Source organism: Camelus dromedarius, chromosome 15 (genome assembly GCF_036321535.1).
Source record: "Camelus dromedarius isolate mCamDro1 chromosome 15, mCamDro1.pat, whole genome shotgun sequence".
NCBI classification, from domain to species: Eukaryota; Metazoa; Chordata; class Mammalia; order Artiodactyla; family Camelidae; genus Camelus; species Camelus dromedarius.
In genome coordinates, this window is record NC_087450.1 from 33,016,741 (window position 1) to 33,593,456 (window position 576,716).

Sequence of the window (576,716 nt, forward strand, 5' to 3'; positions counted from 1 at the left end):
TTTATTTTTCGCAGCTGCCTTTCACACACCTGAGACTATTGCTGTGCACTTCTCCATCCTAGGAAAGTCCATTTAGAATGTTTACCTACTATTTCCAACGGCCACCTTTAAAAGTTCTAACTATCCTCTAAGATACAGCGCAAATAATCTTCTCCAGGTAACCATGCTTGTCACCCCACCTAGCAGTAATCTCTTCTCTTGTTTCTGCTCCCTGAGCATTTAGCTTTTTACTCCGCTTGGCACTTAGCTTTCTGCCTCGTGTACCATTCCTTATCTCTCCATTAGACTGTGAGCTCTTTGAAACCAGAGATTTGTTTTCTTTCTTTTTGTATCCTTCTCAGCATCTAGCTCAGAGCATTGCATAAGTAAGTGAGTGATAATTTTAATGTAATTGGATTTTACATCCCAAGATGGGGTCTGGAGAGGCCAATCTCAGGGTTAAAAAAGAGAGAGAGAATTCTGAATGTTATGGGTAATCCTTCCCCAGGTCACAAAGCTAGGTCAGACACATTACACCCTTCGGTTCACAAGTGGCCAATAGAAACTGCAATAAGGCTTTTTTCACTACAATCTTTTTTTTCCCTTCAGTTTATCTCACCTTATATAGAAAAAGCACAAAGGAGATAAAGATTTAGGGAAGGCAATAAACGAGTACGACTAAAAAGCCAGCAAGTGAGTATCAGGCTTCCATATTTCTTCCAGATGAGCACTAATTTTGGACTGGATCCCAGCCTACCCCCACACATCAAATTCCTTTTGCCTTTTGTGGGAGCTGATGATGCATATCATATGAAAAATCATCTCCAAACAGCTTTGGCAAACACTCAGGCTGGACTGGGCTTATTTTACAGAGCACGCAGGAGTTAAATAAACAAAGTTTAAGTAACTTGCAAAATTTAACACAGAGAGTCAGTAGAGACCAAAGAGCTAAGTTCAGGAGAAAGAAAGAATGCCAAAATAGAATCACTTCCGTTTGTGAGTCAGAATACATTTAGTCATTCTAAATAGGCTAAGAGAGCTGAGTGAATAAAGTCACTCATGAAAAGAAGCTTTCTAAACACGGCTGCCACTCTCGTAAGGCTCAGCCAACATTTACTTACTGTCACCTTCTTCTAAAAACATGACAAACTAAATTTGTTTGGCCGTGAAGAATACAGTGGAATGGCATCCGGTTCCTGGTTGTGCTAAGAAAAATACGTAGAACAATGGAATATTATTTAGCAATAAAAAGAAAAGCAGTACTGATAAATGCTGCAACATGGATAAACCTTGAAAACATTATGCCAAGTGAAAGGAGCCAGTCACAAAAGATCACGTTTTGTATGATCCCATTTACATGAAATGTGCAGAATAGGCAAATTTATAGAGACAGAAAGTAACTTAGTGGTTATAAGGGGCTGGGGAGGATGGGAGTGATGGCTAAAGAGAGAGGGGTTCTTTGGGGGTAACGAAAACATTCTAATTTGTGGTGATGATTGTGCAACTCTGTGAATATACTAGAGGCCATTGATGGGTACAGTTTAAATGGGTGAATTGTATGTTATGTGAATTATATCTCAATAGAGCTGTTCGTTAAAAAATACATGCTGAATTTTGTTTTTATGTTAAGTAGCAGCAGTTGGAAAATATCTCTGACCAGCCCTGGTGAATGTTCATGATACTATGTACCTTTGTTTCATTGTATTTGCCTTAGTTGTAACATTATGTATATTTGTAATTATATGATTTTCTGTTTCCCCCTGCTAGACTGTAAGTGCTGAATGAGTAGAAACTGGTTTTCCTCTGGAATATATATGAGCATCTAGCACAGTGCCTGGCAGGTAGCAGGTACACATTAAGTATTTATTAAATGAATGAAGATGGCAAGGGATATATTTTCTTAAGTACTTGTAATGTTCCAGGTCACCAGGAGCAAACAGACTCAGTTTCTGTCTTCATGGAATTGTGGTCTAGGAGGAGTGGTGCATATTCATTAGATGTTCACACAAATAAATACATAATTACAAATTGCATTAGAAGTTCTGAAGGAATAGCAGCACAAGGTGCTATGCAACTGAATAAGAAGAGGATCTGGGAATCAGGAAGTCCTTCTTTGAGAAAATGACAGTTGAACTGAGGTCTGAAGCCAGGCAAGAGCAAAGAAGTAATGGGAGGAGCATCCTAAGGCATGGGAACCACAGGTGCCAGGCCCTGCGGTGAGGAGGAGCTGAAAGAAGGCCAGTGAGGCAGGGGCACAATGAGACCCAGGGAGCAAGGGGAAGAGTAGAGCAGGAGGAGGCTGCAGAGGGAGGGCCAGACCATGTGGGGCCTTGAAGAACGGGGTTTCTCAGACTTCAATGGGGATCTTATTAAAATGCAAATTCAGACTTGATAAGCCTGGGATGTGGACCAAGATTCTGCATTTCTAGTAAGCTCCAGGGCTATGCTTTGAGTAGCAAGACTACAGCAACATTATTCTAAGTGCACTGAGAATCCCCTCAAGTTTTTTAAACAGAGGTGTGATAAGATCAGATGTGGCAAGTTGCAGAGTGGATTAGAAAAGAGCAAGAGTGGATTCAATGTATGTCAGTTATCCTGGTGAGAAGTGGTGGCAACTGGGGAGTGGAGGTGATTCAAAGAAGCAATGGATGAACATAGCTGTGCTTTAGGAAGCTCTGTCTAGTGTGCTGGAGGAAACAGCTGGAGAGAAGAGCAATGAGGAGGCTAAGGGAGTAGTTCAATGGAGATCTGAACCAGGGGGCTCATGGCAAGAATGAAATGGAGCCTCTGGTGGGAATTAAAAGGTTCTGGGTGGAATAGATAAAAATAGTAAACAAGTATGTGGTGCTTACAATGCATAGGACACTTCCAAGTGCTTTAGTGTATATGATCTCATGACAACCTTGTGATATAGGTACAATTATTCCCATCTGACAGATAAGGCAGTGGAGGAGCACAATTTAAATCACTGTCCTAAGGTTGCACAGACATTAAGCTTGGGACTGGGAATTCTGGCTTCACAGTCATCTCTATAACAGCATCTCAACTTCTTTCAAAAAACTGAATCTACCAGGTCTGACAATTGATTAGAACAGGGGGACATGAGGGTCTTGGAGGCTTTGAGTGACTGGGAAATGATGGTCCCACTAACCAAAGTAGAGAAGCAAAGAGCAGAAGGAATTAGTTAAGGAGAAAAAGAATGAGATCTGTCTTGGATCAGCTGAGGGCAACTTGAGGTGCCACTGAAATATCTGGGAAGAGAGAGCCAGAAGAAAATAAGTCAGGCTGAGTGGAGGACAAAGGCCTGGGTTTGGGCATACATTTCAAGATAATCTGCATGGAGAGGAGATTTTTGTAAATTGCAGAATGATTGCTGACCACATAGCTGCTTGGCATACTGCGAGCAAGAGCAGAGAGTTTGAAGGAGGCAGGGTTAAGGGAGCTGGGTAAATACTAGGGAAAAGAGTCTGGCTCTTTAATCCAACTGCACATAAAATCACAAAAGAAACAAGGGGAGAGGAGACACTGACCCCACTAGAATGAGCATATGGCTTCTGGAGCAGAGATATTGGAAACCCTAGTTCAAAAAGTAGAAGTCCCAGCACCTGAGGAAATACATCAAAGTCAGTGAGAAAAAGATTGGGGGGAAAAAAGAGCTTGTAGAGCAAGCTCTTACTAGCTGACTAGGGTACAGCCTGGGGTATAGGCCCAGGCACCCCACGCTGTTTACCTGCAGCTCAAGAGACCAGCAAACTCTGGACACCAAAGTGTCCCTAGAACCAGGGAGACAGACAAACAACCTGGCCCTCGTAGAGGGGGTGGACAGGAAGATGGCCTGTTTAGTGTGTCCCCAGTGCCTACAGCGTAATGGCTTGTTCAGTCCTTTGGGTCTGAATGAAGGCAGGGCACTCTTTAACCCCGCCTCACCAGGGGAGCTGGGCCCCCTCTAACACAGACTGCTGTGGGCAGCAGCTCACAGGTGGGGCCAGGTCAAGGCCAAGGTCAAGACCGATGGTGGTGAGAGTTTAATGGGCACTGATAAGGCCACGGGGAAAGCAATTGTGTACAGAGGAAAATGAAAAGTGCTGGGGCAGAGCTTTGTGGATAACTTATTTTAAGGTAGGTGAAAGGACGAGCAGATTGAAGGGTAGTCAGCTATAACTTGGTCAGGACTCATGAAGTAAAGGAAAAAAAAAAAAAAGACACCACATGAGAGACACATAGGAAAACAGTGACCCAAAGAGTATCAAAAAGTGTTAAAATGTGAACAGAGGATTTACTGTGTTTTGGGTCAGTACCTACCAGGCAGAGACCGCCATTCTGGTACAGATGCTCATTACAGCTAATAACTAAAACTTTCTCCCCTCTTTTTACATTGCATAAAGAGAAAGCTTAAACCATAAGTAAAGGAACAAAAAACACTGCAAAACTGATCACAACATCCCCTGACACTGACAACTGGAGAAAAGACACATTATAAGGACATTATTATGTGCTGTGTGATAACTGTAAAATGAAAAGGAATCTTCAAAAGACTTTGGAGAAGGCAGAGGTCACCAGAATGGTAACAAGCAGAGAATACTCAGTGAAAAGGTGCAGCATGAGCTGGGGAAAGATTGTTGGAACTGGTTGCTGTATTGCTGGGGTGGAGGTGAGGCAAACTGCCAGAGCCAAGCCCAAGACAAGAAGCACTAACCCGTAGGTGAATGAATGAATGAATGAATGAGGGTGGTGTCCATGAGGGAGACTGAGTCATCCTGCCCAGCTGGAAGGAAAGAGGTTTGGCGTCAGTTGACAGTCTGATTCTAATAGCTGACACTGAGGTGTTCAGGAGCATGACTTAATACAACACAATCCGAAGAGCCTGTATCAATCAGATTTCTTCTTCTACCATTGCCTATGGAATATATACGGATGTTTCAGAAAACCTGACAGGGTGAATGAAGAGGTATTTGATTGCCATGGAACAAAAGTACAAGCTTGCATGGAGCATTTATTTGAAGGATTGCAGATATACAGCCAGAAAATCCTAAGAGTAGAGGTGAGGAGTGGGCAGATGGAAAAAGGGAAATGGAAAAATGAGAGAGGGCTGTATGTAGAAACAGAAGAGTGTCAATGTCTTGTTGAACTCAAGAAGTGGGTTTGCACTGAGCCCAGTTGAAATAATGTGAGAAGACTTGGCAACAGTGTTTTGAACTAACAATTGAATCAAAGTAATTACTTGCATCCTTGCTTTCAATAAGTCTTTCCTTTACTTAATCGAATTCATATGGTGGCCCTGGACTTTGAACTTTAGTGCTGTGTTATCCAGTTATATATGCAAATCAATAAAATAACTTTTCTAAAACAGTTCCCTATAGCCAGTTGTTTTATATTGTTTCCTGATTATAAAAGCAATATAAATTCATTTTCACTGGAAAATATAAAGACAGAACAAAGAAGAAAACTAAGATTACTCACAATTCATCATCAGTCTTTTTTCCTGTAAGACACATTTTCCCTTAATGAGATTTCCTTATAAGAGTATGCTGAATACTTTTTATCTTGCTTTAACACTGAAGATTTTATTGTGAGCATTTTCTTTGTCATTAAGTATTATTGGAAAACACTTTTAAGGATTGGTTAATATTCCACTATAGGACTTTACCCTAATTTACTTAACCATTCTCTTATTATTGCACAATTAGGTTATTTCTAATTTTTTACTATTATAAAAACAGCATAACTGTTTCAATATGTTCCTAATGTAATAATGTCTTAGAAGACTTTAATAACAGCTTTGTTGAGATACAATTCACATACTACACAATTCACCTATTTAAAGTGTACCATTCAATGATTTCTAGTATAGTCACAGATTTGTGTAACCATCACCATGATCAATTCTAGAACATTTTCATCAACCCCAAAAGAAACTCAATACAGTTTAGCCATCACCTTCCAACCCCTCCCCGCCACCAGGCCTCAGGAACACCTTATCCATTGTTTACTCCTATAGATTTGCCTATTCTGGGTATTTCAAATAAATGGAACCATACAGTCTTTTGGGGCTAGCTTTTTTCACCTAGCATAATGTTTTTAAGATTTATCTATGTTGTAGAATGTATCAGCAATTCATTCCTTTTATAGCTAAATATTATTCCATTGTGTTGGATATATCACATTTTGTTTATCCATTCACCTAATAATGGGCACTTGGGCTATTTCCACTTTTTGGTTGTTATGAAGAATGCTGCTATGAACATTTATGTACAAGTCTTAGTATGGACTTACGTATTCAATTCTGTTGGAAGAATTGCAGCAACTCTTGGTATTGGAGTTGCTGGGTCATACGGTTAACTTTATGTTTAACCTTTTAAGGAACTGCCAGACTGTTTTGCAAAGCAGCTGCATGATTTAACATCCCCACCAGCTGTGAATGAGGGTCCCACTCTCTATATCCTATAATTAGTTCTTTTTACACCCACTTACCGACACGTCATGGTTCCCCACAGTGTGTGTTTGTCTTAGCTGCAATAAGTAATAAACCCAACTTGTTTAACTACAAGCATGTCTTTGGCTGGAGGGAGTTGACAGAAGTAGATGTTCCACAGAGACTCAGCAGAAGCCCTCACTGTGGGCAGGACCCTCAACTCTCAGTAATCCTGTGCACATCTGAGATCCCTGTGTCTCTACCTGCACATGCTAAAAAGGAGCTCCAATATTTCACTGAAGCCCTTTAGTGTTGGGTTTATTTTGTTTTCATAGGAATAAGTGCCCTTGGGATTTTTTTCTAAAACCTCACCAGTTTTGTATTGTTTTTTGGCAAAATTACTTTTTAGCCAACACCCACTTCTGCTTGACAAGCATCTTGAGTGTTGTTTGTAAAAGGAAAATTCTACAGGGGGAGGACCTAAACTTTCTTCCTTCTCCTTGCAGGGAGAAATTAGCTTTTTAAAGGAACAATTTCATATTTGTAGAGGGAGGAAATTTAGTTTGTCTCTGAGCAAGCCTTCAAGGACCAAGGAGTTCATAAGTCTCCACAGACCAGCTTGAAAATTAAAATGAGCTTTTCCATGGATCACCTTTACAGACCTTATAAGGACTTCTCCCTCAGTCTTGTCTTTGTTTCCCTGAGAACTGCTGTGTTTAATTTCATCTGCAGCAAATCAGGAGACTGCTGAGCCCTGGATTAGCTACAGTTGGCCTTTGGCCAAGCTCCGCAGACACAAAGTTAGCCAAGCACCATCCTCATGGACCATTCCATTCTCAGGGGGTTTTCTCAATATAAAACAGCACCTCTTCCAGGCTAAACACCTGCTGCCTTCATGTTTTCTTCTTTATATGCTAACTTGTACACTTGACTTCCTAACTGGCACGATTTCACCAGGGACAGTTTGGAATGCAGTGGCTCATCTGTGGAACTTTTGACATGAGTGAGGTTATTCATTTGAGAAGTGCCTCAGAAGAAAAAAAAGGAAAGTTTCTTAAGAAGATTGTCTTGTTTGCCTAAAAGAGAGAAAAGTTTGTTTAACCTAAGAAATATCCTCTCCCTTTTTTTGTACTTTAGAGATTAGTGAGATCTGACGTTCTAATTTATGGCTTGATAAAAATTTTCAATGATTCAAGTTATGTCAAAACCATGTGCACATCACTCCCTTTTGTGTGTCTATACATCAAATTTATTTTTCTACATCTAAACTTTCTTCCCCTCCTTGCATAGGGAACATAATTAGCTTTTTACAAAAATAATTTCATATTTGTCTGAAGACAGCTCCCTCACATTTTTTTCTGTTTCTCTTCCTCTCTTTTTCCTTCTCTTGGGAGACTTTAATGACAAATTAATTTTAAAGAAGCCTTAGTTGTTATGTGATCACCCTAGGGGTCTAGTCCAGGTAACCAGTCAAAAATATCTCAAAGAAAGAAAAAAATTATTAAACCGTGTTTCTTTCTGTTGACACTAAAAAGTATATTTACACATTAGCCTGCATAACAGCTATGAAATAGGAAGAAAAGCCTTTAACTTTAAGATAAAAGAAGAATTTTTGCTGCGATTGAGAGTCTTTAAAATTAGTTCACCAAGGGGAGGGTATAGCTCAGTGGAAGACTACATGCTTAGTATGCATGAGGTCCTGGGTTCAATTCTCAATACCTCCATTAAAAATAAATGAATAGTTCAAATTTTGTAGATACTGACAGGTATATATAGAATAGATATACAAGATTATACTGTATAGCACAGGGAAATATATACTAGATCTTGTGGTAGCTCATGGTGAAAAAGTATGTGACAATGAATATATGTATGTTCATGTATAACTGAAAAATTGTGTTCTACACTGGAAATTGACACAACATTGTAGACTGACTATAACTCAATAAAATAAAATGTGTAAACAAACAAACAAATAAACAAACCTAATTGCCTTCCCCCTCCCCAAATAAAATAAATAAATTAAATTAAATGTAAAAACATTAAGAAAAAATTTGTTCAGCCTATAAAAATAAAGTCAGCACAATAGTTTGGTTCATTTAGGACCAGGGTTAAATTTCTTGTGATTCAAACATCTTAAATTTCCTACATTGGTTTTATAAATTAAATAAATTATCACTGTTTCTATAACTTGCTTTAAGTAAAAATTATACATATGAAATTGTATTCAACTAAATGGAATGATAATGAATGTCTGTTCAAAGAATTTAATTTAATGAAGTTCTTACAATGCTACAAATCATAAGGGTTTAATGTGTTAGCTAAATTATATTTGCCAGAGCTTTAACTTTAAAACCTTAGACAAATGACTAAGTTAACTAATAAATAATCTTTGGAGGTCGAGACAGCTTCTAAAAAAGAAACAGAAAAATTGGCCAGTAAACAATTTTAAGTTACCTTCTTGCTTCAACTGACAGTACATTAACATTTGCAAATACATTGAAATGGTATTACACACATACACACACAACTTATTTATTTTTATCTCCTCAAATTTGATACAATTATATGGAATAAGTGCTAAAGGAGAAAAACACGTTTGGTTTTCAATTTTCTAGTTTTCTTTTGTGTCTGAAGAAAAAAAGTTGGTTACTTTGGTTAAATATAACAATATAATTGTTTAATTACAGTAAATACAATAAAGTTTTTAAAAAACAAATATATATGCAATGATAATGCATAGATTTTGTTTTCATTAAGAAAGTTATAGTTTGTTCAGATGGCAAATTTACTATCCTATATACATTTTATCTACTCTATTACTAAGTTAATTATATTTTAAAACTATAGGGGAAGGTATAGCTCAAGTGGTAGACTGTGTGCTTAACATGCACAAGGCCCTGGGTTCAATCCCCAGTACCTCCTCTAAAAAAGTAAACAAATAAATAAATGTAATTACCTCCCCTGAAATAAAAAAACCTAAAAACAAAAAGAATAAAGTAAAAATAAAACTATAATTAAAGGCTTCAAATTAATATCTATTTATATATATGTATCTGTTTATGTATGTGGGATTGAATACATATTAAGGTATATCATATATCAATAAGTCTTTTACTTCAAATAGTTACATGAATAATATACAAAAGGAGTAAAATTAGAATTTGGATCTTTTTTTCTATAAAATTAAAAAGTTATTTTATGAACAGACCAGTGGAAGTCACCAAATTATTTTGCTAACTCCTGGTGTTTCTTGACATAGTTTTAAATCATTTTTCAAGAGTTCTTACTTTTGAAAAAAAGTTAAATTCCTAGCAACAATTTTTGCTTATTGCTGTGATTTTACAATTTTACTGAAAATTGTTTTGTCTTTAGCTATTTATGAATCTGTCTCCTTAATCACTCTCGATGTTGCCTTTCCTAAATTCAGTCCTCTAATTCAGAATAATAAAACTGCTAAGATGCCTTTTATGCCAGAGCTATCTTTCAGTTCCCTGACTTGTAGGTAGCACAAAGATTGGCTCCATTACTCAATAAAAGAAAAGGAAACAGGAATATTTAGGTTTGTGTAAAATTCTCCAAATTTTAACTAATTCAAAACCTGTATGAGTTTTGTTTAACAAATTTAGGATTAAAAAAAAACCCTGACAATAAAAAAAGTTTATCTTCTTAGGAAAATTACACTTAGGTAAAATGTCTTCCTTAAATAAAAATACTTTCTATGATTGGATACAAATTTAAGAAAAAACAACTATATGCTCACGTATAAGCACAAAGATTAGTACAACAACTACCTATTAAAATGTTCTTTCCAGGGGGGTGGATATAGCTCAGTAGTAGAGTGTATGCTTAGCATGCATGAGGTCCTGGGTTTAATCCCAGTTCCTCCATCAAAAAAAAAAAAAAATATATATATATATATATAAACATATAATGTGTATATATCTATATATCTCTCTATATATCTCTCTATATCTATATCTATATATATTTAAAGTGTTCTCCAGGATTCTAGATTCTCAATTCCTGTTTCCCTTTTGGTTCATACAAAGTCTGAATAAACACTAGTGGTATTAACACAAATCCATGGTAATCTTTCAAAGCCTATAGCTCATTTCAGCATTTCACTAAGTAGCCAAAACGTAGCCACCTGGTCCAAAAGTGTGACAGCAACAGTAACATGTAAAAACATCAACTGATTTTGTTTTAAGATTTTCCATTAACCTTAATGGTTCCTGTGCTATATAGTCTCTTCTATTGATAGTAAATGCTCATCATTTTACAGCTAGTCACTTCATCTTTTAAAATATTGTTGTATTTCCCTCCCATTTCACTGTGACACTAACACAACCACTCTCCTTCCTTTACCTGAAAAGAGAGCACCCTGTGATGACTTAACCCTTAACAGGGAACTCTCCATGTCCCATAGAGACTCCTTTGAGTATTCCTGATTTAATTTTGTAATGGCTCATACTTAAAAACTAAAAATTGCCAAGCAGGCTATCACAGACTTGAATTTACCCTTGAAATTTAAGCTTCTCGCAGAAATTAAATCAGTTCAGATGACCATATAATTGCTCTTGCCCAGTGCCAGCTAACAAAAGATAAAATATTTGTACTGATAGTAGGTATTGTTTGGGTTAGTCTGTGATTTCAAAAGGCTTCAGAAACAAAGGAGTTTCCTGACCATTACAGGAGCCCTTGTAAAATGGACTGTGAAATAAAGAATCTTGAGATGTTTTGCTGGTACCTAAAAAGATAGCCATAATAACAGTGAACATTTAACAAAAATCCTTCATGATATTACCCCAAATAGCTGAGAGAAATTAGCCATGTTGTAGAACCAACATTACTGGGCCAAGAGTGTTTCATGGAAAGAGACGGGTCTATTGAAAGACTGAACAGTGAGAGAGGCTGTTGTCAGGCTAAAGACTTAATGTCCCCAAAGGTGCTGATTTGTTTCATGTGTTCAAGTCTTGCACCACATTGTTCCCTGTGCTGGGAAAAGCTAGAATGCCACCCTGTTTACAACTTAATCACCTTTACATCCTGAAAAACCTTTTGCTGTGTGGCTTCTCCTGCCCTACAAAAGCCTAAGTAATCACTCGCTACTTTGTCCCATCACTATAATCGCTGATTTCTCTGTTCTAGCCTTTGCCAATGTTTTTCTTCAACACTAGATGAAATTCCTTAGAGAACAGAAAGTATGTCTCATATACTTTCTATGCTTAGGCACTAGGAACCCAAAGGGGCTAGCATTGGAATAGGTGCTCACTAAATGTTTGTTAAATGTATGAATGAGTAATTGTACTGATTCTACACGTAATTTACTGATGCTAGTTCTTGGAGAAGACAATGACTGGAAAAGCCCAGGATTCTCCTACATCAAGAAAAGAATGACAGCAGAGTAAAAACCAATATAATTATAGATATGTGTAAATAGATATAGATAGAAAAAACAAAATAAAATCTATCCATCTATCCATCCATCCATCCATCTGTATTCTAGCTCTTGCCTGATTAGTAAAGGAGGTGAAAAACCACAAATGTGTCTTATTCAATAAACCTGTTAATATTTGTCTCCAGTTAGTTCTGTGAAAGCAGAAGCTGAAATGAAATGGGCTTTGGATGAATGATGTTTATTAGGGACCAACTTCCTGTTGGAAGGGGAGGAGGTAGAATTGGAGTGCAAATGAGATGTAGTCTCCCCAGAGCCTCAGGAAATGCCATGGGGAGTCCTAGAGCACATACCACCCCCAGTCAGAGTTGTCCCACAATGACCACAAACATACTATCAGTAGTTGGAAGGGAAGGTGTGTGCTTAGATGTGGCAACAGTTCAGGGAAACCCTGATGGGAGTGACAGCTGGAGGCTGTTGGGTCACCGAATTCCAAGCAGCCTGGGCAGCAAGTCCTTCCTTGAAGCAGGACCTCTGGATCCACCGCAGTCTTACTCCATAAACTTCCAGTCATGATTACAAATGAGGTAGGTTATATTCGAATTTCCCTAACAAGAATGTGTGTATTTAAAAAGGTGTGGAAAACATCAAAGATGTATGATGGAAATCAGTATATTGGAAATATACTACGAATGCATTTTCCTCAGAGATACTGTTGGAACTTGAAACACTGCCTTGTAGCTTCCTTTTTTTTTTTTTTTTTAAGTTTGATGGGTAATATTTTAAAGTCAGAATATTGGTTTATTTCATCCCAAAAGACAACATTTTTCATGGCAGGTTGCAGATCACTCTCTCCTTTGAGGTGTTGTGAATTTCATTATTCCATCCCTTTTCCACGACATCAGGAGCCAACTATCCAAACATATTTCTGTTAAACTGATTAATATGGTAACTCCGTACTTAGTGTTAATCTTTTATATTATAAACGATTCTTTAAACCTTTTCTTAAAGCAATGAAGCTAATAGATTTCTTGAAACATTTTCAATATAATAGATATTACTGAAGAATTTAAACATTATAAAAATTACCTTCTAGTGGGGGGAAAACACCTTTCCTCTGAATCTAATACTTTTTTCTCTTGTGCTCTTTTTTTTCCCCTGTGTCATCCTAGACCATTCTATTCTACTGTTGCTCTTTCTTTCTTACTGGTTCTAACCAACGTTTCACGTTTTTCTTGCCTAGCTGTTGTCTTTCACAGCTTATATGGAGTTCGCTATCAATAAGATCTAGACGTCACCAATGACACATTAAGGGTTAATTCTGAATAAAAAAAAATCAGACTCTTACAGACATTTGGAAAACTGTTTAAGAGACTCTTACAGCTCAAGACTCTTGAGACCCAGCTGTGCTCCCCCACGCACTTGAATCTCCAGCTGTCTCTTGAGTTTGTAGTCTTTTTCTCTTTGTTTTTACTAACATCAGAACAGAATGGCATTCAGGTAAGTCCAGCTCAGTTCTCTGGATGCTACTGGAGCACTTGTTTGTCACAGACTGTAGAAGGGACTAGAGGAATAAAGATAATTCCAGCCCTCCAGAATTCTGCTACCTGATGGGGTAGACATTCACATAAACAGATCATTTCAATACAAAGTGAAATGCTAATGGAGGGGTATACTCAATGGTCACTGGGAGGACAAAGAAAAGGCACCTAACTCAATCTAGAGGCTTAAAGAAAATTTCTAGGGATGATGACAGCTGATTTGAGTGTTAAAGGATGTTTAAGAGGCGTCCAGTCCAATATTACTAGAGCATCTTGTTGGGGTGGGGCACTAGAGGGGGCCCACAGGAGGGATAAATGCCATGCCAAGTACCATATATTGTATCCTTTAAGATGTGGGGACCTGCTGGTTTTAAGTAGAGAAGTGCCTTGTATTTTGGAAATATCATTCTCACTGCTGAGCCATGAGGATGGCTCTGAAGCAGTGGTTCTCAATGTGCCCTCGACAGCAGCTTCAGCATTGCCTAAGGATTTAAAGATGCGCATTCTCAAGCCCCACCTTAGACTGACTGAATCAGAAACTTTGGGATTGAGGCTCACCATCCGTTTCAACAAGCCCTCCAGGTGATTTTGACACAGGCCAAAGTTTGAATCACTGCTCTAAATCAGCAGGAATATTTGAACAAGTCTGGAGCAGGGCTCAGATTAAGAAGGAACTCACATCAGGCACAGAATTTAAGAGGCTGGTAAAATTCTCAGTAACCAAGATAAATAATATGTTAATGTAATATTTTTTAAAAATCAAAATTGATGCCAAAAATTCGCGATGTTGTTTGTTTTAGGACCCTGTGTTATTGTGCAATGGGAACAGCTGTTTCCCATCAGCTTGGGGTTCCCAGGGCCCACATAGCTGTTACATCTCCCATCAGGCAGATTGGGTAATGTGGGGTTCAGGGCTAGCTTCAAGCGTGCAGTGGAACAGTGCCCTACATGCAGAAGGACCCCATGCTTAGCTGGTTTACTGCTCTGTGGTCACTGTCTTGAAATTCTTCATAATTTTAAAGAAGGGGCTCTGTATTTTCATTTTGTATGGGGCCCTGCAAAGTTTCTCCGGAATGGTTTCTAGATGTCTTTTTTCCTTCAAATTTTACATTAGCGTACAGTAAATTCCGTCTTCTTGTTGTTGCAGAACTTTCATTAACTTTTCTGATTTGGGTCCAAAAATGAGAGGACATTTTGATAACTGTACCCAGAGTACAGATTTTTCCTTTTTGCCTCAGGCTCCAGCATGGCCCAACACAGTACTGGTCCAGAGACGTTTTTTTAATTGTCACAACTAAGGGGTGCTACTGACATCTAGTGGGTGGTGACAAGGGATGCTGCTCAACATCCTATAATGCACAGGACAGCTTCACAACAAAAAATCATTGGTCCAAAATGTCAACGGTGATTAGTCAGCTAGGAGGGAGTGGAGTTCGAGGGAAAGAAAGACTCAAGAGTTTTTGCTTGCTTAGGGCACAAGCTGTGGTATAGAGGATTTGGGAGGAGAAGTTAGTTAGGCAGAAATGAGGCAAAAAGAGACTGGAGTTTGAGGTAGGGCACCCGAGTAGAGATATTTGTTTAAAGTCAGAATCTGAATCTCTGAAGGGAGTTTAGGATGGTCAGCAGGTACCTCTACTGTGGTCCTCTGACCTACCCAAACCTTCAGGACAATCCATCCCTCCTGCTTCAGAGACACTACTGCTCAACCAGCGAACAAGGAAGGCAATTTTTGGCCTTTTAAGTCCCATGTGATTTTTCTGAAACTCATTGGCAGAGGAATAGCTTTGTGCATTTAAAATATTTAGGCCCTAAAGAGCTCAAGGTATAAAGTTCATTGTCATGCTATAGTTTACAGGCTGGAATAACTGGCAAGTCCAAGTACTTTACTCTGAGGTGAAATAAAGATTCCATAGGAATGCTCCAAATGGACAGGAACAGAACCAGCATCACAAGCAGCATATACCTGCTTGGAGAGGCAGCCCTCCTTTCCAACAGCTGAGACCACTTACAGGCCTCGGGACAGAGATAAAGCCCCATCAACTATTCTTGGGAAGAGCTGAAGGGATCCACAGTCCATCACAGATGAATGCCAAAGTAATCTCCTGCTGCTTCAGTGACGTTTGCTGGTCAAGTTTCTCTAGAACTGTTCCTGGGTGACTTTTCTTTTCTTCTTCAATTTTTACATTTGTAGAAAGTGAATTCACTTCACTCTAAATATTTTCAACCTTCTTTATTGTCATCAATAAATGGCAAGGATTTTTCTTTGTTGTTTAAGTTTATGGGATACATTTTCTGACTATAAGATAATCTTCTATTTCCTGTTTTTTTAAACATTTATTCTTTAATTCTGCACCCACGGGTACCTTTGAAGGCAGCAATGTCCAACATCGTATCCCTAGACCATGGCACAGTGCCCAGAACATGGTAGGGGTCTACAGTGTGGATGCTGTGATGTGCTGCCCAGATCTCCACTTCAGGACCAATTCATTTATTCCTCCCTGCCCCAGATGCGCTAATCTCAGATGCTACAGCTCACTGCCTGATCAGTAACTAGTTGAAGGACAGAAGGACAGAGGCTCTGTCCCTTGCCAAGCCAACTCCAGAGCTCTCAGTAGGACTGGCTAAGGCAGAGGCTCTGTAGCGAAATCATCCCAGTTCAATCCTTTCTGACCAGTTCTGTGGTTCTCAAGAATACTCCGCAGCAACCCTCCTTTATGCAAATCTCTGCCTAGAATCTGTTTCCTGGGGAACCGACTTAAGACAAGGTTAATAAATATTTGTTGAATAAATGGATGAAGGGGCTCTTCCATTGTAAACTATGAGGTTCCTCACCGTGAGCAGAAATAACTGTGGAAAACCTCTGACCTTAATTTGTAGACTTAACATTTTATTTTGTCATCTCAGGCCCTAAAAGTCAGAGCTCACACTCAGATCATTCACTTAGCCTCTGGGTCATGCGTGACTTTTCTATGATGATAGTATCAATACTCAGATGCTTTAGTTGTATTGCCATTTGGCCACCAGATGGCAGAGGTGACACTTGGAAAACCATTCTTTCTGGCTCTGGGTCACCTACTCCAGGATTTAACATTAAACCCAAATTACCCATTTAGTACCATTAATTCCCAAGACCTTGTTATTAGGGCATTGTTTCATGTTGTAGGAAAGTGGCACTGACACAACTGGCCTCATTTGCATATAAAAGGAAAGTGTGTAATATAATGGTTAGAGCCCTAGACTAAAAATCAGAACCATCGCACACTAGCAATCTGTTCCATTTTAATGTTTCTCCATCAGTAAAATGAGAATCCCAGCCCTGCCTGCTTCCCAGGTCTGTGTTTGAGGAATGAATGAGAATGACTGGGGCTAAGGGAAGGGGTCTGGTTGAAGGGATTACATCTATTTCTCCCTAGTCCAGGAGAGCTCTGGGCCTAGGGGCCAGCATGGAGTCCTGCAGGTGGAGAGACTTTGCCTGGCTTCCAGAGTGATGGGCTAGTATAAGCCTAATTCCTGGGCTGGCAGTTATTCCTCCTCTTGTGGGGCCCTCTGAGGTATGTTCCCCTTCTTAGAACAGCACAAAGGTTTCCTGAATGCTGTGGTACAGCCAGCATAGTTTATTTTTTCTGAGAATCCTCAACCTTGCCCTTCTGGCTTGTGCGTGCTACCAGACCAGGAAGAGGTGCCAGGTTTGGACAAATTTTTCAAAACTGCTATGGAATGGTCCCCTCACTGCCTGAATTCACCCATTCCCAAACCAAAGTCTGGGCACAGGCAGAGGCTAGCGCCAGCCAAACCAGAAGAGTCTTGTCCAAGCTGAGATGTGCCTGGCTCGATCTCCCCCAGACCACAGCTGATGGCCAGGCCCTGCTGCAGGGGAACCACCTGCAACCGTAATGCATATGTGTCAAGGAGATGACACAGGACTCCGTAGAGTGCGCTACTTAGGCCCTGAAGAAACACGACTTAGAGGATGGCACTACAGCCCATGATCGGAAGGAGTTTGCTAAGAAGTACACCCACGCCTGACGCTGTGGCAAGCGGAGGAAGTAAGTGAAACATCACACAATTTGGATACATGAGTTTCGAGATGTTGTTTTAACCAATCTGTGGGGCAGTTGAGAAAATATTTTTATGTTTCTGTTCTAGCAGAGAGCACAGCACAGTGCATGAAAGAACAGGGCTATCAGGGAATACTGAGACGGTCCCACAAGTTGGAGCGTGGTGTATGGGGAAGGAAAAGAGAACTCACATGGAAGACAGCCACTATGTGCTCTTAAGTAGGGAAGGGATAGGATCAGAATTCTTTGGAAAGAAAAACTTTGAAGAACATCTAAAATGTTCCTTACTCATAATAAACCTGTTTGTTTTTAGAGGAAATCTGCTTAATTATTAAAATAAATATTTACATTGAGAATACTTAATTGAATAGCTTTTTTCACATTTTCTAAAGGGTCACAGAAGTTTCATTTATGTTTTAAGCAGTTAAGTTGGTAAAGATCCTGTCTCTCTACTCCATAGGAAATGAATTACATTCAATTACACCTCTCAACAGCCAACTGGAAGATTATTCCATTGCTTCTGAAGCACTGGTTGGGTTGGCGTCTGTGATGGTAGCCAAATAAATGAGATTTCTATGTAACACATGCTGGTACTGGGTGCACTCATTTGTCAAGCCTTAGTGTTCTGATACTCCACAACATAGTGGATCAGCTAAATCACTCTTAATCTCCTCCAGGACCCACTAGGTCATTTTGATTGACTTCTGCCCTGCCACTCAGCCAGTCTGGTATGAAGGCTACCAAAGTCCCAGGAAGCTAGGTTGGAAGCCAGTCTCAGGCCCCAAGGATCCCTATGCATCTAGTAAACCTAGTTTTATGTTTAAATTTTGTGGCTGTCTTCTATGAAAATGTGTATCACTAAAAAGCAAACAAGTTTGTAAGAACACATGAGCATTAGTGTTTCCCTAAGAGGTACTTGGAAATTATAATCAATCAACTCTTAAATAAATCATTCCTTAGGTGTAAACCATTAGTCATTTTAAGTATCAAGAGAAATCTGCAGTCGTGTTGTAGATCTGTGGTAGCTAGTCTCCAAAATGGACCCCCAATTATACTAGCCTCCTGGTATTTATGGGTTGGTGTAGTCCCTTCTCACAATGAATAGGGCTGACCTTTGTAATCAACAGGATATTGTTGAGATGTGTGTGACTTGTGTGGCTAGGCCATAAAAACCACCGAAGCTTCTACCTTGCTCTCTCTGGGGAAGGCCAGCCACGATGCTGTGAGAATGCTCAAGCAGCTTGGGGGAGAGGCCCCACTTAGGGAGGAACTGAGGCTTCCGTCAACAATGAGCACCATTGAGTTAAGTCATCTTGGAGATGGATCTTTCAGCCCCAGCTAAGCCCCTGGATGACTGCAACCTTATGATAGACCCCTGGCCAGAAGCACTGAGACAAGCAACTGTTGAATTTCTGACTCATAGAAACTGAGCTAATAAATGTTTTTAGTGTTTTAGGCATTAGGTTTTGGGATCATTTATTATGCATCAATAGATAAATAATAGAAGTACTATGCTTTCATTCATTGACTTGGGGACAAACATATTAAATAACATTTTATATTAACAAAGAACAAAATATAATCTTATATTAATAAACAATAAAATATTCACATTCACAGCTTTAGTTTTGGACTGCATTTTACACATGAAACTATTAAACAGGACTTTTTACGAGGGATTCCTTAGTTATGTAAATTAGCATGCATTGCTGGCAGATTACCATAAATTGTGCTTTTTTAGGATGTTAAGGGTGATTATGCGACTGACAGACTCTATTACACTTCTCAGTTATTGAAAAACAATACCATAGGAGATACTTTCTGATTGGTCTTGAAGTTTATGAACAAGTATTAAATGAACAGGCATTGAAGTCTTTTTTGGTGGTTTTCAAAAGGTCAAATTTTAATTATCCAAATGTCCTTCCAAATGTAAAAAATTTAAAAAACCATTATGCGTGAAAGTGTGCCATTAGATAACCATAAAAATACCCTTCCCTGAGGGGAAAATGCTGCTTTACCAGGTACATATTTACAAAGTTAAACTACACTAAATAAAACATGGATATACTGATCACTTTTCATGATTTTATGTAGTCTACTTTTACAGTAAGATGTCAGTTAAATGTTTCCTCTTACACTTTCATATATTAAGGATTACTGATTCGTTAAAAAATTCCCTTGGGATACATTTTTAGAAATAAAATATATCAGTATTCCAAAAAAGGTTCATGGCCCAAATTCATGCTGTGTTCTGAAAAACCCCTAGCAGAGAATTTAATTTAAAGTGGTCTCAAGTTGGTAGTGCCAGGTGACTACAAAAACAAAAGGCTCTTTTCCAAACATGTTACTGTTTCAATCTTTAAAATCTTAACTTTAATCTTGCCTCTATTTCCCCCAGGAGTTAACCACTCCATTTATTTGCCCCTTATATACTAGAAGTACCGGAGTGATCTCTGCTTAATCTTGTCATTGTCAATTCCTTTCCTCCCTGTCTCTTTTAAACCCATTCAAATGCACTCCAAGCAAACTTCTGCCCGTCACTCTATGAATGGCAACTTAATCCTTCCAGTTGCTCAGGCCAGACATCTTGGAATCATCTTTGACTCCTCTTTTCCTCATACCCCACATTCTATCCTTTAGAAAAATCCCATTGGCTTACTTCCAAATCATATCCTGAATCTGTCCACTCTTCACATGTTCCACTGCTACCATCTTGGTCTGTGCCACCAGCATCTTGCTTGCTTAGTTTACAGCAACAACCTCCTCACTCACTGGTCTTCCCACTTCCACTAAAGTCTAGTCTCAACAATGTAGCTTCAGTGATTCTTTTGAATTATAAATTAATCCTATCACTCTTCAGCTCAAAATGACTTTCCATTTCACTTAGAGTCAAAGTCCTTGTAAGGCTTTACATTACTGAAACTCCTTTGCCTCATTCCCTATTACCTATCCCTTTGCTCACTTGGCTCCAACCACACTGGCCTCGTTGTTGTTCTTCTACACCAAGCTCCTGCCCTAACACCTTTGCACTGGCTGTTCCCTCCACATGGAATGCTTTTCCTCAGGGTATCTACATCTCTTACAAATCTTTACTCAAGGAAGCTTACCCTGACCACCTTATTTAAAATGGTAACAGATCTCCCCTCCACTCCATTCTCATCTTCTAGTTCCCCTAGTTTTTCTGCAGCAATTACCACCTTTTCATATAGATGTTTGTTGTGTTTCCCTCCTAGCTCACGCCCTAACTGAGTGCAGTGAAGAGTCTCAATGTCTGCCCCTTACTTTCAAATGGCTCAGCCAAAATTTAAAAATGATTGAAATCCACTGATTGTTTTCAGTAGGCCTGAAATAACATATATTAAAAAAAGGAAAACCCTTAAAAATGATGTTAAAAAACCAAAATTCAACCAAGTAAATTTGAAGATCTAACTGACTTTTTTCAATGATTCATAAACCAAGCAGCATCCCATCTAGTAAATAGAAAGGCACCCCTTCAGTGGTACAAAACAGAAAGCTTTTCTAGAAATGAGGGCAGGACAAGGAGGTTATGAACAAGAGAAAAGAAAGGATTGTTACAGGTAAGGTTACCTCTCCAGTGCTGACCAAGAAATTCCACTCCTGAGAGAGGTTGAAACTACAATTAAGTCTTGGTTTGCTGACCTTGGGGGTTAGTGGCTCCACCCTGGGCCTATTGTTTCTTTTCTTCTTCTTTTCTATCTCTTTTTAAAAATAACAATGGTTAAGACGGTAAAATTTGTTATTTGTATTTTACCACAGTTAAAAAAATAAGAACACATAGCTCCTGTAGAGTAACAAATATTTCAAGAAATTTTCTTTCAGTTATACATGTGTGAGCAGTTACGTGTAGTTGGTTTAAGGTACAATGTATTTCTTACTATCAGTCCAGGTCAAAAATATTGGGAAAAAAGTTGCTACAGAGAAAGTTCTGCATACACTCATCAGCTGAGATGTACAAGTAAGTTCAAAGCTGCACTGTTAGAGCAAAAGCTGGAAAAAATCCAAATCTCTAGAGGAGTAGAATGGATAAATATGGTATGCTAAACAATAGAATACTATACAACAGTAAATGAAAAACTACATGAATTTTTTCTGAGGATGCCAAAAGCAATGCTGAAAGAAGCAAAGACATCGAGAAAACAAACGATTCCATAAATAAAGCTCAAAATCAAACAAAATAAGGTATGTTTGGTGACACATACACATACGATAAAACTACAAAGAAAAACAAGGGAAGGTGAGATAAAATTCAGAAAAGTGAAGATTAAAAACTTAAATTCATTCTTTACTAAAGGAAGGTTTGGTGAACTGGAATGTTTCTCAGTATTTCCCAAATTAATTGCATTTGAACATAGCCTACTGCCTATTTCTTGATCTTACCCCCTTCTCCTAGCTCTTAGTGTAGAAGTTGGCACCTACTTATTTTATGTATTTTTAAAAGACTGAACCTAAAAAACAAAAACAAACCGAACTATCTGATAAATGGATTATCTCCGTAATATACACGTCCCAGAGGATAACTTCCAAGGCTAGCACCTGGCAATGCTTCAACAATAGCGCGTATTTACTGCTGAATGAATACATGCACTCTGGCGTAAGTTAGTTCACTTCAGTACTTCTTAACTTGATCAAAATTCTTACTGTGGCTTCGGTTGAATGCCCGTCCCCTTCCCTACCCCATCTCACAGGCTCTAAAGTCGTTAGGCTCCTGGTTCCAGGCCCGGAGTCAGTTTTCTCCTCGTCTTTGCGCTGAGGAAGCTGAGTGGAGAAGGGTGCAACGTCTGGGTTGAGGTAAAAATGCTTCCCAGGCACTCAGGGCTGTGAAGCCCACAATCTAAGCTGCCCTATGGGGATGGAGGCGGGCGGCGTTCGCCCCAGCGCTGGAGTTAAAGCACCGCGGACTCTTTCAAAGTAGGGTCTGACCAAATTCACTAACACCGGTTCCCCGGTGACATCACGACCTCCCTGGACTCCTGATTGGAGGAGCTTATTAGCTCAATTCTCGCGATGATTCCTCCTCAAGGTCCTCTTCACCCTGACCCGGTAGTGGACTACAGACCACGCTGAGAGCCACGGAGACACCGTAGACCTAGACCAGCTTCCGGGGCTCAGCGTGACGGCTGCGACTCTTCTCAGACGCTCACGGGCACGAGGTTTGGCTCCCAGGCTTCCTGTTTGCCGGAACCGCGGTGGCGCCCGACTCTCCACCGCTCGGCTCCTCCACTTTGCTAGGGTCGCCAGGCGACATACCTAATCCCGTCCTTTAGTTACGCGAGAATTTGGCGGTCGCGAACCTGTTGTTCGGTCGCGTAGGTCTCCATGGAGATAGCATCTTAACCACTTTTTTTTCAGCTGTCATTCCCCAGACTCCACGTGGTTGAATGTTTGTGGGAGTCAGCCAGAAAGGTGTAGTTGGGAGTGAAGCAGCAGTCAGAAGGTCAGGAGTATAATTTGCTGAGCATCTCTGGGCATGTAAGCAGTGCCTTAGGGTGGGCACGGGATTTCCCGTTATTGGGAGGCCAGGTTCTTCAGGACAAACGTTTAGGCATCCATTGAGCACGCACAAGCACCCAAACCTCTTTCTGTGCAGTGCTGAGGGTTCCAAGATCAAAGCCTGCTGCAAACTTGCTCACCATTCACCAGAGAATACTATCCCCAGTTGTCTGTCCCTATCCCTTCTAAACTTTGTATGTTGGTGATCACTAGGAAATGAGTCCCAATAATATCCCCCTTGATCTAGTCATGTCACTTTTCAAATTCTTACCTTGTCAATGCCTTTTTAGCTGTGTCCATCTTTATTGCCATTTTCTGTTAAGTGACTTTTCACATTTCATTGCTGTATTGATTTCTTTGCAAAGGGACCTTAGGTTCTTCAGTGTCGGAACTGGCTTGTCCCTTGGCTATAGAATGTACTTAAGATGACAAGTTGTCCACTTTTCTGCCATTAAAGGCATACATTCCTTTTTGAACATCTCTGACAAGTGGTTGTTAATTAGCTGATTTGTTTATTCATCAGACACTAAGCCACCTAATATATGCCAGGTACTGTTTTGAGAATTGAGAATTAAAACAGTACACAAAACAGATGAAAGTTTCTGCCTTCATGGATTTTATCACTAGGGAAGACAGACAATATACAAATAAACAAGTTATTGTAATTTCAGGTAGTAGTAAGTGCTATGAAGAAAATGAAGTAATAGAAATGGTCTGTTTGTGAGTAGGAGTCGTGGCATTTTAGACAGAGTTGTCATGGAAGGCTTCTTGGAGGAGGTAATATTTGAGAAGAGAGCTGAATGATGAGGAGTCAGCCTTGCAAAGATTTGGTGGAATAAGCATGACAGGCAGAGGTATCAGCAAGTGTGAGGTCCCTTAGATGGAAGTAAGAGCACCAGGGAGTGCGAAGCCCCTGAGATAGTGAAAAGAAGATTAATTTGACATGAACTGCAGAGGAAGGTAGGGCCAGATTATTTAGGGCCTTGAAGACCAAAGTCTCAGGTTTGTATTTTATTCTAAGTGTAAATAGAAGCCCTTGGAATGTTTTAAGCAAGAGAATGATTAGATTTGAAGAAAACTGCTTTGATGACTGTGAAAGGAAGCAAGTTTGGAGACTAGTTGGGAGGTTACTGCAGGAGTCCTGGTGAAAAGGTTTCATTCAGTTTCTGTTTGTATATTCCCAGTGCTGGAAAATTCTCTGAAAGGCAGCCCATTCTATAATTGGACCAATGAGTTTTTCCCTTTTATTGAGCTGAAATCAACCTCCCTGAAGCTTGCACTGACTTTTCCTAATTCTATAGACATCTACAAATTCTGTAGCATCTGAGACAGAATGTATCTTTTCCTCTTCTCTCCAAAGCAGTTCTCTGACAACAGCAGCTCTTTTGCTCCTTAAGATGTGGCCACCAGCACAGCACCTAGTGTTCTGCATGTCCCCTGCCCTGTGAAGTTGACCAAAGAGTTAGGCATTCCCTTGATCTAGCTGACTTCTAATGTGGTTTCTAGCAGTCCTGTTGTGCTGTTGGCTCACATAATATTCAAACTTTTCAAATCACGTTTTGCCTCCCCTCGTCTCCCCATCCTATATTTCTAGGTTATATTTTTCTAATCTAAATGTAGCACTTTACATTTATTTCTATTTCATCTTGGTAAGTTTATTCCAGTTTATTGAGCTGTTTTTTTAATCCTGATTCCATCATCCACCATGTCCTTCCAGCTTTGTGTCTTTTATAAATTCACTGTGTTATGTCCTCTCATGTCTACATTACAAACTCTACTAAAAATGCTAACTACCAAGAAAAGAGCCCTGTGTGACATTTCCTTAGTGACTTGTCTATAGATGGCACAGTACTATTAGTGTGTATTCTTTGAGTACACGTGTTCAGTTCATTATGAACCTTGTTAGCTAAAACAAACTCTGTTAACTAAAAAGAACTCACAAGGATAATATGTGAAAGTTTATCACATACTTTGCAGGAATCAAGATACAATGTGTTATGATGCCTCCTGATCTGTCAGTCTAAGAAGTCACTGAGGTTAGGTAGGCCCAGTTAATTTTTGAAAAACTATGCTGGTTTCTTTGTTGTTACTAAAATGAATCTTTGCTGTATTTTAAAACATAAATACCCCCCCAAAAGAAAACCTAAAAATTAAGTAAAATAAATACAATATAAAGACTGAGTAATAGTAGGTAAAAGTAACTTTAGACAGTAATAAACTCTTCTTGAGCTTAAAAAAAAGTTTTTCGAACCAGAAATCCTTAGACCAGTAGTTCTCAACCTGTGGCAGCTTTGCTCCCCAGGAGACATTTGGCAATATCTGGAGACATTTTTTGGTTGTCACAACTCGGAGGAGGATTCTGTTGGCATCTAGTGAATAGGGGCCAAGGATGGGTTAAATATCCTACAATGCCCAGAACAACACCCTACAGCAAAGAATTATTTGGCCGAAAATGTCAGTAGTACTGAGGTCAGTAGTGCATTAGACAATATTTTAAAACTCTTCTTTCTTGTAGTGACTACTGTTAAATCTATTTAAAATGGGTGTAAAGAAGAAGAAACAAACGCAAGTTACTTTGTTGACCATTTGTCATCCGGACCTTGAAACTTTGAGATGTAAGTGATTTCTGACTTCATTTGTTGATTTCTTTTCTAGGTTGCAAACAAGAGTATTTTTATCTCTAGGACTCTGTATCACATAATTTCAAACTCTTGCTATTTAATTATTCCATGTTCTTTACATTGAGCTTTGGATGTAAAATGATTTTCTTAAATGTCTATCTACTCCTATCTTTAGACTAAGTTCTGCCAAGTTTGTTTTGTTTATAAATATTTAAATTTTATAGAATATATAACAAAGGCAAATTCATGTCCATATATTATTAAGTCACTGAAGAGATCTTTGTGTGTGTGTTATGTAGCTTTGGCTGATGTGGAAGGGAAAAATCTGGCTTCTTTGCTATTACGTTGTGTGCAACTCACTGATGGAGTGTCACAGATCCATTATGTTAAACAGGTAAGGCTGATTTGATATTTGTGGATGCATCTTGAAGATTATCATGCTATTATGGACTTTTAAAGTTAACTGACAATTTTTGGCTCCCAATTATTTAATATCAATGTATCTGTAAAGAAAACGGTTTTGTTTTTTTGGTTCATTGTGTGATATCTTTTTATTCAAAGTAGTGATAGAAGCTATATTCAGGCTCCTGCCACCATTGGAACTGTAAATAGATAGGTTAATGAGGTAATTGTGCATACCTTTTTTGTGGTGATAAATTAAAAAAAATTATTCCTGTTAATCAAAACTTTTTAGCAGGAACATCAGAAAGTTAACTTAAAATGTAAAGACTTATCTCAAGGGGCAGCATTAAAAAAAGAAAGTAAAGACTATCCTTACTAGCATTTCAGTATTAGGATTTACTATTTGAACCTGCATAATATTTTTTTGGAAATCAATTAAATGTATTGTAGTGCTACAGAATTCCTGTACCTTAAGCCATTAACATGTCTGTAGTTCTTAATGAAGGTGGGTCTGGAGGGTAAAGTGGGAGTTGAGGGCATGGCTTTAAAAAATTAATAAATACTGAAATAGGTATTTATCAGTACCCTTAATAATGTAGTGTGAAAAATATGTCACATTATAATTGAGACTTAAAAGAGTATTTGAATCGATGTTACTTTGCTATATTTGATATCAGAAAAAAATTACTATGACTTTGAATTTTTTGGATTATAGATTGTGCCCTTACTGGAGAAGGCAAATAAAAATGGCATGTGTGATCCCACTGTTCGAAGCTGTTTGGATATTTTAGCAGGCATTTATCTTTCTTTGAATCTAAAGAATCCTTTGAAGAAAGTTTTGGCAAGGTAAGGAAAAAAAGAAAGAGAAGTTAGGCAATTAAATGTTTAGTTTGAGCAAAAGTAACCAATAGTTAAGATTTCTTCTGTGGTTTGGTAAAACTGAACTGAAATATATCACTTAACAATTTCATTCACATGGTTTCACTTTGTTTTGTTTACTTACTTATTTATTTATCACAACTCTGTAAAAATATAAAAAGCCTTCTCAGGTCACGGGCCTTTAAAAATCAGGCTGTGGGCTGTAGTTTGCTGACACCTGGTTTAGTCTAGCTGCATTTAATGCAATTATTGGTTAAATTTAAATCTGTCATCCTGCTGTTTTTCCTCTATTTGTCCCCTCTGTTCTTGGTTTAAACACATTTTTAATTACACAGGTAGTACAGGAATATATGCTTGATGTAAAAACTTCAAGCAATGTAGAAGTAGACAATATAGAAGTACACTATTTCTGGCCTATCTTATTTTTCTTAGCAAAGGTTATCACTTAACATTTTGATGTCTCTTTCTAGACCTTTTCTTTGGGTCTAGTGTGTGTGTTATATTTTAGTTTTTTTTTTTTTTATATTAATGGAATTATACTCTACATATTTCTCCATAGCTTGTTTTTTCACTAAATAATGTCTTAGAGATATTTCATGTCAGTGTAGTCCTTATTCTTTGTTTTTTTTTTTTAAATTATGGTTTAAAAGAACACATAACATAAAATTTACCATCTTAATCATTTTTGAGTGCTCAGGTTTGGTAGTGTTAAGTATATTCACATTGTTGTGCTGTGGGTCTCTAGAACTTTTTCATCTTACAAAACTGAAACTTTGTACCCTTAAATAACAATTCTTTATTTCCTCCTCCCCTTGGCCCTTGGCAGCCACCATTCTACTTTCTGTTTCTATGATTTTGATTGCTTTATATACCTTGTATAAGTAGAGTATTTGTACTTATCTTTTAGTGACTGACTTAATGTCCTCAGGGTTCATCCATGTTGTAGCATGTGATAGGATTTCCTTCCTTTTCAAGGCTGAGTAATACTCCATTGTATGTATATACCATATTGTGTTCATCCATTCATCTGTTGATAAAACATTTGGGTTGCTTCCACTTCTTGGCTATTGTGAGTAAGTGCTGCTATGAACGTGGTGTGCAAATCTCTCTTTGAGATCCTGCTTTCAGCTCCTTTGGATATATACCCAGAGGTGGGATTGCTGGATCATATGGTAGTTCTGTTTTTAATTTTCTGAGGAATTTCCCTGCATTTTTCCATATGGCTGCACCATTTTACATTTCCTCCCAAAGTCTTCATTCTAACAGCCGTAGATATTCCATAATACGATGTACCACAATTTATATGTGCCATATTACACAATATTTAATTGCTTCTTCTTTGATAGTTTGTTTTTAAGTTTTCATTATTCCAACAGTGTTGCAATGATAACCAATGATAGCAATGATAATTATGTATATAATTGAATATGTGTATTCCTCTGAAATGAATTCCTAGAAGTAGAATTTCTTGACCAAATTTATGCCTATCAAAATGTTTGATAGATACTGCTAAATTGTATTCGCCTCTAAATGATTCCAGTTTATACTTCCAACAGTGAATAAGAGTGCCTTTTTCTTCATATCTTTCCAACACTGAATAAAGTTAATCTTTAAATCTTTTAAAATCTGATAGGTAAAAAATGGTATTATGCTATAATTTGCATTTTCCAGATTACTAGTGAGATTGAACATTTTTTAATGTGTGGATTTTGACTATTTTACTTTTTTCGTGATTACTTATTTTTGTATGTTTTCTGTCAGAATTTCTTTTTTTTTCTTTTTTAGCAAGTGTATTTATTGTGTCATAAAGCAAATGATGAAATCCTGGCCAGTTCCAGGGTTTTGGTGAAGTGGTCAACAATGTCATCAAAGATCCTGATGTTTTCCATCTTTTTTTCCCATTGTGTTGGCCCTGTCTTCCCTTAGAGTTACAAGGGGCTGTGGCAATTACAGACACCTTACATATAGACTGTATTGCATCCAAAAGACAAAAAAAGAAAAAAAAAAAAAAGAAAGAAAAAGAAAATTTCCTCTTTTGCATTTCTTTTTATTGGAAAGAAAAACATTTTGTGGAAGGTCCCAAGGGACTTTTCATTGAAGGCTCTGTCAATTTTCATTGTCAAGATTGGGCCATATGCACTCTCTCTGGTTGTGACAAATGGCTGGGAAGGAGAGGTCTCACTCTTTTAGCCTCTTTAGTGGGAGGTGGGCTTTGCCAACAAAGAAGGGGAATACCTGCAAGATGGCAGCCAACCACAGAATGTCTTTTTGATTTATAAGAGCCCCATATAGATTGTGTGCCGAATATAGTGCTTTATTTTGTTATTTGTTTTTAAACTTTCTTCATGGTGTTTGCTTTATAAAATTAAAAAAAAATTTGTAATCCAACCTAATATTTTCCTTTGTATAGATTTCTGAGTTTCAGCTTATATATATTTTCTCTAATATAAGATTATATAAAATTACTTCTCTTTTCTTAGAATACTTTTTTTTTTTTTTGTTTAACTTTTAAATATATCTGGAATTAAGTTTGTAGTGTGAGGTAGAGATCCAACTTAGTTTTCTTTTCTGTATGGGGAGCCACTTACCCCCAAACTACTGAATAGTCCATTTTTTCCCCACATGGTTGAAATGCCATCTTATTATGTTCTTTGTTCTTGTATAAACACAAGTTTAATTTTAGACTTGAGTCTATTTGTGTATACCCCAGCATTCACACTTTTATTCAGTGTAGTTTGATAATGTGGTTTAATTATGTACTAGAACAAATCATCCCTCTAGTGACTCTTCTTTTTCAAAATATTCCTATTTTTGAATTTTTTTTCCTCCCAGAAAAGCTTTAGAACTATTGAGTCAGATTTTAAAAAAAATGCCTACTGGTTTTGATTTAGATTAACTGAGGTAAAATTGGCATTACGTTTAATTTATCCTTTCAGTAAATTTTTGTTATCATCTACCATGTGTCAAGTATTCTTCTAAGCATTGGGGATACAGTGAATAAAACACTCTAGAAAGGAGGTTCCTTCTAAGGGGAAGATAGAAAATAGACAAATAAGCAAAATATATAGGAATTAGAGGGCATGAGTGTTATGGAGAAAAATAAAGCAGAGAAGTGGCAAAGGGAGCATCAAGGGTAGGGTGAGGTTGTAGTTTAAAATATAGTAGTTATCTCAGGTATCTTAATGTCATTGATAGAGGGAACGTTTGAGGTAGACCTAAAAGGGGTGAAGAAATGATTATTGGGTATATTTGAGGGAAGAGGGTTCCAGATGGAGGAAATAATAAGAACAAAGACTTTGACATGTTGTTGGACCTGAAGAGGGCTGTGTAGCTAGAGCTGCATGAACAAGGATCAAGATGAGACCAGAGAAATAATGGTGGGACCAGATGTGTAGGGGCTTGTAAGTCATTGAAAGCCCTTTGGCTACTTCTTAGACTGAAAGGGACATTGTTGGATGATTTTAGGCAGAGGAATAACCTGGTGTTTTAGTACTATCACTCTGGCTGCTCTGTTGAGGATAGTCTGGGGGATGGGAGGGAGGCAAGATGGAAGCAAGAGATCAGCTGAGAGATGACAGACCAGGGAGTTCCAATGACAGTGGTATGAAGTTATAATTTTCTGACAGTATTTTGAAGGTGTAGTTCAATATTTTTTCCTTTGTATTATTTCCCTCCCTCCCTTTCACCACCCATTCCTCCCTCCATATCCTTTTATGTGCTATAAGGCTGTCAGATTTTTAATATTTGATTCTTTTTCTAGCTCACTGAATGGCCTACCTGAATTTTTTCTAAGTGAAGCTATACAAAGTTTTACTTCTCGTCTTCAGGAAGAATTGAATACTACTGATTTATACTCTTATAGGAAAGTTATTGACAATCTATCTTCCTGTATGGAAAACTTTGACTTAGGTAAGCCAGCTCTTTTCTAGTATTTTTTCTGACTCACACCTGTCATTACATCATTGTGTTAAATGATGTTTGGTCTTGATGCTCCTTACCCGACAGTGTTTTTTCCCCCCACAGGTAGAACAAGTGTTAATAATCTTCTTGAAAATGGTAAGTGCTAGTATTTTACTTTATTCTGAGAGGTGTCTGCTTGTATAAATCACTTTGGAACTGGTTCTTTTAAGTTTCTTGGCAATGAGTAGAGTACTACAGATGACTAAGGTACATACATCATACTCCTTTCTTTTACATTTCTACTTCTATACTATGATATTTTAGGTAGCAGTGATTTAAAATATTTTCTTGGGCTGAAGTTAAAGTTCACAGTTTAAAATTTTTCATTATATTCTTTTTGTTTCAGTGCTTCATTTTCTGCGGAAGAGTTTAATTGAAATCTCAGAAGAAAATAGGCAAGTGTTGTGTTTCCATGCTTGTGTATGTGTGTGTGCACATTTGCAATTGTGCATTGTCTTTATACAAACGAAATTTTTAAAAGGTTCCAGAATGTGCTCCTTTCCATCCCTCTCCATTAACATTAGACCTAATTATTTAAATATATTTTTTAGAGGTTTGATATTTAATTTTAAAAAATCAAATAAATTATGAGAATAAATGAGAAAGGGAAGAGCTCTTTCCTCCACATGAGTGTTCCTTTTTCATAGCATCCTGTTCTTATTTCACAGATGAAGTATCCTCTCTTATCTCTTTGAGGATATTAATGACAGTGTTTTTTGTTTGTTTTAAGTTTTCCTATCTTTACATGATCTCTATTTCTTCCAGGCTTTTTTTCTGTTTGCTGCCTTTGTCCACTCTATTTGTTGCTAGAAACTTTCCTCAGACGTTGTGATCCTTGGCTGAGCACTCATTTAAGAATGGGGCACCAAGAGTTTATTTGAATCTCTATGCATATGGGAGGGGTTGATTATAAGTTTTATTGTAGGCTAGTCTAGCTGGGCTTTTTCTTATGGGAACCCTTGAGGTCTTTTTCCAGTGGTAGCGGATTCGCCATGGAAGAATCTTTCAAACCATTGGCTTAATCTGGTTGCTGAGTGAAGGAAGAAGGCTGAAGTCTTGGCATTTGTCATTCATTGTACATCTATTTACCTCATTCTCCTGTTTGCAGTATGATACTGTTGCCATGTCTGTGCTGTCTTTCTGTCCTGACACCTGCTGTTTTAGCGTCTCTAGAGGTAAACCAGTTGTTTGCTGGCTTAGAGGTATGATCCAGAGTTCTTATTCTTCTTCAGCAGACTTGTAGCCAGTCTTCCTGATTTCATCCCTACATTTACCACCACATCAAGGAGTACCTGGTGCCAAAAATTTCTTAGCCTTTCGGGGCTGCAAATCAGATTGCTCTGGGCTTGTTCTCTGGCTTAGTACTCACCTTTCCTGATTTTGCTAAGTTAGTTTATCACTCATCTATCTGCTTATAAAATGTTATTGTTGTCTTATTGTCTGTTTATCATTTGTGTCTTTTTATGTTTTAAATCCCTTGGCTATTGGTTTAGGGAGGTTCTGGGGGAGAACAGAAGTATATCTGTGTGCCGTCTTTAACCCAAGATCTCTTTCTGCCTTACCTGGAGCTCCTTCTCTGTCTCCTCTTACGCTCTTCTTCCTCTGCTCCTCTCTTAAGTGTGAGTTCTGTCCTTTTCATTCTGTTTGTTCTCAGTGCTTAATATCATCTACTTCTTTGTGTCAGCTACCATCTATGTACTTAGGATTCCCAGATTTATCACTCCTAATTAGATCTCTTCCCTGGTGGTAGACTCATATAGTGGTTGCCTCCTGGGCATCCTGGATGTTTTACAAGTGCCTGAAATTCACTGTGTCCAAAAGAACATTCACTGTCTTTTTATCTCTTCCCACAACTCTGGTAACTTCTATTCCACTTTCTGTCTCTTTGAATTTGCATTTTCTAGATACCTCAGATAAGTGGAATTCAATATTTGTCCTTTTGTGCCTGGCTTATGTTACTTACAGTGTTATAAAGGTTAACCTGTGTTGTAGGATGTATCAGAATTTCAGTCCTGTTTTAATGGCAGAATGATATTCCATTGTAGTATAAGCCACACTTTGTTTATCCATTCATCTGTTGATGGACATGTAGGCTGTTTCTACCTTTTGGCGAATGTGAATAATACTGCTATGAACACTGGTGTACAAGTATCTGTTTGAGTCTCTACTTTTAGTTCTTCGGGGCATATACTTAGGAGCAGAATTACTGTATCATGTAGTAATTCTATGTTTAACTTTTTGAGGAACCCCAAACTGTTTTCCCTGACTGTTGTTTTAATATCATTACTCTTGTGTTCTGCTATGTTGATAATTGAGAGGAACAAGGATAGAAGCTGGAAGACCAGTTAGGAGGCTACTGAAGTAATAGTAACATAAAGGAGGGATGAGAGTGGCTCAGGCTGGGAGTAGCAGTGGAGGTGTTTTGATTCTAGATAGATTTTGGGGGTAGAACCAATAGGATTTTCCTATAGATGGGATGGTGGGGAGAGGAATCAAGGATGGTTACAAAGTTTTTGTAGGCTAGGGATCCTAGCAGGTGGAGCTGGTTTGGAGTTGTGGATAAGGTCACATTGTTTGAGATGTCTTTTCGACATCCAAGTGAAGATATTGAATAGGAAGTTGCATATACAAATCTGGAATTAGAAAGAGAGGTTGGGCTAGAGATGAAAATTGAAGGATTGTCAGTGTAGAGATTATAATTTAAAGTTTATGAGCTAGATGAGCTTAGCATCGAGGGACTGAATTAGATGGACAGAAGAAGGGGACTAAGGGCTGAGTTGTGGCGAGCTCTGATAGAAGGAGGTCCGGGCGAAGAGGATGAACTAGCCAAGGTGCCTGAGAAGGAGCGGCAACGGTGGAGCAGGAGAAAACCTAGGAGAACCTGGCATCTTGGGAGCCAGGTGAAGAAAGTATCCAGGATAGGGAGTGTTCAGATTTATAAATTGTGTCATTTTTTTTCTTGATTTGTTATGTTTACTTTAAAAAGAAGTGAGGCTGAGAAAAAGGGAAATTTTGAGGTAAGTTAAGAGTGTTGAAAGTTTGCAATAAATGTCTACATAACTGGAATGTTTATGGGAATGGACCTAAGAGGCATAAATATTGATTATAATCTAAAGCTAATTTTGGCCTTTTGATTGAGGAGTGTGTTTTATTTTGGAGAGAAATAGAAATGGTGACATTTTTGTTTGAGTTTTCTTTTGTAATAATATGTTTTCTTCATTGTAGAAAATTGGCTGGAAATCACATTGTTCAAACGCAATTGATGAATGACTTGTTGGTAGGCATTAGAGTTTCAGTGATGTTGGTACAGAAAATACCAGGTTTCCAGAGGAGTCGATTGAAGAGTTCTCCCACATGGCAAAGTATGTGTGAATTGCTGAGTATTTTTACCAAGTTTTTAACTGATGGTAAGTGTAAAAACATACAAATGATGATTATAATTGTCAATCAGTTTTTGATACTAATGGTATGAAATATTTGATAATTAAAAGTGAGATGTAAAACTTCCCCTCCCCTAGCCCTTTAAAGTGGAGAAAGTTCCTGGATTATAAGGTTTTCATGCTTTATCTTTCAAATAACACCAATTCATCGAGGGATAATGTTGAAGGATTTTTCTAAACATACCTGTGCATGTGTGCATGTATATGTTGTATACAAAGAAGAAAACCTAACAATCTTAGTGTTGAAAAGCCACAGACTTTAAAAAACAAAAGAAAATTCTTGAAAAACCCACATTTGGCAGGAAGATCTGGAAAGTTTAGTGTAATCCGTGCATATCTCGTTAGCAGCAAGTATTACGTTCAGATAATGACAGTCATTGTGGGGCTGGTCATTATTTCTCCTTATGTCTCATGTCACTTCTGTCCATATGAACTGTACCACTGGGAAATCAAGTAGTTACTGAGAAGAGTGCCTTTATAAAAGTATTTCAACTAAGAAGTTAAAACGAAGTGATAGAATCAGGGATCACCATTTGGTAAGCCCCAGTGATTTGAGGTGGGCATTAAACATCAATGACCGCTGACATTACAGAGACAGCCAGACAACGTGTACCACTTACAGTCTTGCTTTTACCACCAAGAGTCTTCCATAGGGATTGAACCTGAGACTGATCCATCTGTAGGTCACCTGCCAATTTGCAGGAATCACAGAGGACAGAAGAACATGTTGAACTGCACTAGGAGTAAACAAACATCCGGATTGTGGGGAACTACAGGTTAAAAGGCCAGAGTTCTTCAACAAAAATTATAATAAAAAGAAAGAGACAGGGAGGGCACCTGTAGATTAAAGACATATCAATTTAAAAAAAATGGACAAGACTAAATTATAGTGTCTAGGATGCACATTTGATTAATAAAGCTGTTTTTTGAAAATAAGGAAGTCATTACTATGAAAGTCAGGATAATGCTTACTTGGGGTTAGAGAGAGGGGCCTGTGATTGGGATGAGGCTCATGGGTGAGCCTTCTGGGCTGGATGGCTAAGTTTTGTTTCTTGCCTTGCATCAGTGGGTACAAGGGTGTTCACCTTCTAATAATTATTAAGCTGTACATTTGTTTTGGGTGGTTTTCTGTATCTGTGTTTTATATTATAATAAGATTAACAACAAAGTGATACTTAACATGTAAATATCTACGTAAAAAGTTATATTACTTTTTCACCTTTCACCTCCTATTCTATATGGTAATCTGTATATGAATATTAACTTAATTAAAAAAAAACATTAATGGGGTCTGTCCAGAGCCCTTGTTTGTAAAAAACAGTAACTGATTTAGTTTTCCTAGGCTAATGGGAAAAAAAATAGTATCTCATTTTTGATATGTTTTTAACCCTGGAAACTAGTGGAAGTTCTAACTATATCATCTCATTAATACTTCTTTTCTTAATCTTTTTTTTTTTAATCCTGGAATCTCAGATAGATGTGAAAAGGAAAGGTTTTCAGGGGAAAGGAGGTGAGAAGGGACAGACTGGGAGTTTGAAATTTGTAGATACTGACAGGTATATATAGAATAGATAAACAAGATTATACTGTATAGCACAGGGAAATATATACAAGATCTTGTGGTAGCTCACGGTGAAAAAGAATGTGACAATGAATATATATATGTTCATGTATAACTGAAAAATTGTGCTCTACACTGGAAATTGACACAACATTGTAAACTGATTATAACCAAATAAAATAAAAAAAGGAAAAGTTTTTATTCAGGCATAATGTAGACATCTTTTTAAAGGATATTTGCTTTTTATAAAAGGAATTTGTTAATGTAAAAAAAAAAACTTTAACTGGTGAAATACAGAGAAGACATGTTAATGTGAGGCAGTCACTTTTCTGAGAAGTTGATAGCACTTAATCAATGCTATTCTTCCCTAAGATTTTAAACTTCATGTATCAAAGTGTTTAGCTGTAAGTAACAGAAAACTGAAGTTCAGGGATGTAAGCAAATGTGCCTCCCCACATAACAAATTCAGAGGCAGGTGATCCAGGACTACTGTAGGCAGTCTGGGCTAAACATCTCTGCCTTTCTGCTTTACCATCTTCAGCTGTCGGCTTTCACCCCCATTTTTGTTGTTTCATGGCTGTTATATGACTGCTGTAACTCCAGACATCATGTCTACATTCAGAGCAGGAAGGAAGACCAGTTGCATCTTTACCTTTAATCAGGAAGAACAAAAATAGCCAAGGGATTACTGCTTACATTCCCATTGGCCTGAATCCTCATATGGTACTTTTAGTTGCAAGGAAGATTGAGGAAGCAGGTATCCTGCCTGTGGCTGGGCATATGGATGTCCCAGTCAAAGTCATAGTTCTGTTAACAGGGATAAAGGGCAGAAATGGATATTTAGTAGGAAATTTTTAGTAGGTGTTCATAATTCTTACCCCAAGTTGAATAATTCACCTATTATTTTCTACACTTTCTCACAAACCAGAGGCTAAGAGAAAACCAGAAGAATATAATAAGCTAAGGTGGTTTGGTTACATTGGGTACCATGCCAACAGTAGCAAAGTTTGTGATTAGCACTGATGTAAGCTCTTTATACATGCCCTGAAATCACTTGAAGAAAAAGTAATGCATGTGGGGGTTGGAATGCAGAGGCATCAGTGGAGGGGAGGGGACATGTAGTTTTGCTGATAGATATGCTGAGAGAGAGTGGATGTTAGTGGAGAAAAGAAGAAATCACATCTGTTGAGAATGTGCTAGCCATAAAAGCCTTTATGTTCATTATTCATTTCAGCCTTACAACTGTGTCAGTTAGGTGTTACATTTTTCCCATTTTACAGAAAAGCTGAGTCCCTGGGAAGTTAAATAACTTACCCAAGGCCTGTTCACCCAGGAAGTGGTCAGGCTAGAAATTGCACTCAGGACTGTCTGACCCCACAGCATCTGCTCTGTCTGCTGCACCACAGTATCCATCATCCTTTAATACATACTTTCTACTTTTTTGCCAAATAGATGACCTCTTACAGACAATTCAGAGTACATCTGGATTAGCTGTTATTCTTTTTATTAAAACTATGTTTCATCCACCTGAAAAGATTCCTGATTTGGTAAGTACATCTCTTTTTAAGAATTATACTTCATTGATAATTAGACACATGTTTTAAAAATGTTGTTAAAGAAGTGAATTTAAGAAAAAATTTTATTGGCACAGTCAGAACCTTTCTGATGGCCTTTTTCTCTTACTATAAGAGACAGCTTCAAAAATATAGATAAAGCAGAGAGAAGACAATAATACTTACCTATAAATCCATCTCACAAAGGTAATCATTATCAATATTTTTTGTTGTGTATCTTTGTTTATTTCTAGTGTTGTTCAGTTCCATCTCTCAGTATCATAAAAGATATTTGTAGTATTAAAAATTGTACAGAGATTAACGTGTAGATATATACAGTAATAACTTTTGATAAGTATGTTGTCTTTATTAAAAATAACTCAAATATTGTACTTTAGACAGGAATCATGCTGGAATCAATTGTTCAGTAAATTTGACTCTATGGGAAGTGTAAATTAATAATTTGAGCCACAATTCTTTTGTTTAGTACTAGCAGTTTTTTTTTCTTACTGTATTATCTAGGGAGTTATTTTAGTTCTCTACTAAGAGCAAAATGACTTTATGCCAAATAGATATGTACAAGATCACACAAAGTAATTATCATTGGATAAAATTAAATTTTTTTATTTCTCAAATCACCTCTAACAAAACATTAGTTAATAAGCTCATCCACCTGCAGGTGGCGATGTGTTGTGCTCTACCAGAACATTCAAACCAGCAAAACGGTTCATGTGCTTAGATTTAATTTTTTTTGTTTTGATGTAGTAATAATTTTAACACTTGTGGCTTTTTCAGCTTTAGATTCAGTTATTTTTCCAAGGATGTTTCAGGGAAAAGAGAATTTTGGATTTGTATTTTGAAGTATCTCTAGAAATTTTCAGAGGCCTTATCTGTAATCAGCTTCATTGTATTTTTCCAGATTAGTAGTTTGCTTCTCGGTTCAGTGGACTGTGCCAGCGTCCCCGCGTGGCTTTTGAACTGCTGTGGGGACCTTTGCTGTCCTGATGTCTCCCAGTCAGCTCTCTTATTCCTGTGTCAGGGGACGCTCACCATGTTGGACTGGCAGGATGGGAGGATGGGCCCCAGTCGGGAGGCTCTGCTCTTGGATACTGTGCATGTTTTGTTCACCTTGAGTTCACAGTGAGTTTTGATGCTGCTGTCTCATATTTTGTTTTGCTTGTCAGACATTTAAAAGATGGCAGCGAAGCCAGCTTACTTAGAAATTCAATGGAAAGTGGTCAGGATAATCCTAAATTAAAGGGGAGATATGTGTAGGGAATGAAGTAAATGTGAAAGTAGAACAAGAGAAGGTGGGATAATGGGAGAGAGAAATTATTGGTGCAGGTTAACCTATAGTGACCATTTTCAAAATTAATTTAACATTCAGTCTCTAATGCAAGCATTTTCAAAAAGCCTATGAAAATTTCTATACATATAATACTTTAGTGCTTATGAATAACTTCAGGTAGGTAATTTGATGTGATCCTCACCTGTCTGATAGATAGGATAGGAAATCTAATCTGTTGAATGGGTAGAGTGAAGCTTAGGAAAGTAAATGCTTACCTAACAGTATATTTCGGACAAGCACCCAAGCCAGAGCTGTAACAAGGTCTTCTAACTCCATTGGATTGTATTTTGTGGGTTTTTTGGTGTAAATTGTGCATATTTCAAAGTAATTTAAAACTACTTTTTAAAAACAGCTTTATTGAGATATAATTCATATACCATATAATTCATCCATTTATGATGTACAATTCCTTTTTTTGTATGTATATATTTTTATTGATGTGTAGTCAGTTTACAGTGTGTCAATTTCTGGTGTACAACACAATTCTTCAGTCATATATGAACATACATGTATTTGCTTTTATATTCTTTTTCAAAAAACTTCTTTATTGTTTATTTTATAACAGCTTTATTGAGACATACTTTATATTTCCATACAATTCACCTATTTAAAGTATGTAATTGAATTTTTTTTAGTATGTTTGTACGGTTGGGCAACTGTCACCATAGTTAACTTTAGAATATTTTCATTACCCCCTAAAAAACCCCATTCTCTCTAATATTCTCCTGCCCTAGCCCCTCAGTATATTTTAAAACACCTGGGAAACCATCATCACAATTAAAATAATGAACATTTCCATCACCCCCCCAAAGTTTCCTTGTATTCTTTTTTGGGTTAATTTTTATGAAATGGAAAGATTCATATACAAATTTGAGATCTGTTTTGGCTTTGTTTGTTGTATTTTCTTGTGTTGTTATAAATTTAATAATGATTCGATTTCTGATCATTCTTTATATTTTATATGTTTAAAGTCTACATGATTATAAAATGAAATTACTTTTACTGGTCAGTTTATAATAACATGGCTCATTTTTCTTCAGGATCAAGGAGTCAACTCTGGAAATGTTTCTGTCTAGAATTTTGGTGTGTTGGACTAATTCTGCCATACATGTCCTTGAATCAAGTTCCCCAAGCCTAAAGGACAGTCTGAATGGGAATTCAAGCATAGTTAGGAGACTTTTGGAATATGTCTATACCCACTGGGAACATCCATTGGATGCTTTGAGACACCAGACCAAAATCATATTCAGAAATATTCTCCAAATGCACCAGCTCACTATAGAAGAGCCAGAAAAGTCAGATTTGGCCGCTGATCATTTCATTTTGGAACTGACTGAGAGTCTTCTGCGATTGGAGTGGCATAGTAAAGGAAAGTACACATGCCTTGGTTGTTTAGTAGAGTACATAGGAATTGAACATATTTTGGCATTAGCTAAAACTGTTCCATCGCAAATCTTAGAGGTGATGGGGGATCAGTCATTGGTGCCTTATGCAAGTGACCTCTTGGAAACTATGTTTAAAAACCATAAGAGTTGTTTGAAATCCCAGGCTGTCGACAACACTTGGATTGATAAGTGGCATGAGACTTGGGTTTCTCCTCTACTTTTTATACTGTGTGAAGGAAATCTGGATCAAAAATCTTATGTGATTGATTATTACTTGCCAAAATTATTGAATTGCAACCCTGACAGCTTAAGCTACATGGTAAAGATTCTTCAGACTTCTGCTGATGCTAAAACTGGTAAGAAGATGAATTTTTATTGTTGTAATTTCTAGTTAGGATGCTTAAATATAGGTACCTAGGCAGATGTTGACCATACTTAAATTTAAATATTACCACTTCCATAAATAGTGAGGGAGGATATTAATTATAGAGATTTTGGATTGAAACAAATGTTTCTGTACCTAGCCAAACAGAGATTTTTGGCTGAAGGCGTTTCTATAAGCTAAAGATTAATTCCAATTATCATTATGAGGTTCCCTTTATTACTAGGTTTTAATTCATTTTACCAAGTTTTTATTTGTTATTTAATTGTCAAACTGGAGCGAAAGTTTGTGTGTTTTAAATAATTTGCTTATTCAAGTGATTGAAACAGTAATTAAAAATTGTTTTAGGCAAGGTTAAAGACAGGCAAATTGGCAGTAGCAAGTATTTGTCTCTGGGAAAGAGATAAAAAAATTTAGAAGCATCACCTCAAGAAACAGCTGTCTCTGGTCATTTAGAATAGGTGTAAACATTCCATTGAAACTCGGTAACCCTGAATGAATCACTGCATTAAAGCATAATTTAGTAATTAACATATAAAATAATGATCCAGACTCATCATGTAAATCTTAAAATTACTACATTCTGCTTAACAAAGCAGGAATATGATACTTTACATCACATTTTAAGAATATTTCCAACTAAAATTTAAGTTAAAAACTTTCAATCCTTCAGAGAATAACCATGAGATAGCTGGAAAATTTGATTCTTGTATACAAAAATGAGCCATTGTTTATCGTTTTTAACAACAGTCGTTCTTGCTTTTTTGAGAAGCCATCTGAAGTTGAGGGTTCATGAATCTGTTCTGAAGTAAGGCAGTCTTTCTTTTTAAATCAAGGTGTCTGTGAGTCAGAGCTCCGTGTCCCCTTAGTAAGGGCTGGTATCTGGCCTCTGAAGGCATCAAGTTCTTTGTGATCCTCCTTTTATCTTCTTTACTAAGAAGAAACAGTGATTTCAAAATATACAGAGAGGTTCTGTGTTTATTTTTAGAGAAATAATGGTCTTTAGTCACTAAAGTGTTTTGTTTTTCCTATTTTCAGCTGTAAGTCATTTTAGTTATTTTTATTGTTTTAAATATTTCTCCACCTGATTTTTTTCCTGATTGACTTCCTGATTTATTTTCTCACTGTCAATAAAAATATCAGCCAAAGATTATGATTTTTTTTAAGTTAACAATAAGTGGATTGTACTTACTGAAATTACTGACATATGAACTATTAAATCCTTAGAAATAATGATTTTATAATAGGAGTACTATTTCATGTTAGAATTTAGCCTAAAATACATGATTTTTATTTCTTGAAATAAAATGTTAACTGCAAACATGAAAATGTGGTAGTTGTTAAATAGCACAGTGGTGGCCTTCGTTATTGTGCTTTTGAGACAGGAGTGATCTTTTTCATCCTTAGGGTCTTATGATAGCAGAGGGGCTCTGGGAGCTCTGATGGCATGTCTGCGAACAGCTAGAGCTCATGGGCATCTTCAGTCTGCAACTGATGCCTGGAGGGACCTTGTGTCCAGTGAAAGAATAAAGCAAGGCTTAATTCATCAGCACTGCCAAGTAAGTAAACAAAATAATGGGGAATGCATACATGCAGTAGATCCCTGATTCATTTATTCATTTAGCAGTGTGATATGGAGGCCCCTATGTTATGCCCAGCACTGTTTTAGGGGCTCCATAAGAATGCATAGAAAGTGAAAAGTGTAGACATGACACTCAGGCTACTTAAAATTTAGATGAGGGAGTAAGAAAACCTCCATAAAACAACTGGAAACTCTGAAAAGACAATAAAAATACGAGTGTACCTTTATGTGTAAGAACTTGGGAGGCTCAGAAGAAGAGATTGATCTGAGTGTAGGTGGTGGTTGATTAGGAAAGTGATAAATATGATCAAAGGGGAGGAAGCTCTGGCACCTGCTTAGCACGGAAGGATGCAAATAAACAAGGGCTGAAGGGAGATTGAGGACCTTGTTTGGTAGGAGTGGAGTATTTTGTCCATTTTGTGGACATTTCCAATGCTTGACTAAAGACTACAGATTTTATCCAGTTGTTAAGTGGAGACCAGAGACACTCTGCTTCAGCCAGGAAGTGGCGTGAATGGAAACAGATGAGTTGCCAGATGGGAGCAAAAAGAAACCAGGAGGCCAGTTAGATGTGCATGATGGTAATTGAAGGGTGAGATGATGGGGTCCTGGTGCAAAGTGGTCACTGAGGAAAAAGAAAAGAGTGAAGTTGAGCATACTGTGGAATAAGAATCTTAGGATTTTTGACTTCTGTAAATACCCAATTTATACATTTATGTAGAATAATTTTGTTGGAAATAACCAAAGGACCTTTGGGATTAGGGAAGCTTTCTGAGGTACATATGGGTAAACTGAGGTTTACTGGGTTTTTTCCCCCTTTGGTAGCCTGTGTAAGTAATTAAACATGTCAAGTGGTTTAAGTTTTGCTTATTTCATTGAAAAGGCACCATTCTATTGCTTGCTGTATTTTAGGTACGGATCGATACATTGGGCTTGCTTTGTGAAAGTAATCGAAGCACAGAAATTGTTTCCACAGAAGAAATGCAGTGGATTCAGTTCTTTATCACATACAACCTTAACAGTCAGTCTCCAGGAGTGCGGCAGCAGATTTGTTCTCTTCTTAAAAAGGTAAAATTTCTCATCATAAAGTGTAGGAAAGCGGTGAACTTAGCTCTGGGAATCATTTTTTAAAACGAGGCCAGGTTTTGGCAGAGTGTGGGGAGTAATGGTCATGGGATTGGACGCCCACGGCTCTTTGTGGCCCTTCTGTGAACTGTTTGTACTATGATTCCATAAAGTGTACATTTGGGATTAAAATCTAAAGTGAAAATTCCTTTCATTTTGGTGTAATAAATCACCTTAAGCTCTTTTTTTTTTTTTTTTGAAAGAAAAAAACCCTAGCGCCGGAGTTTTCAGGGTGTAAGGTAATTTAAGAAAACTTTGATAAGAGGAGGAAGAATGCCCTTATATTTTTATAAATGCCCCAAGAAACAGTCATTTTTGAATAATTCAACCTAATTAATCCCACCACATGTTTCTGGGGTGAAGAGTTGGTAGAGTATAGAAGTGAGTGTATCACCTTTAGGTTCATGCTGACCCAGGGGAAATGGGAGAATGGTGGTTTAATGACTGTGTCTTCTGGTTTGCAGTAATATTTTGGTTTTTTGATTTCAAAAATGTAAATGTTAATTTTCTGTCAAAAAGACGCATTACTGTGTAAATATTAAGAGTTTAAAAACCAGTGTTCCCCTTGCCTGAAGTTTTAGTCTAAAGAATTTAGAAAGTTCTTCCTTTGCCTTTCAAGCTGATGTTTAAAGTTAATGTGGCTCACATATGCTTCATTTTTCTTTTTCTCAAAGTTGTTTTGTAGGATACAGGAAAGTTCGCAGGTACTTTATAAACTGGAGCAAAGTAAATCCAAACATGAACCAGAGAATGAGTTAACCAGACAGCACCCTTCTGTTTCTTTAGAGCAATATAAGGTAGGTGGTATATTTCTAGACACACAGATTTTTAACCTAAGAGAATTATGAATAAACATTAAAGGGGAATAAATGGAAGTCTCTTGGTGAGTAGTGTTTCTGTGCTTTTTCCCTTCAAGCTGGGTTTTACATACTCCTTCTGGTGCTTTGACACTTCTGTTGTGGTAACTTGAGTTGTGGAACCAGGGCTGAACTTGAAGTTTCATACAGAATAACATTAATGGGCTATCCTCAATATTTTACAGTTTATCTGGGCCAGATGAATGTAGTACTTTAACAAAAAGGTAATTGCCTGAATGCTTCTGGTGAAGGAAATCAATATTCATACAGCTTTAACACAAGTCAGGGCAGAAGGATCATGTTTTTGCCAAAAAAAAAAGTTTTTCTGATTTGGAGTACAGCTAGAATTGTATTCCTTGGTTTTTCTTTTTTTACTTAAAAAATTTGGTGTAATTGACATATTATATTAGTTTCAGGTGTACAGCACAGTGATTTGATATTTGTATGTATTGGGACCTGATTACCATACATTCTAGTCAATATCTGTCACTAAAGTTACAAAAAGTTTTTTCTTCACAGCTTTTCAATATACAATACAATGTTATTAACTATAGTCACTATACTGTGCATTATATCCCATGACCTCTTTATTTTATAAATGGAAACTTCTACTTCTTGACTCTATTCACCCGTTTTGCCAACCACCAGCTTCCCCAACCCCTCAGTAACCACCAGTCTGTTCTCTGTATTAATGAGCTTGTTTTTGTTTTTTTAATTTTTTTTTTTCATTCTGCATAGAAGTGAGATCATACGGTATTTGTCCTACTCTGTCTGACTTATTTATTTACCTGTTTATCCATCCATGGACACTTAGATTGTTTCTGTATCTTGGCTATTGTAAGTAATACTGCAGTGAATATGGGGGTTCACATAGCTTTTAAAATTAATGTTTTCATTTTCTTCCATACTTCTTGTTGACTCTACAGAGATAGGATTCATTAAAGTTATGAACTCATGGTCAAAGGTGCCAATCTGAATTGTCAAGCAAAGTGAACAAGTAGTATTTTTTAAAAAATCTTTTCTCTCTTAATTAGAAAAACCAAGTCCACTCTTTAGAGTGATACTTTGACGAAAACCTGTTGTGAGGTAGCTCAATTATACTTACTGTAAATTTTTTTTTTTTTAGAATTTCATGTCATCCATTTGCAGCAGTCTTTTTGAAGCATTATTTCCTGGCTCTTCCTACCCAACTAGATTTTCAGCTTTAACCATTTTAGGCTCAGTAGCTGATGTTTTTCCTGTACCAGAAGGTAAGTTTTCAGTAATGTTTGGGGAAAGTATTTGTTTTCTTGCCAAACATACTTTTTCAACATTTTGTTTTCCTTGAGTTTCAGGTTTGTTGTCTTTTGTTTAGATTCTTATGGGAGGTGTTAGTCTCACTATATAATTCTTACGTAGACATAATTCAGTTTGTCAGTAAGGGACATAAGGGAGAGGAACTTCTTAGTGATCATTATTTGCCAACCCAAAACTACAGTTTCATGGATTATGCTTACTATGAGAAGAGCTGTTGCCCTCACCCCCTAATTCGTGTGTTGCTGTTTTAGGATGCCCAGTCTGTTCTTTATGTTTAAAAAATTAAAACACTAATAGTTTCCCTTATGTATAACATTCCTTAGTGACTCTTTGTGGTTAAAATGTGGTTTCCCTTGTGTGCTATCTGTTTCATAAGTCTCAACCTGGTTTCGGAAAGACAATATAAGGATGTCATTTCCAGGCATTCTGGTTTGATCACACCAAGAGATTAGAGATTAGAGTGATATGGCTGTAAGCCGGGGTACTCTGTGGGGTACTCAAGAGGATGAATATTTAACTTCCCTCTTTTGAATTGTATTATTTTCCTTTTTGACAAGAAATGATTTTTCTGCTTGTATATGAGTGTATATATGTTTTAGTGTGGATTTTTTTGTTTGTGCTCAGTCTTCCTTGACTGTGGACAGACAGAAAAATGTCCTGCTCTTTTAGAGGGAATGGCCAGAAGGCAAGGGAGCTTTACACTATAGTTGGGTTTTTTTTTCAAATTTAAATTTTTAGACAAAGTATAATTTTTTGGCGGGGAGACAGTTATTTGCGGTTAATACAGGTTTGCTTCACTTGAAGAAAACCATTTTTTTCAAGTTTTTGTTTTGAAAAAGTTGAAACTAACAATGAATTTTCAAGAATAGTTCAGACATATACCCTTTACCTAGATTTGTAAGTTGTTATTATTTTGCCATATTTGCTTTGCCTCACTATCTCATTAATTTTCTAACCATAATACAATGATCAAATTCAGGAATTCATGTTGCTACAATGCTGTTATCTAATATATAGTCCACATTCAAATTATTCCAGTTTAACTAACAAATGGCTTTTTAATAGCAAAAAAAACTTTTCCCCACAATCCAGGAACCAGTCCAAGATCACACATTGCATTTTGTTGTTGTGCCTCTTGAATCTTTTTCTATCTGGAAAGTTTCATATTTCATGACATTAACATTTTGAAAGAACGTATCTCAGTTTGGGTTTGTCTTATTATTTTCTCATGATTTGGTTCAGGTTATGCATTTTTGGCAGGAGTACTATTGCACAGGTGATGTAGTGTACTTTCTCAGGGCATGCTATCAGGAGATACATGATATTGGTCTGTCCTGTTATTCATGATGATAAATTTGATCACCTGATTAAGGTAAATGTAATAGGCTGAAAAATGACCTCTGAAAGATACCCACACCAAATCTTAGAACCTGTGAATATGAACCTTACTTAGAAAAGAGATCTTTGAAGATATGGCTAAGTTAAAGGTCTTAAAATAGGATTATCTTGGATTATATGGATAGGCCTAAATGCAAGTGTTGTTATGAGAGAGAGACAGAGGGAAATGTGACAAATAGAAAAGGAGAAGTCATTGTGAAGCTGGAGGTAGAGATTAGAGTGATATGGCTGTAAGCCAGGGAATGCCAGCCACCAGAAGCTGAAAGAGATGAGGAATGAATTCTCTCTTAGAGCCTCGAGAGTGAGCATCGCCTTACAGACACCTTGATTTCAGACTTCTGGCTTCCACAACTGTGAGAAAATAGATTTCTGTAGTTTTACGCCACCAAATTCAAGGCAATTTGTTACAGCATCCACACACAGAAAATGAATTCACCCAGGTGGTAATGCAAATAGAGTAAAGCCGTACTGTACCCATTAACTGTAAAGGAGGCTGAAGAAGCATGACTGTGGAATACAGGATGGGTAATGAAAATTCATTCTTCATCTTTATCTCAAGGATATTAATGTGGGTTTTTATATTATTTTATAGAAGGACTGTGATTTGGGATTAGTATAATGGTTTTTGCCTTTCTTCAAGTATGTCCTAGTTCAAGAAGAATAACCCACATGCATCTTTCTCACTTGGAATAAGATGTCACAGTATTCATGATGAAAAATGGGCTTCCACAATTAGACTAAAATGGTTTGTTCATCAAATATTTATTTAGTGTCAAGGATATGCAGTGTGCAAGACAGAATGCTTCCCGTTTTTAGCTTAGATTTTAGTGAAGGGAGACAGACAGTAAATTAACAAGGAATGTGTAGAATTTCAGATGGGGATATACTAGTAGAATGCAAAAATATTTCAGGAAGAATAGGGCAGGGGAATTCAGGGTACCTGGGAGGTTGGGAGTTCTAGCTGTTTCATACAGCAGTGTCAGAGAAGGCTTCCAATTTGAACAGAGCTCTTAAACAACCAATGGATCAAAGAAGAAATCACAAGGGAGATTAGAAAATACTCTGAGAGGAATGAAAACAAAAATACAATTTACCAAAACTTATGGGATGAAGTAAAAGCAGTGCTCATAGGGAGATTTATGACTGAATGCCTACATTAAAAAAGAATAAAGTTCTGAAATCAGTAACCTAACTTTATGCCTCGTGGAATTAGAAAAAGAACAAACTTAACCCAAAGCTGCAGAAGGGAGGAAATAATAAAGATTAAAACAGAGATAAAAGAAATAGAATAGAGAAACAATACAGAATCAATCAAACCAAAAGTTATTTTTTTTAAAAGATCAATGAAATTGAGAAAGTTTTTGCTATACTGACCAAGAATGAAAAAGAAAGAAGGCACAAATAACTAAAATCAGAAATAAAAGTAGATGTTTCTGCTGACCTTAAAGAAATAAAAAGGATTATAGGATAATACTGTGAACAATTATAATATATTTTCAATAAATTAACCTGGATGAGATGGACAAATTCTTAGAAACATACAGATTGCTGGCTCAAGGAGAAATGGAAAATTTGAACAGACTTATAACAAATAAAGAGATGGAATCAGTAATCAAAAGCCTCTCAAGCAAAGAAAAGTACAGGGATGGGGGTGGCTTTCCTTGTGCATTCTACCAAACATTTAAAGAATTAACGCAATCCTTCTCAAAATTCAAAAAAATTGAAGAGGAATGAACTCTTCCTAACTCATTCTACAAAGCCAGCATCACTCTGATACCAAAGCTAGACAGAAGTACCACAAGAGAAGAAAACTACAGCCAGTATCTTTTATGAATATAGATGCAGAAATTCTCAGCAAAATGCTAGCAAATCAAATCCAGCAGCATATTAAAAATATTATAAACTTTAACTAAGTAAGTGGAATTTATCCCAGGAATACAGGGGTGTTTCAACATAAGAAAAAATAGTGACTGTAATGCACCACATTAGAATGAAGGGGGGTAAAATGTTAAATCTCAATCCATGCAGAAAAAGCATTTACAAAATTCAATACCCTTTTATGATACATGAATATTTAGCAAACTAGGAATAGAAGGGAGCTTCCTCAATATGATAAAAAAGGACATTCATGAAAAGCCCACAGCCAACACCATATTCAGTGGTGAAAGACTGAAATCCCTCCCTTATGATGGGGTACAAGACACAGATAATCATTTTCACTGCTGCTATTCACCATTGTACCAGAAATTTTAGCCAGCGCCATTAGGTAAGAAAAAGAAATAAGACGCATCCAAATTGGAAAAGAAGAAGCAGATTTGAGGAGAGGGGTGAATGAAGTGACAAAAACTTCATTTGCTTGTCCTGGGAATTTCTCTGGGTGGCGCTAACTTGTAAGTTAAGATTAAATAAGAAACTCACATGCTGATTAATATCGAATACCATTTCTCAAATTAAGCCTAGGAATGTTTTCAGGTATTACCAGGAGTTGGTTGATTTGTTGAATGTTAAATGTTCTTTACATTTTGCTGTGAAACTGATTGTTCCCTTTGGTTTACTCTTAATCTTAAAGAGTTAAATGGATTCAGTGACTGCCATCATTCTTTAGTGATAGTTTTTCTGTTCATGTCTTGGTTGGCTGAAATTCATCTTTCTCTGAGAAGAGTTTTTGGGGAAACGTAATTCTTAATTTCTTACACATTCAAAAATATTGCTGTTATACTTCATACTGGAATAGGATTTTGATAGACATTTTCTCATCACCCCTTTTTTCCCTGCGGATTTTGTAAGCATTGCTCCACTATCACCTAGCACTACATGTTGCTATGGTGAAGAGTGAAGCCAGACTAATTTTTTTCCACTTTGTAGATGAATTGAACTTTTTGTCTGAATGGCCAAAAGATTCCTTCTATATCATTGACACCCATTGAATGCTATTAGAATGTGTATTGTATTGATTGTTCTGTGTCAGTTCACCTAAGACATAGTAGGACTTTGAACTGTAGGTCAAGAAGGCTTATGAAGATTTTTAAAAAAGATATAATTCTAAATTTACTTGTTTATATTTGTTTGTTTAAAAAATAACTTAGGTATCTTCTCTATAATATATAATCTTTTGAAAGAGGATGAAGTAGTTTTAACAGATTTTTTAAAAATGTTTATTTCCTATTTGGAGAACTTTAATACTTATTTTATCATTTTAGTAAATAAATTAATGGGAACATTTTTATGCTATTGTGGGTAAATCATGAAGTGTGAATTCTTATATGAATTTTCTATAAATCTGGCAATTTCAAAATGTTGATTTCCATTTCCTTCTCTTCACTTTACTTTTTTTTTTCCATTCATTTAAAATTTTTTTTGTTATTTTGTTTTTAGGTCATGTCCAAACAGTGTATCAGCTAAGTCATGATATTGATGTTGGTCGTTTCCAAACACTAATGGAATGTTTAACTGGCACTTTTGAAGAAGTGAAAATTTTAGCATTTGATCTTCTAATGAAGTTACCAAAAACAGTTGTACAATTTCAGGTATCTGGACTTCTCTCATGCAAGTGTAAATGTGGCGTATGCACGAACACTTTCTGTCTCAGTAGCAGAGCAATCTGTGGATTGTCCAGGCTTCTGTACTTCTGCCTTCTTACATCTTCTGACTGTTTTGGTTATCATTAATACCTTTCCTGTTGCAGGTGGTGATATAGAGAAGGTGGGATAAGTAATTGGGAAGAAGGCAGTATTGTAAGAGTTTTGCTTTTTGTTTTGTTTTGATAAAAAGGGAGGTGTAGGAGGCAGTAGGTTTTATTGTTTACAAGATTATTGGTAGATTTCAGTCAACTGTGGTCTCCCCAGTTTCCTTGGTCATGTTAATACTCGATCAAAACACTTCACTTACTGTAACTTGATTTTTTTGAGATGATCTCCCTGTTTAGTAGAGTGGGAAGCTGAGTGTAAAGGAGGTAGAGAACATGTTTCTGACGTACCAACAAGCAATAGCTAAACTGAGACTGAAACTCAGAGTACTTGAGGTTAACAACAGTTCTCTCCCTGGGTGTTCTACCCTATCCCCAGCCTCTGTGCTCTTCCTGACACCTTGCACTTTCCCCCTTGGGGTAAATATCAAAGATGGGCTCAGGAGTGAAGGCACAGCATGGGGATGGGTCTGCAGGGGACCCCGTTGCCTAAGCCCTCGGCTCTACCCTTGAGGCTTATTGTGGAGCAGTGAGGTCACCAGCAGCTCTGGGGTCACTGGCTCTAGAGTTTAGCTGTGGCTCTCTGTTGGAGCTGTATGGAGGCCATGTGAACCTGCAGGGGTGGCAACTGAGCCCTGGTCTGGGCTCCAGCTATTAGGCTCTGTGTAGGGCATGGCAGCTTGTAGATGCAGTGGGATTCTGTGGGAGCACATGTCAGAGAGCCCAAGCTGTCTGTTTCCACTGCTTCTAGACAGCATTGCAAGATCTCAGAGCATCTCTTGACTTGGGTCTAAACTGAGAGTTGCTCTCTAGTGTCTACCTATCCCAGTGGTCTTTCAGGTGCCCTAGTGAGCAGATGCTTACTTTTGTACCATATAAGAGTTTTTAGATTTTTTTTTTTTTGAAGAGGTACTGGGGATTGAACTTGGGACCTTGTGCATGCTGAGCATGCACTCTACCACTTGAGCTATATCCTCCCCTATAAGAGTTTTTAAAGAAGATGCTTTCTCTTTCTCTATCTCCCCTTCCAGCAACCCTTACCTCTTACCATTCATCACACTGTAGCCTCATATCATAACTATGCCTCATTTCTAGCAAGTATTTTGAGAGTGTCTGGAGTGCGGAAAGGTATATTATGGCCCTATATGAAAGAAAGACCTGGTCCTTACATGAGCTGTGACGGGCCCTTAGCAGGCCTCTGTATCTCTAATTTGATAAACATGTGCTTGGTTTATGGACACAAACTGTAGAATTCAGGAAACTTAGTAGCACGTATGGCTTGCTATAGGATTTTGGTGGTTATGTATGTAATCTGGCTTGTGTATTAGTAAAGTGGTCCTAGGAATAGACATTCAGGATTTTAAAATATTAATTATATATTTTCAGAGTCTTTCTTTGGGTATACCCTATGTAATATAAGAATTAATTTTTTAATATAGTTAACTTGAAAACATTTTTTGGCTGGCAGCCTAATCTCTTTAAGAACCTGTATATTCATATTTTTGGTGGCGTATCTTTCCAATATATGACTTTACTCCTCACCTAGTCTGTTGCCCTTCTTTGTGGAGCGACATATCCAGGGTTTTTATGTTCTAGTTGACCTGAGATGAAGAAACAAAGATGCTGGTTTAGATTCCAGAGGCTATTTTGTTTCTTACAAATTGGTTGGTTAAGCAATTTAGAGACTTAACTGTCAATTACCAAAAATGGATTCTATGCTTAGTTGGTTCATTTGTTTGTTTGTTTATTTAAAATCTCATAAAAGTTTATTATAAAAATACAATTGACAAGGAAATTTGATTGTTTCTAATATTTACTTATTGAGCTTTTGGCCACTGCCTTTCAGTTTTTTAGGTCACAGAAAATTAAATGTATCAAATGGTAAAGAAATTGAGTAGAAATAAAGTGATTTTTTAATCTATTATTTGATATTGGAAGACATTATTAAATGTTAATGTACCTATGATCAAATTCAATTTAAGTTTATAATGATTTTTACCTTATATTAGGCAGTTAGGGAATAATCCTAGTAGAATCAACATTATTGAGCCACAAAACTGTGAGTTCCAGTGTGGGGAACGTGCCGCTTGTCAAGCATAGAGTTGGGACTAGGATCCATGTGTCCTGTCCTCAGTCTGGTGCCTTTCAATGCATATTACAGTGAACTGTCCTCTGTTCTATCTTTTGTTCAGGCTATGTGAGTGGATGTTTAAATGCAACATGGGTGTGGGAGCTCTGATGCAGAATTTCTGAGGTTGATCTTATCACTTTATTTTTCACACATACGCATGGAGCTTTGCCAGAAACAGCCTGGCGAATTTGTGTTTTTATATGTATTTGTATTTTTCTCCATTGAACTAGCTGTATGGGCAGGGGGTGGGGAGAAGGGCAGGAACACAGTGCCCAGTAAAACAAACTTCGATATACAAAAGCAGTCTGGTCTATACAAAAATAACGAAGATGACCTGGCTTTGGTCATAGCAGAATTTGTACAGGAAAAAGTATACTTTTGCTGAGGAAAGAGGTAATGTAAAAAAAAAAAAAGTTATCAGTATTGAATTTCCTAACTGAAATTGCTTTCAAGACCCTCATCCCTAGGACTGATCAATAAAAATCATCAATAATTACAATGAAAACTCCAACAGTTAATGTTCATACTGAGTTACAGTTTTGTGGCAAGCTCTGTTTTTAAATATGTTTTATTTCAAATTAATGTTTCAATGACAGTAACTGAGTCTGTGCTTTATTCTAGGATTCAGAGAAACTGCAAGGCTTATTCCAGGCTGCACTGGAGCTCAGCACCAGCACCAAACCATATGACTGTGTAACAGCTTCCTACCTGCTGAACTTCTTAATCTGGCAGAATGCTCTGCCGTCATCTCTGTCTCCCCACTTAAAAACTCACTGGGTTGCGTGTGGAGATGGAGATAAGTCTGCTGCTGTGGTGGAAAATAACACATTAATGGGTTTGTTTTGAGCTTTTGCTTTTGCTCTTATTTATCAAAACCAATATCTTGCTCTCTCACTATTCATATGGTTAGAATATTTAATGGTTAAACATTTACTTTGTGGTTTTTCATTTAAGAGTTTACCAGCATAAAAGTATGCCATGAATTGCTCCTTTGCCACTAAATAGTTTACTCAGCTGTATTATTTCTAAACAGGATTCACATTAAATAAGTAGATATGCAAATGTACATTAATAGAGCTTTTATTTAAATAAGACTTCTTTCTCTACCAAAAATGTACTTTTTTTTTTTCCCTGCAGAAATTTTACTATGACTATAGCCAGATCTAGGGTCTGAGTTGGTTTAGATCTAATGATTTTAAACAGATATTTGTTGGGGATTCATGTACTTAATTTTATGCTAGTAAATCTTCATTTTGGAATTGTGCTAGAAATGAGGACGGGTAGGGATTTTTGATTAAACAAAGGAGAGGTCATATATAGAAAGAGAGTTAGGCTCTCCAGGATGGTGGGAAAAGCCATAAAAAAGAGAACTAAAATGGGAGAAAACTAGGAGGCCATGGATAGTTCTAGTGAAAATGTGGTCATAGAGCTCGCGATGGAGAGATGACGTTGCCATGGGAAATGACACGTGCCCACCTTAGGTAATAGTTTCTTAGATATGACACTCAAAGCACAAGCAACAAAGAAAAAATAGATAAAATGGACTTATCAAAATTTGAAACTTTTGTGTGTCAAGGACACCATCAAGAAAGTGAAAAGACAACATGCGAAATGGGAAAAAGATTTGCAAATCCTTTATCTGTTAAGGGACTGGGATCTAAAGTATATAAAAAACCTTTACAACTCACTAGTAAAGGGTCAAATTAATAAAAAATAACCAAATTAAAACATGGACAAAGAATCTGAATAGACATTTCTCCAAAAAAGATAAATATGAACAATAGCAGATGAAAAGATGCTCAACATCATTAGCTGTTAGGGAAATGCAAGTCAAAATCACAATGAGGAAGCACTTCATCCTCAATAGGATGGCTATAATGAAAAAAACAGATGATAACAAGTGTTGATGAGCATGTGGAGAATGTGGATCCCTCCTATACACTGTTGATGGGAATGTAAAATGGTCCGGCCCCTTTGGAAAACAATCTGGTGGTTTCTTGGAAGGTTACACATAGAATTACCGTATGACTGTGCAGTTCCACTCTTGGCCATTTTCTTAGTCAGCTCAGGCTGCTATAACACGATACCATAGAGTGGGTGGCTTAAACAATAGGCTTTTATTTTTCAATTCTGGAAGCTGGGAAGATCAAGATTAAGGTGCTGACGGATTTGGTTCCTGATGAGAACTCTCCTCCTAGTTTGTAGACAACAGCCTTCTGGCTCTGTGCTCACACAGAGGAGAGAGCAAGTTCTGGTCTCTGTTAAGGACAGTAATCCCATCATGGGGGTCCCACCTCATGCCCTCAGCTTAACTTGATTACTTCCTAAAGATTCTACCTCTAAATACCATTGCATTGGAGGTTGGGGTTTCAACATGAATTTAGGGGGAGGGAAGGGGGACACAAACATTCTGTGCATAATGGGCATATACTTAAGAAAAATGAAAGCTATGTCCAAACAAAACTTGTGCATGAATATTCATAACAGCATAATTCATAATAACCAAGAAGTGGAAACACCTCACATGTCCCTCAGCTGATAAATGGATAAATAAAATGTGGTATATTCATACAATGGACTGTTACCCAGCCATTAAAAGAAATGAAACATTAATACATGCTACAGTATGGATGAACGTTGAAAACATTAGACTAAGGTAAAGAAGACACAGATTGTATGATTCCGTTTATATGGTTTGTTCGGAATAGAAAATAAGTACATGGTTGCCTAGGGCTGGGGAGGTTGAGAGGTGCATGGAGGGGAGTGCCTGGGAATGGGTGAGAGTTTTTTGAGGGGTGAAGATGAAAATGTTCTAAAATTCACTGTGGTGATAATTGCACATAGCTGTGAATATCCTAAAAATCATTGACTTCTATACTTTAAGTATATAAATTGTATGGTATATGAATTATATTTCAATAAAGCCATTATCTTTTTAAAAAACTTTCCAAATAGTACATGGGCCTGGGGTCTGATAACCCTGATGGAGGATGTCTAGAAGGAATGGTCCAGAGTGAATGCTGTCAATGGATCCAGGAAGTTAGGGGAAGACACAGTTCTCCCTTAACTGGAGATGGATAACAGGCTAGATAACCTTGAAACTTCCCTTTTTCCATTCAAAACCTCTAGTGTGAAGTACAATTGAGTTGGTGTTTTCATGGGAACTGTTCTGTTCCCAAATTTATATGTGTTTCTAAACTGGCAATATTTTGACGTTTTGTTTGCTTTTTCTAGTTATCAAATGCTTGTTGGAAAATCTTGAAGAAGAAATCTCTCAGGCTGAAAATTCTTTGCTTCAGGCAGCAGCATCATTTCCAATGTACGGGCGAGTCCACTGTATAACAGGAGCTTTGCAGAAGCTATCTCTAAAGTAAGTATCCACAGCGCCTCCTCAGTACGCACTTCTGAGCTTTAAACTTAGTGGAATGTGTTCTAGGAAAGCAACATATTGCCTTAAAGATAATTAATAATTAGATTTTAAAAAGTACATGTATACATATATTTTAAAGGCTTCAGTATTTCATAGATTGCACAGTTTTGAAACCCAAATTCTTTTGACTCCTTTTATCTATTAATTTCCATTTTAAAAATATAATTTTTTTGTTTTTAGTATAAATTACCCTAACATCCTTGTTGTAGCAGCCTGCAGCTGGTCAGTGAGTGGAGACCCGTGGTGGAGAAGCTCATTATGATGTCCTACAGACTTTCCGCCGTGGTGTCACCAGTGATTCAGAGTTCCTCCCCGGAAGGCCTCATCCCAATGGACACTGATGCAGGTCAGTAAGCGAAGAAAGACAGAACTATTATATTTTTTTCCCTACTCATTTCTTTGGCGAGCAACAGAGGCTAAACAGGGGAAAAAGACATTATTATGATGATTAATGAGATTCTGCCTTTTTAGCAATGTTTTTAACTATTGAAAAATAACCAAAATAAATAAATAACCAAGTGAAGAGCAACGTACTTCCTCCTCTGGGGTAAATTGGGTTTTATAATGTGGTAATTTCAGAGCACAACCTGCCAGATAATTGCTGAGACAAGGGGAGAGGACAATATGAGTTAGAGAGGTAACAGTTGATGCAGTTCAGTCAGAGCAGGCAACTTGTTAGAATAGAGGAATAGAGGAAGACCATTTGGCATGCAAAGACCATTTAATTTAAAAAAATGGAGGAGATACTCAAAATGCCCAAAACTGAACTCATGAACTTTCATCTGTCTTTTCCTTCCCAACCCCTGTGTCTTTGGAAATGGCCCTACCAGACATCTATTTATGCAAGTCAGGAGTCTAGGGCTACTTGACATCCCCTTTGCTCCTTACGTCTAGCTTGTCTCCACATTCTCTCAGTAGTACCCCTCAAATAGCTCTCAAATCTCTCTTCCTTTTATCTGCATTTTCTTACCTTACTCCAGACTCTTATCCTCTCTTGTTTGGACTACTCTAGTTTCTGCACATCTACTCTTATCTCCTTCCATTTCCTTTTTACTACATCCAGAGTAATCTTTTTTAATCATATAATTCATCATGTTACACACAATCTTGACTTAACCCTTGTGCTCTGCCCACCCTCCCTGCTCCCTTTTATTTAAAATACTTTAGTGATCTTAGACCAGGTTCTGTAATAGCTTCACCCCTGCAACCTTGCCAGTCTTGTCTCTTAGCACTCTCCCCGTCCAACAGATTTCTATTTCATGGAGTTGTTGCAGTTTAACAGGGATCTTGTCTATGTTTTCCACCTCTGTGCCTGGCAGAAGTTGGTACACAGTAAATAGTTGTTATAATGAATAAATCAATGAATGAACAATTTCTGAAAGTATAGGAACTAAATTCAGTGCCTAGGATGCCCTAGGTGGCATATGTATGTGGCAGCCCCCCCTTATCTGAGAGGAATTTGTTCCAAGACCACCAGTGGATGCCTGTGAGTGTGGATAGTACCAAACCCTGTACAAACTGTTTTTTCCTATACATACATACCTGTGATAAAGTTTAATTTATAAATTAGGTACAGTAAGAGATGAACAACCATGATCAATAATAAAATAGAACAATTATTACAAGATACTGTAATAAAAGTTCTGTGAATGTGGTCTCTCTCTGTTCTCTCAAAATATCTTGCTATATTGTGCTCACCCTACTTTTTGTGATGATGTGAAACGATGAAATGCCTGCATGAGAGGGTGAAGTTGAGGTGAGTGACATAGGCATTGTGACGCAGTGTTAGGCTGCTGTTGACCTCCTGGAGATAACGTCAGAAGGATTATCTGCATCAGGTGATCCTGAATCTTCAAGCTGATAGTTGGATGTTAGCTGCAGACTATGATGTTGGCGAGCCCGGGTGGGATGGAGAGGGGTAATGGGAGATTTCATCACGCTATTCAGAACAGCACACAGTTTAAAACTTATGGATTGTTTATTTCTAGAATTTTCCTTTTAGTAGTTCAGACCGTGGTTGGCTGAGGGTAACTAAAACTGTAGATAAGGGAGGGATTACTGTACCTGTACTGCAACTGGACTGGAAGGGAATGACTGTTAAAGGTGTATATATTAGCTTGAGTGTTCCTCTGAACACGTCGAAAATCATAAAGTAAATTTGCATTTGGTGTTGAAATAAAGTTGGTGAATGCATTTTGGAGCAGAAATGAGAGGATTATCTTAAAAAACAAACTGAATATATCATAAACACACAGTGCATCATACAGTATAATACTTTGTGCTGATAATTAAAGTAACCTAGAGTTGTGTAGTTGCATAGAAAATGTTACATTTTGTTCTTTACTAAAAATGAGTTAGAAGGTTGGTGATGATTCATGATACCGAGACACAGTTACTTATTTATTTTGGCTAATAATTTAAATGCAAAAATTTGTTGGTTTAGTTTTCCTACTTAAACAGTGCATGGGAATAAAGAACATCCAGTCATATAGCTAATATCTGGATCAGGCAAGTATCAGTATATTCTGATGGGAAATCTTGAGTGTTTGTCAGCAATTGTGGGTAGGGCCATCAGAGTATGCTAAAATTCTGTTCCTTATTAAAAATTTAAAATATCTGTTGGTCTCAGAAATTGCTTATGTCCCACTGACTTTTCCTTAATTTTGCCTTTTGTTTTTCCTCTGTCTCCATTTTTCTTGTATCTTTCCCATGTTATCTGCCATGCATTCTGAATTCTTTGAAAAAAGTCTCCCCTGAAAGCCACAGAAGTGAATGGGTGACTTAACCCTTGTGCTTTGCCCACCCTCCCTGCTCCCTTTTATTTAAAATACTTTAGTGATCTTAAAATTTTATTCTGATCATCCCTTTTTTTCTTAGTCTTTCTGTGATTTCCATTTGGGCTGGTGTTACTTTTTCACAGCTGTCAAAATCTGTTTTTGGCAAAATTTCACGGAAGCCACAAGTGAGCATAAGATGTTACTTGAATTATTATGATAGCAGTTTGGGTCTTTGTAATTCCCATAGTACCTAAAATGCAAGTGTATATAATAGGTATACTGTAAATACTCATTCTTTGACTTTTTAATTGGTTTCAGGTGATTACCTAGTGTTATTTTTTTTCTTTAAAACGCTGAGCCTGGCTAGCTCTTTATTACCTAGTCATCCATAAATCCCTTCAGCCCATGGTACTGCACTTCTGCCATGAGCCAGTTTGTGTTCTGGGCACTGGCAGCTCAGCAGTGGAGAAAGCATTGCTCATGGAGTGTACATTTCCTAATCCAGTGAGTGCTTAAGGAGTAAAAATGAAGCTGAATATAGCACTAGGACTATAAATCATACTTAGAAAGCAGTATATTATATAATATACTGCATTTCAAAGAAGGAGTCTTCATGATACTCCTGGGCTTGTAAAAGGTTGTTTCTGTTGGTGGTGGGGTTTCTTACCCCTTAACACAAAATGCATTGAAGTTTATTGCTCTTCTTCATCCAGTTGTGCACTTTATTTGAGATTCTTTGACAATGTTAAGAAAAGTAGCGTAAATGAGATGGCAGCCTTTGTCCTGTGTATAGTTTCTGTTGTGTTTTTTTCTCCTATCTTCACCCTGTTTAAGATATATGTTATATTTTAAAAGTACACTCAAGTGTCATGGGAAGATTTTACGTAAATAATTTTCATAGCATCCACTTTGTGAGTTCCTTCTAATAGCACTAATTATCAGGTATTGAAAGTTACAAACTCTTTGAGGGAAAATACCCCCAAGGGAAATCTGCGTGTGATATGGGACTGGGGCTTTAGGTACTCTCATCTCTCTCCCTCAGAATCAGCAAGCCGCTTACAGACGATTCTGAATGAGATTCAGCCACGAGATACTAATGATTATTTCAATCAAGCCAAAATATTGAAAGAATGTGATAGCTTTGATTTGGAGGACTTGAATGCCAGTATGCCAAGTATTGATGCTTCCACAGAAATCAAAGGTAGCATATATAAAGTTTATATTGTTATCAGTATTTAAATGACAAGTACAGTGTAAAAAATGCCCTTTTTTTCTGTAGTGAATCAGGGGCTGCATATTTGTGCAGGACATTTCTAGGAAATAAAGTCTTTTTTGAGCTTATAAATAATTTATTTTAGGGAATGAGTTTATGACTTTTACCAGAAGATGGTATGGCCCAGTGCAGTATATAAGATGCTACAACAAAAAGCCTTTGAGGGGAGAGTGTATAGCTCAGTGGTAGAATGTGTGCCTAGCATGTGCAAGATCCTGGGTTCAATCCCCAGTACCTCCATCAAAAATAAATAAATAAACCTAATTATCTCCCTCCTCAAAAAAAAAAAAAAAAAAAAAAACAACCCAAAAAACACACATTAAAAAAAAGAAAAGCCTTTGAGTGCTGAAACTTGTCTTGCCAGCCAGGTGATGCAGGAGCAGTGATGCACAGTGAACTTGGGTCTGGGCAGCAGTCTGCTTCTCCCAGCAGTATGGTTCTGTGCTGTGTGGGCCCTCTTAGCCAGGCAGGCAGCTTTTTAAAGGAAGCAAACTTTATGATTCAGTGAAATGTGAGCTGCTCTGTTGTACCAAGCCTCCAGAATTTGAATTCTTCCTGCTTATTTGCTCACTAGTTATTTTATAATTTTCTATAATGCTGTGAAAAATCATCAGAAGCAGTGATAGCTTATTGATTTATAACAAATTCAACAGTCTCCACTAGATGGGGATATTGTCTTGTAAAAATTTCTCTGTGATTTTTTTTTTTAATTACACAAAATAATGTAAATGTATGCTTGTTACAATAGTTTCAAACAATACAGAGATAAATATGAATTAAAAACAAATTAATTTTGTTTTATTTTCTTATTTCCTCCCCAATCCCATGGCTTCCCTTTTTAGTGTACATTGTTTTGGACTTATTTTATGTATTTAAGTGTATGCACATTTATCCTTTGAGTGTAGTGGGCTCTTAAAAGACTAAGATTGTTTTATTAACTTGCCTTTTAAATTTAAGAGTTTGTTTTGGATTTTTTTTTTTTAATGTCAGTGCTAAAATATTCCTAAAGCTAGAAAAACAGAGTAAGAATTATTATAGCTTATTGACCATGGAATTTAAATATATTTTGAAAGAGAAGTTGTATTTTCCTTTGATTCTGAAGGTCCTATTCTACTCCTTTACTCATAAAGAGCCACCCTCACCAAAGCAAATAATGAAATATATTTATTATAATCATATTGTATGGATAACGGAAAGGCAGAGAGAGTTTGTTTCATTAGTTTACTAAGGTTAGACTTTAGTTTTAGAATAATATTGTATTTTATTTTGAAATTTACTTTACAAAGTATATTAAAAAAATACTTAGCGTGATTCCTACTCATAGCACATGCTCAACAAATGTTACTGATTTTCTCCTGAATAAATATAGCACATGACAGATTGGTTTGTTCAAGCAGATTATTCTTGGGGAAATTATGAATAAGCTTGTTCTAAGAAACCTGGGTTATGAGTAATCAAGTGCCTAGTGTTGCAATAGATTTTTTTTTTTTTAAGGTAAAGAAGGAAAAACATGTGATGTAACTGCTCAGATGGTGCTGGTATGTTGTTGGAGAAGCATGAAGGAAGTCGCTTTGCTCTTAGGCTCACTGTGCCAGCTTCTGCCCATGCAGCCTGTGCCAGGACCTTCTGATGGATTATTGACAGTGGAGCAGGTAGGGTAGATGTTTACTCTGCCTGGTATAATTTCTGGTCAAAGCAAAAATCACAAACTTTTATTTATAACCCAACTTAAAAATTTTTTTTAGAAAAACATTTTTCTTGAATGAAATCTTATACAGATGTCAGCTAAAGAAAGTTCATTAAATTGTAGAAATTAGACCTTGCAATACATTTCAAAAGTGTGGTATTTTTAGAACTATTTTAATTTTTCTAAGTTACATAAATAATGTTAGAATTTTACCTTACTTTTAACTGCAGTGTTGTTGTTTCAACTTTTATTTCTCCATTTAACATGCACAAATTTAAAATGCAAAAATAAATGAAACTGTCTACTTAGTAAAACTCCACAAGCCTCTTAAAATTTGCAAAAAAAAAGTAGTATATTGGTTGATAATGGATCTCATGTTTCCATCTACATTGATGATAAAGTCGTAGTTACTTTGGTTTTTTTTGGCTGACTTTTATTTTAAGACCACAAAGCTAGTTCACCATCTGGGACTGTTCAAGTGACTTGAGTGCAGTGTTTACAAGAAATTAGCTTACCACAAGCATTTCATTTGGAAATATTTTAGATTTATTAGATTTCTGTTTTTAATTGATCCCGCCTTCCTTTCCATATGGTTTCAACAAATCTATTTTCCCACCATTTTCCAGGAAAGATATATGACATGTACTTTCATTTTTAACCTTTTTCAAATAAAGGTAATTTCTCCCATAGGGTGTTACAGCATTTAAGAACAAAACAAATATTGTAGTTTGGTAATGCTGATTATTTCTGTAACAACCACGTGACTAGTTCCATGGAAATAATGCGAATATTTTTATTCTCACACTCTCTGTGGCTGATGTGCTTGCATCTGGTTAACAGCTGGGTTTGTGATGTTGCAAGCCTCTGAGATGGAGAACAGCAAAGGGGAACAGGCCGCTGCTGGCATCATTATGTTCCTTATTCTCTTCCAAATCAAATAGGCGGTAGTGTCCTAGAGTTCCTTGCAGTCATTGCTGGTGACTGGCTAGAGTGCCAATGCCAACATCTTTGCTGAGGAATCCAGCTATGATTAATGATGACTTCACTGATGTTCACCTTCTTACTAAGAAGTAAACATGTGCTGGAGCCCCTTGACTTCTCAACTTTTCAAGGACAAATTAAAACATCTAGTTTCGGGGGTTTGTTGGCTAATTTAAAAAAAAAAAAAAAACCAAGGGAAACATGTTTTGCTTTTACTGTAACTGAGAAAGACCTGAAAGCTTCCTGTGAAAATCATTCTGCCCTGACACCTTTTATACAATACTCAGATCTTACGAAGTTATGTGGGATGTCCATGTGAAAACTGGGAATGTTTTTTAAAACTGGAAATTAATATAAAATAAAAGAGATGTTTGTAAAAACAACAACAATAACAAAGAGAGGCTCCTATAAACCAAAAAACTCATCTAATGACTGTTTTCTTAAATAAGAAATAGAGTCCTTTCTGTAAGATACCTGTTTGCATTCTAATGCGGTCCAGTCATTTCTCCATGTCGCCATGCACATGGTGAGAAGAAATTAGTGACTGAATGAGTGACCAAGAGTGTATGTGATAGCACTGTTCTGACATTGAAACCCTGCGCTCTGTGGAAAACTTTAGTCTTGATCATGCTGAATTTTACTGGAAAAAAAAAAAAAAGCCTCAGTTTAGGAGCATTTAGTCAATGAAAATCTAAATTCATCAAGAAATTAGTATTATTCGTATTACTAGAGGATTCCTACTTTTAAACATAAAATTTTGCTCCATGAAATTTCTTTAAAAATACCCCCATATACTTAGTACTTTTAAGAATTAAAAAGAGAAGGATAGAGAAGAATGTAATTTACACTGGAGTGGCTGGGCCATGCCTAAGGTCTGCCTTCCTTCCAAGGGCATAGTGGCCCTGGCATTGCTAGATCTTCTGTGCCCTTAGTGGCAAAGCTACCAATTTGAGAGTCAACACTGTAGGTGAATGTGACAACAGAAGACCAGCAGAGACAGAGGCAGTGAACTGACTTGCAGGCAGTGCTCCCTGTTGTGGAGGAGAATTTGGACCTTGGATTTCTTACTCCCAGGAGTCATAACTGTGATCTGTTTTTCCCTTGATGAAGGAAGCTGTTCTATACAGTTTGAAATTTGAGGTCTTGAATGTAGACAGCAGGGAGGATTTCTTTTGGAACTCAGTTCCTTTAAGCCCATCCCGAGTTTATAACAGGCCAGCAGGTAGTGAGACTACGATTTAGGGGGTTTTGCTGCTGTCCAAGGAGCAGAGCTGGTGCTTGTTTATGATTCTGAGTATTCAGTGCTATGTTCACAAGCTCTTAGAGCTGGAAGGACCACAGAGGTGATATTATCCAGCTCCTCCGCACAAGGGGAAACTGCAGCCCTTGGATGTTACCTGGTTTGCCCAAGATCACAAAGCTGGTTTGTGGCCGCTCTCGGACAGGAACCCAATTCTTCTGCCTCCCAGCCTGTGTTCTGACACAACACAGTGCTGCCTTTGTTCTGAACTGCTCATTTAATTTTTCTTGAACTTCTTAAAATTTAATTTTCCCTGCTTCCCATAGCCAACCAGCTTTTTGCAAGCAATAGTACAGTAAGGCAACTTGCTACTGAACTTTTTAGCAAATGATCCATTTTCCCTAGATGACTCCTTGTGAAGCAGTGTGTCCTCCACGACTTCACCAAGAGGAAAATGTGTTCATTCAGAGGCACGTCTGACTTTTCCTCCTGCACTGTAATCACATAATGAAAGGCTCTTTCATGGTGTCCCTGTACAAGAGGCAGAGATAAAACCAGCTTTGAGGGATGTAAGTCGAGAACCTTAAAGGGAGAGCAGTGCGTGCAACCTTATCTCACAGCTTCCTGACTGCCGTGTGTCTGGGTTTCAAGCTGGATGTTTTGCTGATGTAGAGCTTTTGCTTGATACATTGTTGGTCCTCCTTCCATGGGATATCGGATACCCAGTACCTACTGATTTTTCTGAACAACTTCCTTTACCTGGACTATCAGTTCATATGTTTATATATTTTCCCTAATATTCCTAAAAAGAAGCTTTTGGATAGATTTTTTTTCAGATCTGCTTTCCCCTTCCTAGTAATTATTGCCACAGAAATCACGTGAATAAAAATAATTACCAACAATTAGAAATCAGCAATTTTTTTTAAACTCCTACTTTAGATTCTGTTCTAATTTTCATGATGTATGTGGCTAACTGGGTTTACACATTCCCTCAGTACCTTTTGTTACTGTTTTAGATTTTTGTTAATGGACTGTAAATGGGATGTAAGATTATTAGCATGCATAAGTCTTAAAAGAGATTGTCTTTTGTATTTACCAAAGTTTATTTTTTAGAAATTGTGAATAAGTATTCATTGAATTGTGCTGAATGCAGGTTAGCATTTTAAGCTGTAAAATGAACTTGAGCATATAATCACATCATTTTGTCAGCTGTTTGTTGACTGCTTTACTACAAGGGTGTTCTGGGAACATTAAGAAATACAACATGTGGTTCTCTGACCTCAAAGGGTTTAGAAATATAATAGAGGATACAAGACAGAAATTCATTTTAAAAAGTCAGACTAAAGGGCAGTTGTTAAAATGGCACATGGTTAAGAATTTGCCAGAAAGCAAAGAATAAACATTCTGGTAGGAAGATGTCTGAATACCAGAAAACCATCGCCTTTGTTATCATTATGTAGGAGGACAGTGTTTGGGCTTTGAAGAAATCCCAAGTGTTAGTAAGAAATCACTGTAGTAGAGAATGTCCAGTTTAAAACATTAATTATCTTACTGTAGTGTAAACTTTTATAAACTATTCCATTTAACCAAAATGGAATTAGAATCTCCTGTTGACATTCCCAAGGTTATAAAAAGTGGTTGTGTCTTAAAGTAAAATTTAAGGTTTAGGGATTAAGTCTTACTACTAGGTGACACAAAATAAAAACGAGTCGACAGTTAGCAATAATGATTGCTACTCTCTGCCACGTACTCTGCTAGATGCTTAGATGGATCATCCCATTTATTTCTGAGAATAATCTGTGAAGTACGTTCTAGTTTTATCCCCATTTCACAGATGAAGGAACTCTGTTGCTTTATCAGCCTGTATTCGTAAGGAGCCTGAGTAGAGTTCCTGAACACAGCCCTCTTGGCTTCGAATTCCCGGATTTTAACCACTATGCATGCTCTTTGTAGAAATGTCTGACCTGTATTCCTCAGTCTTTTTGGCCTTTCTAATTTATGGTGAAGGGAATTGGCTTTGATTTTTCTACTGTATTTCTCTTTAGTATATAGATAAAGGATAAATAAAAAATGTATTTACATTGGCCCTTTGTGGATTTTATGCTCTAGATGAGCACTTAGCTCCTCTGTTTAGTCTGCTGGTGAATTATAGATGCCTGGAGACATGGCATGTAGCTGTCCTTCCCTGTGGAAATTTACACCCTGTAAATCCATAAAACATGCTCATTTGCCTATAGACTTAGGTTTTATGAAAAGTTAGAGCAAGGCTATGCTAAACTTAAAGAGACAGTGACCAGAATTTAATTTTAAAAATAGAAATCAGTGCTTTTTTTGGTTCTTTTTTTACCTTAATTCCCTTTCAAAAATTCTGAGGTATATATTACTTATTAAGAAAATATTTTGTGAAGACACCATCCATATTAAAAGAAAAGTTTTTGTGAACTATGAATAGGAATTTAGTGGTATCTAATAGATTGAAAGGCAATTAAGTTGAGTTTTCAGAGGACTTTTTATTTTTTAAGTTAAATTTAAACATTCTTCTTGTTCTACTCTTGTCATAAGTTTCTACAGCATTAAGTATGTTCCTTGTAGTCTGATCATCCAAGAGGAGGGTGTCAGCATGGCCTCTTCCTGGTCCATCTGCTCATGGACTGCATTGCCCCTGCTGTCTCTTCCCCCCCGTTGTGATAGGGTACCTCCCTACCTTGCAGCCCTGTCTTCTGCTGCCTTCTGGTATGATACCTCGAGGCCATTCAGCCAGGTCTACTATCACTCTCGTGTATAGTCTTTTTTCATTCACATAAAAAGACCCAGTAACGTGTCTGACAGGTATCAGGTACTTAATAAGTGTTTGTTTGCTCATTCTAGTATCCTAGCTTCTTCTTATGTTAATTATCCGTTTCCATATTGGTTCACCCAAGTATATCCTTTTTAAGGTCTGGCCATGAAGCTTTTTCTAATAATTTATTTCAAGGCAAAAAGATGTTTCATTTCTTAATGCTGTTAAGCTTCTAATGGGGACCATAGAGCTTACTGGTTTTCTCTGAACTGAAAGCCTTCTAAGGACAGGCACCTTGTTTTGTTCTTCTGGGTCTACCCAGCGCTAAGCTTCTAAGCACTTGGCAGGGTGCTCAAGAAGTACTTACTGTCTGATTAACAGAAATTTTATACCCTCTTCAAAGGAAAAAGTTCATAATAAGCCTGGGTATTAACATGGGTGAGTTTGTTGGGAAATTAAGTGAAAAAGGAAACGAGGAAAAACTCTCTCTCACTTGTGCCCTTAGAACCTCATTCTGTTTTATGAGGCCAAGATTACCTAGGGTTGAAGTCTACCCTTGAGACAAGAGACCACCCACTGGTCATGCTTCTAAGGTCTTTGATTTTATTATATGTTTTTGACTTAAGCCCCTTTGAAGAGTGTTAAGATAAAGGAAGCAACGCAAATCTGATCTTTGCTTAAGAACTAAATTGTGAACTGCTGTAAGTCCACAGAAAAGCACTTTACCAGTAACATTTACGTTTTCCTGAAGTATGTTTTAGTATCTGTAATGTTTAAAAAAAAATAAGGATGTTAGACCCCATCTCTGTGACTTCCTGTTTTTATTCTTTCTAGCTTAAAATACCTTTTTTAGAAATCTTCTTTTATTTCTCTAGTAATAGAAATGATGGTCATAAAAAATTAGTTAAGTGGTGTTCCTTCTTTCTGTTTTGTAGGGTTATTGAGCTTCAGGTCTGTCATGGGTGTTAAAGTCAGATTTAGGGTGTGATAATTCTGTTCAAAATATACTCTGAAATTACATATTGAAGGTAGAATAATAAGGCTTACCCTGACTGACTTTTGACAACTAGTAGTATGTGGCCTATAAAAAGTATGAAAATTTAGGGGTGTCATCAGATCTTCACCTGAAAACTTTCGCTGAAGAACACGACATGTCACTCTTTGGGGATATTGAAGTGTTAGAATTTTAAAACTTCTGTTATTTACTCCATTTTTGATTTTTTTCTTGATCTCATATCTGATTCTTATTTCTTTAAATGTTATCACTCATCTTGGTATAATTGTATATACTTTGAGTTTAGAGTATGTCTTTACCTTTTCTGTATTTGGAAACCTAGACAGAGCTTACACAGAACTGAACTGGTTTATAAGTTACAGGCTTCTTCTGAGCTTTTAGATTTAATAACTCCTTTTAACACACAGTCTGTGAGGCAAGTGCTATTATTATTCCCAGTTTATAGACGAAGAAACTGAGACAGTTCCCTGTGGTCACATATTTAACTGCTCTTTCTACTGTTTATCATCTCTAATGTGTGCTGAATATTAGTCACTGTGCTGAAGTGGAAACTTTCTAGATAAGCATATCTGAGCTATCTTGGGTTAGCTTGCTTTTTCATCATTCTGTGATCCCTGGGGAGACCTGGATCAAGAGATCAAGAGAGAGCCAGTTGTAGCTTTGGTCCTGAGTTTTATACAAAATCTGAATTTTCTAAAGCTTATCAGCCACCAGATTTTAATGGTATAAAAATACATTCATCCCAACCAATTTAACAGGTAATGCTGTACAAAACCTCATCAACAGCTAATTGTTAGTCATGTCTTCTTTAAGATACACTGTCATATTTTTTATTTGTTTAAACTCGCATGGAGAAAGGCAGCATATAAGAGAGCGTTTGGGTAGCGTTCTGGAAAGTTCCATGGTTCTGACTCAGAGTGGAAGCCTGTCCATTTTCAGGAGGCCCTTTGCACTAAATCTTGCATGGCCAATAACATTTGTGTATCGCTAAAAGGTAATTATCAGAAGTATTGTTTAATGGGTTGGAGCTTCAGTTTGGGAAAGTGAAAAAATTCTGTAGATGGATGATGGTCACACAACAGAGTGAATATATTGAATGCCACTCAACTGTATACCTAAAAATGGTTAAAATGATAAATTTTATGTTATGTGTATTTCAACTACAACAGAAAAAAAATTTTTGAAGAGAAAAAAAAGGTAATGATTTCACCTAGGCCTAGGTGTGTGAGGGTTGTCACCGTGTGTGATTTGCTGTTGGTGCTGGATGGTACAAGGTAACAGAGTGATCACAGTGAGGTTCGTGAGGCTGGTGTAGGGAGGGCAGTTCAAGGGTGGCAGTTAACCATGGCCAACTCTGGAGCCAGATTGCCTGGGTTTATGTACTGGCTCTACCACTTACTTGCTGTGTGATCTTGAATAAGTTACTTGGCCTTTCTGGGTCTCATTCCCCCTCCCCCCCATTTAAAAAAGATAATAATAACACTTATTTCATGCAACTATTGGGATTAATTGTGATATTATAAAAATGCTTAAAATACTGCCTGTCACATAGTAGGTGCTAAATGGATGGGCATCTAGACCTGAGTTCTAAATGATGTTACTGACATAAATATATCTGTCAATGTCAGCATAAATCGAATATTTATTTTTGATTTTGTTTTGAAGGTAAAAGAAATAGGAGCTTACTTTAAACAACACCTTCTACAGTCCAGGCACAGAGGAGCATTTGAACTGGCTTATACTGGCTTTGTGAAACTTACTGAAATACTTAACAGGTAAAAGAAAGCAAATATCCTTTTGTGTACATTTTAAAAAGACTAAATGTACAAACCATGTGCTCCAAGTAGAATTCAGTTGTGTCTTTTGATGTTTAAAAGAATATGACTTAGTTGGCTTCAGAACTCTTGGAAAAAATTGTTTTCTTAGGTTTCATTGTATGATTTACTGCAGATGATGGAGCAAAATGTCCAAACTGGGTCTCTCTCTCATTGAAAGGTGATTTGACACAAACTCAAAAGATTTTGCTAAAAATAGCTTTCAGTTACCATTTATTTTCACTGAATGAAATGACTGTTTTGTCTGTTTGAAAATTATTTGACACGTGGACTAAAATAAGCCCTCTAGTTTTTTGGATTTGTGTATATTACAGACAGAGAAACACTTAAGGATTTTGTGTTTTTCTTTGTAATTTTATCTCATAAAAAAAATTGAAAGAACAGTAAATAGACCAGAAAGTATAAAAGACTTTTCCCCCTTACTTGGAAAAATACTTAGGTAGAGTTCATATATTTACACAAATGTATTTTTTTTGACATTATAGGTGCCGATAATTTCATTCATTCACATAATAGATTTCCTCCAAAGAGCTTGTGAGGAAACCTTAAATTACTTAATGACTAAGTGTTCATGGCAAGTGTTCTCTAAATAAAAGGTAGTATTTTCCAGGAAAACATTTCCATTGCCTGGAAACTTTTTGAAATGAAGCAGAGTTCTGCCAGCTTTGTAGCCTCAGCAAACATTTTATTTTGGGCTGTTAAGACATCTACTCCTTGAATATTTTTAAAACATTTTTTTCACACTCCTGGTAAAAACATTTATAAAACATTTTGGCAGTTATGGCCTGCACAGAATATCTTTAAATGGTACATAAAAAAATGTCCCTGACATTAAACTGCTGATCTTGAAAATATTTTGCTATCTTTTCAACTCTTTCTTTCCAGTGTAGACATGACTTAAGAATATTTTTTTTCTCACAACACAACACACTTCACTCCCTTCAAATCAATTAGCAGATATGTATATTGAACACTAGCTGTGTGCTTAGTACTTAGTGCTTGGTTTGGAGGATACAATACTTCTTTATGAGACAGGGTTCCTGTTCTCAAAGAGCTTATGGTTTAGTTGGGGAAATAAGCAGGGATGAAGTTCAAAATATTTAACAAATGGTATGTCATGGGCACTCATCGGTCACAACAGACACTGGCTATAAGCACCCAACATCTTGGCCTGTATGGATGTGTGTTAGCTGAATATAACTGTCAAAATTTGGGTAAAATTTACAAATTCTGTAGGAATAGCAGAGAGAGAAAGCCACAAGGGTAGGCTGGTAGGGCTTAACGGAGGAGGTGGAATTTGGACTAGAGCGTGAGTAAGGTTTCAGTTGGTAGGAGGAGAAAGGAGGAGACTTTGTGAACAAATATTCAGAGGCTAGAGTCAGCATGGCATATTGTTAGGTGAGGAAATAAGCCAGTCTGAGTGGAGTGATGGTGGTGATGGCGGTAGAGTTAGTAGGCAATGCCAAGTAACTGTATAGATGGAGGGCAAATTATGGATACCTGGAAAGTAGATTTGTTGTAGTAGGGACAGAGAGAGCCATTGAAGATTTCTGATCTGAAATAGATCACAGGAGGCATGTGGAAGAGAGAAATAGCGATTATGACACAGTCTTAGTTCTGCTTATATCCATTCTATTTACTGGCAATGAGATTGTACAAAAGTTAATCTCCTTAGCCTCTGATTTCTTCATCTATAAAATAAGATAAAGACTATTTGCCCTAATTGCCAAGTCTCTCTGGCTTTTGTTATGTGGATCAAGTAAAATAGATATTTACAAAGACCCTTTTGCATTATAAAACTTAATGGAAATATAAAACTTAATAGAAATGTAAAACATTATGAGATTGACATTGGTTATGGTGTTGGTGCATTAAAGTAGCTTTTCAGTTGGAAGTATTAGGTTAGATAGATTGTAATGACAGACTGAAGTGAGGGGAGCCTAGCATCAGTTACAACAATCAGAGCTGAGGTGCTGAGAACTTCCTCTGTGACCGTGGCTCTGGGAATGGAGGGAGGGAAGTGGCGTCTCAGTTAACATTCAGCCCCACAGAGTAAAAACTCTATGTGTGATATTTTGAATGCTTAGAAAGGAAGCTGTGGATTATTTCATGATTTTATGTGTCGAGAATTAAGACAGTGCATAGCTGGGTGATTCTTCTCCTTGGTGTATTTACTGAATTCAGCTAGTGGTGTTCAGCTGGTAGATGAACTGATTAGGGGGTTCATGACAACTTTACTCAAATTTGTGACACCTTCATGGGATGGCTAGAAGACAGGGCCTAGTTGGGACTACACGTGGCCTCTCAGCATAGCAGTCTTAGGGTAGTTGAAATTCTTACATGGCAGCTGGCATCCTCCAGAGAGAGTATTCCAAGAGAACAGGCAGAAGCTGTGTGGTCTTTTCTGACCTAGCCTTGGAAGTCTCATAGCATTGCTTCAGTTACATTCTTTTGGTTCTAAGTGAGCCTTAAGGCCAATTGGATTCAAGATGAGAGGGATTAGACTTTACCATGGTGAAGTGGCAAGATCATGTTGTAGAAATAAGTGTGGGCTGGGAGATACTGCACTGGCCATCTTTGAAGAATGTAATCTACCACATGAACCAAACTGATAGTGTCACCAGGGAGTCCATGACTGTCCCTGCAGATTAATTTCTGGTGACCAGAAAAATGGGATTGATGATAACAAAGGCATGGAGACTGAAAGAGGTAATTAGTTGGATCAAGATGAATACATTTGTTTTGTATGTGTTGAGTGTGGATGATGGTGGCATATCCTGGCAGAAATATATAAGTCAGAACTTGGAGATAGGGGATTAGTTTGGGTGATATTACAGAAACATAGATGTAGATTTATGAACTGTCTTCATAAACATCATAGTTAGTAGGATTGCAGTCTTTAGGGAAGAGCTTAAAAGGAAAAAAGAAGAGAGGACCGTGGTCAGAGGCTTTTGAACAACTGTACTATGTGGTTGAAAGTACAGTTGAAGGCATTCCAAATAGATTAAGTGGGGAGACTAGGCAAGGCTCAGTGCCTGGTATCTCAGCCACTCTTAATATGCTTTAAAGATCTCCTTATGGCTGTCACTGTTGGCTTTTAACCAGCCTGTTATGAGTTCCCAACTGTTGCTTCCAAACCAAGTGGTTCTTGATCCCTTTGGAGACATTTCAGATCTGCTGAACAGAATGTTTCACAGAGAACATCTTTACAGTGTGTGTGGCTTCCTTTTGTTTGGTTTTTATTTTTAAAAGAAAATGTGTTTCTTTTGGATCATTCTGAAAGCCTTTTATAAGCACTTAAGTTATGAAAAAGTTATTTAGGCAGATAGCATTTTTAAAGTTTGCAGAAAGAAATCTGGGCTTTCATGGAAATCCACTAAAATGGAGGCCAACTGCTGGCCACCTCTTGAACTACAGCTGTGTTAAGGAAGGAAGCACTTAAAGAGATTAATGGATAAATAACCGAAGAGTTAAACATGAGCCACATTTGTTTGAATTGGTTTTTAATAGGATTATTCAAAATGTCTTCACATGTAAACTGACTTCAGTATTAAACAATCATCTAAGAATAAATAAGAATGGCAGACACTGTTCTTTTTTTTCTGAGAATTTTTTGTAAGCCACACTTGAGTATGTGCACGCGTGCACGCACAGGCACAAGCTGTGTTAATTTTCTAGAATCTGATTTTCTTGTATGGTGCTTTCTGTTTAGAGTTTGATGAAATATTCATGCACTCTTTAAAAAACACAATTATCTGCCTGTTCATAATTACCTGCTTAAGCATTTGATTAGAGTGGTTAAATGCATTAAAGTTACAATTCTAAATTCAAGTTTCTGATGAAATTCACATTTGCTTATTTTCTCTCTATGATCTTAGTATTTTAAGTTGTTCTTTCAATGAAAATGAACATAATCCTAAACTAGAGTGCTAAACTGGGGAATCTACCATTCATTAATTCACCCATAAATTAAAAGCTTAACTCTAAGGGGATTAAATTGTTGTCTACAATTCTAAATCTAGAAGGTAGGTTCATGAGCACTTGCTATTGTCTTGCTCTTCAGTTTATGGAATTGCTCTGCTTACTGAAATATAGCTTAACCTACAGATATTTGTTACACTAATTACAATCATTTTCACATTATTGGCCTGAAAAAAATGAACTAATGACATTTAGCTGTTTTTTGTCATAAAATGCTAGTGCTGACTCATGGATGTCAACAATTACGGTGGACAGAAGTAATTTAAATATGTACTTCAACTTTCATCAGTTAATTATAGCTACTACAATTCAAATTCAACAGAAAACGTCTTATGAACAATTGAAATATAATGGTGAAAAAATAATTTCCCTCTACTTTACTGGAAAATGAAAGACCAGATCTCTTAAGAATATGCAACTGAGCAAGAAATAAATCTAGAATGTAATGTATGAGATTTGGGGAAAAAGTCATTCAACTGTAAATAAAAAGTACATAATCTTGTCTGCGCCTTTAATTCCATCTGCTTTGGTAAATGTGTCTAAATATGACACTTTTTATTTCTGAATGTCCTATGAATTTTATTTGAAGTATTAATAGTTAAAGAATAACTAGTGGTCATCCACTCTGGGAAGCCATATTAATACTTATAAAGAGAAAAAAAATCCTTTAACTTTCCCGTTTCTATAGTGGATTATTTAAAGTCTAAATCTTTGTGTCTTTGGTTTGTGACCCCTGAATTTTTATTTTTAAGCCTACTCCATAGTTGAGTCAGATGTTACCTTCTTTCTGGAACTTTGAATACTCATTTTTAAAGTTCTCATAGTAATACTGAGTCATTTAGACTCAATAACAGAGGAATCTTGTTCTTAGTGAGTAAATTCTATCTCAGCTTTGTTGGCAAAGTTCCCAGAGTTTTTAATATTAATTTTTTTCTCCTTGATCTCAGAGAATGGTTATGTTAAATATTAAGAGAACCAACAATTTGGTACATCTTTCTAACCACTTCTTTTAATCCACTGTATCCTACCCTTCTCCCTATGGCCTTCTGATTGGTAATTCAGTTTAGTCTTGGTCATTCTTATTGCATATGCCTGCAGCCGAGGCTTCAGAACAGCCTCCTGATGTTTTAGCTGGCAGTAGACCTCAACAGTGTTTGACAGTGGTGAGGGAGGTTAAGACGGCTTCTGTTGATATGTAGCTTTCTCACTGGATCTCATTTGGGCAAATCATTTTTAAAGCTTAAAATTTCTCCATGCTTCAGGGCTGTGTTCCCTTTTTTAAATGTGTGTGCACATGCACAGAACCTTCCTGCACATCTGTCACTGTTTAGTTTAATTGAAATAATAAACATGAACCTTGAAATAATAAACACAATACTTGACCAAAGAATGAATGGAGTGGAAAATTTAGCTAATGAAATAATAAAGATTTGGAAAAATCTTTAAGGAAAAATAACCATACTGAAAGAGTTTGAGGAAAGGAAGGTAACATTTTCCAAGTAACATAAGTAATATAATCAGAACTCAACAAAAAATAGCTCTGTGTTACCACAGTTAGGTAGATGCACGAAGCCATCGGAAAGCCATTCTGTAGTCAGGGAACCTGATTTAGTGGTACAAAATAGTCTAATGACCAATTAGTTGGGTATACAGCATATGTAATTTGATTTCGGTCTGGGTTTTTATGCTTATCTTAGAATACTTACCCACTACCAGTGAGATAGCTTTGTGGAGAGAAATTGGACTAATCTGTTTATAGAACAATAATTTGCTTCAGTGATCTCCTCAAGACAACACAAAGACCTAAAACACCAGCTATGGCTTGGCCTGTTCATTTCTGTTACTTTGGGTGACGACTCAGGCAGTAGCACTTAGCATAGAAAAAAGACAGACAAGACCAACCCCCCGCCCCTTTTCCTGTTAGGGTTTTTTTTGTTTTTGTTTTCTTTTCCTTTTAAACTTCTACTACTTCTTGACTATGATGAACAGGAAAATCAGAGTGGTCTGATTCCTCCCACACCCCGATCCTTAACCACCACATCCCTCAGAGTGTAGACGAAAGAATATTGAGATATGAATTAGAGCCGAGTTCCACCTACCAGCTTTGTTGACGTTAGGAAAGCCATGTAACCCCTCTGGGCTGCTGTGTCCTCTTTGATAAAATAAGAGGATTCAGCTTTCTAAGGCTTTTTCAGTTCTGCGCATTCTACTCATTATGCAATGCTGCTTTCTAGTTTCTGACTGGGAAAGTCTGGGGATTTGGAGTATGAAAGACTGAAGGAAGTTCGATACATTTTTAGTAAACGTGCTTTAGAACTGCTAGACTGATTTCTTAGGAGTATTTTGCGATGATAACATTTAGTGAGAGTTGCTTATGAAGAGTTTGAAGCCCTTGTAAGAAAGTTGCAGTTTTTATGATGTAGTCAGACTAAAGATGCAGTGTATTTTGTATTAATTTTTTTGTATAAAACAAAAGAGCCTTCAGACAGAGAGGATGTCTTCTGTTTTAGTAGAGAGGCTCTTGCTGACAAAAGCGGGCTTGGAATCCCCATGGTTGTGGCCGGTGTCTGCCTGGAGCTGGCACAGCGAACCACGGACCCTGTTACTCAGGAACCTCCCCTTTTCCTTGCTGTCCCTGCATTGTGTGATGAGGAATCAAAACAAACAGCTAAGAGTTTGTCACATTGTTCTTGGGAGCCTTGCGTGGTTCCGTTTTTACCTCTCAATCCCTTCATTATCATAAACACCAGCAGCTCTGGAGTTTTGAAATCGCTTCCTTATAAAGTAATCTTTTTTTGCTGGGGAGTAGACAGAGGGTTCATTGAATAGTCAGAACTCTAGTTTAGGCTAATATTGTGTTTTTATAGGCACAGTGACTTCACTGTTGAGGAGCCTTAAAATTTCAGCCCTCCTTTTCTACACCTAGTTTTTCAATTATCTGCCTGACTGAAGGCACAGCTAATGGGCAGCAGCTGGCTCCAGCACTCGTTGATCCTTATTTATTCATTCAACAAATGATTTCTTGAACATCTACTGTGCCAGATGCCATGTTAGAAACACTGTTCAACCATTGAGAATACGATGTGGTAAGCCAGAGTTGCTGTGAACCTAGAGACAATTATTAGGATCTAAACTGAAAACATTTAACTCTGTAGAACTAAAAAAGGCATGTGAAGACCTGAACAAGGGACTGGGCTTGTGTGGGGCCATGATCAGGTATTTGGGGGACAGTCTCATCAGGAACTTCGGGTACTTGTATAATTTAGGGTCACTGCTTTTTCTGTTTGGAATATTAACCCAGATAATATCTTATTGAATTTCAAAGCATTTTTATAATGATTTTATTTTCATTCTTAGGCATTGAGAATCAAATGATTTGTCCATAGCTACACAACTAGTTGGTGACAGACCCAGCAATAGAATCCAGATAGTTTTTTTGAACTTCACTCTGCTTCAGAGATTAGCAGTTCAACAGAAGTACGTTGATCACTTGCTGTATGTAAGAAATTGTAATAGGTAGGCACTGTAGGAGGATGAAATATTAGTAAAACATGGTTCTTGTTCCTAGAGGAACTTCTAGCTTAGCATTTTAATCTTTGATACTAGAGAAATAAATTAGATAATTTATAAGGCAGAAATGGAAGACCAAGAAAAAAGTCTACTTTCTGAGCTGTCTGCCCCAAGTTATGGGAAGAATAATTAATGCATTAACAAGCATGGTAAGAAGAAGAGCCTGATGGGAGGCAGGATAATACTTTAGACTTGTTGAATTTGAGTTGATGTTGGGAGGTTGCCTAGTGGGACAGCAGACAGTCGGAAATACAGGCCAAGAGATTGGGAGAGGGGAGGGGTCAGAGTTAGAGATAGGATGCCCTGGGACTCCTCCAATTTTTTAGCATGGAAATCCAGCATTCTGGGAAACCCTCTGTCCTAGGCAGACAGGGACATTGGTCACTCTTACTAGAGATACGTATTTGAGAAATACATATTTGAGAAAAATTTGAGAGGAAATAGTTGTAGGCACAGGTCTGGTCTCCTAAGGAGCCTTAAGAGAGAAGGGAAATGCTTATAACCTGGTATTAAATACTGTATTTCTGGAATTCAGAAACATTGGTCATTTGAAACATGGTTTCTAACCCATGTTCATAACTGTGTAAACCTTAGTTAAATACATACTTTACACAAACCTGAACCCTCTATTGGGTTTTGAATGCTGTCCTTGGTTTTGTTTTTCAGTCTTGGAAAACAGTTATCTCTTGAGATAGTACTTAGGCTAACAAAGCTGACTTTGGCTACTAGGGGGTTTCAGTAGAGAGTATCTTCATATCAATGCTATGACCTTGGTATGTGGAGACTCTGGATATGTTTATACCTGTCTGAGGAAGTTAAGGAATTGGAACACCTGCCTCTAATGGTGGCTCTTATCATTGGAAAGCACTTTTGTTTATACTTTCTTTTCTAGTTACTATACCCTCTTTCTTTGTCAGCCTTGTGTTTTAGAATGGTACACTTCATGGAGTCGGTAAGTCATAAGTTGTTCATATATTCCACAGATATTTATTGAGTTCCCTATTGGATGCCAGGCCCTGTTCTGGGTGTGGGGAATAAAGAGGTGAATAGGACAGAGTGTGTCCTTGATAGGGAGTTTATATTTTAGAGGACATCTAGAAAATAATAACAAACTATCAGACAGCAGTATATATTCTGATGTAATAAAGTTTGGTGGTAAGGAAAAAAATCTCTCTTTCCTCCTACACTAAAGTGAGCTTGGATGACAAGAAGCAACAGCTTTCTGAGGGAAGAGCTTTCCAAGCAATGGGAGCAACTAATGTAAAAGCCTTTGGTGTATTTAAAGAACAGAATGGTGAAGATGAAGCTGAGCGATGTGGTCCAAATATGTAGGGCTTGGTGAGCTAGGATAAAAAGTTTGGATGTGGTGCTCCCTGGAAATCGATGGGGGGTTGTTTGTTTTCTGAAAGGCTCCATTCAAATGGGTATAAAAAAAAAAAGGTATCTTGGGAATTGTACAAACATGAGTAAGTGTGGACCCTAGTAAGTAGCTTTAAGATGATCAACAAATAAAGTACATATGTGTGTATTATAGCATTGCATGGAAGAGAGGCGAAGGACTGGTTGGGACAAATGAGAAGCTACATCAGTATAAAATAAATGGAAAAAAAGTTTCGGTTCCCAGAAACTGTGCTATATCTCTCATAGCTGCCTTTATCCTCCTCCTGACTCATTTTCTACTTGTTCTTGGAACCTTAGGTCAATTTGTTCAGTATCATCAGTAGATGATTTTAGACTAGTGCATGGAATATTTAAACTTATGAAAAGCAAACACCTTTCTTTTACATTGTGAATTTTTTGTTCTTTTAAACCTAAAATACATATTCTCTGAGTAGAAGGATATAGCCCCTCTTCCTACTCTAGTTTAAAATCAATAATCTGACCTGTTTTTTTATGTTATAGGCAGCCAAAAACTTTGCTTTGCAAAACTTTGGACTTGGGTGAGCGAGGAAAGTGGAATTCCTTGTAACAACGTTAATATGATAGAGGTTTGGAGGTGATTCTGAAATTGTCAGCTTATCTTTCTTCTACTTTTTCTGAAAACTTCATTTTTTTTTTAAATGAAGAAAAGTACATTTTTTCCAGTTTCCTGTTTTCAACTGTACTCTGAGGGAATAATACTCTTAGGTCTTTGTGATGTATATCAGACCATTACTAATCAGGGACAAATCCTGGTTTTGTTCCAAAAACAAACTGATTTTTCTTTTCATTATTAGAATTATCTAAATGATTAGCAAGTGAAAAGGAAAGTGATATAAGGAACCATAGTGAGGTAAAAGTTTATTAACAATCAGTAAATAAATAGGTTTGTTTTTATTGACATTTACTCTTCTGTACCCAATAACTTATTTATTTGAATAAATTTTTATTTGAAGTTGCTCTTAAAGCTGACAAAATTAAAGTGTGTTTATGGGAAAGGATTTACTTCCTTGTGCTAAAAATCCTTAGTGGTAACAGCTTTGTAAGTTGTTATTTGGGAAATGAAGATACTGGTAGAGGCTTAACCTTTAGTTCAGTTACACATAATTAATTTCCTGGCAGTTGAGTCTTGATAATTTTCTGGGAATTTTGCTTCATATGTTGGCTTTAAATGTATTTCACATTTAAAATGTGAAATTAGTTGCTTTGTGTTTGAAGGTGAAATAATTTCATTAGGCCAGCAGTGAGTCATTCGGTTAATGTAAGGAAACAGTTTATTAACAGTAATAAATGTCCCCACTTGTCTAAGGGAGTTGGAGCACCTCCAGAATGAATAAGACACAGTTGACCTCAAGTCAGTCACAAGTAGGCTATCCACTGAGTGGATTTTCTGTAGGATATTTTAATTCTCTAGCTAGCTTTCCATCCATATCACCAGTTTGTTTCAAAACTGCTTTAGCCCCTACTCTGATGGTAGATATTCAGGGACTGAAATCAACCTAAAAGGTAATCTGACTGAAACATGGTTAGGAAGGCAGTCCTTAAAACAGTGTACTCTGGTAATGCATTCTAGATGCAGAAACATGCTTTCTGAATTATGTCTAATTTGGAATTTTTATTCGACTGCTCCTTTCCTAGGGCACAGCATTAGTGCCAAGTAACTTAATCTTTTTTTTTTTTTTCTAAATGAATGAATGAAATCCACTGAAGCAAATAATAAGAGAGTGGATAATATCTCTATCATGAGCCAGATCAAGCCAAATGTGTATCTGAGCATTTAGGGCAGGCACTTTGAAATAATGCCTTTAATTTATTAAACAAGGGCTGTGGTGTCAATCTACATTTTTGATTCTCCCTCTGTCACTTGTTAGCTGTAAATCTTGAGCAAATTATTTAACTTCTCTCTCTCTCTGTCTCTCTGCTAGATTAAAATTAGTATGAAAGATTTGAACGTGTTGATAAGTATAGTGAACACTGTCATCAACAGTTGTATAGCTGGAGGAAAAGCATTCCAGACGTAGAGAAGGTCAGGTACAAAAGTCTTGGGAGGCATGGACTTACGGTATTTAATGAATAGCTCGTAAACCATTGTGAGTGGAGTGAGTAAGTGAAGTAGTTGTAGATAAGATTAGAGAGGTAATGAGGACTAGATATTGTAAGACATAGTAAGGACTTCGGCTTTTATTCTGAGTAAAATGGGGGGTCATTGGCGAGTTTGTGAACAGAGGAGTGTCATGATCTAGTCCTTCAAAATGATTACTTTGACTGCTATGTTGAGAACAGATTGCAATAGTAAAAGCAAAAGACTAATTAGGAAGTTACTGTATTATTGTAATTTAAGAAAGGGACGGTGATGGTTTGGAGAGTGGTAGAGATAGTAAAACGTGATCTGAATCAATGCAATTTGAAGATAGAAAGACAGAAGATGCTAACAGATTGAATTTGGTATTTGAGAGGAAGGATGACTCTAAAATGTTTGGCCTAAGTTATGTTATTCATATACTAGAATGGGGAAGACTGTGGTACAGTAGCTTTATGGAGGAAGATCAGGAGTTTAGTTTGGGACATATTAAATGTGAGGCATATAGTAGGCACCACATTGGGACTGCTCTGGGTTTACTTTGTTGAAGTATGTCCTTTAGGATTTCTTTTTGTGTGGATCTCTGGGAGCCAGACTCCTCTTATGTCTCTGTCTTTATCTTATGTCTACTTTCGAATGTAGTTTAGCTGCATATAGAATTCTGGTTGACAGTTATTTTTCCTCAGTGCTTTAAAGATATTGCATCTCTTATTATTGCCAAAGAGAAACTTGTCTTTGGTATAATAGGTGTTCCTTTGTAGATATACTTTTTTCCCCCCATCTTGTGATAAGATTTTCTTTTAATCAAAATTTCACCATGATATGTCTAGGTATGAATTTATTTACATGGAGTAGGTACTTGGAAGATACTTTGAATCTGAGGCTTTGTGACTTTCTTCAGTTCTGGAAAATGTTTAGCTATCTCTTTTGAGTATTTTTCTCCTAGTAATCATTCGATTCCTGCTTTCTGTAACTCCTATTAGATGAAATTAGAGTCTCTCAAACTATCGTATGTATGTATGTGTATATACACATACATATACACATACATATTACACATATAAATATATAACGTGTATATTTTGTGTTTTTATCCTTCTGTGTATGATTTTGGGTACTTTTTTCAGAAAACTGTCTTCTAAGTCAGTAATTCCCTAGAATTCATCTTATCTGTTATTTTTTTAAATTTTGAAGTGTATTTTCATTACCAGTATTTCCAATATCTTTATTTTCATAGATGCCTATTCTTACTTCAGTACTGCCTGGTTTTCATAATTTCTTGTTCTTTTTTAAATAGAAATTATTCCTTCATTTAGCTCTTGAGTATTCTAAACAGTTATTTTAAGGTTTTTATCAGACTGCTCCAGAAAATTAAGCTTCATATGGAGTGAATTTCTGTTCTAATTATTGATTTTTTAAATTGTCTTTCTTAATATAAACCTTCTTTCTGTGTTTTGAATTCACAAATGCCATTGGCACATCCTAAAATAATTCCTTGGTGTCCTATAGTATCTAGTACATATATAAATTTCCTCTGTTATTTGAAAATATCTTTTTTACAGTTTTTTTTTTTTCAAGTTAGAATCTAAACAAGGCTCAGACTTTGCATTTGGTTGTTATGCCTTTGAATCTCTTTGAACATTGGTGTTCAGACTATTGATGGTTGGTTCTGGTGGCTGAGGGAGCTGAGTGGGAAGCAGCAGGAGGGAGGTAACGGATTACCTTTCTGCAGACTGTCTTCTTTAGTTTAAAAAAGAGAGAGTACTTTCCTTTGGACTTGATCTTTTTATTTTCATACTAATTTTAGTTGAATCCAGTTACGATCTTCCTAAAATGATTTACCACTAAACACCCTATTTCTTAGGATAATGTTACGTAATTTAGTAGGACATAAGTTGAAAAATTTTTTGAAAGTCAAATATTTTTAAGCACTCTAGAGTAGCAGTTAATATAATAGAGCAGAATCTCACTAACAGTAATGTCCAAATAATTTCAAAATGTTTACGACTCTTTCTAAATAACTTGCTTTATTAATTCTCCACAGGCTCTGGATGAAAATTTTAGTTGTGATGAACCTTTGAGAGAGATAAAATGATTACTAAAATATACTTTAAAATGTGTTTTTTAAATATGTATAATCTCTATAAATGTGGAATATAAATTACAGTAAACTTTAAGGTTATATTCTCCTTGTTGGAAATCTGGAGTTTCACAATACATAACGTCAATGAGAGCTTGATTAACTTCCAGAACATTTTGAATGTGGTGCAGGCCTAGATATTAAAGCTTATTTACAGACGAGACACATGCTCTGTGTGCTTTTGTAAGAAATGGAATCTGTAATAGCTTCAAATCCTAAGACCCATAATAAAGAAGAAAGGAGGTGAAAAGTAGGAAGTGTAGGAATCCAATGTCCAAATGTAGGAATATTTATTCTTCTCCAACAGTGTTAATGTATAGCAATAGTGTCTACCTTTACTTTTTGGCTCCTGATAATTCCAAGTGTTTGCCTTATGTATGCCTTTTAGATGCCCTAATGTGAGTCTGCAGAAGCTACCAGAACAGTGGTTATGGAATGTTTTACAGGAAATTAAATGCAGTGATCCTTCATCTAAACTCTGTGCTACAAGACGCAGTGCTGGAATTCCTTTCTACATACAGGTATTTATGTACAGGATCATAGCTGGATTTTTTGTTTGTTTGTTTTGTTTGTTTTTGGTCTTTTGATAGTAGTGAATTCTAACCCCCGGACATGTGAGCATATTGCATAAGGGACATTTCTTTTCTATAGTGTATTTCACAAGTACTGTAGCATTTGTGGCTTTGTTTTAATGTGTGGACAGTGCATTCCTGTAACAAATCTGTTCTTGGAAGAAACCCTCTAAGAGGTCAGTCTTGTCATATGAACAGAGGATGGTAGAGATTTCTGCCTGTGTGTGGTACATTCATTGCTCACTTCCAGGAAGTGCATATACTGCCTTTTTTTTTTTTTAATTAGAAAAAATATTCTTCCTCTCCTTTCAAAGACCCTTTAGGCAACCAGTGTTAACAATTTCTTTTGAATCCTTCCAGAAAATATCCATGCATAAAATAATCCTAATCCTAATAGCAGTGAACTTTTGTAAGTGGTTATTTCACATGCATTATCTCATTTAATCCTTCCTCAAGCCCTATTATCATCCACATATTGTGGATGAAGAAACTGAGACTTAGAAACGTTAGGTAAGTGACTTACTAAAGGCCACAGAGATAGTAAGAACAGAACTAAAACTTGAGCCCAGCACCCTACCTCCTGAACCCTTCTATGAGAGAGTGTGTGTGGAGTGTGTGTATATATGTGAATGCATTTTCTTTTTTAATGCAGATGAAAGCATGTTTCACATACCGTTTTGCTCCTTGCTTTTTTTCACTTAGCACTATACCTTAAAGATTGCTCCATATCAGCACACCCAAATATTGCTATTTGATAGGAAAATATTTTATTTCCAGTGTCAAAATTAAAAGACCATCACCTTAATGAATCCAAAGAATGCAGACCCAAGTCCTAACGATACCAAATCAGATCCAACCTGAAAGATCTTTGTTTAATACTCAGTAGGATAAAGTCTAGGAATTCGGTGGTATAACAAAAGCAATGAAAATAAGTGAAATGAAGTTTGCTTTTTAATACCCCAGCATTTCCCCCTTCTTTTTCTTATTCCTTCCTCAAATTTCCAAAGTCATGATTTTTTTATGACAATGAACACCAGTTGTAGAGGTTGATTCGATACAGAGATCACCCAGGTGGTTCTGCTGAGTGGATTCTGGGAATCTTCAGAAATCAGCTGCTCTCTGATCTGACCCATTCTGGATCAGTGTGGTTCATTCTCCTGTCTGTAATTCATTCTGACCCCGTGTGTTTTTGCCTCCCACATCTGTCTGAGGACAGATGTTAATGCAGCAGCAAGGTCTGGTTGCATGTTTGTGCCATGTGCTTCCACCCCTGGTTCCCAAGTAGTGCTAAATATCAGTAATAGTGACAAAACGTCAGGATTGCTCTTTCTTAACCTAGCGTTGGGCAGAATGTCATAACTACACACAGCTTTTGGGGGATAAAAGCTGTGGTTGCCAGAAGACACATCAGTATTCAAATATAGCCTTTTATTTATTTTAGTTGAAAATTCTAAATTATTAGAAAAATCTCATCAGAGAGCCCCCATTTTTCTTTAGCATAGCTTAGTATAACATAACAATAAAGTTATATTCTTACTCTGGTGGAAAACTCTGCTTGGTGTTAGTTATAGAGAAAAACTGCCTACTGCTTAGTTTATGAGCTTACCTTTTTGTGTAGAGAGATATACAGTTTTTTGAATGGTCATTAAAAAAATAGTATATATGTTTTCTGAGCATAAATATGTTGTGAGAAATTTCTTTTTTGAACTGAACTGCTTTGCCTTTGTATCTTTATTTCCTCTTTTATGGACTATAAATGCTTAAGAAGAAGCTGAATAGCTTGAAACTTTCACTCTTGGCAGCCAGTAGCTACATGCATATGAAATATTCCATCTGCTCCCAGTCCTACACAACCACTAATCTATTTTCTGTCTCTGTTGATGTGTCCATTCTGGACATTTCATGTAAATGGAATCATATAATATGTGGTCTTTGCATCTTTTCTTTCACTTAACATAATGTTTCAAGGCTTATCCGTGTTGTAACATGTACCAGTACTTCACTCCTTTTTATTGCCTCAAGTGGTTTGATACCCTATTTTTATGTTTCTTGAATATTGGCAAAACATTAGGCACAAAATAAATAAGCAGGTCTTGAAAATTCAAATACAGGACCCTCTTTGAAGTTTATAGCATCTCCTTTTGTCCCATGGAGTTTCCAGTGTTACAGTTTGATAGTCCTCCAGATAGAATCTTGTTAAGAGTTAAATAACTGATTTATCTCTGGGGAGTTTTCAAATCCTTACAGGAAATTTAATCTAGAGGGTTTTTTTGTTTTTCAGGTAAAGAGAAGTTTCTTGTTGGATAAATTTGTTACTAAAACTGACTTGCTTATTGTATCTGAGACCTGCCACCTAATTATGGTCCTGGAAGCGTTGTCAGCAAGAGCCATTTTCAACCTCTTAGAATAATATAATTAACAAGCAAACTAGAGGTGACCTTAGAGATTCCATGATATCACCACCTAATTTTACAGATGAAAAATCTGAAGGGTGGAGAGGTTAAGCTGCTTGTCCAAGGCCACATGGCTTAATTAACTTGCTTAACACCACATGATTTTATAGAGGGGATTTTGCATTTTGGAAACAGTTCTGGGAAGTAGCGAACAGGTGTATATAAAATAATGGTCCTGATAATTTTTGCCTTGTTTTTCCATAGGCATTGTTGGCATCTGAACCTAAGAAAGGTAAAATGGATTTATTGAAAATAACAATGAAAGAGTTAATCTCTTTGGCGGGGCCTACAGATGACTCACAGAGCACAGTCCCCAAGGTAATAATGGAAATCTACAACCCTGCTAGGAAGTCAGTGGTTTTAAATCTTTGCTGTACTTTAAAAAAATATATAATCTGCTCAAGATACAGAACTCTTGAAGACAAGACAAACATTGAAGGTTTTTTGGATGAGTTTTGCTTTGGTTTTGGTTTTGGGGCCACAAAATAAACCATTGCTTTAGTTGATATATATTGACCAAAGTGATCTGTTTTTAAACTCTAGTGAAAACAGTCAATTTAGGCAAGATATTTTATAATATTACTATTGTATCTAAAAATGAATGTGCTGTCACTTTAAAATTTCATGTGTGCTGCTTTGAGTTGTATATTTTATAATTCAGCAGTTCAATCTGTCCCTAAAATGGAGTGTCTGACTTTTGATATATTCACATTTTGATTTCAGCTAATACTTTGTCCCTTTTAGTCACTGCTAACATTGGTTTAAGTATATATTTGTGTGTGGGTATGAAGTTGGGTTAAGTATTCCACACAGCTCTACTCCATTCTATGGTAGTAAACACCTGTCAGATACTTCTTGTCTGGGCTTTCTCAGTAAATGCTTCATGGTAGGATGTTTCTACCCAACTGTGGGAGGCCCATGTTAGGTCAGAGGACAGATTGAGAGCTGAAGTTTACAATCAAGTACAATAAGTTTATATGGTTTTATTTCAGAGCCTGTGGGAGGTTTTAAAGGGAAGCCCATGGGCCAGAATGTGGACAAGTGGAAAAGGATAGGATTTGTTAACACATGTCAAATGGTAGCCTGTGACGCTATGATGTGAAATTTCTTTAAAAATTTTAAATAAAAAGTTAGATTTGCAGATACTAACTACTATATATAAAATAGATAACCAACAGGTTTATACTGTATAGCACAGGGAATTATATTCAGTATCTTGTAGTAACCTATAATGAAAAAGAATATGAAGTCGAATATATGTATGTACATGTATGACTGAGCTATTATGTTGTACACCAGAAATTGACACAACATTGGTAAACTCCAATTAAAAAAAAGTAAGTAAAAAAAAAAAGTTACTGATCACCTTTCAGATTTTACGATATTCCCCCCTCCAAAATGTGAAAAATGTAATTGGTTCCATTTTCTTAGACTATCACCTTAAAAAAATAGTATTTTTAATAAGAACACTTAAAAATAATGGAGTTTGGTTTTAAAGAGGGCTTTAAATTATTGCCTTAATTAGCTTCAAGATCATTAATTGCCACTAGTGATCATTTTTATTAAATTGGTAAAAATTTAAAATTTCATCTCTGACCAGCCTTCTAGGTGTTAGATGATATTTGCCTTCCTTCTCCCCCTCATGCTTTATTTATTTTTTTAATGTATCTATGAAACATTTCAGCACATAAAAATGTCTGGTGAATAATCAACATCCATGAAACCGATTCCAAGTTTAAGTAAAACATTACAGATAAAATTGTGTACACTGTAGAGTCCTCCACATCCTATTTCCCTTTCTTCCTCCTCAGCTATAATCACTAAACCAAATCATTTCATGCATTTTTTTCATTCTTTTAAGAGATTTTTTTACATGAATGGTGATATCTGCACATCGTTTTATAGTTTGGGGTTTTTTCAATCAACATTTTAAAAAATTAGTAAGCTCCAAGTTCATTTTAATTTATGAGCAGTATTTCATTGTATACAAATTTTTACCTTTCTACTTGGTGTGAAATGGTATTTCCCATTTTTATTTTGCATTCTCTGATAACTGGCTAGCTTTAACATCTTTCCATGTATTTATTAGTCTTTTGGATAACTTCTGTGAATTGCCTGTTTAAAGACTTTGTCTACCTTTAATTTGGTTATTTGTCTTTGTTTTGCAGGAGTTGAGTTTTTTTGTTGTTGTTTTAAAATTATTTTTATGATATTTTTTCCTTTTTGGTTGTTTGAATTACACATATCTTCTCCAGTCTGCCGCTTCTTTTCACTTTGCTTATTATTCTATTATTGCCTGGAAGTTTTAAATTTTAACCAAATGGAATACATCAGCCTTTTCTTTTATGGTTTGTGCATTTGGATCAGGGTCAGAAAGATATTTTACATTTTCGTTTTAAAGTTCCACTTGTCACATTTCCGTCTTTATACCATCCCTAATCTGTTTTTGTTTGTAAAAGAAAATAATTTATTATTTTCCCTTGGATTAGCAATATACAATCATTTTTTATGTAATACATTCTTTCTCCTTCATTTATGACATCACTTCTCTCATGTACTGTTTCTGTCGATATGTGTGTCTGTTTCTGTGCTCTATTCTATCAGTCTGTTAGTCTATCCTTGGGCCAAAATCACTGTTTTAATTACTATATTTTTTCAGTAAGTTTTGGTATCTGGTAGGGTGAATCTCCTTTTTCTGTTTTTCTTCAGAATTACCTTGGCAATATTTGTCCCATTGCTTGTCCATATAAATTTTAGAATCAGCTGGCTAAGCTCAACTGCAAAGCCTTTTTTGAATTTTGGTTGAAATTTAAATTTATTGATTCATTTGGGAAGAATTTTTTTTGGTATTGAATCTTCCAGTCCATGTCCGTGGCTTATTTCTCCATTTATTCAGATCTTCCTTAATGTTTTTCATTATATTTAAGAATAATTTTCTATGAAAGTCATATAGATCTTTTATGAAATGTTCAGCAACCTATCTAAATTGCTGTATTACAATTAATGACTTGTCTGTAAATTCTTTGGATTTTCTTTATAGATAATCCTATCCTTAGTAATAATGCTAAGTTTGCTTTACTTTTCAAATTCTTTAAAAATTTTTTTCTTATTCTGCTGACTGGCACCTGTAGTACAGTTTTGTATAGAAAGAGAGATAGAGAGCATCCTTTTGTTGTTTCTGATATTTGCTGTAGGTTTTAATCGATCTCTTATCTCATCAAATAAATCAAGTTGTATTGAATGCTTTCAAGCATTTTTGAGATAAATGTTTTCTTCTAGAATTTGCAAATATCATGAATTATATTGACTTTTTAGTATAATACCATCTTTCCCTACAGAGAATGAACTCCCAACTTTGAAATAATTTTTTTTACTCATTGCTAGATTCACTTAAAACTTAAAAAAACCTTTTTTTCTCATATTTTCCCTGGATTAACATGTGGTTTTCCTTTTTCATGCTGTACCTGTCCCTATTTTTATGTGAAATTTGTATTGAATTATACATACAAATAATATGTGTGCCTCTATAAAGTTTCACAAAGTAAACATACTTCTATAACCAGCAGGAAACAGAACATTTTAACACCTAAAATCCCCCTTCATACTGCCTTCTAATCAGTACTTTTTACCAGTGTAACCACTAGCTTAATTTTAATTCCTTAGTTTTACCTGTTTTTTTTAAATTTCATGTAAATGTAATCATACTTTTTATATTCTTTTGATATGGTTTCTTTTGACCAACATTATGTTTATGATAGCCATCCATATTGTGAGTTATTCATTTTCATTGCTTTGTAATAGTATACAGTTTATTTACCATTCTTCTGTTGATGAACATTTGGGTAGTTTAAAATCTGAGGTTATTGAGGATAGTACTTTTAAGAACACTCTTGTACATGCCTGATGGTGAGCACATATATACATTTCTTTTGAGTAGATACTTGGGAGTGGTTATTGGGTGTGTGTATGTTGAGCTTTGATAGATACTATTGTTTCTCAAAGTAGTTGTCTCTACCTTATTTTGATAGCCAGGCTGTACTAGACTGATAAAATAAATTTGGGAGTCTTCTCTAAACAGTTTAATACAGATTTGGATTATTTATTCTTTGAATATTTGGTAGAATTCATCTGTAAGCTCACGTTGGTCTTTTGTGTGTGTGTGTGTGTGTGTGTGTGTGTGTGTGTGTGTGTGTGATTATTTTGTTGGGTTTGGCTTTTTTTGTTTTCTTTTTGGTCTGTTTTTTAACTGTTGATTTTCTTTATATGATGTAGTGTCTGTCTTGCTTTTCCATTTCTCCCTGAATTTGTTTTGGTTAGTTCTGTTTTCTAGGAAATTATTCATTTTGTCTTAATTTTTCTAATTAATTGGAATAGTAATATTTTTGCTTTATTCTCTGATGCACCTGTAGTCATGTCCACTTTGGTATTCATACTATTGCTTATTTTCTTCATCCTCTTCTTGGTTAATCTTGTCAGAGGTTTGTTTCTATTTCAAAGAATCACCTTTTGGTTTTGTTAATACTCTTAGTTATGTCGTTGCTATTTTCAAATTTTCTGCTCTTTTTAATTTTCTTTCTTTATTCTGAGTTCTTTTTTTTTCTTTTTGTCATCTTAATTGGACATTTTTTCCAATTCACTTTTTTTAGTAGAAACATTTAAGGTGTACTTTTCTTTTACATTCTACTTAAAGTGCATGGCACAAGTGTTCAATTGTAGCATCTTTGTTCAGCTCTAAATATTAAATGTTTTTCTTTGACCAGTGTTTTAAAATGTATCAGTTTTAAAGGTATATAAAGAAATTGATTTCTAACTTAATTCTACTATGATCAGAGCATAATCTGTAAGATATTAGTTATTTGGTATTTGTTGAGGCTTTATTTGTGGCTAGGTGTGAGGTCATTTTTAAAAAAATAAATGTTTCATGTGTGCTTGAAAAGAATGTACTGTCTCTATTTTTTAGGTACAGGATTCTACATATGTCCATTGGATCAAGCTTTTTTTATTGCATTGTTCAAATCTTGCTAACTTTAAAAAATTTGATTTATCAGTTATCAGTTATTAGATTTTATTAAAATCTGCTATTTCATTTTTGAATTATCCATTTATTCTTGTAATTTATTAATTTTTGTTTGTTTGTTTTGAGGCTATGTTACTAGATATGTACAGATTTAGAAGTCTTCAATAGTTTTGAGCCTACAACTAATTTTGAACTTTTTATTCTAGGTTCACGCTTTAAATATCCTTAGAGCCTTATTCAGAGATACACGTCTGGGAGAAATTATTATCCCTTATATTGCTGATGGAGCTAAAGCTGCAATTCTGGGCTTTACATCCCCAGTCTGGGCAGTAAGTGCTTTTGCCATTCATTTTCATTGACTTAATTATACCTCTGAGTAGATGTTAATAAACTAACCTTTCAGTGGATGATAAAAAATATCTATTCCATTTTATCAAGGAGTTTCTCTAAGGAATAGATCAGGCTACATTTTTACCCTTGGCATTTTATGGTTACATTCTGTTTCCTTTTTTGGTTTATTAGCCATGACTCCTTGTTTTCTTATTTTAGTGATTGTTTCAGAGTTTCTGATATACATCTTTAACATCACAGTCTACCCTCAAGTGATATTTTACCACTTCACTTAAAGTCTAAGAACCTAATAATATATACTTCCATTTCTCTCCTCCCAATCTTTGTGCTTTTATTATACATTTTACTTTTATGTATGTAATAAACCCACACTATATTGTCAATATTTTTGTTTAAGCTGTCAATTATTACTTTTAAGAAGTTGACCGTATTAACCATTTTTAGGTATACCATTCAGTGGCAGTGTAACTCACAATGTTGTGCAGTCATCACCACTCTCCGTTTCCAGAACTTTTTCATCTTCCCAGGCAGAAACTTTGTACCTGTTTAACAGTAACTTCTCATTATTTCCTCCCTTCAGCTTTTGGTAACCTCTATTCTACTTTCTGTCTCTGTGAATTTGCCTATTCTAGGCACCACATATAGGTGGACTCATAACAGTATTTGTCTTTTTGTGTTTGGATTATTTCACTTAGCATAGCGTTTTCAAGATTCATCCATGTTGTAGCATATATCATAATTTCTTTTTTAAGGCTGAATGAAATTCTACTGTATGGATATATGACATTTTGTTTGTTTGTTTATCTGTTGATGGATGTTCAGTTTGTTTTGATGGATGTTCAGTCTGTTTCTTTTTGGCTATTGTGAATAATGCTGCAGTGAACATTGGTGTGCAAGTGTCTGTTTGAGTTCCTGCTTACAGTTCCTTTGCGTATATCATTTAACTTTTTGAGGACCTGCCGAACTGTTTTCCACAGTGGCAGCACCGATTTTTACTCCCATCAGCAATGCACAAGAGTTCCATTTTCTTCACATCCTCACCAACACTAGTTAGTTTCCATTTTTTTGATAAAAGCTATCCTAATAGGTCTGAAGTGGTATCTCACTGTGGTTTTGATTTGAATTTCCCTCACGATTAGTGACGTTAAGCTGGATGCAGAATGACTTTAAGTATTTGAATGTGTTTTTCTTTTGGATGTTGTGTATTCTGAGTTCCAGTGTGTTAAGCGAGTGCTGGAAATATACTCTATCAAAAGGTGAAAAAAACAGACACTCACAGAACATTAAAATGGGGGAAATTAAATACTGAGTCTCATTTTTTGAAATATGATCACTGTCCAAACTTTTCGATTCAAAACCCTAAGATAGTAGGCAATACCCAGTATAGTTGCTGGATTTAAGAAAATAAACTTTTACATGTTTTTAAAAAATAATTCCTGGGAGAAACACCATGATTTTATTGTTTTCCTACATCATTGTGCCTTGTTGAATGAAAGAGACTAATCTGCGGTTTGTAGGTACTTGACTGTAGCTAAAAAAATCCCCAAAACCAAAAAAAAGACTGGCAAGGGAGGGAAGAAAAGAAGGAAGAAAAGAAGCTAGACCTCAAAATGTTACCTACAAAATAGAGAATTTACTAGCAAGGCAGGCTTTCCAATTAGTGAGTGGTATAAACCATTTCATAACTGCCTGGTGAGCCTCTAATTGAGAGTCAGTATATTGCAATGTAGCCCAAGGCACAGACTCCCAAAGTAAAGAGGAATCCTCAAAGTTGCCAGTGCTTGCCTGGAAAATTGTACATCTTCCTGTAAGAAAGATAAATGTCTGAAATTCTGTCTAGGAGCATTGCCTAACTTCTCCTGAGGACGCAGTGTTTACCTTTTGCGTTTACAGGAAATGGAGCAATAGCAGTATACCGTCAGGAGAGGTGGGAATGTGGCTTGACCGTCAGGAAAAGTAGAGATCGTAAAACTGATTGCCAGAAGTATCAGTATTGTTTTCTTCAAGCCATTAATTCCAGATGAACAGAGAAACATTCTCTGTGAAAGAGCTTTCAGAGAATGAAACCTGGCAACTTTTCCAACTTTTTAGCAAACTGAAACAGAAGTGAATGGGTCATTTTTTAAAACAGTAACACATGTGCGCTGTAGAAATTTTGAAAATAAAAGCATAAAAAGAAAAGCAAAAGTTCCCTGTTAAAGCTACCATGCAGAAAGAATAATTTGGGGTATTCTTTCTTTCTCTTTTTTTTCTACGTGGGTTTCATATGTGTGAAGTACACGTATACACACATATCTACAAAAGACAAATATATTTAAGTGTTTGTGTATATATAGTTTTATTTGGGGGGAGTTCTTCCCTTTTAACACAGGTTATAAGGAAGTCTTTTTGTTTCTATCCAGTTTGTTTGCTTTACTAGAAAGAAGAAACATCATAGCTGTCGTGATCCATACAGTGATTTTAAGATACTGATTATTACATTTCCTTCATTATAAAAAACTAATGTAAGATATGCCCGAATTATAAACCAGCATACTCAATGAATGTGAAGAAGTCTTTGTTTTACAAAACAATTTACCACAGCATTCTCTACTGAAGTCATTTAAAGAGTGATTTTTCCTGAACACCTGTGAAATATGGTTTGATTTATAGAAATATGATTTGTACACATCTTCTCAGGACTATGTCTTGTGCCTAAAGGTACATCTGTATTTTTGACCTAATTGTTTTGTTTGATAAGTTAGGAAAAAACACAAGTAAAACAAACGTAATTTTAATTTTGCAGTAAAGGAACATGTCCCAGGAAAATTCATGTATATATTTAGTTTTTACAGGTTTCTCAATTTGTATTGAGACTATACAGATCTCTTGATCTTTGCTACCTGTTAGGCATTTTTTTAAATCCAGGGGAAATGCATTGTTGTAAATATACTAGGCATTAGGCGTAATACCTCTTGTGTGGCAGACGATATTAGTTACTAGAAATACAAAGACAAATAAGACATAATCATAATAGTGGCTGTCTTACTGAAAATTTTTCATGTGCTTAGTATCCTTTACATTGACTATTTCAGTTAGTGCTCAGAAGAACCCTGCTAGGTAGATTCTGTGATTATAAACCCCGTTTTACAGATAGAGAAGACAAGGCTCAGAGAGGTGAAATAGCTTTGACTAAGGACACATCACCATTCTTTGTCTGACTCCAGATTCTGTGCTAATATTGCAGAAAGTTTTGGATATTATAGGCATACAGTAGAAGTGCATTTTACTTACGTTTCTAGGGTTTTGACCCTGTTCCTTCGAAGACAGAGGTGGAGGTATAGCCTAGGTGCAGAGGTTTTATTGAGTGGTACAAACCTGAAACAGCATGAATGAAGGAAAAATGTGAGGCAGGAAGGAGGAAAGACATTACCAAGTGGGCCTTAACCTTGCAGGAGAACAGAGCTAGTTGTTTGGTCATGTGGTGTATCTTCTAGCCAGGCCATGTGAAACTACCAACCCTGGAAACGGTCCCATCTTCTGTCTCTTATTGGTCAAAGTTCACCCTTTGGGACGTTATCACAACCCTTGGGCAGCCGCTGGACAAACCCAATCCCAGGCTCTGCGATGTAGCATCTCATCTGAGTCTGGAAATGGCTGGATGAGCCACAGCCTCCATGGGTGTGGCTGGGACAGACCTGGGGTTTGAAACTTGGTTCCCACCACTCTTGAAAAGCCCTGCACAGGAGGGTTTCACAGTAGGTGAATAATGGGATCTGACTGACGTAGTTAAAAATGGAGACTCAATTGTAAGGTGGTGGGAGAGAAAGAGAAGACCAGCCAGGAAGCTGTTGTAGTAGTTCTGCCAAGAGATGATGGTGACTCAGAATAGAGAAATATTAGTAAAGATGATGACACATGATAATTGTTGACATATATTTTGGAAATGAAGCCAGTTTAGTTAAAAATTTCGGTAACAGAGTAATTTATAGGCACATATATATGAAAACTGAGAATTTTCTGGGCAGGTTTTGAAACTGAGACATGTCTGGGCATTCCCTTTTCTGTGTTCAGTAACCTGATCTTCTTTCCCTGCATCCTCATTGCCGGGCAGGTAACTCAACTTCCCAGCTTGCCCAGAAGCTCCACTGAGTGTGCCACTTTAGGGCACTTCTCAGACCCACACTGGGCTTTTATTTCTATCTGGTACATCTTACTTTGCTTCCCTCAGGCCAACTCTGGTTCACAGTACCCATTGGGTTTCAGAGGAGGAAAAAGAGCCTTTCAGATCTTCCCAGTAGTGCTGCCGTGTGCACTCTGTGCCTCTGTTGGTACCACTGTCTGCAGGTCCTCTGGTAGTTGTGAGGTTACCACATGGGTGTCAGGCTGAAAGCTGTGCAACGCTGAAACCCAGCCATGCTCTACTTATTAGACTGTTGGCCTTGGCATGGAGCTTTATTCACTCACAGGTAGAGTGCTTTTTTTCTAATTCACGCATAGGTGGTGTGCGGGCTAGAAGCTCCATCTCTTCTCATAGAATTGTCTTGCTACTGTAGAAGAAAGTCACCATGAACTCCAGAACATGGCCTAATAATAAGCCTAGAAATTCCAGTATGATTTTCCTGGATTGCAAATGAGGGACTAGTGATCTAAAGTGTCTTTTTCAAGGTCCATGGCTAAGAAGTGATGGAAAGCAAATTAGATTTCAAATCTCATTTCATTTTTTTAGAACATATTTCATACTACTATAAACTGGCACTGTGTACACTAGATAAAATGTTTTATGATATTATATGCAGATCCCATTCTCAAGGATGTGACTATTAAGAGTGAAGATGTATGGTATATAAATGACTGTACCACATAGTGATTGCACAGGGAAGGGTCTCCATTCATATTTTTAAATATTTGTCAAGGGAGCATTTATGTTACGTAGGAAAAGACATACATATATAAGAGAAATATATAATATACATATGTACACATATGCATACATAAATGTATACTCACCACACACATACACACACTGAATAATCAAAGAATGAAATTAAGGAAACAATTACATTTAAAATAGCATCAAAAAGAATAAATATTTAGGAATAAATGTAACAAAAGAAGTGCAAGGTTTGTGCAATGAAACTCATAAACCATTGTTAACAGAAATTAAAGAAGGCCTAAATAAATGGGAAGATATTCCATGTTCGTGGACTGGAAGATTTAATATTGTTAAGATGGCAATACTCCCCAAATTGAGCTACAGATTTCACTACAATCTCTGTTAAAATCCCACTTGACTCTCTTGCAGAAATTGACAAGGTCATTCTAAAATTCAGGGAGAAATGCAAGAGACTCAGAATAGCCAAAACAATCTTGAAAAAGAATAGAATTGGAAGACTCTCATGTCCAAATTTTAAAACTTATGACAAAGCAACAGTAATCAAGATAGTGTGGTAATGCCATAAGGATAGACTTTTATAGATCCGTGGAATAGAATTAAGAGTTCAGAAATAAAACCTAACTTTTAGTAAAAAAAAAAAAAGGGGACAACGCAGTTCAGTGGCGGAAAAGAATAGTCTATTTAACAAATGGTACTGGGACAACTGAATATCCACATGCAAAAGAATGAATTTGCTTCCTGTATTGCACCATATTCAGAAGTTAACTCAAAATGGATCACAATCCTAAAAGTAAGAGCCAAAATGATAAAACCTTTAGAAGAAAACTAGGTGTAAATCTTTGTGACCTTGTATTAGGTAATGGTTTCTTAGATATGACACCTAAAGCACAAGCAACAAAAGAAAAAAGATAGATTAGACCTGACCAAAATTTGAAATATCTGTTTCAAAGGATACCATCAAGAAAATGAAAAGACAGCTGGCAGAATGGGAGAAAATATTTGCAAATCATATATCTGATAATCATGTATTTGATTAGTATCCAGAATATATAAAGGACTCTTACAACTCAATGATAAAAAGACAACTCAATTAAAAAATGGACAAAGAATTTAATACATTTCTCCAAAAAAAAAAAAGATATACACATGGCCAATAGACATATGAAAAGTTGCTAAACATTGTTAATCATCAGGGAAATACAGTCAAAACTACAATGAGATACCATATCATAGCCAGTAGTATAGCTATAATAAAAAAGATGGACAGTAACAATTACTGGGGAAGATTAAGAGAATTGGTAAATATTGAACCCTCATACACTGCTGGTAAGAATGTAAATGGTACCTCCACTTTGGCAGTCTCTCAGGAGGTTAACAGTGTTACCATATGACCCAGCAGTACCGCTTCTTGGTATACCCAATAAAAATGAAAACACACAAAAACTTTGTACGTGAATGTTCATCGCATCATTATCAATAACAGTGAAAAAGTGGAAACAACCCAGTGTTCATCAAATGATGAGTAGATTTTTTTAATATGGTATATCCATACAATGGAATATTATTCCACCATAAAAAGGAATGACATACTGATACACGCTACAACATGGGTGAATCTTGAGAATGAAAGCCAAATGAAAGAATCCAGACATAAAACGCTGCATGTCACATGATCTTATGAATGTGAAGTGTCCAAAATAGGCTAATCCCTAGAGACAGAAAGTAGATTAGCCCTTGCCTAGTGTGGGAGGATGGGGAATGGCTGTTAATATATATGGGGTTTCATTTTGGAGTGATGAAAATATTCTGGAATTAGGCAGTGGTGATAGTTTCCTACTTTGTGAATATAGTAAAAAAAAACCCCACTGAATCTAGCCTACAACTGTGTTTTATTTGGCCTCCACAATAGTGTTTCTTTTTCCCCTTTAATTTGTTGCCAACATTTCAAAATAGATTTCACATAAAAATTGGGGTTTCTGGCTTCTCTTGAAAAAGCAGAAGATCTGGCAGCACTGGGCTTATGTTCCCTCAGGGCAACAGCTTCAGCTGAAGCTTAACAGTGACTGCATTAGCCTCAGTCCTCTGCTGCCTCCGCACTCACTGGCCCTTGTGGGCATTTGAGTTTGTGATCCTTAGTGCAGTAGTTTCGGGAGGCTGTTTTCTAAATCTTACATTGTTACTTTTAATTAGCTTTCTTCTTTTATTGCTGTTTAACCCACCATGTGATGCCTGTCTAATTAGAATATAAGCTCTGTGTTAGCAGTAAGTGTCTTCTGTTTCCAGATGTTCTCCATGGTGCTGGTATAGGGCCTTACACACTATAGGGCAATCAGTACGTATTTATACATATCACTGTGATTTGGCAAGATAATTGAGGAAGCCCAATATTCCTTGACATCAAGACATTTTTATGCTATAGGAAAGCATCTTGAAACACTGGTTTGGAAATAGATCTATTCTATTATTACCATTTTGAAGAAATTATTCATGTTTATTAATGATAGTTCTTTCTTATTTTTATGAACCAATTATCTCAGATAATCTTAGGCTTAAAATTACTTTATTAGGTTACTGGCATTGTGGGGTTAATCAACATTTTGATTATGACATTAAACATTTTCTTGGCCATATTAATAATGTGGATCCTTTGAGTTAGGTCTTATTAATATTTTCTCATAGGTAAATGATTAGAGAAAATAAATGAAAAGAGCTGAGCTCTTTACTGGAATACTTATCATCAGAAATGATGTGGATAAATGAATTTATTTATTTATTTTGTTTTAGTTATTTGATGATACAAGTACAAAGATAATGAAAACTGTTGGAGGTAATATTAGAAGTATCAGAAAAAGCTGTGTTGTGTGCATGTGGTTGGATTGTAGAGCTCAGTTTAAGAGGACGTCATTGAGATAATTACTATAAAATTATTGAAAATTATCTTATTTTATGAACACAAACTATCTTCTTTAGCCCCACACGAAGCAATCGGGGAATGATTTTGAATGTCTAATTCGAATATGGTAAATGTTGGTTTCATGTCATGAATATTTCTTAACCTTTATTATGTTTGTATTTTAACATTAGGTGAGAAATTCATCCACACTTCTTTTTAGTACCTTGATCACAAGAATATTTGGAGTTAAAAGGGGAAAGGATGAACTTTCAAAAAAAAATAGGTAAGCTTTATCTAATGCTAACTTTACTTTTTACAAAATATTGTCCTAGCCAAGAGTAATTTTTGGAATTTTGCTTACTTTTATAAATTCATCTAGAGCATAAAACTATAAAAATACTCTAGTAAATTAACCTACGCTGCCAAATTCTAAGCCCTTGGGCAAAAATGTCTACTGTAATAAGTGGACCTTTTAAAGCAACAAAAATATAGCAAGGACTGAAATGTACAGCTTGTTTCTCAGTGCAACAGCTAAAGAGTTTTTTTGTTTTTTTTTTTTTTTTTTGATTTGCATCTTCAGGTATTCCTGAAATGTCCTAAATTGCTTTTTCTTGATGTGTCATCAAGTACTAGCTTGTGCAATATCTTTACTTTTATAGTAACTGGAAGTTTAAATGTTTATGGTATACTCATCAGAACATGTCCCAGATTACCTTTGCATTAAACTCTAATGAGAGCGGTTACAGAAGTTGGCCACACAGAATAAACAGTGCTTTTTACTTTTAGTTCTTTGGTGCTATGTTTACTCTCTAAGATGTTTGTCTCTGAAGGTTTTTTTTTAATGTCTTGAAAGAAAACTTACTGAAACATTTTGATTATGAATAATTTTTAGATACAATGCACAAGTTCTGTTTGTTGTTTTTTAAAGAAGAGAAGCTTTGAATAGTCATTTCTTTAGCATTTAGGAGGGTTTAATGGCTTGTAGTTGAGTGGCTTGCAGTTGCTAACACTAGATGTCACTGTCGCTGCATGCTTAATTACTTTCTTACCGTCCTTTAGGATCCAGTTTGGTCCAGTAGTGTTTCTCTTGATGATCTAGAGGTAAATCAGACCCTATTCCCCTCCTACGCTAAAGAGTTGATTATCACACTTTTAATTTAGGTTTTAAGCTGTTGTTCATTAAAAATATATTTTCTTGTGTTGGAACTAAGTCATGAAATAATTTTATGATATACTGTTGGTAATTCTAATGAAACCAACTGGTGGTTCTGAATTGTCATTTAAATTGCTACTTATCACCCTATAAAATTCAATATCTAAAAGGAAAGAAATTGGCTATATGTATGAATCCCTTGAGTATGTTAGAGTTTTTTTTTAGCTGAATTGTATTTTTAATAATGATAACATTAGTCCTTTGAAAGGATGATTATAATTTTTACTATTTACCTGGTTCCTTAAAAAATTCTGTCACTAGTTTGAAATCACTAACATTTGTTTCTTTTCAGTTTTATTTATTTTGTTAATAATTCTATAAAGTGCTATGGTTTCAAACAGTTTGGTCATATTATAAGACTATGATAAATAGTGTATAAATAAAATATGATATGAGGTTATCAGACAAGTGAAATTAATGTTTAAAACATGTGAAATGAAGAAATGGTTTTTTTCTCTTGTACTTTTTAAAAAAAATTCTTGGATGTGCATACAAATTTTACTATGTACAGGAGAAAATTATCAGATTCATTTCATGTAGGTTGCATCTGAAAGAGGGTGGAAGAATAGCACAGTGAAACCACACTGTTGAATACTCTGCCACAGCATGCTTTTGGGAACCTCCATAATAATTCATTCCTCTTAAACAGGGAAGGTTACAAAATATGTAACTTTCCTAGAAAGAGAGAAATGGAATATTCAGATAATTGTTTTGAGTAAAGCTGAAAAGTGAAATGAAAGTATTAGGAAGTTAATTTTTTTTTAATGTGGTGAGCATTTTTGGTGAGTTTTTATTTCAATAATCTGAAGGTTGGTATATATCATTACATATACAAAGCTTCTGTTCACTGTTTGATCCTTAAAGAGAATACTTCTTGGCAGCACCCACTAGATTTGCTCTGTAAAACCTTTAGCATCTTAAACTTGCTATTATTTGTAATGGTTCTTCTAGTTGTAGTTTGTTTAATTATGTCACTTTTGGTTGAAATGTTTATGTACCTCTTCCCTACAATATTAACTTCCTCAGGGCAGAACCTTTTCCTGCTATTCTGTGTATCTATGATGGGCACTATAAGCATGCTAGTAATAATGATGTCTTGTTGGTTGGTTACTCAGCCATTGAATAACTAAACTCAGCTGATGAGACCTCCTAGGCCAGTGAAGTCTACTCTCACAGCCACAGATTGTTCTGCACACAGTCTTGCAAGTGTGTGCTCTTGATCAGAAGGTAACTAGATGTAAAAAGAACATCTGCTTTTCCCATCTAATTGGGGGAAAATGTCTATCTTGGAGTAAACAGACTTGATTTCTAGGCATTTTGCTGCCACTGGAGATGACCTAAATAGACCCCCTTATCCGCTTTGCACTTCAGTTTCTCCATCTATACAGCAAGAGTAATAAGATGTGTGTTCTGTCCTGATGGCGATATGGGGAGGATAAAACAAACTATTAACAGGTCTTTTAAAATATTGGAAGTCCTGTGCAATTAGAGATATAGTTTGCTCTTTCTCAGTTACCACTTCTATCGTTGAACCCATCCCATTGCCTTATAGTTACGCTGTGCTTTGGAGTACAGGGTTAGTATCTTATCCCTGTTTTTGTATACTTGGTACCTAGCATAGTGTCTGGCATATAATGGGCACACAGAAATACTTGCTTAATGAATCAGTAAATTTTGTTACTAGAGAAGAGATAAGGAATCTGCTTTCTACTCTTGCCTTTGTTCCCGCATAGCCACGGTAACCAACTGAGACAAATTAGTTAACTTCTCTGGGCCTTGGTTTTCTCCTCTAAGATAAGAGATTTGGACTATCCTCGAGGTATTTTATTTCTGGAAAATACTAAGCCAAGGCATTACATTATTGTTACTGGACTTCTGAGTTTGGTAAACTGCTATGTTCGTAGTGCCTAAACAGCACCTGCCTCATTTAGGGACAAGGGGTTCCCTTTTCTAAAGAAAGGAGCAGGGGGTCTGCATCCCCATTTGTAAGTATGTAGAGTACTCTTGTATTGATCGAACTCTAGAGCTCGTTAGCCTTGTTCTAGATGTGTCTTTTGGATTATGAAGAAAGAGAAAACATAAGTTTCACGAGTTTGTTTTAAATAATGTTACTACATTTTAATTTTCTACAGGTCCTTTCCTTTCTGTTTCTTACCCTCTAACTGCCTTGGCCTGACAATGAATAATCGATCCCATGCAGAATCAGAAGTGGCATAGCTCTGTGATCCAGGAAGTGTGCTGAGCTTTCCCAAGTAGCCTCCATCTGCAGTGTGAGTGGGCTCACCTTGGTAGTTCCTCATTCCTTACAGGGCAGGAGCTCATCCAGTGTGGTCTTGAACTCTAGGTCTTTCCCTGTAGCTCCTTTGTGTTTTAACCTTCAACTGCTTTAGTCCCAGGTAAATGACAAATACCAACATATATAGTAATCTGAAAAGCTTTATTGTAGACTTTGCCAAAACTTCATATAGGTGCTCAGTGTACAGAGTGTTCTATAGCTCTTGATTTCTCTTCATTTAAAATCTATCAGTCAGCAGTAAGAATTTGTAAGCATTTATCATGAACTCAGTACGGACGTGGTAGAGGAGTACGTGAGAAATATAAAACTTGGACCTTGCTCAAGGTGCTTACCTTTCAGCCAGGGAAACAAAAACGGTTATTTGTGAAACAGATACAAATAGAAGACAACATATAATAATCAGATGCACAATGTGATATGAGTAATCGATGCATTGGAAATTCATTAATGGGAGAGTTGAATGGAGCACTTGGGAACTGTGTTTCTTGTAAAGCTTTGGGAATGAGTGGATTTGGGGTACCTGAAAACAGGTAGATAGAAAAAGAGGTTCTGAAGAATAATAATCTTGTTTTTTGTGTCAAGGACAATCTCTGTTTTGTTAGAGAGAGCTCATATTCAAATTACTAGCTTCGGATGGTTTAGTACCATTTAAGAAGAAAATGTTTGTAAAAGCATCACTGGGTCCAAGTAGCATTACTTCAAATGATTATGTTAGGAGATGTTAAATTATATTTGTTTTATTTTCCTGGATATAAATGACAAAGAATTGTTGTAGGAAACTACTACCTTAGTGGTGTAGGTCTGGAAGGATCCTCCCAAGGACATCTAGTCTAGTCCAGCCCCTGCTTATAGACAGATTTTGAAGAAATTTCCAGACAGACTGGCTTCTCTCCTGTGCTTCGTGTTTTCTAGGAAAAGAGATTCCACAAGTTTTTGTGGTTACCCACTCCATTGTTTAGGAAAGAATTGGATTCTCAAAACTAAAATTGAGAGCTGTAGGGCAACTAGGTTTTTATATTTTAGAGAATATAATTATTAGAATTCAAAATAACTTATTTTCTTTGAACTACACAGTAGTTTGTAGTAAGCGCCTATTTGGCCAAACTGAAGATCAGAATTTTCTTTTGGCTGTGGCCAGGATAATCTTAATATCCTTGGACCTGAAGGATTCTTGTTTTCTCCATTTAACAAGCATTTATATTGTGTTTTCACTCTGGGCCAGTCCCTCTCCTGGGCTCTGGGATCCAAAGATGAATCAGACAGTCTTGGCCCTAGGGAAACTGACAGTCTAATGAGGAATATGACAAGTTATCTGCTGTGCTGGAATCTGTTCCACTCGTGTAAAAGGAAGGGAGAAATTGTGAAGGCGGATAGAATATCCTTAGTGCCTGTGCGTGCTTGGCACGTGCCAGACCCTTTATAGGTGTCCAATTTAGCCTTTTTCACAGCCCTGCAAAATGGATAGAGTCATCCTAATTCAGAGAGGAGTAAACTAAGATTGGTAAGATTTAGTTATTTTCCTGAGATCATCCAGTCAGAAGTGGCATAATCAGAATCCAAATCCAACTGTACCTGCAGAGCACACAGGTGGATTTACCCACCAGCACACACAGCCCCTATGAGTAGTGAGTCACTTTTCAGAGTTTGGCTCTAGATTTTACATTGTGAGACCGTGGGAAATAAAGCACTTCACCCAAAGTCTCATGGCGGAGCGGGACTCTCACGTCTCCCTCGTGGCTGATTTTAAGAGTCTTTCATTCCCCAATAGTATATCAGTGTGGCCAGAAAGACATTTACCTCTGTAAAACTCATATTTCATGACAGCTTGGTGCTATGGGGAAAGGATTTGGGGGTTTTGTGATAATCTTTGTCTGTGGTATGATGTCTCCCAGGCTTAACCTAATGTTTTTCTAAATCTCTGCTTATATTTTTCATTCATATATTTTAATAAACATTATAATAATAACCATTATTAGTTTTTATATTTGAGAGGACCTAAGAAGCCATCCAGTCTCATTCTCATTTTGCAGATGTAAAAATTGAGGTGCTTGAGGTCACACAGCTGGTGCTGGAAATACAGTTAATGGTTACTTTAGCTCACAGTAAGCTGAACTGAATCATTTTTAAAATGTAGCTGATTATAAATGGAGTTTCTATTAGCAAAAATAATACTAGTTTGGATTCAAATAAGTTGAAATTAAGGTAATAGCCCCAGTGTTTCTGATATGGTCTGGAGGTGTCATTCATGCACTTTCCGCAGTTGTTCATAGAACATTCAATCTGCTGCTTTAGGCAGAGTAGATCACTGTGTATTTTTGGCGACTGAGAAGTAAAGTACAAGTCTTGTGTGTAACCCTTGTTGAGAAATTCTTAAAATCAAAATTAAGTCTATTCTGACAATTTGGCCTACTGGAGAGTTTCATGTTTTACGTTTTTGTTCATTCTTAGTTTCAGGGATCACAGATAGGAAAACCATAAATACAAATTTTAACCAAAATGAAGCTCTTAAAGAGAAATATGTTCATGATCTTGAAGTGGGAATTAGTCATCGTGTTCTTAAATATTGACTCTTTCATGGACCAGGTAATCTTTGTTCCTAAGTACTGCTTCAGGCCATTGCCTTCTTTAATAACGAAGGCATTGTTGCTTTAGTTTGAGCATGTTCTATGGAATTTTGGCAATGCATGCATCCTCTTTCTGTATCTTAGTAAAGGCATGAGTAAATATTTTTTCTTAGCTTTGGTATTTTTGTAGCTTACATTTTATATGAACCAGACTAAAATACTCTAATACCAGGATTACATAATTTAGGACGTCAGGATTGCTTCCAGGACTGTGAGATAAAGTCTTCATTTATCAGGGGTTTTTACAAGCAATACTTGTTGCTCATTCAGTACCTGTAGAGAAATACCATAGAGCTATTTTCCAAATGAGAAAATGGAGTCAAAGAGGTTAAAACAAGAAGAAACAGTTTCTTTAGAACTTGGATAATATTTCTTCTTTATTCAGAACTTGGTCCTTACCACTATTGATTTTAGTAATGTATAGTTTAGAAATTCCAGGAATTTCCAGTTATTCTTGTTACACACAAAACTTTTAATAAAATATAATCAATAAAATTTTTTCATTGAATACTTATTATGTATCTTACCACTCTAATATGTGTAAAGGGAGTTTATGACATGGCCTTAGATTTCAAGTAGTTTATCATTTACTGAGAGAGAAGACTAACATGTGAACTAGTTTAGGAAAGATAAGTGTCAAACTCGCCAGTACTGTCGGGTAGGGGTTCAGAGGGGGATGAGGTCAGGTTCCATATGGGAGTCGGCTTAATCTGGATTTGAAAGGCTGAGCAGGATTTGAATAGGTAGAGAGGAAGATGTTGCATATGAGGTTATAAAGGCATGAACAAAGATGCAGAGGTTGGAACACACATTGTATATGTCTGAGAAAGATAGAAGCTAAACCAGAACAGGACTGAAAGCACATGATGGAAATATTCATTCACTCAGATACTCATTTATTCATTTATTCCTAGAGCAAGGATTCATTGACCACCTATTCCGCATAATCACTGAACTAGGTTCTGGGGTTATATCAATGAGTAAAACAGACATGCCAAGGACAGTAGTTTGAATTTGACACTACATTAGGAGTCATTTAGAAGTTTTTGCATTGGAGTATTCCATGATAAAGGCATTATTTTAGGAATCAGTTGAGAAGTGATTGCATTTTATGTCCCCGGCTAGTGGTATTGGAGAATGTGATGCAAGACCCTGGAAGAAATTTACTTAGGAATAACTTGTACTCTCTGTAGATTGTTAAGGCATGGTTCCAGCTTGGTGTGAGTTTTTTCAGCATCTATTCTTTTTGTTGCTTCTAAATTGAGTAGTGTCTATATTAGAGGGGAATATGCCTTATGTCATAAGGATTACTAGTTTCCCCAAGATGTTAAGAAGATACTTAGTGAGAAATAGATTATAGAGTCAAGTAAGTTTTGGAAATACTGGATTCAATAAAAGCTTCTTTATGACAAGACTTCTCAGAATATTTAATATGCTATAATGTGTTTTGTGAATCTTCAAGAGTGGGCTGTAACATGCAGTATTTCCCCAAGTTGTTTGACCATGGAAAACTCTCCCTCTTTTAAAGAATGTCTATTATCATCTTGTGTTCCCTCAGACATAGTTTAGAGGATGCTGTCATGGGGATACTGATTAAGGCAGGTGAAAGGCATGTTTCCAGCCATCAGGAGCAGCATCACATGTGAGACAGGGAGATATTCATTTCAGATATATCTTTGCAGCAACAGAAAGACTTAGTTTTAGTTGCAGTTAAATGTGCTATAAATTATCCCAAGTTGTCAGATAAAAATTTAAAATAGTATCCTAGCGTATAGTAGGTTGTCAATAAATATGGATCAATGAAAATTTCATAAATTTAGACCTTTTAAAATCTTGTATTTACAGTATCTCTTTGGGAGAATGAACTTTATGTTTTACATTAGATTCTTCCACCATTTTGTCAGAAGAAGATAATATCCATTTTTCCAAAGCCTTGTTCATTGGTAAAGGGGGCAGTAGGGCTTCCACCGTGGTTGATGAACTGATCAGCAAGGTCAGTACCAAGCCCATCTGGCTATGATATGTGTGCGTGCGCGTGCGCATGTGTGTTTGTGTGTGTAGGGAGGGCAGACAGAGGGGAATGGAACAGTAACCAGCTTTGAAATATAATAGGTAAGACTTTAGGATCTACCAATATGGCTGAGTTTATACCTTTGGACTGTATGTCTTGCTAGTGAATTAAGCAGCATACCCTGTTTTTGTCCCTTATCTCCCAAATAAGAGCTTCACTTATTAATATTTAAGTAAAGGTTTAAACTAATTCAGATTTGTAGCAGTTAGAATGCTTTTGGCTGTAAGTAACAGAAAACCCAAATCAAAATTAAACGATAAGGAAAAGTTATCATCTCACATGTAGCCAAGAGGTTTTAAGGGAGACTGGTTTGTTTCAGGTTGATGACATCATCAAAGACCCACGTTCTTTCAGTTTTTCTATCGTGCCATTCTTGACATGAAGGCACTGGCCCCAGGCAAGCTTCCTTCATGGTTTCAAGATGGCTGCAGTTCCACCATTCGCCCTAGGAGCACCAAGTACAATGCCCAGTGGCCTCGTGCATCCCTGTTCCTTTTTAAGAATGACAACACAACTTCCTGTATGTGTTTCCATGCTCTCAACTTCACACTGTAAAGACTTCCGTTCACATCTTTTTGGCAGAGTTAACATCTTAGCTTATCCCTGATGAAGGAATGGATCCTCCATAATTAGCTTAGACTAATTGGGATTCTCCAGTTGGGTCTAGGGTTGGTGCCAGCCCTCCTTGAAGCATATGACTACTCAGAGAAGGATAAATACCCAACCAAAGTCAAATACTGTAAAAAAGGAAGGATGGGATGAGGGAATGGATTTTTCTTAGTGACGAATGACATCTGCTGCTGCATTCTTCTAGGCTATCTCAAAAACTTTGAAAATCTTTTCATTTCATTAGGAAGGTAAGTAATACGTGTAGTATGTAGTATTTTAGCCTAATAGGAAAGTGTGTTTTTTCCCTTCATTTATGCAATTCCTTCATATAATTCTTAAAAGATACATAGTTGTAAAAGTGTCTGGATATGTGGTTCTACATAATTTACTCCTGTAGGCCAGCTTGTGTTACAAAAATTTCACTCAGGAACAAAGTTTTATCTTCACACATGAAAAAAGTTTTGTAGAGCTTTACAATTCTGAATAAAAATTCTGAATAAAATACAATAACTTTCTAAGTCAGAAAATGCTACTTTGCAATATGAAATATCTTCCTGATTCATAGCTAATCTCTAAGAAGCTAACAGAATGTTAATATTGTGTTTTATTATAAACTCTAATTCACTTTGGAATTTGACCCATATATTACAACATTGATTTTGTTATTGTAGGGCCAAATGTTGTGATGTCAAATGATCTTCCTAAATTTATTAGAATTGGTACTTAGTTATTTTTATTTATGAACCCAAAATCCCTACTCTATTTAAATTGAGCCTGGTATTTTGATGTGACTTTTTTGGCCTCTAAATTCAAATTAGGTCAGTTGTCTTGAACAATCTCTCCTTTTCCATCTGCCAGGTTTCTTTCTTTTCTGTCCTCCAAACTGTTGCTGTTTTATTCTGTACAAACTGCCTCTATAGAAGTGGAACATGAGGCTGTCTGGGTCAGGGCAAACCAGCCCGCCTCGACAGAAGATGGGGTCAGGCTAGCTATATTTGACATGAATCAGTAAGTCTGATCCAGTTGCTAAATCTCAGAGCTGTAGATTTTTCTAGTCTAAAAGGATAATTCTAGAGACATCCATTGCTCTTAATATATCTTTGTCTTTCTTCTGTTTATCTCTGTGATCACTTAAGTTATGAACAACTGATTTAGATGCATATAAGTGGTCAGTTACACACTTTCTCCCTTTAATTCACTTGATCCCCTCTTTTACACCCTGCAGTCAAAGCCCTCCTAGGCCATTGGTTTTTATAATTGGTGGTCTGTATAGATGATCCAACATTTTTTTTTTCCCATCATCGTTTATTCAGCAAACATGCTTACTAGGTTCAAGGCTCTGAGCACTGAGGGGAGTACGGACATTTATAAAGGATGGTCTATGTATTTGAAGGAGGAGAGTGAAGACTTGAACTCAACTCTGTTGCAAGGTGGAAAGCTCCTAAGTACTCCATTAGCTCCTTTCCCTTAAGGGAAGAGCTTGCGTGCCCCCAACTCCTCCCATTTCCTCACTTCCACGCCACTGCTTAATTGCACCTTTGTCCGAACCCACACTCTTCAAACACTCATCCTTTTTAAACCCCTTCCTCCTTCCCATTACAGTTCTTTACCATTTAGGCAGGAAAAAAATTTCATGTGACCCTTTCTTTATCTTGCCTTTGTTCTGTCTGTGTGACAAGCAGTGATTCAGATCATGATGAATGAACATGATAGCAGTATTAGTGATATGCCTCCCCTATCTGTATTTGGAAATGAACTTCTATGTACTAAAAAAACAGTGTCACTGGCCTCTAAAGCCCAGTTTTTCCCAGAAACACACCACAGTCATGTCTGTCTCTTTATGCTTTTAACTAAGCCAACTTAATTTTCCTTAAGCTTCAACATTTTAGGGAAATAAAAGGGAATTTCTCTTTCAGTGATGTTCTCTTGCTTTGATTAGTTACTAATACTGCAATAACATAGGTTTTAATTTTTTGTCATTGTAAAAGTATAATGTTTCAGTGGGGAAGTAAATATATTTCTGTGGGCTACCTGCAGTGCCACTATAATATTTTGTCTTTGAAAGATGTATTTCAATTGCCAGATGATCATTTATAAGCTATGGCATTTCTATAGATGAACGTACCATTCTTAAATACTTTCTTAGTCTTGTCCTCCCTGCTTTCAGCCCTGATTACCTTCAAAATGGTGCTGCCATGGTGAACCACCAAGATGGTTGGTTCACCCATGAAAATCAAATTCTGGTGGATTCGTAGCATTTTCTGTGGGGGTTTCTTTCTCTAGAAATCTCTTCTTGCCCCTTCCCCCCCATTACATTGAAATGTGATGATTTTTCATGATTTTGGGTGTAATATCACTTTTTCTAGCATTTTTAAGTAATATTCCTTATCATGGACAAATCATGGTTTACTTAATAATTCTCTTACTATTAAATATTTAGTTTTCAAAATATTTTTAATAATGCTGTGGTGAGTATCTTTATCTATAAAGTGTTCTAATATGTAGGATTATTTCTTGTAGGTAGATTCTCCTAGGTGTAATTTCTTGGTGACAGAGTATATAACTTGTCTTCAGATCCTATTTATGTATTGTCAGATTTCTTGATAAATTGATCTTCTTGAAAAACAGTTTCCCCCAGTCACCTTCCTACTAAGGAATTTTCATTAGATCTGTGTTGCCTATGGTCTAAGGTCTAGACCTCTTTAATTGGCCTTTGGCCTTTTTGTTAAGCCCTTTTTTCTTTTTGTTTTAACCAACTGCCTACCATTGAGCATTTACAATCCATCTTATTTTTCCACACTATAAAAAGTAGCACAGCAAATACCCGCATACTTTTTAGCTTTGTCCATGTTTTTTGGAATATTTCTTTGGGATAAATGATGAGAAATGAAAATATAGGGTTAAAGAATATAAAAATTTCATGAAACTGATAACCAGACTTCTTTTAAACAAGAAGATATCAATTTACAAATTTGCCAGCATGTATAATCTTCCTAGTAGTTAGATGTTATTATTTTTTAATGCAAGTTTAAGAGAATGTGAGGGAGGAAATTACCATGTTGTTTCAATTTATATTGCTTTTATTACTAGTGAGGTTGAACATTTGCCCACATTATTTGTTGGTTAATTGTATTTTCTTCAGCTTAGCTTTCAAGGCCCTATATAATTTGAACCTGCCCTTTTCACCTTATCTCCTATTAGTCAAACCCACAAATATTTATTAAACTTCTGCCAACTACCAACAAATACATACACCCTAATCAAACTAATCCCCCTACCATTCCTTTGTATGTTACAATTTTCCTTCTGTTGCTTTTGTTCATCCCTTTTCTGTTTCTAAAATGCTTGTCCCTTCTCTTCTACTTACAGTATGCTGATTTTTCCCACCTTTGAGGTTTAGCCTGAATCTTTTTTTTCCTCTAGGTTCCCCCCTGACCTAACTGTGGCTTCTCTGGGAGCAGGGCCTCTGTCCAATCCCCCTTTTTGTCCCAGTGCCTTGTAAAGGGTCTGCCTTACATAGAAGGCAAAGAACTAGTGATATATTGATGTTGCTAAGATAATGCATGTTGAGTTAGGCAGACCTGGATTTAACTTTTGGCTCTGACTTTGGGCAGGTTTTGTCCCTTGAGCCTCAGTTTCTTTATGTCAGCATCACCATAAACGAGGGATGATGAGAGGACTTGCCTCCAGAATCATTGTGAGGAGTAAGTGTGGTAATACTTTAAAGGGCCTCGTGCAGGGATGTGTGATACATAGGAGGCTCTCTTTCAGTGAGAATTGGTTTTAAACTAATTGAACAAATAAAGTGGTCATCCCCACATTCATTGTAGTGTCCCTTTCCTTAGGACTGGTGTACCCCAGTGATGCATGGTGTCTCTTTCTCCTGTTGGTATTGCTTCTTGTGAATTAGTTAGGTCCTGTTAAATCAGTTCCGAGTTCCAAAGGGGAGGGCTTGTGTTTTAAGTTTGTTGCATGTCCTAAAGCTCTGCGTAAGTACTGATTGGTTAAGTATAGCTGAGTAGCTTTGGTAGCAATGAAAATGAGACCAAAGCTATGATGAAGACCTCACTTTCCATTTTTTTTACTGAAACCTTTAGTGGACTTTGTTCGAAAGGCCTTTAAGAAATATTTGGTTTTGTTGCTTGTTCAGCCAAATGGAGTTAGTTATTCAGTAGAAATGGTAAAAATATTCAAATAACACCACTGGATCTCACTTTTCCATATAGTGTTTCAAAGTGCTGCATTCATTAATATTTGTGAGAAACCTATGGTTAATACCACAAGAAGTCATAAACTAAACCAGATTTCCCCCCGTTTTAACTTTCACATGACTTGGATTAACAACAGTGTTACTCTCTAATTTACACCTGGAATTTTAAAAACCTTCTCAAAAAGCTGAAACAATGATTTATATTTAATCACCATGTGACTGGGTTATTTTCACTTATTGAAAATATAAACAACAAAAAAATATCCTGGATAAAGAGCTCCATGTATTTTAACTAACGACAGATGCTATGATCAGAATTTCTACTTAAGTCAGGCATTTTTGACATACACCTCAAGCCTCGCAATTAAGCTTTATGCCTTTCCAAACATAACAGTTAACCAATAAACCAAAATATCAGCCTGGTCTGGCTTAGCTCAGCGGTCTTTTGATTTCTTCCAGTCTGTTTGATGTGGAGGCTTATTGAGATTTATCTACTGAGCTGTTCATAGTTTGTAGGGTTGAGAGCACTGGCTATATTATATAAGATTCCATTAGTGACAGGAGAGTGTAGACAGTCTCTACAGTGTAGATAATTTAATCAGTTGTGCTGGTCATGGTTTTGTTAAAATGTTTAAGACTTTTGTCAAGGTTTTTTTAAAATTAATACTCAGTGATTTTTCTTATTTCCCAGTTTATACTGTGAGCCTCAAAACCAATGTATCTTGATTGGTTCAATTTAGTAGGAAGTTTTTTAACTTTCAGTAGAAATTTCTATGTAGATTGAAAACCTTTCCACTTATTTGGACTGATTTATCCACAAGGGAAAAAATAGAAATATACAGACATCAATTATAAGTACTTGGTATATCGGGAGTCAGATATCATTCCGTTATATTGTTCGTGATGGTAATAGCAGTGGTATACCCAACTTTATAACATAAAAGCTGCAGAGGACTTTCATGTACTTACTTCATGTAACCCTGGTGGGAATACTCAGTAAGGTAGGTATCATTGTCCTCACTCTAAATAACATGCTTGGAATTTATATTACTAATTCGCTGTATGGCTCATCCAGTATGAGGCAGAGCTGGTGTTCACATTCAGTTATGACTCCTACTCTGGTTGTTTTCCCATTACACTAAAGCTTTTTGTTTTGTACTGTACAATACTTCCAAACGTTACAAAGTCCTGCCAAACAGCTTCCCAGTGGTTTAATCACATCCTGTTTCCTAAGAAGTAGAGTAAAATTACCCATGTTTACTCCTCTGGAGATAAGAAAATAAGATCATGTTGGAGGAATAATGAAACGTATTCATTCTTTCTGCCTCAGTTGCCTCATGTATTGAATGGGGGAAATATTAGCACTCACCTCATAGAGTTTAGGGGTGGATTAAGTGAATTAATACATGCAAGGAGATTAAAAGAGTGCCTGGCATAGGGTAAATTAGAATACATTTCGCTATTATTACCATTTACTTATTCAACAAGGTTTATTAACCCGCTGCTGTGTGCCAGGTAACGTGCGAGGCTTTGAAAGATAAATAAGTCAAAGTTTTTGCCTTTAAGAGTCTCACAGTCAAGCAGAGGAGACTTACACCAGACTACACACCACTGGCAAAAGTGTTCTGTATAGAGGCATGCAAGGAGAGACTTGGAAGTGCAGAGTAAGGATGAGTACCTACTGTCAGGAGAGGCTTCCTGTAAGAGGTCCTGAGCTTGAAGGATAAGTAGAAGTTAGCCAAGTAAAGAAAATCAGCAGAAGAAAAGGGGGCCCTGGAGGACGGGTGACGGTGGTGAAAGGTTGGTGTTTCTTTAGTTCAGGATTTCTTGAAAACTTTAATATGCTGATACATATTGTGACTCTGCAGTCACTGTTTAGTTTAAAATACTGAATTATGGAATCCTTTTTATGAAGTATTTTATAAAGAACTATGTTTTAAAGAACCAACTTTGGGAAACTCTGGATAAACTGGGTGGTGAGAAGTGAGTTCAGGTTAGAAAGGGAATAAGCAAAGATAATGGGAGGGGTATTGACTAGAGATACCAAGAGAGTCAGTTTAACAATATTTGATGAAAAATGAGGAGACCAAGGAAGAAGAAAGATTGTGGGATGATGGCAGATTTTTGGCTCAGGTAGTGTCTGGGGCTGATGGTGCCATTTATAGGGGTGAGGATTTAGGAGGAAAAACAGATGATGGTGGATCGGGGGAGATACTGAGTTGAGTTATTGTATCTGTTTTGAATGCCCGAGGGACATCCAATGGAACATATTCATTAAGCAGCTTGATATACCGGATCTGGAGCATAGGAGCAAGTTCGGGGCTGGGTGAAGGAGTGATCTGTATATATGTGGTATTTCATGCCAGGAAAGTGAATGAGAGAACCGAGAGAGGTGCGGATAGACTCCTGGGGACATCACTGTTTAAGTGACATGTAGAGAAAGAGGATCTCTTGCCAGAGATTGAGTATTTTGACAGTCTGATAGCTTTTGAGACATGCTTGTCTGTTCCCCTGTGCCCCACCCCCCTTTCAAGATTCATGAGTATTTTGGTTTGGTTTGGTTTTTTCTTTTTTTTTTTCTGGAAAGTGCCTGACTCCACCCATGCAGGAAATGCAGGAAATCTACTTTGTGGGCTACTCCTTCTCCTAAGAATCTGGGTAGTTGAAGAAAGAGGCACTTTACCCACACCCTGAGCTCTCTGAGGAGAGCTGTGTGATATCCCGCCCAGTGGGGGAAGGTGGAGCCATCTTGCGTTGTTAAGTTTTTGAGTGGTAGGTCCTTCAGTGTAACTGGAGAAATAATGAAAGAGAAGTATTCCACTGGATTAGACAAGTTCAATGGATTTTAATTTTCCTGACAAACTATTATTAAGAAATTGTTTTGGAGATTTTCTCTCTGAGTAGGATTAGCTAGCCTACATTTTTCACTTGAATAAGTAGTTCTTTAATTAGAAACCAAGATTTAGGGAATAGTTTCCCAATGCTTTATATAGTGTAGAGAATGTATGTGAAAATGCCAGATGAAGGTTTTCCTCATGATAGTGAGAAGCAGGGAAAACAAGAGGAAATTACAATATGTTAAGGGAAAGGATTCTGTTCATGCAGTGTGCCTGCTTTTATCTTCAATTCTGGAAGTCTCTGCTGGCAGGTTTTGTTTTGTTTTGTTTTTTCTCTTCTTTTTTTTTAATTCTCTATTCTTGTCGTGCCAAAAGTCGCATATTTCTGGCAAAATGTTCATTACTGGCTAGGGGTGCACAAGAAATCCTTTGCCAGAGAATTAAGCAAGCAGAAGTCTGTCAAAACAAACATTCTGGTTTGAAAATATAGTCCTGCGGGGGAAGGGGGAGGGGTGGATAGTGGAGGAGGCCAGGGCATGTTCTAGGGCTGAGTATTTATTTCATAAGAATTCTGTGTCCTGAAAGCTTGTTGCTTGTAGGAATGCTAGAGAAAGCATGATTGTGGTGCACTAAATGTACTGATGAGCAAGGGTGGATTTTCTGGGGATTTTTGGTTTGCTCCTGTGTTTGGTATTTAGCTTATATAATGACAGCCTTTGCTAAGAGTGAAACATTTTGATAACAAATGGCCTTTTAAATTTAACAAAACCTATGTTTACATGGAAAAACTCTCAGGCCTGAGGATATTAAACATGTATAAACAAACATGCACATAAACACACGGTCCACTTCATAAGCATTTATTTGGCTGGGAAATGCCAACTTTATATAATTTCAATCTTAAAAGTTTTGGCCAGTTTATTCAAAAAAGCAAAATTTGGAGGTTTTTTTCCCCTCCCAGCTTTTCCGTGTGCTTCTTCCTTGTTTTTAAAAAATCGTTTTGTAGAAGAATGATTCTGTATTGGGCAGATGCAAGGGTTTTCAATTTCTTTGCTATGTAGTTGCTTGAAGCTACTATTACAGAGTTGCTCTTCCAGTTGGAGAAACATAGGCAGACATTTATGTTACTTTTCACTGGAATGGGAATGGGTACTAACCGTATTAAGCCTCAAGGTTGAAAATGGTTGATCACAAAAGTGGATTTGAGGATTTCCTGACCACATATCTGAGTACAACTGTTGTGTTGGGTGTTTTTTGAAAGAATATAAAAAATAACGTATACTAGACTGTAGTATTGAAGTAAATGATCATACATAATAGAATGTATTCATAATAAGCCTTCAAAAGAATATTAATGAAAGACAGCCCAGTTTATTCTTATCTCCTTTTGGCAAATTTTAGATTTGCTACTAGAGTTTATTCAGGGAACACATGCCTTCTTCCAGAGCAGTGGGAGGAAACCTTGCTCTTTGATTCTCCAATTTGGTATACTTTAGTTATAGGAAGATACATTAATTAATAATATACTTTAAAAAAAATTTTAGTAACTCAAAAGAACAAAATTTTTTCAAGAGGTTGAAAAGATCATGGTGCACCATTGGAATTTGCCTTTAGTAAATGTAACATTTGTTTTCTAAAGAATTATAACAACATACTTAAATTCCAGAACAGTAAGCAAAATAGCTTAAGTTCACTGACTTGAAAAAACATTCTTTTATACTGCACGGTTCTAAAATAAATACTTAAAAGAAACAGAGAGCAAGCCATTCTATCTTGGATTTCATTTTCCTTCAGATAGAACAGCTAGAACAAACATTCTTGCTAGTTAACATTGCCTGTGTTTTTATGAAGTTAATAACTGACCTGTCAATCACGCCCTATATAAATACGGTAGTTGAATGCTTTCTGCTTTAGAAGCACTTTTATTTACAAGAGCTGCCAGCCAAGATTTCCAAAGGACTCCACGGGCCGTTTGCTTTGATCTGTTTTGAGGGCTGGTCTCTTTATACCTGTTGGTTTGCTATTTATGATACCTTTGTGTAATCAGGTATGGGGAGAGCAGATGTGCAGAATAAACACGTCTTAAGGAAACCAAGGCTCAAGAGAAATCATGTAATTATGCACCAACAGCTTTAAAAAGAGAGAGAGAGAATATTTTCTTAAATCAACTTAGTTGCTGTTATGACAAGAGAACAGATGTTGTGGTATTCACCCCAGAGAAGGAAAAGTTTCTCTCTTAAATCTCAGTTTCTAATGAATGGAGGTGATGTGTTTATCCCCACCCTTCAAACTGTTGCTCTCCTTTAAATTCGTAAATTGCTGAGATGTTGCAGCACTTCTCAGTTGACTTTTACCTTTGACCTTTTTTCATTTGCTCCTTCCCTAGGAAATGTTTACCACATGTCTCTAGCAGGGTTACCTTTGCATTTTGAACTGGAAATGCCTTTTAATGTTTAAGGCAGGTTTCAGAAAGGGATGGCTTTTTGTGGTTGTGTGTTTTATGATTTTGATTTGGGTTCCCCCCTCTCCACCCCCAGTACTGAGGGGAACTAAGAGCCAAATGAAGCTTTGTATCCCCCGCAATACCAAACACAGGGCTCGTCCATGAAAGAATGGCTAAAGTGAAAAGAAACCCAGGTCCTTTGGTCTTGTTTCCAAATTTGTGTGTTGATCATTTGGTTTCTTTCATCTTTCAACTAAATGTTGCCCTACCTAATCACTCCTGTATGTCATATTTACATGTTGCTTTTCTCTAGGAATCTGAATATTTGAATATATTGGAGAGGTTGTTAACTTATATTTGACTTTCAAATTGAAAAACTGCCCCTACGTTTTTTAAATTAGAAAATTTCCTATCACTCTATAATCCTTTGGAGGAACTGATTTAAACATTCTTCAGACACTTGTTGTTACCCTTACTACTCTGGGAAATTCTCTTTATGCTTTTCATTCATATTGATCTTACTGACATTTTTTTAGCCAGCAACTTTCCCTGTTGTGACACTGGCATGAATCTTAGATTTTCTGTGAAAGAGTGCCTGAACATGTTCTAAGGTTTAGAAAGCAGGTCTTTTATTAACCAGAGTTTTCCCTTTGCTTTAGTTGTTGCTCAGAAGGCTTTAAAAATCCAGTGTCTTTAACTGGTATGATTGCTACTTATTTGGTTCCGTGTTTATAGTTTTTATTTATTTTAATTTTTTCTTCCAGTTTTATTGAGATATAATTAACATACAGCACGATATATGTTCAACACGTAGAGCATAATGACTTGATATATATGTTACCACTATGAATCTGTTATCTCATATAGACACAGAATTAAAGAAATAGAAAAAAATTTTTTCCTTGTGATGAGAACTTAGAATTTACTCTCTTAACAACTTTCACATATAACATAGAACAGTATTAATTATATTTATCATGTTGTACATTATACCCCTAATATTTATTTATCTTATAACTGGAATTTTGTACCTTTTGACCACCTTCATCTAATTCTAAACCCCTCCCCCATCTCTTTTTCTGTGAGTTTGTTTTTGAAGTATAATTGACCTACAGCACTATGTTTCTGTTACACAACATAGCGATTTGATATTTCTGTGCATTTCAAACTGACTAACATAAGTCGTTTTGCTCTGTCACCATACAGTCTTTAAATGCTAGCATCTATATGATAATCAAGGTACAAAATGCAGCCCCTAACACTGCATTTTCAGTATATTCAGCAGCCTTCCCCAGATAATCACTTGCCAGAGTAAAATCATTTTGTAAACTTGAAGGTAGATTAAAGCTTGGCTTTAAACTCTGTGCTCCCTCTGCACAGCTTATGGGGTCAAAGGTGGGCACGTCCTGGGGTTGCCTGGAGCCAGCAAGAGCGAGCGAGTGCAGTCATGTCACCTTTTGTTGAAGCACAAGCCTCCAAAAGGTATGAAACTGCCCACATTACATTTGAGCATCCTCAGGCCTCTGATTGCAGAACCTCTGTTAGTTGAGTGGCACAGGGCAGCCCGAGATCAGGCCAGAGAAGCTAGCAAGAGTAAATGGGTCGGCCATGCCCCAGACACCAGGGAGGAGACTGCCTCTGGAAATGACACGCTTAGGGACAGTTTGGAAAGTCCTTGGTACTGCTTAGTTGGCAGATTAGCAGAAGGAAAGTCCCCTCCAGTATTTTCATTTTGCATTCGTCCAAGGCCCCAACCTATAATTAAATTTTCTGAACAAAGAACCTATTAACGCACACCATCCAGATTGATGACTAACAGCTCTTCCTTCCAGGTCCATAAAGAAATCTGTAACGCTTAATGCAAAATAAAGACCCTAGTCAGGTTTGGGGGGAGGGTGAAGTAAAGGAATGGGTGTAGTTAGAACTTGGTTTCTCTTTCAGAAGTCATTTTTCAGTGCTGTTTAAAATGGACCTTTCAGTGGTTGCTGCATTTACTCAAGTATGTGTGATTTACTGAGTGATCTAAAACTTAGTCACGGTGATAAGATTTTATTTAAATATCTGTGGAAATATGCTGGTTTTTAAACTTTTGGAACACTGTTTAGGAATATTCTCTTTTTAATTCTTGTGTGGGCAGCGTGGACTTAGGTAAAAATGTTCAGGAGAGACTTAACTCATCATGTTACTCGTGGGCCGGAACTTCAAGTAGCTTTCCAGTATTGGAGAATCTGGGTGAAATTCATTAGCTTGGCCTTCCAGGGCTTGCACAGTCCAGCCTGCTCTCTACCAGAGGAGCTTTTTGCTCCAGCCTTTTCCTTCATCCCTAGGCAGGCCTTTCACATCTCTGCCTCCGTGGTGTTCCCATGCCAACCCCTTCTCCTCCATATGCTTCCTCCTCCTTCAGCCTCCCCAGGGCCCTGGGAAATGGGAATTCTAGCAGTTCTTCAAGGCCAGCCATCACCTAGATGAGTTGAGGACCTCTCTTCCTCTGAGTTTCCAAGCCTGTCAACCTCCTGGTTGCCTTCCCTCCTGTGAAGCCAGCCTTCCCTGAGCTTCCCTCTGTGAACTCTGCCCTCTGCTTCAGCCTCCAGGGCAAACTTATACCACTTTGTTGGCTCTTCCTGTGCCAGTCCTTCAATCATGCTTATTTTAACTTCTGTCTTATTTTTAAAACTTAATTTTAAGTCCTAGAGGCTTAAGAATTCTATCTTATATCTGCTAATGTCTTCCAGAGCAGCTAGCACAGTGCTTAGTACATGTTTGTTCACTGGCTGATTGGTTGGTGCCTGTCTAGGCCCAGGGCTTGATAATTGGCAGTCTGTAAAGCCAGCAAGCTATTTTCAGAACTCCTGGGTACCTTTGTACCAGGTTTATTTTTTGGCTTGTCAGCTTGGTAGTGGAGATGTCGGGCCCAATTCTGTCCAGAAAATGTGTTTTCCAAATTTTTGCATGAACAGAATGGTGTTACAGTCACACTCTGGAGCAGTTTCACCTGGGGACTGCCAACTCTTCTTATGCTGACAGCTGACCCACGTGGAGTGTTCCTCAGATCTCATTTCAGCTTTCTGGAGTACTCTTATTTTTAATTAAGAGAAAGCTTATTTCTAAGACCGTTCGTGAACCAAAGGCAAGTGAAAAATTCATTAAATATTTGCTTTTTTAGCTTTAATTCACTTCAGGGGCTGATAACTCAGGTGGGATATGCCTTGACAGTGATCTGAGAAGGTCCTTGTTCATGGCAGTTATGGACTTTTCCAGGGTGCACCTTTTAGATATAGCAGGAAGCCAGCATCCTGGTGTCTCAGCCATATAAGGAACTGGCTTTCTTTTAATTTTGTGTGTTGAGCTTGAGGAAGATGCATTCTATGCCAAGTTGAGACTTTTGAGTCTTCAGTGCTTTAACTCATTTGATCTGAAAATTACTGGTAAAATTACTACTTTTGCCAAGTGTAAGACAAGTCTTAGAATAGTGAATGCTGTGATATAACTGACACAGCATGCTTTAAGGCTTCTGAAAGTTTGGGCCAGACTCTAAGAAGTTCGTAGGCCAGCATGAACCCAACACACACAGTAGTCAATTCACATTTGTATAGTGCTCTTTGACACTCCTGTGTTTATTCATTCAACAAATATTTTTTGAGCACCAGCTAAGAGCCAGGCATTGTTCCAGCTTTGTAGGATACAATGATGAACAATCACCAAATATTTTACTTCTCAGTTATTTTGAATTTTAATTTCTAGTCTGTTTCCTCTTACTAGAGTGTCAGCTCTTTGGGAGTGGATATTTTCTCATTCACCTCTGTACCTTCAGCACTGAGACCAGTGCCTGACACACAGCAAAAGCCCAGTAAATATTTATCAGTGTAGGAATGAAGTGCTACAATGAGGGAAGTAAGGATTGCTGTAACGGCACATGGGGGATGCGTGTAATCTGGGCTTGGAGGAACCAAGGGAGACACCTTAGAGCAAGAAAGAAAATAGTGGAGCAAAATGATATGCACTGTTCACCTGGGAAAGAGGAGGTGAGAGAAGGGGTGAGTGCTCCTGTGCAGAAGTCTGGGGGTGACGGTGAGTCATTACAACACATGATTAATTGCTGTGCAGAGGGTGAGGGAGGCGCGGCATGAGGGGGAGGACACAGGAGCAAGTATTTTAAGTGCAAGTATAATGAGGTTAGATTTGTTTTAGTTTGATCATTTTGGCTGCTGTGTAGAAGTGGATTGGAAGTGAAGTTGAAGACTGGGAGAGCACTTTGAATAGTTTTGTTTGTTAGGATAATACAGACTAATAGTACCCAAACATTTTGGCTTCATGAACCAGCCAAAAAAAAAAATTAATTTAATTAAATTTTGAGGCTCAACCTAACAGAGCTGCTAACCTTTTCATTTTGTTAAGGCCATTAAAAAACATACCACCTGTTTCATTTGTGTATACATCTATCAAGATTCATCAGATTGTACACCTGAAATATGTCTGATTTACAGGAAGCATACCACAATAAAAGTGTTTAAAAATTAAAAAAAAAACCCCATACCACCTGTCAGAATCATCTCATAAAATAAAGGACATTTTAACATACATACCCGCAAATACACACACACCACACTCACAGGAGACTCTCAAAGAAACGTTAGGTTTTTAAATGGAATGCATGTGGCTTGATGCAAAATGTACTCCATTGCCCTGGTTTTTCTCATTTTCCTTACAAATGGGCACTTGTGTGGTCTCATATTTGCAAAGGTGATTTAGCCTAGGGAAGAAATGTTGGTGATCTGAATCACCAGAAAATTGATGATTTCAAAGTACTTTCAGATCTCTTATCTCATTTGATCCTAATGGTAATCAGGTAAGGTAGTTAGGTTAGGTGTAATTATTTTCATTTAATAGATGAGGAAACTGAGATTCGGAAGATAGATGACTTACCTGAGTCACATATCTGAGTAATAGCAGAATTGAAACCAGCATTAAAATGGTGCAGAACTTCAGATACGTGGCTCCCCTACCACACCCCTTTTTGGTTTTTCTCAATTTTCAGGGAAGAAAGGAAAAGAAATCATGGGGTCCCTATGAATCATGTCTTTTAGGGCAAAACTTATGATATTGTCCATCCTTAGAATAAAACAATATTTTAGTGATGACTCTGATTCATCCTTGTTTTGCAACATCATCCATTACCAGTCCGTGAACTTGAGTAACCCTATTTAAATTAGGCCAGTGGATCCTAAGAGGCTTCTTTGGCTGTATTTTCATTTTTATCCCTTGTTACCCTTTGTCCTTTCTATAAATAAACCTTAACCACCCTATTTGTGGGTTTTTGTTGGGGGAGTGAGGCTTTGTGTGTATGGAAGGATATTTATCTCCTACCACCTGGTTTGTTAAGTTTTTTTTTTCCCACCTTTTCTTCCTTAGTGTACTTGCAGATTAGAGTTATTTAGTGCTATATAAATTTTAAAAAGAATGGAGTAGACTCTGAAATGGACTACTTCTTGTTGAAGGGAAAAGAAAGGAAGTTAAAGTAAATTAAAAGAACAAAATTGGACTTAAAGGAGGAAAAAAATGAAGCAATAACAATTTGAATTGGACAAAAGGGAAAATGTGTTAGAAAATATTTGTGGAAAGTTCTGTGTAAATGGCTTTATAAACAACATTTTTGGTGTGTAGTCATAAAATCCTCTGACCTATGAAACACCACTTTAATGGAATTAATTGAAAATAAGATGGCATGCCAAAATTTACATATGAAAACTATCAGTGACTGTTCCTTCAATTAGTCAGTTTTGTTTAGTCTTTATAGCAATCATTTTTGTAGGCTCCTTGTTTTCCGGCAAATTTGGAGACTTTTTGGAAAACTGTTAGAGTGACTTTAAATTATTCCCGTACAGACTCCAATGGCTAGCCAGTCTATTGCAATCACAAATAATGATGAAAAATATGGTTTTCCTTTTCCAAGGATGAAATAAACTTTTACTGAAGCATCTGCACCTGTTTGTGTGTATGTTCTGCTATGGAAGTCTGTTTTTTACTGCTAGAGTGGGCACATCAACAACAAATACTGTTTTCTTAGAATGTGTGAGTGGAAGAATGTGAGAGCAACACTATATGCCATCATTTTAATTGTCTCACCCACATCCTCTGTGTGTGTGTGTGTGTGTGTGTGTGTGTGTGTGTGTGGCCACCCTAACTGTTTTTTTCCACCAACGTGGATCCATCCATCCCACTTTATAGCTTTCTTCCTGGCCTTTGACTCTTATATTTATAGTTTGGATTGTGATTACTTCACGATGTAGGTGTGAACATATTCAGAATACTATGTAAAATTTCTTATGCCAAACCCATATTTTAGTCATTTTTAATGCCTGCACTTCATGTATTTTGAAAAGCTCTCATGTATAGTAAGAGTGAAATTGACTAAAGTGTTCTGATGCTCTTGAATCTTAGAATCTCAGAGTGTGTTGACCTTAATGGTAATTTGTACCAATCTCCTCTCTGTTCCTTTTATCTCCTCTTTCAGAGTTGGGAGGGGAACAAAGAGGGCTGGGGAGCAGGAGCCAAGGCCAAAGAACAATGCTTGTGTAATTTGACAAGGGGTACAGTGTTAGATTGGTCTGTGTATCATCTCATTTTTCACAATAACTCCACAAAGTAGGCGCAGTTATTCCTATGTTAGAGAAAACAAAGGGGAAAGGTACTCCACAAGGTTGAACCAATCACCCAAAGGTATGCTGCCAAGAGATAATCCTTCTCTGGTCTGGCTGATTCCAAACCTGTGCTCTTTCTGTACATCGTGTTTCCTCATTTCTGCTCCACCACAGAACAAATAACCTATGGAACATGGTTTCAGATTTTAATCCGTGATGTAGTAGAAGCTTTATTGAAAATAAAGTGCTCTGCGTATTATGTAAAAATATTTTACCATGGAAAATAGGCTTAATGTAGGCAGATAAATAATATTTGAAACTGCCTTAGTTTATGTGTCATATTATTACCTTTGTCTGAACTCATGGCATTATTTTACTTTCAATGTGATTATATAATTAAGATGGGTATTTGACTTAACATTTGTGAGTTTTACACATTTTAAGACTTTTCTTGGAGGTATTTATATACTTCAAATATTTACTGGGAAGTATCTTTGCAGGGTTAGGTGAAACATTTTACCAAGCTCCCACTTTCAATGAGTCTCTGTTGGGAAAGGTTAAATAGCACTGTAGAGTAGTCCTCTGGCATTCAAGCAGTTCCTCTGCTCAAATAACGGTGACTATAATTGATGGTCTTAGTAATAAGGTCATGAAGTCAAAAAGAGTTACCACAGTGTGGTCAACATTTTGACCATAAGGAACAGTATGTAAAAGTTGGTTAGCTGAAAGGATTTCCTGCCTTCTTAGTAACTATTGTGTCTCTGTTTCTTTAGAGTCATAGCCAAATTGGAAAGAAGGGAAAAATCTTTTATGTAGAACATTTTGCATTTAGAATTAATGTTCTTCGGAGTCTCATGGTGAAAAGCTTCTACGGATCCGTATAAACCAGAAACTATCCTTTGAATAAAATGCCTTTCTGCTATATTGCTTATTCCGGGTGGTCTTCATTGTGCTGCCTTCTTGTTGGCATGTTTTCTAAACCTTGTTTGACACATTATGGAACTTTATGTTTTTAAGTGAAAGAATTATTCTTTGCTTCGGAATGTGTGTATTTGGGTGACAGAGAAGTACTACAGTCATTCCAAGAAAAAGCTGTCACCTAAAATTTATAATCAGTATTAGAAGAAGAAAAGAGTTTTTCTCTTTTTTAAGAAAAAAGGAATAGAATAGAAGCAGATATAAGATAGGGACTAGCAGAAAATTTAAAACGAGAAAAGGTAAATTAACATTCTCAGAGAAATAGGATAAAATTGATTGCATGAAGTAAGAACAGGATGATATTTTTAAGAGAGCAGTCAGAATAAGAAAGAGCTCTAGGAGGTTAAGAAAATGTAATAGCCCAAATAAAAATTTCAATATATAGGATGGAAGACAGAGAAAAAGAACCCTTTCAGAGGTAAAACTAAAGAGATCAAGAGAAATAGAACATGGGAGAGAAAAAAAATAGGAAAATTAGAAGATTATTTCAGGCGGTTCTATATCCAGCTTACAGAGGTTCAGAAGGGAAAGCAGAGCAAAGCGAGGACAGGAAATTGTCAAAAAAATAGCAAGGAAAATTTCCTAGAACTAAAGGACACAAGTTCTAGCACAATAAATGAAGAACCATCCACATCAAAACACATCATCTTGACATTTCTAAAATCTTGTAGAGTTAAAAAAAAAAAAAAGTTCACATATGGAAAATTGAGGATCAAAATGGCAACAGACTTAGGAGATAGAAGAGAGACACCTTCAAAATTCTGAGGAAGTATGGTTTCCTTTTATTTCGTATTCAGCTAGATTATTGATCAAGTGCAAAGATAAAATAATAAAGACATACTTTTATTCAAATCTTTTTTTTTTAATTAAGGACAAGGAAAACTCGATTCTTCTCTTTCTACTTATGGAACATAAATGAGTAACGCACCTAAATGTTTTTTCAAAAGCAAGTTGCTGAACAATATTTAACATACATCTGTGTTTGCCACTCCTCCGAAACAACATTGTGTGTTGTATGTATAATTTTAATGTTTTTATTTGTGGGTAGAAAAGGTCTAGAATGGGGCAGTGTGAAATTTCTTTTACTACTTACTCGTTTGTATATTGTTTGGGGTTTTTCTAATTAGTGTCTTTCACTTGTAATTAATAGAAGATAACTAAAAAGCAGGGAAGAAAAGAGACATGATTTGTTCCTTTATTTTTTAAAATGTAGGCAGCACATACTATGTCTGTCTCCTCTGCTAGGTGCTGTAGGAGATACAGTTGAAGTAGCAAACAGCCTCAGCCTTTGAAGGATTTTGGTTCTGGTTGTTGAGTGGAAGCATGCATGGAAGGGAATGGCTCCCAGCCATGTTGAATGTCTGCCTCTGTGTGATCTCAATGTACAGGCTGCTCTCAAGGCCAAGCAGATGGCTTTCCAGGGTCTGGAAGAGGTGGCAGCCTATTTACTTCAGGATACTTTTAAAAAACAAACAAACAAACAAACAAAAAACAGCATTCGTGAGAACACCAAACACAGAACCATGATCCTGGAATGTCTAATTTAATAAATTTCATTTGCATTTCTACAGAAACCAACATGCTTCCAGTTGCCAAACCCAGGAGCCAGAGGTTATGGTTTTAAATAATAATAACAATAATGAGTTATACTTATTCCAGATTAGTTTCTGGCTCTCCAAAAAATAAATGGCTAAAATGTCCAAAATGTTATTTTCACAACTCTGCCAAATGCTGGCGTTTCCTCTTTGTCTGGTGATCCAGCCAATCTGTTGGAAATTACCTTTTTTTTTAGTACTTCTAGGCAGTTGTTCAGAGAGAAGACTAAATCCTGCAGTCTAAGATGAATATCCACTAAATGGAGACTCTTTTCCATACTTCTGCAGCAGAAGAAATCCCACTTTGATTTCTGTTATTTCATTTCTTCTAGCTGTGAATTTGGGAAAATGCACCCTGGACATCACATCATACCTGGTTAAGGACAACGTTGTGTATTAATTGGGAGTGTAACATTTGCCTGGTGACTCCTTGGTTTTTTGTTTTTGTTTTTTTTCCTTTGTAAATAAGCCTTGGCCTGAGTATAAACTTACCAAAAAATGGGTTCCTGGGGGAGAAAGAAGCCTTGAGCCTAAATAAGAACAAGTATGCACACTTTTTCTTTTCTGGTTTGGTTTGCATGAGAGTTAGAGGGTTTTTTGCTTTGTATTTTTGTCTGTAGTTTTGTTTAGGGGGGCAGGGTGGGTGGTTAGGGGTATTGTAGCGTGTTAGTAAGATTCTCTTAATTTGAATACAGGAGAGACTTGAGACTTATTAGACCAAATGGAATATCTGTGGTCCAGTGATCTCTGAAAATGCTTTGTAAGAGCAGATGGATAGATTTTTAAAGATTAGTTTAGCTGGCAGTTTGCCAGCTCGTCTACTCCCTTCAAAGTCAGTGGGTGGGCCTGGCTCAATGTATGGAGGTGGAAAGTCAGGTTGGGAACCTTAATCTAAGTCGACCAGGCTGATTGACAGCAGTGGAGAGATCACTATCTGAGCCAATCATGGGGACATGAACTCCTGTGAAAGCTGGCCTGTCTGGGCCACAGTGTCCTCTGCTCGTTAAGCATATGCCTGGCACAGGATGGTTGGATTGCCTGGCACAGGATGGTTGGATTACCTGTGTAATAGAAGCCCTGAAAAGTCCAGTGGCTAAACTGGGAAACAAAACTGAGTTCTAGTTCTGCACTTTCCCCTAACTTGTATTTTGATCTAGGGGAGTTACTTAATTCCTCTGGGCATTGGTCTCCTCATCTGTAAAATTAAATGATTAGAATAGTAGACCTTCTCTGAGAGTCTTGGTTCTAATATGTTCCTTGAAGTCTGGGACTTTGTTGGCACCTTCCCCTTGCTTCAGTAATATGACTTGGCAAATTAATATTAGCTTTAATGAAAATGTCTGTAAGGTTTAGAGTAGGATCTTGAAAAAATTAATTGAACAAAAGCATTTCAGGGTTAGAAACCAAAAGCTTATATTTTATAATATTGGGCCTTTTGCTAAATTAGTCTATTAATTGTTGATGAATGACAGAGAAATTTCTGTGTGATTTCTTGCTAGCATTTTGGGTGAGGATGAGGCAGGTTCAGCACTGTCTGAACTGTTTGCATGTTTAGTGCATTTGCTTGACTGGGGTTTTAATGTCGAGACTACGTTCTTCAGACTTACCAGATAAGAGCTTTTAAATCTTGTATGAATTTTTAGAGTCAAGCTGAGGGGGACTGGACCCCTGTGGTTGAAAAGGGGACAGCTCATTCTTTACTGGGGCAAGATTTGTGGAGGGAGTTCTAGGAAAACAGTAAGAAGGCAGGACATATTTCCTGAGTGTTGTGTGTGCTAGCACCATCCTAGGTGCTGAGGTTAGAGAAGAAATAAGACAATATTTAGTCTCAGGGAGCTAATTTCCTAGAGAGAGGAGACAAGACTTGGAGCATGTTTTAATAAAACAACAGTAGCCATTAATATTGTGAAAAAGATGAAATCATTTTGTAGGGAATAGAGGTCAGTGACAGATAGAGTGTATTTCTTTAACTAGAGATGTTTGAAGAGATGGAAATAAAAGGAAATAAGAAGGTGGGGAGTGTGGACAGCAATCTAAGTTTCACTTTGTCTTCCAAGCCTTCACTCTCTGCACTGTGCCTCTTGAGCCCACAGAAGTGTATCGGAGCCTGTGTTTGCTATGGGTGAGAGGGAGGCCGAACTGACAGTCTCTTACCCCAACCCTGCTTCAACCAGATAGTTCTGGCTTTGTTTTGTTTTCGTGTTTTAAATTTTGAGATTATATTGGAGCATAAATCACCTGTTGCTTTAAAGATTTGGAAAACAGCTGCCTTGGAATGAACCACTTATGTTCATTCTTGCCCATAGTGCCTTAACTCTTAAATGTTCACAGTTGTGCTAGGCAGATAATGGGCACACACCCCCCCCCCCAAAGACGTCAGGTCCTAATCCCTGGAACCTGTAAATGTTACCTTGTAAGCAAGGGGGAGTCTTTGTAGCTGTGATTAAATTAAGGCTCTTTCGATGGGGTTATTATCTTGGATTATTTGGTTGAGCCCTAATGCAATCACTGATAAGAGAGAAGTAGGGGGAGATTTGAGAGACAGAAGAGGAAAAAGCAGTGTGACCAGAGAGACAGAGATTGGAGTGATGGAGCTACAAGCGAAGAATGCCAGCAGCCACCCAAAGCTAGAAGAGATGAGGATTGCTTTCTCCCCTAGAGCCTCTGGAGATGCCCCACTGACTCTAATTTTGGACCACTGATTCTGATTTCAGATTTCTGGCCTCCAGAACTGTAAGAGAATAAATATAGTAGTTAAGTTAAATTGTGGATTCCTTGTTATTAGTGCCCCTTTAATTTAGTATATTACCTTTTCCACAGAGTATAACTCAGTACCTTCAATGTTATAACTGTGTTTCAGTTACCTAGTGCTGCATGACAAACACTGCCAAATTTAGTGGCTTAAAATAATGATAGTTTTTTGGTTTCTCACAATTCTGTAGGTTGGCTGGGTTCAGCTGGGTAATTCTTTATCATGCGATGTCACCTGAGATCACTCCAGATGACAGTGGAATTTGTCTGAGACCTCAGCTGGGGGCATAAGTGACTGGTGGGGTAGTGGGGTCTATTTCTAGCAGAGAAATAAAGTCCTCAAGACAGTGAATACAGAAGCTGCTGTGCCTCTTCAAGCCTAAGGCACAACTGGCACAGAGTCACTTCCACTACCATACATTGATCAAAGAAAGTTGTAAGACTGGACTAGAGTCAAGGGGAGAGGAAATGGACCCCACCTCTTGAGGGGAAGGAGCCAAGCACGTATAACTAGGTAGTAGAAATTATTGTTGGCCATCTTTGGATACTTTCTACCACAAACTGTTTAGAAAATGATTATTGAATTAATTGTTGGAGATAGGCTGATTCTAAGATTTTATAGATGATGGGATTCAATAAGAAACATCTTCTAAGAATGATGTTAAAAAATTCTAATGTAAGCTGCCAGAATGGGACCTTGCACACATGAGGAATTCAAGAGATGTGTGGTTACCAACCAACTGGCTGTGTAATGAGTGGAAGTGTGTTTCCCAGCCCACTCCTAGGCCAGTGATTTCACAAGGGGAAGGGCAGGGCACTTCCAGAACCAAGACCTTTCACTTCCCTCCCTGGTATAGTATAATGATGGCTAATTTTGTGATTTGGAAGATTCTCTATCTGGAAAGCAGTTCCAAAAGGGAAGGACTAGAAAAACATTCACCAAGTCCAAGAATTTCATGGCTATCTACAGAGGTTAGGAAGGAAAAGGAGACTAGCAGGAGGCCTGGTCAGAGTCAGTACACTTAGAATAGAGGCCCTGAAAAAGATGCCTTTTCTTTAACTTCCTTTGCCTGAAATTTAATAACAGGACTTCCTAGTGGACCCATGACAATGATTCCAAGTGCTTGTTGAGTGTGAGATTCTGACCCTGGGATCCCTGACATCCCTTTTGTCCAATCACTTACTCTTTTTAAATTACTACTACTCTAGGGAGAAATTCTGGTATCAGCTCTACTCAGAGGTAGAGGGAAGATTCTAGGGATGGAGTCAGAGATGGTCCTCCTGGTGGGATTCCAAGCCCAGATTTCTATTTTATTAGTTGTTTCTATTTTACGAGTTTGCATTTGATCATCCTTTGAAGTATTGTGTGTGTGTGCACGCGCGCTTTGTCTTCTTTGTAGGTTTGTTTCATCCTTAAGATGAGCTTACTGTTTTTATCAGCAATCAACATGGCAAGGAGACGTAGGCCCTTAACTGATTTCTCTCCTCTGTGGTGGTTTTATAGGCCAGAATCTGGGGAGTAGCTAAATTTTAATAGTTTATTGGGTTCCCATTTGAAAACCTCCAGGCTTTTGCCTTCATCATTTATTTTCCTCTAATGATCAGTTTTATGGTGTTTTCTCCATGGCCTGTGAATAAGTTCTGGTTTTTTCAAGCCAGGCACAAGCTCTGCTTGTTTACTATGCACTTTCTTACTCCTGCACGTTTTTGCTTGCCTTTGCTAGCTCAGTCTTTTCATACCTTTGTACATTGCTCTGTTGATCTCTGTTTCTGAGATGATGGAGAATGATAAGGAAGTATGTGTGTAGGAATTGAAGAGGGGGGTGGAGATACCTTATTTTTACTTTTAACACATTTCCCCAAATGCTTCTTTTCTTTGCATGATAGTTTTCATCTGACACTTTTGTTAAACTCAGAAGCATGTGCTTCAGGCATTCCAGCTTTTCTCAGGATGCAGATCTCTAAGAGACATAGAAGCTTGATTTAAGAGAAGGATTCTCTGAGTGGTTAGAGGGGCAGGGTGGATTCCTAGACCACTACAATGACCAAAGCTCAGATGCTCTCAAAAACTAGACTCTCAGCATTACTAAGATTAGATGTGGAATGTGCAGACAAAAGGGCAGTGCTGAGTGTGGCTAGAGTGGGACTGCTTTCCACACGTGGCTCAGCCAAGACGAGCATGGGCTGTTCTGGGCTGGTGTCTGGATTAGTTCCCCAGACCAATGTTCAAACATAGGAGGTGCACAGAGAAAGTGCCCAGAGGCTACCATGTGAAGGCGGGGTCAGATTGATATGGAACAGTGTTCTTAATATATCGTTAAGTGTAAAAAGTAGATTATAGAACAATATATAAGGAGGAGAAAGGTGTGGATAGACATCAACACAGACTAGCAGCTATCTTTGATACTGTTTGTGATTTTTAGATTTTTCTTTACAGCGTTCTTTATTATCTATTTTTTTTCAATAAATAAGAAATGCTAAAATAATTTTTAAATAGCTCTTAAAATAAAACAAAATGGTGCCAGGCATTTTTCTTGCGAGCCTACTTTGCTCTTGGCCCTGGCTGGGCTGTGGGGGTGTCTAGCACTGAGCACACATGTCAGGCAGTGGAGTGCCTTGGTGGAGATCACAGCCACTCTGTGCTTCGGGCACCTTACTCTTTTTTTTTTTTTTTTTTTTTTGATGAAAAATCTTTTTTTAAAGTGGAGGTACTAGGGATTGAACCCAGGACCTTGTGCATGCTAAGCATGTGCTCTGCTACTGAGCTCTACCCTTCCCCACCCTAGCATCTTATTCTTGGTACAACACAACCTAGTTTCTTCAAGCAACTTCTGTTCCTCCAGGGACCTCTCATTAGTTATGCCTGCATAATTCTTACCTGATGGAATAGGGAATAACTCACCTTTGGTGTAGTCTAACAGTCCCAAGGTTCAAGCTGTTTATTCTCACCCTCTCTCCTGGCTTCTTTGCTTTCTCCTATGTCTGTCTGTTAGATCCCATTCACAGTTTTTGCTGATCTCCTTTGTCTTCCTAGGAGCTTGAAGTTTCAGAGGTTCAGTTTTTCCTTTTTATCACTTCTCTTGTTTCCTGTAAAGTTGTTGGGCTAGTTTTTGGCCACACAGATAAACAGGTTTGAAATGCCTGTCACTGGAGAATTTTCCCCCAGGGCTTGCCATAGCTGGGGAGGTAACATATCAGCCTGTTGGCTTTATTGGTTGAACTGGAATCGAACTGTTTGCAAACCAGGGAGACAAGTTTTATATATTTGTGTTTAAGAACATTTCACGCCCTGACAGGATACTCAGCTTATTAATTCAAATGATGATTCTGAAGGTCCTTAGATATAGCTAATGATGCACTTTAAGAAATTATTCACTTGTTACCATCTTAGTCATAATTCCTTTTTCTCCTTGACTTTGTCAAGGACTCTGTCCTTTTGTTTTGCTTCTTTCACTCAGAGGTATTTATTCAGCACCAGCTATGAACTGAGCATCATACTTAGCACCAGAGATAATATGGAGAAGTAAGAGAGATATAGTCTCTGTCCATGCAGAATGTGTAATCTGTGGGGAGAAGTAAGGAAGTAAATAGAAGTTCCATGTATGTCATGCTGTCAGTGCTCTGATGGGGAGATTGTGGGTTATAGTACGATACCAACGTCAGACACCTAACCCACACTTGAGACATCAGAGAAGGTGACCTGGAAGAAGTTGGCCTAAGTCCCAAATTGAACAATTGTTTGGGGTTAGTCTGGATTGGGTGAGGGGAGAAGTGTTCCTAGCAGAAAGTGTTATTTGCCAACCTCTGGAGACTAGAAAGGCATGTTGATAGAACCAAAAGAAGTTCTGCATGGCTAGGTTTGAAGGTGGAGAGGTGATAGATAGCTGGCCAAGGGAGTCAGATTAGGCAGAACTTTGTAAATCATGCTGAAGAATTTATCCAAAAATCAGTAGGGAGCTATTAATCTCACAATGTTACGTGATTTGATTTGTATTTGGAAGAGAGAATTCTTATCAAAACAGTTACAGAGGGGGAAGATGTGAGGCAAAGAGATCAGGCGAGAGGCTGACACAGTATCTAGGCAAGAAATAATAGCAGTCAAACTTGGGATTAAGTTGTGGGGATGGTGAGAAAAAGATCAACAGATACTCTGGAGGTAGAAGCAGCAAGATTTGCCTGTTGATTGTGTGCATTGGGAGTTTCTGACTTGGGAAGCTGAGTGAGTAGTTAGGTGTCAGTTGTGTGGGTACCAATCACTGAAAGAAGAAAAAAGACATAAGGCATAGGTTTGAAGTCAACTATATTAGAGTTTTTTTCTTCTCTGGCTAATATTATTTATTCATTCATTACCTAAATATTTACCAGTCAACCAACATTTACAAAGTACTGTGCTGCGTATCAAGAGATATGCAGGGAAGTATGTAGATGCCTATAGATATTAATGCTCTACTTGAGAGGAAAAAGTACACATTTAGTGAATGTCCATGGGGTCACCACATTTCTGCTCTCTCTAGTCTAGTCTGCTCTTGTCACATCTCTCTCCTGTTCAGAAACTTTCAAAGCCTGTAAGACACAGGTGAATCTGTTTAACCTGGCATTCAAATTTCTAAGAAATTGTAAATATCCTGTTTTCTGCTTTCTCTTATCATGAAGTCCTCTTATCATCCAGCCAACTTGTCTGTGCACTTGGTTCCTGTACCTCCTCCATGATGTCTTCTCTCCTTTTTCTTACCAGTTTTTCAAGACTCACCTTGGTTTCCATGTTTCCCACAAAACTTTCCCTACCTCTCCAGCTCCCAGTGATGTCTTTTGCAACTCTGTACTCTTACTGTAAGCATCATTTATTTGACCCTTACACTGATTTGCCTTATACTTTTAATTACAGTCAATGAACATGGCTTGTCTTCCTGATCAGATTTTAAGCTCCAAGAGCAGTGGCTGTCTCCTATTGTTAGTATCTCCCAGAGGACCTAACACAGTGCTCAACATGAAGTATATAATTTTTTTTAAATTTGCTATTCTCTTGAGAAAAATATGATCAGAATTTTAAGTAGCAAGTGAGAGGTGAAACTTACATGTCCTAATCAATTGAAAAAAAAACTTATACAAAACTTACATGTTCTAGGATTCATGGAAGGAGATTCAAACTTGAACTGACATGGTTCCATGACCTTGGTCTTTCAAAATAAGTCTAGATTACAGACCTATACCAGCAGCCCCTATAAAGTGCCTCCACTTGGAAGCACTATTGTACATGGTGGTCCTCCACTCAGTATAAACATAAAATGTAGTCATTGGTTAGTTGAAGGCTGGAATTAATATATATTAGCAGCCAAAGTTCTGCATTCAAGATGCTGTAGACCTTCTGGGTAACTGAGTAAAGTTTCAATAATAAGCCTCTTAGATAATTCTGATACCCTTCTATGCCTTACCTCTTGAGGCTCTGTTTTGTAATATGCAAGAGTTGTTAAAATTGGATATCTTTCAGGCAGCACTCCATAAACATCTAGCCAGGTCTTTAGTAGCCCTTGGCTGATGCAGGGTTGAAATAATGCTATCAGGCAAGTACATGGAGCTCAACTCTTCTGTGTTTGGAGTCCTGGCCTTTAGGTGAGCTGAACCAGAAATGGGGTCACCATTTTCTTAACAGTATTGTGGAGCCTAAGAATGCTAGAATAGAAAGGCACCTCCTGTGTCTTAGCGTACCTGAGCAAGGTCAAAATTTTCCTTAAAGAATAATTTTGGTTTTTCTTAAACACTGTCAGATGCACAGTTGATACTTCAAAGTCCTACGCCATCAAGCATGGACACAGTCATCTTAACAGAATATTTTTTAAAGATGTAGTCAAAACCTCCCAAGCTGCTAAGAACAAAACAATTAGTTAAATCATTCACCACGTATTTAACTTTGAATAATGTACCGTCTTCAAATATCCTCCAAGATAGACTGGTTGGTAAATGTTTGCTAAGGTAACTGAATGAGGTAATTTGCTGTTTGAAGTAATTAGCTATAATTCAATTAAAGCAATGACTTTAATTTTAGAATAGTAGCTCCTCAGCCCATTTCTCTGGCAGTATTGTGGTCAGCAGAGCCAATTATTTATCAAGACAGTTTCTAGATGATGGTGATAACAAGCCTATGGTCTGCTTAAGTGAGAATGCTTGTCTTTGTTACTCCACTAAGAAGTATCAGGCCATTAAGGAATGCCTTACTCCCCTGGAAGTCAATGACTAATTCCTCCAGAAGACATAACCATCAGGCTTTGTTGTGTAGATGGAGGCATTCTGTGTGGGCAAGTGTACTTAGGGATCCCAGTACTGAGCTCATGCACTTTTACCTTTAAGTGACGCCACTAAAGATGGAAACTGATATTCTTGACCAGTTTTGCTTGGAGGTGGTAAAGAATGTAACATAGCCTGTAGTGGAATGGTTTTGTCTTCCCCCTCAGTAAAACATTGACCCTGCAAAACCCAGGTTTGCAATTTATTAACAAAGAAATTCATACATGTCATCCTTTATTAGAGCAAGAGACTGGTAACAACCAAAAGCCCTTACCATTACGAATTAAATCAGCTACACTCAACTAAACAATGGATTATTCTGCAGCCATTAAATGGAAAGAAATAGGTCATTGTACCTGATATTGAGTGATTTCACAGATACAGTTTTAGATGAAAAAGAAAAGCAAGGTGCACAGCAATATATATAATGCATATTTGTTAAGAGGAAAAAACCAAACTATAAAATATGTATTTGAATACACTGAATTTTTTAAAAGCGAAAGCTAAGATATTTTCGCATAATTTTCTGTGAGGAGAGGCACTGGGCAGTCTACTGTGTTTCTTTTAATGTTTATTAATTTTTTCCATAAAAATATTTAATAAGTAAAGGATATGAGTGTATTTTACATAAAGCATCCAATACATGTTCAATAAATCTGTAATTTGGGGTGGAGTAAGAACTTTTTTGTAAAATTTGATTTTAAGTTTTTATTTTGATTTTTGGTGGGGGAATAATTAGGTTTTTATTTATTTATTTATAATGGAGGTTTTGGGGATTGAACCGAGGACCTTGTGCATGCTAAGCACGTACTCTACCACTGAGCTATACGCTCCCCTCCAAACATTACTTTTGAAGCCTTTTATGTGTTCCTCTCTAATCCCATTTTCTTTCTGTTCCCCTTGAAGAGAATTGATTACTTTCATCAATTTTGTTTTTATTTTTTTCATTTGCTTTTTCATTTTTTAAATCACATAAATTTGTTCCCCTAAGCAATGTATTATTTAGTGGTGCTTTGCTGTAAACTTTACGTAGAAGGATTATATTGCATATACTTTCTGTAACTTGTCTTTTTCACTTAACATTGAGTTCCTGAGATTCATCTGTGTTGTTGCGTGTGTCTGTAGTCTGTTCAGATTTACTGCTATACATTACTCCATAGTGTGAGTGTCCTACAGTTTGTTCACCCTCTTGTTGATGGAATATGGCTGCTATACATATGCTTGTACAAGCTTCCTGATGCCCGTGTCCAAGATTTTATTAGGCCATTTACCAAGGAAGAGTGTTTCTGAGTCACTGGGTAAAAACATCTATGGCTTTCAAGAAAACGCCAAATTATTTCTCAAAATTGTTGCAGTAATTTTCATTTCCATCAAGTGTCTGAGAATTCCAATATGTAGTATTGTTGGACTTTTTAATCTTTGCCAGTTTGAGGATATAAAGTGATCTCTCAGTGTTGCTGAACATCTTAAGTTTATTGGCCACAAGCATTTATCTTCTGAGAATTGTATTTTGATAGGTTTTGTCCATTTTTATATTGAGTTGTCTTATACTTACTGATTCACTGGAGTTCTTCATATTTTCAGAATACTAATTATATAATCTCAGTTATATGAGTATAGTACAAATTTTCTCCCCATTTGTGGCTTGTCAAATAAAAATTTTACTTTTAATTTAAAATATTTTTATTGTGGGAATTTTAAATGTGTAAAAGTGAAGAGACTAGTTTAACTAACCTCTGTTTTTCCATCACTCAGCTTCAACAGTTATCAATGTTTTGCCAATCTTATTTTATCTATTTCTTGCCCTCCCCAAAAGGAAATACCACTATACTATTATCATATCTAACAAAGTGAATAATTCCTTAATATTCAAACTTTTCTAATTGTCTTAGAAATGTCTTTTTATAATTAGTTTTTATTTTTTTTTATTTTTTTTTATAGTTGGTTTGTTAGGATCAAGGTCCAAACAAGGTCCACACCTTGCATTTAGTTTTTTGGTTTTTTTTTAGTCTCATAAGTCTTTTAAGTCTCTTAGTCTCTTAAATCTCTTCTATTCTATAACATTTCATACTCCTTCTTGACCAAAAATATGTTATGTGTATATTATTTTGTATTTTTCTTTGTGCTTTATTTTTGGTATATTGAGTTTTTTTTTTTTTAATTAACTGATATAGTTGAATATATCTATTTTTCCTACTAGGTGATGCTTTTGGGTCTTGTTCAATAAATTCTGTTCTCTATAGTCATTCAAAGAATTTTGCAGTTTTATTTTTTACTTCTAAGTCTTGAATTCAGTGGAATTTAATTTTGTGTATTGTGGGAGGCTGGCATCCTGTTTTAATTTTATCTCTGTGGATAATTAGTTATCATAACACCTGTGATCTTCATAGTACTATAATCTGCAATACCAGCTCTTTCATAAACCAGGTTTTCAGTTATATTTGTGTGCACTGCTGTGCTCTGTTTCATTGGCCTTCTTGTCACCACAGTGTCCTAATTATTAAAGTTTTGTACTATTTCTGTATACCTAATTGGGTGAGTCCTCCAGACTTGTTCTTCAAGGTTATCTTTGCTACTCTTGGCACTTGATACTCCTGTATACATTTTAGAATTTGGTTGTCCAGATATATACCCAGACACAATTACTATTTTTATTGGAATTATATTGAATTTGTGGAGAATTTTGTCTTTATATTGAATCCTCTCATCCATGAACATGGTACATCATTTAGATTTTAAGGCATTTATCTTTTCTTATGACATCTCTGTATTAAAAATATGATATGCCAATGTAGAAAAAAGAACCTTGATCTCCACCTCATACTATACATAAAAATTAATTTGATATGGGTCATAGACATCAACTTAAAAGGTAAAGCTATAAAAATTCTGGAAGAAAACAAAATATTTTTGTGATGTTGGGATAGGCAACATCTTCTGTAGCAAGTATGAATCATAAAAGAAAGAAATTGATCAAATTATTGGACTTCATTAAAAATTAAAAATTTCTGCTCATCAAAGGACATTACTAAGAAAATAAATTGAGAAGCCACAGGCTAGGAGAAAGTACATGCAATGCCTATATATGACAAAGGAGCCCAACAAGCAACTTAATTTAAAAATCTTGAATAGATACTTTACAAAAGGCCATACCAATGACCAAAGCACATGAAAAGTGTTTAACATCATTAGTCTCAAGGACATGCAGGTAAAAATTGCCAAGAGATAGCACTGCATACCTACTAGCATGCCTAAAGTGGAAAAGAAGACAACAGCAAATGTCAGAAAGGGTATGGAGCCACTAAAATGCTTACTTATTATTATTTCTGGGAGTGTAAAATACTATAATTATTTTGGAAAAGTCAGTTTCCTAAAATGTTAAACATGCTTCAGTTTTATTCTCAGATATTTATCTAAGAGAAATTAAAACATATGTTCACAAAAAATCCTTGTACAAGAATGTTCATAGCAGCTTTATTCATGATAGCCAACAAATGGAAACAGTTCATGTCTGTCAAGAGGAGAATAGATAAACAAACTTGCATATTCATACAGTGGAACACAAAACAGCAAAGAGAAACTGTTGATACATTGAATAACATGGATGAATCTCATAAACTTTATGCTGAGTGAAAAAATCCAGACACAAAAAATTATTTAATGTATTATTACATTTATATGAAATTCTAGAATGGACAAAACCAAATTGTGGTGATAGAAATCAAATCATGGTTGCTTTGGGGATTTGGAGTTGACTGGGAAAGGGGCCCGAGGGAACTTTCTGGGAGGATGGAAATTTTCTAAGGCTTCACAGGGGTGGATTACATGAGTGAATGCATTTGTGAACATTGATCGAATGCTACACTTAGATTTGAGCATTTCACTATGTGTAAAATATACCTCAATTTTAAAAACACGCTATTTTGGGTCTTCATTAATAGGAGCATACATCTAGAGTTGATAGGAGGGGACAAGTTAGGGAGTATTTATGTCACCCCTTCAGAGTAGTTCTTTAATAGTTTTGGAGACAGACTAACCAAATGTTATATTTAGCTTGAGCTTTTTTTGTCGGTTGCACAGTTGGAGGAACTATTTTCAGGATCTTGTTAGAGTTCTGGGGCTAGTATTTATAAAGATGGAAAAAGTAATCCTCATAGATTGGTGCTCCAGAACCCCACACACCAAGTCTTCTTCTGATAACCACACTTCAGGCCAGTAGGTCTCAACTGGGGACCTTTTTTCCTCTCAGGGTACATTTGATGATGTCCAGAGACATCTTTGATTATCAGCTGGTAGGGGGAGGGAGTGCTGTGCTGCTAGCATCTAGGCAGGGAGAAGCTCTGGAGGCTGCTAAACAGTCAGTGGTGCAGAGGACAGCCCCCTGCAACAAAGAATTATCTCCTCCAGAGTGTCCCTGGTACCGACTTTGAGAAACCTTGTTCTACACTTGACCTTATTACTAAAGTTGAATCAGTCTCAGTCAAGCAGGTGGTGATTATATCCATAGTCCAAATCAATTGTGGCATTTTCACAGATTGCATCTTTCTTCCCTGTTAGAATTTAATATTAAATATTTTTAAATATATATAATCTTAAATTTTAGATAAAATTCTATGCATTAAGAGCATTTCCAAAATCCAAATTAAATGTATTATTTCTACTGATTGTTAAATTCTTCAGATGTAGGTTTTGTTCTTTATTTCATTAAATATTCAAACAAATGGCTTTAGTTACCTTTCTTTAAAAAATATAGGCTTTATTATTAAATCAGAGGAAATAAATGATAGTAATTTATCTTTTATTCTCCCTCCACAGAATGACAGGGAGTGAATTTTTCTCTCGTTTCCCGGAACTCTATCCCTTTCTTCTGAAACAGTTGGAAATGGTAGCCAATACTGTGGACAGGTAAGAAGGCAATAGGCCAGGGCAAAGTGAAATCAAGGATGTGAATTACTTTGAGATTTTTCCCTCCAGACATCAGTTTTTAATCAACTCCTTCCCTATAACATAGATGGATTTTTTAAGTGCTTCTTTATTATATCATGTTGCCTAAGTCTGTAGTATATTTGTACCTGAAAAGTTGTATAAAATTCATTTTTTGTATTATATTTTACATTTTAAAAATCCTGGATTTAAAGTTTTCAGTGTTTTACAGGAATTAGCTTTATAGAAGCACATGGTAATTCCTTCTAAGAATCCTTATATTTAAAAATCTGTGTGTTTACATACTGAATTGTTTTAATGCACACCTCTCATTTTTTGGTTACTGGCCTATTGCAGTTGACTAATCTGGTCATGTATCATCAGAAATGGTACTGTTCTAATTGAGCAAAGATGGCCAGTGACCCTGGACACACAGAATAAAGCAATTAAGAGGGCTTCTAGTCTGATCAGTGCAAAGTTCACCATTGTCCTTTCAATCACATTCTGTGGCTGGTAGTGGCATTTTTAGTATGGACATCTTAGAACATGGGCCATTTTATTCTTTTAGCAATTTTTGCACTTGGTATGAATTTATACCAATTGCCTATAATAGGGAAATAAAAATCACATCAGTGAATTTTACTTCTGTTTATGGTAGATTTCATCATATTAGTAATTTGTGCAGACAGGCTTTTCTGGCGCTCACAAGTGACTGTTCATGCTTTCTTAAGTACATTTGGATGTTGAAAGTTTCACATTTCGTTCTTGGAACAGGCACCTCTCTACTGTCTGAACAGCTCAAATCAAAATAGCAGCCTTAAATTATCAAAGAATTAGCTTTGAGAAGACAATCACGTGCAGAAGCCTGATCCACAGCATTACCAGTAGTCCTTCCTTATTTGCACATTAAGAAAATATGAAGTGGATGGAGGAGAAAAATGAAAAAAGGAAAATTATCCCTGTCATAGGGTCTCACTTTATATACATAAATTATTTAATGAGAAAAGTGTTTGAAGATAGTACCTCACCTTTTAAGTTTTAAATCCTTTCTGTACAATAATTTTTTTCCAGTGATACCGGAGAACTGAACTGCCATCCCAGCATGTTTCTCTTACTCTTGGTGTTGGGGAGACTCTACCCTTCCCCGATGGATGGCACCTGCTCTGCTCTCAGCATGTCCCCTTTCATCCCCTTCATCATGAGGTAGTGTGTGCCTCAGGGAAATGATGGGGGTGGGCAGAGGGCCTCATGGGGATATATAATCCTGTTCTTATTTCAGAAATTATATATTTCTTTTTAACTTTGGGAGGGGTCTTGTGAATGCAGGGCTCTGGGGTTATTGCCATTGCCCCCAGCTGGTCTCCAGTGTTTCAGATTGTGAGTGTAGGCATTGATATCTACCGTGTGAGTACTGTTTCCTGGAAGCCCTGCCTGCCAGTGGACATGTGGTGTTGATAGGAGATACCCCCTTTTAATGAACATAACCTGGGTGTGTGCATTATCCCTGTGTTGAGCCCGGTCAACATGGGGCAGGCTTGGTCCTGGCATACATTCCCTGTCCAGGGGTTCAAGTGGCTCTTCACTCCGGAGGAGTTTGCAAGTGGTTTCAAGAGGTGGCATCTAGATGGCAATGCTGTGTAGCACGAGTTCACTTCCCACTCATCTTCTCTTTCAAGCTTGGAGTACCTGAAAAAAAGCCATGCACAAAGATTATGCATGGAATCAAATGGTAACAGACTTTTCTGCTTCTACAGCCTGTTACCACTTCCCTTGTTACTTTTTTTTTTTTTTTTTTTGAGGCATTCACCAGCTTCTGATCCCTTTTTTCATTTTGGATCAAAGGCCTCAATAAATAAACCCTAAAAAATATTGAAGTTTTCTTATGAAATAGCTTAGAAGCCCTGTCATATTAGCCTTTACCTTTTTGCTTACCTCTTGACAAAACAACACCTTCATTTTTATGTATATCTATTACAAGTTGAAATAGACTTACAGCCAAAGGATAAAATATACCCAACTCAAATGAGTGTACTTGTTATTTATGTGGTGTCCTTGGTTCCACTTCCTGATTTCACAGCGCTGACTGATGCATTTTAATGTGAGAAACCATTAAACACGAGATTCCGGTGTGTGATTGCTGTAGCCATTTGTTTGCGCCCAGCCCTGGCTGTGGCTGTGTTATCTACGATCACAGAGATGACTCACTCAGATTGGTTTCTGTTTCCTGATACACAGGGTTACCAGCCTCTCGTATCCAGCATTTGGTGATTCATTTTAGGAATTTGGGTCATAAATTTTACTTTCAGGAGCACTTAAAAATTGTACTTTCACATATAACTGGAAAGAACTCAAAAGTATTTCAGAAAGTTGATGGGGTGGGGGGATGGCACACGTACATTATAAACAAAGTCACAGTGTACATTATAAACAAAGACATGCTTTAGAACTTCATCATCCTGTGTTGAGAACATTGAGTTTGTGGAAGCTAATTACTAATCAGTCTTAGGTGTTGCCTCCTAGGAACCAAAAATTACTACATTGAAAGTATCCTTCCTGTGTTTATTAGTTTACATATAGTCAGAATGCTCATATTACTAATTATATTCAGAGCCCTTATTACATATACAAAGATTCTATTAACATAGAGTTAAATATTGCCTTAAATATTTAAATATTTAAATATGTATGCCTTTAATACATACTAAATATGTATTTAGTGCATCATATTTTTTTAACTCAGAAAACACAAAGAAATAAGTGTACAGCTCTCCTGTCCTTCCAGTGAAGATGCTTTGGTCAGTAGTGGCTTTCTACCTGAATAAAGATTCATTGAACTTAAATAAAAATATATTTTAAAAAAATAAAATGAAATAAAATTTTAAAAAAAGATTCATTGAGTGCCACCACCAGCAGAAGTGCCACAACGGATTCCTTAGAGTATCATTTAGGCTCTGATTTATTGAATGTCCATATGTATTATAGACAGTGTTTCTCAAACTTTAAGATATAAACATATCACTTGGGTATCTCATAAATTCTGACTCAGTGGGTCTGGTGGGCCCTGAGAGTCTGCATTTCACACAAAATTCCAGGTAATGCTAATACTGTTGATCTGCTGATCACACTTTCAGTAGCAAGATTACATTTGGGACATTAAACATTATCAGAGCCACACACTCACAAAGAGATGATTTTAATAAACTATGCAGTAGTAGAATGATACTTGGTGTTTGGTTAGGCTGTTCAGGAGGTTTATAAGAAGGAGCTTTTGCCCAGGAATGCAGCGAACAAGCAAGAAAGTATTCTGAGCAGAGTAGTCAGTCAGAAGCAGACCAACCTCTGTTGAGCCTCGACTGTTCGCCAGGCCCTGAACTGGGCATTTTGCTTACAGTGACTCAGAGGACGTGTAATCACCCCCGTTTACCTGTGAGGGAAACTGAGGTTTAGAAAGTGAGTCAGTTATAGAGCTGGGATATGAACCCAAAACTGTAGGACTTGTCAAGAGTGTTGGGTGTACTCTTTACCTTACACCAATGTAACCAAGTCCCTTTTGTGTAGTCAGGAGTTTTAGCTATGCTGGGTAGGCCCATGGGCCCTGAAATTTGTGCAGCTAGGAGCGATGAGGAGCCTATCCCCAGCCCGTGGATATGAATGCAGGCTATTTTGAGGACAGAGAAGGCATGCCCCCTAACTGGTGGGGTCTGCTCCTTGCCTTGCTTTTGCAATGGTGTAGGTGTCTTGTTTGGATGCAGCCTTTCTCTCAGGCTCACATCTGTGGGGTCACTGGTTGGGATAGTGGGGTTGGTCGGTGGTCAGGTATGGAAGAAGGCTGGCTTTTCTTTCTTCAAAAGAAAGTGGAAGGGCGGAAGGGTATAGCTCAAGTGGTAGAGTGCATGCTCAGCACCCAGGAGGTCCTGAGTTCAATTCCCAGTACCTCCTCCAAGCAGAAATTAATGAAGAAAACCTAATTACCTCCCCCTCAGAAAACAAAGAAAGTGGAAGGATTCTAGAATTAGAGTTAGAAAAATCAGTTTTGGGTTTCAACAGTCTACTTCAGGGTCAATGTTGTGCTGCCCTAAAATATTCACAGTCATACTAGGGAGATGAACTACAAACAGATTTTTTTTAAATAGTGAATTTGGTAAAACTATACACATTTGATTTAAATTACTTCTGAGTAAATTATTCATGAAGAAAATGAAAGATTGATCGTAAAACCTGCCCTTCCAGGCAGTATTTGTGGTTCCAGTCCTGGTAGAGATTGGGCTGTTTTGACTTGGGATAATAGCTGAAAAGATGGGTGTAGGCACAAGTGGAGGGGCAGTATTTTATGTCTGTGGCATTACTAATGTTAATTTGTGTACTTGGAAGAGCTCTAATCAGGCTCTTAGATACTCTGAGTTTAGCAAAAGAGAAATTTTTCAGCTAGTGAGAAAAGCGCAAAGGTTACTCTGACTGTGCTTCAGTGAATTATGTTCAATAATAATAAGATGAAAAGCCCTCACAATAGCTTTTTATTTCCCTTTGGTTTACATATACCTGCCTGCCATTTCCTTCCTCTGTGAGGTGTTTGTAAGTATTATTTGTATTTTTGTTCCTTATTCCACATTTGGGAATATAAGCTTATAACTCTGTTGCCTTTCTTTGTTGGCTTAATCTAAGAAGTTTCTGATTTGGATTTTCTAAAGTTATTGTGTGTGTGCAGCTATGATTTGTTGCATCATCTTGAAACGGAAATGATCATGTTAATACTGGTATTTTGTCTACAAGGTTTTGTTTTTGTTTTTTGTTTTTTAAATCCAGTGTATTTTATGTTTCTGATGCTGTGCTGGATGCAGGTACACAGCCCCTTACCATGCAAAGATGTTGCCTTCAATTTAAGGCCGTTCACCCTTCTGTTCTAATAGCACAGAGCAGAGTGGCTCATGCTTTTAAAAGGGACCCTGACAAGCTCCCTGAATACAGTTCATTAGTGCCTACTTGTCTGGGAATTTCTAGACCCAAAATATCTCTGGACACGCACCTTTGAATTCCCTTTCACAAGCAGGGTTCAAGTTTGAACTGAAGAGCTGTAGGAAACCATATGCCCCAAACTCAGGGGACAGAGCATGGGGTCCTGAACAGAGCAAAGGCCCTGGACTCAAGAGACTTGGTTCTTTCTGAGCTGTGCCACTTATTCACGAGCTGTGACACTTGAACAAGGCTCTTTACCCTCCCTGGACCCATGTGGCACTTGTGTGTGTGTGTGGGTATCACTTGAGACAGAAGGTGCCTTCTATTGCAGATAACTGAAGTCTCAGCCTTGGATCAACGCCTGCAGAAGAAATCCCTCTGCTGCTTTTTATTCACTCTTGGATGCCTTTAAAAGCATCTCTGCACCCTCCCCCCTTTTTTGACTTATTTTCATTGCAAATGATTTTCATTATGTTTTCCCCCAAATCATTTTAATCATTGTTCATTTTAGATAAATTTTCAGTGAAATCTACTTTTCTTTTCTCTGAAAAATTCTGAACTACAAATACCAAATACAATCTTAATTGGACACGTGGCGGTGGAAATCACCCACTGGGATCTATGCAGTGGAAACTTTTTTAGTTGCAGATACTTATAAATCTAGTCAAAAATCAAAAAAGTTGGAAAATACATATTTTATGTATTTCAAAAATATTTTATAGAACCTTTTGATTCCATGGAACCAGTAGGAGGGGTAGGGAGTACAGAAACTAAGAGTCAGGCCTTTTAAGCCTGTGATATTGGGAAATGATATTGACTCTTGTTTTCTGTCCTTGAAAGTTGCGTAATTCAAGGATTATCACTTCACTGTTTACCCAGGTTATGAAGTTGAAAGACCTCATTTGCCATAGTGTAGAGTTGGGGGTTTGCAGTAGGCAATAGTTAGCCTCTACCTTCATTTGTGATTGTTAACACCAGGAACTGTCCTCCAAGGCTGCACCTTTCTACCTGCTCTGTCTTCCCAGAATCCTTGTAGGTAAGTAGGAGGCAAGATTTGCATCAGAGAGAGAGAAATGAGACAGAGGACAGTTGAGACACTGCTGGGAAGGAAGACATGCCCTCCTCCCTCTCTCTGCAGCCCAGCTCCTAATCATCTCTCCCTCAGAATGGCTGTAGCATCTCATCCTGCTATTCATCATTACTGTGTCATATTGTAATTTATATGCTCAATGCTTCTTCTCTCCAAATAAATCTTAATCTCTTTCCATGAAGAAGCAGCCCTAGATTTTGGGGGTTTATTTTTTACTTTTGGTCCTTTTCTCTGCCTTGCCCAGGTTTGGGCACAGAGTCTGAATGATGAACCTAAAAATGAAACTAACTGTGAAATGAGACATTTTGTGTCTCAGCAGATCTGTGCACCTATGACATACTTAAGGGACTCCTGGTCCTACAATATTGGAGCCACATTTCATATCCCACTGGTTACTGGTTATGTAGAAAGGAGGCTCAGCTGGGTTTTGTGTTTCACCTGGCCTTTGAGGAATCTTGTGTTCTAATATGAGCTCTGACATTTGCTTTAATTTTAACTTCACCTCTCTGACCCTCGATTCCCTTTTCTATCAAATTAAGGAATTGGACATCACCTAGGTCCTCTCTGGCCTCACGAGCCTGTGACCTGAGAGTTTCCTGGACTCTGAACTCTCTCCCGTTACTGCTGTCCAGTCAGAGGCTCTGGAGGCCCCCTTCACAGCTGCCCTGATGCAGGTTTTAGAGCCAAATGAGAGGAGCCTGGATTGATAAGAGGAGGAGGAGGTGGGGAGGTCATAGAATTATAAACAAGCCAAAGCATGTGGGGGAAAGCCTCCCAGATTAATGTGGCATGAAAAGGAGGGCCCCTAAGTGCTTCAGGCTGCCAATCTGTATAATGGGGATAATCCTGCCTACAAAATAGCCGATAAAACTCCTTAGTTTGCTTGTTAAGAAAAATTCTAGTGAGCGGAAGGGATTGATAGTGTAATGTTGATAGAGAAAGGGCAGACTTTTTTGAACTCCTGCTTCAGCTTTGTCTTTGCCTGTAAACTGGAAGGCAGGCCCCCAAGCCAGATGTAGGTGAGGTGATAGAAAAAGACCCCTGTCTCCTGTGGATGAAGGCAAATCCCTGGACCCAGATAACTTACAGCCTAGGGTGCAAGTTAGCCTAGAACCAAGTCAGTAATTTTAGGGAAATGTGGAATGGGAATGCTATCCTAGAAGCTTGCAGAAAGATTTCAAAAGAGAGGGAAAAAAGGCATATTTCATCAGTGACTAAACAGTTGTGTTGCTATTGATGGTTTTAGGCTGGGTTGTTCAACATATTGCTTGCAAGTGCTTCATGCTGTATTTGCTGAGAGCTAGTAAGGATTCCCTAGGAATTAGTCATGCCTGAGTCAGCTCATTGTTTTGATGAGATTACTAGTCTGATAGATGAGGATAATGCTGCTTTATTCAACATTTGAATTACTTACTTAAAATGAAGACAGACTAGAGTGCCTGCTTATTAGGTTTGTGTAAAATAAATATAAATGGTAATGGACTCAAATTTAAAATAGTCTTTAAGCATGGGAGTGACAAACACAAATTCAGGATGCTGGCCATTACTTCTGTGTAGTGGGGAAGGAGGGGGATGAAACTGAGGAAGCATATACTAGCATATAATAAAACTTCAGTTTTATTTGTGATGTCTTCTTAAACTGAGTTTTGGGCAAATGGTTGTCATATTATTCGCTATACTCTTTTATTTGATTTGTCTGATATAGTCCATAATTGAAAAAGATTATTTCAGTATTATGTTTTTCTTTGTTTTGGGGGGCTTTTGAGGGTGTGGGAGGTAATATTTATTTATTTTTTGATAGAGGAACTGGGAATTAAACCCCAGACCTCATGCATGCTAGTAAGTATGTGCTCTACCACTAAGCTATACCCTCCCTTCCCCCAAAAAAATGATTTCAAAATAGCCTTGGAAGACTGGATTGATGGGCTGAGGCTAGCAAGGTAACATTTAATAGAGATATGTGTCATGTTCTGACTTTTTAAAGAAAAGTCAAAATCATGTACGTACACAATGAGAGCTATTGGCTTCATAGCAGTTTTTCTGAAAGAATCTTGGGGAATGGGATTTCCTGATGAGCTCTGAGGAAGCAGTATGACATAGTTGCTGCTTCCAAATTGTGAAGGCTACAGTCCCCCTCAGCTCTGCTGGTCAGACGAAACCCACATCATTCTGCTGTTATGTTATTCTGCTGTGGGCTTCCCGTTTTAGGAGGGTCACTGATAAACTAATATTTATCCAGAGGAGAAGACCAAGATGAGGAGGAAGCTAAACATCTGGAAATAGTTAGACTGGAAAAGATTCAGTTAGAGGCAACACGATAATGGTCTTTGTATATCTGAGAAGCTGCCATATGGCAGAAGGCACATAATTTCTCTCTTGTGCTCCCAATGGGAAAGTGGGAAATAGATTTCAGATTTTAATATAAAGAAGAATGTTGTGGAAGTTAGCATTCTCCTTCAAAAGAATGAGCAGATGTCCGTAATCCTGAGCTGCTGGTCATTGCATTGAAAGCTGTCAAGGAAAACTGATCACATGTTGTGTGTATTTTTAAAAGGATTTCTGCAGTGCATCTGAGGTTGGTCTAGATGACCATCAAGGCATCTTTCTGAGATGTCTTATTTCAGAATAGTTGAACAACCGAGCTGTAGATTGTAAATGTGCAGTGAAATGGTAAACCTGCCTCTAAACCTGCAACACACATTTATACATTTGTATTCATGGGTTCCTCCATCTCCCAGTTGGGGTTCCATTCTTGGCATGGCCCACAGGTCATGGTGGTCTGCTCCTACATGGTGCCCTCCAGCAGTTAATCCATTTAAATTTAGCTTCTAAGTAACTTATATAACTTTGTTCTGGATAGTTCTGAAACCATTTTTCTGGCCTATGGGATGTTATGTCTGCAAAGCATTCCTTATTAATTCAGTTATCTTTTTTTGTGGTTGCTGTATTTTTTTCTCCATTTCAGTTGTTGGCCTAAGCCACAATTGTTTTCTAACAAGTACGAGGAACATCTGAGTCTTTCAGAAAAATCAGAGATGCTTTTCTGAAGAGAGATTAAAATAGATAACTCTTTGTTGTCCAAACTTCCAGAGGGATCTTCTTCAGAGATGCCTGTAGAGAGAGGAAAGGAGTTTCCAATCTTGGCCCATTATGAGTAGAAACACCTGAGTACAGGGCTTTGCTGATGCTTTTAATGTAGCACTTCCTCCTGCCTGGCCAGCCTGGAGATTAGAACTCACCCCTCCTGTGGTTACTGGTAAATTCCATGAGCCTTAGAGAATGAGATTAAAGGTTAGGAGTCTCCCTATACCATCCTGATCGGCTAACAAAGGTTGGGGGAAAAGAAGGGACCTGCCATCTCATGACCATTTAGACATCCTGACCTCTGGTTTTACTGGTGTGACCCTGACACCAGGCCAGGCTTTGAGCAAGATTGTCAAAGTACAGATGTTCACTTCTGCTCGGGGCTCTTTTTCCTCCTTGCCTACAAGTCAAATCTGTGCCCACTCCTTCCTTTCATACAGATGTCTCAATGACCCTAGTCATTACCTTCCTTGGAGCTCCTTGTTGTATTATAGAGATCTACATTTTGAAATGAAGTGATGAATCTAGGCGGTGGAATTTCAGGCCTTACATAAGGGAGGACCTAAAAGCAGAGATTAGAAGGTTGTTTCCTAATGCTGGTGAAATCACAGTTTGGGCAGCTACCTACTTGGTCTTTACCATGGCCCTGCCTAGCTAGTGCTTTATTTGGAGGGCTGTGCTCATGGACTTCTGAATTTCTGAATTCCACCCAAGGGTAGTCGAGGTTCAGAGTGTGGAATGAAATCATGTTTTCTGCATTGTGTGGCTTTTCTGCAAAGAGTTCTGGCATGAAAATATACTCTGTCAGCTATCACCGATTTTCATCTCTCAGTTCCTAGAGAGGGGCCTGGCCAACTTCATCTCTGGTGCCAGATCTCTTTAAGACCATTTTCTAAACATGTGTTTGAGCAAAAGGAATGAGGAGTTCACCTCTTATGGAATGCATTGACAAAGCAAGCTAGAAAAACAAAACTTGTAGGGACCAGCTTTTCTTCAGTGTTATCTGTTACTTCAACAGGCCAATTCAGGTCATGTTAGAACAAGCGATTTGATCTGCAAACAGCCTCATTCTTAGGTGAAATTTCTGACAATGATGATAATCCATTGCCTGTTGCTGCTATTCACTCTCAAACTTAGAATCCAATCAGTTAACAGATTAACCAAGTAGTTGTTAAACATCCATTGTAGACCTAGCTAGCAGGAGGTCTTGGGTAAGATGCAAAGTGAAGAGAAAAAGGTCTCCATCCTTGAAGAACTTATGAGCTAGGTAGTGAGATAAAACCCATGCTTGTGAACCTGACACAATGTCTATAAACCACTTAACTATATGGCAGATACACTAAGGACCAAGGGCCTATAAACAAGGGGAGGAGTACAGGTGGGTTGGAGAAGTCCAGGAGGCTTTCCCTAGTAGCAAAGCAAGAAAAGAATACAGGTGTTCAGTCTGCCGTTTCGAGGACTTTTCAAAATCTACCGTGTTGATCAGCAGCTCTTGTTGAGAGGAGAGAGAAGTCATGCTGTCCACTCTGTAGACAGTGGGACCTAACAAGGGGAAGATTGTGACAGTTTTATGATTCGTAGATTGGAAGTTGTCGTAAAGAGCTTTGCTTCCACTTGAGTCAAGGGTGACCCAGGAAATTCACAAAATAAATGGTTTGCTGCTTAACAGGAGAAAACATCCATGGTGAATCTTTGGTGGCTTTAATAAAGAACAGCATTTACTCCAAGTGTTGCATTTCCAAGCCTTATGGAAAAAAAATGAATACTAATGGGAAAATTAATACAAATATAGCAATATTTAAATTTTAAAATATTTTAATAGTATTTTTCCCTAAGGAGCTTTTATTTTCTTAGTCTTAATTATCTTCTTAGAAATTGTAGCTGAGGTGCTCAAGCATTTTGAATGCTGAATGGAAGGATTTGAGACTAACAAGCCCCAAAAGCAACTAATATAAAGTCATCTTCTCCTACACGTTAAGGAACATTTTAATATCAAAAATGTATTTTTTTTTCTCTTTAGGCAGAAAATATGAATTAGGGAGTAGAGTATTTAGGCTAAAGAGGAATCATAGTAGGCTTAAAATGAGGGCAAGGAAAATGAATGACAACATGTTTTGGTCACCTTTCCCTGCTTGGCACAGTTTTTTTCCTCTCTCCTCTGGGCCTTGATCCTTACCCATCTGTTTATAATCTTCTAGTTGAAACAAGCTGCATTAGTCATATCAGCTGCAAAAGATACATTCATCCTCACATCCTTTGACCTTTTCCCTTTGTATCTTATTTTCCTCGCTCACCCCGAACATTTGAGACTCCTGACTGCTCATTTTGCCTCCCCTCCACACAGTATTCTCTTCTTCACCATGTATTCTGATCTTTCATTTTATTTTGTGAATGCTCTTCATTACCAGTTCATCCATCATTAAATGTATTTGCTGAGGGCCTATTCTGTGTCCTTGCCCAAACCCAGTGCCTGTATGCTCATCACCTCTGATTTACAGGAGAAAAGAGTGACCATCAGGCATGGAGTCTCTCTGTGGAGACACCCACTCTACCCACAGTTCTCTCCCTTGTTGTATAGCCAGACTCTTGGAGAAGGTTGTCTGGGTTTGCAGCCTCCACTTCCACGCCGTCTTACTCATTCCTTGAACCACTGCAGCCTGGATGCTTCCTCCACCACTTCACTGAAGCTGCTTCACTGACAAAGGTGAAATAGGAGTGACTGACCTCTGAGTGACAAAAGCCACTGGATGCTGTTCAGTCTTTATCTTCCTGGATTTTTCTCTGGAATTTGACACCGTTGCACAGTGCCTTCTTTAAGGCGCTCTTCCTTTGTGGCCTTCTTTGGCCATTGCTTCTTCCTTCTCTCTCAGGGCCCCTTCCTCATGCCTCCTCCTGAATGTTGGTGAACCTCTTTGGCCTGCATCTCCACTCTTTTTTTCACTTTGTGTGCACTCGTCCGGCTGGCAACGCACAGACATTAATGAGTCAGTCCTTGATCTAGAACTTGTACAGAATCATAGATTCACTCTCTATTGGACCACTCCTCCCGCATGTCCCATAGCAATCTAAAAGTCAGCAGCTTCCAAACAAGCCCCCAGGTGTTTCCTCTGCACACTGAGGTCTGAACAGCCATCTCTTAGGGTGTGCCTAGCATCACATTCCCCCCGGCCAGCTGTAGTCAGAGGACTTCTTGAAAGGAAACTGGACTGAGGGTCTTACGGAGGATCCTTCCAGTATTATTGACTGTGTTCATATGTACTCAGTAACAAAGGAACATTGGTTTTAAAAGTCATTGGGTTTTGATATCCCTCCAATAAATTTGAAATGATTTTCTTTTTTTCTTTATGTTGATGATCGTCAATTTGAGGTAGCAAGTGGCAGGTGTTGGTAACTTTATTTGGAGATGGAAAAGTCAAGACCCAGGAGTAGGCAGAATATGTCCACAGTCAAAAAGCGATTCATTAAGGAGTCAGAGATTGATTCATTTATTCATTTACTCAACACAAGTACTGTCAGCATCGAGGATGTGTCCGGCAGGATAGAAATACAGTGAAGCATCAGACAGAGAAGAGTTTTGGCATCATGGGCTATCCTTTGTGCTGTGCTGCTTCTTAGCCCCTGTCTTTGCTCTGTTTTTTTCCATCTAATTAGTGATGAGTGATAATAATTAGCAAATGTTGAGTGGGGCCAGGCACTATTTTAGGACTTAACGCATACTGACTCATTTAATCATCAAGACAACACTGTGAGGTCCCTAATATTATTATTCTCATCCTGCATCCTACAAAGAGGGAAAGTTGAGTAGTAGGAAGTTTAGAAAATATGCCCGAGGTCATACCGCTACAAAGTGGTAAGGTCAGGATTTGAACCAGGCAGTCTGGTTCCAGATCCAGTGCTCTTTGCCACTCCCTTGGCTGTGTTAGTGCTTAGCACTACAGTATGCCCTTCTGCTCATGTTTATGGTGCTCTGTCTGTTGGATATGACAAGCTAATTCTCAACATGCAAAACTTGACCTGCAGTTTAAATAACAAACATATGGATTTACTTTGCTTTCTTGAGATATCTCTCCCCCCTGCCTCCCTTGGGCATTACTAGTCTCATCTCCTAATCTGAAATCAGTAGAAAAGGAACAAAAACTTGTAGTTAAGCCCAAGTGGTTGTGACAGATTGCTAAATAAAACTGGCTTAACTGAATTTCTGAGATTCTTGAGAAATACTGAGAATTTCTTACAAAAGAAATTTTCCTTATAATAGGAAATCATGGGGTATTGCACAGTTATAAATGGCTTAGCAAAGAGAAAACGTGTCTTGAGGCTAAGAAGCATAAAATCTTAATGAGATTATTTGTGGGCTGCTACTTAGGCATAATTTTTAAACTATTAGAAAATATATTTTCCATCTGTCATTACCATCTTGAGTTTTTACTGTTGAAACTTAACATAATTTTTAAAATTGTCAGGGTTGTTGAAAGAAAAAGAAAAAAAGATAATAAGCCTTTATATAAGATTTTGAAGTTTACAAAGCCCTTTCATACAAATACTTGATGGTCTTCTTTTTACTCTCTTAGAAAGAAAACAGAATCACAAGGTTATCAGTACATGTTGCAGTTTTTAAAAATTGCCTTCGTTTTCTTATGTGGTAATCCTAGACTTTCACAGAATGCCGTAAAAAGGCAAGTCTAAATCAGTGAAGTGTTTCAATTACTGAATATTATTAAATGAAACTTTCATTACTCCAAATTATATGTAGTATATTTAGGGAACTGCTTTAATGGGTGGATAACAGTAATATCTGGTTAATGTATTAATTGATAAAACACAGGCCTTTGAGGTAGGTTGAAATCCTCCTTTGTTCCTCAGTTTTGTATTTTTCATGTGCGAAGTCCCACCTCTCTCCTTCACCAACCGAAGGTTACTACCCAGACCTGCTAGAGGGCACACTAAGAGCGAGATGTGTGAGATGTGCCCCCTGGGTGGTTTTGTTCTGTTTTGTTCTGTTTTGTTTTGCATCAGGGAAAATTCCTGGTCTGGCGTATTTGTGTCCTGGCCACCAGTCCCCAAGAGATGGCCACATTTCTCCCAATTTTAAATGAAACTCTCAGTCCCAAAGGTAAACTTTAGCTCGACCTCATTCTGAATAATCACAAAATCAAGATCAGACGGGCCCACATGAATGAGATTTTCTGTTTGGTTTCTACAATGTCCAGAGCATTAACGAAATATATATCTATATGAAGGGTGCTGCTATGTAAATAAGCCTGCTCCTTTTTGATTATTGCAGTCAAACAGGAAAAGGCCATTTGTTTTGGTAGAAACTGTGGAAGGATATCTAGGTAGCCAAGGAAAAGCTGGATTGTTACTAAAGGATGTGTCACACCAACAAGAAAATAATTTACAAGGCAGTGGGTAGAAACTATTTTCAAACACTGAGCAAGTCCCTTAAGCTGTCCTTTTGGGTGATGGGTAAGTATGTTGGTTTGTTTTTTGCTTGACTGTTTATTCTTTTTTTTTTTTTTTTAATCCAGAAGAATCTCTTTTTCCTGTAAAGCCAGAGTTTAAGGCTCAGCTTCTTTTCAGCTTGGATAAAGTGAAAAGTAAAAGTCTTTCAATACTAATTATAACCTGCATAAGTCTAGTGAAGAGAAACTTAGGAAACATAATTCTTGTTTTCTAGCTGAGCTTCAATGCCATATAATTAATATAATTCAATCACTTCTTACCCATTTTTTTTTCCTCTGCCTGATTTAAGACATCAGAATTTAATTCATAGCTAGAATGAAAACCGGACTTAGGAAAAACTTGAAAAGACTAGAGAGGGATTTGCATTGTGCTGCATGGTTGAACACGTCCCTGAAGTAGCAGCTTTAGAATGCCACGTCCTGATAGAATTCCCCGTGGAAAACTGGCCAGCAGAGCGGTTTCCCAGCGCCTTCCCCCTTGTCTGCACCACTCTGAACTGTCATGAGGGCCCTGGATGGGAACCTAGCGGGCTTCACAGGATTGCTCCACAGCCTGATGGAAGGGCACTAGTCTTACTGGGCAATCTGTGCTCTGGTTTATAAGCCCCAGGCTGTGGGTTTTGAAATTGGCCAGCCACCCTGGCTTAACGTTGGATAAATATTCCTGGGTTCTAAGTAGGATGGGGAGTTCAAAGCCTTGTTTTTCCTTCCACAGCCAGTCTGTGGCATGTTATGAGATCTGAGTGGAGTGGCCATGTTTGGAGCGGATCAGGGAACATGTCCTATTCCTAATGAACATGTACACCCATGGTCACTCAGAGGGCAGATTCTAACCCACTGGACCTACTCACCCAGACCAGATTCACCCCTGGGGTAGTTGAAACCTATGTGAAATGACTTGAGAAGTATTAAGCAATGCCTTTTATTCTCCATGCCCCGCCCCCTTCAGTTTTCTCGGATACCTCCTCCATTTTGAGCTGAATCTTGAAGTTTCACAGGTAGACTTTCATTCCTTAAGTATATGGATTTGATCCCTTCTAAAATGGAAATCCCAATGTGAAGTATATATTGCTTTAAAGTATTATCAGTCATTGAAACCACAGTATGAATTATAATATTAAAGTTTCTTTGATTTTGACAGGAAGAGACATTGGTTGGGTGTAGTGTCAGAGATAGGATAAGCCCGGTTGGCAGGGATAGCGGATAGAGCTTGGAACCAAGACAGATTGCAAGTTGCCAGCTTCACACGTGTGGCCAGGGTGACGACCACAGTGACTTCTTCCCTACCAGAATTTGCTCCCGTGTGTTCAGTGAAACGGGGCATCCTGTTTTCCATTTACTTCTCCCTGCTGGCAGGGAAAGACTTTGGAGGTCTTTTTTACAGCTTTGACTCTTTCTCACCCCTTCTAGATGTGGTTCCATTTCCGTTCCAAGATGAAAGCTTGTCTTTGTCCCCTCCCAGAATAGTTCCAGGCAGCAGAACACAGTGAATCCTTCCAGATAAAAGACCTGCTGATAAAATGCCAGATCGTTATCAGAGAAGCGAAGTGAGGGGAGTCAAGTCCCTACCGTTAATTACCTAGTTACAGCTTTGTTTATATCCTGTTCATTTGGGGGCATGTTTTCCTTGGACAGTTTCTTGTCTGTGTCCTGAACTGCAGGCTGATGTTTGTAAAAATCCCAAAGGTCAGGGAATAGTGGGTTCCTTCTTTTCTGAAAGGTTTAATGGCAAGAAAGAGAATATCAGAGTTTCTGTCTTCCATCTGGGAAGAAATGCTTGGTGTTGGCGGTTCTTTCCTCACCTCAAGTGTATAAACCCTAGTGTGTTGAATGAACTCTGACTTTGAATACTTAGCCAAGAGGTTACCTGGAAATAGAATGGTGTTTATCTTTGCAAAGCCCTGAGTATCAACCAGTGAATGACTGGTATCTAGACATTGAGGCGAGTCTAAAACTCTCTAAAACTGCTGGGTGAATGTGCTTAATGCTGCTGAACTGTACACGTACAAATGTGTAGGCTTTCTGTTATGTATATTTTACTGATATAAACGAGTAAATGAATGAGCGAATGATCCTTGCTTCCTGGCAGCTCCAGCACTTCGGTCACAGTTGGAAATACTGTAGTGTTGGGCTGCATGTTCTGCTTTATATTGAACAGGATTGCTTTTGCATGTGAGGTATTGTACACCCTTTAAGAGTTGTGACACTGAAAACACAGAGAACCTTAATGAACACAAGACAAAGAGACTGTTTTGCCCCCATCATATGGACATATTGGGAAGTCTGGGCTTGGGGAATGAAATCATCATTGAAAATAATTAATTCTAAGCTACTATAGAGATTCTCCTTCCATAAATATAACAAAGGGGAGAGGAAGAGGGTCTCTTGATGGCTGGAATAGTAGCATCTGTTGCTCTGATTCTCAACTAGAGGCGCTGAAGTGCTCCATCACTACAAGTAGTATTAAGTTAACCTTATCTGCATATCTGCAGCCATTAAGTGGCCAAGCACATATTTCTTCACCAAATTAAACTCGAGTCTGACCTTACATTTTCCTGCTAGGTTCTGTTGTCAGCCCAGCCGATTTTTGCTGTAAGTCTGACTCTTGACCAGTGATTTAACCAGCTTTTTCAGCCTCACTGGTGATAGGGGTTCTTTTTGAGGACAAGTGCTCTTTTTTTTGGCTAAACCAAGAAACTTCTCGAACCTGACAAACATGTTACCTGGTAATATAACTACAATATGATTTCAGCATAGAAAAAGAAAGCATGAAAGTAGCTCTATTCCAAATTGGTAAACTGTTTTCCTTGTTAACCCTGAAAGCGCTAAACTCAGAACTCTGACTAAAAGGTGCTTTTTTTTTTCCCTATAAGAGAGACTGGGAACAAGGGTTGAGGAGGGCAGGGTGGGGTTATTCCTACCATTATTTGAAGGTATTTGTGAAATATTCACCATGGTTTCAGCAATACTTTTCTCATATTTAATTTGAGTATTTTCCTTAGAAAAGGCAAAAACCTATAGGAATTTAGGAAGAAGTTAAAGTAAATTTAAAATATAAAAGTTCACTTTGAGTGAAACCAGTAAAAACAAGCCCTGACCTCATATGTAAGAAAAATCTGAATTAAAAAAATATGTATTCTTTTAGGAAATAAAGATTTTTCCAAAATAACGGGTAGATAAAGCAGTCTGGTGTGAAAAGTGCATGTTAAAAATCTCCACGTTAAAAAATAAGATTTCTTTGCTTTTTTCTTGACTAATGGTTTTGTCAGAATAATCATTTGAGTAATGAATGAAATGCTTTGAAGTACGTGAGGGAGTGGAGAACTTTTCTGTGCCTTGTAGAAACTGGTGATACAAATTATAAACTAAATGATTTCAAATTCCACCAATTTACCAAGTATCCAAATACTAGCAATTGTAGCCACAGCCATAGAAATCTACCAATGAAATCATGAAACTTGAACGGAAGTGATCCAGATTGTTTCATTTTCTTTTGAAATGCTGTATTTATTAGATCTTAGCACCCAGAAGTTAAACAGTATTGAATTTTACACATAGCACTTTATTTTTAATCTTGGGTTGGAGGTTATGTCCTTGGCATGATTGAAGAATGACTCATACAATTTGCACTGACTTTTTTTTTTTTTTTTTTTTTTGATGGGCAAGGAGGGAAGCTGGGGATTAATATGATAATGAATTGATGCTAAATTTGTTAGTTGAATTCAAATGAAAATAAGGACTGTCACTTAATGATTTTGTTTCTTTTTCTATTCATGTATATATCCTCTGTGAAGATTTTCTTGAGTCTTACTGATGCTTAAAATGCAATATAAAATATCTCTTGGCCACTAAAAGTAGCAGTGGGAATTAGCAGTGATTTTTCTCCTAGTAAATGTATCAAATTGTGTCACAGCCAAAACCTTCAGTCACATGGACATACCAGAATTCTTTATTGACGTGATCCCCATCTTAAAATACAATTACCATGAAATTAATGTATTAAGCCTCAGTAACAACCCGAGGAATGACTTAAAGGTAATGTGATTCTCCTTATAATTAGTAACCTAATTAAATGCTAGAAGGCTTCGACCATATAGTTATGTACCTTGCTTCTGAACAAAGATAATACCACCACTGAAATTGTATACTTGTAACACTAGTATTTTTTTAATTAGTGGTAGGATTTGAGGGTGTGTGTGTGTGTAATCTATTTTGTTTCATCTTCAAACTTTGTACAGAAGTCTCCATTGTGCATTCATTGGGACTATGTTAAATAATAGTTCACTAATTTGGTTTCTGTTTGTTCAGAATTCAGCATGATTCAAACAGAGATGAGTTGAAAATTACTTTTCACTATGGAATAAGCAAATTATCAAAATAAGCAAATGTAAAAGATACCAGGAGGTCCAATCTACTCAAGATGGAGGAAAAATCTGTTTTGCCTTAATAATAACCACATGGAAAATTCTATCGCTAAATGCAGAATTTATTAAAGCTGGCCCAACAGATTCGGCATTGCTTGGTTGAATGCTGTGAGTTGTCAAGTGTACATAAGAGTTATAAAGTTGAATTTCTCTTAACATTTCAATCCTGGGATGGTAAAAATGTCTTCTAGTTGGGGCACACCGGTTTTTGCAGTCACCACGGCTCTGGAGTCCGACAGACCTGACTGTGACTCCCTGCGTGTCCACTCACTGCTTTGTGAGCTTGGTCAAGTTGCCTAACGTCTCTGAGCCTGTCCTAGAAGAGCATGTGGAAGTTTTGGAACAGTTTCCTGGGGAGGGAAAAATAAAGTTTTTGGTTTTTGATTTTTATGCAATTAACTGTTAGGATTTAAGTGTTTATTGATTTGATTCTTTAAGAAAGCACAAGGAGAAGTTAGTTCTGGTTGTAAAAGTTCAAAGGAAATAGCTAGGCTTGTTTAGTATGAGAAAGAGAAGGTTTGGGATGTTTTGGAGATGACACTGGAGTCTGAGAAGGAAAAACAAAATGAGACGTATAACTTAGTAACATTTCTGATGAATGTGGGATGTTATTTTTAAAAAACAGCATTATTGAGGTATAATTGTTACATATAAGTTTAAACACCCATAAAACCATCACCAGTGTCAAGGTAGCAAACATGTCTGTCACCCACAAAAGTTTCCTTGTGCCCCTTTGTAACCTCCTCCAACAACCTGCTCCCATCACCTGGCAACAGCTGTTCTATGTTCTATCCCTAGAGATTAATTTGCACTTTATGAAATTTATATAAATGGAATCATACATTATGTCTTTTATTTTGTCTGACTTTTTCACTGAGCATAATAATTTTAAGATTCATCTATGTCATTACATGTATTACTAGTTTCTTCCTTTATATCACAGAATGGTATTCCCTTGTATAGATAGCTATACCACAGTTTGCTTATGTACTCGCCTGTGGATGGACATTTGTGCTGTTTAGTTTTGACTATTCCAAACCAGGTTGCTAGAAATATTTGTGTACAAGTATCTGTATGGACATGTGTTTTCATTTCTCTAGGGTAAACATCTAGGCGTGCAGTGAGTGGGTTGTAGAGAAGGTGTATGTACATTTAACTGTTTAAGAAACTGCCAAATTATTTTCCAAAGTGATTGTACCATTTTACATTTCCACCGGCAGAGGATGAGAATTCCACTGGTTCCATATGCTAGCCAACACTTGGTGTGCTCGTTCTTTTTAATTTTCTAGTGAGTGAGTAGTGATACCTCACTGTGATTTTAATTTGAACTTCCCTAATGATTAAGGACATTGAGCATCGTTAGATGTGTTTCTTTGCCATCCATGTATCTTCTTTGCTGATGTCTTGGCTCAAAGTTTGATTCAATTTTTTGTTGAATTGTTTTCTTATTATTTGGAATATATTCTGGACACAAATCAAAAGGTGATTCTTTCAGGCATAGATTCATTTATTCCCCTGGCATGTAGAACCAGGAAAACAAAACTAAGTTGCAGCAAGAAAAGAGTATAATTATATTTAAGGAAGTACTTTTTGACTGTGACATGAATGTGGGCACTAGAGCAACCAAAGGAGAATGTAAAACTTTCCCTGAAGGTATTTAAAAATAGGGTTGGCAGTGGTCTATTTGGATGCAGTAGGGATGCTGATGTATGACTTAATTTACCTAATTGTAGTCTTCATTTGAGATAAGAAACTTCCCTGGGGCAGATCTATTGCTAACGTCTCAATATTCCTTGCTCTTTTGTGCTATTTTTTTTTTTCAGGCCCCAAATTTCGTGCAATTTCTTGGAATTTTTTGAAACTTTTCTTGTACTCTACGGTCTTTAAAAATTCTGTCTTTCTGATTTTAGCTTGAAGTGTTGCTATGAAACCTGAGGAGGGTCACTCAGGGGTATGAATTAGCTTTAGCAAAAAACAAATGGCAGTGTCTGGAGAGGAATCAGATTAAAAGCAATGCTCAAATTTCCCTCATCCAGCAGTAGCACAAATCACTGTTTTAGCTGCTAGTATGGGGAAGATTCATTTAACTCTCTGTAGAAGCAAAATAATTAACTAGATTCTAGAGAAGAGGTTCTACATGATTAAAAGAGTTGGGGCTGTTTTAGCCCACGGAAGGGAAGAAGAGTAGGGGTGATTTAATGACAGGATTCCAATATAGTTAATGAAGGGTTTTCCTGTGTGTAGAAAACACTGGCCATTTGTTCTCCAGCTCCAAAGAGTCTCAAACCAGAGAAAACTGGCCCCAACTATAGAAAGATTGAGTGTGGTTTGTGTTAGACATAAAACTTCTATTATCAGCCTCAATATTGTTATGAGATTAAGCAATGGAACAAGTCAAGAGAGGTCATAAAGATATTTTAAAATAAAAAAGATAGCTATTTGCCTGGCATGTTTAAATGTCCATTGAGTTATAGTATTTTATTATTGAAGGAGACCTTACAGATGGCTTACTCTCATCGCCTTTTACAAATGAGCATGTGAAAGGACATTATGAAACTTGCCTGTGGCCACGTTTAGATACTAATATTTTAATTTGAGGATGTTTTAAAAGTTGCTTCCCTTAAGGGATGATGTAAGAATTTCTGCTTAACAGTAGGTTTCGCTCCACCAAAACAGTCACTTAAAGCTAATGGCTACGTGTATTATTTTCCCCCAATAAGCCCATGAAGATCCTGCCAATGTACTGACCTGTGTCTGTTGTCATTAAAAATGTTTAAGATTTTTATTCTTGGACATTTTGAACTTGTCTCTAAATAAATACTGTACTTTGAAAGACTGTAGATGATTTGACCCAAGGTGGTCAGTATTGAGAGAGGACAGCAGAGGACACTGCCACAGCCTTTGGGGAGCCTGCCCCAGTCTGGTATGGCGCTCTTCACAAACTTTGGGCTGATGGCTGTGCTCCAAAGACTAGTTTCATGGATGACTATATCTTAGTGACTAATTTGCCTTCTTTAAAGATAGTACATTATCAAGCTTTAGGTTTTATTTTATTAAACACTAGTTAGAGCAGTAGGAAACACATTTAGGCCACCAATTCATTGTGTATGGGATCTGCAAATATGAGTTCCAACCATTGGAATTAATGGGATAAATTGCTTATAAAGGATTGCACATCCTTTACTACAACAGAAAGAAGTTGGCACAATGCAGTTTATTTGATTGTGGGTACATTTTATTTGGGTAACTCATCATTCTGTACATGTTCCCACTAGACCATCTAAAACAAAAGCTGACATATGTTTATATAGTATTATATACTTATTTCAAAGGGTTTATGTGAGTACTAAAAGTGAGATTAAATATTTGAAAGCACCTAGCATGTTGCCTGGCATCTTGCAGACACTCAGTAAACATTCCTACCTTCCTTTCCCTTTTCTTTCCTTAGGTTTTAGCAGGGGTATTGGAATCTTTCAGAAATATAACAAATCCTTGTGAAAAGGGAGGTTAATAAAATTGTTCACATTTGAAAGTGTTTATTTAAAAATTATCATCGGGGTTGTTAAGCACTCACTTGACTCACAAGATGCTTAGATTTTACAAGATTTTAATATCTTTTCGGGAAGATTCACCTGAAAAGTCAAGTTCTGTTAGTCCAAGAAAAATTTACTCAGCACCTGTGTTTTGGCCACCCAGTATTGGGGTAGGTTTAGGGTGCTTTGAATGCCAGAATGAGGAATTTGTATTTACTGTCGTGATACCTATTGAGAGAGCTATCATAGGTTCTGGAACATATGACAGCTAAAAAGCAAACAAACAAAAAAACCTTTTAAAAATGAGACCAAAAACATTCCTTTTCAAATCATCCCCCTAAAAAAAATATATATATATATATATATTTATATATATATAAATATATATATATATATTATATATATATAAAAATATATATATATATTTGAAAGAAAAGAGTAAATTTTCTCTATACCTTTATGTAGTTTCTTAAATTGACAACCTGGTCTTGGGTTTATGAACAGAAAACCACTCACTGTAAATGTGGAACCCCATGCCCTAAAGGTGAATGCGGTGAGTTTCAACATTTTGAAATCACTTAGAGAACTTGGCCTTTGATCAGTGACCACAAGGGGACCCAGCCTGTTCAGGACTATTTTCTCCAACCCATTCACTAACTGCAAGAAAAGGAGAAGACAGGCTGAGGCCAAGGTGTTACGTTCAGCTCCTTTAAAGACTGGCTGCCTGAATGAGTTCATCCCAGGATCTTTTGCAGACCAGTGGCAGACACAGTGTGAGGGCTTCTGCCCTCTTAGAGCAGTGTGCAGCTCCTTCCCTAGGTCTGCACAACCCGTAGCCCTCAGCTCCTGCCCTGCACACAGCTTATCCCAGCTTGAGAGCCCCGAGGGTAGATCCAGACCACTTTTCCAGCTGTCCATGAAGAGACCAGTGGACTAGTAAGTGGCTTGCTGGTCTAGGGTCAGAGATAAATCCACAGATGGACTGGGAGGGAAGACCACGCCAAAATTTCAAACTAAGTCTACTGGTTGTTTTCATTGTGTAAAACGTTTTATACCATTTATGATGGATTTTTTTTCACTTTATAATACTCCGTTTTATTTGGAGGAAAGACTGAAAGCAGTGATTCCCTTTGAGTCTCCAAGGCCTCCAATGTCTTTGTATATGTTGCTGCAAAGACTTTACCATGTTTTTCCAAGTCAGGAAAGAATCGTTGTTAGGGTATAACCGCATTTCAGTGCTCCAGAGGAAAAAACCTTCTTTCCAGCTGTCTAGGCAATTTGAGTGGAATCTGAAAAATTCAGTTTCAAATTGTATTTGTTGTTGTCTAGGCAAAAAATAATGAAAGCATGAAGTGAAATTTCAGATGAAATATAATTTTCATACTCTATGCTTTTTCAGAACTCTTGTGTTCTGATATCAACAGGTAACCAGGGATTAGCATTCAGAAAGCATCCTTTCATTTATTTAAAACATGTTTGTAATTCTGAATAATTAAAGAGCATTATTCAAAGATCTCTTTAAAGTAAGCAGCACACTGGATAGCTTACTGCGTCCCTGTTGGAAAATTCCCTTGCTTTGTTTCCTGACAGTGAAAGGAATGGTATGAATGCAACTAGCTGTTGCCACTGCATCCATGACCCTGTGTCCTTGCCACATAAGTGGCTGAGTGCTATGCCCAGTTCTTGCAGGGACAAGTGGAGGGATGTCAAAGTGATGGAGGCTAATTCTCAACTCCTGGCAGCTGCCGGTTTCACCACTTAGGGATTAACAGCCTGTGGCTAGTCGCTGGGAGAAGCCTTGGTAACTTAGAGGCAGAGTGGAGGTGACCTTTAAATGGATGTGCCTTCTGCAGCTTACTCTTTGGTTGGTGTGTCCCAGGGGGTTACACACTGCAGTTTTCAAGGTTCTATTGTGGCTTGTTAATTATTGACAGCATTTCTTCATAAAAATATTTTTAAAAGCTTTTAACATGTTGATGAGAGTTAATTTGCAAAGAGCAGTTACAGCTTTGAGCTGCCCAGTAGATGTTTAAGCTAAACATTCTACCTGCAGATACATATATGAATATACTTGTCCATGACAGCTGGAAATGGGCGATTTTTAACTTAACTACTGCCTACTGCCCTTATTTCCCCCTCACTAGCCAAACCAAGGATTTTTTTTGAAAAATCAAACTTCAAAAGTCCTGAACCCATTACCCTTCCAAGAAATATATTTGAATAAAGAAATCCATGAGCTGTGCAGAGGGCAAGATCACAGTAAATGCAGCTTCTAAGTGCTGGTGGTTTGACTTGCAGGAAAAGGAACAAGTAGTTCAGGTGGTGGTGGGTCCTTTGATGAACTGAAAATTGCTATAGGAAAGACAAGTGGAGAATCTGGCAACCTTGATGGCACCTGGGCTCACCTGAGAATGTGTGAGAAAGGCTTCAGGAACGCCACATTTAGAATAAAAACATATTTCACAGTGGCAGGATGCGCTGAACTGTTTTTTTGTTTTTTTTTTTTTTCAGATTCACTGGTACAGACTTATTTTTTTCAGCGGTTTCTCTCTTTTACGCACACGCACGTATCCACGCATGAACATGTTTCCGAAGGCAAAAGTGAAACTAGGAGCCACACACGATGAAAAGGAAAAAGATGTCTTTGGTGAAACAGCATTAGAATTGACAAAGTAGAATTTGGAACCTGAAAAATAGAGGCAGTGGGCCTTGCATAAGTCATTTGGCCCCAGAGAAACTCAGTCTTCCTTCTCTCCTCTCCAGCTCCTTTGTGGGGGTGGAGGGTCAGGCCTTTGTGAGCCCTGAAGTCTGTTGGGTACAGCAGGCCTCTGTATCCTTGAGATGGAGAACACTAAGAGAATTTGTACTCATGGATAAAGCTTTTAAGTTTGAAAGTTACTCCATCTACTAGATTCAATAATAGCTACCATTTATTGACCATTAACTTATTGGCATTATGTTTGAGATGCATTACCTCATTTAAGCTTCACAACAGCCTATGAAGCAGTTACTTTTCCCTGTTTTATAGATGATAAAAATTTAGGAGGTTCACTGACCTGTCCAAGGTCACCCACTAGTAAGTGACAGGACTTGGACTTAAACTGAGGTTTGCTGGATTCCGGAACATGTTCTCAACTCTCATCTTACGTGCTATATTATTCAGAACTATAAAGACCCTGTTTCTTCTCTCAGGGTCATTTTGGTCTAGCCAACCTTTTGCCTGAGGGCTGCTGTGGGGAGTGCAAATGGGATGTGCCCCCTGCCCTGACAGCCGTAAGCATGCTGTTGCAGTGACAGGGCATAGGACAGAAAGGGATTGACTGCCCAGAGGAGGTATGGTGAGGGTTTGTAAAAGAAGTGATACCTGGGCAGAGTTCGGAGAATGAAGAATTGTTCCCCAAGTGTACAAGGGCGAAAGGACATTCATTCCAGCAAGTGTGAACTGCAGTGTGCAAAGGCACAAGGATGAAACAATGATCAGCTTGACAGACCATATACAGAAAGTTTTTTTTAATGTATATAGTATAATCTCAGCCTATTCCTCCCTCCCCTTTAGAGATATCCTGCAAGATAGGGTTGTCTCAGCTTTTAAGATTGTCAGTAGATGGCCATTCCGCAAGAGCAGATGGCCATGCTCTATGAGAAACAGACCATATTGGCAAGCTTGAGAAATTCAGGAAGGGACTTGGGTGTAGGTCAGACATATCTTCTTCAAACTCAGCCCAGCTTCCAAGTTGCTAACCCCTTGGTCAAGTAGAGGCATCTAGAGAAAGTGGATGATTATTTTCATCATCAGCAGAAGTTTGGGGGCTTGACTTCTGGAAAGTGAGGATCAGGACAGGATCTGGGTCTGGGAACGCAGAGGAACTGGGGAAACATTAATTAGGTCAGTGAGGGAGAGCGGAAGAGGATATTGGCTAGCTTCTGAAGCCATTCTGCAACTTTTCTCAAGACTCCCACTCTGGTTCTCATGTAGTGAGGGGGCTCACTCAAAGCTACCAGGCTTTACAGAGTCCTCTTAGTTCGAAAGTACCTCCCCAACACTACCTAATAATGTTCTCTCAGCCATTCTGCCTTGTGAGGATTAAATGATGTAATACATGCAAAGCTTTTAACACTAAGTCTGGCCCTCATCAATGCTTAGTAAATGTTACTATCAGCATCATCTTTATTGCCCTGCTTCACATTCTACCAATTAGGAACTAGTTGTATCCATAAATCGTTCATACCTCAATGTGATTAGGGCAACTTACTTTGGAAACATTGGGCTCTTTCAAGGCCCTGAAGATTTTGAGGCAACCTTAGACTGAATTTTGCAGATGGACAAATCCAGATAGAATGCAGGGACTGGCACTTGCCAGTTTTATGACCTAAGATATGTTGAGAAGCATCACTTTCCTCATCTTAAAATAGGGATGATGATGGTGACTTTATAATGAAGATTTAGTGAAGTAAATAAAACAGTGTGTCTGAAGTACATAGCCAGTCTTGTGCACAGTAGTCACTTAATAAACCTCAGTTCCCTTTTGATTGTATGGGCTGGGGGGCAGTTTGAGTTCCTTGAGGGAAAGACACAGACCTGGAGAGGACACCTCTTTCTTGCCAAAAGCAAATGTTCCTTCTGCCTGATCCCACTTAGTCACAGCTGGACCATGAACTGCTAGACCACCCACCCTCCTGTCTGGTGACCCACCTCTGTCCTGCAACAGCCTACACTTATTTCTTATGTTCCCCAAAAGCTTTGGCTGATTGGCCTGTATTTTTCCACTAGACTAGATTCCCTGTGGCCTGGGCACTGACTTTTCTCTGATTCTCTGTTACCCAACCCAGTGCATGTTTGTGCATGTCTCCCTGCCTAACCTGCAGGTATGGATGATGTCCAGCCACTTACCTGTGAAATCTTTCAGGAAAACTGGAACAGATTCTGAGGGTAAATAGCAGAGGGAAACACTTGGAAAAAAGCTTAGCCATCACTCTGTGAAACTAGATGATCTCAAGTGTGGTATTTGCCTGCTCTGAATACTATATTCTAAATTTTCCAGGGTCCACCAGAGATCCTGAAGTCCAGAGGTGTATACCACCCTCACTCAAAGGTCCTTTATCTCCTCCAGAAAGTAGTTCCAACTCTCCATCCTGTTCTGTCTTCTGTGCCGCTGTACACCCCCATGTCTGTCTCCGTGGGTACTGCTGATTTGTGAGCATGTTCGTTATCTACTGATCTCCCCTCTAAGCTCGTAGTTCCCCATGAGCAGTGTCCTGTTCCCCATTCCCACGTTTCTAAAGCAGAGCACGTACCTGACAGTTACAACTGTGTGCAAAGAAGCAACTGGAGATTCTTGACCTAGGTCTGGGAAACACTGCCCCAAGGGTTCTGAATGTGTGTCATGAACCTCCGGAAATTGTATAGGAAATTGTACGTGTATGTTCATAAATCTGCTTCTCTTTTGAGAGAATCCACAGTTTACATTAGATTCTGAAATGTTTTCATGATCCTACAAATGTTAAAAAAAAAAAAAAGCCAACACTCTAATTTAGAGTTTTTCCATATACTTGTAAATTAAAGCTTGTGTTTATTAGCTGGAAGATACTTTAATGTTCCCTCGATATCCAGGTGTGAGCCTCGGCTTGGAAGAGCCCACAGACTCCATCTTGGAGCCAAGGATGGCAGTTCTGGCCTGGACACTGCTGCTTACACATCATTGAGGGTCCAGTTAGCTTTTCTGAGCTTCAGTTTACTTTTTATCTGTGAATTTAGGTTTATAATGCCCTCCTGTGCTACAGGACTGCTGTAAAGAGACCATAGGTGTGCAGACATGTTATAAAACTGCCAAGGGCTGTACAATTGTGGGATGCAGGTCTTACCATTACGGATGTGTCATTATCTCTGTTACACGGGGACAAGGACACAGTAGGCAGTTGAGAAATACATGATTATAATGAACATGGAACGGGTTTATTGGAGTGAGAGGGGTCGAGGTTTAAAGACACCAGCATCTGCATGTCCTGCAATGTTTAGGCCTAGAACACAGCTAGGGATACTGAGGAAAGGATTTTAATCTATGGTAAAAGAAGAAATGACCTTTGAGATTCCAAACCCATTTGCTTTATTTTCCAAAGAATTGAGACTAAGAGAATAGACATTGCCCACTTCTTTCAGCAGAGGTCCAGAGTCCTCAACACTTTATTAAAAAAATTTTTTTTTTATTTTGGGGGGAAGATAATTAGGTTTGTTTGTTTGTTTGTGCATTTATTTATTTAATGGCAGTACTGCGGATTGAACCCAGGACCTCGTGCATGCTAAGCATGTACTCTACCACTGAGCTATGCCCTCCCCCTGTCCTCATCACTTTATAATGGAGGCAAAAAAATCTCCTTGCCATCATATCATCACTTTGTTGTCTTATCTTTTTTAAGTGGTACAGCATTCACACCACAGTCTTAATTCTCTCATTGAGGCTACGGAGAGCCCTGCCATTCCTAGAATATGCCGATCCTGTCTTAACAAGGGCATAATGCAGTATGAAAACTTTGTATTTCCCAGGTACCTTACTCCTTGGAGTGTTCTCTTAGCCACCACATCGAAACACTGGGTACAGTTTGTTGCCATCACCGTCAGCTCGACAGACCCAGAAAGGTGACTACGACTTGTCCAAGTCACCAACCTCAGGGTCTGAAGTAGGACAAAAGTCTAGGGGCTCTAATTGTCCTTATAGATTTTGTGTCCCTGAAAAGCCTCTGCTTGACATTGGCACCTTTAGTGAACCAAACTAGATGACTGTATATATTCCCCTAGGGCTGTAAAGACTGTGCTTATCCCTCACACTCCAGGCCACATATACCTGGAGAAGGTAAATCTCATCAGACCCCGTCTCTGCCCCCAAAGACTGACAGAAGTAGCCTGGAAGTTTTGTTTTGTTTTGTTTTTTGCTTGATATTTGTGTGTGTGTGTGTGTGCGTGTGTGTGTGTGTTGACTGGACTCTATCCTTCCATTTAAACAATCTGCAATAAGAGAGGAGTTTGAAATTACATTTAGTCATTGCTTTCTAATGAATGGTACCTAATTAAATATTACTTTAAAAATAGGCTTCTCTTTTTCTGTAATTGCATTACTCTTTAGAGGGGAGGTTTTGTTTTATTCTTTAACCTGATTGTGTGCATTTGGAAAGTACCCTAGGACAGGGTATCTGAGAGCAGAAAATTCTGGCACTCTTCCTACTTTCCATTCTTTCTCCTGTGTGGATGCCAGAGATCTTTGGGAAATCATCATCTGCAAAAGGTCAGGAGCAAAAGGAGGGGCATTCTTTAGTGTACAGTTACTGCTAATTAGAAGCTAAACATCTTTTACCATGTCAGAATTATTTGTATCTGAAAAGAAACATCTATACACAAGAGCCTTTTCGGTAACATAAAACACACTCTTAACACAGTGTGTGTGTCGGACGGGTCGGGGGACAGACAGCCTAGGAAGCTCCCGACAAATGACTGTGCTGAGTGAGGTCATTTGCTAATTAAATCTCAAAGCTTTTTCCCAGTATTTTCTTTTCTCCGTCAAATGAAGCTTTCTCAGTCACTCCCCCAACCCACCATGGGCCAAAGCAAACCTCTTACTGCATTTGCCAATTACAGATCAAACATTTAATCATTTTAAAGGAAAAATAAATGAGAAAATGGGTGAATTGGCAAAATCCAGTCAAAAACCATTGGGAGTTCTCTAGCTGCCTAGTGTAGCCTCAGCCTTCAGTGCCTTCTCATGACATGTTGTAAGGGGAGCATTGCTCCGTCCTCAGAATGTGTGCTGATGGGCCCATCTCACGGACCTACTGTCCTAGGGGAAAAAAAAATGACACAACATTTTGACCCACCGTGTATCTCTTTCTCCCCTCTCCCTACTTCCTCCTGCCTCCCCATGATGAAATTCTGCTTGGATCATTACATTTGTACAGGAATTATATCTGTACTTTTATTGTCATATTAAGATAAATGTCAGTGATACCCCTAGGGTGTTGGGAGCATTTCTGTTATAGGGCTTTGTCTCTCCACTTGCTAAGCCTAAATGGCCACATGGGCCTAATGGCCCAGATCTTACCGGTAATTTTTCTTGGAATGCTTATTAGTTTGGGGGAAAAAACAAACAAACAAACAAGAGGCCAAAAAACCCAAGGGGCCATCTCTTTCCCCTGCAGAGTCTGCTGTCTTCTGATCTTCCCTATTCTTGGCATCTAAGGTATTTATAAAAGTTGAGTTGTTTTTTTTTTAATGGGATGAAAGATCATGAAATCTTGAGAGTTCTAGTCAAGAATTTATTTAAGCTAGGACTTATCATATTGGGTTTTCCTTTCAAATAAGACTCTGTCTGTGAAAGCTCTCAAGCGCACGATTTCAACAAAATGGTTGTGGACGCTCAGGTTCTGAGTGTTTACAAAAAAAGTCAAGAGGCCCTTAGATGACCTGCCTTTCCAATGACCTTTGTAGAATCTCAAAAGACCACCTGTCCATGACTTTCACTTACTTAAGAACTGGCTCTTTGGGTATGAGTCAGCCCAAGAAGCAAGGATATGGTGACTTGAGGGTCCATCTCTTCTCTTACGACAGTAAGTTCCGAGCATATACTCTGCCATTACGACACCCCCCAGCTGCAGTTCCAGTGTTATTCATGAGCCTCTACTTCAGCCAGACACAGTGACCTCGAGCATGTCTACTTTTGCTTTACACGACCGTCCCTGGTTGAAACAGCTGCCTGCTTTCTTTCAGCATACTTGAATCACGCTTGCTTTCCTGAGCTTCATCCTTCTCAGTACTACAACTCACAATGCACAGCCTCGTCCTCCTGCAGCCAAAATGTCAAGATCTTGCTTACCATTTTTCCAGTACTGTCTCATGCTTCCAGTTATCTTTTCAAATGTACTTCTCATCTTGCAAACCAGAGTATGAGCTCCTCAAAGACGAAAGTGTCTATCATTTTTCCTGGATTTATCGTGGTGCATTTGTTCACTATGAGTGCCCACTAATTCGTTTGATTGCTGAGGAGCAAGAGTCTATTGTCTTATTTCCAGACCCTGTCTGCGTTTATCCCTATGATAGAATCATAGATGTTGATGATGTTGATAAGAAAAGCAAAGTCATCTGTAGAACTAAGGGAAAAAACAAAACAAAACATCGTTTGGAATAGGAGCAACCCCTCCCCTCCACACCCCCCCACCCCCCCACCCCCACTCACCCCCGCCCTTGCATGTCCCAGCCAGAGCTAGATGGAACATCAGCATGTGCAAAGGGACAGATACGGAAATGAGTATCGAATGGTCTTGTGTTTTTCTTCTTTCCAGATGTGGTTGCTCACCTGTCTACCGCTCCCGGGAGATGGCAGCTCGTGCCCTGGTCCCGTTTGTTATGACAGATGAAATCCCTGATACCATCCGAACTCTGCTGGCCAAACTCCCCAACTGCACTGACCAGTGTTTCCGGCAAAACCATATTCATGGGACACTTCTCCAGGTAAGTTAAGTCCCTTTTTGTGACTTCTGTCAAACACTACCGGATGAACTTTGGTGCTGTTAGCAGGTGAAGATTTGATACACAAGCTTTTAGCTTTATCTGTGGAACTTTTTTTGTTGCTGAAAGAACAAGTCTTTCCTCAGTGTGCTTTTTTCATCATCAGCGTGAATGCAGTGTCACACTCTGATTCAGTCAGATCACCTTTTGCATTAAAACCTAGATTTTCTACAGCATGCTTTCCCCCTTGGACTACCTCTCTGAATCAGATAGTTTTGTCTTTTCCATCAAGTATGCCTGCAGAAAATTCTGGGCCACTCCTTGTTTCAGGGTGAAGTTGTGAGCATTCCTTGAAAGAGAGGTTAGTCCAAGAGGCATAGGGAGGGCTGTACACATCAGGGAGAGTCTGCCCTGCAGCTTAGCACATAGTACATGAAATAGCAAACCCTACTTTCCTATTTTCTCTGTGCAACGAAAAAGACTTTTATTTTGAATAAATATACAAAATATTTATTGCTTTTAACTAAACAGTTCTAAAAAAGACTCAATTACAACAAAGGATTGAGAAATAGACTTCTTATTGAAAATGTCTTTTTTTAAACCCTAGCTGTCAACCTGGGGACAGGTGGTACTGGTGAGAAGCTCTGCTGTTCACATGGCTGCTATGGTCACTCACAGCGGGGTGGGGCTGGGGTGGGATTTACATAGCAGGTCATGTTTCTGATTTCTGAGTAGATCTAAAAGATGGCCTTGAGATTCAAATGTATATTGTAAGTTTGAGGTCCACACTGCCGCCATGGGAGGCAGTATGTAGAGTGCTTAAGGGCATGTGACTCTGGATGCAGACTAGCCTGGGTGTCATTCTTACATCCATCACTCACTGTCTGTACATCTGTGTCTCCATTTTTGAACCAAAGATAATAGTGTATAAATGAATTCATGCATATAAAATGCTTAGAGTAGTACTTGGGACATAATAAGATACATAGATAGTCATTATTATCATAGTTTTAATGAGTCTGTACTATAATGAGAACGGATATTTTTAGTCACTAATGCCATCTAGGTAAGAGATGGCCGTGAGATCCAAATATATGTTATATATGTTATAAGCTATCTAGGTGTAAGATAGACCTGTTTCCTTGCCTGCCTTTCTGGTTGTTTTATTTATTCAACAAATATTTGTTGAATGGCTCCTACATACTACTGTGTCATAGTCAAAATAGTGATAAGTCGGTTCTTGCATTGGAGTCGAGGAAAAAAAAAGACCAGAAAATGGGCAATCACAAAGTTATGTGCTAAGGGAAGACATCGCAGGGCCACCTGACTGGTCTTGGGGAAGTTGGGGAAAGCTTCCCAGAGAAAGTGACATCTAAGCAGAGAGCAGAAGTTGGCCAAGGGAAGGGAGAGAAAGAGCTGCCCATGCAGAGGAAACAGCATATAGAAAGGCTCAGGCTGGGTGGGAAATCAGTCCATCTGGGAAATGCAGGGTTGAGTGGGACTTAAGTTCTAGGTTGGCAGGTCTTAAACTGGTCTTAGGACCTCTCTACCCTCTTAAAAATTTTTGAGGATCCCAAGGAGCTTTTGTCTCTCAATATTTAACCAGAAACTAAAACAGAAAATAAAACACAAGAACTCACAAGCACACATTTCATTAGTCATTACAGAGATGACATCATCACCCACCTCCATTGTACACTTGTGAGAGAACGAGAAGGTAAAAAGAAAGTAATGTCTTAGTGTCATTTTGAAAATAGTTTAATCTTATAGAGCTTCTGAAAAGATTGTGCAACCCCCAGGGGTCCCAGACCAGGTCCTCTGGTCTGTGTTCTATATGTTATGGATCATTGGTGGTTTCTTTAGTCCAGACTCTTAAGCACTTATCTCCCTTGGTCCTCACTACTTCCTTGTGGTGAAGAGAGGGGCAGAGACTACTATCTGGGTTGTAGAGATGGGATCCTGAGACCCACAGTATTCTGTCAGACTCTGCTGTGTCTTTGAAGGGAAGGGGCTGACAATTATAAGTAATGCAGAACAGGCTTTTCAACCATTTATAGAGGATGCAGCTGAGTTGGAAGGAATGCTCTGACTGTCAAGGGAGATCAGCCTTCAGGTTTGCTTTATTGAAGACCCGCTCTTGGCTGAGCTTGGAATTGTTTCTTTGGCTTTTTCACCAGTTGTACAAATGGCCCTCCCAGCCTGGTTTCCTATGCACACCACTCACAGGTCTAGCTTGTGTTTCACTAGTCTGCCCAGCAACAGAATACGGTCTTTTGCTCTGTCTCTGGGCTGCCTTTGATATTCTCAAAGTTTCTTCTTCAGCTACATAATATGTGAAACACCGTGGGAAGGTAAAAACCATATACCTCTGGGGTGGTTGTGGCTCTTGCTCTTGTTCCTGAGTGTTAGGGAGATGAAGGGCTTATTAGGGGAAAAAAACAACTATATGGGTGTTGGGTGTTGGGTATTGTGTTCGTGTTTGTCAGACAGATTCCTGTCTTTACCAAGATTGGCTTGTACCCTAGTTGAAAAAAGGAAGTCAAAGGCATGTGAAAATCTTTCTGTCATGTCTGTCCGGGTATCTCATCTGTGTTTTAACAGTTCTGCTTCACCCTGTTGTTCTTTGTGGGGAAGGCATACGGGGTTAAGATGGGGAGGCCTCTTCCGCTCTTTCCCTTCTACAGCTAATAGATTGCTTCTCCACATAAAGGTACCTTTGAAATCAGTAAAAGACCTGCACCTGGAAAAGAGATGGTAGGAACTGAAAGGAATGGGAATCTCCATGGAACTTTCAGAGCCAGCTAAATAAATAGAAAGTTGTTATTTTTTTCAAAAGCAGGAAATCATTTTGTAATCAGAAAACAAATTCTTTCACAGAACATTTTCTTGAATTATACATTTTTACTTCCTTGAAAAATGTTGACATGAATATATCAAACCCCAGAGTGTTTCTATAGTATACCTTGAAAACGAGAAATATGCTGATCTCAGAATTTTCAGGGACTGTGGAAGAAAGACTCAAATTATAGGACATGCAAAAAAGGAAAGAACATGTGGGATTTGTTTTGTAATCATTTGAAAACCCAGAGGCTCATAATTGCCATGTTGAAATAGATGGAAGTAATGCACCTCCGAAAATGTGAGATTATCCCGCAGGTTCACAAGAGCCAGTGGTAAATGACATTAAGTCTCAGTGAAGGCTAGAAAAGCGCCATGGACATTACCTCATTTGGGAACAACACTGGCAGGGCTACCCTGTCTTTTAAGTAGAATAAATGTCTGTTTTTATTGTCAGAATCCTTCATGTTGGGGACTTAACATTATTACTAGGTTACTTATCACTCCCAAGAAATCATGCTAGAGTTTGAAAAGTTCTCTTGTACTGAGGAAGAATTTGGCCAACAATCATGAGGAAGGGTTTTTTCTGATTCCTGGGTCCCAAACTCACCTTTTGGTAAGTTTCTTAATGCTTAAATGTACAATTTGAAGCAAAAGGTTGAATTTTGAGTTTTTTCGTTTCATGTCTCTGCTTTTGCTTTAATTAAACTCTTTTATATGGATAAGGTGAAGTGTGCACTTGAGGAAATTTCGCTTCTATTAAAGCAGAAAACATTTCTGCATTTACCTGTACATTCTAGGCAAAGGTATTCTTTTTCCCCTTCAGTTAATCTGAATAATCACCACAGTTCTACACACCCCTTTGCTGATATTAAATTTTCTCAGTTTTTACCAGCAGGATCTGTTGAACACTTAAATTCTTTTATTCTGTCTCCCACATCTCCCGCCCTGCCCTGATTTGGAGCCTTGATTTCTGCATTTTGAGAACTCTAGGTCAAAAAGATTCCACTTTTCTGGCTGTGGGGCTGAGCAGTAGTGCTGCCTCCTTGGGTTAACATGAAATATTAGCCAGGGATGGGCTTCAGATGGCCTAGGCCCGTCCACTTGGGAAGTTTGTTGTAAAAGAAGTAAAATGAACATTTTGAGCACCTCCTGTATTGCACATGAATTGCACATGTGACTTCATTAATCCTCCCGACCACCCTACATGGTGGGCGTTATTCACACACACACACAGGTCTCTGTTTCTGTGTGTTTCTGTTTCTGATGAGGAAGTTGAGGTGAGCCTGGAGAGTGACTTACATAAAGTTACCGAGGTAGGGCAGTCAGGGGTAGAGAGAAGACATTAAACTCTAAAGCCTGCGCTCCTTGTCTCTTTAGAACTCACTGCCTCTCTGATAATTGATGTGAATAATGACTTTTTATGCCTAGGGAAACCAATAGCACAAGGAAATATGTATAAGATCTTGTAGTAGCTCACGGTGAAAAAGAATATGAAAATGAATATATGTCTATTCATGTATGACTGTAAAATTGTGCTATACACCAGAAATTGACGTATAACTGAATATAACTCAATAAAAAAAATTTTTTTTAAATAAATAAAAATGCTTTTATTAAAAAAAAAGAGAGAATCCCTGTTTGCTCTGTTTTTAAACTCTTGTCACTCTGGTCTCCTTAAATCTAATTTGATACGATACTACAACATTGTCAACAAAGACGTCCATCAGGATTATAAAGAGGGGCAGAGGAAGCCAGTGAAACCCTGAGAAGCTAGAGCTGTTAAAAGACCTTTAAGGGTACTTATTGTACCTTCCCTCCCTCTGCTCATCTTTCTCTTCATTTCTCATTGGTCTCCCGTTTAGTACCCCTAACCTGGAAATATGGAATCCTCCCTTGGGGCCTAGATTATAGCCAAGTTCATGGTTGCCACGCCTTCTGTCAACCTTAAGGGTGTGACAAAACCTCTCAGACATGGGCAACCATAGGAATTGTAGATCTTAGGCCTGGGAGCTGATGGGACCATAACAAAGTGGTCAAGATTGAATTCAATTCAGCAGACACTGTGGAACACCTACCCTGTTCCAGACGCAGTGAAAACACCAGTTTGCCCTTTAAGGCTCTTACCTCCCAGTGTGGGGAGCTGTGGGTTAGAAACCAAGTGAGCCAATTAAGCCCTCAGGGGACCAGGGAGCATATGAATAGCAGAAATGAAGACAAGGGAAAAGATAAAACAGCCAAATGGGCATCCGTCATAAAAGGAGACTGAAGCTGCGACTTTTTTAGTCCGTAACACCCTGATATGCTCTGTGTTAGGGCTGGCGGTAGGGTCTTTATAGGGGTGAGTACAGGGATGCTGGGCTCAGAGGGATAGCATGAGGACGAAAATAGAGGCAGATCTTGGTACTGCCTTTGTGGAAAAGGAAGGCAGAAAATCAGGAAAGAAGTAAAGATAGGCCAGTTTGGGGAGAGGGTAGAGCTCAGTGGTAGAGTGCATGCTTAGCATGCTTGAGGTCCTGAGTTCAATTCCCAGTACCTCCATTATAAATAAACAAACAAATGAACAAAGACACCCCCCCCCCAAAAAAAACCCCAAACAATGAAGCAAACAGAAAAATATAGGCCAGTTTGGGCAGCTAGTTGTCTGAAGGAGTCACTATTCAAGAAACAGGGATAAGACCAACCACCCTTCACTCTCTGCTGTAGAGGGAAGCAGTGGAAACAGCTAGAAAATGAGTGATGGAGGTAGCCTTAAGTATACATTCTAATGGAGTTTTGTAGATAAGGAAGCGAACATTTTTAGAAAGAAAAAAATTTTAATTAGTATTGTTGCATTGCAACTTACGATTTAAATATAATTTAAAAGAGAGATCAGTCCTATCTTCTTAAAATGTGACGATATAAGACTGCACCTTATGCTTAAAGAATTTTAATGTCTTTTTCATATTTCTTAAAAGCACAAAATTGTGAAACACAGTAGAAATTCTCTCCGGCAGTCCAGAAGTGGAACATTGCTTGACAAATTCCACTTGGCAACTCTAGCTTGGCCTATCTCCGTTGTTTACTTTCTACACAGAAAAAATATAATTTCAGAATGGAAAATGAAAAACAAAAGCATGAAATTATGCTGATGTTGTAAGTTATAAATAGATTGCTGGTCAGTGTGCTTTTTTCCTGGAGTGAGTCATAAAGAAAACGCTCACTCTTGTCAGGAGTGGCCAGATTTACTCATTCTTTCTGAGGAGTTGTGTTCGTGTGAAAGGAGAAAAGTGTAAGTTGTTAGGAAGGTCCCCAAGTCCAGGAAGGGCTAAGATGGAGCTGCTCCGATGGCATGGTTGTAGATGCGTCAAGCATGTATTGATTCCTTCTGCTCCCAGGGAGTGTGAGTGGGACCTCGGCTCCAGGCACTCACCTGCAGCATCTCTGCATCCCAAAGTGCCAGAGAAAGTCTTTTCTGTGTGTGCCTTGACTTGAACAGGATTGGAAAGCACTGGGCTCTTAAAGAAAAAAAAAATTAAAGAAAAAACTAAATCTTGTTAAATCTTACCTTTTGGCAATGTATTCCCATCTGGATATAAGCCCAGAAAAGTTATTTTTAATTAAAATGCTACTTTTGAAGATGAATTAATCTCTTCCTTATAAACATCAAAAGGCTTTTATTTGGTGTGTGTTACCTAGGGAGCTTTCTCTGGGTGTGGGAGACAGCTTTTAGCTGCCAGTTTCAGAGCACTGACTGGAGTGCACCGTCATCGTCACTCGCCAGTGCCCTATTGCTGAACTCGTATCAGCCAGGGGTATGTGGAGTTCAGAGCTTTGTCAGCCGATGTATCCCCAGCCTTTTGTTACTATTTAGAATTAGAGTAGGGAAAGTAATGGTAGAAAAGAATATATGTATGTAAGAATGTATGTAGATGTACATGTACGTGTACCTACAGACCTATGTACACATGCATACATATAAATACATACCAGTTATGGAATGTGTGTATCTATATTTGGGGAGGATTGTATTGAGTACCTGTGGAGGCTCTTCTGGATGATGGATATTATTCCCATCATACTGATGAGAAAGCCAAGGGCTAGAGGGGTTATGAGGTTTGACCAAAGTTACACAGGATGAATGGTCAAAGTAGAGCTGGGGGTCAAAGCTTTCCAGTTTGTACAGTTTACCGCTATTCAATATGACTCCTCTGGCAGAGTAGAAAGAACATTCTCAGGCAAGAGTGACTCTTCTCTGGGACTTTCAAGGTCTGGGGTCCAATGGAAGTTGACATGGTCTCTTTATGTGTTCATTCAACACCCATCGGTGGAGCACTGCTCTAGGTGTTGGAATACATCAGAGAACAAAAGAGACAGCCCCTGGCTCTCAAAGATCACTGCTCTCAGAGTGTGCATTCTAGAGGCAGGGAGACAGACAATAATAAATGGCATTATATTAAGGCTTACTCCAATTTATTCGAATAAGTATAATAAATAAATAAAGTATATCATTTATTAGAAGGTAACCATTGCTGTGGACAGAAAGAACAGTAGAGTGGGATAAGGGGAATCAGGAATTGGTAGGAGGAGGGCAGGTGGCAGTACTGAATGAGGTGTCAGAACAGTCACTGTTGAAAAGATGACACTTGAGCAAATCCCACCAAAAGACAAAGGAAAAGTTTATTTTTTTTTAAATAAAGTATAAACATCTTTTCTCCAGAAATGGAGTTGGTTACCGTGTCTGTATGTTCAAGACTTCCTGTAACCATGGAGAAGCGCCTGCCAACATAGTAGGCAGTGGTGGATACACAGGACCAGGAAGGATGCCATTGCTTTAGAAGCCTGGATGCTCTGTGAAGTCCACAAGCTCTACGTGCAGATTACTGGGGACTACGCAAAGTCCTTTCCCTAGAGGATCACAGCCAGTCAAGTCAGTCTTTGTGGTTCCTGTGAGCTTAGGCAGAGAGGAAAGTGTCTGTCACATCACCTCCTCTCTCTCCAGGATGATCTTTACCTTAACTGTCTGTCTGTGACTGGGCCTTAGCGACATGGAATAAAATGTAGAGAGTGTTTATTTATTCCTTTATTTAGCCAGTGGCTATTGAGTGGTTATTAAGTGCATAATACTAGGCCAGGTGCCACAGAAAATACAAAGAAAAGTTAATACATAACACATTCTCTGCCCTCCAGAGGCTTGTGAGCTGCCATGGAAAACAAGCCATCCACACCACAAACAAGTGCACGGAGACTCTCAGCTGTGGTGTGTGCCAGGCAGGTAGCTGAGATCACGTGTCTGAGAGGAGTGCTCAGAGAGGCTTGTGGGAGAAACCTTTAAACCAGTTTTCTGTCATGGAGACAAGGGACTTGGGGGGAGCCGTGGCGTGGAGGAGGGCGTGCAGAAGGTATTCGCAGGGGAAAGGAGCAGACTAGCGCGGAGTGCATCGGGGAGGATGGGATGTGTGGCCTTCAGAGTGTGGTGTGCAAGGCAGAAAGGTGTGCGGAAGAGCATGTTGGCATGTTATTTCTTTTCTCTCATCCTTTTCACTGCTATTTTATATCAGACGTATAATGTACAGAGTGTATTAATAGAGTTGTATATCATTTCTGAATAAATAAGTCTCCCGGAGCTGGGAGCACGTGCTCAGAGGGCATTCCAGGCGGTGAGTCAGAGCGTGGGCTCTGGAGCCAGATGGAGTTCCCTCTCCATCCTAGCTCCGCTGCTTGCTGTCTGTGCTATTTTGGGTGAATTGATTTCTGTGCCTCTGCTGCTGCTTCTGTAAATGGGCAGATAAAACTACTGCACAGGTTGGCTGTGGGGATTAAGTGAATGAACTAATATGTGGGTCGTGCTCAGCAGGGTCTCTGGCATATAGTAAGTGTTCAGTGAATGTTAGTTGCTATTAGCACTACTTGGTGCTCCACCATCACCACTACCCCCATTAGGGGTTTATGATCCAAAAATGTGAGGACCACTGATGCAGATGGTGAGTGAAAGATTTTGAGCTAAAGAAAGCAGCAGCTTAGAAAAATTAATGTCATCTGTTGAAATAATATTGTAAAAAATTTAAGACTCCCTACTGATCCATGAATGTGTGCATAAGAGAGAAAAAAGCTGACGTTCAGCCATTGTGATACTGTTTGTCGGCATGCCTTACAGAGGATCCTCTGCTCAGTTAGCATCTTCCACCTTCCTGTACATTCACGCTGAAGATGATACGAGCTGAGATTAGTTCTGATTATTAAGGGCTGAGTTCCTGCCTATCAGGTTATTATTCCTTGCACCTGTTTTGTTTTGAATTACACCCCCTCCCTCAGACCCCATGAGAAGCCTGATGAATCTGGAAAGGAACACCATCACACTGTCCTGGACAAAGGAGTCTTTTACCATTCGAAGGGGGTAATTTGAAGTTCACAAAGTGAAAGGAAGATACAGGATCCTCCCGCGTAGATTACCAATTTTCCGAGTTCATCTTGGAAGACACTTTCCATCCCCTCCCCACCTTATTGTTTGAGACTTTTTATGACAGAAGATAATTCTGAATGTACTTTAAAAACACAGCAAAACAGAACACACGGTGGGCACGTTAACAGGCTTCTGATGTTTCCCAGAATTCCTATAAAATATCTGATGGTTTGTGGTCCCATTATGTGACGCGATGTGTTTGGTGGGCCTCCGTCCCATGAAAATAGCATTATTTGTTGTTTGGTTTTGGCTATGCCAGTCTAATAGGCAAAAGCAACACCTTATTAGGGAACTATTTTGAGATTTCAGAGCACATGTGCTTGTTGCATAGCCCTTGGATTTACTTAGAGCACCCAACAGATTCCAGTTCCTAAGAACTCGGTTGGCTGTTTAAAAGCACCGTGGTTGAGAATAGCCAGACAATTTGACAGCCCCTTAGAGGCCTGAAGTAAAATCAGCCCCTGGGCCTAAAGGAAAGTTTAAATAAGCAATAAAACTTTCCATTTTAAACTATATTATTGTTCATGACATTCATATATTTCTCGGTACAGTTGACTCTTGAACAGTGTTGTGGGGGTTAGGGGTGCCAACAAGTGTGCCATTGAAAATCCACATAAACTTTTGTCTCTCCCACCACTAAACTACTTAATAGCCTACTGCTGCCTTCCTGATAACACAACAGTTGAGTAACAGATATTTTATGTAAGTATTATATTCTGTATTCTTATCATTAAGCTAGAGCAGAGCAAATATTAAGAAATCACAAGGAAAATACTTCTATAGTACTATACACTACATTTATCGATACCGTTAAGTTTGCATAGTCTGTTTACAAGATGAGTCTTCTGTCAGTATCTGTATCAGTATTGTCTTATACAAAACACTGTAGTTGTTATACATATTACTAACACTAGACACCAAAAATGAAAAGGTAACGTGAAAAGAAATTCATGTTTATTTACAGGTATAATTATTTATGCATTGATAACAGAAGCAGCAATCGGATCGCTTTATGGCAGCCTAGTGTGAATGATAAGATTGCTTCCCGGTAGCCCAGACTATACGCTGTAAATGAATTGTTCTAAAAGTTTTGTGGCGTGGAGTATTACAGTCATATTCCTAATACAACATCAGGAACGTTATTGCATTTTTAAAAAAACGACTTACCTGTGTTAATAGGCTGATACTTAGCTTCTCCAATTACCAGGGAGAAGGGTATACTGTGTGATAATGTAATACTTTGAAAGTAAAGTTATAAAACGGTAAGAAAACTAACACATTATTAATTTTATATTGAATATCACTTACCTTATGCCTACAAAAGAATAGGCTCTTCACTTCAATACCAGTCTTGCACGCAATGTTCTACATGTATACTTTTATATGTTTATTGAAAAAAATCCACATATAAGTGGGCCTACACAGTTCAAACCCATGTTGTTGAAGGGTCAGCTCTACTGGGTATCTCCATCCCCTCCCCACGGTCCTTCTGCAGCAGGGTTTCTTAGCTTCAGCACTATCAGCTTTTGGGGCCTAATTCTTTGTTGTGGGAACTGTACTGTGCATTGTAATATATTTAGTAGCATCTCCCCAAAAGATGCCTGTAGTGACCGCCCTTCCTTTTGTGACAACAAAAATATCTCCAAGCAGTAGCTCATGTTCCTTAGGGGGCAAAATCGTCTGAGGCTGAGAACCTTTGTCCCATGAAAATAAGCAAATTAAATCTTAATTGAATTTCTCTTGTTGCTGTCAATAACAAGCATTTTCAGTGTCTTCTCTTCACACCAAGAGAGTATGAAGGGTTGATAATTAAGGTAAAAACTTGTACTTGTGAATATTTTGATAACTTTTTTCTTCTAATCTTTGCATACTTAATTTATCAGTTGCCCTATTAAATTAGTTACAGATTTTGACGTTAAAAAGAGTCAGTAAGAATACAGAACCAAGCTCACAGTAGTCCTTAGTACAAACATATGGGCAGTGGTAGTTTCTTCTCTCTTTTCATTAAGAAACACATTCCAGTGGACCACAGTTTAATTCCTAGTGATGTTGAAACACATTCATTAACATCCATTTCTCCAAGTGTCTCGTGATTTTTGCAAAATTACCTTTGGATAGTGAATTCCACCAAAGTCTTCTGCAGAGTTTTCCCTATCTGAATTGGTAAGAAGGGAAAGTTAGAGCATCTGCCTTTATTTTTTTCTGCTTTATTGAGATATGATTGACATGTAACATTGTGTAAGTTTAAGTTGTACAGTGTGACAGTTTGATATAATTATATATTGCAAAATGATTACTACATTAAAGTTAGTTAACATATCCATAACCTTACATAGTTATAATTGTGTGTGTGTGTGTGTGTGATGAGAACTTTTTAGATCTACTCTCTTAGCAACTTTCAAATAAAATACCATATTGTTAACCATACTCACCATGCTCTAAGGTACATCTCCAGACCTTGTTATAGTTAGAAGTTTGATTCCCACCCTTGCCACCACAACCACCAGTCTGTTCTGTTTTCAGAAGTTCAATTTTTTTTTGATTCCGTATATAAATGAGATCATACAGCATTGTCTTTCTCTAACTTCTCTCATGTAAAATGATGCCCTCAAGGTCCATCCATGTCCTTGCAAATGACAAGATTTCCTTCCTTTTTTATGGCTAAATAGCATTACAGTGTGTGAGTGTGTTCACACATACCACATTTTCTTTATCTGTTCACCCATTGATAGACACTTAGGTTGTTCCCATGTCGTGGCTATTGTAAATAAAGTTGTGATGAACATGGGGGTGCAGCTTTTTACCATATCTTCTGCAAGAATGTAGCCCATTCTCAGCAATCAAACTGTTGACATTCCAAAAAATGTTGATATCACTTTGAAGGGGCACACGGTTATTGTAAAGGGCTACAGAGGCACCATGTGGAGGGATGTCAATCCAATCAATGTAGAACACAGTCTCCTTGGAAAGGAAAAGAAGAGGCTCTGGGTTGACAAATGGTGGGGAAATAGAAAAGAACTGTCAACTAACTGTTTGCACTATCGGTAGTCATGTATAGAACATGATCAAGGGTGTTACACTGAGCTTCTATTACGAGATGAGATCTGTGTATGCTCATTTCCCCATCAATGCCGTTATTCAAGAGAATGGTTCTCTTGTTGAAATCCAAAACTTCTTGGGTGAAAAATACATCTGCAGGGTTCAGATGAGGCCAGACATTGCATGTTCAGTATCATAAGCCCAGAAAGATGAGTTAATTCTTGAAGGAAATGACATTGAACTGGTATCAAATTCAGCTGCTTTGATTCAGCAAGCCACGCCAGTTAAAAACAAGGATATCAGAAAATCTGGGGATAGTATCTATGTTTCCGAAAAAGGAACAGTTCAGCAGGCTGATGAGTAAGATCTAAGTTGTCCAGCTACAGGAACAGCAAGATGCCAGATGACTTTTCAGATTCATTTACGATATTTTAAAGATGCAACAAGAGCTCTCGTGATTTTGGAGAAAAAAAACACGGGGGCGCAACTATCTCCTTGAGAGAGTGATTTCATTTCTTTCAGATACATACCCAAAAGTGGAATCTCTGTAGTTCTACTTTTAATTTTTTGAGGAACCTCCGTGCTGTTTTCCATGGTGGCTGTACCAATTTACATGCATCAGCAGTGCACAAGAGTTCCTGTTTCTCTAAATCCTCGCCAGCATTTGTCATCTCTTGTCTTTTTGATAATAACCACTCCATCAGGTGTGAGGTGATATCTCATGGTGTTAATTTGCATTTCCCTGTTGGCCATTTGAATATCTTCTTTGGGGATAAGATGACTATTCGGGTCCTTTGCCCATTTTAAAATTGAATTGTTTGTGGTTGGTTTGTTTGTTTTTTGCTATTGAATTGTAGTTTCTTATATATTTTGGAATTAACCCCTTATCAAAAAGGTAGTTGGCAAATATTTTCTCCCATTCCTTAGATGACCTTTTCATTTAGTTGATCATCTCTTCTGCTGTGTGGAACTTTTGAATTTGATGCCATTTCACTTGTTTATTTTTGCTTCTATTGATTGTGCTTTTGGTGTCATATCCATAAAATCATTGTTATGACCAATGTCAAGGAGCTTTTTCCCTATGTTTTCTTCTAGAAGTTTTATAGTTGCCGGCCTTATGTTTAAGTCTTTAATCCATTTTGAGCTAATTTTTGTGAGTGGTATGAGTTAGGGGTCCAGTTTCATTCTTTTACATGTGAATATCCAGTTTCCCACCACCATTTACTGAATAAACTACCTTTTCTCCATTGAGTATTCTTGGCTCCCTTGTCAAATAGTTGACTGTATATACATGGGTTTATTTCTGGGCTCTGGATTCTGTTCCATTGGTTGATGTGTCTGTTTTTATGTCAGTACCATACGGTTTTGATTACTTTGGCTCTGTAATGGTTTGAAATCAGGAAGTGTGATACCTCTAGATTTGTTTGTTTTTTTTTTTTCATTTTCCCCCCTTAGTATTGCTTTGGCTATTTAGGATCTTTTATGGTTCATGTGAATTTTAGGACTTTTTTTTTCTATTTCTGCAAAAGAAGAAATACCATTGGAATCTTGATAGAGATTACATTGAATCTATGGATGGCTTTGGGTGGTATGGACATTTTAACAATGTTAATTCTTCCAATCCATGAGCATGGAGTATCTTTCCATTTATTTGTTAATTCTTTAGTGTTTTGTTTTGTTTTGTTTTTTTCCCACCAGTGCCTTAGAGTTTTCAGTGTATAGATCTTTCATCTCCCTGGTTGAATTTCTTCCTGTGTATTTTGTTTTTGATGCTGTTGTAAATGGGATTGTTTCTTTATTTCTTTTTCAGATATTTCATTGTTAGTGGGTAGAAGTGCAACTGATTTTTATATCTTGATTTTGTACCTTTTTGGGTTTTTTTTAGTCAGAGTCTAGGATTTTCTATATATAAGATCATGTCATCTGCAAACAGAGATAATTTTACTTCTTTTTTTCTAATTCAGATGCCTTTAATTTCTCTTTTGTGGCCAGTTGCTCTGGCTAGGACTGCTAGTATAAGATCTAGATCATTAGGTTTCATCTTTGTTCTTGCGCATTCTATGTTGTATAGGAGTGATGAGAATACGTACCCTTGTCTTGTTCTTGATCGTAGAGGAAAAGCTTTCAACCTTTCACTATTGAGTATGATGTTAGCTGTGGACTTGTCACATATGGCCCTTATTACATTAAGGTACATTCCTTCTATACGCAATTTGTTGAGAGTTTTTATTGTGAATAGATGTTTAATTTTGTCAAAATGTTTTCTGTAAAGATTAAGATGATCATATGATTTTAATCTTCCATTCTATTAATGTGATCTATCACACTTATTGTATTGCATATATTGAGCTGTCCTTGCATCTCAGAGATGAATTCCACTTGACTATGGTGCATGATGTTTTTATTATGCTGTTGAATTTGGTTTGCTAGTGTTTTGAATTTTTTTTGTATTGATCTGTATTGATCAGGGATATTGGCCTGTAGTTTTTTGGTTTTGGGCTTTTTTTTTCTTTTTCTTATAGTAATCTTACTTGGCTTCAGTGTCAGGGTAATACTGGCCTTGTAAAATGAGTTTGGGTGTGTTCCCTCTTCAGTATTTTGGGAAGAGTTTGAGAAGGATTGATGTTAAGTCTTCTTTAAATGTTTGATAGAATTTACCAATGAATCCATCTTTCCTGGGATTTTCTTTGTTGGGAGATTTTTTATTACTTATCCAATCTCCTTATTCATTTTTGTTCTGTTCACATTTTCTGTTTCTTTCTAATTCAGTCTTGGTATGTTTCTATGCATGTTTCTAGGAATTTATCCTTTTCTTCTAGGTTGTCCACTTTGGTGGCATACAGATGTTCATATAAATGACTTTCTGTCTTCTTTGCCTTGTTTATCCCTGTGTTCCATTAGACCCTCAGAAAATGATGCATTTATTCAACAAAATCAGGTACGCATCTAGCTCCTAGAGCAATAGTGACCATTTTGACTCCATGGCTACCCTGCGACCCCTCCTCCCACCCCATGACTTATACTTTAACCTTTACTCTTAGATCATTAGGTTTCATCTTTACCGTTGCGCATCATCTGTCTTGCTTCTCCCAATTAACAGTTCTGTCTTAATGTAATAGTTAAGAGAGAAGGCTCTGGAGTAAGACCATCTGGGTCCAAATGTTGACTCCACTGCCCACTTAGATTTCTTAGCCTTCATCCCCTCCTCTGTAAAATGGAGAAACAAATAGTTTTCTGGGGATAGCTGTGAAAATTAAATGAGATAAAACACAGTAATTCTAATGATCGGATCTGTCTCCAGAAGAGGGCAGAGGGGAATGTCCTTTGGGGCAGGAAGGGGCTCTTTTGAAGCTGTTCTAAAGCTTCATTGGTTGTGACCTCCTCTGTTTGCAGATGAGTTTCATGATCACTGTTGAGTGCGGCATGCTGTCGGGGATTCCTGGCATATCTAAATCCCCAGGCTCCAGTTGTTCTTTTTTTTTTTTTTTTTTTGCCAAATGGAAATAGGCTATTGCCTTCCTGCTTCATCCTTCATCCTCTATTTTTTTTTTTTCTCACTAATGAAGGGAATGTGTGTTATATACTTGAATTAATGGCACTCTGGAGCAGTTGTTAGGTATGTACAGGTGTCAGATGTTTTAATGTTGGCCCCATATTCATACTGAATAGGTAGGGCTCTCTTTTCAGTAGAAACTTGGTCATTCTCTTACTTGGGATGCCTTTTTAAGCTTAGTAAAGTAAAATTTCTGGTGAGGGGAACATTTTTCATTAACTTCCTGGGATTCGTATTTCCAAAAGGGACTAACATTTCTTTGAGTTATTTTTCATATCAAATGGATTTAACATGCTTTTTTTTTTAAAAAAATTATGACTTTAAAGAATTTACAAGTGCCAGAAAATTCCATCACCTTTGTTAAACTTCAAAGAGATCAGTATAATTAACATCTCAAATGTGCTGTTTGACATTTTTTCCCCCTTATTCACTATTTAAGCCTTTAAAAAGTATCTTTACTTCATGTAGATGGTAAGACAGGTTTTACTTGTAAGTTTAAGTCAGTTTATAGCAAATAGACATTATGCCCTTCCTTTCTTCACGGATTGCAGGATATATGGTAATTTTTATATCTAACATGTTGTTTCTAAAAATGCAGTTTCAGTTTCCTGTTTTATAATTGCTTTTTCCAAGTATGTGAGACATTTACTAGTCCAATTAATAAACTGTTGTTTTTATACCAAAAAGCAGTATTTATTGCTCAGTCTGCTAGAGAGAAAATTTAGTCATCAGGTTTGATTTTCAAATGTTTATTTAGAGAACAGAGTTACAGGGCAGTAGTTTATATTAAAATGTATGATTTAACATACATTTTGTCTGCGTGTGTGTGTGCATTTAGAATTAGGGTGCTAAAATTTTATTTTATTTATTTATTTATTGGGGTGCTAAAATTTTAAAAATGAGTCTATATTCTCGTAGTGAGTTACAGATGCAATATAATCCATGCCCACCAAATCAAAACGGGGTGGTAGATTTCTGCAGAAGATCAATACCAGTGCCCTTCAGCCTGTAATCTCTATGCAGTGGTGGGGCTTTTGCTCATGCAGCCCACTCTTCCCCAAGACCTTTGGGGCCTTTTTAAAGAAGGAGAACCATATTGTTTTGGAAATGTGGCTCCAACGTCATTACTTCATCTGTTCTGGGTAAATATATATTTTACTTTGTTATTCTTCCTTTGTCCCAGCTTTTCCTTCTTTGCTGTTTCTCTCATTTTTACTCCTGAAGGAGCACACAGACTGAAATAGAGACATACAACTCCCAGATAGCTCTCCATTCCAGAAATTAAACCTTAGACATCACCGCATCCATCACGATGAGTTTAGTCATTTTTAAATTCACATAGAGAAGGTAGAGGTAGCCTCTGTGTGTGTGTGTGTGTGTGCGTGAGAGAGAGAGAGAGAGAGAGTGATGGTGGTGACCTAAAAACATCTACAGTTTAGTTTAAAACAAAACAAAAACAACACCAAAAAGTCTGCCTCAGAGTTTGTATCCAAGTGAATGGATTTGAGGATTGAGAACATTTCATTTTTGATTCCCTGATTGGCCTTTCAGAGGTGGAGTGGGTTGCTGTAGGGCAGGGTGAGCACTCATTTCTGGAAGAGGTGGGAGAGGTCAGGCAGAGTCTGGAGAGCTCTGTCACTCGGAGTGTAGGGCCAGGCCAACAGCAGCATCGCATGGGGCTGGTCAGAAGTACGCAACCCTGGGCCACCCCACACCTGCTGAATCAGAATGCATTTTCACAACATCCCCAGTTGAACTCATATGCTCGTTAAACTTAAGATGGACTAGTCCAACTAAGCCTTTTCCAGGATATTGTAGTGAGCCTGTAACCCACAGTATAAAATACATTTCCATATTGATGTAAGTAAATAAATGGTTGAATGGTTGAACAAATAAATAAATGGGGAGGAGGGGTCGGGAGAGACGCAGAAGAATGCCAAATAGTTTATGTAGTTACCTCCCTGCGAACCCCTGTGCCTTCTTCAGAAGATGAAGCTTAATTTCCCTTCCCTCATCCCTTGAGTGTGGGCTGCATGCAGTGACTTGCTTCCACAGAACATGGGAAGAGGCAGGAGAGGAGAATAACTCTACGGTGGAGAAATCTGGCAACACCACCTCTAAGCTGCGTGATCCAGGCTCAACAGTGATAAGTCATGTTGATAGCGTGTGATGGCATGCATGCTTGTTATGTTAGGATGAGAATGGCGTGTCACCTATGTGGTCTTCCTCCCCAAGACTCGTAATCCTAGCCTAATTAAAAAAAAGAAAGAAAGAAAAGAAAAAAGAAAAAGATCAGACAAGTCCAAATTGAGGGACTTTTTTTACAAAAATATTTGACCAGAATGCCTCAAAACCATTAAGGTCATCAAACAACAAGGAAGAAGTGTGAGAAACTGTTATAGACCAGAAGAGCCCCAGGAAACATGTCAACTGAATGTAATGTGGTACCCTGGGTGGGATCCTGAAACAGAAAAAGGACATTAGGTAAAAACTACTGAAATCTGAATTAAGTGGGTAGAGTTTAGTTGGTGTAATGTACCAATTAATTTCTTAGTTGTGACAGATGAATCACAGTGATGAAAGATGGTAACAGCGGGGGGAACTGGGTGAAGGATATACAGAAACTTTGTGTACCATTTCTGCAACTTTTTGGTACATCTAAAACTTATTCTAGGACATCCTACTTTCTAGTCCTCTCATTTTGAAGAACAGATGTTCTTTCTCTTAGTTAGTGATGGGTACAGAAAGGTAAGTATGCTATGTGTACCCAGCATCACCAGGGCCTCTGAAAGGCTCTTCTGAATGTCAGTAATTTACTGACATCTGACTTTATCTGAGTGTGGTATTTGGGCCGAGGTCTGGAAAGTAGCAACAGAGTCCTCGCTACTGACCCCAAGCAGGTATCCGTTGTTTTGCTTCAAAGTTGGGTAGAATCAGCCTTCATCCATTTAAGAGTGATCATCCGTAACTGAGACTGAATGTTTAGGATATGGCTCTTTATCATTGTCTGGGGGCATCTGAGTTAAGTCCCTAACACCAAATTCATTTTGGGAGAAGGACATTCATTCTGTATGTTTTCAGCTTTAGAATCAAAGGGAACTTTGAAAATGAATTGAGCCGATTGGAGGCCATTTTTGAAGAGGAGGTGATTTTCATTAAAAATAAATGTTGGCTCAGGTGTCTCAGCTGCTGGGAGAAAACAAATCATCATCGGAAGGGTCTTTGAAAAAGAAGAAGGGTCCTTCTTCAGGAGAGTAGCAACAGTGTCTTTGTACCTGAGAAGTCTAAACAGAAGAAGGCCTGCACGTTCTGAACAGTATCTTTATATCCACCCCACAAGGTTGAAGAGAAGACTGCTGGTGATGTGTAGAATCCTTGGCGAGGACAGACGTAGAGGAGGGCTGTGCTGTTTTCTACAAATACAACACCAACCATGCTGTAAATACTGGCTTTGGGAGTTTCTCTTTAGTCTGAAATGACTTGCAGTTGGGTGGCGTTTCTTGTGTTGGGTTGTGAACACTGACACCAGGGTCACAAAATTCTCCTGCAAAATGCTTTTGCTTGCTTATGCTTTGTCTTACTCCCGTTCTTGGAGACCGTGCTGGTACAGGCCCTGTGCCGACTTTCCTTTGCTGTCTTACCGCCGTCAGCAGTTCTATAACAGGATTAAAGGGATACCTCAATTTCCAAAAATAGAAGTTCAAGAGGTTTACTGCCCAGCGGAGGGAAGTCAAAATAACCAGTGTTATATTCTTCTGGCACACAGATTTCCAGTTCCCACACTAGGACCTTGCACATAGAAAATGAAAACAGTTACAAAATTTTCCTCAGTGTCAAGTTCTGTTGAAGCTCACTCTAGCCTCACTTTAACTCTATTGGAAAGAACTTGGTATAAAGTAGATTCCCCTTGGATATCATCCAGTGACTGAAATGCCAGGCTTCCATGAGAGAATGTAAATAAGACCCGAACTCCAGTGTATTTACCATTTTAAAACTAAAAGGCATAAAGAGAAGATAGTCTATTATTGTGGTTACTTCTTTCCTACTTGGTATGCACAGTTTATAATCTCACAGTGTTTTAATTGCTTCATTCTTAGAGTTTCTTTGACAACCTGCATTATTTTGTGAACAGAGGATGGTGTATGGAAAGAGCATTGGGATCCAGGCTAGCGGGGAAATACTCTTTCCCCACTTTGTAGGTATTTGACCTGGGGCAGATCTCTTATATTCTAAAGTGAAACCTAACCACCTGTAAAATAATGACATGTAATTTGAAAGACTGGTATAAGGAGTAGAGATGTTATATGTACAAATTCCCAGTATAGCGGCTGGCATGGTATATAGTTTCTTAACAAATGATAACATTTATGATTTTATTATAAGTTTTTAAAGACTATTATGAAATTTATTTAACATTAGTGAAAGGAAATAAAAAATTACTTAATGGAAAGCTATTGCAAGGGGGTTTCTGATCCCAAATACATTTATTGAAAAATACATCTTATCTCTCCCAACAGAAGGGCTATCTTTGTCACACACTTAACGTCAGTCTTCAGTTGCTCTTATTTTCTAGATTTTTAGCCTGTTCCATTGAATGGTTTGTCTGTTTTTACACCAGTTGCTCACAGTAGCTTTATAATATGTTCTACAATTTGCTAGAAACTAATTCCGCTTCAGTGCTCTTCTTTTTCAGTACCCTGTGAATTTTAAATCAACTTGTTTAGTTCCCCCATCCTCTATTCTATTGATGGTTTTATTGGGATCACATTAAATTTATACATTAAATTATTAACCATACTTAACATCTTTATCATGCTGCTGTCCTATTCAAGAATATGGTTTGCCTTTTCATGCATTTGTCTTTTATGTTCCTCAATAGCATTATATTTTAAAGCTTTCTTCATGTGGATTATATATTTTTATTTCTTATTACTGTAATCGTGAGTACTTATGTTTTATCTTTTGACTTGTGCTGTTCTATGTATATTCACTTTGTAATAATACTATTAGTCATCACTTTTATTACACTTACTCTGTGTCAAACATTGTTTTCTGCACTTAAATATGTTTATTTATTAAATCCTTAATAACAATCCTAGAAAGTGAGTGCTGTTTTATAATAAGGAAACTAAAGCTCAGGGAGGTTAAATGACTTGCCCAAAGTCTCACTGCTAGAAAGTGGCAGATCCTAGGTTTCAGAGACTGTATGCCTAAGTTATTATGCTGTAGCGTGCTCAGTGAGCTGTCATTTGTAATGATGTCATTTGTAACGATCCTTTGTAATATATTCCCTGTTGAGTCTCTTGGGTTTTCCCCAAGGATATCACATATTTTTGATAGGATTGAATATTATAGTCAGTTTTCTACAAATGTAAACATGGTTTTAATGCATATATCCAATTCAAATTTTGATTTTCTTTAAACTTTTTCGTGACACTACAGTTAAATTTGTGTGGGAGAGAAGCAAGATGGCAGAGTAGAAGGACGCTCGTAGCTCACCCTCTCCCACAAATACATCAAAACTCACATCTATAGACCTACTCAGCCAACCAGAGCACCTGCCAAACTCTGACAGAACATCGCCCTCTTTGAAAGACAAAGACGCCAAAAACCTGGTAGGAGAAAAGGAAAAAAGAATGAAGAAAAAGCAAAACAGTGCGGGACTGATCCTGCGGGGAGGGAGCGGCAAAGGAGGACTGGCACTCATTTGCTGGGTCTCCCCTCTCCAACGGAGAGGCCAGCAGGATGGAGGGGGAGCCTCCGAGGCTCAGATCTGCCCCAAGCACCCCTTGACTGACAGAACTGAGTTAAAAAGGCACAAAGGGTCCCCGCGACACCCAGCCCGAGACGCGAGCCGGCAGCTGGGGCCGGGACAGGCTGCCTGAGCCGGGCAGAGGACGAGGACGGCTGTGCTGAGGCAGCCCCGGGGGACTGCAGGGGGCTGCGCGCTGTGGCTAGGAGCCGGTACGGAGCAGAACCACCTCAGCCCCCATAAATTGCGAAAAAAGCAAAGCAACACGGCTGGTGTGCCCTGGGGGTGAAGGGCGCCATAGCCTTTGTCTCCTCGGACCTGCGCCGCCACTACTGGCGCTTTTCGTGAGAAGAGAGGCGCGGCGCAGCCATAGCTGGCATCTCCTCCTGTGCGCAGCACCTGGGCAGGGGCGGGGCTGAGGCCTGAATCCGCGCCCGGGGGCTCCGCAACCTCCTGGGCAGGACTGAGACTTGTTTACAACCCGAGGCAGATAGGATCTTTCTGCCCTGACACCTCAGAGAACTCGTGCCACCAAGACAAACAAGGAGCTGAGATTTGGCCTGGATCAGGGGCGGGGCTGTTCCGTGGTCTTCCCTGAGCCCGCCTTCCGAGCGCCAACCTGAAGTGGAGCGGGCAGCTGCACAGAGCAGTGGAGCGACAGGTGCCAGGAGAGGGCAGGTGGCCCCCCCACCCACCGGGTAAGAGCTCAGCACCTGACCCATTGTTGGGAGGGGGCACGATCTGTTAGCCGACAGCCACTGGGAGCAGCACAGACAAGGGCGCCAACGGAGGGCTTCTGCAAACAGCAAGCTGAGTACATGAAACAGGGTGAAGACACAAAGACCTCTCTATAAAATCATTAAGAGCACATGTCTCCAGGAGAACTAGATAACTGATACTCCTTAAGCCACAGCGCCAGACAGATATGAGCAAGATGAAGAAGCAGAGGAACCACTCCAAATTAAAAGGTCAAGAGAAATCCCCTGAAAGCACGATCAAGGAAATAGACATTGATGGCCTACTAGATCAAGATTTCAAAAAAGGAGTGATCAAAGTACTGAAGGAACTAAAAGAAATAGTGTTTAGAGATATAAAATATGTCAAAAATGAAATAGAAGCTATAAAAAAGAACCAAGTTGAATTAGTAAACTCATTTGCTAGGATGAGAGCTGACCTAAAGGCTGTACAAAGCAAGCTAGATAATGCAGAGGAACGAAAAAGTGACCTTGAAGACAGGACAACAGAAAGCACCCAATCAAAACAGGTGAGAGAAAAGCAAATTGAAAACAATATAAGGGACCTATGGGATAATATAAAGCATGCCAATCTACACGTAATAGGGGCTCCAGGAGGGGAAGAAAGAACAAAGGGGACTGAAAAGATATTTGAAGAAATCATGACTGAAAACTTCCCAAACCTAAAAAAGGAATCAGATATCCAAGTACAGGAGGCTCAGAGGGTCCCAAACAGGAAGAACCCAAGCAGACCCACACCAAGACATATCATAATCAAGATGGCCAGAGTCAAGGATAAAGAAGTGATCCTAAAGGCAGCAAGAGAAAAACAAAGAGTGAGTTACAAGGGAACCCCCATAAGGCTCTCAGCTGATTTCTCTACACAAACCGTACAGGCCAGAAGGGAGTGGCAAGATATATTCAAAGTCCTGAATGAAAAAAAGATGCAGCCTAGGATACTCTATCCAGCAAGGGTATCCTTTAGAGTAGAAGGAGAGATAAAGAACCTCACAGACAAGCAAAATCTCAAAGAGTTTAGCAACACTAAACCCATGCTAAAAGAAATATTCACAGGTCTACTCTAAATAGAAAAGAAGCAGGATGCTACAAAAATGAGAAACTCATAACTGGAAAGGAGATAACTGCCATGAATTACAAAAAGAATAAACACAAAATTGTAAAAGAAGACATCTAAATCATTAAGAGTGGGAGAGGGAAGCAAGGAAAGCCACTGTGGAAAACAGTATGGAGATTCCTCAAAAGACTAGGAATAGACTTACCATATGACCCAGGAATCCCACTCCTGGGCATATATCCAGAAGGAACCCTACTTCAAAATGACACCTGCACCCCAGTGTTCATAGCACCACTATTTACAATAGCGAAGACATGGAAACAGCCTAGATGTCCATCCACAGATGACTGGATGAAGAAGTGGTATATTTATACGATGGAATACTATTCAGCCACAAAAACTGACAACATAACGCCATTTGCAGCAACATGGATGTTCCTGGAGAATGTCATTCTAAGTGAAGTAAGCCAGAAAGAGAAAGAAAAATACCATATGAGATCACTCATATGAGGAACCAAAAAAAAAAAAAAAAGAAAAAGAAATATAAAACAGAAACAGACTCATAGACATAGAATACAAACTTGTGATTGCCACGGGGGTGGGGGATGGAAAGGGACAGACTGGAATTTTAAAATATAGAATAGATAAACAAGATTATACTGTATAGCACGGGGAAATATATACAAGATCTTGTGATATCTTACAGCAAAAAAAAAATGTGACAATGAATATATATATGTTCATGTATAACTGAAAAATTGTGCTCTACATTAGAATTTGACACAACATTATAAAATGACTATTACTCAATAAAAATGTAAAATAAAAAAATAAATTTGTGTGAAAGAATAAATAGTAAAATAATAGACAATGTTTTTTGATTAGGATTGCATTAAATCTTTAGAGCAATTTGGAGGCAAATTGACCCCAAATTTAAAGTATAATTGACCCCAAAGTTAAAGTATAATTTTCATAAAGATAAAATCATCACTATCAGGCAAGTATAAAATGGATATGTGTAACAGGTATTACTTAACTCATTAATGTCCAACAGGTTGTAGACCTTTGAATTTATTTGTTCTGCTGGACAGAAATTATTTGTGTCTCTACCCCTGCAAAAGCCTACAAATTCACAAGTACCTTCACTGAGTCTGGGAATTTTAATCAGTAGTAAACAAGGAGATGTACTAAGTTTATTCGTCTAGACTAGGGGTTGGCAAACTATAATCTATGGGCCAAATCTATCCTGCCCCATATTTTGTAAATAAAGTGTCACTGGGACACAGTCATGCTCATTTGTTTACATATTTTCTATGGCTGCTTTTAGAGTATAATGCCAGAGTTGAGTAGTTACCACATGACCCAGAAAGTCTATTATATTTACTCTCTGGCCCTTTACAGGAAAAAAAAAATTGCTGAATACAGGCATACACATGATGAATCTTATACAGATTTTGTTAGATTTTTCCCAAGATATTTCATGTTTTAGTACCATTAGAAATGATAATGTTCTTTAAGTTAAAAAAGTCCAAGTGTTCATTGCTAGTCTTTAGGGACTATAGTTAATTTTTATGACTCTCATATTCTGAGAGTTTGCTAATAAACTTACTAGTTCTTACATCTTTTAAAAATAGATTTTTTAGAATTTTACTACATAGGTAGATAACCATGTCATCTAGGAATAAGACAGTTTTCTCTCTTTCCAATTGGTATGCCTTTTATTGCCTTGCCTTGCCTTACTGCACTGGCTAAAACCTCTAGTGTAAAATGAAATAGGAGTACTGAGAATGGACTTTTTTTTCTTTTTTTGATTTAATAAAATTTTATTTTTCAAAATGTATAGTTGGTGGAAACTGTTCACACATCTTCACCAGCAGCTGGGTCATTTCCACCCTTGGTGTTCCTGGTGTAAATTACTTGAGCTCTGTGCTTTGAAACTAGCTTAATAAGTCCTTTACTAAGGAGATCCTGAAGGGCTGCCCTGGCCAGGGAACCATGGCTCTTCAGTCTGTGAGAGATGACAGCTGGGGTTATAAGCTTATGGTTTGGGACTTCGTTACAAAATTTGTCATATGTTGCTTTGTCAAACAAGACTAGGTTATTGAGCTTGTCCTGAACTTTGCCTTTGGACCACTTCTTCTTTTTGGCCTTGCCCCTAGATTTGTTCACCGGGTCTTTGTCTTTCTTGGCTGACTTTCTGGCATCTTTCTTCTTTTTGTCATCCTTGGGCAGCATAGCAAAGCTGTAAGAGCAGCTGCTACCACTGCCGCCTCACTAGGATGTCGGACAAAAAGAGAAAGAACATTCTTAATTTCCCAACCATAGGAGGAAAGTGTTCAGCCTCTCATTAATACATGTGATGTTAGCTACAGGGTTTTTTTTTCCAGAAACACTTTATCAAGTTGAGGAATTTCCCTTCTGTTTCTAGTTTATGGAGAATTTTTATCATGAACAGGTGTTGAATTTCATCAGTTGCTTTTACTGCATCTATTGACATAATCTGATGTTTTTCTTTTTTAATATATTCATATGATGAATTACATTGATATTGAACCAACTTGCATTGCCAAGATAAACCCCATTTCTTCTTATGTATTATCCTCTTTATTAATTACTAGATTTGATTTGCTAACATTTTATTAAGGGCTTTTGTGTCTAGAACATTTTTTTTAGAAAGGAAGGTCAATAGCTGTATAACTTACCATATCAAATCCTAAAATACAATATAAAGATATATTAATATTTATAGTCATTATACATGAATAAAAATTATGTTACTTATAACTCATCATTAGAAAGATCAGAGGACAAAATAGAGAAACCAGAAAAGAGGCTAGTATATGTGAAAGTTAATATATTATAAAGGTGCTACCAGTCCTGTAAAGTTCAAAGTTTTCATAGAGAAACTGAAAATACTGGACTTTTTGTTTTAATCATTGAATCACCATTTATAATATAATCTATGCAGTGTATATTGTACTTTAAGTAACCATGTGAATATGTCGTGATTATTTTATACACTCCCATAGTATTTGACCGGAAACTCTCAATAAAGGTTTATTGAAAGAATGAAATAGATTAATGCTGTTTTTTAATAATCCAAAGGGTGTGATATTGTTTTCTTCTGTTCGTCTGTGTTTTCCTATTAGCAGCATGAGAAATAAGTATTTCTGGAGTAATCTGGTGGAGATTTTAAATACTTGTTAGACAAATGTTTTTACTTGTACCACATTGGAGGTTGAACTTCCTGCGAACACTTTGAGATTCAGTTTCGATGGCCCATTCATTTACTTTTGGTGACATGAAACATAGGGATGCTGCAGAGCAGAATGAGAAAACTTGTGTTGTAGAAAACTCCCCTCTGTCAGCTGTAGTGATTCTGTGGAGATTTGAGAATCCTCACACCCTGCAATACAAAATTCTCAGAGTGGCCAGAAACTCCTGACCTCAGAACATCAGGTTTAATGGCCACATCAACTCTCACTTTGTTCATTAAAAAGAGTGAGATTTTTCTAGATTAAAGAAATCTCATTACTTTGAATTTTACTATTTTAGAGTTTTGTTTTTGTAATTTGTAATTCTGACATTAAGACTGCACACAAATTTACCTTCCTCCATGAATATTCATTGCAAATGAATCTTTTGAATTTATTCAGGATCAGCTTAACAGAAATGCTACTTGACAGTCATTTATTTTAGTATAGTTTATGTTACTGACCATTTTTAAAAACAGACCAATATCTCTTTAAAACTTCTGTTTAAAAAGATTTCTCGGACACTCAGATTGGTCTTTTCCCAATGATTTTGTACCTAGGAAGTGTTGCTGTTTCTTAGATATTTGTTCCTGATATGTACACATTTGTTTAGCAGAGCACGGCTTCATCATAGCCTACCAAGGAAGAACTTTATATTATAAGGGAGTGACAACAGGCAGTTAAAAGATGGAAGAATGTGTTTGGATGAGTGGTGACAAAAAACTCAACACCTACCAACGAGTTATCTCAACCATCAGAAATCCGGGATGAATTGTATATCCTGGGCCTGGGTTTTATAATCCATCACTGGCTTGGGTGGTAGATATTTAAACAATGGGAAAAGTTAGTGCATAAACATAGCTGCTAAAATGAGAAGTGATTTCTTAACAAACCAGAAAAGGGAAATGATAGTGGACCTTCTTAGCAATTAAGTGGCCAAATTATTTATAGAGGTTTGGGAAACAGACTGAAGTGATTTGGTCCATAGACAATAAAACAGTTTTAGCTGGAGAAACTGTAAAGATTTAATTCATTTTGTTTACTAAGGAGTTGATGTGTTCAGGGGTGAGTTAACAAAAGAATCAGAGTTTGAAAATTAGTCAGTGATCTTTTCCCTTGCAGCAAAAGATGCACATTTTTGTTTTTCTTCTTATGTCTTTATTTTTATAAGAGCATTTTCTTACCGAATATTTTTTAATATAACGAGGCAAATTACTTCTGAAGGTTCATCCTTCCTCCCACAAAAAGTGAAGGCTGCTATTTGTTATATTATGAACGATTGGTATCTACTGTTAACATCTAAGTCAGTGTGGGAGGTGAGAATTCTACCATTTAACCACCAGTGCAAAAGAATGTTATAATGTACTTTTTAGAACAAATGCGATGACTTATAAATAATCTTACATAATAGAATCATTTGTTGAATTATAATAAATAAAAGCTATGTACTTAGACATATATAAAAATTCATCAAGCTGTAAACTTCAGATTCCATGCTTTTAAGTTGTATTTAAATTTTTAAAAAACTTTAATTAAGATTGGTGGTCAGGGTTTAGGAATTGTGTTTGATAATTTGGGGAGTTACATACTTTATAATGCTATGGAGAGGATGTTCCTTATCTGAAAAAGTTCTCCAAGGACTGAAGCTTGTGGTTAATTAAAAACAGGGAGAATATTTTAAAACTCTACCTTCAAATCACAATAAAATCCAGTGGCTGAAAAGGAGTATGCTACGGGCATGATTTGCAGAATTCACTTCAAAGCAGAAATGCAATATTCATTAATCTTGTTCTCTGATTGTGATGTTAGCTCTTTTGTTCCTGTTGAGTTTACCTTGGCCTGAGTACTGGCAATTAAATGGCACAGTGAAGATGATTGCTGGGAAACATTAACTTGTTATTGTTAGTTGACATCGTGCTAAGGTTGATGGGAATTGGAGTTTATAAATAGCCTGGTCTAGGCATTGATTTTAGAAATCTGTTCAGTTTCAGGGATGAATCTCATCATGTGGACCATTCATTGTTTACATTTGAAGCTTTTTGTTTAACAGACAGTGGGTTTACCCTTTTGAAAAATGTAATATTGAGCATAGCTATGGTATACCCACATGGAAACTTTTGTTTTCAGTATTAACTTCTTGAATAAATTGGCTTCCTATTTTTTGCTCAGCTTTATTTTTCTGGATGTTACGTAAGTGGTGTTCTTTCACTTCTAGAAAGGGTCCTAGTTTCTTTTCTACTTGATATAATTCATTTCTATTTTAATCTAGAATAGTCTTCATGTTTTGCAAGTATGTTTTAAAATAAGCATCTTTGAACATTTGCAGTGTTCAGCATGAAACTTCTGTCCGTTTCTGAAAAGTGTTCTTGTGTGTCCTTGCCTGAAAGCAGGCCTGCTACTTGAATTTTTATCATGCACTATCAGATGCAAATCATTAACTCTGAGCTCTCCCCAGCATGACGGTGGAAAGAACACAGGGTCAAAGCAGTAATCCTTGAGGGATGAAAGGAAGTTGACTCTATTATGAGAAATCTAGGCAGTTAGACAAGGCCTAACAATTGTTTCTAGAAATCTGGCCAAATCACTGAATAATTGCCTTCTTCTTTCAGGCCAACTCAAACCCTAAATTTTCATTCTCATTAACCTGATAATGAGAGAAGGATTCAGTGTTACTCAAATAGGCTTTAAGACATGGAGTTTCAGGGTTGTTTTTAAGTTGGGTCGTACATTTACCCATCATTCAGTGAGGTTTAAATTGAGTTCCAATTAAATGTTCAGTATTGTGGTAATTAAGCACTGGGTGGATATAAAGCAGTATAAATTCACCATCAGAATCTTGCAGTTTGACTGCAACAGAAAAATTAGAGTGCCAAATCACGTAACATTAATTTTAAGTCAGATTATCAGCTTGGATGAAGTAGGTAGAATCTTCATGACTAAACCCTAAATAACTCAGGGCATCTAGCTGTATGTCTTCAGATCTCTGGTTGTTAGGACACTGACAAAAACAGGAAGATTAATAGGCTGTCAGATGTTTCCTTGGCACAAAAGTTACCTGGGGCACTGTTTAAAATACAGGACCCCAAATTTTTGTCCTGAAGATTTTGATTGTGTAGATCTGAAGTAGGACCCCAGAATCTGCCTTTTTCGTGTGTGATGTAGGTGATCCTTAAAATCAGGCAAGTTTGGAAAACATTGGGTTAACAGTGGAAGAGAGGGATTCAATATACAAAAATTGAGTTAATGAAAGAGACAAGTGATGCTAATGTCAGGTCTGAGATAACAGAGATTTATCCCCCCAGGTGATGGATATTGTATATCACTAGGTAATTTGCTGTTGAGGTTAAAGGACCATGAAGAGCAATAAGAAAATCTTAAAATTTCTCAGCTCAAAGATTTAATGGGCAAAAAGTGTTCTGGATTGCGTTTTATCACTTATTTTCTACCCAAACTTGTTCCAGCCTAGGAAGGGTGCTCTTGGTCATTCATGTGGAGAGCAGTCAGGCAGACATGAGTAAGGAGGAAGCATTTGAAATAGCAGCTTGGCAGATGCAAGGGGAGACTCTTCCAAGTTTAAAGGGTAGCTGGAAAGACTGCCCAAAGGCAGGAGTGGAGGAAGCAAGAGACTGAGTGAGCTGTTTAGTAACACAATGTTTTGTGGTCAAGATCAAGAGGCATGAAGCAAGAGTTGTGGGAAAGCAGGGCAGAGATAATAATAATTGTGCGTGACACATCTTATAAGAATCAAGGAGGTCAGCAGTGCACATAAACCCTTGGTCCTCATCCAGGGCGATAGATGGGAGGCTGGTTATATTATTTCAGTTTTACAGCTGGAGACCTAGAGGTATTGAAAGAGGTGTGTTTGCTATAGATAGTGAGCTTGAAAAGGAAGTAAGAGAATTAGAGCCAATAGGTTTTCTGACCTACAGTGTTAGACTGGATAAGTGTTTGGAGGATGGAGAAGAGCAGAAAAGGACTATCTTGAAGTTGAGTTGATGAGTTTGTGAAATTTTGAACAGATTTCACATGGGTAAATGAAAAAAGTTATCAACTAATTTTAAAAAGTGGTGTGGAATGGTGATAATGAAAAGGTATGAAAATGTTGAGGGTTTTTAGCTGTGAGCAAAGAGAAAGTAGATGTTGTATGGAGAGCTGATGGTTCAGCACAAGTGTATGATATAAAGCTAACTTTTGTACCTCCCAAAGATGACTCTTAGTTGACATATTGATCATAATAATAGTCTCAACCACCTCTTCTCTGGAAGCATAATACTTTTAAAAATAATCTGCAATGGAGAAAGTTTAAAAAAAAATTAACCTTTGTCTAAGAATTTAGCCTGTGACGGTTTTTTTTTCCCCTCCTCTGTTGTAGTAGAGACTGGAAAAGCAGTGGACACTAGGAGAGCAGTAAAACAGATCTCTACTGTCTGCTTGTATGTTCCAGTTTCTCAGTGTCACTTGAGAATTGTCCCTTTCCCTACAGTTGGTACCATCTTATAGCTTGCCTCTAATGATAGACTTGGCTATTTTTAATTAGCACCTGATGCTAATTTTTTTAAGAATTAAAAGAAATCAAAATCATGTTCTAAGAGCATCTAATTAACATCTAATTAATGCAGGCTCACAATACTAGTTGGTACATTAAAGTAAATGTATAGTTCACCCACAAGACTTTTTAATAGATGAGGAACTCTGTAATCAGAGAATTTAAAACATGTCCCAGGAATGATACTGAATACAATATTATAATATTGAATGTTGGTGACTTGAATGTAGGGAATCTTTAAAAAAAAAATTTTCATTGTGATAAAGTACATGTAAAATTTACTATCTCAACCATTTTTGTGTTCAGTTCAGTAGTGTTAAGTATATTCACATGTTGTTGATCAAGCTCCAGAACTTGCAAAATTGAAAATTTATATCCATTAAATGACGCTCTATTTCTCCCTTCCCCCCAACCCCTGGCAACCACCATTCTACTTTCTGGTTTTATGAGTTTGAGTACTCTTGATACCTCATTTAAGTGAAATCATACTCTATTTGTCTTTTTGTAACTGGCTTATTTCTCTTTGTATAATGTCCTCAAGTTTCACCCATATGTCAGAATGTCCTTCCTTTTATGGCTGAATAATATTCCATTGTATGTACACGCCACATTTGTTTGTCCATTCATCTGTCGGTGGACACGGGTTGCTTCCACCTTTTGGCTGTTGTGAATCATGCTGCTGTGAAATAGGTATACAAATACCTTTTTGGGACCCTCCTTTCAATTCTTTTAAATATATATCCAAAAGTAGAATTGCTGAATCTTATGGTAATTCTATTTTTAATTTTTTGAGGAACTGCAATACTTTTTTCATAGAAATGTAGGGAACCTTAATTTCTTGTTTTAGCTAGACAGTAACTTCATTGACAAACTTAATGGTTTGTCTCTTGGCCTTATTTGCCTCCAACATTAAGAAGTATTGTGCATAAACTTATGTTTGCTCATTTGTATTCCTTCATTGTGTTGTGGATACCTCCCCTCTCTACCCACCTTCATACCCCAGTCCTATAGACTCTCCTAGTTTTTCACTGAAAAGAAAGAGATCTGAGAAATAAGACCCAGGTGGTCATAGAGAGTAACTATCAATTATATGTATGCAATTCCAAATCCACCATGGTCTCTTTATCTGTAACTTTTTCCTAATTAAAACTCCATATTCTACAGAAAGTGAGCCTCTCCTTTATCCCACCTTAGATCTTTCATTAACTGAATCCCTATTCATTTGTATAGAGTTTGCTAGATAGTAAATCTCATTGGTTGGTATTTTACTTTTAAGTGAAATTGATTTTATTTTGTCTTTAGTAGAATTGTGTAGAACTCATTAGCTTGCTTAATCTGTGCCAAGTTAAGAAATAAAGATAGAGGAAAACTATTTACAAGTTGCCTATTAAATAGCATTGCCTTTTCTCCCAGTGAGCATGTGCCCCGGAGTGAACAATGAGATGTGAGTTGGAAATGTACTGTCTTTGGTGTCTGTGACCGTGCTGAATGTGATTCAGGGTAATTTTCTCTGTGTACAGTGTTCACCCCAGTCATTGGCTTTGGACCCTGCTCCCACTGAGGATGAGGCTGTATTGTACTTGTATGCTGACTCTTCAAAACAATCATAAACTCCTAGGAAGTAGGTACTATCTTTTCTCCTTTTCACCCCTGGTGGACCAGGAGATGATGCCTTCCCATCTGAGGAAATACAAACTCTACTCCAAACCCTGGCCTGGGCACAAACTGGGTCCTCCACTGACCTTCACATTCTCAGTAAATGAAACTACCATTCACCCAAGAGGGAAACTGGCAATCAAATTTTGGTTCCTACCTTTTCTTTAGCTTGGTGTCTAATCCACCAGTATCATCTGCTTCTCTACTCTCAAGCTCTACACAACTGTTCTTGTCCAAGCCACCCTCATCTTTTGCTTGGACAACTACTCTCTGCTTTTACTCTTGCCCCCTTCATTTTGATCTCTGTATAGGGCAGAAGGACCTTTTAAAGACATGCTGAGGTTGAAAAACCTTGCTTTAAACTAACACATTTGAGTTAGGAGAAGTCAGTTTTAGTAGTTCTGCTGGGCCTTTGAGTCTGTTACATTACAGAAAAAGCCTATTTAAGTAACACTAGGGAAGTGAATCCCCTTGATGAAAGACTGCTCTCCCATCCTCAGGGTCTGTGTGTTATTTCCATAAGAGTAAATGCCCCTAGTCTACAAGCTTATGAACCAAGATTCCCCTGTTGGTGAGTGCCTTGTTCACCTTCTCACAATGCTAAATTGAGCCCTGCCTTTCCATTTGTTCTTCCAATGGCAGAATGACCACTAATCTCCAAAGTAAGGCATCCCACTGGATCAGGTGAGAAACCTCCCTCTTCCTCCTCTGGCTACTCCAGAGGTTTCTGAGTAAACTCCTTTTTCATGACAGCTATGGTTCTGCCGGTTATGGAGACATGATTCATTCTACTAAGAGTTCACCATTAAATTCAAGAAGATTGAGACTAACTACTATATTGTCTGTTTCTGAAAATCAAGAATCTATCGAATTTTAAATACATGCATGTATATGAACACACCTTTCAAATAAGACTACAATATAAGACCATAAGGCTTCGCTATATAAAATATCCAGATACCCATTTTGTGAGATAGACATCCATGTGAGAGATGCTTTGCTTCCTTTGAATAAAATGAAAGCAAAATGGCCACATTCACCTGGGAAATGACCTGAGTGGAAGCTAAAGTATTTGTTAAAGTGTTAACCTGATTTGGGTCATTCAGGAAATACTTAGGAAAATAAGAATGTGCTTACTTAGCTTAGTTTTAAAGTGTTTGCCTCTCTGAGGCAGGAAAACAGGATTGGAGAGTTGAACCTCTGGATATGTGAATTTATGAAGCGTGTTCTGTTGGAAAGAACATCAGGGTAAAACTCAAGTGTCATAACTAATAGAGCTAATATCTTCAAGGGTCATCAGATTGGTCTTCTGACACACTGAATGGCACAACTCACCCTTAGATGTAAATCACCAATGCAGAAAGTTTACCTTATGACAAAAAAGGCAAACTTGGTAATAAGTACTATACTTCCACTTTTCAAAGCCCCTGAGGGATAATCATGAATTTCTCCTTGCTATACACTTGGTCATTGTTATGAGCCATATAGTAAGATGATTACTTAGAGAGCACAGTTTCTGGGAAAATTATTAGAGACCAATAAGAGAAGCATGGCTAAGAAACAATCCCGCAACAGGCAGAAGTCCAGTGGCCAAGGAAAAACAACTGCCAGGAAAAGAACATGAGCAGGTACCACAGAGGAGTAACAAAAGCTACCTAAATAGCACAAAACCAGGAGAGCATCGCTATGCCAAAGAGATGAAGGTGAGGGGGGTCTTTCTACACCAATACCAAGGGATGCGTCCAAATGCAAGGCAGAGCTGAAATCACACATGGGGCACGCCTTCTATTAATAAGGATTACTAATTTCTTAAATAGTAATTGCAAAGTTCTTTCCCCATCAGTTATCTTTTAGACTTCACAATACCCTCATGAGATGAATTATATTATTAGCTCCATTTTATAGATGAAGAAATTAAGGCTCAGAGAGGTTAAATAATTTTCCCAAGGTCCCCAACTGGGTAGGCCAGTGGTTCTCCACCTCAGCACTGTGACATTCTGGGTCAGATAATTCTTTGTTTGTGGGGGCTGTCCTATGCATTGTAGACTGTTTAGCAGCATCTCTGGCCTCTACCTGCTAGATGCCAGTAGCACCTTCTTTCATTGTGATAACCAAAAGTGTTTCTAGATATTGCCAAATGCCTCCTGGAGGTTAAATCACCCTGGTTTAGAACCACTGGTCTAAAGACTAAAGTTTGTGGTGTAAATCCAGTTGGCACCGGGAGAAGTGTCCTGTTATCTTGTTGGAATCAGTCCCAGTGTTTGGCTGGGAGGGCTTGCTTATGGGGAAAAATCTGTAACAACTTTTCTTAGAATTTTCCTAAACCTGATCCTCATAGCCTTCCAGCAATATAGTGGAAGAGGGCAGGTCAAAATGGACTATGGATGGTTACCCTGAGAGTCATTGTTTCTTTCAGCCATTTATTCAACAAATAAACCTAGCAGTTCCCCAGAGAGTGGTTTCATAGAGGCACCAGTGTTTGAGCTGAATTAGGCTTAGAGGGTAGATTATGAGTTTCCTCAAGATGAGTTTGGGGGGTGATGAATTCATGTAGACAACATGACTTGTTAGTGGGCTAGGAAGAGCAGGCCAAGGACCCAGACCACAAACGTACTCACGTCTCAAGGGCTTGCATTCATTGGTCATCTTACTTTGTAAGCGGGGGCCCATTCGCAAGCAGTCTTGATGTTTACTTTCACTACTGAGTTAACTATTGCCTTGGAAGTACTGTTTATCTCAGCCCACATGGTAATTGCCTTAAATTTAAAATCAAATCAACAAACTTTTGCATTCCAGTAAGGCTCTGTAGGAGATAAAAAGACGTGGTTTACATAAAAAGATAAATAGCAATCAAGGCAACATATCTTAGGTGCCAAATGAGTGGTTCAGATAATAAATACTATGGGACGAGAGGATGGAAAGATTGCCACAACCTAGAATTGTCAGGGAGAACTTCACAGAAGGAGCTGATGAGCTGAGGCTTAATGGATTAAGTAGAAATAATATGAAATCTTTATAACAGACTAGGCATCACACCTTGATTAATACACACAGCATCCCATGTAAAAAAAAATACCTTTTAGATGATTATTGTAATTCCATCTAGTCTCATTATTTTGGAATATGTCTAATAACATAATAAAATCTAGTTAGAAGCTCATCCATATTGATTGTCCAGAGTTCACTGTCAGCTCGACCAAGAAAACTCGTAAGTGGAAAGGGTTTTTTGATCACTCTCAGGGATTAGAGGAGGCTGATCAAGATTGGTTTCACGGACCCCTGGCTTCAGTTAGACCTCCTGGAATCACTCTTCTCTGAACAAAGTGCCCTCAGGGAAACCGGGCTGGGGAATGGGAGACCTTACTGCGGCTTGCTTGTGGGACCCCGGGCATTCCACGTCCTCAGCAGGGTGGTGGAAGGCACAGTTATCAATCAGTGCTGCAGAGGCTTTTGCTTCTTAAGACACTGCCTGGTTTATTTCACAAATCCCAGCCATCCAGTGGACCTTTCTAATTCCACATAAAATGGATGCAGCAGATGTTTCTGGACTTCGCTGCTGGAGGTGTTGAATGGCAAACGAACAAACAAACTCGGGAGGCGGGGAGGGAGAAACCACCCAAATCTCCATTCCTGGGAGCTTAGAGGAATCATTTTTTTTCCTTCCTCCATGTGAAAATATAAACAGTTGCTTTATAAACAGTTGTCACTTTTTGACTTATAAAGATTCTCAGTCTTTCCCTTTTGTTTACTTTGATGACCTTTGAAATAAGCTGCAACACAAAGAGTCAAAAAAAAAAAGTCCTTCCATCTTCATTTTTCAGAAAGGGGAGCCTCTGTTACCACAGTGCACTGGAAGCCAGCAGATTCCTGAGCCTGGCTCCAGCCCAGACCCAGGTTTGCAGGGGACTTTTGCCCCAAACCCCCTCACTGGGCAGTTGGGAAAAATGTGCATTACTAGCCTGAAGACCAGATGCTGAAAGTCGGACACTTTTCTGTGTGTCAAACTCTTTTTATAAGGCAAATTTTACAGCTTCTCTAAAGTCTGGGAAATGCAAATTAATGTAACTCTGCATTTCCTCTGGCTTTGTTTGCTGAAGACGACTCTGGAGATATCCCTGCAGTGCCCTCTCCAACAAGCCCTCCCACCTCCCTTGTGGCCAGCCTTCTCTCCCTTCAGTGGGTCTCTCCCCCGACCTGCTCTTCCACCCACTTGGGGCACAGATCTGAAAAGTCAAAGGAGGAGACCAGGAGGGGCCTTGGGAAAGTTGTAACATCTTCTCTTTGATGCACTGACGAGTTCTTTTTCTTTGATTTCTATCTCTAGGCAAAAAATACCACACAGCCACCTGTCCCAGTAATTAGTATGTGAATTTTCATACTGAGTTTAGAGTTAGGGAATGCAGGATAAAGAGAATATTATTTTGCTTTTATTGTTTCTGAGTCCATAAATAATGCTCTCTTCCTTTACGATGGTAAGACAGTCTGTATCTTGATTGTGGTGGTGGTTGCACAAGTCCATACATGGGGATAAAACTGCCTCTCCCTGCCCCAAACACACACACAAATGATTGCACATAAAATATGACAACAACTGAATATGGTATGTAGTCAGGTTAAAAGTAATGTGACTGTGTTGGTTTTCTGCTTTTGATCTAGTCCCACAGTTACATAAGATGTCACAACTGGGGAAAACTGAGTGAAAGGTACAACTCTGTTTTGACAACTTGTTATGAGGCTATACACTTGACCTTTGAACAATGTGAGGTAATCCACAGATCACTTATAGTTGACCCTCTGTATCCAAGGTTCCTTTGTATCCTCGGATTCCTCAACCAACCACAGACTGTGTGGTACTGTTGTATTTACTACTGAAAAGTATCCACATATACTTGGACCCTCACTGTTCAAACCTGCATTGTTCAAGGGTCAGCTGTAATTATTTCAATAAAAAGTTTTCAAGAAAAAGTTTGAAAAAATAATATATCCTTACCATAAAACTTTCAGAGTTACAGAAACATGCAACATTGAATGTAACAATCCCACCCCCACTGTTAATAATTTGGCATCAATAAAAATGGGATCATGCTATTTTTGCAGCTTGCTTTTTCACTTATCAGTATGTCTTAGAGATATTTTCATGTCAGTCCGTGTGTATCTACAACATTATTTTTGAATAAGTGTATAGCTCGGCTATATATGATAAGATACTTGTAGGAATATCCCATAGTTTTTCAACTGGTCCTGTATTGGTTGTTTCTAAATTTTCCTGTTATAGTAAGTACTGCTTATGATCATTCTTGGGCATCTGTATTTTTGTCCCACATCTGTAAGTGTTTCTGTGAGATAAATTCCTAGAAGTGGGTATTGCAAAATTGAAGGAAGTACATGTTTTCCATTTTAATAGCAACTGCTACACTTCTAAGTTGCTGCTTTGTCTAACATCCGGGGAAAACATTTGTATAGAATTACATCGTATGTGCAAGGACATGGCCCTGCTAGTTACCCCCAAAAAGCGTCTAACAATTTCTACTCCCACCAATGATGAATGAGAATGTCAGTTTCCTTACTTAAATATTAGTTGCATCCTACCCTTTAAAAAACAATTCTCTACAGATTAATGGGTTTTTCTCCTTTTAAAATTCACTGTTTTAATTGCCCTTCCTTAAACATTAATGAAATTAAACATGTCTTCGTATGTTTATTGGATATTTGTGTTTCATCTGTGAATTATTTGTTTATATTCTTTCCTAAACATTTGCAGTTCCCAAAGTGTGTGCCAAAGCACTGTGGGATATTTTAAATTTGGGGGAGAAGGACGGTGACACTTGCCATCTGTGAGATACTATGTGAACCACTCGCTTAAAGTAATTTACAGTGATCAACATTAGCTCACACTGCATTCCTTTTGATGATGCTATATGTCTTTGCAAAGTTGAGTATTCGCTAGTTGCTGTAATAAAGAGCTAGTACCATGAGAAAATCAATGTGGAACAGGAATGAGGGTGGTGGAGTCCAGCAATTCCAAGGCTTGGGAAGTTATGAAGTATCCAACAGGCACACACTTCCCATTAGTAAGTAATTGTGGTTATTAAAGAATGAAATAAAAATATTTTTTCTTTCAACTTATGTGTATTATTTTTTCAAACAGTTCCTAAGTTGTTAGGGCAAAAATACTTATTAGGTTGTTTGGACCTAGCTACTTAATAAATGGAACTGTTAGGTATTTCTTTTAGCCTACAGGCACCATGAAAAGATTATTGAGGTGCTAAGGGTGCTATGAATGGAGAAAGTTTCTAACTCCCTGCCGTATTTCATTCAATTATTTTCATTTTTGTTATTAATTTGCAAGAGCTTTGTTCCTTGGGGGAATTAGCCAATATTTTAGCCCTGGTTTGCTTGTACTTTTGAATATTCTTAGTAATTTTTGCTATACAGAAGATTTCAGCTCTTATGTCCAGTTAATGTTATTAATACATCTTTTTTTTTACATTCATTTTACATACATTTTCTCTTTCCCTTCTCTCCCTCTCTAAACCTTTTTTTAACTTTTATTATAAAAAATGTAAATAAACACAAATGTAGGCAGAATAATACAATGAATCCCATATACCCACCACTCAGCTTCAACAATGAGTGATTCATGACTAATTTTCATTAATACCACCACCAATTTCCCTCCTTTTGTATTGCTTTAAAATTAACTGTCTTGACTGAACAAATTATCTGTTTTATTTTTCATTAATGAGTTTTGCTGCATCAGAGTTCCTTATTGATCTCTCAGTATTGTCTTTAAGGAAACTCCGTAGTTTGAGGATCCAGGTATGTAGAAAAGATAAATTAACAAGTACAATAAAGCTTCTAAAGATTTTAGACTGGGATTTATTTTGCAAATACATAATTTATAATTTGAAAAATGTTATACATAGCTTTTCAGAAATGTGTCTGCATTCTAAAGCTAGAAGGAAACTCTTTAGTTAGAAGAGGAATTACATCAGTGTTTTGTAAATTGTTAATTCTTTATAATCAAGGCTTTGTTTGTATGTTGGATTAAGATTGACTGCCTTTGACATCACTTTCTAAGCTTTGCCCTCACACAACAACTCAGGACCCTTGACGCTTTGTCTGGGTTTCGGGACTCCTAACTGCATTATAAAATTTACAGCACGAGGCCAGAGATGACCCAAAACAAATGTATACTCACTGTCTTATTACTACTGTGTATTTCCCCCCAACCAGAGAGTATGCAGAGAGTTTAGACAGGTGGCTTTTGCACCCCAGCTGCTGCTGCAAATACAGGTTCTATTCCTGCCACCCCCGGCAAGGGGGCATAGTGGAATTCCAAATCAATAAATGCTCTGTTGGCTGAGTCTCTCTTTCTGCCAGACAAAGCTGTATATCCCTGGAGTCTAGGGGCTGTGGAGAACAGGACACAGCCCTTTTCTTCAATGAGCTATACTCCAGGAAAAGGAAATTGTAGATTGATAACCATGATGACAAGATTTAAAACATTAAAAAAAGAAAGAAAAAGAAATCAAACGAAGTAAACTGCTGAGCACTGAGTAAGGAAAGTCTTAGGGTGGGGAGGGGAGGTGGTTGATGAAAGTTAAGGAATGTTTTATGGAGGAGGTGGTGTTTAAGCTGGACCTTACAGTATGAACGAAATTTCAATAGGCAGAGCTGGAGAGTGTGGGGGTAGAAATGGAAGGAACATCCTGGACAGAAAAGCATTGTCAGAAATGGGAGATCATCCCTTGTGGTCACATAATAGGTGCATGAAGTAGGGGGTGAAACCACAAAGGTAGATTGAGTCTTCAGTGCCCACCAAATTATTTTGAGACTTTGGAAATCTTTAAAGGATTTTGAATTTGGCAGTGATACAATCAGGGCTTGAGTTTAGGGAAAGTTTTCTGCAGCCATGTGTGAAATAAGTTTTGGAGGCAGAGACCAGTCAGTTAAATTGTTTTCATCATCTGGGTGTAAAGTCTTTTGGTTCCTGAGCTAGAACAGTGGGAATGTTACTAGAAAGGAGGGGACTCATTTGAGACGCAAAGTGAATTTCCAGTTCCTGCAGTCTTTGTGTTTTTGTACATTTTAGTCCTTAAAGAGATCCATGCCCTACTGCCCAAGCCAGAGTCCGCTAGGAAGTAATCACATTTTGTAGTTAGCATCCTTTTCCTAGCAGCAGCAACGCAACACAGCTAGAGTCACCTTTTGGGAATTTACCAAGACCTTTCTGAGGATCTGTTCTCATCTAATAAACAGAGTGAGGTTTGGGGGAGTAACCATTTCCTTGCCTGCCCTCCAACGTGGTGTCAGATTGGAAGGTAGCCATGGGTGGCACATGCCCACTAAGCTCTTTCTTGTAGGGATGAGCAGTATCCCAGGGTCATGCCTCCAGTCCACACAGTGACCCTCCAAGGCTGGTAACAAAGATGAGTATGTTGAGCTCTCTGTACAGATGATGCAGGCAGGTGCGTGTACCCATCAAGCACTGTGCTCTGCGCCATGGAAGTCAGAGGCAAGAAGGATGCTCCTCCGGAGCCTGTGTTTTAGTTGAGAAGATTAATATGCCTGAAGCAGAAAATTAAATCCTAAACCATTGACTAGAAATGGCATATAAATTAGAGAACTCCTCTCTCTCACTTTCCCAACTCCCTCGTCCCCCCGCCGCAACACACACACACACACACACACACACACACACACACACACGTACAGATGAACACAATCCCCCTTTTAAATAATTTCTGCTGTATCCGTTTCCCAGCAGTTACATGATTAGGCATGTTTCTGTAATTTAGAAAGTTTAGATTCCTTCTTCAGCCATCCTCTTCTCACCACCCCACCCCCTCCAGTCTGCCTTAAAGCCATAAAATACTTCTGCCTGCCTGCCTTTAGTTCTGTTTGTATGAATTAAGTCGACAGGATAAATATTCACATTCCCATCTACGGGCTGAAACAATGTTTGCCTGTTCTGCCCAGTGAGTCGAGAAGAAACGGGGGCCTGACATCACCCTATACTGTACATTCCCGGCATAGATCATTTATTTAAGTCCCTGAAAAAATACAGATGTTTTACCAGCCGAAATAAAATCCTGTGTAAACACTGAGCTTGGAAAAATGTGGCTCTGACTTAGCTGTGGGGGTTGGAGCAGCGCGGGGAGAAGGCTAGGAGACCAACCAGCAGATGCCGAAATTTTATACTTGGCTGAATGTGATAGGGGCAGAAGTCTTCACCCCCAGTCTGCACGCTACAAAAGATCAGACTTGAGTTTTAAGGAAATATAGTTGCAGACGGGGATAGATTTGGTGATCTTTCGAGTTGGGGATTATTCGTGATTACGATACATTCACCTCATTTATATCTGACCTCTGAAATGAACATCCCTTTTCTCACCGGAGTTGTCCGTTTTCATGGCCTGCCTAGCCGGGTCCTGTTATTGCTGGATCCTGCTGGCTTCTGGAGCTCAGCTGCTGTTGATTTTATAAGGGGGAAAAATTGCCTGGAAGCCATGCTTGGTGAAGAGGAAAACCCATCTCAGTGTTGCATTCCCAAACAGCCATATATCATCTTCATCTTGTCTAACACAAGTCACTATTGTAGCCCAGCCGCGTAAACCAGACATATTTTACTGGAGCAGTGCAGGTTTTTTCAGGGATCTGCCTCATGACTCTTTTTAGGCCTGTGGCATTTATTCAAAGAGCATTACATTTGCTCTGCCAAGTCGCTTTTAAGATTCAAAGCTGCCAGAATGGAACTCATGCTTTACACAGATGCTCAGGGGCTCCCCTCAGTCTCTCTGTGTTTCGAGTGGGGATGGGGGTGGACAGAGGGTGACTGTTCTCCAGACTTTTCTTCGATCCTCCAGGAGTTTCATTAAGGCTGGCATCTCAGTGGTAAGAAGTCCCAGCCCAATCTAGCTGCTTCCTGACACTCCCTCCGCGGGGCAGGGCGTGAGTACCCAGCCCTGGGCAATCCCAGGCCTGTGAGAGTCATGGGTGATGCTGTTGGTTTGCACTTGGTTGTTTTGTGTGTGCTTTTTGTCTCTTTCTGACCGGGTCACAATTTTTTTTTTAATTTGTAGGTAATTTACCGGTCACAACTATCTTGAGTCAATAAAGCGTTCTTTTGCTGAATTCATGCACCTCTAAGTCCACTCTAACCTTTCCCCAAGGGGCCTGCTGTAGCGAGGTCACCAACTGTCTCAGTCTGTCCCAGTGTGATTATTAATAGAGCTCTTTTTCACTCTCAAAAGAATTCCTGATTTGCAAGATAAATTATCCTAACCAGAGCAAGCCTCACACGGATAGTCCTGACCAAACTCACTAACTCTCCCTCCCTCATTCCCCAAACTGCCGCATTTTCTTTTGATTCCTGCCTTGCAGCGTGGCCCTCAATCACCAGCTTCCTGCGTTAAGTTCTCTTTACTGACCCTCAACTGCATGTCTAAAGCAGTTGCCAAATCCTGCTTCTTCGGCCTCCAAAACATCTCTCAAATGTATCTGTCCCTCTCTGTTCCTCTCTGTTACACTGCTGCCATAGTTTCGATTGGGGTGGCGGGGGTGGGGGGGTCCACAAAATCAGAGTCCTGCCTAGGCCAGGCAGGTAAGTGAACACAGGGATGGGTATAAACACGTGGCCCTCTCGGTCCATCCTCTTTTCAGACTTGATGTAGATTTCATTTTCCTCTCAATTCTCCGTAAGTTAAAAAAAAAAAAAGCAGTGATAAATGACATTGACTTAGTGGCAGTGAGTGATAGGCAGCAGCGGGGACGGTGGTGAGCCAGAGTGTGCACCTCTCTCAGGGGTAGCCCCAGCCAGGTGACTGAGGCCCTGCAGGAGAGTAGGCCCATGATCGTCAGCTCTTCTGACTTTGAGAGGAGTTTAGACATTAGGATGATTTTGACATGAAATCTCCCAATTCATAAGTGACGATTTAAAAACACGGTGTAGGCCAAATGAAACATCTGCTGCCACTTTCGGTCCATGGGTACCTCTTGGTTTTCGGGCTCTGGTTTCAAGCCTCGGCACCTTTTGTCTAGATCGGCAGTGGTCTCACTCACTCTGCCCCTTCTAGTCCAGCCTCCACCCTGCCCCTGGCCTTTTCTTTCCGAATTCCAGATCTGATCACATAAGTGCTGTTTCTGAAGAGGTCTTGACCGTGTACAGAACAGAGTACACATTCCTTGATGCTCCTTTAAGATCCTTCTCCATCTGACCTGACCTTCTCCCCAGCTGTATCTCCTGCCGTCCTGCACACACCCTGACTATGCTCTTGTTAACTCGCAGCTATTTGCTGTCTCCTGAGTCATCCCAATGTTTTTCTTTCACTAAATGGGTATTTTTTTTTTAGAACAATTTTGGATTTACAGAAAAATGAGCAGGTAGTACAAAGAGTTCCCATATATTCCTCTCTTCTCTACCCCCTCGCCCCAGTTTTCTCCTATTATTAATATTGTGCATTTAGAAGAGAGTATAGCTCAGTGGTAGAGCGTGTGCTTAGCATGCACGAGGTCCTGGGTTCAATTCCCAGTACTCCTGTTAAAAAAAAAAGTTTAAAAAAATTGTGCATTAGAGGGGTATGTTTGGTAAAATGAATGAAGCAGTATTGACACATTGTTATTAACTGAAGTCCATAATTTACATTAAGGTTCACTTTTCTTTGTTAGCAATACCAGTATTGGATTCTTTAACACTTTTTAATAATTCAGTTTTCTCTGCTTGCATATTCTTCCCCCGATTCTGGCAAGATTCTCTTGAAGGCCAAATATAAATATCACTCTTTCTGCAAAGCCTTCTCTGACTGTTTATTTTTGGAATGGGGGCTGAAAAGGAGGGAGGAGACAGAAAAAGGAAAAGGAAGAGAACTCACATTTTGATCAGGTGCCTAGTGTGTGCCAAATGCTGTATATGTCCTTTGAAATCTCTCTAGAGTCCTGTCAGATAGATGGATATTATTGCACTCTTTACTGTGGGGAAACTGGGGTTAACAAGTTGCCCAAAGCCCCACAGCCAGTAACTGGGTTTCCACACAAGTCCGCCTGGCTCCAAAGCCTGTGCTCCTCCCACTCCCTCTCACAAAGCTGCATTCTTCCTACTAATCTAGCCTCCCCGCTCTCCCCTCTGGATGAGGAATCCACTGGAGTGAGGAGCACATGCAGCAGCTCACCAAACCCATGGGGGTGTGTCCTAAAGGAAGAGTTAATGTAGGAAGAGGCACCAAATATTGACATCAGTTCAGCAAATGCTCGTTGAATTCCTGCTATGCGCTGGACCTGGTGGAGGGTGAGGTCAAGCATGAGAGCAAAGTGATGGCAATGCTGTCGTGCAGGTCATAAATCCCCGCCAGGCAGAGTCAGGGGTTTGTTTGTCCACGACTAGACTGTAAGCCGCAGGAAAGCAGGGATTCTATTTGTTCTCCACTGCAGCCCCTAAGGCAGTGCCTGGTAATAATAGTTGTTTAATAAATACTTAGGGACTGAGTACTTGAATCCTGTTGCCAATTTGGGACGCCTAAAGTGACACTGAGCTGCTCAGAGTTCTCCCGTGCATTCAGTTAGTCATCATCCTCAGCCTTGGCTGCTTCGGTTTCTCTGTTTGGTTCAGTGCAAACCTGTATTATAGTCTGTTTCCAAATTATCCCAGGCCTGGGCTTGACCACACTCTTTGCCCAAAAGTTCTTCTGGACCGCGACTTTAGGAAAGCTGGGGAAAGAGGAGGAGTTGCCTCGCCCCTGCCATCCTTCCAGAGCTGATGGATCAGTGATCCTTCCTCGCAGCTACCTGGAGCTCCTGGACCTGACCTTGGACTCGAGTTCCAGGGGCCTGGCCTCCCTTCTGGACTTCACGCAAGGGATGACCTCACTTTTCTTGAGGGACTTAAACCCAACACTAAACGTCATCTGAGAGTAGTCATGTATTCAGATATTCTCATCAATTATCTTAAAGGAAAAATTTATCTCAAACGTAATAACCTGCTTCAGACATTTGCTTACAAGACTTTTCTTTCCTCTCCCCTCCCTCTGTCCTCTCTCCTCCCTCTCCTCCCCTGCTCCCTGTTTTCCTTGACATCTCTGACCCTGTCTTTCACATCTATTGCCCTCTCTCCTACATGATTATTTCCACCAGGGTTCTTATAAGTGTACCTCCCCCTCCATTTGTCCCGTGTAAATAGATCACTCCGTTCCTGCTGAATAACCAGAATCACAATTGTTGTCTGGTTTGTGCCCAAGGTGACAGAATTGATGGACCTGTAGGCCAATGTTCATAAACCAGAGTTACCAAGCGTTTCAAAAACAGCCTTGTTTTTGCCAAGTAAGGTGAGCAAATATAGGACTAAGTTTAAACATCCATCAGGAGTTATTTTTGAAGTGATTACTTCTAAATGAGAGACGTTTGAAAATCTCACAGCTTTCTTTACAAGTAAATTCCAGAGTCCTGTATTTTGCTGGTGTCTGCTGATTAATTACAATCCTGTGACACCATGAAAAGCCCTGGTGGTTGGTTTTGTGCAGCTGTGGAGGAAAGTAAAGCAAGGCCCAGTGACTTTGCCAACTCTTTCAGGATGGTGGGGATTCGGCAGAGGGAGGTGATTTTTTCGCTCTGGCAGTCACCACAGAAGAACAGAAGCCCCAGCCAGACCCATTTCTCCAGGCCTCACGACGGGCGGTTTGGGTCCCTGTGGGGGTGTGGTGAAGGAGTGATATTTGATCTGTTGCTTCTGAAATAACAGATCCATTATTAGAGAAAGCTTTTTCAGTCTCCACATCCATTGGGACTTGTGTGCCTTCTCCTACACGATTACTTCTGTTTAGGAAAAAAAATTTTAAGTGGCAGTTACATGTAATAAAGTAATCATAATTTATTTTGACTCTAAAGAAAAGGTGCTCAGCGTACAGTAGATCTCTGACCTGGGAACACCTGCCAGCTTATACCCATTTAGGATCTGTCGGCACTGGATCTCTTTTAGTTAGCCTCTTGCTTTTTCTCATAACATCCTTCCATATTTAACTCTCAGTGATGCCCCTCATTGACAGCAGAGAAAGAAAAGAAAAAGTTGAATCATGTTGCTTAGGAAGAATCAGCTCCGATAAAGGCTACAGTAGGGAAAGAAAGCAAACCAATGATTAAAATAGACTTTCAACTCGATAAAGAAGATGTGGTATATTTATACAATGGAATACTATTCAGCCATAAAAAAACAACAACGTAACGCCATTTGCAGCAACATGGATGTCCCTGGAGAATGTCATTCTAAGTGAAGTAAGCCAGAAAGAGAAAGAAAAATACCATATGAGATCGCTCATACGTGGAATCTAAAAAAAAAAAAAGAATATAAATACAAAACAGAAACAGACTCACAGACATAGAATACAAACTTGTGGTTGCCAAGGGGGCAGGGAGTGGGAAGGGACAGACTGGGATTTCAAAATTTGTAGATACTGACAGGCATATGCAGAATAGGTAAACAAGATTATACTGTATAGCACAGAGAAATATATACAAGATCTTGTGGTAGCTCACAGCGAAAAAAAATGTGACAATGAATACATGTGTGTTCATGTATAACTGAAAAATTGTGCTCTGCACTGGAATTTGACAGAACATTGTAAAATGACCATAACTCAATAAAAAAAAAGTTTAAAAAAAATAGACTTTCAAAGTTCTGGCTGTGTTTATCTGTACTTGCTTTGCTCCATGCTCCTCCTCCTCTTGATTTAGATAAACAGAAGGATTTCTCTGACATGTGTCTTTTTCCTTGACACTAGCTAGGGTCAGAGGATCTCGTTTACGCCCTTGTCCACTTCCCTTCTCTGCTGCAGGTTTCTACTTCTCACAAAGGCCCTGTTGATGTCATCACTGAGTGACTCCAGGACACATCTACGTGTGCATGCTAACACACACGCACATGTACACACGCACACAGCCTGTGCGGGTTTGCTGAATTGTAGCCTTTGTTCTAAATATAGGCAGCTTGAGAGATACAGTAGGATTTGTCTTTCTCTGCCTAATTCTAATATATAATGTCATGTAAGAGTAAGAAAGTGGGCTGTGTTCACATTGCTGCCTCCATTCCTGGCATCTCAGCAAAGATCTAAAAAGTCTTAATCGTTTACAAACATCACTGTCCAGTATTTGCAAAGGCAAGCATCACTTTGGTCTGCTTCTGTAGCCAAGCCTTCTAATAAACCCCGATGTGTAAACCAGGTTAGGCATGCAGACAATTGATTTCTCCTATGTAGTAAGATTTTGTCTTTAAAAGTACATTTTTTTTTTTCATATGAGACTGCTAAGATAGAGAAAGATGTTTGCATTTTTTTTGCTGGCATCACCTTTAGGTTGTTTGTAACTAAAAAGCTCTTATATCAAATGACTGTTTGGTCACAGAGCAGTCACCTTTTTTTGGATTCGTACAGGGAACCCAGAGCACAGGTACGAATTAAAGATGTAGGTTTCTCACCACTAGATGCGTCCTCCAAAACTAACATGCTTTTCTGCAGAGAGACCAGAGCCACAGTTTGCAGGTGTCTGTTTTCTTTGGGGAATATTTTGAGGAAACCTAAAAGGGAGGAACTGAACATTGAGGAAAAATGTATTTTCACAGCAGGATATTGCTTTTTCTCTTTTTTTGGTTTAGGTTTTTCATTTGTTACAAGCCTTCTCAGACTCCAAATACAGAATGAATACATACTTTCAGCAGGAGCTGGCTGACGTCGCAGCTTGTACCAAAGCCAAACTCTGGCTGGCCAAGAGGTATGTTAAAACCCCACACAAGCAACAAGTTATCAGGGGTTAGGAATACATTGGAGAAATGCTGTTTCTAGTTGGGGGAGTTCTAAGTCACTGGCATGAGTTTTCAAAACTTACTGGAGTATTTATCTTTTCAGAACTTTGGGTTGTGGTAAAGAAAGAAAAATATATTCCTGACAGTTTTTCTAAAACTGCTGTGTGGCTAGGGGGGCATTTAATATGGCTTTTTATCTGTCCACCAGTCAGCTTGTTTTCATGAATACCCGCTATGTGGCCAGGCCTATGTTAGACAGTGTATCAATGAAAGGCAGTAATTGACTAAATCATGTGGTACAAATTATTAAGTGCTGTGGCAACTTGGAGATGAGAGACTGGTGTAAGATTTAAGCAGGCTCAAAGGGGCCCAGCGCAGGTGAATAAGAAAAAGACATGGAAGTTGCCTTTTTAGATGGTAGTAGAGTAGCTTAAATAAGCAAGGCAAAGGCAGGTGGACACATATTTTTATTTCATTTATAACTTTTTGCTAGAACTTAGAACATTTGCTGTATGAAAGACGGAGCAAAAAGATTTTCTCCATTTCTCTCGAATACACAGGGAGTCTTCCCTGTAACACTGGGTTAAAAATCTGTGTCTCAGGACTTAATATTGCTAGGACAGCATCACTGCCAGGGCCTCCTGCCCCCCGTGGTGTCCTCTGTAAGTCCAGGAGCGGGTCCAGTGGAGTATATCACCTTTGATTAAGAATTAGTATCTTGGTTGTCTAACATGGCAGCCTTTTTTTTATTTTTCAAAAAATGTGCTTGTGTTCACTTTTGTTGGGCTCCCCACTTATAAGGCAGGCAAACAGTGGGCAGTGTGCAGCCCACAGATCAGTGTTATTAACAAGGTCTTGTTGAGCATAGGCTACGTGACAGCCTTTGTGTTAGGGATGCCATGATAGAGAAGGAACTAGTCCTGCCTTCAAGGAGCTCCCATCCAGGAGGTGAGAAGGATGTGTAAATAAATAATTTTCATTGAATGCGGTGAGTATGATAACCAGTGTGTGTAGGAGGTACAGGGGATGCCCAGAGGAGAGGCAAGGGTTAGTGGGGTCAGGGCAGGGGAGGGGGGTGACATCGAACCAGTATAAGGTACATGTGGCAGAGAATGGGGCTGAGGAGATACAAGAAAGCCACGCGGTGAAAGGTCCTAAAGGAAACCTTTAGGTAAAAGGGAGCCAGTGAAGAATTTCTCAGTGGGTGGAAACAAGAGACTCCATGTCTGTCTTAGTACCTATGGCTTTGGCCAAGGATACCGATGGAGAAATTCTCCAGTGTCTGAAATACCAGTCAAGTGATGGTTAGCCTCTCATTTTCAGTCCAATTTTTGTTTTCTCTGTTTTATTTAGAGAGAGGAGTTGATTGACCATAAACTGCTTCCCTGAGCCCAGTACCATTTGCCTTTTGTGAGGCTTTTAGACAACTTCCCAAGATGCCTTTTTCAGGGAAACAGAGAATTGTGATCACATTTGTGCTATCATCTGTTTACCAATTAGCAGACCAGGTCCTCCTCGCTATTGTTTCTGGGGATCAGGAAGTCAGGAAATCCAACCTACTGGAAGACCTGCTTCCATCCAGGGCTGGCGAATCTCTTGTTCTTAAAGGAAGGGATTTCTGCCCCCTTAGTTTGCTAGTCCTTGATGGGTCTTATAGAAATTCATCATCTGCTGGCTTCCTAAGTCAGGGAAGTCCGTGGGAAGGAGGAGACGGAGTAACAGGCCAACCATCTGAATGAACCTTCGTGCTGTGCAGCACCTAAAGATGGGTGACAGAGGAACCATCAGCCTCCTCTTCACCCAGAGAAGTCCTCCTGGCTTTCCGTGTGGTCCCTGTTACAATTTTCTAACCGGTCTTTTCATCATCATCATCTGCCTCTTCCCGCGCTCTGATTTTTCTCCATGATTTTCCAGCTCTAGAAAACAAAGGCAGGCATCACTGAAATTTGCCCGGTTTGGTTTCCACCTTCCTTGCCCAGAGTCCAGGAAAGCCACTTTTATGTTTCCAGTTCAGTCAACTCTTTATTATCCAAGTGTGAACTTTATACTCCATGGGTGGTCTGTAACACCAGGCTTCCTCTTGCTCCCCAACACACCTTTACCATATTAATCAGGATGTGTTCAGAGCCTGGAATAGAGTTTGGGAGGAAAACACATGGCCAGAGCACAGTGCTTTCTTCCCAAAGCCACGCGTCAGTTTTTCTGGATTATCCACATCACTGACAGGATAACCTTGAGGTTCCTGAATAGGAAAGTATAGAATCGGATGTAAGTGATGAAGCCTCAGCCTGTCACATGCCTGCCCCGTCCTTGCGGTCCTCTGAGAGTGTTATCCCAGGAGGTGTTTGTTGGCGCTGGGAGTCCCAGGCTCAGATGAGCCCTTCTGGGTCCTAGCAGTGCCTCCTCACATTCTCATCTGCCTTTTTTCCCTGAAAGGCATCACAGTGCTGGGTGTTCCAAACTCCGCTGCTGCAAAGAGGCTCCTTTATGTCCCTAGCAATTTACAAATGAAAGAGGAATAAATGTTCCTTTGTGCCTACTAAGGATTTTCTGTATCTTTTAAATATAGTGATGAAACATTAATGTTACTGCAAAAAAAAAAAAAAAAGTTGGTTTAAATTTTAGCACCAACACCTTTTTCCTTCTTCAGTTTATTTGATCATTAGCTTGAGTTTATTCAGTCCAATAAGTACAAAAACATCAGTGAAGGTGTCATTTATTTGTTTTTTAATTCTAAAAAAAAAAAGATTAAAAAAAATTCATTGGAGCCATTGGATGACCAATTCAGTTTTTAAAGTTTTGACCCTGAAATTGAGGGCACATAAAATAAAGACTTTTGTCATATATTTGTGTTTTGACTTTACAAGATTAATAGGGATTTATATGAGGTGATTAAGCAATGGGCATGGATTTGCTGGGGAATTTTTGGTGATGAATGGCCAGCTGGCAACACAGCCTGAGCAGAGGACTGGACTTCTGCTCTTACAGGCCGCTTTTCATTCCGAGATGTCAGAGCCTTTATGGAAATCAGCTCATTAATCCTTCAAGTCCCTTCCTTCCCCTTTTTCTTCCATCCCTCTCTCCTCAATCCAGTTTACTGTCTCTCTCCTGGTGCAAAGGCAGTTTCCGAAATACTGAAGGAAAACTAAGCTGACCTAGGCCAGAAACTAAGTGAGAATAGGGGTCAGCTGCTGGTCTGGAGACCCTGGCCGTGGGCACCATCGAAGAGGAAGTCGTCTCAGTCCCGCTCATGGCCTGGTCTGCTACCCTTGCTGAGTGCAGATTCCAGCTCTGCTGTCCCAACTGGATCACAGGCCCTGCCTGGAAAGGAAGAACTTGTAAAAAGCAATGTCAAGTAAGAGTGAGACAAGAAAAGATTTATTTACTTTGACTGAGAGTTGGAATTACTATTATTTGGGGCTTAAAATTTTTTAGAAATCAGTTTGGTTATCTAGCGTTGCCTTTGGTTATAAAAGGAAAAAACTGTGTGTGTGTTTCCTTTTAGTAAATGTGGTGAACTATATGGACTATCAGACTCCATGCGATGGATGATGTGATAACCAGGAAGAAAAATGTGTCCTACTGAATTCCCACCCCCCCTTTTTTTTGACTGTCAGTGTAGTGTCTACTTATCATAGAAAGTTAGAGAAAAGAAGAGAATATAAGTCTACTCTTACCAACATCCAGTGGAACCCACTACTGTTGGTTAACAGTTTTATGTATGCTGCAGCCACTTAATCTTTTTTCCTAAGCTTTTTTTTTAATGTATTGAGATTATGCTGTATGTATGTAAATTATAGCTTACTTTTCCCACTTAACAGTATCATGAAAGTGTTTGCTCTTATTATTAAAAACTCTTTATGGTGTAGCTGCTATGGAAAATAGTATGGTGTTTCCTCAAAAAATTAAAAATAGAATGACCATGTGACCCAGCAATTCCACTTGTGAGAACAGACCCAAATGAATTGAAAGCAGTCTTAAAGAGATAGTTGTACGTGTTCTAGTTGCATTATTCACAATAGCCAAAAGATAGAAGTAACCCAAATATCCATTGATGGATGAGTGGGTAAACAAAATGTGGTATATATGGACAATGGAATATTATTCAGCCTTGAAAATGAAGGCAATTCTAGAACACAGTATAACATGGATGAACCTGGAAGACATTGTGCTAAGTGAAATAAGCCAATCATAAAAGACAAAGACTATGTGATCTACTTATGTAAGGTTCCTAGAGTAGTCAAATTCACTGGGATGGAAAGTGGAATGGTGGTTGCCAGGGGCTGGGGGGAAGGGAACTAAAGGGTTAGTGTTCAACTAACAGAGTTTAAGTTTTATAAGATGAAAAGAGTTCTGGAGGTTGATGATACAACAGTGTAAATGTACTTAACACTCCTGAACTCCTGCACTGTGCACTTAGAATGGTTAATTAAGATGGTAAACTTTATACTTTACTTTATCACAATTAAAACAAAATTTTAATGGCAAACATTACAAAAAAAAACAAACAAAAAACCTTGGGGGTTTGGTATAACTCAGTGGTAGAGCATGTGCTTTTAGCACGCACAGGTCCTGGATTCAATCCCCAGTACCTCCATTACAAACAAAAACAAAAACCCTTTGTCCTCTGTCATTCCTCAGAGGTTATCATTATCCTAACTTTTTATAATAATTATTTCTTTGCTTTTCTTTCTAGTTTTACGATCTTTACGTCTCTAAAAATACAATGCTTTTGCCTATTTTTGTATTAAGAAAAAAAACTTTGAAAAATCGTTTGTTAAAGGTAACATATTTCTGTCACCTGAATAATCAGTCATTAGGTTTACCTTACCATTGTTCCATTGCTGGCCATTCAGTTTCTTTCCCATTTTTTAATGTCATAAATAACATTCCAGTGAAAATCTGTGTGTGTGTGTATGTGTGTGTGTTTGTGTGTAAGAGAAAGAGAGAGAGGTTCTGTGTGGTTGTGGGTTATTGCCTAAGATTTTATTTCCAGGCATAAAATAAGTTAAGAGGATAGGAGAATTTTTCAGGGATCTTTGCCGTATTGATTTCCAAAAGAGTTGTGTCAGTTCATCTTCCCACCAGCAGTGCTCAGGACACCTCCACCAGAATTTTAACTAAGATCTTAAAAATTAGATGAAGGAAATTTTTGCTTTTTGGATGCCTTCTGTGTGCCAAGCTCTGTATTAGGAGATTTGTAAATATTATTTCATTAACTTTTCTCAAATCTCTCTCAGCAAATCTGCTTTTCTACAGTGAAAACAATTAGGGAGACAAAGCTGGTACAGTCAGCATTTCAGCTTGGCATGAATTAACAGATACGTCCAATGAGTATGGTTTTTTGTTGTTGTGTTTTTGTTTTGGGGTTTTTTTTTCCCTTCAGTTTTCACTTCCTACATTTCAGCACAGAAGCTGCCATATGTTAGCATTTTATTGACTCAACTTAGTAAAGGAACTTCCCCTGGGCTCTCCACAGAGCGGTGCTCAGGTCTGGTATACTATGCACTCTCAACCAGAGGGTCACACTGACAATGCATTGGATTAAATTGGCCATAGGCATGTTTTGTTTGACTCGAGCAGGGTATATATATATATATATATATATATATATATATATATATATATATATATATATATATATATATATATATATATATATATATAAATCAGTTACTGGCATTTAAAAATCAGTAAATTTCACAGTAGATTAGGATTCCCAGCTTCTTCTGAAAAGCCAGAAGATCTGGCATCACCAGGCCCGGATTCCCACATGACTGCTAGGTATTGGCCTCCCTCTCTTGACAGCACACACTCTCTGTACTTGCCTGCTGTCTCCTCCCAGCCACTGCCCTCTTGAGGTAACCTGCCCAGCTCCCACATGAGAAGTCTGTGACTCTTGGCACTGGCATTTATTAAGTACCAGACTGACCGATGGTGAGTTTTCACTCCAGGCAGTAGTTCTTAGTGCCAATGGCTGCAGTCCTCACCTCCAGAATTTCTGATTTTTTGGTTGAAGGTCTGACCCAAGCACTGGTAGTTTTATAACTCTCCAGGAGATTCTAAAATGCCATCAGACTGAGAACTACTGATGTTTTCCTGTGTATTCTTGTGCCTCCCAGCTCCTTAAGGGAGAGGGTGAAGGAGGAGCAGGCATGCTAGAGGGCACTTGTATTTTTCTTCTGACAGTTGGCAGTTCTTCCAATTGCCAGAGATTGAGTCAAGAAAGAGGGAATGACTGTTCCTCCAGCCTACTGCCCAGGAGATGTAACCATGAAAATTCAGCTCCACAGGCGTGCCAGAGTGAGGGTCCTTGCCATTGTGTAGTTTCACATAAGAGCAAATTTCTGGGGTTGGTTTGCTTAAAAGCTACCTTAGCAAGACAGGTCAGTTGCCCTCAGAAGTGCCATTTAAACTTGATACTCTGGTGTGGTTGGTTGTCCTGGAAGCTCATGGCATATTTTCATTTTTTGTGGTGAGGCTTAAATAGAATAGACTACACTTGTATCACTTCACTCAACAAATATTTATTAAGCCGTGCTGTATGCCAACCTATGTTAAATATAGCAACTACTTATTAAAATCCCTACTTCAGTGTAGAGAGGACAACAGAACAGGGTCTTGACAAATAGAATCACAGACCTAGAAAGAGTCATCAAGTTTATTGTAGTCCCCTCCTATCCCCACGCATTTGGGAAAGTGCAGCCCAGAGAGGTCAGGGGATTTGCCCATTTTCACGCAGCAGACCAGGTACAGCTACCTGACAATAACTAATGTTTGTTCAGGGCTTAACTCCCTGCTCCTTGTCAGGCTCTTTCTACTGGACAACGTTCCCTCCATCTATCCAGTGTTTTTATGTCAGGGATTTGAATGGTGGTATCTTAAGCATTGTCTACAACAGTGCTTCTCAGACCTTAATGTGCACACGAGTCATTTTGTGGGGGTCTCCTTAAAATGAAGGCTCAAAAAAAAAAAAAAATGCAGCTCCCATTCAGTCGGTCTGGAGTGGAGCCTGAGATTCTGCTTTTCTGACAAACTCCGAGGTGATTTTGATACTGCTGGTTCTGAGAGACAGTACCTGTTTTGAAGCTCAGGGGTCAGAGAGTCAGCCACTGTGATCATCCTGCTGCCTCCCCTGAAATACTCCCACCTCTACACCCTCAGTCTCAGGGCTTATGATTGGTGCCTGGAGCCATAGGAGATGCTGAGGCTATGGAAGGAGTAAGCCCAGAATTCTTTCCCTATCCACCTGGGATGACCTGCACTGAGGGACAACCTGGCCCCAGTGCTCTCTGTAGGGAGTCCACACTCCCTGATTCGGGCAGCCATCCTAATGGACTCAGTGCCTGGGGTCGGACACAGGCTTTGTTGACATGCAGTGCATATTTATCATCTTGAAAATAACAGGCTGATATTCTGGTGGGAAAAACAGGCTCTCAGGAATACAAGAGCAGGTCCCAAGGTCACTAGGAAAGCAAACTTGGGAGATAAATGTTTGAATAAAACAGTGCTGATTGGGGAAGAGGTGATGGAAGGAGCTTATGTTTGTTGTGGACCTCCTCTTCATGCTGGACCTAATGGTATGTTACCCCAAGGTAATTCTTATTTGCAAAAAGTATTAACTGAATGACCCATCCACTCCCCTATGCAGCTTCCCACCAGTGCTCCTGACACCCCCTATTCACTCCTCCATCTCCCTGGTACTTAAACGTCCAGTCGCTTCTGTATCTCCTTCCCTGTCCACCCCTTATCCATACTCTAATCTGTTCTCCCCATTTTCCTTCATTCTTACTGGACCCCACTAAGCCGAGATGGTATGCTCCTTGAAGGCCTGGGATTTAAGTATCTAAGGAAAATATGCTTATAGAGACAAAGCTAGGGCTTGCTTTTGTGTGGCAATCCCAGTTCTGCCCCAGGAGGTTCTGTGGCCAGCTGCAGAAGTCCTGGTTTAGGGTTCTGTTTTGCTTTACAGCTGAAGACAGCATTTATTTTCTAACCACCAGATTTATTCACACGAGAGACTACACTTCCCAGGCAGAAATCCTGGGATTTAGGTCCAATTGCATTTTCCCACTGTCCCTTAGTTCCTCCCAATTCCCTCATGCCGCCTGGACTGGTTCCCTCCCCAAGGAAGAGGTCCTCCTTTTACAACTCCTCGGAGGGGCCTCAGTCCTTTGCCACAGTTGCAGGTTGCGTTGCACTCCCATGCTGCTGAAACGAGTCCAGCTGAGATGGATTGTTAAAATACTCGGATGATCATGTGGCATTTTAAGGCTATCATTTGTGGTCCCTGCCAAAACTTTAAGGGAAGCAAGTCTTAACAGGGATGGTTACTTACATAGCAAGTTTCCAGGCATTGCTGGGGGTTGGGTTTGCTTTTGGTTTGTCTCTTCTATGCTCCTTTTCTTTTTTTCAGAATAAAAGTTTTCCCAGTACTCCCCCACCCCTTTTTAATTGCTTTTCTTTCAACCTCCAGATTTTACCGGGGAGGGAGATTCTCATCGGGATCCTTCTTTAATCCCCCAGCTCAGCCTATTCAAAGTCTCTCTGAGCCTCGTGCATATTTGAATGATGAGAGAAATGAAGTTGGTGTATTTTAGACCCAAGCGTGTTGACATTTGTTTGCTTCCCTTTCAGACTTCTCAGGAATGTTCAAGGTCATGATATCTCGGGATGAGATCCTGTTTGTATTTTTTAAAAACAGAGAGAAACATTAAGTTAGCACATTTCAACCCAAACCAATGGACAAGGTGAAAAACATTTTCTTCATTAGCTTTTCCTTTTAAAAATATGTCAAGTCTTAAAGGAATAAGCTGTTTAAGAAGTGAAGCTTGAGAATATAGGAGGTATTTCTTGTTGACAGGCTGAGCTTATGGAAGTCAGTCAGGTAAAAGCAGTCAGAAGTGATCAGTGTGTTAAACTGAGCCTTTGAGCATGTTGCCCGAGATCAAAGCTTCTTCATGTTACAGTGAGAAATAAAAATAGTTCTTTTATGCAACTGCACATCAAGAATTCAACCCCCAACTTTCTACTTTTTAAATATGGAAATCTGCAAACCTAACCTGGAGATGGTAGTTAGTTTGATAAAGGGCTCAGGATCTCCATCTTGCTCCACATGTAGACGTTGGCTTCTTGGGGTATTGCTATTGGAAGATTCAGGTAATGATATCATTGCCCAGCTTGCAAGGGATGCAGGTTTTAAATGGCCTCAACACATTTTTCATAATATTATGTAAAACTCTAATATAGTGGGGGGTTTTTTTTCCCCTAGAATGTGACATGTTCCATCATTTAAGTAAATGAGCACCCTGGTTACCTTCACTGAGCCATTCCCAATTAATCCAAGCCAGTTCAGATTCACACATAGTACAAAGAAGGCAGTGTCGGAGGCACAGTGGGGAATATAGAGATGAATGATATGGTCCCTATTTCAAAAACCACGTGAATAAGACAGGTATGGATTTAATTAACTGTAAACAAGGAAGAATTTGATAAATGCTGGAATGAGGTCAAAGTGTATTACAGGAGCCAGCTAGTGGGGGTTGGAATGTTGAGGAAGTCTCCTAGGAGAAGGGAGAAGTCTTTAAAGGCTAGGTGAGATTTAACTGGTAGATAATGTTAAATCAATAGGAGATCAAGTGAGTTTATACTCATATAGAGCCTATGTTGCTAAGTAAGTTGTGAAGGTCTCATTGCCCAAGTACAAAGGAAGGGATCTTAGTCACGATGCTCAGCATCATGGGGACCACTTTAGGCATATAAAATGGAATCTGTCTTGTCAGAGTTTAGTTATGATCCAGTCTAGTTGAAAAGAGCTTATCCATGGGAAACAACCAACGGTGACATTCATACAGAATTCTAGTTCTGTAGTACATATAATAAGTATAAGAATTCAGGAAAAAGCGTGGACTGAGATAGCCAGGGAAGGCTTTCAAGGGGAGTTAGGTATTTGAACTGGGTCTTCGAGCATGGGTGTGATTCAGAAACATCAAAAGTGGTGGGAAAGGAGCAGGCAAGATGGCGGACAGCATGTGCAGTGGCATGCTGGGGAGGATGCATGTGATGTATTGTGGACCAGCGAGGGGATAGAGCCGAAGAAGACATGGTGTGTTTGGAGATCAGTGCAAGATTTGATAAGAGACCAGTCATGGCAGGTCTTAAATGTCAGCCAGAGGAATTTGGGTCTGATCCAAGAGTTCATAGGAAGTCAGTAAGCTCAGGCTTACACTGGTAAATAGGCTGCTGTCTCTGTGCACAAGAGATACACTGAGGAGTATGTTAAATCTTTCCAGCCTCCCTCAATGATCAGCAAAATTCCCAGCCCTCCTGGAGGTTAATAAAAGCTCCCTAGTAGCAACTGACCAGCTCCGGCTGGCACTTGGAAGCCCCTGTTGCCTGCCTGGGCAGCTAGTAACGGGAACAGAGATGCTGCTTGTGTGCATTTTAGACTGCATGGCTATTGTCTGCCCAGCATTGCTAAGAGGACTGTAGAACCACGGAGTTTATAGCAGGAAAGGGAACTTAGAGATCATCTAATCCAGTGGAATCCTTTCTTCAAACAGAAGCTTAAGTGGAAGTTCAAGATGTTCAAGATAATAGAGACGGCAAATATGGTGCAAGTTGAGATGGGGGCCTGGAGGCCCACCCACAGAGCTTCTCAGCCATTGGGAGCCCCAAAAGGGACTAAGAAGAGCACCCTGAATCCCTATTTCAAAACAAGGATCTAATCCAAACCAATATTTGTAGACGGGGAAATAGACACAAGGGAGCAGGTGACTTCTCCGTACTTGACAGATGTGTCTGGCTCTGAAGGTAGCCCGGATTAGGGATGTTAACAGCACATTTGATTTTTGTTTCTGATCCACCTGCTTCCTCTGCTGCAACCTGATCATCCTCATAGAAAATACTGTTACCTCAGGCCCCTGGGCTGCCCAAGGCCCTTTCTGACAGGCTGTCCTCCTTGGACAGGGCCCCATGCACTAAACTTTCTTGCCATCAAAATTTATGATTTCTAGATCCTTTCCTCAGAAATCCGCTTTCATCTGGCTGGCTGCTGCGTGGTGCTACCAACAGCCCATGCTAACGTGTTACCAAGTGCTAATAAGTAGATAAGTTCATTCCTCTGGGTCGTTCTCAGCAGTGATCTTCTGGAGGCGGTGCCTTTAACTGAAGTCAGTAACTTAAGGGCTGGTTTTCTCAGACCTGTTGGGAGCACTTCTGTAGGCCTCACTCAGCTTCCTGCTCCTGTGTCCTCAGCTCTGGTACATTTGTCCTGTGTGGCCAGGCTTCAGGCCGGCCCTCGAATGGCTTGTGGGGCATGTGGGCAGGTCTTACATGAATGGGCCAAGGGAGCAGCTTTGAGAGAGACCTTCTGAAGCTGCACCGTCCTTCATCCCCTCAGCTGCCAGTGATGCCCAGGCTTCCTCAGTGGTTGGCCTGGCCTGCAGGCCTCTGGAAAGAGCTTCCCACATGCACTGAGGAACATATTCCCCTTTGAGCCAGAAGGGACCCTCATCAGCCCAAAGGCCCTGTGTTCTACGTGACCACGGGGAGAGTCCCTCTGAGCGGCGCTGGGTGAAGAGAAAAGGCTCTAGCTGTGAACGCACACCACTGAGGTGGAGGGGAGGCGGGGTCCGCCCGAGGGTCCTGGCCCCCGCTCAGCTGCTAGCCAGTGATGTCTGGCCTCTTAACTTCTTTGGGCCTCCACTTTTATCTGTTAAGTTGGAAGCTCTAAAATGGGAAATAGATGAGGGTAGGGGAGGACGTGGTGAGTAATGGGTAGGCAAGTATAAAAAGAGCTAAGTAAATATAGGGAATATTTATTGTTAGATAAGTCTTGGGGGGGGTTACTTATTTAGTTTACTAAAACTGAAATTAAATTAGGTTAACTTATTTAGTTTTGGAGGAGATAGTGGGGATTGAACCCAGGACCTTGTGTATGCTAAGCATGCGCTCTACCACTTGAGCTGTACCCTCCCCCCGGATGATTAAGTCTTTATCAACGTCATTGGCCATCTTGAAACCAGGCTTTTATGTTGACCTTCACGAGAACAGCTGTGCTTGGAACCTTGCTCTTCCCTAGACTGGCTACCAGGGCACAACACCAGAGCATGTGGCTGCAAACCAAAATAATCTAGTTGTTCGGCACAGCGTCTCACTTTTCATCTGATTGTGTTTGGGACACCTAGATACAATTTGTCCAGAAAACCTTGATTCTATTCTTGGTTTTTGCCCTGATATCTGGGGTAGGTCACTTGAGCTACGTGAGCTACTTTGTTGATTTATAAAAGTGGGAATAATAATGTCTATTTTTCTTCTCCCTTAAGAATTTTATGAAGATAAAATAAGAATATTTTTGAAGACAAAACTTTTAATAAAATGCAATTGATATTATTGTTATTATTGCCCAGGCTAATTTCCAAGCGTGTGCTTTGCCAAGTTCACATTAGCACGGTACTGTTAGAAATTCTCTCCTGTGACCTACATGCAGACTTCTCATGCAGCTTCTAGAAGCTTTCATTCACCTCCCTCATATATCCTTTTTTTTATGATTCTAGGGAGAAAGTATGGTTTGAAAAGAAAGGAGACTTGTGTTAGCATTTTATATAATAACTATAGCTATATATCCTCCAAGACCCAAACTGTACAATAAAAGCTTTCCTGGATACTTCTTTTCTCCCATAATTCCTAGCACATTGCTTATTAAGTTATTAACCAGCAATTTCTCCGGCAGCATATTAAACTTTACTTTTAAACAAGTCACAGAGCGGGGGAAACATGCATCTCTCATAAAAGGAATAAAAAACATACACCCTCTAAAACGATTTCTTCAGGCTTTGAACAAATCCCATGCCCCACACAAGGTCTCTTTTTCCTCATTCTCTACACATAACTTGAGTGTTAGTACATTAATGAGAAAAAGATGCCTAATAGAAAGATGGAAAAATATGAGGGCCGCTGGGGGTGTAGGAGGCTCCCTGGGGGGGGCCTCTGAAAAGTCAGGTGAGCCTTCGTGGAGGGAGAGGCAAAGCCTTGGCATTGAGCTCGTGGGCTCCCTCCCGAGCAGCGGCACACCCAGAGAAGCAGAGGTGGCTGTGGTTGGACCCTGAACTTAGAGGCAGGCCAGGGCCTTGTGCAGACTGCCTGGTAAAGTGGTTAAGGCCCTCTGTTTTCACAGATTCCATCGCTGAGGAACAAAAGCTGTCTTTCCAGGGGCAGCCCCGTGTGCTCTGTAGCACATGGCTGGGACGTTTGGTCTCTTTCTGGACAGACTCACAGCTCATGGTCTCTTGCTTTGTGCGTGGCAACTTGGTAAGAATTCCGTACAGATTGGTCAATCACCAGAGCAGGGCGTGAAGATGGCTTCACTTTAAAAGGAAAATCCAAGTAGTAGGCCTATGGGGCAGCTTATATGTGTGAGTGTGAGTATAAACACTTGCAAAGCTCCATACCAAGAAAGGCTGGATGGAAGTTGGAACATACCATAAAAATGCAGCTCTGCCGTCACCCGCCTCCCCTCCCCTGGGGGAGGGCAAGGTAAACGAGCAGTCCCGGGTAGCCAGCCAGGCCCTGCATGCTGCTGCCAGCTGGCCCCGCATGCAGATCTGAGTTCTGGATTTTACAGTGGGGGAAAATTACTTGTTTAAAAATATATATTCTGCAATTCATGACCGTTTGGCATCTTGGTTTAAACAGATCCCCTATTGTTTCTCCAAGAATGCCATGTGATGGTTGCTTGGCTGGGGGCTGTGGTAAAAATGGAAATCAGAAGGGAGAGCCGGGCTCCTTTTATTTATTTCATTTACACTTCCACATTTATATGACTTAATGCGTCCTGCATCAAAGCAGTAACCTCCTGGCTCCTAACCACAGCAGCTCTTCCTTTTAGAACCAAATGTAAGGAGAGGTGGCGTCTGGTCTGCGGGCTGTTCCATTGCAGGGTCTCACACTGCCTCAGACTACAAAGATGGCCAGCGGGATCTCTGGGAGACCAAAGGAAGGGCAAGGAAATAATCCCATCAAATCGGCCCTTCAGACTGTCCTCAGGGGCTGTTTTCTGATGGTTAGTCAGGGAAGGTTTCCTACATGACAGGCTTTGAAGTGAGTTTTAAATCCAGAACATGGTGTGGCTGGACAAGCAAGGGGACCGTGGCAGGGCATGGGAACATTACACTCTTCTCCTCTCCCTCTTCTACTGCTTTCCCGCTCCCTCTCTTCCCCCTGACCAAGCACCCCTGCTCACCTGCCTTCTCCCCGCCTCCTTTCCCTCTCTTTTTCTGGTTTCCTTCTTTACAGCCTCCTTCAGGCCTGGAGGTGGACCCCAGGATACTGCTTCATGAACTCCCCTGCTTTCTCCGCAGTAAGAGGTGGCTAGTGCTTGGTCATTGTTATGACGAGAACAGAGGTGATCTGAGGAGGAGTGAGCCCGCGTGGGAGCCCAGAGTAGAGGAGGCGCTCGTGATGGGCTGCAGTGGGCCCCAGCTAGGACTCAAGACCCAGGTTCTAAGCCATTGAGCTTGTCGGCTGCACCCGTTTGATTTTCTGGTCTTCATTCTTCCCGGCATGTGGCAAGCATTTTCCCACCTTTGTATCTGCTCTAGTGAACTCTCTGGCCTGGAATTCCTTCTGTCCATTCACTGGCCAGATCCTTCCATGTCTCCAGACCCCTCCTCCATGATATTCTCTCTGATTGTTTTTTATGTATTTTGTTTTTCTCTACATACACCCCCTACCACCACCACCACACACAAACACCATAAGCTCTTCAAGGCCAGAACCTTGGCTTCTTCCTCCATTTCTGTTCCAAGTAGGATATTACCCATGGTGCTTAGTAAAGGTTTCTAGATTAATAAAGTTAAGCCATGAGTCTAATCAGGATTCTGGGGGAGCAGTTCCCTAGGGACTGGAATGACCTTAGACCTTGACTCTGTTGAAGTCCACATACGGTCTCGTGACTTAGAGACCTTAACAGACACTAGCAGCCTAAAGCCAAAATAGCTATTTTCAGCCCTGTGAAGATGGCAGTGAATTCATCTGGAAGAGTTTCATATGTCCAAAGTGAACTGTCTGTCTCTTCCAGGGGGCCCATTAAGGCTTCACACTAGCGAGCAGGGGCCCAGCCCTCCAGTATGACTTGGACTAATGGGGTCCCTCTAGGCTTCAACTCTTCAGAGCTTTTGGAGCTCTTAGAGTTCACTCCTAAGCACTCCCATTTTGGGCATGGCACCCATATTCTGTCATTTCCTGCTGTCCCTCCCCTTCCACATCCCCTTTGTCCTTCTTGTTATTCTTCAAATATGTCACGTGCCATAGTCTTTGGACATGCTGCTTCCTCTGCTGGGGTCATTCTGCCTATGGTCTGTCTGCTGGACGCCTCCTCATACCCCAGCTCTGCCAGGGCACTTCCTGACTCACCAAGGCATTTCTCTCTTCACCATCCTTAATTTTCCCTCTGCCAACCCCTCCTTTGGGCACCCGTTGTACCAAATGATTGGTTGTGTGTTTCTCTTGTTAAACTAGTGGCTTCCAAGGTTTTATTTTTGACAATTCACAACAAGAAATACATTTTCCAGATGACTTAATATGTATCTTTGTACTCTGTGTGTGTGTGTACACACATACATACACAAATATACATATGTATAAAATCTTGCATAGTTTGAAATTTTAATGTCTGTATAAGATATGAACAGTCTGTGAAAAAAAATGCAACAGAGAGAATTTACTTAAGATTTTAGCATATTTCATTTCAGGAGCATTAGCTTTCGACACATCTACCATCATTTACTATTAGGCTTGACTGTATTAATATTCAGTATAAGGAGAGTGACTTATTACCTGGAAAAGGAAAAAAAAGGAGTTAGACCAAATCAATCAATATTTTTACTAAAGAAGTATTATATTTTATAAATTATTTACATCTTACATCAAAGATAATTTATTAAAAATCCATTCTGGGCAAGGATTTCATAGAAATCCTGTATACAACAAACAATTTAAGGGAACGATGCTTACCCCAATACTTTGGGGCACTCTGACTATACTTTCCTCCTCTGCCCCTCCCTTCCCTAGCTAGCCCTCTCCTTCCTCCTCCATCCTCTCTTCCTCTTCCTTCCTTTCTTTCTCTTATGCTGGTCACCACCTACTAGTTTATTTCAAAACTAACAAAATGGGTCATAACCTACTGTTTGAAAACACTATTCAGGACTCTAAGTTCCTTGAGGGCAGTGACTGTGTTACTGAATCATTTCATCTTCACATTTCCATACCCTGGCACTATTCTTGGCTCTCAGTAACCTCTTAGTAAATGTTTTCTGAATGAATGGGCTTCAGTTAAAAAGCTCTGCAGCCACTGGGATTCCGGAAGGGACCGAAGAAGTGAATAATTTATCACAGACTTCCCAAGAGCTCCTGCTGTCCTCTAGACACTAGGGCCATTGTGGACTTGTCTGGGAAGCCTGGCGCTCTCTGCCCTGCCTCTGCCTCCCCCAGCTTCCAGGATAGAGGGCAGGAGGTTTAATGAAGTTCAGAGATCAGGTTTTTGGGTGGGTATTTGTCAAGGGACAAATGATAAAAAGAGTGGAAGAAAGAATTTTAACAAGCCCTTCCTTTCATTTTATATATGTCTACTTAGTCCTCATGGTACCTGATTCCTGCTACTCCTTCTGAAGCCACTATTATGCTGTTTTTCAGCCCATCTGTTAGACCCTGACCACTCCTGATTTTTTTTTTTTTTTGAACGTTGTAAATCTTCATTATACCATGCCCCATGCCAGGATTTTTCCATTTGGGGGAAGAAAAAAAATCCCCAAGCCCACCAAAACCCTGTGGCTTGGTTTCCTGTCCAGCTGGCTTGCTCTTTCCCAGGATTTTATTCCCATCATCCAAGTGGCTTGACAGACTGAGAACAAACCTCTGGCTCACCCTGAACTCACAGTGTACCATTTCCAAGTCAGAACAAACACCAAGTAATAGCGAGGGAAAAAGAAAGAGGAAAAAAATTATTTTCCTGACTTAGAAGCCAGTTCAGAGTGAAGCCCAACTCTGATTCCAGACAGGGATGTTATGAGGCTGTGGCCGTGGCTGTGGCTGTCCTCGAGGGTGGAGCCTTGAACAATGGGCTCCAGGCCAGAATTTCTCTCTGAGTCAGTCTCAAAGGAGAAGCCATGGATGGACTCCTTTGTGGCCCCAGAGCTCTCTTCTGGAATCAAAAGCAGCAGCATTTGAGGGATCCTCCCATGATCTGTTGACTACATCAGGCTTGGCCCAGAGCCTCAGGGTTATGGGAGCAGTCAGAGTGGTCCCTGCAGCGTCCCAGGAGGCCAGCAAGGTCGGCAGCCTATGCCAGGCCAAAAGAAGATGCAGAACACTTCAGCCTGGCCTGGCAGGGGGCTGTAGAGATTGCCAACCTTCCCTCTATTCATTTAGGAATTTTTAAAAATACATTAACTTTGCTAAAAATCTCATGGAAACTAGGCTTCTCACCAGACTTGAAAGTCAAATTGGTTTCCCAAAAACTTTCCTTTTTGGTTCTGTGTGGCTCTAAAAGCACAGAAACATCTAGGGTGAGAAGCTCGGTCTCTACAAGGCCAAATGGGCGTTGGCAGTACATTTTTGCACTAAGGAGCACCAGTGAGCACAGAGTAGCCCATCTCCTGAAAGCCTGGCTTGCCTCGCTCTTGTTTCCGCCTTCTCAGTACATTCTCTAATCTTCCCAAGCTGGTCTATCCGGGTCCCTGGACAAGCCAAACTAATTTCTTCCCACATCATATTGCGCCCTCTCAGAATGCCCCTCCTCATCAACTTTTTCTATCTAAATTCTTCCCATCGTTCACAGCCCAGTTGGAATTACATCTTTATGAGTTCTTGCTACTTCTCCAGTCCACCCTAATATGTTCTTTCTCTCAACTCCTTACATCCCGTCCCAAAGCTTGTCTTTATTTTTGTCTCCATAACTAGACAGAATTCTCTGAGGTCTCTTCTCTTCCCAGCATCGAGCTCAAAGCTGGATGCCCAGGAGGCATTCCACCTGCTATCTGCCGGCAGTTTATTTATTCAGCCCCATGCTTTATATCCGATAAATTCATTAACCCCTTGCATTGGCTTTTCTTGCTTGCGTTCTTGAAAGGCCCTTTCTTTGGGGGGTGGTAGGGGCAGGGGGATATTCCACCTGTTAAACAGTGGAAGTGCTAGAACTGGGAATGATACTGGTAAAGATGTTTTCAGACTGTGGACTCTTCAACATCACAAGTCAAGTTGTGACTGACCTGAGGAAAATTAGATAGAGACAAAAGGTAGGGGTAAGATAGGGAGGGGAGTGGATTCCAAAAAGATCAGAATGTTAGCAACAACAAAAAATGGAACTGTAAAGTACTAGGAGAAAATATGGGAAATTAAAAAAATATTTATCTATATCTATCTTGGAGAAGAGTTAGACTTTGTGAACATAAGACCCAAAAAACATAAATTAAAATATTAGCATATTTATATAACACTAGTATTTTTGAATTGAAAAAATTAATAAAGTTAAAAAACAAATGATAAACTGCAAAAGCTTATTTACAACCCATGTGACAAAGGGCAGATTTCCCTAATATACAAAAAGCTTCTACAAATCAATAAGGAAAAGACCAACAACATATAATGAACAGGAGGTTTGAATACAGTTCATAGAAAAGGAAATTCAGATATTGTTTTTGAAAAGCATATGAAGGGATAATGAACCTCACTTATAATTGTGATTTAAAATAGTGAGATACTGTTTTTCACTTATGGTCTTGGCAAAGGTCAAAAAGTTTCATAATGCACAGTGTTGGTCAGGGTTGAGGGGGGTTCTTACACACTGTTGGTGCAGTCTCTTTGGAGAGTATCTTACCAAAATCAGGCAAAATTTTAAATGTGCAAGTATCCTGATCCAGCAATTCAGCTTCTAGGAATTTCTCCTCTGAGTTCATTCATATGCACAGAACTAATGTACGTATATATTTATTACAGCACTGTTTTCAGCAAAGTATCTTAATCTGAATTATTTCAGTAGGGGACAGGTATATCCATGAAATGGAGCAGTTCACAGCCATTTAACAAATAAGGCAAATCTCTGTTTCTAATAGAAAGACATCTAAAATATATTAGTGAAAAAAAACTAATGCTCAGAACTTAATATGTAGTAAACCACTACTTACATAAAAATAAACAAGTGGGTAGCTATAGATAGATGCTTGTAAATGAATAGAATGTACCTGGAAGGATATACTGTAGAAAGTAGTAATCATGGTTGCCTCGGGGGAACAGAACATGTGGGTAGAGGGTTGGGGCATGGAAAAGGAACTTAATTTTTACTGCCTACCCTTTTGTACTGTTTGAATTATTTTTACACCACGTGCATGTGTTACCTGTTTTTTTTTTAAACTAATTTTTAAAAATGGCCAGGCATAGGTATGAAATTAGGCCAAATGTGAGGTATACACATAAACTAATAGTTACGATAGGGTAGGCGTCAGGGAACAAGCAGATACTGTAAGTGAAGCAAGTCAGTGGGATAGAAGTGAGGCAGGTCAGCCACAGAGAGACCTTGACATAAGACAGTTTTGTTTTAAATAAAAAGTATCTGATTTGCTTTTCCTGCAAATCATGCAAATCCCTAGGATATAGGCACTTCAGGATAGAGTGGGATAAACTTTAGGAAAATGGTAAAACTGTTCATTTATAGGGAGTGAGAAGGATGGATTGAGGGATCAAGCCAGACGGAAATATACTAGCCAGAACTTGTGCTGTTCCCTCGTCTTATATTGGAGGCAGCGGAGCCGGCCAGGGGCTGGACACTTACAGGGCATCTGCCATGGCCAGGCACCGAGGTGGGTGTTCCGGGTTTGCTGTACCACCTCCAGTGCTCACAGTGACTCACAGTGTTTCCACTGTACAGCTCAGGAATCTGATTCAGGACACAGAGATACTGAGTGGCAAAGCCAGGATTCAAACCCAGATCTGTCCTTACTGTTTTTACTGCTTCTTCTGAATTATTAGCACACCGAGGAGATTTGGGCCCTTTTCATGGTCAGTATGAACTAAGGCTCAGATCCAGGGACCTTCAGCCCTGTTCTCAGAAGAAAGTCTTCATTCTTTTTTATCTAGACCCTCTAAGTCCAAGCCCACTTTTTCCAGCATGTGGTTCAAAGAGTAAAAAAGAGCTGCTCCATTTTTGAAAAGAGAAAAAAAAAATCTCATTTATTCGGAAAGGAATGTCTGTTGCTGTGTTTGTTAATGCCTTCATGTGTTTGTTTTTTCAGCTGGTTATTTTAAGTCCATAAATATGGTTTGTCTTATGTGAGTGCAATTCTCCTTCTCCAAAGTGCTAGATCAGTGATATTCATAACTAACGATTCTCCCTCTAAATTTGTCCAGTTAAGAGGAAGATAATAGAATATCATGTCATATTCCCCCTCCCCCCACCTTGTTTTTAAATAACTGGGACAGGATATTGGGTTTTGTTTGTTTTCAGTTAATTTTCTTTGGAGCCAGAGCATAGAGTTTTATCTGTTTTTAACACGCACAACCCCTACTTCCACCAGATGCTCTAGGAGTTCATTTTCTCACTTGACTTGGTAGTGCGTTCTCACCATTGGTGACTGTCCATCATTTTCAGCAGCCGTTACAACTCCCTAAGCCTCATGACGTGCTTGGTAGAAAATACCCGTTTTCTCTTTTTTGTGACCCAGACCTCAGGGAGAGGAAATATCAATTTATTTTCTGTTCTTTACCTTTCCAGGCAAAATCCATGTTTGGTGACCAGAGCTGTGTATATTGATATTCTCTTCCTGTTGACTTCCTGCCTTGACAAACCCGCAAAAGGCAACCAGCCAGGTATGATTCATAGTTATATCATATTTTGGACTGATTACAGGTCTTTGAAATGTAGGTGGGGTTTTGAGTGGTTCCACCGCACACTCCCCCACCTTCTACTTTTGTAAGACTAACCACATATCAAAATTAAACATAGTGTCCTATGGTTCCCTCCTAGAAGCTTCCTAAGGAAACTTGTCCTTGTTTAGTTGCAAGTTTATTTTCTATTTGATCATTCAGGGAAGAGTCTGAACTTTACTCAGATACATACCCTCTGTATTTCTAAGACCTTGGTTCTTTCCTATTTCACGCATTTTCTTTGAAAGGTCATCATTTTCAAGAACTCAGTTCATTCTGTTCCATTCTGTGGAGATAACTGAGTGGACTCATTGGATTCTGGACCTGGATCAACCCCTCCCTACCTTAAGCTCTGACTTTGTACATGTGCCTTAGTGTCATGTATGTTTCCTGGTATAGGCCCCAGACCCATTGTTCTTTCAGTTGTTCTATTTTAATCATGATTCACAAATTTCTTAAAAGGGAGAGGGGCAACTCCAAATAAAAAAATTTTTTGATGTGTTTATATAAGAGGCCGCAGGAAGTGCTGTACATGAGTTCCAGGCCACAGACTGAAACTGATTTTCATCAACACAAACTGGAATGCAGGGTAATGAGCCTGCAACTGGTTAAAATCAGCATCTTCTAATTGATTAGGCCTGTCTAAAGGAGGCTACAATTACAAAGTCAGATTCTGAGTACAAGCAGGCCAGGCCTTTCCTCTGTTACATTTAGTCTGTCAATGATTTGTTGTCTTCAGTAAATATATTCAGGCTGTCAGAGTCCAGCTCTGTCCATATGGAACCCTGTTCCCAAATTCAAACCAATTTAAAATGCTTTGGGGGGGAGGTGCGAAACTGCCTCACTCAGATCAATGTATATTAGCCCCCAGATCCCCTGTGGCCATGCAGAGGTAATAGGAACACGCCTGGACTTTCATCAGCTCCACATCCCTGCAAAGGGGTAGCTGTTGCATCCGTTTGGTAGAATAGGATCATATAGTTTTATAGCTGTGAAACAGTCCTAGTTTATACCTCTTATCCCAGCATAATTATTACTCTTGAAAGTGTCCAGGTTTGCACAATAAATCACAGGTCACCCTAGCTATTAGGGCCCTCAGGGTTGCCTCCACTTTATTTTACACTTGAATTAACTGGGATCCAGAGATTATAAAGAGATTATGAATCAGATGTTACCAAGTAAATCATTTGGAGTTCTACCATTGCTGTATTTCAGTTCCAAATTTCATTTAGCTTTATAACACTTCTCTGCTTAATATCCAAAGAGCCTTGTCCATAAAGGAAAAAGAAGAAAAAAGGACAAAAAAAAAAAAATAAAGAGCCCTGTCCATATTGCTCACTACTTACAAACCCATCCATTGGGCTCCTGTCAGAGTTGTGTGTGGTTGACTATAATCATTAGTTTATTTGAACTAAGTTTTTCTTGGTGTATAAGTACCATCATTCCTTGTCCAGAAGGGTTAACCTTTGAACGTTGTAAAATACCCTTCTCTCTCCGCCAGCTGCCTAATGAGCTGGGCTCCTACATGAAGGTGACTTTGACCTTTTGGAATCATCCTTTCCACAGCCTCGTACATTATTTAGAGTTTATACCCCAAGTAAATGTGATCACAAGCTGTTGTGTGTTATTCAGCAGTATTTCACATGCATCAATGTAAACTGTGCCTCTTAGAGGCATTACTCTGCAGGTTAAGGTGGGCAGGGGATGGGGCTCTTTCACTCTTATTCTAATATGACAGCCATAGGTCTAAATATCTTCTCCTTCACTCCCCAGTGTGGTAGTCACTAGCCACATGCGGCTCTCAAGCAATTGAGATGTGGCTGATCCAAGTTGAGATATTCTGTAAGAATAAAATACACACTGAATTTCAAAGACTTGGTGTGAAAAAAAGTAAAGTTCCTCAATAATTTTAATATTGATTACATATTGGAAGATTTTTGATTTATTGGTTTAAATAAAAAGCATTATTAAAATTAATTCCACTTGTTCCTTTTTACTTTTTAAAATGTGGCTATTAGAAAATCAAAAATTAAATAGATGGCTCATATATTCCTATCAGACAAGCACTGATTTTTTTTTCAGTTCTTTGGGAATTGCCCTCATAAGCCACAGAATATATATGTATGTGTCTCTCTGTATGAATGTATGTATGCATATGCTACGCCCACACAAAGAGTGGTAACAAATTTTCCTCCTTTGAGGATGAATTGGATTTTTAGAACTCACCAATTGTCAAATAAAATAGCAATGAAGGTGGATAGCACTGTTTAGGATAAAAATAAACTGTGAACTTAAAATCACTAAATCAGTTATTGTGTGCTTCATAAATTATTTCCAAAGGCAGTTCTGAGCAATAGCTAAGTGTTATCACCAAACAAGGTAATCACTTACTTGGATGTGTAGATTTAAATATGATTTCAAAATATTATCATAATGTACTTTTACCTTGTAAATGCATTGAAGGAATGAATCATGCCTTAAATTCTGTGTCCCCCAGCTAAGCAAGTAGCAGGCCTGTGTTAAATGGATTGGTTTTTAACTGATTGATTGAAATGCAGACTCTTCTTCAGTTTTTAGAATAGTTATAGGTGTCATCGAGATACAAACCTTATTTAAACTCGTGTATCAATCAGGTGTAATTTCATTTTCTGAATTCAAATCAAATGCTTATATCACGTCTACATGTTTGAAAATATGTGTCTGTCTACCTCCAAAGCTCACAGAGCTCAGAGCAGGGGAATATACCACATAGGCTCTGAAGCTAGATCCCTAGGTTTGAATCCCAGGTCCTCCGTTTACTATTTTTTGTGACCTTAGGCAAGTCATTTAACCTCTTTGAAATATTTTTTCTCAATTGTAAATGGGAATATAATAGGATCTGTATCTTAGGGTGGTTGTCAACTGAACATATAAAGTCCCATGTAAAGAATGTGCTTTGCATGGCGCAGAATAAGTGCTCAATAACTGTTAGCTGCCATCATCATTATCACTGGCAGGAAACTATGCATCTAATCCATTTCCTGCAGCCTGGCAGAGTTATGCTCAATCCCTCACATGTACACTTCTCCTCATGTTAAAACATTTTTAACAAAGAAGAAATACCTGCTTTCCAAGGAAAACACTGAAGCACACCTGGCATAGAACGGCAAGAATCCACTTTGGAATCCACTTGATTAGGGATGCTCCTTCCCCTCTGACTGATCCAGGAAAGGGTCATTTTGTTCTTGTTGTTCACTTACTTCTTCTTTCATCAGACATGACATGCTAACATTAGACATGTTGAGCACCTGGATCTGGAGATCCACATGGATACGTTATAGTCTTATAAGTAGGTCCAATAAGGAATCACAGATGCTGTAAAGGAAGTATGGGACACAACTGAGGCACTGAAGAATGAAAGGTTATTTCTAGTTGGGAGGGAAGGAAAGACTTTACAGAAGAGGAGGTGATTGAGCAGAGTTTTAAGGATAAGTAGAAATTCATAGATAGGCGGGGTGGAGGTAGATATTATAGACAGAGGGAGGAGCATGTCTAAAGCCACAGAGGCACAGGTCAGCACAGCTTTCAGAGAACTAGGACAGTGCCACTGGAGTGTTGTGTCCAGGGACAGGAAGCTGTGGCTAGAAGTGAGGCTGGGGAAGCAGGAACTCAATCAAGGAGGGCTTCATGGGCCAAAGTCTAAGGAGCTTGAACTTGGTCCTGTAGACAAAGGAGATCATTGGAGGATATAAGACAGAGAGTAGAGTAATGTGGTTTTAAAGGCAAGGTGACATTTTCTGTGCCCACATCCTTGTAGGATCCTTAGGACCCTTATGGAACCAAGTTTCTTTGTCAAGGAAAAAGAATGTTTTCTGAAAATGCAATCATGGAATGGCAGGGAGATTTGTCCAGGTATTATGATAACCATTATTGGGGGTTTGGGAGGTGGCGGGTGGGAAGTGGGGGACCAGAGTTAAAGGCAGCACGACGCTAAAAATAGTTGTTTTAGAATGATATGGTTATAGGGGGGTTTCTTCCTCTTATTTTCCTTTTTACTAATTTTACACAACATAATTCTGTTTTATTCATATTTGTATGTACATATATTTCAACAGTAACTGTATCAAAATATGAATTTTAAAGATTAATTATAACAAAAGAAATGAAGTAATGTCAGTTTCTGGGAAGCTTTTTTAGATGGTGGAGGATCTGCCCGTCTCCTCTCAAATACTAGTCTGTAAGTGACCTTGGAAGGCTATTCCTACCTCTAAAATGTCTTAGAACCACATTGAAGGGCTGGGGGCATAAACAATGAGAAAATCAGTGAAGGGGAAAGGCAGAGAAGATGATTAGAACAGCTTAAGATAATGATGTGTTTTGTGTAATTCAAACTTTTATCTTAGTACTTCCCAATCATTTGAGGTTTCCTTAGCCATTAACTAGGTTTTAAAAATTCCAAATCTGGGGGTTTTGTTTTGAGTTTTAAAGTGATTTAAACCCACAAGGACTCTCTGTCCCCTGTGTTCTTTTTCCTCTTCTGAATCCAGCTGTCATCATTAGTATATATCAGTTTCCTGCTGGAAAGAAAATTATAGTCTGCAGTTGGAGTTGTGGGGATGAGGAAGAAAGAGTCAAACTGCTGCAGGGACTCAGAGGCTGGGTTACAGGCCTGGGCAGGGGCAGGTATTTACTGAAATGCTATCTGAGACTTGACTAAATATTTACTCCCTTTATTCCAAGAGGTGGGCTTTCTATTTCTCTCTTATGCCCACACCCCTTCGGTTTGTGTTTTTCATAGCTACTGAATTGAACATTTTCTTTTACCAAGTGTTTAAACAAATATCTTACCTATTTGCACTGTCTAACTTTCAGTTTAAGTTGTCTTGGTGGGTTAATGAGTGGTTATTTTCTTTCCTAGTCTCCATTTTACTAATTTTATTTAACCTGGTTCTTTCTTTTGTAATTATATGTGTGTGTTATGTATTGAAATATGAATTTTGAAGAGGATTAGTTAATCCCAAAGAAATAAAGAAATGACCTAATAATTTCAGAGAAGTGTTTTAGGTGGAGAAGGATTTGGCCATCCTACCTATATCATGTAACTGATCTCAGAAGTCCATTTCCCTACCCCTGAAATGTGTACAGGATGCCCATTGTACTCTCATTTTTAGGAAACATTATTTTCAGTATCATCTCCCTTGCAGGGGTTATAGTAATCATGACCAACATTTACTGAGCCTTTAACTGTATGCCAAGCACTCTGCCAAGCATTTTGCATGCATTAATGAAGGAGGTACTAGTGGTCCTTCATTTTAGACGTGAGGAAACTGTGGCATAGAGAGAACTGCCCAAAGTCACGTGTACAGTCGGGTAGCAGAGCCTGAGTGCTCCGTACCGTGGCCCCGCAGCACGCTCAGGCCCGAGTCAGGAAAAGCACTCACTGTCTCAGGGAGGGGTGCCCTGAACCCTCTGTTGACTCAGTTTCCCAGGCTCCTGCTCCTCCTGCAGAATCCTCAGCTCCCAGAGAGGGATCCCCTTTTCAGAAGCTTTTATGGGGACTTTCTTGCCTCATTTCTGTCTCCCATTCCCAGGGTATATGGAATAATAAGAAAGCATGCAGGGACTGGAGCAGTTACTAGAAAGAGAAAGCTTGACACTCGCGGACAGCCACCTGCCCCTTTTCCCTTTGATCTAAGCCCCTGAACAAAAGCCGTCCCAATACCAGGCTGCTGGTGACTGCACTTTGTGGTTTCTGTGTTAGTTGGCATTTATAGTTCAGATCTTATCATTCTGCCAAGTGCAATAAACATTTTGTTTTAAATGGAATGTAACTTTTGTTATTGTTATTATTTTTCTTCTAAATGCTTTAAAAGTGACCAGCTTGTGAGCATGAAGTCAGAATCCCTAAATAGTCTTAAATGCCAAGTCAACATACTTCGTAGATCAGTATAAGATTAGAAGACAGGCTCTCATTTTTTGCTGCTGTATTTATATAATGGAAGTTTGGTAATGTAAGCCTTCCCAAAGGCCAGCTTCGATGTTGATGATGGTTAAACGGTAAAACCTGTGAGAAGTATTCAATGATGCCTTGTATTTGTACTGCCTAGAACATGAATAATATATGTGTGACATGAATAAATACAAGGTCAATGATTTTCATGACATATTAACTTTCTTTACCTAAGTTCCCGGGAAATATAGCCAAACAATTACAGAGAATGAAAACATTGGCAACCTACAAACACCTGCTTTGATTATTTGGTCTAATTAGTTTACATTTAACCAATTCCATCTGAACAAATTGAAAACAATCCTTATCTGTTCCCGCGGTCATGCACTTTTATCGGTGTTGGATGCAGATGTGTTTAATATGACACAGTTGGTGCTATTCTCTCAGCTCTGGGTGGGAGATAAAAGGGAATTGAGAACATATTTTTAGAGTCTTCTGGGGACTTTGTATTTCTGGGCCTGCAGCTACAAAATTTCAAAAAAAAAAAAGAAGGCTTTGTTGTTAATAAATTAGTTGCTTTTCTCCCAAACACTGGGAATGTCATCTGGACTGTCATCTGAACTGTTGCTTTTGCCAAAGGTATCTTTCCCAGGGAACAGTGAGCTCCTAAAATAAGCAGATGATTTCTAGCTGCCTTTCGGAAGTCAGAATAATACAGGATGTGTTATTAGATTGCTAGGTTCATGTGGTGTTTACCCCTTGTTAATTCCAAACCCGGTGCTGAGTATGTTGGTCCATAATTCTTAGAATTTTAGAGTTTAAAAATCATTTAATCAGTAGGTAGAGTGGAAACTGTAGCAATTAAGTGACTTGCCCAAGGTCACACAGCTGGTTGGTGAAAAAGTCAAGCTTTCTCAGCTCTTGGTCCACTGTCCATTTCTGTGACCAAAGTTAATAGTGTTGAGCATGGCCAAGAACCATGTCATGAAACCTTCTTACTCACATTTCCACTCCAGGAGTAAAATACTGTGCAAATGGGCAGCTGATATCTCAGAACATCTGTGATTTCAGTTTTCTGTGTGTTCCTGTCTTGCCCCATTTAGCCCCCCTCATCACAGATAATCTGAAACTAGTTGCCTATGTCAATTAAATTAGTTAGGCAAGCTGTTTTTGCAAGCTTATTCTAGACATTTCATATAAATGGAATCTTAAAACATGTGGCCTTTTGTGTCTGGATTCTTTCACTTAACAATGTTTTCAAGGTTTATCCATATTGTAGGATGAATCAATGCTCTATTCTTTTTTATGGCTGAATGATATTCCATTGGTGATATACCATGTTTTGTTTATTCAGCAGTTGATGGACATTTGGGTTGTTTACATCTTTTGGCTATTATGAATAATGCTATTCATGGACAAGTTTTTGTGGAGACATATGTTTTCAATTCTCTTGGGTAGTTACCTAGCAGTAGAACTACTGGGCCATATGCCAACTTGAACTTTTTGAGGAATTGCCAAACTTTTCCCAAAGGGACTGCACCATTTTACATTCCCATCAGCAACTTATGAGGTTTCCAATTTCTCCACATCTTCAACAGTAGTTGTTATTGTCCATCTTTTGATTATAGCCATCCTGGTGGGTGTGAAGTAGTATTTCATTGTGCTTTTGATTTGCATTTCCCTAATGGCTAATGATATTGAGAATCTTTTCTAATACTAATGGGCCATTTGTACACCTTCTTTAGAGAAATGTCTGCTCTGATCCTTTGGGTTATTTGTCTTTTCATTCTTGAGTTGTAAGAGTTCTTTATATATTCTAGATGTGAATCCCTTATCAGACGATTTGCAAACATTTTTTCCCATTCTGTGGGTTGACTTTTCACTTCTGTGATGATGTCCTTAAATGTACAAGTTTTTAGTTTTGATGCAGTCCACTGCATGTTTTTTTCTTTCATTGCTTATGCTTTTGATGTCATATCTAAAAAATTCTTGCCTAATCCAAGGTTACAAAAATTTGTATCCATTTTCTTCTTAAGAATTTGATAGTTTTATCTCTTAAGTTTTAGGTTTCTGATCCGTTTTGAATTAGTTTTTGCATTTGGTGTGAGGTACAGGCCCAGCTTCATCCTTTTGCATGTGGCTATCCATCTTTCCCAACACTATTTGTTTAAAAGACTTATCCTTTTCCTGATGAACTGTCTTGGCACTGGGTCAATCAGAAAATCAAGTGGCTATAAATACATGGACTTATTTCTGGATTCTCAGTTTTATTCCATCGACCTATGTGTCTGTCCTTATACTAGGACTACACTGTCTTTTTGGTTTTTTTGGTGGAGGGAGGTAATTAGGTTTATTTATTTACTTATTGTTTTAATGGAGGCACTGGGGACTGAACCTAGGACCTCGTGTATGCTAAGCAGGCACTCTGCCACTGAGCTATACCCTCCCCCCTAGGACTACACTGTCTTGACTATCATTGTTCCGTAGTAGCTTTGAAATCAGGATATGTGAGTCCTCCATCTTTGTTCTTCATTTTCTAGGTTGTTTTGACTGGGTCTCTTGCATTTTCATACAGATTTTAGAATCAGCTTGTCAATTTCTGCAAAAAGAAAAGAAAAGCCAACTAGGATTTTGATAGATATTATATTAAATCTGTAGTTCAATTTAAGGAGTATTGTCATTATTACAATACTATGTCTTCAGATATTCAGATCAGGACAGAGTGTCCTTCCATTTATTTAAGTCTTCAATTTCTTCCAGTGATGTTTTGTAGTTTTCAGTATACAAATCATGAGCATCTTCCGTTCAAAAATTTATTTCTATTTTATTATTTCAGTGATGTTACAAATGGAATTATTTTCTTAATTTCAATTTTTAAAAAATGTTTCCCCTTAACAGAGTCACTGGGGATTGGACCTAGGACCTTGTGCTCGCCAAGCACTCATTCTACCACTGAACTATACCCCCCACCCACTTAATTTCAATTTTGGATTGTTCATGCTAATATACAGAACTATAGTTGATATTTGTATATTTATCTTTTATCTCATGACCTTACTGAACTCATTTATTAACTCAGATTGTTTGTTTGTTTGTTTTTATGGACTTCTTGGAAGTTTCTGTGTATGAGATCATGTCATGTGCAGTAGAGATAGGTTTTACTTCTTCCTCTCCAATCTGGATGCCTTTTATTTATTTTCCTTGCCTGATTGCTTTGGCTAGAACTTCCAGTACAACGTTAAATAGAAGTGGCAAGAGCAGACATCCATGTCTTGCTCCTTATCTTAGGGGGAGACCTGTTAGTCTTTCACCATTAAGTCAGATGTTAGCTGTGGGTTTTTCATAGATGCCCTTTATCAGGTTAAAGAAGTTCCCATCTATTTCTTTCCTGTTGAGTGTTTTTATCATGAAAGGGTGTTGAATTTTGTCACATTTTTTTTCTATATCTGTTGAGATGATCATATGATTTTTGTCCTTTATTAATAGGATGTGAGTCATAACTTTTTCTTGCTGAGTAGCATTCCATCATATGCATGGTTCACTTATATTAATTCACTAGTTGAAATACATTTTGACACTTCCACTTTTTGGAAATTGTGAATATGCAGCTCTGAGCGTTCACACGTAAGTATTTGTGTAGCCATATATTTTTATCTTCCTTAAGTAAAACCTAGGAAAGGGATTACTAGTTCATATGATAAGAATTGTTTAAGTTATAAGGATCTGCCAAACTGTTTTCCAAAGGGCCTTACCACTTTGCATTCCCACCAGCAATGCAGGAGAGGTCCAGTTAGTCTGCATCCTCGTCTAAATTTGGTACTGTCCCTCATAAATGTTAGCCATTCTGGGAGATGTGTAGTGCTGTCTCATTGTGATTTTAATTTGCATTTCCCTTATGACCAAATACGTTGATAAATATTTTTCAAATATTTTCTCCCTCTCTTGGTTTTTTTTTTCTTAACAATGTCTTGTGAAGAGCAAATGGTTTTAATTTTGATGAAGTCTGATTTATCAATTTTTGCCACATGTTTTATGCTTTTTGTGCCCTAGGAAAGAAGTCTTTGCCTATCCTGAGGTCACAGAGATGTTCTCTCATGTTTTCTTCTAAAGTTTGATATTTAAGGTTTTACATCTAGATCTATGATCCACGTTGAGCTAATTTTCATATATGTCGTGAAATAAGGTTCTCTTTTTTATTTTTTCATATGACTATCCAGTTGTTCTAGCTCATCAAGACCTCTGAGCCCTGGGTTCCCCTCCCACTCCAGCCACTCTTCTGGGACATGGAAATTGCCTCTAGGTAGTAGTCTGGGCAGCTATGAGGCTTCCCTTGTTTCCATCTCTCAGGATCACAGTCCTGTACTGCCCATGTCTGAAGTTTAAAAACAATAATTCATACATTTGTCTAGTTTTCTAGTTGTTTATGGCAAAAGGCAATTCCTGTAGCAGTTAAACCTTCGTGGGCTGAAACAGAAATCACTTCATCACATTGTTTTGAAACCTCTTGGTTCCTCATTATAAAATGGGGATAATACCCCCAGAGGATTGGGGTGAAGGTCACATGAAAAAAATTTGTGAAAACTCCATGAAACGTAACATTACAAGAAAGGAAAAATCTAGCATTGGTAGAAAAGCAGCTATTAGGAAGTAAAATTGATAACAAGAACAAAGAAATGAATGGTCACCTCATCCCAGGTAGGAAATAGCTTCGGCAGGTCCCTTGGGCAGGTCCACTTACTCCCAGGCTCACCTGCATTGCCCATCTGGCAAAATTTACTTACTCCCTCCTTCCGTGTTGGAGCCAGGCTGCACATTAAGTAGCATTCCCAGTCCAACGAGATTCTGTTGGACTTGCCAGCTGTAAGCTGTACCTTGCAGCAACATTCCTGTAAGTGTTGATGTAGTCTAGTGGTGCCAGGAACCTCTTCCTTCTTAGAGTCTGTTTCTCCCAGAATGGTAAACTGCAGTGTGAGATCAGTGTTCCTAGCCTCTCATTACAGATGAGACATCAGAGGTAAGCCCCAGTTATTTAAAGGGATCTTCCCAGACTCTCTAGTTGGTTTCACACTGTATCTCGTCGCCTAAGGGTGGAAGAGAAGCCTGAGGTCCTTTGTGGGGAAAAGGTTCAATTAAACGGGGATGTCTAAGGTGTGATGATAAAGAAGTTCCTGATTTCCCAGTCTTGTCCCCAGGAGCAATTCGCTGACAACCAAAAGCAGAAGTATGCTTAGAAGTAATTTCATGTTTGTGTCTCTGCATTGTCATGTGTTTATCCACAAGTATTTCCTGACTTCCTCCCTGTGTTGGGCAGAGGTAGGGACGGGATGGTGGGTGGGTGGAGGCAAGAAGTACAAACTGTTGGTCCCACCCAGTGCCTGAGGAGCTCATTTTCAGCCTCCCCAAATCCTTTCCCAGCTCCTTGGACTGCCTGTCTCCCAAGCCCCAGGGACTGGTTTTATTTTCTGGATTAACTGGATAGTCTTCAAATAGTGTTTCTCAGGAGCTCATTCTTCTTCCTCAACAGCAGAGAAGGAATTTTGTGCTTAAAAAATTCTTCAAGAGGATGCCGGGGCAAGGGAAGGGGGGAATGTTTTCAGAGGGATGTGGGTCGGGGGCCACGCCTGTGTAAGCAGGGCGTGAAGGGGTTCAGAGACCTAGAAACAAAAGTAGGCAAGAAATAAACAACCAGGACCAGTTCCGGGCGCTTCTCAAGACAAAATTAGTCTCCAGACCCTTCCCCCCGGGTCATTCTTACATGTTTGTAACTGGAGGGACCCCTCGGGTCAGGATTACGGTTTACAGGGAGGGGCAGAGGATTAAATAGAAGAATGGAATTTCCCTTCGATAAGAAGAAGCCAAGATGTATTAAATCAGTTGATTTTTTTGTTACTGAGTTGTTGTCGTAGTTCCTATGGTTGCCTTTTCTCTCCAAATAGAATTTTTTTTAACAGAGAAATTGCATAACGGGACATCAACATTCACAGAGTGTACAAATGATCATCTGTGATTATTTTTAGAACCAGTTTATCAAATGTTCCAGATAAGAACTTTTTTGGATCTGATTACAGGTCTCTCTGACCAGAGCTATAATTCTTTGAAACAGAAAAAGCTGGCCATCTCCCTACGCTTCGTATCTGCCGAAATCTGCTTCGTATTTCCTCACTCTCCACTTTTTTAAGGAGGAGTAGAGATTCTGGTAGAGAAGGGGAAGATAGAGGAAACTTCTGCAAACCTTTCTTGACCTACTGGTAACAGAATTCAGAGCCTTTACATCATATGAAAGAGAAATCCACTCTCTTGTTCGTTCATTCATTCATTGCCTTCAAGACAGAGGGAACAGCGTATGAAAGGTCAGGCAGAATGAAGAACCTTGTTCTGAGGCTCAGTGGCAAGTGACCACCATGGTGACACAATCAGCATCATTGCCATTTACACAGTGTCCCCAGTAAGTGACTTACTCCATAGCAGTGAAACTGTTTTTTTTCTGTTTGGTTGGCCTTTTCAATCCTGGTAAGGATCCTTCGCCCTTCACAGATTCTCACTGCTGCTTATAAGTAGAACACGTTTGTTGTGATTACTGGAGTTTTAGCGTCCTCCGTAACCGTGTCTGCTGGGGCCAAGGAAACACTGTCGCTTTGGGCCTGTATACCTACTCCTTCTGGCCCCTTTTATTTGGGCCAGTTCAGCACAAAACAACCAGGCCATCTTGGTTCGTGACATAACAGGGAAGGCCAGCAACCATGTAATATTCAGGAGCTCTTTGGTTGAGCACTAGATGAAGGGGTTGACATATGATTAAGGGCCATGGTGTCTAAAAACAAATACCATTAAACACTTGAATTATACACGTTCAGCACGGCAAGATGTTAACACTGCGAGAAGCACGATGATCTCAGATGGTCTGAGGTCGTGGTTCTTAAAGTGTGGTCCCTGCATCAGCAGCCTCGGCATCACCCCAGGATTTGTCAGGAATGCGACTTGGGGGCCCTGCCCCAGCCCTCCTGGATCAGGAACTCTGGAGGTGAGCGCGCCACAGTTTGAGAACCACCGGTCTGAGGTAACAGCACAACCACCTCCCTTTCGGGGGTTTGCTCCAGCGATTGGGATGTTGGGTGAAACTGCCCTCTCTCTTTTAATTGCTGTGTTTCAGACTCTCTCTCTGTTTGCTGAGTACTTAAGAGTTAAATTCACCAAAATTAAATGCTCTTATGGTGAAACTCCACTCTATCCATAATTATATGGTAACGGTATCACCCATTACCCATTGCCACCCATTGTTTTCCAGAATGCCCTTGTTAAAGCTGTTTAGATTAACATGCATCTTTTAAGATTATGTAGATTTTTTTTAAAAAAAAAACCTGTATAAGTAGCTCAGAAAATGAAAGACAAATGAAGCATAGGCCTTCCCTTTGGAGATACGCTTCTTCTCTGAGGAGGAGACAGACTTCCCAAAAAAAAAACCAGAATCAGGGAATCCTTGCTCAAGGTAATGCTGCTTCTAAATCCTCTTTCAGCAGCTGGGGGTGATGTTAGCGCCCTACCTTGGTTGGTTAGGGAGTGGCGGCTTTGACATCCAGTTAATTTAAGCAATCACTGTTCAGGTTGCAGACATAACACTGAACCCTGCAACTTGCCAAAGAACCAAAACTGCTAAAATAACGCATCTGAGACTCCCAGAGGGAATGGTGTGAATGGGCCACTGTGCTCTGCTCGGTGCCTGGGGGATTCAGCAAAGTCCCTCCGTTCCTCTCTAGGAAATCTCTGTTCAGGTAGTCACACCCTCCAAATGGATCAACCTCAGGAAGCTTCCATCAGCTTCTCCAAAGCTGCAGTTCCCTATTGCTGCTGCCTGGTGACATTTTCACAATAAAACTATTGCAAAATGACACTGTAGCAAATTTTTCTTAAATCCACATTTCTTTAAAGAATTGTCCTTAATGATGACACTATGAATTTTCTACTTTTTTGGTGTTCAATAGCCATCTTTCTTGAAATGATAATAGATATGGTAGGTTTTTTTTTTTTTAACATCCTTTCTTTACAAAATAAAATGTTGGCAACTGATACCAGTCTGTCACGTTCTTTTTGATATTTGATTGGTACTTGAATTCTAAGCTTGGGAATTATTTCTCCATTGACCCAGGACATAGCACGGCAGGAGGTATTGTCCTTCCGAGCGAGCCCAGCCATTAAGCTCTTCCTCTGAAGGCTACAAAATCTTTGCTCTAAAGAGGAAGAAAAAAAAAGTTAATCTCAAAAATGAAATCAAATTGGATGTTTAGAATCAGTCACACATACTTGGGTGACTAAAATGACTATACTGTTGAGAAAAATCCAAAGATGTTCCAGACAAGAAGGGCTGGAAAAAAAACTCCCAATTAACAAAAGTTTGCAAAAAATCATCTAATTAATGAAAAATAAGATGGAGTCATTAAAGGGGAGGGACTTGATTCTTTCATTGGAAACTTGCCTTTCCAACAAAGATAAAAAGGAGGCAACCCAAAGCAATCAAAATTGAAATTGCAAGTAAAAAAGTTATCTTCTAGAGAAAAGGGTTGCCAGACCTCAGCTTGAAGAAGAACTGATTGCTATCAAAGAACTGACTTCAGTTTTTTGTGTCCTGCGGGCAACAGGCACTCACAGAAATGGAAATAAGTGGTCCGTGTTGATCTAGACTTTGAAATACATTTGGTAGGGCAGGACACAAAACAGTGCTTCACTCAGGAGAGATCCTGGTTGTGAAAACTATTTGATGAACTCTACCCCCTGTGGGGTGCAGAGGCCGTAAAATGGTAGCCATCAACCCCAGCTGCGCACTATCATCACCCGGGTCACTTTGAAACCAGGCTCGCCCCAGAGATGGGGTCAAGTGTCCCCTGAAATGGGTGTTTTTCTAAAGCTCTCCGGATAAATTTAATGTACCTCCTGGGCTGAGAAACCGCTGTGCTAGAGAGGAAAGCAATGCGTCTTTTTTAGTCTCTGCTGCTGCTTTTATTAAAGGGTTGGGCATTTCTAACGCCAACCTCCTATCCCACCCGGAGATGCCCTCCCTCTGGCACTGGTGGGGAGGGTGTTCTGCGGTCCCCACCTGAATGGGAACACCATGAGAGTGGGGCCTGGTCTTTCCAAATCACTGCTACACCCGAGACCTAGAACAGAACCTGTAAATAGTGAGCCAGCATCAAAGGCCTGCCTGCTAGGGGCCTTTTTATTCTTTTGAATTCTTGGGGATTTCCCCTCCTTTGGTGCTTTTATTGGTAAGAGAAAACAGGGTCCAGTGAATTTTCTCTGGTGAAGTACTGGGCTGGAGTCAGCTGTGCCCTGAGGCCCAGGCATTGCTCTGTGGTTTAACAAGCCTTCCAGGTGTTTCTGATGCTCACTCAAGTTTGAGAAACTCTAGGACACTTCATTGGATCTCGCTGCACAACAGAGAATATTTTTGCTATGCAACAGTTTGGAGAAAGTGCCTAAATGGATGTCATCTGATAGCTTCCTAGCTTGTGGCTCTGACCTAACCTCCCCTGCTGCGCCTCTGTTGACACAATAATTCAGTGAACTTATTCCCAGGTCTGTCTTTGTCTACTCTCTCCCAACTCCATGGAGCATTTGCCCTTTCCTCTCCCTCTGAGCAGTCTTAGCACACATCTTAAATTTTATTCCCTCCTGAATGCCCTCTATCCTTTTCCCCCACTTCTTTCTTCCAATAGAAAATAGGTGCACATTGCATTCATTTTGGTCATTCTTACAGCTTTTGTATTCTCCTTGCCTCCTATTTCTTATGGGTCCTTGGGCAAGTAATTAACCTTTCTGTTTCCTTATCCTCAAAATGTGAATAATAACAGTGCCTACTTCATTAAGTGAGTTAGTACTTGTTGACGTGCTAATACTCAGCAAGCATCAACTCTAAAAGTAATTATTTGTCATTTGCAGCAACATGGATGGACCTGGAGATTGTCATATTAAGTGAAGTGTCAGAAATAGAAAGAAAAAATACCATATGATATCACTTATATGTGGAATCTAAAAAAATAAACTTATTTACAAGACAGAAAAAGACTCACAACATAGAAGACAAACTTACAGTTACCAGGGGAAAAGAGGGGGGGATAAAATAGGAATTTGGGCTTTGCAGATACTATTATATGTAATATAAACAAGCAACAAGGTTTTACTGTATATCACAGGGAACTGTGTTCAATACCTTGTAATAGCCTATAGTGAAGACAAATAAAACTGTGTCTTCACAGAATCGCTATGATGTATACCAGAAATTAACACAGCATTGTAAACTGACTATACTTACAATAAAAAATAAAAATAAAGTATTATTCATAGCATTAAATAATGGGTATATAATATTCTATAGTGTCGGGCACATAAATACTCAACAGTTGTCAGCTTTTCTCACTAATGATTTTAGGGCACTAAGCATTTTGCAATTTTAGTAGTTGTCTTTATCCTCCCATTAGTTTAAAGCTCTTTGACAACAGGTAATTTTTCTTTCTCAGCTGTGAATCTCTGTGTCTCCCAAAGTACCTACTATATGCTCAGTGCATACTTACGGGATTATACAGAACCCTGCAGGCAGTGCAGGCTAAGAGGTCCCACAGGAGCCCTTCCTGAGCATGTCCCCTGTGGTCCCCTTCTTTGGGGTTGTGCCTTCGATCTCAGGCTTCTTGATAATATCATCCTTCTTCAAGGTCCTAAAGGAAGCAAGTGGATCTGGGTACCCAGCTCTTGAGTCCAGTGGACTAGACACTCTGCCTGGGATACCTCTCCTTCAGATAGCTAGGTTCATCCAAAAATTATCCAGAATGGCCTAGCTAGATCTCTGAGCCATGTTTCTGACTCCTCGCCAAACAAATGAAATTCCTTTTTTTTAATTTTATTTTTTATTGAAGTGTGGTTGACTTACAATGTTAGTTTCAGGTGTACAGCAACACGATTCAGTTATACATATACCTACATATATATTTATACATATGTTTTCAGATTCTTTTCCATTATAGGTTTTACAAGAAAATGAATATAATTCCCTATACTATACAGTAGGTCCTTGCTGTTTATCTGTTTTATAGTAATGTGTCTATGTTAATACCAAACTCCTAATTTATCCCTCCCCCTCTTCCCACTTTGGTAGCAGTAGTTTGTTTTCCATGTCCGTGAGTCTATGAAATTCCTTTTTAATGCAAGGTACCCAGGACGCCTGCCCTAGTCAGTCCCCCAGTGCTGCCGGTTTTATTCCTTCAGTGCTTCTCCAATGCATCTTCTCCCTGCCTCTTCCTGACTTTAGGTCCTCATCACCCTCATCATTTCTCTCTCAGACTACTGCAGTGGTTGTTCAGCTGGTCTCCCTGCCTCTAATATCACTCCCTCGGCAGTAAGAACATGTCAGTGAACATGTTCACTGACCCTGTTCTTAAAATAACCCCTGAGTGGCATCCCCTTGCCTGCAGAAGGATGTCCAAGCTCCTGTGCATGGCCTAGGAGGTTCTCCATGTCCCAGAAAGAGTGCTTCTCTGGCCTCATCTCCTGCTGTTCCCCACCTTGAGTTTTGTGCTGAGGTCAGACTGCCTGTAGTTCCCCACGTGGTCCTTTCTGTTTTATGCCTTCAAACCTTTGCTCTGCCTTTGGTGGTCCAACATAATCTCTCCTCTCTTCCCTTTTAAGACTCAGATGATCATTTCCACCACTGTAACAGAGTCACTTGGTCATTCATTTCTCTTTCTCAAACTAGACTATAAACTCCTTAAAGGCAATGTTCTTTTTTCACTTAGCACCCAGCTCATAGTAAGCAGGCAAGATTTTTTTATTAGAACTGAGAATGCAAAAAGATCTCAGCAAAAGGCAGACCATAAGACTTAACAGGGAGATAAAACTGAACAGGGATATGCTGGGGTTTAAAACGAACAAAGAAAAGGAGTCTTAATCTAAGTCCTGAGTACAAGGTGGGAGATGGATGACTCACCACCATCAGTAGACCGTGTAAAAAAAGAAAGGCCTGTGGTTTCCGTTGACTTTATGCTCCACATGAGTCAACAGTGTGATGCAACTCCAGGAACCTCGTGTCAGAACAGGGAAAGTAACAGTCCTGCTGGCCAGACCACGAGGGAGAGTCATGTTCCATTCTGTGGGGCCATGCCTGAAGAGGGGGTGAGGCATGTCCAAAGGAATGCAGCTTAGCATAGTGAGAGAGGGTGAACCCCATCATCTGGGGAATAGTTGAAGGAAGTAGGGTATTTCATCTAGAGGAGAGGGGGTATAATAGCTAGAATTCAAATGCCTAAAGCTGTACACCAGAAATTGACACATTGTAATTGACTATACTTCAATTTTTAAAAAATGCCTAAAGGGCTCATAGGGAACCTCAAAATGTAGAATTGGGCCACTGAGTGAAAACTCCAAAAAGAACTTTGTGACAGCTAGATCTGCTAATAATGAAATAGTCTGTCTTGTCAGCTCCAAGTCACTGTGCGGGTCAACCAAGAGCCTCTGAGAAGAGGTGCCAGATAGAGGATCTGAGCTCTTGAAGGAAGTTTGGAATAGATGTTCTTTTACCCTGCCCAACTTTGAGGCTTGAGGATTCAAGAGGTCACTGAGTTTATGTTTATGGAGTGTTAGGGAGGGGTGCTAGGAGCACATCTTCTGATAGGAGGGCCTTTTGTCGCCCTAAGGGAAAAATTATGAATTACCTAAATAGAAAGTACTTCTGAGCCAAAAGTCTGAATCTTTGTGGGCTAGTCACTTGTTACATGGTTCATATGATACCTACTCAGGAAGGACATCGGATAGTCCTACCCAGTGTATCCTGAGCCTTGCATGTTCCCCCATGTCCTTTTGTGGAACCATGAGTAAAATGATTACCTCTTTCTCTTTGCTTTTCTTGCTTTTTAGTTCTGGAGCATCTTGGCCTCTGGGAGGAAGTCAGAAGGATCATCTCAGGATCAGAGTTGATAACGGGATTCCCCTATACCTTCACAGCACCAGGCCTGCCCCAGTACCTCCAGAGCCTCACCAAACTGGCCATCGCTGCCATGTGGGCCGTGGCCACCCAGGCTGGAGAGCAGACTAGGGACGTTCCAGTCTCATTCTCTCAGCTTTTAGAGTCTTCCTTCCCTGAAGTCCGCCTGCTGACGCTGGAAGCCCTGTTGGAAAGGTTCTCGGCAACAGCCTCTGGATTAGGAGAGAAGAGACTGCTGCCCTTGCTGCAGAATATGGGAGGGACATTCTTGACGTTGGTTTTGAAGGAAAACCACCCGGAATGCCTCTGCAAGGTGAAGTCTCTGGTGTATGGTATCCTGACCGTCCCTTTCCACTCCCCACGTGCTTTGGTGAGCCCACTAGAGAGAGAAGCTCCTGAGACAGCATTGGATCTGGTGTTTCCAGGAGCAATAAGAAGGAGATTCAGCATCCTGAGGGCAAGGACTCTCTTGTGTGGCACTTGGCGTGGCTTCACGCGTAAAAGGGCGCTGAAGAAAGTGTTTGATGATAATGGTATTGATGACAGAGATTGAGAGAGTAAGCCATTCAGTGCCCAAGGAGACAGAGCATTGAAAATGGCTGTAGAATGGGCCAGAGGGTAATCTTTGCTGGTGTGGCTCTTTGGGGGCAGATGGTCACCTGGAAAGCATAATCAAAAGGAAAGGGCACTGACCTAGGAAGTTGGGCGTGTAGACTCTGCTCCCAGCGCATCTCTACTCCACCTGTCTTGGTCTCCCAAAGGTATTAAGGAGGAAGAAAGAACTCAGTGGGAGCTTTTCAAAAGATAGACTCTCTTATCAATACACATGATTATTTTATAGATTCTGGAAACTTTTTCCTGAAATGTTTGCTTGTTTGTTTTCCATTGATCTGATGCACACAGATACTGAGAATTCTCCATTGCATGGACCCCAGTGAGTGGCTTCCTCAGACAGAGCACTGTGTCCATCTAACCCCAAAGGAGTTCTTGATCTGGACGATGGATATTGCTTCCAATGAAAGGTTTGCCCCCAGTGTTTTCCTGTGCAAACTCTGTACAACACATGATCCTGTCAGTCAGTTATGTAATGAACTTGAGCACAGTCCTGGCCTAAGGACTCAGGTCCAGTATTTCTCTTAAGTCTCAGCCTATGTTCTAAGCCCAAGCAATAGACTGATGTCAGAGTTTCCCATTTATAACCAAAAGGTAATTGCTTCTGGAGGCGTTTGTACAGCCCCGAGGCAGAGATTTCCACCCATGTGGATTACAGACTATCTGCCAAAACCATCTGTATATAAAATGTTTGACTTTATTTTTTCATATTTATTTATTGAAGTGTAATTGACTTACAATATTATATTAGTTTCAGGGTGATTTTATGTTTTGTGTGTTTTTTGGCTGACTTTTCTAGGTCTGAAATTCAAAGTGAAGCTCTGAGACTTGCCTCCAAAGTGATCGCCTACCACATGCAGACGTGCGAGGAGGTGAGACTGATTCCCTCTGTTCTGGGGTTTCAGTGCTCTGATTTCCCTGGAAGGTTGTCAGTAAAAGAGAACCATCCCACTGGCAGTATCCCTGTGGCCTGTGTGTGCGTAGCTTCTTCAAAAGTATTGTTCGTGTTGATTTTTCACTTTGGGTATAACTTGGAAAGAATTTTCTGAGCCCTGTCTTTGGCATTTCTTTTCTCTTGTTTCTGGCACATCTCGTTAGAGTCCAAGAGGGTGGCACAACCTTCTTCCCCTCCCCCCACTCCACATACATACAGATACCTATGCCTAAACTCCTTGTTTTTTCCTATTTTTCTAGCTAGACTTTTTATTGAAAGAGGGAGTGAGCAAGTCACTAGGATTGCATCCTAGTCAACTAAGTGTGAAAATATATCACTAAGGCTTAAATATCGCCCCCAAACATGGCCCAGGTGGCTCTGCGTGGAGACCAGATGTGCCCCACCTGCCTTACATGTCTTTCGGGGTGAGGTGGAACTAAAGTCATCATCAGCTGCCTGGGAAGATGCCTTAAGACACAACCGTGCATACTTAAGGCATATGAGAAAGGGGCCACCATCAGAGAATTACTATAAGTAAAAGGCAATCAGTACCCCCAGTTAAATTACCTGAAGATCTTGGTTACACATCACCACCCTGTCACAGACAGTGGCATCATAACATTGCGGATTCTGATTCCTTTCGCTGAAGCAGCACTGAAAGAGGTACTAGAGATACGACGATGAACCAAACAGGGGTGGGGGGCAGTTTAATGAGAGAAAAGGAGCATCAGATCACTGTGTGACATGCTCTCGCAGAGAGGCGGCTATGGGAATCCAGAGGAGGGAGGGAGTGTTTGCAGAGCTGAGGAGGACTTCACAGAGGAGACTGTTAAGCTCAGAGAGCCTGGGGCTGGGCGGAGAGACGATCAGAGGATGAGAATTAAGCAGATACACAGCTTCCTTGGGTCTGTCATTCAGAGGCAGGCCAGGGGGCCCAAGCAGGTGGTCACAATGAGATACAAACAAACAAATAAAAAAGTCATGTATGTGTTTTGGGGAGGGCAGGAGGAGAGTCTGTTGGAAGGAAGAGGATTTGCTAAAAAACTACAGCTCAGAGGAGGAAAATACAAGCCTGAGAAAGTAGTCACAGGGCAGCCTAACAAGTCTGCCGGAAGACTTGTTCTTATCTAAAGCTGTTTTTAACCAGTTGTCATGTGCATCTTAAAGGCGCTGCTTGGTACTTGAATGAAGTGATATTTGAAGAAAATTGAGTTTTTCCAGGAGAGAAAAATTAATAAAACTGCAGAGAAACACATAAAAGACGTTCCCAGGAAAACCTGGGTTTTTTTATGCCTTAGAAGTCAGCAGCTTCCTCAAGATCTAAGATGCTGATCACTTTAGTTCCATAGATGCCCATCTATGATCAGAAGAGTCAATAGTCTCATTTTGAACATCTAAAGAGGCTCAGTTAATAAGGGAAGTAAAATATATTTGGAACAGTAATCCCCTTTCTAGAAAAAGTCCAAAACAAAACAAAAACACAGAGTTTAAAAGATGGAAACAACCCAAATGTCCATTAGTTGATGAACGGGCAAACAAAATACGGTATAATCTCAAGAATGGAATATTATTTAGCCATTAAAACTAGTGAAGTATGATACAGCCTACAGCATGGATGACCCTTGAAAACATGCTAAGTAAAAGAAGCCAGTCACAAAAGACCGCATATTGTATGGTTCAATTCAAATGAAATGTCCAGAATAGACAAATTCTTAAAGGCAGAAAGGAGATTAATGTTTAGGGCTGGGGGAGGGGGAGCCGACTGGATGGGGATGATAACTATTTTAAAATTGACTGTGGTGTTGGCGGTATACACATATCTGTGAATATACGAAAAAAAATCATTGAATTATGTATTTAAGTGGGTGAAATTATATGGTATGTGAATTATATCTCAATAAAGCTGTTCCTGTTAAAAAACAATAGGGCTTTGTTTAAACAATAATGTTAGTTAAGATACTGGTTTAAGTGTTGTAATGGAAACTCATAAATACTGCGGCTTAAACGAGGTAGAAGCAGTCCAGAGCAGATAGCGGCTTAACAGTGTTGGGCCCCCAAGCCCTTTTGCCTTGTTGTTCCGCTGTCCTCAACATAGCTTCCATCTTATCATCCCAGATGGTTGCTCCAGCTCCCGTCATTTTGTCCTTGTTCAGCTAGCAGGAAGGAGAAACCCAGGAAGTGAAGGTCACACCTATTTCCTCAGGCATGACCTGAAAGAGCCACGGATACCACTTTTAATGGCATCCCATTGGTCAGAACTTAATCACAAGTTACTCCCAAATGCAAGGGAGCCTGGGAAATGTAGTCTTTAGCTGAGTGCCCACATGCACAGGCAAAAATCCAGCATTTTGTTACTAAAGATAGAAGGAATATCTGGTTATCGGGGACGACAGCTATTATTTGCTGCATAGTCTTTCCCCAAAAGTTTTGTCTTTACTGAAGCTATCAAATACACCAGTGTTGTGATAACATGATTTGCCTCAGAAAAGACTCAAGGAACTTGCTCTCTAGTTATAGTGACTCTGTATTGCTGAAAAACAAGTCATATTTTCTCCCCTGGGCTTGTTTATTTCTCCCTAGTTGGGATGGAAAAGCAACTAATAAACCGTCGTTCCTTCCTCCTGCACAAGGAGCGAACGTGCGGATCCAGTGTGGTATGTGCAGCTCATCCCTAGTTCCGTGACTGCCCACAGTTGCATCTTCTGAACTGCTGTATGTATGTTTTATGTTTTTAGACCAGGGACTTGGTGGCCCCCACCCTGAAGCAGTGGGTTCAGTTGGTCGTCACTTCCTGTGGAGATCATCTTCCCAAGGAGTCCAGGCTGGCCACCGCTGAAGTTCTCACCAGCACCGCACCATTTTTCCTCACCCACCCCCGTCCCATTCTTGGTAAGTGTGCTGAGCCGAGGGTATGTCCATTCCACCAAATGCATTGAAAGCGTGAATATAGATGCTCTAGGTTAAAAAAGAAGGGAAGATGAAAGATGACAGGGCACACCAAAGCTTTTCATCTTCCAAAGATAGTTTCACCCTCTCAGTTCCTACTCTAATCACTTTTCACCAACAGCCTCTTAACTGGCCTCTTTTCTTTCAGTCTTGTGCCCCAAGCCATTCTCCATATGCTTCCAAAAGCCTCTCTCTGGTCTTTCTGAATTACAGATCTGAGCATTTCCCTCCACTGCTTAAAGCCTTTGAGTGCATTGCCATTGCCATCAGGATGGCATGACTCATAAGGCCCTTCTTCCTCTTCTGTGCCCCACCCTCTTGTCCCTCCTCATCGGCCACCACTCCCCATGCATCATCAGCAGGGAACAGTTCTCTAAACAAACTGCTGCTTGACTGACTTCTGTTTGTCTTCCAAGACTTGGTCTAACCATCACCTCTTCCAGGAAGCCTATTGCAGTGATCTTGGGGAGAAATCAGTGGGTCAGTGTGAAGCTGTGGCCTTGAGGAAGAAGAAAGGCCAGGCTCAAAGGCACTTAGGAAGAGTAGAATTAACAGGACTTGGTGTCGAGGTTCATTTAAAGGAACCTTCAAGGATGACTTCCAGGCTTCCCACTTAAGTGACTGGAAAGACTGCAGATTCCTTTCACTGAAATTAGCTTTAAGTTCAAGGTATCTTTGGGAAACAAAGGTAGAGCTATTTTGAAATCAAATGGATGTACAGATCCAGCCAAATTCTCCACCTGCATGTCTCTTTCCTCACTGCCACCCCCTGTCCTTCAAGAGTAATGATTAGGAAAGAGCATCGTATCAATGGTGTTTGAGAAAACCAAGCTTTAGGAAATCCGAAGGAATTGAAAATGCATAGGGGTTTTTGTCTTATTTTGTTTTGTTTTAACTTAAAAAAAAATTTTTTTTTAATTGTAGTGTTTTGTTTTAAGCCTAGAGTTCAATAGAATGAAAACCCAGGACCCAAAGCCATATCCTCACCCTGCCCTCTCCTGCCATCTTATCTCCCCATGTTATGGGCTGGGACTCTCTTCCATCCATCACCAGAATTCTGGTTTTGTTCTCTGTTTGCCCAGCCTCGGAGAATAAACCATGGTCCCTACATCCAAGAGCTTGCCGTGTAGTTGTGGAGAAAGGATTTACAGAATAAGGGAAATAATTGCTTTTTTAGATGGTAAGACTCAAAATTTTAGTGTTATCGGGGGGTCAGACCAATGAAGACAGTCATGAGACAGTCCCTGGATCTCTCTGCTGTTGTCTTTGATATCCTTTTAAATCTTCTAAGTGACTGCCAGGCACTTTTTTTCCACACCCAAAGGGGGACTGAAAGGGGACCTGCTACAATTGTGATTTGATCTTGGACCCAGAGGAATAAGAGCAAAGGTTTATAAACTTTGGTGAAGCCTCTCCAGGGAGGGTAATGTCATTTTGCAGCACATTTTCTGGGTGACTTTGGCTGCTCTAACCCAAGCTCATATCAGGCACATCTGCGTAGACTAATGTGGAATTTCTCAGTGAAACTGAGTCCTGGGCAAAAGCCATTGGCTCATCATTAATTGCTGGAGCTGGTTAGAGCATCACAGGCGGTGAGGAAGGAGGTTGGTGGCAGCTGATGGCCTTCAGGAGCAGTGGGTACAGGACTGAGAGGCAAAGGACATGAAAGTGCGTGGGGAGAAGTCAAGGTCAGAACAAAATCATTTAGAGGAAAAGAAAAATTGAAATGGACTAAAGAGGGAAGACTGAGGACCTTAGGGTTATCAGAAACTATTAAGAAAGGAAAATATTAAGCCCTAGAGAGTAATTAGAATGGAGACGTTCTGAAAGTCTGAGTAAAATTTAAAGCCAGATTTATAACAGACAAGAGAGAACAAACCCCAGAGGGAGCCACTAGTGTTCTTGGTATGACTGAAGTGTTGCTGTCTCTGATAGCAGGCTCTCCGTGGACGGATGAGGGAGAGGGAGGCTGAGGAGAGTTCCCAGGACAGGGTTGGTTCCCCATTGAAAGGCTAGGGGCGATGAGTGGGGGTCTTCCACGGTGTCCCATTGCACCCAGACAGCATGTGTCCTTCCTTTGAGGCCCTGCCCACCTCTCACCTCCCTCATGCAGTCGGCCTCCGTTAAACCATCCCCAGGGACCTTTTCCTGTGGCAGGTCACAGCCACACATTTCTGGCCCTGCCTTCTGCTTGAGTTGTGTGAGGTGTCCTTGATGTCCCTCTCAGTTGCTCAGGGCAGACACTGTTCCTGTTCAGTCATCCCCAGCAGCACCAAGCACAGGGACTGGCCAGGGTCCCTGCCCGGGGTAATGGCCATCAGATAGTGGCCCCATGTGGACGTGGACAGGCTGGCACCTTTATCGTGGATCTTTGCTTTTTTTCAATTTTTGCCTCCCTCCCATAATGCATGATCTTGATTGAAACTTGGCTTTCAGAATTTATAAGCTCAGTCACTCAAATCAACACTGGGTTAGTTTCCCCAAAGCACTCTTGATGCATAAAGTTTCATTCCTGAGAAGCATGAGTCATTGTGGACAGCTGGGCCTTAGTCAGCGAGGCCACACCTTCTAGGGGTACTGCCTGCAGCTAGTTGCCTCCAGAAGCCTTTCCCTTTCAAAAAGATGTTTCCAAACCTGCCCCCTTGGGCACTCTCTCTCCAGCCTTTATCTGACTCGCAGGTCTCCCTTTCTTGTAATATCCACAAAAAAAGGAATAGTTGTTGCTCATTAAATCCTGGATTTGAATCTGTATCTCTTCCTGCTTGTAAATTGCATCCTAGGTAATTTGAATTCCTCTTGACCTTCATAGGACTGCAGGATACACTTGCTCTCTGGAAGTGTGTCCTCACCCTCCTGCAGAGTGAGGAGCAAGTCATCAGAGATGCAGCCACAGAAACTGTCATGACTGCCTTGTCACAAGAAAACACCTGCCAGTCAACAGGTACCTTGTTCATAAATTCTCTTTTTTCGGTGCCTTATTGCTCTTGGACAGGGGTTGGCACACTTTTACAGTAAAGGGCTGGAGAGTGAATGTTTTAGGCTTCGTTAGCCATTCAATCTCTGTCTCAGCTCTGCCATTTTAAACAATAGGTAAATAAGTGGACATGACTGTGTTCCAATAAAACTTTATTTACAAAAGCAGACGGCTGCCCAGATTTGATCTGCAAGCCACAGTTCATTGACCCCTGCTCTAGGACATCATAGAGAAAAATTGTTTTCGAAGATAGAAATCTAATAAACAGTGCCTGATGTTAGTTACAGCGTCATCCTTTTAAAATCAGGCCAGGTCTTGATTATCTACATAGTTACATAATCCGGGAATCATAGAGCCATATTTGTGTTTCCTCCATGAGTTTCTACACGTGTCAGAAACAGGTGAGTATAAGTCAACTTTCTCCCCTTTGTGCCTTGGCTCTCTGTTTGGTGGTGAAGTTAACCCAGAGAGGAGGGGCGTGGAAAGAGGAGCAGCCTAGACAAGTAGTTCTGAGCTCACAGCCACTTGGCTGATGAGATGAGCTGTCCCAGCCCCAGGCCCTGGTTATTTGTGTGTGATGGCAGATGCTGTGGAAGCAAATGGGAACTCCCGGCTGCAGATGGAAAATGGGTGGCTGAGTGCAAGGGATGGGGCTCAGTGGAGTAGGAGCAAGGTCACACCTCCGGACAAGGGGCCATCTGGGAGGGTGACTGCTCTGGTGGACTTAGAGTCCCTGCACTTGGGGCTAGGTGTCAGGAATGATCTCTGGGTCAACCATCCCAAAGAGAAGTGAGAACACCATTTTGAGACAAGTAGTCACAGGCTGAGCCAAGAAGTTTACTTACTGGACAGCAGACTGGGAAGGGAAACAGCCAGACAGTGTTTGATTCTGGGCCCCTCTTCCCCATGGCTAGGGCTGTGGACCCTGAAAACTTCTCATGGAACGTGTGAACTTCCACATACCTGAGTCCCCTGTTGTAATGGTCCAGGTTCTCTTCTCTGCGTATATGGAGGAAGCTAGAGTTTTAATCATCTCCCAGTGATATGACTCCAGAGCGAGTTTAGCCAGGATCAGCTTTGCTTCTCAGTGGGAAAACATCCAGATTGGTGCTGCAAGTGATGTGCAAGCAGCCTTCTCCCCATCCCTGTCCCAAGCTGTCAAAGTTCCTGATACCCCAAATTCTGCCATTAGTGATTCATTCCTTTTTTCTGATTGTGCATTTTCCTTAGAGATACACACACAGCACACACAGCACACACAGCACACACAGCACCCAGCGAGGGCTCAGTATACATTTAGTGAACTCGAATACTCACTAGATTTCTACAGGACCCTCTCCGCCAAAAATGGGAAAGATCATTTCATGATGGAATTCATAAGTGGACCTCTTCCCTTCTAATCTATAAAGTTTTTGCCCTACTGCTTTTATCTGTTTCAGAATTTTTCCAGGTTAATTTATAGTAAAACTATATTAACATATTCTCTCTCCTTCTGGTTTGAATTTCTTTTCAAGAAATTGAAATCAATCATTATATACTGAGTGCCTTGTGTGTGTAAAGTTCCATATGTGAAAGCCTCTGCGGGAATAATTAATGTAAAAGGCCACTTACCTATCTTTGTAGTCCCCATCTTGGTCTATAACTGAGGATTTGAGGTGTGGAAAAAAACAAGAATTCTGTAACAGCTAAATGTTACCCTGGACTAGAACCTGTACTGGAAGGGTGAAAAGCCATACAGGAAATGATTAGAATAACTACTGAATATTGTCTGTAGGTTAAAATCAATATAAAATTTCCTGAATTTGATAACAGTACTGTGGTCTTGTAAGAGGGTATTTTTTTATTTTTAGGAAATACACAACCGAAATATTAAGGGAAAAAGAGGTACAACGCCTCCAAATTACTCTCAAATGGTTCAGAAAAAAATAAGACTATGTGCACATATAAATAGTAAACACAGATAGGGAGGTGCTAAACTTGCATCTTTTCTGTGTGTTTAAAATTATTTCAAAATAAAATGTTTTTTTAAAAAAATCCATTCCACGACTAGAAAAGACTAACATAATGTGTACTGATAGACCATCCGGCCCCAGTGTGACTCCTTTCCCCTGAATTATATGAAAGCATCCTGCCCCCGCCTTAAACTCATTCTGAGTGAATTTTTGCATCCGAAAAACCAAACCCAAGCTACATTCCTCAGATTTAGGAATCTCAGCAGTATGGTGTCACTGAGTGGGGACACTGGGTCAACGTGTCCCCGCATGTTCTCTGTTCTGCCTGATAGCAACTCGGAGACAGAGCCTCCGTAATACAGCGGGATTTTCTTAAGCAAAAAATGCACATCCTTCTGCCTTAGACTGAAAAGTAGCTGAGGACTGAGCATCACTCCTGATTTTTCACTTTAGTCAGAAGTTTAGCCAGCTGATTGATCAGATCAATATTGTCTTGTTTTGACATCTTGCAAGGATATCAAGCAGTTGATGGCAAGTTTCCACATTCCTCCAGCACACAGGAGTTTTGCAGAATACCCTACTAATGGTTTGCTCTTGGATGTTCCAAGTTCATTATTACTACTGAGTCTTGAATACTTTGAAAATACGTCATTAATTTTGTCCTCAAATCAGTGGTTTTAATAAGTGCCACAGTAAAATAATATTATTAAATTATGTTAATATTGAATGTCTTCTTTGAGAAGGCTAAATATTGTTAAATTAATTCTTACTCTTCCTCTAAGAAAGAAAGAAAACGTGAGAACACCTTGCCTCTGAGATCCCATCCTGTAAATGAGGGCTGGATATGGACAGAACAAGCTTTGTACTCATACTAACAGCCTGCTGGGGATGTGGAAGTTGGAGGTGCATTTTGACTGTGAGTTCTAGGGAGGTTCCCGAGAGTGGAGCTGGCCCAAAGGAAGGGATAAACAGCACGCAAATAAGAGTGTTGGGACACAGAAGGAAAAGCTGAAGCCAAATGCATAGTTGGGGGCAACTCAAGAGCTGACTGGGGAGCAGCAAGTTGATTTGTGTGGCCAGAACACAGGCTGAGGCCAGAGGAGCAGAGCAGGAGACAGAGCTAGAAAGGCAGGAGCAGCCACACTTGGGATGGTTTGAATGCCAAGCCAAGGACCCCCTCCTGTAGGTGAAGGGAGGCTGGAGTTGGTTTCAAATGGGGAGTAATACTGCCTGGAGCGTAGGTTGGAGGAGGGCTTTCTGATGGCAATGTGTGAGATGGATCAGGGCTGGAGGTGAGTCCCCCTGAGCTGCCATCAGCGGTGACGGGCTGGAGAGAGCACGGGGGCAGATCTAAGAGGATCTGGGTGCATGTGCTTGTGGGAGGTGGGAGAGAAGGGAAAGTGGAGATGACTTCAAGGTTGCAAACCTGTGAGACATCCAGGGGAAGCACCTGGACTTGCCTCTGGCACTGACATAGTGGTGGGGCTATTGCGTTCCAGGAAGTGAAACTACCAGGAATCGGGAAAGGCACTTGGAGGCCACAAGTCACCGTGATCTGGGACAGAGTATTCTTTAGGCCTTGGAGAGATCAGCAATGGAAAGTGAGAGGGCAAAGGGGACCTTTATCTGCTGGAGGAACAGAGTGAACTGTCCGCTCATTCCCGCCCTTTCCAGCACGCTGCCCAGTGCCCCTGGGAGCCCCGGCCCTCCTCCATCCGGCCAGCTGTTGGTGCCAGTGGCACTGGCTAGAGACCATCGAAGAAGAAGCCAGCATGAAACCAGTCACTTTGCACGCAGCTGACTTTCAGCAGAGATTTGTGGTGTGAATTAGTTCATGATTCTGGGAGGCCCGGAGGAAATAACTCAGTGTTAGGTAGCCCTCGTGAGGATGGATTTGCTCTTGACCTTCTCTGCCTGCTGAGTTCTTCTGCTGTCCTCCCACATGTGCTTCACCGCACGTGGTCACCTGGGAGGTGGAACTCAGAGCCTATGAACTACCCTCTGAGCACCCCCTGAGGCTCCCTCAGCTTTGAAGTATGACTTAAGGAAGCCACAGCATCGAGACCCTCCCCACCCCTTACCCAACCCCTCACACACACCAGTCGCGGGCACGCTAAGAGGAACAGAGGAAACGGCACATCTAAGACTCAAGAGGTGGGGCTTGAAATTCACAGCTGGGATGAGAAAGTGTATGGGCTGGACTTCAGGTGGGGCTTCACCTTTCTTCTGTCCCTGCTCTGACTTGACTTCAAGCCTTGAAATGCTCGGAAAGAGCTGTGGTTTCCAGAGCAGGAGACACTCGAGGCCATCAACTTGGCCGCTCCCACTTCCCTGGGCTTCCTTCCTGCATCTGCCCGAGCAGCTCACTCCTGTCTGTCTGTCTTACGCACTCACATATCAGAGTTCATTTGAACAAGGGCTTCCATGTGAGGCAAAAACCAAGCTGGACAGTATTTAAATTTTAATCACTAAATTTGTGTGATTCTTGAGGGAGGCAGACGGAGTTCTGGGTGGAAGCAGCAGAGGTACAAGCCCCTTTAGGAGGAGATAGAGGATGAAAGAACAGCTTTAACCTCCCCCCCCCAAATCTAGAAGATGGCTAGAATTCAACAATTCAGGGTTATTCTGTAGCCTTTCTTTTCTGTAGAATCTTTTGTCTCTTATATGGGGTCTTTGCTGGGTCTAACTTGATACCCTGGCCACAGACTTGAGGACTCCAGGACCAGAGGACAGGTGGCACAGACCCCAGAGTTCCCACAGGGATGGCTAGAGCTGGAGGCCCACGGATGGAACCCCACATGCTCACCCTGAAGAGGTGGGGACTCTGCGACCTGGAGGAGACGGGTGAGGGGTCAGGCAGGGGGCTGGCCTTCTGAAGCCCCCTCCTCGGGCTCCTTGCCCTCTCCAGTGCCAGCTCTCCCTCAGTCCTTCCTCGTCCAGCTTCAGCCAGGGTTTGCCCCCTGATTCAGGTGGCCTCCTCTCTTTCCCCGTTTCTGTGTATAAGATTCATAAAGTTTCTGATACCAACAGTTGCTTTAGTTGATGCAGGATAAGAAAGAGAATCCAGTTAACGAAGAATTTTAAGGGGCTCTAGACCTTAAACCCGTTGTCAGAATTTAAGTTCACAAAGGATGACTTCTTGGTAGAAACTTTTTTTTAAGCTATAATTGACATTTTTGTGGCATTTTATGGTAGAAACTTTCTTATGGAAAAAAACATAAAATTTAAGAAAGAAAGAGACATACAGAGCAGGAGAGAGAAGCAAGCACACATGCCCTCACACTTGTGAGTGATGAGTGGTTCTTCTCCTTGGAGTTCTGGCTCCAAGGAGTTCTGATCCCTCCCTCCCACCATGCCCCTCAGCTGCAAAAACTCCTATCTAACTAATGCTCATTCTGCCAAATACAGACGATTCGTGGTGACGCATTAAGTCCCACCTTCTCTGCAATGCCCCCGCCCTGCAGGGTCTCCCCTTTCTCTGAACCCCTGCAGCATTTGGTTATAAATAGCCCTTGATTTTTCTATTCTTTTATTATTTTCTCTTTCATATACTTGACTGAGTTTTATCTTCCCAGCTAGCCCATGGGCTTAGAGTCTGTCTCCTTGGTACACAGTGGGTGCTCAATCGGTGTTGACGGGCTGATCTTCCACCACCGTAGACCTCGTATCAGTCCTGAGGCCCCTAAGGAGCTTAGGGTAGTACCCTTTGAAACAGGAAAGCCCCAAAACAGGCAGACTGACCCTCCGTGCTAGAACAGACTAGGGGGCAAACAGGAGAGGCTGTCCTCCTGAGTGACGCGCCGTGGGATGAGAGTTAGCAGCCCTGCTGTACTGTTTGGCCCTTTCTGGCTCTTACCTCTCAAGTGTGAGCCTCAGGCTGCGGGGCCAGGGAGCCAGCGGGGGACTGTGGGGGCTGCGGGCCTGGGGAAACCAGGACACCCTGCAGGAGACCCTGTGCTCCGCGTGAGGACCTATGGAGACTCTGGAATAACAATGGACCTTAGCAGGGAGGTGGGAGAGTGGACATGGGAGCGGATGTAGAAAAACTGAGACTCAGAGGTCAGAGAAGGGACAGGAGGCAGGTGGCATTGTGGGGCCCAGTCGGAACAGTCCTGTAGCCCAGGGCAAAGTAATGAAGAAGAAAAGAGACAATACTGCTCTATTTTCCCAAAAATATGTCCCCCACCCCCGCCACCCACACACTCACACCACCCCTCACACACATACACACACGCCCCATCATCACCACACAGAGCCCGGGAGCCAGTGTTAGAGTGTGAACACACCTCACACGCTCCAGCCCTTGAGGAAGCAGGTGAGGGAGGTCGGGTCACTGTGACATTGCACAGCGGCCCCACAGTGACCTCCCAGTCAGCAAAGCCCCAGGCCTGTGGGACTTGGTGCTGAGTAACAGATGGTTCCACCCCCAGCACCTCTAGAGCTGCCCACCATGTCCTCCTGCCTACCCAGCCCCGTGCTCTTCCTGATTCCTGCAAGTTCACAGGGTTAGGTCCTGGAAAAAACATCCTCCGAGTATGGCCTCCCTCCTCCCCCTGCTCTCCAATAGCTTCTTTCCTAATCTCCTCAGATAACCTGTCTCCAAAGTGTCTTTTCTGTCCTGGTACGAGAATCTGGCCCCAGACTCCATTTTAGACAGCCTTTAAGCTCCATCAGTGTAATTTCATATGTATGTACCAAGTACCTTTTTCTGGAGAATAATGACCACCATGCTAGAATGTACCCTCATACTCACCCCTAGACCTGACCTAAATTCCCTTGGGAACAAGCTAAACTTACTTACCTCTCTCATTTCTTTGTGCCTGTTTTTAAATCTTAAACTGTTTTCTCACTCTTCCTCTCACTACTACCTAGATAAACCACAGCTTTTTCTTTTACTATTTAAGCAGAAGATGAAAAGTGGTGACATCAGGCAGATTCATTCATTCATTCAACAGACATTTACAAAGTGCCCATCCACAAGGCTTGTTTCATGTGCTGGTCCAAGCCGCCCTCATCTCTCATCTGGACTTCTCTGAAAACCTTCAGCCTGGTCTTCCTGCCTCTGCTCCTGTCTGCCTGCAACTCATTGTCCCTGTGACTATTAAACGGCCCTTCTTAGGGAAGAGATCAGATGATGCTGCTCCCCTGCTCAGAACTCTCCCTTGGCATCCCTTCTTTCTCAGAATAAAACCCAACTCCTAAGTAACAGGCAAAGCCCTCCCCGACCTCACCCCTGCCTCTCTCTCCAGCCTCATCTGCTACACCCCCTCCCTGTCTCTGTCTCAGCCCCAGCACTCCAGCTTCTCTGGGGTTCTGGAGCTCGCCAAAGTCATTCCAGCCTCCGGTCTCTGCACTAGCTATGCTGCTGCTTGAACTGGTCTCCCCGGTCCCTCTCTTGTCAATTTCATCTCAGAGAATGGGGGCCCCCTCCTCCTGGGTTCCTTATCTGGGTGTCTCTTCCCCACTGTGTAGGCCAGGGTGGGGTCAGGGGAAGGAGAACCTTTCCCGCTGGAGGCTCCTGCTGCATTTTACCTCTTTAGATGCTCACAGCCACTCCATGAGATATTGTACTGTCATCTCCATTTTAAATGTGGATAACCTGAAGTTCAGAGAGTGGAAGTAATGGACCCCAGGTCCCATGGAAAATATGCCTCGAGTCAGAACTGGAGCTCAGGTTCCTGGGGTGACAGAGGCTTAGCACTTTTAGCACCTCTTCTAAGACAGGAAAAGGAGTCTAAAGCCAGCCTCTAGGTTTGGAACCTGGGAGTTAATAGAAAGGGGACATTGGAGGTCTTCTAAACTCACTACTGTGTTTGAAAGGAAGACACCGGAATCATAACCCAAGAAAATGGATTGGGAACCCAGGAGCTCAGATACACAGAGCTTGTCCTGGGGACATGCAGCGGCCAGGGCGATTGCAGCCAGAGATGGCAGAAGGGTCTTTGAAGGCTGAATGTGTCCCCATTTCTCAGTCCTTCCCAGAGGAAGGGAAGCACACGACCTGAGGGCTTTAGACTAATTACAGATGTGGAAACTGCAGCCCAGGGAAGGTAAATGATTTCCCTGGTGTCACATAATTAGCGGGGAAATGAGGTCTAAAACACAGACCCCTTGAGACAGAACAGCGCTTCTCCCTACTGCTCCCCAAGCCTGAATTTACAGAAAGAAAGTGACAGAAAGGTAGAGTGCCCACTGAGAATAATCCAGACTTCTGGGTCAGAGAGAACCCATCGGGGGGGAGAGTGGTTCTGTGGGGTAAGGCAGAGGAAATGGAAGATTCCTTGAAGCTAGGACTTGGAGGAACTCCAGCATCACAGGGGAAGAACAGAGTGTTCTATGAAACCAGGCATCTCCCGGCAATAAAACCACACCCTGCAGTCAGCCTTGAGATTCCGCGGCCTTGCTCCCCCTGGGCCTTCTCCCAGGGCCATCTGGATATTCATCTGTATTGTCAGTAGGGTTCCGGAGGAGAAAGTACAAGAGGTTAGGAATTGCAATCCTCACTCCCAAGAAGACCTCTGGCATTGCCCAAGTGGAGGGCGAGGGGCGATGGCTGCTGAAGGAAGGCAGCTGAGCAGGAATCGCCCTTCCTATCAGTTGCTGCCCCAGGAAGCCTGAGCCCCTGACGTTCACCTGCGTCTCAGCTAGCGTCACCGGCCGCCGACCCACCTGATGTGCAGAAGCAGATACAAACTAATGCTCCCATCTTAAATCCAGGAGCAGGTGGCTACTGTCACAGAGTACCCAGGCTGGGCCTGGTTGCTAGGGTGATGGGGCTGTTTCCACGGCCTCCCAGTGACTAAGCCTCAGAGAGACAACAGGCTCCTCTCAAGGAAATGAGGGTCATCTTTGCAGCATTTTGCCTCCCCATTTGCTGCTCCTGAAAGCAGGCTCCCTGGGCCCAAGTTGACAGCCCCACGGATGACAATGAGCCCACAGTCTGGGGCCCAGGGCGCCTGGTCCTGATGTGGCTGCAAGGTTTCAGTGATCCTCATTCTGCTTATGGCCTGAACTCGCCTCTTCTGTGCTTTCCTTTCCGACCTCAGGAGCCTCCACTTTCCTCCATGGGCCTGTGGTGGGATGCAGTGTCAGGATGCAGGATTCCTCTCTGCACTAGTGCTAGCGGTCTTCCTTTTTGAACCTAAGCCAGTTTCAAGAGTTACGGTCACTTCTTTGTCAGGAATAACTAGAGGTGGACCCCCACCCCCATTCACCCCTGGGCTGGTTAGGGCGACAGCAGCATCCACCAGCCCCCCCAGCTTCAGGCCAGACTCAGAGTGCCCGTCCTGAGCACTCCCTCCGTCCACACCTGTCATCGGCCCTGACCCAGGCCCTTCCCACCCAGTTCACTCATCTGCAGACTCACCAGAGGACTGATCTTCCTCCAGCCCCAGCAACCAAATGATTGTCAAACCCAGATGGTCACAACATAGTCCTGCGGAGAAGTCACATCCGGCCCCCCGTAGGAGCCCCTCATACTTCAGCATCCTGCTGTTACCCCAGGAGACTTGAAGGGTGATGACAGAGACCTGTAAAGCCCTTGTCCTGCCTACGAAACCCTCCAGCTCTGTTCTCCAGTCTCTCAGCGTGATCGCCTGGGCTTCCTCCTTCCCACTGCTCTGCTTTGATTACAAGAATCCACAGAGCAGGAGCTGCTGTAGACGGAACAGAATGGGAGGTGACTCTGCTGGTGACAAGGCATCTTGGAGTATTTTTATCTCAGCACATAGGGTGTGTACCTTTAGATAAATGTGTAGGTTTTTGTGTTATAAATCTGTCTGCCTTTTCAGGGTGGCTCTCTGTAGAGAGTACACAGAATCAGTTTGGCTGGTAATGTGTAGATGAGTGTTGGGAGGAGAGTGGGATTTTAGGAGACATACTCTGGCCAGTTCACTGACATATGATGACTGGCATACAAAAGGCCTGTCCCTCTCAGTGTCTAAATGAGGAACTCCTCACTGTAGTTCAGTAACTCAGCTTTTCAAGAGTGATTTCTCGTGAGGCTCATCCACAGGGGCAAAGGCAGAGAGCATCAGGTGAGAATCTGAGCAAACATTGGCCTTGACAGCAGGTTGCCTCCTCTGTCTCTGTCTCCCTCTCTCTCTCACACACACACACACATGCATGCACGCACGCACGCACGCACATTCTGTCTCCCTCTCCCCTTCCCCCACCTCCAGCTGAAGTACTCAAGTTACTGGAGTACAATTAGGGATCTTAGTTTGGGGCATATCTTGAAATTGACTTTCTAAAGTATTTTCTTACGGTTTCAAGCGTGAAACAACTGGCGTTTTAGCCTGACTATAGATTTGGCACCTGTAACAGACCCAAATGAAAAGTGGCCAAAGCAAATTAGGGGCTTCTTTCTCCCGCCTCACCTGAAGGCTCAGTGGACTGCTGTGGTGGGCAGACCGCCAGGGACCCACGCCTTCTTTCCTGGTGCTCTGCTGTTTGCACTGGGCACCTTCCCTCTCACGGTCCGGGGGGGCAGTTCTGGCTCCCACTGCCACATCCACCATCCAGGGAGCAGGAGGCGGGAGGGAAAGCCCACCTGGGAGTTCCGTCCGCCACTTGCAGGGGCGTCTCATTGGCCAGGACTGAGTGGTGTGCCTGTGGCTCAGCGTAGGAGGCTGTGACGTGTGTACAGTTAGAAAGTGTATTTCTGTGGAAGGAGGGAGGAGTTGATTTGGGGAGATAGGACCTTCACATCTCGCCATTCCCCATCTTTCTGTTTTCATACAGGTGCTAATTACTGAGTTCCTGGAAAGTTCTGGCCATTTCCTAACAGCTAGGGACACCACGATAAGTAAGGTAGAGCCTCTGGCCTTAAACTGTTGGGCGTCTCCCCTCTCGGGTGTTATTCTACCCAAAATCAACAGGTCTCCCTTTGCTTGCATCCAAATTATTTTTTTTTTTAGCAACTCTACTTGGCCAGTTTTATAAGAAAATGAGGTCATCAATAATTAACAAAAAGAATTTTAATCTAAATTTTCTCACTGGCTTGATAAGTTGAGTTGCTTATCTCTATTACATTTCTTAGGAACTTCAAACAAACTTTATTCGGAAACAAGACTGCCAGCCTTACGATTGTATTTCCCCATAGCTAGAATTTTCTAGAAAGATACCTCTTTAATGGGGAAACCACACTTAGAAGAGACTGAAGAATGAGTAAATGGAGAAGAGAGTCCCAAGGTCACCTCCGGACATGCACCCAGCCCGTTCCCTCTCTGCTGTTGCCCGTGTCGGCCTCGTGCCTGCTGTGTCCTCACTGACGGCAGAAGTGGTCCTGGCCCTCCACAGTCCAGCCGCAGGCCCTCCTTTCCCACAGAGCCTTCCAGGCCTTTGTATTCTCTCATGGTCACATACTGTTAAGGTCTTATACTGTTTCTTGGTTATGGTCCCACCCACACCATGAGCTTTTGCAGGGCAGGAGCCTCCTTCACCCCTAAGCTGGGCTTGTAAAATCCTTGAGGAGCTCATGTCAGGCTGACATATTGTCCGGAAGCATGGGGGGTTTTGATGGAGATGGGTGTGGACATGAGGTTTGAGGTGGGCAGCTCCCCTTGGGTCGGAGTGTCCTGCTCAGCCGGAGTGAGTCCAAGAGTCCTCAGAGAGGCAGCGCTGGGCCTTTAGACTGGAATGGGTTGGCAGGGGCTCCAAGCAGTCCGGTCCTATTATGCCAGAAAATGAAATTGTCTTCATCTTTTTAAAAGCCAGTCATGAAACATAGTGGTTTTGCTTCAAAGTTGCAAGTGTGTTAATTTTTTTCAAAAGTAAAAGAAAAATCAGATTCCTGCCCTCCCCTCTTCCTTAATCTGTTCCAAATGAGAGCTCTGAGGAGGAAAACTCCCAGAACCTACTCTGTTAAGCAAATTGATTTCTGCTGTGGAGTGGGGCTGAGCTGGGGAAGGGAGTTAGGAAAATATATGGAACCTGACATAAAAGACTTGGCGTGTGTTTGGAAAAGGGTTCAGGTTGTTTGCAGGTTTTGAGTTACAGCCTGGGTGCGTTTGAAGAAGCAGAACTGAGCGGCACCTCGACCCACACAGCCTTGCAGGACTTTCCTGCAGCTCCTCCTGCCTCGGCCGGAACCTGTTCAAGATGCCTTGCTTGGCAGGCTGGCCGGGAAACCTTCCTTCATAAATAACTCGCTGGGGGAGACAGGAGTGATAACAGACCTCAAGTGGGAGCTAAACTGCCTTAAGCACTTAGGAAAGGCCATGTGTAAGTCTGGCCTTGGAGCTCTCCTTGCCAAGGCACGTGAGCACTCTTCGAATCTTCAGTTTGGTTACTCTCATTTTATTGTTTCTTTGACCTCTCTAACCAGCAGGGTGATGGAGGCTCTGATTGTGAGCCCTGTTTTTGTTTTTCACACTCTATTTTTATATTTTGAAACTGTGGTATTAAAATATACACTCAGAAATGTTGGCTCTGCACCCACAAGACCCAGGAGGCCATCCAGATGCAGTGACAGAACTGCTCCCAGCAGTGCCCCACCCCTACCCCTGCCTTTCAGGGAGGGACTGGATGCGGCGGTGGGGGAGGGTGTCCAACCATTAGCAGAATTCCAGCCAAGTATTTTGGATTTGACTCTGAGAAATTGGCAGGAATATTTTTCTGGTGGCTCCCTGAAAATACAATGAGGGATCAGAACCCTTAGAAGAAGTCCTAGTTTCAGACAAAAGGTTCATTTATCTCCACGTGTACAGTTCTCCTGACCCCCATCTTCTTCACCGTCCCTGCAGGAGGTGTGTGCAGCGTGGCACTTAGGTAGAAACAATAAAAGCAAAGCAGCCTTGTTTGTGTCACGCACCACCGTTTGCTGGAAATGGTTGTCACGTTCATGTTACTGTAGAGCTCAGAGAATGGGCACAAGAAGCCTTCCCAGGTGCCGGCCTCCCCAGATTCTGCTCCAGCCAATCCAGCCCCTCCCTCCTTCCTCTTGCCATCTGTTCTTCCCCAGGCTCCTCCCTGCCCTTTGCTTCCTCCAACCAGAGTAGATCTAGGAATCTCCTGACGTTGTTTCCACCTTGGCTACAAGCAGTGCCGGGTCTTTTTGAACAGACTTGTCCATAAATCTTAGCTTGTTTTTCATCTTTGAAAAAGCCGATTCTATCAGCAAGTCATTATTCACATGTAAGGGGCAGGGAAAAGTTCACTGCGTTTCAAACTTCAATCTCTTTTCACTCCAGTTTACAACATCCACTCCCCAGAAACCACAGAAATTTTTAAAAAATCAGTCCCAGTAGGCGAGGTGCCCTGTGACATAGCCTGCTGGAACCAGGGCCAGCCACCTGGGTGTGGGGGAGGGCGGGGGATGGGAAAGTGAGGGTAGGTTGATCTAGATAGGAGCTGGCTGGCTCTAACCTATGGGGGAAAATAATTTCAGATTCTCAGAGAACTAAGATCCGATGGTTCTCACGTTAGACTGGTGGATTTGGTGGGTGGGGGAGATTTGGGGAGGCAGGCGATATTTATAATGAAAGGCTTAACTTAGCCATTACTATAAATTACAAATAGAGAATACAATATAATATAACTAACGGGCTAGGATATACTTCATGTCCATGTTACCCCAGCTAAAGAAGAGGTGAAGGGAGGGTGAACTTGGAGCAGATGGGAGGAGAACGGAGGAAGGGTGCATGGGGGCAGAGAAACCAGTTCCCAGTCAAGGACCTGGCTCTTTCTGTCTTCTCTCATCCTCAGCATGTTGGCTTTTGACCTCATGCTCGTTCCCATGGTTACAAGATGGTGCTTGTACCTTCAGAGATCACCTCAACATTCTGAGTCTCATTCAGAAGGAGCAAGAACATACAGTTTTCTTATCACAAGGTTCTTTTTTTATCCAGGAAGGAAAAAAGGCCCTCCGCCCCCCAGGAGATATCTCTGTATGTCTCCTTGGCTAGTTCTGGATACATGGCCACTGTGGCTCTGAAAGTAGGCTGAGAGAGGAAGAATCATGCGAAAGAGATTGAGATGGGGCTTGACACATCACCTGGAGCTGGGTGCATCACCACAACAAAATTGGACTTTTGTTAGCAAGGAAGAAGGGGGGTGGCTGTTGAGTGGGCTGCTAGGTGAGGACTTGGTGTGTCCCCAGGCAGTGCTGTGACACATCAGGGAACTCCAAGCAGTCCAGCATAAGAGAATGTGAGTGGGATGGGGGAAGAACAAGAGCTAAAGCTAGGGAGGTGAAGACCGAGAAGGCCCTGCTGCTGCTTGCTCTCTGTGTGGGGAAAGGAGGAAACTGAGGCGATCACTAACATCACCCAGAAGAGGGGAGGGGTGTCAGTGCTGTCTGAAGCAGTGATTTTCACACTTCACGGTATACACAGATCACCTGAGGATCTTGTGAAAATGAGCTTCTGAGTCAGTAGGTCTGGGGAGGGCATGAAATTCTGCACATCTTACAGACACTAAGAGGACGTTGATGATGTGACTGGAGACCATACTCAGAGCTGCAAGACCCAGAGCGTCTCTCTTGCAAGCAAATGTTCAGATGTGTTGGTTAAGCATTTTAACATAACTGCTAATATAACTGAAATAAGAATTGAGACTCAAATCATTAAAGGGAAAAAGACAATTACTCTGAGACTGAGTCCCTCCCCCACCAAAGGGCAAAATCTGATGTATTTTTTAGAAATCCTGATGTCTACATGCAACAGAAAAGCCACACCAACCGTGGTTGGAACACAGTGGATGCTCCTCTCTCTCCCAGGTTAAAGCAGTCCTTGTGGAGCAGTCCAGGCTGACTGGTGGCTCTGTCATGGGGACCCAGGCCCCAGGCTTTCTCTGTCTTTCTGCCTGCCTCTCCTGGCCTACGGCTTCCATCCTCAAGGTCATCTCTTGGTCCCAGGTGGCTGCTGGAAGCCTCAGCCTTCCCATCCTACTTGCAGATGATTACGAAGGGCAACAAAGAGCTTGTGCCCCGTCCCAAAGCCCCATAAAACGTCAGTGTACCTCTTGTTGGCTACAGCTTGATAATGTGGCTATGTTTAGCAGCAGGATGTGCAGAGAAATGCGTTCTTTTGGCCTGGGCATCTTACCTAGAGTTCTCTTACCAAGGAAGAAGGAAGTACCTCTAACCATGTCACTTTGATACAGGAGATGCACCTGAAAAGGCACAGAATGGTTGAAAGTAAAGGAATAAATGAAAGAATTTCAGGCAAATGGCAACAAGGCTAAAGCAGAGGTGGCAACAGCAATACTAGGCAAACTAAAAGTTTGAAAAAATGTAGGAAGATGGACAGAAAGGGACACATTGGATAAATGAGAAAAAGTATAATCTACAAAGAAGATGTAACAGACATAAGCCTTTACATATCAAAGTAGCATCAAAATACAACAGCCCCCCACCAAAAGAAATATTAGGTGGAAAAAATTGTTAAAATTACAACCAAAGTAGAATACTTTAACCTTCCTTTCTCCAAAGTGATAAGGTCAAGCAGATTAAACATAAATAAGGTTATAAAGGATTTGAAGGCCGTATTTTAAAGCTTGGATAGGTTTACCCTTGTACTCTGCAGACGGAAAATAAGCACCCATTTCAGATAGCTACATCATGTTTACGAAAGTTGATTATATTTGAGTCATCAAGAAAATCTCAATTCCATAAGGTAGGAAACTTTCTAGGCCACATTCTGACCAAATTGCAGGCAAACTAGAAATTTAAAATAAAAATATAACAGCAAAATACTACTTGGATATTTATACACACTCTTTTAAACAAGCTATGCAGATGACAGAACAATAATTAAAAACTTTTTTGAGGCCCAAACAGATGAAAACTCTATCAGGATTTAAGTAGACGAACCTCTCCTCAGAGGAAATACTTTGCAGTGGTTTATGGTTGTTTTTTTGTGGAGGGAGGGGTGGTAATCAGGTTTATTTATTCATTTTTTTTTTATAATGGAGGTACTGGGGCTTGAACCGAGGACCTCGTGCATGCTAAGCACACACTACCACTAAACTATTCCCCACCCCACCCCAATTAAATAATTTTAGACAATTAAATTATGATCCATAGCATACAAAGAAGTCTTTGAAAATCAATAAAGACAATAGAGAAAGAGGCAAAAGTTAAAAATCAAGCACTTTGTGGAAGAAAAAATAGCCATGAGTAAGTACACATATGAAAAAAATGCTCACCCTGGCTAATAAGAACAAAATGCCAACTGGGGCAGCGATGCCCTGGCGTTTTCCCCATATCTTACTGGCAAAGGATAAAAAAGGTGGCTCTTACCCGGGATTGCGAAGGCTGGGAAGGAAGAGGCATGATCTTAGCTGGTGAGACTGTAAAGTGGTGCATTTGTAGAGGGAGTTTAATGCTGTCTATAGAAATTTAAATGTACATGTAAAGCAGCTGACCCAGTAATTCCACTTGTAGGACTTTATCCTATAGAAATAACGTGCACAAGTGCAAAGATAAATGTACAAGTTTATTCCTTTCAAAGTTGTTTATAGCCAGAAAAGAAGGAGCAACTTAAATGTCTATCAAAAGATTAGTTAAATAAACTTTGATGTATCCACATACCATAGGCAGTTAAAAATAATGTAGTAAATCTATCTGGACTGATAGGCAAACTATTCATGGTATATCGTTACCTGAAAAAAGCAAGTAGCAGAACAGAATATACAGAATGATCCCACTTATAAATAATAATAACTTTATATAAATACATAATTTTTTAAATCTAGAAGGCCATATATTATTAATTATATAGATGGCCACTTGGCCCCTTCTCAAGGGCAGTAGCGATGGCCCCCTGTCAACACTTGTATCCTCTTCAACACGTGCTAGCGAGGTGGACCTGGAGCTTCCAGCCAGGGCAGCTTCACTGCACCTTTTCCCTGAACATGGTGGCCTGGGCTCAGTCACGTCGCTCGGAAAGTGACAGTGATTCAAACTGAGATTAACACTTTTTTAGCACCCTAGATTATGGACTGTGTAATGTTTTGCCTTTACTTGTTCCTTAGTGTTCTGCTAGCTCGCTCTCCACCTTCAGAACCTCCAGAATCTTTCAGAATCTTCAGAAAGCCCCACACAGGCCATTACCCACAATCCCAAAGTAACCCTGTGTGGCTATCTTTTTAGTCTCTATGACCCGTGGCAGGGAGAGGGGCTGCCAACACAGTCCCAGCAGGAAATAGACAGCTCGAGGAGGAGAAAATTTGAGGGTGGAGGTCCCCCAACACCTGATTCCCACCCTGCCTGCTAATCTCTGTGCTGCTTCACTCCTCAGTCCCAAAAGTGACCCTCCACTTGATTTTCCACAACCCCCTCCCCGACTCTCCGTGTAAATATTAGCCTGGTCATTGAGTCCTGGGCCAAAGAATGGTTTGGCCTCCAGTGTAAGGTTGCCAGATTTAGCAAATAAAAATACAGGACACCCAGTTAAATTTGAATTTCAGATAAACCACGAAGAACTTTTTTGTGAAACTATGCCCCATGCAATGTTTGGGACATACATATACTCAAAAGGCGTTCTTTGTTTACCTAAAATTCGAATTTAACTGGGCATCTTTTGTTTCTCTCCAGTGGGCTCTTTTTGCTCCCCCATTCCAAGGAGGGCATCTGAAAGTGTAAGGATAAAGATCAGTAGGAGTTGTAAGCGACACTTACCCACTAGTAAGCACTGCCCACACACTGCCAGTCACCTCAGCCCCCGAACCTACTGGACACGCCCCTTTTGTACCCCCTCCCTCCTCACACCTCCTTCCCTACTTCTGAGCTCAGGCCTCACTTCCTACCCCTGAGCTTTCTCTCCTTTAGTTTGTGGCTTTCCCCTACCCTCGCCTCTCCTCCTCCTTTTTCCTCATTTTGCTCTCACTGGTCCAGAACATGTAATTAAAGTTTACATATTTGAGTGTTGGTTATACTTACTAAATAAGGTTGTATGTTCCTTGGTGTAATTTAAATAGCAGGGGAATTTAACTTTGTGTGTGTGTTTCATTTTCCTTTTATTGATAGGTGGCCTTAAGTTTATTTTTAGCTATGTGAATCATTGACCTTCACCTTGAGTGGGAAGAAAGGTCTCCCATTTCCGGAATGAGCTCATATGCATCTCCCTAAGACGGATGCCAACAGGAAGGAGGGGAGTGGAATAGATTTAAGTGGGGGGACAAAAAGGGATCCCACTAAGTTGACCCATTCAGGGACGAGGCTCAGAAGCCTCCTGTACTGCCCCACAGCCGAGACTTTCTGGATTGGGCCCGGCTGCCCAGGGTTGGGTACTCCTCTCTCCTCTTTGTGACTGATCACCTGACTCCTCCCCAGGGAGTTGCAGCCTCTAACAAACAGTGAAGAGCATGGCTGGGGCTAATTGCTGGGGTTCCCCCCTCACCCAGGCATTCTGCTTCTGTTCTCTGCCTCTCCCCATGGGAGCTGATACTCGAAGGAAACTATTCTAGCTCCCTCCCCAACATAGGTGGGGTCTGGGCAGTTCTCTGAGCTCCCTCTGCATTAGAGCCTCTGGTTTCTCATTGCTTTCCTGAGGTTCTCTGATTTCTGTCTTCTTCATTCTCTCCCTGCCTTTGTGTCTTGGTCCCCATTCTCCACCCACCAACAGAGGGCCCATGACTGAGGAGGTCCTTTCCCATCAGAGGAGATCTTTGAAGGGCAGCACCAACTTGGAGAGAGAATAGTGATCTAGGAATCAGAGTCGCCTCCATCCTGAATTTGTTGGCTCTACTCTCTTGGCCTCAGTTTTGTCATCTGTAAAATGGGGCTGATCACATATCTCATGGAATAGCTGTATTAAAATATGAAGAAAAACAAATGTCAGAAAGGACACCCCATTCCATCCTCAGTCAAAATGCTAAATGATATTCCTTTAATGCTGGCAAACTAGAAACTTGCTATTTGTTATAGAGTCCTTTTCATTCACCCAATCAGAGACCCTTACCACTTTACTTTGGAGGCTTCTTTTAATTCCTTCTGTCATAGAGTCATGAACATATGGGTATTCTTTCCCACCTCTCTTTTCAGGCAGGGGAGAATCGGAAGGAGGCTGAAGGAATAGATAAGTCCCCCTTGACATTCCAGCCTGTGATTCAGTGGAAAGGTGTTTGGCTCTGTCAGAAGTTTGACCTAACGTTTATGACCGAGTTGGGGCATCTTCTTCACTTTGTCAAGCAGGCAGCTGAGTTTGATGTCAACACATGCCAATGGCCAGCGCTCCTCAAAGGCTTTTCGTTCAGCTGGGATGGGATTGAAATGACAAAGCCTCCCCCACGCAGAGCCTGCTGCCTTTTGCTAGACAAAGTCACGTGGGCCACTGAGAGCAGAGGCTGCACTCCAGCTAGAGCCCGATCACGAGGGCGGCCCAAGAACCTGGGCTTCCCAGAGCGCGAGGAACGTGGAATATTCGAGGCCACAGCATTAGGACTCTGAGACTGGGACAGAGCTCATGCGTTCCCTTGGTTCCAGCCGTGCAGGGCTTCAGCCAGAGCCTGGTCTCAGCAGTCACCCCGCTCACCTTGTGGTTCTTTTCTGTCCACACCTTCGAGGCAGCCACACCGCTGGGGAAAAACAATGGAAGTCAGCCACACCCGTGGAAATCCATGTCAGGGAGGGAAGGCAGGGGCAGATCAAAGCCTCTGTAACCCAAGAATTCCTCAGCAGCTCCTGGTCCCTTAATAATTATGGTTTGGAGATTTGCCAGAGAGCAAAACCACTTAGCATGCCATGTTTAACAATGAACAGTTTTCTGTGTTCATAATAGTCACTGTGCAGAGCAAATAGGCACCTTGAACAAAGGGTAGGATATTTATGTGTGTATATAAAATCACCCGCACCACCTTAAACCAAAGCATGTCTGCAAGGAAGAATGCGGCACTCCCCTCTGTGCTGTACCTGTTTTATGAGTAAGTTGGAGAAAGTCTACACGTCCTGCCCCCATCCCCACCTCCCTGCATTAAAAACAAAAACCTTTGTTTAACTCAGAATTTTCCAGGCTTATTTAATAGCCAAATCTTTTTTTCTTTTTTTCCCTTTTTCCTTTGCTTGGTTTTGGAGTTTGGAGTTTTCTGTTTTAAGTATCTACAAACATTCTAATAAGCCAGCATCCCAAGGGAAACTTTTTTGGGAAATGATGGCCAAAGAGGGTAGGAAGCGGGGATTTTGACCAGTGGGAAGATGGAAAAAACAAGTCCCACCCTTAGAGGTGACGAAGAGGATAGCTGGAACCCAGGTCTGTACAGCAGGTTGGCAAACCCCACTCCTTGGACCCTGTCTCTCTGTGTTATTGTTCAGTTAGTCATTCATTTGACAAACACTTGTTAGTGGGAGAAATTGGAGAAGAATGGCTTCTTAGATGAAAGTTCATTAGGACTGAAGCTTAAAGGTTAGATATAATTTGAGTGAGAGAAGATGGAAAAGATGGGGAGCCTTCCAGAAAGACAGAGATGGCCAAGTGTGAGGCATATTCAGGAAAGGAATAAATTAGTGTACAAGCCTCCATATGCGAGTAGGGTGGGGTGAGAGGAAAGATGGGATGCAGCCGAGGATCTCTGGACCAAGCAGGACTCTCACATGCAAAGGACGAAAAGTCTGACCCAACCCACTCCAGCACAGCGGGGCACAGTGGATCATGTGACTTGAGAGTTCTGGAGCCAATTCAAGGGCTCAGACAGTGTCCCAGGGACCTGGTTTCTCACCGTTTTTCTTCTCTGCTCTTCATTGGTTCTGTTTTCAGATAAGCTCTCACTTCCCTTGGAGTTGTCAGATGGCTGTAACTGCTCTAGCCTTCACATCTTTGTGTAATCAAGGCCTGTATCAGTAAAGTCCCTTGACTTTTAAATGCTTTTTTAATGGCTGTAGTTGGGTTCCAGGCCTCTCCTGGAACTAATTTCTGAAGCAGGGAACATGATGCCCTGATTGGCTTAGACCTGGGGCAGGTGCCCATGGCTGGAGTCGGAGGGGGAGTTAGCCACACCCAAAGCACATGGACTAAAGCTGTGGAGGGGCTGGCTGTCCAGGGGAAGGTTGGGACACAGCTATCCAGAGAAGGTGAATGGAAGCTAGGCCACAAAAACAAGAGACGTCCACTAAAAGCCCAGAGTGCCAGGGCAAAGAATCTGGATATCATTTGCACTAGAGAACCAGTAAAAATTTTTAACAAATAAGTAACATGATCAGAGCTATACATTAAGATTAATTCAGCTACAGTTTAATAGCTGCCATGTGCTTGGCAGATGGTAGGGGCTCAATAAATATATATTGAAAGAGAGAGACGGATGGATGGGGTTTTAGTAATTAAAGGTAAAGAGCATTCTTAGTAGGTCATCATAATAGCCTGGGAGGGAAGCTAGTAAAGGAAGTCCCATCAAGAAAACTAAGAGGTTCCATTGTCATGAAGCCACATAAGGAAAAACTATCAAGAGGACAGGGTTGGTCAACCATCCCAGTCACCATCAAAAGGTCAGGTCAAGGAGCATCAGGACTGAAGAAATGTCACAAATGAGTTTTGAGAGAGAAGGTCCAGTAGTGGAGAGGTCAGAAACCTACTTCAAGGAGTTTAAAAGTAAGTAGGAGGCCACTCTGTAACATCATCTCTCTTCTCATCTGGCCCCCTTCAGACTCAGCCACAAATGCTCCTTCACCTCCACGCCTTCTTCATGTGGCGCCTGATGCCAGCCCTATGACCCCTCTCCAGCCACATGCCCTTTTCTGCCATGTGTCTTTAGGGCCCTCCTTCTCCCTCTCCAGGCTGTCTCTCATATAAATATTGACATTACTCTCTCATCCTCAAACCACATTTCCTAGTCCCTGCTCTGCCTTCAAGCTAATGTTTCAAAAGAATCATTAGAAAACTTTGAAGTTGGGGAGGACAGATATTTGAGCTTATATTGAATGTCTTTTTTAGAAGACAAGATTATCTGGAAGAATGAGTAGTTAGGGAGTAGGATGGAGGAACAGGGAGACAGTTGGAACAGTTTATATAGAGGTTCAGTTAGGAGTCACCAAAAAAAAAAAAAAAATGAAAGAATAGCACAGCCAGGGGGCAGGGAGATGCCAGCTGAAATGAAAGAGCATGGATGTGCAGAGACCCTGAGGACCAGACCCTTCCCTTCGGTGGGAATCAGTGGCTCACAGTGAATCCGGAGATGATGTGAGGAGAGGTGGCTATGGAGCACAGTTGAGCCTGGAATGAGATCAGACTGACAAGGGAAATGGGGGCTAGGAAGAGCATCACAGACCCAGGGAGCCCAGGATATCTGTAGAGAGAGGCAAGTGATGGCCTAAGAGAAGGGGCAGGGTCAAGGATGGGATCAGGATTAGGGTGACGGGGTAGTTAGTTTCAGTGGAAGAAGTGGAAGGTTAAACAATTGTTTTAGGGTTATTAGGGAGGCCATGTGGCGTCGGCCGTAGTGTATAGACTGTGTGGTTTAAATCTCATATCCTCACCTGTGTCTCTGCTTACCTCGTGGGTAAAATGGGTCTCATAGTACCTTTAAAAGGTCGTTGTAATTAATACATATGTAATTAATTTATGTGAAGTACTTATGATAGTGCTTACACATAACAAGTGCTCAATAAATGTCAGCGATGATGACTTTCACTTAAAAGTGTTGAAAAAGCTTAGAGTTTGAGATCTTGAAGTTGAAAGAATTGTAAGTAATGACAAGGTCTCGGATGCCGTCAGGGTTATTGGGAGTGAAGTGAAATTGGAGATGGTGAGTATTGGAATTGAAGAGGTTGGAGAATAGTGAAACCAAGCACTGGGAGGGATATCTTTACGGATGTTCAAGTCACCAGTCAGGTGGCGGTGACTCTGCGTCATTGAGAAAGGCCTGGTCTCTAGTTAAGGTTGACAAGAACAGGGAGTGGTTAGTATGGACTTGGAAAGAAGAGATATTGTTGAGTAAGAAGGAGAGGCAGTCTGGAAGTGGCAGGAGGTGTATGCTGATCCTCCTGAGTCAGAGACTGAGGGAGGGAAAGACCAGTGTCTACTAGAAAGTTAGGAGTGTGGGAGCTTCCACCAGGAGGAGAAAGAAACAGGGAAAGGGTGAAAAATATGGAGAATTTGCTCACAATAGAACAGATTTTGATGGAGAAGAGCTGTTTTTCATAATAGCTTTTAAGAAAAACCATTCCCCAAACCTGGGGGCAAGTTGGAATAAGGCATGAGGGTAGGGAGGCAGTGGAAAGGAGGCTTTAGAGTAGATTCCTGAGAATGCCGTTAGAAGGAAGCTCTGTTCCCTCACCTGGATTGTAAAATGGGTGACCTTACACAAGGTGGCTCAGGATTGTGTGCCGGTCTCTGGAGCTGGACGCCATTACCTGACAGCCCACCCACATCCCTGGGGGATACCACTGGGCGCTCTGACAGGTAGAGGGACCAGGAGAGCTGGGATTGGGGACTTCTGTTTTTAGAGAGCAAATGGCTTTTAAAGGGAAGGAAACAGGACACCAGCAAGCTTCCCAGCTGCGTTCTCTTCCAAGAGCGCTGCTCTGTAATGTAATTGTATTCAGACATTTTTTTTGCATGACATCAGGGAACAGCCTCCCTTAAAAGCTTTCATGAAAAAGCACAACTATAAAACAGACCCAGGCAATGAAATGGAAACCAGACGTGTGGGTCTGTGTAATTTGGGTAAAGAGATTTCTCCTTACAGCTTTGTGATCTGATCTCCGTTCTCTGCATAAAACTCTATTTCACGGGATCCACTTACACACGAGTCTTACCTTGCAGGTGCTTCTAGACGTAAAGCTTCTTGCTTTATTACTGAACGTGATGAGGCTTAGGAAAACAAGGGTTCCCGCCTCAGTGGCTGTTCAGACCACCCTCCCAGGCTTGCAGCCTTTCTAGTCCTCCAAGTCCTACACCTCTCCTGTGTGAGCCAACACCAGCAGCGAGGAGGGAGGGCCAGCCCTCTTCCCTCTTGCTCCTTTTACCCCCAGGTACACTATCTCTCCACCCCTCACACCCCTGCTCTGAGTTAGTCTTTGGGAAATGTGTCCTGGGGAGTAAGACTCATTGAAGAGCTCCTTTCTTACCCACCCCTTTTATTTAAAGCCACAGGGGCACAGAATTGAATTACCCACTGTCCCCTGTTCCCGGCACACTCTGGCTCCATTCCCAAGGAGGTCTTTCCTTTTTTGTATTTTGTTGTTGTTGTTGTTAAGGTGAAATTCACATGACATACAGTTAACCATTTTAAAGCATGCTATTCAATGGCATTTAGTGATTCATAATGTGCAACCATCACCACCCTCTAGTTCCAGAACATTTTCATCACCCTCCCCAAAAGCCCATGTCCATTAAGCAGTCACTTCCTATCCTCCCCTCCCAGCCACTGGCAACCACCAGTCTGCTTTCTGTATCCATCAATCTTCCTATGCTGGCGATTTCATATAAAGGGAATCATATGACCTTTTGTGCCTGGCCTTTTTCACTAGGCATAACGTTTACAAGTTTCATCCGTATTGTAGCTTATATAACTACTTCATTTATTTTTATGCCCAAGTAATATGCAGTTGTATGGATGTATCATATTTTGTGTATCTACTCATCCAGTGATGGACATTTGAGTTGTTTCCGCCTTTTGACTGTTATGAATAGTGCTCCTGCGAATATTCATGTGCAAGTTGTTGTTTGAGTGCTTATTTTCAGTTCTTCTGGATAATTACTTCGGAGTGGAATTGCTGGATTGTATGATAATTCCATGTTTAACTTTTTGAGGAACTGGAGGTCCTTTCTTAATGGTTTCTCCTAGGTCTACTCTGACAAGGAATAGCAGGCATGTACCATCCCATCCTTACCCTCTAAGACACACTGACCTCATTCTACTACATCTGGAAAGAAACGGAAGGAATGAGGCTGAGGAACCAGGAGTCTCTCTGGAAATGAAGAGGTCATCAAGGACATGCTGAAAAGTTTGGATTCAGGCAAGGGAAGAACTTAGAAAGGGATTCAACAACCCAGAATGAAGGAAGATGTGAAGTTAAAACACGTGTGGCTGGTGTGGCCAGTCCACTAGTGACGAAGGTGTAATACAGGACAGCATGGACTTACTTACTCCTATAATTATCGGGACGGGGGAGCCAGGCAGAAAGAGCCTTTCATGCTAAAGAGTTAAGGCACTTGGGCTCTGAGGAGCCACTGTAGACTTTTAAAAAGGAAGTGTTAGAAAGATTGCCTGGACCACAGGGTAGAGGATGGCTTGAAGAGAAGGAGGCCAAGACTAGAAGCACAAAGGCTGGTTGGGAGGTTGCCATTGTTCTAAAAGGAAGACTGGTGAGGGGGAACCTCAGAGCAGCAGTGGGGATGGAGAGGTACAATTGTTGGACAGGTAACTGTGGATATAGAGGTGAGGGCCAGGGATGGGGTGCCACTAAGAAGAGAGGGCAGGAAGTAGCCAAGGAGAGAGTGCCAAAGCCCTGCCCACACTGCCAGAGACTGGATTCAGATGAGCGGTGGAGGCCACGCGTTTAGGGACAGGAAGGTTGTGGGAACAGGCCAGACTGCTCCTTGAGTGAGGACCAAATTGAGAGGATACTCTCCTCCTTTCTCTCCCTTCAAAATGAGTTCACTGTGTTTTGACCTCAACATTTTTACTTGGAGGACATTGCAACTCCATGTAAATACAAATTTTTTTTAATCTGAACTATATCAACATTGATAAATTTTCATCAGGGAATTATTTTCCAGTGTGACTCCATCAAGCCAATTTAATTCCTTGATTGATTTTCTATATAGAGCCATTAAAATGTTCTAATGGTCTCCCTTTTTATTAATTCTTTTCTCTAAAAAATTTGACAGTGAATATTTGCTTTTTGGTCCAAATTTTAGTCAATAAGAGTTTCACCATACTTGGTTTTCAATTTTGTCAGGATTTTTGGTTTGTGTTTGTATGTTTGTTCCCACCATCACATTTCCCCCCAGTTATTGTTGTTGTTGTTGTTGTTGTTACTATTTGCAGTTTTGAGTGTTATTAACAAAATGACTTCTTTGGTCAGTTACTGTGAATTTTATCTCGTGCTATTTAGCCATTGTCAGTTTAGGTTTACGTGGATTGTTTTGACCAGTAGCATTCGTGGCAAAATCAAAACATCTTCAAGGTCAAAAACAACCTGCTGCTTCCCAGGGTTCCTCTTCCACCTAACCCCTCCTCCCACCCTCCCAAGGACTGATACCGAAAGCAAAGGAGCCGATCTGGGCAGTGGACTCCAGGGTCTTAAAACCCTTAAGACCCAGATGCTCTTCCCAGCAGCTCATTTTAATCCATCCTGCCACAGTTTGATCTTTCCTCCTTTTTAGTTGCTAAAAACCCAGAGCCTCACTGCTCTGTATTCTCTGAATTGTCATCTCTTCCTTGGCTTGTTCTTAGAAAGAGATGTTTTCCGTGGCCTCTCCCTCCCCTTTCCTCTTCCTGGGTTTTCTAGCCTCAGTTACTCCACTTCCATCAGCCCAGGGCCATGGCAGCAGGCGGTTTCCGTCACCTTTGGAAGGCAGACAGCAGTTCCTGGGAAGCTGCCGGGGAATTTTGGTCACAGATAGGAAAGGCCTTGAGAAATTGGGAGTGAATCCCATTTCAAGACACAAAATTCCCAGAAACTTTGAAATCACAGGCACTTATATTTTGAGCACTGTTTATAAATGTTAAATTAACTTTGTGAGTTTAGGAGTCATTTATACCTTGATTTGCTTGTTATATTACAATGGGCTGTCTTTGTTCTGTTTATCTTTTTATTTTTTTAAAGAGTATCTTTTTTTTCTTTTTTTTTTCTTTTTGAATGAAGGTGCTGGGGTTTGAACCCAGTACCTCATGCATGCTAAGCATGTGCTCTACCACTGAGCTATACCCTCCACCTTCTTTGTTCTCTTTAGAGCTCTAAAAGCCTGGGAGTGAGGAGGGGGCACCTAAAAGGGAGCTTTCTGGATTCTCGATAAGGCTGGTAGGTGAAGTGGGAAAGTTCTCAGGAGAGAAAAATTACCATCCTGAATGTTTCTGATTTCAAATTTCTAGTCTTCAGATACACTTCTGGACCATCCTCACCCACTACCTCCCCTATCCCCCCACCAGTGTGATGGGGGAGCTGGGCAGCCCGCCATGTTAGAAGGAGCTCATCAATCCGAAGAGCTCAGGCTGAGAAAAAATTCCCTGTAAGAGAAAGAAATTCCAGTAGTGAAATAAACTAAAGAAAACTAGAGTGACTTTAAGGAAAGGGAAGTAGTGAGGAAGGAAATAGCTCAGTGACAGAGCACATGCTTAGCACTCACGTGGTCCTGGGTTCAATCCCCAGTACCTCCATTAAAAAAAAAAAAAAAAGAGGAAAAGGAAGAGAGAAATTGCAAGACCCAAACTGGAGGAATGTGGACCACGCCTACAGAGCCGCTGACTCTGCCCAGGCAGAGGAAGAAGAGCTGATGGCAGAAGGGGATCTTAGGTCGTCCAGACACCTGCAAGAGGGCTTCCCAGTCTGTTAGCAACCTCATTGTACCCCAGCTCCATCAAAGGCTTTCCTACCTGCCCTCGCTGGCTCACTAGCTCACTGGGCAGGGGCAGGGAGAGACGGGGAGAAGGGGTCAGATTGCCCTCTCCAGGAGGAGCATTTGGGGTGAGTGACCATGTAGAGAAGAATAAAGCCCAAGGCACTTACCTTCCACGGAGAGGTGGAGGTGATCGATTTCTTAGGGAGACTCAGCAGAGTGGAATCACCAAGGTGCAGGCTGAGTGCTGGGGAGGTGCTGGAGAGGTCCCAGCCCATCTTGGGACAAGGGGCTGACCTGGCACAGGAAGGACCTGGCTGACCTGGCTGATTTATCCTCGATGAATGGAGAAATGCCAAGTGTGGGCCCGAGCATCTCTCATCTGGATCCAGCTTACTCCTCACTCTGTGGCCCCTTCACACACCAGGGCCCCAGGGACATGCTTTGGTTATTCTGCTCTGGAACAGCCATGGATGAAGCCCACGTGCACCTTACTCCCTGCTGACCTTGGGAGAAAAGGGACTGTATGTTGCACACAAAGCTGCTTATAACTGCTGTCCCCGGAAAGGTGGAGAGGTGGTGGGTGCCCTCCCTCCTCCTCAGGTTGCAAGCCCCTAGGAGAACCAGGTCTTTTCCACAGCGTTGCTGCCTGAGGGTGATACTTGTTTGAATCCATTTCTTATTCTTTGGTGTGATTGGAAGTGAACAAACGCAAATGTTTTTATAAGCTTTGAGCCGAGTGCACTGTTAACCAGCTGTAATTTAATTTATCAACCCCTCTTTAGTGGAGTCTGGCCCTACTGAATAAGAAATGCACACTTACAGCTCTTATGAAATGCTTATTTGTTTTCATCCATATTGGCTGTATCCATTTTTAAAATCAGGGCAGGGGAAATATACATATATATTGACCCAGTGATTTGAGGTGGGCCCACATTTTTTAAATCATAGTTATTTTAACTTTAAAAATAAGGATTTTTTTTTTTACTATATCGCTTCTATAAAATTAAAACAAAAGATTTGCTGCAGTATTCCCGGCTTCATAACAAGTCACCAGGAAAAACGTTTGCATTGGTCATGTAACTGTGTCTGTGGGAATCTCAGTCTTTGGGAGCTAGGTCTACAGGAGCTTTTGGGAACCTAGGCTGTTTGTTCCATATTGAAAATAGCTGGAAAATTAAGAAAAAGCAAATTCCTAATATTTGAAAGGGTTTTTTTTTCCCCCAAGTATTTTTAGAATTTCAAACGATGGTGTTTTTATCCTTTCCCTGGAAAATTTTTCCACTTCCAGACAGAAAGGGCTCTGTAGCAGCCTGTTCACCTCTAGTGGCTGCTTTTCCCCTTTTGTCATCTCTCTGCCCAGAGAGCTGGTGGGGAGGGGTGACCTTCCAGAAAGAGGGGGTGAGGAGGTGAGCTCCGTCTCATATGCCCCAAATAGAGACCCAGGCCCCTGGTTCCTGATGGACACTGAAGGGTTCCATCCCTCCCTGCATCTCCTGGACTTGAAGAGACTTCACTGAAAGGACCCTTTACAGTTGGGGAGGGTTGTGGGGAGGGTGAAAGCAGGGCTTCTCAGCCTCAGCACGTCAGCATTCTGGGGAGAGGGCTGTCAAGTGCATTGTAGGATGTTTAGTGTCATCCCTGGCCCCTACTCAGTGCACACCAGTAGCACCACCGCCTCTGAATTGTGACAACCAAAAACGTCTCCAGACATTGGTAAATGTTCCCCAGGGGTCGCATCCTCTCTGGTTGAGGTTGAGAACCACTGCAGGGGAGGGAAGCAAGAAGTGATGTTGAGGCCCTTAGAGACTAGCTATGGTGGGAACCTGTCGCCGCCCCCTGCCGCCCTACAGCCGAGAGCAGAGGGAATGGGGTTACCAGAACCCAGGGGGAGCTGAATTAGGGGATTGCAGCCACCGCCAGAACCTTGGCAACTTGCAGGGAAGGGTGCAGGAAAAAAATACCCAACCTCTCTCTCTTCCTACCTTCCAAAATCTGTGTTCCCTTCCCATTAGATGAATCTGGCCAGAAGCCAGGTGGCAGGGAAACTTGGGTAATTCAGTCCATGGAGGTCAACCTTCTGGGGTACTGAGCAGGAAAGAGAAGGACAAAGAATAGGTCTGAGGGGCAAACAGAAAATAATTAGTGTTTTCATCCATCCCTCTATTCATTCAACATTGATAGGTAGCTTAGCAAAAATGGTTCAGGGTCAGAGAAGCCTGGATTTGTAAGCTGGCCCTACCACTTACAGCCTGGGTGATCTTGAATGGGTTACTTCTCTAAACCTCAATAACCTTAAATGTTATTTAAGATGTCTCCTGTAGGCTGTGACCACTGCTCTGCTCCAGGCCGCTGTTACCACATTAAAATACAGACCTAGAGACACCAGGTTCTTGAATTTTCAAGAGCTGCTAGACATTTGGATTTTTACATGTGAAGTCTCCTGATTTTTAAAAAATGTGAGCTGTACCAAACTTGTGTGAAGCCCCAACAGTCCATTTGCACCCCTGCCAGATGTTTCTGTTGGGGCCCTTGGGGCCCTAGGACCCCTGAGCTGTGTGTATTTGGTTGGTTCTGCCTCCACGTGTACTGTCTTTTAAACAATGGTCTCTGGGGCTTAAAAAGTGAAAAGAAGAAAAGGAAGGAGGAGGAGGAAGAGGCGTCCAGCTGGGCCAGGTGAAGTGTGAGTTCCCCTCCAGATGTAGTAGCATGGCCAGGTCGGGAGTGAAGGCGAGGACTGGCTGTCGTCCCGGGCGCGACGTAGAGCCGTGATTGCGTGGGCAGTGGTCGCAGTGCCTGCTGGGGCTGCCCGTGGGAGCACTGGCCGGCACTCTTGGTTCTTCTTTGATGAAATTTTCAAAACACTCAGATAAAGAACAGAGACTAATACCACAGATACACGTGGTCCCCCACCCAGACTTCCTGCCGGGCTTTTCAGAGCTGCTGTAGCACCACCTCCCTCCATTCCTTAGGACGCTGACCTTCCTCAGGGCCATTTGTCTCAGGTCAAGGTCACCCTGGAGCTCTGTTTACTGGTAAGGTCTGAGATGATGACCTTTGGTGATCAAGTCCTCTCACTGACTGTGATGCCTGGAGATCCCACCTCTCCGCCCTGGCTCTGAGGGCCCTGGAGAGCAGAGAGCGGGGCTCCTGGGGTGAGGGTCGGGAGAGACGGGGCCAGTAAGGATTCTGCAGCCCCTGCAAGAGTTGAATGGCCGAGTCAGCAGCCAAACCGCGCTTCGGTTCCACGTTTGTTTCCTCTGACTGGTTAAAATACAGGCACTTGCCCTGCTGGGAAGGGGAGAAGTCCATAGAGAAGACTGGACGTAATGAAGTTGTCTGAAAAGAGCCCAGTGAAACCTTAAAATACTTTCATTCACCCAAAAAAGGCACAGTAGTACTCACTCGGTCACACACCGCCTTTGCCTCCCAGGACTGCTCGAGGCTGTCTGCGCCTCCATCTTCACCTCCCGTCCTCATTCCTCCTCCCACCCCCACCGCCAGCCCCCTTTTCCAGCCGGCAGGTCTGCTCTCCCTGCTCTTCCTTTTCGTCCAGCTGTGCTTGGCCTCTGATGCTCTGCCTGCCTAAGTTTCCCTCCATGAAGATCCCCCTCCTCCCACTCCTCACTTCTTTTTTCCTCTTCTGTCCTTTCATTACTACTAGTAATGGTATCATTTGTCCCCGTCATACACCATCTTGGACTGTTTCCTGACACTTCGTCTGTGTCAACTTGCCTCTGGCTCTCTGACTGAACTATTTGCTCTCTGAGAGAAGGGCCTGGGGTTTTCCTCCTGTTCCCCACAGTCCCCCACCCCCCAGCCCCCCCAGCTGGTGATCAGTTAATACCTGTGGGAAGATGAAAGCGTGAATTGATGGGTAAATGGGTGGGTGAACAGGGTTGGATGGCAGGGTTGAGGGATTTGCCACAAATGCTTGAAACAGGATTCTCCAGAGCTGGGGGCAGGGAGAATCCAACTCATCACCATTTATACTCAGCATTTCCTGGGCTGACTTGACCTCTCTTGGGAAGGACTGGGAAGGAGGCTTGACCAATGGCCTTGTTACCCCCAAAAGGGGAAGGGAAAAGACCCTAGTTCTTGTCTTACCCGAAAGATAAGAATTCAGATGGGAGACAGAAGCATTGTAAAGCAAAGATTTAAAGGTTTTATTAGTAAAGGGAAAGTACACCTCCAAGAATGGGAAGCAGGCTGATCCGAGGGCAGGTAATAATGGTCTTTGTTTGCCCTTTCTCTTAAACCCTCACTTAGAGGTGATCTCTTGATTGATTGACAACTCTTGCCCCTGGAGTGCTTAATCATGCTCGTCCCTTTTTGCACACGTCCTTACCCATGATGCACACAGAAAACCCATTAAGGGGGAGCCTAAACGGCATGCTAATTATATTACAATGAGCACTGGGTCATGTCTGGTTAGGTCCTTGTCGCTTCCATGCAGTTATGGCTGTTGGGTTCTAACCGGTTTCTTTCTGGCACTCGTTTAGATGAAATAAAGCCCTTTTACGCTGAAGGCGAGCATACTGCCATCATCCAGACCATCCTCCCTCTCCTCCACCTTATCCGCCAGGTTCCTCCCACTCATCTAACTACCTAACAGCCTGAGTCTAGAAGGTATCTCCCCCATCATACTTTAGAATTAGATGGTAAGTTTCTAATCCATGATCTGAATTGCTTTTCAAGTTTGGCAAAATGGGAAAAAAATTCTTGTTTGCATTTTCATTTTAATCAGTACAGTTGAGAATAGCCTCAAAGCCTCTGACTTGCCTGTCTGTCTGCCTAGAAATGAATGATCACTTCTCTTAGTCGAGGGACACGGGCTGGGACTTTGAGTGCATTCAGCACACTAGCTGTGTGATGCCTGGGTCTTCAGCTCCCAGCCCAGGGTGGGCCTCTTCGTGGAGGTGGGAAGAAGACGGGCAGGGGAGCATGAAGCAGTTTCTGAGCAGCAGGTGTGCCCCTTGCCAGGAGAGCCCCGACGTGGCTGGGGCAGAGGCAGTCCAGCCTCTTGTCTGCTCTCCCCTACCATCCAAGTGAGTTATCCATTCTCAGGGATGGAAAGCACAGGATTAACCAGTTCCAAAGGCTCACTTGTTGCACTTCCAACTAGTTTCCAAATGACTGAATGTTACAGGACATGTCAGCTACTTGTCTTGCTTTCCCACGGGACTTAGCACGGCCCTGGCCACACAGCCGACCGTCAGCACCTAGTTCCTGACTGTCTCGTGAAGGGCCCAGGCAGAGACCCAGCTCCTCCAGGAAGCCTTCTCGAGCCCCCTTTCTACCTTCTGACCCACCATTCGCCTCTGCAGAGACCTCCAGCACCCAAGCCCTGGGCTCCACAAGCAAGCCTGAGGGCTCTAAATGTGTCCCCAGGCCCCTCCAGTAGACCGCCTCTGCCCAGGTCAGGCTTCCTGGAACCAGCAACTGGAACCAATGTAGGCATATAGCAGATCTTTTTAAAATATAATAGTTTTACCAAGGTATACCATACACATACCATACCCATTTAAAGAGTACAATTTAGTGTTTTTTTAGCATATTCATAGAGTTGTACACCATCAACACAATCAATTTTAGGGCACTTTCATGACTCCAACAAGAAATTCCACACCCTTTAGCAGTTACCCTTCATTCCTCCGTGTCAGTTTCCTGTGACTGCTGTAACAAGTTACCACAAACTTGGTGGCTTAAAGCAACAGCAACTTAGTGGGTGGAGGGCATAGCTCAGTGGTAGAGCACATGCTTAGTGTGCACGAGGTCCAGCGTTCAATCCCCAGCACCTCCATTAACATAAAAGGAAAATAAATTAAAATTTAAAAATAAATTAAACAACAACAGTTTATTGTCTCACAGTTCCAGAGGCCAGAAATCTGAAATCAAGATGTCAGCCAGGCCACATTCCCTCTGCAGACTCTAGGACAAATCCGGTCCTTGCCTCTTCAGGCTTCTGGAGGTTGTCAGCATTTCTTTATGCATCCCTCCAGTCTCTGCCCCTGTCTTCACATCACCTTCTCCTCCATGTGTCTTCCTTCCTACGTGTGTCTGGTGTCAGACCTCCCTCTGCCCCTCTCTTATGTAGGACATTTGCAACAGCATTCTGGGTCCACCCAGGTCACCCAAAATTATCTCCTCATCTCAGTATCATCAACTTAATCACACCTGCAAAGACTCTTTTTCCAAGTAAGATAACATTCACAGAGACCAAGGACTTGACATGGGTAACTTTGGGAGGCCATTCTTCAGCCTTCCACACTCTCCACAGCACCCCCTAGCCCAGATGGAATTCACGTAGATACAAAACATCAAATTAAAAGTGCACATATGTACAAATTTTTAGTATATTCATAAGGTTGTACAACCGTCACCACTGTCGGATCCCAGAACATTTTTATTAACCCAAAAAGAAACACTGTATCAATCAGCAGTCATTCCACCTGCTCCCCATTCTCCAACCCCTGGCAACCACTAATCTACTTCTTGTCTCCATGATTTGTCTGTTTTGGACATTTAATATGAGTGGAATTATACAATATGTGATCTTCTGTGTCTGGCTTCTTTCACTTAGCATAATGTTTTCAAGGTTCATCTGCATTGTAGTGTGTATCAGTACTTCATGTCTTTTTATGGCTGAATAATATTCCATTATATGGATGTACCACACTTTATTTATCCATCCACTGGTTCATGAACATTTTGGTTGTTTCCACATATTGGCTTTTATGGATAAGGCTCTTATATAAACATTTACCATACACATTTCTATGTGGATGTATGTTTTTTATCTCTTAGGTATATGTCTAAGAGTGGGAGAGACTTTAGGACTGGTTTCCACAGTAGCTGCACCATTTTACATTCCTATCAGCAGTGCATGAGAGTTCCCATTTCTTCACATCTTCATCAAAACTTAATATCTGTCTTTTTGATTAAAGTTATCCTAGTAGGTATGAAGTAGTTCCTCGTTGTGGTTTTGATTTGTATTTCCCTGATGGTTAATGATGCTAAGCGTCTCCTCATGGGCTTATCGGTCATTTGTATATCTTTTCTGGAGAAGTGTCTATTCAGACCCTTTGCTTATGTTTTAACTGAATTATTGGTCTTTTTAGTATTGAGTTTTAAGAGTTTTTAATGCACTTTAGATACAAATCCCTTGTCAGATACACGATTTGCAAGCATGTTCTCCAATTCTGGGAGTTGTCTTTTTGCTTTCTTAAGGATGTCCTTTGAAGCACAAAAATCTTCAGTTTTGATGAAGTCTAACTTTTTTTGTTGTTGCTTCCTTTTTGGTGTCATGTTTAAGATGCCATTGCCTACTCCTATGTTTTTTTCTGAATTTTAGAGTTTTACCTCTCAAATTTCAATCTTTGATACATTTTTAAGTTAATTTTTATATATATATATATTTATTTATTTATTTATTCATTTATTTGTTTGTTTGTTTGTTTGTTTATTTATTTATAGTGAGGTGTAGGGGTCCACTTTCATTCTCTTGCATGTGAGTATCTAGTTGTCTCAGCCCCATTGGTTGAAAAGACTATTCTTTCCCCCCAGTTGATTGTTTTGACACCCTTGTCGAAAATCTATTGACTGCAAGCGTGAGGGTTTATTTCTGGACACTTGGTTCTATTCCATTGATCTGTATTATGTCTATCCTTACGCCAGTTTTGAAATCAGGAAGTGTGAGTCCTCCAGTTTTGTTGTATTTTTCCAGATTGTTTTGGCTGTTCCGGACACACAGCAGATTCTTCTGACACATTTGTTGCTCTGTCACTTGCTTTCTTGTTTGCTTGATGGACTGGCAAGGCTGTGAGGGCCTAGCTGACCTGCATGGTTAGGTGAGAAATTCCTCTCCCTCCTCTTCAGCCTCCCGCTCACAAGGCATTTGGGCAGGAGAGGTCTGCGCTGCTCTGGCTGAGCCGTCTTTGTCCAGGGCAAGGCAGTAAAAGAGGGAACTTGGTGAGGTGACTCTGGCCCCTCAAGCAGGAAATCTAAATCTAAACAATCCTCCCATCCCTGCCTCCCTTCCCCTTCCCTGCTCACCTTACAGGGTTGGTGTTTGGGTGGTTATAATTCTACTAGATCCACTTCCAGCCAACACACCAGCTCTCCTCGTGTGCCTCTGTCATTCCTGTCACTCTCCGGCCACTTCCTAAGCACGATGCACTGTGAGATGGTGCAGGATTGGGGATACCTGTCCTGTCAGGTGGGGCAGGTGTAGCAGTCCAGCCTTCCTGGGGCATCTCTGGACACCTCCAAGTGTCCTTTATGGACCCAGCAGGAATGTTGCCTGAGCTGCAGGCACTGATTTTGCTGGTGGATGAGACTTTTTTCTTCCCCGGGGTGCTTTCAGTCCTTGCCTTAAAGAGACAAAAAGAAGGGTGGGGGAAAAGAGGGGTGAATCAGAGGGCAGATTTTTCTGAAAGATTTCAAGAGAAGTTGACCTTTGATACTGGTACCACAATACTGAGGACTTACAGCTTTGACCTTTTTCAAAATCTGGCAAGAAGCTGGGAGCTCTTTTTAATGAATAAAAGTGATAAAATCAAGTCTGACTTCTTCATCCCCATAGGGTACCAGGAGCGTTTCACCACGGCCTCCCTGAAGGGCAGGGGGTGGCCTATGACTGAGAGAAACTGAGCTCAGTGCCGCCAGTGCTAACTGTGTGAACTTGGACCTGTTACCCACCCTCTGTGAGCACAGCATCCTCATTTGTTAAATAAAGTTACCTCCCTCCTGGTGGCAGAGGGAGGACAATAAGGGTTCAAATAGAAGGAAACTGTTCATTATTATCAACTGATCAAATGCTTTCTTTGTGGCAGTCTTTATGTTAGTGTTTAAACTAAATCAGGCGGGGTAAAGGAAAAGATTTCATGATCTGCAGAGCCACAAACTGGAATGTTTTGAGCATCTGCTGTGTATTTAATCCTATGCCAGTCTTCATGTGTATTTTTGATTCTTTGAGGTTTGAAAGATGCTAATTAATGGTACCTCTTCCCCATACAGATTCTAAACCAGTTGAGAACTACACAGAGGAGTCAATAGAGATAAAAGTAGAGATTGTATTATAGGTGAAGGCTGGATCAACAAACACATGGCTCAGACCTCCAGCTAAAGTGCACATTCATACCTCCCTGCAACTTTTTGTTTCCCAGTTCGAAGCCTGGTTCCAGGCTGCAGAGCCTAAGGGGCAGGTGTCCTGTGGACTGATTTGGGGCCCTGAGGATGGTAACTTTGGTCCTTTGGCTGCCTCCATGAGTCTAGGCTCTGCTTCATGGGCTTTAAGTAGCACTGGTCCTGATGGAGGGTCACCAACTCTGCTTATCTCATCATAAAGACCTGTGTCTCTAGAATGTTGGTGCTAATTCTCCAAATCTGTGCTCTGCGTGCACCATGAAACTTGTTGTCAATTCCAGTTTCTCTGTAGACACTTAAAGCTCTGTGACTATATGCAGGTGAGTTAACCTATCTTGAGCCCTGGATCCTTACCTGTGAAGTAGGGGTGGTAATTCCCAACCCAAAGGATGTTGAGGGACTGGAGAGAAAGTATTTGGTTAGGGACTGGCACATAATAGGTCCACTAAGCCTGGTTCATTGCACTGGGGAACTCAGCTTCCATTCCAGACTCTGAGGCTTTTCTCTGTGTGCTGAGCAAGTCTCTTTGGGGGCCAGATGGTCAGGGACAGGTCTGTGGGCTAGAGTTAGAGATGCAGATTTGGGAAAGACAAAGTCCCAACAGCAGTGGGTCACTGAAAGGCACTGCATGGAACTGCAGCGATTTATTGTCTGTGTAGTGGGATTTCAACCCCATGTTTCAGGCTTCCTCCAGGTTGGAGGTGGGAGGGACGGGGTGGTTAGCGGAAATGTCAGTGCCTCCCTTCAAACCCATACTTAGGACTGTCTAAGGCAAAATGGTGAAGTCAGCAATGGTTTCCCCAAGGCACCCACCTCCTCTTTCTGCACCCCTTCCTACTCTTTCAGCAGCCTTCCCCTAGCTGGCTAGGAAGATGGGTCTCTGAAAAGCGAATTTACTCTAATACAGAGGGCAGCAAGATATGAGCTAATTCCAGCCTCCCTCCTGTCATTGTACAGCCTGTGAACTACAGACGGTTTTTACATTTTTAAACAATTGGGAAAAAAAATCAAAAGAAAAAGAATATTTTTTGACATGTAAAAATTACATGAAATTCACATTTTACTGGAACATTAAATAAAACTTTTATTGGAACCCAGCCACAACCATTTGTTTACATATCGTCTATGGCTGCTTTCAGCAGAGTTGAGTCGTTGTGACAGTCTCCCAAAGTCTAAAATATTTACCTTCTGGCCCTTTAAGGAAAAGTTTGTTGCAGGGAAAGGGGGTGGGAATGGATAAACTGGGAGTTCGAGATTTGCAGATACTAACTACTATATATAAAACAGATAAACAACAAGTTTCTTCTGTATAGCACAGGGAACTATATTCAATATCTTGTAGTAACCTATAATGGAAAAGAATTTGGAAAGGAATATATGTATGTATATGTATGACTGAAACACCAGGAATTCACACACATTGTAAACTGACTATATATCAATTTTTTAAAAAAGTGTGTTGGTGCCCTGCTCTACGACGTTAAGAGATTTAACGTGTTATGTACGGGATTTGCTTTCAGAGGATGGGGCAAAACAATGGAATTCAGGTGTTGCTGGCGGGTCTGCAGGGGAGACACTGGGTGGGAAGCTTTCCTGCTATCCTTCCAGGTAGAAGGGCTGAGGGGAGATAAACGTCTAGTCCTGCAGGTGGGGCTGCTTCTGTCCACACTGGGATAGGGGGTCAGGCCTATGCATTACTCTAGCTGTGGAGACAGCAGGATTCAGAAGTGGATTCACAACCCTTAGTGAGCCTTTCCCACCAGCTTCCCTGCCTGGCTGGTGGCAGTGACTTTACCTGAGGCCTTTCACATTCCCAGAGCTCTGCCCAGCCTCCTGGTTGACCCTGAGCAGCACACTCATTGGTCGCGTCTCTCTTGTTTCCGCAGAATTTGCCTTCTGCCAGGTGGATGCCTCCATCGCTCTGGATCTGGCCCTGGCTGTGCTGTGTGACCTGCTCCAGCAGTGGGACCAGCTGGGCCCTGGACTCCCAGTCCTGCTGGGATGGCTGCTGGGAGAGGGTGATGACCTCATGGTCTGTGTGGAGAGTGCGCATCAGGTAATGCCGGGGTCTCAGGGCAGTGGAGGCGGGTGGGAGTGTCCTAAACCCACTGTATGCCACACTTAGAGGCTTACGTGGGCTGAATGTGCCTGCTTCTGGATGCTCAGATACTGAGCAGTAACCGATTTGGAAGGCCTCCAAGTGACTCCGGCAGCCTGCTGGGGGCGCTGGGGGGCACCTGGGCGGTTCTCATGGTCGGCTTTGGGGGTTCCAGTGGTAAGCCTTCTGAGCAGTCAGGGGAGAGGACTTTGAAAGAGGCCTCTTGGAAATTGAGAGTTAATTATGGAGAAGGCTCATTAGTCAGCATTGGAGTAACCAGGGCTCCCACAGTGAAGTCTGAAAGTGAAATACCCCCAGAGCATCAGGGTCCTTCCAGGATCTTTGCTGCTTGAAGAAAACTGTGTGCCTCCTCCAGATGGGGGAGCAGTTGACAGATAGGGAAACTGAGGACCAAGATAAGCAGCAAAAGCATCTTGAGAACTGAAATTCCCATCCACCAGTATCTGACTCAGCTGGCTCCCCAGCAGGCCAGGAACTCAAAAAGCAGCCTGTTTATAGGAAATTTGGAGACAAGATAAAGTATCTGTGATAAAATGACCTTGAAAATCCCCAGCATTATAGAAATTTGGTTTCATACTCAGAGACGAGTGTCTCGTGTTTGACGGCTCTTTAGTCTTTGTTCTGCTGCTCAGATTTGCCTTCCTCCCTCCTCTCCGATTTCTAGATGCACCTTCAGGTCTAGGGCCCACTGTTGTGTTGAGGTCCCCTTTTCAGCACCAGGCCCCCAAAATATCTTGGCTGAGAACCACAAACACATCTTTATCAAAGGTCATGTTAAGTCTGGGGGGAAAGAAATTCCTCTCCGGCGGAGAAGTACAACGAGTGAAAATAGAAGGTGACCTTCAAGGCTACGAGTGGTGTGTGTACACGGGGGCTGATGGGTGAGAGTGGGCCCTCTGTCAGGCAAGGGAGGGGACACACTGCTCCTGCATCTGGCCCAACTCTGCTCTGGACTGGGGCTGGTCAGTACCCCCTGTGAGGTTGGCTTTTGGCTTTTTCATTTGATTCAGGTGGAAGAAGACTACTTGTTTGAAAAAACAGAAGTCAACTTTTGGGCTGAGACCCTGATCTTCGTGAAATACCTCTACAAGCACCTCTCCCACCTCCTCTCCAAGTCCAGCTGGTGTCCCCTCAGCCCCGAGAGGCTCCGTCATCTTCAGAGGACAGCGGCAGAGCAGTGCCACCTCCTTTCCCAGCTCTTCAGAGAGCTTCCACCAGCTGCTGAGTTTTTGAAGACGGCGGAGTTCACAAGGCTGTGCATCCAGGAGGAAAGGACTTCGGCCTGCCTGAGGCTGCTGGCCCTTCTGGAAGGAAAGCAAGGGGACTCTCCTGCAGCAGCGAATCAGTTAACTCTTCCAGAAACAGAAACAGCTTGTTGAAGAAAGATTTGTGGGGTTGGGGGCGGGGTGGATTACTCCCCTACTAAATCTGCAGAAAACATGTTGACCATAAATTCAAATATCTTCTCCCTTTCGTGCCTCCCCCACTCTGGGAGTCTAGTCTTCTGTCCTACAGAGGAATTTTTCTTCAGTGCAGTCATTCAGGGCAGCCTCATTTATTGCAGCTACTGTAGGAAGTGAGGCTACCACGTTGAGTATTTACTCTGTTCCCAGGTGCAGGCCACCTGCAGGCCTGAATTAGCCTTTTTCATCCCTCAGGACCTCCAGTGTCCAACCATAGCCAGCCTGCATTTTCTCTGAATTGACTACACAGAATTGGGTTTTAACACATGATTTCCCCCCTCCCCTTTTTTGGCTGGAAGTAGGAGCTGGATTAGTTGGCAAAGAGCCCACTGGGTCAGAATTCCAAATTTTATTCCATTTTAGCTAAGGCAGAAATATGTTTCAAATGTTGGATCCTGGGAGAATGATCAACTTCATACAAATAATTGTTTTTAAAGTCCTTCAGTGACCTACATGCCATCCTAATTATTAAGAGAGCCATTAAGAGCTCCTGCCTGCCCCCCCCCCCCCACCGAAAGTTTTTGTGCTGTTGTTAAGAAACCAGATTTTGCCACGCAGTGAAACCATAGGCTCTAAACTGTTAGAAGGAATCTGGGGAGAGGAGAGTCAGAATAAATGACTTGTTTGATGCCTACACTGTTTACTGTTGTTTTCTTGGTGGCAGTAACAAGCAGATTTTCATTTAAGATGCTAGAGAACATTTATCCATTTCATTGATTTAATCTAGAAACTTTAAAGGGTTCTCTGCTTTTCTACATCCAGCCCTCACCCTCTACCCCATGTAGCCAGCAGGTGTCGCTCTTGCTTACATTTTGCTGCTGGTCCTGTTTTTTCATTGGCTTACCATCTTTAATTTATAATTTCATTGTGAGTGTTACCCCAAGTCAGTCATCTTGAAATTCATAGCTTGGATAGTTCATAGCCTCATCCATGTTCATTTTCATCCTAGTTATCTGAAGAAGCCATTTCAGTAATAGTTTATAAATTTGGTCCAGCTTTTAGGGTCTGTGATAATTTTTAAATACTTCTCAGGTGAGCAATCAGAATTTTATTGATGCTTGAGGGTCTGCAGGAGTATTTTAGAGGAGAGAGAGTTCGCTATGATCATTTCCAACTGCAGAAAGGCTTATATTTCAAATAGAATTTGTTTTTCTTTGGAAGAAAACTACCCAATACTAAAAACAGAGACTACCGGTGGTCTAGAGAAAAGAGCTGTGTAGGAAGAGTCAGGGAAAGAAGTTAATTTAGTGTCCAACGTTTTGTCGGAAAGAGAACAGGAAATTCCCTGGGTGGTTTTGCACTATTCAGCTCAAACTGTGTTTTTTGTGATCCTGAATTAATTACCTGGTTAGGCATCTCTGTAGCCCACACTTGATGGAAAGTAGCCAACCTAACATTTCTTTTTGTTCTGAGAAGACCTGGCTGGTGAGAAGTCAGGGAATTGTTGGCATAACGTGGTGATAACCATGGTAGAATAATTATGAAACTGGCCCCAGCAAAGCCCAGCTCATTGGAAAAGGCCAGCATTCCTTTTTCTCTCTCCATTTAAAATGAAATAAAAGCAGTTACATAATAATAAAAATATTTTCTACCAGCAGGTACTCTGTACCAAAGCATGTACCATAGCATGTTTACATGTTAGCCTCCAAAGTCCTCCTACCAAGCCTGCAAAGTGGGTGTTCTCATAGCTGTTGACTGGGAATTACCCCAGATTTGGAGTTTGGCTGGCTGTAGCCAGCCTGGGAGGACAGAAGAGACAGATGTTTCCACTGGTTTTGTATCTGAAATCTTGTTACTGGACTCCAATAGCAGTGGCGAGGGAAATGGCTCTTTCACACTTTCCTAATGTATTCCCAGGAGAAACTTAGAACACCCCACTGTCAGGGCCACCCTCAAACTCTTGTGTTTGGGTTCATTTCAACAAAGAACAAAACAGAGGCAGGGTTCTTGGGTATTCTAGGCTACAAGGGTCAGCCCCAGTTGCCCAGCCTTGTCTAGGGGCCAGTGTAGGCTGGGTGGTAAGAATGAAGCAGTCACCTCTTGTGAGGTCACTGCCCTTGGCTCCCAGCTCCAGGGTCCAAGATTTGGTGCCCCTTCAGCTCTGCATTCATGGTTCTGTGGACCTCCACCCATCTAGCCATACCCCAGAGGCCTGGCTTTCTCCATTTTTATGCTTACTTGTTTTAATAAATAAGGTGGATTATAGTTGTTTGTCTTTTCGACACCTTAACAAATAACTCATCTGAGCCTTGACAAAGGTGAGAGATAAGTAAAGCAAGAATTATCTTAGTTTTTACAAGGAAACCCAGGTGCCAAAGTGATTGTGATTTGCCTAAAATGACATGGCTTATAAGGGACAGGGCATGAACTCCAGCCCTGTTTCTAATCCTAAAGTCCCTGCAGCCCTTCCCGACTCTAGCTCTCTGGGTGGGTGTGTGGAGAGTACAGCAGTGGATTCTGCAATGCAAGCTCAACTGTAAGGAGTCGGTTTCCTGAGTGACAGGCCTGGTTCATTCCCATTCCCAGGTTAACTGAGAGCGGGAATGAGCGCCGCCGAATGGAAGTGAGCACAAAGAAACACGGCCAGCAATAAGATCAACTGGGGAAGGGGGTGTAGATCATGGTTGCTGCTTTCGCCGTCAGGTACTAGACCTTCCAACTTAGGCCCGATTACAGACTAGGCTGTCAGGTGTGCAGAATCATGGGCCCGGCTCCAGCTTTTTGGCAGTATATGTGTAGACGCGGGGTGAGAAGTATCCTGGACCAGACTCCAGATCTGCCTGGGTGGGGCTGACAGCGGCTTTAGCCTCACTGGGCGCTAGCAGGGTGAGGTGTCTGCCCCATACCCGGAGGGCGCCCGCTGGCAAAGAACATTTCCCAAAACGGGCTTTGGGGTGTGGGACTGGCGAGAGAAGAAAACCGGGGCGAGCCCACCAGGCGCATCCTCGGTGCCCAGCCCTGCCTGGCTGCTGTTCGGCCTCAGCCGGAGCCCGCAGCCCACAACGAGGCGAGGCTTGCCGCCCGCAACAACCGGGGAAGGAAGGGGCTAGGAGGGCGCGCCAGGCTAAGGCTGCGGTGGACGGGGAGCCTTGGCTGGCAGCTGTACCACAACCCCCGGGAAGGCTGGGTAGGGCCGGACCGACCAGCAGACGGACAAGGCGGCGGGAAGCGGCCTCCATGCCTGCGCGGCTCTCCCAGCCTTTCCTCCAAACCACCCAGCCGGCTCCCCCGCCCGGGACGCCCCGCGCCACTCCGCGCCTCTGGCCCTGGCTCAAGGTCTTGTGATGTGATTAGCAAAGCCAGCGCCTTGTCCTCAGACACTCAGCCCTGCCCGGCAGGCCTCGGCGCTCAAGCCCTGTTTACTGCAGCCTGGGCGGGAAGAGGGGCGGAGAAACGGGCCCAGGCTCCTCCGGGCGAGACTGCCGGGGCAGTCGCCCTCGTGGCCGCTCCCGCCCCCACCCCCACCGCGTCTCCACGTGCAGTCGGGTTAGGGACACCACCCATCAGACTCAGGCCCAGAACCCCCGTACCCCACGGCCGGGGCACCTTTGCAAACCAGCCGGGCCGAGCGGACGGTTGCAATATTCTTGCATTTTGCAATTCCCGCGCCCAGTATAAAACCGAGAGTGGGAGATAAAAGCTCCACAATTTCGCCTAGCAGGATCGGGCGGGGAAAGACACGTCCAGGACTGCAGAACCCGGCCACGTTAAATGTGCTGGGGATTTCCAATAGAGCAGCCCCTGAGGTGGGGAGCGGTATCTTCCCGCCGCCACCCAGCAGCACCCATCTGGGCCGAGTCCTCCACGCCGCCCCGGACGCCCAGGCGGCCGGCCCCGCCCCGAGGCCTCTCCGCCCCCTCCCCCCGAGGAAAAAAAATTGGCGGCGGCCAATGGGAGGCTAGAAAGGCGCCTGACGTCCGCGAGTCGGCGGGCGGCGTTGCCTGGAGACCCCAGCGGGGTCAGCGTTCTGTCCCCTCCCCCGGCACGCCCGCCCAGCCACTGCCGCGCTTCGGGGCTTATATAGGGCGCGCGCTCGTTGGCCGCTGAGTTCCAGCAGTCCGCGAGCTGCCGTCGGCTCCGCGTGGGGGGGCGGGCCGGGCACCCCGGGGCGCGGAGGAGCGCTCTAGCTTCTCTCTTTTCCCCCCACTCCGCACTCCCGGGCACCCTCAAACCAGTCCACGCTGCTGTCCCCTCTCCCTCTTTTCTCGCCCCCTAGCGAACTTTCGGTCCCTCTCCCGCCCCTCGCCCGTTATTCGTCGTGGCTCGAGCCCGGCCGCGCCGCCCCAAGGGCTCCTCCGGACCTCCCAGCCTGCAGCTCTGACCATTACAGGATCCAGAAACATGTCGACCACACTTCTGTCCGCCTTCTACGATATCGACTTCTTGTGCAAGGTACGCGGGGAACCAGGGAGGGAGGAGAGTGGGCAAGCAGGAAGCCCAAGTTTTCAGATTTGGCCTTAGGTCCTAGACTTTGGCGGGGTCCTCTCCCCACCTTGACTTTTTGGGCAGGGAAAAACCCCAGAGTTAGCAGTGTGTGCTCGTGCCTTGTGGGCGGGGAGAAGGAGAAGGGAGCAGGAGGGAGTCGCTGTAGCTGTTTAGTTTCTCCGCAGCCGACCACAGCCACGCTGCCCGGGGCTTCCCGGACTGGGCTTGCGCCGCCCAGGCCGGCGGCCCTCGGCTGAAGATCACATGTCGCAACCCAGCGCGGCCCAGAGAGGCGTAGGGTGGGAGAGTCGGGCTCCTCCCAGCGAGAACTTGATTCTTGAGCGCGTGTTAAGGGTGGAGGTTGGGAACTGAGTGGAAATCTGAAAAAAGGAAGAAAGAATCGGAGAGCTGGAAGTTGTTACTCTGCAACTCGCCCGAACTCTTCCCTCCCTTTTCCATTTTTCATCCCTTCCCCGCTCCCCCCCTTTTGGCAGACGGAGAAATCACTGGCCAACCTCAATCTGAACAACATGCTGGACAAGAAGGCTGTGGGGACGCCCGTGGCCGCTGCCCCCAGCTCGGGCTTCACGCCGGGCTTCCTCCGACGGCACTCGGCCAGCAACCTGCACGCGCTCGCCCACCCCGCGCCTAGCCCCGGCAGCTGCTCGCCCAAGTTCCCGGGTGCGGCTAACGGCAGCAGCTGCGGCAGCGCGGCGACTGGCGGCCCGACCTCCTACGGCACCCTTAAGGAGCCGTCGGGGGGCGGTGGCACGTCCCTACTGAACAAGGAAAACAAATTCCGGGACCGCTCGTTCAGCGAGAACGGCGAGCGCAGCCAGCACCTCCTGCACCTGCAGCAGCAGAAGGGGGGCGGCGGCTCCCAGATCAACTCAACGCGCTACAAAACTGAGCTGTGCCGGCCCTTTGAGGAGAGCGGCACGTGCAAGTACGGCGAGAAATGCCAGTTCGCGCACGGCTTCCACGAGCTGCGCAGTCTGACGCGGCACCCGAAGTACAAGACCGAGCTGTGCCGCACCTTCCACACCATCGGCTTCTGTCCCTACGGGCCGCGCTGCCACTTCATCCACAACGCCGATGAGCGGCGGCCTGCACCGTCTGGGGGCGCCTCCGGGGACCTGCGTGCCTTCAGCGCCCGCGACGCGCTGCACCTGGGCTTCCCGCGGGAGCCGAGGCCCAAGCTGCATCACAGCCTTAGCTTCTCGGGCTTCCCTTCGGGCCACCACCAGCCTCCCGGGGGCCTGGAGTCGCCCCTGCTGCTCGACAGCCCCACGTCTCGCACGCCGCCGCCGCCCTCCTGCTCCTCGGCCTCCTCCTGTTCCTCGTCCGCTTCGTCCTGCTCGTCGGCCTCGGCGGCCTCCACGCCCTCGGGCGCCCCGACGTGCTGTGCCTCTGCGGCGGCAGCGGCTGCAGCCGCCTTACTCTACGGCACCGGGGGCGCCGAGGACCTGCTGGCGCCCGGCGCGCCCTGCGCCACCTGCTCGTCGGCCTCGTGCGCCAATAATGCCTTCGCCTTCGGCCCGGAGCTGAGCAGCCTCATCACGCCGCTTGCCATCCAGACCCACAACTTCGCTGCAGTGGCCGCCGCCGCCTACTATCGCAGCCAGCAGCAGCAACAGCAGCAGCAGCAGCAGCAGCAGCAGCAGGGCCTGGTGCCCCCTGCGCAGCCCCCGGCGCCGCCCAGTACGCCCCTCCCTGTCAGCGCCACCGCGCCGCCCTCGCCGCCTTTCAGCTTCCAGCTGCCGCGCCGCTTGTCCGAGTCGCCGGTGTTCGATGCACCTCCCAGTCCCCCGGACTCGCTGTCGGACCGCGACAGCTACTTGAGCGGCTCCCTGAGCTCGGGCAGCCTCAGCGGCTCCGAGTCCCCCAGCCTTGACCCCGGCCGCCGCCTGCCCATCTTCAGCCGCCTTTCCATCTCCGACGACTGAGGCAAGAGGGCGCCAGTGAGGAGGAGAAAAGGAAAGCCGTTCAGGGGGTGTTGGAGGGCTCCCCCGCCGTTCTCGCCCCTACTAGGGGCAAAGGGGCACGGGACTGTGAGGGGTGACAGGCCACGAGCAGACTGCAGGCCGTACCGAGCACTTGGACTCGAACTTGTGTGCTGGGAGGGGCCCCCACCCCTCCCCTTTCGGTTTCCTCTTGTTTTTTTTTTTATTATAATTTTTATTATTATTACGAAGTTTCATTCATGTTGAGCAAAAAAAAAGCAGCCAGCGAACTTTTTGCGTTGATGAACAAAATATTCACAACAGGGCAGTTGTGATGCGAATAGAACAAAAACCAAACACTTAAAACTTTTTAGTCTCCGATGAGTTTGAGACTTTAGGAAAAATCAACCCAGCACCAGCAGCTACCAACCACCATTCCATATCTTCACTTGAAAAGCATTAGTTACAGTCCAGATGTGGGGACTCTTATCGTGAGAGAAGTTCCTAATTGTTTGCCTCAGACCAGTGTAAACAAACCAGCCAGCCACCACATTGCTAAACCTATAAGCTTTTAGAACCCAGTATTGTGCCGAGAATATGCCTTAATAGTAGCCCTCAGCTCTATAGGTGTTTTGTTTTTTAGCAAAGTTATATATGGTTTAGGAAAAAAAACTTGCATTCCAAAGTTTCATACTGGTTACTGGTTTCATTGTCACCACATAGTGGATGTTTAATTTAGAACCATTTTGTCTGCTCTTTCTGGAAGCCTTGGGCAGAGATTAGTTTGTAATTGTTGGGGAATAACTGCTGAATTTTTAGCTGTTTTGAGTTGATTCGCACCACTGCACCACAACTCAATATGAAAAAACTATTTAACTTATTTATTATCTTGTGAAAAGTATACATTGAAAATTTTGTTCATACTGTATTTATCAAGTATGATGAAAAGCAATAGATATATATTCTTTTATTATGTTAAATTATGATTGCCATTATTAATCGGCAAAATGGAGTGTATGTTCTTTTCACAGTAATATATGCCTTTTGTAACTTCACTTCGTTATTTTATTGTAAATGAGTAAAAAAAATCTTAATTTAAGAGATTGTATGTAATATTTATTTCATTAATTTCTTTCCTTGTTTACGTAAATTTTGAAAGATTGCATGATTTCTTTACAGAAATCTATCTTGATGCTGTGGAAGTAGTTTGAGGAATATCTTACGAGTTTTAGAATGTATAATGGTTGTAGCCCATCCAACTTTAAAGAAAAAAAGTGACCACATACTTTGTGATCAGGCTTAAATGTGGCATACTTTTCTCATTCCAACTTTATAAATTAGCAAAAAAGTTTTTTGCTTGCTTATTCCACCAATTCTACTGTGACATAACTGCGTATAAAGACATGTAGCAATAATTGGGGGGGAGGGGGGTTAGTCTTACAGTGCCTTTGGAAGGGCCAGAACTTGCCTTAAATCTTCCTCAACCAAATAAGTATTTTCATCTATTAGTGCTTGAGAGAATTTGAATGTAGGATGGGTTCAACTGCACAAAAGGAAAAGATTTTTACCACTTTTTTTTATATAGATATAAAGTGAAGAGGCCACCTCTTAGTGCTAAAATGGTATGTAGTACATGAATATGCCTTGTTTAATTACAAAAAATTCCAAAACTTGTACTATTTTTTTTTCCTTGTAGAAAAGCAGGAATGCTTTCCTGGACAGCGGATGAATGAGCAGTAGTTGTAGTTTGTACGTAGGTACAGTTGGAGCACTATGTTATGTATGTACTCTGGACTACTTTGACAGAAGTAGGTATTTGAATGTAACAAGATAAGTCATCTTGAGTTGTAATATATTTTGGGGAATCAGTTCACTACAAATTGTGACTGTAAACATTGTACTGTAAATGTTTTGTAGTTTTCCCCCAATAAAATTTTTGGGAAAGATATTAATGTGGTAAGATAGCTTTCTTTTTTTAAAAAACAGGAATATCTAGCTTTCTAGCTTCCTACCACTTTGCAGGCGTTGGGGTCTTGAGGGGTTGGGTTGGGGGCTAGGATTTAGAGCTGGCAGAGCCAGGGTTCAGAAGAGCCTGCCCCCCCCCCCCCGTATGTTTTGTAGCATGTTCTTCTAGCTGAAAGAAAGTAATTTGGGCTGTCAAGGGCATTAGTTAGCTCTTTCCCTTGGTAATAAGATGCATCCCAGTTGGCTGACTGGCTGGTGGCAGGGCCTGGCTGGGAGGCCTGAAGGGGTGTGGCCCGTCTGAGTCACCAAGTGGATCACGTGTCTCCAGTGGCAGCTGAAGAACTGATTTTTTTTTCTCTCCCGCTGGGACGGCCCGGGAACAGAGCTGCCTGGGGGAGGAGGGCCTTGCCAGCCCGTGGCTGAACTAGGGGTGGGCGGGCCGGAGAACCAGGATTTTGCCTGGACTTTGGAAAGCCTAGGTTGTGTCCTGGTCCACAGAGGAGGGAAAGAAAAGGAAGATTAAATAGGTTAAATTTACATCTGGGTAGTGTTTGTTTACGCTGACAGCTTCCTCTGGGAGTGAGCACACACGTTATTTATGCAAAAGGATTAAGTGTCTGTGCTTGAGAAAGCAAATTCAACCCAGGTCTCTGGAAAAAGGAAGAAAAACACCAATCTGCTGATTCTCACACAGTCGAACAAAGCCTTAGTACGGGTCTTAACTACCAATCACTTGAAAACTTAAAAATCTGGTTCATAAATGAATTCCTGTTTTTCATTCGCCATTCCCTCCCCCACCACCACACACACAGACACGCATACCGAGCTCACTTTTTCCAAAGTAGGTAAGAGATTTAGCCAAAGTTTGTTTCCTTATCTACAACAGCTGGGCTCTCTCACCCAGGCTCGCATCCTCTCTCAGCCCTGTGGGAGCCAGGGTCTCCTGGGTCTCCCAGCTTAGCCGGGCTGGGTGGGGGCCGTTGGTGGAGCCCGCCAGGCCTCAGGCAGCTGTTTCACGTTAACGATGATTGCGCTGGTGCTAACTGGAGCGTTTTGGTGCTGGGCGCATGCTGCCAAAGGGGATGGGGAGCAGTTTCAAAGTTCTCGCAGATGCTGGGCCGCTGGCTGAGGGCCTCATCTGTGGGGGAGGGGAAACCTGAAGCCAAGGAGGATTTTGGCCGGCAAGGACCTTGCAGGCTCCCTGACCTCTTCACCATAAAAAATGTGCAATGGCGAGGAAAAGTCTAAAATGTGGTGTTATTTAGGCCAAACTGCATTTTGAAGGCCTTGTTTCCACGACATTCCCAAACTGATTTTTCTAAACAAGTGTTTTTGATCAGCTGGAATGTTAGACTTCTCTTTAGGGTAAGCCACATTCATTTTTGAAAATTGGTTTGTTTGAAAGCCTAACTGCTAGGATCTGATGTTTTGTGTTTTAGACCCAGTGGAGCGTGGCAAGCTGGGGGGAATCATTCAGAAATTTCCTCTTGCCGCAGATCAATGGAGGGTATGTAGGTCATTGTCTTTCTGCAGCGGCTGGAATTAACAGCCCACAAAATGCTCTACAATTGCTTGATCACCCTTAGGAAAGTTTTCTTGTAAATTAAGGAAACTAGAAGTAAAAATTTCATGTAAGGACAAGCCAGGATTCCTATCATGGGCTGGGGAGTGGAACTAAAACTGACTCCTGCATTATACTCAAGATAAAAATTCTTTGACAGTTGGTTGTGAAAATGAGCCCAGAATGTGACGGTGTTTAGAAAGTCTTAATGGTAGCATTTTCCACTGGCTCTTTGAAAACTAAGGCATTTTTTTTCAGCAGCCCAATTAGTGTGTGCCACCTTCTAAATTGTTTCCAAGTGGGGATGCATGCATGCACGTGTTTTCCACCCCTCACTCTGTCTGAATCTACTGCTGTGTGTAAAAGGAAACACACACACAATTACTGAAAAGGCCAAAGCTCAGCACTCGCCCTTGGGAGTAGATGGAGGATGGTGAGCCCTGCAGCGGCTCAGGAACCCCGATGAAAGGGCCAGGCCTGGAAGGCCCAAAGCAGGAAGGACAAACAGACATAGCTCTTGGCTGCAGGTCTGGCCCAGCACTGGGATGCTCAGTGGTAAAATCTGCCTCAGGGATCTCAGAAAACCCTCAGGCTAGATGGATTCAGGGAGGAGGACCACTAGAGAGCATTTGAACCTGGAAAGGAACCATGGCCAGACATTTGCTGTCCTCTAGTCATGCTTGTGGTGACAAGAGTGAGGGCAGAAGTGACTCTGGCCACATCTTGAAAGCGGAAGTTTGGTCTCGGCGCCTTCCCTGGCCTTGTGAGTTAGTGGGAGCCAATGCGGCCCCTGGAAGCCGAGCCTGGAGGCTGAGCCAGGCTGACCTTCCATCAGGGTCCCATTGTTGTCACCTCATTTAATTGTGTTTCTTTTCTCTTGTTCACTCTCTGGGGGATGTGCAGACCTGTGGCTATCCCCGACATTTCTAGTTTCTCCTTGTGCGGCTGGCAAGGCCAAGGAGGAAGGGAGGAAAGGAAGGAGGGCCGGGGAGGCAGCCACGACCTGGCGGCTGGACAGGCCTGGCCAAGAGGAGCCCTGCGGAAAGGGGGGCCCCTCGGGCAGCAGGAAACCACAGCAACTCCAGGCCCACCCCTGCCTAGGTGGGTTCTCCCAACGTCTCCTGACAGTTTATGCTAGACCTGGAAAGTTTATGAGTGTGTTTATGTGTCTAAGGGTGTGTCTGTGTGTGGAGGGAGGTCGGTTGGAGTGTGTCCACATGGAGGGTGTACATGTGTGTGGACCTGTGGCCTTGTCTGTCAGGGTGGGTGTGCACACGTGCATGGCATTACTCTGTGTCAGGGGTCTGTGTCTGTGTGCGGGGCTGCCTCTGTGGGGTGTGTGGATCTGTGTGGCTGTTGGTGTGGGGGTGATGGGTATGTATGTCTATAGGTGTGAGAGTTGGTGGGTGGGCATGGAAATCTGTGTGAGTGTGGGTGTGTATGTTGTTCAGTGTGTGTGTAGGTATGTTGGGAATCTATGTGTGAGTGTGGTTATGGGTTTGGGTGTGTCTGTTGCTGTGTGTGAGTGTGGGTATGGTTTTGAAGGTGTCTGTTGCTGTGTGTGTGTGTAGGTGTGTCAGTGTGTATCTGGATATGCGTGTGGGTTGGGTGTGTCTGTTGCTCTGTGTAGGTGTATAGGTATGTGTGTGTGGTGAGTGTGGGCTTGAAGCTGCCAAGTGTGTGTGCATTGGTGTGTGTGTCTGTGTTAGTACGGGGTGCCTTTGCCTGTCCCTGTCGCTGTGTGTCTGTGTGAGTGTGCCTGTTGCTCTGTATGTGTGTATCTGTGTATGGGTGTAGGTTTCAGTGTGTCTGTTGCTCTGTGTGTGTGTACCTGTGTGAGTGTGGGTTTGGGTGCGCCTGTTGCTGTGGTCAGGGGTGTCTGTGAGCTGCTGCCATGGGGGGGGGGTGTGGGTCTGCGGGATGAGGGCTCTAGGGGTGTTGCTACACGTGTGGGTCTCCGTGTGTATGGTGGGGTGTCTCGGTCGGGACAGAGTGTTAACAACACCTTCACAGGAAATGCAGTCCTTTTTAGCAGGCCTCTTTCAAGTTAAAAACTGTTTTCAAAACCCGGAAATGGTGGCCAGGCTGTCACCCGCTTCCTGCAGGGCAGTGGGCAGAACAGGGCTGAGTGGGAGGGTGGCAGACAGGCCTTCAGGCCTGCAGGGACCCCAGACCCACTTCATTGCTGGTCACACCTGCCAAGGACAGGCCTCCTGGGCCCCACTGCTGGGACATATTTAGAAACAATTAATTCTCTAGTTGGAGGGGGAGGGGCCCTTTTATTTTCATCTGTTGCAGAAATAGCTCTTGTCAGATAGGAGTTCTTGTGCCCTCTGGGGTGAGAGGCAGCTCTGAAATAGAAGGAAAGATATTAAGGATTTTAGACAGACAAGAAAACTCCTGAGCTCGCTGAAACTGAGTTTAAAATATTTCTCTAAAAATAAGCTTTGTTTTCCTTGTGGATTCCTCTGGCAGTCGGGCCTTCGTGTCAGGGTGTTTAGCTGGCCTGGGAAGCCAGGCGGAATTTTTAAAAAAGTGAGTGTTTCCCAGCTGTGGCCTTGGAAAGTTCTCTGTTTTCCATTTATTGAACTCCTAGTTTCCGGCTAATTAAAATTATTTTCAAATACAACTCTGTGGCCCAGCAATATTTGATGAAACACAGAATTCCCACTGACCCCTCCGCAGGAGGCTGGGCCAGGCTGTGGGGTGGCCTGTGACCCCCCTACTGGGCCAGGTGCTGGTTTTACAGGGAGGGGAGACCCAGGCCTTGGTCTTTCCAAATCCCACCGCCCACATGTAGTGACTGGAGTGAGAGGCTGCTTGCGGGAGCATCTCTGGGCCCTGTACCACTGGAGAAGGGGCTGCGGCGTCCTTGGCGACCTGCTGTTTGTTCTCCTGCATCCCCGAGTGGAGAAGGAGTGGACTTCAGGGGAGAGGAACGTGGCTGAGGCACGTGGGAGTTGATCTTGGACTACGTGTCTGTCGCTCCCTGGCCTGGCTACTGCTGAAGCTTCAGGTCCAGACAGGCCAATGTTGCAGGACCTACAGGATGTCCAGACTCCCGAGGTGACACATTGTGAAGATGGAAATCCTAGATGCCGCAGGGCAAGAGGCATATATAGCTGAGGCCCACGGCTGGTGTGAGTCACGTGTGCTGGCAGGCTCTCCTCCACTGCCCTGGGATTCTGTGCTGACGTCTGGGGGTGGGATGTGGGGACTCCTGCCGGGACCTTTCGTTCATCCCACAGGTAGTCCTTGATTGTCTGGTACACGCCGGCACTGTGGTAACAGAGGTGACCTGACAGATGTCACCCCTGCCTTCATGGAGTGTACATGTTTTCAAGTTTCATTCATGTTGCAGCATGAATCAGACTTCATTCCTTTGTATGACAGGATAATATTCCACGCTATGGACGTACTGTCTTTTGGTTTTCATTCACCAGTTGAACGTTTGAGTTGTTTCCACCTTTTGGCTGTTGTTGAACCACACTACTGTGAACACCGGTGTACAAGTTTTATGTGAACATATGTTTTCAGTTCTTTGGGTTATATACCTACGAGGGGCATTGCTGGATCATATGATAACTCTACGTTTAACTTTTTGAGGAGCTGCTGTACTGTTTTTCAATGTGATACATTGGTTTTTTAGAACGGTTTTACTAACGTCTGTTTCTGCTACATGATGATGTGTGCTCCACGATGGCCACATAAAAACACGTGCACACTTTTTCACAATAGCCAAAAAGTGGAAACAACCCACATGCGCATCAACAGATGAATAAATCAACAAAAGGTAGTACACACCCACACAATGGGATCGTATTTCATCACAGAGAGGAATGAAGTACTGACACACGCTACAACATGGATGAGCCTTGAAAACAGTAAAAGTGAAAGAGGCCAGACACAAAAGACCACATGTTGTATGATTCCACTTATATGAAATGTCCAAAATAGGCAAATCCATAGAGACGAAAAATAGATTAGTGGTTACCAGGGGCTGGAAAACGAACAGGGAATGACTGCTGATAGACACAGTGTTTCTCTGTGGGGGGTTGATGAAAATATTCTAGAATTAGCAGTGATGGTTGCACAACCTTGTGAATAAACTGAAATGTGTACATTTGTATACTTTAATGTGGGAAATTTTATTGTAGGTGAATAATCTCTTAATTTAAAAAAAATGTATATCCACAAGCTGAAATCCCTCCCACAAAAGGGAAGGACAGGGCACTAAGGGAACCTCTGTCAGGGGAACTGACCTCACTTAGGGTTCTGGAAGCCCTTAAAGAAGTAAGAAAGACAAAGGGTAAGAAATACTTAATAAGGCAAAGGAGCAGTTAAACAGATTTCTAAGTAACAGGAACAGCTGGTGCAAAGGCCCTGTGGTTAGAGGGAGCATGACTCCACAGAAGAAAGAAAAGCATAAGGCACCTGAGGGTGGAGAACAGAACAACATGGCACAGGATGGGGCTGGAGTGGTGGGCTCAGCCCTCGAGATGTCTCACCTACTCTCTGTCCCCCACCAATTCCTCTATTAGAGCATCATATTCTTAGTTCAATAATTTCTACACCGTTTTAAAAATTTTATACTTTGAACTTTTCTGTATTTTAATTAAACATTTTAAAATAACTTTTTCAATTAAAAGAAAATTGCCCTCAGAGCTCCCTGCTAAAAATGTAACTTCCCCTGAGAGGGGGACTCATTTGGATCCTTTGCCCCGGAACCCAGGAAGTTATCACCAGTGGAAAGAACTGGGACTGGAGTCAGGTGGGGAGAAGGTCCCAGGTGCTGCCAATGACCCACTGTGTGCCCTTGAGCACAGTTCACTGCCTCTTTGAGCCTCAATTTCTTCATTTGAAAAATGGGCGAATCCATTGTTGTCCATGTTTTTGTTGTAAAGATTAAGTGAGATAATATATGTGAAATGCCTAAGGTGGTAAGTGGTCAGCAAGCATTAGCTGGCTGTTATTATTACTATTGTTAGTATTATCGCCACCATCATGCTTCATCATCTTGGCTTCCCCTCCTCCCCCAGTTCATGCCCACAGGTCTCCTGGTCTCCATGCCTTTAAGACTCTAATAGCTCCTATTTATGGAACTCCTATCGTGTACTAAAGCTTAAGACAGTGCTCTTAGCTTACCCAAGACTGAAGTAATGTCACTAGCCCCATTTCAAAGATGAGGAAACTGAGCTCAGAGGAGTTGTCATAGGCCAGAGGCCAATAAGCTAGGAAAAGGCAGAAGCCGAATTCAAAGGAAGCTAAGTAATGGCTCCTTCAAATTGTCTGAGGCTGCCTCAGACTCCGGATTTACTCCTACACTGTCTGGAAACTGAGATTTCCAAGAAGCTTTCTAGGGTTTCTTTCCATGCTAGACCACGCCCTGCCTCACCTGTGCTTTTAAAACAGTGAATTCAAGTCAACCTTCAGCTCAAAATCCTCACTCAGAATAAAATCTTACCAAGGCCTACGAGGTCCTACATGATCTATCCCTCCCCATCCACCCACTAGCCCCTTTCCCTTCTGACCTTGACTCTCCCTCCCCTCCTCCTGCTCCAACCACTCAGGCCTCCTTGCTGGTTCATAATCACGTTAGACCTACACTCTGTCTCAGGATCTTTGCACTTGCTATTCCTTCTGTCATTCTCTTCCACATGGCCCCTTTCCTCCCATTTCCAGCTGTCACCTTTTCAGGGGGCCACCCAGACCACCCTCTCTAAAACCACAGCCCCATCTGGAATCTTTCATCCTGCTTTATTTTTTCCCTCCATTTGTCATCCTCTGACATATTTTTGATGCCTTTGTTTATGTATATATTGGCCTTCCTTCTGGAACTCTAAGCTTCATGAGGGCAGGCACTGTCCCCAGAGCAGGGGGAGCCACTGAAAGATTTTAAGCTGGGGAGTAAGACAGCCACATTCACATTTTTAAATGATTTCGGTTGTGTGGAGAGTAGACTGGAAATCATGATTCCTTATAAAAACAATTTTAATGCTGAAAAAGTTTTTAAAAAACCATGACCTAGTGTAGCCCTCTCATTCCACAGATAACTAAGGCTCAGAGGAGGTGGGAGGACCCCTCTGGAGACTTCTTAACTTCGGGGTTTCTACATGAACCCTGGGAAAAGAGACCACCCAGCACCAGGTGTGGGTTGTCCCAGTAAGGCTGCTGGTAAAGATGCTGCACATTGATTCTCAGGGAAGCGGACCTAAAGCCCTCTGGGCTGAGAGGCTCAGAACAGTGGGTCTGTGGGTGTTCTGTTTATCTGGCTTCTCAGGGAGGTCCTGGAGGGTCTGTGGGGGTGGACATGCCAGGAGCTTACAAGGCACAGCCCTGTGAGCCCACAGCTGCTGCTGGGGCTGAGGCATGAGAGGGCTCTGGGCAGGTGTCTCCACTGCTGTGTGAGGGGCCTGGTCTGCAGGGGTGACAGCCAAGGGATCTCGTAGACCTGAGTTCAAAGCTCACTTCACAGCCATTCCCTACCTGTGTAATCCTGAGCAACTCTCTGAGCCTCAGTTTCCTTGTCTCTGAAATGGGGATGATGACACAGTTCCTACTACACAAAACCCCCATGAAGGTCAAAATATGATGTCACAGGTAGTGTCTGGGAGAGGGCCTAGCTCAGGGGCCCATAGGTAAAACCGTGTGCAGGCTAGCAGGGTGGGTAGCAGCCTGAGCTGCCCAGTTCAGCTTTGTTCCTACCAGCTGGGAGACCGTGAGCCAGTGGCTTGATGTCCCCGTCTATAAAATGTCAGTCCTGTCTCCCAGGGCTATCATGATGCTTAAGGGAACCAGTCAACTCACTTAGCGAGAACAGAACCCCCCACATAGGAAGTGCCATGTGACAGTTTGTTACTGCTCTCTTGGGTTTTTTTCACACCTAATCAACAGACACCCAGTCTGAGGGGGTTCAGGAAGTCTCCTTCATCTGCCCCAACACGGGGCTGTAAGGTGAGAGTGACAACTGTTTTCCTTTAGAAATTCTAGGTAGATCTGCGCTGTCCAGTGTGGTAGACACCAGCCGCATGTAGCTGTGAACATTTAACTTAAAATTCTTCCTCGGTCACACTAGCCACATTGCAAGGGCTCAGTTGTGGCTAAGGGTTACTGCACTGAACATTTCCATCATCCTGGAAAGTTCTGTTGGGCAGCACTGCTATTCTGGAGGGTTCTATTAAAATGCAAACAACTGTAAGGAAGGCAGCTTCTACTATCGTCTAACCCTGGAAGGGTTGTCCTTTTCCAAAGCAAGTCCTGGGACACACCCAGGATGTCCTTGATGGCTCCCCCTCCCTCCACAAGCTAAGAGTAGTCCCAAATATTCCCCAACTGCCCCTCTGTCTGGCAGACTGTATGTGCCAGTAGGAGAGATGAAGGGACTGCCCCCCATGTGGTGGCACCTCACAGCCCCGTGCAGCAGCCTGGGACCCGCTTCTTCTCAGATGCCCCGGAGACGTGGACCCCCCCACACACACACACCCCACTGTCCCTGTCTCCACAGCTGTGACACCACATCCATCCAGTCACCCACGCCAGAACTGGGGTCCTCCCAGAGGCTTTCTCCAGCTTCCCTCTACCCTTTCCCTCAGGCTGCCTGAACTGAAGGACTGTGCTTTCTAGCCAGGCCTGGACAGCCGTGGGCTGCTCCTCCCCCCATGCCCCTGCCTGGGACCACCCCCGCCCCCCGCCAACCACCACCACGTCCCTCTGCTTTCTCTGCCTCAACTGAATCTCAACCTTAGCTCTCACCCCACCCCACTCCCAGCCTCCCAGGGTCCCCCAGGCCAGCCTTTGCAGGAGCACAGAGCTCACTGTCCTACACCAGCTGCTCACGGCTCTGTCTTCCTCTCCAGCCTGTAAGTTCCTTCAGAGTAAGAACGTCATGTTCCTTCTTGCACGCCCCGGCCTGGCTCCTAGAATGGCCTCAGTAAGTGTGCAACAAAACCAGCTCCCCTCACCAACCCGGCGTGAGAGTGGTACTGTCCTCTCCCACTTGACCGATGAAGAAAATTTGGCTCAGAGAATTGCAGACACTTGCCCAAGGTCTTCCAGCTCATGAATGGTGGGGCCATGGTGCCCCTCCCTACCTCCGCCCCCACCCTCTGTGAGGCTGGGATGTTCTGAATGGAGACAGATGCATTGCTCTTTGGTATACATGACCGCCTATTGAGTTTTTCCTCTTATTCCAAACTTGTGCATGCTTGTTCTGAGCATCCAAACAGCAGACAGTGCTTTTCAGTGTGTCCAAACAGAAACGTTCCTCCTGATCTCCCTCCTCAGCCCCACGCAGCAAAGCTGACCACACGGAACCTGCTTTGTGTGAGGAGTTCCAGAGATTTGACTGTGCACCTCTGTTCATCCTCACACACACTTTCAGTTCACAGGGTGGGGTCATGCCGTCCATCCTGGCCAGGGGCCCGCTTAACAGCAGCTTGGTACCCACAGAAGGGAGGCCCGATGGTGGCTGCCCGGGCTCTGCACCAGTTTACAAGCAATGTGGCATGGACATCCTGACTCACAGATCCCCGGGCAAATATTTCCCTCAGATGAATCTGTGAGGCAGCTTTGCTAGGTTCCGGGGAGGCTCCCATGTTTCGATGGAGGGTAATATGCATTTAAAACCTTGAAAGTGGCCATCATGGTCTCCTCCCAAAATGTGGCATAAATACCTCCCACCTCCCTGGGCCTCCGATGTCATTTCCACCCCTGTTCGTTTGCTGAGTGCCTGCCTGTGCTGTGTCTGGAGTCCATGTGACAGGGGCTGCCCCGTGGGGTCTGGTCTTTGTCTCCCTGTCTAGTTCTCAATTCCTCCTGTGCTAAGCCCCAGCTCCCCACACCTCCAGGCTCTTGGAGAGCAGCCTGCAGTTGTCCACCCCCTTCCCTCGAGCTGGGGCCAGAGACTGAGGCTGTCAGCTGGGACAGCCCCTCTAGGCTCAGGGCACCTGGGCTTGAGGACAAGGAGGTGGGAAGGTTCTTCCCCTGAAACCAGGGGGAAGCCCCCACCTGTGTGACTGTGGACGGGGGCAGCAGACATCCTCCGGAGACAACAGTGTTGCCCATTGAGGAAGTGAGACCCTGCAAGACCTCAGCAAGTGTGTGTGTGGGAGTGCATATGTGTGCAGAAGTGTGTGAATTGGAGCCCGTGCTGGTGTGCATGTGTGTTTTAGGGGCCGTTGTGTCAGGGGTTATGTAAGGGAGGCACTCCCTGGGGCCAGCAAACCGCAGTGGTGTAACCGCCGGCCAGCGGGGCCAGCAGTAGGAAAGGAGGGAAAATATAAACACAGCGCTGGGCCGGTCGCTCACCCGCCACAGGCAGGCCCTGGGCAGGCCAGCCCTTCCGGTCCTCCATTCCTGCCGCCTCAAGCTCTGTGAGCTGGCCTGCGAGGGGTGATAATGCAGCCAAGGAGACCAAGGCCAGGGGTCTCAAGAACTCTACAGGGAGCGGACATCCACAGCTCTTGATCCTGGGCCGAAGGACAGGACGGAGAGGAGAGCCCAGCAGGGTCTACCCGGGCTTCTCCTGGGTCTGCCATAGGCCATGCTTCCCCCCAGAATGAGGCAAGCCACCTGCCACACCATCAGAGCTGCTCTCTCTTTACAGCCTTCTTGGGGTCCCTGTGTCCCAGAGGCCTGGCATTAGAGCTCATCACCCTGCACTGAGCCAGTGTGGACTCACTGCTCACCTGCTCACATACTTGGGGTGGCCTCAGGGCCAGCTGTCTCTGTCTGTCTTATATTCACACATATGTGCACCTCCTCCCTGCTGCCCATACCTCATCCCCAGCCCGGATGCTCGCCTTCCAGTCAGCACTCAGCCTCTTAGCCCTTCCACACCGCACCTGAGGCCCTCTCTTCCTGGAAGCCTCCACTGACTGCTCTGGGAAAGAGTCCTCTCTCCCTGCTCTGAGTTCCTGAGGCGCCTCTGGACACGCAACCTGACATCTGGGCACACACATTCTCCAGTTGTTCACTTTAATAATAGTGGCCATCATTTATGCAGCATATTCTCCACCAAACCCGGTCCCTTAAGGTCGTTATTGCATGTCATCCTCACACTAGCCCTAGAAGGTGGTTTTCTTACCACAATTATGTGGCAAGGGAGCACACAATTGAGGTGTCACAGAGCATGGGTGGGCTGCTCAGTCCCAGGCTCTGACCCAGAGACCCTGCAGCCAAGGCTCACCCTGGGGGCTTCCAGTGGAGTGGGCTGGAGTTTCAGGGTCCCCTTGAACTTGAGGTCCTTCCCTGAGAGTCCTTTGGAGTTGTCACTGAGCTAGCTGTGTGTTCTCGTGAGTATACAGGAGGGAGAGAGAATTCTCACCAAGGTGGAAGCTCAAACTAGGGAGACAGGTGAGTAAAAACCAGAAAGCTAGAAAGCAAAGATGACTCAGGAGATGGCTGTGGTCCTGGCTGAAGTCAAAGACAGGGCAGGGCTGCAGGAAGGAAGGGAGCACCCGGGGAGAGGGAGAGTAGGTGGCCTATGGCTGGCTGGCTCCCCCTCCCCCTCTGGAGGAAGCATCGTGCCTGCTCACCCTGGCCTGTGAGGTCCAGCAGGCCAGGGAGCCCATCATCTTCTTCCCTCTGTTCCCCTGCCGCATGGGGCCCACGGCAGTCACCCACCCTCAGTGGGGAGGGGCTGGTCCATGAACTGGAATGGCTAGCAGCCCCCAGCAGTACAACTGTCTGCTGTACAAGGATTAAATGACATAAAATACACCACACCTGGCACACAATGGTGCTAAGTAACATCAGGGCCACCCTGTCTTCCTCACTCGGGCACCATCCCTGCAAGCCTTCGCGTGGTCACTCGTGGTGAAGTCAGGCATCCACAGAGGGCCCTGCTGGCGCTGGGCTCCAGGGAGGAGGAGGGGTGCGGAGGGGCGGGCGACCCCCCCCCCCCCCAGGTGAGCTGGGGGAGAGCTTGCACGCCTCGCCCAGCTTAGAAGGTCCCTTTGCCTCCCTTGGCCCCTGTTCACCTCCCGCTCCTCCACTCAGCCTCCTCCAGCCCCTGGACACTCCAGCACAGCTGTGCCTCCCGGCAGCCATCACTGTCCACCTGGTATCCCAGAGCACGGACTCTGGAGCCTGACTGGTTCCATCCCGTTTTTCCCACTTGTCAGCTGTGTGACCTTGGGCGAATTTCCTCAAGCTCTCTGTGCCTCTGATTCCTCATTTATGATTCCCCTGTTTCCTGGAGGTCCACGGGGGAGTTTTGTTTCATCAGATGGCCTACAAGTTCCAGAAAGGGTAGGGGAAGCCCATTTATTAGACCACACTGTCTTTTAAAAATCCCTACCTCCACTGTAAGAGAGGGTGACCCCCATATTACAGAGGCAGGAACTGAGGTTCAGAGAAAGTTCATGCCCTGCCCGAGGCCAGCAGGTGAACCTGCCTCCAGGAGCTCTGCCTGCATTGGGTTAATTGCAACTCCAATTTCTGGGCTCTGAGGTGGGCCAAAAAGATTCTGGCCTAAGGGTGACCAGGGAGGGCGGCAGGTGATTAGGAAAGAGGTGAGTGAGCATGTAAAATGCTCTAACAAGAGACTGAACATCACGAAGAGGCTTGTTCGCAGGACACCAGCCCCACTACAGCACATCTATGAAATGGTGGATTCCATGTGGCTCAAGAATGGGCTGGTCTGCACGTGCTGCTCAGAGGGATGGCTAAGCTGTGAGGTTACAAGAGCAAAGGGAGATCTGTGTGTTACGGTACAACTTCTTTTCCTGAACATTCTGTTTAACAGATACACATGCAGACACTATCTGCTAGTGGGCATATAATATGGGCCTAACATTTTTTTTCTGGCAGGCTACACAAGAAACTGTTACCTGGTTACCTTCAGACAGAGGTTGGGAAAGGTTGAAGGCAAGGCAGGGAAGAGTTTTATTTTAACCTTTCTCTTTTGTTTGGTTTTCCTGCTATGTACATACATTATTAGAGGCATCCCTCAGAGATGTTGCGAGTTTGGTTCCAGACAGCTGCAATGCAGCGAATATCGCAATAAAGTGAGTCACACAATTGTTGTTTTTTGGTTTCCCAGTGCATAGAAGAGTTATGTTTACACTATACTGTACTAAATGTCTTTAGACTAAATGTCTAAAAAAAGTACATAACTTAATTAAAAAATACTTTATCGTTAAAAAATGCTAACCAAAATGCTAATGATAACGGATGCAGGATTGCCACAAACTCTCAAATTTGCAAAGGACACAATATCTTTGAAGCACAATAAAACGAGGTATACCTTTATTTTTTTTTAATGCCAACAGATATTATCTGAGCATTTGTGATGAAAAGCCATTCTGCTCTTTTTCTGTAGCATCAGAAAAGAAAGATGTATGAAAGTTGGTGGGAAGTGGGTATGGTTTTGTTGGATCTTGCTGTTGAGGGCAGGGCCTGGCTGGGAACAAGTGGCTAAAGGGACCGTGGAGCCCAGAAAGGGGGTGGGGGAGGAGGTCCTGCCTGCTGAAGCTTCCTTCCCCCTCCCCCAATGCCCTCACAACTGGCTCTGGAGATCTTTGAGAGGCCCAGGCCAACCCTCAACCTTTGGAGCCCTCTCTCCCATTTAAGCTAAACGTTCCAGAGTACAGGCTCTTTCTGTATGAAGACAAGAACCAGGATCGCTGTTTGCCTGAGGTCTGCCTGCAGTTTGCAGGACCCACCACTGCCTGTCTTACTTTCTGAGTCTCTGGTCCCAGGCTTCCCTGGGGGAGCTGGGAGGTGGCAGGGAGCATGCTCTGTGGCCAGGTGTTCTCTGTCAAGTCTTGCCCTCCTGTCCTCTCACAGGAGCCTCCTATATCCCTGGGGCATGCGAGGATAGGTGCCATACCCTGCTGTCCGGTCCTGGAGGGCCTGGGGATCTGCTGGGCGGTTCAAGTTCAGGGAGGTGACCCTCTGACTCTCTCCTCAGTTCTGGCATGTGGGGCTCCCTAGTTTGCAGTCACGGCTGGTCTGGCACCAGGTGAGCAGCCTGTGGTCCCTGGCTTCGCTCACTACTGACCACCATGCCAAGCCATGACCCACATCCTAGTGAACAGAGACACCCCCAGCCCTCTCAAATGGGAAGAATGCTGTGAGCACCATTTCACAGGCTAAGAAACTGAGGTCCAAGTTGGTAAGTGACTTGCCAAGGCCCATGGTGAGCTAGTGACAGAACAGAGCCTCAGATTCAGGCATTTCTCCATCCTGAGTCCTCAGCCCTCAAGGGTGCGCTGATAAGAAATGAAGTTAATATGATCTCAGGGTTATTTGAAGAAAAACCTGCCTTAAAAGTGACCCAGCTCAATAGCATTTGTCATTATGGGATTATGAACTAAAACAACAGTGAGATACCACGACATACCTGTTAAAATGGCCAAAATCTGCAACACTGACATTCCCAAATGCTGGTAAGGATGTGGAGCATCAGGATCTGTCATTATTGCTGGTGAGAATGCAAAGTGGTACAGCCACTTGGGAAGGCAGTTTGGCAGTTTTGTTTTGTTTTGTTTTACAAAACTAAACATGCTATTTATGATCTAGCAATCATGCTCTTTGATTTTTACCCAAATGAGTTGAAAACTTATGTCCACACAAAAACCTGCACACTGATGCTTTCAGCAGCTTTATTCATAATTTCTACAACTTGGAAGTAACCAAGATATCCTTCAGTAGGTGAATGGATAAACTCTGGTACATCCTAACAATGGTATGGTATTTAGTGCTAAAGGAAATTAATTAAGAACAAGCCATGAAAAGACACGGAGGAAACTTAAATGCATATTACTGAGGGAAAGAAGCCCATCTGAAAAGGCTACATGCTGTATGATTCCAACTATGCGACGTTCTGGAAAAGGCAAACTATGGAGACGGTAAAAGGATCAGTGGTTGCGGGGTGTGAAAGAGGAGAGAAGGATGAATAAGCAGAGCACAGAGGATTTGGGGAGGGGGTAAAACTGCTCTGTGTGATACTACAGTAATGGATTCGTGTCATATATTTGTCCAAACCCATAGAATGTACGACACCAAGAGTGAATTCTCGTGTGAACTACGGACCTTGGGTGATAATGATGTATCTATCACATATGTTCATCATATGTAAAAAATATACCACTCTGGTGGGGGATGTTGATAATGGAGGAGGCTATGCTTGTGTGGGGGCAGGGGGGCATATGGGAACTCTGTACTTTCTGCTCAATTTTGTTGTGAATCTAAAACTGCTCTAAAAAATAAAGTCTATGAAAAAACAAACAAACAAACAAACAAAAATTCACCCAGGACCGAGGGTTCCAAAAGACCCTCTCCACAGTGCTTCCCCAGTGCCCTCCGGAGTCACTGCCAGCAAGGAGGTGGGTCAGAGATGTTCAGTGCCTGTGGTGGGCTCCCAGCTCAGGGGCTGTGGGGTGGGCAGGCCCAACTTTTCCCCTGCCACCTCCCCACGTGTTTCCTGGGGGAACCTCAGAGATCCCCAACCGTTGGCCCCCTTCTCCCCAGCTTCCTGTTTGGGTTCCAGAGAGACGTTTGGCCGTTTCTGCAGCTGAACTGGGAGCTAGTAGGGCTGGTGGGAGGGATGACACAGCCCTTGCCAGGGAGCGGGTCAGGGGGCTACAAATTGGTTGGGGCCTCAGCTTGTGGTCACCTGGATGCTCAAATCCTGACCTGGAGGCCCTTGAGAGGTCAGCATGTCCAGCCCCCTGCCTCAGGGTAGGACATATCTGGGCCAGGCAGCTGAGGTCTCAGACATCACTTGGCCCAAAATAGCCCATGCAGGCAGAACTTCTTACTGGCCAGTGTGATTAGAGCGGAGCCACTTGATTTTATTTTATTTTTTGAATGGAGGTACTGGGGATTGAACCCAGGACCATGTGCACGCTAAGCATGCGCCTCGCCACTGAGCGATACTGTCCCGCACTGGGGCCACTGTATTAGATGAGCCCTAGAATCCTCACCTGTTACCACCTACTTGTAGGTACATAGGTTCATAAGTAGCTTCTTTTATTCTTCTGGTGGGTGGGACACACACTTCACACACATCTGAAGGGGAGAAACCCCGTCCCCCCTCCCACTTGCCCGGGTCTGGCTGCCCTGCCACACCCAAGAGCTTCCACCCAGCTGCAGACCTGCCAGAGGTCATGGAGAGCAGATGACACAGACCTGCCCTCTGGAGGCTCCAAGCTCATGGGGCTAGAGGCATAGGAGAGCGAGTGCTTTCTGAGGAGCAGCATGGGAAAGCCCAGGGGGACACTTAAGTGACCCTGGGGTTCAGGGAAGCCTTCCTAGGGAAAGAGATTCTCAAGTCAGATGTTCACTGATGAGTGGCATTAGCCAGGCAGAGAAAGGGTCCTTTAGCAGAGGCCCAGAGGCAGGCAGAAGGGTACCTGATGTGGGCAAAGCTGCGGTTCAAGGAGGTGCTGGGAGGGGAAGAGAGAGGCTGGTTGGGACAGTCCAGCCACTCATCCCACCTCCCGTTCCCCAGTCCTGGGGGCCTAGGACTGGCCCAAAGTTCCCCTCATTGTAGCCCTGGGATCTCAGCAGGATCTCAGGCCTTGATCTGCTCCACCTCTGCATCCATGACAATCCGGCTCCACCAGGTGAGCAGAGGCTCAGACCACTGGTCCACTCTGTGGCTCCAGAGTGCGTGTGGGGCCTGACTCACTAGGCCCTGGGGAGGCCAGACCACACACCCTCAGGGCCAGAGAGCAGGGAGAAGGGAGGGTAGCCCTATCGGGTCCCCTGAAGGGGAGGGGGTGGCAGGGGCTGAAGCCAGAGGGGCCTGCCCGCCTCCCCCTCAGTGGGTCTATTTGCTCACAGGAAAGGTATTGCCTCAGGCCTCTGGGTGGGGTGTGTAGGAAGACAGGATTATCTTTGGAGATGCTCTCAGACAAGATGCTTTTGAACTGAAGGTTGTGCAGGGTGAGAACTGGGGGTAGAGGGGGTCCCCAGCTGCTGCTTCTCCAGCCCCAGAAGCAGCCCACATCTCCACTCACTGTTGCCACCTGGGGTCCACAAATCTGTTACTCCTCCATGTTCTTTGGGAAAATGGAGAGCTTCCAAAGGTGCCATGCAAATATATGCAAAATAGATGCAAATAAAAATGGAGCATCACCCATTTAAAACCAGTTTCAGGTGGTTGCTTCCCTCCTTCCTGCTCTGCCGGATTCACCTAAATTTGTGAGTGCACCTCAGTGACTGTGTGTATGTGAGAAAGTCAGAAGCAGAAATGCAGAGCGAAGGACAGGGTGGAGATTTGGGCCAAGAGAAGGCGCGGGGCCTGGAGGCACTTCCCTCCCCACAGGGAGGCCTGCGTAAAAGGATGTGGGGGGGGCAGGGGAGAGGGGAACATGGTATCTGGCTAAGAAGTACGTGATTCCTGGGCTTCCTCAGTGTCAGTGTCAAGGGTGGGGGAAGGCAGACTCTGAGGAGCAGTGGTCTAGGGAGGTGCCTGGAGTCGAGGGGAGCAGGATGGGGTTGCCCGGGTGAGCTGGGGTGGGGGGGGGGGAAGGGGAGTCTCAGATAGCAGCTGTAGCCTGGAAAGGAAACCTTCCCAGGCCTGGAAGCCCCCACCGGTGCCAAGCTCAGTGCCACTGCTGCCCTGAGGAGCTCGTGTGGGGGTCACGACCAGCGAGGCACTTGACCTCCGGGGTCCTTGGTTTCCTCATTTGTAAACACAAGCGATGGTATGAGGAAACCACTGTGCAATGCTGATTCTAAGCATTCCGGGTCTGGTAAGATGATTTACAAACTGCAGAAAGAAGGAAGGCGAAGGCGGTCCTTCTAAAAGTCTCTGCGAGAAGCTTAACAAAACGTCTTCAAGGAATGAGCCCTGTTTTAGGAGGGACTTGGAAGTCCCCTTCCAGAGCTCCTCAGTCTCTCCCTGGGTCACATCCTCGGGTTGTAGGAGACAAGGAACGCCTTTGCTGGGAAGAGCCCCACACAGAGGAGGCTCTACAGGATTAAGAGTACACAGATCAACAGAGGTGAGAGAAAGTTAAAAGGAAGAAGGAAAGGCAAGGTCGGTAACTGGTTTGGAGAAGAGCTGAGTTTGGGGTTCAGCCAGCTGTGGGAAGAACTGTGCTAGGTTCTTTTAAATCTAGATTGGCTTTTGAGTTGGGCAGGCCAGCCTCTGCCACTTTCTGGCTGTTTGACCAAGTCCTTTAACCTCCCCCAGCCTCAGTTTCCCCATCTGTAAAATGGGGGTGATAATGGCTGTCCCCAGGCTAGAAGTGGGAATGCAGTGTGGGATACATAGGGAGGGTGATACGAGCCCCGCTGGGTGCTCGGCGGGCAAACTCAGGGCTTCCCCCTGAGCAGAAACAGAGCTTTTCAGTAGAGTTGTTACTTGAGTAGAGAATTCAGTTTTTCTAGAAAAAGACTGAGTGAGCCCTGTGTCATACTGTCTGTGGTTCCTGCAGTGGGAGCGCTGACCACTGGCTTGGGTGTGATAGAGCTGTCCCCGCCCCCAGCCTTTGGAGGGCCACATGGGCTGCACGGTTGAACTTCAAAGGACGGTTCTAACAGATGCAGCCAGTTTCCTGCAGCTGTGTAACAGCCCACGCCAGCCTGAATCACCCAGGACTGAGGGAAGCTGGGGAGCAAGGTCCAGGAGTGCCGAGGGCTAGGTTAGTCTCAGAGGCTTCCAGGAGGCGGCTCCCAGATCCTCACTGCTAGAATGCAAGAAAAGAATAGCTTGGCTGGGGAGGCTGCTGCTGTTTGGTGATTTCTTTAGTGAAATAAATCCTGGTAGCCCAGGATGTTGGGGCCTGGTACATGTGTATTCAGAGGGATCTCTAGGTGGAGGAAGGACTTGGGCCAGGAGATAAGAACCCTGATAAACTAGATCACAACAAAGGAATGCAACCTACTGACCCAGGCTGCCCTCCAAGCTCCAGGAACACACAGCAGTTCGTTCCAGGCACATCTGCCTCCTCCAGAAGGCCCACCAAGAGTGCTTCCAGTACTGTGGCTTGCAGCTGCCAGGCTACAGGGAAACTTCTTGAGTGGGTGCTGTGGGTGTGGGAGAGTCTGATGGGGTAGGCATGGGTGGGAAGAAGGTGGGTTAGGGTCAGGGCCAGGGTGGCTGCCTTGGGAGGTGATGGCCAGAGCAAGGGGCTTAGAGGCCCTGTGTGAGGCTGGCCCACAGCAGGTGGGAGGTATTTTTAGGTAGGCTCAGGTGCAGACAGAGACATTACGCCATGGCCCGACAGGTGGTTAATATTTAATCCCTTCCTTAATCATTAACTCCCTGGCTGGCTGGAGAGGAACGGGATTGTTGTCAAATCAGTAACCACAGGCTGGGAACAATGTCCACGGAGCTTGCCGCCCCTCCCGCAGCTGGGAGTGCTGGCCGGGCGGGGTTGTCCCTGGCCCTGGGGGCCCTGGCTCATCTCCTTCCCATGGTGACCTCAGGACGCGGAGAGGGCAGAGGAGGTCGGGAAGAACCACCTCCAGGGCCGGACTGCCCTCTAACCCCAGGCGCTGACTGGTGGGGAGTGGCTGGGAGCGGGGTGATTCAGGCGTGAGGATTCTGGGCCCTGCTTCCAGGCCAAGTGACCTTAGGCGAGTCGCAACGTGGCCTCCGTGAGCCTCAGTTTCCTCATCTGTGCAAGGAGGATAAATACTCTTATCTTAAAGGATGGTCATGAGATTTGAGTGCGATATGGGTGTACAAGGAAGTACTTTGTAAGCTAAAGACTGAGACCGCAAATAAGTTAGAGAAAGGACAAACAGAAAGACACAGAGAGTAAAAGAGTTCAAAGCAGAAAGGAAAGCTAGTGTGCTCTTATTTCTAGTCACTTAGGGGCAGTTCCTTTCAATGCAGTTGGCTTTAATTCAGATCATAAGTGTGTATATTGGGCAAGGCTGTGTCTGCAGTCCTAAGCTGGGCTTTGGGGCAGTTTGAAAGGAGTCAGCCTGGCCCTCAGGGAGCAAGGGTGACCAAACTCCAGGCTTGAACCAGAACAAGATGGGCGGTGTTTGTGATGTAGGTCAGCAGTTCAGGGCTGCAGGGTCAGCAGGGAGGGGGTGGGGAGGACAGCGTGAGCTGGAGGGTCAGCACAGGCTTCAGGGGTGAGGGTGAAGAGGGGCAGGGGAGCCCCCTGAGCGATGAGTAGGAGTTGGGTGTATAGGGGAGGGAGGACTCCTGAGTACATACATGTACCCCGGCCATTCAAGCACAGAATTCAAGCACATAAGCAGACTGTGCAAGGGTGTACACAAATCACACACACTCACAAATGGATGTACGTAGTCACCCACGGCGCGTGCACAAATGCACACACAGACAGGCACACCCCGTGGGGTACCCACACCTCCTCCCCCAGCCCTCTGGGTAATTCAGCGCATCTGAGCCTGACTGACACCCACCAGAGGACTGAAGCCTACAGGGTGCATCACAACGCCGTGGTGTAGTCCGCCCCAAAGCAGAGTTACTTTTCCTCTGTTCCCTCCTTCAGCTGAATTTTTTTAAAGCTGGTTTTCATCACTTATCTAAAGAGAAAATATGCAAAATAACTGGTCTTGTTAAGAGTGCAAGATTATATTTTTATGTAAAAATCAAAATTGAATTGGGGATTGTTTATTCAGCATGGAAAGTAACATGTACATCTTTGAAACCCTGCATGTGCATGCTGTAGCAAATATTTTTATAAATTATCACAAGCTCTGTTATCTTTGTATACACGGCCACTTCAAACTGGGAATCGCTTTCATAAAAACTTTTTTTAAAAGGCGGTGTGACCAGATCCTCATGTGGGTGTGAGGGAGCTGCAGGCAGAGAGCTTAGAGTCGGCACGGGGACCCAGACACATCCCCCAGCAGGGACAGGAGACAAGCAGGAAGCAGGGGAAGGGACCAGGCAGAGGCAAGTCTGGAGGCTGCAGGCACAGCTTCTTAGAGGAGTTGGGTGTGGAGCTGGCCTTTAGGAAAGAGGGATTGGAGGGGCAGAGAGAAGGCCCCAGGGGGCTACTGGAGCCCCCAGGAGCCAAGCTCTCAGCCTCCCTCTGGCTGCCCCAGCCACACCCCATGCTCCAGCTGGGACCAGGCCCCTGCAGCCAAAAAGAAACCAGGCAGAGATTCCTCAGAAATTGGCCTGAGGGATAACAGAAATAGAATTCTGTCCTTCCCTCTAAGGCTGTATAGGAGCCTGGGGTAAAGGTCTTCTCTCTCTCTTTTATTTTTAAATTGATGTATAGACAGTTTACAACATTGTGTTCATTTCTGGTGTACATCATAGTGATTCAGTTGAATATATATATATATATATATTCCTTTTCATATTTTTTTCATTATAGGCTATTATAAGATATTGAATACAGTTCCCTGTACTATACAGTAGAAACTTGTTGATTTATTTTATATATAGTAGTTAGTATCTGCAAATCCTGAACTCCCAATTTATCCCCTCCCATCCCCTTTCCCCGGTAACCATAAGTTTGTTTTCTATGTCTGTGAGTCTGCCTTTGTTTAAAGGGCCTTCTCTGAGCTCTGTAAACAAATACTGAGACTCCTGTAGGAAGCCAGTGCTGCTCCCTGCTCCCTGCTCCCTGCCCTGAGGAGCTTCTGTAGGCCGTGTAGCCAGGATAGGATGTAGACGGATTCACATACCACCCAGTGTGAAAGGGGTCCTAATGGAGGTACAGACACTACTAGGGGCAGGTCATGGGTGGATTAGAGCTCAGGCTCTGGATCCAAAGTGTCAGAACCTAAATCCTGCCTCTGTCCATTCCCAGCTGTGTGACCTTGGGCCTGTTAGCCGACCTCTCAAGAACTGTCTCAGTTTCTTGTCTGTAACATGGGGATGATAAGAGTAAAGTACTTGATGCTTATGGTTGTTGTGAGGGTTAAATGAGACACAGGACCTAGCCTGGTGCCTGGCACAGGGTAAGTGCTAAAGCCATTAGAAGAAGGAGAGTGAGTTTCTGACACATAGGTTCAGGAAAGCTTCCTGGAGGAGAAGACATGTGAGCAGGCCCTCGAGGGAGGAGCAGGGTTGCCACAGATCCAGGTGAATGAAAGATGTCCCTTCCCTGCGGGCCAGGGTCCGCTGAAGCAAGAAAGGTCATGGCATGTTTGGGGGCCACGAAGAATTCTGTGTGACCACATCCACTGCCTGGAGGATGGACGTGGTTGGGGTTGGGAACGGTCAGAGAAGCTTTGGAATTTCCTGCTATCCTGAATAAAGGGGAACTCAGGGAAGCTTGTGAGTGGGACCCTGACAACATGAAGGCAAGCTTCTGGCAGCAAAGATCAGGCTTTGTTGTGGGGTGGGCAGAAACCCAGGCAGAAGGCCATCTGGGGCACTGGAGCCCTGCAGGAGGTAGGCCTCAAGGCTCTGGGTTTGGGTGATGTGGGAGGCTGGTCTGAGACCAGGTGGGAGACAGAAATGCTGACTCTTCATCTGTGGTCTTTTACCTGGTTAGACTCCAGATGTACCTTCCACGGGGCTCCATGGCTGGAGCCTTTGGGCATGCTCTCTGAGGCCCTTCCAGCCCCTTCGTTCTATGGGTCTGGCCCAGCGACCTCAGGCCTGTCACATCATTTGTCCTGCTTCCATTTTCCTGTCTGTCAAGGGAGTATAGGAATTTCCGTCTACCCTGGGATGTGGAAGCCCCAAAGGGATGCCCTGCTGCTTTTCTAGCCAAGGTTGGGCCAAGGGTCAGGCAGGGAGACTTAGGGCAGCAAAGGACCCAGGCCGCAGCTTCACCTCTGTCTTGCTGGGGTGGCCCCTCAGCTTATCTGAGTCAGGGCAGGGCTAGGGTGGATGCAGAGGAGATACTCCTTCAGGCGGCCAGATAGTGTGAGGGGATGATAAAGGGTGCAGGCCCAGAAACCGACAGAGAGGGTGGGACAGAAAAGCTGCCACTTCCCTGACCCCTTGCCCCACCTCCAGGCACCCTCCAGGCCAGCCCCACCTTCCACCAAGCCTACTGCCAGCCCCGTGGGGCGGGAGGAGGGAGAAGGGGCCACAGGAACTGGCCTTTGAAGGTTGTTGGTGGCCTTTGGACACTGTGTCAGGGGACTGCTGGGGACAGAGGCCAGGCTACGAGGGAAAGGGAGGGTGACCAACTTGACTTTCCCAGTTTTAGCACTGAAAGCCTGCTCTAGGAAACCCCTCGGTCCTGAGCAAAGCGAGGTGGTTTGCCTGGGACTGTCCAGGTTTCAAAACTGAAAGTTCCTTCTCCTGGAAATCCCCTCAGTCCCAGGGAAGCCGAGACAGTTGGTCACCCCAGGAGTAAAGGAGTAAGTCTGGGAGACAGGGTGACCAGGACGGGGGAGCAGCCAGCTCTTTTCCAAGTTTCCATAATCCTGATTCTTTTTAAAAAAATTTTTATTGAGGTAACATTGGTTTGTAACATTATGTTTCATGTGTATAACATATTTCTAGTTCTACATACACTACAGAGTGCTCACCATCAAAAATTTGGTTTCTGTCCCTCACTATAGAGTTGATTCCCCTTAACTCATTTCCCTTTCCTCCTCCCCACTATCCCCTCTGGTAACCACTACTCTGTTCTCTGTATCCACAAGTTTATTTTTGTTTGGTTTGGTCATTTATTTTATTTGTTGGTTTATTTTATTTTATTTTTTTAATATTCCACATATGAGTAAAATTATATATTTGTCTTTCTCTGACTTCTTTCACTTAGCATAATACCTTTGAGGTCTATCAGGTCGTCACAAATGGCAAGATTTCATCTTCTTTATGGCTGAGTATTATACCATTGCTTATATGTACCACTTCTTCTTTATACAATCATCTATTAGTGGGCACTAAGGTTGTTTCCATATCTTGGATTTTGTGAATAATGCTGCAATGAATATTGGGGGACATGTATCTTTTCGAATTAGTGTTTTTGTATTCTTTGGGTATATACCCAGAAGTGGGATAGCTGGATCATACAGTAGTTCTATTCTTAATTTTCGGAGGCATCTCTGTACTGTTTTCCACAGTGGCTGCTCTAGTTTACATTCCCACCAAGTGTACGAGGGCTCCCTTTTCTCCACATCCTCACCAACTCTTGTTATTTCCGCAGTCCTGATTCTTAACCACGTCTGCTTGTCCTCAGTGCACACCCTGTGTGAGGGGACCACTCAGGTTTTCTCTCCAGTGCACACATCTGGAAGTCTGGAGCTGCCTCAGGAGAAGGCTTCTTTGCCAGGCTGAGGCTGGGAGGCATGGAGAAGTCACGTAAGAATCTTTGATTCTGGCTGCTCTGCCCCCCAGGAGCCCTCAGAGATGGAGCTGGGGCTACCAGTGGACTGTGTGCCTCACAGCTTGCTGCTCTGGCTAGTGAGATGCTACAGTACCACAGATGTAACCGGCAGCCAGATCTCTGGGATCAGAAATTGCTGAAAATCAGAGTCAGGGTGCCTGCCTGGTTTGTAGGATCCAGTCACAATGCTCTGCTCAGAGCTTCTGCACCCACCTCCCCTCAGGCCCTGGTCACTTGCCCTGTTCCTGCATGGGCTTCTCAGTACCAGAGGTTCTGGGAACAGGACAGGAAAGCTGGCAGGTGCGTGGGAGTCAGGGACACTTTCCTAGAGAGGACTCAGAACAGGACTGGGTTGTCAGAATGGAGACTTTCTGCCACCAGCAGTCCCTGCCTCCCAGCCTTGGGGCTTGGTTTTACACCCCTCTCTCACCCTGGAAAAAAGATGGACTTTCCTTACCTGGGACATGAAAATCCCAGAGACCCTTGGCACCTCTGTTCTCAGAGTGGCACTGGTCAGTCAACATGGGGCCAAAGCCTGATGGAGTTAACAAGAGCAGGGCCTAGGGGACAAAACAGAGAAAGGCCTGAGGAGAAGGGCCTTAGACCGTCTATTGGGAGATGGGCCCAAAGGGTTGAGAGAGGAAAATGGCGCCCCAAACATAGATACAAGATAGTTCCCTGTAGGTCAGGTCAGCCAAAGAAGATTCTGAGGGACTTCATGGGCTCTGAGGAAGTGTCTGAACCAGATACCCACAGAACAACTATTTCTAGACTTGATGGAAACTCTACCCCATTTCCCCTTCCAAGGATCCCAGAGTTGGTTGAGCGGGTGAGGTCTGTTAGTGAAGCTAGCTATGGTCTTGCTATTAACATCAGGGTTGGCGAATGGACTAAACCGAGCTGACCATGTTCTAACTCGAGGCTCTACTGCTTCCAGAAAGTCGTCTTCCTTACCCCTCTGCTCCCTCAGCCCCACCAGAGGTTGGGGGGTGCTGCTTATGGCTCACCTCATTTTACCTGTATCACGCCCTATTGCTTTTGCCTGTTCACTTATCCAGCACCTCTCCTGAGTTGTGGTCCCTGTCATGTCACCTCTGAGCCCCCAACGCCTCTCAGCAGATGGCTGGAAGATTAAGGCCATCAGACCCCCAACAGTGACCATAAAGTCCCAGATAGGTGAGGGCCTTGGGGAGAGGGGCTGGTAAGGGAGCTCAAGGAGGGGCTCAGAGACCTGGCTAGGTGTCCTGGGGGAAAGAGTGCTCCAGGTGGGATGGGTCAGTTCTGGGGCCCTTTGTGTCTCAAACTCAGCCTTCTCCGCCGTCCCGCACCATCTCAGCCACGAGACCAAACTGTGTGAACAAATGGTACTGATGGTCAGGGGCCGGGACGGAATCCCCCCAGACAGGCTGACCAAAGGGTCCTCGTCACTGGTTTTCTCGGTCTGCAGGGAGCCACAGGGAAGAGGGCCGAAGGGGCGGAGGGGTGGAGGGGAGAGGCTGGGGGCAGGGCTACCGGGGGGGCGTGGCTGAGGGGAGAGGTGCTGAGGGCAGGGGAGCCAAGCCTAGTTGGCCTTTGAAGGGCAGGCCTTCCTGGGGTGGACACTTTAATCGCCCCCAATTAAACCATTGCCGGAAGCTTTTAACAGCCTCCATACGGCCTTTCAAGGACTGCCCTTTTGTTAGACAGCCAAGCTGTTATGCAAAAAGAGAGCGGGCTGGGGGGCCTCTGACCACTTACCCCAGGATCCAAGGCCAGCCAGCTCAAACTCCAGCCAGCCTCCAAAGAGTCTGCTTGTTTGCGAATCAAAGGTTGGGAAACCTGCTTTGATGTGGGGAAACCCAGCCCTTCCCTGTCTCCCCAGCTTCAGTCCCCTCGCTTGAGGGTGTGGGGCCTTCTTCGACGACCAGGCCTTCACCCCCACAGTTTCCAGATCTGGGCCCAGCTAGGCTGATCCCCGGGGGGCCTGGGAGCCTGCCCTTACTTCAAGGAGCAGGTCTGCAGGGATGGTGAAAACTTTCACTGTCCCACTGCCCCCGTGGGCAAAGAGACCCTGACCCTACCTCCTCCAGCTGCTGTAGGGTCTTCCAGCCCTTGTGACAGAGCGTAGACCTCAGATGGGTGTCATCTGAGACGCTGTTAAAAATGCAGGCTCTCAGGCCCCACCCTAGAAGAAATGGATCAGAATCTGCTTTTTAACAATCCCCCTGCACCCAGGTGAAGTTTGAGAAATGCTGCTCTAGTGTCTTCCCTTCTCTGCATCTCCTCTTCCACTAACCCCCCAACCAAAACAAAACAAAACAAAAACAAGATTAAGTGTAGAAATGATATAAGCCATGATAAATTATGGCCAATATAGCCCTCTGCTTTCCAAACTTTCCACGACATATAATTTCTTTAAAAGTCAACAACAAAGCCCTTTCTGTAAATAGCAGCTTCTGGAGGACCCCAAATGGCAGGTTCCATTTGGTCATTTGGTTCACATCAAAACCCTCCACGCTTGATTTCCACATCTGTCCCTCATTCCATCCTCAGAACTTCGTGAGGGAGACAAGACAAGCATCCCTATCATATAGCAGAGGAAACTGAAGCCCAGGAAGGTTACAGTGGCTGAGTTAGAGGGGAAAACACGGGGTCTCCATACTCTCAGGTCCAGCAGGGCTGCCACCGACAGCTGTGTGGTGTGTGCACTGCACAAATGTGCCTGACCCTGAGGTTGGGAGTAGGGGCTGAGGTATATTTCCCACTCTGCTCTCTAAGAGTGTCAGGGTGTCCTGGTGTGGACAGGGCCCCATGTGCTAGAGGAAGGGGAGCCTTTTTCTGTTACACAAAGGCCACATATAGGAAAGCAAAATCCTGGCACTTCCAGAGTTCCCCGTTTCCCACCTCCTCCTCCTCCACACAAAAGCTGTGGGACATCAAGCATCTGTGACCTGCCAGCCTTCAGGCTTTAGGGCTTCTTCCAGGATCCCACTTAGTCACCAGGACAACTCTCTGCCTCATTCTTCCGGATAAGACCCAATTCTTCTGCTTCTTTCCTTGAAGCTGGTTTCTTGAAAACCAAACCAGACCCAGGGGCACTCCAGATGAGTCAGATCCTGTCAGCACAAAGGTCTCCCACTGCTCACTCTGGATGAATAGCCTGGCTCAGCCTGGCGGATGCAGTAGGGATTGGTTTAGAAGAGTTTTTTCTACATTCTCAGGTGTTGAAACTTCAGTCCCATCAGGGGCAAATCTTGAGTACCTGGGGGAACAAAGGGGGCTAAAACCCACCTTGATTTCCCTCCAAGATCCTACAGCAGGCTGAGCACTGAGAGAAAGACAGCAACCTGCAGAGGCAGGCGGGGTGTTTTGAACACCTTGGGACTATGGGATCAGTGGAAGGCAGAGTGGTGGTGACCTTAGAGCAGGGGTCGGCAAACTTCTTCTGTGAAGGAGTGAAAATTGTAGGCTGGTCTCTTGTCACAACTACTCAGCTCTGCCAGTGAAGTGGGAAAATAGCCATGGACAGTATCTTAAGGAATGAGTGTTAGTATGTTACAATAAAACTTTATTAATGGACACTGAAATGTTAATTTCATGTGATTTTCATATGTGCTAAAATTTTATGCTTCTCTTGATTTTTTCCCCCTAATCATGTAAAAAACATTCTTAGCTCTCAAGCTACACAAACGCAGACAGTGGGCAGAATTTGGCCTTCAGGGCCAAGGTTTGCTGGCTCCTGGTTTAGAGCAAAGGTTTTGAGGTCAGTTGTCAGTTTTGGATTCAAGTCCTGGTTATTTCACTAACCAATGGTGTAATTTGGGGAAAGTTACTGAGCCTGTTTCCCCTCTGTCAAACAGGGATGGCGAGGGAGCAGGAAAGATGAAGCATGTGAGAGCACCTCCCAACCTCAGTGACTGATATGGGGCAGAGACTCCTTAAATGTTAGCAACGGAGGCCAGTGGTGGGGAGCGTGAGGCTGGAGAGGTCCAGGGACCATTCCAGGAGGGACGAAGGTCTGGGGCAAGCTCGGCCTTGAGAGGTGCAGTGATAAGAGGAGGAGAAAGGTTGAGAAGTCAGGCCAAAGAAACTGGCCTTAATCCTAGGGTCTGAGATGGCCCTTGAAGGCTCTGAAAAGGGGATCCTTCAAAGTGGGGCTAAGGGGAGGCCCACCTGCAAGGACTACCTGGGGGAAGGAGATGGGAAGCGGGGGGAGGAGGGAATGTTTGGGGAAACACCATGTGCCTAGGAGACATACGACGAGGTTATTGGTGAGTCTAGATGATTGAGACCTGGTTGGGGAGGAGGAGCGGTTATCAAGGGAGTATCAGGACCAATAGATGGTAACATAGCTGGGTGTGCTGTTTCATTTGTAATCACCTGCAGGTGCTAATTAGCCCCCTTTCTGGACTGCAAGCACATTTCCAGGTTAATAATTTGAGGGGCCACCTATTGTTTTTGCTGACCTAGCAGCCCTCCTTTGCCCTACCCCCAACTGCCACAATATGGCCATGCCATGTTATTGTAGACACCAGTCCCAGTGCTCCCCCAGACTGAGTGGGCCAAGGAGGGGGTTCCCAAACAAAGTGGAGCCATGGAGATTCCTTCCCTGAGATTTTATTAACTTGGGATCAGAGAGAATATGAATTAATTCCCTCTCTGGTGGACAGAACACCAAGACGTGGAATGCAGAGCATCGGGGAAAGAAGCTGATCCCAACGAAGCGAAGTGGAGAGGCGAGTCCCTCCAAGGACCTTCGTCCCACCCTTTGTGCAAGGCTCAGTGATTCAGTTCTTCCCCTGATTGTAGGAGATATCCTGAATCCTTTGGAAAAACTCCTCTTTCTAAAACAAGCAGGAGTTTCTTTCACTTGCAAATGAAGATAATTACCAACCCAATGCATCCTCGCAGCTTTCTTGTTGTGCATTGGTTGTGTGCTGGGCTCCAGCAAATTGCCTTACAAGCATTACTCAGTTATGCTGTGAGCTATGGGTACTGTTATCTCCACTTTGGAGATGATAAAACTGAGGCTCCGTTTCACCTGACACTTAAATGGGGTGCCCCTCAGGACTTGGTCCTCTTTGACTAGCATAGATCACTCTCTCCCCCACAACCTTGTCCATTCCCAGGTTAATTCTATTTCTACAATTTCCAGCTCTCAATTTTAGACTTCTCTTTTAAAACCAAGACTGGTCTGTCTGGCTGCCTACTTGATAAAGATATTTCAAACACAGATCTCTAAAACTAAACTTCTGCTATCCCCCCTCCCATCAAATCTGCCCATCCCCTGGGGCTTCGTTTCTCAGTAACTAGCCATCCCCTCCACCCAGTTTCCCACATCAGAACCTGAGATCTATATTTGACACCTTCTCCTTTGGCGTCCATACCTACCCTATCATCAATTCCTATTGCACCCACTTCCTAAGTATGTCTTGGCTCTTCCCCCCTTTTCTCCAGTTCTGCTGTCTCTTGTCCAACCATATCCCCTCTCCCTTGAGAGGTAGCCTATTCATTGGTTTCCTGGAATCCATTCCAAGCTATTATCCATTCAGCTGCTGGAGACATTTTTTAAAGAGCTCTAATTACCTCCCCAAATCCTTAAAACTATTTAGTGGCTCTAGTCCAAATTCTTTCCCAAGGTCCCTGTGGTCCCACCAGATCTAACCTTTTCTACGCTTCAACCTCATCTTGAGTCTCTCTTTTACTCACGCACTATAGTCTCCCTTCAGTATGAGTACCAAACTATTCTGACCTCAGGGCCTTTGTACATGTTATATCTGTGGTCTGTACAGTGTTCTCCCCCTCTGCCTCCCCAGCTCTTATCGTTCGTTCTTAGATATCCTTCAGGTCCTGGCTTAAACTTCAGGAATACCTTCTCTTGAGGCTCCCAGGAAATAATATCCCATAGCACCCTTCACTCTCTGTAAGCATTCAATAATTTGTGTTTGGATATACATTTAATATTTATCTCCCTTGCTAGACTATAATTCTCTGAGAGCAGGGGTTGGATTTGTCTTCTTTATTGTACCCGGAGCACCCCATTCAGTGTCAGGGACAGAGCAGGTACTCAGAAATATTTGCTGAATGAATGAGTCAGCGACAGAGGCTTGTGAGCCAGGATCTCACTCCTAGCGATGGAAGGGCTGGACGTCTACCCCAATCTTGTGGGCTCTGAAGTGCATTCTGTTAACTTCTGTGCAACACTGGAACCACTGGGGGAACCAGGAGAGAAAAGGCTGAGAAGCTGTTCTCAGGCCCTTGAACTCATCAGAAGGGATGCAAGAAGCAGGGGGGAGGGGTACCAATCTATTGCCAAATGGAGTCAGGCTGGAGGTAAGGAGAGTCCCAGGTCGCGAGTGAGGAAAGGCGGGTGGGTGTGGGTTGGAGGACACGCATTGATGGAGCTTTGGTCCTGCCCCCAGAGGCCCCACACTAAGACCTTTGTCTGCGTTGCCTCCTTTAATCCCCTGCCAGCCCTGCAGGATTATTATCTCCTGTTACAGACAAGGAAATGGAGCTTTAGGAAAGAGAGTAAGTAACTTGCCTAGAGTCTCCCAGATAGTAAGTGTCAGAACCAAGATTTGAATCTGGAACTGGAGCCTTAGAAATCAGCTATTTGGGAGAATCAATCCAGGAAAAAAAGAAAAAAAAACCAGCAAAACAAACCCCCTGTTGGACTTTGGGGGAGAGCTTGCCACCCGCCCCCTCCATCACTTCACCCCTGTGGGCTGTCCATTCTTGGGGATATCTTTTTGAAATTCCAAAAGCTCTTGCAGGAAACTGAAAAGCCTCTCTGTGCAACCCCTCAGGTGGCCAGATCCTCCCTGGCTGGCGCCTACCTCCCTCGAGGAGTTCCCCTGCACAACTTCCATTTGAAAAGGAGCTTGGGGCCGTGGTGCCTGTCCTGCTGGGGCCCATCAATGCCCTCAGCTCAGGGATGCAAAATGCAGGAGCTTGGCCCACCGAGGGGAGTGAGGGCTGGTGGGGGCTGGGGCATCGGGAAATCCCCTCAGAGCCTGGCCTTGGGTGTTGGGTTTGTATTTTTAACATCATTATAGACACCCCCTGCCCTGCCCCATTTAACACCACTCATATAGAGCCTTTAAAAAAAAATAACATCATTTATATAGCCCAGTATAAATATGAACTCATTAAAGCTCAGACCAACTCTGAGGTAGGTACTATTAACCCGACATTTTGATGACAGGGAGGTTGACGCAGACAGGGTCAGGGACTTGCCCAATATCACCTACAGTAAGTGGTGGAGCTGGGATTTGAACCCAGGCACCAGTCTCTGGATGCTGTGTTCTGAAATCCCTCCTCTCCTCTGGGGAACATGTCAGGGGAGAGGGATCTCTCTGGTCCCGGGAGATAAGGGGTCCCTTCTTTCCTCACGTGCCCAGAGTTTGTTTGCTTCGAGTGAGCAAGCGGTCGCCCCAAACAAAGGGGATGCAGGCGGAGATAACCCAATCATTCTGGGCCTGGCTGGGCCGTTGGGAGGGCCGGGATTCAACCCAGCCTGCTTTGGGGCCCGGACTTCGAGAAACTGCCAGGGCCTGGCCGCCTGCTGTTTGTTGCAAAACAATGAGTCAGCCTGGCAGGGAGGGGTGAAGGAGGGTAGGGAATGGGGGTAGAGGGGCCTCTCCCTCTCCAGCCCTGCCTCTGGCCTTTCTCAGGGTGGGTTCTGCCCACCCCCACTCTCCCAGCCCTTAGAAGTTTCACCAATTTCCTTTTTTGTTGTTTGGCTGAGTGAGGAAAAGGACTGGAAAATAGAAAGTGCCCTAGACAGGAAAAACTCTCTGAAAGCTGAAACCCGCCTGCTCAGGCCAACACCCCAGTGGGGGGCGGTCAGCCAGCCAAGAGTCCATCCCTGGCCTCCTTCCTGAGCACCGGCCCACGGTGGCACCTTAAGCCCTGGTCAGTAGAGAGGAGAACTTGGAAGTCCAGGGATGAGTGGTGACTGGTTCAAGGTCACAGCTGTGCTGATGACCAGGAGGGTGGGGCAGATCCTGTGGGAAGTTCTTGGGGAACAGGTTACTGGATGGGAAGAGCCTGAAAATATAAACTTCCTTTTTTTCAGTTGGTTTTGCCAAGGGGCCATGCCCTTCCATCCTCATGTGGAAAGAGCCTCCCACCAGGAGCACATTAGGGTATGGGGCAGTTCTCTACCCTGGGCCTCACTGGACAAGCCAGTGTGGTTGCCGGTTACCCCGAAGGATCGATCCCATTTGGCCACGAGCCACTCCCTGCCTCCTCCAGCTCTGGGCCCCTCCCACTTATCCAAGAAAGATAGTGCTTTCCCCTTGTTAGAGTCACAGAGCAAATTCATTAATTCATTCATCAAAACCTCCAGCTGCTACTGAGCCAGATTCACTCCGCAGAGGCACAAGGTGGGGCACAGTGTCTTGGGAGAACTACTCTAGCACATTGATCAAGACTTATCTGCCATGCATGCAGTGGGGACATGAAGGGGCTTGACCCAACCTGAGAACGAGGGAAGGCTTCCTGGAGGAGGCAGATAGAGCAGGGTCTTAACGACTGAGTAGGAGTGTCCCGGGGCCACAGTGTTCTGGGCCAGGGAGAAATCAAATCCACCAGTGCCAGGCCCACCTACTAAGCGCTACCCCCTGGTCTACAAGCATTAGTGAGCTCCTACAATGGCACAACACTGAGTTGGGACCTGGGAGGGGATACAGGCAATGATCATAGGATGCTTGCCCCCAAGGGGCTTCCTGGACCAGTGGGAAGACAAAACAGTCATCCTTGTAATGCTGAGGAATGCCAGTAAGTATTGGATGCTCCACTGTGTATTTCTACGTGGAATACACTTCATTTAGCCCTCACCGAAACTCTATGAGCGGATACTGTTAGCATCCTACTTTCCAGGGAGGAAACAGAGGCTTGGGAAGTATCGGTAACTTGTTCTGGGTCATCACCTGATAAGAGGTGGAGCCAGAATCTAGACTCAGGGGCCTGACCCCCAACCACTGTGCTCACTCCAGCTGGGGGAAGAGAGGCAGCTGTCATAGATTTTCCTTGGTGGGCAACGGGGAGCTGGCAAAGGCTTTGGAGGGAGGGAGGGAGGGCATGACACAATCTGACCTGTGTTTTGGCACAATAGCTCCAGAGGCCACTCGGAGGATTTACTAAAGGCACAAAGCAAAGGGGGAATGCTGCCTTTGTGTTCAGGTGAGAAAGGATGAAGGCTGGGCAGGTACCGGGTGTGCTGAAGAAAAGGGATCATTCACAGAGGTGGAAGGTACAGCTTCAGCCCTACCCTGGCCTCAGCCTCAGGAGAGTAGTGTTTGCTTGACGTCCTCTGACCCTCTGCTGCCAGTGAAGCCCAGAGAGTAGCTGTTTGTCCAACAGAAACCAACGGAACACCTGCTAAATGCATGACGTGTCAGCCCTGGGATCCAAGAGAGAGCTCAGAACCCTGCAGTGCGTGATTCCCAGTTAGCAGCATCACCCGTGCTCCTTCTCCCTCCAGCCTTCCATATCTCCAGAGGAGCTGAGTCTCCGTTTAGACTCTTCTTAATTGTTTAGGCACCATCCCTCCCTACTCCCATCTCTCCCAGGTCCCAGGAGATTCTGAGACTTCATCTGTCTTCTTATATTTCCCACAGGACCAAGTACAGTATTGAGTACAAAACTAAGTACTCATTTAGTACTTGCTGACACTAATTAGTCTCAATGGGGAAAAACTATTCTCCAGCTACAGTCTGACCTTGAACCCAGACCACAAATTCCTTAATTTATCCAGGCAGTTTTCAAAAGGTGTGTTTGGCCCCAGAGTCTCTGTCGAAGAGTGAAGCTGACTGATGGGCCAGTTCTGTGGGACCACGTCCTTGGGGGAGGCTGACGCTGCTGAGCCTTTAAGGCCGCCACCCTGTATGCAGGGGGCATATCTCTGAAGCTGTCAATCACCCAGATGAGCCAATCAGCACAAGACATCTGGAACTGCAGGCTGAACTAGGGGATGAATGGGAAGGTCCTGGCCAGGGTAAGGATGGGCATCCTGCAGTATCATGCACCCAAGGCTGCACCAGACTGAGTGTTGTGGCTGCCAAGGTACAACACTGAGCTGGCAAGCCTGACTCTAGGAAAAAGGACCCTGTGAGGTAATCACTACCCTCTGGAGACTTCAGTGCAGGTAGCTCCAAAGAGAGAAATAGGGCAGGGCCTGGGAGCCCTGAGTGAGGTCGCCAGTGCTGGTTTGTGTTTTGAGGGGGTGTTTTTATTTCCTCTTTGCCCTTCCTTAGGGTTTACTAAAGCCCTCTGGGAAGTGTCACCTGCCTCAGCTGTGTGTGTGTGAGTGTGTGTGCACACACACCTGTGTGTCTCATTGGGTGGTAAGGTGACCAGTGGGGGAAGGGTTGGATGAGGACCAAAAGGTGGGTGACCCTGAAGCTTGGGTTTTTGAGAGGGGTGCTCTCTGTTCCCCTCCCACACCCTGTCTCAGGGCTGGACTGGGACTATTTCTTCCTTTTATTTCTGGCAAAAGCTACAGGAGGGAGTTCCCCTTCTCTGTTTGTTTTGATTCTGTTGTTTTCTTAAAGAGAGGAAGGAAAACCATCATCACTTTTTCGGTTTTGTGAACAAAGGCAGGCGGAGAGGATGTTCGTGGGGGCAGGGGATGTGGGGGCTGGGCCTCACCTTCCCTCTCCTCCTCCCCTGCCTTCCAGCAGATCTGACCCCCCCAGAACTTAGATCAGAACCCGCAATGTGGGGTTGAGCTTAGGGGCTGGCTCTGCTTTTTTATAACTTTTCACCTCTCTGAGAGGCATCTATAAAAATGGGAGTGGTCAGATCTGCTTTACAGGATTGTTGAGGTTAAAAACAAAAGAAAATATTAACCTGTAAAAGCATAGTGACTGGCACACAGTAAATGCTCTAGAAATGTCTTTCCTTTGCTTCCTTCCTTTGGGGAAGGGGTGGGGGGTCTATCCCTTTGGTCCAGTTGGGTGGAGTGGGGGCAACTTCCCCATTGAAAGCCCCCTCCCATCTTTCTCCTATTTTATTCAAAGCTGGCTTCTGTCCCAGGAGGACCTGCAATGCCAGCCTTAGGAAAGGCTCCGAGAAGAAATGACAGGTAAGGCTGGGGCTCTTTCTTGGTCCCTAAAATTGTCCCTACTCTGAGGGACAGGTGAGGCCCCTGAATTTCTCCTAGCCCCTTCATCTGTCCCTCAAGCTCCATGCCCCACTGGACTGCATCCCCCAGGGTCTACCCCTGCAGCCCTGGGCAGGCCCCCTTCTTTCCTGAGATGTGGGGGGCCACCCTGACCAGACAGAAACAGAGCCCCACCCTGCTTCTATTACCCTCCCTGGCCCCAGCCTGCTCTGAAACTCGGCCAGGATATACTACCTCTTAGGGCATCGGTGTCTTAGTCTGTAAAGTAGTTTCTGAACTTTTTTTTTTTTTAATACAAACACTCTTTTATAGAATCGAAACATTTTGCAGACCAGCTCCCTGTTCCATGTGATAGCAGTCATACTTTTAAAATCCTTTGAGAAAAAAATACAAACAACCACAAGCAAATATACATTCAGTAACACTTTTAAATGAGTGTGTGTTTTATTCAACAGCTTCTGCATGCATTTGAAAATGTGTCCCCCTATGGGGGAGATGTCAGCTTGTAGATGACACTGGCACCTAAGGAAGCCCGAGGGTGCTCTGGTCCCTGAGGGCACAGGCAGCCCTGGGGTTGAATGACCCCTCCTGGGGCTGACCCAGGGACTCAGCCCAACAGTGACTGACAAGAATGCAAATAGTATGGTGGCTTGTCTTCAACACATGGACACTGCCTGGGCTTGAGTCCTCGTGCCGCCACTCACCAGCTCTGGGACCTGGCACGTGGTACCTAACCTCTCTGGGCCCCAGTTTTGTCATCTATAAAACGGGGGCGATGGTACTGGTGAGTCTTTGTGAGGATGAAATGAGACAATGAGTTCACCAGACGCACTTGGCACAGGGCACAGTTGGTGCCTAATGAACATTCCTTTAAAAAAAACCAATAAAAACAAACCCACGAGTCCCCCTGCTTGCCGTCACCGGGGCTGGCGCTGACTCCTTCCCAGGAATGGTCGCCTGGGCCTCTGCTCACCTGTCCCCCCTCAGGCTCAGAGGCCGCCCTCCTGTGTTGCTCCCCGGCCTGCCCTTATCTCCCTCACTCCGGATTCCAGTCTCCCCTCCTGTTGCTTGGCCAAGCCTAGTCCCCATGCCCAGACCCAGCCTCCTCCACCCCAGGCCTGGCCTCTGCTCTGGGGACCAGAGCGTTGGTTCCCAACCACATGAAGGAAGGCACATGGAAAAGCCATAAACTCGAAGGCTGAGAGGGAGGTTTGTCAGAGCAGGACAGATCTGTGGCCAGGGGCAGGGAGGGAGCGTGCAGGGACCTGAGCGGAAACGGGCATTTCAGGGGAGAGGGGATGAGCACCAGGGAGCTGGCAGGGACAGGGCAGGAAGGAGGCCCATTAACACTTGGGCCCCGACCTCGTTTCCTCTGGCACCTCGGCCAGGGCGCACACAGGGCGTTTGTCCCGCTTTCACTGTGGTGCTGTGTTCACAGCAGCCCCTGCCCCCCAGCCCCAGGTGGGCGGTGTTGCCTGGGCACAAATGCCCTTTATGGATGGGCAATGCGGGAGAAAGATAGCACCTCCGTGGACCGGGACCACCCCCTAGAATTCAGAATTGGCCCTGGAGCCTCCTTCCTCCTGGCAACGCAGCCACGCAGGGAGCCTGGTCACATGGAGCCATGGCTTTGCCTCCAGGGGCCGCCTATCATGAGGGTACATCCTGGGAGAAGGCACCCAGAAAACCAGAGTGTCCCAAGTTGCCCTTCCCTCCAGGACCTGTGCTGGGGGATGGTCCCTTCACCCTGACTGCTGCCATCCCCCTGGGGCTGAGTTAGGGGACTTTCATCTCCTTGAGAGGTTCTAGGGGGAGGCCATTGCCTTGGTGAGACCCGTAGAGGAGAGAGAAAGCAGACAGACCCCGAGCAGCCCGCATCACCTTCCCTCCTGCATCCCTGGAGGAGTGAGGCCTTAAGCAAGCAAGCACGGACCACCTGGCCATCCCCTCCATGGAGCCCAGTCCATGTGAGCCTGGGATTGAATTCACAGAGGGGCCCAGGCTGCTCTTCCTATGGCCATTGGGTGACAGAAGTCACACATCTCACAGACAAACCCTCCCGTCAGGCCCCACTGAACTTCCGTCCCCCTTTCACACAGATCCTCAAGCCCCTCTTCCCCTCCCCCAGGCCTGCCCTATCTGTTGCCCATTTAACCCATTGACAGGTGCAGGCCTGTGTTGGCTGCCTGTCGGTGCCCCCTAGAGATGGCCTGAAGACCTGCAGCCCCACCCCCAAAGGGAGGATCCGCCTGAACTGTTTCTCTGGAGGCTGGGGAGGAGGCGAGGCAGGGAGCCTAACTGCTGAGCTCCACTCCCTGTGGCCATGATTTCAGGCCCACCCGGGTGCAGGTAACCCCTTTCTGTAGATATCATGATCCATCTTTTGTACATGGGGAGATTGAGGAGATGAGGCCTGGGGTTTGCAGTCTAGCTGGGAGCAGATCAGGTGGGGTGGTTAGTGGAGGGCGTCCTCCCCGGGGTGCCTGAACTGAGTCCTGTCTGGTGGCAGCGGGTGGGCCCTGTGGTCCTGGTGCCCCTTCTCTCTGCTGGGCCCTGTGGTGGTGGGTGGGCCCAGGGGAGGGAGGCAGAGAGGGAGGGAGCAAGGTCCTGCCTTCACTCCTTTCCTAGGCCAGATGCTCTGTCTGATGTCCCTGTCCCCTGAAGACCCCCTGTGAATGTGACACCGCTTAGACCATGGCCACCAGTGTAGACTTGGGTTTATCTCCGACCCTCTGGGCAGGCTGAGGGAAAGAAACGTAAGTGGAAGATGTGACACCAGCCTCACCTACAAACCCAAGTTATTTCACATCCTGCAGAGCCAAGGGTGAGGCTGGCTGTCCAGGCTCAGACACCCCAGTGCCTACGGAGACAGACAGACACACTTCCTCCTCACCCCCCGCCCCCCGCCCCTCCACAACACCGATATCCAGGCAAACACTCCTCAGGCACCCACGCCCTGGCCCTGTGGTACAGACGTACAACACAGACACCCATGTGGTCCCTGCAGGGATGAACCCATGGCACTCCCCCACCCACGGAAACCACCCTCCAGCCACAACCTCACAGACACACATATGCTGCTCCCTTCACAGATACCCGCTCCTGGTCTCAGCCACGCCGATGAGCTCACAAATTCAGAGACCCAGCACATCAGAGACTCTAGAACACCTGTGTGCACACGCACACAGACACGCACTCCGCAGATGCACACACGCCCCGAACCGTGAGCCACACCCCTCACCACCACCCCCAGTGCTGGATCGAGGTGTCTATGCTGATAACCACTTATTTATAGTTCATGGATTCTAAAAGGTGCATGCATGTGGTTATATGCGTGTGGTTTCTTGTGTGTGAGAAAGAGAGAGAATATGCAAGGTGTCGGGCCAGCAGAGTGGAGAGGAAGAGAAGGAAGGAAAAGCTTTGTGACTCACTTCCAGCTGAACAATGCTCCTGCGGCCGGGGGAAGGGCACGTTTGTCAACACAGCCAGGGTCTGGCTGTAGGATGGTCAAGGAGGTGGTGACCCCATGCAGAGACTTGCCCTTCCTCTGTCTGCACCTGGGGGCTGTGAACTCAGCAACCCACGTTCCCCAATACCTGTCTTGTCTCCAGGGCATCTATCTCATGTGCTGGGGCTGTATTCCCCATCCCTGACCGAACAAAACTCCACAGCCCTGTTTCTCCTTGTCCTAATTCCCCAGGTCAGGCGGCCCCATCACTCACAGCCCAGCCTACTGCTCCTGTCTCTAGGATCCCTCATTTGCCACCTGACTGCTCCCCAGGAGCCCTTCCAGGCCTTTCTTCCAGCTGTGTCTGCTGCCTGCATGCCCCTCTGCTCCCCCACACTCATCCTCTCCATCCTTCAATCTCCAGTGCCTTCCCTGCTGTGGTCTCCTGGCCCTGAGCTCTTCCTGCCCCAAACTATGGTTTCTATTCCTTGTTTTCTGGGTCGTGAGCTCCCCCCACCCCCTCCCTGTTAGACTATGAGCTCTAAAGGGCAGGCTTTAGAGTTTCTTCTCCTGCCTCCAGAACCCCATCTCCCTCCCTCCCATTAGGGCCCTGGAAACCAGCTAGTGCCCAGCAAGGTTTTAAGAAATGGACAGTAAGGGATGACAAGGAAAGAAAAGGCCTGGAAAGCTCTTCTTTGGGCCTCTGCTCACCAGGTAACTGGTTTTCCTCAGAACTTGATTCTCCTGCACGGCCCCTCCTCATTCTACAGCTCACTCAGGCTGGGCCAGCGAGGGCAGGAGGGAGGGTTTCTCCCCAGGCCCCACCCACACTAGGTCCCTGAGAACAGGAGCCCGCAGCGAGGGCTTGTCCACTGCACATCACCCGGGAGCCAGGCCTGTGCTGGCTTTGCTCGTATGCTCCCTTGCCCCACAACAGCCTTATGGCAGGGTTGCTCATTTGCCTGTTTACAGTTAAGGAAACTGAGGGTTCGAGAGGCTGGAGAATTGCCCTGGTCACCCGGCTGGTAAGCGGCAGAGCCCCAGGCCCTGTGCTCCCCTCAGCAGCCCCTGCCTCTTGTCCCCAGTTTGCCCTCTGAATCTCTCTGGTCTTCCACTTTGAACTTTTGTTCTGCTCTGTCTGCCTGAAACTGCCTGTTTCTGCCCCTATCCTCACCCCTTGGCCTGACTGTGTCTCCTCAACCGGCCCCCGGAGAAGAATGAAGTCGGCCTGTGGGTGAGGGTGATTCTAGTTGCTCCTTTTTATAGGGAGCCAGGTTTAGCACACATACTTTTGGATGTGGAAGGTTCTTCTTATATCTGGATCAGCTAGACCGAGACCTGGCCTTCCCTCTCCTCGGCACCAGCAGGACTGTGCTCCATAGACGCTCCTCGTCCGCCTGCAGCCTTCTTTCTGGCTCTCTGTCTCGCACACTCACATGAATACACACACACATACCATAGCAGACTTGCCTTCAGACCTTGCACAATCCCTGTTGCAAACAATGATGGAAAAAACAGGTAATAGGCTCTGGGAAATGCATAGCGCAGACTCTCCTTGTGGTACAAACTCAAGTGTGTGATCCCAGCCCACAGATAGCGTATAATTATTTGGTAATAAATCGCATTCCAACCCCAAGCCAGTTGTCCCTGTTTTTTTTCCCCCACTCTTTCCCGTGCTCCTTGCCAGACCCACAGTGTCTCAGTGTCGGGTATGAAATATGGTTGTGATTTTCATGTCTAACCAACGTCAAGGCTGATTCCTCGATGAGTGCAGTTTTGCTGGAGGATAAAGGCTGACCCAGATTCTTGTGTATTGATGCTATGGAGAAGAGGGGGTTTCCAAGGGAAGAGAGAGATGGATACCCTTTGGATGGGGGAGAGAACGAGTCTTTGCTAAGGGGTCTTTGGGTGACCCACTTGGGAATGGCTGTTAGCATAGCTGGGGATGGATCTGACCCACCTTGTGTGGCCTTCATGACATAGAGTTAGGAATTCAGGCCTGGCAAGATGACACTTCACTACCCTCTTGAAGTGAGTGTGACCTACAGAATTGCTTTGGCCACTGAAATGTGAGTAGGGTTGATACAAGCCACTTCTAGGTAGCAACAATGAGAGCTAAGGTGTGAACCCTCATATTCCTTCTGGCTGCCATGGTGATTGTGAACAATGATGTTGACCAGACTTCTTTCAGCCTGGGTCTCTGCATGAGGACAATAGAACACTGAACCCTCCAGGTGACCTGAAATGCTCATTTGGTATGAGAAATACATCTTTACTGTTTTAAACCACTGCAATGTTGGGATGTTTGTTACCACAGCCTAAGCCAGCCTATCCTGCCTGATAGGCCTACCTTATAGGGTGGATGAGCGGATTCATAATATAATGTGCGTAGAGAGCCAGGTGCCCCTACACACACTGCTTCCTTTTCCTCCTCCTCCTCTCCTATTATTTCACTTTTTATGAAGCTTTGAGCCCAGTCACAAAAATCAACCCAGGCCCACCACATTTCTGGGACAGGAGCACAGAGATGGTGAGGTCGGGGGGACAGATAGATACGCAAGTGACTGTCATATGATGTGCAATGCTAATTACCCATATGAGTCCAGAGCTAGGTAAGCCCAGGGGAGGGAGTGGTAAGTCTATCGGTTCCTCAAAAGGGAAGTCTGAACTAAACTATCTAGGCATTGGTTTGATTTCTTCCAGCAGAACCAAGGGAGTGGTGTGGTCCAGTAGTGAGGGCAGCTGTGATTCACTGAGCATCTGTGACGTACTGCATACTGAATCGGGCACTTCAGCCAATTGTCCCCTACTGTCAGAGCAACCATTCTGTGTGCTACCATTACGCCCATTTTATAGATAAGAAAACCAAGGCCAGTGAGGTCACTGTACTTGTACATGGCAGTGTGTGTGCACAGATACAGAGACGTGGCGACTCCTGACCTAGCTTCAGTCTTGAGCCTCCCAAAGGGCCACGTTACACAGATCCAGGGAGATTGATCAAAGACCGTAATCCATACTCCACTCTGTGGCCTGGGAGAAATTTCCAAATCATGGCTCTGGTAAAGTCACGGCACTGCTCACAGACCCACGGCGTCCTCCGCAAGGCCCGGCGGTCTGGCCGGCTCCTTTGAGCCCCACCCGAGACTTGCCAGCATTGTCTCTGGCTACAGCCACTCACGTTCCCAGGCTTCTCGTCTGTGCCTGAACATTTCCTGCCATTTTCTGCCTTTTGGGTTTTGTTCAAGCATCTGTCTGGAATGCCCTTTCCCAATATAATCACCTGCCTGAGGCCTGCCTTTCCTGCAGAGTTCAGTCCCACTCCACCTTCCCTCTCTGGCCCAGGCAGTCCCTGCTGGAATTGAGCTTGGGGGAGTGTCAGTCAAGTTGATTGGATTGGGTTTGAATGAAAGGACAAGAAAACGTTGTTCACTGGGGTGTAGATATGTTCTAATATTTAACATGCAGACCTCAGTAGTGCATGAATATGATTTACAGATATGTATAAATATATCAAAGGTGTGTGCTGAGAGTTGTTTTTTTAACTGATAATAGCACTCAGTCAAGCAAGTCTGGAAACTGCCGCTGTGTAGCCTCCCACATGCGGTAGAGGTTTGCTATTTACTGGCTGTGTGACTTAGGAATGTTACTCCACCTCTCCGAGCCCAAGTTTTCCTGTCTGTAAAATGGGAATTATCTCGGTTCCTACCCCCTAGGGTTAGTGAGGGCTCAAAGAAATAAAACTGTAAAGGGAACAGCCCTCTAAGATGTGATCTGAGTCCCAGCCTGGGGACGTCCAGGCTGTCAGTGAGTCCTGATGGGAGGAATGGAGGAGGAGGGGAGGAAGGTGGCTGTTGATGTGGACTCTGCGGCTAGGGCAGATTGGGCTGAGACAATCCCGGCGGTGTTTGATAAAAGGCGGGGGCTCTTCTCTGTCAAGTAAATATTATAAGAAAAGGCCGTCTCCGGGGAACGGCTCCCTCCGGTTCCCCCCTTGAGGGCCAAAGTCCCCAGGGGCCAGTCTGGAGGCTCCTTTTATGTGACTGTAAAGTAATCCAGGGCCTGGCAGGGTCGAGGCTGGGCGGGCACTGACGCGCAGGGCGGCATTGATGCAGTCAATGATTACCTTTTATGCCTAGCCATAAAGGCAACCGCCCAGCCCTCTGGACAATGCCCCCTCCAGACAATGCCCCAGGAGGGTGGGTGCACACGCGTGCGCGTGCATACACACACACACACACACACACACACACACTCAGCTGCTGGGCAGGGACCTATCCCCGCTTGAGGTCTCTGAGAACATTCCTCAAAAGACATCTCTGTCTCCCCTGGGCAGTCCCTGGAGATTTGGCCTAGGAGCTAAGGGCATTTGAGTGGCTGTAAGTGGGACCCACTAAGGTTTGAGACACACAAGAACTACATCCAGGGCCCTGGATCCTATTCTAGATGGGTCTATGTAGAGGGGTGGGGTAGTCACCCAGACTCAGGACCGTCTTAGTGGGAAGGCAGGTATTCTAGGACAGATCAAAGTCCATTCCCATTTTACAGGTGGGGCAGTTGAGGTCTGGGTGCATAGCAACTTGCCCAGGGGCCTCAGGAGGGGGACAATGGCCGAGCTGGGAGAAGAATCCTGGTTCTCTCTGGCAACACCAGACTGAGGGGGTCCAGGTGGGACTGTCAGGTGTCAGGAAAAGTTTGGGTCACTTCTCAGAGAAGATATCTCCCTTGGGGCTCAGAGGGGAGCTGGGAAGAACCCGAGGGCCTGGCTTTGAGGCTAATGTTGGGAAGAGACCAAGAATGACCCCCTTGCGTGGCCAGGGGCCACGTGCAGGGCCTGCTGTGCTCATACAGGCACCTTCCATGGCATTCTTACCCTGTCCTGATGGGTACATATCCCTGCCTGCCTGGATAGGGGCAGCCAGCTATGGGGGCAGGGCAGGGCAGGGCAGGGCAGGGCAGAGATGGCCAAATTAATATTTCACCTCTTGGACTGATAAAGCCCAGGAACATGTGTCCTAGCAAGAGAGGCTGGAGGAGCAGGGGTTGCAGTCCCTGGTAGGGGGTTCTGGCTGCTCCATGGCCCCTGCCTGAGGCAGGAGGTCAGGAGGCCTGGCATCACTTTCCTCTCCTGGCTGAGGGGAGAACTCTGCACTATCATCTTGATGAGCATGGGAGGGACTAAACTAAAGACTCCACAGGGCATCTCTCAGACAAGTCAGTCTGCTATCTTGAGAAAAGAGGGCTGTTATTCACAGTGGTTATAAATGCTTCATGGAATCAGAGTGAAGTTGCTTTGAGCCTCAGCCAGAATGCCCCAATCAACCTTTGGCTCTGATAAAGATAAGCGGACCCAAGGTGATAACACACAAACCAGAAACTGTCAACAGGTGCTAATTAGGGCACTGGGTGCTGAGCCGCACCCACTACACCTGACGTGGGGAGAAATCTCAGGTGGGGAGCCAGGGCTTGATCTGGGTGGGGAAAGATATGGGCTCACTGGTGCAGCTCAGCCTTATCACCTTTTTGCCACCTCCTCTTTCCAAGGACTTCCCCACCCCCATCCTACCCCCGATTCCTGCCTATATGACATTTCATATGACGAAAGAACAAAATATATTCAAACATTGTTGTAAAAAACATGATGATCGTGATATTACACAGTGGAAATAGTCCCAAATTGGGAGCCAAGAGACCTGACTCTTGTCTTGCTCTGTACAACCTTGAGCCAGTCATTTCTCCTGGAACTTCAGTCCCCACCCTCAGCAAAACGGGGGATAGAAATGGGGCAGGTGTAGAGCAATCCCCCTGCTGGGGTCCCAGCTGGGTCTAAAGTTCATGATCTGTTGCTGCAAAACACGGCAATCCGTGAAGTGTACAAAACATGTCACTGGTGCCACCCAGCAATGCTGGGGTGTGTGTGACACTTAACAGAGTCACAAATCCATCTGCAGAAGAGAGAGCCATGAGGAGGGCTCCAAGGCGCAGACAGTTCTCAGGGCTCCCGGAATCCCCTCCTTATCTGAGCCAGCGGTCAGCGTGCCTGCTGCCTGCTCTCGGTGCCCCTTAAATAAATGCGGCAGAGGGCTGATGGTTCATTTCCCTCCCTCCCTGGCACTCCTCAACCCCCTCCTCCTCTTCAGGGTACACACACACTGAAGTGGCTGCCCAGAAGTGACCCAGGGTGCTGAGTCGGGGCCCCCAGTCTTCAGGTCTGCGCTGGGCCGGCTCACTGGAGTTGGGGTGGTGACCAACCAGCACCAGCACAGATTCTACTTTTCATCAGCAAGGCCCAACCTGAGAGCAGGGCAGGGGTTCACCACATCTCCTGGGAACTGGTAGGAACTGTGTGGACAGGATTGGGTGGCCTATATAGATGTGGGGATGGAGGAGGGCAGGGAAGTGGCTGGGGAGATGGCGGGGTCACTGGGAGGTGAGAAGGCACGAGGGCCTTGACCATCCTTCCTCTGGCCAGCTTCTCCAGACAGTAGGGTACCTGCACCGCCAGCTTGCCAGACTCAGCACTGGGCAGTGGGGCAGGGCAGTGACTCAGACCAAGGCCGCCCTCCAGCTCTCACAGGGGTCCCTTAACGGAGGAGAAGGGCAAACATCCATGCCCCAGGGCCGAAGTAACAGCTTCAACAGAAATCACTAACAGGGCAGTGGCTCTAAGCTGGGAGCAGTTTCTCCCGCCTGGGGCAGTGGGCAGAGTGCGGTGAGGAGACAGGAGAGTCCTGGGAAGGTGGTGCCCAAAGTGAATCTTGAAAGATGAGTAGAAATGCATCATTCCTTAACCCCTCGCAGCTGTGGCTCATCTGAACAGTGGGCATAATGAATGGTACTTTCTTCCTGGGCTGCTTGTGAGGCTTGAATGAGTGAAAATCTGTAAAGCGCTCAGTACAGGGCCCTGCTGGTCATCAGTGCTCAGGTGTGGACTATTGACTTTATGGCTGGGAGGGTAAGGAGGGAGGGCGTTTCAGGCAGAGCCAAAGGCAAGTACCTGGGGGTAAAAAAAAAAAAGAAGACAAAACGCCGGACCCTACACAGTCTGGCAGGCTCTGGGAAGCATTGTGGAGCCACGGCGCGTGCCTCTGTATGCTGGGGGTGAGCCGGCCAGCGAAGGTGCTGGGCTGGCCGTGTAGCCACTGCTAAGTCCAGCCTGGGGAGGGCACTCCCAGGAGGGCAGTCATGGGGAGGGGAAGTCCCCCAAGGTTGGCCCACCAGGGCCTGATCTCAGCTCCCAGGGGTTGAGTCAGGGGCCAAGGTTTTGTGGGACTTGGATACTTTTTCTATGAGGCTAGAGTAGGAGGGAGGAGACCTTGAGGAGTTACAGAGGAGGAGGCTGGGGCTGTGTGTGTGTGTGTGTGTGTGTGTGTGTGTGTGAGAGATAGAGAGAGAGAGAGAGAGAGAGAGAGAGAGCGGACTGTAGGGTTGGGGCATAGGCAAAGGAGCAGGGACCCTAGGCAGCCAGAATTTGTGCCTAGGGGAGGTAAGAGGGGCACAGGTCCCTTTCCCAGGCCAAGGGCTCTGCTCTTCAGCACCAGGAGGGCTGGGGCCTCTGCAGGAGAGGCCAGGAGGCCACGCCCCACACGGACTGTCGTGGCCCAGCCCAGCACCTGCACTGTCTTCATCTCTGGTCAGAGCGTGGCTGGGTGTAAATGGGTGTGTGTGTGTGTGTGTTTGTGTGTGTGTGTGTGTGTACACAGGCGGCATTTCTTGATCAAGGAATGCTCAGAAGTTCCTGCTAAAGGTCAGGCCAGTGAGGAGTGAGGGCCTGGCCTACCTCCTCAGGCCCTGGCAATGGGACAGCGCTGTCCCACCCAAATCGGCTGGGCCTTGGGGGCAGGGGAGCTGATGGGCCTCTGACTCAGGCGAGGCAGGGAGGAGGGGCTGGAAGTGGCAGGACGAGCAGGAGTCGGTTAGTCATCCTCTGAGTAGCAGGCGGCACACTCAGCTTTGGGTGGGGGGGCTTTCCTGCCACCAAAACAACAGCCTGGACCTGGGCCAGGGGTCAGGATGCAGGACAGGACGTGTTCTTGGGGCCTCTGAGCAGCTGATGGAGGTCCTGGAGGTGAATCCAAGGCTGGTGCCCAGGCACAGGCCCAGGAAGGTCTTTGGGGGTTTGCTGCAGCCCTGTGTCACTGACAGCTCACGGGAAAGCCGCACAAATGTATGTCTGGTGCGGTGAGCCACTGAGGCAGGTCCACAGCACCCAGCACAGGGCCGGGCACCCAGGAACACACTCTGGTCATGGGGTGGGATTGAGCAAAGCTGGCGAAGAAAAGTGCTGGAGGCCTGAACTCTGAGAATCCAGGAGCAGTCTCAGGAGACACACCGGGATGGGGAAGGGCACCCTGTAGGTCTCATGTCTGCCAAGGCCTCTGCTACGGACACGAGGAACAGCCTTGAGCACTCCAAGCTTTCTGGCCCCAAAATGCAGCCTCCGTGGGACTGTGGATAAGACCCGTCTCAGCTTATCCCAGTTCCAGCCACAGAGGTCCCGTGGAAAAACCTCTCCTGAAAGAAGCTGCCTTTGAGCTTTCCAGGAATGCTGTCCTGGGGCGGAACCAGGATGGCAGCGGAGGGGAGAGGCGTAGGGTGGTATGTTCCAGAATAGACTTGGACCCGAACCTGAGAGCACTGTGTTCCCATGGGCCTGATGCCTGGCTGTGGAGAAACCAAAAGGTCATGGATGTGCCTGGCAGAACCAGGACGAAGCAGAATGTGTGTATGTGTGTGTGTGTGTGAGAGAGAGAGAGACATACGCGGGTCTGGGGATGACCTGAAATGTTACATGTCTGTGCCCCTAGTGCTAAAGGCAGCCTGGACCAAACTTTTTTAAAGAAGTTTAAAAAGAGACACAGTACTGTGCAGTGGTTAGAAGTGCGGGCTCTGGAGCCAGAGTGTCTGGGTTTGCATCTGGACTCCTCTACCCACTCCCGGCTGCTGTGACCTCAGGTGAGCTGGTTCATCCAGCTCTGTGTCTCAGTTTCCACAACTATAAAGTGAGCGTCAGAACAGTATCTGCCTCACAGGGTCACGGCAAGAATTAAATGAGCAAATATAAATAAAGTGCTTAGAAATGGGCCTTACTCAGAGTGAACACTCTGCAGGTGTGACTGGTCCTTGCTGAAGGACTGAAACGCCATGTCAGGCAATCAATCAATGCCAGGCCCAGGCCCAGGCCAGTGTGAGCTCTGGCCAACTGAGCCCAAATGGGGCGTGGAAGGGCCGTTAGCGTCAGCACATCCAAAGTCCTTGGACCTGCTGAGTTGGCACAGGGTGCCTACCTTGGCATTCTCAGCCCTGAAGAAAGCCCTAGAGAAATGCCTGGGCTTCTCAAAGTGTCAGTAGGTGAAGGGAATGAGGGACTGGGAGACCCCACCCTTGGCTAAAGGTTCCTTCTCTGGCTCGCTAACCTCCCCTGCCCTCACTGCAGGGCTGGGCCCGGCTGACTGATCGGTTGTGCATCTTTTCTACAGCAAGTGGAAGGTCAAGTATGCAGAACTCATTCCATGGGAACTGTAGTGATGAGTGTGTGCCTGTCGGGGTACAAAGTCCCCAGCCCATGGATGCTTCCCTACTCCGACTAGAATTCCATAGCAGCCTGCCTATCTGGCACTAATTCTTAGCCGCCTTATATTTCTAATGATTTCATCCAGCTGGTCAATTGGTCAATCAACAAATACTTGTTGCAGCCCTATTACATGTAATACTATAAAACTTTAGGGATGCAGAGATCTCTGTTGTGAATGATAGGACCAGTGCATGGGCTCCAGGAGTGAGATGGGATAGGGTTTCCTGGTTGCAGGAATAATGTGGATCAAAGCATATCAGAAGGAGAGAGTCTACCCAAGGCGTGAGATGTGGCTTGAGGGAGGGGAAATGAGAGGAGGTGGGGCAGGAGGCAGGGTCAGAGTGGGCCAGGAAGGGCCCTGTGGGTCTGGCTTTCTCTGAAAGGAGCCATCGAAGGCAAGACTTCAAACACCCGGAGGGTGAGGAGATGCTTTTGACATCCCCCAAGGTTGGGCCTAGAAGCTGTTCAATGAACCTTTGCAGGTTAATGACAGGGCAGCATTGGGGTATCCAAGGGCTCAGGTGGCCCCGTATATTGCAGACCGCATGATTGGCTCATTCTGTTGCTATGCCTTTTGGTGGCCCCGTGGCACTGGGGGCCCGGTGTTTAGGTGTCAGTGGACAGGTCCCCACCTGTGTGTGTGTCAGTGAGTGTCTGTGGGGCCATGATTCAGCCAGTGATGTTTGTGCGTGTCTGCACACGTGCCCTGACTGGGGCATTCCCCAGTGGCTGGTGGACTATTTTTAGAGGTATTAGCCCCTAGTTATGGCCCCTATCCCCACCCTATCCTATGTACACCTGCTCAGGTGAGAACACCTGGAGGTGATTCCACATCTGGGCTTGTACTTGGCTGGAAGTTGTCTCTGGGCAACAGGCCAAGCAGGTGTTGGCCTCCTTGGGAGCCTGGCCTGGGGAGGAGACAGGGAATGGGGCTGGTGGGAGAGGGTCTGGGGTGAGAGTAGCTGGGTCTTCAGGCCCTTGTTGGGCTTCAGAGAGTGGCTACAGAAACAGCCAGTGGCCATCCATCCATTTTTGTCTTTCCATGTATCCACCCATCCTCCTGTGTCTTTTAGTCCATTTGCTAGTCTGTTTGTCCATCCATTGACCATCTGTCTGTCCCTAGTCCTCCCCTCTAACAGCTTGCCCCACTCAGGCACCTTTTTCTCGAGTCTTCTGATGCAGGCTGTGAATATAAGTCTTGCCCTGACCCTCAGTAGTTCCTGGGGTCACAACATAACTCCTCATCCCTGGTGCTCAGCCTGCCCGGTGGGCCTCCACTTCACCCCATGGGTACCATGAGGTCCCAGCACAGACATGGCACTCCCTCACTAGTCCTGGAGTCGAAGATGCTCAGATACCTCTTCCAGCCCTCTTCCCAGAAAGTCCTCTTGCCTCTTACCATACAAGGCTCCTCTCCTCCAGGGAGTCCTCCCTGACTGCCCTGCTCTGCTCCTGTGTCCCCGGACCTCACTCTGTTGCAGCCCTGTGCAGGCTGTAGGAAGCCATGCCCAAGTCCTGTGGGAGCAGAGCCAAGGGTTCCTAGATGGGGAGGTGCCACCTAAAATGGGGAGCTCCCTCAGACCATGGGGCCGGGGAGGGCCATGGAGCAGTTCATGTGTCCTTTCTCTCCTCGGGGATTTCCTGGGATGTGGCCCAGCCAGACCTGCCCCACCCAGACTTCCAGCACAGTGCTGAGGCTCCCCCGGGGAGGTTCTTCCTGTAGAAACTGGGGACTCCCACATCCTGGCTTGGGCTCTGGGTGTGGGGGCTTGGGCAGGCCAGAGAAGGACAAACCTCCTGGTGCTGCTTTCTCCAGGGCCTGGGAGAATCAGAACACCAGGGCAGGGATGGGTGAGGGGAGGGGGTAATTAGTTAATGGAGTGTGTGTGCGCATGCATTCATTTATAGAGCAAACATTTCCTGAGCGCCTGGTATGCAGCAGGCACTGTTACAGGCACTGATGAAACAGCAGTGGACAAGACCAACAGGGGTGCTGTCCTTGGGAGGCTGATGTTCTAGCCGGAGAGGCCCAAGAGCTGCCAGGTCGGTGTCAGTGTGTGTTGGGGACTGTGAGCATGGGGATAGGGTGTGTGTGGATAAGCGGCCCAGACATAAACGGGGTCAGGCCCAAGCAGGGACGCGTGTGTGCAAACTTGAGTATGTATCTTTGGGGTACCCATGGGTCCCCTGCGGTCTGTGCTAGGCATGTGATGTGTGTCTGTGGAGGCCCAGAACTGGCGTGCATGTGCATATCAGCCAGTTTGGGAAGCTGTGTGGCGGCCACACCTGGCTGACTCCCAGGCTATGGGGATCTATTTTTAGAAGTGACAGCCTGTAGATCCCCCGCCACCCACCCACACCTGCTCAGGTGCCCAGCCGCTGAGGAGGGCCCAGCTGGCCTGCGGGTGAGAGTGAACCTGTCTTAGCCAGTGCTACCAGCTCTCTGCCACTCAGACCCACACTTCAAATGGAGCAGACTCTGGCCTCTGGTTAAGCAGGGTGGGCCATGCCTGGGGCCCTGATGATCGATGGGGAATCCCAGCTCCCATGCCCCACACCTGCAGCCCTACCTCCTGTCACCTGGGAATGCCCTACCCCACCCCACCCTTTGCAGGAGGCCCAGCTTTGGAAAACTCCAGGATGCCTCTGGCCCTCCATGCCCAGGCTGTCACCCTGAGAGGTGGACCAGGCTGGGCTGGAGGTGGGAGGAGAGGAGGGAAGTGGGTCGGGATGACCTCCTCTCTTACCAAATAGCAGGCCTCTCCATCACTCCATCCTTCCAAAAGGCTTCTTTCCTGGCTGCAGGTGGACCGCCCAGAGAGGCAGAAGCAGCTGGGCTACCTGTGCATCACTCCTCCCTGCCTCTGATCCCTCATTCTCTCCTCTTTGTGTCCCATCTCTCCCCTTCTCCAACCTTTGTCATCTTTCTGAGTTAATGACAACATGCACTGAATTCCAGCTTCAACAGGCGTGGTGCCAAGTGCTTTGCACATATTATCTTATTTAACTATCACAATGAAGTCGTTGCTTTCACCCCCTGTTATAGGGAGAAGGCTGAGGCTCAGAGGGGTTCAAGTCACCCAGTGAGGAGGGCTCAGGGCAGGGGCTCAAGCCCAGGCTCAGGCACATCCTGTTGCGCTTTGTCCTCGGGCTTGCCCTGCTGTCCTCCTCCCAGACATGGTCTTGGTGGGAACTGAGCTGTGGCCCAGGAGCCCTTCCTTGGGCTGTGGGAGTGGGTACACAGAAGGAAGAGAGGATGACAGATGCACTGGGGACCCGGGTAGTGGCCCAGCCACCCCCCAGGTTCTGGCCCCTCCCCTGCTGCAGAATCTTCCATGGCTCCCTACAGGCATTTACGGGGCAATCTCAAACTTCTCTTAAGCTGGCAAGCAGCCTTTCCTGTACTACCACCATCTCCTCCTCCCTGACAACACTCAACCAGGCAAATGCTTGCTTTCCCTCCAGTGCAGTTAAAGAGTAAGGATATAAAATGCCCCGCCTGGAGCTACATGCCTTGCCGATTTCATTTCACTTCGTCGGCATGATGTCTGGTGCTCTCTGTACAAATGAGGAAACTGAGCTCAGAAGTGGGCAGCTGTTGCTCAAGGCCACACAGCTGGTAGGGAACCAGTGGGACTCAAAACCACTCATCTGGGGTGAGGGTATAGCTCAGTGGTAGAGAGTGTGCTTAGCATACAGGAGGTCCTGGGTTCAATCCCCAGTACCTCCATTAAAAATAAATAAATAAATAAACCTAATTACCTCCTTCTGCCAAAAAATACCTAACATAAAACCGCTCATCTGACTGTGCTGTTCAGTTCAATGGGGTTTGATAGACAGGCCATGGTTGTTACAGCGCCAAATCCTATGCCAGCGGCTAGGGATAGAGACAGCATTAGGGGAGGGGGTACACGCATGTACACGCACACACACAGGCACTCACGCACGCAAACGGCATCCACAAGGTAATAGTGCTTCTTCCTGCAGGTCCTCTCTCCCCTTTCTCCTCTAACACTTCAGATAGGGAGGGCAGTGGGGAGGGGAGGCAGACAGGGAGGAGGGGGAGGTGCTGAATTGCTCACCTCCCAGTCTTAAAACCTTCACACTTGTGACTTAGACCCTTAGGTGGTCCCTTTCAAAGACTGAGCTCTATTTCCTTTTAAAAGAGGGCGAGAGTAGGAAAGAGAAAAACACATTTTGTTCTGATGTCTCAAGATGTCATTTGGGGACAGTTTGTCTTTTTCCCTCCCTATCTCTGTCCCCCCAGAGCCATAGAGAGCATCACCTCCACCCCATCCTTCCCAACATGGCTCCATTACCCCACTGAGCTTTCCAAAACCCTGGTGCCCAGTGCTGAGTCACTAGGCTGGGGTGGGTGTGACACAGGAAACAGTTTCTTCTCTGTGACAGTCAGGCATTGGGAGAGAAGCCAGGGGTCCTTGGCTAACCCAAGAACTCAGATCCAGTCCATTTCACTGTCCCTTACTTTTGCTGAGAAGGTCAGCTTGTTCTTGGACCAGAAACTCCATGAGACTGAGACCTTGCCTGTCTGGTTCAGAGGCTTACAGGTTTTTTTAAATAAAGCCACCATTGGCCCTTGACACGCTTTTGGAGGCCCCACCCAAATCACATGAAACATATTAAAATATGCTCTGCACATTGAATGTCATTTTACGGTAAATTTTTAAAAGGGTTTTCAATTAATTATGATTGTGAAATTATTCAACTACAATTAATGTGTTTAATTTAAAATAGACTCCAATTTCTTGAAAAGCATCATGCATACCTGGGAATTCTTTGAAATGAGAACATCTAAACCAACAAATTGCTTTCAAATGTAATGAAACATTTATGAGTTCCAATTTTCCAGTTAATGAACTTGCAAAAAGATTGTGTTTGGTTGACATTAAATTACATCATTTTAGGTTCGATTTTCCAGTCTTTTAAAAATGTTCAAGCCAATACATTTTCCCCCAGGTCTCAAACCCTTTCTGTAGGACCTTGAAAATTCCACGGGTCCCAGACACTTTGCCTATGTGGCTGTAAAAATGAATAGCCTGATGTAAGTGGCTCCTTAAACACTGTTGAAGAGAGGTAAGGGAAAGAGAAATCAATGATTTGGAAACAGAGAAAAAATGCTAGTATCCCTCATAATTAAAAACGTAAATTAAAATGAGGTACTATTTTTCATCCTTCAGATTGGCAAAGATGGAAACGTGGTTTTGGGTACAATCTGGCATAACTTTTTAGAGGACTACTGGATGATAGCTATCAAAATACAAAGTGCATATTCCCTTTGTCCCAGAAATTACAGTACAAGGAATCTAGGCTACTACAAATGTACAATGATCCATGGAGAAAGACGTTCATGGCCGTGGCCAACCAGGAACAGACTAGATGTTGACCAGTTAGGACTGACGTAAATGGTGGGACATCCCCACAATGGAATAGCACACAGCTGTGGAAGAATGTGTTGATATGGAGCAAATACCTTGATACAGTGTTAAGTGGGAAAAAAAATCACAGTGTAAGACAATGTGTAATGCGTTTTTTCTTTTGTGAAAGAAGGAAAATAATATACATGCATATACATGTATTTATATTTATACACTAGGAAATGCCTTGAAAGAATTGGAAGGAGACTTAGAAACTGGAGAAAATAGTTGTCTCTGAGAGGGAAACTGGGAAGATGGAAGAGAATTACTTCTCGTTTTTGCTATGTTTAATTTTTTTTTTAACCATCGGTACATATTTCTTTTTTCATGAAAAAAATCTGGTTATCAAACAGACAAATGCCTGTGGAATGAAAGAAGTAAAATGAGTGAATGAGTGAATGAATGAATGAATGTATGAATCCTAGGTGCCACATGGAGGAGGGAGTTGCTGCAAGGGGCTCCCGCCATCCAGTGGAGGAGACCCACAGAAAATGCACAGCGCAACAGTCTATTGATGGTGGGAGGAAGGGAGGGGAGGATTTCGAAGATTACTCCAGGAGAGTTTGAAGGATGGAGAGGGCTGGGCAGAGGGGAAGCATTGGAAGGGAGGGTTGGTGGGGTTTTGTCATGGGATGGCTGCCTCTCCATCCCTGTCCCTAACCCCGGCTCCTCCCTAGGTGTACATTCTATTTTAAGACTGGAAAGTCCCTTGCACGATGCCTGGCATATAATCTGTGGCAATAAATAGTGGTTGACTGAATGGATGGAATCAGTCACTGGTTAATCCAGGCTGCAGTGTTAGTCACTCCTGTCCCTTCCCTAAACACCTCCCCACCACCCAACAACAGATGACTCTCTCAGGGCTGCCGTGTACAGCTGTGCGGTGTGTCCACTGCACAACTCCAAGAAGTGCCATTTTCATAGACTGGCAGGTAAGTGATGCCTCCTGAAGTTGTGGGATGTAGCGCACCTGCAAAACAGTTTCTTCTTTCAAGCTTAGGGGAACTGAAGCCACATTGAGAGTGAGAGGGGTCAGGGAAGGGAATCCCAATCCAGACACTGCAGGCTTTTCCCTTTTTCTTTCTAATTCCTGAGGCCCCTTCTTTTGTTCCTCTCTAACTTGGGCTTGAGGTGACTTAGCCAAATCTGACCAATTACTCTCTTCCTTGACTACAGAGTTTGGGACTTGCAGTATGATCTTGGGCAAGCCCAAGAACCTCTTTGGGTCTAAGTTTCCCCATCTAAGAAATTAATAAATGTGTAGAGAACAACTCTTTTCTCTTTTTAAAAAATTATTGAAATATAGTTGATTTACAATATTGTGTTAGTTTCATGTGTACAGCAAAGTGATTCAGTTACATATTTTTTTCAGATTATTTTGCACTATAGATTATTATAAAGTATTGAATATAGTTCCCTGTGCTATACAGTAAATCCTTGTTGCTGGTCTATTTTATGTATAGTAGGGCAGCAGTTGTTAATGACTCTCCTGGGCTTGATGGGACCCCTATGGGGACAAAAGGTTGAAGGAATATATCCTTACAGGATGTGGCATTCTTGGAGGGGACAAATCCCCCCATCCTGCCCAGTTCTGCCCAGCCCTCCATGCCCTCGGGCCCTCGGCTCAGCTCAGGGGATGGTATCTTGGAATGGAAGGAATCTGTGTGGGAACAGGAGAAGCCCAGGTGGAGCCCTGACTGATGATAATCACTATGTGGTATCAAACAAGCCACAGCCCTGCCTGGGCCTCAGTTCCCCCCTCTGTAGCATGAGCACTTAGGCCAGATCAGCGAGTGTCAAAGGCTAGATGGAGCCTATCCTGGCCTTTTCTTTTTCTCTTTACTTTATATAATTTTTGTTTGATTCTTTGAAAAATTTTTTATTTCGGGGGAGGTAATTAGGTTTGTTTTTTTTTTTTAAATGGAGGTACTGGGGATTGAACCCAGGACCTCATCCCTGCTAAGCATGTGCTGTCCTACTGAGCTATACCCTCCCCCTTACTCTTTCTGATTACAAACATTGCACATGAACATGAATGTTCAGACAGTACCAAAAGAGGTAATGGACCAAGTGAAATCCAACCCTTATTGAAAATTGCTGATGGGTTTTTTTTTTTTTGGTGGCAGGGGGGTGGGCGTGTAACTTTTAATTCTAATACAATTTCAAATTTACAAAAAAAAAAAAGTGGCAAGAATAGTACAAAGACTATAGCATAGGTTTTACTCAAATTTATCAATTATTTACATTTTGTCCCTCTTGCTTTATTTCACTTTCTCTGTATATATGTGTATGTGCGTGAGTGTGTGTGTGTGTGTGTGTGTGTGTGTATAATTTCTTCCCAAACTATTTGAGAGTAAATTGAGATAGGTGCCCCTTTACCTCTAAATGCTTCAGGGTATATTTCCTAAGAACAGGGACATTCTCTTACCATGTAAGCCTTACATAACCCCTGCAGTTAACAAAATCAGGAAACTTAGCATTGGTACAATACCAGTTTGGACAATGTAGTCCACAGTTCATGTTCAAAGTCAGTTGTGTCATGACCTTTACATAGGTTTCCAGTGAAAGCAGAAAAATCCAGATGATACACTGAGTTTTTCCTAAAGCTAACATGTATTGGGGGGTATGGTTCAGTGCTAGAGTGTGTGCTTGCTATGCACAAGGTCCTGGGTTCAAGCCCCAGTGCCTCCATTTAAAAAAAAAAAAAAGCTAACGTATTTAATTTTAAGGATTATGTTTATTCTAAAATTGTGCTCTCACCTGTCCTGTTTTTTGTTTGTGTGTTTGTCTTTTTGATGTTTAAGATACCCCCTCTTTTATAAAATGATGGTGAGGGTAGACCATGGTTTATTTGCTATTTGCTTTTGAAATTCCTGGCAAAATAAAAAGTGGGTGATCCTATGTTCGTCTTCAGACTTCTTTTGCAGGGATCCCAAGGTGTGGTCCCCCAGTGTTCTCTGAGTCCAGGTGAGTCAGATCACCATAGACTTTCCTGAAGCCTATTTGAGAGCACTTTCCAAATGCTGGGAGTAGGGGATGTGACAGGCAGCCACAGGCCCTGCCCCTCTGGGAGCAAATGGTCTCTTACCCAGCAGAGTGCACCTTTATCCTTTCCGTAGCTCTCCAGCATCTATTTGGAGCACCCCTAAACTTGTGGGTCTCCCAGGGAGGCAGAGCCCTCCTCCTACCCTAGAAACCAGACCTAACTTTCCCAGCCTCCCTTGCAGCTGCAGTGCAGGCATATGACCTGGCTCAGCCAATCAGATGCAACCACCCAGGAACTCTGAATCTTAAGCCCATGAGCAGAGATGGGATGTATCTGACAGAACTGGCTGTAGCAGCAGGACGAGTTTTCTGGGGCAGTGGAGCCTCAGGGCCAGTTTCTCTGTTGTCTGCTCTGGTCTCACCCTGAGGTGTGATTTGGGCTGGGTTCTGGCTGTGGCCTGGTGCTCCTTGGTTCCTGGGCCAGCCCGAGGAGTCTGTGAGTGTCCTGTTGCAACAAAGAATCCTGACTGATAAATACAGAGAAGTCAGCATTATGGGAACAGAGAGGAGCTGGGGCCTGAAGTGTGGACCCATCAGGATGGTGAGTAGTGAGTGATTCTATGAGGTGGGCAGCCACGGCAGAATTCAGTTTCTTTATCTGAATGTGGATAGGACATCCTGTCTAGGTGCTAGTGGAGCAGCCCAGACAGGAAGTGCTGCGGGTAGGGTGGGGGGTAGGAGGGATGTGAGAGGAGAGAGGCTGGAGCCTGAGGATGGGGCTTGGAGGAGGGAGAGGAGCTCAAGGAAGGAGTAGGGGTGGCTTTGTAGGAGGAGACAGCCAATCTGGGTCACATGGTTCCACCTGTCCCCAATATTTTTTTTACCCCTTTCTATACACCAGACAGTGTCTTGGTTAATAAAACAGTCTGGGGCTGGGTATTGTTCTCCTCATCTTACACATAAAGAAAAGGTGATTTAGAGAGATGAAACAGCTCCTACAAGATCAGGAAAACAGAAAAGGACAGGGCCAAAATTCAAACCTGGGTCCAACTCCTACACTGATGCTCTTCAGAACCTAAACAGATGCTCAGATGAGGGAACAACGTTTCTGTCTCAGCCCCTGAGTTTTTATATGCTTCCAGTGAGGACTTTAAGTAAAATGCACTCCCTGTGATGCTTTGTGAGACAGTATAGTTGAGTGATAGGATCTGGGGGGCTTGGCTCACTTTTTATTTTTTCAACCATGTTTTTAATGGAGGTAGTGGGGACTGAACCCAGGACCTTGTGCATGCTAAGCACGCACTCTACCACTAATCTATTACCACCCCAACTTCTGCTCTGGCTTACTTTGTAGATACCAATTCTTTCCTCCTCTTCCCATACCTGTAGAAAAGCTGGATCCAATCAAATGAGCTCCAGCACACACAGTTGCTTGCCTACATAATGGCCCTTCTTCCTCCCACTACCCTCCTCTTAGCAACTGTTCAGCCTAGGTTTGTTGTGTTTGGACTTCTCCTTCTGGGCGCAGGGTTAGTATTGTGGCATTAATGGTGGCATTATCCCTCTTGCTTGGGATAGATTCTGGCATGGGATGTGACTCAATTCTGGTCAATGAGCAGTGAAGAACAGCCTCCTGAGGGCTTCTGAGAAAAATTTTCCTTGATCTTAAAATGGGAAACAAGGATGAGATGTTTCCTGGGGTTTTGTTTTTTCCTTTTGTTTTGTTTGCTGCTGTGGACATTGCATGATGGTGTGATATCTGGGGTGGGAGCAACCATCTTGTGACTGTGAGGCGAGCCTAGCCAAGGACAAGGCAACATGCTGAGAATGGCAGAGAGGGAAGGAAAAAGGAAGTAATTTGGGTCCTTATGATGATGTTGAGTTGCAGGATTAACCTCTCCTGAAGCTACTGTTCCTCTGGACTTCTTGTTCTATCAGAAAATACACTTTCCTTATTGTCTAAGCCAACTGAATAGAAGTTCTCTGTTTCTGGCCACTGAAAACTTCTTTACCGATGTATGAGCCATCAGATCAAAAGAATAAATGCCCAACATTAACTTGATATGCTAATAGCTGACAGCATTGGTTAAATGAGAAAAACCTGATTCCTTGACCAAGGGAGGCCCTGAGAAGTCCTTTCTCTGCTGGTTCAGAGGGAAGAGTGTGTCTGCATCTTATCCAGGCATGTGGGAGGCCTCCTATCAGAGGAGAAGTCCTCTCTGGCCAGCTGAACTTTTGACTCCCATTTCCTGTAGGGTCAGCAGAGGAGAGCAGCTTTATTTACTGAATTAAGATGGAAAACAGATGTCCAAGCACCCCGCTGGGTGCAGGCTTACCCTGGACAGAGGCTGGGCCTGTTTGCAACCCTGACTGGCCCACCAACCCCTTGTTCTGCACATCGAGTCCAGATGTGGCTTCTTCTGTGCTCTATAATAATTTTGATTTGTTGCAGCTAAGTAACCTCAGCCCACCACCCCCACCCCAGCCCGTCTCCCCCAGCTCAACACTTAACTCACCAACTCTCCAAGGAGAATAGGAATAACACTGTGAAACATTTGTAAGATAGCGGGGGGCAGAGAAGAATGTGGACTTGAGAAGCAGAGCAAAGTGGGTTCAGCCATAACCTGGTCTTATATTAACCATGTGATTTTAATCATTGCATCAGTCATCAATGGCTGTGTAAGAAGCCACCACAAAACTCAGTGGCTCAAAAACAACCATGGTTTATTTGCTCTTGGATCTAAAGTCTGGGCAGGGCTTGGTGGGATAGCCCATTTGTTCTGCATATTGTGTTGTGTTTGGTTAGTGAAGTTGATGGCACAGTGGTGCATGCACGTGAGCAGAGGCGGTCAGCGTACTCTGTGCCCACCCTGCTCCTTGCTTCCCTATCCCTGCATAGACAGTTCCTTTTCCTCTCAGTCCTTCCTTACTCATCAGCAGGCTGAAGGCAGAGAGCATTAGTAGAATGTGTGCTTATCAAGAAGAGAAGCTCTTCCTGCAACTGGCCTGAAATAATCTCGGAAGATGGTTCACTATTCACTCCACCTAGAAAACCCCACAAAATCATGCAAATCAGGAAGTTCAAATCTTCATCTTCACTTTAAGGACACCCGTGAAACCACCCAGGTCATCAAGAATGTCACTATCCAGAAACACGTGTGCTGTTACAAAGGTGGGGCTGGTAGGTGTGCTCCAGCCAAACCGCAGGGCTGGACGCCGGTCGGTGGCCCAGAGAGAGTGCTGAATTTTGGCTGCATGTGCTAGGAAATACAGAGTGTACTGCTGAACTGAAGGGTTTAGATGTAGATTCTCAGGTCTTTGAGCACATCCAGGCGAACCAAGGCCCTAAGATGCACAGCCCAGCTGAACTTACAGAGCTCCTGGCCAACTGAACCCCCTTGGGAGCTCACCCTGCCACGTTGAGATGATTGTTATTGAAAATGAGACGATTGTTCCTAAAACGGAAGCGGAGGTGGCACAGAAGGAAAAGACATCCCGGAAGAAACTGAAGAAACAAAACATATGGCCTGGGAATAGATTCAGCATAAAATAAATGCAAATAAAAGTAAAAGCAGAAAAAAAGAGAAACACAGGTTGAGTTAGTTTCAGGCAATATTTTGTGCAGTGTTTCCACTGTTCTAGTAAGAGTGAAATACATAGGCATATATGAACTACAAAATATGAATTGCATAATTTTGGTGATTCCACGTGGGAGGTAAATGCTTTTATGCTTGCACTTAAAACTGGCATTGAATAATATAAAACTGAACAGTAAAATTCATGGTAATATTAGAATCACATTAAGTAGCAAAAAAACACCATAATGACTGAAGAGAGACTATGGAAGGAAGGAGAGCTTTACATTTTAGTACCAACAACATCTTTTTCTTGCTTTTTGAACAAGGGGACTCACGTTTTCATCTTCTTTGGACCCTGCAAATTATGTAGCTGGCCCAGGGGCCGGGTCTCTTAAGGCCTAGACCAAAACTGCCACTTCTGCCTCATTCTGTGGGTTTAAGCGAGCCACAAGACCAGCCCATCGTCAAGAAGGGAGGGAAGCGGATTCCAAGTCTTGAAGAGAGGGGCAGCATCTGATATAGAGATGGGAGGAATTATTGTTGATTGCCGTTGAGGCCATAGGTCATAACTTTCCGATCCTTAGGCTTCTCATCTGTAAAATGGGAACAATTTGACTAGCTTCCCAAGGTTGTTTGAGAATAAAGAAATATGTATCCTATTTGCAATTTCCGGTACACGGGAATGGCTCATTTAGGGTTGGTCCTTCCTGTTCTTTCATCTTGCTTTTTAAATGCTTACCTATTTACTAGCTCATTCATTCATTCGTTCACTCACTCACTCACTCAATATTTATTGAGTCCTATGACCCTGGTACTGCTCTAGGAGTGGGGGTCATAGCAGAGAATAAAGCAGACAGAAGTCCCTGCCCCATGGAGTTGCCACTTTGATAAGAGAGACAAAAAATTTTATCAAATAAGTGGTATGTTCAGTGGGGAAAGATGCTAAGAAGAAAAGAGCAGGGGAGGGGGATAGAGAGCGCTGAGCTGGGGGCTGCAGTGTGAGCAGTGAGCCAGGAAGGCCTCACTAAGAGGGTGTCATTAGAGTCAATCCTGAGGGGAAGTCCTGAGGACACTCCGGGCAAGTCCGGGTGTTTGTGGAATAGTGAGGGCCCAGGGTGGCTGGAGTTGAGAGCGAGACGGGAGATAAGGGAGGGGAGGGCAGCTCCCCATGGACCATTGTAAGGACTTTGCCTTTTACTGTGGATGAGATGAAAACACTGGCTTTGGTATGGAGGGGACGGTCAGTGGCTGCAGGTGAACCACAAGCATCAGGGGACAAGACAGGAGGCAGGGTAATAAGAGGGATGGTGGCCAAGGTGGTCAGCCAGAGGTGGGAGAAGTGGTTGGATTCTGACTGGTTTTTTGGAGGTAGAGCAGTCAGGATTGACCTGTCAATTCACAGCAGAGCAATCTGGCATGCAAAGCAGGTGTTATCAGATTCTCATTTTATAGAAGAGAAAAATGAAAACTTGGAGAGCCCGCGTGACTTCACAGTGTCACAGAGTAGCTGAGCGGTGCCGCTCGGCCCACAGGGAGGCTGCCTAGTACATGGGTGTGGCTGTGACATGCCTTTCTCTGACTCTCCATATCTGTCACCCCATCTCCGTCTGTCCCCAGTCATCACTTTCCATTCTCCATTCTCCTTATGCTTTGCAGACACATCTCCATCTTCTCCCAGGCCCATTGCCAAGGGGCCTATGTGCTTCTGGTGCCCAGGGGAAGTAACTGTGCCTGTGAGAATGTGTAACTGTGTGTGCCCCTCGTCACGCTGGCATGCCTTACATGAGTGTGAATGTTCCCAGTGCACGTGTGTCTGAGTGTTACTTCAGCTGTGTGTGAGGTGTGGGTAGATATCCCTGGATGTGAGAAGCTCTGTGTGTTGAGGGCAGGGGCCGTAGGGGACTGAGTACGTGCGTGAGGTGTGACAGTGCGTGTGTGCCAGTGCCTGAACGCACGGAGGTGTCCTATCTCCATTCAGATCTGCTCTCATCCTAAAAGGCTCAAACCTCCTCCCTTTCTTCTAGTTCCTGACCTCCCGCTGCCCCGTCTGTCAGGATCACACACTGGGCTAGCCCTTCAACCTTGGGTAGTGGTCTGGCAGGTTTAGAGGGGAACTACTGTTTAGAACGCCAGCTTCCACAACTTGCAGGGCAGGGTGGGGCTGCATGCACATTCCTGTCCCCTGGTCAGCCGTCAGCCTCCATCTCCTGAGGTCAACTGTGCTCCCCTCCTCCTCCCTATGGGGGTGCCTGAATGTGGGGAGGGGCACTGACCTCAGAAGGGGCTGGCAGCCTCAGCAGGCAGAGATAGGAGGGGCCAGGCTCCCTTCTCCCTGTGGGTGGCCAGCTGACCCCCAGGGAGCAGGACTGCGCTCTCTCAGTGAGCTCCCAGGGGCAGGCTTGTTGGGGACTTGGGCCCCCAGAGACTTCCCACCACGTCCCCCATTCTCCCTCTGCGGGCCCCCAGCCCAGGGCCTCCTCCCTGAGCTCAGGCCCCAGAACAGTTTGTAGGCTCTAAACCCCTTTTCCCTCCCTGTCCCTTTCTTCCCATGACATTGGTTCCTCTGGGAGACCTTTGGCCTTTCCTATAGGTACCAGAAGGTCCTTTTTCTTTAACCCACTGGAAATCAGGGCCCCGCTTTTAGCAAGGAGAGCAGATGCCAGGAGGAGTAGGGCCACTTCAGTCCCTCCCCCAGGCCTGCCTGTCCTCCCTCAGTGCTGGTCAGGCGTGCTCCTGCCTCAGGGCCTTTGTTCTAGCTATTTCCTCTGTCTGGAATGTTTTCTCCCAGACCCTGCTTGGCTTCTTCCTCTCCAAGCTTTTGTGGAAGTGTCACCCTCTGAATGAGGCTTACAGTGGACTGCCCAGTTTAATACTGTGACCTGTGTGCATGCGGACACACACCCCTGCTTCACACACATCCCCTCTCGCCCAGCCAGCACTCGTCTCCCAGCCCCACTCTGTCTCCCCTTTCCCCTATAGCATCCACCACATACTTACATGCCTCATTTTGCTTATTCCATCTACTGTGTCTCCCCAACGGGAATGTTGGCCCTGTGAGGGCAGGGATCTTTGTTTTGCTCATGGATGTTTTCCAAGTGCCCGGAACTGTGTTGAGCCATTTTAAATACTCCATAGACATTTATGCAGTTGTTGGGACTGTTGCCCAGAGGAGGGTACCTGTGGGAGAGAAGGCTGGTCCCTTGAGGGGCTGGGGAGGGGAGGAGCAGCTGCTAGACGTCTGGATCTGGGATCAGAGGGATGGACTCTGTGCCCCACCTCCCAGAGGAGGTCCAGCTCCCTTCCACTCCACCTGCCCTCTTCCCCAGAACCACACCTCCCACGCCTGCCCTGCACACGCATGTTGGGGCATACCTGCGCACTCTGCATCCCTGGCCCCACCTCCCACCCAGCCCCTGTGCACGCACCACTGACGTGCTGGCTGTGGTTTCAAGGCCCCAGAGGTGCAGATTAGAGTCAGGGCGTCCTGTTCTCTGCGGCTGCAGCAGCAGGTGGGTGTGGGGGGCAGGTTTCCCTGCAAACCAGCATACACAGAGGCCCCTTCTCCCTGCCTTCTTATATGTGCCAGCACACGCATAGGCACACAGACAGATAGACAGCCAGGTGGCCCAGCAGGCTGGCTGCTCTCAGGCCCCAGGCCTGGGAACTGTGCACCCATCTATAGCAGCCCCATGTGGGCGGGGAGAGGGGGCAGAGGAAGCAGCTGCCGGCTCCCTTCCCCATGCCTGAGCTGCCACCTTTACTGCTTCAAGCCCAGCACGTGGCCAACCAGCCTCTTGTCAGCTCTTTTCTTTGGGGGAAGCGTTGCCCTCTTTGCCTTCTCCTGTCAAAATCAGAAGGGGTCCTGCATTCAGCCCTTGTTGAGGTCTAACTTGTTGGCCCCTGCAGTCGTTTGTGTATACACAGACTGGCCAGTTCTGGGGACATGCTGGTCCCTTGCTCAGAACCCTGCCATGGCTCCCCAGTACCCACCAGTTCCAGCCCAACCCCCTGGTCCCGGGTCTTCCCTGCTCCAGGAATCTCTACTTTGAGGGGAGGCGAGTGTGGCCTCTGGAACCAGGCATCCCGGTTGAATCCTGGTTGTGTATGACCTTAGGCAAGTCACTTAACCTCCATGTGCCCCAGTTTCCTCCCTCGCAGAGCTATTATGAGAATTATATAGGTTCATATATGCAAAGCACTTAGCACAGCACCTGCTGTGCAGGAAAGTTGTCAATAAATATTAGCTGTCACTGTTACTGTTTCCTGCCAGGAGCCAGGAGGGGCCTGAGAAGTGGTCTGCGTCGTGGCTTGCAGCCCTGCTCTGGCCTTCCAGACTGAGCCAGCAGCTTCTAGACCACCTGGGTTCCTGGGCAGTGGGAGGGCCTTGCATATCATGGCCTGCAGCCTTATGTGGGACAGGAGTCCCCCAGTCCCTGTCCCAGCCTCAGGCTGGCCCACCACCTGCACCCTCCCTCTTCTCCCTGCCTTTCCAGGTCCCCTCTGCTTTGCAGGGCTACTCGTGGGCATCTCCTGCAGGAAGAAAACCTGTCAACCCTGCAGCTCTTCCTTCCTGGAGCCTCAGTTTCCTCAAGTAAGAAAAGGGATTAAAAACCCCCACATCACAGGATTCACATCAAGGGAGGTCACGGATGAACAGTGCGCGGCTGACTGCTGTTACTGCCTGCAACCCCACACCCGGAGGGCCCTGCTGGCTGGGCTGGGGTCCCTGCAGGGACTAGAGAAAGATCTGGCAGGGGGTGGGGGAGCTGGATGAACTCTGGGAGCTGAGAGGGAGCACAGGGTCTGGAGCTGGAGGGTGGCTGACGCTCACCCTAAACAGCCTGAATGAGGGAGGAAGGAAGGGAGGGCGGGCTGCACACTCCCTGGGCCCCAGAGGAAGTTGAGAGCCGGGCCGTGGTGTGACAGTTCAAGGGCCCGCACCGCAGCTCCCCAGCCACCCTCACCAGCTGACGTCAGTGGGGAGCACAAAAGCCGGCACGGCCCCTCCTGCCAGGCCTGGGGGCTCTGCAGCAGGGCCCCAGCCTGGGGGCTCCGTTGGCTGTTCTCTGCCCACCTGGGTGGCCAGCAGGGCCTTGTATCTTCAGGCCAGCATTGCCCTCTCCGGGCTCCTGTAGTGAAAGGCAAGTGTCTAACAGCACCTCTTCCCCTCACCCCATCTCCTCGCCTCTCCCAGGTATGGCCTTGGAGGCTGTTAAGCACCTACTATATACCAGGTGGTTTCAGATCCACAAGCTCATTTAATCCTTCACAACACTCAGAGGAAGGCATTTTACAGATAAGGAAACCAGCTCAGAGAGGCTAAGTAACCTGCCTGAGGTCACACATTTTGGAGGTGGCTGAGCTGGACTTCCAGCCCAGGCCTGTGTCATGAAGTTCCTCAGGCCTCCGGGTGGGTGGATTCGTGCTGGAGGAGCCCGCAGGGAGCCAGCACAACTGGGCCTCTTGTTTGTCAAGGAGGAAATGGACACCCAGCGCTGGAAGCGAGTGCCCCAGGCCATGCCACAGGCTCCTGGCAGAATCAGGCTGGACTGGAGAACTTTCTTTTGGCATTGGCTGCCTGGCAGGAGGGGCTCTGCCGGGAAGGTGCCTTCTTTACTGCCTCCGGGTCTCTACTCAGGGGCTACCCCCTCCAAGGGAAGCCTTTCTGGACAGTCCCGGCAGAAGGCAAGCCCTAGCACCCCTCTGTCTCCTGGCCCAGCTTTATTTTTCTTTACAGCACTTCCTGTCACTTGCAGTTTTATGTATCAAATTATTTGTTTATTGTGTCTCCCTCCCCCACAACTGGAATGTGAGCTCAGTGACTCAGGGTGGGTCTGTCTTGTTCCCTTGCCTAGAATAGTACCTGGCACAAACTCAACAATTTTTTTGAGGAATGAATGAATGACTGATTGAATGAAAGGAGTCAGGTGGTAAAGGAAGACGTTTACACTTATTACACTTATGAGGGAAAGTCTGGTGTAAAGACAGACTTACCGAGGGCAAGCTAAATAGATCATTCTAGGTGGAGGAGGGGAATGAGACATAATTTAGGAAAGGGAAGGGGCCATGCGGTCTGGCACTGTAAAGTGAATTATGGCCCCGCAAGTTGTACAGTTCTCAACTCGTACAACAGTACACGGTGCCCCTGGGGATGGGGAGGAACCCAACGTTTTGGCCCCCTCGGCAGCGATGAGTGGAGGCAGCTCCACAGGTGCCTGCAGCTGGAGGAACAGGCTGTTCCCTCCACGAGGATACCACGTGGTCGTGGTTAGCAGTTTGCCATCCGGTGGTGTTGTCACCACAGACGGTTGTCCGACCAGGGGGAGCAACTGTTCTGCTGTTAGCTATCTCTGGTACCTGGAGTGCCCAGGGGGATGCGGGTGGGGAAATCACCCTGACACACCCCACGAAAACACACTTTACTCAGTGGGCAGAGATAATCACAGCAGCGGGAGGGAGGGCTGTTTCTGAGCCAGCGGAGGGCTCTGGAGGCGGAGGACACTGTGTTCTACGACGTCTCCACTGAGCAGAGGGCTCAGTGAGAAACCTGCCGCGGCCCCCTACCTCCTCCCCGGCCCTACAGGCTGGCACAACAACAATCAGCCCGTGATGCTGGGGCTCGGCTTCGATGAGTCACCTTACCCACAGCGAGCCTTGCTGAGCGATGTTATCAGCTCCTCTGCTTACTTAATTCCTTGGTTGACATCACCCCCGCCTCAGTCTTCTTCTCGGCACTGCAGCCTGTTGTATCCTGGAAGAGAAGGCAGTGAAGGGCTCTTGCCAGAAGCTACCAGGGCAAGTAAATTAGGACCCTCAGCTCTTGGCCTTTAGCCTCAAGGCACTTGGCCTAGTTTCTTGCTGCATATGGACCTTAGTTTACCTCCCAGGAAATGCTGTCTGGAGTCAGGTTTTAGAGACACCTTCCTGCCCCTGCCTCGTACTTATTGCCTCTCCCCTTGTTCAGGTGTGGGCAGAGCTATATCCTTGGGGTACAGTCCCCAAGTCCAGCCCTCGGCTGGCTAGGGCATTTGCTCCTCAGTTCTGTCTTGTGCAGGCCCAGGTGCCTCTGGGCCTCTGTGATGGGCCTCGGGGTTCCCAGGCTCAGACTGTGCTGCCCTGCTGGCCACCTCTCTGTCCAGCCACCCTGCCCTGGGACCCAGCTCCCTCAGAGGCCCCCCAACTCTTTCCTCTGCCCCTGGCCCCCTGGGCAGCCTCCTGGGAGCCTAAGCTAGTCCTTCTCCTCTGTAGCCCAGCATTCCCAGTCTCCTCCTCTCCCCTTGTCACTGTCCCAGTGCTGACCCAGTGTGGTCATTGGCACATGGAGGATGCCTCCCCCCAACCCTTGTGGCCAGGTGGGAGGAGAAGGGAGGGGTTCAGTGTTCAGTTCCTCTCTGCACACTGTCCTACTCTGCCCCATCCCCACCACTGGAGACGGACAGCAGCGGGGTGAGGCTGAGAGGCCGCAGAGAGAGGCTCAGCTCAGGCCACTGGAGTTGGACCTCAGTCCGTGATGGGAGGCAGCCCAAGCCTAGCCTGCCAGGGAGGCAGTGAGGGAAGTGGGTGGGGCTGGGCAGAGAGAAAAGCCAGCCCTTTGAACTGCCCCAACAGCATCCTCTGTGGCCCCAGGAGACAGTTCCTCAAAGGTGACAGCCTGGGGCTGGGGGAAAGGGGAGGGGGAGGTTTCTCAACACCAGTCATTTTTACTCTAGTTACTTGACCAAAATGAATTGTTCTTAGAAGGAAAAAGAAAAACAAACAAACAAAAAACCAAAAAACCCACCACTGAGGTCACTCCTGTTACCCCAGCAGCTGATGAAAGATCCTGAGAGCAGATAGCACACCTGGGCCAGGGCTGTTCTCCTTCCTCCACCCCCCACCCCATTCTCCCTGCCTGGCCACTCTACACCCAAACACTGGCTGCTGCTTTGGCATCTTGGGATGTTGTAGAATGCTGTTTCAAGTAAGGAGGGGGTAGGCCTGGAGGAGCAGGCCTGGGCTTAGCCCCACGCACCGCAGTCTCTCTTTGCTTCTGTTTCCCCACCTGCCAAATGAGGGAAACCATTGAGGAACCAATGAGTTTGGCGGTGATTATGAGCCAGCCAACAGGCTGGGTCCTGTAGAGAAGGGAAAAGGGAGTTAAGGAGGGTTTTGGTGGAGAACTTTAAATCTGTTGACTACATCTGCTTGTGGAATCTTTTAGGTTCCCTTTAGGCCCTGAATTAAGTTCTCACTAATGCTCTCAGCAAGGTGCACACCTTGAGAATGATGGGCACCATTGCTGAACTTAGCTAGTGGTCAGCTTCGGCCCCTGGATCCTTTTTTCAAGTTTGAGAACACAGGGTCCTCAGTTAAGCCTAGTGGGTGTTCTGCTATAGTACTTCCCTACTTGGCTGCAGACTAAACTCAAATTCTAGTCAAACCTGACTGCTTTCCTCAGTTGGAGAGTGCAGCCCGGTTTCGGATGTAGTTTGAGCTCTTATCCTCTTCAGCCTTGAGCCCAAGGCTCACCTACACTTCTATAGCCTACACATACCTCAGACACATTTATCCCAGATTGAGCTTGTCATCTTTCTCTTACTAGCCCCTTCCTTCGCTTGGGTGCAAAGATCTTAGTTCATGAGTGACTCTCCATCACCCAAGCTAGAGGCTGAGTCATCTTTGACCACTACTTTCTGTCCACCGCACCTGATTAACCATCTCATCTAGAGGATTCTCACACTGGTATCTGGAGTGAGTCTTCATTCCCTCTTCTCCGTTCCCCACACCCTCTAGTTTTGTAATAGTTTAGATCCTCATCTCTTAAGAATAGCCAGTAGAACCAATCAGACCTCCTGAGCCATCCCTCACACCCAGGCAGCCAGATGATGACCTGGCATGCTGGCAAACCTGGGTCTTCTGGTTCCAAAGCCAAGACTGTCCATTCTACTGCGGTCCCTCAGATGTGACAGAACCATGACCTCATCCCCTTTGGCCAGCCTTTCCTCCAGGACCCAGTGCTGTCCACACGGGGCTGTGACGCCCAGCGTCAGAACTGTTCTCAGGCAGGAGGCAATGCGGGCTGCCACGCATCTCCCTTACTGCGACTATGGCGGTTTGCTCAAGGCTCGAGTTTGCCCCCATCCACACGGAGCCAGATGCTGACCTGGCATGCTGGCAAACTTGGGTCTTCTGGCTCCAAAGCCAAGACTCTATCCATTCTCCTGTTGTCTTTTCCAGTTTTTTTTGCATCTGTATCACTCAGTCTCCTCATCTGCACAATGGGCATAAAAATTCCTTTTCCTCTTTCTTTGTCCAGAGGAGAGGAGAAGAAAGGGGCTAAGACAGGAAGCTGGGAGGAGGTGGAGACCCTGCTGTGTACAGGGCAGGCGAGCTTGGCTGGAGTGAGGGATATAAGAGGATGAACAGGAGGTGAAGGAGGCCAGCCCAGTCTCCACCCTTCTAGTGGCCCAAGCCCTGTACCTGAGTCCACAGCACCCCCTGCTGGCAGATCACCCAGAAGCTCCCTGTGGGCAGCACCAGCCCCATACTTCGAATTTCCCTTTGTTGCCCCTGCCCTTTGGGAGCCCATTGCAAGAGTGGAAGTGCACCCATGGCTCAGGAAGGCCAGACTGGGGGTGGGAGCCAGTGCTTCTGCCTGAGAAGAGAACTTCCTAGGCTCAGGGGTTCAGCATTCTCCTCCTGCAAATCTCTTTCAGAGAGAAAGGTCTGCAGCCTGGCAGGAAGCCGGATGGTCTGCTCCAAGCCCAGCAGCTCCCCTTGATTAGAGCTACCTCCCCACCACACCCCCATCCCACAGGGACCATGGGGGAGACAATAGATGAGGGCGGACCCTGAGAAATCACAGCGAGGGGCTGCTCAGGTCCCTTGCTTGCCCTTGGGCCAGGCCCTCTCATCAGCATCCTCAACATCTAAGGATGGTCCCCCAGCCCTCCAGAGCCCAGGCCCACCTTCCGCCTCCTCAGGACACATCGGCAGCAGCTCCATTATTTCAGCATTCAGTATTGGCTGCTGTGGATTTATGGAGAAATAAGCCCCTAACTAGCTCCCTAGAAGCTCAGACATACCACTATTCCCCTGTCCTCTCCCTTCCCATTCATCCCCAGCATCTACCCTGCTCTGGGCTCTAAGACCTGCTCTGGAGGAAGGCAGGCAAAACACACCCCAGATGAAAATCCAGCCAGCTGTGGTTACCCTCCTGCCCCTCCTTGGAAAGTCTTCTCTCACCCCTCAACCCCGGGCTCTGCTCACTCCTCCTCAAACTGCATCCTTCTTGGACTTCTTATATAAGGACCAGATCACAATCCTCCTCTTCCAGGAAGTTTTCCTGGGTGGATCCCACCCTCAATGATTTTCCAGAATTCAGTCATTTCCAGGATCTCCTGGCACATGCTACTGTGTCCTGGGTACGTTAATTATCCTATCTGCTGCACAGAAGCTCTGGGCCTCAGGAGGGAATACCTGTGTCTCCTCCTTCCATGGTAAGACATGGGACCACCCATACATGTCCTGTTAAGTCCACTTACATCAGTAGTTCTCACCTGGACACGATTTTGCCCTCAGGGGACATCTGGCAAAGTCTGGAGATAATTTTGATTGTCACAGTTGGGAGGTGGTACTACTGGCATCTAGTGGTGGAGACCAAGGATGCTGCCCAACAGCCCTACAATGCACAGGACAGTCCCCACAACAAAGAAGTATTCCACCCCAAATGTCAATAGCGTCAAGGTGGAGACATCCTGGCTTAAATAAACCTGCAGATTGAGGATTAAAATAGTGGCCAAAAAAGGGGCAATGGCTCATGCTGGGGAAAGGGACAGAGCAGGTGCTTCATAACACACACCAGCTTCCCCTTGCCTTGATAATCCCATGTGCCTTCCAATTCCCTTTCTGGGTCAGTTGTGTCTTGAGTAGATGGAGGCGACTTGAGCCAGAGGAGGAGGAGCCAGGGCCTGCCTGGAGAAGCCAAGGGGAAGCGGGCTCTGTGTGCAGAGCCCTTTGGGAACAGGGGGTGCTGTGGCCTCAGTCTAGTCACCTGTAAAATGGGTTTAGTAGTTCCCTTCCATTCCTACTGGTCAAAAGTCCTAAACTGTATCTCTCGGATGTGCAGTCATTTTCCCCCTCTGCTGATGGGCAGGAGCATCCAGCAGGGCTGAGGGTGGAGTACCAGCCACCAGCCCCTTAGACAGATGTGGGGGGTTATTGTAGCTCCAACTGCCCTCCCAGGAAACAGCTGTAAGAACAAGAATGCTTTGATAGGCTTCATCATAGCTGCCTGGGGACTGACTAGGTAGGGGGCATGGAGTCTCCAGCTGGGAGCAGCTGTTAGCCAGGCCCCAAAGCAGAGGTGGAGGCTGCGAAGGGTGCCCCACCCCCACCTTTGGTTGGGGTTAAGAATGTCCCAGAGGCAGGTCACCCTGAGACCACCCTCTCCAGGGGCTCTTCAGGGTCCTTCTCTGAGTCCTCCCTGGGTGGGCTCTGGTGGCCAGCGCTCTTGGCAGCGTCTTCCTATGAAGAGCTCTTTCACTGTGGCTCTGATGCTCCAGGGCAGGGGTCCACAAGGAGGGCAGGGTGAAGCTGGCCTTCTCAGCCCCCTTAATCCGGGAGGGTCCCTGGGGCTCGGTTAATGAGGGGACTGTGAGTAAGTCTCTCCCCAGAGCTCCTAGACCAGCCTCACTGAGGGGCCAAACCTGTCCTGAGAAAGACAGGTTCAAGAAGAACAAACAGGAGGCAGTACTAGCTTAAAAGCTCTCTGCCAGTCAGTGCCCCTCCAGCACCTTCCACGATGAAGATGTTGCCTGACAGCTCCTCCTGCGGGGTGGGGCGTGCACATGTTCACGTGTGCGTGCACGTGTGTGCATGTGCGTGTGTACACACACTGCACAGAGACTGAGCTGGGACAGCCACGGGTCTTCCACTGTGACGGCCTTGAGGTGAAGGGTGTATTTTGCAGTTCACCCTGGATCCAGAGGCTGGAATCTCTCCCGAGACATTAACGCCTCAGTTTCCTCATCTGTTAGTGGGCCTAACAACAGTTCCTCCCTCATGGGCTGTTGGCAGGGTTGAGTGGAGTCATGTATGCACAGCACACAGCACAGTTTCTGGGGGGAGGGCCAGCGCTCGGTAAAGCTGGTGATTGTGGTTGCTGTTATCACCATCATCATCACCATTTAGGGGAACATCGCTCCAGATTCCAGCTTCTAGGTAATCTATTGCTTTAACTTGATGTGAAAAACAAAGCACTTTCAAGTTTTGTTTTGTTTTGTTTTGTTTTTCATGTCTTGAGGAGGCACAGTTGGGTGGAAGCTTTAGCCCCAGAACCACCTTGGACATCTGCGGTTCAGGATGACCATCCAGATGGGGTGGCTGGGGATGCAACTGGAATCGGCTGTGTTCCTGCTGCCTTCAGCAAAAGTGTATGATTTGTGCTCAGTCTGGGTGTGTGGGCAGGGTGTGCTGTGTACTCTGGGAGGGCGTGTGTGCAGATGAGAACATTTTCCCATCCTGTGTGTGTGTGAGGGTTTCTCTGTGTGTCTGACCCTCTGGGTTTATCTGTCCCACTGTTTCTGTCATTCTTTCTTTCTTTTTCAAATTTTAGATTTGTTTTTTATTGAGGTAATATTGATTTATAGCATTATATGCTTCATATGCATGACATTATATTTCAAATTCTATACACTGTACAGTGTGCTCACAACCAAAAATATAGTTTCTGTCTGTCAGTACAGTTGATTCCCTTTACCCACTTCGCCCTCCCTACCCTCCACCCCTTCCCCTCTGATAACTGCTACTCTGTTCTCTGCGTCCAAATTTGAGTTTATGTTTGGTTTGTTCTTTTATTTTGGTGGGGGGTTGTCACTGTTGTTGCTTGTTTTTCGATTCCACATAGGAGTGAAATCATGTGGCACTTGTTTCTTTCCATCTGATTTATTTCACTTAGCATAATACCCTCAAGGTCCACCTATGTTGTCACAAATGGCAAAATTTCATCCTTTTTATGGCTGAGTGGTCTTCCATTGCAAAGATACCGTATGTTTATCAGTTCATCTGTTGATGGGACCTCACTGTTTAAGTGAACGCGTCTGTGTAACTCTGTGCTTTTGTTTTTGCTGCTGTGTGTGTTTTTGTGGGTACCTGGTGGTTTAGGTCCTTCCCCCCAGTGTCCCTGTAGGTTTGATTTGTGGGAACCTCAGCTGAGTGAGGGGCTCTGGGACTGAGGTGACTGGAGGGGGGCAGGCTACTTCCTAAAGAGGGCTGGGTTTGGAAGCCATGCTGGGTTTAGAAATGTCCTTTTCATGCAAGCAGAGGTTAAAGAGTCTCCTTTCCTTAAGTTAAGAGTACTTACTAAATCTAACTCTGAGCAAGGAGGGAGCTTAAAGTTCCTCCCTGGACCAGTTCTCTCATTTGACTGACTGGGGGAGGGGGTGGGCCCTGAGACCAGTTAGTGACGGGGATGATTGAGATGTGGACTGCTAGGGCTGTGGGCTGCTGTCAGGGGTCTCCCTGGCCCCACTCCCTTCTCTGAATGGTCCCTTCTCAGGACTAGACCTCGGGCAGGGGTAAGAGTCTCAGCAGAGAACCTAGGCCCGGGCACAGCCTTCAGCTGGGCCTACGCAGGGACTTCTCTGTGAACAGCCTCCTAGAGCGGGTAGGGTTCCCCCAATAAACAACGAAGAGTTATTTTAGCATTAGTGTATCCTGACTATTGCTTTGGACGTGCTTATACTAAAAATGGTTTGCGGAAAGAAAAAAAAAAGATTCGCTATTGGTCTGAAATTCAAATTTAACTGGACATCCTGTATTTTTATTTGCTGACTCTGATAACTCTACATCAGGGCCAGGGGCTGGGGGCTGGTGAAGAAGTGGGGAGGCTTTAGCCATGTTCCACCCAAGGACAGCTATCTCAAGTCAATCCAAGTCGAGTGTCTCTTAGGGCCAGCCTTGTGTCAGGAGCAGTGGGGGTGACAGCTCTGAGACCCAGGGCTTTGCCTGTGGATCACATGTTCCAGCTCAGTGGGCCTGAGTGTGGGATCAGGGTTACTGCACCGGGTCTGGAAACCAGACTGGTCAACGGGAGATCTGCAGATGTGGCCACTGTTTTTCAAAAGTCAAGAGATACCATTGTGATGAATAAAATGCACATTTGTTTAAAGGCAAGCATTACATAATAGCTTTTGGCTCTTAAAATCTTTTCTCAAGAAAATACCAAAAGTGTAATTACTAGGCTAGAAGGACACTCTTCGGGTTTTCACACTAGAAAAAGTCTGAGGACTATTAGGCCTTAGGACTCTGGGATTTGACCTTTCATGGACCATGGACCCAACGGGCATCTGGCGAAGCCTGTGGACTTTTTCTTGGAATAATGTTTTCAAATGTACAAAAGCAAATCCATAGATAGGACTGGGAAAGAAATCGTGGTATGAAAATACAGATATCAAAATATGAAGGAAAGGGCTTTATGGAAGGGTAATAGCTGTGCTTCTTTATCGACACTGTAGGAGTGATCATTCTAAAGCAGTGACGGGTGGATATTTCAAACGATTGGCAACACATCTAATGTGATCTCAAAATGCCTGTGATTTCTATTGGTGACAAAGTCACAGTTTCTGCCAATATTACTATCGGCCGTTCCCTACATTTATAATGCAAGGAAATGCTACATTTCAGCTAGACGCTAGTGAAAATAAAGACATGTATTTTTCCCATCCAAAGTCATGGATCCCTGAATTCTATCCACAGACCTCTACTGTGGGATGTGTGTATGTGTGGTCTTTAGGTTAAGTGCACCTGCTCTAGAGGGAAAACCCACAGGAGGGACTTAGAATAGAGTGTAGGTAAGAGTCACAGAAACTGGGAGAAATCAGACAGAAACATGATGGGTAAACTGAGGGTATGGGTCAGTGTGTGGGTGGACTGTGTCTGCCCATAGGACTCCCAGGAAGACCCCAAGGATGCTCCCACCTGCACTGCCTGAGCCAGCCTTGAAGCTCGGATTAAGCATTGCCCTCTGTGTCCACAGCCACATAAACACAAAAAATATCTGAATGTCACCCACCTTCCAAGGGTCCAAAACACTGTGGCGCAGAAGGCAGCCCAATTATCCTCAGAAGAACACCCCCAGGAGAAACAAGCTTGAACTCCATGCCATCATTTAGTTCCCCTGGACCAGTGAGTCAGCTTTGGAGAAATGGAAGACAGCAACACACTTGTGTTCTTTGTGGAGGTCAAGGCCAACGAGCACCAGATGGGACAGGCTGTGAAGAAGCTCTATGACATTGACATGGCCAAGGTCAACACCCTGATCAGGCCTGATGGCGAGGAGAAGGCTCCTGACTGTGATGCTGTGGATGTTGCCAACAAAATTGGGATCATCTAAACTGAGTCTGGCTGGCTAACTCTAAACATACAATTTTTCACTATAAGTTAAAAAAAAAAAAAGGCATTGCCCTCTGACATCCCTCCCCCTAGTATGGAGTGTGTGGCCAGAGCCAGGGCGCTGGGGCCTGGGGCGTTCTGGAGAAAAGGCTTTGAGGAGACGGCCTCAGGCAGAGCTGGTAACCTGGTGAGAAGGGGGCCCTGGGTTTGGTTTGGTTTGGTATTGTTGTTTAAGTGGCGAGAGGACTCACACAATATGAACACAGATGCAGATGTGCAAGTATACAAGCAACTTGATAAGTGTATTGTCACAGGAATTAGGACATTATAATGAGGATCTTCTGCAATTCATAAATAGTGCCCTCCTGCAGGCTGTCGACTCTAGCTCCAGTTTGACTGCTTGTTAAACCATCAGGCTGAGCTAACCCAGAATATCTGCATTCCAAATGTGTGACACTGGAGTTAATCTTGAACTCACTGTAGATCAATGCCTTTTATTTTAAAATTTTTTTTCCAGGCCTATTGAGATGTAATTGACATATAACAGTGTGTAGGTTTAAGGTGAGCAACAATGATTTGATATACGATTGAATTATGAATTGAGTATCACAGTAAGTTTAACTAACATCCATCACCTCACATAACTGCAATTTTTTTTCTTGCGGTAAGAACTTTAGAGATCTACTCTCTTATTGACTTTCAAATATACAAGGTAGTATCGTTAAGTGTAGTCACACTGCTGTATATTACATTTCAGAGCTTATTAATCTTATAACTCGAAGTTTTACCTTTTGACTACCTCCATGTATTTTCCCTACCCACCAGCCCTGCCTCTGGTAACCGTCAGTCTGTTCTCTGATTCTGTGAGCTCTGTTTATTTTTTAGATTCCACATATAAGTGAGACCAAACTGACTTATTTCACTTGACCCTGGTTCTGAGAGGACTGTGGGTGCCTTTGGAATGAGAGGGAGGGAGGCAGGGAAGGAGGGAGGGTGTGTCCCTCCGGGGTTTGTCTTGGTGGGGTCAGAGTGCACAGGATAAGATGCAGAGGGGAGGAAACCATGAGGAAGTTTCTGAAAATCTGTGCCTTTTGCCTCCTTTCTGAACTTCCCTTCCCCTCCCCTCACTCCTCCTCCCACCCAGAACCAGGATCCAGTTTCCCCTTTTTTCAAAATACAACTCAAAACAGATTTAATCTCTGGGAATTGTTCTGTGAAGGGAACCTGTAGAGGCGAGTTGTCTCTGAAGTTGTAAGAGAAATCTATCTATCTCAAGAGTCTGAAAATGAAAAGTCCATTTGGCGTGTGAAGCTTCTCGAATCTCTGGCTGCTGCATCCTACCTGCAGTGGACATCATCTAGGGCTACACCTCAGGGTTGGTGTCCCTCCCCTCCCTCACCCCATAGGGACCTTTCAAAAATAACTACATGGAAACCCTAAATCTGGGGAGGGACCAGCACCTTGTGACCCATGATCTAGGCTAAGAGTGCAGATGTCTGGCCCCCCTCCCAGCCTAATGCACTGGAATCGTCTAGTCGCCACTGGAGATTCTGCAGCAGACAATCCACAAAGTGCTCTGAGCAACCTCGGCCCGCTGGCCGGTGGCCCTGCTGGGAGCTAGCGACCTCTCTTTCTGCAGTGCTTTGGAGACTGGGCTTTGGGATGGAACTTTCAAGCCCCTGAGAACTGCCTCCTGTTGCTCTCAATCATTCTGAAATGGGGTCAGATGTGATGGGTTGGGTGGTGTTCAGTGTGTGAGCCATGTGCCAGGTGCAGAGAGGGCACAGAGTGACAGAGCATGACGTGCTGGGGTCACCTGACACATGTTGTCTCAGCCCCTACTCCACTGGTGTAGGAATGATGCCCTCTGACCTCCCATCACTCATGGCCATGGGTACAGATAGTCCCACAGAAATCCTGGGCCTTCCAACCTGCTGGGACAAGCTGTCTCCGATCCACCGTGGACCATCTGTGTCTGTGGTCCTAGAAGCCAAAGGCCTCCTCCACCAACCTGCTGGGAGTCACCAGGCCAGTATTTCCAAAACTGTCTTCTGAGCAACATTAGCGTGTCATGAAATACAGTAAAGTGCATTGGACCCTTGACCGGCAAGGAGGTTAGGAGTGCCGACCCTGACACAGTTGAAAAGCCGTGTGTAACTTACAGTCGGCCCTCTGCAGCCGTAGTTCTGCATTGGGGTTTCAACCAACTTCTGATTGTGTAGTATTGTAGTATTCAATGTTGAAAAAAAATCAGAGTATAACTGGACCCATGCGTTTCAAATCTGTGTTGTTTAAGGGTCAGCTGTATTCTCCTACATACATGCAAAACTAGCAATATTTTCCTTTAAAATTTATTTTGCTAAAGTATGTGTATGGAAAGTGACAAATACATGCATACACATCATCATGTGATAACCCGCCTTTACAAAATGAGATGCTCTATCCGAAAACAGCAGGGATTCATATTAGGGCTTGTGTATTGCAGGATATTGAGATGCTGTGCTCCAATACATGTGGAAGTGCTGTGCTGGAGTGTGACATCCTTGAGGACAAGAATCAGGACTGGTGCCCCCTCATATGCTGGTGGACGGTTACATTGGGGGCCCCCAAAGAACCACACATGTTGTGGTCTTAATGTCCTTGTATAGTCCTCTCCCACACGTGGGCTTGGGCATGTGACTGGCTCTGGCCAATGTGCCATTAGAAGCATGATGCAAGCAAAGACCTGACAAGTGCTTGCTTCTCTTCTTGGGACTTGTCCTCTTTGAACACTCCTGGGGAAGCCAGCCACCAACCTGTCAAGAAACTTGTGAAGGACAAGATAGCACTTGGAGATTGAAAGACCATGTGGAGGAGATGACAAACCAAATATTTTAGTGAGGTTTTCTTGAATTTTCTAACCTAGCCCCGCTAAATGAGTAGCATGAATTGATGTCACCTGGAGCAGAAGAACCACCCATTTAAGCCCAGCCAAAAATCCTGATCCACAGAATCATGAGAAAGAATAAATTGTTGCTCTTTCGAGGTACTAAGTTTTGGGATGGTTTGTTACATAGCAATAGATAACTGAAATGCTTACAGTAGGTGTGTAATAAATGTGTGAAAAACAAGTGGTTGACAAACCAGTGTCAGCTCTGGGCTTATCCTTTACTTAAGACTGGTCCTGGATATTCATTGAGCCTTGATCACATCTACTTTCTTATATGATTCCTATGATGGTTAATTTTATGTGTCAGTTTGACTAGGCCATGGAGTGCCCAGATGATTGGTCAAACATCATTCTGAGTGTTTCTGTGAAGGTATTTTTGAATGGGATTAGTATTTAAATTGGTAGACCAGTAAAGTAAATTGACCTCCATAATGTGGGTGGGCCTCATCCAATCAGTTGAAGGCTTGAATAGAACAAAATGCTGACCCTCTCCTGAGCAAGAGAGAATTCTTCTGTCTGAGAGATTTCAAACTGAGACAGTGGCTTTTCCTGCTTCTACAGCAGCCTGTCAGCCTTCAGACTCGAACTGGGACAGGGGCTCTGCAGGTTTTGGACTTACCAGCTTCCATAACTGCATAATTCCTTATAATAAATTTCCTTATCTGTACAGCTAGATCTAGATCTATAGATAAATGCTGTTCATTTTGTTTCTTTGGAGAACCCTGAATAATACAGATCAGGGTACTGAGGATAGGGCACTGATAGAGCAAAAACCTAAAAACATGGAAGTGGCTTTTGAACTGGGTAATAGTTAGAGGCTAGAAAAGTTTTGAGGTGCATGCTAGAAAAATTGTAGATAGCTCAGTTGTAGAACACATGCTTAGGATGCACAAGGTCCTGGGTTCAATCCCCAGTATCTCCATTAAATGAATGAATGAATGAATAAACCTAATTAGCTCTTCCACCACCACCACCACCACACACACACACACACACACACACACACACACACACACACACACTAAAAAAAAATCCTAGATTACTGTGAAGGGACTGTTGGTGGAAATAGGAACATTAAAGGTGATTTTGGTGAAGACTTAGAAAAGGGGAGAGCTGGAGAGAAAGCCGGAGAGAGTAGTCGTACCATTATGAAGAAAACACTGCTGGAATGTGGACAGTAATGCTGCTTCCAGTGAGCTCTCAGGGGGAACATGGTATTGGAAGTTTGGGGAAAGGTGATCCTTGTTATAAATTAGCAAAGAACTTGGCTCAACTGCGTTCCAGTGTTATGTGGAAGGCAGAACTTGTGTGTGATAACCTCAGCTATTCATCAGAAAAGCTTTCTAAACAAAATGTTGACAATGGGTACTGCCTATAGTAAAATGTGAGAGGAAAGAGATAAATTGAAGGAATTGTTAAGCAAAAAGGATCCAGAATTTGAAGATTCGGAAAATGTTCAGCCTACTCATATTTCGAAAAATAAGAAAGCAGCGTTCTGGAGAGAACACCAAAGGTGTGGCTGGATGATCATTCCATATAGAGATTACCCACAAATGTAATCAGCCGTCTCAGCTGAAGCCAGGGAGAGAGATGGCATGATGCCAGCAGAATCCCTGTCAGCTGGAACGAAATGGAGGCGAGAAAGAGGAAACGGAGTGAAGAAAGGCTGTTGGATTTGCGGGATCTACAGGACAGGACAGCTTCAGACATGATTATCCCTCAAGAAAAGGGGAAAATGACCATGAAGATGATGGAGAGATCATCAGGGCTGCCACTCCCACCCCAGGCCCAGGGGACAAGGATGCTTCCTCCTTGTTTCAGGGGGTGGGGCCAGCTCCTCAGTTGCAGAGGGCCAGGATGCCATCAGGATCGAGGCTGCGCAGTAGAGCTGAGTGCGCAAGGCCACTGCCCAGGGTCGTGGGGCTGATGCTCCCCCCTCAGTGGGCATGGAGGGTAGGACATTGAGCTAAAGAAGGTCATTCTGGACCCTTAAGATCAAATGGAATCTGCCTTGCTAGTTTTGGGCCGGCTTGGGACCTATTACCCCTTTCTTCTTTTCAATTTCTCCCTTTTGGAATGGGAGTGTCTGCGCCACACCTGTCCCACCATTGTGTTTTGGAAGTACGTAACTCATCTGGTTTCAGAGGTTCCTGGCTGGAAAAGAAATTTGCCTCAGGATGAATCATACTTCAAGTCTCACCCATACCTGATTTAAATGACATTTAGTGAGACTTTGGACTTGGAATTGAGCTGAAATTGATTAAGACTTTGGGGGCTGTTGGATTGGGGTGAATGTACACAGAGTAAAGGCCAAGAAGGTGCATCTGCAAGCTGAGGAGACAGGTCTCACCAGAAACCAACCTGGCTGGCACCATGACCTTGGGCTTCCAGCCGCCAGAGCTATGAGAAGATCAATTTCTGTTGTTTAAGCCACTCGGTCTGTGATATTTTATTACAGCAGCCCGAGCAGACTAATGCAATGCCCCGTAACAGCTGATGATGAAGGGTCATGTAGACTTGGATTTCAATTCTAGCATTCACTGATTCAATCACGTTTAAGTTCTACTAGTGTCAGGCACTGTCAGACACTGGGTTTCAATGACAAGCAACATGGTCAAAATTCCTGGCCTCGTGGAGCTTAAAGTCATATGAGGGAGATGACCTTCATCAAATAATTCCTCAAAGAGACATAAAATAATAACAATGGTAATGTTATAGGGGGATGTCCTCTAGTCAAAAAGGTCAGGGAAGAGTTCTTGGAGAAGCGACATCAGACCTGAGCTGTGAAGAGTGATTAGAGTAAACCAGGTGGAGGAGGGAAGGACGGTGTTCCACGCAGAAGGAACAGCGTGTGCAAAGGGTGCTCTCGCTAAGGAGGGAGCTGGAGGGCGTTCCGGGGACGGGAAGAAGGCCGCCCTGACTTCCTGGAATGGAGAGAGGAGGGGCAGGCGAAAGAGGCTGGATCTCTCACTGAGCTGTCCTAACCTGGGAGTTGGTGAGGTCAGATAGGTGTTGATTGGCCCACGGCTGCCATGTGGAGGAAGCGCTGTGTGGAGACTGGCGGGGAGGCTATTGCAAGAGCCCAGGAGAGATGCGCAGGAGGGTTGGACCAGAGTGGTGGCAGCAGAAGTGGAGGGAAGGGATTGGAGAGGTGGATTGGAGAGCTGTTTATTAAGGTGAAAGAGCTAAGCTTTGGTGAAGAAGTGTGTGTGGGAGATGAGGATGAGGGAGGGGTCAGGGACGACCCGAGGTCTCTGAGCTGAGCACCTGGGTGATGCCATTTGCTGAGGGAGAGAAGATGGGGCGGACCAAGTCAGCAGTGGGGCAGCCACTTACTGACTAGGTGAACCTGGCAGGCACGTTTAAAGCTCTGGATGCCCTGGTTCCCTGTCTAAGTGCTATAAGTGAGATGACGCTCATAGACTCCGGTTCAGAGCAGCTGCTCCTGCATCTTGAGGCCCCCGCCTTTCCCTCTGAGGTGGCACGGGCAGATGCTACTGTTCCCATTTTAAGGATGAGGATGCTGAGTCTCTAGAAGGTTGGAGTCTCACCCGAAGTCCCACATAATTGGAACCAAGCTTCTTGAGAGGTAGTGGGAAGAGCCTGCCTTCTCTGCCAGGCTGCCTTTAACATCAGCTTGCAGATCCCAAGAGCTGCAATGGTTTCACTCATCAGCTGATCAGTCATCATCGCAGGCCTGGTGTGGGGTGGGGAACAGGGGACCAAATTCAGGTGGGAAATGCCACTGGGGAAGGAGACAGAGTTGTGTTGATGTGAGGGCAGGTCCGGAGTCCTTAGATGGGAAGAAAGGTAAATACCAAATAGCCAACTTCCAAAATGTAAGGTCCTCACAAAGTTCAGTTTTTTTACTCCATGAAGTCCAAGATGCATCCTCTGATCAGCAGGCAGCCTTCCTCTGAGCGGAGGCTCAGGCACCCACGCTCCTTCCATCTTGTGGATCTGCCATCTCGTAGATCATGAGGTCATGGCAGAAAAGGAAAGAGAATTGGATGGGGCACATCGGCTTCTTAACATCTTCAGTCCAGAAGGGAGACAGATTGCTTCTGCTCATACTCCACCGGCCACCCTTGATAGCAAAGGAGCTGGAGCTGGAGTCCAGATGGGTACCCAGGAAGAGGAGAAAATGAGTTTGGTGACCAGCTACCCCTTCCTGCTACAACAGGTCAGAGCTTCAACTTGGTTAAGAGAGTAGGGGGAAGGGTCCCCAGGATCTGCTGGAAATTTCCCAGGACAGGAGAGGTCCAGCCCTGAGGTCAATAGGTTGGAGGAGCTGGGCGTGATCCCAGTACACTAGCTGATGGCTGGCAGGGAGGGCCACTTCTGGGTACACCCTCATGGGCCAAGGCCAATGGGAAATCTATCCCAAGTTCCTTAAGAAAACAGGCTGTCAGAAGTTAGTGAGCATTGCCCCCATGTATTGCACCTACTAAAGCATTGTGACCTGTGGAGAAAGGGGCATTGCTGTGACCTTTAATTGGGTGGCTTCAATGCAGGGAAAGCCTCTTTGAGAAGGGACATGTAAACAAAGACGTGAAGGTGCCGATTCATGAGGACACTTGTGGAAGGGCAAAGGGAAGAGCAAGTGCAAAGGCCCTGTGGTAGGAGCAGGCCTGCCTTATTCAGGACCCCACTGCAATAATCCAGGCCAGAAACAATGGTGGTAGCAGTGTGGGGGTGAGGGGAGAAGTACTTAGATTCTGGATCAATTTGTAGGTATGTCTCTCCTTTCCTCACTTCCTTCCTTTCTTACTTTTCTAGAAGGGACTAATGAAGACACACTGAGGTGTGTCCACTTCCGTGCTGTCTTCTAGACAGTATACCCCATGAAGGCAAGGACTGGGCCTGACTCCTCTCCTGACCCTCACACCTGGCACAGGGAGGGCCCAGGGCCACTGCCTGGTAAACACGTCCATGGAGGGAAGGCACGTCCTCCTGAGTCATCAGTTTCCTGGGGCTGAGCCCAGGCCCTGCCTGTCAGCATATTGCTCACTAATCTGGAAAGCTTTCCTGTGGTCTAGACACTCCCACCCCCATTCTAAAGAGACCTTCTAAAGGAGGTCAGTGTCTGCAATCAAAGGAGATGGTGCGTGGAGTCATCAGGGAGTCACAGGGACACCTGCTGGGAAGACAACTTCACAGGCTCTGTTTTGTCCCAGATGTGCCCACCTGCCAGTTGCAGGAAGTGACAGGATGTGCCCATGGCTGTGCCCAGCAGGGACTCCCAGCCCAAACCAGCCTGGCCCTGTGCTCCAATGCAGAGTGGCGGGCTTGCAAGGCTCCCTCGTTGCTGGGCAGAGGGATCCCCAGCAGCCTCTGAGGGGCCTCTTGACCTTGGTCCCAGGTTTCCCTTTACATCCTGTCCTGCAGCACCTTCCCTGCAACACCCCTTGCCGCCCGCCCCCCCCGGTTCCAACTATGACAGACACTTAGCTACAACTGCTGTGTCCAGCCCAGCAGGCTCTGGTTGTGCGAGAGGGCTTCTCTGAGCCCCAAGGCCTTCAATTCAAAACGTTGCTTCAGGCTTCCAGCGTTCTCCTGATTCACATTCTGAGAGTCATGTGTTTCCTGTGCTGTCAGGCCACAAATTAACTGCCTTTTCACTTTTCCCACAGGTTTCATCTCTCATTCGATGTGGCAGGATATCATGGAATAGTGGTTACAAGCGTGTGAACTCGGGAATCGGACAGATTTGAGTGGGCATCGTAGCTTCTACTCTTACTAACTGTTACATCAGCAAAGCCCTCTGAGCCTCAGTTTATTCATCTGTAAAATGAGGACAAGCCTAGTATCAACCTAAGAGCTTGGTTGTGAAGAATGAATTGAGGTAGAGACAAAATGCCTAGACCCACAGTGAATGCGAGTCATTATTACCCCTAATAACAACTCCAGAGAGTTGAGGTGGGGCTCTCAGTGCAGGCTAGTGTCCCTGAGGCTCTGAGCCCTGCTCCTACTTCTGCCAGCCTGTCGGGCTAGTTCCACTTCAAGCCAGGGCGAAATGAGAAAGCTCGGCATGTTTCGGGCCTTTGGGGGAGACTGAGAACAGCTGAACCCGTGAATGATGCCTCTGCAGGTGCCAGGGACCCACGGCCCCACCCTCACCCAACGCCAGAGCGCTGCCTGCCAGACCCTTGTCAGCGGTTACAACCTCCAACTGCCTCCCGCTGCCCCAGTTTTATCAAAAGCTCAGTTGAGAGAAATAAAGTTCATGGGGGTTATTTAAAGGCCATGCATTCCATCCATTCTTCCAGATGAGACTTATCCCTGAACCGAGTCAGGCTCTCATGAAGCCGAGAGGCTCTTGGACCGTGTTATTTAGCCATCACAAAATCTTTATTATGTCCTTGCCTTATAGTGGGGCTTTCTGGAAAAGTGCCGGAGGAGTCCTGCTGTTGCATTTATTTTGGGACGCTGCTGTCACTAGCAGTCACTGCCTCAGCCAGCGCGGGCTATGAGACCTGTGATCCGAGTATGTTTCAGGCTCTAGTTCCTGGGGAAGCTCTGCATCCTCAGAAGAACTGGAAGGCTTCTGATTGTGGGCACTGTGACTCATGAAATTGATCCCAAGTCTCATTTCACTTGGGCTACCAGGAAGCTCAGAGCAAAATTTGGGGCTCAGCTTTAAGATTCCTAGAGGATTATGTAAGGGAGATGATTTCTTCCCAGATGCTGATTTTTAACAGATAAGATGATGATGATGATGAATGTGTATGTATCTTGTCAATTGCTTTAGTGGAATCAGAGTGGGAATTTCCATCCTGGAAAACAAGGGATGGAGAATTGGCCAGAGTGGAGGAGGAGGAGGCGAGGGGAAAAGATGGTGCAAGATGGTGGCTGTGGGACACGTTCCTTTCTAGGCCACTGTGGAGGTGGTGAAGGGTCTAGCTTCCCTGAACCAGAGGGGATGAAAAGAAGATTTTCCATGAATTTGAGAAGAGAGAACCGCAGCCATTGCTCAACTTGAACTTCTCCCTGTGGCCCCCCGCCCCTGGTTTTCTGGGTATTTTTGTGATATTGTGAAACTCTGAAGCTTGCAGTGTCTTTTTTCTCTTCCTCTTCACTCCCCAGCCCAGGCACTCCCACCCACCTTTTCCTTTTTGTCTCTTTGCCCCTCTACAGCTCCCCCTTCCCCCATCCCACTACCCAGGGAGGGGAGGGGGGTGGCTTGCTCAAGGTCACATAGCTAGTCAACAGCCTCACCTAGATCTCCTTGACATGATGCCAAGTATCTTGGGAGTTGGATTTGGCCTTTACTTTGGCCTAGAAATGGCCAAGTTTGATGGCCAATGTCTGATAATAGACCCCAGCTCCAGTGAGTAGAAGAGGTGGGGGTCTGAGAGAGTGTGAAGAAGGCTCTTTGCTAGCTCTGCCTAGAGGGAGCATGGATGGGGCTCACAGACTCAGAATTGGCAAATTTCTGGATCTGGACTTTCTATATGGGCAACCTTGCTCTCCATGCCCTGGGGCCTGGCAGAAGAGTGCTTCTTACCCGGCCCGGAGGTAATTTATGAAGGGGGAGCAGCGGGTACAGCGGAGGGGGCTTTGTTCCCTAAATGCCATTCACATGACTCTCTGACCTCAGTGTTCTTCCCCTTTCTCTTGTCTTTTTCTCCTTCACTGCTTTTGGCCCTGCTTCAGTTCCCCTTCTCTATTTTCCTTTTCTCAATCCACACAAAGCCCTCAGAGTGCTGGGGCTACCCTGGGGCCGCCTGCCTCTTGTGAGGTTGGTTTCCAGTTCCTGGACCGCAGTCCTGCAGCCATCTGCCCTGGAGGGGCACAGGGAGGCCTGGAGGGCCTGGTAGGGAGCGGGCAGGCCAATGAGCCAGCACCCAGAGGCTGGCCCTGCACCCAGCATCCTTCAAGGGTGCAGGTGGGGGTGGGTGATGGCGAGCCTCAGTACCTGATGGCAGTCCCAGTGCAGGCCACAGCCCCTCCCTACCCATCCGCAACAGAGGCCTAGCTCATCACTGAGCCAGTCCCACTGGCCTCAAGAGAAGGTGGCACCCAAATGTGGCATCTCTGGCTTAGGGCTTCATCATCAGTTTCTAGAAGCCTTTTCCACAATGGTTCTAAACCCTGTATGGTCATACAGAATCACCTGAGTAACTTCCCAAATAGGCTGATGACCAGCCCCGGAGCTGAGACTCTGGCTTTGTTGGTCTGGAGTGTAGGCTGGGATGGATACGGTGCTGTCTCCCTGGGTGATTCTGATCAGGCATGGAGAGTGAACCTCTCTTTTACTGAGGGTAAAGTGTCACAGAGAGAGCATGGAATGCAGTTTAGGAGGCCTGGGCCTGAGTCAGGCCACCCTCAGAGAGACATGTGTCCCTGGGCACAGCCTCTTCTGTCTCCCGTCCCTGGGCAGGAGCATCCTAAGGAGAAATGACCAACTCATGGAATTTTAGACTTAGAAGAAGCCTGGGAAATCAACCGATCCATCCCTTTGTTCTACAGACCTGGGGGGAGTAAGTGGAGTGCCAGGGTCCCAGAGGGCTTGGGCAGGGTGGGGAAACCAGCCCGGCCTTTTGGGGGGTGTCCTTCCCCTGACTACACTCAGCCCGGCTCCTCTCAGGGAGTTTTCTCTAGGTTAGATTGGTGGGGAGACTGTCTCTGGGAGCAGTCCTGGAGAGGGTCTCTTCTCTGTTTCCTGGAGGAGGAGACTGGCCTCCAGAGCCGGGGGGGTGGGGGAGCAATGGCTGGAACCAGAGGGCTTTGCTCTCGGCCAAACTTCGCAAGAGAACTTGCAGAGCCGCTGACTTTTTGCAGCTGCTTGACGGGGCCTGTGGATTGAAAGGGGAAGTTTGGCTGCATTTAGAAAGTCGTCCGCAAAGAGGAATGGCGGGGGCAGGGGTGAGGAGGGTGGCCGGGTTGCGGAGCGGGAGGAGGAAGGTGGGCGATCTGGGAGAGGTGCCAGCAGGGGCCTGAGGACAAGGGTTTGATTTGGGCCCACGGGTTGTCACTTTGGAAGCTCTTGAGGTTGGGTGGTGGGGCTGGGGGAAGTGCAGGGGAGGGGAAAAGAAAAGAAAGGGAGATGGGGGAGGGCAGGAGTCCCCAGCCAGAAAGCCTGGCTTTTTCTTGGATTGGAAGCAAGCATGGAGGGTGTGGGGAGCATGCCCAGTTGTGTCCCAAAGGGCAAGCCAGTAGTTTCCTCTAAGGGGCACAGGGAGGTGGTGAGAGGTGCTGAGAGAGAGAAGCTTGTCAAGAGGGTGCAGCCCACAGGAGGGGGATGTTAAAGGAGGAACTTCTCCACCCCCAAGGTGTGCAGAGATTTCTCTGGGCAGCCTGAAATGTCCCATCCTTTAAGGCTGGAAAGGCATCCAACTCCTCCCTGGGCCTCCAAGGTAGCAGCAGGAAGAGTACAGCACAAGGCTCCGGAGGCTGGGAAGCTTCCCGAGGGCCCCACGCCTCACTTTCCAGTTCTTGCTGCCAACTGAGAGCGGCAGTCCCACAGTCCTATAACAGGTGCCCTGGCCCCAGTGACCTGGGAGAACAGTGGAGCTCCTGATGGCCATGTGGTTACACTCCCCCTGTCCCTGCCAAGCCCACGGCCCTCCCACAGTCTCTGGCACCTGCAGGGGCCTGCACTCTGCTGCCCACCAGCCAAGCCTTGTCTTGTCCGTGCCTGTGTATGTGGGGGCGCAGTTAGGGGGTGGATGTGGGGGGGCCACAACTTGAACCCGGAGCTCTCTCACAGAAGATCCTGTCCCCACCGGAAATGTGCTGAGCCAAGCTTCTCTTCCCAAGGCGGCCCCACCCCAGGGGACAACAAGAAGAGACTCTAAGAGGCAGAGCCCATCTGTCCTGACACACTGTGACCACAGAGACCGTGCCACCATCTTTCTCAGGGACATGGCAGCATCAGCAGCCAGAGGGACCCACCCTGAGGATGAGAGAGGGGAGGCCTGCACTGGGTCTGCCTGTGGCGGAACATCTGAGGGCAGAAGCACACCTCTCAAAGAGCCTGGCAAAGAAGGCCACTCAGCTCAACTTAGTTCAACTCCACCCACTCTGTTATTCAGTGAGTCTTTACTGACCACCACCCATGTGACAACCGCTGTGCTAAGTGCTAAGGGGATGTAGAAGAGAGCAAACCAGACATAGTCCCTGGCAGAGGCACTTGAGGGCCCACTGTGGGCCTGTCTCCACTAGAACCATGAGGGTGGCCTTGGTGCTGGCGGGAGGAGGCAAGGCCCTCACCCCTGTGGTCTCATTGGGAAGCCAAGATGAAGCAGAGAATGAGGCAAAGTTTAAATAAATACATTATCCAATCTGTTAACCACGTGTTGAAATGAACATGACCAGGTTCAGGCTATGTGGATCTGTAAGCGCTCAGGGTGGACCCGATGGGGCAGCCCCACCGGACCTGAGTTACTTTCCAAGATTCTTGAAAGGATCTGATTCGGTGGGCCTATTAACCTTGGGAAAAAAAACCATCAGTCTTGCCATGAGTGTATTGGACTGGAAGATCTATGTAGATTCTACCATCTTTCTTGGTTCCTTCTTCCCATTGCCCCTTCCTCCACCTCCTTCCTCTGTCTCACTTAGAGCTAGACACCTTCCATGGCCAGTGATTGGATGCCAAGTTTGGTTGAATGCCTACTGTTTACAAAGCACAAAGCTAGCTGCAATAGGATTATAGAGATAAACAACAAGGGTCCTATACTTAAGGACCTTCAGACCAGCTTGGGTTCACAAATTGCTGTGATAGGAGATGGTGAAAGATGTGGGGGGTGGGTTGCAGACAACAGGAAAGTTGAGTCTCATCCCTGGTATAGGATTTGGAATATTGATTCTGCGTTCTTTTGTGTGTGGGATGTGTGTGTGTGTGTTGCCCACTATTTGCTTTTTTAAAAAAACTCAAGCTTCAGAAAAATTATAAGACTATTACAGGTAATTTCTGTAAGCCCTTTCCTAAGATTCACCAATTATTTACATTTTATGGAATTGTTGGAGAACAAGTTAGAGACATTTTGCTCTTTTTACCTCTAAACTCTTCAGTGTGTATTTCAAAGGTATTGTATTATGCGGTCTGGTTTTCTTCTTCTTCTTTTAAAAAGACATTGCTTGCTTATTTATTTGTTTGTTTGTTTGTTTAATAGAAGTACTGGGGCTTGAACCCAGGACCCCGTGCATGGGCTCTACCACTGAGCTATTTCCCTCCCCGCTGTAGTTTGGTTTTCTTATAGTTTCACCTCTTCCTCTCACTTTCAGACAGTATTGGGTCACTCTATCCCCTAGATAAAGCTTATTTAGTGGGAGACAGCTAGCTTGTTTTTCTGCTTGATGCCATGCTGGTGGCCTGGCCATTGGGGGCTGCTAGGTCACAGGGTCCCCATGGGAAACTCTGCTGGCTTCAGTGGCTATGCCTGAGTTGGCTTTCTGTTGGACAGCTGATCTGTCCCTTTGGAGGCCTGGCCAGGCCTTGGCCGAACTCTCTGCTCTCTTTCTCTGCACTTTGTTCCTGAGTTTTCTGCACATTCTCCCACCCACAGATATGAATGTCGCATGATGTTGCCTCTCCAGGGTCCAGCATGGCATGGTGGAAGCAGAGCAAGTTTGCTTGGATGTCCTTTCTAGGCCTTGGAGGCCAGCCTGGGCTCCTCTGTAAATACAGGAGGCTTCCTTTCCCTGACTCTCGGGAGGAGTGAGGCTCTATGGCACGGCCTGTCTCCGAGGCCTGTGGTCCTACTCAGTCAGGACTGGCAGTCTTAGGCTGAGGGAACATTTTCCAGGGCACAGCTGAGGGACAGAACGTCTCCATGAGATGGGCTGGGATGGGCAGGGTTTTGGAAAGGCCCCTGCTTGTTCTGGGAGGTGTTCAGGATGCTGAGGTTTTGGAAATCCATGGTGGCTGTTCATGACTGCTCCCAGCTTTGAGAGGAGGAATGAATGGGCACCCGTTTCCTTTGGTTCAGTGGCAAAGGTGAAGTTCAGGACTGCTGACCCAGGATGATGCCCTCTGCTGGGCCTGGGGAGGGCCCTGGGCTTTGAAGCAGAACACAACCTAGAGGACTGGACCCTGGAGGCAGGAGATGCTGTTCACATCCTGCGAGCCTTAGCTGGAGCTCTCCCAGCACTGACCTAGACACAAAACCAAAGTGATCTCCAGGCTACAGTCAAGGGTGCCTCTGTTGAAGCAGGTAGGAGAAACCCCAGTGAACCCAGGAGACAGAACACGCTGGAGGCATTTAACTGGGCAACTCCATCTCCTGCAAAGAAAAGCCACGGAAGGGAGAGCTCAGAGCAGTTCTGAGCAGTAAAGAAATGCTCTGGGGAGGAGATGAAGCTTCCTTTTTGGCAGCCTCTCCCTCTGTTCTGCTCTTGCACACAACCACCCAGGGCCCATTCCAGCTCTATTCTGTCATCTTGAGCTGGTGGGTTTACCTCCTTGGGTCTGTTTCCTTCTCTGTGAAATGGGAAGCGGGGCCCTTGAGCCGTCTGCCTGGGGCAGTGAGTGCTGAGAGGTAACCCAGCGTGATCAGTGGACTTCAGAGGTGCTTGGAGAGCTTATGAAAATACAGATGCCTGGGTCCAAGCCCAGACTTGGGGAGCCTGATTCTCTGGGGTGAGGCCCAGGCCTGTAGAGGTTCTGTTTTGAACAAGTTCACCAGGTGGTCCTTGGAGCCAGGTGATTATGGCGTCTTCACATCCTCAGCCCTTGACTCAACTGCAGGCCCTGGGATCGATTCAGGCCTTTATTCCTTGACCAGTTTTCCCGGGTGTCCGGCAGGGCCGGTTACAGGTGGGGACACCCTGGCCTTCCCACCCACCCGCCCGGCCCCTCCCAGCGGGGAGCTGAACCACGGTCCCTGAGGCCTGAATGCACCCCCCTCCCCCGCTAAGAACCGGCCTCAATGCCCCTATTACCATCTCCATGGCACTCGCCTCCAGGGCCCCATGGAAATCACGAGGCTTTCTGAGGAGTCGTGCAGACTTCAGAAAAGACCCCGGGCCCCCTGCCCACCCCGGGCTCCCCAGCCCTCTAATCCCGCTCGGAGCGCGGACACAGAGCTCCCTCTCTCCTCGGCGGCCTGGCCGCTCATTCTCCCACAGAGCTGACGTTTCTCTGCGGCCCAGCTGGCTGCAGTTTTTAGAAATAACAATATCCCCGGGGGGAGGAGCGGCGGGGTGAATGGGCGCCTTTGTCCGGGGCCCTGTGAAGCCCGATTAATTATGCGCTGCGGAGCGCGGGGAGCGCGGCGGCGCGGGCCCCCGGCGGCGGAAAGGCCCGGGCTGGGGAGCGCGGCCGCCGGCTCCGCGCCGCCGCACAAAGGGCCGCGAATTCGAAAAGCGCCCAATTACCCCGCATTTTGTATTTGCCCTTGTCTCGCTGACACTATGGACTGGCCCCTTCCCGGGCGGCTGCACTTTGAGGGTTTTCCAGACCTTTCTTGGTTACCAGGGGCAACTGGGTAGAGGGCTGGGGAGCCTGGGGAGAACGGGAGGCGCCAAGTGCCGGGTGGGACCGTGTGCCGTGGGCACGTCGGGCGGGGGACGAGTATGTGGGTGTCGCCCCTGGGGACGTAGGTCGCTAATGCTCTTGCCAAAGCTGGAACTGTTCCGAATGCAGATTCCTGGGCCCTACCCTAGAAGACTCCAGTAGGTCTGGGGTGCCCAGATGAACAAGGATCAGAGGAATAAATAAATAAAACAAGAGAGGACCTTGCTTGGAAGGAACAGTCATGGGAGTGCCATTGAGAATAATTATCTCAAATTCTGCACCTGAGATCCAAACAAAAATAAAAATTACTCATAGAAATCATACCACTGACAATTTTTTCTCTATTAATAATTATTTTAATTTTTTATATTTATTTTTTCCAGAAGTATATGACATGTATTGTTGTCTGATTACAAAACAGCATTTTTATCAAAATATATGTTTGGCATTGTCATATTCAACTGATACGAAGAGTTCAACAGAAATGCCTGATTGAAGGGAACCCATGTCTGTGACAAATCATTCTCTGATGACAGATGTCCTGAGTTGGGATATTTTCCTTCATTTCTTTCCTTTTTTTTCCTTCCAATTTTATTGAGATATAACTGACACATGAGACTATATAAATTTACATAAAAGTACAGCATAATGATTTGACTTACATCATGAAATGATTATCACAATAAGTTTAGTGAATGTGCATCATCTAATATAGATACGAAACTAAAGATATATCAGATTTCAGGATGGCACTCATATCCATAGGAAGAGGGGAGGAAGGATATGTGGCAGGGATGTAGCTGTGGCTGTAATGTTTTATTTCTTTAAAAAAGATAAGGAAACCTGAAGCAAAATGGCAAATTGTTGACATCTGGGGAGTGGCTATGTGAGGTTCTGTTAGATTATTTTTAAATGTGTCATAGTTTAAAAAAATATTTTGAGAGGTCTCCAATCAAGACACTGCAAACTAATTTTGTGACTTTTGCCAGAATTCATTTCTGGTCACAGGTTGGCCTCTGAGTAGTTTTATGGAGTTCAGTGGTCTGTCAGGGACACAAGTCCCAAGAAGGAGCAGAATATAAAAAGTTATCTTTCCACTGATGCTAAAAGCACTCATAAATAAGATCTTTGACGAATGGAAAATGTCATTGCCTGCCGCGTATAGAGTGAAACCAAATGGCTGAACAGGAATTTTTTTTTTTTTTTTTTTGACTGGTTGAACCAGATTAGCCTCTCAGGACATTGCAGGAAGACCATCGATCAGCTGTTGGCCTTCCTGGGGATGACAAATCCTAGACAATTGTACGGAATTGCTGTAGGCACCTCTTGGAGGGCTGCACAGCTCAAGATGAGGGCCTGGGCTCTGGGCACCAGCCTGACACTGATGGTGAGGGGCTCAGCTGTTGAACCTATGGTATAGGTTCTATAGGAGATGACTCCTCCCCCTACCCCGGCTCCCCCATAATAGCTGATGGGTGTGGAGGGAATGGCCGAACCGAGCTGGGCCAATCATATTCTTTCTTTCAGAATTCTGGAATTCTGAGAGCTGTTGGAATGGGGCTGCTTTAATGGAAGTGTTCTAGGGAGGACATTCATTGACTCCAGATGCTTAAGTCCTTGGAATTGCCCTGGTCCCAGCCTTTACTGAGGCTCACTTGTTCAACCCTTTCTTGAAATTTAATAAATGTATTATTATTATTTGCCAGCACTGGTTTGTTACTCATCTTATGGAGTAGGTAAATATAATGTTTTATGACATCTTCCAGCCTCCCCCCCAGTGCTGCTGCTTGTACATGTAGTATCTTTGTTGAATTAGAAAAAAGGTGCCCCTCTGGGCAGACAAATTAGAAAAAGCTGTTTTTTCCTCCCGGCAGACACAGTCTCTCACCCAGGTGGAAGGTTTGGCCAATGGAATGTGGGGTTGGGTTTCGGGTCCCATTCCACTCATTTCCTTGGCCAGGCCCCTTTGTGCAGTACACAGACCACATAACCATTCATGGCAGCCCTGCCTGACCACCACTTGTTTCCCGGCTGATTTGTCCTCTGCATCGAAGTGCCACTCAGAATATGAAACATTACTCCAGACAAGATTTACTAGAAATGTTGGTCTATCATGCAGGCTCTATTCAGGACTTCAATGCTCATAAAGATGTAATTTTTTATCTTTGAAATCTGTTGAAAGTCAAGCCTTAAAAGAAACTTAGGAAAACTCCATGGCCTGATAAAGTCAAAAGCCTCATCTTCTGAGGAATAGTCTGCAGGCTTTAGAGGAAGCTTTCCACCAAATGGTTTGACAGATATTCTTGAAATATCAAGGGACTCTACCCTTTCCCTGATGTGAACACACCTAGTGAGAAGGTAGGGCGAGCACATGAGAGCGAGTCAACAAGAAGGTGTCTCAGGTCGTGGTGAGAGTGACATGGAAACCACAACCAAGGCACTGATGGCCACGGGGAGAAAATGATCTCAGGGAGGAGAAAATGCCTTGAGAGGAGGCTACTCCAATTCTGACTCGCTAATTCATTCTCCCGCAGCTCATGAGTCCCGCCACCTTTCTGAGAGAAAACTGAGTATAGAAAATCAAGTCAGGAGCTTTCCCAAGACAGAGGACCCACCTACCCCTACATCAGGTACCATCTACCCCTGTGTCCACATATATAAGAGACAGTGTAGACTAGCAGTTAAAGGTGTGGGTTCAAATCTCAATTCTGTCACTTTCCAGCTGTATGACCTTGGACCTGTTACTTGACTTCTTGTGATGGTTTTAAAACATATCCACAATCCTCTAACTCCCCTCCCATCAAATATTGGAGTCTAAGTCCTTTCCTCTTAAGCCTGGGTGGGGATTTTTGAGAGTGCCCAGACATACAGAATGCAGCAGACAGTGACACTGAATTTCCAAGTCTAGGTTAGAAAAGACCATTCGGTTTCTGATGGTTCATTTTGGGACAATCATGATGGGAGCCTTCAACCACTGAGAAAGAAATCCAGCCACGTGGAGGCTGCCTTGTAGAGAGAGCAGATTCAAAGAAAGAGATGCCCAGGGAGCCCCAGGCATTTAGCCCCAAGCTGTTTGAGTCTCCTAGCCTACATCCCAGGCATGCAAGTGAAGAAGCATTTGAGTTAACCCCAGCCCCAGCTACCAACTGACCGGAAACTGCCTGGCTCACTCTCAACTTTGTGAGCTAAATAAATAATTGTTATTGTTTTAAGACATGATGCAGGATTGGTTTGTTACAACGCAATAGATAGCTGATGCAGACTTTTTGTGATCTACACCTGGAGAGCCACCATCACAAGACCTAATCTGTGGCTTAGGACTGGGAGGTGGGCAGAAATGGTAAGGGTTTTGAAGATATTGTTAGTGGAAGCCTGATGGCCCTCAAGGAGGCTACTGGTGAGGCCTTAAATGTAGGTGAGGAAAATGTTATTAGAAGCAGCAGGAAATGGGATCTTTATTATGTACTGGAGGAAAATTTAGCAACAACATTACTCAGAGTGATGTGGACAAATAGAAAATGTACCTAATAAGCCAATGATTTGAGCAAAGGAGATTTTTAAGGAGAATGTTGAAAGTGCCAATTGGATTATTTTAGCTGCATATGATAAAGATAGAGAAAGATGAGTTTAAAAGGACACTTTAACTTTTAAGCAAAATTTATAGGAAATAGAAAAAAGCCAGAGATTTGTTGGGTTTGAAAGTAAATCTTGTTTCACATTCTCAGACTTCCTAGATAGCAAAAACCAAAACAAAACAAAAACAAAAACAAAAACCTCAAAGTATGAAAGGGCTTCAGGACAGAGACAAAATCCAGAGTGGGACTATAAGAACCTTTGTTAAAACCTCAGAAAGATCCAATGCTTCACAAAATCTTCCAGATGGACAAAGGCCCTCTAAGGATTTCAAGAGTGTGCCTCAGCAGAGTCTCTTCATTAAACAACGGGGCTCCTGAGAATCTTAAAGGGACTATCCTTCTACAGCCACGCTAAACATGTTCTAGGTACAGAAGAGCTGATCTTGGTGAGATTTGTGGTGTAGCTTTCGACCAATGGCGTGAACCTCAACAGGATCCATAGGAAACCCACAGTTTTAAATAGAATTATATTGGCAGAAGCACTGTCAGCCTGGACTAAAAGGGACAGAGTAGAACAAAATGAGCCACTTGCAATATTTTTTGGACTTTGGGCCCCCAAATTGTGTGGGAAGGAAGAAAGCTGAGAAAATTTCTTAGCTACAGAAAACAGCTATTTTTTAAATAGAATGAAAAAAAAAAAAAAAAAAAAAAAGGAAGGTTAAGAACGTAGAACCAAGAGCCCAGAGGATAGATCCAAGAACCACAGAGAAATATTCCTAGGCAGTAGACTGAACTCTAATCAAGAAATTGGCAATATATTCCTGGCTGGATCTCAAGATTGCTATGGACTAGTGATACTGTGTGCCTCCCTCTCCCTACATTTAGAATGGGAACATTTATCTTATGCCCATTCCATCATTGTGTACTGGACATACAGGGGTGAGATAACTTGTCTCTTTAGTTCACAAGTCTTTGGATAAAGAGAAATAGTACTCAAGGATCTGTGCCTGAGGAATTGCCTCTGAGGACCCTCTTCCTTAGTTGCATAAGTTTGATGACAATATCCTAGACCTCTAGCCTAAACTTGATGCCATAATAGAGGAAACTTTGGGGGATCATTGGAAGCAAGTGAATGTATTTTGCATGTGAAAGGAGTGAAATTAATTGGTGGGCAGAGGATAGACTGTGGTGATTTTAAACATGGTTCAAATCTGTTCACACATTTCCTGTCAAGAAATGGAAGTGATATCCCCTCTTCCATATCAAGATAAGCCTTTGCAACTGCCTTAAGAAATACAATATGGTAGAAATGGCATGGCATGGCTTGCAAAGCTAGGTTAGGGAAGGCATCACAGCTTCTGCCTTGCTCTCAGGACACATGCCTTTGGAATTCTGAGTTGCCAAGGAAGATGTCCAGCTATTCCAAACGTGCCATTTGGAGAGATGATGGGGGGAGGTCATATAGAGACAGAGATGCCTCAGGACCCCTACAGTTCCAGCCTCCACTTGTTTGCATCCTCCCAGCCCAGGTGCCAGATATGTGACTGAGGAAGCCTTTAAGACTACCCTAGCCTCAGGCACGGTCTGACCGTGACCACATGAGACCCCAAGCCAGAACTACCCAGCTGAGTTACTTGTACAGAGTCCCACAGACTCTGGGAATGGTAATAAACTATTGGTTTTTTTTTTTTTTAAGCCACTAACTTTTAGGATGGTTCGTAACTCAACAATAGATAACCTTTAAACCATTATCTATAAATAGGGCTGATGATAATACCTACTTCAAAGCAAAGTAAATGAGTAAGAAGTAAATGAGTTAACATTTATGAAGCACTAAGCCTGGGGTGTGGTGTGAACCTAACACTTATCCTTTACAGAGCTTCTCAGTGGCTATTAGCCTGAATGATAACTGTGAATCAAACAAAAGGGATATTTAGTTTAAGTTTACTACGTTCAAGAAGGAACTGTTTGCCTGACAGTGAATATTTGTTGAATAAGTGAAAAAGAAAAAAAAAAAAACTTTCTGAAGTGGTAGCTGGTCTCCAAAGATGGTGCTTCCTTATATTCATTGCCTTGTAGAGTTCCCTCTTGCAGTGAATCTGGTCTGGGATTGTCACTCACCTTTACTGTAGAATATGGCTAAAGTGCTGCTGAATCAGTAGGGGCCTGAGCTTTAATGAGGCTTAGGGGCTTCTAGTTGGGCACTCTGGGGAGCCCTGGGCTGTCATGTAAGAAGTCTGGAGAGCCTGATGCAGAAATCCACCTGGAGAGGAGACCTGGAAAGACCACCTGGAGATGGAGCAACCCTGAGAATAGATGGAGAGAGAAGGAATCCCCAACAATCCTAGAGTCCCAGCTGAGCCCACCTTTCTAGGGTCCTTGCCAGGATGCCAGACACAAGAGTCTGCCATCTTGACTCAGCCAGCCTAGTCAAATGCCCAGATGACGGCCGTCCCAGCTGCCATCTGGTTGCAGCAGCACGAGAGACTCCCAGTGAGATCAGTGGGAGAACTGCCCAGTTAACGTATAAAAACTTGAGAGATGAGAAGTGTTTGTTGTTCATTTTAAGCCACTGCGTTTTAGAGTGGCTTGTTACATAGCAGTGGATAACCAAAAAGTAAGTGCCCAGGGTGGTGCCTGCCATACAGTAAGCACTCAATAAATATTGCTGTCTAAGTGAATGAACCTCTTCGTTTTTTTCCTCCCAAGCCTTCTCTTCTCAGCCCACTGCTTACCCCTCTGCCTCGGCCTTATCTATATGGGCCAGGGACTAGCGGGGCTAAAGTAAAGTGGGGGCTCATGCCAGACTCTCGGGTGCACAGAAGCCTGAAATGAAAGTTTCCTTTGTGAGGAGATCCCAGCCTGAGCATCTCTAAGGCAGTGTTTTCCCACTTCTTGGTACAGTGGGAGCAGGTCTTCTTGTATTTGTGTAAGAAGGAAGAAGAGGCAGTCAGCTCTGGAGTCCATCTGAGTTTGATTTCCTGCTCCTCCATGTCCGGACTGCGGGACAGTGAACTGCTGATTTAACTGACTTCCTTATCTCCAAAAAGGACTCAAGCTTCAGTGCAAAAAGTCAACATGCTGTCTTCTGTACACCACTCAGAGTACACAAAGGGGCGTAGAGCTGTGAGTGCGTCTACACGTGGGTGAATCTCAGACACGATGCGGAGCAAAACACACCCATGGCAAGAGCGAATACTATTTGTGATTCCCGTTAAATGGAGTCCCCAAGGGGCAAAATTAACTGATGGTAAGAGATAGAAATTTCTGAGAGTGGTTACCACGAGGGAGTGGATAGTGACTGTGAAGGGGCTCCAGGGAAACTTCTGGAGTATTTGAAATATTCTATGTTTTGATCCAGGTGATGTATGCATATATAACATTCATCAAGCTGTACCGTTTAAGATGAATGCACTTTGCACAGGGAACTATATTCAATAACTTGTAATGAATAAACTCCGTCATTCTTTTTCTCCGGAACCTTCTCCTCTTAGGGCTGGTGCTCTGAGATGCCTCATACAATAGCTATAATGAAAAAGAATATATATACATATAACTGAATCACTATGCTGTACACCAGAAACTAACACAGCATTGTAAATCAACTATACTTCAATTAAAAAAAAATGGAGGTGCTTCGCTGCCTGTATATTATATTTTAATAAAGAAGTTGAAAAAATATTAGTGGGTCCTCCCTTCACTCAGGAGTGATCTTTAGGAATTTCTTAACTCTCAGGCATTTTGTCCCCCGATGGGACTGTCTTTCCTTCCCCTTTTGCCCCCCAAGTCCACCCGGAGAGCAGCCTTGGGTAACGTTATCCTAGAGCTTGGCATGAGCCGGCTGCCCCTGCCAGGCTTGGCCTGGAGTTGGTTCCAGGGTGAGGACTGAGCTGGGACATGGGCTGACCTTCTGCTCCTGAGTGGATGGAGTGGCTGGGCCGTGGGGTCCTAAATGCCCTTGGGGGCTGGTGAATGGGGAGAGGGTCTTACTACCCCCCCCCCCCGCCCCCGACAAAGAGCTGGAGGCTTGGTGGGGCTGCAGGGTATTGGGAATAAGTGAACAACAGGAGAGTGTCCTTGACACCATGGGCCCGGTTCCTGGAAGGAGAGCTGCGAGGGGTGGGCGCCGAGGGCGTCCGGGCTGGGCCGAAATAAAGAGCTTGTTCTGCTCACAAGCCTGCTATTTGAGGACCTGGAGCCATGACGTCCCTCAGAGTTTCCATTCTCTGCGCTGCAGCTGTTGGTTACGTGTTTCATTCAAAACGCTTTGCAGGAAGCAGCAGGCTCCACATTCCAGGGCTTTTAGTCATTTTTTTCTCTCTGAGCTTTGGGGCTGGGATTAGAACATTCTTCAAACCACACTGTCCTCGGGCCGGACTCCCAGGAGGAAGTGGGTGGGTCCCAGGGGGATGAGAACATGGGCCCCAATTCAGGGATGGAATGAAAAAAGATTAAGGCCAGCACAAGTAAACTCCTAGAGAGATGGCTGAGCCCAGGCCCACGGAGGGCGAGGGGAGGAAGGCTGGGGGTGGCGACTCTTGCTCCCCAGCCATGGGCCGTGGGGAATTCAGAGTCTCTGGCGGGTGGGTTTGTGTGTGCTGTAAGGAGTGAGACAGAACAGAGTTAGTGGAGTCTTTCATCCTGAGGGACCAACACACTCAGCCCCTAGCTTCGGTTGCACTCAGGACAGGAAAGCGTGACCAAGGGCTTCACGTGCTGCAGGGGTGGGCGGTGACATATGTTTGGACTAGGGCAGAGAGAGAAGCACTTTAGTGAACAGACCCCACAGATACATGAACCCAGAGAAACCACAACAAATGTTTGCTGAGTGTCTGCTACGTTCCTGGCACTGGGCCGGCTGTTGGCAATACAACAGGGTACAAGATGGAATCCAACCCTGCACTCACAGAAAGGCCTGGGAAATACAGGTTGGAAGATGTCCACTGGTATAGGGAGAGAGCAGATTGGGCGAGGGGGACTGGTGAGGGCCAGATTCTGGTGGGCAGAGAGGAGGCGAGTGTAGACTGCCGCCAGAGATCACATAGACGGTGCAGAGCAGAGAGTGTGAAGGGAAGGGCAGAGCCCAGCAGAGAGTTGGGTGGGGTGGCTGCAGCTCTGGAAGAGGGGAGGTGATTAATAGGAGCAGGGCCCCATCAGTCCTGAAGCACGACGCCCCCCTCAGGTCTTGAAAAGCCCCAGAGTCTGTCCCAAGAGGATGAGGAGAGGACCAGGGGTTCCTAGGCAGCCACCCAGCCCAGGGCCACCCTTACCTCTGAGCACCTCGGGCAGAGGGAAGGAAGCCTTGTGATAAGGGCCTAGTCCAGCATTTATTTATGTATTTATTTTTATTGACATATAGTGGATTTTTTTGTTTGTTTTTGTTTTTTTGTGGGGGCAGGTAATTAGGTTTGCTTATGTATTTATTTACTTCTTAATGGAGGTACTGGGGATTGAAGCCAAGACCTCACGCATGCTAAGCACGCTCTCTACCGCTGAGCTATACAGTGCCCTACCACGCAGTCCAGCGTTTAGACAAAAATGCCAGAGTGCTTTTTCTTCCTGCGTGTAGGCAGAATTCAAAATATGGCCCTCTGAGATTTCCCATCCTAATCCCTGAATATGACGAGCTATCAAGCCCTTGATTCTGTAACGTTATACGGCCAAGGGATTTAAAAAACCAAATTAAGGCTATGAATCAGTCTGAGTTAATCAAAAGGAAGGGTCTCTGGTGGGTGTGCCTGATCTGATCACATGAGCAGAGAGTTTCCCCTGACTGGTGGTGGCAGGAGAGGAAGTCATAGATTTGAAGCATAGAGGGGGATTCCATGTACCTCTGATGACTTGAAGATGGAGGGACCATGTGGAAGGGGCCTAAGAGGAAGAAGCTTCTAGGAGCTGAGAGGGACCCCTGGCTAATGACCGGCAAGAAAACAGCACTTCAGTCCTACAACCACAGGAGCAGAGTGCTGCTACAATCCAAATGAGCTTGGAAACAGTTTCTTTCCCAGACTTCCAGACAGGAGCGCAGCCAGTCCACACCTTGATTTTGGCCTTGTAGGACCCAGAGCAGAGAGTCCAGCTGAGCCCTGGACTTCTGATCCACAGAACTGAGATAATAAATGGGTGTGGTTTTAAGCTGCTAACTTTGTGGTAATCTGTTGTACAGCAAAAGAGAATGAATACACTTCCACTTCTTTTGTTTCATCCCAAGAAGGTTTGTGAGGAGGATCTGATGACTCCTCCTTTGCAGATGGGGGCAGGCTGGGTGCACATGTCCAGGCTGGGGCTCAGGCCTGGGCCCAGCTGAACAGGCACATGTGGACTGCAGGCACTCCGCCTTGGCCGAGGGTGTCTTGTCTTCCCATTCAGGAGGGAGAGGGGTGGGCTGCACCTTACACTCCCCTTTATGAGAACCACCCAGCAGCTTCTTTGACACCACAGCCTGCAGGCTGCAGAGCTGTCCCAGCTCTGTGTTCTCTGCAGAAAAACTGAGCTCTGGGCGGAAACCAGAGAAGGGCAGTGACCTCGCCCTCCCCCTTCTTCTCAGATGACAAGTCTGGGCTCTGTCAAGGCAAGAGACAGGAGTTGGGATGCAAGGAGCAATAAAGTTCAGCTGCACCCTTCCCCACCCCCATAAACAGCAGTCTCTGACTGGTTGGGCTGGTGAGCATTTAATTTTATACTCGCTCTCTTAATAATTTGTTGGACACATAGTTAGGTACCCCTGGGAATCCAGAATGTTTGCAAGGAAGAAGGTTACGTTAATGCTTTATTGATTAAAAGGCCCCAATGAAGGTTTTTTCATTCCCATGTGAGGCCTTTTCTCAAATCTTCTCTGATTCTTCCCAGATGGTGTCCAGATCTCTCCCCACAGCCCCTGGCAGGGTGGGGCTTCAGAAAGTAGGAGGGTTTTGTGTCTGACAGACCTGGGAGGGTCTCAGATCTTTCACTTAACCCTCTGCGGGCAGGATGGGGGACAGGCATCCCAGCCTCAGTTTCTTCCAATAGGACGGGAGCCAAGAAATACACACAGGTGCCTGATGGGCAAGAAGGAAGAAATAAATATTGCTTTTTTAATCGTCTGCCTGCCTTACCACAGCACAACAGCTACCTCGGAAATTTCTTTTTTTTTTGACAACTAGAAAATAATCTTCATTCTGGTGTCAGGCGGGCCTCGTCAGCCAGCAGCAAGAGTCTTCAGTCAAAAGAGTTTGTCTTTGTGCTCCACCTTCTCAAAGCCACTTCCTCTCTCTCTATCCCGTTTCCTTCTTCAGGCCCTGCCTGGCCAGATCCCAGGGCCCCAGGGGTGGATACACAGCCGGGAAGCCTCTGAGAGCCTCTCACAGTTCAGTGTTGGGAGGGAGGGCAGACCCTCACGCTGGGGACTGATGGTGCAATCCCAGGCTAGGGCCAGCTGGCTGGGGCGGCAGGGGATGGTTTGGGGCAGGGGAGGAGGGTGCGAGGTCCCTCCGGGGGTCTGTCTGGTGGGAACCATGAGACATGGTTGTGTGAGGCTCCCTCCTGCTTGCTTTCTCTCAACTGTGTGTTTGCAGGTTTGGAGGTTTGATCTAAATCCTCTTGATGGAGGTTTTGCTGTCAAGGAATCTCCTTGGGAAAATCAGCTCGATTTAAATTTATGAGAGTTTCCATAGTAAGGACTGAGCCGTGTGGGTCCTGAAGACAGAGTATGGGGTTGTCATGTGTTTTGGGGGTAGGAGGCGAGAAGAGTGTCAGGGTCCAGGCCCTGGGACATGGGCCCCATGGCAAGGAGGAGGATGAAGGATGGAGGTGGGAGGTGGTGGGTGACTGTTCTTTCCTGCTCAGGAGGTGGAGACCTAGGGGTGTTCTGGGAGGGAGATATTTCAGGGCCCCTGAAAGTCACTAGGTATTGGGAGCTAAGTTGGTTTCTCACAGGGCTGCTTTCTGAAGGGGCAGAGCCTGAAGGAGGTGCCGGGTGGGCATCAGTGAAGCAGGACCTGCTGCAAGGACTGGGATGTCAAGGCCGGGACCAGGCACTGCCCTCAGCTGCCTCCACCCTCCTCCCCGGGGCCGTGGGCTCAAAGCTGAGCCAAGCATGAAACACACAGCCTCTCTCTGCCTCTCTCTTTCCACCCCCATCCCAACGGAGTCTGGTTTTCATCACCCATTAATCACTGAAGCTTCCCACAGCCTGTGTCTGTCTGTCCACACTCACCAGCCCCTTGGGCCCTGGGGGAATGGATAGACAGACGGACAGGCAGATGGTCTCTGACTTGGGGAAATTTAGGGTCACACTGGGGGCTGTTCCTTGCGCCAAGGCCAGGGAGAGGCACACTTCCTGAACTTGTTAGGTTACCCCCTCCCCCAGCCCAGCCTGAAGCTGTCAGCCCGGCCCACCTCACCCCGGCAGCAGGCGACAGGGCCCATTAACTGTCCTGTTCACCAGGAAGGAAATGGGTTGGAGGGCTGAGGAATTCTAATGAAGCTTCCCCAGCTGGCAGACCGGCTGGCGGGTGAGAGCTGGCATCTCCAACTCCGCTAGAGTTGGTGCCAGCCCTGTTCGGCCTGGCCTGCTGGATGCCCACCTGCTGCTGTGGGAACCCTGGCTTTGGGCTGCCTTGCAGACCCCCTGAACACTCCCAGATGCCGAGCCCTCTCCACCCCACCTCTCTGGCCCTGTCCTCACTCTCTTCCCCTTCAGCTCCTCTGTGATTTACCTGAAGGAGATGGAGCCTCCGGGGTGGGGTTGCCACATGGGGCCTTGCCCATTCAGACTGTCACTGCACCTCTCCCCCAGCTCTGGAGGCTGACCGTAGATGTGTCCACAGAAACCAGGGGTCCCCAGCGTTGGCTAACCCTCCAGCCTTTCCCTAGGACAGGCCACTGTCTTTACACATCTCCTGTTGGCCAGGCTGCCCTGGTAGGTTGGTGCAGCTCCCCAGATGGCTTCTACCAATGCTAGAGAGCCTTGCAGGGGCCGTCTCCCGCACTACCATACTGCAAGATCTCTGGCCGACCTGGAGCCCCCAGAGGGCAGAGCCCACAGGACCGGGATTCTGAAGTCCTGGGACTCCTTCCCATAAACCCAGGTTGCACATCTGCATATCATTGCACAGTGATTTGCATTCATTTGCATCCAAGTCCACATCTACCCAACCCTACACTGTTCCCTTTTCCACTTCTGGTAAGACTAAATCTTCAACCAGCAACTCCAAAGTTGTACTTAAGCCTCCAATCCAACCCTGTCCATTTCAAGTAGGTTTTGAAGGCCTGATGTCTGCATTAGGCCTGTGTCTGGGCTGGAGGGGAGATGGCGAATGGGGAAAATAGACATTTGCTCTTGGGGTGTTTACAGCCCAGCTGGGAAACCAAATTTTCTAGTGGGATCCTGGGACAAGTATTAGATGGAATACACTCAAGTGTGCAGTAGATGCAGGTGCTGGGGGTGCTGGGTCAGGGCTGGGGGTTCAGAGTGGGCTGGGGGAGCCTGGGCGGTGAGCTCCAGAGTCCTTGGCACAGGGCTTTGTACACACTGGCCACTGCATTGGAGAGGGATCTGCGACATCCAGAGGGCTGGATTTTCTTGCTCAGCCTTGGGTCCCATAAGCCCTTTTGGCACAGGCCCTACAGACAATTGCCTTGTGTTGTACCATTGATTTGCATTCAGCCAGGACAGGATGGTCCCGGTTGTCGGGGGTGGGGGGTGGGTTGGCCAGAGCTAAAGACAGCCTTCAGAGAAGGGGCTGGACATGAGAGCTCTGAGCGAGCAGCAGCGGCTGCCCAGCCCCACTGGATCCCCATCCAGATGACAGGGCTGAGGGAAGTGGGGTCCAGAGGGGCTAACTAACACACTCCAGACTCCACCCACGAAAAGGGGGAGGAGCTGGGCCTGAACCAGACAGCCAGCTCCTTGGCCTGGGCCCTCGACCACCACCCCCTGCAGCCTCTGGGGAGGGGACGTGCTGGACTGGACTCCAGGGAGGAGTTAAGAGGCAGGGATTAGCAGGGGTGAACTCTGGAGTCCGACTCCCGGGGTTCAAATCCTGGCTCCAATGATTACCGGCTGTGTGACTTCAGGGAAACCACTCAATTTCTCAACCGAGATTTCCTCACCTGTGGAGCGAGCATAATAACAACGTCACCCTGCATCCACCTGACTCACAGGCTCTGGAGTAATTGTGCTGAAAGTCTGCCGTCGGGTGCGGCCTGAGGGAGGAGGGTGAGGGTGCCCACTGGGGGCCTTGGGATCTGTGAGGAGATATGGCTGAGGGGAGTGGGGACCACCCAGGGAAGGAGAAGGGACAAGGGTGGGTGGGGGGATGGGAGTCCCAGTGCTGGGGCCTTTAGTCCCCAGAGACAGATGTGGCAGATGTGTCCCAAAGCTTGGCAGCCTCTCTTTGATGAATCCACTTGGTCACTCATATGCTGTGGCTCCAGGGACAGAGTCGTGCTATGCCTTTGACTCCCAAGTCCTCAAAATGCCACCATCTACCCATGATTAGCCTTCAAGGCCTGTAATGTGGTGAGATTCTGAGTTGTCATGGCCCTTGAAAGCAATGCCTTAAGGTTAAGTTTTGCCTTCCCTGGGTCCCTTAAACCATGTCCGAGGAGGATGAGGACTCAGTGTCTCCACACCATTGTGAAAAGCTAATCAAATCCCACTGACAGGCAGGAAAATGGGTGTATCTGTGGGGGAGGGGCGGGGGTGTTGAACAGGGGCAAGAGAGCAGAACGAGGGGTATGTGAAAATAAAACCAGAGGACCCCGTTGTAAGGAAACACAATACCCAGAGGCAGACACACACCGAGACATCCAGTCCTGCAACTCACAGGTCCCCAGAGCATCAACGAAAGGCCCCGAGGGTGGCCGGCCAGCATGCAGTTCCTGGGATGCTTTTTTTAATTTTTGCATTCTTTTTTAATTGAAGTATAGTCAGTTTACAATGTTGTGTCAATATTTGGTTGGAATGCTCTTTCTTATGAGAGATTCTATCCAGGAGTTTAGGATAAAGCAGAGCAGAATGAATTAGCTCTCTCCTTTACACCTTTTGTTTAAGCACATTGGGGCAGATTGAGTTTATCTATTAACTGGAGCTGAAACAGAGGTTTGGGGGCTTAGCCTCTTTGCCCCAAAGCTGTGGGCAGGGAAGGAAGAGGGGAGACAGATGGTCTGAGGCCGGCCTCCATCTTGGGTCCCAGCCCCCATGCCTAGCCCTGTGCAGGACACCCCCTGAAGGGTAACCTGACCTGGCACATGTAGGGTCAGCGGGAGGGTCAGGTCCCTGCCGCCTCCTTCACGGTAACCCCTCCCTGGCCAAGTCACCCAGCCTCTCTCGGGGGAACAATCTGGGCCTTCTCTTTTCCACTGTTGGCTTCATTCTTTTCCTGTACTGTGGCCTTCGACCCCCAAATCCTGTGAGTTCCCTTTAGAACTCCTCCTTTCTGTGTGGGTAAGACCTTTTGTGACTTGGGTCACTCCCCTAGTAAAACTTACATATGTCAGCATTAGCAGAGCTTAACTGTAGAGCAGGGCGGATTGCCACATATGTGTCTGTGACCATGTAACCACTAGATGAAGAGATGGAACATTTCAGCACAGAGGAAGGTCTCCTGAGCCCCTTCCCAGTGAACAGCACCGCTGGAGGTGACCAGTGGTCTAACTTCAATCACCATCAATTCATTGTGACTGTCCTTGGCCTTCTACAAATGATATCTGGCTTATTTCACTCAACATCATGCCTGGGAGATTCATCCATGCTGTTTTGTGTGTAGCAGAAGCTCTTGTTGTGTTTTATCACTGTCCGTACGGATATATGTGTCCACTATATGGATACACCCCAGTGTGTTTAACCTTTCTCCTATGGATGGATATTTGGGCTGTTTCAGTTTGAGTTACTCTGAGGAAAGCATTTGTGTGCATAACTATTCATAGACACATGCATTTGATTCTCCAGGGCATGTAACTAGGAGTGGAATTGCTGGGGGACTTGCAGCTTAAAGAGATCACAGTCCTTCCTTCTCATCGGCTTGGCCTTGGGGCACAGTGGTGTTAGCAAAGCAAGTTGTCCTTCCTCTCCGGGCCTTCCCACCCCTGGGTGCCGCTTCTTGGGAAGGTCAGGCAGTTCTCACACACTGCTGGGTGTGAGGAACTGCACGGCCCACCCTGGAGGGCTCTGCACCCTGGAATCACCTGAAGAGGACTGAATGGCTGCAGAGGGAGCTGTGGCCTCTACTTCAGGGCCTGGGAGGGAGATGGGGGAGGGTGGGGCCGAGGGCAGCGAGGCAGGAAGGATGTGATTGCACAAGATGCTGGTGGACATTAAGTTCCAGGGTCAATGACCTGTCCAAAGTCACACAGCCAGCAGGGGGCCAGCCAGGTTGTCAGCCCAGGTGAGCCTCATTCCAGCCCAACACTCTTTCCATTACAGCAGGCTGCCCTCTCTAACAGGAGGCCTTCAGGGACAGTTAGGGGTCAGGGCCATGGTCCTGCTGAGTGCTTTTCCCTAAGATCAGACTCCGGGCCATCCTTTCTTGGACTCTCCACCCCGGCCTGCCCACCAGCCCTGCCTCTGGCCTGGTCTCCTCCTAGGGAGACATTCACAGGCCAGGGACAGCCTGAGTCATGGCCATGGGCTGGAGGAGAGAGAGACAGACAAAGCCTGGGGGCTGGCATTGCCCAAGACCCTGTGCCAGGACCTGCCACTCAGCCAGCTGTGTGTGAGTGAGGGCAGCCTCCAGAGAACATTCCTGGAAAACAGTTTGCCCTGCGTAACTACCTCGGGCGTTCTTGGCCAGACCATCACCTTAGGCCTCAGATTGGCAAAGCTGGTAGGATGGCTTCAATCATCTCGTGAGGCCTTAGCAGGTCAGAGGAGGAGCTGCCTTGGCCTCCCGGGAACATCTCACTGGACTTCTCCACTGGAAAGTTCTGGTTGATGTGTTCTCAACTAATGCTAGGTGTGGCTCATGGTATGAAGACTTCAGGCTGTGGAATTAAGCGTTCTCTGACTTTGCTGTTCTCTGTGTGGGTAAGACCCTTTGTGAAGGGAGAGAGGCTGGGCAGCCATGCACACACACATACGTGTGTGTGTCTGAGTGATGTGTGTGCGTGTCTACTGCTTAGCCATTCAATCTGTAAATATTTACTGATTGACTATTATGTGCCACTAGGGATTCTGCAATAAATAAAAGAGACAAAGTCCCTGCCCTCAGAGGAGCTTATTAGGCCCAGAACACGTGTCTCCATGTGATAGTGTGTGTACCTGAAGTATGTGTCTGCTGGAACATGACTGCCTGTGTGTGTATATGTGTGATGTGTGTGTTTGTGTCTGAAGGGGGTGGGGTTCGGAATATCTGAGTATGTGCCTGTGTGTGCCTGGACATATGTGTCTGAGCGTGTGTGTATAAAGGGGAGAGAATTACTCATCCACTGAGAAGACTATTCAAGAAAGACCTCTCCCAGAGCAGTTACATTTTCATAAATAAAAATAATCAGATAATGAGTTCATTTCCGATCTCAAGTTTGATGCCAACATTCCAGTGAAACCAGACCCGCTGGCAGGCTGGCTGCTCTCTGTGTGGCTCAGATTAGCTGGGGAAAGTGCAGAGGTGAGACCTGCCACTTGCAGGCTGCAGGGGTGGGGAGGAGCGGGGGGAACCTACAACCAAGGGAGCAGCTGCACGTGCCTGGGCCTGAGAAGCCCCTCACCCTTCCACGAGCTTCACCAGACCCCCCCAACGGCCTGTACGAGACTTAAACTTCCTCCATTCATTCCTTTGGGAGCAGGAATGGGCACAATCTGTGCAGCTTTGTAAATGCAGATGGCCCCAGAAGGGGTAGCCCACCAAGTATCCATGGGTCACCAGAGGACCCAGGCCAGAGCTCACAGACACTGCTGGGGGAGCCCATAGTGGGGTACAGAAAGAGCCTTGAGGGGAGAAGTAGAGGGGCCACACCCGATCACAGCCCCGGCTTCTGCCTGGACTCACAGCAAGGGAGTCAAGTGTGTGCCTTGCACAGCACCTGCCCCTCGCCAATCCTACAGCCTGTTCTGCTCATCCATCTCCTCATCCCCTGGGCTCCTGCTAGACAGAACCATCCCTACTCTGCCCCTCTGTTCCCTCTCCTTAGAGTGCTCTCCCCTCCAACCCTGCATGTTCAAATTTATCCATCCTTTAGGATCCACGCCACCCCTCTTGATGAAGTCCTCTCTGACTCTGCCAGCTGGGAGCGCGTTCTCACCCTCAGCGGTGGCCACCTTCTAACTGTCTCCTATTTTTCCTCCTCGGGTCCAAGTTCCAGTGGGGCAGGATTTGTGCCTCACACAGCTGATTTTCCTCTGCAAGTCCCAGCCAGCCTGAAGATGGGCTGTTCTCAGGGGCTGGCCAGAAAGGTGACCTGAGTTGGGGTCAGGCACATGCGCCTGGCCTATAATGGGAATCTGCAAAAGGTTGTGCCCTGAGATTTGCCCTTGGGCTGAATTTGAGAGCCAATGCCAGACAGGAATTTCTTGGCAGTTGGACAGGGGCTGGGAGAAGGGCATTTTGGGGGAGAGGGGTGGGGAAAGGAGAGGGACTTTTCCCAGAAGACATAACTTGGACCCCAAATCAAAACATCTGTGAGATGTCAGAGAGTTACACTGATGTGGGGAAAGTAGGGATAATCAACTCAGGGGCAGAGGCTGATTGTCTGCAAGTGAAAAAGAGGAATTCAAATAAGCCATCCATCCACTATTTATTTACCCATTCATGCCTTCAGTAAGCAACACTGAGCACCTACTGTGTGCCAAAGTCTTTGCCTACATACATTCATACACGTTATTCATCGACTTGTCAGAACAGCTGGGTGAGGAACATGCCAATATCTCAGAGAGGAAATCTGAGCCTCAGAGAAGCTGAAGTCAATGCTCAGGGTCACACAGCTGCTGAGGGCCTGAGCGGGATTTACACTCAGGTCAGGCTGATTCTCCAAAGCCTGAGTGCTTCCCACGCCAGTGAGGAACAAACGGCTTATTTCTCAGTCTCTCCACGGCTTCAGGCCGAGCTGGATCGTGGCCCTCTGGCAGTATGATTAAGCCTCACTCTTTGTCTGGGAAGTTCAGCCCGTGTCGCTACCCAGTGCCCCCACCACAATTTTGCTGGAAGCCAGCTGTCTTTATCTTTTAAAATCTTCACTGACAAGGTCATTTGTAGGAGCAGAGTCCTAACCCCAAGAGGCAAATCTCCACTAGGGGAATTTTTAGTGTGGAGGGAAGTTTTGCTGGGCAGGGGGTCCTCTGAATTTGCTAAGAGGACGGTTGTGGCAAGCGGGCCCAGCATGGGCTACCGTGGAAGGCAGAGCTGACAGTGTTCTCAAAAATCACCTGGAAAGTGGCTGAAAATGCATATTCTGGGGCCCTATCCCTATAGTGCCTGAATGAGCTACCTGGATGGGCCAGGAAATCTGAATTTTTAACAAGCCCCAAAGGTTTTTGATGTGAGTGGCCAGTGGATCCCAAGAGATCCCTTAATGGGATTTAGGGGACAAAGAAATCCCAGAAAACACGACTTTTCTCAGTGCACTTGAGGATCATGTCTCTGTTTCATTCAGATTCCTCACACAGCTGCTGGCACTATGCCGAATGCCCCGCATCTATCAGTTTTTCACATGTGTTGAGGCAGCTGATTTCTTGGATCCCATAGCAGATCCTGGCATTGAACTCTCCTCAGACTCACCTCTGAAATGTGGCCTATTCACCTAGCATGACCAAACCTTTGGGATTTTATTATTCAGTGTATTTCCCACTCTTCTCAGCTTTGTTAGTCTGTAAATTTGAGGAGTCTCCCACCCACATCTTCATCCAAGTCCCGGACAAATATGTCGAAGGCACCAAGCCCAAGGCTGTAGAGGAAGCTTTCTCCATGCTGCCATGGGCCTCGAGGTCCTTCCCCTGAGGACTCACAAACCCCTGGACCTGGCCGGCTCCACCCTCTAGGTTGGTATCACGAAGGATGCTATGAAACACTGGCTGGAATCCAGCTACGGAGGCTGTGCATCCAGATGTCTTCCCTCATCCCATCAGCAGGACATGAAGGCTGCCTGGATCAGACCCTGGGCTTACCGCTTACTGCAGTCTTGGACGCACAAATCCATCTTTCCACGGTGCGTGTCCAGGGCCATGATGTCAAGTTCACTGATGGGTAGAGCGGGTTTCTCTTTGTGCCTCCTCCCAAGACCCAGGCCTGCCTCGCTGCAGTTGGCCCTCTTGAGTGCTCTAGTCTGGAGACCTATGTCCATGTTTATGCCCTAGAAGATGAGCCGAGGTCAGGTGGAGAGTTGGGAGGAAGGGAGACACTTGTGGGAAATTGGTCTTCCTCCAGGGTGGAGGCTTGAATAAGTGGTCAATGTAATTAGCATGAAGCCTGGGAATGAAATCCCCCCTCCACCCCTGGAAGGGGCTGGGCTGTGCCTTGTGCTTCCTGAGCTGGAACGTGAGCCCTCATGCTGGTTACGTGCAAAGTGGGGAAAGAGGCGAAGAGAGGGACTCTGCGACTTGAAAGTTCTGGCCGGGCTGGGAACCCAGTACTCAGAAGGAAATTTGATCGGGGAATGTAACAGCTCCAGGCGTTTCCCACATTTCTCAGAGGGCTTTCTCACCAGAACTGGGGTTTCTTTTGAGAAATTCCTCCCCCAAGAATGTCTCCCACTCTAACCAGGTGGGGGTCGGGGCGGAAAGCAAGCACTCCTGTGCTTTAGGTATACTGGCTCAGTTGTCTCCGAAACCACCATCAGCAGCCAGAAGGGAAAAGTGGGCCAGTGTTGGAGGAGCAGTGGGAGAGGCCCCCCAGAACCCCAGAACCCCCAGAGCACTCCACTGGGCTGGCGAGGTCCAGTGCTGGGTATCCCTGAGAAAGGAGAAGGTTCTTCCCGCTTCTCAGGTTCTGAAGCTCCTTCACTGGGTTCAAGCTGTTCTTCACCCCATGCTCCCGGAGGCAGCTGCCCCCTTCTCTGGCTTTCCACCCCTGAGGCCTTGGGTTCCCTGATTTGTCCTCCTTTAGGATCAAGGGGCCAGAGAGCGTGGCCTGCCCCCTGGCTTGCACCACCACTGCTTAGCCATTCCCCGGGGCATCAGGCCCTTTCCGCACCACAGCCCCTGTCGGCAGATCAGGTGCCCTCAGGAGCTAGAGGCACAGCTGCTGTGGCAGTTTTGTCTGTAAAAAAGAGAGAACCTGGAGGTAGCCAAGAGAGGAGGAAAGAGGAGGCTGTGTGCTGGCTTTGCGGGTGGCAGGACCTGCAGAAGCATGAGCGGCCCCTCGGGGACTCAGCTCTGAGCCACTCAGTTAGACTGTCTGCCCCACGGAGCAGCAGAGGCCCCACCCCACCATTTTCCATGCGGAATGGAAAAATGAGGAGAGACGGACAGCAACCAAACCTCTTTTATGCTAATCGTGCCCTCCAAGAAAGTCAGGGCCCTGGGCTGTTGTGAGCTGACTTTGGGGGGCTGGTCCCCAAGCCAGGCTTCTCTCTCTTGTGGCTGTGGACGGCTGTGGCTTCATGATGAAGTGGCACAAGTTTGAGATGCCGTAGGATAAATGTGGCTCAGCCTCTCAAGGCTAGATTTACCAGACTATGGGAAGAAAAACTATTATTTTTGCATTGAAATAGCCATGCCTATGTTATGAAGTAGGAAGCAAAATTCACATCATTTTAAAAGAAAACACAACATTTCAAACAAATTTCTAACTTTGATCCTCTTTAAGCTATGCCCCTAGAGGCCCACTCTCTACTCCCTTCAGACAAATATTCCAGCCCTCTGTGCCTCAGTTTCTTCATCTGAGAAGTTGGGTGACAGTAATCTTGCACTTGACAAGAAGTTCGTGAGGGTAATGGAGATGGGGTGTGAGGAAGAACTGGGCAGAAGCTGGCATTTCCTTCTCCTCTGCCAGCAGCTTCTACACTCCAGTGCCCCTGTCCCAGGAGACAACTCTCATTTACTAGTTCACTGGGCTTCCCCTCGATGAGCTGGGTGTGACAACCTCTGGCTTCTGGCCATGCACCTCAGTGGCCTGGAGGCTTCCTGCCTGAGCCCTCTCCATCCTGGGGACAGCCTGATGCAGGCACAGCGATCTGGGCAGGGGTCAGGCATCCTCCAACACTCATCCCTAACCCCTTCCTCACTCACTGACCCTAGAGAAGCTGGAAGAAAAGGGGGACTTGGGAGAAGGAAGGGGGTGTTTCTTCTTCTCCAGGCTCAAAATACCAAGAATATTTCCAATGCTACACCTACGAAGGGGGCTGTGAACTGCCAACCTGTGGGCTGAATCTGGACCCTACCTATGTCAGTGTGGCCCACAACATATTTTAAAACTGGGAAATCCCACTTAAAAGTCTGAATTTCTTTCTCTCTCTTGAAGAGCTCAGTCCTGGCCGGTTTGGCCCATAAGGCCCCAATGGGCCAGAGTGAGCAGTCACTGCCCCATTTACTGCAGACTTTGCCACAGTCTCCCCCCACCCCCCAATGCCTCTCACCAGCCCCCTTGTCCACTTCTCTCTTTCCCGTCGCCTGCTGGCTCCTGTGCGCAGGGGAGTGTGCTCTCTGACTACACCACCTGTGAGAAGGGTTGTTTGGTCAGCTGGGATGACACCCACAGCCCAGAGAATTTTCCTCATTTAAAACTGGAGCGTTTTGGGCCCCCTGGAGTAGCTACTGAGAGCCAGGTGGCAGGGGAAAGTCTTCCTCTTCCCACCTCCATGGGTCACCACCAGCTCTTCATGCTGCTTTGTGCACTGGAGGGGCACAGGCATAGATCCCTGAGGGAGGTACGGTTCTGCTGAGGCTGCTAGAAAGGAAACCGAATGGTCACACTTCCTATCTTTTGAGTCCCTGAGCCTCGTGACCGGCGTCCCATGCACTGCCCAGGGTGGGGAGTCGGGGTGTTACTACTGACACACCCCTGCATGGATCTCCCAGAATTGCTTCTCTGAAGGGAGTGGGCCTCTGTGTCCGGCTGGGAGCCCCCACTTCCTCCCAGGTCATATGTGGAACACAGAATGAGGTCAGCGCCAACCTTGTCATTCATTCATTTCATTCATTCATTCAGCATGTAAATGACAAGTGCCTACTCAGGGCCAGCAAATGTACGAGGCACCACATTTACTGCGTGACCTTGGGCAAGTCACAATCGCTGCACCCATTTCCCTTATCTGTAAAACTGGGGCATTATAGGATCCGCCTGGGACGGTTGTGATGAGGATTAAACAAGATGATGTACATCTTGGCGTGGAGCTGGCACACAGTAAGCGCTCAATAAATGGTGTCCATGTCGCCAATACTATTACCAATAAGACCATTCAGATCCCTGCGCTCTGCAGTGTCTGCGGTCTCCGGCGTCTCTCCTCTTGCTCCCTGCTCTCCTCCCGCATCCCTGTCTGGACCCCAAAGCCAGGCCCGCCAGGTGCACAGAGGCCTCATTTTCCGGACGCGCGTCCCCTCGCCCGCTCCTGGGGGACCCTGCCTGGTGACCTGGCGACCCCGCCGTTTGCGCGGGCAAAGAGGGGCCTTTTGTTCCCGGCAGGCCCGCGCGGCTCCCGCCCTAATCCGGCTAATTACCGTCCACAGGGCGGCGGGGCGCGCGCTCGCCCACCACTTTCCCACGCCGCGAAGAAAGCCCCTCAGTGCGGCGCCGGGAACAGAGCGGCGATTCAGCAGCGCCCGCCAGCCCCTCGGCCGCCCCTCTCTGCGTCGTCTTCTGCTCTCTTGTCCTCTGTCTCTCTCTGCCTGCCGGTCTCCGGGGCTGTCTCCCGGACTGTTTCTCTGATTCCTTTTCTCTCTGCTTCTGTGTGTTTTTCCCTGTCTCTGTCTCTCTATCTCCTTCCCTCTCTCTCTCTCTCTCTGCCTGTCCACTTGGAGGCTTTCTCCTCTGTGTTCCCTGTTATGTCTGCCATGGCCAGGGTTCAACTTGTCTGCTCACCTGTCAGGCCTCTCATCTCTCCTCCTCGAGGACCCCAGGGTCCTGGCTCCTTCTAAGTGTAAGGAAACCAAGGATGCTCTGGGTCCAAGCCATGTCTTTCGCAGTCTGGGGGAAGTTCTGAGTTCTCTGCTGAGAGGGTGGCTCTGAGCAGTGAGCCCCCGAGATCTCCAGGGCTGGGCCAGGGACGGCGTAGTGGTGCGCCCCTAGCAGTGTTTGAGCTCCAGGCCTGCAGGGACCCAGGCTGCTCCAGGCCAGAAAGGGGAGCAACTCTGAGCCGTGGGGGCAGCCACCGGCCCCAACAGGATTGGCCAAGGGGAGGGTCTGGGTCTGGACTGTCCTTGGAGTGGGTCTGGACTGGCCACCAGTGAGTCTGGACAATGGCTCTTCTAGAATTCATTGGGAGTACATATCCAAAGGGTTCTGGACAGGCCATGGAATGGATCCTTTTGGCCACTTTTAGGCCCTCAAAATTCATTCATTCATTCAGCAAATATTTATTAAGTGTTTATTGTGTGCTAGAAAATGTCCTAGGCCACATGGGAGATAGTCATGAACCAAGCAAAGGTCCTGTGTTACTTTCTGGTGGAAGAGGCTTCAGGAAAACAAATAAGAAAAACAGATAGCTGTCAGATGGTAGGAAGGGCTATGGAAAACACACAGCCAGGAAGCGGGGCTGGGAGCTGGATGGGGGGAGGGGTCTCAGGAGTCCTTTCTGAGTTGGTGATACTTGAGCAGAGACCTGATGTGACGTCAAGTGCCTTCTCTCCAGGAGGCTCCTGGGCTTGCTGAAAATCTCCCACCACAGCTGCCAGATTTTTCCTGCTGCCCTCACACCCCAGTTGCTGGGAGATACTGAGACCCACGGTGACCTGGTGGAGATGCCTTGCTCACCAAAGGACAGTGGCCAGGAAGGACCTGGCCAGGAGACTTGTGCTGCAGGGAAATTCTTCCTGTCCCTCATGTTTCTTGCCTTTTCCTCACCACGGTCAGGGATTTCCCACCAATGGTAACATTTGAGTGAATAGATCACAAATAAACCACACAGCCCTGTGGGAGGGAGCCTGGCCAGGGCCTGGTCGTCTGGGTCTGAGGGAGAAGTAGGGCCCTCCTGTCTGCAGAGAAACCAAGGACTTCTTTACCTTGAAGTAATTGAGGGGAAGTCTTAGTGAGTTTTGTGAGCTTATAAATCACAAGACAACAGAGTGTTGTTGTGGGTGTTCAGATCAAGGGGACAAGAAAGAAGAAAAGGGTCAAAATTACTCCTAGTGGGTGCATGTTGGTCTCAGGCAAAGCAGGAGAACCTGGGGAGCAGAGGCAGGACAGATGGATGCATTGTAGGACCCACAGTCGCTCCGGGCTGGGATCTGGGGCTCTAAAAGACTCTACAGCCCCAGCCAGAGTGTGCTTTTACGAGTGTGTTTGCTAAATGTGGTGTATGTGGCTTCTGGGTGGAGGGAGGAGGCCCACATGGCCTTTCCCAGCCTCTCCCACTACCTGACTGCCCCACCCTAACTGCCCACCCTGGTGGAGCCTGGCCCTAGCTGAACTCCCACTGAGTGTGCTTCTGGGGGTGGGCAATGGTGGATGGATGGCAAACAAGACTTCCTCCTGCCAAGACGAAGTGGGGCTGGCCAGGTTCAGGGGTCCGGCCACCCTCCAACTTGGAATCCTTCCCATGGGCTGTGCGGCTCGGGACTTTGTGAAGCAGACAAGTGCCACCGTTCTGTTTGGAGACAAGTGCAGGAAACCCCAGTTGGGTCTGGGAGCTGGCAGTGTTCTTCATAACCTGCCTCTCACTAACTGGGAGACCTTGAGTGTACCATTGGACCTCTCTGAGCTTGTTTCCTCATTGGAAAATATGGATGATAATATGGTTTTATAGGAAGGTTAAAATGAGATAAAGATGTCAAATGTGTTCGGTCAGCCCAGCAACTTCAGGCTTTTCTGACCAATACATTTTACATATTGACCCATTACCTGCAAATATAATCAAAACAAAAATTTTCAAACTGTAGCTCAAGGCCCAATGGGTCATGACCCGCAATTTTTAAATAGGTCAGTGCGTTCAACATAATAAGTGTAGGTTTACATTTATCCTTATTATGTTGAATGCATTGATCTATTTTACTCTATTTCATTTTTTTTTTTTTAATTGCAGGCCATGACCCATTGGGCCTTAAACTACAGTTTGAAAAACACTACTATAAACTGTAGAATAGGATACAGAAGCTTGTGTGGTTTCACAGCCTGGAGAGCTTGGTGGGAGGAGAGCAGGGTGGGAGCTGCTACCCTGGGCACCCCCGCCCCCCACCTCCAGCGCGGCCCACCACTGCGTCTCTGTGGTTGACTGGAGCTTTCCTTGGCAGCTGTCTGCCTGACTACCCCCAAACCTCCCTGTGACTGCACTTAGCCGCATGCTAAGGCCAGGCATGGCTTGCTAGACTCGAATGGGACCCAGGGACCACCTCATCCCTCACTACTTTACAGAAGAGGAAACTGTAACCTTCCCAGCCAGGGAAAGTGATTTAGTCAAGACCACCCGGCGAAAGGTGACAGAACCAGGACTGAAGCTCAGGAGTTGCTTGTTTTCACTTGGCTTGTTTTCACTTGCAGCTCAGTCTCCTGCCCGAACCCCACCTCTGGGGTCTGGGAACCACCCCTGACCCAAGTACAGTAGAAATAAAGCAGCAGGGTCAGCCTCGAGTGTGCACTAGCCACGTGGCCAAAGGCAAGCCCGTTAATGCTGCTGAGCTTCAGTCTCCTCCTCCGTAAAGTAAGTGTGCTGCTTCTGCTCTTCCCAGCCTGCTTTGCAGATTCAATAAGGTGATGTGCATCAAAGAGACTGTGAAAAAACACTTAAATGTGCTTTAAAATTCAAGGCTTCTTGAGGGTCGGGGAGAGGTTGACTGGGTGAAGTTCAGGGTGTTCTTTAAGAAGGTGAAATTGTTCTGTATGATACTTTAATGATAGATACACGACACTGCATTTTTTGAAACCCATAAAACTTTACAGCACAGAGTGAATCTTAATATATATACATTAAAAAAAATCATTTAAGAGGCCAGGAGATCCCAGGATGGAATGCAGACTATGACAAACCTATCTGTATTACAAATGTATGAAACAACTTCGCTCAAGTGGGGGGTGGGGGGAAGTTTCGATTTAGATAACTTTGGAAATGAGTAGTGTCTGTAAGACTAAAGGCAAAAGAAACTGCATAAGCACTGTATGCTGGTTGATGAAGCAGTTTCCCGTAGGGTATGAGATAACACTTCTGAAACCCCTATGCATGTATACTGGAATTGGACCACTAAGTAAATGGATGGTGGACAGTGGGAGCCAGATTTCTCACTGTGGGAGTAGGAGGTGGAAGGTTACAGACAAGCAAAGGGAGAAGGCTAGTATGATCCTTGTGCTCATGGATTAGAGTTGTAGACATCAGTATGAACTCAGGTTTACTCTAATATAGATTCAAATGTTTACATATAGAAATATTGATAGATTGGTGTATATTTGGTAAGTTGAATAGACACACAGGTTAGGCTACACATGTATATTTCCTTGTTCTATCAGCTGAGAGAGCCTAGAAACTGAGATACCCCAGTACCAATGGGCACATTTAGTGGCCAGATCTCGGTTTCCAATACCATTCTCCAATAAAAAGAACCAGGGCTCCTTGGAGAAATGGCTGGTTCTAGGACAGGAGGCAGGAAATACAAAAGATGAAGCTGGAGCCTCTTGCAGTGCCAGGAAGTAAAGAAGTGCAAAATAATAATAATAATAATAATAATAATAATAATAATAATAATAATAATAATAATAATAATAATAATAATAATAAAAAATGGGAGTAGGTCAAAGGGACACAGGAGCCAACTGAAAGAGCTCCAGTGACCAAAGCTGGAACAATCTGAGCAAGAAAATAAATACAATTGCGTTGGATTATTAGCCAAAGTATAAAATACATTTTCATCTTACATAAATGGATTAAATAATTAATAATTAAATAATTAGGTCATTAAATAAAACAAGTAAGTTCGGGGAGAAAAACAAAACTCCAGTGCAGAATTCCCAGTGATTTAGTTGACACTTTGCACTCAAGGAGGAGCTTAGCTCCCCACTCCTTAAATGTGGCTGCACATAGTGGCTTCCTTCCAAACAGTGCAGTGTGGAAAGAGGACAAAAGAGGAACTTGATAGTGGAGAAACCTGATGAACACCGCCTCAGCCAGGTGGCCAAGTCGGCATCGACAATGGTAAGTCACGTAGGTAGCATGTACCCTGGGTGTGATGTGATGAGACAGCACTTCGCCTCTGTGGTCTTCTCCCCCAAACCCATAACTCCAGTCTAACCATGAGAAAAAGCATCAGAGTCCGGACTGTGGAATAGTCTACAAAATCCCTGACCAGTGCTCCTCAAAACTGTCGAGATGATCAAAAACAAGGCAAGTCTGAGAACCTGTCACAGCCAAGAGGAACCTAAGGAGACATGCCAACTAAATGTAACATGGTCCCTGGAAAAGAAAAAGGATGTTGGGCAAAAAACTAAGGAAATTGGAAGAAAGTATGGACTTATGCTTTAATAATAATGCTCATAGTATCACACGGCTAACAGTAATATATCAGTATTTGTCTACTCATTGTGACAGGTGAAACAGGCTAACGTAAGATGATAATAATAGGGGAAACTGGGATAGACAACATAGGAGCTCTCTGTACCATCTTTAGAATTTTTCTGTGAATCTAAAATTATAAACAAAAACTTTATTTAAAGACTTGAAAGCTTTATGCTGGTAATTAGTCACAGCTTATGGCTGAGACAGGTAGAACTGGGGGAATGCCTCTAGGAAGGTTTCAAGGAAGTACAGAGAGGATTTCAGGAACTGCTCGGGGTTGAGAAACACAACTTGGGAGGCAGGGCCAAGGAGGAAGGTCTGTACATGCCCCAGCCTGGGAGGAGGCACAGGAGGGAAAGGATGCCTTGAGACAGAGTGTTTGGAGTCCTTCTCTGACCTGGCAGGGGTTCTGGAGCGGGTAGGGAGTAATAGCTTGGCTCATTGTCCTCTTCCCAGACAACCTCGTTGTACCTCTGGGGCCAGGCCTGCTCCTCATCTGTGGGCAGTTCCCCAGAAGAGCTCAAGGTTCAGCTCTGGAATCAGAAAAGCTCTGCCACTTACCAGCTGGGCGACCTTGGGTAAGGTTAATGCCCTCTCTGAGGCTCACAGCACTCATCTAAAGTGGTGAGAAAACCTGCATGCGATTGAGGTAACTGAGATAATGCCTGTGAGGCCAAGACCTGGCACACACTGGAGACTTACTTCCCTCTGCTCAGCCCTGAGCAAAAGGTAGCAGTGAGCGGTAACTCCCTCATTCCTGAGATCCAGGACTTCTTCTGAATCCCAGGCCCCATGTAGCAGTTTAAAAACACAGTCCCAAATTCTGATACTCCTTCCATTAGACCCCTTTCCTTTGAACCTGGGATACATCACTGCTTCAACCAACAGAATATGGCAAAAATGATGCCCTGCCAGTTTCTGGGCCTAAGCTTTAAAAAACTGTCAGTTTCCATTTCTTGTCTCTTGGGGGTCTCACTCTTGGAACCCAGCCACCATGCTGCGAGGAAGCCCGAGCAGCCCATGGAGAGTCCTGCACAAAAAAGAGCACAGTCCCAGATCTCGGTCTGGCCTGATCTCCCAGCCAGCAGCTGGTTCTCACTTGCTAACCATGTGAGTGGATCATCTTGCCCGTGGGCCCTCCTGTCCTCAGATGAGATGCCCCAGCAGAACCTAACCTTTCTTACCATGCCCTGCCCAGATTGTAGATTCATGAGCTAAACAGATGGTTGACGATGTTTTAAGCCACTAAGTTTGGGGATTGCACAGCCACAGCAACTTGAACATCCAGTAACGGGTGTGAGCTGCGATGTGGTGGTTTGGTGCTTAGACTCTGAAGCCAGATTGCCGGGTTCAAATCTGGGCTCTCCGACATACTGATTGTATGACTCTAGGCAAGTTACCTACTCTCTCTGTGCCTCAGTTACTTCATCTGTAAAATGGGGATATTATAGAATTGTTGGGAAGATTAAATAAACATCAAGTACATAGAGAAGCATGTACATGATTATTCTGCCAAGTCAAGTCAAGGTGCCAGCCCTTCCTGGATGCTGGGGTGCTAGCCAGCTGGGCTTACCTTGGAGTCATCTAAGACTATCCTTGCTTAGCCACTTTGATCCCCCAGTGGACTTCCCAGGTGCCGCCAGCCTGCCTCTCTGGACGATGAGTTATTGCTCTGCCTGTGCCTTGCTCACTCTCACTGCATTTGGCCCCCTGGTTTCTTTTTACACCTCTCTGATTCTGACCACCTGTCTTCCTTCCTTTGGGCTGGGTTATTTAGGGAATAAGAAAGAGTTGTTAGGTGGATGTAGAGTCTACTTTGTGTGTGGAGGAGGGGGTGGTGCACTGGTGAGAGGGAAGTTTAGTTCCTAAACTTCACTGGGAAACAGAAGCTTATCATTCACACCCCTTATGGGAAGACATTGACTTGTTGCTGAAATAAGACTCCAGAGAGAACAGGACACATTCTGAGTGAGTCTTGCTGTGGGGAAGCCAGAGAGTTTTCACAGTCCTTCTTAGAAACTGCCTGATGACCTGCAGCAGACTCAGAGGAAGCTAGGACCTTGTCTTAATTAGATTTAGCCAGAAAAAAAAAAAAATGAACACACTCTAAGAGACTTTTCCCTGTCTTGGTGCAGGTTCTGAGATCTCAGATGTGCTTCTGGTCCAGCCTGCACCACAGGACTCGGGTTTCACCAGCTCTGGCAGCTCCCTTTTGCTGAAGGAATGCAGCGACCTGGGGCACAGGGGCATTTCTTTGAAATTCCTTTGGAAGGGGGAACCACTTCCTGCCCCAGCCTGGGGAGCTTGGAGAGGGGAACTGGCGGGTGTCAGGAGAGCAGCCTGAGTTTTGGAGCTTTGCAGGACCTACACCCCTACTTAAAGATGGTCACGTAACCTCCAGGAGCTCTCTCCCGAGCCTTGGCCTTCAGTTCTTCCCCTTCCCCTTCGGTTGAAGTGCCTTCAGTTCCACCTTGCACTGGGAAGAATGGCTCACTTCATAGTGCTAGGAAAGCCATGATGATGAGGACCTGCAAGAAGAAAATTTGGAAACCAGCTGCCTTCCTCCCTGCCCTCAGGGGAGACGGAGAGCTGGGAGGATTGTGAGCCTGCACCGAACTGGATGGAGAGGATCTGGGCACAGGGAAGGCAGTCGCGCCCCCGCAGGGAGGACAGGTCTGCCACGTTGGCTCTATGCTGGAGCTCCGTGGCCTCCAGCAGGACTGGGGCCTGACTGCCGGGAGAAACAGGAGGCCAGCTGGGAGGGGGAGCTGTGTGAGCATTTTGCCACAGCCCCACCTGGGCCTGGGCCATCTGACTCCCAGGAGGAGTTGCCGAGAGCCCTGTTTCTAGAGAAATTTGGGGAGTGTTGAGTGGGGTCAGTGTGCGAAGCAGAGAGAGCCCTGGGTCTGAGTCAGCACTCTGCCACTGACCGTGGTGACCACACTGGGCAAGTCCCTTAAACTATTGGAGTCCCATTTATAAAATAAGGACAGTATTGCACACGTGGGCACACTACCACCACCGCCGCCAAGAAGAACAAGTTTCCAGGGCAAAGAATTTTTTTCACTTGGGAAATTCTTTGATATGTCAGCATGTCCTATGAATCACCAAGAGGAGACAGAATAGAAGGCATTTCCCAAACCTGATTGATCTCAGAGCCGTTTCTGGAAAGGAAAGCCTCTCTTGGAGTGAATGATCTATTCAGTAGTTCTCTGCCCTGGCTGGCTGCACAGTAGAATAACCCCAGAGCCTACAAATAAATGAGTAAGAGCGTGACCTTACCCCAGAGTTATGGAATCCCGGTGGGACCCGGCGGTTGTATTGCTTTAAGGCCCAGGTGATTCGGGCAGGCAGGATTGAGGGACTGAGGTCCACGGAACTGGACCTGATGGAGGACCCCTCCACGGACACCTCCCACAGTCCGCACAGCAGGCTGTTGTTGAGGAGAGGGCACGAGATGCGCGCTCCCTCAGACGCACATCTAGATGCCTCCAGCTCCTGGCAGGGCTCAGTGGGTGTCACCGTGTTGAATGGAGGTTCAGGCTTGTGCCTCCCGGACCCTCATGTCCCTCAGCCTCTGCTGCCTTTAGGGTACCTCCATGGACACATGTGCACCCCCGCCCTGACTTGAGCAGCCCCACCTTCCTGGCACGGCCGGGGTCCCCCTCACAGGTCTGGCGCACAGTTGGCTCGAGGCCCAGAATCTGTCTGCAGCTTCATTGAGATGCTGCCCCAGCTCTGCCCTAGTTCAGATTCCAGAGCCCTAGGCATCCACTCCAGCCTTTTCCTGCTCCCTCTCTCACCCTGGAAACAGGTCTCGGTTTCTGGGGGCCCAGGGAGGGAGGTGATTTGTCCCCTGGTGCTGACTGGTTGAGGGGGGAGGAGATCCTGCAGAGCTATGCAGCGCTGGGGAGGCCGGCTGGCCCACCCTCAGGAAGGGGCCCTTTCTGAAGTTCACTGCTTAGAGGGAGTGTCTTTTGTAGTGTGTCTCCCCCTACGAGAGTGCCTTTTTCTAATATGCACAGACGTGTCGGATGTGCAGATGGTGGCCTGGTCTGGGTACTGTCTTCTGGCAGCCTGAAGGGTTCAGGCCTAGAGCCCCGGCCCAGCCCCACCCCATGATGAAGACAGGAAGCACCTTCTCCTGAGACTCCAGGCCAGCCCAGCACCCCTACAAGCCTGGGAGGAGGGCACAGAGTGCGTGGCTGTGGGGAACCTACCTAGCCCCAGGCATTTCCTGAGCCCAGAGTCTCTGTCACATCCACTTGGTTGGTGACGTGACTGTGGGAACAACCAGGTGAGGAGCGACAATCACAGTTCGTTTCCTTGCCTTTCAGACTCCATGACACTTGGGGATTTTCTCTCCCTAAACTCCGGCATGTGCACAGTCCACAGCCAGCATGAAATTCCAGGGGCGCCCCAGGTCTTTGCCTCCCAGTTAGAGGCCCCTGTTCCAGAAATAAGGGCACGCGGTTTGGCCCTGGCTCCGCTGTTCCTTCATCCCCTGTTCCCTGGGCCCCCTTGTGCTCATCTGGAGACGAGGCACTTGTGCTTTCCAGACGGGGCTGCAGAGGATTGGCTGAGGTGAGTCTGGGGGCGGGTGCCTGGCTGCTCGTGTGTGGGCTTCCCGCCTGGAGTGGGGAGAGTGCAGTGGCTACTCACCCAGATTCTTTTACCAGCCGCTGTGAGACTTGGCCACTAAGGCTCACTGTGCCCCCCTCCTTTGAAGAACTGTCCTGGCAGGCACCTCCCAGGTACCCACCCCTCCACCCTCAGCCTGCAGCCAATGACTGACCCAGGACAACATAGGCTGGGCCAGCGCCGTGTTCTAAGTCTTCTCTGGAGCAACATGGGATCAGGCTTCAGCTAGAGGCCACATCCTTGCCTTGGTTCTCCCCTGCCCCACCCTGCTTCCCTCACTGCCCTGCTCCCAAAAGTACCCCTGCAATTCACCATTTTCACAGGGATGCCCCATTTAGTTCAGGCTCTGCTTCGAGGAACCTAACCTGGCCTCCGAGAACTCCAAGAGCTCCTGGCTCCAGACGCGTGTGGCTCTGTGACCAGGAGGAAGCTGATCAGGGCACAAACCATCCTGGCTGCAGGGGCTCAGGGCAGACAGAGGTTCGGGGGAGCTTGGGAGCCTGAGCTGGACAGAGAAGGAAGGCCAGAGTAGGGGCTGCTCAGCCTGTATCCTCCCTTCCCTTGGCCTCTACCCTGAGCCTGGCCTCTGAGAGCCACATATTATTAGCCTGTCTCCTGCGGACACCCAGTCCCTGCCCTGGTGGGAGTAGGTTGGCAGAAGCCAGACCCTTGGCAGGAAAGATCCTGGGAGAGACTGAGTACTGGGTCTTCTCCCAGCATGGAGAAAGGGCTTGACTGGGATGAAATGGCTGGAATAGCTGACTTGACCCACACAGTTGGCAGCTGAATTGTGACTTTGGGGAAGCAGGCTTCCTGCCCCCTTCCTTCCCCTTTCCCGCTAGGAGGAAGGGGTCTCGTAACTTCCCTCCGTCCTGCTGATTCTGCTGCTCTGGGTGGATGGGCAGGTGGAGCAGCTTCGAACACAAAGGCAGGAGTACAAGGCGGGCATTTCGGGCACTCCCGCTGGCCAAGTTGGGGACTTCTTGGGGTTCTTCACATTGTATCAGGTAGACCTGGCTCTGATCTCAAAGAAGAGAGGAGGAAAGACCTTTAACCCTTGGGCCATTCTGACTTCCTCCCCCATGCCCCTTCACACAGCGCTGCCTGCTTGAACATCAGGACACCCTCGGGGCATTTGGGGAAGGGCAATCTGGAAGAGGTTCAGAGGGAGACCAGTGCCCAGCTGAAGGGCTGAGGAGGAGGACGTGCTGGGTGTTTTGCTCACTCGCTGACGTTCCCATGTTGGACTGGCCTGCATCAGCACTCCTGGGCCAGCGCAGCTGGTCGCTGATGTGTGGCGGCCACCACTTCCTGTGCTCTGCCTGTGGGAGGCCGCCGGCACCAGCAGACACTCTGGCCGCAGCAGGTGGAAGGAAAGTGGTGGCCCTGAGGCCCCAGTGCCCGGCTCTGAGGGCTGTGGTGATTGTGCTGCCAGTGTGTTTACCCCAAACCTTCCTTCCTTTCACTGCCAGGAACCAGGAAAGCCTGAGGCTCCATGGCACATTTAAACAGGGAGTGACTGTGGGATTTGTGACAGTCTTACAACCACAGGCACGTGTGATCTGTGTCGGGAGAATTGATGTATCCTTTATGAGGACAGCTTAGCAATATGGGTCTCAAACCCAAAAGATGTACATACCTTCTGACTCAGCAATCCATTTCTGGGGATTGATCCTAAGGAAACAGTTGTTAAGTTCATACAAGGTGTGTTCCTAAGGATGCTTATCTCAGCCTTGGTTAGAACTGATACTGGGCAATGGGAGATTGGTACATTCACACAATGGAGAACTTGACAGCCATTTACACAATGATGGAATTATCAACAAAGCTGCCATGAACATTCTGGTACATGTCTTTTGGCAGGTATAAGCACGCATTTCTCTTGGGCAGGTACCCAAGATGGAATTTCTGGGTCAAAGGATAGCTGTGTGTGCAGCCTAAGTTGGTGCAGCTAAACAGTGATTGTTCCAACCAACCCTGCCCCCACCACTTTGTGGAGCTCCACACGGCCCGCCAACTTCACCAGCACTTAGTATTGGTCAGCGTGTTGCATTTCTGGCTTTTCTAGGAAATGTGTAAAGGTATTGCCTTGTGGTTTTAGTCTGCATTTCTAAATATATGTCGACAGAAAAATAGATAAACATACTGTTGTATAGTTATAAGTTGGAAATGTACACAGCATTTAAATAGAATGAACTACTGATTCATGTAACTACATGGATGGACCTCAAAAAACATGACGCCAAATACAGAAGGGTATATATACTGGATGAATCCATTTAGATGCAAATCTAATACAAGCAAAATCAATCTAGAATAATTGAGGTCAGTATGGTAGCCCATAGGGTAAGGGAGGTATCGACTAGGAAGGAGATGAGGGAACCTTTTGGAGTATTGAAAATGTTCCCTACCTTGATCTGGGTCATGGTTAAGTAAGTGTGTATGTAAAATCTCATCAAACTGAATAACTTTGCATTTTGCTGTATCTAACATACACTTATACTGAAAATTTTTTTTTAATTTACCCAAAAAGAAAGAAAATAATGCAGCTCTCTGTTGAATAATCTGGAATTGTGTTCAAAATATAGTAAATATAAAAAACAGTTTGCAAAATTCTTTGGATCGTTAGCACTTCCCTCATAAACTCTTCCTTGGTGAAAGTGTAGCGAAACTTATTTTAAGCTAACATAAAATGTGGGGGTTATACTGAATAATAGTTTTTGAAAAGGATTCAAAGTGCATAGGAAGCATTGTATAGATGTAAAAAATAACTCAGTTGTACATTGATGAAGAAACCAAATGTTATAGATCTCAGCACCACATTTTGAAGGGCTGAAAACATATCCCGTGTCCAGCAGACCATGAAAAAGCAGGAGTATCTGTAAATGTGGTTGGGTCCTGAGAGAGAGGACAGGGCCCCTCAAGTACTTCACTGAGGCTGAGATGCTTGTAGGGCCAAAGATGATGCCAGGAGGGCCTCTGGAACCCAGCCCAGAGCTTGAACCACAGTTCAGGACCCCAGGGACACTGGTCCAGGACGGGGGTCTAGAGTGGTCCTACCATCTCTGACTTGCTCACAGGGGGACTGGTCCAGGAGAGGAAGTCCAGAGGAAATCTCAGCTTTGGATGGGACAGACAAGTCCCTGGAAGTCCAAGAGAGCTGTGCACTAGTAGGGGTAAGGAACCACTGATGAGGATGGCCAGCCTTACTATGCCAGGTGCACACCTAAGTCCCTTCCATGTGTTATCTCACTGAATCATCATCATGGGCCTCAGAGTCTGGTTCTCAGACAGGGGCATGCCTGCTGAAGGCACCGATGGGGCTGCTCACCCAGGCCAGGCTTGTGAGGGTGGGGGAAGGGAACGCTGTCCTAGGAAGTGGCTTCTTAGCCCAGTGGAGGGAGGGCCTGACCTCCCTTCCATCCCCACCTGTCTTTTCCTTTCTCTAGGAAGACTTCAAGGGGTCACCTATGGCGTGTGCCATGATTCCCAGACTAGACAGAGGGTCCCACTTTCTAAGCTTCCATTCCTCACTGTCCCCTCATCTCACCTTGCCCCAATCCCCTTTTACAAAATTTCCAGGCTGAAAATACATTGGAGTGGCCCTTTGTACAGAGACAAGGAAGTGGAAAAATCAAAGGACTGCTCCACAGTTGCCTGGCTGGTCCTGGCTGAACCTGGAGACCCAGACCTCCTGGGTCCCAATGCAACGTTTCCCCACCATGTGCTTCATGGGGCTGCTTGTGAAGCTAACTAGGCTGAGCTCCAGGCTTTGGGCTCTGCGGTCCAGAGAAGCTAAAGACAGTTCTTAAAGTCTCGGGTTTGAGCTAGGCTGGAAGCAATAGAAACCTAGGCTTTTCCCACTGGTAAAGGCAGAGTTTTTCCTGTTCTGCCTTTGGTGGCTGTATTTTCCTCCTTCATTGTCCAAAACTATCCCAGCCTCTCCCAGTGTTGGCTTTGCCCAAACTCCCGGTGGAAGTGGCCGTGTCATTGTGTGGTTTGTAATCGGGTGGGGGCATCTGTGTGGGTGTGTGATGATCCAGTGTGATAGCACATCTGTCTGTGTCAGCATCTGTCTGTCTGGGTGTGATGGGACTCAAATGCTGGGGCCCACACTCCCTCCACCTTCCCCGCCCTCCCCCATCACTCTCCAAGCAGCTGTATCCCACCACCAGGGAAAAAATGTCCCTGGCAGCCGCAATGCCCGCCCCAGGCTGGACCGGCAGCACAGGTGGGGGCGCTGTGTCCAGCTGGCTCTGTGACAGGGCCGCCCAGGAGGAGCTGCCTCTCCAATGTCCCCCATTAGTGCCGCCTGCGGCAGCTGTTGCCCTCAGGGACGGGACTGCCCAAAGAGGAAGTGTCTGGAGGCCAGGCAACCGGTCCACGGGAGCCCTCCTGTGTCCAGCCTAGGGCGCAGTCCAGGGGAGTAGGACTGACCAGGAACCCTTGGAGGGCAGGACCCTGTCACCTACGCATCCCAGGGTGGCCCATCAGTCGATATGTCCTCAGCACTTACAACATGCCAGGAGCCGGGGCCAGGCCGGGGGCTTTCAGGGCGGGCGAGCAGAAGTTGCCACAGCAGGTCTGAGCTGTCTGGGAGCTGCTGTGGGAGGGAGGAGTTTGCTTCTTGGAGAGGAGAACTCTAGTTATTAGAAGCCCAAAGCTCACTGCACTGAGGAGGTAGAACCCAGACACCGTTCATTCACCCTCCTGACAACAGCAAGTGACCTGATCAGGGTTGTGGGAAAAGCCCAGAAACACAGTTTTGGTGATTTTGAGTGAGGCACATGTGTGTTTTGGGGAAGGCAGGGTGACATCTGTGATGGGTGTAAAAGGATGGGCGGGAAGCAGGGGGAGGTGGAAGGGCAGAGGCACAGCAGTGGCAAAGGCGTGGCCGTCAGAAGGGGCATTTCCAGCTTAGCTGCATTGGGGTGGGTACCAAACATGGTGGGGCAGGGAAGGCTTCGGGGAGGAGGGAAGAGCACTGTAGGGGGTTGACATCCATGAACCCCGGAAGGCCTTGCATTCCCCTGCCTTGATCCTGAAGGCCAGAGGCCCGGAGGTGGAGGGCCAGGGATGCTGCATCCAAGACAGCAAGGAAACAGGGGCTCAGTGTGTCTCGGGATGCCTAGCCTGGCCCCTCCTCCCTCAGCGCCTGCACCGGCCACACCTGTGGAGCCCCGAGCTGAGTACCTTGAATGGTGCTGTGTGACCTCACACAGGTCACTCCCTGTCTTTGAGCCTCAGTTTCCTCACCCATAAACTGAGGGGGTTGGGTTCTGTGGGATCTCAAACAGTTCCCAGTTCACCTGCCAGCCCTGACTAGCTGATAAGGTTAGGTAGAGGATTGTGACACCAAGTCCAGCCTGGGAGGGGCAGATGCTGTGATCCAGTAGTGATATCTGCCTCCTGAGGTGGGTGTGGCACACACACCTTCTACCTTCAGTTTTCCTAACACTCTACTTCTAACAATGGGCAGAAGGGTAAGGGCAAGGACCAACCTTCCATGAAGAGAGGTTCTCCCAGTCCTAGTGACGAATCTTCTGTGTGTTCCTCCAGGGCCAAATGTCTAGATGGAAGGCAGGTGTCTTCAAGCATCCACCACTTGGCCTTGTATACACAAAGGCACAGCCACAGGTTCATGAGGAAGAAGAGGGAGGGTAAACACCCGCACATCTGAGTTCTTGGTCCATTTGTCTTTCTGGCATTTTGAAAAATGCATGCCCAGCTGCATTTATTTATAGCTAATAAGAAAGAAAGTTTTGTTGTTGCTTTGTTCGTTTTTGGTTTTTTTTCCTGAAACAAAAAAATCCATAAAAATTGTCAAGAAAAGAAAAAGACAGGCCAAAGGGAGTTGATGAGTTACATGATTGGGTTTAAATGGAAACGAAAATCTTGAGAACTTTAATCGGAAAATAGAATATGTCTGTGATATGTGTGTGTATTTGTGTGAATGTACCTCGATGTGTGTGTTTGTGAATGTGGTGTATGTGTATAACACATGTTGATGCACAAGGCGGGTTTGTGTAGTGTAAGTGTGGCATGAACGTGTGTGAAATGTGGTAATCATGTCTCGAGAGCACAGAAGTAGTTTGTGTTCTAGGTCAGTGGTGTGTGGAGTATGTGCAGCATGCCTGTTGTATATAGTGGACATCACAATAGCCAGGTGTGGTGCGTACGTGTGCAGGATGTGTGTGCATCACGTACGGGTGCAGGATCCTTGACATGTGCATTCTGGGTAGGCACGTGATGTCCTTGCTCCGGGATGCACTGGCCTTGAGCAGGCCCTGGTGATGATGTCAAGTGTCATCAGAGCTTGAGAAGGAAAAGCCCCGAGTCTTTTTAAGGGCTTGCTCTTCCAAGAAGCAATCAGGAATTTCTGGGGTCTGCTTTCCACACCCTGTTAAGTCCAGACGAGCAGAAAAAGACTGGGTCCAGTGGAAACCTAGCTGCCAGCTCATGTAGGCAGATTAAGAAGCTTGCAGCTGGCCGCTTCCAAGAAAAATTGCTCACCAAACTTTTCAGACCTTTTCTCCACTTGGGCAAAGTGGAAAAGGTTCCCAATGGCTTTTTACTTGGAAGTTGGGCAATTTCCATGGTGAATTTGGGGCATACCTTAAAAAAAAAAAGTAACTCCGTGGTAGGGAGGAAGATTGCCAGACAGAGCTTCCAGCACAAAGGTTCACAGTAAGAGCTGTTCCCTCAGCACATGGAAGGCCACAAAATGTGGCAAATCAATCTCTCTTAGCTGCCTTCAGGCAAGATGTCCAGATGATTTCAGTCTCCCCAGACACGGGGGGGAAGAGGGAGTGAAGGCCACTCTGCTGTGTGCCCCTGCAGAGCGCAGGGCACCTTTTTGAGCTTCTGATTTGTCAAGAGGGTTGTCAGTCAGAGCCCTTCCTGCTGCGCAGGACTGTGGTGTGAGCCCAGAAGCCACGGTCCTGAATATTTTTTGCCGAGTTGAAGGGACAGTCCCGAGGGGCAGGGTTGTTCCTGGCACAGGGCCTGCTACCTAGTAGGTGTCCAGTAAATAGCCACTGAATGAATGAATGGCCCAGGAGGGACCGTCCAAGAGCAACAGCCTGGTTTCCACCCACCGCCAAGCAGAGCTTCCAGGGCAAGGCTGGGGCGGACGTGTCTGCCTGTCCAGCTGTCGGGTCTCCCCCTCCCCTTTTCCGGTCCTTCTCTCCATAAGCTCGGCTGGTTCCCACGCCCTCGCTCAGGGACTTCTGCTGTCATTGTTCCGCTGTTATCAGGACCCAGGCCTCTGCCAGCCTAGACCCTTCATTGGACCAGGAAAAGGAAACGGAGAAAGGAGAAGAGGAGCTTCAAAGACTGATGAAAAAAAGAGTCAAATTTCAAATGCAGCTGCTTTGTACAGCCTCAGGTGAGGAAACCAAGGGTTTGGAGAGGAACGGGGACATTCTACCTTAGGTGGAAAGGGAGAAGAACAACAATGACCATCGTGATTATGGTAACAGTAGTATCTACCTTGTAAGTGGGATATATGGTGGGATAATATTGTTTTATATATTAACTAGACTTTCCCCCCAATATTTTCTTGTACTCCTTAGCTCCACCCACTTCCTGGAGCTAGCTGGCTCTGAGGCACATAAAGAGGATGTGAGTGTTCCATGGCCCCCGGACTAGTGAAGGGGACCTCAGGAGGCCGCTGAGGGCTGGACGCAGCAGACCCAGGATGCTAGGTGGGAAGCCTGACCTCGTCCACTCCAGCAGTGGCTCAGAGAATAGGCTAGAATTCTTGGATTTTGAGTTTCAAAAGCCAGACTGTAGAACTTCTGAAAGAAAAAGAATGGAGGTGCATGGGCATAGCTCAGTGGTAGAGTGCATGCTTAGCATGCGTGAGGTCCTGAGTTCAATCCCCAGTACCTCCATTAAAGTAAATAAATAAATAAACCTACTTACCTCCCTCCCCAAAGACAAAAATAAAATAAAGAAAAGAAAAAGAATAATCATTGAAATTTCAAACTCAGTGGGGAAACAGAGCTAAAAAAGGGTATCTGAGAATTCCCCCCAAATGCAGCACAAGTTGATAAATAAGTGGTAAATGAGGAAGAGTGAGAGGTGAGGAGAACAGAATGAGATGGTCCAACCTATGCCATGCAGAATTCCAGGAAGAGAGATCGGAAAGAATGAGAGTCACTACTCAGAGAGACAATGGCTAAGAAATCTCTAGAACTGAAGACAGATGTGAGCTTTCACATAGCAGAATCGTGCTAGGTTCTGGGCCATCTGGGCAATTCCAGATCTCAAAGACAAGGCTTTTGGGTCCCCTTGTTCCTAAAATCCCTTTCTTCTGAGCCCCTCAGCCCTAACCACAGTACCTTGGTTTCTGCAGTGGATCTTAGACTTTCATTTGCCATTCTTTGGTGAGCAAATTTTACCTCCTCCTTGAAACTCGGAGCCTCCAGAGGGTATGAGCCCTTCTCCTGACCCTGGTACTGGAGAAGGATGGCAAGATACCCGGTCAGGTATCTGGTTAGAGTCCTGGGGAGGTAGCTCAACTCCTCCTGTCCCACTTTCTTCATCTGTAAAATGGAGTTAGAAATACTTGTTCAGGGCACTCTGAGATTTACACACTAGTTGATTTCCTCAGACACTGCGTCCCTGTCCTGTTTAACCCAATGCCTTTTAAATTTCACTATTTATAATTCTAAATCCCCCTCCCCCAACCAGTTCTGCCTATTTCTTTTTCTTCAGATTTTCATGAAAAACCATAAAACAATAGCTTTCAAACTTGGTTTTAGCAGCAGAGCCCTTTTGTCAAATAAAAATGTATTGTTGGAAAGCCAATTCAGGCAGAATACAGGACCTGCGGGTTGAATTGGGTTGGGACGGAGACCCAGATCCCAGTTGGCTCATTTCCTCTTTTTGCCTTAGATCACCCCTGGGACACCGTGGCTGGAACAAAGTTAGAAAATCATGCATCAAAAGCTTTAATGCAGCTTTCCCCAGAATGTGTTTCTGGGAACTCTGCTTCATGGTGTTGCATGCAAAAAGGGTTCCATGGTCAAATAAGCTGGAGAAACACTGGTTTAAACAAAGTTAATTGGGTCTCTTCAGATTTCTTTGAGACTTTAATATTTGCATTGTGCCCTGGGAGTCTTTAAGTGGGTAACTGATGTGCTGAGTTCTGCAAACCTGCCTTTTTTAAAAAGGACTACTCCTGTAGGCTGGTGCTGTGCAGAACACACTAGGGGGAATTCTGGGAGAGTAACAACAGCAATAATAATAATTCCTCCTGTGTCTCCTCATCAAGATCTAGTATAGAGCTAGACACTGAAAAGGGGAGGGGGCAAATAACTACTCTGGATCAAATATAAGCTTTGATCTCCCCTAGTCGCAGAATTTTGAAAGCCCAGTGATAACCAGGCCTTCTTTCTTCCTGCCTCTGTCGTGCAGCCACGAACACGGCCTGGCTGGCATGGACGTGGCGAGCTGCGGTTCTACTGATCAGTTTTTCTGATACCTCTGGCTGGGGCCCAGTGTCTGTCCCAGAGCTGAGCCGACCCTTTGGCCCAGGCAAGAGGCCCCAGTGCTTCAGCCTGGCCCATGAGAGCTCTGGGAACTCTGGTTCCCACTTGCCCACCCCTTTCCCGGCAGCCCAAGAGGCTACCCAGGCTTCTCTTTCCTTTTCTTACTGGAGGGAAGAATTTCTGGAAATGCAACTGAGCCAGTAACAATGAGGCAGGATGCCCCCCTCCTGCCCTGACCAGGCCAGCCCTGCCAGTAGACCCAGTGCCTCTCAGGGGTTGGGGCCCACAGAGGTTAACCTCTCCAGCCCGTCCATACCTCGTACCTCTGTAGAGGCAGGAGTCGGCCAGCCCAACCCAGCCCCTCCCTGACTGCCCTTTCCCCCGCAACCCCCTCCGCTCCCTGGCTGCCCTTCACCCCCTCAAGCTTCAGGAACAGGACAGGCCCCTGAGGCAAGGGCCCTGGAGCCTCTCTCAAGGCCAAATTCCATGGTTGGTCTGTGTGGTCTCCTCCTGCCCACAGTTTTTCCCTCTTTCTTTCTGATCTTGAACAGTGAGGGGAGGGGCTGCCCCAAGCCCGGGTGTTTTGATGCGACAGTGAACAAAGCTGGGGGTCCAGAGTGGGGCGGGTTGGCCCAACAGGCAGTGCAAGAATGGCCATATAATGTTTTAGGGCTTTGGCAGATGTGCCTGTGGAAGTACTTAGTCTAGCCTGGATGAGGAACACCTTCCCGGGTAGGGGATGGGGTGGGGCACACTTTACTAAGAAGTTTCCCCAGCTTTAGGGCTGAGGATACACGATGAACTGAGACCCAATCCTTGCTTTCAAGGAATTTCCTCTTTGTGTCACTCTGCCTCTCCTTGTCTTTCCCTCTTTTTTTTTTTTTTTTTTTTTTTTGATTCCTCTGGCTGGCTCCATCCCACCTTTTTCTGTCTCGGATCCCACATCTTCCTGACTCCCCGCCACGCCCTACAGGCTTGCTATTCCCAAGAAAAGTGACTAAATGTTAGAAACTCAGCAGACCCCCTTCCCACAGCTCCTTGGCTTTGTGTCCCATCCCTGGGGTCTGGGGGCCTCAGGACAGCTTCCCATCAAAGTACCCTGGTGTGTCTGCCAGCTTACTTTGTTTCTCTCCTCAGTGACTCTGTTACTATGGTTACATCCACATCACCCTGCCATCCTTCCTGGGGGGAAGTTGGGCAGGAATTTTTATACTTTAAAAAGTTGTTATTGTCTGAGGGGAAGCAGCCAAAAAAAAAAAAAAAAAAAAAGAGGTGTTTTATCTGCAGACTGGACTTGGCTTTCCGTCACAGACTAATAGAGTTTCCAAGGAAGGGATTCAAGGGGAACTCGAGTCGAGAGGAAGGAGCAAGGGCCTGGGATGTCTGTCTCTCCCTTAGACTGGGTGCTCCCTGATGCCATGGCCATGACCTTCAGTCTGGGTTCCTTGAGGGCAGGAGCCCTGCCTCTGCCATCTGACTGGAGTGTGATGATGCAGAGGCCCTGCCCGACCCCCCAGCCCTGAGCAGGCCTGGGGAGCCCAAGGAGGTCCCTGGATGTTGCAGAGACCAGTGTTCCCTGGGGCTTGCTGGTCAAGAGTCACCTCTTTCCAGACTCATCTCCTCAACCATCGCTGGGCTACCCCCATCCCCATTCCTATGCTCCTGAGCCCCAGAGATCCACCACAAAGTCCTCAGCCTGGCCCTGGCCCTGGCTTCATCTGCCCAGGCTGCCCTGCCAGGCTACCCTTTCTGCCTGATTGTTCTCCAGCTCCCTGCTCAACCCACATAGGTCCTGGGCTGTCTCCCACCTCTGTGCCTTTGCTCAGGCCATTCATTCCCTGGGCCTGGAGCATCCTTCCCAGCTCTCCACTTATCAACTTCACCGTCCTTCCTGACCCAGGACTAGTCCCAACTCCTAGCAGCCTGCCTTGATTGCCCCACCCCACTCTGGCTTCTCCTCCCTCCTCTGTGGTCCTGCCACGGCCAGGTGCCTGTCACTTGATGAAGACCGACATCTCCACTGCTCAGCTCAGCCCCACAAAGACACATGGGCTGGGAGGCAGGATGATGGATGAGGCCGCAGTGGCTCCCTTCCCTGCTGCGGCTGTGGTTAGGAGATCTCCCTCGAAGAAGCCTGATATTTTCCAGGAATTTCCTGAGGGGAGGGGACCAAGCATTCTGGAATGAGAGCCAGCTGTGGGGTTGAGGCCTGGGGATGGGGAGGAGGGGGTCTGGGCTTCCTGGCTGAGTCAGCGACCATCCCCAGGTAATTTATGGGCTGAGTCAGGGCTGAGGGGAAGCAGGGGTGGGGGTGGGGATGGGAAGGGTGGAGGGGTGCCTTCTAGGAAGCCTGTCAAGGAGAGGGCAGCCTGACTGGCTGGAAGTGAGACTGGCCAAGCCCGGCACAGACCCCTCTCCCTCCAGCTCTGCCTGGAGCCTGCAAAGGCAGCAGCCAAGAGAGGGAGGGAGCTGTAGGGATGGACACAAAGCAGCAGAAGAGGGAGGCCCCTGGCAGGACCCGGGGGCTCATGAAGACAGAGGGGGCTCAGCTGACAGGGAGTGGATGTGAGCAGCCCTCAGGGAGAAGCTGGAGGTGAGGAGAGCTGTACCCCAGCCTGAGAGCCGCCAGTTCTTCCCTCTTTCCCTGCCCGACCCCTTTCTCAGCAGGCCTGGCCTGTGCTGGAAAGTGGCTCTGGCTTCTGATCCCCCTTCTGCCGTGGACCTGCTGGGCCACATGGGCTTGGGGCCTTCTCCTCTCTGCGCCTCAAGTCCTCACTTGGACAAGGTGGCCTGGCTCCTCTGAGCCCTGAAGTGGGGCTACTCAGCTAGAGCCAGGGAGTCCAGCTGGTGGTGCTGGCTTGGAAAACCAGATTAAGCAAAAAGAAAATACATATGTGCACGTGTGAGTGAACCATGCTGTACACCAGAAACTGACGTAATATTGTAAATGGACTATACTTCAATTTTTTTTAAATGAATAAGAAAAAAGTTTTTAATTAAAAAACAATAAAAGCAACCCTGGGGGAGCTCCCCTCTGAGGCCCACTGCAGGGCTCGGCCTTGATGCGACGTGGGGCTGGGGTCAGAGGACTGGCGGGGAGAGGCTGAGCCTGGTTACTGTCACCTCCAGGTTGGAGGAGCTGCGGGGGATGCGGGGCAAGATGTGTCATCACACACAGGCACACAGCCACACTACAGAGTCCCAGGAAAAACCTGTTTCTACCCACATCACCCAGCACGGGGCCTGGGGTCTCACAGAAAGGTGAGTCCTGATTTAAGCTCCTAGGAGGAGCTCTCTCTTCTGGACCCCAGGAGGAAGGGGCTCAGCTTTGTCATTCATGCACAGCTGTTGCATCATCATATCTGTTGCAGAATCATCTCACAGCACATTCCAAGCAGGGCCTTGCAATGTTGGGGCTCCACTGGCCTTGGTCTCAGCAACATGGAGGCACCCCCAGATTGCTGAGTTTCTCACTCTGGCTCACGGCTCAAAGTCCCCAAGCTGGAGAGGAGTCTCTGTGAGGATGGTAGATTTTGCAAACCCTGGCTTGGACAAGAGAGCTGAAGAAGAATGTGGGGGATATGTGATACTTTGCACAGGTATACAAAAGGTCTCTCATTTTGTGTATGACTACAAAACTGCTTTTCTTGGTAAGAAAGACCAGCCAAGATGAAATCTGGACAGGAGGGTCCTTAACACACAGAAGGGTGAGTGCCATGGCCTCCATCACCACCTAGCTTTGTCCCCTGGCTGTTCCATGGAGCAGTGACACCAGGTAGAAGGCTGTTGAAATTATTTGGGCAAGAGATGTCAGACCAGAACTGGTGAGAGGTGGTTGGGCTCTGGAATAAGTTGGAATCCAGCTGACAGGCTCCTCTGATGGATAGGGCATGGAGTCTAAGAGAAAAGACTCAAGGAGAATGCCAAGGTTTTGGCTTGAGCAACTGAGGGCATGGAGTTGCCATCGGCTGAGCTAGAGAATGAGTTTTGTTGAACAAACATTTAATACATTGTTTTTATTGTCAAGAATCTGGAACAAAGTAGGGCATCTGAGGGGTCCGCACGTCCTACAGGGACCTCTGGCTCATCACACCGCCTTCCTCAGTCCTAGGGGTCCCACGAGGCCCTGGTGGAGAAAGAAGGGGGCCCAGCTTCCTGCCTGGGGGCAGGGGAGGGGCAGCAGCCTGAAGGGGCTTGGCCAACCTGAGTCCTCTGGGCTGACAGGGAGGACCCGGGGCTTAGGCAGGGTGTGGCGTTAGAACAGGAGGGGCCGTGTGTGGGCCTCTGTCTGCAGAGACCCACCTCTGGCCCACAGAGTCCCCGTCTCACACCGGGTGTGCTGTTTCTAGAGCCTTCTGGGGGAAGTGTCCGCAGCACCAGAGGACGGCTGCTTTGATTCTCCCGGCCACAGCCTCCTGCAGGCCCGGCTGACAGAGGCTTGCCTGTGCGTCCCGGGCAAGCGAGCGCCTGGGGACTCATGGCCAGAGAGGCTATGAGGGTGGCTTTGTGCAGCTGCTCAGGTCGCCCCTGGCCAAATCCCCCTGCCAGGAGAGGCCTGGTTGGCTGCCAAAGCTCCTGAACTTAGGTTACCTGAGGAAGCAGCCTTGCAGCCCGCTGGTTTCTCATTTCTCCCCTGACCTTGGGCCTGCTTGACCGAGGGACCAAATGCCCTGCCTCCCCACCTCAGTGGAGATGAAGGACACAGAGACAGCTTGGTGGGTAGAGCCAGGAGGACCACCCTTTGTGAAGGTGCATCTTCCAGGGCGCCTCACCAGACCTGTAGAGTCTGGGTCTCCAGTGGGAGGCCCCGGACCCTGCTCATTTACAGAGCCCCTCTGGTGATCTGATGGGGTTTGGGAGCCCCGTGCGCCTCACACAAAGTGGGGAGACACCAAATTTGAAGAAAGTCAAAGATGTGATACACCGGTCAGATGGTAGGTGGGGTTAGGACGGGTGTCCTGGCTGTCTGAGCACAAGAGAACCCTGGATCTTTGAGGGCCCTCAGGGGGCACTGAGCCTGAAACAAGGATAGAGCCCCAGAGAGGGGATCACTGTACGCACTCAGACAAACTAGAGGCCTGAGCAGGGCTCCAGAAGCCAGAGAGAAGCCTTGTGGAGGTGTCTGGGCCCCAGAGTGGGAGCGGGGGAGACTGCTTCTCATGGCAGGAGAGTTGTGGGCACATTGCTCGGAACCCAGTTCCTTCTCTGAAGAGCGGAATCCTGGCGGCCAGCTCAACTATATGAGGGACCCTTGGCGTTTCCTGCGCCCCAGGTTGGGAGGCAGGATTTGGGAGGCTGGAACTGGGGCTGGGGTGGGCCTGGGGCCCGAGGTGGGGAGAAAGTGGTCCCCCCTCTGGCCCTCACGGGGTGAGCCCTGGAGCTGCTTGCTCTGCACCTCATGATCTGCTCCTCCTCCCTGTAAACTCTTAACCTCAGTCTGGAGAAAGGTGATCTCCAAGGGCTGGGGCTAGCTCGCCAAGAAGTACATTAAATACATAAATGTGCTCTGCCCAGATTTTATCTCCTCAGGATTCCAGAGCATAAGACAAACGGTCTCATGTCCGGCTGGGAGGTGTAATTCATTCTCTCAGGTGAGCCCACAGCCTGGGGGCAAGGTTGGGAGAAGAGAGGAGGATGGTTTGGAGCACGTGGAACATGCAGACTTGGGCCAGGTGGGTGGCGTGCAAGGCTCAGCGCCAAGACCTTCAGAAACACCTGGTCTTCCCCGGGGTCTGCTCAGGGATGGAAACAAAACCTAGCATCCTTTAATACAGAGAGTTGATTCCTGAGACTTATTCTAGGGGCATACATGCAACACGTGTAAAGACTTAGCTATGGGGTTGTTCTTCACTGTGTATTTACAAGCCTGAAAAACTGGAAGCAACCTAAATGTCCAACAAGAGGGGACTGGTTAAGTAAATTATGACCCATCCAGAAAATAAAACGCAATGCCCCCTTTAAAAGATGATGCTGTTGAAGAACAGTTAATAACCTAGAAATAAGTTTATAGCAGAGTGAACAGAAAAATTAAAAGCTGATAAATATAGAAAAAAATCTGATTTTGAAAATATGTCAATTCACTAAAAATGTTTGAAGGATGTGCACCAAAACATTGACTGGTTGTGAGATAATTTTAGATTCCCTCTTTTCCCCTTGCTTTTATTTGGATTTTCTTATCTGAATTTTTAACTTTTTCTTGAGTCATCATACACCTACTTATATACCAAGGGCAAAATGATTTTAAAAAATTATTGTTGTTGCTATTATTTTACATACCAGAACCTCCAAGATTTTGTTCAGGAAGGAGAATTTCTGGGCAGGAGGGACAGCTGGCCCATATAGCCCTAACTCTGTCTCCCTCTGCTCACTCTCCCCTTTAGGTCACTTTTCTTCGTCCCCACTGCCTCCCCATGGCTAGCCCACCAGGATGTCACCGTCCCATCAATTCTCTGGACCAAGCAGAGCTAGAAACCCAGTCTTTGGCTTCTTTTAGCAGAGCACAGCTAGGAAACCTGGGACAGTTATGCTAGATGGTGCTAATAAACCCTCTGGGGAGACAATAGGAACAGAAACACAATACCTAGAAGGACTATAAACCCACCTCGACTCCCTCCAGAGGCCAAAAGGCTAGCAGGGTCCCCATCAGAGAAGGGAGGTTACCATTTGTGAGCCCCCACTGGGCCACAGGCACCAGATAGGACACTTGACCCCTGTTGTCATACACCTTTGGGGACCCTGCTGTGGCAGCCTACTCTGAGCCAGAAGACAAGAGAAAAGCAGAGGGACTGGGGCCAGTTTCTACCACCTGGTCAGGTGTTGATATCAAGGCTGCAGGGAGGCAGAGTGTTCTAGAACTCCAGCCATCCCACTGTGCTGGGTGCTGAGTGTCTAAGGCTGATCTCTGCTCCTAAGGGTCTCACAATCCCTTGGGGCCAACCGATGGGCACAGCTAACAAGCATATGGCAAGGAAATCTTGTCATTTCCAACAACGTGGGTGAACTTGGAGGACATCACGCTGAGTAAAATAAGCCAAACCCCGAAGGACAAGTTCTGCGTGATCTCACTTGTATGTGGAAGTTTAAAAAGTCCACCTCACAGAAGCAGAGGATGGACTGGTGGTTACCAGGAGCTGGAAGGTGGAAGGAAATGGGGACGTGTTGGTCAAAGTGTTCCAAGTTTCAGATACGCAGTATGGATAAGTTCTGGACACCTACTGTCTAGCGCAGTCACTGTAGTTAATATTACATTATATACTTGAAACTTGCTAAAGGAATAGCTTTTAATTGTTTCCACAAAGAAAAAAAGGTAATATGTGGCATGACAGTTGTGTCAATTAGCTTGGTTGTGGTGATCATTTCACAACACATACATATATCAAAATATCATGTTGTATGTCTTAAATAAATGCAGTTTTTATTTGTCAATTATACTTCAGTAAACCTGGACCAAAAAAAGGAAAGAAGGAAGGAAAGACAATGTATCCCTACCACACAGATTTGTTAAGTAAACTAAATAAGATAACGCCGATAAAAGCTGGTCACACGATAGCCTATGAAAAATAAGTGCTGCCTGTGAAATATATGTACTTTCTGTTTCATTTTGCTGTGAACCTAAAACTGCTCTAAAAAGTAAAGTTTAAAAATTAACAAAAATTTTTTTGTTAAAGAAAAGCATATGGCCTGACAGTCAAGGAAGACTTCCTGGAGGAAGTGACATTTGAGCTGGACCTTGAGGGATGAACAGGTGAGCCAGATTTCTAACGGTGGGGAAGGTGGAAAATGCACTTCAGATGGAGATACTGATTTTCTGTGGAGGGAGCAGGAGGCCCACTCATCAGTTGGATATGAGGGAGTGGAGCACATGGCCTTGATTTGGGGTCACCCCTGGGACAATGACACTCCTAGAAAGTAGAGAATGAGAGGAGATGGGGTTCAGAAAAGAACCCTGGGGCACACGACCACATTGGAGGTGGGGTAGGAGAGTGTTAGGAGGGGACAGAGGAAGAGGATCTGAGAGGCGGGAGGACCACCAGGGGAGTGAGCCGACACAAGATTTAAGAAAGAGCAGTGTGGGAAATATCCAACATTGCCAAGAGGGCTGGGTGGTGGGGTGCATGGGGCAGAGGTCAGGAGGTGTATGACTTTCTTACTGCTGTGTAACAAATCACCACAAACAGAGTAACTTAAACAATACAACTTTATTCTCTCAGTTCTAGAGATCCAAAGTCCAAAATCAGTCTCACTGGGCTGACGTCAAGCTGTTAGCAAGGCTAGTTCCTCCGGAGGCTCCAGGGGAGAATCTATCTCCTTGCCTTCTTCAGCCTCTAGTAGCGGCCTTTGTTCTTTGGCTTGTGGCCCCTTCCTCCATCTTCAAAGAGCATCACTCTGATCTCTGCTTCTGTCATCCCATCACCTTCTACTCTTTGATCTCCTGTCTCCCTCTTAAAGAACCCCTGTGATTCCATTAGACCAACTCAAATAACTCAAGATAATCTCCCCATCTCAAGATCCTTCATTTACTCACACATGCCAAGTCCTATATATGGTGGCATGGACAGATTCCAGGGCTTGGGATGTGAACATTTTGCATATTCAGCCTTCCACTATTCAGGTGGCAGGAAGAGATGGGAACAGAGAAGGTGAGTGGAGACCATTCAGCAGGAAGCGAGTGAGAAAGAAAGGAATGGAACAGTCATCCAGGGAAGACCACGACTGGTTGGAGAGAAATGGTTTTTAGGATCTTTTTTCCCAGATCCCTTGCATCTCCTTTTCTCCCTCCTGCCCCCAGCTAATTATAAAATTGGAAACATAACTGTCGATTCCATAAGGTACGGCTTCCCCTCACTCATGCTATCTATCCACCCAGGGGTCTTCCAAGCCACGTAAGTTGAAAATCTGCATTTTTAAAAGATTGATTCTCATTTTATTTCCAGATTTTCCTTAACTAAAAAATCAAAGCTGATTATATTATTAACTTTTCAAGTTCAAATATTGATGTCCAGTTTAGAAAGGTGATGATTTAATTCACGTTCCTCAACATCCACTCAGTCCCTTCTGAAAAACGTCTTGCTGTGCAACTGATTTTAATTCTTCAACTGATTTTACGTGTAGCTTAATTTATTCCCCAGCTTTATTGTGGTATCATTGACAAGGGATCTACATTTTTAAGCCACAAGGAAAAGTAACCCAGAGCTACCAAGAATAATACTTTATTGACTTGGAACGAGTTTTGGAATCTGTATTTTTAACCAACGAGGTGATTTTGATGATCAGACAGTTTGAGGTGGTTTTCCTCCCTCCCCCTTTTCCTCTTTCTCTTCCCTTCAGTAAACTGTTTTTCAACTTTGTTTTTCAGTGAAAACCATTTCCTCCTCACCGTGGACTCCATCCAGAGGCTGCGCCCATCTCTCCCACGTCAACAGTGCTGTGTCCTTGGCGAAGGACAGTGCGCTCATTCTGGGCCTTTCCCTTCTTCCTCGGCCAAACCCCTGCTCCTGCACCTCCGGGCAGCTAATAAAAAGGCTGAGTTCCCCGCTGCAGGGAAAGCCCCCGCCCGCTGTCATTCTCAGGGATGAGTGAATCTGCAGCTTTCCTTGCCTCCCTTACTTGTAGCCAGCTTTGTCCCAGGCCTCAGGTGGCAGAATCCAGCCACGACCAACTTCCAGAGCCCAAAAGTCCTGAGTGAACCTGCAGACATGCAAGGGCTGAGTGCTTCCTGAGTGAAGAAAAGTCTTCCCATGAGAAGGCATGAGTTGATTTGGGACAAGAAGCACTTGTTGGCCCAGGAGGGCGGGATTCGGGGGGAGCCCCGTGCTGAACGGAGGTGGGTGGATGTATTTCCTTGGCTCGCAGAGCCTCTTGTTGGGTGGGACCAGCCACTCCAGCCAGTAGCCACCTGGCCCAGCTCTGGGAGATGTGGAGAATGAATTTCACAGTGATTTCCACAGGGCCATGGCACTGAAACAGCTGCAGGAGGGGACACAGCTGGCCCCCACCCCTTCCTACAGAGCTGCTCTGGAGGAATGCCACCCTCCCCATGGGAAGCGAGAGGGTCCTGTTTGCTGTGGTTCCAGGGGCCATGTGAAGGTACCTCTAAGTGAGACCCCCATTTCTGAGGGCACTGGTTGGCCTTTATTAAAATAAAACCCCACCATAACTTATTCCAGAGGCTCCCAAACCTGGCTAAACACCAGAATCACCCAGGATATTTATTAAAAACATAAAGATTAATACAAATGATGGGTTGGGGCATCCATCCCAGACCTAATGAATCAGAATCTCTTTGAGGAGGGCTAAGGCTGGAATTAGTGTGGATCAGTTTAATCAGGCTGCTTTCCCGATTCCAGAGGTCTGAGCTCATAGAATGAGAGCATGAAGAGGGAATGGCGGGTACTCCAGTGAGAGAGAACAGAGTCACCGGACAGGGGCATATCCGTGTGCCAGAGAACTGCAGACTTCTCATCATCTTATTTCGTGAAAACAAAGGTATATCTGATTATTATCCTCGTTTTGCTGATGAGGACATAGGAGCTCAAAGAGGTCACATAGGTAGGAAGAAGCAGAGCAAGAACTCAGATTCAGGTCTTTCTCTTAGCATCTCTGCCATGGAAGGGGTAATGTGAAGCCTGGGTACCACCTTTGGAGTTAGAGCAGTACATGGCCAAATTGTAGCACCAACACAGTGTGCCTTGTAGTGGGGGTGGTTATGCTCAATGCCTAGCATGCACTGGGCTCAATCTCCAGTTCCTCCATTAAAAAAAAACCTACAGTGTGCCTTCCGGACCCCTGTCTCTGGTGGGCTCAAGTCCCCCGTACACACTCCCCTCATGTCAGTTCTCCAAGCACTTGTGGACACCGAGGTGGTCATGGCACCCAGACAGAATGGGTCACGGAAAGAGCAGAGGGCTGAAATCAGAAGGGGGGTTTCTGGTCCCAGCGCCACCACCCAGAAAAGAGGATGGACTGAGTGATCTGTAGGGGCCCTTCAGCTCTTAAAAAGCAGGCTCAGTGGAGCCCAGTGCCATCTCACCAGAACTGCCCCTCTCCCACTCTAGGCCCCTCTAAGGCCGTAGCTTTCTCTTGACTGCAGGATAGTCAGTTCCTCACTTGGACGTGATAAGCCTCTCTGTGGGGTGATGGGAGCATCAAGGAGGGGATCTAACCTCCCCAGACTTCAGGGAAGACTTCCTGGGGGAGGTGGCACCTGAGTCAGAGCTATCCAGGAGAGGAGAGTGGAAAAATATCAAGCAGCAGGAAGACCATGAGCTGAAGCATGGCTGCCTCTCCTGACACAGTATGTGCAGGTGGACTTGGTGTTTTAGTGTGTCTGAGGGTGTAAAATGCAGCATCACCAGCCCCAGGAGGCTCTCCTGACACCTTGGGCAGCCTCATTTGTCTCCCACATTGGGAACTCTGGGGACCAGTGCCCGGCACACTGCTGGGGAGGGGATATTTACATGGCTGTCTCCCCAGTGGCTTCTCACAGGCTGAGGGACTGACCCTTCCAGCTCTGTATCCTGTGCCTGACATAGAACCAGGCACTGTGCCAGACAGGAAGGGAGGGAGAGAAAGGAAGAAAGAAAGGGAAGGAGGAAGGACGGTCTGGCCCAAAGAGGCACTTCACTCGGGAGGCCTCCGAGGACACGAACCTGTCCGACTGGGTCCCACGGGACTGCCCAGGCTGGGTCAGTGTCATCCCTCTCTGATTCTCCCTGGTGAGGGAGTTTTAGGGTCACGCTGTGACTGAGTGGCCTGAGCTCTGGGAGGATGAGCCAGTGAGGACCACTGCTGGGAATGAGTACCCACATCCCTGCTGCTCTCATTCAAACATCTTGGATACCAACCCAACACCCCTGAATCAGATCCAGGATTCTCACCCCCATGGCACACAGATGGGCAGTTGAGAAACCCACCTTGGAAAAAGGCAAAATTCAGATCCTAAACTAAGTTGGGGCTGGAATGAATTCTTCACCGGTTGAGAATGCCCCTCAGGTATAGACTGAGGGGTGAAGGCCCCAGATTGGGGTGTCAGATTCCTGGTGCTGGATGCAGAGGAGGCAGGGATCCCCTCCAACAAACAGAAGAGACCATATGAGTCCCAGAGACTCAGCGATGTGTAGAGAAGAGAGGGGCGAGGCCTATTTCATCGGAGGGCCAGTGAGGCAGACACTTAGCTTTTTAGCATCAGAGCTGCAAGAGGCCTGTGGAGACTGACCCTCTGGAGCTACAGGTGAGGAACAGAAAGGGACACTTGCTGTGGAAGACTGCATTAGTGGCCTCCACTATGTTCCGGTAACCCCCAGAACCTGTGAATGTTCTTACATGGCAAAAGGAACATTGCAGATTGATTAAATCCCTCTTAGGCTGGGGATTATCCAGGTGGGCCCAATGTAATCATGAGCATCCTTACAAGAGGATGCAGAGGGTCAGAATTAGAGGAGAAGGTGATGCAATGACAGAGCTGAGATGAGAGTGATGCTCTTCGAAGGTGGAGGGAGGGGCCACAAGCCAAGGAATACAGGCAGCCACTGGAAGCTGAAAAAGGCAAGGAAACACATTCTCCCCTGGATCTTCCAGGAGGAACCAGCCCTGCTGACACTTTGACTTTAGCCCAGTGAGGCTGATTTTGGACTTCTGACTTCCAGAATTTTAAGAGAAGAAATCTGTACTGTTTTAAGCCACTCAGCTTGTGGTGATTTTTCACAGCCGTAACAAGAATCTCTTCCACTTGCCTAGAGATGGAGAACTAGCAAGCGGTCGAGCCTGTTCTGGACCCACAGGCCCTGCTCTGTGGAACCCCTGTCCCACACTGCTTGGGGCTGGGCTAGAAGTACAGGGGAGGCCCTGAAGGGTTGGTGAGATCTGGGGCTCTGAGAGGTGTACACGTGTGCATGTGCATTAGAGAAAATAGAAGAGCACACCTTCCTGCATTGGGAATTTCTGGGCAGACGATCCACCAAAGGCATGTCAACATTTTTCTCTCAAGGAGAAAATAGCTCAATCCCTGTCAAAAAAAAAAAAAAAAAAAAAAAGGAAGAAAAAAAGTCACAGTTTCACACACACACAACCATGGCCAGACTCATGGGTCCTGGGGGAAGAAAGGTACCCCTCCTGCTCCAGGCATCTTTAATTTTCACGGGGCAGGGAGCGCAGCGGAGGGAGGCTGGGGGAGCCGTCAGCCGGAGAACTGTGGACACACTGTGACATCTGGATTTCCCCAAAGCTCTCGGGGCCTGTGGAGTGAGCACTCACCCCCACCGCTGTCCCCACCATGCTTCCCACTTTAACAAAGTCTCTGGGAAGATTTGACACATTTTTTTAGCAGTGGAGAGCAGTTGGAATTTCCAGCTTAATGCCAGATGTGGTGCTGACTGTGCTGGGGAATTTGGCCTAGTAAAGCATCCGGGAGGCCCGTCGTCCCCGTGGACCCCCCAGCACTGGCCTGCACAGTTGTGCGTGTCCTCACTCTTTGTCTCTGGGTCTCGCAGTGAGGTTTTTCTGTGGGGAGCCGGAGAGAGCCCAATGCATGTGGTTTTCACACGTGTGGAGAGGGCTGGGTGGCGGGTGGGCCCGCGCTGGCAGGCTGGAGTCCACAGTGCCTCTGAGGCCGGGAGTGGGGCCATGACAGGGAAGGAACCGAGTCAGTGAGGAGCACTCTGGGAGGCTGGATCTGGAGCAGGCTGGGAGAGGGTGAAGGAGGACTCTGGGAATTGAGGGGTCAGTCTGAGCTGAGGTCATAGCTGTTGCCTGGCCAGGGGCTGCTGGGAGAGCAGGCAGAAAGGAAGGGTCCTTCACCCAGCCAGCGCACCCTAGTTCCTGGTGCTCAACCCCACAGACAAGACGTCAGGAGAAGATAGCTCCTTGGCAAGGGTGACGGTTCCAATGGGTCCCTCCGCGAGACTGCAGGAGGATCAAGAATGTCACCCCCTTATGCCAGCTTGTCTGTGATTGCCCTACTTAGCAGACAGAATAATAGCTCCCAAGATGTCCACATTCTAATCCCCGGAACCTGTGACAATGTTATCTCACAGGCAAAAAGTCTTTGCAGATGTGATGATGTTAAGGATCCTGTGATGAGGAGATTGTTCTGCATTAACTGGGAGGGTCTAACGTCATCACGAGAGTCCTCACAAGAGGGAGGCAAGAAAGTCAAAGCAATAGAAAGGTGACGTGACAGTGTGAGTGCAGGCAGTTTCTAGAACCTGGAAAAGGCAAGGAAATGAATTTCTCCTAGAAGGAACACAGCCCTGCCAATACCTTGACTTTAGGCTGGTGAGGCTGATTTTGGACTTCTGCCCTCCAGTACTGTAAAATAAACTGGTGTTGTTTAAAACCACTAAGTTTGTGGTGATCTGTTACAGCAGTGACAGGAAACGAATACACCATCCCATTGCGTGCTGGGTGCTGGGCTCTGCCCCACTCCCTTTGACAAGCGTCTCTTCAACATGACACAGGGTGAGGGGAGTATCCCATTTGTCCTCCCTGAGCGGCCCTGGCCCGGGCACCTGCACAGGCCACCACGAGAACGCCAGGAGGGGCTGCCTCCCGCCAGCCAAGGTCTCCAGCAGATAGCAGAGCTGAGCCCTGTCCAGGACCCCAGACTCCTGGGCCAAGATCTTGCTCCCATGGCCACAGCCTTCCTTCACCCGCGGATGAACCAGCCACAGGCCTGTGGTTCCTCCCCTGCAGCCCTCATCTTTCCCCCTATTCTCTGGGGTTCTGCTCTCCACTCCCAACAAGGAGAATGACATTTTCAAGCTGCAAACAAGGGAACCAGAACAGACAGACAGACAGACACACACGCACGCACGCACACACACACACACACACACGGCTCTGAATGTACTCGCTTCCTGGGAACCAGATGTCAACTCCACCTGCTGTAAATGGGATTTTAACAAACTCAGGGGCTGTGCTGAGTGTGGGCAGGAGGTGGCCCAACAGGGTCAGTTTGTGTGGACGTGGGATGGTACAGAGGGGACAGAGGGCCCCGAGCCCCTGTCCCCAACGTTGAGATTTCACAGCACATCCCGTCACTTATTTTTCCCCTCTCTCCTTACAAAGCCAAGCATAGATACCTAGGCACAGATCAGACAGGCACCGCATGCCCATAGATAAACACAAGGCCGCAAGCAGTGCTGACGCGTGCAAAGGAGAAATGAACAAGCACACGTGCACAGACGGACACCACCCAACACACATGCACATGCCCACGCGTGCAGACACACCTACTGCACACACTGGCACACCCACATGGGTGCACACAGACACAGACACCCCTGTGCACGAGTAAAGAGTACCTGTGCAAATGGATGGCTGGTCACCGCCATGAGCAGAGCAGACTATCCAGTGCTCCTGGCACCTCCCTGCAGGGAGGGAGGCAGAGGCCCTCCCTCCTCAACCCTCCAGAGCTCTGCTTTGAAGCCCTCTGCTGGAGAGGTGAGGAACAGGCTGCCAGGCCCTCCTTGGTTCTAGAGCTGAGCCAGCCTGGACTGGGGATTTGGAGGGAAGGAAGATGATGTGAGAAAGGGGACCAATCAGAGCCAGCTCCCGGGCCCTCAGCATCCTGCCCCGACCTTGTCCAAAGGACTTTCTGCAGCCTCCAATCTAGGGCTGAGGGAAAGATTTCTGCCAAGATTCCCCATGGGCCCTAGCCTCTTTTTGCCAGACACCAGGCCCACACTTTCCAGGGGCACTGCTAGTGTGGCTGTATGTAGACGAGGGCCCTGGCCTGGCAGCATCACACGCCCCCGTCTCTCCAGGACAAGGTGCCTCCACCTTCCTACACTCTGGAAGCCCACGTGGGCCCCACCCCACTCCCTTCACCTGACCTGCCACCCCCTGGGTCTCTGACTCTGCTTGTTCAAACCTCCACCTCCTGTACCTTCTGGTAGGAACCACCCTCCTGCTCTCAATGATTTTTTCTTTGCATTTTCTGCTGGGAGGATGGGGAGGAAGTGAAGAAGAGCTGGGCTTTGGAGTAAGATGGATAAACCTGAATGCAGATCTCAGCTCAAAGGTGGGACTGACTCACCAGCTCTCGGGCACCTAACCTAACTGCCTGCAGCCTCAGTTTCACCAGGTAGAGTGGAGATCAGGCTACTTTTATGGCAGGGTGAGAGCATTCTGCCAGCACCAGAGCTGGTTTAAGGGGTGAGCCAGCCAGGCAGCCGGCTAGGGTGCCATCCTTACAAGGTCCTCAGAAATCACTGGAAATATGAGATGAAAAAAACTGTGTCTGGAACTTGTTTAAGGGTCAGTTGGATATTATGCTTTAATAAGCTACTTGCAATGGGGTGGTGGGGGGACCGCAAAAGAGCAAGCCAGAATAACAGTAGTTGGTCTCTAAGCTGTTTCCTAAGGAGGGCAGGGCAAGGTCTCTATGGTTTTCGTCTGTCCAATTGCAGCATGCAGGTTTGAGGTCAGAACTGAACTGCTCAGAGGAGATGGAGTGTTGCCAGCAGGGATCCTCTCCTCTGCCCACTCCCCTCTTTCTCCAAGCAAAGATCAGTTGCACTATATTAAATTTGAACTGATATAAAAGAATACCAGTTTGATGAGACATAAAATGATCAGCTTGCTTGGGGGACCCTCATGCTTTGCTATGCGGCCCTTCCTGACACGTGGAAAGTGCTTAATAAATGTTAGCTGGGTCTGTCTCCCCAGCCCTTGGCCATAAGATTTCTCCCCAGGCCCCTACACTCAGCTCAGCCCTTCTCGTATCCTCTCTGGCTTGTCCTTGGGTCCACAGCATCACTTGTCTTCACTCTACACGCCCTCCCCCCAACCTTAGCCCACTGCCCCCCACCCCATTCTGCAAGCCTCAAGGCTTTTGGTAGGGGTCAAGATTTCCATTTCTTGGGAAATCAGATGGCTCTTCTACGTTACCCTGTTTCAAACAACAATGGGTAGCCACTATCTTGTCCCAAAAATTATCTCCTTATCTTAAATGTCTGCAATCAGGCAGTTCCAGCTTACCAATGAGTTATATTTCAAAACTTTGTTTCTGGGAAGTTGATTAGGGTTCCAGACAATGAGCCAAAAGAAAAATCGAGGACTCAGCATTATGAAAGGGGCTTAGTTTTTGAGGTTGAGCCATAAGTGCTCATTTAATGCATCACAAGGCTAGGCTGCCACACACCCACATGGGGGAAAAAGAAAAGCCTACTGTTGCAAGACCTGTAGGTAGAAATGGAAAAATAACAATGCGGATCTAGAAAAGTCTGTTTACTTTTTCTTGAAAGCTGGTGCTTGAGGGAAGGCAGGTTTCTTAACAAGAGTCTGAGGAGGTGGGTGGGACGCTCTGAAGGAAACACCGAGGTGCTTTTCAAGGGCTTTAGAGCCTGAGAGCTTTTATTCTTCATCATTCTGAAGAATCTCTCTGACGTTCAGTCTGCCTTTTTCCTGACACTCACTCAGCCAGGATTGTTTGGTTTGAGAGAATAAACCGGGGAAAGGAAATTGGGGTAGAATTGCTAGAAAGGAGATGAAGTAGATTCAAGGATGTGTAATTTGGGTTCTAAAGATGGCCTGCGGAAGAATCAGCTTAACTAAACCAATCGTGGTAAAACAACAACGACACCAAGAAAACAGAGAGAAAAGGGAGATGACGCGACAAATGTGATCCCAACCCCAAAACAAACGAAAGGAGGCTGGAAGCCGGCCAGTTCCAACGCTGGCCACCAGGTGACACCCCAGGCCCGGGACAGCTTGGTTGCAGTTGTGGCTGATGGAGGGGACAAGGGTGGCCCCAGGGAAGTAGGGGAGTCACAAGTTTGGAAATACAGGATGTTCTCGAATTCCAGCCTCATTGCAAGGGCTTTCTGCCAGTATACAAGGCGGAGTGTGGATGGGATGGTGCCCAGAGGGATGGGAGTGAGGGAAGGGGGTGAGTGAAGAGAGGAGGGAGAGGGGCTCAGGAAGGCCTTGGACAGAACCTTGATAGCGTGAGGGGACAGAAAACAATGAACCTTTATTGAAAGCCCGCCCCCACTCACAGGTCCTGACACAGGGAAGCCCAGAGGGGAATTAAGCTGCACCACCTACAAGGCTGCCCACAGATGCAGGTGATTCAGAATTTAGGTTTGGCTGATAACAGCCCTGGACCAGCCGAGAATGAGCCCTTTGTGAGGGTGGCCCCTCCTCAGGCCCCTTCCTCACAGCTGGGCCAGCTACGGCAGGCCTTTGTGGAGGGCTGCCTTGCAGGAAACAGGACTGACTGGAAAAATGCAAAGAAACCCAGCAGCCTCTACTGTGAGATGCTTTGTAAGAACTTTAAGATGCCTCAGAGCAAATGTGCAGCAGAAAGATGCAACTTGGCTGGAGCCCACATTCATTTCGTCCAGGTTTTCAATGTTAGCTTTGTCCCTTCCGCCACCCCCACTCCCCCAGAAAAAAAAAAACAACACATCACTTTCAGTACTGTGTAAGTCAAGACTCCGGTTGCAAATGGCCAAAACTCAACTTGAATCAGCTAAAAGGGGGTTGCTGGTTCAATCAGGGCAAGGACGGAGCAGGTAGGCCCCAGAGAGGCCTGGAGTAAGGCCTGCTCACCCTGCTGGGACTCCCTTCTCTCTGCAACTCTCAGAGGCTGGTGGCATTCTTTCTTTTGCAGACAGGTTTTGCCCAACTTTGGCAGGGAAAATGACCGCCGTCAGTTAGGGGTTACCTTCTCATTGTTTCTGGACCGGAAATGAAATTGCACCATCTGCTACCAGACTCCGTTACAGGAAAAGTTCTGTGGAAGAATTCCGACTGGCTGGCCTTGAGTCGTATGCTCAGTTCTGGACCAATTACTGTGGCCAGAGGGATGTGTTAGTATGGTTTTCCCAGAATGCACCACTTTCCCAATTCTGTGAAACTGAGGTACTGGACAGACACATACAATATGCAAGAACCTCCTTGCTGTACCCTTGGGTTCTCATGAGACAGTTGTCCCCCAGTAACAATACTCCCTTTTCTCTAAAAGAACAAAAGTTGCTTACTGGATACATGGCTGCCTGGAATAAAAACTACATTTCCCAGATTCCCTTGCAGCTAAGGATCGGCAGGTGGCTCAGAGTTCTGGACAATGGGATGGGAGCAAAGCCAGGTGTGCGACTTCCAGACGGGAAGCAGCGCCTCTTGACCCTCTTTCCCCCACTTCGCGCAGTCTGGAAGCCTATGGGCCGGTGAACCACTCTGGATCCGATGGGTGAGAACAGGACCATAGGGATGGCACAGTAGCAAGTTACTCAGAGGAGGCCTGAGCTCCCCGAGGCCATTTTTGTCCCAAACTGTTTATGCCTCTTGTTTACACAAGAGGAAATAAACATTGCTCTTGTCTGAGACACCCTTATTTGGGGTCTCTGTTATCAGCCAAGTCTTGGGACCTTCTCTCGGTACCCACTGCTGTAGGCTGGAAATCTTCTCTCTCATATCCAGGACCGAATTTGTTCTCTGACCGTGTATACCTCCATCCAAACCCAGAAAAATCCTCCCTGTGACCAGCCCCCCCTTTGCCGAGAGTGTGACAAAACACTTCACAGAGCCAGATCCACTCTTCCTGACCTGAGAACTTCTTTCATTTCTTCCTCCTCCCCGACTCCATCTCACTGGGCGCATTCCCAACTGTTTTGCAGGAGGTTAGACCAGATTCTGCTTCAGCCCAGGGGCTCCTTTAGAGTGAAGGCCACGGCTCTTTCGTCGGACCGGGGCACCTAAGTGCTGGAGCCCTGGAGGAATATAAAGCCAGTGGCCCTCCCTGCCCCCTGGGGTGCTAGCTGGGCCTCTCTCATGAGGGTGCGGCCAGCACGGCAGATGGCCCATCCGTCCCTGAGGCAGGGAACTGAGGGCACAGAGCTCCTGAGAGCTGAGTAATGGAGAACTCAGGAGAGACCACTGATACCTGCCTCTTCTCCTGCCGCCTGGGAGTGCTCTGTGCCCAGGCGCCCACTCAGGTCTTCCGTCCTGAGGGAGGGAAAGAAAGCACCAGCGGGGTGAGGCCCAGGCTTCTGGGCTGAGGGAGAGGCCGGGGATGGGTCACAGCTGAGGTCAGCGCAGGAAATGAAGCACAGAACATAATCGAAGGACTTTGTGGCTTAAGATCCCTCATTCCCAGCTTTCATAACTGAAGAAGAATAACCGAGTTAATCCCAGGTGGGCAATCCAGAAGGAAACAGTGCCTCGGACCACAGACCCAAAGGCTGGGCTGGGCTGGGCTGGGCTCTTCCTTTCTTTCTGTGCTGACTGTGTGTGAGAGCAATGGCGGGCAGGCCCACATCTTTCTTAGAGCCGTCCTTGGCTCCCAAGGGGCTGGCTTCCCCTCTTCTTTCCTTCCAAACCTCCTCCCTCAGAGGGGCCTCCCTAAGAGCCAAGATAGTGTCTCTACCCTCAGACTGGGGCCTGAAGACTTCTCCTGGGGCCACTGGACTAGCCCAGGGCCCTGGGAGCCGGCAGGCCCATCTGAACCGACAGGAAGGTACATTAGGTGTCCAGGCTGCCTCTTTGCACCTCCTCAGAGGTGAAGGCAAGACCTCTGGCCCCACCTCTCTAACCAAGGCAGTTCTCCACAATGGTTCCCCCTGACACAAGCATTGGATCCAAAGGAAGAGTTTTGACTTCCTGGTTCCCCTTTCCAAGAGGTACATCAACCCTGAGGGACAAACAGGGCTGGCGACAGTGGCATGGAAATGAGATGCTGAGCGATGACCCTCCCAGGTGCATGCCACTACAAGGAGCGTGTGGCACTCCTAGCTTGTGAGAGACAGCCAAGGCTGGCCAGCATGTGGTCCAGGGTCACTGCCCCTCCCACAGCAGCCTGGCTCCCTTGCCTGCCCCTGCTGACTCCTGACACGCCTGTGGGCCTCACCTGCCCCACGCCCTGCTCCGCTCTTGCACAATGCACTCTGGAGTTCTCGCACCAGAAGCAGTGCACTCTCCTGTATCTTCAGCCCCTTCTTGGAATGTTTCCTCCTCCTGGCCCTGAGCCACCCCCTCCTGCAGCCCTCTCAAGTGGAGGCTGTTTGTTCTCACATTCTCTGCCCCTCAGGGCTAAAAGGTGAAGTTGGTCCTGTTTAGTCCTCATTGTCATTTCCAACCCATTACTCCCATCCTCTTGTAAAGTCCTGAACCACTGACACTCCTGCTTCCAGCCATGCAATCCTCCCTCCTCATCCCTTTCCTCTCCCAGTCTCCCGGGTGTCCTGCCTCCACCACTGAAGACCCCAGTTCCAGCCTCATCATGTTTTTCTCCCCCGCTCCCCCGCCGCTATCCTACACAAATAGAATGACCCATATCCACACTCTGACCTCTGGCTTCCAGCACCTACATGTCCATTGCCACATTTATCCCCAACGACCTTGTGGTCACCCAAAGCCTCTCCACTTCTGAAATCAGAAATTCTCACTTCCCACTATCCACCCACCCATCACCTCCAAGCCTTTCTGCTCCCCGGCCCTGGTGCCCCTGCAACAGCTCTCTGGCCTCATAGAACTCTCCAGTCCATTGATTGCTTTACTTTCTCTCTATCCATCAGCTCCCTCTTGCCTTCTCTTTTTTCCTCTCCCAGCTCAGAGTCCATGCTTTGTGGATGAATAAACTGTGGGATATTCATGCAATGGAATATCACAGAGCAGGTTAAATACACGAGCCACAGAAATGTGAAACAGTGTGAGTCAACCTTCGCAATGTAAAATCAGGTTCAAAAAATGTAAGTCCCCAAAGACTGCATGGAGAATGATACCATTTTAATGAGATTAAAAACAATGAACATACAATATATAATTTTTGGAAATATACATAGGTGCAAAAAAACTAAATAAAAAGGATATCAAGGGAATGCAGTACACAGAATTCAGGATGATAGTTACTGCAGATGGGGGGAGGCAGGGGATGGGACAGGGAGGAGGAATTATATGGAAAGATGTGGGTCACTGTCAAGGCTTTTGTTTGGGTGGTGGTTTTGCAGGTGCTTATTACATCATTACAAAAAACTAATTAAATAAAAATAAGCAAGGCATGGATCAATGCTGAGTGTGTCAGAGAGCAAACGATGTGTGGAGGAGTCCAGTGAAATCAAGATTCCATGGGTTATCATGGCATTACTCTTTTGCAAATATATTGAACCTCCCTCGTCTTCCCACCACTAAATTCCCAAATCTCCCTGTGTCTGCACTGTCACAATGGGAGAAGCGTCCCAGTTTCTTCAGTGGAAAAAAAAAAATTCAATCTCTTGTTCCCTGAATCCCATTCCTTCTCACCTTCTCAAGGACTTTGTTCCTTCAGGTATCTCCCCACTCTCTTTCCTCATCAACCTCTCTCTCTCTCTCTCTTTTTAACTTTTTATTGAAGTATAGTTGATTTATAAGGTTAGTTTCAGGTGTACAGCAAGGTGATTCAATTATACATATATATATGTGTGTGTGTGTGTGTGTATATTTTTTTCTTTTCAGATTCTTTTCCATTATATGTTATTACAAGAAATTGAATATAGGGGGTGAGTGGGTATAGCTCAGTGGTAGAGCATATGTTTAGCATGCATGAGGTCCTCGGTTCAATCCTCAGCACCTCCATTAAAAAAAAAAAAGAAATTGAATATAGTTTCCTGTGCTATACAGTAGGTCCTTGTTGTTTATCTATTTTATATATAGTAATATGTGTTTATTAACCCCCTACTCCTAATTTATCACTCCCTGCCCTCTCCCCTTTGGTAACCATAGTTTGTTTTCTATGTCTGTGAGTCTGTTTTCGGTTTGTAAATAAAATTTGCACCATCTTTTTTTAGATTCCACATATAAGTGATATCGTATGATATTTGTCTTTCTCTGTCTGACATACTTCACTCAATACGATCATCTCTAAGTCCATCCATGTTGCCGCAAATGACATTATTTCATTCTTTTTTATGGCTGAGTAAAGCCTTCCCTCTTTAATGGGTTATTTCCACAAGCACACAACATACTCTAGTCTCTTCCATCTTAAAAATAGATAAACTTGTTGAATTGGTTAGAATTAAAATTTAGCCTGCTGTAACAGAGAAATCCCCAAAGACTGTATCTAACAAGTAGACATTTGACTCTTGTATGAAAAGTCTACGAAGGCAGTAGAGGGGTGATATGATAGCTTCTACTATCTGTTGCTCTGCCATCCTTAATGCACACTCTCTTTCCCAGTTGGATGCCCTGGCCCTTGCTGGCACTTCAACCTACCAGCCAGAAGGAAAGGGGAAAGGGAGAAGATATGCCTACTCCCTTTGAAGGGCACAACCTGGAAGTTGCCAACATCGTGTCCACTCATGGTGTTGTCCTCAGACTCAGTCAAAGCACCTAGTTACAAAAGAACTTAGGAAGTACAGTCTTTCGCTGGGCAGCAATGTGTCCACTTAAACATTCCACCACTACTGCAGAAAAGAGAATGGCTACTGGGGAAACGCTAGCAATCTCTGCCACAGCCTGCACCTCTGATTCCCCCAAATAAATGCACATTCTTTTCTCACACATGGAACATGCTAATTGCCTTCCCAAGTCCCACACCCACATCACTGCATTCCATCCATCACTGCAACCAGCTCAGAATCCAGGCCCTCCTTTGCCATTGTCAGATCTTCATATGAAGTTCAGATGTTGGTCTGGTGACATATAAACCAAAAGACAAGTTATTTATTTGCCCCCATTGACGAGCCAGCAACACATACACATATATGATAGGAAGTATGAACAGGAAAACCGCAATTAAATCTGCTATTTGGAAAGGGGGAAATAGAAAACACATAGCAGGAACATAGCAATTAGCAGATCCCCCTGGGCAAGGATTCCAAAGTTCCCGGTCCCAGAGAAGAGTATGTTACTTGGTTCTCAACATCAGAAAACATTCTCTGTGGCTTTGGCTCTGCCTCCTGGCAGTCCTTCTTTGTCTCCTGTTGTCCTCCAGGGCCACATCTGAAAAGGGCATTGGAGAAGATACCCTTCTAGGGTGGTGAGAGTATAGAGTTCACAGCCTCTTTCCTTCTGGTGCAGATTTGGGAGCTCATAATTTGCTTTAGGAATTGAGCAATCCTAGAGTCATATTGGCCAGGCTTGCGGACTTTTGCCAATTAATTTCCCTCAAAAACTTAGCATAACATACAAAAACTAAATATTAAAAATAATCCAATTTATAATCATATAGAAAAGGATTAGATAGGACTAAATCTAACAACAGAAGTTCCAGGCTTATACACTGAAAACTATAAAAGATCATTAAAAGAAATTAAAGAAGACCTAAATAAATGGAAAGTCATCCTGTGTCCATGGTTTGGAAGACTTAATATTGTTACAATGGTAATACTCCCCCAAGTGACCTACAGAGTCAATGAAATCCCTATTAAAATCTCAGTTGCCTTTTTTTTTTTTACAGAATTAAAAAAATGTATCTTAAGATTCCTAGAAAATCGCAAGAGTATCCAAGACAGTCTTGAAAAAGAAGAACAAAGTTGGAAGACTCGCTCTACCCTATTTCAAAACTTACTAGAAAACAATAGTCACCAACAGTGTGGCACTGGCATAAGGACAGATATATAAATCAAAGGAACAAAACTGAGAGTCTAGAAACAAACCTTTACACACGGTGAAAGAACAGTCTTTTCAACAAATAGTCCTGGAACAACTAGATATCCATATTCAAAAGAATGTAGTTGGATCCCTACCTCACGTCAAAAATATAAAAATTAACTCAAAGTGGATCATGGACCTCAATGTAAGAGATAAAACTATAAAACTTCATGATCTTGGTTTAAACTTTGGCTTTTTAAGATGTAACACCTAAAGTACAAGAGAAAAAAATTTAAAAATAGATACATTGGATTTCATCTAAATTTAAAACCTTTGTGTTTCAAAGTACACCATCAGGAAGCTTAAAAGACAACTCACAAAATGGGAGAAAATACTGGTAACTTCTCTATCTGATAAGGAATTTGAATTCAGAATATACACAGAACTCTTATACCTCAACACTAAGAAGACACATAACCCAACTTAAAAATGGGCAAAGAATTTGAAAAGACACTCTTCAAAGAAAATAATACAAATGTCCAATAAACACATGAAAAGAATCTAACATTATTAGCCAACAGAGAAATCCAAATAAAAGCCACAAAGAGATACTGCTCCACAACCACTAGGATGGCTGTAATAAAAAAGACAAATAATAGTGAGTGTTGGAGAGAATGTGGAAAAACTGGAACTGTCATGCGTTACTGGTGGGAATGTAAACTGATGCAGCCATTCTGGAAAACAGTTTGGTAGTTCCTGAAAAAGCTACACACAGTATTACATTATGGCCTTGGAATTTCACCCAGGGGAACTGAAAATATATGTTTGCATAAAAATGTGTTGATGAATGTTTATAGCAAGATTTTTTTTGGTTTGGTTTTTTTGGGGGGAGGGTGGTAATTAGGTTTATTTATTTATTTTTAATGGAGGTACTATGGATTGAACCCAGGACCTCATGCATGCTAGGCATGCACTCTACCACTGAGCTATACCCTCCCCCCACAGCAAGATTATTCATAATACCTAAAAGTGGAAAAAAACCAAAAATCTATCAGTTGATGAATGGATAAACAAAATGTGATATATCCATACAGTGGAATATTATTAAGCCATAAAAAGGAATGAAATACTGTTGGGTGTTACTACATGGATGAATCTTGAAAGCATTATGTCAAGTGAAAGAAGCCAGACACAAAAGATCACGTATTTTATGATTTCCATTTCTATGAAATATCCCATACAGGCAAGTCTATGGAGACTAAAAGTAGATTAGTGGTTGCCGGGGGCTGGGGGCATGGAGGGAGGAATGGGGATTGGCTGCTAATGGGTATAAGATTCTTTTGGAGGTAATGAAAGTGTCCTAGAATTAGATATTGGTGATGGTTGCACAACTCTGAATACACTAAAAACTACAGAATTTTGCCATTTTTGTTTGTTTTGGTTTTTTTCAATTCTGCCATTTTAAACGGTGAACTTTATCATATGTGGACTATATTTAATTAAACTATGCTTTTAAATTAGTATAATTTCAGTCTATTTGTTTCCAGTCTGTTCCATGAGCATGTAACCCAGCCAAAAAAGCTGGTGGAGACACACTTCTTAAGCTGAAGACACATTTATTTACCAGCCTCTATACTCGGTCCATCTTAACTTTATGATAGTTCATGAGGTTACTTAGCATAGTAGGCTTGGTTGAAAACACAACACTCTTAATCTGATTTTGGGCTGCTGAACAGACTCCCAGGGGCTAGCATGGGGATCTTAATTAGAGCTGATTGAGAAAGGCTTGGGCCAGTCTTTTCTCCTGGGAAAGCTGCTGCCTCTTCAGCGTTCCTTCACTGCTTCAGTCTAGGGTACGAAAGCAGTTGACTTTCTCAGCAGGTGGAGGCTCCAAATACTGGATTCTTAGTCAGCTTACAATGCTGGCCACAGGCAAGAAGAATCTCCATTAACGGAGCTCTATTTTCTTTGCTCAGCTTGGAAACCCTTTCTTCTGAGTTTTCCCTCTTCCAGGACATGCTAAATGTGGGAAGACCATGTTCACCAACATCCGCACCTTTTCTGACCAGTTCCTCTCAAACTAGAGGCCCAGTAGGCACGTGAACTGGCCTCTGAGATATCAGAGGAGACAGTGTCTCTGAACATTTCGCACAGCATGGGCCAACAGCTTTCCAGCCTGAAATATTTGCTCACTGTCTGACAAAAGCACAGTGCCTCATATTTAAAATTTCGCCACATCCAGCATTCCACTTCTTGATATCAAATCCTGTTCATCAGAATATGGTTTAGACTGTTGTGGAAAAGACCTCAGACTACATTGGCTTAAACAAAATAGAAGGGCTTTTTTTCCCCTATTGTGTAACTTGATGGGTTAGGGCTGCTACAGCTGTTTAGTATATTTGGAGGGCTCAGGTTTCTGGTGTCTTTTTACTTCACTATTTTCAACACCCTGCTTCCATCACACAGTCTAAGACCCCTTCTGTCATAGGTTGGGGAGCTCAGGAAACAGACTCTGAGACAGAGGTTCGCAGCCAGGTGTTCTACTTGGGGGTGCTCTTGGGACAAGCACTGAAGGGAAGGAGTGATGGAAGGAGGACTGGGCAAAGGGCAGAGCTGAGCTGTGATGCAGTCACAACAGAGGACTCCACCAGTCCCAGAGGGGCTCTGGAGCTGGGGTGGCCTTCAAGTTTGCCTCAACTGAGACAAAGAGTTGGGCTCATAACCCCACCACTGGATACAGGCCCCTGTTGATACCCTCCAGGAGGAAGCATAGCTGTGGGCAGAACAGTTTCTGGGGAAAGATTTAGCTGAGCAGTGAGTGGATAATACTCTTGGCAGCTGGAGGAAGGAGGGCTTCGGTTTTGAATGGGGCATCAGGGAGTGTCCACTGGTGTCCAATGCCACTAGAGCCCCTCTGGCCCTCACCACCAGATTAACCCTGCAAGGTAAAACTTGAGAAAGCAAAAGTGAATTTGAGAGTCTCTGCCACATGTCCCTTGATGCCATGTCCACCTCCAGACATTGTTTCATTTGTCTGTCCCTCCTCAGAACCTAACTTCCTCCACTTCTGCATCTGTCTTTGCTCCAGAAGAACCACCTGACATCTCTTGGAAGCTGTGTTAGTCTTATTGGATTGTCTCTTTCAGTCACATGCAAAAGTATTCAAACTAGCTCCTAAGGGAGAAAAGATTTTATTTATTTATTTATTAGGTCATGTATTGGATCAAAGAGAGAATCTAGCTTTAGGCAGGGAAGGGCCCAGAATCAAATGATGTTACAAGAACTCAGTCTCTCTCCATTTCCTGATTTGACCTTCCTCAGCGCTGGTTTCATTCTCTGGCTGAAAGATGCCACTGACAGCGCCAGCCTTGCATTTCCTTACAGTTCACAAACTGTGAGCAACCCTCTCTTCTTCAGTGTTCCCTGCGAGGCTGTGTGCTCACCTCAGGGCCAAACTCCATGTCCAGGGGGTGAGCGCTCTGATTGGCCAGCATGAGTCATACCCTGCCCTGTGCTGGGGGAAGTGAGGCCATGTAAGTGACAGCCCAACCAGAAGCACTTGCGGGGGCGGGGGGCACGCAATGGGATTCTATTGCTAAAATTGAGGGAAGGGAGGCTGATGCTGTCACATGGGCATCTCCAACTCAACATGTCTACAGCTGAGCTCTTGTTCCCCTCCCAGCCCCAGATATGCAGTCTCCACTCTTCCCATGTGGTAAATGGAACCTCCATCTACCTTCCTGACTAGGCAAGGGAACCGGGAGCCATCCTTATCCCTCCTTCCCTCTCTACCCTGCTTCCCAACCCGCACTTACAGATTCTACCACCCAGATGCTCTTGAATCAGTCCCTTCCTCCACTTTCTCCATTGCCAACATGTTGCCCAGCCTCCATCACCTCTCCCTGCGTTTTTCCGAAGGGCTGCCCTGTCTCCCACTCTTGCTGCTGTGTTTCACATGGCAACCAGAGGCATCCTCTCAAAACCTGCAAATGAGACTGAATATAACATGATGACTACGGGTGTCCTGGAACAAATGGGCATCAGTGCAAAGTATCTGATTCTTATTTTCCATTGGGGAAATCCCAGATATGAGTTCACTGTCACTTGTCACAGCACTTGCCACCTGGACTTGTTCAGGAACCATTTCCTCCCCCAAACTGGAAGTTCTGGGAAGGCAAGGGTCTTGCCAATCCCATATTCCACAGGGTCTCAGGCACTATTTGGAGCACACAGCCCTGGGGGCTTGATGAAGGCGAAATGATGTTCTTGGAATGAGTGGGAGGGGGTGTTGGAGCCAATTGCTTCCCCCACAGCACTTAGATTTTCCAGAGAGGTCAGAGTCCTGGGGTGGGGTGGAAACAGCAGAGCTGCCATCTGCATGCCCTCCACAGGAAAAGACCCAGGGAGGAAGAGGAATATGAGAAGAAAGGCTGGGCCCAGGGAGGGAGAGAGCCCAAGAAGAAGGCAGGAGAAAGCTGAAGGTAAGAAGGGCAAACAGAATGAGAGGGATGGAGGAATCCAGAGAAAGGGGCAGTTAGGGACATCAGAGTAGGTAGGGCATGCGGGGTTTGCAGAGGAAAAAGAAACCACTCTTTTTGAATGGGCTGGCGGGGTGGGGGGCATCCCCCAACACAGTTTCAGACTGTCTTGTGCTGCCAGCCCAAGAGCACTGAGGGGAGAGTGGGGGACACTCAGCCAGTGGCTCCCCAAATCAGGAACACCTGCAGTCTATGGTGACTGCCCCCGGCACCCTAAGTCAGTGTTCAGCAGTGGCCCAGGCCCAGGAATGATCTATCCGGACATGCAGTTACAAGGGCTGGGTTACAGCCCCAGCACTGGCAAGGGCTTGGCGGCAGGAGATAAGAAGGTGGCACCAGGAAGGGTTGTGTGTGTGCTCAGTTGCGGGCTCCCAGCACACCCCCGAGGCCGGCTCACAAGGTCTCCATTGTTGGGGCATGGCTCCCGGCCCATCACTGGCCAGATAGGAGCTGCTGTTCTGACAAGGCAAGAAAAGCACACCCCAAGTTCGTACAGATGCCGTTACCCCATCCTTATCAGGTGGAGGGAAGGGAGCGAGCAAAGCTAATGTTGATTCAGGGGAAAAAAGGAAAGGCATATTAACAATCATGGTGAAAGTCAGTTCCGGCAGCAGGTGGGGTGGTCACGGGTGCTGGTCTGGCCCAGCTGGGGTTTTTACAATGAGCAGTCAGGAGTGTCCAGTGGGTCGGGGAGGAGGCCCCACGGTGTGCCTGGCCCTGTGCTGGGGACAGAAGCCAAGCAGGTGCGTTCTGCTGCCTAGGACCTTTAATCCAGTTAGGGAAACAGATCGTTTCTTCACCCAGTGTAATCAAGAGCCTGCACGTGGCTCTGTTTGTAGGTGCTGGGGGTTCCTGGGACAGACGTTCTAATGGAATGAATGTACCTGAAAATAGAGTCCTGAAGACTAGCATCTCGGGGAGCACACGGTGGGTCAGACAGAGGGAAGGGGGCCGTGGCTCTGAGATGGCAGGTCAGAAAAGGCACTGGGGACTGGGCGTGGGCAGGGACTGAGGAAACAGTGCAGATTATTACTAGGAGGCCGGGTGTAAATCCTAGCTTTGTCTCCTGCTGGCTGATTCTAGGCAAGGAACCTGGTCTCAATGGGCCACAGTTTCTTCATCTGTAAAATGGGGACAACACAAGAAACTACCCAAAGGAATTAACATTAAGAATGGAAAGAGAATGCAGGTAAGCATGGAGCATGGTGGTATATCTCGGCAGGTCCTTGGTCGATCGGTATCACAAAGGTGAGTAAGACGAAGCCACCACCTGCAGGGGCTGACAGACTAAAAAGGGAGGTAAGACATGGGAAAGGTGGGGTGGACCCAAGCCAGGCTGGTGGGAAGGGGGAAGGCAGCTCTGAGGACAGGAAGAGCATGAGCAAAGGAATATTAGCCCAAAGGAGCCCAGCCAAGGTGGGGGTGTGGGTGCTGCCATTCACATACAGCCCCAGCCCCCCACCCCACCTCCACCCCACCCCCTACTCCTGACTCCCACCCCTCCAAGAACACAGAGTGAGCCAAAGATGGTCACTCACTGGGATCAGCATTTAAAAACTCTGCTGTGCCATTTGGGAGTGCTTTAAAACATAGATTTGGGGGAAAAAAAACACTTTAAAGATGAAAAGTCCCTAGAAAATGTCAGTCTGTAGAATCTGCAGCCCCCAAGGCATCGAGTAAAGCCCATTCAATGAAGATTAGATGTTGATTAAAAGGAGAGGGAATGGACTATATGGAAGTTGGTTGCTGGGAAACCTGATTAGAAAGGTGCCCAGGTAGGGGGTGAACTCCTGTCCTGTGTGCACGTGTGTCACGAGCTGGAGCAAGTCTGAAACAAAGCTGCCGCGGGCGGACGAGGCAGGGGAAAAACAGAGAGGCTTCCTAGTCCTCTTGGGCAGCAGTAACAAAGTACTGCAGCTTGGGTGGCTTCAACAGTACACATAGTACACATTTATTTCTTACAGCTGAGGCTAGAAGTCCAAGGTTAAGGTGCCGGCTGATATGCTTCCTGGTGAGGGCACTCCTCGTGGCTTGTAGACGGCTGTCTTCTGTGTCCTCACGTGGCCTTTCCTCTGTGCAGGTGCAAATCTCTCGTGTCTCCTCCTCTTCTTATTAGGACATCAGTCCTATCAGATTCTGGCACCAACCTTATGACCTCATTTAACCCTAATTACTTCTTTAGATACCCCATTTCCGAATATGGTCACACTAGGTGGTTAGGGCCTCCATCCATGAATTGTGGGGGTGACACAAACATTTAGTCCATAACAGAGGTCTTCTTTAGTGTCCAAAGAAGAGGCAAGAAAAGGTAGTGTGCTAGGAAACCAGGTTTTCCCTGGAAATTAGCAGAACAGATCGTAGATTTAGTCCTGTTCTTGGGGCAATTAGTGCTGACAGCACAGGAGGAGTTACAGACGGCCCATTGCTCCCTGGGAATTCTGAGAACACTTCCCAGAGCAATTCTTAAATTAGAATAAGGAAAACAGTTTCTGCAGTCATTTATGGCCAGTAAAACCTTAATGATGGAAATACCTGACTATATCCAGGTATTTGTCTTTCTTTAAACCTTAACTATTGGTGAGTAACAAGTCTTTATGCGTCTTAGTTTAGGAAAGGTTATAAACACAGAAAATCTCACTGGGATATTAGAAGAGTATGATGTTCCATCTTTAATTATGAATACCTTAGAAAACCTTAACTGGTTGGTTCACATTATATAAATGTCTTTGCTCTTGTTATTCAGGTGATGACTGCTGTGTGAATAGCAGGTGTGGTGCTTGGAGGGAAAGAAAAATAAACCTTTATGGAGCCTATTACGTGCCTGTTATTTTATTTACATCATCTCATTTAATCCTCCTAACAATCCTGCAAAATTAGCATTAGTCCCATTAATTTGTTGGCTTGTTTGTCTTAGGTAAGGTTAGGTGGAATTTTCTCCATTTTGCAAAGAAGGAAACTGAGGCTCAGAGAGGTTAAGTAACTCAGTGGAGATTAACCAGCTAGTAAGTGATTGAGTCAGGATTCAAACTTATGTGTTTCTAAAGCTGGTGTTGATGTTCCTTACATTCTTTGCTGCCCTAGCTTTGCAAATTCAAATTAATGCGACAATAACAGATTTCACGCACTCAGGCACCTGGCCACTTCATCCAGTTGTACACATGCACACTCAGGTCTGTGCCTGGCCATAGCCCCTGCCATCACACCCAGCCTCAGGCTGGCTACCTAAGTCCCAGCTGGGGAGTCATTCAGTGGAAGGGAGGATGTCAAGGGGGTTCCTGACACAGGTTCAAGGTGACGCCTGCTGTTTCCCCTCCTGAATGCCAAGCATTCAATCTGCAATCTGTAATCATGGGTCCTTCTTTGCCTTAGCCTTTTAGAGAAAGCAGAGGCTACCCACACAGCTCATGTTTCCTTTGTCTCTATCTGCCCATTCTTGTATGCTAGCCTTGACTGTGGCTCCTCCAGGATGTCTTCGGTCCTGTCCCAGTTGACCCCACCTGATAGAGAGCCCTTTAGATGTGCCAGTGCACAGAACTGCACCCTGGCCTTCCCATCCCAGGGCTCACTGTGGCTCTCCCCGACTTGGTTTTTAAGACTCATTATGGACTGAATGTTTGTGTGCCCCCAAAGTTCATAGTTGAAATCCGAAGCCTGATGTGATAGTATTAGGAGGCAGGGACTTTAGAGGTGACTAGGTCATTAGGGAGGAACCCTCAAGAATGGGATTAATGCCCTTATAATGAGACCCCAGAGAGCTCCCTCACGCCTTCCACCACGTGAGGACACAGCAGGAAGACGGCCATTTATGAACCAGGAAGAAGGCTCTCACCAGACACCAACACTGCTGGCACTTTGACCTTGGACTTGCATCCCCAGAACCATGAGAAATAAATTCCTGTTGTCTACAAGCCACCCAGCCTGTGGTCTTCTGTTACAGCAGCCTGAGCGGACAAAGACAAGACTTGATTCAAGTACCCCTCCTCCCAGAAACCTTCTCTGCCCTCCCAAGGCCAGGGTGGGTTTCTCTTCCCCAGGCACAAATGGTACCCTGAAATGCCCCTATAAGAGTCCCACCTTTCCTTGGGGTAGGGCTGTGTTCACTTGTCAGTCTCCCCCATATACTGGCAGCCCCCTGCGGGCAGACACTGAGTCTGTCATCACTGTATCTCCCGAGCATCGCTCACAGTAGGTGCTCAGCTAGGTTCCCAAATTTAGCAAATAAAAATTCGGAATGCCTCATTAGATTTGGATTTCAGATAAATAATGAATACTAATAATGATGAATAAAAATATCACATTATTGTGTCTGGTAAACTTATGCTCGGTAAGTATTTATTGTATTCCTTACTACCTGAAGGAGCAAAAAGCACCAAAAGCGGAAAAGGCATTATATTTGGAAGAAAGCAAGAGAAATCATTTTGCCTGGAGCATAAGACTGGTGCAAATCTGCCCCAGAGTAAAAAGAGAGGAGCCTGGCACGACTGGGCTCAGAGCAGCACCTGGTACCTAGTAAGCCTTCCACCGCCGGTGACAGAGAGACGGACTGAACGAACATGTGTCAGAGGGGGTGGCGGTAAACGCCAGAAACAGTAGTGAAGATGTCAAAACAGAAATGGAGGACATGATGATGACAGTGGCTGTGGTCCTGGAGGCATCTGAGGGGGTCAAGTGACCAGCAGGCTGTGGACTCTCAAAATCAGACTCACAGAGTGGTCACATCCAGATTTGATGAGGAACTGAAATGTTCCTCCCAGACATCATGGGGACCTCTGCCCATCCTGAGCAGGACAAGTGCAAACCCTGATTCTCCCCTCCCCAGCCAAAGAGTGGATGGGACACCCCCCCCCCCCGGTGTCCTTGGAATCCCTGAGGCAGGGGTTACATCTCCCTGCCTTGGGCTGGGGTTCCCCATGAGCTCCTCATGCAGAATTCGGCCTCTTGTGGAGTTTCCCACCCTCTGAAGCAGGCAGCTGAGCTCCCAGGACCCAGGCTGCCAGGCGGTGTTGTGGGGAGAGGGAGGAAATAGGACCGCTTTGTCCCCCGGACCTGTAGCACAATGGGAGCCTGTGTCACGCCAGCTGCTCTGTGTGGCTCTGACTCGGGTGGACAGCAGCCTTGGAGAAGCACACAGCCTGGGGCACGCCGTCTGTTTCATGTCCCTCCGAGTGGGACCTGTGGGCTGGCTCTCTGTGCCTGAGGGATGACCTGTGTCTGGGGGTGCTCTGGCTGTCTCTAGGGGTGCATGCACGTGTGTTCACGCTAGGTCTGACCAAGGGCAGGGGAGTGTATGTGCTTGTGTGTTTGCATGTGGTGTCCCTGGGGCTGGCTGGGCGAGTCTGCAAGTACAGACACTTGCGGGTCTGTGCATACACTGAGAACAAGAAATGCTTTCGATCACGTGGGGGCACACGTGCCTAGGTCTTTGTTGAGAGCCTTTCCCAAGTGCCAAGCTAAGGAGGGCAGAACTGGCTGTGAAGCTTACTTGGGAGAGAAGTACTGGAAGATCGGGACCAAGACTCTGTCCAATTAAAACTCCTGTTCTGCACACACATTCCCTGGGGCGCTGGGCTTGGCTGCCTCCTTCACTTGGCCCCTCCCTGCCCTCCCAGCCTCTCCCACCTGAGGCTTCCCTGTATCCTGGATGATCAGGGAGGACCCTCATCTGGGATGGGGACCATCAGACAAGTAGCAGGTAGGAGGACTGTTATGGCTGAAGCTCTTCCGGGTGCAGGACGTTCCCACAAGGGCTGAGCTGCCGGATTTGGCCTTGCCTCCCTCCTGTCCCCACTGCTCAGCCCACCCAGCCTGGACTTCCAACCTTGCTGGAATCAGGAAATGAGATTTCAGCTTCGTTCAACTAAATCCAACAAATATTTACAGAGGATCTTCCAAGCACAAGGCTCTGTAAAGCTGGGAGCCGTGGGGAGAGGCCCTTTGCAGCTTCTGCCTACCAGTCAGGTTCAGGGCGATAAGATCCCACATTTGGGCTTTGCTCCCTACCGGCAGCCAGGTCCTGTCCCCTCAGCTGGCCACAGTGGAGGCCCTGCCTAGTGAGGGCTGCATCCGGGAGCCCCACAGAGAAAATGCCTGAGGCACTGACGGCCCCTTCTCACCTCCAGGGCCCTCTCCCCACCCTCCAGGATCAAAGGACCCATCTGAGGGTCGGCCAGAGCGGAAGGTGGCAGAGGAGAGGTGGTCCCTTGCACCCTTTAGGAGATGATACCAGGAGCTTCAGAGCTGAGGAGCCTGGGCTTTCCTTCTGATTAGAAGGTAAAGCTATTACCCCACAAAGGGGACCCCAACTCCCAAACCCTGCCTTCATAGTCCAACCCGCAGGCAGCCTCCTTCTGCTTATCCCCAGAAGTCCCTCCCTATATCTGTGTCTCCAGAATGAAATGTGCTATATGATCCTTTGGGTGAGGCAGAAAAACAGAGTCGGTTTCTTTTTAATCTAGAAATTTAAGACTTATCAAATATTTAATAAATGGGTTGACACTGGGCCCTCCCTCAGTCGCTGCTGCAGATTTCCTGAGCCCCAGAAGGTTCTCCGGGACTCCTAGGGGTGAGGGCCAGCTCCTCTGTGTGGGGTGCTTAGGGGGTGCCTCCCACTGTGGCTCACTTCCAGCAAATGGCTTCATTTGTTTCCAGGTGCTCCAGTGTGTCCTTGGCATTGTTGGTTTTATAAAAACGGTGCCTTGAACAGAAGAATAAACCAGACTTTATAAATGAGAGAGTATAACAGGAAACTCTTCCTGAGCCCACAGGTCTTCTGTGAATCAAATTTAAGGACAATTTGTGCATTTTTCTTTTACAGAAAGACAAGTATGTCCTAGAGTCTCTGACCTTTTCTATGACAAGTGCCTATTGGTAGGGTGTGACCCCAGCCAACATTTCAGACAAAACCAGTCCTTCCTATCAACATATAAGAAACATTTTAACAATCACTGAGAGAGGAGTATCTTTTCAAATAAAATGTATGTTAAGAAGAGAGCATTTTGAAAATGGTTATTTGGAAATGTTTCCATCATAAGGTGATGTTATTACAGGAAATTATGTTAAAGCTATTAAAAATTCTATCTACACAGTTAAAGAAATAAGCTTGGATAATTTTCCAAACAAAGAGTTTAAGACACAGACATAGAAAACAAACATGGTTATCAGGGGAGGAAGGGAGTGGGAAGGCATAAATTGGGAGTTTGAGATTTGCAGATATTAACTATTATATATAAAATAGATAAACAGTGATAAACAAGTTCATACTGCATAGCACAGGGAACTATATTCAATATCTTGTAGTAACTTATGGTAATAAAGAATATAAAAATGAATGTATGTATGTTTATTATGTATGACTGAAGCATTATATTGTACACCAGAAATTGACACAGCATTGTAAACTGACTATACTTCAATAAAAATACATGTATACAAAAAAAGTTAAACATCCACCAGAAACTAACACAACATTGTAAATCAACTATACTTCAATTAAATAAATAAATAAAAATTAAAAATATACCCCAAAAGTAAATAAAATAGATAAACAATAAGTTTATACTGTATAATACAGGGAACTACATTCAATATCTTGTAGTAACCCATAATGAAAAAGAATATGAAAACAAATATATGTATGTATGTATATGTATCACTGAACTATTATGCTGTACACCAGAAATTGACACAACATTGTAAACTGATTATACTTCAATTAAAGAAAAGGAGTTTAAGAGAATTTTGAATCAGTTTGTTAAAAAAATAAAAACAAATGTTCCAATTATTTTGCAAGAATAACTATTTGAAACCAGGAAAGGTGGAAATTTACTAGATAAATGTCAAATTAAATTGCATAATGGATAGATGGGAGTGAAATGCAAATGTCAGGATTTAATGGGCACAGCAAATGATGCATGCTTATTATTTGATGAAGTGTCTCTTAACAGCTACAGCCATCATGAATACCAAGGCTCAAAATGCATAAAGGTAAGCATTCACTTAGCAAATGATTCAGCAATCCCACTTCTAGGTATTTATCCAAGAGAAATGAGAACACATGTGCACACAATTACCTGTATGCAAATTCAAAAGCAATATGCTAAGTGAAAGAAGCCAGACACATATTGCTTTTGAATTTCATCCAAGTTGTGTATATGAGTCATTTGTTCCTTTTATTGCTAAGCAGTATCCCATTGTGTGGACGTACCACAGTTTGTTTATCCAATCACCAGTTGTAGGACATTTGAGTTGTTTCCAGTTTGGGGCAATGGTGAATAAAGCTGCTATAAACATTTGTATACAGTGATTCCTGTGGGCTGGAAGAGGGGAGTGACTGCAGAAGGGCATTAGGGAACTTTTTAGACTGATGAAAATATTCTACATCTTGACTATGATGGTGGTTATTTTTATATATTTGTCAAAATTCTATATATTTGTCAAAACTCATTAAACCATACTCTTGAAGAGTGAATTTTACTGTATATAAATTATATTTCAATCAGCCTAATTTAAAAAAAAAAGTGCTTAGCATATAATCCTACATAAACATTTAATAAAGCAAATATTTTAAAACATAGAAAGAGTCTAGAAGTATACAACCAAAATATTACCAGGGATAATCTCTAAAAGGTAAGATTATCGTGATTTTTACTTTCTTCTTCATCTTTTCTAAATATAAAAGTAAGCAGAGGTTTGAAAAACTGATTCTAACATTCCTATGGAAGTGCCAAGGACCTAGAAATGTCAAACAGACTTCTGAAGAATAAATTTAGAAAACACTACCTGATTTCAAAATTTATTAAAAGGCTAAAGTAAATCAAGACAGTGTGATATTGACATAAAGACAGACATCAATGGGACAGAATCAAGAAATCAGAAATAGACCCTGTAATTTTTTAATAGCTTTACTGAGGAGGAATTGACCTATAAGTATTATCCTATACTTACATGGACAAGTGATTTTCAACAAGGCACAAAGGCAATGCAGTGCAAGAAAGACGGTGTTTTCAACAAAAGCTGTTGGAACAATTACATACCCATAAGTAAAAAAATGACTCTCTCTATACTTTGTGCTGTATACAAAATATAAAAAATGGACTTAGACTTAAATGTAAAACCTAAAATGGTAAAAACATCTAGAAGAAAACCTTTGTGACCATAGGGTAGGCAAAATTTTCTTAGATATAGCACCAAAATCATGATCCATAAAAAAGTAAATTGATTAATTGGACTTTATCCAGATTAAAAATGTCTGCTCGTAACAGTCACTATTAAGAGAATGAAAAGAAGAGTCATTAGAGAAAGTATTTGCAAATCATATATCTGATTCAGGACTTGTATCCAGAATATATACGGAATTTGCAAAACATAATTATAAGGAAACAATCTAATAAATAATGGATAAAAGATTAGAGATACAACTAAAAACCTACTAGGATGGCTAAAATAAAAAAGACTGACCCTACCAAGTTTTGGCAAGGATGTGGAGGAACTGGAACTTGCATACATAATTGTGAGAATATAAAATGGTACAGCCACCAACCACTTTGGAACAGTTTTTGGCAGTTGTTTTTTTTTTAAGTTAAACATACACCTATCATGTGATCCAGCTATTCCACCCCTAGGTATTTACTCAGAGAAATGAAAGCACATGTTTCTACAAAGACTTATTCATGAAAGCACATAGCAGCTTTATTTGTACTAACTGAATACTGGAAACAACCCAAAGGTCCATCAACATGAGAATGGATATGCAAACTGTTGTATACCTGTACAATGGAATATTACTCAACATTAAAAAGGAATCACCTATTCATACGTGCTGCAACATGGATGTGTCACAAAAATAATTATGCTGAGGGAAATAAGTCAGACAAAAAAGAGTACATATTGTATGATTCCATTTATATAAAACTCAAGAACATTCAAAAAAAATAAAAAGCCGATTGGTGATTGCCTGGGGATGAGTAGATGGGGAAGGAGTGGGAGAAAGGAATTACACAGTAGGAAACTTAGGGTGACAGAAATGTTCATTTTCTTGATTGTGGTGATGGTTTCAGGGTTGTATAAACACATCAAACACATCACATTGTATACTTTAAATATGTACTGTTCACTCTAGGTCAATTATACTTCAATAAAGCTATTAAAAATAAACATTACTTTAAAAAAACAATTTAACAATGGAACAAACAAACAAAATAAATAAACATTACTTTTATAATGGAATGAATTTCTTAAAGGGAAGAAATAGGAGACTAAAGTCATCATATTATATTATACACATATCTTTTTGTGGTTCGTTACTGTGTGGCCCTATTTAATTATTCATATACTATTTAGAAACTTTGTAATGTACAGATTATGTGTATACCATTATGGCTACTTGAGTTTGGTTTTGTGGTCAGGTCTATAAAAATGTGTATATCACACCCACTGCCAGGAACATAAACCTCTGTTATAATATTGTTTCTGTGGGAAAATCAGAATTGAGTTCCATTACATTTACATAGTTCCTTCCCCCTGCCCCCAGGCTCTCTCTTCTCAAATCCATCTTACACACTGGTGCCAGACTTACCTTAAAAAAAAAAAATTAGGTCATGTTATTTCCCTCTCAAACCCTTCAGTGGTTCCAAATGATGAAGTCTAAATTTAAAAGCATGATGTTCAAGGTCCTTACCAACTGGCCCCATCTATGTCACCAGTCCCATCTCCCAGAACTACCTCTCTCTTTATACATCTGAGCTGTTTGTCAGGTGCTTTCACCACTTTGAGCTTTTGCTCATGTTGTCCAACTATCAAGTATGTCCTTCCCTTTCGCCTCATTTTTGCATCTGGAAAAATCTCTCATCCTCCAAGATGCTTTTCAAATATCACCCCCTCCTGGGAGTCTTCCCAGATTTCTCTCAAACAGAATCAATCACTCTTTTCACTTTATTGCCGTAGCACCTTACCCATGGGTCTACTAGAGCACTTATTCCATTATATTGCAGTAATTGAGGTGCATCTGTATGACTTAGGTTAGAGGCTCAACTGCTAATCCAAAAACAAACAAAACCCCCAAATACCAGTGGTTTGAGCAAGTTTATTTCTGTCTCACTTAAAAGTCCCAACTGGCACACTGGCTCAGCCCTGCAATGTTGGAATCCAAGTTCCTATCTGGTTGCTCCACCAGCCTTAAGAGTTTTACACTCATATGTGTGGACCAACAATGACCCTCCAATATCTCTTCCTTCCAGCCATCAGGACAGGGAAAAGGGACAGAGAGAGTCTCCTGCCTTTTTTTGATATGATGCAGAATTTGTACCATCAATTTATTCACATCCCACTGGCCAGAAATTAGTTATAGCCTCATACAACTTCAAAGGAGTCAGAGAAATGCAGTGCTATCCTGGGTGACCACTAGAAGTCAGGTGTTATATTGTTAAAGAGGCAAGGGGAAAATGGACGTTGGGGCAAATTAGCAGTCTCTGCCACAGTCCACCCCTTTAGCCACCTTACTATCTGGGATCGCCCTTCTTTTCACACATAAAACACTAACATTGCCTCCCAAGACAAGCAACCGCAAACACCAGGGCATCCTGCACCCAACACCTCAGTCAGGTCCAGATTCGGTTACCTGTTGCCTGGAGGCCAACACACCTAAAAGATATTATCTGCCCCCCACCCTCCTCCAACACACAATGATGGAACAAGAACCACATACCACACTTTAAAAACAATTCTTATTCGGAAAATAAAACAATGGGAACTACACTGATGGCCCCAGTCCATAGCAATTGCCAAATCATGTTAGTTAGAAGTTATAAAGACTCCTCCTTCTGTGAAGTGACTTGCTTGTCCACTGTCCTCCTTGGTTCCTGGCTTTGCCCTCTGGGAGCCTCTTTCTGGTCTCTGTCCTCCATAACCACATCTGAAGTGGGCATTGAAGAATACGCCCCTCTCAGGCTTCTGAACTATTTGCTTCTACTCAGTTCCCTGTGCAGGTAGCTCAGCCAAAGGTCATATTCTGACAGAGCTTGTCAGGCTGAAAACTGGATGTAGTTTTACTGGCTTCCATGCTCTGCCCAGACCTCTGTCTCAGCTTAACGGCTGTTATCTTCAGGCCATCTGAGACAACAGGCCAGGGTGGAAAGGGAACACCCTTAATCTGATCTTGGCTGCTGGGCTGACTCCCATGGTCTGGCAGAGAATTCTCAACTGGGAGAGCTTGAGAAAGGCTCAGGGCCATTGTCTCATCTCCTACTAAGGCTGTCTGTTCAGAGCCAACTTAGGTCACTCCTTCCATCTGGGGTACAGAAGCAACTGGCATTTACAACTCTTCAAGGCTCCAAATTTCCAGACTCTCAGTCAACTTAGATTGCAGGCGGCAGGTGTAGGTGTCCCCTTAGTAGAACCATATTCCCTTCCATCTCTGTTTGCAAACTGGCTAGGTCTAACCTAAGTTTATTTCTCTTACCTAGGGATCTGTCGAATGCAGCAAGAAGTAGTCAGGACTCCCCAGTTCTCAAGTCCTCCTAAGGTTACAGGCTCCTGTCAAGGTACTGATCACAAATGACAGTTCTGCTAGATCTTCTACCTGAGCATAGCAAGGGTCACCAACTTCCCAGTCTGCATATCTGTGACTGCCCCACCTGACTGCAAAAGCCAATGCCACATATGGATTTTTGATGGCAGAACTCTACTTCCAGCTGGTCTAAATCAAATATGGAGATTTTGGCAGCTGGAACTGGGAGACCAAACCTAACAGCAGCTGATGCCTGTCTCCTCCTCATCCCTCCTGACGGACCAAGAACCCAAGCCTCATATGTGTGGCAGATGTTTAATCAAGTTCAGGAATAAGGGAGAGTGATTTTAGCATAGGAGAGAAAATGACTTCAAATTCAAGGTCATATACTGATACAGGAAAATGTGAGATGAGAGGATGGCTGAGTCCCAAGTCTCAGTTGAGTCCTTGGGATGCAACCCACCAAGTGTGGGTCCTTGGAAAGAGTTCAAGAACGAGCCATCATTGAGTAAAAGTAGATTTACTCAGAGAGATACATACTCCATAGACAAGAGTGTGGTCTGTCTCACTCAGAAGGGAGAGCGGCCACAAGCTATGGGGGTTGTTAGTTTTTATGGGTCCAGTAACTTCATATGCTAACAAGTGGGAGGGCTATTCCAACTTGGGGAGGAGGCAGAGATTCCCAGGAACTGGGCCACTGCCCACTTTTTGACCTTTTATGGTCAGCTTTGGAACTGTCATGGCACCTGTGGGAAGCACCATTCACAATACTCATATATTACAAATGAGTGCATAACGAAGTTCAAGGTCTACTGGAAGTCAAGTCTCCTGCCATCTTGGGCCTCAAGGTCTGTTGGGAGTTGAACCTTCCGCCATCTTGATGTTAAATGCTGTGTCATTCTTTGAGTGGCTGTGCCCTGCCCCCTTCTTCCTGTCTCAATACTACTTCCTCAAAATGTGTTAGTGGTTCCCCACCCCAGGGAATTTCTCTTTAGCAGTATTCCTCTATTGGTCCCTCCTCTGCCCAACACAGTATTTATTTTCAAGCCTTCTATCCTGACATCTCTCTATTCTCACCTATTCTTGGGTCCCTTAAGCACTCTGGGAAAGGCCCTCACAGCATCACAGTTTCCTGCACTTCATCCTGCAGCACCCTTCAGCTCCTGCTTGGGCTCAGCCTCACCCCACAGGCTATGCTCAGGGGCACTCCATTCTCTAAACCCTAAAGGCACATCACTGCCATCAACCCAGAGATGAACTGTGGCCTTCCCATAGAAGGCAGAGGAGGCTACAATCTGGTTGAACTTTAAATAGTCACTTTATCTTCTCCCTAGTCTAAGTTCAAGATCTCATTTGATCCTCGAAACCCCCTGCGAGGAGAGGGGAGGGTGGCACCTGAGGCCCAGAGGTTTTACATCACCATCCAAGGCCACACAGAGGGAGAGAGGCAGGGCTGGCCCATGCGTTGGGCTCCAACACTCTGGCCTGGGGAGTGGCCGGCTTCATCTTGGGTCATCTCATGTGCCCTGTGACACAAGTCTTACCTCTGCGTATGGTGCCCAGAGGACAGGGCTCACTCTTTCTCCCTGATGCCTAGCCAGGCTGGGCCCACGGCAGCCACGTGTGGGGGTGGCCATGCTGCCAACCAATTAAAACAGTTGTTGTGGTGAAAACCACCGTGTACTGAGCAAACTGCTTCAAGGATGCTCTCTTTGGACACATTCCCCAAACACACCCATTCGGACTCCAGCTCAGATTCCCAAACGCCTTGTCCCCACCCACTGGCAGGGCCAGGTCAGAAGGTGGCGGAGGAAGGGAGGGGAGAGGCTGGGCTGAGGGGGTTGAATTGAATAGCTGCTTTCTTCTCGGAGGCTTCCCCCACCTCCAGTGGTCATTGATTAACCCTCCATACCAGATAACCCCTCTATGGGAGGAAAAGAACGTGTGTTTATCTTGGGTCATAAAACATCAATATTGACTTCTCACAGGTGAAGCCAAAGGGGAAGGGGAGGTGGGGTTGAAAAGCGGGGTGAGGCTTGCTGCCCCTCCCTCTCAAGGCCTGAGACACACCTGCCTGAAACCCAGGGGCCAGCCCACCTGGTCTCCTTCCCTAAGGAGAGTACTGGGTGATCAGGCTTCAGTATCGGAAGCAGCAGGATTCCCACCCTCTTCCACCTCAAAGGTATCCCCGAGCAGCACCCCTACCCAACTCTCCTCCACTCTACACTGCTGCAGGCCCCTGATCCCCCTCCTGCACCACCTACCCCGGCCCTGACCCCGGCAGATAAGACAGTGGGATGGGTCACGGGGCTGGAGTCAGACTGCCTCTGCTCTACTGTTTCCCAACTCTGGGACTTGGACAGGTGACCAACTTGAGCCTCCATTTCCTCTATTGTCAGACGGGGGAGTCACAGCACCCAGCTCACAGGGCTGTTTAGGATGACGGACCGAGTTCCCTTACACTTACAAACAGCAGCAAGAGCTGGTGCTGCTGTAAACAGCATCGCTTTCCCTCTCTCTCTCCTCTCCCCCTCCCCCTCTGTCGCTGGAGATGCACGAGATGCCCATCAGCTCATCCCTTCCTCCTTGGTTCCGGCTGAGCCCCTCTGATGTGGCTTAGGAGTGGATGGTGCTGGACTCACCCAGAGCAGAAACCAGGGGTGGTCTGACCAGGGCTAGGGGTCCCCACCCCTCTTCTCTCTGGCCCAGAAGGTGTCAACCCCAGCATCCTCTCTGGCTGGCATTTTCCATCAGAGGGTCTCAGGAGGGGGTCTGTGGCCACGTGCTGAAGGGATGGGGATGCTGGGTCTGAGAGTCCAGCTCCGTCCTCCTCAGGGAACCTCACACCTTCATTCTGGGGTCTTCTCTCCATCCTCCATCTCCTTTCTTTTTGGGGTAAACATGTTTCTCCTCCCCTCCCCGTCCTTCTGGAGGGTCAGAACTCGGAGGTTGTCAGCCGCCCTGGGCTGGACCCTTTCAGAACCTCACTTAATTCTGGGTTCAGGGAGCAGTGGGGGGAGGCATTGGGCTTCTTTGATCTTCACCCAAGGCCAGGACCCTCTCCTCCCCTGGCCCCAGGTGAGCCCCACCTGATGCTGGGAGAGGCCGAGGCCCCAGCCCCGAGTGCCCTCCATCCAGCTGGCCAGAGGGGCCCTGTCCCTGGGCACCTGGTCAATGATTAACACTGAGCAAACTCAGGCCGGCGGGCCTCCCAGCAGGGTCAGGACCAGACAAAGGCCCTGCTGTCTCCCTGAGCTGCCATCTTGGTGGGGGCTGACCAGCCGGTCAGTCACCCCATGGTGGCAACACCCCTGCCTGCAGCAGGGCACTGAAGGGGCAGCCGCTCAGCCAGGAACTGGGTGGAGATAGGCCCTGGAAGAAGAGGACGATGGGGTGGGGTTTGGCCACAAGCCTGTTTTCAAGCCTTAGCTTCATATTTGTGAGCAAGCCTAGGATGGGGGGCTGAGGAGACAAGGGCTCGCTGTGGGGCTCCCCAAGTGTGTGCTTCTGCAGCTGTTGCCACAGGGCTGGGGGCGGTGACCTGCCTCTGAGAGCAGCTCTCAGCCCCCTCCTTTCTCCTTCCTTCTCCCCACCTCCCCTTCCTTCCTTAGGAAGCCTGTTGAGTGTCTTCTGTGATCCAGGTCCTTCCTTAGTGTCCCCCATCTCTCCCCATCCCGCCAAACTTCTGCTCCTTCCAGTGCCTTTGCTTGCATTCTTCTTACAATCTTGGAAACCCTTCCTTTTTCTCCACCTGAAGCTCCTTCCTTCTCCAATAAGTCCTCCTTGAGCCCACCATGATCCCATCCCTGGGGTTCCTCTTACACTGAAGCTCTTATCTCTTCATGCATGTGCTGCCTCCCCAGCTGCACCATAAGCTCCTTGGGGGCTGGGAGCAATGACTCTCCCCTCCCCCAACCCTGGGCAATGAGCACCGTTAGTAGGTTTATCAGCAATGTCACCCTCAGCCACAAATCAAGCAAGAAGCTACTTTCTTGCAGAACAGCAACTCAGGAGACAACTTTTACATCAGTAAAAAATTCCAGATCCACAGCAGAGTCCCAGAGTTGGCCTTGCGAGCCCAGACCTCCCTCCAGCTGGCTGCCCAATATGTCTGGGAACTCTTTATCATCGTCCCCTTCCTCCCCAACTTCCAGCCCAGCCAGTATGCAGCCTGGTTTGGGAACAGACGAGGACATTCCTGGCTAACCCTTATGACTGCCCACCAGATCCAGCCCTAAGTGCAGCCCCACAGCCACTGCTGGGGTGCCACAGGCATCCTTTCCCGAGCCAATAACATCCTCTTCTTGCCTGGCGATCTCGTCCCCTCTTCTCCAATATCCTTTCATCTCTCCCCTCTGTTCACACTTCCTCCCTCCCAGCCTCCTTAGCACCAACCCACCTGCCCCTGCCCAGCTGCACGGTGAAAAGAGCTCACATGCAACACATGGACCCACCACTGCCTGCACTACACCCACCACCTGAAAGTTCAAGGTGAACCAGAAGCCATGAGAGAGAGGGCGGCCTATCCTCGGGAAGATTAAGGGTGGCAAATTGGCTGTTTATTTAAGGCTGAAATAGAATGGGTCTATAGGGACACACAGCCCCACATACCTCCACCTGAGGTTAGAAAGTGGGTGGCAGTTTGGGGACTGGTGGTGTCCAAGCTGGGCACGAGGGAGTGAGCATCTTTTGCTACCAGGTGGCCCTTCTTTCAAATATCCTTCCCTATTGTCTTACAGGGGTCCTCATTCTTATCAAACCAATGACGCCAATTTAGAGGCTAAAAAACATGGCAGCTATCCTTAAGGAATCCAGGATTGGGGAATGGCAGGTGGGGAGCTGTGTGTTCCAGGCAGGGATCAGCCAACACACATACCTCTTAGCCCTGCTGTGCCCTTGTGTCCCTAAGACCCCATGCTAAGGTCTCTGGGGTCCCCTTGGAAGTTCCCCTGGCGGACTCCCCTTGGTCCTGCCACAGGCATCCTTGCTTCCACGTCCCATTGCCCTCCTGGGCCCACCTCCAAGTTCATGCACTGCCCAGGCCAGCTCCACCAGCGCCAGCTGATACCTACTCTTTGCTGCAAGTGCGCAGGCCCCCACCCCAAGCACAGGAAAGGAAGAAGTGAGGAGACAAGGGGCTCTTGAGGTTTTCTTTCTTGACTAAAAGCCTAGAGATTAGGAGATACAAGGTGTGTTCATCAGCAGAAGGCTCCTTGCTACACTGAAAGCTGCTGTAATTAATTTTGTCATTCATTCATACAGAGCAAACACTCTCTACCCTTCCCCTCCTGCCACTGTCAAACGAACCTGGCAGCCCCCTGGTAGCCTCCTCCACTGGCTAGGGGCATTGAGCACCTCCTGAAGACGTACATAAGATACGAGCAAGCCCTTGGGAGCCGCCCAGGGAAGACCCCATGGTGACATTCCCATTGGCAGATGCATCCCCCCTGGGCTGGGCCTGGAGTTCCCTTATTCTGTGATGCCTCAGAGTGAACCAGTGCACCAGACACTTGGAGGAGGGGGCGAGGGGACAGCGAGGGAGGCAGGGACAGAGGGCAGAGGGAGGAAGAGGCTGGGGATGAGACCCAGCCAGTGGGGAGGGGTGAGTAGGGCAGGTAGACAAGAGTTGAGGGGTCCAGGGAGCAGCAGGCCCTCCAGAAGGCAGGACTGGGGCACCCGCCCACCCATGTCTGAGTGGCTCCCAGCGCAGGCTCCTGGGCCCTCCCGCTCCCATGGAGAGTTTCCTGGCCAGCTCCCTCTGGCCCCTCAGCCACCAATCCCAGCACGATGGCGCCATCTACTGTGAGGAGGGAGTGGAACAGTTTACTCCATGGAAAGGTGTGAGAATTTGGGGTGGGGGTAACTCCCATCTCAGGGATCTAGCCCTGCTTGTGGTCTGTAGGAAATAGCCTTCAGTATGGGGTCATCTCCCATCACCCCCAGGTGTCTCTCAGGGGGCCACTGCTCTGGACGGTGAGATTCCTTCCTTCCCCTCACTTCCCAGGTCCCCACACTGCTACTGAGGCCCACCTGGAGGGGGCTGGAGCCCTGCCCAGGTCTCTTGTCTTTGACTGGACCTCTCCTCTCTGATCTCAGCCCAGTCCCTCCTTTCCTTGGGCTGCTCTGTGGCCACAGCCCCTGAGCACTTCCCAACTCACAGGCCCACATCAGGTCCTCACCACCTTGCAGAAAAAGGCCAGGTTCTAGCAGACTGAGCATCCCTCTGGGAGGAGGGCAGCAGACTGGGGGAGGGGCTGGCTGGGTCAGGGTGGAGCCAGCTGCTGGGGCCACCAGAGCTTCTGAAGCAGAGGGCAGGGCTCAGTGCGAGCCTGAGTAGTTCCTCTGAGAGGAGCTGAGACCAGCTGAGAGGGGCTGTGGCCACCCAGCCTCTAGGCAGGTGTGGGGACTGCTCGGTCTCCTAAAGGCCTCTCAGACACGTTCTCTCCTTTCTACCCCTGCCTCCCCTCCGGTACACAGAGCCCAAGTTAGTGCCCTCTCCTCCTGGTCCCTCCCTCTCCAGATCATCGTCCCTACCACCTGGATAATCTTTCTAAATTTCCAAGCAGATCCCTTTCTGCCTCTGCGTAAATTCCTGCAGAATCTCCCAGTTGTCTTCTGGAAGAAATTCAAACCACCCCACCCGGCGGGCAGGGCCACACCTCTTCCGGCCCCTCCAGCTTCATCCCTCAACACCGACACCCTTCCAGCTGCCTGGGTGCCAGGGAGGCCTCGTGCTCTGCCACACCTGGGCCTGTGAATTCATTGTTTCCCAGCCTAGAACACCCTCCCTTGCTTGGCTTATTCCTCCTCCCCTTCAAGAAGTAGCTCAGATCTCACCTCCCGTGAGAAGCCTTTGCCGGCCCTCCCTGGAAGGCCTGCTTCTCATGTACACACAGCCCTTAAATTTTGAGCTCACCAAGGACACGGACCTGGCCTCTGTAGCAAGCAGGCATGTAGGAATGAATGAATGAGTAAATGAATGAGTGAATGAATGAATGAATCCGTAGCCAGGGATGACAGCCAGGAAAATGGCATGCTGGACAACAGAGGACCATGTGGTCCTCGGGTTCCTGCCCTCTCCCACCCTCTGAGCCCTGTCCCTCACTTGACCACTCCCTTCCTTGCCTCACTTCGAAGTCCCTCCGGGGCCCTACCCTTGCCCCCAGGAGTCCCCTGGCCTCCTCTCTCCAGTCTCAGAGTGTCTCCCTCCACACACCCTGGGTTGTCCAGTGAATAGGAATCAGCCCCCTCACTGGGCCAGGCCTTTCAGGTTTCCCCATCTGACCAGTCTGCAGGTACTGGGCCTTCTTCCACAAGGAAGAGCCACTTGGAGCAGGACAAGGGGGCAGGATTTTTCTGCCTATTCCCAAAAAGCCTCCTGCCTGCTGACAAAGGCAGCCCACTTTGTCCTCAGAAAGCCCGCATCACTTCACTTAGACCTCAGATGCTGTGTTCTGTGGTAGGGACACTTTCCTACCCTGCAATACCATAACGTTTTACTCGGAGGAAACCACCATCATGTCCTGAGATCACTCAAAGCAGCCCTAGAGAGAGATCTGGAAGGTGAAGAACTGAGACCCCCGCCAATGGCCAGCACCAACTTGGCAGGCATGTCTTGGAATCAGATCCACCAGCCTCAGTCGAGCCTTCAGATGACCACAGCCCTGGCCAACACAGTGACTGCAGCCTCACGAGAGACCCTGAGCCAGAAACTCCCTGCTAAGCTGTTTCCAAATTCCTGAGCCACAGGAAGCATATGAGATAGCATATGTTTATTCAATTAAACTTTGGATTCATTGCTTATGCAGCAATAGGTAATTCATATAGATTGGATGATTTTATGATTCTCAACTTCTGGCAAGAGCAAAATACACAGTGAGCTTCAGGGAAGAGTCTGATGAATGCAGCTGAAAGTACACAACTGCCCCAGCAAACTTGTACAGACAATATTGCAGTGGGGCTGAAACTCACACACACCTACCTGGATGGGTCAAACCAGCATCATTCTTAACTTTTCTTGTACTCTTCTCATCTCAATCTGGTCATTACTACTATTGACAGGTTAAAAACACACACACAAATAAAAAGAAAACTTTAACTTGACTTTTAGAGGTATCTCAATTTCTGTATGTTTAACTCAGTCTCTTTTGAGTAAAACTCCTTAGTTTTCCAAGATTTTCTTACCCGTCTCCCTTCTCCTAGCTAAGATAATTTCCTGGTGCAGAGAGATGTTTATGGACCTTGTGGTGGTGGGAAGAAGAGGGTCCAAAGTCTGAGTGGAGCCCCCCACATCCTTCTACACACACAGGTGGGACAGGGCTGGTTCTGCCTGGTCCCTGGGGCTCATGGATGGGGGTGGGGTGGTGGTGCTGAGGTGTGAGGTCCCTGCGGCTCATGGATGGGGGTGGGGGGGGGGTGCTGAGGTGTGTGGTCCCTGCACATGGCTAGTGGTGCAGATCTTCTCTCTGTGGCCCCTGGGACCTAAGACCACTTGGCCACATTCCTCCTAACCACACCAGAATAAGCGATGTCCCAGGAAGCCACTTCCCAGACCTGCTTCCTTAAGCCATTTCAAACCACCTCCTGGTTGGCACCATCTTGAATTGCTGCTTTGCTTAAAGGGGGTATGTCACTAAAGTTTCCTCCCTGCTGCAATCTGAGTCAAGCCCCACCCACCCCCTTGCAGCAAGATCTTCCCTCAGACCTGCGGGGGTTTCTCATGCACTGTCCACCGAGGCTGAAGAATGGCACTGCCTTCTTGCTTTTCATGTTCTCTCCTACTTGGATCCCCTTTCTGGTCCTATTGGCGTCAGCAGCAGCTTTTCTGCATCATGTCTGCTTCACCCCTGCTTGAAGCCTTGCTTTGAACCCCCCTCCAGTTCGCTGGGCTATGGGCCTCACTGGGAAGGGCTGCAGGGAAACAGGAACCGCAGGGAAATGAAAACACTTGCATGCAGAGACCCAAAGACAGCGGACGCCAGGACCCCTGCACATGCAGGCCACCAGCACAGACACCCTGGGGTGACGTGGGGCCAGTTCGGGGATTGCTCAGCGTCACCCCCAGGAGAGCCACCCCCACCTGGATGGTTCCTCCTCCCTCTCAGATTGTTCTTCTAACCCTACCCCTCAAAGGCCTTGGGAGGGAGGCAGAGAGGAGGGAGCTATACCTCTATCCGGATCTTCCTAAAGATAAAAATCTGGAGATGCCCTCGAGCGAGCAGGCTCACAGCTTAGCCTCCTGCCCTTTGGGGCTCTTGCCTGTGCATTGACAGTTTCCACCGCAGAGCCCCAAACCCCTCCGCCAGCTGCTCCGAGACTTTTCTCTCTGATCTCCCAGTGGCTCCTCCAATTCAGCCCATCCCAAGCTGACTCATCCTCTTCCCCAAAACAGCCTGCTCCCCTTTCCCCAAACACACATGGCTCTGATCGTGGCTCTCCCTGCACAGGTCTCATCCCTCACTCCCCCTTCCACTGCACAGGGTCAGGCCCTCATTTTCTGCTTTCCCCTCTGGGTCATCTCTGTCCACCTCCCTCCAAGCCCTTCATGGTGACCACAGGACTTTTCCTAATGGGAAATTCGGTCTTAAGGCCCCAGGTTTAAATTCCTTCCCGAACTCCCCAGTGCCCACAGGATAACACCCTTCGGCAGAGTGGCAAGCTTCTTCCGGAACTGGCCTTCCTGGCTTTTCTGCTTTGGCCATGATGAGCTACTTCACAGGTCCCCAAACGGGCCTGGCTCTCTCTGGATTTGGCCTCTGCCACACACAGTGTCAGAATGTGCTCACCCTCTTGAGTGCCTGCTGAACTGCTCACTTTTCAAGATCCTGCTTGAGTCACATCCCCAGGAACAGCATCCTTAGTCAGAGTTAATCATTCCCTTCTCCACGTTACCCGTTACCATGATACCATATTCCGGTTTCTCCCGGGTGCCTCTCCCATCCTCTGCCGCGCAGCCTGGCCGCAGCCCCACCACCTCCCGCCTGGATTGCTGTAGATGTCTCCCAGCCAGTCCCCCTGCCCTTGCCCTTGTTCCTTGCAGGCTACTGTGGACACAACAGCTCAAGCAGTCCTCTGAAAAAGCCAGTCAATACACATCCCTCTGCCCAAAACCATCCAGCATCTCCTGCCTCAGGCACCATAAAATCTAAAACCCTGTAGTGACCTAGGCGATCCTCCTTACCACTGGACCTCCATTCCCACTTCCCTTTCCCTCTCCACCTCAGACACACTGCCTCCCTTGTTGCTTTTGAACACCCCAGGCCCCCTCCTGCCCCTTTGCACGTCCCCCAGAAACCCATTCTCATCTCCTCTATCAGCTTCAAGCCTTTGCTCCAGTCTCACCTTCTTAGGGAAGCCCACCTCCCTGCCCTGTCAACACTGCAACCAGCTCCCAACCTCCTGATCCCCCTCACCACCTGCTCCATTTTCCTTTCTTCTCATAATATCTTTCACATTTTAAACATGCTATTTAACTTATTTTTTATTTTTATATTGTATCCCCTTCCAAAACTGTCTATTTTGACTACTAGATCCCATGAGCCTAGAATAGTGCTGACATAGGGTGCCCACTCCCCACTCAGTAATGAATGAGTCAATCAATCCATCAATCAAAGCTACTTATCGGTGGGCTCCCTCAGCAGTCAGTGAAGTCCCAGAGATTGAATCTTTGTTCAGTCACCTCTGGATTCTCAGGGCTTAGCCCACTGCCCTGGCCACAGTGGGTGTACAAGAACCATTTACTGAATGAATGAATGAATGAATGGGGCCCTGCCCCTTTGGCTGAGGGAAAAAAGCAGGGGCCTGTGCAGATCAGAGACCCCACCCACCCACACAAACGATACCATTGCCACATTATTCCTGGCTCCTCCTGTGCCAGGACCTCACTTCCTCCAGAGTCCTGTCTCAGCCCTTTCTCTGGGGGTTCAGGCCCCACTGGCTGTTTGTTTAGAGGAAATTGGTAAGTTAATCTCCACTCAGGTAAGGCTACCTGAATACTGCCTAAGACCAAATGCTTTCCTAAAAAGGTTATACACTGCAACCAGGGACAATCCCTTAACCCAAAGGACTGGAGCAAAGCGGTGAAGCACCAGGTTGGTGTGAGGCTGTCAAAGTTGTCCAGGGCCTGGCCCGAGCCTCAAGCCAGCCCTGGTCGGGAGGCTGCTGTGCCCTGTACGGGATGTCTTGCCCTTCCTGGGTGTCCTCCTGAGGACAAGAATTGATGCTCAGCCCTGAACGGAGGAGCAGAAACTAAACCTGGCACACAGGGTGGGAGCAAGAAGGTACCACAGCCAAGGCTCCGCTCTCCCCCAGCCCCTCCTGTCTCACGCTCCTTCCAGGACCTCAGGGGCTACCCAGGGGGTAAGGGGTGGGGGTGGGTCTTGGCTCCCCAGGCCTGGATGGACCCCCGATGATGTGGGCCTTGGGGGTTTGGGGCTGTTTTTGTAACCACAGTCACGTGTTCCTTCGTGTAACTTGAGCCCCCTGACATGGCATGAGTCTGCACCCCAGCTCCCGAGCCACATCTGCTTTTCATTTCCGCCCCAGGAAAATGGCCCAATTTCCATGAGTCGCTGGCCCAAACCAAGCCTGGAGCCTCTCAGCGGCCAACCCCACCCAGCTGGGTTCCATTACTGAGGGGGGGTGGAGGCTGAGAGAGCATTAGAGGCAACGAGTATATCGTGGAGCTGGACAGGGGCCAGGAAGCCAGAGTGCTCAGGGTGGCTCTGTCAAGACCTCACTGTGTGTCCTTGGGGGAGTCCCTAACCTCTCTGAGCCTCAGCTGTCTCAGCTTTCTCATGAGTAACACATGAAGTGTGTTACACTGCTGATGGAGGTATTATTAGGATTCAGGGACCAAGGTGGCTTTTTAGGGATAAAAACAACAGAATTTCCCCAAAAACAGAACTAAGAAGGAAATGGCCTGAAAACAGAACTGCTGGAAGTGGCCCATGTCAGGAAGCTGCTGGGGCCCAGGGCCACTTTCCCACCTAAGCAATGGAGTGGGCCCCCCACTGGTAGTTTGGTAAAGGTTGGGCCTAATTTCTCATGTCGGTGGCTGACCCTGGTTGACAGTTATCTATTCAGCAGTGAGGGTGTGCCAGGCCTTGGGCAGGGGTCAAAAGGCAAAAGTGATAAACACAACTTAAACTTCTTGTGGTGGTGGGGGGGGTCTTACAAGTAAATAAATAAATACCGTCCAACCCAGCAGAGTGGAGAGGGTGGGGTGAGGCCAGAGGCTGAAAGTAACACACTATTTCTGGTCTTTCTGTGGAGACTCTTAATTGTTAAGATGTTCTTAGCTTGACATTTTCTCCCTAATAAAATCTACAGCAAACTCCATCCTCCTTCCAACAAAGATAAGGACCTTAGCACACGTCCTCCGGACACCTTCTCCCATCCTCCACATTCTAAATCCTATATCAGTTCCTTCTATGGGAGTTTGTCAGTGACTCCACAAAGGGAAGTCCCCACCTCCCATGCCGCCCCTGGGGACCCCCTGGTGCCACCTGCACAGGCCATGCCCCACCATGGCCCTGTTTCCTGGGGACTGGGCAGCACTTGAGCTGAAAGCCACAGAGGGCTGGTGGAGGCAGAGGAGGGTGCCGGGGAGAGACCGGCCCTCGGCTTTGCCCCAGGGCACAGGCACAAACAGCAGGACAAGAGCACCCCGTGCAGCTTCCGGGGACATTGTGGGGTCCACACCCCGCCCACAGGTCCCTGTCAGCATTAAACCACCACTCTGGGAGGCTCATTTTGTAGGTGAGGAGCCTGAGGTTCAGAGAGGCTCTATGACTTGCTCAAGAACAATTTGTCAGTATATCTGGAACCTCATCTTTCTGACCCCAGGCATGGTGATCTTTGCACCAGCTTGGCGCTATTCTTGGGCACTTACCTTAAAAATCCTAGTCTGTCACTTACTAGGAATGTGACCTTGGGCAAGTTCTCCAAGTCTCTGTGCTGCACTTTTCAAAATATGTTGTTTAACCCATCAACTTTATTGAGAGAGAATTTATACGCAGTCAGTGCACAGAATAAGTGCACAGCTTGGTGAATTTTGACAAATGTATACGTGCATGTTACAAACCACACAATCGAGGTATAGACCATTGCCCTCACCGCAGAAAGCCCCTCCTTCTGAGCTTGGTTTTCCCACCTGTAAAAGGGGACAAACAAGAGTACCTATCTCCCGGCGCGCTGGGAAGATCGAATGAGGTAATACTGGCGAGATACCGACCAAGGCACATGGCGTGAAGTAAGCATTTGACAAACATGCGTTGCTTTTATGACCTCGTGCTGCATCTTGCCCCCCCGGCCCCTCCTTGAAGCTAGGGTAGGGATCAGGGCAGGTGCTGGGATGGTCTCTCTGAAGCCTCCCCTTCCCCAGCCTGAGGGCGTCAGCCCACCTAAGACTTGGGGTAGATGTCCTGGAGGAGGCTCAAAACCTCTGTCTGCCTCCAGGAGCCCCTGAGGAGCTGGGGACAGAGGAATGGGCCAGCTTTGACCCTCAGACTGGCCTAGAAGATAGGTCCTCTGTTCTTTTGAGACTTTCCTACATCTGTCTCAGGCATTGGGGGCGGGGCCAGCTTCAGGAGTTTGCAACCTGTGCTGTCACTCAGGGCTTCGTGCTCAGAATCCCCACACTTGGTTTAATGATCGATGTCACTTCTTGCAATTTTTCATAGTTTTTGAGCAAGGGGCTCCGCATTTTTATTTTGCACTGGGCCCCGCAAATTCTGTTGTGGGTGGAAATGGCGGTGAAGGTAGAGTGAGCTGGTGCCATCACACCCCTGCACGCATGCATGCACGCGCGCGCACACACACACACAGCACACAGTCACACACACCCATTCACCATCTCCATTGTCCCTTCTCTGTTGCTCCCCACAGCAGGGCCCTCAGCCGCCAGGAGGCACCCAGAGAATCTGGCAGCCTGCTCGGCCTGGAAACCCCCTTGGGGACATCTCCTGCTCACAGGGCCTGCTGGCCAGGCCACCCGAATTCCCATCCTCTGACAGTCCTCTCCAGCCGCCTCCGCCCAACTCCGCAGCTCAAGTGTGAAACCACAGCTGGGCGCCAGCCAAGGGGGCTTGGGTTTCATCACACTCAACTTCCCACACCTCGGCCGGAGGCCAGGGTCCGATGGGGCTGTTGGCCCAAGGCCTGGGCTGGAAGGCGGAGTAGGGGGTGGATCCCAGCTCCCCTCCAACTCCAGCTTCCTATGCATCCCAGAGTACCCTCTCTCTCTTGGGACTCAGTTTCCCTCCATGCAGTGGGACAGGATTCTGCAGGACTGGAGCAGATGCCAAGGGTGCAGGGAAGGCAGCCCTCAGAGACAACGGCGTTGAAGGAGATGCTAGAGCTTCCCTGTCCAGTGCAGTGGCCATTAGCAACGTGTGGCTATTTAAAGTTAAATTAATTTAAATGAAAAAAATTAAAATTTTAGTTCCTCGCCCACTCTAGCCACATTTCCAGTGCTTGATAGGGATGTGTGGCTTGTGGCTGCCATACTGGGCAGCACAGACACAGAACATTTTCGTCAACACAGAAAGTTCCGTTGAGACGTATCTGCCAGCTAGGAAAACCAAGCTGCTGGGAATGTTGGTAGCTTTACTGACCCCAGGTTTGAGGAGTTGGGGGCAGAGGTCTATGGATGGAAACATTTGAGAAATGCTCTGGATCTCAAGAGTAAGGAGGTGGACATGCCATAAGGGGGAATCAGGAGTCAGCCTCCAGGGTCACAGAAACTCTCCAAAGGCAGCTTCAACTCCCCTGTCCTGGAGTGGAGAGCGGATTTCTGGGCCCCCACTGAGGCAATGGCCAAAGCAGGTGTCTGTCCTAGCAAAGTGCTCCCGGCGCCATTTCCAAGTGGGAAATGGGCATCACTCACTCTAGCCTCACCTCTAGGCTTGAGGAGGACTAACATGCTCTGGAACCGTGGTTCTCGGACTTTAGCCTGCCTTGGAATCACCTGGAAGCTTGCTGAACCACAGATAACTAAGTGAAAACTTGAATACACACACTTCCACTTCGTTCATGAGCCAGGTTGAAATGCAGGTGTCTGAATTCAGTTCACCTGTCGGTTTGGTCTGTCTGGGTGGAAGCTATCGGATTGGCTTAATCTGGGCCCATTATGAAGGGATGCAGCAGTGGTGGGGTGTGGAGACTTCGAGAGAGAATGGAGGGGGCGAGGACAGAAAGGAGTGGGAGAGGGAGGAAGGAGGGAGGGAGGAGAGGGGACGGGGAGCACTCTTTGTGCCTCCCCTACTGAAGTTGTTCTTCCTATGTTTTATCTCATCTGCTCCTCACAACGCCCTTAGAAGCTGACAAAGTTGCTGCTCCAAGAAGTTATCACCCCCTACCCCTGCCCCAAGCACACACACAGTCACTAAGGAATCAGGCTGGACTCCGCTTCTTTTTCCTCTTCTCTCTCCAGCTCTGAATATTTTCAGATGAAATAAGCCTCAGAGCTGTGAAGCCATTTTTTTTTGTTTTCTGGGCTCATTCGGCTTTGACGGGAAGCTTGGCTGAGTGCAGACGTCTGCGCCCTGGCTCTCAGTGGTGCTTTTTAGGCACGCCTTGTGCAGAATGTAAAGAGATGCCATTAAAAATATCAACGGGTCTCGGTGGCCCCCTCAGTCCCCGAGCCCCACGACCAGCAGGGACACGGTGGGACTTCCTGCCTGCCCTCTTCCGCCACCCACCTCCAGCCAGCACCACCCTGAACACATCTGGAAAGGGTGGGGAACCATAGGTCCTGGGTCGGAAAACCAAGGCTGAGGGAAACCCAAAAGTTGGCCTCTCGTTTCGGGAGAAGGACTGTTTTCAGCATCAGGGAAACTATAATCATATAGCCAGCTGTGAAGATTCTAGAATGACCCGCAGTCACAGGTGAGGGAATAAGGCCCTTCTGGAAAATTTTGAAGGTCCTCTCCCCAGACCCACCTCTGCAATTGGGAATGAAAGTCCCACCTCCTACTTTGTCACCTCCCACTCCACCCCCTAGTCTGTCTCCTCAACATCATTGTCCTTTGGATGCCTGCACCTCAGACTTTCCTCACCTCTCCCTCCCCAACTGCCCTGTGAGGAAGGCAGGGCAAGACATGGTCCCATTTTACAGATGGCCAAAGAGATGACGTGACCACACGACTCATTACTGGGAGAGCTGCAGGTACCCATCTCCTGATCTCCCCCGTCTGCTGCCACGCCTCCCATGGGCGGGCTTTGGTGGCCTACCGCCCCCACTCCCTCCCAAACACAGCTCCTGTCTCCTCACCAAGGCCCAGGAGCACGGGTGATTTAGAATTTCCTGCCCTTCTGACAATCTGTGTGCACAAAACGGGCTTTATTTAAACCACTTTGGAGGGCATCTCCTCTACCCCTTCCTCTGGCTTCATTAAGCCGCTAATCTGAAGCGGGATAAATCATCGGTGTTTAACTACCTGATTACAAACGTGCTCCTGGTTCCTGTCTCTGCCCTGATGGGAAGCTCATTTCTCAAAGGGTTAATTAACAGCCTTCACACAGGCCGCATTTAGCAACGAGCACAAAGCCGCACACATAAATAACGTCTGGAGCGGAAGAAGAGGGTGCAGATGGTTTGTGACTTTGCCGTCCAGAGTTTTTTAAACCTGTGTGAACCACGTCCTGTCGGGACCCAGGACCGTGAGTCAGGGTCAGGCTTCGAGGTGGGCCAGGCCAGAGACACTGGTGGCCAACTCTGCGCTCTGCTGAAAGAAAGTCTTAAAGCAAAACAGAGGGCTGAGCCAAGACGTGGGGGAGAGAGGGCAGGCCTGGGGTGGGGGAATGGGCCTGCCGACTGACCCGGATTGAGAGGAGCCAGGGAGAATCCGAACCACAGACCCAGCACCTGCACCGGGTGCTGATTTACCAAGGGGGCCTCCACCCAGAAAGTCAGACTCTGGGGTACAGAGTCCCACGCAGGCTGTGTAGTGCGTGATGCCAAGAGGGCCCAGGCTAAGAGGGATTGTATGGGGCTGGGAGAAGGGCAGTGGAAAGGACAGCCTCGAGGAAGCCAGGAAAGTTCTGGAAGTGGTAAAAAGCACTCACAGCTTTCTGCCTCCTCCGTGGGTAAGCTCTGTTCCTCTGCAAAGCCTTCAACTCCCAAATGGAGGTTCACAGGCCCACCCTCCCATGACCAAGGGGACACATCTGCGATTTTATAACTGATGGCAATGGCAACCTAGGGCTCACTTTACAGAAATCAGCCCTGTTGCAAAGGACCTGAAGCCAAAAAAAAAAAAAAAAAAAAGAGGAAAACAAAAGCCAAGAAACAGAGGAAACAATGTAAATACACACTGGACATCAATGAAAATGAGAAACAGGAAAAGGGAGAGGGAAGAAAAGGCCAGAATGCAAGCTTTTGGCATTGTCTTTTCCCGTTTTCTTGTGTCTCTGGTTCCTTATGTTCCTCTTCAGCCCTTAAGCTCTCAGCTTGGAGAGGCCCCACCATCCTCACTCAAACCCTCTCCTGCTCCGTCCGCAGGAGGTAGGATCTGGGGAGGAGAACAGGGGTCTCCCAGAGGATTTCCACCCTAGGGGTGATAGCGCCCCCTGGTGGCAGAGAGGGGTCCTGTCTCAGCAGCTATGTGAGCTGCCCCTCCTGACCCAGGGCTGAACCAGCCTGGCTCAGGCCAGGGGCAGGCTCCCCGTGCCAGGCTCAGCCCCGAGGTAGAGGGAGCAAAGAAAGAGACGGGGGCCAGATGACACTGGCCTAACAGCAGGGCTCTGTGTCCAGGAGTGGCAGTTTCTCCCTGAGTAATTTTCCACAGTTTGCCCTGCCCTCCGCACACAGTTGTGCTCACAGGGTTCACAGGGTGTCTGCCATGCTCCAAGAGTTATTCTGGGCCAGTCACCTGCTCAGTGACCCTACCCGCTTTGATTTCTGCCCCCATCACTCATTCGAGGTTGCTTCTCAAAGTCCCCGTACCAGTCTCCGGGATACAGTTCCTCTGGACCTCGAGACCCCCATCCCATCCCCTCAAGGCCTAGCTCTCGGGTAGTTCTGGGAAATCCCAAAGGCACCATTGTTGCCGGGCTGGGGCCAACATTTCTGTTTTCTCAGAAGGATCAAAGCCCCATCCCAGCCCTGCCAGGAGGAAGCAGTTTTGACTCGTGCAAATATCTGCAGTCCATTTGGGATTTTACTTTGGTGAGAAATAAATACACAGCCATCTGCAGATGATGGAAATATGACTTAAGTAACTTTTTGGTTGAGGCTCTTGGGCCCAAGCCCAGATGGAAATAAGACCTTGTATCTCAGTCTCCCCTCACACTTTTGAAAAAAAAGGAAAAAGCAGAGGGAGAAAAAAAAAAAAAGCTGGTGGAAACTGAAGTTCAAAATGGAGTGTGCTCTATTTCTTGGCCTGGGAAAGGAAAAATAAACACCAAACAGCGACTCCATTCAAGTGTGCGTTATCTGGCTCATCCCCGCCAAGAACTCCCTCTCCGACCGGGAATTGCTGTGCCTACAGACGGCCCCCACGCCCACCCCTAACCCAAAGCAGGCAGACAATGGGCCAGAACACCCGGCCCAGCCAAGGCCTCTCCCTGCAGCCCCCAGAGGCCGTAAGATTGGGAAACACAAGGCTATTTTTAATGTCCTATTTGTCTACCAACTGTGGCTCCACGGGCCTGAGAAATGGTATCATTTGTGGGAGGTGGCATTGATTTCTTTTTTAACTTGCTCAGACAAAGCCACATTTTTTTTGCAACTTGCAGAAAAGCCAAAAAAGCAACACTTTCCAAGCGTGACCTCTTCCCTGGCTTGTCCTTCTGCCCTGTGGGAAGGGCTCTCTCAGGTGTGTCTGGGAAAGCAGCCCCCTGCTACTACGTGCTGGTCAGCAGCAGAACCAGGCCCCCAGGCCCCCAGGCCCAGGGGCCCAAGGAAATGAAATTAAAGGCCCAGACATCCCACATCCCACAGGAGAGTCAGCAAATCAGGAGGGAGCAAGGGAGGGAGAGAGTTGTAGGATCAGAGAAGGGTAGGGCCCTCCACTGGTGAAGGAGGCCCAGCCCTGCCCCAGAAGGCCCCGTGTGATGGGGGGACAGGCAAACACCTGCCCTGGGGAGTCCCATATAGGAAAGAGTGAGAGGTCACACACAGAGAAGAAGGCTTCTCAACAGCCAATCCAGCTCCCCAAATCCATGGGGGGAAGCTTTGTGCAGTAGATGTGTCCAGGGGCAAAGAGGGTGTCTCCAAGTGGGTCTACCAGCCTGAGGCAGACCTTGGACTCTGGCCCAAAAGAATCCAACAGGAATAACAGGAGCCTCTCTGTTCTTGGGGCTTCTAAAGGTTTTTGCTATGAGGGCACGACCCCATCTGGGCTCCAGAGGCCTCCCCCTGCCCTCTGCCAGGACAAAGAGATAAAGATGGATGGATCTCTCTAGAGAGAGAGAGATCCGAGTGAGACAGAGAAATAGGAAACAGAAACATAAAGATGCAGAGGGACGGAAAGATAGAAAGTGAGGGAGAGTTGACCCCCACCTCCCAACCCCAGCTCACAACTCTCAGGACAGACTGCAGGGTGACCGCTCACAAGAACAAGAATAGAGGGACACACACAGTGGGCTGTTTTCTTTCTCCATCGGGCCCTCGGCACTTGCCCTAGAGGCAGGGTGAGAGCCTGGAGTCTCCAGAAGGCAACTGGACACCAGCCTCCATGACCCACCGGGAAGCTGCTTTCCCTGCTCCTTCCGTGCACCTGGGACCTCAGCTCAGTCCACACTTGCTCAGACCTTCCTCATACCCACTGCTGCGTGACCTTGAACAGGTCTCTTCATTTCTCAGTTTCCTAATCTGCAAAAAGGAGATGATAATAGCACCTTGCTCCCTTGGGTGTTCCGAAGATTAATTGACCTAGTGTGCATGTGTGTAAAATGCTCACACATGCCTGGCACACAGTGAGGGCTTGATAAATGGCAGCTTTAATGCATGTGGTCAGTAAATGGTGGTTGTCACTGCCAGGACTCCCGGGAGAGAGGCGGAGCTGGGGATGGTGGGAAGAAGAGCAGACAGCAGGCAGGAGGGGAAGGCAGAGGAAGCTGGTGAGAAGAGGCCAGAGGGAGGCCACGCAGAGTTAAGGGAACTGTATGTCCCAAAGCTGAATGGGTCTTGAGATCACCCTGACCCACCTGTGGCACCCTTGGTGCTGACTGCAACACAGACATCACGAAGAGCCTGAACAGGGGAGAACAGAGCCCTTCTGCTAATGGCTACACGTCCCTGGTTCACTTCCCTGGGACACAGGTCAGCCTCCCACCAAGCCCTAAACCTCCCCACCCTGGGAATGCCTTTCCTGTGATGGGACGGTTTGGAAAGCCCAGAGCCCAGAGGAGCAGAACTGTAGCCAGATAGGCCAGCAGGCGACTCCAGGCCTACCCTAGTCCCCGCGTGTTTACGGGAGGAGCAAGAAACCAAGCAGAGTCCGTCCGTCATCCTGCCTGATCAGAGAAGCCAGGTCCTTGTGAGGAAGGGCTCTCAGCAGCCACGTCAGCTGCCCCGGCATCCCTGTAAGGGGTCTGGTCCTCCTGCCCCACGGGAGGGGACAGATCACCCTCCCTCTTCACAGCCTTCAAGAAGCACCTCCCCACCACCCACCTACGCTGACCCACAGCCTGCTCTGTCTCCACAGCTGCCATTTTGGGACCCAGAGAGCAGCCCGGGCAGCAACGCCTCCCGTCTCAGGAGGCAAGTGGAGGAAGGGGAGTCGAGTCAGACTATACGGGCTGCTGGGAGGAAGTCCGGAGACCTGAGCTGTCATCATCCTGGCTCGATCCCTTTACAAGAGTCACTCACCCACTCAGACCTTCACTTCCCTCCTCCAGAAAATGGGAATAATAATTTTTACATCTTGGGGATTCAGTGAGACAATGGCATACATCTAACCACTTACATAACATTCTGACCCGTTCCTTTCGTGGGTGGTGAGACAGAGCAATTGGGTGTGTGTTCATTGGCAGCCTAAAGACTGGCTTTCAGCAGAGCTGGGTGTTTGCATTCAAACCACTCCCTGGGAGGTGCACAAAATCAAGAGACTGGCCCTTCCAGAGCCTCGAGGCAGCACGGTGTATGACAGAGCTGTTTCTGGAACCAGATGTCATGTCCCCTGGACGAAGTTAACTCCCTATACCTCGGTTTTCTCATCTGTAAAGGGGGATGATAACAGCCTCCCAGGCATTTAGGTTGATGTGATGATGAAATAAAGTAATCCATATGGATCCTTCAGCTCAGTGCTTGGCGGTAGCAAATGCTCAAGGCGGGTGGGCATTGATGGTAAAGGAACAGAGACACCCTCCAGGAAATGATGGGGAGAGGTGGCCAAGATGGATGTTGAGTGGAAAGCATGGCGTGTAGGATGCTACCCTCAGGGCAGAGAATGCGGAGAGCAGACCACATGCTCTATTTGCTTGGATTTACATGAGGATACTCTGAAAGGATACCTAAGAAACTAGTAAACAGGGTTACCTCTGGTTGGGAGGATGAGAGGGGATGGGGTGGGAGCAGGGCTTTTGCCCGTTCACATCTTCATACAAGTCTGATCAACCATGTGAGTGACTTACCTATTACAAAATATTTGTAATTAACATAAAAACAAACTACTGATATTATTATTCTGTCTGAGCTTCAGTTTCTTCCCTAAATGAGGAAGGTGATCTATACTTCACCTGCCTAACTAGGGTTTCATAGGGATTCAGAGAGAAAGTGAATACACAAGTGCTCTGAGAAACATAAAGAGGCTGGGATGATGAGGAGGAGGAGGACGAAGAGGAGGGAGGAGAGCGGGGATGGGAGGTGCCCAGTGGGAGAATCACTGAGCCATTGTCCCAGGAGCTGCGCCTCGGCAAAGTTGACATGCCAGCTGGACCCGATTCACTCTGGCCTCAGCCTTTGGCGTCTTTCCTCAAACACCCATGGTCCAAAGGAGGCTCCTCAGCCTGCCAAGCATTTCGGGGGAGGTGGCTGCAGGTGGGTAGGGCAGGGGTAGGGCTCATGGGCACCTGCATGTGACCTTTGACACCTGGCCAGAGCTATTGGGAGCAGGAAGGGACCCCAGAAATGGAGTTGTGAGATGGATGAGACATTGCAAAGGAAAAGGAGAGACTCTGCCCAGCAACACCACAGGGTGGCTGGACCTCACCGAGGGTGCGGCTTACGTAACCTTGCCCTGGGCTCAGCGAAAGGAGATGGGGAGAGTTATCTCATTTATCACTGCCCCCACCCACAATTCTATGACATAGATTCGATTACCATCCAGATGAGGAAACTGAGGCTCACAGAGTTTCAGATATGTCTATAGCCAACCACCAGGTGGCTAGGGTCCAGATCCAGGCACTGTGGCTCCCACCTCAGCACCACCCCATCCTATCCAGTCATCCAGGACCAGGGCTGGCCACCTTCCAGTGGACCTCGTCTATAGCAGCAGGACAGAAATGACCACAGCTTAGCTCAGAAATTGCAGCAGCAGCATTGTCTGTGGCCTAACAGTCCCTCCGCCAGGAGGTTTCCACACTCATTAGCCCCCCAGAGCCCACGGGCAGAGCCTGGGAGGGACAGGGCTTGGGAATCCCTCAAGACCCCATGCCCCTGAAACAGGGGCATGAGGCTGGAAGAAAGAAAGTGCTTTTCATGGAATTCCAACAGGAAACCCACGAGAACATTCCTGCCCCAAGGATTCCAACAGGAAAACCACGAGAACATTCCTGCTCGCGGGATTCCAACAGGAAAACCAAAAGAACATTTCTGCTCGTGGGGTTCCAGCTGGGAGCCAGAGTCCATGTTCCCTGCTAAGGAGGCCGGCCAGTGGGTGGAGGGGTGGAGGAGAGGGCTTGCCCCGCCCTCATAAGCCCTCCCCAGCCCCTCAGACCCATTCAAAGATTCCTTTGGCCTCTCTGGGATGGGATGGGCCATTCAGGAACTGGCCAGCCCAGCTCCCAGCCCTCCAGCCTTTGCTCCAGGTGGCTGTCCTGCCACCAGCTTCCATGAAGAACGCATGGCCCCCTGCCCCTCCAAGGGTCTTCATAATCAGGGTGAGGACTCGCGAGTATGTACAAAAGCTATCTTAAACTTAATTACCTCTTGAGATGCCAAGTCACAGGTGCCTGAAGAATATAGGACACACCTGATTCTGCCCGCCCTCCTCCAATTATCTATCGTGCTCCAGCATCAGGACCTGCCTGAAGCTACGTGTTGGGAGGGGCCCTGAGGAACAGGATGGGTTCTTGGCCTTAGGAAACTTCCACTCCAGTAGAGGAGCTGGGAGGCACTCCAACCAGAAGTGCTTTTAGACTGCTGTGAGAGAAAAACCATTTACCCCAGGCGGCACCAAAGCAAACCCTGTTCATGGGGTACCGACCATGTGCCAGGCAGTGTGTTAGGTTTCAGGACAGTGACAGTTCGTCTTCCCAAAAAACCACTCCCTAATGGGAGAGACCAGAAGATAAATGGTTATACCACAGTAGGAAGAGAGTTTCAATCAAGGTTCGTTTAGGATGCAAAGACGGGAGGAGATCGGGGAAGGCTTCCTGGACGAAGTGACACTTCAGCATGCTGAGATGCTGGACTGGAAGTTCAGTGGGACTGCAGGAGTGGGATTTGGAGGTGGCAGTGTTTGACATAAACCTTTGTAGTGATGGTTAAGATTTGTGTCGTGGAATGGTGAGAAGACCTTAATAAAGGCAAGGAGGGGACATGGGAGAGTAAGTTTTAGACACAGGACATCAGATGCATATAGATGGATCCAAAGGGGAGGGTTGGGGAGGACAGAGGTCCCAGAGAGCTGGAGGAGCTGTGGGTCAAGTTGAGGCATATTCATTCACTCCGTGAGGGAGAGAAAATGAGCGCATGAGGGCAGGGAAGACGGTTGCACTTAGAAAGATGGGAGGGATTCCAGGCTTTGAGGGGAGTCTCAGAGCTCCATGAGGGAAGAGTGTGACATAGGGAAAATGAAAGAAATTCAGAGTGAGATGCCAGGGCCTTTTCATCTGCAGCCATGCAGATGCCCCACTCTCAAGTCCAGGGATGGAATGTTACCTCACACACGTGGCCCCAGGGCTGGTCCAGGCAGTCTGGCAGTGACAAGGTAGGAGGGAATGGTTCCCGCAACAAGCAATCCAGCCAATTACCAAGAGGGGCCAGGGGCAGGAACTTAGGGTCAGGATTAAGGGAAAGCAGAGGTGGCAAATCAGAGGGCAGGGACACACCCGAAAGCATCAAGCCGTAGGACCAAGAGCTGAAACCCTACACCCAGCGTCGGGGTGGGAGGGGGACAGACCTGCCACCAGAACGACCGAGGGGCCTGTGGGCCTGAACTAAGCCGACAAACAGGAGACGGGGGCAGGGGGTCGTGGCTGGCAGTGTCTAAAGCAGTGGTGTGCTGGAGCAAGCTCCACAGCCTCAAAGACCCCTTGGTTAAATGCCCCCAGTTTTGCGGGAAGGTTGTTTAAATGCTGGCAAAATCATCCATGAAGCATTTATACCACAGAGATGAGCAAATACTACAAATCTAGGCTACTGTTTTTCCCCTCCCAGAGAGATGGTGGAGACCAGCACCCATGAGACCACGGTTCTGGCCTTTCTCCGCCATGTGGCTTTGAGCTGTTGTGGCCTCACCTGTAAATGTCTGTTCTCACCCCTGCCAACATGAAGGACTGCTGGGGGCGGGAGGTGGTGGTGGTCATGCAAGTAACTGTAGCTGGATGTGCTCTGCAGGTCACAGCATTGCAGAGAGAGATAACTGCGAGTGGATTTCCTAGCATCTCCCTGGATGTCTGATCTAAATTTAGGTCCTTTTGGTCTACGTTGAATCCCAGCCACTGCCTTTCCTTCCTTCCTGCAGGCTCTCTGGAGACAGCCATAAGGAAGTCCCTGCTGGAAGGCGGCTGCCCTTTATTGTTTCACCTGCAAGTTTACATGTGTGTTTTCTGGCCAAAGTCCCCCCGAACCTTCCCTGTGCCTCCTCCAACTACCCTTTCCCACATGCTCAGAAACTTGCAGGCTCCCTGCTCCTCTCCTGGTGTTCCAGATGCCTCACCTTTGTCGCAGGTCATCCCCTTTCATATCCACAGCTACGCCACCACTCTTTGCTCAGCCACTCCCTGAGAGAGCACGTCCTTCCACATCAGGACATCTCAGGCAAGTCTCTAACCTCTCCAGGTCTCATCTGTACTCTAAGGATGATGCCTATAAGAGCCCGTGCCTTTTTCTGCAAATAATAGAAACTCTGACTAACAGGGACTTCAACCATAAGGAGAGTTGCTTACTAAGAAGTCTGGAAGTGGCCGTTATCAAGCTGGCTTTACAACTTCAAGATGCCAGGTCTTTGCGTGAGGATCCAAATTCTTTCTCTCTCCCCTCTCTCTTATGGTTGCAAAATGGTTGCCACAGCTCCAGACATCACATCTTAAGACTTCCTCCAAAGTCAGGATGTAGGGTGATGGTCAAAGTGGAAAGAGCCCCCTTCACGTGCTTTTCTATTTTATCAGGGATGAAAATTTTTTCTCAGAAGATTTTCCATCTCCCTGCCCCATAATTCCCAGCAATTTTTTCTTACATCTTATTAGCCAGAACTGGGTTATGTGATCATTTCATGCCACCAAAGAGGCACTCTTCCAGCGTGTATGGTTGGAAGAGGCAAGTGGGAAGGGAGTTGAGAAGGGCCTTTGAGTGATGAATTAGCGTGGTGATTTAGAGGGTAGCTAAAGATCGGACACAATGGCCATGAATGTTCTCCCTGTTGTTATGAGGGCTCACCACCTCCCAGACCCCTGCTCGGTCCCCAGCTGGTCACCCTGGAGCTGTAGGGGCACCCTCTTCTCCTCCTCCCTAGGGGCTACTCACCTTTCTCTGAAACAATAGTGAGTGAATAGGCTCAACTCCAACTAAGCAGTCACAGGGTCAATTGCATCGATGCTTCCAGGAGAAGGAGGGAGGTCTGAGTCTTGTCACAGACAATCAGCAGGTCTGTATTAGCCTCTCTGTGTGCCCAGCCCCAGGGGAGGCAAGAGCCTGTCCCTTGTGAGCTAATCATCTGGGTAACCCTGGCTGCAAATGAGAATCACCAGGAAAAGCTTTTCAAAATATTCCTGCTCAAAAAGCCCCTCAAAATCCCAGTCTAATCATGAGAGAAACTAGCAAATTCCAGTAGAGAGACATGCAACGATATAGCCAACCAGCCTTCCTCAAAACTGTCAAAGTTCTCAAAAGCAAGGTAAGTCAGAGAAAATGCCATGTCCCCAGGGGGACGTGAGGATCAAATGTAATATGATATCCTGGATGGGACCCCGGGATGAAAAGGGAACATTAGATAAAAACAAAGGGACCCTGAATATAGCATGGACTTTAGTCAGTAACGGTCTATCGATATTGGTTCATTTATTGTAACGATGCACGGTGCTGGTACTAGAGAAACTGTGCAAGGGACAAGGGGCTATGCAGGAACCCTTTGTACTGTATGCTCGATTTTAATGTAAATCTAAGACAGCTCTAAAGAATAAAGTGTAATGTATAGATTCAGGCCTGCACTCCAGACCAGTGACATCAAACCACCGATGGGGGAAACTCGGGCTTTCCCATTCGGGTTTCAGCCCCATCTCTTCAGGGTCTCAGAGACTCCTGGATCCTCCGTCACTCCGATGGCTGTCTGACCTTGCACTCCTCCCCAGGGGACGGCACAGCGACAGCCTGCATGGTCTCCACGGCACGACTCTAGGAGTACCCCTGGGCTTCCAACCAGATCCTCTCCCACAGAGCCTCCAGCAGGAATCAGGGGACCACAGTGAGGGGCAGAGACTGGATGGGGGAGAGCGGGAGGGAGGAGCCGCTCACATCCGTGTTAGGTGTGCTGGCTGCTTCTGAAGGCAAGTCCCTTGTTTTTTGCCAAACTTCATTGGATGAGAATGAGGAGAAATATGCTACACAGGAAGTCTATGGAAGCTGAGAAAGAAAGCTGCGTCCCTTGGAGATCAAAACTCACAGAGGTTACACGGAACACTAGAGTTAGGAGAACTGCAGCTTTTGGGAAAGGTACATCCCAAAGAATGGTGGCAATGTGATGAAGTGGTTATGAACACAGGCTTTGAGACCAGACCCACTGTGGTTCAAATTGTAGCTCTGCTGCTTATTAGCTGAGTGATATTTACATAAATCAGGATAGGCTAAGTTATGCTGCAGGAACAAATAATCCCCCAAATCCCAGTGGCTTAAAACAACAAAGGACTGCTCATTGACCCAAAGCCTTGTTACACGTCTGGGTGGCTCTCTGCCACTGCCCTCTGTGTGAAGACTGTGGTGCACCTCCAGACTGACACAGCCTTCCTCTAACACTGTGGAGAGGGGAGAAAACTTGAGGTCAAGCACCAGCAATTCAGTGCTTCCACTGGAGAGTGCCCCAATTCAGGTCTACTCATATGAAAGTCACATGACCTCATCTGACTTCAAGAGGGCTGGGAAGTACCATCCTCCCATGTTCCCAGAAAGAGCGGGGAACTAGGTGTTGGTGAGCAATAATAATATCCTCTACAACTTTGGATGAGTAAATTAACCTGTTTCCACATCAGTTTGCTCATCTGTCAAATGGAGACAATGATACTTACCTTAGAAGGCTGTGGTGAGATGGAATCAGGTCATCTAGGCTGGCCATTCCAATCCTCTTGACCAACTGATTGGTTCAGGGATGGACACAACCCAATGATACTAATGAGAGTTTTTCCTGAGATTTGGTTTATGGATGCTGAAGAGAGTTTCTCTTCCTCTGAGATATCGAGTGATGAGGATTAAGAGAGCTCGAAGCTCTTGCACGTAAGTGATTGTTATAATTTGTCTTGATAGAAAACAAATTCTAGGAACCATGAGAGTCCCCAAACACCGTTTAACCTAAGACTAAACTGCACCCAAAGAGATTTCTAGAGCAAGTCCCTCACTGAGTTAAAAGCATCATTTATTCCCATAGAATTGATTAGATTCAGTTATACAGATTCATGGAGCCTGGTAATTTCCCTTCATAATTTGTAATAATTTGTAATTAAACATATAGAGATATTAATCACTCTACAAAATTTAAGGTGCAAGAAATATTGCATTTTTAAATTTCCCCCAAAAAGTTACATCTAGCTAAAACCTGCATTTGTCATGATGATGGAAAGTTGATTAAGAAGGTTAGAAATGGACCCTAGGCTATGCCCGGCCTATGAAAATGGATAGCAGGGGCTTAACTGTCAATCCATGGTTGTCCCTGCTGCCACATGGCCCACGTGGAGGGTGTACTTTGACTCTGAGGCCAACTTGGCCCAGGGACTTTTCTCAAGCTTCCGAGCCTCAGCACCTGGGGTCTAGTTCCTGCAGGCACGGGGCAGCCCCTGCCCCGCTCCAGGGCCAGACCTCAGCAATTCTGGGTGGCAGATCTCTGATGTCCAGGCCCCTAGCCCCATAGAATCTCGAACACTGTTCCTTTACCAAGAAGGCTCACACTCCCTGAAGATCATGCCCCTCTCTTGGCCCTCCTGACAGATGCCCCGTTAAACCACCCGAAGGGCACGGGCCCTCCAAATCACAGGGCAGCCCACCCCAGCCGGGCAACTTCTCCATTTGGCCGGAAACACAGACCAAAGACTGTTACTTCTCTCACGCTGATAAGAAAAGCTTAAACCTCAAGAACTCAAAAGTTGGGCTTTCCAGAAGGGTAAAGGAAAAAGCAGGCACTCCCTCTTTTATCCTGATAAGCCAGCAACCTAAAAAGTAGAAAAATGAGGCCCCACTTCTCGACAGGTTGTTCTGCGACTTTACATCGGCATCAGGCCCACCTGCCAAATATATCTGTATGTGGGACGGGGGCCCCAGCAGCTGGTGTCTAATTTGCTCACCATTTAACCCGATCTCTGGCTCTCAGCATGAGCTGTAGGTCTCAATACATACTGGTTCAATAATTCCTTATTAATCAGAACTCTTTCAGTGCTAAGTGATGGAAATTCGAACTGGATTAATTTTTGTTTTAAAGATCATTGGCTCTGGTAACTGGGAAAACTCAAGGCAGGCCTGGCTTTAGGCAATATTGGAATGATGTGGAGTTGGATCTTCTTCCTGGCCCTTTGGCCTACTTTCCTCGAGGTGCTAGCTTCGTTCTGCCAAAGGTTTCTTCCTTGTGTCCTTGGGCAATGGCTCCAGCAGCTTCAGACTTCCTCGGTCCTCATCACTCAGTATCTCAGAGGAGGAGATACTCTCTTTCCAGCATCCAAAGCCCAAAAGTTAAGCAAGACTCTTATAATGTATCTCCCTCTGAATCAATCAATTGGCCAAGAGGATTATATAGCCTGTGGCCACTTAGATCACATGCCCCACTCTAGGTGGTGGTGAAGAGGCCCCATAAGAAACAGCTTCACCAAGAAGAGGGGTGGCTCCCCTAATAAAAATGGGAGTATAGTAACTATAATGAACCAGAATAGATATATATGTGCATATGTGTGTGATAACTGAATCACCGTGCCATACACCAGAGACTAGCACATTATAAATTGACTATACTTCAGTTAAAAAGAGAGAGAGCTATGACCAAGCAAACTGAGAAGGGCACTGCCTAGGAAGATGAAAACAGCAAGCATCCCCTACATGTAGTGTTGGGAGCTAAAGCTGGTAGGACATATATTCAGTTATGTTCAGTCATGGCGAGTGGATCAGTTAGGGTAAGTTAGCTGCTATAACAAACAACCCCCAAATCTCAATGGCTTAACATAACACACTCACTCATGTCACAATCCAAAGCCGGGTGATGGGGTGCTCTTCATGCAGTCATCTGGGACCCTTGTTTTAGTGGTTTCCTCATCCTCTAGGGCTTTAGAGTCCCGTGCTTCTGGTTGCACAGATCGGGAAGGGGGAGTACACAGATCATACAGGAAATTTGTAGGGGCCAGGCCCAGAATTTGTGTATATCACTCTGGCCCAATATCCACTGGCCACAACTCAGTAACTGCACACAGTAATTGCAAGATGGGCTGGAAAATGTGCCCAGGAAGAAAAGTAAACAGCATTTGGTGAGTTCATAGTCTGCCAAATTGAGGGAGAACCCCTGCCAGGACCAAGGAGGGGTTTCAGAGGAGGGGTTTCAGAGCAAGGAAGGGTGGGGTTGGCCTGGAACTGAAGGCTGCCAGCCCCTGCCTTCCAGATTTGTCACCTTGGGCAGGTCACTCTTCCTTTCTGAGCCTCAGTCTCTCCATCTGTCAGATATAACCCCCTCTAATACCCCTTCCTATGAAAACTTTTTTTTGCTTCCATGATTTACCCACTGCCTAAAGCCTCCATAGACTTTCCCAGCTCTGAGTTTCTATGATCTTATAATCTCTGATCTCCCCTTTAACTTCACAACATCCCCCTCAACCAAGCCCTCCTTTTCCCCTTTCTCTGCTTAATTTTTCTTGATAGCACCTATTATCACCTGATAGACCGAATGTTTTTCTCATTTATTTATCAGCCCCCTGCTCAAGAATTTAAGCGCCAACAGGGCACAGCTTTTTGTGCTTAGTTCACTTCTGTACCCCAAGTACCTCGGAAGTGCTTGGCATATTGTAAGTACTCAGTAAATATGTACTGAATGAATGAATGAATCAAATTTACCTTTCTCAGTACAGTTGTCAAAAAAATCATAACAGAGCAACACTGCCATCTGGTGCCAGACACTCGAATTGCAAGCACAAAGTCAGGGTTGCAGGGTGGACAGAATCCAGGGACAAGCCTTGTCAAATCAACCCTACTTCATTGCTTCAAACACCACGGTCTGAGTTTGGATGTCTGGATGGCTCAACAGGCCCAGAGGGTCTGATTTTCTGTCTCATGTGTGCTTTGCACCCAAGATTAGATGAGACCTCACTAACCATGCATAAGGCCCTCAGATACACCAGACAGTCAATTCCTTTGATGCTGCTAAAAATACATAAACAACGGGCAATGCTATCTCTTCAGAGGATGGAATATCAGAAAAAAAGACCTCAGTTCTGAGAGAGGATGAGAGAATACATACAAGTAAGAAGGACCAAGGCAAGAAGGAAAAGCCTTTGGGAGGAGCCACAACAGTAGACCCTACCTTGAACCTGACCCTGAATTCACTTTGGTTTCCTCATTTGAAAGATGATGGTGATGGACTAGACGGGCTCTAGACCATAAATGGAGCCCAGCCCTAAAGTCCTTGAGAAGGAACAGAGGTCATGGGTGCCTCCAGTTTCTGGAGTGAACATCTAGAAAGAGAGGTAAGGGCTCATCCCCTGGTCAGAAGCTGGTGTCCTCAGTTGGTGGGTGGTCCTTATTACTGGACAGTTGTCCCAGTGCTGTGGGGGCGCCTCTCTCTAGGAGAGGACTTGACTGTTTAACTAAATTTCCTTCTCAGAGCCTCACCCCTGCTTCGGCCCTGGTGGGTGTAATCCAGTCCCTTAGCGCCATGACAACCAGGACCCCCCCTTCCATTCCCCTCCACCAAGTTTTGTTTGCATAACTCTTTTCAACAGCCTGAGGATTCATTCCAGTTGATCTCTGACTTCCTTCAGAGAGGTTTGCTCCCCTAGTTCCTTCATTTGGGTTGACTGCCTTAGGGGATGAAGAGAAGGGGCTCTAGATAAATTTTGCTCCTTCTTCCAGAGCCTTGCCCATCGGTGGCTCTGCTGATGCCTGCCAGCCTTTCCTTCTGGCCTCTGCCCCAGCTCAGTCCAGCCCAGATGTACGGAGCACCTTCCAGGATTGTGTGAGATCTGGAGATGGCTTGGCCTCTGATGCCTAAGGGCTACATGGGGGCCATGTGGGGGACACAGAACACGCAGAGCAGCAAACAAGCCGTGACTGTGAAGCCGTGAGCAAGTGTCAAAGTCAGGGGTTCGGGCTGAAGGGAGAATTGACCGGGAAGACTTTTTGGAGGAGATGGGATTCCTATGGCCTTTTAAGTTCATAGAGTATCTGAGATCTTGGAAGGAACCACCTTATCCCAGCAAATCTTAGCATCTAGAGTCAGGGGGAGGGGCAACTGTGAGCACCATACCCCCTGCCCCACCCCCAGGCATGTGGGTGTCATTGAGATGCAGGCCTGGCCACCTTATGACCCTGGAGCAACTGGATGCCCAGACAATTTAGGATCCCCACAGAGACCCACTGCTCTCCTCCTTCCATCCTCTTCCTTCTTTACTTCCCCTACCACCAGAAACTCCTCTCCTCTTGTTACCCTGGGTCCCTGCTCTGTTTACTGCCTTCCTTCCCTGTGTGTGTTCTGCTTCTGCAGCTCCTCACACCTGGCAACTCCTTCCCCTGACTCCTAGGAGCTCTCATTTAGTAGAATAACTGGCAGATCCTCTGTTGTCAGTGCAACATCACCACCACCCCTTTCTAAAGTCTGTGGCACTGAGAGAAACTGGGAACTACAATTCCCAGAATCCCCTTGCTATATGGGTCCATCTTGGAAAGGAGAAGCTCAGGTCCAGTATTTATCATATTTGGAAGAAAAGGAGAGATCGTTATTAAGTTAATAATTAAATTATTATTTAATTTAGTAAATTAAATTCTTACTGATTTAAATACAGATCAAGAATTTTCTGTGAAAATTTAGTAGCCAAACTGACATGTGGTATAAATGAAAATACACACAAGACTTTTGAAGACTTTGTAGCCTCCAAAATGTGAAATATCTCATTGATAATTTTCATATTGTTTCCATGTATTTTTGATAAACTGAGTTAAACAAAATACATCTTTAACATTTTTATTGATTTATAATCATTTTACAATGTTGTGTCAAATTCCAGTGTTCAGCACAATTTTTCAGTTATTCATGGACATATACACACTCATTGTCACATTTTTTTCTCTGTGAGTTACCATAACATTTTGTGTATATTTCCCTGTGCTATACAGTGTAGTCTATTCTACAATTTTGAAATCCCAGTCTATCCCTTCCCACCCTCCACCCCCCTGGTAACCACAAGTCTGTATTCTCTGTCTGTGAGTCTATTTCTGTCCTTTATTTATGCTTTGTTTTTGTTTGTTTGTTTGTTTTTGTTTTTGTTTTTTAGATTCCACATATGAGCGATCTCATATGGTATTTTCCTTTCTCTTTCTGGCTTACTTCACTTAGAATGACATTCTCCAGGAGCATCCATGTTGCTGCAAATGGCATTATGTTGTCGGTTTTTATGGCTGAGTAGTATTCCATTGTATAAATATACCACCTCTTCTTTATCCAGTCACCTGTTGATGGACATTTAGGCTGTTTCCATGTTTTGGCTATTGTAAATAGTGCTGCTATGAACATTGGGGTGCAGGTGTCATCCTGAAGTAGATTTCCTTCTGGATACAAGCCCAGGAGTAGGATTCCTGGGTCATATGGTAAGTCTATTCCTAGTCTTTTGAGGAATCTCCACACTGTTTTCCATAGTGGCTGCACCAAACTGCATTCCCACCAGCAGTGTAGGAGGGTTCCCCTTTCTCCACAGCCTCTCCAGCATTTGTCATTTGTGGATTTTTGAATGACGGCCATTCTGACTGGTGTGAGGTGATACCTCATTGTAGTTTTGATTTGCATTTCTCTGATAATTAGTGATATTGAGCATTTTTTCATGTGCTTTTTGATCATTTGTATGTCTTCCTTGGAGAATTCCTTGTTTAGGTCTTCTGCCCATTTTTGGATTGGGTTGTTTATTTTTTTCTTATTGAGTTGTATGAGCTGCTTATATATTCTGGAGATCAAGCCTTTGTCGGTTTCACTTGCAAAAATTTTCTCCCATTCTGTAGGTTTTCTTCTTGTTTTACTTCTGGTTTCCTTTGCTGTGCAGAAGCTTGTAAGTTTCATTAGGTCCCATTTGTTTATTCTTGCTTTTATTTCTTCTGGGAGAAAATTTTTTAAATGTATGTCAGATAATGTTTTGCCTATGTTTTCCTCTAGGAGGTTTATTGTATCTTGTCTTATGTTTAAGTCTTTAATCCATTTTGAGTTGATTTTTGTATATGGTGTAAGGGAGTGTTCTAGCTTCATTGTTTTACATGCTGCTGTCCAGTTTTCCCAACACCATTTGCTGAAGAGACTGTCTTTATTCCAATGTATATTCTTGCCTCCTTTGTCAAAGATGAGTTGACCAAAAGTTTGTGGGTTCATTTCTGGGCTATTCTGTTCCATTGGTCTATATGTCTGTTTTGGTACCAATACCATGCTGTCTTGATGACTGTAGCTCTATAGTATTGTCTGAAGTCTGGGAGAGTTATTCCTCCAGCCTCTTTCTTTCTCTTCAGTAATGCTTTGGCAATTCTAGGTCTTTGATGGTTCCATATGAATTTTATTATGATTTTTTCTAGTTCTGTGAAATATGTCCTGGGTAATTGGATAGGGATTGCATTAAATCTGTAGATTGCCTTGGGCAGTGTGACCATTTTAACAATATTGATTCTTCCAATCCAAGAGCATGGAATATCTTTCCATTTTTTAAAGTCTTCTTTAATTTCCTTCATCAATGGTTTATAGTTTTCTGTGTATAATTCTTTCACCTCCTTGGTTAGATTTATTCCCAGATATTTTATTACTTTGGGTGGTATTTTAAAGGGGATTGTTTCTTTACTTTCTTCTTCTGTTGATTTATCGTTAGTGTAAAGAAATGCAACTGATTTTTGAACGTTAATTTTGTAACCTGCTACCTTGCTGAATTCTTCAATCAGCTCTAGTAGCTTTTGTGTGGACCTTTTAGGGTTTTCTATATATAGTAGCATGTCATCAGCATATAATGACACTTTTACCTCTTCTTTTCCAATTTAGATCCCTTTTATTTCTTTCTCTTGCCTGACTGCTGTGGCTAGGACTTCCAGGACTATGTTGAATAGGAGTGGTGATAGTGGGCATCCTTGTCTTGTCCCAGATTTTAGTGGGAAGCTTTTGAGTTTTTCACCGTTGAGTACTATGCTGGCTGTAGGTTTGTCATATATAGCTTTTATTATGTTGAGATATGTTCCCTCTATACCCACTTCGGTGAGAGTTTTTATCATAAATGGGTGTTGAATTTTATCAAATGCTTTTTCTGCATCGATTGAGATGATCATGTGGTTTTTGTCCTTTCTCTTGTTGATGTGATGTATTACATTGATTGATTTGCATATGTTGAACCAGCCTTGTGTCCCTGGGATGAACCCCACTTGGTCATGATGTATAATCTTTTTTATGTGTTGTTGGATTCTATTTGCTAAAATTTTGGTGAGGATTTTGGCGTCTATGTTCATCAGTGATATTGGCCTATAATTCTCTTTTTTTGTAGTGTCTTTGCCTGGTTTTGGTATCAGGGTGATGGTGGCTTCATAGTATGAGTTTGGGAGTATTCCCTCCTTTTCAATCATCTGGAAGAGTTTGAGAAGGACTGGTATGAGTTCTTCTTTGTATGTTTGGTAGAATTCCCCGGTGAAGCCGTCCGGTCCTGGACTTTTATTTGTAGGGAGGTTTTTAATTGCTATTTCTATTTCCTTTCTAGTGATCGGATTGTTCAAGTGTTCAGATTCTTCTTGATTCAGTTTTGGTGGACAGTATGTTTCCAGAAACTTGTCCATCTCCTCCAGGTTATCCAGTTTGGTTCCATATAGTTTTTCATAATATTCTCGTATGATATTCTGTATTTCTATTTTGTTTGTTGTAATTTCTCCATTTTCCTTTCTTATTTTGCTAATTTGTGCTCTCTCTTTTTTCTTCTTTGTGAGTTTGGCCAGAGGTTTGTCGATTTTATTTACTTTTTCAAAAAACCAGCTTTTGGTTTGGTTGATTTTTTCTATGGTCTTGTTAATCTCTATTGTATTTAATTCCTCTCTGATCTTTATTATTTCCTTCCTTCTGCTGCTTTTTGGGGCTTTTTGTTCTTCTTTTTCTAATTCATTCAGGTGGTGGGTTAAATTGTTTATTTGAGATTGTTCTTCTTTTTTGAGGAAGGCCTGTATTGCTATAAACTTCCCTCTTAGCACTGCCTTTGCTGTGTCCCATAGATTTTGAGTGGTTGTTCTTTCATTATCATTTGTCTCAAGGTATTTTTTAATTTCAGCTTTGATTTCCTCATTGATCCATTGTTTTTTCAATAACATATTGTTTAATCTCCATGCTTTCCTTTTTTTCTCCTTTGTTTCTCTGTTGTTGATTTCCAGTTTCATGGCATTGCGGTCAGTAAAGATGCTTGAGATAATTTCTATCTTCTTAAAATTGTTGAGGTTTCTTTTGTGCCCAAGTACATGATCGATCCTGGAAAATGTTCCATGTGCCCTTGAAAAGAATGTATATCCTATTTTTGGGGGGTGTAATGTTCTGAAAATATCCACCAAATCTAGTTTTTCTATTGTAGTATTTAATTTCTCTGTTGCCTTGTTTATTTTCTGTCTGGAAGACCTGTCTAGTGATGTTAATGCAGTGTTAAAATCTCCAACTATGATTGTATTCCCATCAATATCCCCCTTTATCTCTGTTAGTAATTCTTGTATGTACTTAGGTGCTCCTATATTGGGTGCATATATATTAACGAGTGTAATATCCTCATCTTGTATCACTCCTTTAATCATTATAAAATGTCCTTCTTTATCTTTCTTTATGGCCTTTGTTTTAAAGTCTATTTTGTCTGAAATCAGTACTGCAACACCTGCTTTTTTGGCTTTTCCATTTGCATGGAATATCCTTTTCCATCCTTTCACTCTCAATCTATATGTGTCCTTCTCCCTAAAGTGTGTCTCTTGTATGCAGCATATTGAAGGTTCTTGCTTTATTATCCAGTCTGCCACTCTGTGTCTTTTGACTGGAGCATTTAGTCCATTAACATTTACAGTAATTAATGATAGATGTGTGTTTATTGCCATTTTGAACTTATCTTTGCAGTTGATTTGGTATATCCTCTTTGTTCCTTTCTTCTTCCTTTTGTGGTTTGGTAATTTTCCTTTGTATTATCATGGATTTTATTTAATTTTTGTGACTCCTTTGTAAATTTTTGGCTTGTGGTTACCCTTTTTTGTAAATCTATCAACCCATTACTATAACTGTTTTTATTAAACTGATAGTAACATGATCTCAAACCCATCCTACTGAGAACAAAAAATTTTTAAAAGAAAAAAATAAAAATTCTATATTTTCCTGCCTCCCTCTCCCACTCTCAATGATTTAGATGTCTTTTACAATTTTGTGTTTATTTTATTTGTAATTCATGAGTTATCACCTTTCCAGTGGTGAGTTTCTCATTTCTTTAGCATCCTGCTGCTTTTCTATTTAGAGTAGACCTTTCAATATTTCTTTCAGCATGGGTTTAATGTTGCTAAACTCCTGCAGCTTTTTTTTTGTCTGTGAAACTCTTTATTTCTCCTTCTATCCTCAAGGATAGCCTTGCTGGATAAAGGATCCTAGGCTGCATCTTTTTTTCATTCAGGGCTTTGAATGTATCTTGCCACTCCCTTCTGGCCTGTAGTGTTTGTGTAGAGAAATCAGCTGAGAGCCTTATGGGGGTTCCCTTGTAACTTACTCTTTGCTTTTCTCTTGCTGCCTTTAGAATCATTTCTTTATCCTTGACTCTGGCCATCTTGATTATGATATATCTTGGTGTGGGTCTATTTGGGTTCTTCCTGTTTGGGACCCTCTGAGCTTCCTGTACTTGGATATCTGATTCCTTCTTTAAGTTTGGGAAGTTTTCAGTCATGATTTCTTCAAAAACCTTTTCAATCCCCTTTGATCTTTCTTCTCCTTCTGGGACCCCTATTATGCGAAGATTGGGACGCTTTATATTATCCCATAGGTCCCTTATACTATTTTCATTATTTTTTATTTGCTTATCTTGTAGTTCTTCTGAATGGGTGCTTTCTATTGCCCTGTCTTCTAGATCACTAATTCGTTCCTCTGCATTATCTAGTTGGCTTTGCACAGCTATTAGATCATTCCTCATCTCTGTCAATGAGTTTAACCATTCTACTTGGCTCTTCTTTATAGCTTCAATTTGATTTTTGACATATTTTATATCTCTAAACACTATCTCTTTTAATTCCTTCAGCAATTCGATCACTCCTTTTTTGAAATCTTGATCTAGTAGGCTATTGATGTCTATTTCGTTGATCTTTCTTTCAGAGGATTTCTCTTGTTCTTTTAATTGGGAAAGGTTTTTCTGCTTCTTCATCTTGCTCATACCTCTTTGGCACTGTGGTTTATGGAGTATCAGTTGTTTATTTTGGTCCTTAAGGATTTTATCTATCTGATGCCTATTTAGGAATAGAACTTAGGAAAAAAAGAAAAAAAAATAAGAGAGAGAGAGAAAGAATTTTAAAAGAAGGGAGAAAGAGGGTTTGAAAACACTGTATAATGAATAATAGAAGAGTGAGTAGAAGCAGAGTATTAATCGGGTTGAGACGTCCTTTTAAAACCTTTACAAAAAAAGGGGGGGGGAGATGAATAGATGTATTTGAAACCTGTGTCTAATCAATAGCAGGACATCAAAACCCAAGAGAAATAGAAATGAATTAAGAAGTAAAAATTAAGAGAGTAATAGAAAATAGAACACGTAAAAACAGATTCAAAAAAAAAAAAAAAACGGGGGAGGGGGTTTGTCGGTGTTCTCCTGGAGTCTGTGTGTTTTTAATGTGAAGTCTTTCTGTCTTCGTCCTGTTTTGGAAGCTCAGCTTGCTGTTTTCAGAGGCCCTCCATTGGCGCCCTCTTCTGTGCTGCTCCCAGCACCTGTTGGCAAGCAGATCGCGCCTCCTCCTAGCACTGGGTCAGGTGCAGCTCTCTGCTGTGGGCGCGCGGGTCGCTGCCCCTCCGGATGCACAATCAGATGTTGCAGACTGGCCAGGTAGGAGGGCGGGTCGTGCCCCCTCCCAGCACCTCGGTCAGGGGCTGTGTTCCTGCCAGAAAGGCGGGGGGGGGGGGGGGGGGGCGCTCTCCCTCTACCTGCGCAGCCGGTAGCTCCGCTCCGCAGGTGGGCTCGGGGAAGACCAAGGGACAGCCCTGTCCCTGCTCCGAGCCAAAACCCAGCTCCTTGTTTGTCTTTGTGGAGCAAGTTCTCTGAGGGACCAGGATGGAAGGATCCTATCTGCCCCGGGCTGCAGACCAGTCTCAGTCTGGCCTTTGAGGCTGCTAAGCCCTTCCCTGCGGATGCAGGTTTCGCCCCCGCCCCCGCCTGGGTGCTCAGCATGGTGGATATGGCGGCTGTGCCTGAGCCGCGCCTCTCTTCCCCTGAAAACTTTCCACGGGTTTTCAGAGATGGGGGTGTGCACCCTTCCCCCGAGAGCACATCAACCTTGCTGTTTTATGGAGGGCCCAGGTTGTTCTGCCCTGTGCACCCACAGCCACTGCGCGCAGCCCCTTGCGTTCCCCCGGGGCTGCCTCCGTGCAGCCACTTCCGTCCTCCGCCCGGCTTGTGCAGCCTGGCCCTGCCCACCGCTGCCAGCCCGTGTCTCAGGCTGGGTGTTGGGGGGATGCTCTGTGCCCGTTTAACTTAGTTCTGTTAGTCAAGGGCTGCTCTGTACAGATCCGAGCCTCGGAGGCTCCCCCTCCGTCCCGCTGGCCTCTCAGTCGGAGAGGGGAGACCCAGTGAGCGAAGCGCCAGTCCTCCTTTGCCACTCCCTCCCCGCGGGACCCGTCCCGCGCTGCTTTGCCTTTTGTTCTTTCTTTTTTCCTTTTCTCCTACCAGATTTTTGGCGTCTTTATCTTTTGAAGAGGGCGATGTTCTGTCGGAGTTCCACAGGTGCTCTGGTTGGCTGAGTGGGTCTGTAGATGTGGGTCTTGGTGTATTTGTGGGAGAGGGTGACCTGCGAGCGTCCTTCTACTCCGCCATCTTCTCCGTCTCAAAATACATCTTTAAAACCAAAGTTGATTGTTTCTTCGTACTTTGTTAAAGTGTCTACTGGAAATTTTTAAATGACATATGCAGCTCATGTCCTACTTCTACTGGACAGAGCTGGTGTAAGACGTGTGGAAAGTGGATGGGAAATAAACACACAAAACGCTTCGTAGATGCACAAGACAATAAACGATGTCACAATGTTGAGTGTGGATTGATACCACATGAGAGACATGCAGACGTCAAGAGTTAAGAGCTCAAAGGAGAAAAAGAGGTCCCTGAGGGTTTCAGGGTAGGGAAGGGGGACAGTGACGGCAGGACTGGGCCCCACCCTGAAGCACAGGGAGGATGTGGATGGGGTGAGGGCACCGAGGCCATTCCAGGCAGTGGATTCAATGTGCTAAGGGAGGAACAACTCCCTTATTCCTGGCAAGATTTAATGGCCTTGAGGTCTCAAGCAGATAGGAAGGAGGTGTCATTGTTTCCACCTGTATCTTCAGTCACACCTCCATTCATTCCACCCCATGGACAGAGTGTTAGGGAGTTGGAGGGGAGAGGCAGGTAGGGAGGCGATGAGTTGAATGCTGGGAGCATGGGTACCATCTTCCAGGGTACCAGAGGACCTTTGAACACCAGGTCACAGTACAAACTAGAACCCAGATCCAAACATCTCCTCTGGCTTTGTCTAGAGTAGGCTCCCTGAGGGCCCATGTTTTCCAGGGATGCTGGGATCAGAGGCCAGGCTCCAGCGGGGCAGAATGCTCTACCCTGGCTCCAATCCCTCTGCCTCCCTCCCGCAGCCCCATTGCAAGCAGCTTCCTAGTGGTTGTAGGCCTGAGTCCTAGGGAGAGTCACAGGAGAAACATGTGTTCTAGTCTGAAATGAACTCACTCCATCTGGGCAATATGGAGTTTGGCGGAATGAGGCCGTGGGGACGGGAAACACGAAGCCACGGCTTGAAAGTGCTTGCACTTGCATTTTGCAGAATTTCTGGCATGGCTATCCCTGGATGTTAGTGGGATCTTTCTGAGAAAAGCTGGGACCTCTGTGGTCCTGGCGTGGTCCTATGGGACTGGCCGCCTGGAGCTGGTGGGAGGGGCTGGAGCTAAGTCCAAGTTGGATGTTGAGTCATTTCAGGAGGGGCTGGCTGTGGTTTCCTGCTCAGGCCAGAAGATAGGCCCAGAGACTGGATCCAGAGGAGTGAGAAGGCCAGCCAGACCAGAGGCAGGGCACCAGAGCATCCACTGTGGCACAACCCAGAGCAGGTGGCCACAAAAAGCACTGGTCCCCAAATCCTGAAAGTGCACTGCCTGGGAGAGTCCTCCTTGTTGGGAGAGCTTTGAAAACAGGAGAGCTTTCCCACCATTGCCTCAACGAAACTTCACGCTAGCCTTCAGAAAGGGGAAGCCTTAACAGCTCAATAAATCCTTCCCAAGCACTTACCCGTCACCCAACACTGAATCGGGCACCATGGGGGAAATGAGAGGACAAGTAGAGAAACTTTAAATCTCAGGGCAGAAAGAGCCTTAAGAGATTGCTGTAAAATGACTTCCCAGAGTAGAAATTCCTGCAACAGCATCCAGGGCAGTTCCCTGTGGCCTTGGTGCTCAGAGAGCAAAAGGTTTAACAAAACTGAAGGCTTTGTAAGCAGCAGTTGGCGGACTGGCCCAGTACACGAAGGGGCACTAATGCGTGCGCCCCAGACCAGAGGTGCTACAGAACCCTGAGCCGGGGTGGCCAGTGACAGGGATGGCCGCTGTGCATCTGAATAGGTAGAGCGGCCTCCTGGACAAGGGGACTGGAAGTGGACCACAAAGGACACGTCGGCTCTGGGGTCAGGAATAAGAGAGTGGGATGCAAAATGGCTTAGAAAAAAGAAAGAGAGGAAGGAGGACGAAGGGAAGGGACAGGAGAAGTCAACAATAGTGATCTGAGAGGCTACAGGAAGTTCAAGCCCAGAATCTCTGTTGCCTAAACTCTCACCATGAAATGTTCACTTGTGAGGGGGTGACTAAGTTTTTTGTTCTTCATTTTCATTCTTCAGAATGAAGCTTCCCTCTCTGAGATAACATGTGAGGTCCCTAATAGGACATAAGATGGTGACAATCAAAGAATAGGCAAACAGGAGCAAATGAAGACAAACTCTGCCACTGTTTTGCCACCAGTTAGCCAGTTCGACCAGTGGCTAGTCATGTCCACAAAGATGCTTTAGCAGTTCAGAGAGGAGGGAGGTTGAGTTGGTCCAGGGGGGCAGGGTGGGTGTGGATCTTCACCCACTGACTCAGGAAAACTCTGACCTTCTCCCTTCGATCTCCCTGAAGCTCAGCCCTCCAACCAAACCTCCAAGTGTAAAGAGAAGCAAGGTCTCTTGGAAGGAATGTGTCCTTGTTGGCCTGAACAGCTCCTGCATAATCTCAATCTCTTTTCCAAAGGGCTCACGGGAGAAAAGCCCTGAGAAAGCTTCACAGCAAAATTGTTAAGTTCCTGGGCTCTGGAGTCCAGCTGCCCGAGTCTGGGTTCTGGCTCTATGGTTGGATCTAAGACCTTGACCTCCAACCCTCTGAAGCCCAGTTTCCTCATTTGTAACAAGAGGCTGATGAGAGTACTTATCAGGGTTATCATGAGGGTTAAAACATAGAACGCACTTGAAGCACTTGGAACGCCAGGCATCACCCTGGATCAACTTTGTTCTTAGTATTCGCACCAGTTTTCTGCACCCAGCCAGCACAAAGAATCCTCGGGGTGTTTCAGAACAAAGACAGAGTCTACCTAACCAGAACAACAATTATTAGCATCACTCTTCCACTTTTTCAATTCTTACTTACTGAACACCTATTGTGAACAGGATTTTATAGAGTATAAAAGACACAAAGACAGTGTGGGAGCCAACCCTGTCTTGAAGGGATGTACAACCGAATAGGCACAGTAAGACATGGTCTCAAGGGAACACAACATGACACAGTGGACGGGGTGTGTGCTTGAACATCACTTAGATCAGGCTGCATGGAGGCACTGGGGATTGAACCCAGGACCTTGTGCATGCTAAGCATGCCCTCTGCCACTGAGCTGTACCCTGCCCACTCCGCCACTTTTCTTTCCATAATCAAAGTCAGGAGGCAAGCAGTCCAAGCTGGTGTTTGTGTCTCAGTGAGTGCTAAGGGTCCAGGCCACCCTCAACGTATGGTTCTATCCAGTTATCTAACGTGTCACTCAGGCTCCAGCCTGGTCATCCTCTTCTTCATCCTTGTCACCCTCTTCTTCACCAGAGCCACACATATGGAGCACACATTATGTGGCGGGAACCATTCTAATCACTCTTCAAATATCAACTCATGGAATCCGCACGATAGCCCTATTATGGCAATATTATTTTTTCCTCTGTTACTGCTAAGAAAACTGTGGCACAAAAGGATTAAGTAACTTGTCGAAGGTCACACTCGTGGGGGGCAGGGCCAGGATTTCAACTTAGTCTGGCTCCAGAGTCCAGCTACTAGGAAGAAGCTAAGGAGGGCACTCCCTGCTCTTTAATGACATTTTTGGCCAGACCTTAGTCACATGGCCATATCCAGTCATAAGGGAGGCTGGGAAATGTAGTCTTTATTCAGGGCAGGATAAAAGAACTGGGAGATCTTTTACTAAGGAAGATGGGGAACATATCTGGGGGACCAATTTGTAGTCTATAGCATGGATCCCCATAAATTCATCTCCTCTCCCATAGTGGGGCACCCCCAGCAGTAATTTTGTGTAACATGACCTCTCCCCACACCCTCACCCAAGAGAAGTTAGTCATAGCTCCTGAACTGGGACCAAAAGAGATTCCATCTTACTGTGTTGGACAGTGGCATGTACCCTCCAGGGCTGTGGGCAGCGGATTTCAGCCAAGTCTTCAAGGCTACGGTCTACAAAGGAACTATTTCAGTGGATGTTCTCAAAGAGAATGTGGCCCAAGCAGTGCTTCCAGCTGCCACTGCCAGGACTCCCTGAGGGGCTGCAGCATCCCTGCCCTAGGGTGCTATAAGACCCACCAGGTCCTTGTGATAAAAAATCCCCTTGTTTGCCCCAGTGGGTTTCTAGACAATTGCCCAATTGCCATCAAAGAATGCTAACTCCACAACCAGGCAAATGTGGTGAGTGCTACCAGCAACGTCAGTGAAAATGCTATGGAAGTACTAAGACTGGCCCTGGGGGGCCAGAGGAGGCTCAATAATCTGGGTTATTTCAGTTGACACATAAAGTGTTGACCACATGTCAGGCCTCACTTAATCTCCAAATACCCAATGAGGCAAGTGCTACTACTATTATCCTCATTTTATACATGATTAAACCAAGGCACAAAAGGGTTAAGTAACCAAAAGGTCAAACAATAAAAGTAGTAGAACTGGGTCTTCAACCCGGTCAGTCTGGCTCTAGCTTCCTTGTTCCACTGTTTGGGTTTGGGTGTTTGGTGTCTAGGCTGGTCTTGAACAAAGGGTAGGATTGTGATGGGCAGAGGCAGGACCGTCCACGCCAAGCAGAAGGCACGTGGGAGCCACATCATGGAGTCAGTAAGAGCAAGGCTGATTTGAGGAGTCTGGAATAGTTGCAACACACGGGCTCTAAGGCACAAGAGTGAGTGGACAACCAGGCTAGAGAGCAGGGTTGGGAGTCGACTCAAGGAGGGGACTGTGAATCTCTGCTAAAGATTTTTGAGGGTATTTTAGAGGGAGGCACTGGGGAGCCATGGAGAGTATGGGGAAGTAACAAACTCTGGGCCTGGCTTTGGAATGATTGTTCAGGAACTACATGACTGAAAGCGGGAAAGACATTCGGGAAGCTCTTGCAAAAAATGATCCAGTACGTGGGATTTTGAGAGGGATAGAGACAGGAAGACGAAGATGTGAGCTCTGGGGCCTCGAAGCAGGACTCCTAGCAGGACACTAGGGAGAGAGAGGTGCCAAAGGCAACTCTGGTAGAGGTTCTGGGCCCTCTGGTGGGGTGGGGTGGGGTGGGGTGGAGGACAAGGGGAGGGTGAGTTCGGGTTGGACAGCATGTGTTTGTGGTGCCTGGGGGACACCCTTGTGAAGAATCCTGCAGGCAGACGTGGGAGAGCAGTCAGGGTTGGAGACGCAGCTCCGAGGTCATACATGTAGCATGATTCCTGAGGCTGTGGGCACAGATGACACCCCCCAGGAGGGAGCCTTTAACTAGAACCCGGAGGAGGGCAGGAGAATAAGTAGCCAGAAGGAGACAGGAAGCAGCCGGCTCAGTCGTCTGAGGACAGTCGGGAGAACGCAGGCCCTAGAATCCCAGAACAGGCTCTCAAGGAGGAAGGCAGGACTCCAGATGCTGAGGCTGCTAGGGGTAGGAGGGCAGGAGGTGGGCCAGAGCTCCGGCTCCCTGCAGGCCCAGCCCTGGCAGAGCTCTGCAAGCCTTCTTGTTGCCCTGGAAGTGCCTCCCGCCCTGGGGATCTGCACAGTCGTTCAGATTTATGGTGGAAAATGGCCCCAGGGACTGGGGCAATTTACTGCTCACAGATGGATTCCAACTTGCCCATGAAAGTGTCTCATTCCGGTCCCAACACCCAGGCATGTTCACACCTCTGGTGAAGAGTCAGGCCTGCCCAGGTGACTGGAGTGTGGGCTGGGCTCTGCGGGGGGCAGCACTGCCTCTAAAGGAAGCCAGGAAGGCCTTCAGAGCTCGGGCGCTCCATCCCACACCGCCCCGGAGAAAGCGAGCAGGGCCCCGAGACAGTCCACGACCCAGCCAGCCCTGGACGAGCTCTCTCTGGGCAGGCTGAACCCCCTGGAGGGTCATGGCCCAGTGGGGTAATAGGGGACTGGACAGAAGTCTTTGCCATCAGGCCCCTGCTCTGCCGGTTAAAAACTGTGTGACCTTGAGCAAGCTCCATGGCCTGAGATGGTTTCCCCTTCTGTAGAAGGGGGACAATCCCCATCTCGTGAGGGTGTTGTAGTGATTCAATGAAATAACCTGTGTGAAGCACAAAGCCCAGTGCCTGGGGCGCAGCACTCACTGGTAAACAGGAGCGATTCTCATTGCCAACCAGCCCTGCAGTCTGGCCTCTTCCCCCAAAGCTTGACAAGAGGAGGGGATCTACTGAGGTTAACAGTCACAGGACAGGACCCACAGCCATCTCCCCTCTTTTTCACTTGTCTCCTTCTTGGAGGGCGAGTCCTCAGTCCCCTGTCCCTCCTTCCCTACCTCCGAGCTGCAGCCCCCATTCTCAGGGAGGCCTCCTCCATCTCTAAGGCCTCCGGGAAATGGGGCATGGTGAGGGCCAGGCCCAGGAGAAAGCACCTGCTCACAGTCCAAACCTCCAAGCTGCCCAGGGTCCAGCCTGGCAGGCTAACAGGCAGCCCAGGGTATCCTACCCAGGTTTACATGGTGTTTTGCTGTTTCTTCTCTTGTCCCTCATTATAATTCCTTTTCCCCAACCATGTCGACCATGTCCTCTTTTCCAATCTGTAGGAGTATGGAAGCAATTTTGAAATAACACAGAATTCTTTATACTCTTGCCTAGTTTTCACCTCCCTAGACTGTTGACTTCCCCCACCCTCAGCTCAGCCCCAGGCAGGCTTATTTTCCTTGCTGTGCTTCTTGTTTAAAAAATTGGGATTGGAGCCAGGATGGAGAAACAGATTGGGAATTTGACCTGTTTCCATCGAGATGCCTGCCCTCCACCTCTTCACTGGAATCCACACTGGGCCAAGTGTGAGACGGCACTTTCCGAAGGGAGCTGTCACCCTCTGGCCTCCCAGCCCTCTGCCTTGCACCCATCCCCAGGGTGTGTGGGGGGCCGGTGGAGGGGGCTGCATCCCAGGGTAGCTGCTGAGGCAGATTGAGGTCAGACATGCTCCAGGGCCCCCACCCGCCAGCCCTTACACATACACCCCGTGACAAGGATCATTAGCCACGGTGGTGAATGCCAAAATCACTCATTGGCCCCAACCCAGACCCCAGGTGGGTCATGGAAGCAAGGGGGCCGGTGAATGGAGCTTGGGATGGGCAGGAGATCCAGTTCCTGCCTCTGAAAGGCTTTACAACATGCTGCTAAAGAGACAAGACTGACAAACGTGAGTCATTTAGAAACAGAATAAGACGTAGGAACTTGAAAGCTGAGGTTCTAGAAACAAGTCCTATCCATGTCTGCAGGGACCCAGTGGTAGAGCCTAGAAGGTCTGAGAGCACTGCTGCCGCAGGGGGAGTGGGTGAGGGAGAGCAGCCTGGGGAGCAAGCCCGTGGTGACCACTGCATACAGAGCACCCCCCAAGCACCCAGTCATGAGACTGTGTCTCAGTACAGTGGCCAGCTGTGACCAGCTGTGGCTGAGGTGGGCTGGCTCCTCTCAGGCCCCCTGGGGGAGGCTGATTCTTGGGTTTTGTTTTGGGAGAAGCTTAAACTTCAAGGAGGGTTATAAGCAAACACCTGACTTACCTAACCATGAGCCCCTCATTGTGACAGAGGCCCAAGAACACCCAGTGAGATGAGGACTGAAAGGGGGACCAGGTGGGGCCAGAGCCAAGGGCCCCTGCTGTGCTGGAGTGGGGATGGGAGATGTGAGCTTTCTTGACTGGGGGAGGACACAGAGATAAGTAGAGACAGAGATCTCTGGGATAACAGAAGATGGTCCAGGAGATACTGAGTCTCATGGCCAACTGCAGAAAAAAACCCAAACTTACTTCAAGGGACCCCAAAGACCCCAGTGTCCCTGATTAAAGAGCTAGAGTTCCCTCCTAAGACTCCTCTTCCCATCCCTTCAGCACCAAGGGTGACCGAGAAGGCTTGCTCCAGATCCCTTCCACTGAGCCCCAGAGTGGAGGCCAGAGCCCCTGGAATCATTCCCAGATGCACCCCGTCCAGGGGGGCCCCACTCCACAGCCTGCAAGGGCCTGGGAGGAAACCAAGATTGTGCCACCCAAGATAAAGGTTTCCGTCTGATTTTGTGGTTCAGCTGAAGTCGTGTTCTTAATTGTCCAAATAAACAGTTTTTAGCCTGGAGGCCAGGATGTGCCAAAACATGCCACTTCCCTCTCCAGCACCAACTGGGTGCTATGGGCACCATCCCATATTCTAAGTCACCGCCAGCACTAAACTGCCCAGTGGGCCGTGGTGGCCAGCAGGGAGGGCTGGCTACCAGCTGCGTGACCCCAGGCTTCAGGACGTGAGGCAGGGCTGGGCAGTAGAACGTCCCCTGCCAGGCAGGTGAGTCCTGCCCTCCCAGCTGCACCATCACCCGCTGTTGACCTTGCTCAAGCTGCTGCTTCCCACCAGGCCTTGGTGTCTACATTGTAAAATGAGAGAGGAGGGCTGGTACCATGCTTCTCAAAATGTGTCCCCTTCAGCATGAGCATCACTCGAGAACTTGTTAGAAATACAAGTTCTCAGGCCCCACCCCTACTGAATCAGAATCTCTCAGTTTGGACTCAGAAATCTGTGTTTCAGCAAGGCTTCCAGGTGATTCTGATGCCAGCTAAAGTTAGGAGATCTGCACATTTCCGTCCAGCTCTAATATTTAATGAGCCTTATTTCTTTTACCCCAAAGAACTATTTACTTCGCAGGTTATGTTATACCCTTGAAAAAAGGACCAGTCCTTCCCTTGAGAGAGACTGAGGGCTCAGCCCTTGTCCCCAGTTCCAGCCCGGCCTGAAGTTGGCGTCATGAGAGCTCTGGGCTCTGCCTGAACTCAGAGCTTGGTCCTCCCATGATCTGGAATCTGGCCTGGGCCCAGGACTCTGGATTCTGGGTGTGGCCTGGGATATAACAGCCCAGAGGAGCCAAGTTCAGTCAGCCCCAGTGGCCATCACATGGCAGGAGAGCCTCATTTCCAGACAGACTATCAGGTCAGCTCCACCCAGAGATTTGGAAGGGGCAAAGATCTAAAAGGAGGGCGATGCTAACTCCAGGATCACAGGCATTATGATGAGAACAAATGTTACTTCCTTGCCGCCAGCCTGCACACAGAGAAAAAAGCCCTAAGGAGAGGCCCCTTAGGGACACCAGCTGTGAGTGCACGCTTTCTCTGCGAGGAACCTCTAAGTGCAGATGAGGCCTCTGGGTCCACGCGGGGCAGTAAGAGGCTTCCCTCCCTGACTTAGATTCAAGCCCAAATCTGTCCACAGGAGCATCCTCAGACTTCTGACTGTCCCAGCATGGTGGCCTCAGCTGAGCGGTCTTCAGTAGCTGGTTTCCTGGGAAACACCAGCTCTGGAACTGGCACAGGCCAGCTCACAAATGGAGATTGCAGGGCAGGCCCAGGTTCAGGAGGGGCAGGCCGCCCAGCCTGTCCTAGAGTGCAGGGGGACCTGGGAGCTGGGCCCAGAAACAGAGGGCACAGTGAGCGGGGACAGGAATCTGAGACAGGAGTCGAACAGACACAGACTATCACAGCCTAACAGGCCCCTCGGGCCCCTCCGGGTAGCTTCAAGGGGGCCGCTCTCTGGTGGGAAAGAGGAGGGGTTGGCATAGCCAGACCCTTGGTTCCATAGGTAATACTCTCCTCCTGAGCCCTGGGCCACTGAACCATAGGGCCTGTTTTCACTGAAGCATGTTTCCCCCAAATTTCTGGGGCCTGTGATTAAGGTAACAGAGTGAGTTACTAGCACAAAGGGAAGAGGCAAGGCTGGGAGAGGGAGGAGGGTGGGCCGACTGACGGACACATCTGTCACTAATCACAGGGAAAGGCTCAGACCAAAACTCATTTCGGACCCAGAGCCTCTGGGCCTGTTTTGGGAAAGTTGACTAATCCCATAATCCTGCCCATCAGGCAGTTTTTCTGCCTGGCTTCCAAGTGGGAGTGGGAGAGAGGCCTGGGGGCAACCGTCCGCTGAGGAATGTATCCTCTTAAAGGGGAAAAGCCACCTTAGTTGGGCTTTGTTCTACAGAGGTCTACGGTTTAGGAGTGTCAGTAGCTGGGCCTTGACGGCAGTGCCAGTGCTGGGTGGAAGCCAGCCCTCGAAGCAGGGGGTGAGGAGAGAGCACAAGGGGCCCTGCAGGACCACTGCCACCTCTCTGGGCCTGCTACTCAGATGTGGGCTGGGACAGCAGCTCAGCCTGGCCAGGGAGCTGTTACAAATGCAGGCTCTCAGAGCCCCCCGCCCCCCCAGCCTGCTGCACTGGGCCTGGGAGACACCTTCCTCCCTGGGCTGCTGGGCCACTTAGGGGATGGAAACAGCACAGCCCCCTCCTCCAAGAACTGCCAGTCCTTTCACAGTCCTGACAACTCAGGTGGGAAGTGACCTCAGCTTGTCCACATCCCCAGTGCCAGGGAGACCCCTGTTCAGGGCAGAGACATTCAAGGCAGCGATCTGGTACCCGTGTAGACTCATGCACATGCCAGTCCACACACAATCACACGCACATGCTCCCCCCACCCCATAGTGACTTCAGTGCACCAACCCAGCAATACATAAATGATACAATTTAAAACCAGAACCTCCTCAAGTCACTAAGTAGCCAAGTTCCAGGAAAGTTCTGTGCAAACTAGATTTGTCCCTCTGATCACATTTTCCCTTCGTTTGATATGAACATTTCAGAGATGTGTTTGTTTGATGCTGGTGGGTGGGGGGTTTGAAATGAAAATATGTATTTTTAAAAGCACACTTGAAAGGAATCTGAAAAGGAATACTTTTCAGATCATATACAGAAAATAACAGCCTTACAGTCAAACCTCACCAGTCCCACTCAGGGAGACCTCTGCTACAATGAAACCCCAAACTATTTCCTCTTGGTCTGTGTCCGCCAGTGAAGCGCAGGAAAGAAGAGGAATCTCCTAGGTGATTTTTTGGTAAAGGGCTTAAAGTCAGCTTCTTCCTGTGAGTGTCCCATAGTGATCCCAGCCCATCTAGCCCTGGGTCTCTTAAAGAGCGAGCTGCACGCGCTGTCTCTTTAAAAGTGTGGCCTGAGAGTCTGTTTACCAAGATGTTTGTTTGGGTCTCAGTGGGAGGAAAGGAAGAAGATAAAAGTGGGTTGGGATACTAGAAAGACAGAATACCAAAAAAAAAAAAAAAAAAAAGAAGAAGAAGAAAAAGAAGAAAAGAAAAGAAACAAAGAAAGAAAAAAAGCCCGAATGCAGAAAAAGCAAGATAAGAAAAGCTAGGTTTTGAGGGAAAATTTATTTTTGCAACAAGGATTCCAGTCCCCCAGGGACTGTTTCCACCCAGCAAGTTCATCACCAGATGCGTAGGCTGGTCAAACACAATTCAACGGAGGGAGCCTGGCCACTGAGGGCCACCTGCCCAGTTCAGGCTCTGGGCCAAGGGGCTGGCACTGCAGCTCCTGGGAAGGGTTAGACTGAGGTTAGAAGGAGGACAAGGTGAGAGCAGCCTGGATACAAAGCTGGCAGCTGGGCCTGTGGGAGGGACCAAAGCTCCCAACCTGGGCTCTGGGTATGGGCACCCAGGATCCCTGCACCTTTGTGTGGTGGACATATGGGCACATTTAGGTCAACAGTACCCCGGAGAGAGAACCCGCAGCTTTCACAGCATCTCACAGGCTCCCCTGATGCCTAGGACCAGCAGCTGGGATCAGGCCTGAATCAAGCCCCCTGAGATGTTAGGTGGGTTGTGGGAACCCTCCGCTTTAGATGTGCTGGTGAATCTGCTTCCCAGAAGGAGGAAGCCATTTCCAGTGACCAGGGAGAGAAGTACAATGAGAGCTGTCACTCCAGGCAAGACCAGAAAAGAGCAAGGTTTTGAGATGTCGTTGCCAGAGTCCAGAGTCCAAAGATGGTTGACACTGAGTGAGCTTGTGGGACAGGGAGAAACCTCTAGGCTTGCACCCTGTCTCTGGTGAGTCCGTTCTGGATACCAAGTAAAACTACCCACAAACAGGCTGGACACACAGCACGCACATGCGCACACATGCCCAGATGTCATCCACTTTCCTCACCCAGCCCTCCTGGACCGCAGGCTCCCTGCAGAAACGGATCTGCCCACGCTGGCTCTTTGAAGCCATGCCTCTGCAGGGAGGACAGCTGAGGGCTATGGGTCATGCTGAGGACACTGTCTAGCCCCGCCTGGACAGGCAGAGGCCACCAGGACCTTCTCAGGGGACAGCTGGGCCCAGACGTTCCTGGAGCTGGACCCCAGAATTTTTCTTCATGTCATATTCTGAGGATTCAGAAACAGCCTCTAAGTGGGATTATCCCATCAGGGCTGCTTTAAACTCTAGCTGCACCAGCTCCAAAGCATGTCCTGTCTCCTGGCAGTGTGGACGAGGAGGAGGGCGATATGGGGCAGAGATTGGGTCAACTTCAGGTCACAGGACGGAGGCGGTCATACCTCCTACTCCCCCAAAGACCCCAGCCCCTAGAATCCTGGCCCTTGGGATGTCAGGGCACCTCTGTCCCCACTGCCACATGTCACAGGAAGGACTCCCTAGCTAGGGAAAAGTTGCAATTTTTGAGATCAAACTCCACTCACCAGGAAACTAGGTGATTATACTTGCCTCAAAAACTCAAAGTAAAATGCCGCAGCCTGCATTCTGTTTGATTTCTCCTGGGGGAGCCAAGGGCAGTTTGCTTTTCACTTAAAAGGTTATTAGATGTGCTTCTTGAGGGCAGGGGCCATGTCACACATCCCCAAAGGGCCCCTTCAGCGTTGATGTCAAGCACAGAGGCAACTTAATTCAGGCATGTTGATCACAAAAATGGAAAGATGGGCAGATGCACAGGCTACATCCAGCCTTTCATTTTGAGCTCTTCATGCCAGCTAGTTCAGAGGGAAGAGGCCAAAAGAGAGGAGATGTTCAGAGGGAGTCAGGGGGCCCTTGGGGGGTGACCCTGGGGGAAGAAGGAACAACAGTACAACATTGATTGGTCAAATCAAAACCCCTATAGCCCTGAAATCCCTGCAGAGCCTGGCAGGGATTCAGCTGAACTGTCCACTTGCTCTCAACTTGCTACAGGCTCCCATCCTCCTGCCCAGCTTTTAGGGTGCCCCTGTCAGGCCACCTCTTGTTAAATAAACCTGCCTTTGTGTGTGTGTGTGTGTCCTGGAGGAGAGAGAATGGACTGGGGGAGGGGAGGAGGATCTGTTTGTCAAAATAGACCTCCTGAATGCTTTTAAGGGCCTGCAGTTTGGATGAGTAAATATTTTCCCTTTCAGATGAAAGGTGCAATCATCGCTGTTTTTTAATTACTTTAATTAGAAAAGATTGCCTTAATCTTTTACTTATCTGTACTATTGTGGAAACTGCCAGAAAATGAAGTGCAGGGAAAACAGGTGGAGTTTGACCTTTGCTCTCAGCATCTTGAATTTCTTCTTGGCTGGTAATTAAGAAGAATCAGGGGAAGTTCCTTGTAGAATCTAGGAAACGCAAACACACACACAATCGTGGATACCAGGGCACGCTGGCTCTCTCTCTCACACACACATTCACATGCGCACACAGGCACTCTCATGCACATGTGTGCACATGAGTGGAAAGGAAAGTGGACCCCAATGGGGCAGATCAGAAAGTTCCAACTTTTGAGAGCAGCGTTCCTGCTCCAAGCCCTGAGGTGGCTTAATGAGTTTCCCAGGGTGGCCTAAAATGATTAATTAAGCAGACAGCTCCTCACCCCCTCCCCAAACAACGGAAACCCAATAACGGTCTGTTTGGGGAGGGAGCGGCAGGGGCCCCCGACTCCAGGGGTGATTTGGGACGTGGTGTAAGAGCCAGGAGCCCCAGATAAGGGATGATAGCAACGGCCTGTAACGGCCACTGAGGCTCACCCCGCCCAAGCACCGGCTAAAGGGCCTCCTTCTGCTCCTGGCCTCTGGCCTCCTGCCCTGTCCGGGCGCTCCCCAGCCCAAGGGGACCCTTGGCAAGATGACAGGCGTAGTTGTCTCTGGCCTCCCTCCCATTCAGGAGCCCTCCCCTTGCCCATTTCTACTGTGCACCATGCCTGGGCTCGTAGCTGAACACTAGGAAGGGATTCCAGAGTCTGCCTGGGCTTTCAGAGCCACAGCATGGAGGGGAAGGGAAAGGGAAGAAGGTGGGAGGGGTCCTCGGGGGCTTCTCTCTCAGATCACCAACGTTGTGGGGAACGTACTCTGTCCTTCAGAGCTGTCGGGGCCCCCAGAGCCCAGCATTAACCATTCACCGACTCAGCGAACAGACTGATTACTTCCAGTGTTCAAGATGCCGTGGCGAGCAATGGTATGAAGTGCAGGCTCCTGGGGCCCCAGCCATGAGGATCCAGATTTTGTTGCCTGAAAGGAGTCCTGGAATCCAGGGGATGCTTGGACATAAGCAGAGCTCAGCACTCGTGTGTCCAGCAGCACCTCTGTTTTCTGCATCTATAACCTGGACCGGCTGCCTCCAGAACCCTATGGATGTTTCTCTTGGAAGACGCCCCAAGGATTCAGCTGGGGTGTTGACGTTGTGTCCTCTTTTCCACAGACAAGAACACGGCCTTCCTTCGCAGACAGGCACGTTCCCTGGGGCCTGGGACAAGAGCAGGACAAAGGTGTCTCTGGCATAAGGAACACCCAGCTGAGGGTTTGCAGTCTGTCCTGGGCCTTGGAAACAGGCCTTGCAAAGGGGACGGGGACACTGAAGCAGGCCCAGGCCCGGCCAGCCTGCAGGTTGGGAGGAGATGGAGGCGGAGGTATGGATCGGGCGGAGCCAGGAACAATGTTTTCTTTCTCAAATGCTCCGGGTGCTTGGGTTGGATTTCCAGCCTTGTGTTTACAGCATCTGCAGCCGCGTCCCCATGACCGCGTCTGTCTGTACCTGTGTCTTTCTCTACAGGTGTCTGTCTGTGTTTGCGTGTTCTATCTGAGTGTCTGATCACACCTGTGGGCGTTCGTCTCTCCGTGTCTGGAGGAGGCCTTCTGAGAAAAATGGCTCTGGCTTCCGCTGGTGTGAGCTCTTCCACCTCAAAACATGGCTAAAATAAACCTTGCTGAAAAAGCTTTAACAACATTTTTTTTCCCTGTCCCTGGCATGGGCAATAACACCAGCGTGTCTCCACGGTCAATTTAGGAAGCTTGGGAAAACACTGCTTGTAATTAAAAGTCTAGAAGGGCCTCAATTAGGGCAGTGTTTGCCCTGCCAGGCCTGTTCCCAAACCCCGCTCGGCAGCATTCCTCTCCTGGCTGGAAAAAGCCTTTGATTCGCACCAAATGTTCAGTGGCCACACTGGACCGGGCCTTGGCACTGCCTCTCCTGCCAGCTGCTCAGGGCACAGGCGGGCCTCTACCCTAACGCTGCGACCTGAGGCTTTGTTGGGCGAGGCTGGAGGAGCAGCCCCCACTCTCCGCACCCGCCTGACTTCCCAGCCCCTCCGTGATCCTGAGCTCCCACTCTCGCAGGCGCAGACCTCCTGGAGAGTGGGGATCCCAGTCCACCCAGGCGCCCACTCCCTACCCGGGGCAGCAGTGTTCATTCTAAGAATGAAAAGCGGTATGTTAAGCCCATCTGAGGATGAGCCAGCTGTAGTCACTGTGGAGAGAGGTGGTATTGAGGTGCAGCAAGGGACACTCCAGTGCTTCTTCTTACTCTGCAGAGGCCACCTCCATCTAAGCAGAAGCCTGGCCATGAGCTACAGCCACCTCAGGACATGCAGCCAGAGGGCTCCAGGTCCCCGAGGACCAGAGGATGCAGGGCCCGGCTGGGAGGGTAGGGAAATAGGGCAACCCTCTGACCTCTTGAGTCCCAAGGATTAGAGACAAGGACTGAACTGGGACAGGGCCCAGGGTGCTGTCTGTCCCCTCCTTTTGGTAGGGGTGGGATAGCCAATGGCAGAAACACAGGGATCAAGAGTGCTGCCTCCTTCCTGGGGAAAGGCTCAGGGTGGGTGGGAAAGAGAAATGCTGAGTCAGCTCTGGAGAAAGCCTCTTTTCCCGCCCAGGACACACACACACATGCACACGCACACACACACTGAGGCCGCAAGTGGGCCCTTGGTGTCCCAGATCACAGCCACCCACACACTCACATTCTTCCACAGGCTCGTACCAACACCCACTCACAATCATGGACATGGCCACAGTGGGACACACAGCCACTGTAACAAAGGCCAGTCAGCCCCAGGCAAAACTGGGCTGCCCTCTAGGGTCCACCAGTCCTTGGCAGCCCCCAGCACCTCTTGCAAGAGCGGAGGCAAACAGCGGGGTGGGGAAGGAATCACTGTGCTGGCAGATGGTCTGTGATGCAATGCCAAGGTCAGGTCCTCGACCCCATTGGCCATGCCCTGGGGGGTGGGGCAGGAGATTTTGGAGAAACCTGGCAGAGGGCAGCCTAGGTGTCCACCCCAGCTCTGCTGATGCCCCAAAGGGAGGGACTTGCCCCAGCGACCGGGAATGGCAGGGGAAGGGTTACAGGCTAACCAGAAAAAACAATTACTAACGGGAAAGGCAGCACATTCCAGCCCTGCTTAGCAGGGCCGCCAGGGCCGTGGGTGGTTCTTGGATTATGCATTTCCTTGAAAACAAAAAAGAAAGTTCAGGGCAGTTCAGCTGTGCCCTGAATCTCACTCTGGGGCCTTTGTCTCCAGCCCCCTCACAGCCCGCGTGCCCGCACACACGCACGCGATCCCTCTGGCCCAGCCAAGTGTCCACGGGAAAGTGGGAACGTTAGTATCACTGGCAAGAAAAGTTGGGGGAAGGCTAGAAAGAAGAACTGAAGCAAGAAAAAGGACAGGGTGGGGAGTAGGGACCCCAGAGAACTCTCCTTGCCCAGAAGACTCTATTCTGCGGGTTAGGTTGTGGGGAACGTATGCTGATTCACTCAGCAAACCTATACAGAGCTCCTGCTCTGTTCCAGACATCATGCCACACACTGGGGCATCCCCGAGGGGTTCCTGTCAGGAAGACCCGGTCTCTTCTCCCCAATTCTGTCTCAGGTCCAAGCACTTGTCCATCTATGCAATCTGGCCTCCTGATAGATCCTGGTTACTGAATTCAGACTAAGAAGTGGGAGCTGATAAGGCTGAGAGACAACCCCCCCAGAGTGGTTTACTTTTTAAGGAGGATAAGGATGATGGTGCCTCCCTATGGAAGAAGAGGAGGGGGCAGCCATCTTGCCATAAACATGGGAACAGAATCCAATGGCCGCTGAGTCTGACCGGACACGTCCTTCTCCCTTGATCCATCACCAAAGCCCATGAGGTGTCAGCCTCCCCATTGCAAACAGGGAAATGGAGGCTTGGCGAGGGATGGAAGGCCTCACTCCAGTCACTGCACAGGCTGCCTCCTCCCTGGATCTCTGTCTTTCCTCAGATCTCTATGTGGCTAGCTCGTTCTTATCTGTGAGGTCTCAGCTTGAACACTGTCCCTCCGAGAGGACCTGTCTGAACTCCCGTCTGAAGAGCTCTGCCTGCAATCCCTCTGTTCCCTTCTGATTTCCTGTGTGTTTATCTGAAGTTTGTCTTGCTAGCCAGACTCTCACCTTCTGGAGGGAAGGGCTTGAGTCTGTTTCATTCACCACCTTTATCCCAGCTCCCGGGATAGTGCTGAGCACACAGTAGGTGCTCAATAAATGTTTGTGAAATGAGTAAAGAAATGAGCGGCCACATAGCTCAGGTAGGTAGAACCAGGTCAGGTCAACTTCCAGGCCTCCCCTCCCATTTGTGTTTTCTCCTCCATCAGACTCCCTCCAGTAGGACAAGCTGAGCAGGATGCTCGGAGCTTTTCCCTCCCAGCCCTGGCCTGGATAGAAAACAGCCCAAACTTAAAAAAATAATAAATCAGATTCCATAGCTGGACTACATGTTGCTTCTGCAAGGCCCAGATGCCTCGTCCGACCAGGGAGCTGGATCTCCAGTCTTTCGTTTCTCTCTGTGTGGAGTCTCCAGGGGCCGGGCACAGAGGTGACAGGGAGAAGCACATGTCTGGAAAGAGGAACCTTGAGCTGGTGTCGTTTTCTACTCCCTGTCCTTTCTGTGTTGAAAAGAGAATTTACTTCCCTTCTCATTTTCCTTTTTGCATTTTTCAGGCCACATGCGAATTGTCCCAGCCAAGGGGGTGGTGGTCCTCAGGGATCTGTTGCCAGGCCTCAGCTTCTCTGAGTCACTCCATGGAGGTCAGGCAAGGTCTTGGGACCTCAGTTTGCTCCCCACGGACGCTCTCCTCCCAGACCTCAATGCAATCCCATTTTTCACTTGGTCTCCCCTACTTCAGCCAGGCACTGCTGGAAGAAAGCCTCGAGGACAGGGCTGTAAAGAATCTACATGGCAGCTGACACGGCCAGTTTTCCTCGCTCGGCATCCTAATGATGGCGATGCTGCAGTGGCCGGCTGCTAGAGGTCCGCCCTGTCCCACAGTCCTGTGCTCAGCCAGACTTGGACGCCAGCAAGTTGCCCATCCGCTTTGGTACCCTTGCCCACCCCGTCCATCTCTCCCTCATTTCTGTTGCTGATATTCCCTCCCTCTCCTCCTCCCCACTCCTCAGCCCCTCTGTATATGGGGTGGGGAGAGTGCCCCAAGCCTCAGTTCTGGCCAATGAGACCTGCCCACCGAGGTGGAAATCATTGCAATAATTACCAAGCCTCCTTGGCGGCGCTGGTGGGGGTGGAGAGGCAGAGGAGACAACTAGAGCCTGCCTAATGGGCCGGTGAGCCCCCACGTCTGACAAAGGCCACTGCTCCCCAAGCATCCTTGAGGCAAGAACAGAGAACTAGCCCCTTGTCCTTTGGAGGTGTTACAAAGCCTGGGACCTAACACATTCCTTGGAGCGAGAGAAATGGAGGCTCAGGGGGTCCAAATGAGGAAGGCCAACTCCCAGCCCAGAAATGGTCTAGCCAGGGAGGTGGGGTGCCCCAGGGACGCCCCGGGGGCCTGCTGCGTCACACCATCCCTTCCCATGCACTGAGCTCCCACCCAGGCCTCTCCCTTGGACAGCTGGGTGGGGGGACCATGAAAGGCCTAAACCGCACAGGCTAGAGGGGCTGGAGATGGGAAACCAGCTGGTCCCCATCCTGTTTCCTCTGGAGCCATTTTGTCCTCAGTCCAGACCTCTAGATGTAGCCTGTCCCCTCTTCCTCCTCCTTCTTCTTTTTTTTTTTTTTCAAATGGAGGTACTGGTGATAGAACCAAGGACCTCGTGCATGCTAAGCATGAACTCTACCACTGAGCCTGTATCACCCTCCCCCCATCTCCTTCTTAAGGCTCCAGAAGCAGATTTCAAAAGCGGGAGCTCCCTACTCCCAACCCAGCTACCTTCACCCAGAGGGGGAATTAAGGACAGGAGAGGCCCCGCACAGCCAGAGTCATCTCCACAACTTCTTCTGTCACCTAAAGACGGGCACCAAGGTCCCCTGGGCTCTGCCACCCATCAGCCCAAGTAGGACTTTGTGCTGGGGCAGAAGGAAGGGGAGGGAGCAGTAAATATGCATTGGTTTGGACTGAGATAAGCTGAACTGACACGTATGATAGCTTTTCCTCTGGCTCTGCTCATGTGCCGTGGGTCCTCCTGCTTTAAGCCTCAGTATCCTTCTCTGCAAAATGAGGATTTGGGCTGAGATCTCTGCTCTCAGAGCCCAGGCATTCTATAGGAGAGAAACAGGCCATAGTAGCTTCAGTCTTATTGGTTCCACACTGGGCTTCATCCCTAAGATTTCCTTTGCAGACCAAGCTCAGAGCTGAGGAATCTTGGATCACCTCTGGGCTAGGTGATGCCCGTGTCTGTCCCAGCTTGAAGCTTCCAGGGATGAGCAGCACCACACCCACTGCAGGAGGGCCCAGGCTGCTTGCGGAGATAGTACTGAACACACAGATACAAATATGTAGCCAGGACACAGAGGGATGGGGCCAGCCGTGGGAAGTCAGCTCAGGAGGGTCTGGGCAGACCCAGGGGAGAATGTGCACCCATGTTCATTCATATATGCTTATGTGCACATACACGCGCGCGCGCGCACACACACACAAACACACACACACACACACACACACACACAGTTTCACACACACAGTTGACCCCTGCAGCCCTGCTTATGAGAAGGCTCCAGCTGGAGGAATTTCCTCATGTCTCCCTCTGAACCTGCCCCATTCCCACCTACCCCCTCTTTGGACTCTTCAAGTTGACCTAGTTGAGCTCTGTCTGGAGATGAGGAAAATGTCTCTATCTGTTTTTCAAATATTTGGGGCTTGCTAAAGACCAACACATTTTTTTTAAGTGTGTATAATTCGAGGGCAATTTGATCCATATGTTTCTGATTCTCTTGCGCTTAAACCATCAAAATATTGATTTTTAAGAGCCATTTGATGTCTAAGGAACCTTTTTAATAAGCTTTTAAAGCTCTTTAAACCCAGAGACTGGAGCCAGTGCCAGGGCCCAGGCTGGCTGCTGGCGGGCTGCAACCCCTCCTCTGCGCCATGATTATTTGGAGCCAAGTCTCAGTCCCCCTCTGTGGGCCTCACCTCTGCCTGGCCTCCCTGCCTCCCCCAGAACTATCCAGGGGTCCCAGTTTCAGCATCTTACTCTCCTGACAGAGGGGCTCACCCCTGCTTCTTTTCACAGACCTCTCTCTTATTTCCTCAAAGCACCCTTAAGACACAGACCAAAGAGGAGCAAAGGTGATTTTTAATTTTTAAAGCCTGCATAATATTTTGCTGTATAAATATGCTACCAATTTATTTAACCAATCCCCATCGAACAACATTTAGGTCATTTCCAACTGTACAGCTTCCTGCCCATTTCTGATTATTTCCTTTGGATACGTTTCTGGAAGTGAAAATACGGGGTCAAAGACTGTGCATGCCCTTAACGCTCTTTCTACACATGTTGCCACCTCATTTTTCTCAATGCTTAGACCACCTTATACTTCCACAGTTCTCCCCTCCCGTACTCTTGAGAGGAATGTTCATTTTTGTTCAAACAATGCTATGCCGTTTGAGTACACAGAAGACCTCTCATACAGCTCAGAGCCGGGTAGACTCTGAAGCCAGAACACCTGCATTTGAGTTCCAAGTCTGCTATTTCCTAATTAGAACAGTTACTTATTCTGTCTGTGCCTATGTCCCCATCTATAATTTGGGGATAATAATGGCACCATCACATTTGCTTACCATGGGGACTAAATGAGACCATGTATATAAACTTAAATTACTTAGTGTCTGATGCATCAATAAATGATGGCTAATGTTATCCTTTAGCTATTCCTTCAACCCAGAATGCCCTTCTCTTTCTCACCTTTTTCATGCACCTTCCCCCCTCCCCCACTTTTCTGATGTACTCACTACCTGGGTCATCACTTGTCCTTACACTTAGCTAAGCTCCATTTCAATTCAAATCAATTCCATCCCAACGATCCTGGCATTGTGCAAGCCAGGGCCTGGGGAGATTTGCAGACACATAAAATACACTATCTCTGAGGGACAGGTCAGATGTGCTCTTTGAGCATTAGAGTGGTCCCCACCCCAGCACACGCCATTCCTCATGCTTTGATCTCCTGTAACACTTTGTGTCCTTAAGGTCATTGTGACTATGAGACACTATGTACTGCTCTCTATCACAACTTCATTGTGTGTGTGTGTTTGCGTGTGCATGCATGTTCTTGTGCACACGTGTGTGTGTGCATGTGTGTGTTTAGACTTTAAATTCCTGAGGTGCAAAGGTAACATGGTGAGTCTCCTCTGACTCTTCCACAGATCTTACCCTTGGCAGGGCACAAAGCTGCTATTTAAGAAACACACGAATGAATGATTGAATGAATGAATGAACGAGCGAACAAAAATCAAACCGAAACTCCCACTCAGGGTGAGGATTTGGGAAAAGGATTTGACTGGGAGTCAGGAATTCTGCATTTGAAATGTGACAGGTCCTGTGTGACATAGGCGGGTCTTGCCCTCTCTGTTCCTCAGCATTCATCCCCCAGAGTGAAGAGATTGAATGAGATGATCTCAAAGGTTCTTCCCAGTGCTGAAGACACTCTGAAGCCTCCCTTCCCCAACAGCCCTTGTTCCCAATTGCCGGCCCCTCTCAGTCCCTCCAGACTCAGAACTCATCAGACCCACAAAGGCCCCGGTCCAGTTTGGGGAGGGCCTTCTGCTCCCCTGCCTCGTGGGGCTCAAGGCTATTTTGTCTAAGTTCTCCAGGAACGGAGAAAAAGCACAGAGGCTTTTGCTAAAGCCCAGTGGGCAGGTCTCTCTGAGGACAAGGATTAAGTTTGTCTCTGTTGATCTCTCCTCTAGTTGACTCCCCTGTCTGGGAACAGCTTCAGATTCTCTGGGGTTTATCCTCCCTCATATGGTTCCATCCCCTTTGTGATACCCCTGCGCCGTTTTCAGCCATCCCTGTGGAGCGCCTCTGATAGGCAGAATAGACCCCAAAAGAATAAAGCAAATTTTGATCCAGGCTGGTTCTCAGTGAAGTCCCTCTTCCTTCAACAATCTCAATTTGGGAAAGAAACAAGACTGTCCCGACTCCCTGGCCTGGGGCGTCTCTGCCAGACCTCACACCAGACCTGAAAGACCGTCTCTACTGCTGAGGGGGACAGTCCCAAGGGGCCTTGGCTTCCCTTCATCCCAGCCCAGGACATTTCCAGACTCTGATGGAGCTGCTGGTGATGGGATGGTAGGTTGACCCTCAAAGGATTATCTGGATTTGGAAGGGTCACTCAGGGGTCAGCAATCTGGGAGGACCAAGCCTAACTCAACTCAGAAGAGGTGGGCAGAGGGTCTCTGTCTCTGAGAGACGCCTTCTGTCTCAGAATGCCCGTCTGCTCAGGGAAAGAGGCCTAATGCCTCTTAAAGGACTTACTCCCTGCCCACCCTCACCCTCCAGACATCAGCTTTGGGCTATAAGGTGCTGTTTCTATTGACACCACAGTGACAGGAATGTGAGCTTTATGTAAAGAGTAGAGGATGTTTCTGAGCAATTTATGTGACATTTTTAAATCCAAGTTTTAAAAATCCTGTTGTTCCAAAACAGACACCGAGGCTTCAATACTCAAACTGAACAATCTTTTACTTTTAAAAATAAAGCCTTGGCGTTCATAACCAAAGGGGGTTCTCCCAGAAACCCCATTTTTAATGACCTTGATTCTGACTCATTTGATTTAAAATACATGATTTTTACCCCCCTCTTTTGCACACAATCCCACATACACACACACACACACACACACACACACACACACACACACACACAAGCAAACACACTTGCTCCATGGTCCTGAACAAGTTTCTCAATATCTCTGGGCCTCGGTTTTCTAATTTATAAAATAAATACAATTTATATAATTTACAGAATAAAAGATTGGCTAACTATGTCCAAGTTCCCTTCCAATGCTTTAATTCTATTATCTCAAGGGAATTCTGAGCACATGAACTTACTGCAGCAGCTGTAGAGCAAAGAAACTATTCTGCCCTGGGTAATTCCCAGGGCATCCCCCCAGCCATGGGCTACGGATGAGGTGGAGCCAGCTGAACTAATGAGGGGGGCCAAACACTGCACAGGCTTTCAAGAAACACCTCTGTGAGCTACACAGGGGCAGCACCACGTCTGTCCTGCTCACTGCTGCCTTCCTGCCACCCAGCACAGGGTCCTGCACAGAACAACTATCCAAAATGGTTGCTGAATAAATAAGGCAATTAATTAACTAATTAATTAAGGCATGCATGCTGGGTCTCTTCCATGATTCAAATAGCTCTTTTCCAAAAAAAAAAAAAAAAATTCAAATTTTTTTGTCACAAGAACACCTAACATGAATTTTTTCAGAGGATTCTAGGCCAGGTATTGGCAAATGTAAGCTACTAAAACAGATCCAAGATAACTCCTATGAAAAAGCCTCCTCCCCCAAAGGTAACCTATGATGATACAAGCAAACTGAGTTTTACTGACCTATTGCATTGAGGTAGGGTGCCTCACAGAGAAGGCTGAAACAAAGTCTCCTTAGAAGAAGTCAGGCTATGGTTTTCGTTGTCTTAGTAGAAGGTGGATAGCAGAAGTGGAACCAGTACTTGGACTGATTATTTTTTTTAGGCAAAGGTCGGTTCAAGTGAGGTGAGGTGATGAGTGAAGAACAAAGTGTTATGGAAATCCAGACCTTCTGTGGTGATAACGGCATAATTGATGGAAGTGGGGTGCTGGTTCTTATCCTCCAGGCCCTCCCCTCTACGGCCATTCTGTGGCCAAATCAAAGGGTCAACCACAAAAGCAGCCTCTCCATCACTGTCAGGATTCTCAGTGACACTATCATCTCAGAAACAACAATTTTGAGCTGGACTAATCTCCCTGTTCCATCTGTCAGGTGATGAGTTGCTGGGTCATATGATGTGATTATATCTGTACACCCACGGTCAAGACTCTGGAGAGTCTACACTTGGCAACCACTATGGACATGAAGAGGAAAAGGGTGATCTTTAGACTTTGAAGAATCCCACATTATTGAACCCAGGTTAAAAATCATGTTCTGGAGTCCATTTGGGTTTACCTTAGACAGAAAGGTGCCATCTCCTTCAGTTTCAAAATAGATTGTTATATCTCATCAGTAATAGTTATCCAAGTGTGACACAAAATGTCAATGGCACAGATAACTCCTAGACTAGCTAACAGAAAATCTAAAGCTAGTTGATTGTCCATTTCCATTGGGCCAAAGAGTTTAGATTTGCCCCATGAACCTCAAAACTATGGAAGTTTATTTGTAACATCAGCTTAGGTTAATGATACATTTCTGTCATCCTTTCCCAATGATAAAACCCTCGTTATAGAAATTACCATTTTGATGGTACACAGAAAAAGTGAATCAATAGTTCCTCCAGGTAATTTTCTAGAATAGTCTATGTGACTTCATTTTGTAAGTTCCTGGAGGCATGCTTCATTGAGACATCTTCCTCAGAGGGTGCTGAGAGCCTAAATACCTAAACATTTCTAAAAAGTTAAGGCTTGATTTCCACACACAGGAAACAGTCCCCTAGTGGGGCACAGACTGTGTCGAAAATATAGGTGCTGAATGATAGCTGGATCATCGCTTTGGCATCTCCTTTGGGTAGAACCAAAATAATAATAACAATAAAAACAACAACAACAGTAATAAACATGACAATCACCGAAGATATTTCCTCAATAAAATCTATGCCATGGAGCAGCACCAATGCTATCAGCAAACCATTACTGCAAAGTAGCAAACTAGAAAGAAATAGGCCAAAATTAAAGGAAGACTGCTAGACAGAGGAGAATGTGTTCATTTGTGACTCCAACCATCTGAATGATCTTATTACAAAGATGTGGAAGCATGTCTATTTCATGCTTTCATCTGCTTAATAGAAAGGTCTCAGGCTAGAGTCTCCTTCTGAAGATTTTCTGCTTCTGGGGGATTCTTACGCATCCTCACTGGGAAATTTCTGTTTGGGATGGCCTTCGGGTTGCCAGGGATGGTCTGTGTTTCTTTCATTGGGAAGCATATAACCAAAAATCAAACCCCTGGAGTTTTACCGCTCTCCTAAGTGTCTGCAATAACTAATGTCTTTTTCCATCAAGGTCCAAGGGCTGCCTTTCTTTGATGTCTCTTCTAGAAAATCAAGTTTTAGGTTGTGCAGGCATAGATTAGGAGGATGTTAATAATAAAACTGGCCTATTGTATGGCTCCCTTTCAGTATTTGGCTATTGCTGCTTCTAACAGGGCAGCGTCTGGGATGAGAGGTGATATTCCTAGATGCTTGGGTAGGCTTGTTACCAGCTTATGAGGAAAGTGCTGTACTCTCAAAGGAGGGGATCGTGCTATCATTAAAGCCAAGGGCAGGACTTTGGGCCAGGGAAATTCAAGTGTTTCTGAAAGCTGGGCTAAGTTTAACTTGAAAATTCCATGTGTCCTTTCTACTTTGCCTGAAGATGGGGAGTGGTACGGACAGAGGAAATTTTGAGTAAGCAGCAACGCCTTGCAGAATTGTTTAACGATCATCTCAGGAATGGGAGGATACTCATCCCTAGAGCAGTAGACTGCGACTCCTCCAGGAGGAAACACAAAATCGAATGGCTTGTTCTCATGCTCTTCAACAAGGAAAGGTTTCAACAAATCTGAAAACAAACAAGCCAAAAAAGCCGACAACAAACAAAAACAAAAACAGCAGAACAGATTCATATTCCATTAAAATGGATAATTGTATCACATTCATTTGGAAGTTTTCAAAGAGGCCTTGAGGTCTTGATTCCCAGCCATGCCCCACCTTTACTGTTTTGCCAAGATCATGTTGTTGGCGGGTGAGGTATGCACTAGAGTAAACTATAGTTTACTGAACTTTTTTTGTAAATAAGGTTTTGCTGGAACACCGTCATGCCTGTTTGTTTATGTACTGTCTATCACTGCTTTTGCATCCCAAGGGCAGAGCTGAAGAGCGGCAATAGAGACCGTGTGTCCCACAGAGCCTGAAGCATTGACTATCTTGCCCTTTACAGAAAAAGTTTGTTGATTCCCGGTGTAAGGCACCATCAAGATGGACCATTTGGGTCATACTGGAAATTCTCCAACCTGGCCACTGCAACCCCAGACAGTTCTTGGAGGAGTTGTGCCATTTTGTAAAATATGCACAAGAGTTTGCGTTACAATGAGAATCCCACAAAGAGCAGGTCTCCAGCCTGGTGGAGAAGCAGACTTGGACTGAGATGACCCCATGAAAGTTAATAATGGCCAAATGAATTGCTTCTGTACCTCCTCTCTTGGGCTCCCAACTAGAGGGTGACTATCTCCAGCAGCAGTCATCAGCAAAAGGGGTTTGGGGATTTTGTCTCCCAAATAAACCCTTTGGGACACAGGGTCAGGATGGAGGAACACAGAGCCTGTAACATTTTCAGATGGAGAGCCAAGATAAAGTTCATCCCCTGAGGGTCACTAACCAAGCAAGACCTTCAACTTGGTGCTTGGGGCTGGTTTGGGCCATGGACTTAGTGGTACTCATCTGCTGACAATTCTATGATCATTTTGCTCCCGTAGAGACAAAGTTTGTAACAAAAAAGGACAAGGCAAAGGTGAGACTAGACGAATAACATCTAAAGTGTGCAAAACCCTGCTCAATTAGAGAAAGCTGTTATGATAGAAGTAAAACTGACTTATTGATTTAGAGCAGCAAGGGAGAATACTAAACTGACAATTCTTAAGTAACAGCTTGTTAGGAGAAATAAATGCTTTTTTTTTTAAAAACCCTTGTGAGGTTCAGAAGTTCTTAGAGCAGGATACCAGAATAGGATACACTCTTAGACTGGCTCATTTCTTAAAGTGAGGGTCTGTACAAGAGGTGAGGTTCTGAGCAAAAAAAAATGAAGTCTTGTACTAGTCACCAGGCCTTCTGGTGCTGTTACTACACAGCAAGTGATGGGCACTTCTGGTTCTCAGTCCCAGTCATTATAGTGATAATGGCTGTCACTTATTATGTCAGACAACATAGGTGATTTATCTCTGTGTACCCCATGCCAGACACTGTCCGCATTCCATCTTGTTTAAATCTCACAACACTGTCAAGTTGGCATTATTCTTCTTTTCATTTGACAGAGATGGAAACTGAGGCGCTTGCCCAAAATGTAGCAGCTAGTAAGTGCCCAAGCCAATGCTCGCTCTTTCTCTGCATTGGTATCTCCCTGCCTCTCCTGGGGGTGTGACTCTGTGAGCGCTGAAGCCCTTGTTCCCAGATTCGCCTTCTACTTGGTCTTCGAGTAGCAGAGATGCTCCTCTCAAACATTCCCATATCCAACAATCACACACCTTCATACTCAGAAAGCCTCTTCCCATTTCTCTCCCTCCTTGCTCAAAGTTAAAAGACAAAGCCATGTAAAATAATAATAATCACATTAAAAGGTGCTCAATCTCATTAGTCAAGCAGGAAATACAAATGAAAACCAAACCATGAGATTCTATTACACTCCCACCAGACAGAACAGCTCAAATGAAAAGCACTAACAATACCAAGTGTTGACAAGAATATGGAGCAACTGAAACTCATATAATGGTGTGGATGTACATTGGTATAACTGCTTTGGAAACTGTTTGGCAGTGTCTGCTAAAGCTAAATATATACCTTCCCAGATAGAGATCCAACAGAATTGGGTACATGTTCAAAATGGTCAGGGTAGAACTATTCATGATACCTAAAAAACTAGGAATTACTCAGAATACCCATCAACAGTGGAATGGATAAATAAATTATAGTATATTCACAAAATTGAATACTATACAGCAATGAGAATGAATGAACCACAACTCACATAACAACATGGATGAATCACGAATGTAATTTTGAACAAAGATTTTATACACAAGAGTATATACTATACCATATGGTTTCATTTAGAGGAAGTACCAAAATTGCCAAAACTGTTTCCATCAGGATAATGGTTATCTTCGGCAGGGGGGATAAAAGTCTGGAAGGGGAGAAGAAGAGGGCTTCTGGGGTACTGGTAACTTTCTATTTCTTGATCTGGGTGCTGAACACCAATGTGTTGGCTTTATGAAAATTAATTGAGCTGTACTCATAATTTATGCACTATTCTGAATGAATTCTATACTTAAAACTAAGAACTTAAAAAAGACGAAGACATACAGCCTCTGCTTTCCATCCCTCCCCATCCATCTCCAGCCAATAAAGTCCATTTTCAAAGGGAAGGAGTTACAAATCCAGAGGGTCCACGTCTGAAATGCCATACTCATTGGTCCCTAGGACAGAGGTTCCCAGGTTCTGACTCCCCCACGCAGCCTCACACACTCTCTGCAGGGCACACCTTGGTCTTGCTTCTTGAAAGTGAATCAGATAGACCTCATCTCTGCTAATTACCTAGGACTTTGGGAAGGTCCCTTCATCTCTCCAAGCCCCTATTCCCTCATCTTCAAACAAAACAGTAGTACATGCTCTTCATTGTCTACCCCCAGATCATTCCTTCCCCCTCTTTCCTTCCCACTATGGCTGAGTGCCCCAGTTGTGTGACTTCCTACCCCTCAGGGTGCTAGACCAAGGGCGTGTGACTCTTTAAAATACTGAAGATGGGAGATAAGAAATAGGGCAGAGCACTTGAGTCCTTGGTTGGCGCACTGTTTTGCCAACCCGGGAACCCTGACTCTGGACAACTGGAGGGAAAGAGAGGCCCTAGGTGGCCTCTCCTGAGGGGCTTGAGAGGCTCCACCCCACCATTAGGGCTGACAGATAAGAGAGCTTTTTCCAGGCTGCAGGGCAAGCCCTAGAGAGGGATAAGGAATCAGGCATACTGGATCCAATTGTGAGTTTTTCAGAAGTGCCTTCTTATGTCATTTTCAACAAGAATTTGTTCAGTGCCTTTGAGTGCCAGACACCCTACTGTGTGCTGAGGAATTACTTTTGGCATCTGTGAGGGAGATGATTAAGAGGGAGGAGACTCTGGGAGTAGCAACTTGAGGCCTGAGCAGCTTCAGAGCTTTCAGAGAGGGGCTTACACCCTCTGGGTTTGATTCCTGGTTCAGTTGCTCTGCTGAGTAAGACTATGAAAATCCCGCTGTAGAAAACTGCTGTTGCCTCCCAATGTCCACCCCTCCCACCTCCTTTCTAACAAAGTCTTGAGTTTTTCTGGGGCAGCAAAATTCCCTGTTAAAAAAAATATTCACCACCTCCAAATATAGCTGAAGGTGTCCATATTTGTGGCCAATGAGATGTAGAAATAATTTTACAGTGGGACTTCTGGAAAGGTATTGTATCCTTTCCTGATATTCTGTATCCTGATAAAAAGGCAATGGTCTGGCCAGCACAAATTTTTTCCATACCCACTTCTTCCAGCCTGGAACTCAGTTGTGATGCATGGAAGTGGAGCAGCCATTTGTGACCATGAAGATAAAAACTGTCGAGGATGACAGAGCAGGAAGATAGCAGGAGTTTTGATTCTTCATGACTCTCTTGAACAGCTATACTGACCTGGACTGCCTATCTCTAGACTACCTATTATGTAAGAAAAATAACTGCTTGACTTGTTTAAGGTTTATCTTAAGCAGCCAGTGTAATTCCTAACTGATGTACATGGCTACCCCGAGTGCCTCATTTTCTCCCTCCTTCCATGATCTCACAGTCTGGCACAGAAATGGATTATGCATCTGCTACGTGCTTTTCAGAAGCTGCACCAAGAACAGTCGAAGAGGCCACCAGTCTATGCTGTCCACTTGGTCCCAACTCTCTTAGACTGGAAGGGCCTCCCTAGTTGCCTGGATCCTCCAGAGACCAGGAGGCAGTGCCACCTGGGACAACCCCAGGATGCTAGATCTCTAGCTGTGAATACAGGGCAAGAGTTCTAGGCCAGCAGTCAGAAGTCCTGGGATCCTGGACCACCTCTGCTACTAATCAGAGAGTGACCTTGATCCAGTCATTCCCCACTCTCCTGAGCCTCAGTCACCCCAACTTTGGAATGTAGGGATTGAGTCAGTTTTCAAAGTATATCAATTAGTTTGCATTTAACTACAAATAATAAAAGCAAGCAAACAAAAGAACAACAAAAATCAAAAACAAAAGCGAAAACAATTTTTCAAACAGGTTTAAACATTTATCAGGCTTAAAACTTATCTGATAAGGTCCAGAGACAGGACCACTCCAGGGCTAGTATGGCCAACTGTCCACCAGTGTTGTCAGGCCCTCTGCAGTTCTCCATGGATTAGTTTTGTCCTCATTCTGGCTTCTTTCAGGGGCACAGGATGGCTGCCAGAGTACCAGGCATCACAACCAGGCTCACCCCAGCCAAGAAAGAAGAGAATTCGTCTTTCTCGCATTTCATTTTTAGGAGCAAGAAGCTTTTCCCACAAGTCCCTACAGACTTTCTTTTATTCCTCATTGGCCAGAAGGGCCTGCTTCCAACCAATCACTGGAAAGGAAAGTAGAATTGCCATCTGATACGAATGTATGTTGGAGGGCCAACCATGGCAGGACAGAAAGGGAGCCCACTTTCTTAAGAAATTCCACATGACCCCATGACACAGAGCAGACAACAGCAGAGTCTCTTGGAGTGAAGTTAGTGATGGGGAGAAGGCTGGTCCCAGTCACAGAGCCCTAGAGCTCTTAACACCAGTCTGAAAGCCACCAAGCTTGATCTCCAAGGCAGCTTCCTGCTCCAACACCCCATCGGTCTCTGTTTCTAAGATTAAGGGGTCTGGCAGAATGGGGTCAATATGAAAGGGGGGACTACCCGCATCCCCTGAGGTCACCCTGAAGATAGGGCCAAAAGGTCTGAGGGCTTCTTCTAGGCTGGCTGCAGCTAGGAAAACTATGGATTGTTCTGTACTATACACTCAACATAGAGACACATTCATACAACCTTTTCCTGTTTGCCAGGCTCTTGGGCACAAGTAATCTCATCCAGTCTAAGAAGAAGCTCTATAAGTACTGTCAGGCCCAGATGGCTCTAAACTAGTGCCACAGAGATGGGGAAAGTGAGGGGCAAAACAAAGAGGCCTTAGCTCTGCAAAGCCAAGGTCTGGAAGAGCCTAGCTTGGACCACAGGCTGCCAGTTTGTCCTAAGGGTAAGTGACACTCCTGGGAAACTGGGAATACAGGGGGAAAAAAACATAGGTATGATGGCAAGGTCCCAGATCACTGTGGCACAGGCTTGCTGGCTGGGTGACTTGGGGTTCTCAGTCTCTCTGAGCACCACTCCCCTCATCTGTAGAAGGTACCACCTCAGGGTCACTGGGAGGACTGGGGGAGCCCTGTGAAGGGTCGTTTAAAAGAGCTGTGGGGTTTTCCCAGCTGAGGCTGCAGACAGCTTGGGGCGGACAAGCTCTGTTTCCTTACTCCAGACGATACCTGAAGGAAGACTGGGTCCAAACCGCCGACTGCCACCCCGTGCTTGGCCACCGCCTCCTCCTAGGGCGGTAGAGGTGGTGGCCCCGGCCCAGCACCTCCCCCACTCCCTGGAGGCAGGCGGCTGCTAATGGCTCTCCCCACAAGCTGGTTCATTAAAGATTTGTTCTGTCGAGTTGCAATCAAAATAAACAGACCAGCCTGAAAGCCAGGGAACTAAAAACCAATTAAGAGGGAATGGAGATGGAAGGAGGGGTGGGGGCAGGAGGGGAAAAGAGGCCGGGGCTTTCCAAAGACTCAGTTCCCATGGCAGCCAGCTTCCAAAATAGTCTGGGAATGAAAAATAATGAAAACCACAGCAGAGAGAAAAGCGATCCTGGCAGGAGAGTCCCGACCTCGGGATTGGCTAAATCCCCTTGCTCCTGGCTCCCAGAGGACGCCTCGCTGGGTCAGAGCACCGGTGAACTGTCCCTCCCCCCACCCAACCAGTCCTCTCTCTCTCCATGTTGTAAGTGGTGCAGACCCTCTGTGGGGCCCGCAGCCAGGGCTTCAAGGTGAAGGAGCCACATCCATCCCCTGCCCCATGGGGAAACCATGATGGAGGTGGGGAGGGCTAGGGACAAGACTGGAAGGGAAAGTTCAGGGCGCCCGGAGGTCCCCCCAGCCCAGTTTCAGAGGGCTTTCTGGAGGAAGTGACATTCAGACAGAGATCTGACGTAAGAGCCGGCCAAGAAGTGAATAGAAGGAACAGCGCCTCAGGAAGAGAGAAGGGGAATTGCAAAGGCCCGGGGGTGGAGAAGTGGGAGAGAGAAAACCCAGGAGTTCCATAAGCCTGACTTATTGAGCAGGGCATGCTCTGTGTCAAGCTGATTACTTTTTCATGCACTGAATCCTGAGCGGCAAGAACACCAGCAGGCTGTGACTCCCAGATTTTGTAAAGGTGGTGGAGCCAGGATCTCAGCACACATCTGTGGACACTGCACCTGTCTCTTTCCCCTCTGCCTGGGGCCAGGCCTTCTGGGGAGCCCCCAGTTCCCTGCCCCTTCCCTTACTCCGGTGACGGTGGCCCAGCGTGGCATTTCTAGCGGTCATTTCCTAGGAATATCTCCGATGAGGCCCCGCAGCCCACCAGGAGGCATCACCGCTTAACCACCTCCAGACCCCCTTGTGGTCTGGTTTCTGTTTCATTGGTGAGGCAGTAGGAAAGCTGAGCTCCTATTAAGCTGACTTGCAGATGCCAAAAAGGAATAACAGCCAAAATTAAGTTAACCCTTTTACACCCCCTCGTCCACCCTCACTTCCTGGGCCACAAAGAGCCCTGAAGCATATTACCATCAAGGGAAGCAACACCTCGGCCCCAGGGGAATGGGATCCCAGGCCCAGAGGGACACCTGGCCTCCCAGTTGGTCAGGAGCCTGTTAAGCAGCGGTGCAATCACTGGCAGGGCCCAGCCCACCAGCACTTACTCAGGGGAAGGGCTCCTGGTCGGGAAGCAGGACTGTGCTAACTGGACCTGCATCTGCTTCCAAACAGGAAGAGGCAAGGTGAAGGCTGCGGAGTCCAGCGGCAGCTCTTAGGCTCTGACTTTTCACTCTCTTTCCACGAAGCCAAGCCAGTGTTGAGTGGAAGCCCACTGGAAATGGGATGCCCCTGAGAAGGCAAAAGCACAGCCATCAGCTCCTAACTTAGTGTCCTCTGGTGTCTCTGAGCAGAACAAGGGGAACTCGGGCCAAGGGGAGAGCACTGGACCGAATGCCCTGGAAGCTGCCTCGAGCAGGGACCCTGTCCTGTCCTGGTGGTGAATGATGCATAGATCTTGTAATCAGAACCCCCAGGTATCAATCCTAGTCCATCATCTGGTAGCTGTGTGGCCGCCGGCAAATTACTCCCTTCCGAGCCTCAGTCTCGTCAGCCATAAATGGGCACAATAATACTAACCCCATAAGTTCCCTAAAGGGTGAAAAAGGTGTCAGAGGATGCAGAGCAAGGTGGGCATTAGCATTCCTAACCTTCCCTCCTCCTCCAGACCTCAGCTTTGTCAATGGTAAAAGGGGATACCAGCTATCCTAGGCTAAGTGTGCAAAGAACTCAGAAAACTGCAGAGACCTATAGATTCGTGCAAGAGGCCTCTGGCTGGGGAAGACGCTGAGTTACTCCTCTTCCAGCCCCAGTACCCTGAGCATTTCTCTCTCCTGCCATCTTCCTGAGTGCCCTTGAGGAGTCTCTGTGGCCACCGAGATGAAAGCACATTTATGGGGCAAGCATGAGAAACTCACAAGTATAAGAAGTTGGAATTATTACACACCTGACTCCCCAGGTCCCTCACCCCCTTACACTTGAAGGAAATGAGGCCCAGGCACAGAAGGTGACCCTCCTGAAGTCACGGCTTGTAAGTGCCTGGGTTTGGAACTCCAGGGTTGTCCAGCCCCAAGGCTGGTGCTCCTGCCCCATCCACGCCCCCAGCTCACCAGTGGAATAACACCCGGGCCTAAGGGGCCTGTGTAGGATCAGCACAAAGAGCCTCCTGAGACCCGGGGTGGGCCCCTTCTTCCCAGGGTGCTGTGGGTGCTGAGACAGGGGTCACCCCTCCACCAACAGGAGAGAGTGACACGCTGAGTTACCACCAACTGCCGCACTGGCTGAGGGCTGCCCAGAGGAGCCGACCCAGTGGTGAAAAGGGCAGTCTGCCCCCGAGGCCATGACACTCAGCCCTGGGTCTGAATCCACGCTCAGTGGTGCAAACTTGCACAAGTTCTAGAAGCTCTCTGACTCTCAGTCACCTCAGCAGTGCACCAATACATCCAGGAAGAATGCTTGGCCCATCTCACAGGCTGTCAGGAGATTTGAATGAGATGACTGATGTGTGTTGAAAACTGTCAAACCTTGTTATCCTTCGTAATTAGCACGCTCATTATTTGTTTGTGTTTCTAAGCAGCAGATTCTGTAAGTGGGTTAAACAGCTTCTCACTCCCCACTCCTTGGGCCTCCCCATCCTGTTGACACTAGTCCTGCTTTGTTCGCAGACAGTGAAAAGGTGAATCCACGCCTGTGCGTCCAAATATCCTGGGTGAGCAGAGTTACTGAGCATCAACAGTTGATCTCGTGCACTGGTTCTGCTGGCCCTAAGACACACTGAGCAAAGAGAAGCAAGTGTGGCAGGTATTTTCCTCCTTTTGACTCTCATAAATGAATAAGCTGACACATTAGATCAGTAGCCACCCGACACATCTCTGAGGGGCACCTACATGTGCGTCAGGCACGGAGCTCGCCCTTTACAGAGAGAATCCTAGGAGCCTCACATCGCAGCCCTGAGATGGAGCTGTGACTGATTTATTTCCTCCCTCCCCCGCCTTCCTTCCTTCCTCCCTCCCTCCCTCAAATTTCCACCTTTGACCCCCAAAGCCACATTTCCAGGCAGTGCCAGGGCCATGCCAGGGGAAGCGGGACTGCTGGCCTCAGGGCCCCCGTCCTGGGCAGGAGGGAAGGGTCCAGCCATCTAAGAAGACCCAGGGGACCTGACCCAGTCAGGGCAGCAAAAAGGAACATGGCAAATGCAGAGATCCTGGGCCCAGAGAAGGCGTTTGCTTGGAGATTTGGGGCCTGAGCCTGAGCAGGGAAGCCCTTCTGCCTGGATGTTAAGAAGGAACGTTTCCCAACCAGCCTCCCAGCCTGACACCTCTAAAGCTAATGCCAGAGGCTCCCACAGCAACGCCTGGGACACCACAGCACACAATCAAGGAGTATCAAATCAAAGTAACCAGGAAACCAGATGAAATGTCAGCTTCCTCTGACATCTGAAGAAAGCAGAAGCCCCCAGACAGCTGGGCCAGGTCTTAAGGAAGAAGCAGGGAGTCAGAGAGAGCCCAGAGCAGCTGAGAGGAGGGCTCTGGCCCTCAAGAAGCCGGATTCAGGGGGAGAAGGAGAACCCCTCATCCTGGAGGCTCTGAGGGACGTGTGTCCCCTGAGCTGCAGGTGGTGGCACTCCCATGTCCCCGGGGGCCACAGAGAGGTGTGCTCAGCCCCTGGGCTTGAGGGGACAGTTTCTCACAGGTCTTCCATTCAACCTTCACAACCACCTCCATAAGGCAGGAATCATCTAAATTGGTTAAATCTAAAGAACCTGCAGCTCAGAGAGGGTAAGTAACTCACTCGGAGTCACAGAGTGTCGTCGCCAGGGTCAGCTGGCCATAGAGAACCTACATACTTGCATTTTGATGGGATCAAATCATTAACCAGTGAGGGTTCCAAGCCTCCCCCTCCCCTCTCCTGCTAAGGGAACTCTGGCTGGCCCACCTCCTTGCCTCTCTTTCCCACCTTTGAAGACATCTCTGCCAGGGAAGGTAGTCCTCAGGGACTTTGACAAGCAGAATTGGAAGTAACGGGGAAAGGAGAGGGAGATCTGAGAGGCCTTGGGTAGCTGGAGGGTGGAGTTATGGGGACAGGAGAAAGAATGTGCCCTGGGGAGGCATGGAGGCAGAGAGAGAAACGGATCATAGGCTCAGAAGTATCTGCTTTCATGACCAAGACATCCAAGGAAAGAACTTAAGTTCTAATGACATCACATTTGGCTTTTGAACTCTGTTCTCTTGAACCAACACCACTAAGTCTGTACCACATGAGTCACAGATTTGTAAGCAACTCATTTGTAAGGAGAGAGGAGGAATGGAAGGGGAATTGGGACTGAGGCAAGGCAGAGACCAGCCTCCTCTCACAGCATCTTTGCTTTTCTTCGCGTGGTGTTCTCCTCTGTATACTCACCCACTCGCTCTATTCACGGTCAGTTTCTGCTCTGGTATAACTCTGGCTAGCACAAAGCCTACCGTGGTCCTCCACAGCATCTCTTCAGCCCTTTTCCAGAAGGATGACAATTCTCTTTGAGTCTCCACTGTGAACTCATTGCACTCATGTTTCCTGGTTCAAAAATCACTTTCCAACAATTGAATCTCTTCTTGGAGGTTTTATTTATCTTTAAAGCTTGGCCTTAGCTGTTCTTGATGCTTCATTGTGGTCTCACGTTTGTAGCTCCATTAATCAAGTCTAGGGTTTATGAGTCCATAGGACCGTATGCTAATCCTTAAAGAGTTCACCAATATAACTGGTTTATTAAAGAGTCTCAACTTAGCAGGAAATAAACACAAAAGTGGTCCTGTCTTTTATCTTCCCCTATCTATACTATGACAAATTCCTTTTCTCATTGGTTCAAGGTGCCCTTAACTATAACTTGGTCCAACACATACTTTTCAATGTCCTTGAGTTTCTAGGACAATCTGGTTCCATAACTTAAGACTCAGTTCTGCTTGTTGGGTTTTTTGTTTTGTTTTGTTTTGTTTTTTGGGGGGGGAGTTAATTAGATTCATTTATTTATTCATTTATTACTATTATTTTAAATGGAAGTACTGGGGACTAAGCCCAGGACCTCGTGCATATTAGCACACACTATACTGCTGAGCTTCTCAGTTCTGCTCGGTGGTTTGTTTCTTCTCATCCCTTTCCCAGGAGACGCCAGAGCTGTAGCCCCAGTTAACTGAGGTGGAGAAGGGATCTGATCCGATCTTCACGCACTTTTCCCCACTTCCTTCTAGGTCCAGGTCACCTGGTGCTTGGGACAAAGAAGAGGGAGAAGGAAAAGGGCGCACATCTTCTAATTTAGGCTGAAGTCCTCTCCAGGCTGACTGCCTCTGCTAATTATTTAGTTAAGCCAAACAACCTTTGGTGCCCTTGGTGGAGCAGCCATCCATGGGCTGGCTCTCCCCTGGGATCAATGTCTGGGCTCTCAGAAGGCTCTGCAAGAAGCAAAGGGCACTTTGCTGCTGGTGCTTCTCACTCAACAGGCAGCCTGCTGGCCAGGGAGGGCAGGTGGGGGGGGTGAGGTAGGGGGAAATAGAAGGGAGGGAGGAGGGGGAAGGGAGGAGTGGGTAACAGTAAAGGACTCAAGTCCAGCTGCCTTATCTGGCATCCGCTAAACCCACAAGAAACTCAGGAATCCTGGCTTTGCCAAATAGCAGGAGAGCAAGCTGCTTCTCTCCTCTCTGCCAGCCCTCCCGAATTGTTCCCTCTCCTGCCCCTGTCACACAGGGGCAGAGCAGAAATGCCCTTCTCCCATTTTGTGGACCCCTTCAAAATATAAAACGGCTTTTGCAAGCACCTTCAAAAGAGATATTTTACTTAACTTTCTGAAAAGAAATTTCAACATGGGCAAATGATTTTTGAACCATTTTGAACCATCCAGGATACATGGGTAATAGGTACTTTAAAAATGGGTTTCTTGGTGTCCCCCTCCTTTGGCTTTAAGGAAAAGAAAGGGCTCCCTTTCCCTTTCCATTGGAAGGGGAAGGAAAGCCTCTCTCTCAGAGCTGCACTCTCCCCTGAAAGCCACCAACTCCCACCTCTCCCAGTCCTCTTTTATAGATCAAAGGGGTGGGACTTCCATCCATGGTCCCAGGCACCTGCAGGCAGTCCCATTTGTACAAGGTGAACGTGCCTGCATACAGGAAGCGGTGCACTGCCAACGAAGTGCGCAGGGCAGATGGCTCGGCCCAAAGAGGTATGTGCTGAATCCCACTGGCATTTTAAATGGGCAGGCCAGTGATTTGTGTTTCTGTCTGGACAGAATGTACCTTCATGAGGGGCTGTGGATAACTGTGATCACATGAAACTGTCAGACAAGCTCATCTGGACAACCTGGGGCAGGTCAGAGTGAATTATCGTGCTTCCCAGTACTTTTTGAAAAAAGGCAGCTTTACTGCTTTTAAGTAGATACAGTAATGGGAACCAGGTGTGACCAGGAGAGGTCCTTGGGGAACTGCTTCAAGGACCAGCTCAGAACGAGTTGTAGCCAGCAAAGCAATTGTTTATATGTGAATGGCGTGCTTCAAATGTGATTTTAAAAGTCTCACTTGAATGTCTCTCCTAACATTGTTTTTGCACTTTTTGTACTTCCACAGAGAAAGGTCGGCTAAGCAAAGGTTAACTTCCTCCCAGCAACATCCAAATTATTCCAAACCTCAAATGACCACCTCCCCACAATCAGAGTTGTTTGCCTGAGTTGGCAGCTCATGAGGAAGCTTGCATTTCACAGCAGGAAGAGGAGCTGGGCCAAAATTTCCGCGTGGAGACCTCCTTGATCGCAGCCCTAACGCATCTCAAAGTGACTGTTTTCAGACTTAGGTGCTCAGTAATACTGGGTGAACTCAGCTGAGTTGAAATATTCGGGGGAGAAAAAGGGAAAGCTGAAGGCTCCCCTGTGGGACTGGACCTGGATCAGGTCCAGAAAAAGATCGTGAGTCATTCAATTCCGTGACTGCTGTGTGTCTGATTCTTTTTTGCAGGACGCTCTGATGAACAAGCCATAGTGCACGTCCTCCAGGAAAACTGAATCTTGTAGTTGACAAGGGATATCCATAGTAACAATGGCACAAGGCAAAGTGAAGGAAATGCAACATAGAAACAGCATTTCCAGTGGCGCAGGGGAACCACAAAAGGCCCTGAGAAATCTTTTGAGGTCAGCTTTCAAGCTAAGTCTAAAAAAAACCTAAAAAGCTATACTGATAACAGATACATAAATGAGTGCGATTAGAGTACCATTATTTAGAGAACAGTTTGGCAACATCTCCTATGGTTGAGGATACGTGTTCTATCACCCTGCAAATACACATCCAGGTATATGTGGTAGAAAACTCTCCGACATGAACTGGAAGACACAAAGACATTCAATGCTACTTTCTATGTAATGTCAAAATACTTGAAATGACCTAAATGTCTATGAATAGATAAAAGGACCAATAAATGGAGGTACATTTGTAGAATGGAATACTATACAGAGGCTGAACTGAATGTTCTAGAGCTTCATGTGTCGACATGGAAAAATCTACAAAATTTTGTTCAAAGCAACTAAGTAACTCTCTGACCAATCATTAGTTGGCCACTTGGCTGTCTGACTAAGCAGAGACTTCAATGGCTGCGTATACAAGAAATACAGCTTTTACAGAATTAGTCCAGCAAAGTCACTAAGCAAACCAATAGCAATAGTACAACAACAAACCCTTCAAGGAGAGGAGAATCTGATTTCCAGACTCGCCGTATTAGATCATCTACGCCTAGACACATCATAGCTAAACTGTCGAAAGAGAGTCAAGAAGAGAATCCTGACTGCAGCTAGAGAAAAAAAACAACTCGTCAAATGCAAGAAACTGTCAGTCAAGAATTCTATATTCAGCAGGACCATCCTTCAAAAATAAAAGAGAAATTAAGACATTCCCAGGTAAACAAATACAACAGAAGTCACAATAAATGTACATGAGCCAACTTAGCCAGTGATTGTTATTTAAACTGGATGTTTTTAATCTAGCTAGATGCTGTTTATAAGAGACATACTAAAATATATGGACCCAGAAAGTGTGAAGTAAAAGGATGGAATCAGATATAATAGAAAAAAAAAAGTAACTGAAAAAAGGCTGGTAGAGTAATATTAATATCAGATAAAATAGACTTTCAGGCAAAAACCATCATTAAGGATAAGGAAGGTCAATACATAATAATGAAAGGAAATTCACTAGGAAGATAACAGCTTTTAACGTGTAGACACCTAATAACATGACTTCAAAATATATGAAAGAATTACAGAAAAGAAACTGACAGTTCCACAATCATAGCACATCTCTCTATAACAGAGATCAAGGAGACACTATTAGTAATGATTCAAATTAACAATTTTATGGACAAATATGGAACACTTCAGTCAGTCATTGTATTATTCATTTTTTTCTTGGAATATTTATAAAAACTGACTGTGTGTTATATTACACACACCAGAGATTAGAAATTGATGGCAAGAGATAACTTTTAAGACATTACTTTGTAAATTGATACACACATTCCTAAATAACTCAACAGTTAAAGGAAAAAATTATAATGGAAGTGAGAAAATATTTAGGACCTAATAATAATTAAAATAACAATATTTCTAAATTTCTTGATGCAGCTACATGGATGTTAGAGAGAGAGAAATTTGCATTTTCATTTATGGCTGGTGTCAGAAAAGTGAAGGCTACAACTTAGAGTTAATTGTCCAGCACATGTTAGGGAGGAGGGAAACAACAAAGTAAACTCAAATAAAGTAGAAGGAAAGAAGTAATAAAGACAAGGACAGAGATTAATGAAATAGAAAATGGGCATAGCAAGCATCAACAAAACCAAAACCTGGTTCTTTGAAAAGACTGAGAAAGTAGACAAACCTCTGGCAAAGCTGACCAATGTAAAAAGAGTGAAGGTACAAATGAACACTGTTGCCCCACCAGCCAAGAACCCTCATCTCGAGAACGTTAGGTACTTCCTGTTAAAATAGCTTTCTATCTTGTTTAAGCCATTGTCACTTGAGTGTCTGTTTCTTGCAATCAAACCTAATCCTAACCGACACAGAGGGCTGGTCAGGGCCTGGGCTGGCTCTGGGTGTCCCAACTAGGCTGGGCAGGATGGATGATGGTGGAAAATAGTGAGCAGAGCCTGTACCACGAGTGGTCAGGCAAAGTAGCCTCTGAGAAGCAGAGGTGGCAGGTGAGGCTGTAGCCAGGATGGGTTGAGGTGGAGGTTGGGACAGTAGCCAGCAGGACAAGTGGTGACCACAGTAAGTGGCAGACTGCCATGCCTGCTTCCAACAGTCTCCTGGTTTCCAAGGTGGACTCACCCCAGGGCTGACTCTTGGGGCCCAGATCCACTGGGCACATATGATTCCTTCCTCTGGGACAGGGGCTGTGCACCAGAATTTTATTTGCAAGTCCCAGGAAGCCTGGCTCAAACTGGTTTAAACAATAAAGACAATGTATTTGCTCATTTAGTTTTGTTCAACTCAATAGCTCAAACTATGATTCTAAAGACCCACCATGTTGGCCTCACATGGTCCCATGCTACCCACCCCCTCCAACAGCTCCAGATTATTCTCTAGTGAGAGAAAAATAGCTTCAACAGTTTCAGACCTCCCAATCTCACCCCACACCATCCAGGGAGAAAAAGAATTCCTTTCCCAGGACCTCCCTTAAAGTCTAGTGATTAGCACTTTCTCATTGGCCAAAATTAGGTCATGTGCCTGCCTCTAAACCAATCAACATGTTGACTGACTTCAGCCAATCAGGACCCACCACTGGAACTGCTGCTAAGTTAAGTGGAGTGACTTGGACAATTTACTGAATCTTGCTCTCCTTATGTATTTTAGAAGATGTTAATAATACCTAACTTGTAGTGTTTTCAGACAATATAAATAAAATCAGAGTTAGCACAATTCCTGACACTCTCTGCATCTGATTAGTGATAGCCATTAATAGCTAGCAGCACTAACACTAAAAGCTGGGACTCCATTCTCAAGCCTGGAGTGAGAAAGTCGGGCTGGGGCTTTCAGTTTCAAATAAGTGTCCGTCTGGGGCTAGTTTCTGAGAAAAGGGAGTGATATCAACCTTAAACTTGACCCCCAGTCCTAGGAGGTAAACTGAGGCAGCCCAGAGTACAACTGAAAGCGCAGGGATCCAGGGAGGTCTACAGTTCCCCCTAACACCCAGCAAACCCAAGGATAGAGAGGCAGAGGTGACTCTGCCCAAACATGACTTTCCTGGGGGCTCCGTTCCCATTTTGTGACCTCCCCTGGGATCATGCGGGCCCCTGGGGTGGGGCTGTCCCATTAAATGGCCACATTCAAAGGAAGAGGAGCAGAAAGGCTGCAGAGCCCCCCTCTGGCTCGGCTCATGGTGGGTGATGGGGTCATATGCCCTGACAGGCCTTTACCCAGGGAGAAAAATCTTTCTAATAGCCCAGAAGAATGCCCTAATCTGACATCTCGTTTAGCAGATTATTGGGCCTGGCTTTGATCTCTACTGGGCATAATGAGTGCGCCTCTCGGGCCAATCAGCAGTCATTAATTAGCAGAGTGGCCTGCAGCTGGGCCTGTCCAGGAATGGGGCCCTAGGCTTGTGAATTGGGAGTTGAGGGTAGAGATGTTTGTGAGCAAGTCAGACTCAGAGTGAAGCTTCGGGATAGATCAGGGTCACCAGGACCAGCCCCGGGGTCTCTCTGGGAAAGTGCACTAAGCCAGGCCTTCACATGACACATATGACACACTAGGGACTGGACATCAAGTGATGGCCCCCATCCCCTGCAGCACATCACTGTACAGTGAGAATACAGCACTGAACCAGCGCATAGCCAGCGGTGTGTGACACGGCGACACACAGCACCACGATGTGGAGGCAGACAGCAGAAACCAACTGTTTCTGCAGCTGGCCCTCTCCTGGAAGGCTAGACCCTGCTTCTGACTTATTGGCTCTTGACTCCCATTTCTCTCTCTCCTTGGGCCTTGGCATCCACCCTCGTGGCCCTTTGGGTTCTGTGAGCTGATGGGCAAGGGAGAGTGGGTTTGGGGTCCTGTGGTTTCATCATCTCTAAGAACAGTGGGACCCAGCCTTGCAGTCCTGCGTTAGGTTTGGGATTTCAACAGGGATGTGACCAGGAACACAGAGGAGGAGGAACCACACTGGTGTTTCCTGGGTCGGAGGGCCTAGAGGCAGCGCAGGGTGAGGACATGCTATAGACCGAACAAAGGAAGAGCAGGATTTATATGCCACCCTCGCCATTCACTGAATATCATGTGACCTTGGGGTAAGTCACCTCAGTTTCTCTGAATGGTAGCTTGTTCTTCGTGTCAGGACAGGGTTATTTTCCCACGTAATGATTGCAACACAGGCTGTGCTTAGTTTTTGTGTAATACCAAAACAGTTACTTAATACACGTATTTTAAGTGTTCAAAATTATTAATACATTTTTAAATCAGTGAAACTAAACATTACATTTATTTTTATTTCAAAAATTAATAAACAAAACATTAAGTAAAACATTCATTTCTAGAAATATAAACATTAAATTTAATATTAAATCAAACAAATCATTAGGAGACAAACATTTTAAAATAAATAATTATTCAAATGAATTACTATTCAAAAGATAACAAGAAAATTGGTGGGGGAGGGTATAGCTCAGTGGTAGAGTGTGTACTTAGCATGCACTAGG

General features: G+C 44.7%; 3 protein-coding genes, 3 long non-coding RNA genes, 1 other non-coding gene and 2 pseudogenes across 14 annotated transcripts; 8 read left to right on the plus strand and 1 right to left on the minus strand.

The window, feature by feature from the left end:
* The first annotated feature begins 22,442 nt into the window (after positions 1–22,442).
* On the plus strand, positions 22,443–309,072 carry THADA (THADA armadillo repeat containing). Of its 6 annotated transcripts, none has more exons than XM_010997148.3 (38): positions 22,443–22,559; positions 25,415–25,514; positions 25,820–25,914; positions 26,638–26,768; positions 30,562–30,710; positions 30,825–30,857; positions 31,108–31,156; positions 33,987–34,168; positions 37,215–37,309; positions 38,235–38,455; positions 39,704–40,404; positions 41,838–41,989; positions 42,925–43,080; positions 43,812–43,934; positions 45,121–45,244; positions 50,064–50,215; positions 53,126–53,339; positions 55,739–55,874; positions 56,144–56,280; positions 59,754–59,912; positions 61,479–61,636; positions 69,352–69,461; positions 83,100–83,232; positions 85,941–86,054; positions 90,960–91,082; positions 99,065–99,156; positions 140,236–140,325; positions 141,415–141,546; positions 172,211–172,379; positions 220,903–221,018; positions 241,814–241,908; positions 260,789–261,168; positions 261,759–261,877; positions 262,267–262,339; positions 265,137–265,290; positions 268,157–268,288; positions 306,743–306,912; positions 307,986–309,072. In XM_010997148.3, the coding sequence occupies exons 2-38, from the start codon at positions 25,439–25,441 to the stop codon at positions 308,352–308,354; spliced, it is 5,814 nt and encodes a 1,937-aa protein (XP_010995450.2). In that variant the 5' UTR covers positions 22,443–22,559; positions 25,415–25,438; the 3' UTR covers positions 308,355–309,072. The 6 variants fall into 6 exon arrangements, with proteins under 6 accessions (XP_010995450.2, XP_031322786.1, XP_064350605.1 ...); XM_031466926.2 differs by having other exon boundaries at positions 56,147–56,280; XM_064494535.1 differs by lacking the exon at positions 59,754–59,912.
* On the plus strand, positions 180,302–196,347 carry LOC135323068 (uncharacterized). The gene is made up of 2 exons (XR_010384201.1): positions 180,302–180,595; positions 193,691–196,347. It is a non-coding gene; the product is annotated as an uncharacterized LOC135323068 (long non-coding RNA).
* LOC105103551 (large ribosomal subunit protein uL6-like) lies at positions 184,221–186,137 on the plus strand (annotated as a pseudogene).
* On the minus strand, positions 197,667–198,044 carry LOC135322989 (small ribosomal subunit protein eS25-like). Its single transcript, XM_064494239.1, has one exon. It carries the CDS (start codon positions 198,042–198,044, stop codon positions 197,667–197,669), a length of 378 nt encoding a protein of 125 aa, XP_064350309.1.
* Positions 309,073–312,448: 3,376 nt separating the features above from the next.
* Positions 312,449–316,754, plus strand: ZFP36L2 (ZFP36 ring finger protein like 2). Its single transcript, XM_010997147.3, has 2 exons — positions 312,449–312,830; positions 313,358–316,754. Exons 1-2 carry the CDS (start codon positions 312,780–312,782, stop codon positions 314,807–314,809), a joined length of 1,503 nt encoding a protein of 500 aa, XP_010995449.2. The 5' UTR covers positions 312,449–312,779; the 3' UTR covers positions 314,810–316,754.
* A 56,953-nt stretch (positions 316,755–373,707) lies between these two features.
* Positions 373,708–373,779, plus strand: TRNAS-GCU (transfer RNA serine (anticodon GCU)). The gene has a single exon. It is a non-coding gene; the product is annotated as a tRNA-Ser (tRNA).
* A 429-nt stretch (positions 373,780–374,208) lies between these two features.
* LOC135323070 (uncharacterized) lies at positions 374,209–402,194 on the plus strand. The gene is made up of 2 exons (XR_010384202.1): positions 374,209–374,674; positions 401,586–402,194. It is a non-coding gene; the product is annotated as an uncharacterized LOC135323070 (long non-coding RNA).
* LOC135323069 (large ribosomal subunit protein uL22-like) lies at positions 376,947–377,801 on the plus strand (annotated as a pseudogene).
* Positions 402,195–448,944: 46,750 nt separating the features above from the next.
* Positions 448,945–461,206, plus strand: LOC105103548 (uncharacterized). 3 transcript variants are annotated; one of them, XR_004141546.2, is made up of 6 exons: positions 448,945–449,557; positions 454,797–454,928; positions 455,039–455,266; positions 457,182–457,339; positions 459,335–459,411; positions 461,023–461,206. It is a non-coding gene; the product is annotated as an uncharacterized LOC105103548 (long non-coding RNA). The 3 variants fall into 3 exon arrangements; XR_010384203.1 differs by having other exon boundaries at positions 448,946–449,557; positions 457,197–457,258; XR_010384204.1 differs by lacking the exon at positions 455,039–455,266 and having other exon boundaries at positions 448,946–449,557.
* The last annotated feature ends 115,510 nt before the right edge of the window (positions 461,207–576,716 follow it).

What these genes read in the sequence shown, in the direction of transcription:
- THADA (XM_010997148.3), top strand. Translation starts at nt 25,439, where the DNA reads ATGGGTGTAAAGAAGAAGAAACAAACGCAAGTTACTTTGTTGACCATT. An exon ending in TATGGAAAACTTTGACTTAG is followed by an intron (nt 30,711 to 30,824) that starts GTAAGCCAGCTC and finishes TTCCCCCCACAG; the next exon opens with GTAGAACAAGTGTTAATAAT. An exon ending in TGTTTTTCCTGTACCAGAAG is followed by an intron (nt 45,245 to 50,063) that starts GTAAGTTTTCAG and finishes TTTTGTTTTTAG; the next exon opens with GTCATGTCCAAACAGTGTAT.
- ZFP36L2 (XM_010997147.3), top strand. Translation starts at nt 312,780, where the DNA reads ATGTCGACCACACTTCTGTCCGCCTTCTACGATATCGACTTCTTGTGC. An exon ending in ATATCGACTTCTTGTGCAAG is followed by an intron (nt 312,831 to 313,357) that starts GTACGCGGGGAA and finishes CCCTTTTGGCAG; the next exon opens with ACGGAGAAATCACTGGCCAA.
- LOC135322989 (XM_064494239.1), bottom strand. Translation starts at nt 198,044, where the DNA reads ATGCTGCCCAAGGATGACAAAAAGAAGAAAGATGCCAGAAAGTCAGCC.